The 576,716-nt window shown below is 43.2% G+C and overlaps 4 protein-coding genes and 1 pseudogene across 6 annotated transcripts; 2 read left to right on the plus strand and 3 right to left on the minus strand.

The window, feature by feature from the left end:
• Positions 1–5,445: 5,445 nt before the first annotated feature.
• HPS1 (HPS1 biogenesis of lysosomal organelles complex 3 subunit 1) lies at positions 5,446–59,061 on the minus strand. 3 transcript variants are annotated; one of them, XM_066601113.1, is made up of 19 exons: positions 59,008–59,061; positions 57,257–57,342; positions 54,991–55,104; positions 53,645–53,779; positions 52,975–53,117; positions 47,380–47,488; positions 44,877–45,037; positions 41,164–41,266; positions 38,835–38,904; positions 35,939–36,009; positions 35,686–35,853; positions 34,221–34,400; positions 32,184–32,251; positions 28,098–28,229; positions 21,788–21,853; positions 15,762–15,906; positions 11,183–11,296; positions 9,051–9,133; positions 5,446–6,455 (listed from the first exon to the last, which is right to left on the minus strand). In XM_066601113.1, exons 3-19 carry the CDS (start codon positions 55,102–55,104, stop codon positions 6,293–6,295), a joined length of 2,025 nt encoding a protein of 674 aa, XP_066457210.1. In that variant the 5' UTR covers positions 57,257–57,342; positions 59,008–59,061; the 3' UTR covers positions 5,446–6,292. The 3 variants fall into 3 exon arrangements, with proteins under 3 accessions (XP_066457210.1, XP_066457209.1, XP_066457208.1); XM_066601112.1 differs by having other exon boundaries at positions 57,257–57,353; positions 59,008–59,057; XM_066601111.1 differs by lacking the exon at positions 57,257–57,342 and having other exon boundaries at positions 59,008–59,027.
• Positions 59,062–87,367: 28,306 nt separating this feature from the next.
• HPSE2 (heparanase 2 (inactive)) lies at positions 87,368–320,001 on the minus strand. The gene is made up of 12 exons (XM_066601114.1): positions 319,670–320,001; positions 309,439–309,593; positions 273,667–273,828; positions 175,097–175,270; positions 167,789–167,960; positions 146,958–147,005; positions 129,283–129,376; positions 126,843–126,949; positions 121,785–121,899; positions 103,972–104,117; positions 101,860–102,006; positions 87,368–88,751 (listed from the first exon to the last, which is right to left on the minus strand). Exons 1-12 carry the CDS (start codon positions 319,933–319,935, stop codon positions 88,586–88,588), a joined length of 1,752 nt encoding a protein of 583 aa, XP_066457211.1. The 5' UTR covers positions 319,936–320,001; the 3' UTR covers positions 87,368–88,585.
• A 49,955-nt stretch (positions 320,002–369,956) lies between these two features.
• CNNM1 (cyclin and CBS domain divalent metal cation transport mediator 1) lies at positions 369,957–416,571 on the plus strand. The gene is made up of 12 exons (XM_066601690.1): positions 369,957–371,349; positions 387,247–387,390; positions 390,705–390,845; positions 394,236–394,405; positions 396,662–396,761; positions 399,587–399,634; positions 404,467–404,529; positions 405,206–405,369; positions 406,627–406,810; positions 408,080–408,190; positions 410,322–410,438; positions 415,712–416,571. Exons 1-12 carry the CDS (start codon positions 369,957–369,959, stop codon positions 415,786–415,788), a joined length of 2,712 nt encoding a protein of 903 aa, XP_066457787.1. The 3' UTR covers positions 415,789–416,571.
• On the plus strand, positions 391,846–392,890 carry LOC136624978 (heterogeneous nuclear ribonucleoprotein A1 pseudogene; annotated as a pseudogene).
• A 17,322-nt stretch (positions 416,572–433,893) lies between the features above and the next one.
• On the minus strand, positions 433,894–449,552 carry GOT1 (glutamic-oxaloacetic transaminase 1). Its single transcript, XM_066601115.1, has 9 exons — positions 449,361–449,552; positions 447,023–447,204; positions 446,750–446,873; positions 444,797–444,909; positions 443,313–443,417; positions 441,397–441,547; positions 438,212–438,377; positions 437,690–437,832; positions 433,894–436,331 (listed from the first exon to the last, which is right to left on the minus strand). Exons 1-9 carry the CDS (start codon positions 449,476–449,478, stop codon positions 436,192–436,194), a joined length of 1,242 nt encoding a protein of 413 aa, XP_066457212.1. The 5' UTR covers positions 449,479–449,552; the 3' UTR covers positions 433,894–436,191.
• Positions 449,553–576,716: the final 127,164 nt, after the last annotated feature.

Genomic DNA, 576,716 nt, shown 5'->3' on the forward strand with positions numbered 1-576,716 from the left:
TATTCCACAGCATTCACAAAACAGGGGAGAACAGATACAAGAAACACAGATACAAAAACCACGGCTACATGTAGTCATCAGATGATGGAAACAGTAGGGGTGAGGGTCCTGCTCCAACGAGCTTAAATACTACAGCTAATGGGATGGTACAGAAGGTGAAGGGGCTGGAGATGTGCACGGTATCGCGGGGGCGTTTAGTGGCTGAATCAGTATGACTGCAGTGGGAGTTGATTACGGCTAGCAGGGGTTGCAGTCACTAGGACAGGGAGCAGGTTATCAGGCGGAGTACAGAGGGGTTAGGTTTAAGGGATATGGTATGCCTCCCTGAAGAGGTGCGTTTTAGAGCACGCCTGAAGCTTAGTGTATCAATATCAGAGCAAAAGGAGGATTTATTGTGGAGAACTGACCCCTTGTTGGGAGGCTCTAGCGCCCTGTTGTACCACCTCTAGCTTGGATACAAGATGTGATACAGGCGGGCATGGAGGCTCTATTACCCTGTTGTACCACCTTTAGCTTGGATGCAAGATGTGATACGGGCAGGCATGGAGGCTCAAGTACCCTGTTGTTCCACCTCTAGCTTGCTTACAAGATGTGATACAGGCAGGCATGGAGGCTCTAGTACCCTGTTGTACCGCCTCTAGCTTGGATACAAGATTTGACACAGGCAGGCAAGGAGGCTCTAGTACTCTGTTGAACCACCTCTAGCTTGGATACAAGATGAGATATGGTCAGGCATGTAGGCTTATAAATCTGCTGACGAGGTAAGCCAAACAAGAGCAGCAATCTAATGAAAAAATTCCTGGGAAACCTTTGCTGTGCGCGGGCGAGGGTGATTAATGAGTGGAACGGGTTGCCACGGTAGTGGCGAGTTCTCCTTCAATGGAAGTCTTCAAACAAAGGATGGACAAATATCTGTGTGGGATGATTTAGCGATCCTGTATTGAGCAGGGGGGTGGAAGCGGGATACCGTAAAGAGCTGAGAGCATGTTTTTTTTTTGACTACTAATGCAGTGCACACAAGTGTTGGTGGAGCAGCTGTGAGGGTTTACATGGTTGGTGGTGGCGTCAACGGAGGTCCTCCTATGCCTATGTACATCCCGTGTAAAGTGAACCACTTTTCCGTTCTTTCTACCTAGTGATTCACTATATAAAGGATTGTCCTTAAGCGCTGTCTGCCCCTTTTTTTGTTTTTCCATTTTACCCCACTCTATACTGATGGTTTGTCTGGGCCCTCTGGAGCCTGTTGGCCTTGTGCGTATGCCTTCACGTAACTACTGCTCCCAACATCTCCTAACAGCTTGGTGAGAATGGCAGAGATGGCGGGCAATTCATCAAAATGTTGATCCATCCTGTTCCTCTCCGTCCAAGACCAGAGCCTTCCATATATTTATACCCTCCTCGCTCCCGGAACCACCACAGAGACATAACACCAGCAGTATCAGGACTCCACTAATGACATTTACAAGAGCTCTGTGAGCCAAACATATCAGCAGCAGCACACATCTGTCTGCGAGTTTGCTACAATGTATGAGTCTGAAGTCCAGGTTGTTGAACTCAGAGAATCGTGTACACTGGATACAATCTGCTTAGCGGTGAGCAGGACTAGCTATAGTATGTATTGTACATGTCTGCTGGCTCTAAAATGTAGAGTGTTCTCAATCACCAAGGAACTGAAAGACAAAGTGCATTAGAACTTGAAGAACTTTTAATTTACAGTATACAATGATCAATACAAAACCCTGTAAGTTCTAAGAGAATACAGACTTTACAACGCACACTTTTGATGATCCCATTATGTCCTATGGAGTGCTATTGCTCTTATTGGAAATTCACCCAATCCGTGCCCGCCGCTCCGCTCACGAAATCAGATTAAGTGCCCCTCTAATTCGAACCTCTCATTCCCACCTCCAAGACGTCTCCAGAGCAGCACCAGTCCTCTGGAACGCGCTACCCAAAACTATCCGGGCAATCCTTGATTCGCACAACTTCGGCCACACTCTAAAAACGCACCTCTTCAGGGAGGTATACCATATCTGCTAAACCAAACCCCTCTGTACTCCGCCTGATAACATGCTCCCTGTCCTAACCGACTCCAATTCCTGCTAGCCGCAATAAACCGTCCCCTGCAATCATACCGATTCAGCCACCACATAGATTAAGTCTGACCATTGTCTATGTGTATAGCATCCCTCACTCTCCACCTCGCCATACCGCGCACATCTTCAGCCCCTTTATCTTCTGTATCACCCCATTATTTGTAGTATGTAAGCTCGTTAGAGCAGGACTCTCACCCCTCCTGTCTCCATTAACTGATTACTACATGTAACGATGGTTTTTGTATTTTTTTTTGTATCTGTTCTCCCCTGGTTTGCTGTGGAATATGGTGGCGCTACATAAATAAAAAGACTATTATATTATTAAATCTGATACCGTGAACCCATAGAGTGCCTCCAAGAATACATCTATTGGGCATTGGGTCACTTCAAGATTTACTAGGATCTTTATTATGGTATTCCCATCTGAGCGCTTCCTGGCTGAGATGAGAAAACCGCAGCTGGTTTCCCAAGCACCTCGCCAGGTGTCACAAAAAAACAATTAAAGCGCAGCAGCGACCTTACGCCATTTCTGTAACTCCTGTTGAAGTGAATTGGATTCATGGGAACAGTGTAGCACAGCGCGCCTGAGTTCAAATGCTTGGTAATCTCTGGTGACCCACTTAAATTAATGGAGCATTGCTAAATATGTGCAACCACTATTACCCTCACTTCAAGACCTGCCCTTGCCCCATCTTTGGGATGGGTGGGGAACTCAGCACTTGGGCATCTCCTGATCAGCAAGTTATCCATTCCTTACATTATCACTCAGCTTTTCTGGGCTCCACAATGGCATTGTTTTTCTAGTTATGAAGTGACATTTCCGCTATTTTTGCATCTTTGCATTGTTAGAAAGATTTATCCTGCTGAATCCTGGGAAAGCTGGGTGACAACCTCTGCAATCACAGTCATATTGAGAGTCACCCATGCTGTCCTGAATGCAGTGATGAGAGCAGCCGACCGCATTGCTACATACCTAGAAAAAAAATAGCCATTTAGGGTTTTGCAAAAGCTGGATGACAACGAACATGGCTCCAATCATGGTTCACATATAGATCGTCACCCAACTTTTCCAGACTCCTAAATAGTAAATCTTTCTAGCTATGCAATGATGCAAAAACAGAAGATGTGTCAATGACAAAAAAAAATGCCATTCAGAAGTCTGGAAAAGCATGTCTGGGACATGCTTGCTGGTGATCGCCGTCCATGCAGAAGATCCGCGGGAAAACATGGGCATTGAAAGGCATGTATTTTCGATTTTTCATTCACACTCATGGATAAGAATTTCAGCACGCTCTATTTTAGCGCAGATTCGGCACATACAGCCCTTATTTAAGTCAATCGATGTTAGCGTTCTGTTGCCCATATGCAATTAACATTACGTACGAGCAGCAGAAAGGCTCGCAACTTAGGAAAATATACAGAAAAGCTGGAATGCCGGCTGGAGGAGAGATTTTTCTTCCATGTGGATGATACGCTGCGAATACGCATACATCCGTGCGGAAAAACACTAGCATCTGCAACCTTCCATGTTCATTTACAATTACTTTCCACGAATGATCGCAGGTCTACCGCTGTAGAAATCCGTGAGCCTGGCCTAATACCAGGAGGGCACAAGGTGCACACACTCTTAGGCCTCCTTCCCACAAACGGATTTCCGCCGCGTAATCCGCGGTGGAAATCCACAGCGTTGCCCGCAGTTATTAGGTTCTATTGAACCTAATAGCACAATGCTTACGGTGCAGAATTCCACTGCGGAATTCCGCACCGTGAAATCACCCGACTTCACCCGCGGCAAATAGAGCATGCAGTCAATGGAAGCCGTCCGTCACGCTATCTTCCGCTGTAGCACAGCGGAAGATAGCGTGAAATCGCTTCCCCGTCACGTCATATGTAGCAAAAAACGTTAGAGAGCGCCACAGGCAGATCCACTTCACACCCGCTGGGATATGCGGGAGCAATACCAATGCGTCTTCTCCTCAGCACTCCAATCCTTTCAAATGAAGGAGAGCTGCAGATGCAAGCTGGGGGCTCTGATAACAGAGCTCACCCAGATAAAACAATGAATAGTCAGAAAAAGAAGAATCTGCGCTCAAAGATGGAGTGAACTAAGGACGAATTCACATAGAAGTAAATAGTGAGGTATGACACTTACTTGAAAGGAGGGGGGTATGATGCACAAATGCCCCCTCCACAGAGTGTCCTCAACACAGTACAGAGCTATGCTCCAAGATGCATAGTAATAGTCCAGGAATTTTCAAGTCAGAAGAAGCTTTTTTAATAAGGCAACGCGTTTCAGTGCAACAAAGCACCTTTCTCAAGCCATACATATAAAATAAAAGTACAGTATATACATGTATTTATATATCTCACAAAGACTTACCCTTCCCGTGTTTGATAATGCCGTGTGTTCAGCGTCCCTGGGAGTGGGCGTCTGTTGATGACGTCAGCAACATTGTGCAATGTTTTAGGGAACTTACCAATATAAAGGTTATATAGTTCTGTCAGCACATTGCACAATGTTGCTGACGTCATCAACAGACGCCCACTCCCAGGGACGCTGAACACACGGCATTATCAAACACGGGAAGGGTAAGTCTTTGTGAGATATATAAATACATGTATACACTGTACTTTTATTTTATATGTATGGCTTGAGAAAGGTGCTTTGTTGCACTGAAACGCGTTGCCTTATTAAAAAAGCTTCTTCTGACTTGAAAATTCCTGGACTATTACTATGCATCTTGGAGCATAGCTCTGTACTGTGTTGAGGACACTCTGTGGAGGGGGCATTTGTGCATCATACCCCCCTCCTTTCAAGTAAGTGTCATACCTCACTATTTACTTCTATGTGAATTCGTCCTTAGTTCACTCCATCTTTGAGCGCAGATTCTTCTTTTTCTGACTATTTGTTCACCGTCATGTCATATGACGCGGCCGGCCGCGTCACGTGACGCTGCAGCGCGTCACGTGACGCATCACGCCGAAGCGTCATGCGGGACCTAGGACGCCGGATCCACAGGTAAGTATGGGGTCTCTGGGGGGCACCGTGACGGTGCAGACGGCCTTAGGGCTTACTCACATGAGCGTATTTGCCTTGGGTATCATGTGCATATTTTTTACGTATGTAATACGCAGTGCTGAAAATCCATTGACTTGCATTGGGGTATTCAAACATGCATATTTTATACACATGAAAAAGGTCCTATTCTGGACTGCATTGTGGACTAAAATAGCCCATTCTAAATCAATGGGATTGCGCAAATCTGCAGTGAAGACGCATGATACGTGAGTATTAACGCATTAAATAATCAGTGATCACAGATACAATAATAGGTCACATAAATAGGGATCATGCTCTTGATAATACCCCTTTAATATACAGTATACTTTGACCATTAATACCTGTCTAATACCACTCGTGTATTTTTATTCACACAAACAGCGCTACCCTTACCCACAGGCTGTATATAGTATTGCAGCTCAGCTCCATTCACTTCAATACAAGACATGACACATGGACAAGAGTGGCACTGTATCTGAAAAAGAGAGGATATTTTTTCCCTTAAAGGGGTATTCTGGGCTTTTTTGACCAATGACCTATCCTCTGGATAGAGGTCTGCCACTTGGGATTCCTGTCCACCATCTGATCGCCTGTTCTGCTGTCAGTGTAGTGGGATGGACGTTGTCATTAGTGGTCAGAGGAGAAAGTAGGAGCGCTCGCTTCTCTCCCATTAAAATCAATGAGAGCACCGCGCTGCTCTTACTCTTCCTACTCAGGACAGGACATGATGTCCTGACCATGGTTCTGAGGAGGTGGTTTAGGAGAAGCGCGGCGCTCCCACTGATCTCAATGGGAGTGAAGACAGTGCTCCTGCCTTCTACTCTGACCACCGATGACGAGAATTGTCCCGCTGCACTAATAGCGGGCCAAACAATCAGATGATGGATGGAAGTTTTAAAAGGCGGACCCCTATCTATCATCTACTGATGACCTATCCAGGGAAAAAAGCCTGGAATGCCCCTTTAAGGCCCGTAAGAGCAGATATTTGAAGGGGTTGTTTAAGGTTAAACAGCAGCTTTTGCATCAGTGCACCACCCGTCTTTCTCAAAGCCAATTGTAGGTCAGTACATGTGTGTAAGTGCAGGGAATGGAGCCAGGATGACGGAAGGTGAGACGGTCTCTTCGTAGCGTCACTTTACAGGAGCGGTATACTCGAAGGCTCCCACAGCTTACGAGCCAGATCCCTGCACTGCTGGATGATGAACTCTGGCGGGATGATGCCCAGATGCAGGGTCAGCAGTTCATAGCACTTCACCAGCTCCGCAGGGTGGTTTTTGCTGTAATATCGAAGCAATTTTCTAGATGAAATAGAGAAAACATTTAGGAAATGTGAAACAGAAGCAAAAAAGTTCAACCAGAATTTTAATTTTTTTTTTCATTTGCTAGCATTAAGGAATAGAATATTGTATTACAATTAGAGATGAGCAAGTATACTCGCTAAAGGCAATCGCTCGAGACTGAAGGTTCGGGTGCCGGCAGCGGGCAGGGAGTTGCGGGGGAGAGCGGAGCGGAACGGAGGGGAGATCTCTCTCTCCCCCCCCCCCCGCTCCCTCCTGCTGACTGCCGCTACTCACCGCTCCCCGCGCCGGAACCCGAACCTTCAGTCTCGAGCGGGGGAGATACTCGCTAAAGGCAATGCTCGCTTGAGCAATTGCCTTTAGCGAGTATACTCGCTCATCTCTAATTACAATCTAATAGGGGCATCGCCACCATCTCCGGCTTTGTATTTAGATCACAGAGGTGTCCCAAGCAGGGGTTCCCTTCCATTACATCCACGGGGCTTAATAGCATAAAGGTAGAGTTTGTCCTGTTGTATAGCTCCCAACCATCCCGGATGCAGTGGGACAGTACCAGATTTTGGGGGCTGTCCCACTATCCCAGGCGGCATGCTACATATCCCGATTTTAACTGTATCTGTGTCCTCAGGATGTAGATGTAGCTTAAGACAACAGTGGTGCAGGGAGCCGTCAGCCCCACCATTCATCTTGTGACCTTAGCCGTAAGCAGTGTTTATGTGTCCATGATGACATCAGTGGACACATAGATACTGAGAGTCCCAGGGCCATTGGAACAGGGTGGAGAGGAAGCCCTTGGCACAGGGCACACTTCACCTCAGCTGTCGGTTCCTGCAAACCACCACAAGCAAGATCAAGTCAGGCATGGCGCAGGGATGAGGGGCAGATATGGGCCGCCTTAGCAGTGTCCTCTCCTGCTCAGCCTTCCTGGTCAGTGAGTGAGGGGTCCAGAGAGCAACCACACATGGGAGTCGCTATGGGGGCACTTTTGCTGTGACCGGAGTCGCTATGGGGGCATTTTTGCTGTGAAGGGGGTCACTAAGAGGCACCATTACTGTGACGGGGTCACCAAGAGGCACCATTACTGTGACGGGGTCACCAAGAGGCACTATTACTGTTAGTAACCCTTCAGCCTTATATAGAGTGAGCCTTCTCCCGTTCATTGAACATGCATCTTATTCTAGAACGTCTGGTGTAAACGTAGGAAATAATGAGACATTTTCCCTTTAGTCAATGAAGTGAAATAAAGAAAAGCTGTTTGCATCTAATTAACATTTAAACCAATTGTTGAGCAGGGAGATGATAATGTGAAATCTCGCAGGAGCACTTCACAACGACAATCTACCAGTGTTTTTTTCACGCCAGTAAATATGCAGCAGATGTGAATAAAAGGCGGCCATAGACATTAAAGGGGAAAACGCAAAGATTATCCTCTGACGTGTCATAGATACAAGTGGTTCTTAAGGGGCTCATTCATTTTAATGCTCGGGGCCTAAAATCATCCCCAGTCTGTCTCTGGCATAGAATGTTTCAGATATGTCTGAGTAGAGCCAAAAAGGGCTGGATGCCATATAGACCACTACAGCCCATATATACTCCAGTCCAGAGGTGGTCTCAACTCATTTACGCCAACCTTTTAAAAAATTTGGGGCCTTTTTACCTGGATCTCAATTTTGCACGGCCCCTTATGCTAGAGTTGAAAAAAACTGCAATTTTGGCACCTGCACCAAGTTAGCAACTTTGTGTGCCGGAAAACTAGTGAACAAGAAATAATACACATGCCCCTTTGCGTTTCAATTCCGCAGCATAAGATCTGCTTGCTGTCAGTGACTTGCAACGTTCTTGACTCGCACCGATACAGTAAACACATCAGCGATACAAATCTATACACTATCCTGATAGTTGCTACAACGTGCAGGAAAGGGCTCATTCACATCAGCGTTTTGCTTTCCCTTTTTCACCGATTCATTCTTTTTATGAAATGGGTAGCAAAACAGAATTAAAATGGAACAAAAAAACGTAAAACGACAGTTTGGGTTGTGCTAGCAGCTCAGGCAGGCACATGCAGAGGAAAAAAAAAAAAATTAAACAAAAAAACGGATTTCTATCCGTTTTTCTATTGCATTTCGTTTACATCTATTTTTAATGGATCCATTTTGTCCCTGGTTTGTCTTCCTTCCCTTCTGCACGTGGTCGTTTATTTCACTTACAATAATGGGAAGCAGATGGAAGACTGAACTGAGCATAACTGAAGATCAGAAACTCCCAATGAAATCAATGGGGAGGAAAACTGAGCTTTTTTTTTTTTGCGTTTTGCTGATCCTGTGATGAAACGGCAAAAATAAAAAGCAAAAACACAAATGCTAACAAGCCCTCACATGTATCAGTCTGGAGTTCTGAGAATTCATTGTCTTGATGGAATACAACTGAAACCAATTCAACCAGTCGCTGAGATTTTTAGCCTTTGGTTTTAAACAAGAATGCTTCCATTCACTGACAGCAAGCAGAAATATTGAAACGGTGAGGAATTGGAGCGCAAAAGTATATTAGAAAGTTGCAGAACTTCTCATTCAACAAAAGTTACACCTATCCCATTACCGATAATATTCTCCTGCCAGCATCCCTATTGGAGCAGAGTCATCTCCTAGTACCGGCACATCGATGGCTTCCAGTTTCTCACCCTGATATATGAAGAGAAAACACAAGTGAGTTTTATACATTATATACACAGTATTACAAGGCTACGATGTGCATTTGAAACTGGACTTAGGCTCTGTTCACATTAGTGTTGGGGATTCTGCTTTCCTGCTCCATTAAGGAGGCCAGAAAACGGAATCCCCTGGCCAACCGATTCTGTTTTATGACAGTATTAAAATGACACAGAGCAGACCCCATTAACTATAATAGGGTCTATTCAGTTTCTGTAATTCTGTCCAGCATTATCAAATGAAAATGTCCTGCAGGCAAGGATTACTTCGTCCAACTTTTCACGGCAGATCTGCACTGGATTCCCTAAGAGGAGCCTCTGGTGCAGATGTGAACAGAGACTAAGTGATACTTCTATGGCTCAGGGATAAATAGAATTCATTATTAGACACCTTTATTACCACCAATTAGAGGTGAGCGAACCAAAACAGTCAAACCTTGTTTTGGGTTAAACTTTGCTAAAAGTTCAGTTCAGCACAAATCTTAGTTTTCCTTCTTTTAAAGCAGAAAAAGAAGAAAAAAATAAAAGAACAAAGAAGGTAGAAAAAAAAGGTAAAAGAAGAATCATAGCGTGGTAGAGTTGGAAGGGACCTCCAGGGTCATCGGGTCCAACCCCCTGCTCAGTGCAGGATCACCAAATCATCCCAGACAGATATTTGTCCAGCCTTTGTTTGAAGACTTCCATTGAAGGAGAACTCACCACCTCCCATGGTAACCTGTTCCACTCATTGATCACCCTCACTGTCTAATATTTAATCTCTGTCTCCTCCCTTACAGTTTCATCCCATTGCTTCTAGTCTTTCCTTGTGCAGATGAGAATAGGGCTGATCCCTCTGCAGTGTGACAGCCCTTCAGATATTTGTAGACAGCTATTAAGTCTCCTCTCAGCCTTCTTTCCCAAGCTAAACATTCCCAGATCCTTTAACCGTTCCTCATAGGACATGATTTGCAGACCGCTCACCATCTTGGTAACTCTTCTCTCAACTTGCTTCAGTTTGTTGATGTATTTTTTAAAGAAAAAGAAGGAAAAAGAAGACAGAAAAGGAGAAGCAGGAGGAGAAAAAAGACAACTAAGGAAAAAGATAACAGAGAAAGAAAAAGGGAAAAAGAAGAAGGAAAAGGAAGAAAGAAAAAAGGAAAAATTAATTTGGTCCTAGAACAACTCAAATGTACTACGATAGACTCCTAAGTGATTTAAGAGTGTTATACAGGACTTTTATGATTCTTAGTAGAGATGAGCGAGTATACTCGCTAAGGCACATTACTCGAGCGAGATCTCCCCTCCGTTCCTCCCCCACATCTTTAGAGACGAGCGGGGAGATACTCTGCTAAGGCACTACTCGCTCGAGTAATGTGCCTTAGTGAGTATACTCGCTCATCTCTAATTCTTAGGCAGTGTTAGACACCTGTATTAGGGGTATCGGTAAAGCTTCGGTTCAGTGAACTAATTTGGCCTAAACCACACTTTTTGCCTAAATTCGTGAGCCAGCTGAACCAAACTTTTTAAGTTTGCTCACTCTTACCACCAATATTCATTTCCATCAGTTCCATATCAAACCCCTCCTATTTCTGGCATGAATATCCTCCAGCATGGTCGCTCCTCACCAGTTGGAAACCCACTAATACACAATATCATAAATCTAGTCACTGGTAGCAAACCTAGAGACAGTTATACCATATGTGCAATGGTCCTCCAGCCATCATAGAAAGTAGCACAGCTTCCCACAGCCTTCTAGGCTTTCACTTAGACATCAGAGGCCTGGGTGGTCAGATGCCCGCTCCTCAGGGTCAGGGCGGGATTATACAAGGAGGAGTTGGTGCCACATTCATGTACTAGTTTTGGCCCTTGCTTTCTGCTTAACATTGGGCTGTGGTCTGATGCATCTACACCTCCCCACATGTACTGCGGTCCTTCAGTATTACTAAATATAAAAAGTAACTCTGTAATTAACACCATATGACTCATTCTGAGTCTGTGCAAAAGGGAAGCCGCAAAAGTGATAAAGCATATGAAAAACACTTACCGCTTCATTCTCAAACCACAGGAAATAGCAACAATAATAATCCCCGTCTCGAAAGGTTAGCGTTGTGTATCCCTTCTGAAGGTAGCGGCGAGACAAATCAATTAGAAACCAAACCTAGGAGGAGATACAATGCTATATATGATCAGCCTTTGGTCGTTCATACACCTTACCTGAATAACAAGTGCTTCATGTGTAAAAGGAGCACTCTAGATAAAAATGATTAATTGTATTAAGCCGAATGTAGATCCTCAGGGATGGAGTGTGACAGATTTGAAGATCACCCAGTCATGCTCCACCCCCTCAGACCCTGCACCAGGCATAGCATAATGTATTAGTTTTACCTTGACTGTTCCTTCCAGAGCCTGGTTCATTATAGAATATCCATTAACGTATAAAAGGGGCACTAATGTTTCAGACAACTTTTGCTCATCTACTAGTTTGTGTTAGTTTCAGCATTTCTCTAATATACTTGCATTAAAAAGTTTGTTGCTCTGCCACTGTAAATCATGTTTGATGTAGCTGCCACTAGGGGGGGGGGGCTCCCTTCCAGCTTCTCTGCAATCCACTATCTGTTAGGTACAGAGCTTCTGTAGTAACAAGGTCACCGGAATGTATCCACACCAACAGGGGGAGGTGATATCTTCACAGGCTGACAGATCTGCAGACATTCTGATAAGGAGGTCCACAGGCTCTACCTGTTGCTGTTACAGCTTGTGCGCACATTGTCGTAGGTTTGCTAACCATTTGCACAGAATGTCCCTAAATGCCTGATCGTCCTGGGTAACCAGAGTGACGGGCATTCAGATACTGACTCCATGCTAATTGCACCAGAAACAGTGCAATGCAGAAGGGGAAGTAAGGGCAAGGAATTCAGGACAGGGAACTACTTGGAGAATGCTATACTCTCTAAAAGTGGATTGCAAACAGCAAAAAAATGGGGAAGCCCGCCTGAAAATCTGAATTTACAAATATGAAACAGGGTGCAAACATCAGCAAAGGAGAGGATAAGAAGAACCTGGTGTACTTTAGAAAACGTTAAGGGTGTTGTCTAATTATTAGGGATGTCACAGGGTTAGCCCATTAGGATCATCCTCTATCATTTAGAGTGGAGAACCACTAGAAAGACGTTTTTGCTCAGGTGGACAAAGTACAACCAGGTAATCTATTGCAAAAGATGCTTCTGGATGGGTACCTTGAATTATTAAATTGCCCATGCAGTAAAACACAGGATCTCGGGTGTGCTCACTGGGCACCAGAGGAGCTAGACCATTTGCCAGCTTGAGGATTCGATTCAAATGAGGGGTTTGTTAAGTTGGTCTATGTCAGATCGTTGAAATGTGTTACTGCACAATCCACTACCAGCACTCCCTGGCTCCTGTATGAATTTGCAAAATTTCCGGACGCACCACTATGTGCACAAAATAGACGGGTCACGCATGTATGCAAGGGGTTTTACGGGACTGCACTACTGTTGACATATCCTCACGATAAATCATCAATATTTATTAGTGGGGTCCCTCACTTGGGATTCTCGCCAGTCAGGTGATTGAAGTTATAGCAGTGCTTTGGTGAATGTATCTAGACATAAAACTCGCACAGAAATACACCCACTGTAAATAATAGGTTGTATTTAAATGGTCAAGATAGAAAAATAGCATCACGTGCTACTTTTGGGTGATCTCGACCATTATTTTCTATGGGGCCACAAAATCTAAAAAATTGCATCACATGTTGATGTGATTGTCATGTGAGTGTGATGCGATTTTCTATTTCTCTTATTGATATAACATGCAATTTTCATGTGCGTATTTTAAAAAAAACAAAAAAAACCCCGCATGTACTGCAATGCGTTTTTCTCAGATATCGCGCTTGTCCTTTTGAATATAGCCTAAGGTCTATAGCACCCGTTGTTTTCAATTAGTATTCTCTCCCAGCTTCTGAGTGGCTGATCTGCCCTGTTATAAATAAATACCCAAACTTTAGAATAATCCCACAGGTTTGCCTTTCAGGAACCAGAAAAGGCTGGGTGAAAAATCCTTTTGTTCCACAGTAAACCCTGCCTGCGGTCCTGTCTGTGCCACTTTTAATTGCTTTCCACAAGATTACAATGGGAGGGCTCATGTTATCTTTTGCATGTTGAGTAATAATGGAATATTCGCACCAGCAGAACATGAAAAAAAAACAAAAAAAAACAACAGGTGTAGTGATTGTGAAGCAAATTATCTAACAAAACAGAATATTCCAGGAGTTTAATCTCCAAAGACCCTGAATGTAATAGGTTTTTAATGCAAATTTTCTACAAATTACCAATTAATTAGTGTAAGTTTTATTCAAACACCTGCTTGCAAAGATTATGAGTGGTGTGCAACTTGTAGCTCTCCAGCTGAACTACAACTCCCAGCATGCCTTTGTCAGAGTTTCACAACAGCTGGAGAGCCAAAAGTTGCATGCTGGGAGGTATATACTGAAGGGCCACTTTATTAGAAACAGCCATCTAGTAGCATGTTGGACCTACTCTGACCCCAGAACTGCAGCAATTCATCATGGCATAAATTCCACTAGATGTTGAAATCATTCTGCAGGAATATCGGCCCCTGCGGACAGGAAGCTTCTTGCAGTTTCCACATGGAGGCACTGACATGTTCTGACCAGCTGACAGGAAGGGGTCATCGATTCATGCTGCTTGGACAAAAATCTGGCCTCCTATCAGCACAGTGCAACAGAAATCTGGATTGATTTGACCAGGAAAGCTTTTTCCGCTGCTCAGCGATCCAATTATTGCGCTCTTTTGCCCACTTGAGTCGCGCCTTTCCGTTTCTCTTAGAAAACAATGGAGCTGCAACTGGTTGTTTGCCGATATAGCCCATCTGTGGTAAGCAATGATGAGTTATGAGTTTGGACACATTAATTGGAGCACCAGCACTGTGTTCTGCTACAATTTGCTTTTCTATGCAGCGCCTGTTCATCAGAATAATTCTTAACATCCTCCTCTGACCCCTTTTGGTGCAAAGCCAAGCAGCTAGGGCTGGTGTGAACAGATTCAGGATCTGTGGGTTGTAAGAATAGTGGGGCCATGTAGCGGTTGGGATCTGTGACAGGGGCCGACCTTGTACATCCATCTTGTCCTGGGGACTACCCTGGTTGTTCTCCAACCGGTAGCACTGGTGTGGTGCTAAGAGACCGACGAGGAAGTCCACGATGTGAGAAATCCCGGCTCTCCCATGATGCTTGCAACAAGTGGAACTTTATTTTAACAAAGGCACAGCTTCTGGTTCTCCCGATAGTCTGGGGAATTAGATGCCTGCAGGTTTCTCTCCTCCTTGAAAAATTAATCAACTTTTCTACAGCATACAGGCAGAGCTTCACTTCAGCATACATGTGCTGCAGTAGCACATCTTAGCTCATCTCTTAGCTTCACAGCTTCCCTGCTGTGTATTGAGCCTAGCTCATGTGCACTCACTTTTCTAACATTGACTTGCAGGAATGCTGCCTTCTAATAGGTGGCGCTGCAGAGGTATTGTTCCATCTCTCTTATTTGCATTATACCCAGAGGTGCATGAATGGCCCTATAAGTCTCCTCACTCACGCATCTGCTAGGTGCTCTCCCTAAGGAGAAAAGATAGCGTTCCTGACACACATCACAGGCCTCTTGCTAGCCAAGACAGAAACCTACTGCACACAGATGAGGGGCAAACACCCCGAAACAGCTGTCCGTGTATGGATTCTGGCTTTCAATTCCCAGTCATTGTTACAAGGCTTGTATAAAGAGTCTATCATTGACTTGCAGGAATGCTGCCTTCTAATAGGTGGCACTGTATAGATATTGTTCCATCTCCCTTGTTTTCACGTTTCCTTTCACTTTCTCTACTACTCTGCTCTAGCAGCAGGGTGGGAACTGCCCTCTATTTATGTATTCCAGGCAACCAGGGACCAGCGCATAGCACATGGCAGTGCACAATCTCCCCCAGGCACCAAGGGTGAATATCTTGAACTACCCTGTTTCCCTGAAAATAAGACATAGCATGATTTTCCAGAATTTTTGAGGATGCAAAATGATTTTTCAGGCTTTTTGAGGATGCTTGAAATATAAGCCCTACTCCAAAATTAAGCCCTGCTAACAGTTAATTTAAAAAGTCAATTTAAATAGTGTCCAGGCAGCTATACATGTAAAAAAGTTAAACCTTTTTGAACAAAAATTAATATAAGACACTGTCTTATTTTCGGGGAAACCCGGTATGTAAAACATTACAAAACAGTGAATACAATATAAAACAGTGCCATCAACATAATAAAGTGGCCCTTCAGTGCAGTACCACAAGAGCTGGAGGGACAGATGTTGTATGCTTGGCGTTGTACTTGCACAGCTTTCTCTTGCCTTACAGTATTTGTTTGCCTCAGTCTTTCTTCCCACATCTCGCCCATTACAAATTCCGCCCGACTCCGGGCACATTTCCACGCACTTACTGAAAACTATTCTGTTACTCTTTGTCAAAGTGTTTTCTTTAAAGATTTGCAGACTCATCTGTTAATGCCGCTCACTAAGCACATTAGCCACGCCGAATGCTTTCACTGAAAATACCTTGTTTTTTATAAAATTCGCCAATAGGCTGTTTCCGAGCTCTGTAGTGGATTTATCTTCAGTGTTCATGGAAGGGGCGACCATTTGTCCTACTGTGCGATCCACATAAATAAAGTGCACCAAGCCAGGAAATTCTTCTAAGTAAGTGAATAGAAAGGTTAAGGAAAATATTTTCATTTTCCATTTTCTCAGTCTATAGAAAAGCTTCACAGGAGCGGCTTTTATGTTTTCGTATACAAATAAACTGCAGTAATAGGATCAAGACACGGACCTCCAAACCACTTATAAAACACATTACAGCAGCTATTGCGCAAAAGCAGCTGTTTAACACTTTGCAATCCAATTTTGGATTCAGGGTTTCTAGGGGGTTCTCTTTTTCTGCTATTATACAATGGCGCCATCTGCTGGCTAGAGCCGGTACTGCAGTATGGGACATGCTGGAGAGGCCCCTGACAACAGAGCGGCCAGTAATATACAGTAAGAATTCCCTGCTGGACGTCTTCCGACATCGGAGCTGTACAGCCTTCAATCAGAATGTCTTTTCACGTCAGACAGTGGATTGGAAAGGATTAAAAGGGTTTTTCCGGGACCAAGTTATTGATGACCTATCCTCAGGTGAATGCTGCTGTCACTTCAGTCTATACCAGGCACAGCACCGTACATTGAATAGCAGCTACGCCCAGTATTGCAACTTATTCCCATTCACTTGAATGGGACATGAGCAGCTCTCAGGCCATGTGACTGATAAACATGACATCACACCTGAGAATAAGCCTCATCATACACCCAAGCATCGCAGTCTTTAAAATCAGGATAAGTCATCTATAATCCCAAAAAAAGTCTTTAAAAGGGGTTGTCTCATGAAGATGTCACATTAGGGCATATGGATAAAGAGAGGAGTCAACCACACAGGGCGCTCCTCTGTCAGCAGAGACACACAAAGAGAGGCATTTTGCTCTGGTGCACCATCTTTCTAGATCTTACAAGGAGGGGCATTCATTGGAGTCGTGCTAGGAGAGAGGAAGAGAGAGCTGCCTCAGTTATTGTCTGGACACAGAGCTGTTCACTAAGCTGCTGTTGAGACCACACTAGTCATTAAAAGATAAACCTGCTCATTTTGAGAGTTCCCAACCTTCGTTTTAGCCATATTACCGCATTTCTTGATTGCCAAGACAATTTTTCTAAAGAGTTTACCATGTAAAAAGAAACCTGGAGCATTAAAATCACCAAATACAATTCTAAATCCCAACCCCAACCTATAAAACTCTGTCCAATTTGTCTCTTCCCTGCATTTCATCATCACCACCACGCACTAATATCCAGGTTGCTTTAATGCAACCATGACTGGCCTTAGCTAGATGTGAGCCATGCGGTCACACAGAATGCTGGCCATTAGCTTGTACAGGGTACACAAGGTGGATGTAGATTGGGGATGATCGCCCGCGTTTGCTCCACCTGGTCAGATGATCTTCATCCTCCACGTGGCAGTGTTTTATGAAGTTAAATGAATCTTCCTCCTCCTGGCTGTCTCCTCAGGTGCTGCTGTAAGTCCAATGCCTGCCCCCACCCACCCACACACACCATTGTTTAGTTAAGGCCAGCACTAAGTGCAACTACCCTTCTTCAGAACTGCGAGTTATGGAGAAGTGTGAGGCTTCAGCTCCCTCCCCCCTCTCACAGCATGAAGTCACACATACACACACACACAGGTGAAGAAGAGGGGGGGGACTGCAGCAGCATCCCCCAGTGTTTTACATTACTCTAAAGAGATTCTGGGGGACTGAGAAAGTTTTTGAATACTTACTGAAAGCCTGTAAATAAAATTACAGGTTGCCAAAAGGTGAGGAAAATGCCATTACCACCAAATAAGATGTATTACAAAGTGTTATATACTCTAGAGAAAAAAACAGAACTAACTAGAAGCAATAAGCTCATTAGAGCCGTGTCCTCTCCCCTCATGTACCCTTTAAACACAGTTCTGCACTTCACATTGTATTCTGCACCATTTTCATGTTTGCACTTGTTATAACGTATTGTCTGTAAGATATTGTGTTATGTAAGAATAATGCCGCCTCTCCTGATTATATTCCTTTACAATTCTATTTTAAAGCCACTTTCATTAACAGGTTTCACATATTCTGCATGTTAACAGAAGGAGGAATAGTTCAGAGATGATTGTGGGCATGCTCTACTAGCAGTATCTGGTGTGGATGAGAATATCGCCATCTAGTGTTAGACATGTGAAACACAAGATAGTGAACAATCTACCAAAAGTAATTGGACACCTGAGCAAAAATAAAAAGTAGCGTTTATTCACATACTTTGGGGGGGGGGGGGGGGGGGGGGGGGGGCTCCTTGGCTCTAATGACATTGGATACTCTCTGTGGCATACTTTCCACTAATGTCTGATACACTTCAGCCGGTATTTCTCTCCATGCATCCTGCAAACATCTGACGAGTTGCCTGAAAGAAGATGCATTGGCTCGTCTACCATTGTGTAAGCAGTGTCGTCATTGATTAGTTGTGCAATAGAAGAGCGTTCAATGGAGTGATGAATCGCGCTGCTCTATCTTCACATCAGATGGATGTACCTGGCTGGGAAATGCCTGTTGCCTGAGTGTGATGTGCCAACAGTTGAGTACAGAAGAAGTTCTGTTATGGCCTGGGGATGTTTTACATGGTGCGGTCTTGTCACTACAACCAACTAGCCAAGAACCATGAACACAGAGGGGGACCTTGACACTCTAGACAATGTGACAATGTGGCAATAGTCTGGGAATGATCAGCACTACTTCCAACAAGACAACGTGCCTTGTCACAAAATCCAACGCTGTTTACGTCATATTGATATGTAGGTTCCACGATCTGACTGACTGCACAGAGTCCTGACATGAATCCTACTGAACATCTTTGGTACGAACTAAAACGTCAGGACATAGGAGCAGCAGCCATCTTCTCTGAGAAAGCTCACCACTAGGCATTTGCAGGATACATAGAGGGAAATTCCAGTTGAAATGTATCAGACGATAGTAGAAAGTATACCATGGAGACTATCTGATGTCATTGGTGCCAAAGGATCCCCACTAAGTACTAACATATGGAAATAAATGCTACTTTTGATTTTTGCTTTGGTGTCCAATTACTTTTGGTAGGGTAGTGAACATCTTAAGACGCATTCACACAGTTTGCAATGTATACTTAATGTAATGTTTTCAAAACGCAAAAACCATGGAAGATTAAAAAATTTGTTTTTTAAAGAGGACTGCTGCAATTCGGGGCAGAAACAGTTGAGGGCATTCGAATGTTTGTTACAAATTCTGGTCTAGAGTTCCTACATGTGGACCAAGATTGTTGTATTAAGAACCGAGCCTGAAAATCCAGAGACACCGATGCTGGAGCTCCATTTAAATAGAACTGCATGTTACGCTACGTGGTTCATAGTTTTAATCAAAGGGACTGAACTGGTTACATCATTACTGATACTCTTTTTGCCGGCACGGTTATTACTTTGTTGCTTATTGTGAATAGAGTATTGATAACCCTAGAACTTAGCTATCGCTAGCAACAGGCGATTCTACAACAACAGTTGAATTGCTTATTTGATGGGACTCATTTTTATTCCTTTGTGTATTCCAAAAATATTGTGCATTTATTGTAACTCCTTCTGATACATTGTATCTGGAATCTGCATGATGCTGCCACCACTACCCTTAACACATGCACCATCCAGCTGCCACAACCTACTATGCTATTAAATGGACCCTCCTTTTTTGGACAAAAATCTGCCCTGAGACCAGAATTTGGAGGGGGTTCATTACCTGTAGTTTATTGTGTCGGCCGTCATTTGGTTCCATCCATTCCTGGTGCTGTTTTCAGGCACCCAGGATGGCCACTGCCATTTTCTAATTACACTATGCACCGCTTTGTGATTGAGCAGCGCTGATCACGTGAGCAGTGCTGGCCAATTACACAGTAATGGTGCATTAGTGGGACTAATGCTACTATTGTACCATTAGGTAGTGCAAAGATGGTGGTGGTCATTTGTCCACACAAAAACGGGACCACTAAACTGGGAAAACTGAACGATGGCCAATAAAAATCAACTACAGGTAATGAACCCCCCCCCACTCTACAGTCCGGGGACAGAAATGTTTCCTGAAGCAGAGGGTGACATTACTGGAACGTGCCATGCAAATTTTTTTGTGTATTAGAACAGTGTGCTACGTTATTGCATAGCATGTCAGAAGTTAGAATGCAGTTTGCTACATTAGTACATCAAGTGTAACATTGTATGAAACACCTGTCTTCGCATACGTCCACTTTTCTAAATCTTCACCATTTTCAACATACAGATGTAGCAAGCATGACTGGCACATCGTGATAACTCAACTTACAGTATTGGGTATGCTGGGCTGTATTCACATGTGCAAGTTCTGTCCGATTCAGAGATGGACAGAACCTGTATGGGAAAAGAATCCATTTATTTCAGTGGGTTAATTCACATGAGCGATTCTTCATTCAGACCCATAGTCCAAGTTTGAAAGTTTGCTGCATGCCCTATTCTGGTCCAGGGTGTCCATGTGCTGTACAATGCAGGTTGTGCTTGAGAATCTCAGGTGCAACTTGCTCTCAGCTATGTGAATACGTCCAAAAGCTATCATAAAGGAATCAACTGTCAGGTTAACGTTTGCCGTCAATGAAGGTCTACAGTCAGAAGCAGTAACCTGAACACCGCTACTGAGCTTCCCTGAAAATAAGACCTATCCCTAAAATAAGCCATAGCCTGATTTTAGGGGTGGCTTGCAATCTAACACCTACCCAGAAAATAAGACCTAGCTACACAACAAAGAAAAGTAATACATTATTTAGCAAGCACCGTCAGGTTCCCTCCCGCTGGTCTCCAGAGTTCTGGCACGCTTGCTTGCAGTCCTCAGCTGCCGACAGAAGATCGCTTCCTGGTAACTGGGTTACACAGGAATGAAACGCAATTTGCAGAAAACAAGAATTCTCTTTAGGCTGCCTACACACGGGCGAGCGTGATATAGGGCTAAGAAACTCGGCCCAATATCGCACTCGCCAATGTGCATTTTCACATTGATGCAAGGCTTTTTTTTGGCAAAAATGTCTCCCATCACTTCTGTGAAGTAGTGATCCTCTGGGGGCCGCCGGCCCCACTGGACACAATGGGGCTGCAATGTGAGATCATGCAGCAAGATAGCATCGTTGTGCCATGCAGAAAATCATCGCTCATGTGCATGACCAAATTCAAAAGAATGGCGTTCATATTTGCGCATCTCAAAACATGCGATTTTCTCACCCGTGTGAAGCCAGCCTAAGGGTGCATTCCCATATGACAGGTACCAGGCTTGTGCCCGAGCCTCTGCACAGTCGCAGCTGCCAATAGCCGCAGCTTAATCGGCAAGATCAAGCAATCATGGCTGGTGGAATTGCAGCTGCAAGCCGATGCCTGTTATGCAGGAACGCAGCCTACAACACATGATCTGTAAGTAAGGCTACTAATGGCTCGTTCACCCAGGCATATGCAGATTTCGGTCAATGAGTACACAGCATATTCAGACTGCGGATTCCGTGCGGATGCGGCATTGGTTGCTTTTTTTTTGTACACGTAATCATTGTGTATCTACAAGCACCAAAAAAAACCCCAATAATAATAATAATGCAAGCAGGGCTCACTAATTATATGCACAGATATGTAATGAATACACATGTATTATGCGTATTCTCAGCATTTTTGTACATTCCCATTTCCTCAATGGGCTATCCTGGTCTGTAACTTGGATCAAAATAGGGCATGCTGCATTTTTCTTGTTTTTTTAGGTAACCAAAAATCACATGAAAAATACGCACAAGTGAATAAATCCATTGATCCATTGAAAGTGGCCATTTTTAGCTTCATCCTCGCTTGGTGTACTTTGATCCCAAACTAATCCCCTCAGTGTTTTCTGACTGATACATTTAGGCAGAGGGCTCCTTTAACAACATCTCAGGTCTTAAGAAAAGGATATGTCACCATCGTAATGTTTCTCTTGCTCTTCACCAGCAGAAATTCCTTCCAGTCCATCAGCTTCTCTCTGAAAAATGAACATACATAAATCTCCCATCTAGCCAAGTCCCTTCCTGCCTCTTGTAAAATCTCATAATCATCCATTCAGGCATCTTATCGGCTGCGAGGAGGCTTTACATCTTATCTGCAGCTCTACAAGCTTCTTCGGTTATATTAATGCTGCCCATTTCTCATACATAAAACACAGCCGCGGCAGCCTCCCGATTCCTCCCAGCTTTCCTGCGGTCCATTATGCGAATAGAGAGCAAAGGATACAGTGGCAGATACAATGGGGGCCACTTATTTAGGAAAAATCTTGCAGGTAATATAAAACCGGTACCAAAAATGTAAGCAGAATTATATATGGATGCCATTCTTATCGTCTTTTTCGTTTGACCGACAGTTATAAGTTTGTGGGTGTGGCCAAAATATGTCACCATGTAATATGTTGACAATATAAAGAAAAATAAACAACTTATTCCGCAGCGCTTTCAAGTAATTTATTACCCCCACCAAGCTGGGTACTTATTTTACCGACCTTGGAAGGCTGAGTCAACCTTGAGCCGGCTACCTGAACCATGAGGGGATTAAACTTGCAACCTTCAGGATGTGAGCGAGAGCCTAGGACTGCATTTCTGCTGCCTTAACACTCTGCGCCACATGGGGCTCTACATCCTATAACGCTATGGTCAGGGCATGGAAATATACAGCTTTTCCGCTAAATACGAAGTCGTTTACTAAATTCACGTCTTTGAATATTGCAAAGGTCCACTAAAAACGTGTCGGACACAAACACAATGCAAAAGCAATACTTTTTATATATGTGCCTCAGTGTATAGTTGTATAGCAGTATTTATGGGCAGAAGTAAAGCAGCACCTTGAACTTTGCTTAAAAATGTTCTCCAGGACTTTTACTATTGATGACCTATCTTCAGGATGATTGGTGGGGTCCGTTACAAGAGATCCCTGTCAATCAGCCTATCCCCAGGCCCAATCTGCGAGGATCTTGAACGGTGGACCCCCGTCAATCAAATATTGATCACCGATCAATATTACCAATAGTAAAAGTCCTGGAAGAACACCTTTTATTTCAGTGCAAGCCGCTAATCAGAAGCAGCAAACTTTTATCTCCACTGATTGGACACTTTATTACTGACCCCATCCAGCAGCGTGTTGGACCTCACTTGGCCTTCAGAATCGCAGCCATCGTGGCATAGATTACACTAGGTGATGTTCTGCAAGAATATCGGCCCCTGTGGACAGGACGCTTCTTGTAGTTGCCGCAGTTAGATGGAAATGCTGACATGTTTTGACCAGCGGACAGGAAGGGTTCATCGATCCATGCTGCTTGCTCCAAATTCTGAACTCCCATCAGTATGGGGCAACAGAAATCTGGATTCATCTGACCAGGTGATGTTTTCCACTGCTTAGTGATACAAGTTTTGTGCTCTTTTGCCCCCTGCAGTCTTGCATATCTGTTTCTGCTGGAACTGGTCATCTGCTGTTATAGCTCAGCCATGCTAAGGAAGGACGACGCGCATTTGGACATGTCAGTTGGTGCACCAGTGTTGTATTTGGCTGTAATTTAATTGACTGACTGCGCAATGCCTGTTAACAAGACCATTCTTGACATCCTCCTCAGACCCTTTTCGGTGATTAGTTGTTTTTATCCATAGGATGCCCTGTTTGCAGGAGGTTTTCCTCGATTCCCTATATACTCTCTATATCGCTGCATGAGAAAACCCCACAAGGTTGGCAGTGAAATCCTGGCCCAGGCTAGTCTATCACCGATGACCAGACCTCATTGGAAGTCGCTCAGATCGCTGAATTTTCCAGTCTCGCGTGAATTCTCAATGAAACTGATCCACGGAAAACTTGTCACGTGACTATGTTGCATTCCAAGGTCACAGGGATAATTTCCATACAGGAAATATCCAATTGTGAGATGGTGGGGTCTCCAATAAAGGGGCATTGAGTGTTTTGCAAGTTTGTTTTTTTTTGCAGGTAGTGCATTTTAAATTATGGTATCTAAGGCAAAAGCCCTATTTTTAAAGGGGGGTTTGTAAATGCCTCAGTGCCTATGAAAACAACTGCAAAATAGCCCTCGATCTCGGTCCACTAAATTACCTTTTTTTTTTTTTTTTTTAACACAAGGTGGTTTATAGATGGAATTACTGTAATATTCCTAGCGATTTCTAATGGTTCGATAATATTCAGTATAGCAGGGGTTAATGATGATTTACATTATCCATGGTTATAGAGGTTCTCTGGGACCTTTACTATTCATGACCTATCCTTAGGATAGGTCATCAATAGTTGATAGGCGAGTGTCCACCGCTCAGTATTCCCACCGAGCAGCTGGTTGCTGGGCCTGCTGTCAGTGTGGACAGCGCTGGAAGCAGACAGCGCTGTCAAGATTGTAGCAGCCCCGTTTAGTAGTACAGGCACAACTCCCACTGGATTCAATAGGAGCTATGTCTTCAATACCAACCTGGGCCACTGCAATACAGACAGCGCTATCTGCTTCCAGCACGGTCTACACTGCCCAGGAATCCTCTGATCGGAGCGGATCCCGTGTGGCAGACTCCTACCAATGACCCATCCGGAGGAGTTATTAAAGAAGTTAACTTTTTCTATTGATATCTTGCATCCCTGGAGGTCTATAATCCAGCACATCCCCTCTATGAGCCCCTCAGTCAGCTTTATGTTATTAGAGGGCTCATATTATACCCTAGGGACTTGATTGAAGTGGGAGGGCCGACACATGAGCGCTCTCAGCGCTGCTTCCACATCAGCAATAATTAATAGATGAATTTCAGGAGGTTTACTATGCACTAATATAACGCAGTCACTTCGGGTACATTTATCATTAAAGAGCATTTGTTGCTGTTATTTATGAGCACCTCAATCACCGGCGCCGCTGTAATTACTCATTCTTTGTCTTTCTGACAACCTGTTGTCAGGTAAGACCCAAAACCAATATATTACCAGGAAGAACAACAATAAAATTATACAAAGAAGCAGAATACATCATCCCCACAAATCCCAAATGGATCCAAACTCCGGATTATTAGTGTTCTTCACTCCCGCTGCAGGCGTGTACTGTATCATAACATAGCAGAGTTGCTCTTATTCCTCATCAGGAAGACGGACGGATACTGTACACTTATCTTACATGGAACTATAAAAGCCATCCAAAATAAATCTTACATATTCCACAGCGCCCCAATGTAAGGGGAGGGGGGGGGGGGTCACTTCTCTCTTACACCAATACCATCGTTACCCGTCTCCAATGCGCTCTCAATCAGTAGAGTCACAGCGGCCCCTTTATGCCTCATCATCCACTTGGTATACCACAACAATGTCGCCAGTGACTCTTACCTTATGCACTGGCTGTAAATTCTTCCTGTGTTTTTTGATGGAAATGACAAATGTGTCATTCTTACTAAAAATCGTAAAAAAGTCCTTGTGTGAACAGACCCAAAAGAGGAGAGAGGAAGTATTTGCCACAAAGTTTGTAGTTTATTCCTCTAATTGTTGGAAAGTTTGGGTGCTGCACTAGCCAAGAATAAAAAGCCTGAAGAACTTTTTGCTTTCCCACATTCATCTCCGTAAAAGCTCTTTATTTATTTTTATATCAACAGGACTTTAACCCCTTCCCGCTCAATGACGTACCGGTACGTCATGGGAGCCTGGTACTTAGCGCAAAATGACGTACCGGTACGTCATCGGGATAGCGTGAGATCATGACTGACCTCGCGCTATCCCGCAGCGGGAGCCGGCTGTCAGTCACAGCCGGCGTCCTGCTGCAACAGCGGGGGGGCATCAGAGATGCGCCCCCCGCTGTTAACCCCTTCCCTGCCGCGATCTAAGTAGATCGCGGCAGGGAAAGAGTTCACAGAGGGATCGCGCTCCCTTTATGTCTCCGGCCGGCTCTCGCGATGTCATCGCGAGAGCCCGGCCTGTCACCATGGCAACAGGACGCCAGACACTGGCGTCCTGTATTGCCTGTGCCTATGATCGCTGTACAAGCGATAAGGCATGGGAGAGCAGTAGCTCTGCCATGCCTTATCACAGCGATCATAGGTACAGTGCTGCAAGTCCCTCAGAGGGACTCAAATAGTGTAAAAAAAGAAAAGTGTAAAAAAAAGAAAAATGTAAAAAAAAAAACCTTTTTTATGCTTTTTCTAATATTAGCATAAAAAAAAGGTAAAAAAAATTAAAACCCCACATATTTGGCATTGACGCGTCCGTAACGACGTGTACAAAAAGTTGAACACTTTTTATTTTGTACAACAAAAAGCGTAAAAAAAACGCTAAAAGACAGAGGCAAAATGCTAATTTTTAGCATTTTGCCTCACAAAAAATACAATAAAAGTGATCAAAAAAGCCGTACATTCCCCAAAATGGTAGCAATAAAAACTACAGCTCGTCTCGCAAAAAATAAGCCCTTATAGAGCTCCGTACATAAAAAAATAAAAAAGTTACAGGACTTTGAATGCAGCTATAGAGAAAAAAAAAAAGATTTCCAAAAAAAAAGGCTTTTTATTGCAAAAAAGTGTAAAAACGTAAAAAAAATATAAGAATTTTGGTATCATTGTAACCGTACCGACCCGCAGAAAAAATTTAGTGTGTCATGTATGTTGCATGATTAAGGCTGTAAAAAAAAAAAAAAAAATCTATGTCACAATTGATGCATTTTCTCTCCCTGTCATCATAAAAAAAATAAATAAAAGTTTTACGACATAGTCTATGTACCCAAAAGTGGCACCGATAAAAACTACAGCTCGCCACGCAAAAAACAAGCCCTTATACGGCCGCGTCGACGGAAAAATAAAAAAGTTATGGCTTTTGAAAAACGGAGATGGAAAAATACCAAAAATCGCTTGGTCCTCAACACCAAAATAGGCCATGTCATTAAGGGGTTAAGAAACTAATCTTGTAAAAAATCTTTGTAAAGGGGATTTAAACAAAATACGGGCAGAGCTTAATGCCACACCGTTCGCTCCTGCCAGCCTTACCATTCTGCCTACGGGCTCGTTCACGCAGGCGGATTTGCACTCCATATTACGTATGAAATATAGACAGCATAATCTTTTTTATCCTTGTGAGCCCCCCGCCCCCCCCCCCCCCCCCCCCCCCCCCCCCAAAACACAGCATATTTTATTATCTTATTACGGACTGAAATTACCCACAAAAGTGAATGGGATTGCGTAGATAGGCAGTGAATACGCATGACTCATGTGCAGTTATGCACGAAAGCAGGAGAAATCTATAGGACCTTCTTGCAATTTTATTTTTTATTTCTTGTACATTTGAAAGACGCAGTGAATGCATGTGCAAAAAAAAAACAGCAAGAAGGACCAAATACACAGTAAATACATGCAGGTTCAGTCGGTGAAAAGGCTGTGTATTTCACGGACCGAAAAGGCGTACAGCCTTATGAATGAGCCCTAATAGAATAGAGTGGCCTTCTGCCAGAGCAGAGGAAGGGAGGGGGGGGGGTATTACTGGAGCCGAAGGCAACCATCATCATCAGATGGCATACCAGATCAGTAGGGGTCCAAAGGCATTGGCCTAGAACAGAAGCCGGTAGTAGTGACATCCAACCCACCAGAGGATGATTTCTGTCTTTTGGTGAGCAGTAGCAGCACATTCTGCCTATACTACTGAGGGATCTGGTCTCCTAGATATCAGCTGCCAATAGAGGTATACCCTGAGCAAAGTGCAACCCCCTGGATGTCAGAACCACACGGGGCAAGTACAGTAAATACAGAGCAGGGACCAGCAGTGGGCTCTCCCGCTTCCGTGCACCCGAGCGTCTGCTTTGTCTTTCGGGGTGCTGATGATTAGCCATAAGTAAAACCCATTTCATAGGAAACTAATGCAAAAATGTGGAGGACATACAATACAACCTCAATGCAGAAGTTATATTGGTCAGATTCAAACCTACAACTGCAGGACAACACCATGAGCCCCCGTGCTGCCCATGGGTACCTATGAGGTTAATAGGACTGTAATCACATGCATAAAAGCCGCTCAGCTGTGTAAGTTATGGGGCAGCACAGAGAGCGGCACTATATGATCACCTGAGCTACTTTTATTATAGTAAGCCTCGGTACAGACGTATACCGTTAACCCTCTCAATGACAGACCTTGGCCACTCGCTGACACTCTTATCGCATTAAGTAGTGGAGCAGTACAATCCCAGTGCACATTGTGCAGTATTATAGAACGCCTCTTCATTCACACACTAATGCCGCACTACTTACTGAACGCGCTTCCTGACCCGGGTCTGTATGTTCAGAGACAAGGCATGCGTCCCACTTATCGGAGAGGCTAGAAATAGCTGGCGGTACATGCAGCAGAGCTGACGCTTTACACTTCCACACGCTTGAACGAGTCTGTCGATAGAAACAGAAGAACCATTAATCACATTCTTCTCACCGCCGCTTCAACAATCATTCAGAGTAGATGTGCAGTTCATTCTGTATAGCTTCAGTGGCATGGCTGCAGGAAATGGCCAAATGCTTGAATGATATATTAGATCATCAACGAAGTGCTTAGAACGTGTGCATACTACCCTTCTGCGGTACTTATGCATGTAACACGCCGGGGCGGCATTGGGAGATATTAAAAGGGGCTACGTTTGGTGATGGTTGCAGACGACCGATACGGTCCAGCAAAGTAGATGGTGGCCGCTGATGATTGGATCAGCCCAGTGTGTGAGAGCATCAGCACATGCCAGGAGAGGGAGGCTCCCTCCCCACAGTGACCAGAGATGATGGGTGATGACATAGTTGCAGCGCAAGATATGATGACTCTGCCTCAGTCTGGAGGGCATGTTGGTAATGACCCCCCAGGGAGTGTCATTCAAAGAGGTGTTCAGAGCCCCAGTCCAGAGGAGCACATGGCTGGGGAACGGAACGCCAAATGCACCATGGATTGCAACCGACCAGATGAAAAACCAGTAAGGGAGTGCCACCACCCCAGACCCGCAAGTGCCGCCGCCGCTACCACCACCCCAGACCCGCAAGTGCCGCCGCCGCCGCCACCACCCCAGACCCGCAAGTGCCGCCGCCGCCACCACCCCAGACCCGCAAGTGCCGCCGCCGCCACCACCCCAGACCCGCAAGTGCCGCCGCCGCCACCACCCCAGACCCGCAAGTGCCGCCGCCGCCACCAACCTCAGACCCGCAAGTGCCGCCGCCGCCACCACCTCAGACCCGCAAGTGCCGCCGCCTCCACCACCTCAGACCCGCAAGTGCCGCCGCCACCACCACCTCAGACCCGCAAGTGCCGCCGCCACCACCACCTCAGACCCGCAAGTGCCGCCGCCACCACCACCTCAGACCCGCAAGTGCCGCCGCCACCACCACCTCAGACCCGCAAGTGCCGCCGCCACCACCACCTCAGACCCGCAAGTGCCGCCGCCACCACCACCTCAGACCCGCAAGTGCCGCCGCCACCACCACCTCAGACCCGCAAGTGCCGCCGCCACCACCACCTCAGACCCGCAAGTGCCGCCGCCACCACCACCTCAGACCCGCAAGTGCCGCCGCCACCACCACCTCAGACCCGCAAGTGCCGCCGCCACCACCACCTCAGACCCGCAAGTGCCGCCGCCACCACCACCTCAGACCCGCAAGTGCCGCCGCCACCACCACCTCAGACCCGCAAGTGCCGCCGCCACCACCACCTCAGACCCGCAAGTGCCGCCGCCACCACCACCTCAGACCCGCAAGTGCCGCCGCCACCACCACCTCAGACCCGCAAGTGCCGCCGCCACCACCACCTCAGACCCGCAAGTGCCGCCGCCGCCACCACCACCTCAGACCCGCAAGTGCCGCCGCCACCACCCAGGACCCGCAAGTGCCGCCGCCACCACCCAGGACCCGCAAGTGCCGCCGCCACCACCCAGGACCCGCAAGTGCCGCCGCCAACACCCCAGACGCGCAAGTGCCGCCGCCAACACCCCAGACGCGCAAGTGCCGCCGCCGCCACCACCCCAGACCCGCAAGTGCCGCCGCCACCACCCCAGACCCGCAAGTGCCACCGCCGCCACCACCCCAGACCCGCAAGTGCCGCCGCCGCCACCACCCCAGACCCGCAAGTGCCGCCGCCGCCACCACCCCAGACCCGCAAGTGCCACCGCCGACCACCACCCCAGACCTGCAAATGCCACCGCCGACCACCACCCCAGACCTGCAAATGCCGCCGCCACCACCACCATTCCAGACCTCCAAGTGCCACTGCCACCACCATTCCAGACCTGCAAGTGCCACCTCCACCACCACCCCAGACTCTGCCGCCAATTCCAATGTATGTGTACCTTCAAGAGTTTTGCTTTAGAACAATTTATTGCCTCTGCCTACTTTCTACCATGCAATCATAACACCACACTTCCTTAACATGCATCTAAAATAAAAAATGAAGCAACTTTGCAAATAGTCTTAATTATTAATGTTTTACTTATTTAATACAGTCCCTCTGCAGACCTATGAATTTTTAGGATTACAGACTACAAACACATCCAGCATCTACACTAGATACAATTGTATCCACTTCTCATCTGATCAAGACCAAGAAGGGCATTGAGAAATTCATTAGCAGCAACAAGTAGTAAGTGAGGCCAGCCTCAGTAATAACTGTGAATAGGGAATCACTGTATAACTTGGCACAAGACCTCTAATGGGTCATAGGGTGCCTGGCATACAAGATGGTGTTTACATGTGTAAGTACTGCATAATGATGGTACACTGAAGAAATGCAAATTTCTATCCACTGCAACTCACATATTCTGGCTAACTTTTTTGTGACTTTCTAGCGAGTCAAACTGCTTATAGCACAGTGGGTATTAAAGGGCCGGTTCTTCCATTGTGATGCTATTGGGTTATCCAGGTGTAGTAAGATGTATTCTAAGCAACATACTTTTATTATGCCGTATTTCATAGTGTGATGGTGAGAAAAGCGCTAGAAAAAAAAGTCATAAATCCAAACACAAAACCTTAATCCAAGACACAACAATAACCTGAGATTTAAAAGCGCCAAAAACAACACAGACACCGGGTTAATATGAGGAAGCGGAAACATAAAAAGCAGTTTAAAGCACACAAAACATTTTACAGTATCACCCGCTGATCTAAAAACAATCATGACTTTTATCTAGAGTCATATTTTCTATGGAGATAAAAAAAAAAGATCTTTTATGGCAGCCATTTTACGCTTCATGGAAACAAAGTGTGGAAGCTCGGACCGCCGTAAAACCGAATGCATCAGATTAATGCAGGAGGATGTGAAGGAATGCGTTAGGTAGGTAAAAAGTGAAATACAGCAGCTACTGTACTTGAAAAGTCTGATGTGGAATATTTCGCCTTTTCGTTTTAATGGCGTATTTTTTTCTTGATGCAACATTCTGCGTTTGGTAGCGGGGTTGTGCCAACGTCTATAACTCCTCCCAGAATGCAGGGTTCAGGATGAACAGCTCATTGCCCCGAGTACGGCTCCCAGTCCACAGCTGATGGCCAATGAAGCATTTTTCCTGCTATGGCCAATGTAACATGACATGATGGCTAGTTATGCAAATGGGAAGACAGAACAAAGCCTCCATAGTGCCACCTATTGGAAGGCAGCATTCCTTCAAGTCAATGTCTGACCTTTTAACAAGCCTTGTAACAGTGACTGGGAGTATAAGCCAAAGTCCTCTTTAGACTTTTTTCCTTCTGGAGAAGACTCTGGCTTTGGTTTATACTTCCAGTCATTGTTATAAGGCCTGTTTAAAGGTTAGGTTAGATCTGACTTGAATGCATGCTGCCTTCCAATAGGTGGCGCTGTGAAGACATTCTTCAATCACGCCATTTGCATGAATTTCGCAGAAGAGCATGCATGGACCTATACTCCTTTCTCACACGTTCTAGGCATTCTTTAAGGAGAAAAAAAAATAAAAAAATCACACCCTTCTTTATATTCACCATTCACATGAATGACCATCCTATAATATCAGGATGGCACAAGGTCTCCCAGAATGGAAGCCACTCTTACTAATAAGTTGTTGGTTCTGGATCATAGAGGGAGACCCCATTCTATGATGTTCATATGCCCTAATAAGGGACCTCTGTCCTATAAGAGAAGTTGGGATACCCCACTATTAACTGGCATGGAGAGCAACTGAAAAAATATCAGCCATACTACTGCTGGACTGCCAGCTCATGTGTTATATGGGTGACATTCATTTGCATGGCGGCTGCTGCTATAAATGTATGTATGTATATATATTATATATATCATCCAACCTACAAAGATTGCACTGGCTATTTTTCATTACATACATGTATATGGAAAGACCATTAGGTACTTACTCTGCCCGACTTGTAGTCTCATTTCTGGAGAATGCTTTGTTCTTGAATTCAAGCCAAATGTTGTGCAACTGAAAAGGGATTTTTAAAGAAGAGACAAAAGTTATGAATTTAGAACCAGTAAAAACATACAAAAAAATAACAGCATATGGAGAAACTTTGTAAACACTTTGCTGTACTGCTCTCAGGAGACACAATGTTTTCTTCAGCATTCATTTCTCATTTCCTATTACCAGATAGTTGTGCATTGTAGAGATAAACTTCTACCTGTATCCAAGGGCAACCAATAGAATTTTGATGTGAATAGAAATTTGTACAGAAAAATAAATAAAAATGTTTGTAGCGTTAAGGCTCTTTTACATGCAAATATCGCTAAAACGTCCGCACCACTGAACAAACTGATGAAATTTTTGAATATAATTACACGTACAGATAATGGCTTTTACACATCTCAATTTCCTCCATTAGCTAAAGTAAGATCAGTAGGAGTTGCTTGCGGCGTGTGTTTATGCAAGGGATTATCTAGCCAGCAGGATTCCATTGTCTCCTCCCTGCAGAGTAAACAATGTACTCATAATGTATAAAGGCAAAACAAAAACCATTGTGCAGACGCTCAAAAGACTGGACCAATTCCATTCAAATGAAATGAATTTTGAGCAGTCAAAGGATGGCTTTTATGCGGGCTAAAAACTAGCGCTAAACGACAATTGAACGAATAGTGCATGACTGCCCGCATTAACATGTCGTGTTATCGCTCACTTTCGGTCGTTTGAACGAATTTTGAGGGATAAATCGTTGAGTGTAAAAGGACCTTTACTCACCTTTACCTATAAATTCTATACTCCAAGTATAATGGAAACAAAAGGAACCCTTGTCAAACGGATAGCAAAGTGCTTTCCGTTTCTCCGATGACAATGAATGGTTCCATCACAGACAGAATCCCATAGCATGTACAAAACCGCTACGTGAAAGTTCCCCAAGTGACAAACTCAACTCAGCTACAGCAATATACCGATGGGTTATTCTTTAGCTTGACTATAACAGCCTTTTAGACAGAGCGAGAATCTCACGATTCTTATTTGAACACGTGACGTCATCACCAGCTCGTTAGCGGTCAGACAGCCTGTTTAGACTTCTCGTTGAGAATCGTCCAGCTCTTGTTCACTTATCCTACAGGGTTTTACATTCCTATGAACGATCGTTGTTTAACCCTTTGCAATCCATTTTTGGATTCAGGGTTTTCTAGGGGGCTCTCTCTTTCTGCCATTATACAATGGCGCCATCTGCTGGCCAGAGCCAGTACTGCGGTATGTGACATGCTGGAGAGGCCCCCCGACAACAGAGCGGCCAGTAGTCTACAGTAAGGATACCCTGCCGGACGTCTTCCGACATTGGAGCTGTACAGCCTTCAATCAGAATGTCTTTAGACGTCAGACAGAGGATTGGAAAGGGTTAAACTGCCCGACAAGTGAATGAGCCGGAGCTGATTTTTATGCCAGCTGCAACTGAACGAGAATCTCACCATTCTCCTTCGCCGTTCAGTCGTTGGCTCACGTCTAAAGTGAATGATCATTCACTTTTGTTTGTTTGAACGATAAATGCACCATTAATGTCCCATTTACACAGGACGACAGTCGGCTAAATGACGTCACGAACGCTGACATCACTGCTAGCTTGTTAGTGCTTGTGCAGAGTGTTTAGACGGACAAATCCTCGCTGGGTTCCTGCTGCCTCTTTGCTCAGTGCTTCACATTCTCCGTAGATCTCTGCTGCCACAAAACAGCGCCTCCAAGACACCCAGTTGCCCAACACCACCACTACTGCCAGGATAACCCCCCCAACCTCATAGACCACCCCAGCAACAGCAGCCGCCACGTAGCCCCGCACCCTGTGTGAACAGGTTTCTACAAGGTTATCGTTCCATGTACACTACAATCTGAAAATAAACGTACAATCATTTTCCTCGCCAGATCCACAAAAGCAAGACGTACAGCGCAACACTCAAGTGCTGAACAGAGAGTATGATCCGCCACCACTCACCTGGATTTCCCGACCACCGAGGCTTTTAACAAACTGGTCTGTTCTTTTCTTCAGCTCAACCATGATGGGATTTGACCGCACAACCTGATGAGTGTCTTGTCCCTCCAGAAGCTTCTTCTCCATCATACTGAACCCATCCAGCAGGTGGTACAGCGAGAGCGCAATGTGGCTTCCGGCAAACTGCGAATGTAAGGATAATAGAATTAGTCATACATGGGGAAATTCTTTTCTTTATTCAGTACGCCGACAAGAGTGTTTACAGTGAGACTACACTTCTGACTAACAATGGCACCCGAGTCATTTTTCTCACTGCAGAGTATATGCACCAGTCATTGCCTGGAAACCATAAGCAAGCAGGTAAAGCCATGGCCGCTGCAGGGCCACAAAAGTAGTCTCAAATGTTGAGTTTAAATGTAATTATAAAACTTTACTGGCAGCAGAACAATTGAAGTAAGGCGCCATGGAGTATATAAAAGCCATCCTTTATACACTGAATGGTCACTTTATTAGAGGCCCTATCTAGTAACACATTGGACCACCTTTGGCCTTCAGAACAGCAGCAATTTGTTGTGGTGTAGATTCCCCTAGGTGTTGCGATTGTTCTGCAGGAATACCGGCCCCTGCGGACAGGAAGGTTCTTGTAGTTGCTGCAAATTAGATGAAGGTGCTGATATGTTCTGAGCAGCTGGCAGGAAAGGGTCATCGATTCATGCTGCTTGTGCCAAATTCTGACCTCCATTCAGCATGGTGCAACAGAAATCTGGATTCGTCTGACCAGGGGATGTTTTTCCGCTACTCAGTGATCCAATTTTTGCGCACTTTTCCCATTGGAGTCTCGCTTTTCTGTTTCTCTTAGACAGCAATGGTGCTGGAACTGTTGCTGTTATAGCCCATCCGTGCTAAGGAATGGCAAGTTGTGCAGTTGGACATATTAGTTGGAGTTGTATTCAGCTACTCTTGACTATGCAAAGTCTGTTCAAACAGAATAGTTCCCAACATCCTCCTCTGACCTTCTTTCCATCCACAGGATTCCCTTTTGCTGGATGTATTTTTTTCATTCACGCCATTTTCCGTACGCTCTCCACACTGTTACACCAGAAAACCCGATGCAATCGGCAGTGAAATCCTGGCCCGGCTAGTCTAGCGCCGATGACCCGACGTCGTTGGAAGTCGCTCAGATCGCTGGATTTTCCCACCTAATGTTGATTCACACTGAAACTGATCCACGGAAAACTTGTCACGTGATTTTACACTGCACGCCGGGGTCATAACTCTAATTTCCATACAGGGAAGCGCCAATCGTGAAAGAGCCAATATCTCTGATAAAGTGACCAGTCAGTCTGTTATGCCCACTGTTCACTAGAGGCAGCCACCCACTTTTTAATAGAACCACATTTAATATATTTGCTGATTCCATTCTTTGCTCTGCACACACTTCATCAGGTTTGTATTCATTTTTTGTCACCTTTGTCAAAATAACCAGAGACATCCCGTGCCACAGAGGCAGGCAGTACATGGAATGAGGCATCATGGGGCAATAACCCTCTTTCAAGTTGGCATCCAGAAATACCCGCCTCGTGTTGGTAGATTCTGGTGCAGGGCCAACCAGAGTCATCAAACTGTCCTCAGCAATCTAAAAGGAGGGAAATAATGAACAGCATTCAACCAGCATTCATAGGTAGACATTACATTATAGGCGTACAGTATGGAAAGGCTACCTGGATTTCAGTGTCCCCATAACTAGAGAGCGATGAATCGTCATCATCCTTCCAGCTGCCATCAACTTCATCTGGAATATTAAGGTTAGCAAAGCTGACAGTTTGTGATTTAATATAGCAGTGCATTAATAGTATGGCTGTCAGATAAAATACGCTGTTTAACCCCTTCTGGAGAGGAGAATTTTTTAATTTTTTTTTTTTCGTCACCCCCTCCCAAGAGCCTTACCTTTTTATAATGTTTCTACTGACATACCTGTATGAGGGCTGGTTTCTTGTGAGACGAGTTGTATTTTTTAATAGTTCCATTTATTAAACCATATAAAATGTACAGAAAAACTTTGATAATTTTTTTTCAGTGGGGAAAAATGAAGAAAAAGAAAAGCAATTGTGCATTTTTTGGTGGTGGTGGTGGGGGGTATTTTTACAGTGTTCACAGGGCAGTAGAAATGATAAATTAACTTTGTTCCGTGGTTCAGTATAATTATAGTGATACCAAATGTATAGTTTATGTTTTTCAGCTTTTTAAAAGTACCATATATACTCGAGTATAAGCCAATTTTTTCAGCACATTTTTTATGCTGAAAAAGCCCCCCTTGGCTTATACTCGAGTGAGGTAAAAAAGAACAAAAAAAAAAAAAAACAACAACAAAAAACCCGCAATACTCACCTCCCAGCCTGCGTCTGTGTTCCCGACGCGATGGTCTACCCGGGAGTGCGGCAAGCTGCTTGAAAACTCTCCCCGCTGTCATCTCCCTGCACAGCTCTGAATTCCCCTGCTGTCAGCGCTGTGTAGGTAAGCGCTGTGATTGGATCGAGCACCAGCCAATCACAGCCAGTGCTCGATCATTCACAGCCATTAAGTGGATATCATCACTAAATGGCTGTGATTGGTTTATCGAGCGCCAGCTGTGATTGGGTGGCGCTCGATCCAATCACAGTGCTTACTTACACAGCGCTGACGGCGGGGGAATTCAAAGCCAAGCAGGGAGATGACAGCGGGGAAAAGTCTCAAGCAGCTTTCCGCACCACCAGGGAGACCATCGCGCCGGGAACACAGACGCCGGCTGGGAGGTGAGTATTGCATTTTTTCTTTACCTAGTATATGCTCGAGTATAGCTAGGCTTACACCTTAGTCAATAAGTTTTACCATTTTTTTTGTGGTAAAACTTATTGACTCGGCTTATACTCAAGTATATACAGCAATTCTTTCCTTCGCCAGACCCTGAACTTTTTGCTTTTGTCATTGATTGGGCTGTGTGAGAAATTGTTCTTTGTGGGGTGACCTGTTCTTATTAGTACTATTTTTGAGATGCATTATCTTTTTGATCACTTTTCATTCAAATTTTTTAAGAGCCAGGATAACACCCCCCCTCCCCCCCAATTCTGGCCTTCCTCTGCTTCTTTTTTCCTTAAAGGGGTTGTGCCGCGGCAGCAAGTGGGTCTATACACTTCTGTATGGCCATATTAATGCACTTTGTAATGTACATTGTGCATTAATTATGAGCCATACAGAAGTTATAAGAAGTTTTTCACTTACCTGCTCCGTTGCTAGCGTCCTCGTTTCCATGGAGCCCGTCTAATTTTCGGCGTCTAATGGCCAAATTAGACGCGCTTGCGCAGTCCGGGTCTTCTTCTTTCCTCAATGGGGCCGCTCGTGCTGGATGCCGGCTCCGTGTAGCTCCGCCCCGTCACGTGCCGATTCCAGCCAATCAGGAGGCTGGAATCGGCAATGGACCGCACAGAAGCCCTGCGGTCCACCGAGGGAGAAGATCCCAGCGGCCATCTTCAACTGGTAAGTAAGAAGTCACCGGAGCGCGGGGATTCAGGTAAGCGCTGTGCGGTGTTCTTTTTTAACCCCTGCATCGGGGTTGTCTCGCGCCAAACCGGGGGGGGGGGGGGGGGGGTTGCAAAAAAAAAAAAAACCCGTTTCGGCGCGGGACAACCCCTTTAACTGTCTTCATCGTATAGTATGATATTTTGATAGTTTGGAATTTTATTTATACTGTGATACCAAATATATGGGTTCTTTCATTTTTTAATATATTTTTTTAAATGAGAAAAAAATTTGGAAAAGGGTTAAAAAATATTGTTTACGGTTGAAAAAAACTTTAATAAAAACTTTTTTCTGTCGTTTATACTTTTTAATTGATTGTGACAGAGCTGTGCAGGCAGCCGCCACTACTGTACAGTTTAATGTACAGTAGTACCAATAGAAAAATACTGTAGCTGAACTGGGGAAAGTACCCCAGGGAGTGGCTTCCCAGGCGCAGTTCACTGTAGAGGTGGGCACAGGGGTGCCATCCCTTTGATTATAATTATCTTTCTGAATGGACATGGGTGTATATATGAGAGTAAGGGCTCCTGTCCACGGGCGAGTGTGCATTGCGTTACTCGCGGCGATAATCCAGTTGCGGGTAACACAGTGCACGCTTTCCATAACGTTACTATGGAAAGCGCAGCCTCCTGTCCACAAGTGGAGAATCATAGCGATAGTCCGCTCTCGGGACTCAAATCGTAGCATGTCGCGATTCTCTGCAGTGAGCCTATTTGTGAGATAAGCTCACCACAGAGAACTAACAGTTCTCTCCCCTGCTCCCGGGTGGCGGAATATCACTAGCGATATTCTGCCTTGCCCGTGGACAGGGGGCCTTACACATAAAATATCGCTAAATACAGGGAGGAGAGGGGGATAAGGAAGGGAATTCTATACTTCTATCTAAACTACCGAACAGAAGTGACAGCAGCTCTGGGGCACAAACTGCTGCAACTCCAGCAAGCGACATGGTGCAAACTATTTGAAATAGATATGAGTAATATTCTAATATTTAGGCACCGATTACCTTTAAGTAAAATTGTATTGCTAATTTATTTGCTATGCACGTTTTATGAGACTCACCAAGGCTGCTGGTGCTGGGGGAGGGGTCAGGAGTATAATATTCTTCTACGGCTGCATTGTCTTCTGTGCACTGTGATAATAATAGAAAGGCTTATATATTATTATATGGAATTCTAAGACCGCTCTAAAAGATTTTGACGGGATCGGACAATACCCTGATGTATATGGGTGGGGGGGGGGGGGGCTCCCGACGTCTCCCTGATATCAATAAAGAAGGATAAAGCACGTTTAATTTCAGAGCCCAATCCTCTCGTCTCCCCTGGAGATTAGTCGCCACCACAACTGTTCAGCTGAGACTTTCTCTACTGTCCCCATATATGTAAAACACAAAGGCTGAACTAAGCATCCATGAGTACAAGGTAGTTGGGGGAAGTAGTGTTTAGCCAACAGCTATTGCAGGTAAGTGGTCGTCTTAAAAGTGAACCCATCACCAACTTGAAAGCAGTTAAGATGGGACTTGCGTTAACATGAATGGTGTTGCGTTAGGCAGCCTCACTCAACGCGGCGTTCCAGTCTGGTAAATTGTAACACAGAGCGATAAATTGGGATGTACGGTGTAATATGTGTTTTGGCCACTAGATGGCAATGCAAGCACAGCAACTTCAAGGACATACAGTGGGCCAGCCAGAAGCCATGAGGGTTAGTGGGGACCCACACTATAGTATGTAATGCACAATGCCACAGAATAGGGTGGACACAGTGGGACATACAAGGTTCAGAGGTGACACACTGCTGTGAGAGCACCCACTTGTGAAAGGAGACACCACTGCTAATCCATCACTGGGACACAAGCTCTGCTCATTGGTGGTGGCGACAGAGCTGTGCAGGCAGCCGCCACTACTGTACAGTTTAATGTACAGTAGTAGTACCCATAGAAAATACTGTAGCTGAAGAACTGGCGAAAGTACCCCTGGGAGTGGCTTCCCAGGCGCAGTTCGCTGCAGGGGTGGGCACAGCTGAAGAAGAGACTCTATCCCCTGCAATCAGGAAGCGGCAATGCAGCACATTAGATATGGCTTTCCAGGGCTCTCTGCAGTGCAGGGCAATAGAGGTCAGGCACAGCTGAGGGCTCCGTGTACAGCCAGGGGAGAGTGCTGTACGGCTGGGGCAGCATGGCAGGTCCAGGCAGAAAGGCACTGGCGGAGAGAGCTGCAGAAAGTGGCAGGGTTGCAGATCCAGGAGCCCAACTTCATGGCTTTGCAGCATCTACTGGGAGCTGCCTTGCAGCAGGGTTCCTGGATCTCCATTCCCACCTCCTTCTGCATCTCTCCCTGCCTGCGCCGGTCCTCCAGCAGCTACAGAGCGTGGGAGGTGCTGGTGTTATTCACATAGGCAATATCCTGCCTCCCCTCTATTTTTGGTGCTCCCCTGCAGTTTTATTTGAAAAGATCTGCTCTGTGATTGGCTGGTGCCAGCCAATCACAGAGCAGCAACATTTATTTTGCATTTACCCCCACTTTACACTATTCACAGTGCACGGACCCCAAACGCATCAGAGACTGCTGCAATAACACTCAGTCACCCTTTACATTTACAGGACAGCAGTTCAGGTGCCCCTGAACAAGAACTTCTGCAATTGTAAAAGATGTCTGGGTGTTTTCACAGCGCTTGCACCCGCTGCTCAGCACTTCTTCATTGCTGATCGCTGGCGGCCAGAGCGTTGTGTGTCAGGCCAGGCTGCTGCAATGGAGGAGCACTGCCTTGTAACAGGCTCCTGGGGACTCCAACCCCTGCCGTCCCTCTCAAGCTGTGCCCATCGGTGTTGGAAGAGGGGTATTACACCTTGCAAATTCTTTTTCTTATGTACGGAAATCCCATATTGCGTTACTATGCCTCTGTTCAACGCACTTTATTGCATTACCTTATCAGGTTAATGAGTTATGTTACTTAGGGGTGAGGACATGCATTATGGTGCTTACAGTTTAGGTAATGTGGAGTTTGGGGAGCTTCTTCTCATACTCTGGCGGGTCTACATTTCTGCGATGCCCCGTGGTGAAGTCAGCGCGAACACAACAAGCATGACTTATCAGATGGGTGTGTGCACACATTCTCATAGAGAAGAATAGGAATGTGCGCACAGTCTTCTGAAAACAGTCACACTTCTTGTGTGCGCTAACATTACCGCGGGGCATCGCAGAAGTCTAAAGCCGCCCAAGTATGAGAAAAAGCTCCCGGACTCCACATCACCTAAACTATAAGTGCCAGAACTTAGTTTAAGGTGCTTCTAGTTGGTGACAGGTTCCCTTTAAGGAACACCATTAATAACAGATAGACTATAAGATACAAATAGCTGACTCCGCCTTGTAAAGTTAACATAAAACCTGGTTACCGGGATGCTCGGCTCCTGTAGTATATTGATCCCCGGGTACAAATCCTGGACGATGAGAATCAAGGAGAGAAGATCTGCAGGTCTCAGAGAGCTGGCTTTTTGACTAGATATAAAACATAACAGTAAAACCTTTATTAAGGGGCATATATAGCATACGGCATCGTATACTGTGCCGCCATTTTAATTCACGTCCAGTCTTAAAATACATATGCTGATAGGCGCGACTCCTCTCATACTACCCAAACCTCCATGTCACTGGACGCCAGAGTAGTATACAGCTGTATGATCTTGGCACTACTACTTTAAAGTGGAAATGCAACAATAGGATGATTTAAATTGTCACAGGCATGTGTGTGAAAGTACGTTGGTGGGGTTTGTGATCGCAGACCCCCCTGACCTCTCATATAAACCGCTTTAACTCCAACACCAGGGAGTATATGGGCACAAACACTTTACAGAGCTGCGATTTGCTTGCATTACGTGTGTATTTTTAACACTATTTTCATTATGTGGAACCTCTCAGTATATTACTTTAGCGAATATAATAAATAAATATATATATATATATATATATATATATATATATTTATTATATACACACACACACACACACACACACACACTAGAGATGAGCGAGTATACTCGCTAAAGGCAATTGCTCGAGCGAGCATTGCCTTTAGCGAGTATCTCCCCGCTCGGGACAGAAGGTTCGGGTGCTAGCGCGGGGGAGCGTTGAGTAGCGGCTGTCAGCAGGAGGGAGCGGGGGAGGGAGAGATCTCCCCTCCGTTCTGCTCTCCCCCGCAGCTCCCCGCCCGCTGCCGGCACCCGAACTTTCACTCTCGAGCAGGCAGGTACTCGCTAAAGGCAATGCTCGCTCGAGCAATTGCCTTTAGCGAGTATACTCGCTCATCTCTAGTGTATGTATGTATGTATGTATGTATGTATGTATGTATGTATGTATGTATGTATGTATGTATGTATGTATGTATACACACACACACACACACTCTATATATATATAAAATTGAATGTATGTCTGTGTGTCTGTCTGTATGCGTGTCTGTCTGTCCTTTATGCGCTACTACACCATTCATCTGATCGCCATAAAACTTTGGGAAGTTGTTGAGTACACTCCTGGGAAGATTATAGGCATAGTACATTTATGCTACGATAAATGGCGCACGTGCGAGCGTTGTCAACAGTTACGCCCCCCCACGTAGATCGTTCAATTTCCATCATTGCCACTAATTTTCTCACTTCCCAATATCATAGAAACTTGAAATTTGGCACGAGCATTGATTATGACATAAATAGGAAAAGTTAATGGGTCCCAACTTGATTATTCAATCCTAAGCACAAAAGAATTAGCGTCCAAATTTTACGTACGGAATCTAATTCTCTCACTTCCTGATGTCATCTATATATATATATATAAAAATAAATGTATGTCTGTCTGTGTGTGTGTTTGTACTTTATGCATTACTACACCATTCATCCAATTGCCATGAGACTTTGGGAAGTTGCTGAGTACACTCCTGGGAAGGTTACTGGCATAGTACAACTATCCTACGATAGGTGGGGTGCGTGCGAGCATCGTCGACAGGTATGCCCCCCAGACAAAGATCGTTTGATTTCCATCTCAAGCACAAAAACAAAAGGCATTACGAGCAACGGGATGAGTGTTCAACCAGAAAATGATGCATCCGCCGAACGTTTCGCAAGACAATTGCTGGATATTGAGAATGCTGAGGTAAAATAAAAGCTGTGCTGTGATTGGTTGCAATTTCTTATACTGCTGAGGCAACATGAAAGCTGTGCTGTGATTGGTTGCTATATATTATACCGCTGAGGTAAAATGAATGCTGTGCTTGGTTGCTATTTTTTACATTGCTGAGGCAGAATAAAAGTTGCGCTGTGATTGGTTGTTATTTCTCTTACTGCTGAGGTAACATGAAAGCTGCACTGTGATTGGTTGTTATATTTTATACTGCTGAGGTGACATGAAAGCTGCGCTGTGATTGGGTGTTATATATTATAAAGATGAGGTAACATGTAAGCTGCGCTGCGATTGGTTGTTATATATTATACCACTGAGGTAACATAAAAAAGCTGCGCTGTGATTGGTTGCCATCTAGATATAGAAAAACGAATGTATGTATGTCTGTCTGTCTTCGCAGCAACGCGCGACGGGTAAGCTAGTATTAATATATTATTTAAGTGATTTTAGTTGGGTAAAACATGGCAATGTTATTTGACCAATCACTGGCACCAGATTGCATGGTGTAGATACTTGTACGCTGCATGAAAGAACATGGAGGGTATGTATGTGTGTTCGCCAGTACAAGGCACCATACAGAGCATCATCCAACATGAGCCTGACTCTGCCCATCTATAACACATTGATGGTATATGTTATGGTTATGCCATCAGTGAGAAAAGTCACTGAACACTTCATTCCCCTTTGGCACTGCTGTAGTGGCCCGGAGTTAACGGGGCCCCTCCATAATGTATCAATACATTTGTCTCGTATCAATGTGTTGTCAGTGTCTTTCATGTTGAGTGAATATGATATGTATTGCCTAGCTGCAGCAGGGTCTGATATGTGAGATGTCTAAGAAATGTATCTTGTTGTTTGTCACGTGATCGTGCTTCTTATATGTGATTGCAAGGTGTTGTGCAAGGTCTTCTGTTCTGGACTTGCAAGAGCAAGGAGCGTTTGTGGAGCTGCAAGTGAGCCACACAGGCACCATCAGTTCTGTGTGGGCTTGTTTGGAAAAGGCTGAAAGGTATCAGCAGCCTTCTCTGGGCCTGCCAGTGGTATCCCGAACCACTGAGGAAGAGAGTAGAGAAAGTGGAACCGCCATCACAGTGTGGAGTGTCGACCGGTAGAGAGCTGGCGAGTGTAAAGGAGTTTGTATCAGGAACAGAACACTACAGATAACTAGGATTGTAGCTTCTTCTGCTATCCTGTGATTTCCTCCCTGTTGCACCACTTTGTGATTTTGCACCATTTTCCTGTTGGCGTGAGTTTATACTTCTGTTGGATTGTAAATAGTTTTCCAAGTATACGAGCTCTGCCGACCATTCCCAGCTTTACTCTTTAAAAGTTCTCCGAGAGTGTGGACCATTTATTCCATCATCCGGATTCACCACAGAGGAAGGAATGCTGGCATCACCAGTGACAAAGGACTGTTAAAGGTAAACCACGTATTGGGTTACCCGTGTGCAAGTTCCCGACAGCGACATCTTGGACGAGTCCCGTGCTACCCTCAGGGTGGGAGATGGTAGAGCCCCGTGACAAGGCCGAAACTCTACCCCACTGTCTCCCAGGCTGTGGGCCCGCTCTTCGGACACTGCGCTGCCATCTTGGACTTATACGGCATATCAACAGAAAATGCCATAGAAGCCACACAGAGACAGGTCCCACCTGAACCTATTTCAAGAATGGGGCACGACTAAGCCTGAGAGCAGCTGGATGCAGTAGTTGGAGTAACAAACAGCGTAGCACAGCCTACTTGGCCGATTCAATACTGCCAGCCATCCTGGTCATGGAGTACAGAGCGGTATTATTATCCCTACCATGATGGGCCTGAATGAAAATATCCCTTTAACAGAAATCTAACACAACATCCAGTAAAGTACCAATCCCATAAGTGATAAGTGCCAATTGACTGAACCAAGGTTAAAAAAGACAAAAACAAAACAAATCACACCTGGAGAAGAGTGCCAGAAGTTTGGTGTTGACCAAGATGAAGGCGTGCAGGACCTCCTCGCCACCCCGCTCATTGCTGCCATTAATGTATTGCACAATCTGCTTCTCAAGGAACTCTATACATTGCTCTGACAGCTTTGGGTGTATCAGACGCTCTACAGCCTGCAAAAGAGGAAACGCTGATGTAATCTGCCTTCTCTTAACATGTACGGATGTAGCAGAGTTGGTTGTGCCTTTCACTCAGTATTGCAGCTGTCATCCCTTTAGACCTATTTTGAAATATTGTATTATTTCTTGCTCTGGAGGACCCAGTATTATTAGAGAACCTATTAAATTTCAATGGAACTGTGTAATGCCTCTTTCCCCCTGTAGAGGCACTGCACAGAAATTGAATAGTTACTGCCAGGTACTCCTCCTGCAGGGTATAACTGTTTGCAGAGGATTGAATAGGCAGAAGCGCTCAATGCAAATCAGAGTGTGACTATTCTAACAAAAAGATTGTCCATGGTAGGCAACCCCTTTAAAAGTAACCTGTCACCAGGTAGGAGCACCATAAGCTCTGTTATGGTGCTCATGCAGCAGGTTTCCTGGAAGCCCAGGACGGTATTCACGATACTTACATGGCTCCCCAATCCAGCACCATCACCCCTAAAAGCCAGTGCGGACCGCGCAGCCGGTGCATGTGCAGTCCCATAGCAATCAATGGAAGTGCGTGCGCATAGTGTGCAACCAGCGGTGCGGCTGCATGGCCCATGCTGCCTTTCAGGGGTTATAGTGCCAATTTGGGGAGCCAGGTAAGTATAAGAAATACTTTCCCGGACTGCAGGGAACCTGCCGTATGGGCACCATACCTAATTTATGGCGTTTATACCTGGTGACACGTTCTCTTTAACCCCTTAACGCCATAGGACGTAAATATACGCCCTGGCAGAGGAGTACTTAACGCAACAGGAAGTAAACTTACAAAATCTATGGCAGAATTTGTGTTTTCTCTCCCTGCTATAATAAAAAAAATTAATAAAAGTTTACCAATATAGTCTATGTACCCAAATACAAGCCCTCATACGGCCACGTTGACGAAAAAATAAAAAAGTTATGGCTTTTGAAAAATGGAGATGAAAATACGCCAAAAATCATTGCATTCTTTTGCCCAAAATAGGCCGTGTCCTTAAGGGGTTAAGGAACCTGCACAGGTTTTTTCGCTACTCAATCAAGTACTGGACAGATACTGAAAAGTTCATTACAATTGTACAACATTGACTCTTGTTCATGTGGAGAATCTGTACTGAAAACAGACATCAGTCAACACATTTTGGGGTATTTTATGCTTATATTCAATAATGATGAACTACTTCTGTATTCAATCACAGCAGAGATTGTTTGGCACTTAAAGCGACCCTCCTGACTTGGACAAGTAAAGATGGCCAAAGTGTACCTGATAGACTACTGATGCATGCTATGCGCAGTGTATAAGACACTACATGCTACTTGGATTGGCCAGCACTGCTCATGTTGACAGCATTGCTATACTAATACACAGGCAGCAAGCAATCAGAGAAGCTCGTATGGCCATCCTTGCTTCTCCAGACCCAGAGGGTCGCTTCAATGTGTATGCAGTGTGTATTCTAAAAGTCTGACAGAGCTAGATCTCAATAACTGGTGTCCTATAGGAAGACATGGATGCAGTTCATGACGGTATCACACATGGGCTCATGGGGGCCCCGGAACATGGATTTCAACTTTGTGTTGTGGCCCCTGTAAGAGACAGAGAGTAAAACCCAATTGCAAAGATGGCGTAGCATATGAGAAGCAGAAATCCACTTTCTGTATCTCTCTAAGTCCCGTGACCAAAGTAATGGTCGTCTTTTGGTTACTCCCGTAATGATAGCGCCAGCCCCGTCGAGCGGCTCCATGCATGCATTGTAGCAGAAGGAGGCTCCTTCAAGTACACTTTTGCATAGGCTGTACTACCAGTACCTAAGTTTCCTTACTTCAGTCATAGCAGCGGTCCCACGGGATGCAGAAAGTGGGTTTCTGCTTTTCAGATGCTAGTCATCAACTTTGTAATTGGTTTTTACTCTCCATCTCTTACAGGAGCCACAACACAAAACTGAATTCCATGTTCTGTGGCCCCCAGGGGCCCGTGCACCATGTAGCACATCCATGCTTTCCTATTCAAGTACACTATTGTTATTTCAGCATAGCACACGGGGATTGGTGCACTGTATATACTTCTCATCAACAAGAAGAGATATGAACTTCGATCAGACAGAATTTACGTACAAGAATCACTGGGAAGGTTCCAAACATACTGAAGGGGCACTCCACCTACAGACAGAAACAGTCTGAGCCTTTGACTACATGTGACCTCCATGCTTTACATTGCAGCTCTGTGTGTTCGCATCAGCTGTTGGGTGGAGAGGGGAGTTCTATAAATCTCCTGAAAGCCCTTTCGTCTGCCTTGTATGTATAACACTTGTAGTAAAGCCATGTGTCTTATTCACCTCCACCGCGAAGCTCTGGTCTTCACACTGCAGACGGCTGTATGTTAGGAGCAGACTCTGAAACGTCTTCCATACGAGGTTCCGTTGATCTGAATCTGGCGGTCGCAGTCTGCACATACAGAAAACATACCAGGATATACAAGTCATGCCAGGATATAACCTTCCTCAGCATTAAAGGGGTATTCTGTAGACTGGGCAACATTTTCAAAGTTTTCTTACCCCCTTTATGACCAAGGCCTTTGATGCTTAAATGTCTATATCAACATTTCATATTTTCAAGACAGTATATTCTAAGGATTAATATTTTTATTAGATAGCTAATGTTTTACATTATTTTGTAGCATGGATTGGGCTTTCTTATGGTATGAGCACAGGACCGGGCCCTTTTAATTTTAGGTTTAATTTTAGGTTTTGTATAGAGAAAAATGGACAGAAATAGCATAAAATTCTAGACTTCTTAGTTCTTTTTCCATTTCTAATTCAGAGTTATAAGGGCTTATTTACATGAGTGTATATCTGCCAGTGTTTTTCGCAAAGGGAGTGGGCGGGACGGGGGCTGAGCTAAGCTCCCGCCCTCTACCCGCAGCCAGCAATGGGAGTGGGCAGACAGAGCAGAGCTTAGCTCCGCCCCTTTCTCTCCCATTGCAAACACCAGAGTGGAAGAGAGGCGCTACTGCTCAGATGGAAGCGTATATCGGCTGGCCGTGAAAATGCCGGCTGATATAGGCTTGTGTAAATAAGCCCTAAATTTGAAAAAAAAGAAAAGATTTCTTAAAAAAAAAAAAAAAAAAATCTTCTCACACTCCTGTGTAAGAAAACATCTTGATGTATAAAAAAATGAATCCCATCAGATGAGAGTCACCCCCACTATGTGTCCTAATAAGTGCAGCAGGGGATTGAGATGTATGAAGCCAAACACTGTTGTAATATAAATACGAATTATGGTTTACGAATCAGGAAAATGCTGATGCTTGAACAGGATGATGATTTCTTGACCAAGTGGAATAATATATTGTTGGACGGCTCACTGAGACTTATGCAAAAGGATTATCTCTTGGGGGGGGGGAAAAATTGGAACATATGCAAACCTCCATTAACGACGTCCAACAATCTCTAGTCTCAGGTTTTGAGGACAAAAATTTCAAAAAGGCGTATGACAATATCTGCAACAATCTGGATACATTTGAAGAAAAAATTATGGACATTAAAAAAAAAAAAATAAAATTCTACGTCACCTACGGGACTGTCAAGCAGATCGGCTCTATTTTAAACCCTCTAAGAACAAATTTAGGGAGTTTACCAACAAAAAGTCTGTTTTAAAAAGGTCACACGATACATATGTCGCAAACTGAACTGATAAATATGTGAGTTTTTCCTCCTCTGACGGGGCACTCGGATTGCCATACTGACATGTCTCATGGAGATTCTATCAACACCCACAAAAGATCATTAAGTCGCAGGTCGGCACGTTCCAGAGCACATACATGGACGTCCAAGTCATAACATTGAGGAACGTTTTTTTAGGAGGCGAGAAACAGGACGAGCCGAAGAAAACACACACAAGAGACAAAGGGGGCAGGAATTTGTGGAATCATTGCAAGTAAAATCGCACAACATGTTCAGTGTGATCAACATCTCAGCAAATATTTTGAATGAAAACCAAATTTGGGTTCTAACCAAGGGACTTAACTTTGCTCCCTCGTGTCATATGAATCTTCTCAGGTATTAGATGTGAATAAATTCATAAGAAATATTACGGTCAGAAAGTTTTTTGTTTTTTTTTGGAGTCCCAAAAACCAGTGGGGACGTCCAATATAATAGATTCTCCTTCGCCCAAAGTGACAGGGGGTCTCATGTCCACCAGTCCCAAGAACGGGGGTCCCGTGTCTGCACTTCTCTCTGCATACCCCGCAATAACGTGGAGCTTGAATGGAGTGGTGGTCACGTATGTGTGGTGCCGTTCCATTCATCTTCAATGGGACAGCCAGATATAGCAGAGTACAAGCGCTCAGCTATTTCCATCAACTCATTGAAATTAATGGTGTGTGTGTGTGTGTGTGTGTGTGTGTGTGTGTGTGTGTGTGTGTGTGTGTGTGTGTGTGTGTGTGTGTGAGAAACAGCCACTCCAATTGATTTCCATGTCACTGCAGGTGGGTTCAGTGAGCCTACAGCGAGGAGGACAAGGCATCCCTGTTCACAATCCCCTTAGAAAATTATTCAGTGTTGTGTCCAGAATTAGAAAAACATGGCTGCCCTTAAAAAAAAAAAAACATTGGCGCTGAGCTGCAATACTGCACACAACCTGTGGAGAGGTGTAGCGCTGTTTTTGGAAGAGAGCAGCCATACTTTTCTGATCCTGGAGAACCCCTTTACATAGCACACATGTGAATTGGGCAGAATCAGAGAGTTTTGAGCCTCTGAGAGGTAAAAGCTAGCATCCAGCGATAGCAAGTAGAGATCTTGCAAGCGGTGAAGAACTGATACAAATGAATATGAGAAAGTTGCAGGGCTTTCATTAAAAACTAGTATATTTACGAGGGGATACCCCAAAGAAACGGGACTCTTCCTCTAGTAAACGGGCGTTACTAGTATAGTCTCCCATTCTAGCTGAACGCAGGCCCCTTTGGAGGTGGTATGCCAGCTGATGTTGGTTGCGTTCCGCTCCAGTGATATATTTTTTTTTCACAAGTTGTTCCGTTTTTTGCCCATTTTGTGATGACCGATTCATACGGACAACGTGCAGCTGTGAGATTTTATTTTCTTTTTCACTGCTCAAAACACGTAAACAAAAGTCGCACAGAGCAAGATCGTGTGAGGCAAGGGTGTCAAGCGTTTTTTTTGTTAAAAATGGCTTAAACACTCAGCGGTATACGACAAGGAGGTTCTTCCATTGTGATAACGCACCTGCACACACAGCACTGAGTGTTTGCGCAATTTTTTTTTAAACCGAGTGTTAGGGCTCAATCACACGGCCATGATTTCAGCGTATATTATGCGCGCGATGCACAGCCATGTGAATGGAGTCAATGAGAGCACAAGGATTTTCATTGATACTTTCACATTAGCCTGTAAACATTCCATGTAGATATGGGAGAAAAAGATCGCAGCGTGCTCTATTTCACCGCGGATGATGCAGCGCGAGCCCTATACTTTTGTATGGGTAGTGTATGTAACGCTGTTTATACGCAATGCCACTATGAGACAGAGTGGGGAATTCAAAAATAAACAAGTCGCACTGTACATGACCGCATGCGTGAGATACGCTAGCATGCGCAATGCACTCGTCGCCATACAACGACAACTGTATGTTGCACATATGAATCAGCCATCACAAAATAGGTGAAAAAACACTAAACCCGAACGCAACCAACAACGCCAGCTGGCAGACCGCCTCAGAAGGGGTCCGCAGACGGTCTCCTAGAATAGAAGATGATCCTAGTAACATTCCCCCACCAGAAGAAGAGTCCTGATTCTTTTGGTTGCCCCCCCCCCCCCCCCCCCCGTAAGTCTAGGAAACCAAACTTTCACGGCAAAACAATCAAACTAATTAGACGAACCCGTGCCACAGTGCAGAGCGTCGTAAGAATTATAAGACATAAGTGCTGTAACGGGAGGAAAACACTCTGGGCCTTGTTTACCAGCGCTGTCTAACTGTGAGACTGTCCCTGTTGCCCATAGCAACCAATCAGAGCTCAGCTTCCTTTCTAAAACTGCTGAGGTAAAACTGAAAGCTGTGCTCTGATTGGTTGCTAGGGGCAACAGCCTTGGTAAACAAGGCCTAGTGTTTATCTATACTAGAAAGCAGAGGCTAATGGGAAGTAATCTACTGGTCAGACTGGGAGATGAAACTTACCAGAAGAGGCTTTATTACCAGGTAAAGAAGAAAGGAAACAAAGAGAGAAGTAGTTAGAAGGTTCTAGACAACAGAGCGGTTACTATGCTACATAGAACTTGGGTCGACCCTAAGGTCACTCTCACAGGTGTTTGTAAATACGCTGCTTTTTTCCATGCGGCGTTTTCGTGTGCGTTTGCCTACATTGTTACTGCTTTTTTAGCACAGTAACAGGTAAAACGAGCCGATGACGTCAGCACTTCCGTTTTCCCCTCCCGGTGGCATAGAACGCTGCATTGAAAATACCATAAAACGCTGTACATCGTGTTTTTTTTGTGTTTTTAACACACCCCATTCATTTCAATGGGCGATGCTGTGCATTAAAAAGTGTTGCAACAGCAAAAAATAGAACATACCGCGCTCAATTCAGTGAGCATTAAAACGCTGCGCTAAAACGCTCATCTGAGAAGCCCCATTGAAATGAATGGTGGCTTAGTGCAGCGTTTAATCGGTCGTGTAAACGTCTGTATGAGAGAGGCCTAATCCCGAATGTAGTGGGATGCAGTGCCTGTTCTGTAGGAGAAAGGTGGTTTCAACACATACCGTTGTGCGTCTTCAGCTCCTATGCAGGCCTATGTGTCTCCATGGTTACAGACTACAAAACAGAACCCGTGCAGTATCGTCCACCAGACATTTTTGTTAAAGGGGCATTAAGGGGAAAAAAAAAAAAAAGTTAAAACAGGCGTTAAACAACGGAAAATTTAATACTCACCCATCCCTCTAAGCGCTGCACTTCTGGCGCTCGGAACCTGGAAGAAGCGGCGGGCGGGCATGTGACTGGTCAGCTACCCACAGGTTTTAGCGGTGAATCGTTTCTTGCCACTAAAGCTTGCAAGTGGCTGAGCGGTCACGGGCACAATGTACGTCATGTGACGGCCCGCCGGTCACCGGGGCTGAAGCGCTGGAAGATGAGCCGCCGGGATAGGAGTGTATTCAATTTTTCTTTATTTGAAGCCCGTTTGACTTTATTTTATGTTCCAGAAAACTAGTTTAAGAAGTCTTTGTAAGGTCTGATAATCGGGCAAGAATATCCAAATTAGCTACTCTGCTTTTCCAGAGCCAGATGTAACTAAAGAATGGCACATGTGTTGGAAGAGAACTTAACCCTTTCCAATCCACTGTCTGACATCTAAAGACATTCTGATTGAAAGCTGTACAGCTCCAATGGCCGAAGATGTCCGGCAGGGTATTCTTACTGTAGATTACTGGCTGCTCTGTTGTCAGAGGCCTCTCCAGCATGTCCCATACTGCAGTACTGGCTCCAGCCAGCAGATGGCGCTATTGTATAATGGCAGAAAGAAAACCCCCTAGGAAACTTTGAAGCCAAAATTGGATTGCAAAGGGTTAAAGACTTACATTAAAAGGAGTTTTCTTGAACTTTAAATTGATATTCTGTCTTTAGAACCGGCAAGGGTCAAATTCCTGCAAGCCCAACTGTTTGAAAGGGCAGTAGAAGTGGTGCCCGTCCCTACAGTAGCCGACACCGCGACCTCCATACATGTGGTTGGTACTGCAGCCTATTCTGCTGATCACTGGGGGTGGTGGGGGGGGGGGGGTGAGGCTAAATGTTGTTGACCACCAAGCAAGGAGAAGTCATAAAAGTAATGTGGATTTCTCTTTTATCCAATAGGACAGTGCCACCAGGGCACCATTTGTCTTTTGGAAACATGTAGGAAGGAACGATCATTAATTAGTAGACCTACTCTTTTTTGATTAGTTGAGCATCCAAAGTGACCAAACCAAAGTGAACTTCAGTGAGTCTCTTCAAGACGTAAATCTTCCTCCTCAAGTCGTCCTCATTTTCCGCTCCGTCCCCATTGACAGCAATGAACAGACATTCTCCAAACTGCACAGGTATACAGAGGCTGAGTTAGATTATAATCACACTAACCAGCAAACGTCAAGGTAACCCGACTTTTAACGATATGTTGAGTGCCAGAAGGGATATGTAGGGGTCTACAGCCTTATTCAACATATGGGCCATCCCACTACTCATATGCAAAATAGGTGCACCGAATGTGCTGTGAGCATATCATAAAGGCTTTACTACATGTTCTATTCACCCATGGCAATCCTCTGTTACTCCAGGTTTGTACACTTTACCTGCACTGATACATTGTAGCAAACTACCAGTACATTGTGCTGCTGTATTTATATCCCACATGGTTTATCTGGACTGGATGCAATTGTTTTTAAATAATTTTCAGTGGTCCCATTCACTGACAGTAAGCAGAGATTTTGCACATGGTGAAGAATTGGATATCAGAAAGTTTCAGAAGTTCTATTAATACAATAATAAAGTGGTATTTACAATGGAAAATTAAAATGGCGGCAGATACCCTGGCATGGCGGGCACGCCAGGAAATAACCTACCATGTGCAGCACACAGAGGTGGCTGTTCTCAGCGGTGAAGCAGGTGTAGGTGTCACCAATCTTCTCCAGCAGCGTCACGCAAGAGATGATCAGAGGGGCGAAAAGGGTATTGATGCTGTCACCAAAGCTCGGAGACTGGAGGAAACAAGTCCGTGCAGTGCAGGTTATATCATGAGAGATATGCAGAGTTACGCTAGGTGCAAAAAACCCCAAAAACATAAAGTGGATCAGAATAGTGCATGTGATGTGATTTATCCTGCAGCCCGTGTCTCCGTGAAATAACGTGGTAGTGTGATGTACCTGGATAATACGGGCTGCTGTCTGTGTGTAGGCCATCTTTTTAATGGACTATACATGGAAGGAAAAAAAGACACTAGTATGTTAGAGGCTTTAGAGCTGGGGCCCATTCACACGGGCGTATGCAATTTTAGGGCTTAATCAGATGGGCGGGATTTTGTCCCGTTATGTGGCTGTAAAAATCACGTCCGCATAACAGAACAAAACGAAACCATTGATTTCAATGGATTCATTGTCACTATCAGGATTTTCATGCATAAATACTGTGTTTCCCCGAAAATAAGACAGTGTCATTAATTTTTGTTCAAAAAGGTTTAACTTTTTTACATGTATAGCTGCCTGGACACTATTTAAATTGACTTTTTAAATTAACTGTTAGCAGGGCTTAATTTTGGAGTAGGGCTTATATTTCAAGCATCCTTAAAAAGCCTGAAAAATCATTTTGCATCCTCAAAAATTCTGGAAAATCATGCATGTCTTATTTTCAGGGAATGTCTTATTTTCAGGGAAACAGGGTAGTACGGGCGAGAAAGTTGCAGGATGTGTCTTGACTAGAGATGAGCGAGTATACTCGCTAAGGACAATTGCTCGATTGAGCATTGTCCTTAGCGAGTATCTCCCCGCTCGGCAGAGAAGGTTCGGCTGCCGGCGCGGGTGACAGGTGAGTTGCGGCAGTCAGCAGGGGGAAGCGGAGGGGGGAGAGAGAAATGTCCCATCCGTTTCTCCCTGCTCTCCCCCGGAGCTCCCCGCCCGCCGCTGGCAGCCAAATCTTTGCTCCCGAGCGGGCAGGTACTCGCTAAGGGCAATGCTCAATAGAGCAATTGCCCTTAGCGAGTATACTCGCTCATCTCTAGTCTTGACACTTTTTTTCAAGCTCACATGCCAACACTGCAGAGTTTGAATAGTCAGAAAAAAACAACTCCGGAGCGGGGAGAGTAGTTGGTCATCCGCCCATCTGAAGAAGTCCTTAGACTAGTAAAAACGCACGATTTTCACTGTAAATGTCAGTTTTTGCTGCATTTTGGTGCGCATCGCATAAGACCCCCTACCTGCAGCAGCTCCTCACATACAGAGTATCGGCTGTGTAGATTCTTTTCAAACTCCTCATCCGCCCAGCAGAACAGGACTTCTGCTCCCTCCGAGACGATCAGTAAACACTTCATCTGTAAGAAGGAAGACCGTTATACTTAATGCAGGACTTGTTATCCTCGACTTGTCCACAATGTTATTCTACTCTCTTAGGACTTCGACAGACAAGCGTATAACGCGATGCGCTCACTCCTGTGCAATTCTTTTGCGCAGTTCACAAGTTTATTTTGTGCTCGCGCCTGCACAAATACATTCGCTCACATGGGCGGGGGAATCACCCCTCCCTGATTTAACTGGCTAATAAGCCACACACGATAGCGGTGATTGCAGGTATGTGCTAAGCACGCGGGTGGAAGTATGCGTTTCTGCACCTCCCATAGAGCACTATGGGGATCTTTGGTACGCAAACACTTACAAGATAGAGCAGGTCTAGTTTATGTACCAGCAAAAAAAAAAACACATGAGAATGATCCCATTGAAATCAATGGTTTCAATTCTCTACGCAGGATTTTCCCACAAGCAAAATCACGGTGTCACACATTTGTCAAAACCATTAGTTACCGCATGCACTAGGAAAGTTGGGTGACAATTAACCGTTTGCAATCCAATTTTGGATTCAGGGTTTCCTAAAGGGTTTTTTCTTTCTGCCTTTATACAATGGTGCCATCTGCTGGCTGGAGCCAGTACTGCGGTATGGGACATGCTGGGGAGGCTCCCGCAACCACAGAGCGGCCAGTAATATACAGCAAGAATACCCTGCCGGACATCTTCCTACATCGGAGCTGTGCAGCCTTCAATGTAAGACATCAAACAGTGGATTGGAAACGGTTAACATAACTACCATTACAACTTCAGCATGGGTTATCAGCAGGTTTTCCATATCTCTGCTAAGTTCTGCAGCAAGTTAGAACAGGGGATATCGGACTACTGTAAGCTTGGTTAAAATTGGATGATATAAGAGTATAGAGTTAAAGGGGTTGTCCCGCGCCGAAACGGGCTTTTTTTTTTTTTTAACCCCCCCCCCCCGTTCGGCGCGAGACAACCCCGATGCAGGGGTTAAAAAAACAACCCGCACAGCGCTTACCTGAATCCCGGCGGTCCGGCGTCTTCATACTCACCTGCTGAAGATGGCCGCCGGGATCCTCTGTCTCCATGGATCGCAGGGCTTCTGTGCGGTCCATTGCCGATTCCAGCCTCCTGATTGGCTGGAATCGGCACGTGACGGGGCGGAGCTACACGGAGCTACACGGAGCCCCATTCAGAAAAGAAGAAGACCCGGACTGCGCAAGCGCGGCTAATTTGGCCATCGGAGGGCGAAAATTAGTCGGCTCCATGGGAACGAGGACGCCAGCAACGGAGCAGGTAAGTATAAAACTTTTTATAACTTCTGTATGGCTCATAATTAATGCACAATGTACATTACAAAGTGCATTAATATGGCCATACAGAAGTGTATAGACCCACTTGCTGCCGCGGGACAACCCCTTTAAAGGGATACTCCTATCTCAGGGGTATGCCCATCCATAGAATTTGCAATAGAAGTCCGATAGGTGCGGGTACCACCTCTGGGACCTGAACCTATCTTGAGTTAGAGTTCCACCACCCATTGTGATCGGGGATTGTTAAGATGACGGAAGGAGCGGAGCTTGGCTGAGGTACGTTTTTTTTCCTTTAACTCCCATAGAATATAAAAGGGTAGCACAGTGAGCTACCCCTCTTCCATCACTCTGGAGCTGCAGAAACAACACAGCTCACTGTGCTGCACTGTGTAACTTCCATTGCCGGCTATGGGAGTAACAGGAAAAAGCATAGCTCAGCTAAGCTCTGCCGTTTCCATCATCTTGGCAACCTCGTAATCAGCAGAGTTCCTACCTTGGGCATGTACGGCTAAGACAGGAACACCGCTTTTAAATTATAAATCTGTCTCTGCCTGCAGCTACCACTAGAGGGAACTTACTATGCAAGAGTTTATACATTAAGCTCTGTGAAAGCTCTGTCTTCAGTGTGCTCCCTCTAGTGGTAGCTGCAGGAAGGATGAATTTTATCATTTAACAAATGAATACAATTACAGGTATAAAGTTCTCTTCACATCCCCACCTATAGTTGCATTTATGAAAAGGAATTAGTGACAGATTCACCTTAAGCCTTCATCTGGGCAGTAACTTGTAGCCGTCACTGGAGGCAAACAAGGAGATTAGAGAAGATTCTGGAAATCTCATCACTTACTGTAATATCCCGCTGTCCCTCTTTAGCGATGGGTCTGATGCATCAGTTCTTCAGTTAAACATCTTCATCGCATCTCACCTTCTTTCCTGTTACAGATCTAAAAGTGAAATGCTGGGTAGAAGGAATCCTACAGATTCCAGTAATCTGGCATCCTTGGCACTGGCGAGATGCTGGATTATTGGATATAGTAAACCAACAGATGGGTACATAAACTGCGTGTTCATTGTGGCTCCAGTGGATCATGCAGACGTCCACGATACACACGCCCCTCCCTCACATGTCTGGAGATCATGAAACAGCCTCGCATCCCTGTGGGGCTAAAGGAATCCCCCAAAGCAATGAGCTACAGGGGATCTCCTAGAGATCTTCCCGTATTTGGAGAAATAGGGGGGCCGGGCTAGAGGGCTTCCCTGAGAGGGTTTTCATAGGGATTCCTCTCTAGCCAAGGAGAGGGTGCAGGGCTAGAGGGATCCGCCCTCTAGCCTTGCACCCTCTCTTGGCTGAAGAGGAATCCCTATGAAAACCCTCTCTAGCCCCCGCTCTCAGGGAAGTCCTCTAGCCCCACCTCCCTACATCTCCAAATATGGGAAGATCTCTAGGAGATCCCCTATAGCTCTGTCTCCCCCTCTCCTCTTTATGGGGGATTTCTTCAGCCCCGCAGTGATGCGAGGCGGTTCTTTTTTAAACCGCATCGCATCCAGGACTTTTCAGAAGGACTGCGAGGGCGATATCGCCCTCACCAGTGTGTAGGAGCCCTTACTGCACTTTTTGTAAAGGGGCAAGGACGACACGGCAAAAAGCTGCCCATCTTTGCGCATAATCATAGTTTTAATGTAATTCAAGGGTCCGAGCACTGAAGGTCAACAGCAGCGACAATGTGCAGGAAAAAAAAAAGTGCGTAATTTTTGCCACATGTCAAAATGCTACACGTACTGCGAACCCAATAGAGTCCCATCAACTTAAAGTAGAACCGCTATTAAAGGTGAAGTCACAGTGGAGACAGACTTTATGTGTAGTAACATTTTGTATACAGTAATGCCTTTCACATTTGATAATCCAGAAATTCTGATAGTCTGGCATTTCCAGCAAAGAACCCCAATGCAATCTGTAAGATCACAAACTAAGACTGAGTGGAGAATCAGGGACTAGAGAGCTATTTAACAGATTTTATATACTTTTCAAGAACCATATGATAATCCAGAATCTGTTAATGCCAGTCTCAAAAAATGTTACTATCATACAGGGGGGTAACAGATGCCTTGTGTACCTCACTAGGATCCCTGCCACGGCTCCATACATACATACATACATGACACAAATACACACACATAGCATTGCAAAAAACATCCAATAGTCTGGCATCTCCACAGCGGATAGTCTGCTGGAGATTAACAGATTTTTGCACCCAGTTACATTTCCTTTAAGATACAATTGATTTCATTTTGGTGCTTTCATGGGAATACATGACCCAGTTCTCGCATTCTGCTGCACAGATTAGTAAATCATTCTGGATTATCAGGTATTCTGAACTATCGGGCAGTTGTAATAGCGTAACAAACTAATGCACCAACACCTGTCAGCCCATATTATCTAACTCGTAGGATTAGATCTCCTGCAAATTCTATCCGAAGTGTTTTAAAACACCACTGAAAAAAAAGTATGTGAACCCCCAGAGAATGCAAAAACTCTAAAAGTCCCCATGTGAATCCTCCCCGCCGCAGACTATTGCAGATTGTCAGCAGAGCTCTCACCTCCATGCACACAGCTGCGGCCACTTCCTGCACTGAGACATGTGAATGCTCCCCATGTGATCTGTGACTGGGGGAGGAGAGACTGCAGGGAATAGGAGGTGCCCCCTGCTGGAGGCTCAGTACACACTGCAGCTGTGCTGCTTGCTTCCTGCAGAGAAGCCGTGCTGATTTCATAAAAACATGACAAAACTCCAAAATACAGTGTAAAAGCAGCCTATGGGCTCCGACAGACGAGCATGTAACGTAATATATGCTCGCTGCTGCGCACTTTTTATTTGCGCAGTGTGGGCTTAAACAGACAAACGTGATTGCGCACATTTTTGCTTGCATGTAACTCACGCCCGCTAAACATAATGAAGTGATCCCATTGATTTCAATGGGTTCGTTCTCATGAGTGTGTTTCTCGCGCGCAAATCCTACATGCAATAAAAGATAGGGCCGTCCGTATCTTGCAGAAAGTTGTTATAGAAGTCTATGCCAGGTTGAAAAAAATAATCAAGAGAAAGGACAACCCTTATTCATGTGCAAACACGCTCCGTTCCCGCGAGCGTATTTGCGCATACATTCATCTATTGAAGCGCTGAATGAATGTATTTAGCGCTCGTGCCTGCGCATTTACGGAGCATAGTTGCACAGCACTGCTCGTGTACACAGGCAGAGGAATCAATCACCCTGCCCTGATTTAAGGAGCTAATTTGCCTAACGAAGTGCCATTGATCGCGGTATGTGTTGCGTTCAGCACATACTCGTGCGGGCAGATGTGCGTGTTTGAGCACCTCCCATAGACCTCTATGGGGCTCTTTGGTGTGCAAACACGTACAAGATAAAGCAGGTCGTATTTCTTTGTGCACATCAATACAACAGGCGCAAAAAAAAGTGAGAATGTACCCATAGAAATCAGTGTGTTATTTATAATCGCAGTGTATCACGCTGATCTGTTTAAGCCCTATTTATAAACAACTCTTTTTTATCATGGCACATGAACCATACTGGCCAGTAGATGGCGCCAAAAGACAACTAGTATAGTGATGAGATTTACACATCAGCCAGGATACATAGTGGGGCTCAAATTGTATAGAAATAAAACCGTGTATAAATGAAAAGTTCTAGAACTTTCTGATATTCTTAATGTTTTAAGGGCCAATTACATGGGACGATTATCATGCCAAATTCGTTTGAACGATTGAAAAATGCGAGATAATCGTTATCTAAATGTAAAAACATTTTTACTACTCTTTATTTTTCATTTTTGCTCACTTTTAACCAGCATAAAAATCATTTCTGGATTGCTGACTTCTCGTTGCGTGTAAACGCTCAGCGCTTCATATAGAATCAGAGATAGTCGCGGTGATCTATCTGTCTAAACGCTCTGCACGAGTGCTAACAACCCAGCGGTGACGTCACCCGCTCGTGCAGTCATTTTAACTACAGTCAACCCGTGTAAAGTGCGACTTTATTGCCCTGTGAATGTTGAGCTATCGCTTGTGTATCTGTGTATTTTACTGTACTTTTCGCGCTGACTGCTACCATTCACATGGGAGCGGGACACAGCCGTGCCCCAATTTAAAAGGCCTAATTTAGTTCCCGAGGTCTACTTTTTCCTGCAAAATTGCAAAGCGTATTGCACAATCATGCGGATGCGCATTTTCGACCCTCCATAGACTTGTATGGGGCCTTTAATGCACAAATGCGCACTAAAATAGAGCATGCTGTGTTTTTTGCAAAAATGAGAATGAATTCATTGAAAACAAAGGGTCCTATTCTCTGCACATCGCGCATGCCTCTTTCACACTGGGTGACAGTGATATTGCTGCATTTTCTCACAGTGATATCACTATTTTGTAGCACTCTTTTGCCGGGATTTTAATTTTTTTTGGAGGGGGGGGGGGGCTAGAAATATAAGCCCTATCCCGAAAATAAGCCCTAGCTACAATAAAAATAAAACAATACATTACCTAACAGGCACTGTCAGCTCCACCACACTTCTCCTCTGGCAGTTCTACGGCACTTGTTTGTAGTTTTCAGCACTACTGGTCAGGGGGCTCAAAAATCCTGCTTCCAGGAAGCGCTAGCTCTGATTTGTTCTTGAGCGTCGCGGCTCAGCCAATCACTGCACAGCTTGATGAACCAATCACAGCCATGTGTGCCTGTTAGGTGATGGATTGGTTTTTTTTGTTTGTTTGTTTTTTTATGCAGCTGGGGCTTATTTTAGGGACAAACAGTAGAATTCCTACTGTAAAAGTTTCATCGCACCGCACAAAACCCACAATTTTGTGCGATGTGATGCAACACACTGGAAGGCTCCATAGGGAAACATGGGCTACAAAACATCGCAAATCACAGCTGTATGAAGCATGCCGCGATTTTTTTCCCGCAATGTAGCAGCCTACAGAACATTGTTGATGTGAAGGTACCACTGGAAAGCACGGGCTTCATATACACGGGATTCGTAGCGCTGTCGCATCACGGGAAAATTGTGCGATTTTGTTCAAGATGTGTTGCTGTGAGTGAATGACAACACTTACATTACAGCTTCTCTGAGCTGAGAAGTAGATACAGCTGTATCCAGTCTACACACCAGCAGCTGCACACATCTCTCTGCTAGTTTGCTACAATGTATCAGTCAGGCTGGTGAGCTCTCAGAGCATTGTGTAGACCAAATACAATTGTATCCACTTCTCAGCTGAGAGCAGGGCTGCGTAAATGCAGCTTCTTATGAGTGTTCTCATTCACTGATAGCAAGCAGACGTCTTAAAAGTGGCAAGAAATGGAAACACAAAATATGTTATAAAGTTATTCAACTTTTCATGTCTACAGGGATTAAATGGGTTGTCCCATGACGAATATTGTTTCTAGTTAAATCCAGACCATACCGTAATTCTAAACATTTTTTGTATTTACACTTCTTTAAAAAATGTTTCTATCCCAAGAAATTTCAGAACTAATGTTAGAATAGCGCCACCTGCTGTTTATTAAATCAGATATTGCAGGAATAATGTTAGAATAGCGCCACCTGCTGTTTGTACTATCAGATATTGCAGGAATAATGTTAGAATAGCGCCACCTGTTGTTTGTACTATCAGATATTGCAGGAATAATGTTAGAATAGCGCCACCTGTTGTTTATATAATCAGATATTGCATGAATAATGTTAAAATAACACCACCCGCCTTTTTGTTTCCCAGCCATTCCCAGAATAAGGTAAATGCCCCTTTACACTGGACAACTGTTGGTCGCTGATCCACCGACTACTGCTCTTGTGCTTTACACAGGAGTGATAGTTTCAGTGAGCTGAAATGGAATGACTAGCGACAACTCAGCGACTGCTTGCTGAGTGCCCTGTTGAGGACCATGTCTTCACGGGCCAGCTGTCAACCGAAATCACCCATTTGAATGATTATTCAGGCTTGTGTAAAGGTACCTTTAGAATAGCTCCACCTGCTGTTTCTATCCCCAGATTTTCCAGGACTAATATTAGAATAGCGCCACCTGCTGTTTCTATTCTGTGTCCACTGCAGTAAGTGTTCCAGAGTGATCACACATGCTGAGTCTTGCTCCTTTCTCTATGCCACAGTGTATGTGGAGAGATCCCTGGTGCGGCTGCTGCATCTTCTCTGCTTGTCAGGGATGATGCTGAGCAATTGCAGTACCGCTGTCTCACTCTCATCACTTGACAAGCAGAGAAGACGCAGCAGCTTCAGCAGCAGCCGCTCACCAAACCAGGCAGCTCTCCACATACATCGTGGCGTAGAGAGGAGCAAGTGTGATCATTCTGGAACACTTACTGCAGTGGACACAGAATAGAAACAGCAGGTGGCGCTATTCTAACATTATTCCTGCAATAGATGATTATATAAACAGCAGGTGGCGCTATTCTAACATTATTCCTGCAATAGATGATTATATAAACAGCAGGTGGCACTATTCTAACATTATCCCCGGAATATCTGGGGGTATAAACATATTTACGTGTGAGGGTACGTTCACATGTAGCAGAAATGCTGTATTTTAGCAGTCATAGTGAACCCCTCACTTCGCAATACATCGCAGCCCGTCATACGTCACCTGTCAGCCTCTAGTGAGCACCGAGCAGCTAGTCAGGTAATCTGGAAGTGCCATCACCTCAGCAGCAGCTCAGCGCTGATGTGTGACGGAGCGCCATCCGATGCTGTGGATTTAGATGCGTTTCTTTTATGTGGAAGTGCTGCTGAATTTACCGTACCCTAAATACAAAAAAAAATGTTTAGAATTATGGGCTGGATGTCACTATACGTCTTTGTGCCCTTTAATCTTTATTCATATAAACCCAGAGAATCTTTTTAACCTCTTAGGGACAGTTTTTCTTAAATTATTTTATTACCAACTTCTTATTTTCCCAGCAGCCTCATGTGGGCTTGAATTGTATTTTTAATGTCAGCATTTTGGGGTACATATAGGAAAATGTATTTTATAAATATTTAATGGAAGATGGGGGTGAAGAAAAACCACAGCAGTATCATCAATGAGTATAGCTCAGTGGTTAGCACTTGCAGTCCTGGGATTCTAGATTCAAGTCTCATCAAGGGCAACATCAGCTTTGAAAAGCTCTATACAGCCATCACCATTGGTCAGACTCGAACCTACAACTCCAGTACTGCAAGGTAGCAGTACTAACAACTGAGCCACCATGCATATCCTAGAAGAGCAAGAAGAGTAAACATGAAGAGAACATAAAAACTCAATACAGAAATCACCCTTGGTTAGATTTGAACCTATAACTACAGCACTACAAGGCAGCAGTGCTAACAACTGAGCCACCACACCTTGTAACACTGGTGCTCTAGGTTCAAGTGTCTTTCTTCTCAAGTATGATGGCTTGGTCATTAGCACTGCTGCCGTGTAGTGCTGCAGTTATAGGTTCAAATCTAACCAAGGGTGACGTCTGATATGATTTTTAGGTTGTCTTTGTGTTTATCCTTCTTGCTCTTCTACTTTTCTGGCAAAAAAACAACATACATGGTAGCTCGGCTGCAGTTGTGGGTTCACATCCAATCGCGATGGCTTTACAGAGATTGATGTTCCCCTGGATGAGGTTTAGAACCATTGCAGGGCACCACTGGGCCAACACCTCCTTCTAAATACTGAAAAACAGATATAAGTTAAGTTTTTCATTTCACTTCTTTTTTTCCATTTCACTTCTAGTGTGAATGTAGCCTAACATTATGTTTGTGTTTCTGAATTCACACTCATAACCTTTTTCAGTTTTGCAATCATGCAGTTATATGAGGGCTTGTTTTATGTGGGATGACTTGTAGTTTTCATGGATGTGATTTTTGGGTATATATGACTTTTTATTGTGGTTTTTTGGGAGTCAGAATTAACAATAAACAGCTATTTTGGCATTGTCTTTTTTGACGATGTTCCATCATATGGGTTATATAATGTGTTCATTTTATCATACCGATCACTGTGTTGTGACTTTACCTATTATGTGCACTGCAGCTTTTTATTTGTTATGAAAATCAAGGACTTTGTAAATGTAACAAAAGTGATTCTTGTTCTTTTTTTACTTGTAATTATTTTAATTTTTTAAAACACCTTTCTTTTACTTTGTTAGTAAGTCCCATATGATCCTCTGTCCACGCATATATGGAATGATGAAGAGCGACTGTGCATTTGCTGGCAATGAGAGTTCAGGTAATCCAGATTTTTGGATAAGTGTCCCATTGACTGAACCCAATCAAATATTTGTGTCATATTTAATGGTGGCTTGGTAATTAGCACTGTTGGGGTCCTGCCACACTCCATCGTTATATGATGCTTTGGCTTCCTATAAAATTAGCCCCTGAGGAAATTAAGCTGAGATCTTCAGCCATTTAGGATTACATTTAGGAAAACAGTTGTTTCTTTATTGCTTGACTCTGAACCATTATTCTGGTAGAGAAGCTACATTTGACCTCAGTGGTTCCTCTATATCACAGCCTAGGGTCAGCTATACCGGCTATTGAGTGTGAAATCATCACTAATCAGCTCCTCATTTCTGAGCTTCCTGAGTGTGACATGGAGAAGAGTAGGTTATTGGGGATACCAACAATCACACCTGAACTTTTGGGTTTTAGATTGTGGTTGAGTCTGAATACTGCAATATACAAACAGTAAAAGCATCCAGTGCCGACCCTAGCTTAGATGGCACCCTGTGTGAAAAAACTTTTTTTTCGATCCCCCATTATTAGAAAAAAACTATATATATATTGCACTGACAGGCTGTCTGCTTGTATTCTGCTTGTGCAAAAGGCAAGATAGCAGCACACCCACACCAGAACAGCTCAGTGAATAAATATAGCACTAGAACCAAGTTTATAATATAAGTACAGCACCAGAACCAAGTTCATAACATAAATTCAGCACCAGAAGCAACCTCAGGACACAGATACAATATCCGAATGAAGACCATAACATAAATACAGCACCAGAACCAAACTCATAACATAAATACTGCATGAACAAATCTCAGTAAATGGATACAGCAGCAGAACCAATCCCATAACATAAATACAGCACCAGAATCAAGTTCATAACCTAAATACTATACAAGTTACACGAAGCTGTTCAGCCATAAAAGCATCAAAAAGAACAGTCGGATGAACAGTTAAGGTGGATGAGTCTTTTATAACTTTGTGGACTTCTATGTCCAGTTCTATCTTTACCTTTAAACTTTTTGAAAAGTTGATGGACCTAACACAGTTTCTCCAACCTGTAACATGATGGAAGCTGTAGTTTTGCAACAACTTGATCACCATGGGTTGGGGACAAAGTGACTTAATACTGTCTTAGATCCATCTCAAGGTCTATACCAGTCAATATTGTTTCTCTTCTTTAACCACTGAGGTCACTATAGCAGAGTCGATATTCCAGCCCATGGCTGCAGGTCATCTCTAGAGTGTATACCTCCCTTCATCTGACGGAGCACATACAGTATGTATGGACTGTACACGTGTCTACTTTTCCCTGATGACCCTTTGATCTCTGTCCAGCTATTCATTTTGATTTTCTTTAGAACGCTCTTACCCACTTTGGCAGACTCGCTTTGCTCTCAGGGCGCTGTCAAGTAAAACGCGTTTCCTAACACGTGATATTCCTGATACAACGCAGAACGCGCTTTTAATAAATTCCATCTGCTATGATTTCATGTGATCCTGATGGGACACTTTCTCAGAGGGCATTGAATGATGAGTTATATGAGACAGGAACAAAAAAAAAAAAAACATAATAAAAAAAATTCACACTGCCTTTTATGAAATCTATCTAGTTTGGGGGCGCAAATGTGATGATGCTCCAAGGAAATGTGGAATTTACACTTTTTTGTTCGCCAGACGTTAACTGAGATTGTTTAACACCTTGGTCGGTGGAGAGGTTTGTGAGACACTTCAAAGCTTAAGCCTCACATAAGAGCCCATCAGAACGTACAGTAATTTATAATATGTTCTGGCGCACACAGAGACATGTGCTCATTGGCATCCCAAAATCAGATTAGACCGGCGGTCTGGTTCTTATATTAGATCCCCCCTCTTTCTGCACTTCAGATAATGGTTTCAAAGGAAACAACTGGCTGATGTGAAAATATTGCATTTCGTGATATTCCAACTGCAGAAGACGAACAAACGATAAATCACTGATGTGTTGTAGTTGCTGATACCAAATAGATCTCCGACCATTCTGCACTTATCCAGGGAAGACTTCTGATTAAAGCTCCTTCTCACTTGTGGGGGTTCCATAATAGTATTGGGGAATGTAAGGACTGCACAATCTCCAGGAGACACTTCACCATTTTTGGAGACCTCCATGGCTGCATTCTTTATTCGGCTCCTTTGAAGATCATTGGATCTTCTTATTTTTTCTTATTTTTGATTTTAGTCTAGTACTCATGTAACACAAGTTGAAGTTACCATAATGTAATATTCAGGGTATGTTCACAAAAAGCCACATTTTACACCCTCAGCAATGTGGATGAAGTTCAAGAAACCTTTTTTGCGATATCGAAAATATCTACTGCATATATTGACTTGTGCTATGGATTTTCATCCTGGATTTCTTCCCTTCGAATGAAGGGTACAAATTGGCAGCAAGTCATTGTGGAATTTCAGCTGCCGAAAGTCCACGGTAGATTTGCAGCGTGTAAGCATATCCTAAAGCAACAAGTTTCTTGAAATAAAGTTTAAAGGGGTATTCCCATTATGACTTTTCATAGCCAAGATGGGAAACTGTTGATACAATTAGCAGTCTCCCGGCCAGAGCCTACGTAAACAGCCGAGAGCTTCAGCCCAGCGCCATTTCCGTAGATCTCATTCACTTCAATAAGAGCTAGGCTGCAGCGCTCAAGTGTTTCCAATAAGTATTCAGAACCTGAGGGCCGGGTTTCTACATCATGGCCATGAAAAGCCAAGATGGGGATGACCCTTTAAAGAGAACCTGTTATGTCCTCAGGTCAGTAGAGCCAGCGGCATCACTTTGCAACTGTGGATCAACTGACTCTATTTCAGCTTTTCTTTTGTCTGTACTGCTCCCAAAATTTTAAATCTGTCAAGTGGGCGGTCTCCCCCCTCACTGGATGAGGTCTGATATGATTGGGGAGCAGCATGGGGAAAGGGAGAGTAGAGACAAAAGAAAATCTGCCAATAGAGTCAAAGGAGCTGCAAAGTGATGCAGTCAACTCTACTGGCCTGAAGACACGGCAAGTCCTCTTTAACCCCTTAATGATGCTTTTTTTTTTTCGACGTAGCTGTAGAAGGGCTTGTTTTGAGATGTACCATAAATGTACTGGAAATGTTAATTAGAGTGAAATGGGAAATAAAAGCAATTATGCTGTTTTTGGGTGCGCGCCTTCTTTCTATAGGGTAGTATAATGACATGATAACTATATTCTCTGGGTCAGTACAGTGATAATATATATAGGTTTTTTTCCATACTAATTAAAAAAAATAAAATATCTTTGGGAAAAACTAAAATTATTTTATGGCCGCCTTCACTTTTTTATTTTTCTATCAATACAGTTTTGCAGGACGTCCTTATAGTTTCTTTTGATACCATTTTGGAGTTCAGAAGACTTTTTGCTTGCTGTTTATTACATTTTTTATTGGAGACTGTGTGACCAAAAAAGAGCAATTCTGGCGTTGTGAAATTTTTTTTTTAACAATGTTCAACATGTGGGATAAATAATGTGTTACTTTTATGGATGCAAAGATACCAAATATGTTTTTTTTTATTATTAATATAGAAAACTATGTTTTTTTTTTACTTCTATTATCTTTTATTTTTTTTAATAATTCATAAAACTCTTTTTTCATTAATTTTAAATATTTTTTTTAGTTCCCATAGGGGACTTAAACTTGCTGAATGCTGTGAATGCTGATCGTGGCTGTAGCAGATGGGTGTCAGCTGTCAAAAACAGGCGGCATTCGTCATTTATGGAGTGGAATCATCAAACACCAAAAATTCCATTAATAGCCTTATGGGTATCCTAAAAAAACTATTAGGGCTATTTTCAGGTGATCCCTTGTAGTGTTATTTACTAATTAGGTTTTATGGATATTTACCATTCTTATGGGTGCTGTATTCCTTTTATTAGATATTTTCATGTACCCTTTGTGATCTACTTATTGTAAGTGTCATTAATGTATTTTAATTGCTTGCTATGTATTTATACAGGCGGAAGACATGATTTTATTACTCTGTCTATACTCCGACATGGTTATCCTAGTTTTAGCCATCATTTTATTCACCATGTTATGATTTTTTTATGAATTGTCTGCTCATTTGGTGGATATTCTTTTAAACATGTTTAAGGCGGGGCTCCATGGGTGTAAGCGGAATCCGCTTGCGGAGGCCCACAGCAGATATCAGCTATGAGCCCGGCCGTGACCCTGCGTACGGCCACAATTTGCGATGAAATTGTACTGCGTATGACCGTATACTCACACAGGTGGTCATGCACAGTGCACCTTTTTTTTTCGTTTATACTTCCCACGGCGTCGCTTAGCAATGTCATGGATACCCGCAGCCCATACGAAATGTAATTGTGTATAAGCTGTGGGCATATCCAGCGACCATAGAGAACAATGATCTCTATGTCGCAGATATCCACGGTAAAATAGAACATGCTGCATTCTATTTTCCGCAAGCGGATTACACAATTCCGAAACGCTAATATGAGCGGAACTGCGTAATTTAATGATTGAATGCGTATTACTGTGGATCAAACACTCGCGGAATCTGCAATTCAAATCTGGCTGTGTGAGATCGGCCTCAGACTCTACAATCACTGACTTCTGGGGTTGGTGCAGATTGCCATGACGTCAGACGCTCAAATCTCCTGCTTGAATTTTCCATTGTAATGTGGCCTGATGAAGGGGTCGGTTTGGCTCCGTAACGCGTAGCATAATAAAAACTGTCTTCTTGATACTTCCTGCTTCTTCTACTCCTCCATCATTTAGTCTAGAACTTCTAGAACTTACTCCTCATAGAAGTCAATCAGATGAGTTTGACAGTTTTCTTCCTCCTGGAGGAGAGCTAGTTTGCATACTTTTTTCCTAGGGTGCATTGCTCAAAAGATTTCCTACCAGCTGCTTCTCCACAAGGAGAATCAGTATCTTCCAAGAAGCTCTTTCATACCCACTGAAGTTAATGGAGTCCAATGACATTCCACAAATATCTGCCAGTCAATGTCACTTATATGTATCATTTCTAGCAATTATTAGTAATAAGAATTAGAATCTTTCCCTTCTATTGATCATTTATCACGTATCCCTGTCATTATGCTGAATGGGCTCAGAAGCTTCATTCCGTACAGATGTTAGTTTCCCGCATGGAGTTACCGGAGAGGCTTCAGCAATAAGGATGAGCATTCAAGGATAAATCTACAATAAGAGCAGCATATAGCCGCCCTGGGACTTCTTAATGTTGTGTATGAGGTGCACAACCTGGGATTTTCCATGGAAACATCTGAAGCCAATCATGTTAATGGCTATAACACCCCGTCCAGATGAAGTGTTCAGCTGCCTCAATGGTCATTCAATGTGTCCAAAAGTGAAGGATTATATCAAGGATCCCAGTAGACAAATATTGGTAGATTTATGTGTCATTGCACTTACATCCTACTGCCCCTAACCACTGTATAGTAAGGAAGATCTGCTGCTCAGGAGCCTGGGAAGGCTGAGTAACAATCGCTGTGGGAACTGTAATGAGTGCTGTAGTGTTACTGCTTGTTCAGCTTCTTTTCCATTTCTTCTCTTTGTCAAGGCTCAATATTAAAGGGTTTTTGGTAGAATCACAAGTTACCCCCTAGCTACAGGATATAGAATAACTTGCCGATCGGTGAGGGTCTCGCTGTTGAAATTCGTGCCAACTATGAGAACGGAGCTCCCATGTCCCCCTCTGCCTGTCACTGCAGGGGTCGCTTCTCTCCCCGCAGTGACATCACATCAGAATGAATGGAGTGCTGTCCGAGCATGCATAGTCAGCACTCCATTCACTTCAGTGTCACTCATGTATCTCTACAGTCCCATTGAAAGGAATACTAGCGCGACCAGTGCTCCATTCAGTCTCCTCACTACAGGGGTGCAGTAACCTCGCAGTGAGGCGGACAGGGGACCCCCCATCCTCACGATCAGTGAGGGTCTCAGTAGTGAGACCACCACCGATCAGCAAGTTATTCTCTATCCAGTGGCATGGTTCTGTTGAAGCTAATAGCTTTCTGCCTGGCAATGCACACATGCAGATTTCTACTGTGGATTTCCGCAGCGGGAAAAAAATTGCGGCATGTTCTATTTTACCGTTGATTTCCGCAGCAGGAGGGCTCCATTGATATCAAGGAATGGAGACGGCAGAAATCCACGCGGGAAAAACGCATATTCCACATCGCTCGCGGGCATGAGCTCTAAGGCTGCCTGCACACAGGCGGGTCGGACCCCACATGCGGTATCCTGCAGCAGAGTTCAACCCGGTGCCTGGCAGGCGACTCCAGCGCACCTCTCCTGCATCTTCTTTTCCCTGTGCACATGTGCTGGCTGGCGGTCCGGTGCACATGCGCAATAAGGATGATGCTGCGCTGTCGCTATGGCTCGGCTCCCGTGGCAATTCTGATGATTGCAGAATGGCTGTGGGATGGATGGCTACCATTAACTTTAATGGAAGCTGTCCGTGCGTAGCCTATACAAAATCACAGCATGTTGCGATTTCTTACTCATAAACGGAACATCGTAATCAATTTCCGCTCATGGGCTGGAAATCGCGGATTGTCATAGGATCCTACAGGCTGGATTTGCAGCAGAATCCGGAGGCAGGCGCCCGCTCCAGATTTCGCAATGCAAATCTACCCGTCTGCGGGGGGCCTTACATGTTCTCCCTAAGGCACTATTATATGCTTAATATATGGTTTCTGTTTCTATCCGTTATTTACAGATCAATTTTTTTAACTGCATATGCGCAGAGTATAATTAATTCATCTGATCACAAAGTGAGGAATAATGGAAACAAGTGGAGATCCAAGTTTCCGTTTTTTGATGGATTTGTTAAACTTTTTATTAAAAACCGATAATTATATCTTAGATCAGTGCTGGCGAACATATGGCACTCAGAGCCCTCTGTGGATATGCGTGCCGTTCGTTACTAGTACTACTAGAATAAGGTGACCAGACGTCCTGCTTTGGGATCTTGTGTCCCACTGTCCCCAGGGTCCCTAAGCAGGACAGCCTTTTGTCTCGCTTTCGGGACATCAGATCACCATTAAGGTGATTACCAGCCGGGGAACTGCAGCTCCCCGGGCTGCTGATCACTTTGTGGCACTGCTACAGGTGCACAAACTGCTGGCAGTGTGTGCATCGGGGTTCCTTCTCCCCTGACCTCTCCTTCTTGGTTCCGCAGGAGGAGAGGAGAAGAGAGGAGGAGTTCGGACACACACACTTGCCCCCGCAGACAAGGAGTAGGTAAAAATATCAGTCTCGGGGTCGCAATTACTACTGGAGCTATTGTGGGTGTCACTATTACTACGAGGGCTGATATAGGGGACACTGTTAATAATAGTGTCCCCTATATTGGCCCTCGTAGTAATAGTATTACTACTGAGGCCACTGTGGGGGTCACTATTACTACTGGGGCCAATATAGGGGACACTATTACTACTGAGACCACTGTTGGGGGTCACTACTACTGACGTCTCCTCCTTGATTCCACAGGGGAGCCTGCAGTGATCAGTTGAATGACCAATCTGTCCTTCTGGGGCATAGTTAAAGGCCCATGGGCCCTAGTGCAAATAGTCCAGCTTGGCCTCCCCTTCCCTTTCTTCTTCATGATGCCCGTGGTCTACTCAGAACTTCCTGCTGCATTGTTGGGTCTCTATTAGCCCACTGCTGCGGCTCTAGCCACCGGGGTGTTAGAGTTCTAAATTATTGGGGGCACAAGTCCTAAGACATATGTTTTGCAGCCCCCACCACAAGAAAAACTCTATACATGTATATCTATTTATGTAATCCAAGCTTTAAGCATCAGACACAGGGGGGAGGAGTCTCCCTCCGTAGGAATGGGTATATCTCCTAGTGTTCTTATAATATTCACTTGTCATGGAACAATATAATGCGCTACAGAGCTTACAAAAAATACACTACAGTACCACTAACGACCACTAAGTGGCAGTGCTCGAATCTTCTTTTCAAAACTGGTACAATGCTACCGTAGGTCGTATTACTGTCTCCTGTGTGATGCTGCCGCATTGGGGGTTTCCTTTTCTAATTTTTCCCAGTTTTATTTTTTCTTGTGAAGAAACTGATTTTTAAATGGAGGCCGGCGCCAATCAGCTGTTATCGCCAATGAAAGTTATTAGAAATTTATCTGACAGCTCTTCAAATGAATGGCCAGCCATGCAATATATTCGTTGTGAGCGACTCCTGATCCCAAATGGGAACAGAGGTGAGAGCTCAATGTTAGTCAATAACTTTTTCAAAAACCCCTGTTCTATTATGTAACATATTTTCCTAACTGCTGCGGAATGGAAGGAGACGATTTACTGCACATTAGTCACTTTTGATTCACACAACGCCCCCCTGAGAGCTGAGGGCAGCAGTGTAAGGGGGTAACTGTGATGCTAGATGTTTTTGATACGCATTCCTTTAACATTACCCTGAGTTTGGAGACTAGTACAGAGGACGACTCTAGGGGGAGCCGCTGCTCCTCACTCATTCTGAAGAGAAGAGTATGGCAGGCTTCTGACGCTGTAAGAAGCAAAAGTGGGAATCCTGCATATGGTATCGAACCTACAGGTGACCAGTACCAAAGGTCATATGGGCTGGACAACGGAAGCATTGCTTTGCCTACACCTCTGGGTGGAGCTGACACACCTACAAGGTTCCCTGGAATGTTTGATGTTGCAGCCGGTACCCCGCCACGATAATAAGAGTGTCCTCCAGCCTGTGAATACATGGACTCTGCTTCTTGATAACTAGCGCTTCTGCACTTAGTCACTTGGAGTTTCTAACAGCACCTTATTATAACAGACGTTTTTGGACTAAACAAGCTGTGGCTGGAAACGGCCCTGTTGGTGTTGGGAATACTTGTTCCTGTTATACAGATTATGTTAGAGTGTGCGGCCAAATTTTTGATGTTGTTAATAAAGTTTGTTTTGAGCAACAAGCATGTCCTACGCAGAATACCCCAGTAGTCCTGGCCCCCCATATTGTTTCATGGCCAATTTTAGGAAACCAGTCATAGACCACTGTCTAACTTAGACGGGCCAGACCCGAGATATGAGATGCTTGTTTCTTTGTTGCCTTCCATGGCTGAGAAGGCCACCATTACCCCAACAGCAGTGCCTTAAGTAGCATAGACAGAACTGTCCTCCAGTAATGCATTCCTTGACCAGCCGACCATTCTGGTTGCCATTTCCCTGGTGAATGGAGATTCACCCCAGCTTTCACCTTGACCCTATTCTTTACAGGGACCAAGATAGAGGAGATGCAGCTGATGAAGAGAATGGCGCCATTGTTAAGTTTACTTATTTATTGGGGAATATTTGTCAATAAAGGTTGCATGAATTTATGCGCTGGTGAAAATTATGGAAATTGTGCCAAATTTATGAAACCGGCGCTCACTAATGATGTTAGAGGAACTCAGAATCTTACATATACTGCTACATTTTTCACTGAGACAACCACAGCAGCTAGAGTACCTGCAGCTGCCACTAGGGGAGATCACTGCATAAAGCGATTTATATGAGTTCAATAGAAGCTGCATAACTCCATAAGCAGTTAGCTCCCCCTAGTGGCGACCGCATGCAGGTAGAATTATTGAATTCATCAGGGCACCACATACAGATAGATGTATTATAAAATGAATGAGCATGAGATATAAATGCTGGTGCATTACAAGGAAATGAATGACTATACAGCAAGCAGAACATAGAAGAATAGGGCACCAAGAACCTGAGAAGATTAGTTGAAGATTATAGGATCATTACTTGAAGGCAGATAATAAATGTGAAGAAGAAGAGAAGATGGAGGATTGTGTTATGTCACCATATGAACAAGCGTTCCTGTATGAGAGTGCGGTCTGCGGACCCCCGAGTGGCAGCGCACATGTGGACCTCTCCTTCTCCTCTTTCTGCCTTGCTAATAGAATAATAAATTACCTCTTGCTACAAGTGTCATGTGTTGTAAGAAGAGGCCGCCTTGGGAGAAAGCAAATAAGTTCGAATTCGCGTCCCCCTTTTTTTTGTTTGACTTTTACACTGCAAGATACGATGAAGAAGAGGAAGTTGGACGTAAGAATGAAGTATCGGATTCTGTGACTATGGAAGTGTCTATGTGAGCGGTGCCCATTGTCTGTCACATGCAGTAGGTTCATTAAACATTTTCACACGCCGTTAGGGTGCAGGAACATCATAGAGCAGGGAGTCCTGCTCAGTATCCCTGTCCATAGCCCAGAATGGAGAGCTGCTCAGTAAGAGGGGCTCCTCTCCGGCCGGACCTGGTGCTGTCCAAACAGCTCCGCTGCAATGGCTACTGCAGGAAAAATTCTTAGACAGCCATTGCTTACCCAGGCAAAATCAGCTGTGTGCCGGGATTCCGAGAGTGAGACCCATAGTGGGCTGCTGTTCACCACAAGCCCCACATTTAGTAAAGGGTTGTGCATTTTGGCTTCATCCCTTTAAGGATCTCAAGGGGTTGTTCAGGAGGAAAAAAAAAAGGTTGCTTTTAGAGATGAGCGTACGTGCTCTTTTAGGGCAATTACTCGAACGAGTATCGCTTTTTTCGAGTAACTGCCTAATCGGGCGAAAAGATTCGGGGGGTGCCAGGGAGCGGCGGGGTGGGAACAGGGGGGAGCTCTCTCCTCCCCTGCTCACCACCGGCGCCCCCCGAATCTTTTTGCCCGAGCAGTTACTCGAAAAAAGCGATATTCGTTCAAGTAATTGCCTTAAACAAGCACGTTCGCTCATCTCTGGTTGCTTTCTGTCAAAACCGCATCATACCTGTGCATGGGCCATCCATGGTACTGAACCTCAGACACGACCCAAGAATAGCGCTGAAGATGGAAAGGTGGAGCTTCAGAAAATAATAGTAAATCCAAAATAGTTTGTATATCTCCAGCAGAGGTTTTACAGATATATAAACTGAGCCGAACTCTACCTGCAGCTCATCTGAAACCAAATGACCGAAACAAGATGCAGAACCCAAGGCTATTCATTCATGTGAATTTGCTACATTTAAAAGGCAAGGCGTTATTTTTTTTTGTCAAGAGAAAAAGTGGCAAATGTTAACTTCACATTTAAAGGGATTCAGCAGGTTCATGAAGTTAGACTCAGAGCTGAGCTGTGAGTCATGGAGGCGGGCTGCGCTGGCCTCTCCCCGCCCACAGCATGCAGTGACACAGAAAGGGAGAGAGCCATCAGTCTGCATAGTGCGGGCAGAGAGAATGGGGGTCTAGAGCGTCCCATAATGAATGAATAGAGCAACTGTTGCACACGCACATTGCTGCTCCATTATGGTCCTTTTACACGGGACGATTATCGTTCAGACTACCGCGCACCTGCGGAGATTTAGAACGATAATAGTCTCATGTAAACACATGCAACAACTAAACGAGAATTGTTCAGTCGTTCAGTTTCTGCATACAGAAAACGTGTAAACAGCAGTCGGTCACTTTTGAACAACTGTCTGCTTAGGCTAACTTCACACTGTCAGTGCGATATGAGACCCCCATATCGCGCTCCCCATCATGCGAAAGCCCCGTGGCTGCGAGGCTTTTAGCCTCACATCTCTGCGGGGATGAAGGGAATCCCTGGATGCGCTGGACCCCTCTGATTGGAGGATAATTTGCTTTTGTGAGACAACAATGTACAGTTGTTTTCTGAGGGGCGGTATGTCAGTGATTCTGGGGGTACACTGCTTACAATAACACGTCTATACAGACACTATATGGACTTTTCTATATAAGACCGTTCTGGCATAAGTCTGGTTGGTGTATGTTGGCATACCTTTTTCTGAAAAGCACATGCATAGGCATAAATAAGCCTATAATTCTGTGTTACTTTCTTAACCCTTTCCAATCCAATTTGTATATGGTTTTCCTAGGGGGCTTACTCTTTTTCTGCCGTTATACAACGGCGCTATATGCTGGCTAAAGCCAGTACTGCATGAGCTGACACGTAGGATAGGCTCCGACAGCAGAGAGGCTGGCAATATACAGTAAGAGAACCCCGACGGACGTCTACCAACAACGGAGCTGTACAGCCTTAAACCCTAATGTCTTCACAGGTCAGACAGTGGACTGGAAAGGGTTAATATATCTCTATAGTGGTCAGAGCTTCTGATTTCTGATACACAGCGCCAAATCATCTGCATACATATAGGAGCAATGATAAAGTTGTAACTGCAGCCACCACTAGGGGGCTTAGGAGCTTTCTACATATAATGTATGCGCTGAACTCAATAATAACAGGGTATACAGTAAACTCCTAAGCTCCCCCTAGTGGTGGCTGCAGGAAACTAGAATTGTTATCGTTTAAAAGAATTGTTCAGTTCCCAGACAACATGATACATAATTACCCGTCCTCTGCTGCGGGAATCTAGCACTACAACCCCACCATGGTCCCGGTATTTGTTGTGGCAGATGATGTCATTGGAATCACCTGACCGCTGCAGCCAATCAGAGGCTGCAGCATCATTTTTGAGAGTGCTGCTGATGTCAGGAGAATGGGTAGTGACGCTGCAGCAGTCAGGTGACATCATCTGCCACAGCAAATACCAGGCCCATGCCGGGGCTGTAGCGCTGGTTTCCCATGGAAGAGGACAGGAAAGAACTGCTTTATTATTTTAGCACTGTGGGCACAATAGGGGGGCAGCCCCTTTAACTCTATGTTTACGCAGAAGATCTGGAGCTCTGTATCAGAAAACCTGATCTCTGAATGCTCTAAATGCATATTTCGAAATGCATCAGCGTAGAATTTTGCACCTCAATACGACACGATGATAAAAGGCGGAGAGTCACGTTGAGGGTCCGTTACATTCCTTGGTCTACGGATCTCAGTTATTATGAATTGTACGAGTTTTCCTTTCCATTCCCCGCATATATCTGTAAGGCTCTCCTGTTCTATGCAAGCAGCGTTTGCATCTGCATCATCGGAGGAGCGGAAGGGGTTGACAAAGGTTTCTCACGAGGAAGAGTTTCAGCCACACGATCCAGTCTGTTAATAAGAAGCGTATGACCGGTCTGTCTGGACGGATGCCTGGTACTCCTCGCTTCTTTCTTCCTGTTACCCGCTCACAGCATTTCACTGAGAAGTGCCAAAACTGCACTTGTTCCTGGTTTGTGAGCTCCGGTCTGCAGAGTAATGAGAGTTGACAGGTACTACAGCAATATGGCTTTAGTTTGATCCCCTTTCAGGAATCCTAATTGATTCTCTGACAACTTGGTGGCGACAAACGGTCGGATCTCTCTGTTCTCTCAGGATGACAGTAAGGCTTTGAGACATTAATGAATGTAGCCGATCTAGTCTCCAGAGCAGCGAGCGTCACATTCACAGCTTCACTGTCCATTATACGAACATTACTGCCAGGGGAGACTAAAGGAAAACAGAACACATAGATTTGGGGAAGGAATGTACAAGATACTCAGCAGGTTATAATGGTTTCTTTTATGGTAACTTTCACTAATTAAAAACACAGCTCTGGGGTCGGAGGTCATAGACAATGGCTGAAGGGAGAAGAAATACGGATATTCTGTTTCTATTTTGTTCTGCTCGGACATGTTTACTCCTCAAGGCACTGAAGAAACTACGGAGGTTTGGTTACAGTGCCATAGGACATGGACTATATGTGTGTGCACATCAAGGGAGCCATTATATACACCGGCTCAGGACAGACTTTTGTCTAAAGAGTTCTCTACAATTCCATGATAGTTCTCAAACCTATCTAGAAGATGTGGGTGAGAGACTATGAGTAGATCCATTGCTATAGTATATGTGTGTTGGCCCTTGGCTCCCCATCTCACCCACAGTCTTGGCTACATTCCCAGGCTAAATTAGTGATAATGTACCGGTAGCTGCTGTAACAACACCGGCTGGACACAAGATGACAGAACTGGACTTCACCTATAGCAGTCTCCTTTCCTGGGTATTAGCTGTGTCTCCCCGTACCCAGATACACTCAGGACTTACAGTAGGGCTGAATTATGTAACGACCAGAAAGTCAAAGGAGTAATAATATGAAATGCTTATCAACACCAATAGGAAACAAAAATAAAAGACTAGTAACTCACCAGTAGATGACAGGAACAGAATACTGATTGTAATTGGATAATGGTGATGATGGCATTGGATAATGGAGCAGATAGTTATGGTGATAATAATTGGTCATAACTGTAGCTTTTCCTAAGTCTCCCCTTAATCTATCCCTGACACTGACCCTAACACCAGACACCACTGATCCTGAATATAGCTAAGGGCTCTTTCACACGGGCGTATATTTCATCAGTATTTTGTGAGCCAAAACCAGGAGTGGGTCCAAAATATGGAAGAAATGCAAATCTTTCCATTATACTTTCTCTCTGGATGTTCCACTTCTGGTTTGGGCTCACAAAATACTGATGAAAATTACGCCCGTGTGAAAGAGCCCTAAGGCTGTATTCACACAGACATGTGCAATATTGGTCAGTGCAAAACTAACCATGTACAGTGTGAATTAATGTGACCACCATGGTTTTTATGCGTTTTTGCGACTTTCATGAGCAATTGACAGGGACTCCTCTGCACATGAGCCTGGCCTTCAGCTGTGTGGTCAGCTGACCCACTGTAATGGACCAGCTATGGGGCAGTTACACAGCAGCCAAGAGCCCCGACAACAAACAGGAACTGGCAATACAGCAAACAAAGGTTCAGCAATGGCCTTAACAGGGCCCAAACCTTTTGACTTGTTTCCTGGCACTGCACATCTCCAACTAAATGGACATGATGGAGAAAAAGTCTTTCATTGATATTATGTCTTCATTCAATTGGGTTTCTGGTGTTGTGGATGCAGCACCAATGAAACAACAGAAACCTATCAGATCCGAATACAAATCAAAGAGATCTGTAAAGATTTGTTGGAATTCATTTGGAAATGGATTCATCATAGTAGTCATATCTCAGCTATGAGCAGGATCCCCCTACCACCCCCCAACACACACACTCTTTGACACCCATATGTTCTAACGAGGAATATGGGCAATCCCATTAGTAGGATTGTAATTTGCTTATAGAATGGATAGAAAGGAGGTTTCCTTCTCTGGTCCCGTCACAGAATGGAATTTTGAAAGGTATTAGAAAAACTCATAACACAACAACACAGGGTCACAGAAAAAATCATTACCACGTAACAGTGCTGACCTTATTGTAAAAAATGACCCACAAATGGGTTTCATAAAGTTAAAACGCAAACACTACTGGATACACTAATTTCTAGCTATCATATAGTTGACTAGTCAGAACACCCACCCAAAAAGTGTGACACCCGACTTCTGTGACCTTACACCTTTAATTAGTATCTCATAATATAGAGGAATATAGAGTAATTGCAGGAGAAATATGGACATATACATCTATATAATCCTCTATATTGAGCGATACACCTAATTGGAAGTGTAAGTGTATAGAGAGGCAGGACGAGGATTGAGTTGTCCTTTTCAGGGCAGGTGCTCTGACTAGGCATGGAGACGATAGGGGGATAACAGAGTATCTAGTAGGGTTTGTGTCCTGATTTTATGTGAACTAAGTTTTATCTCTTTGATGGTCTGCACTTTTGTGGTGCTGTAACTTTCCTTGACAATCATGTTAAAGGGGTTGTCCCGCGGCAGCAAGTGGGTCTATACACTTCTGTATGGCCATAATAATGCACTTTGTAATGTACATTGTGCATTAATTATGAGCCATACAGAAGTTATAAAAAGTTTTTTACTTACCTGCTCCGTTGCTAGCGTCCTCGTCTCCATGGTGCCGACTAATTTTTGGCCTCCGATGGCCAAATTAGCCGCGCTTGCGCAGTCCGGGTCTTCAGCAGTCTTCTATGGAGCCGCTCGTGCCAGAGAGCGGCTCCGTGTAGCTCCGCCCCGTCACGTGCCGATTCCAGCCAATCAGGAGGCTGGAATCGGCAGTGGACCGCACAGAAGAGCTGCGGTCCACGGAGGCAGAGGATCCCGGCGGCCATCTTCACAGGTAAGTATAGAAGTCACCGGAGCGCGGGGATTAAGGTAAGCGCTCCGGTGAGCTTTCTGTACGTCCCTGCATCGGGGTTGTCTCGCGCCGAACGGGGGGGGGGTTGAAAAAAAAAAAAACCCGTTTCGGCGCGGGACAACCCCTTTAATTCTCCCTTCTCTCCTTACATGGCATGTTTTGACTAATAGTTTCCCATTTTTTACCCTTGTGGGTTGATGTTCCTTGAAATAATGTCCCCCGTTTTATAGCTGCTCCAACTGTCATTGATGGGCAACATTTATTACTGTGCGGTTCCTGTCAGATGTGCACCCACTATTTATACTTCGTAAGTAATTGCCATTCATTAGAAGCTGTTCCAGCTGTCACAACACTGAACTGTTGAGCACATGTGTACGGCCTGGTGGTGTGCACAATATTACCCAAAGTTACTTCATAATTATAGTAAATGCAGTGGATGTGGTATAACATGGCCCCTAAAAGTTCAAAACGTTCCTCTGTCTGCCTCATATGATAATACTGACACATGGTAGTTGAGGATTATGTTACAGAGCTTGTAATGGAGCCCAGTAGCTAATGCATCTTATATTACTCCTAACATCTACTTCAGATGAATGGTTTGAGTTTGTGCTATGTAACTCATGGCGCAATTTTCAAGTGCCACAGATCACATAACATAACTTTCCTCATTTAGGGTATGTTCATATATGGCACATTTGTTATATATTTTCCGCCAGTCCGCCCCAAATGGTGCAAATTTTGATGTGGATATTGGTGCAGATTTGCCACAGATTTCACTCCTTTAATTAGGAAGGTGAAATCCACAGTGAATTCACAGCAAAATCTGCACCATTTGGTGTGAATTTGCTACAGAGTTTCTGCTGTGGAAGATTCATAGTAAATCCACCACATGTGAACATACACTAATATTGCTACTGTGCAACATCCCCCCTCCAAAAAAGCCTTAATAATATTGCACCCACATTGTAACCTATTCTGGGGAGTATGAAAACCACCCAGACTTGTGGATCCTTACTAACCAATGCCCTCCAAAAAACATGTGACCATCTGTTTGTGTTCAACTAAGCAGAGCGTTAAAGTTGCCAAGAGGGTTTGGGTTTGTTTTTTAAGCTGGCCATACACCTGAGATTAGGATAAGCCCGTTATGCGGCCAATTGATTGTATATTGGATTATTCATATGAACGATATAACCAGGAGCAAACTGGAAACTGAAAATGGGCTTGAAAAAAAAAATCAAAAAGTGGCCTTGTGTTATAGATGGGTCTAATTTACTAGCAGAGGGGCCAACACAGCTATTACCGATGATGATGGGCTCTGAGCTTTCAGAAGTCATCCATTTGTTGCTTCTTTCTCTGGTCCTCAATGAATCGAGCACAGCGCACATTTGCACCACATCAACTCATTGTCGTAGCAAAAGGGAAGCAAAGGGGGGTATTTAAATTAGACGAGATGCTGCCGCAGAGATGATGCTCAATGACGATGCAGGCGCTAGCACCATCACCATGCAACGCAGCCACACTCCCTTTTGTAATAAATGTCTCCCTGCCACAGCCACCGATAGAGCGGGGTCTGTAGCGAGTGCTCCATCTTGTATCAACCCTAATTCAACTGCAGTGAGCCCACTGGAGTGCAGTGGGTCTGGGTATTTGCTCAAATGCTAACGCCAGCCATGCCTGGGCGGACAGGATTTCTCCTTGTTGAGTTCATGGCCAATCCGCCTCTAGTTCTAACTACCAACTAAACTGGCCAATCGGGAACATAGTTTATAAAAAAAGTGTCAAAAAAAGAAAGCTCTTGTGCAAAGTGGTTGTAATTGACATGCTGTTAACTGAAATGATATTTGCCAAATATCTGCCCTTCTCTTATGTGGGAAGTCACATGTTGTAACCCAGGGATAGATCTCCTCATCAATAAAAGATAATACAATAATAGTAACAGAAATACATAATAAATGTAAGAATATTATTTATTGTCAGCCGTTACATCACAGTTTAGAATGACTTATTGTTTCATATTTCTCTATGCTCAGATCACACACTCCATAATAAAATATGATTTGTTTGAGTAAAGAAAATATTAACAACTTAAAACGCATCCCCATAAAATATCCCATCTAAACAGAAAACATCATAAAAATTTCCCTTTTTCTTTTAGAAAATATAATTTATTACACGACATTTACAACACACAGATACAGCATTCGTATTATAAGCGTTATCTTCTCCGGCCCCATTAATGAGAACCAGTAACGTATGTTATAATCGGTGGGGATACATCTATTCACACGGGTGTCATGGCTGCCCTTTGTAACCATGACGCTATGCCAATTGACCTATAATGAGGTCCGTCGAGGTATCCGTCATTTTGATGCCAGGAATAGCTCTACGTGCTGCACTATTATGCCACCAAAGGCGACAGATCACCCAATGGAGGCTCCGAAAGACAAAGTGAACAGAGCCCAAGTGTTGGGTTCTGTTCTATCAGGGTATCAGTGGTTTTGACGTCAAGAATAATGTAGTCTGCCAAATGATTCTTACGTCATAAATATTGGATCTAAGTTGAAAACTTGGTGACCTCATTATAAGTCTCTCGGATGCATTAGCATCACCAGTTGTGGCTCCAAGTCATGACAACAGTGTGAACAGAACCCAATAGACATACCTGTACATTATGACTCCCCATAACATAAATATTCCATCCATATTAATGGAAATATGGATTTAGATCTAATTGATTCTATCATCACTAGAGTAAGACGTAAATCTGAATAATGAGAGGCAGCTTGTTATGATGGGCAAACAGTTTATAAAAATGTCCTTGATAAAACAGAGTCAACACAAGATGGTAAATAATAACTCATAGGGAGGAATTTTTGCAGCCACTGTGCGGATGTGTGGGCACCTGCATTGCTGCCAGAGGCCGGACTTGTCAAAATAGAGCCCATTCTTAGTGGTAAGGCCACCCAATCATGTCAGGGCAAGGGGGATTTCTTCTTTGCTTCCTTTTTGAAAGCCCTAAATAGGCTTACACAAACAGAAGGGAAGCAGGCATCACATACTTTCTTTATGAGTTGGGTGGAGGAAGCAGGACTCACAGGCTTTCTCTATGAGTGGGTAGAGGAAGTAGGACTCACAGGCTTTCTCTATGAGTGGGTGGGGAAGCAGGACTTACAGCCTTTCTCTATGTGTGGGTGGGGAAGCAGGACTCACAGGCTTTCTCTATGAGTGGGTGGAGGAAGCAGGACTCACAGGCTTTCTCTATGAGTGGGTGAGAAAGCAGGACTCACAGGCTTTCTGTATGAGTGTTTGGGGGAAGCAGGACTCACAGGCTTTCTGTATGAGTGTGTAGAGGAAGCAGGACTCACAGGCTTTCTCTATGAGTGGGTGGGGAAGCAGGACTCACAGGCTTTCTCTATGAGTGTGTGGAGGAAGCAGGACTCACAGGCTTTCTCTATGAGTGGGTAGAGGAAGCAGGACTAACAGGCTTTCTCTATGAGTGGGTGGGGAAGCAGAACACACAGGCTTTCTCTATGAGTGGGCGGAGGAAGCAGGACTTACAGGCTTTCTCTATGCATGGGTGGGGAAGCAGGACTCACAGGCTTTCTCTATGTGTGGGTGGGGAAGCACGACTTACAAGCTTTCTCTATGTGTGGGTGGGGAAGCAGGACTCACAGGCTTTCTCTATGTGTGGGTGGGGAAGCAGGACTTACAGGCTTTCCTTATGCGTGGGTGGGGAAGCAGGACTCACAGGCTTTCTCTATGAGTGTCTGGAGGAAGCAGGACTCACAGGCTTTCTCTATGAGTGTCTGGAGGAAGCAGGACTCACAGGTTTTATGAATGTTTGGGCGAAGCAGGACACACAAACTTTCTTTATGAGTGTCTGTGGGATCCAGAACTCACAGGCCTTCTTTATGAGTGTGTGTGGAATGCGGGACTTACAGGCTTTTACTATTTGTGGGTGGGAGATACAGAATTCACAGGCTTTCTTTGGGAGTCCTTGTAGCAGTTACACAGCTTTTAACACGAAAATATTAAATTAAATGATAGAAAAAATATATATATTCCCCAGCGGAGAATCCCCTCTATCCTATGCATGCCATAAGAGCCTCGTTATCTGTACTGCATCATTGTCTCAAGGGTGGATGGGGGGACTTTTATGGCCATTGTAAATACAATATAACAAAAGTGAACGGAATCATATTCTTGCCCTTCAATTATATGAAACTGTCCACAGATATTCCTAAATTCTAGCTGGACCTATAGACAGAGGTTGTGCAGATATGACAACCTCTGTAAAGCTGTTCTGTCTCTCTTACTGCTGAATTAACCCTATATGAGACCCCCTTTAAATCAAATTCTTAACACTGACACAAATACTTGTTACTAGCAGGTGCAGTGAAATGTGGAACTGTAACGGTAACATAAAAGCTACTATAGAAGAACCTATGCAGATATGTGCTTCATGTCTGTGGAGGAACGATCCTGGTCCCCGCATTGTTTGAATCAGTAAGAGGGAAAATCTTGACCTTTCTTTGGTTGAGTCCTGCACCATAACTCAGCGGAGCTCTCCTGCGGTGCAGCGTTACCAGCTGCCACTTCCCTGCTGTGTAATAGATAGAGCACGGAGAATGATGACCCGCCCGTCCTTCCTGCCCGGGGAAGAGCAGAGCGGTCGGGGTGCCATGGAGCATTTTTACAGATGTTTATGAACATGTTTCTGTCTGATCTCAATTAACGTTTTACAATTTCTGCAAATTCATGGAGCATAAATAATCATTTTGTCAGTGATCTGCAACTAAACATTCCTGTCATGTGCGGCCTGTGGAGAAGCGCGCACAAGATCTGCTCAAGCGAACGCATACTGGGGGATATTTGCTTAAAAGGATTTTTTGGGGGTCTATGTGCCGACTACTGTGGTGTATCACATGCAGGCCTATGTCAGACTGTATACATGGCAGACCAAGATGACAACCTAATGATGGGGTTCAACCAATGGTTGTGCCAGGATGACCCAAAACATCCCTGGGAAACTTAACATATAGAGACTACATGTACAATAAGAGTCTGCTTAATGGTGGTCTGACCAATAGGAAGCCTGACCGATCCCAAGATAGTGTCAATGCTAATCTCCTTACCTGATGAAGTGTCACATGATCATTCTCCATTAAAGTTAGTAGGATATACAGAGACACATGCGCTTACTATTTCTGTATCTCCACCTGACACTTATGTGACCACTTTTCCACATAGGACTGCTACCAAGCACCCCCAGTTTCTAGAGTTATGGGAGCCCCATCAGGTTCACCCAGTGTTCATATTTGGGATCCCTTCATTTAAACTATGTTTTTAGTGTACAATTTGAATATGTGCCAGGAAGACTCATCAAACGTATCTATAGGCCCTTTTACACACAAGGATTATCGCTCAAAATTCGCTCAAAAGCCATCTTTTGAGTGATAATCGTTGCGTGTAAATGTGCGCCCATCATGCACTTACCGTGCACTTTTCGTCCATCACTGACTTCAGGTCCCCATGAAATCCTCGTCCCTCAGGACGACAAGATAAGACGGACCGCACACGGAGTTCTCCGCGGGCAGTGCTGATAACTTTCTTTAACAGATGTTAACAGCCGCTGTTCCGCTGGAGAACAATAGTACTGTATTTAGAGAACAAACCCCCTGCTGTTCTCTAAATACATGCAATGAAGTACTAAAGGGCTGATTAGACCATCGGTATCTATGCAACATGATCACTGAAAATTGTCAGTTTCTGACGAATTTTGAACGATCATCTGTGTGTAAATGCACCTTTATTACCTGACGAAGACCAAAGCAGTGTGGGGCTGGTATATACTATTACACTTATTTGCTGTAGAGAATAGCAAAGTCAACTCTGCTATTCTACATGGAGGTATACATTAAAAAAAACATACTGTGCACATTACACATTTTACTTAGTACCCTAAAGGGAACGTATATCACTGCATCCATATACAGTGTCATAGGTTGGAAGCATTAGAGGTGTACATCCTCCTAATGTATACTTCCATGTACACTGCAAGCGCAGTGCAAATGGAACCCCAACGTGTATCGAACTCATAAATCTGCAACTTTTCTGCAATTGCGATGTGTTTTCAAAGAAAAACGTATCACATTGCATCTCTGTACATGAAAAAAATCACATTATTTCAATACTTAATTGCATGGCATGCAATGCGATTTTTTTCACACACTCATAGGAAATAATTGGCGATTCTTAAACAGAATCACCCAAAAATAAGACATCCTGCGATTTTTCTATCTTACTCTATTGTTAAAAGAGAAAAATCCCAAATGTATATTAACTAGAGATGAGCGAACGTACTCGGTAAGGGCGATTTCGCAATCGAGCACCGCGATTTTCGAGTACTTCACTACTCGGGTGAAAAGTACTCGGGGTTGCCGGGGGGCAGGGGGAGGCGCGGTGGAGCGGGGGGTAGCAGCGAGGAACAGGGGGGAGCCCTCTCTCTCTCCCTCTCCCCCCCACTCCCCTCTGCAACCCCCCGCTCACCCACAGCGCACCCGAGTACTTTTCACCCGAGTAGTGAAGTACCCGAAAATCACGGTGCTCGATTGCGAAATCGCCCTTACCGAGTACGTTCGCTCATCTCTAATATTAACCCATTGAAAATAATGGGCATCTTGCAATACACAGTAAGGGGTTAAACAGGTGGACGTGTTTTTGTCCCATTTTGCGGCCTTGAAAATCACAGCTACAAAACGGGATGAAACGAAACCATTGATTTCAATGCTTTCGTTTTGACTAGCGGGATTCTCGCGCATTAATACTATTCATGAGATAAGATAGGACTTGCCCTATCTTTCTTGCTCATAGTTTTTCCAGCAGGACCGAACTCTACGCTTTTTTCCAACTCACGCGCCATAGTGTGGAGTTTGAATAGTCAAAAAAAAAACTGGGTTTTTGTCTAAGCCCTGAAGCTGCTAAATAAACCTTTGTGTCTCCATTGCTTCCGGTTATGGTTATATGACCCTGCACAGGATGCATCTACTGGAGATCCCATAGGCATAGTCCACTTTATGGTAACAGTAGTCGAGAGCTTTATAGAGTAGATAGCTTATCTTGGAAATGGACACATGATATATCATAGACATGAGGAAAAGGTAATAAACTACAACTACCTACATTTTAGATGGTAGCCTGCTGGGTCCCCTGGAGGAAGAGATAACAGTTCAGGTTAGTCCTATCTGTATTGTGTGAACCCTCTTGTTGGCATGATTGCGTGAACCCACACAGATTGGGGGCCCCATTTTGATCTGCCCGTGACCCACTTTTCTATGTTTTACTGACCAGTGATGTTAAACTGCCGCACAGAGCGTTATTGTACAGTAAGATGCTGCAGGAAGCCTACTATACACCAAGATACGTGGCGGTTGTTTTTAAAAAAAATCTTCAGTAATGTTGATGAAATTATGAAGACTATGGAAGATGTTTCTTCTTGGCACAATTACAAACCTTCCGCTTTGTTTTCCACAAGACAACTCTAGTAGTAAGATACATGATGTTTCCCGTAGGAACCAATTAGGTTCGACCTTCCATTCTGCAAACAGAGGTTATGAAATAAAAGCTAACATTTCCATTGTTTCCCAAGTGTGAGTATTCGTCCTTGTAAGGATATGAGAGGTTGGGTTCCCCACCTTACCAGCAGTAAATGGAATGGTTACAGTTGGCAGTCATTTGGTGGCCCGGAGCTTTGTAGGGAGAAGTTTTGCAATTTCACGCTTTTTGCCTTTTAGTGAATCATCCTGTCTTTGGTTGCAGCTTTTGTTGTATTTCTTATGGCACAAGTCATGACTATCGATATCTACAAGCCACAGCATTTACATTCTTTACCACATAGAAGCCAATGGTTAGCGGAGGAATGACGAGGGTACGACCAGGTCGTAATGGGCGGGGCTTTAGGTCTGGGAGTGTTTCATCATCAATCATCGCAAGACGTTGTCCATTCAGCTGAACTGACCTGTGGAAGAAAAAGTGATGAATGAGCGGCTCCCGCATAGGATAACATATCTCTTACTACATTAAAAGGGATATTCCAAGTTATGGTAAAATTGGGGAGAGAGCAGCAAATGGTTAAAAATAACAAAATACTCACCTCTCTGTTCCCCCACCGGTCCAGAGCTGTTACTCCTGTCCTCACATCCATGTCAGTGTTTACATGGTTGCAGCGGTGAGCTTCTGTACACACACATAATTGCTGCAGCCAATCACCAGCCTCAGAGGCATTTAGCTGGAGACCACAGACGTCAGTGATTGGCTGCCTGCAAAGGTCACATGGACATATGTCATTGCTGCAGTTTGTAAACAATGACCAGCGATGACGACGGGAGCGGCACCGTTGGATTGGTGGGGTAACAGTGTGGTGGGCATGTGGTAGGCCCCTTTTACACTGAACAATTATCGTTGGATTGCAGGAATGTAAATGGCTGCACAATCTGAATAATGAACTATACTTCATTCGTCATTTGGATTGTGCAGACATAAATACAATTTACTGATAAGCTGAAGTCGTGCATCTATGAACAACTGCCTGTTTACGGAACAATGCTCGGACTGCTCTGCCTCCATTCTCCAAGTGACAATCGCTTCTGTGTAGAAGCACCGGATCAATCATCTCTGGGACGACTGTGGGCCACATTTGCACCTGACAAATCGTCTGATTTAAAAGGGTACATAGTCTTTTATTTTAAAGCATCTTCTGCCTGCTAACCAAGCTTACTGTATCATTGACAACTCCTTCACTTCGTATAGAAAGTACTATAGACAGGACTGTCCGATAATCCAGAATATTTCAATGCTCCTATTTAATGCACACAGAGATCATGTCCTAGAGCACCATAATAATAGAGCATCGCCTACAAGTCATAGTACAGCTTTCGGATCATCCCCGCCACCTACATCATCAACGTTAATCTATCGATTTTACAAGTTGCGGTGGAAACCCATAGGATAGGTGATAAAACTCTGTTCAAGAGGATATCACCGCTGAGACCCCCACCAATGCAAAGAACAGAAGCCCCGTGTCCTCCATCCTTGTCACTGCACCCCCTGCAGTAAGAAGCAGCTTGCATGAAGTGGAGGGCGAGCATAAGTGGTGCTGCTCCATTCACATCTATGGGGCTATACGATGTAGCCAAGTACAAGCGTACAGCTATTTCTGTGAATTCCACTGAATATGAATGGAGCTGAACCATGCCTATTCAGGGGAAGCAGTGAGGAGGATATAGGATCCCTATTTTTGGGACCGGTGTGGGACTCAACTTCCGTAGGTAGGTAATAAGACATGATTCTGTAATAAGCCCTTTATCTCCCTTTAATGGCACGCCCGGAAGATTTTGGGGGGCTTGCTGCACTGACCATGCAGTTAAACCCCGGAAGATTTCCGTGGACAGCTCTAGTGCTGAAATGGTGGCCAGGACACACAGTTATTGTGCCACTGTATACATGTGCCACTTCGAATTACCAGGGCAAATCTCCTGGGCTTGCTGCGCTGACATGGTAATAATATACCTGCCACTGAAGGGATTAATAATGAAGTTCTAGAGGGATAAAGCCCAATACAAAGTGATATTCTCCACTGTGATCTTCAGATTGGATTGCCTTCTAGTGGATCTAATAGCCGGCACACCAGTGACACTATTATTATGTCAGAATCTGCCCCTGCTGGAGGATCCTGTGCCAGGCCATATTGCTGCTGCTGCACTATTTATCCATGTGCAAGCCATAGTGGGATCACTGAAAGATGAGATCTGGATTGAAACATTTCCACTGCCTAAAAACTGTAGTGACATATAATATTTTAGATTTTTTATACAGCATTTACTGTATTTGGATAATGATAAACTTTTCCTTCTTCGGCTAGAGCAGTGTTACCCAACCTGGGGCTCCACAGCCATCGTTAGAGTTTTGCAAAGGCTGGAGAGCCGTAGGTTGTAAAACACAGAGCTGGAGAATCCATGTAGAGTCACCGGAGATAAGATGTAACATGATTGTTTATAGACCCAGCAGCCCTCATAGAGGATCTGTACATATTTACAACAAGTGGTGGCTCTCTGTGTTTAGCGTGCGCAGATTTTGAGTGCGCAAAAATGTGCTCAAACACAGCCGTGACGACCTAAGAGCCATAATAGCCTCATATAACACTTTGAAGAAGCCCTGAGAGGAGTGTTAGCCAATAATGCATCAGTTATAGGGATTCAGAATCACTAGATCCTGTGTGATACCACTAGAGGGAGCTATTGCAATGGAAAGGAATCATGATACATTATATTATAGCCATCCTCCGCATGTAATTCTTACCCAGTGCTTGCAGTTCTCAGTCTTCGGTAAAACATTTTACTGACAGTATGTGGATTTACCCTAATTATTTGACACAAAACACATTCTTTAACAGTCATGGTGCTCAGAAGCAGCAAAAAAAAGTCAAATAAAAGAGCCATTTAAATAAAGGGGTAGGGGAGGCAATGGGTTCAAAAATCTGCATCAAGTTCTAAAAATTCTTCGTTTTAACAGAGTTATCCTATTAGGACAACCCTTATCCGTATGCCTGCACAGGGTACAGTACACGGATGTCACAGAGGGGGTCACACACTCAGGACCGCCATCCATTCTCCAGAGCAGAAACAGCTAGAGCACAAGTGGCTCCATTCACATCCGCACTGTGTATCACCTTTTAATGGATCTGTTATACAAATGGGGGCTTAAACAGATAGGTGCATGTGCTAATACGCTCACCATGACGTATTAATGCACGGACTGGTTTTTTTTTTGACTATTCAAGTCTGCACTATTGCACGTGAGTTTGAAAAAAAAAAGCGAAAGGCCTGCCGTATGTTTTTCATGAGAATCCCGCTAGTGATAACTAAACAATAGAGATAAGCGAACGTACTCGGTAAGGCTGATTTCGCAATCGAGCACCGCGATTTTCGAGTACTTCACTACTCGGGTGAAAAGTACTCGGGGGCGCTGTGGGTGAGCGGGGGGTTGCAGAGGGGAGTGGGGGGGAGAGGGAGAGAGAGAGAGCTCCCACCTGTTCCGCGCTGCTGCCCCCTGCTCCACCACGCCACACCCCGCCCCACAGCGCCCCCGAGTACTTTTCACCCGAGTAGTGAAGTACTCGAAAATCGCGGTGCTCGATTGCGAAATCGGCCTTACCGAGTACGTTCGCTCATCTCTACTAAACAATTGTAATCAATAGTTCAGTTTCGTCCCGTTTTGCACCCGAGACTTTCACGGCTACAAAACGATCACACCCATGTGTTTAAGCCCTAAAACAAATTGTTGAGAAATGTATGTATAATCTAAGATATCATTATCGGTGTTTAATAAAAGTTTGACAAATCCTTTAAAAATTGGACACTTTAAACTCCACTTGTTTCCATTCGGCTTCCATTTCTCACCAGTTTGTGATGGATGCATTACTTCTACTCTGTCTGCATAAGCAGTTGAGGAAAAGGGATCTGTAAATAACAGATAGAAACAGAAACCGTTCCATTTGCATCTGTTTTCTATTGACTTTAATGCCGAAAGAAAAAACGGAATCAGCCGTTCTGTTATGATTCCGTTATCCTGAACTGAAGAGACAGCGCTGCAGACCGAGCTCTATTCACTGTCCACAAACAGAACCGTGACACAAGGAATCTAAACTGAAGCGAAAGGAAGAGGGTTATTCTGCACTGAAATTAATGGGACTTTTAACGGATTGTTTATTTCCATTTTCTACTCAAAGAATGGAAAACATAACATTGATGTGAACTGAGCCTTAGCAGCTTTGGGTTGTGTTATATTCTTTACCAAAGTCCAAAAAAGCTCATCACAGCTCTAAGAGCTTAAACACAAGGGTGCATGTCCTACGGAGCAAGGCTGCGCATGAACCAGGTTTTTTCTTTCTTGACCATTTGCTATTGTGCGAGAGTTTGGAAAAAAAAGGAGGGAAGATAGATCCTGCCCTATCTTTCTTGCATGTAGTATTAACTACTCGTGAGAAAGAAAGGGCAAGTCATATCTTTTCTCGAGCGTACTATTAGCGGCCGAGATCCCGCTAGTGAAAACAAAAACATTGAAATCCATAGTTTTGTCCTGTTTGTCCCATGTGTTTAAGCCCCAATACTTTAGGAACTTTGATCTAGCAGAGCTGGGACCCCTTTAGGGCAGGACCTATCTTCCGGCGATTTTCTTCAAACTCCTGTGCTATGGTGTGGAGTTTCAACAGCTGGAGAAGGAAAAATAAAACATTCATGCACAACAACGCTCTGTAGCGGCGAGCATAGTAGCTTATACGACCACCCGCCCATATAGCACTGGCAGCCACAACTGATTATAACAATCCCCAACCAATCAGAACTATTTGTAAGATGTTACAGTACCTGGGTTTCATTAACACTGGATCATTGTAATGGACTTTGGATTTTTCACTGTTCTCAAGATCTTTGTTTGCGGTCCGTGAATGAGAGCTCTCAGCTGCGAATATAACTGCATTCAGTTTACACAATGCTCTGTGAGCTAAACACATCACTTACTGTACACAACTCTCTGCTAGTTTTCTACAGTGTATCAGTCCGGTGTCCGGGCTGTTTAGCTCGCAGAGCATTGTGTACGGTGGATCCACTTCTCAGCAGGACTAGATAATGTACAGGTCTACATTCTCTGAATGTAAGCAAGAGTGTTCTCATTCACTGACAGCAAATAGTTTTATTTATACAGTGATTAAAGCGATGCACCGCTTTCTGTCCTGCATACCAAGGTCGCCGGACTTAACATCTTTGGACTTTTATCTCTGGGGCCATTTAAAGTCCCTTGTGTATGTGGAAAAATATGCAATATGGTTCACCTGAAAACGCGAATCCTACAGTGCTGTAAAGTGCTGTAAAGAAATATCAGCCGCCCTTCTTCAGTCTGTTCACGAAGACTGGATTAAATGTTTAACTATGGTCATCTAGTAGAATGGTGAATACATTGAAAATGTCATCTAAAGCACTTTGCGAAACTTCGCCCTCACTTAACTCATAAATAGTTAAAATAGGGCAAAACTGACACTTCTCTGTGTTTCTGAGTAAATTCCAGCCAAGAATGATATATACTACATGAGCTCCTTTACATTTGAAAAACCTGAACTGAATTGAATACGACGGAGTTCAAAATGACCACTGAAAACGCCTCCTCCAGGAAAAATGCTATATATATATATATATATATATATATATATACAGTATATATATATATACAGTGTTTCCCTGAAAATAAGCCACTGATTTATATTAATTTTTTGCCCCAAGAGAGGCCCAGTGTCTTATTTTCGAGGGGAAGTGTGGAGGGGGGGAGCTTATACTCACCTGGTCCATGGCGTCTGGGTCTCTGGCGCTGCTGATCTCCAACGGCAATGCGGCAGGCTGCAGTGTCCTCAGCGTTCACACAGAACTCTCCTTCTGGTGACGTGACTTTAAATACCCTGCCACCAGCAAGCGAGTGCTGTGATTGGCTCACGAGCACCGTGGCTCAAAGCTAATGCTCGATGAGCCAATCACAGCCCTTCACTGATGTCATTCACTGAATGACTGTGAATGATCGAGCGCCGGCTCTGATTGGCTGGCACTCAATTCAATCACAACACTTGCTTGCTGGAGGCGGGGGAATTTAAAGGCCAGTCACCAGAAGGAGAGTTCTGTAACAGTGTAGAAGCCTGCTACAGCCCCGGGGACCAGCGCGAGAGACTCAGATGCCGGCGGCTAGGTGTGTATTTATGTTTTTTGTTTTTTTTTCAATTAGCTACAGCTTATTTTCGGCGGTGGGCTTTTATTTCAAGCCCCCCCTTGAAAATAGGGGTAAGGCTTATTTTCGGGGGAAAACGGTATATATACAGACACCAGTCAATCAACCTAACAGGAAAAGTTTCTTATAATTATTATTTTTTTCAGGAAGGATCTCTTATACCTGTGGATAAAGCATGTTATTTGTAATTATCTATGTAGGAAGATCTGCAGTGAGAATGATTAAAGGGGTTTTCCAGGCAAAACAGTATCGATGACCTATTGGTCACCAACAGTTGATCGGCCGGGCTCCGCTGTTCAGGACCCCAGCCGATCGTCAGTGTTGCTGTACATAGGGGTTGGAGCGCAAGCTGCTGCTCTAACCCCAGTGTAGTGGTCGGAGCTTGTAACTACAAGTGCAGCTCTCAGTGAAATCAATTGGGGCTGCAATTACAAGCGCCAGTCAGTACACATGGGTTGGAGCAACAGCTTCTGCTCCTACCCATGTATCGTGGTGACGATCAACTATTAATGACCTATTCTGAGGTTAAGTCATCAATCATATTTTTCCGGGAAAACCCCTTTAAGCTGCACTTTACAGTCCGGTTTGAGGGAACCACAAATTATTTTGCATCCAATGGCGTTCCCTGTTCTGTTTACTCATTAAAGGCCGGTCCACATGGCTGTGGTCTCCGCCGACTTCTCCTCTACACGGTTTGGGAGCTGTGTATAACTGTTTTGTACAATAAAAAGATCACATTACCATAGCTGGCAAAAGTGTTTAACACAAAATCCAAATATGTCCAAACCTCTTTAAGATTAAGAACATTTGTTTGGAAATCTTGGAATCTCAATTTTCTACCAATCTTTACAGAAGAGTTAAATGTTTGGGTTTGTATCCAGAGGTCTGGATGAAGTACTAAATCTCAGGACATTAATCTAAGCCAGGGCTGACACACTAAACACTACATAATATTTCTTGCATTCTGTCTGCTTTCTTCTCTCTTCTCCTTTTTAAGAGGGTCGTGGGTAGAATTTAGCGCTGTAAAAGCTGTGCCTTTGAGAGAATTCTTCACGATTTAACAACTGTCTGTATTTAAGATGCTCTGGTAGCTTATTAAAAATGCAGCAAGTAGCAAAACTACCAGAAAACGGCCAAATATGCAGGGAATTCAATAGGACTAAAACAAACAGCGATCCTCATCAAAGTCCAAACTGGTTTTTATGGGGCATACAGTAAAATGTAGTTGTGTGCATTGCCAGAACTGCCAAACATATGCTTATTTGTATTGTTAGTAGCCATCATTGTGCAATGGATGGTGAAGTGAACGACTACAGGAAACCCTAACCTGCTATGCACCTGTATTGGGATTCAGAAGTTCTTAAAAGCACCTTTTGTTCATGGGTAAGGCCGAGTGTCCACGGGCGGGACGGAATATCGCGAACGATATTCAGCCGTGGGGGACCACTAATGTCACCACGATTTTTCACGATTAATCTATCTTAATGATAGGTTCATCACAGAGAATCGCGGCATGCCGTGATTTTTACATTGGGCTGCTCTTTCCATAGTTATCCTATGGAAAGCGTGTCATGCGTACTCCGCGTGCGATTTATCCCCGGAGATTACGCAATGACAAATCCGCCTTGGACAGCCAGCCTTAGGCCTCATGTCCACTGGCACACATGGTGGAATCCTGCAGCAGTTTTCAACCGTGCCCGCAGCCAAAATGACAGCATACTCACCTGTCCGGATGCTGTGGGTCTCCCTTCCTTCGCGGCCGGATCTTCTTTCTTCAGCACGGCGGATGTGCTCAGCCGTGAACCCTTTTTTTTTTTAATCTCCTGCTCTCCCCCGGATCCACAGCACAGCACAAAAACAGCTGCAGGTGTGCCCCGGGTCCAGACGGCTTCCGTTGACTTCAATGGAAGCCGTGGGAGCCGTCCATGTGAGAGATCCGCAGGAAAATGGAGCATGCTGCGATTTCTTCTCAAGTGTGCGACCTGTACACCAGGAAAAAAAACACATCCGCATGCATTTATTTGCCCTGCAGATGCTAATGCATCTCTATAAGCTTCTGGAGCTGCGGATCTCCCGCGTGGGAGACGCACTCAAATTTTATAATTAAAATCCGCATGTGGACATTGGGCCTTACAATAAGAAAAAACCCTGAGGGTCATTTTCAGCTTACAATGCTGTGGTTTGTACATAGAATTAGTTTACATAAAAAGTTGAATAACATTGCCAATAGGTATCATTACTTATCCTGTACCGATCCGGAGTTACATGCTGTATTATACTTCAGAGCTGCACTCACTATTCTGCTGGTGGAGTCACTGTGTACACACATTACTTATCCTGTACTGATCCTGAGTTACATCCTGTATTATACTCCAGAGCTGCACTCGCTATTCTGCTGCTAGAGTCACTATGTACATACATTACTTATCCTGTACTGGTCCTGAGTTACATCCTGTATTATACTCCAGAGCTGCACTCACTATTCTGCTGGTGGAGTCACTGTGTGCATACATTACTTATCCTGTACCGCTCCTGAGTTACATCCTGTATTATACTCCAGAGCTGCACTTGCTATTCTGCTGGTGGAGTCACTGTGTGCATACATTACTTATCCTGTACTGCTCCTGAGTTACATCCTGTATTATATTCCAGAGCTGCACTCACTATTCTGCTGGTGGAGTCACTGTGTACATACATTACTTATCCTGTACTGCTCCTGAGTTACATCCTGTATTATACTCCAGAGATGCACTCACTATTCTGCTGGTGGAGTCACTGTGTACATACATTACTTATCCTGTACTGATCCTGAGTTACATCTTGTATTATACTCCAGAGCTGCACTCACTATTCTGCTGGTGGAGTCACCATATACATACATTACTTATCCTGTACTGCTCCTGAGTTACATCCTATATTATACTCCAGAGCTGCACTCACTATTCTACTGGTGGAGTCACTGTGTACATACATTACTTATCCTGTACTGATCCTGAGTTACATCCTATATTATACTCCAGAGCTGCACTCACTATTCTACTGGTGGAGTCACTGTGTACATACATTACTTATCCTGTACTGATCCTGAGTTACATCCTGTATTATACTCCAGAGCTGCACTCACTATTCTGCTGGTGGAGTTACTGTGTACATACATTACTTATCCTGTACTGATCCCGAGTTACATCCTGTATTATACTCCAGAGCTGCACTCACTATTCTGCCGGTGGAGTTACTGTTTACATACATTACTTATCTTGTACTGATCCTGGGTTACATTCTATATTATACTCCAGAGCTGCACTCAGTATTCTACTGATGGAGTCATTGAGAACATACATTCCGATACTGATTGTGTACCGATCCAATGTTTCAGCCTCAATTATACTCCAGAACTGTATCCACAATTCTACTGCTTTGTATTGAAAACAGGCAACACGCCTGTCAAAAAAACACATCCCTAACAGTAGCTGAGCTCCTATAATTTAGTGCGTGACTGGGAAGTATGAGAAATCTACAGCCGAAATAACACACAGGCCTGGTGACCCCCCAACACTAATTCAGAGACCATAAAACCTTCACATCTTTATCAGTGGATTATTTAAGTATTTATTTATTTAACTACTCATCCTGTTGTGGTATTCTTTTAAGTGCAAACTAACCACATCATGTCTCTGCTTTGTCATATGTATGTGTGTGTCTGTGTGTATATATATATATATATATATATATATATATATATATATATATATATACACATGCCTCTTCGAATCTGTTTCACTATGCCTGAGGAGGGACCCGGAGAGGTTTGAAGGCTCGCTATAATATCACGTATTTTTGTTAGCCATTGAAAAGGTATCATATCTACAAGGTTACTTGGTTGCTCTTTCTGGGAACAATCACATTATAATTCAGTGTTGCAGTTGGCTTCTCATACATCAGATCACTGTACAATGTTTGGTGTAAATATTGAACATGCTCTGGGTAAACTGAGACTACAATGAATGCTGGGGGAATTTCAGATCTGAAGCCTTCAGAATTATGAATGCAGCTCTAGACTATAATTCAGGCTGTAATATAGAATCAATAATCCAATGTATTTATAAAGTGTCTCAACTTCTTAAGTAGATTCGTTCTATATGTAAATCCTGGGCAAGAAAAATGAAAGAGGCACATACAGAATGGGAGGCATAGGGCTAAGCAGCAGCACATGTGAAAAAGAGCTGAGTATACTAATAGATCATAGACTGAACATGAGTCAGCAGTGTGATGCAGCAGCAAAAAAGGCAAACAATTCTGGGATGTATTAATAGAAGCATAGAGTCTAGATCACGTGAGGTAATTATTTCCCTCTACTTTTCCTTAGTCAGACCTCATCTGGAATACTGTGTCCAGTTTTGGGCTCCCTGCTTTAAAAAAAGACATAGGCAAACTGGAGCAAGTTCAGAGAAGAGTTACCAAGATTGTGAGCAGTCTGCAAATTATGTCCTATGAGGTATGGTTAAAGGATCTGGAAATGTTTAGCTTGCAAAAAGGCTAGAGAGGAGACTTAATAACTGTCTACAAATATCTGAAGGGCTGTCACAGTGCAGAGGGATCAGCCCTATTCTCATTTGCACAAGGAAAGACTAGAAGCAATGGGATAAAACTGAAAGGGAGGAGATACAAATTAGATATGAGAAAAAACTTTCTGACAGTGAGGGTGATCAATGAGTGGAACAGGTTGCTACAGGAAGGGGATGGACCTGATGACCCTGGAGGTCCCTTCCAACTCTACCATTCTATGACAAATTGGACAGTTGTACTCTAAAAGTAATAGCAGTAAAGCAACCAACCTAAACCAACCAACCTACCCCCCACTAACACCCGCCACCCCCCACCCCCCGAGCCTGCTCAGACTAGTAAGCAGTTACTGGAGAAGAGCGATGCTTGCTCGAGTAACTGCTTTATCCGAGCGTGCTCGCTCATCTCTAGTGCCTATCCACTAGCATTTTTTTCTGCTGCGAATTCGCTTTATTTTTTTTCCAATTGTCAATGGGACTTTCTAATGTTAAAAATGCAATGCACCAAAAACGCAAGTTGCGTTGCATTTTTAACATTAGAAAGTCCCACTGACAATTGGAAAAAAAATAAAGCGAATTCGCAGCAGAAAAAAAACACTAGTGGGTAGGCACCCTAAGGCCACTTTCAGAAGGCCGTGAAAATCATGCATGGGGACAAAACATCCTGCGTGTCCTATCTTTGGGCATTTCCTTGGAATGTATCGCCCACTGCTTTCAATGGGATTGGAAAACACATCATACGGCATGCGATAAGGTTGCGAGTGCGATGAGATGTTTTCCATTAAAAACAATGGGAGGCACTTCCCAATCAGCTGAAAGCTGCGCCGGAGGATTGCAACCTCACCGAAGTGATGAGAGGCGTTTTTTGCACCTCGCATCCACTGGTCCCTTGCACGTTCGCAATATTGGGCCGTGTTTCACAGCCTGATATTGCACTCGGCCATGTACAGGAAGCCTAAATCGGTGCAGATATTGACCTGCGGTGTGGAATTTAGCATATTAATTTTAGCGGCAATTTTGATACAAGAAACTTGCAACAGGTTTTAGTAGAGGCTGAAATCCGCAGTAAAATCAACAGCAAAATGCTAAATCCACAAAAAATCTGCAATAGTAGCTGCGGAATTGGAGGAAAGATTTCTCAGCAGATTTTCTGTGCAAAAAATAAGCAGATAATCTGCAGCAAAATATGCAAAAAGTCTGCAGCAGTAGCCATGGATGTTTAAAGCATTTTAATGCAGATTTTATGTACAGAAAGACTACAGATTTTCCATGGAGCTCATCCGCCCCGTGTAAACATGGCCTTATAATTAGAGATGAGCGAGTATACTCGCTAAAGGCAATTGCTCGAGCGAGCATCGCCTTTAGCGAGTACCTGCCCGCTCGAGACAGAAGGTTCGGGTGCCGGCGGCGGGCACGGAGCTGCGGGGGAGAGCGGGGCGGAACGGAGGGGAGATCTCTCTCTCCCCCCCGCTCCCTCCTGCTGACTGCCGCTACTCACCGCTCCCCCGCGCCGGCACCCGAACCTTCTGTCTCGAGCGGGCAGGTACTCGCTAAAGGCAATGCTCGCTCGAGCAATGCCTTTAGCGAGTATACTCGCTCATCTCTACTATAATACCTATTTGTGTCAAGAAAGAAAATAACATTGCTACCTAGCTGACTCTGTTCCTACAAGGAGGACTTGTGGCCTCTTCTTGGTGGCACTGTTAGTAATATCATCAAGCCTGCTGTGCCTGGCCACCGACATCCAGAGCAAGGCCCCGGCGCCTTGTAGACAGCAGGCCTAAAGTGTCCTGTAGCCTACAAGGATATACGGTCAAGCAGAGTGCCAATGGTTCTCTCCTCCACCATAGTTTTCCCCTATACCTGCGTCTAGAGCTCCGTTAGGTGGCCAATGTCTTTTGATGTCTGCCAATGGGCAATCTCTACACCATCCTGCAGTTGATGAGTGTGTCTGCTGCGGGGCATGCTGCCGCTGCTTACCGAGTGGCGACATAAATGTAGCATAATACATATGACTAATAACACTGATGCACGGACTGTTTCATTTTGTTATAAAATGTCGGGAACTGCGCGGCTCCAAGAGAAACCAACTTTATTACATGAGTCTATCCTGAGACAGAATTACAGTTACTGGGCTTCTGCTATGAGTTGCTGGAAAACAGACCTAAGACTGCGATGCACTTGTTTACATTGTACTAAGCAGCCAGTTTACTGGCACCATAAATCCAAGGAAGCTCTTAAGTACACAGTCTCGTATCTGGGAGGTCTGCATTTTTCACCCCCACCAGGTTTATTCATAGGTAATGTACAAATCAAGTGCATGAAAGCTTATGAGAGCTGTCATGACAACACGCACATGGAAACTTATCTTACTGGATAAACCAAATTGTTCACACCTGCTGTCACTTTTCTGTTTCTCCCGCTATTGTTATTCTCCATGACATCCGTAAGTAATAAAATCTATGATCCATGAATTCTTATACCTAAGCTGGAGCTAAAGAAAAGAACAATGGCTTGAAGTTTGGAGAAGTTCCATATGCTTGAATGGCAGACATGAAGAAGGAAGAACTTCCTCCCCACCACTGAAAAGTAAGGAGGTGGACAATGAGCTATATAGACAAGGAGCCCACAGCTATGGGGGAGATAAAATGGTACCTGCCCCGGGTACAACACACCGGTAGTAACCAATTGGGGTATTAAATAGGTTGGGATATGACTCCTCGTCTCCATTCTACTTACTTTGACTGGATTTCCTCTGTTCCATAAGGCTGTAGAAGATACTGATGGACAATCTTATCCCTCAACGTTCCGGCCAGCTTGATTTTTTTTCTTGACCGATGCAGGTTAATAATATACAAGGTGATCGATCCTCGTACGTAATTGTGGCTGAAATAAAAGACGTGAAAAAATTCCTGCAAGTATTGCATCTCATGATACAAGGTATGGCTGACAGAGAAACAAGAGGACGTTTCATGTTAGAATTGTTTTCTTGAGTCTTGAAGGAATTGTCTGGGACTTTACCCACTGATGACCTATCCTCAGAAAGGTCATCTATAGTTGATTGGCAGATATCTGCCGCTAGGGATCCCCGTTATCAATGTGGACAGTGTTGGAAGCAAAAAATGTAATTAAAAAAGTAAAACAAATAGTAAAAATGTAACCCCCACTCTTTTTCCATTCATTGTGTAAAAATTGGTATTGGCATAGAAATATAATTGGTATCATCACATCCAAAAACAATCCTATTAAAATATCACATTATTTATCCAACACGTTGAATGTCATAAAAAAACCATATACACTGTAGCAGAAGTGTTGTTTTTTTATTATGTTGCCTTATTAAAAATTAAAAAGTAGAAGAGGTCATATGAGCCCGAAAGTCGCCCTGCAAGAAACAATTCCTGACACAGCTTTGTTGGGTAACATAACAGTATTTACAAGTTATGGGATTCAGAATATGGCAACAGAAAATCATTTTATTTTATTTTTTAAGTGTTACAGTAAACCCATAAATTTGGTATCACCATAATCATACTGATTCGCAGGATAACATATAGTAAAAGCCATAAAAACAATAGCAGAATTTCTGTTGTTCTGTTTCAATTCCACCTCACAAATATTTTTTATACATTTTTTAATACATTATGTGGTCCATTAAATAATGTCATTAAAAAATACAGATCGCCTTGCAGAAATGAAGCCCGTATACAGCTATGTCAACGGAAAATAAAAAGGTAAACGCTCCTAGAATGTGGGGATAACAATGGAAAAACAAAAAATGGCGGCGGTGGGTTCAAGAAAAATCATTTTAGAATCCCGAGTTACTACGGTGTAATGGCAGCCATATCCTGGAGAGGCGCATTCAATAGCTGAGAGCTGCCTCTGATTGGTCCCTGCGCTCAGCCAATCAGAGGCAGCACTCACTCACCCATTCATGAATTCATGAATGGGTGAGTGAGAGCTGCCTCTGATTGGCTGAGCGCAGGGACCAATCAGAGGCAGCCCACTCAGCAGGCGGGGATTTTAAATCCCCGCCTGCTGAATACTACAGAAAGCAGTTCAGGAGAACTGCCGGCCGGACGCAGCTGAACTCCGGCTGCAGCAAAAAAGTGAGTATACATTTTTATTTTTTTCTTACACATTTTCAGGATGCTGCTCAGGGAAGGGCTTATATTTTAAGCCCTTCCCCGAAAATTCATACAGCGCTTGCCGGCAGCCCATTGCTTTCAATGGAGCCGGCTGTCTTGCCGGCTCCATTGAATTCAATGGGCGAACATCGTTCTTCTCTGCCACAGCTGAGAACGATCTTTAGTATTTGTTCTCAGTGGGGTTGGCGCTGCTGCCGCCGGCCCCATTGAGCGCATATATAGAACACCGATTTGCGCAGAACGCAGATAGGCGCGTTCTGCAAATCGGTGTGTCCTATAATTTATCGCACATCCGCATAAAAAACGGACATGTGCCCGCTCCCATTGCGATGCATTGGGTCTATATATCTGCAGATCACAAGCGCGTGTGACCGGGGCCTTAATGTCTAACGCTAAATGCTGAATTCTGCTCATTACTACGAAGAAGTATATTTCAAGAAACTATGCGTCAATTATCCAGTTAGTCACCTAGCTTGTTATGTCTTTTGTCCCATAGAGGGCAGAGCTAACCGTTGTCTGTTTCCAAAGGAAACCTGCAGAATTCTCAAAGCAACTATGTATATAAATAACGGAAACCACAGAATCAATCCCAAAACATGAAATACTAAAGCAGCGGAAAATTCTATCACAAATGTGTATATTACTTTCTATAGAAAACTCATGAATTTGGTAAGAACACGAACCGTGATATCCAGCTACTTACTTATGATGGCTGGTGCAATGAGCGTAGATGCGCAATTTATCCCGTATGACTTTTCCTGGGCGAGGCTTTCTTTGTATGCCAGCTACATGGACTGCTAATACTTTTGGCCCCACAAGCCTCTTAAAAAGAAGCGACAACCAGTAATCCTGAAACACAGAATGAACATAATAATGAGGCACTTAACTTCTGATCTGCATTATAATCCAGAGTTGTATTCACAATTCTGCTGGTTGTCACTGGAAACATTGAAGAAACTTATCGTTGGGCACCCCCTCACACCACCCATCAGCTTAGCTAACCTTATATAATGCACGGGGACAGTTAGTTTTTCACCATATCAGACGATAGTACATAATCTGGTGTAAAGACAATAACTGAAATATAAATTCAGCTCTGAAGCCAAATGCAATTTAATATAATGTAGACGGTAACTAGAACAAGTAGGTTACTACTAGTCGTAATGTAGGTTATTTGTAAAGTTACTCATGTAGACTGGTACACTTAGGAGACCGCTCCTTCAAGATACTGATGATCAGGCACCCACTGACATTTAGGCTGGAAGGGTCTTCTGTATAGACCAGTGTTGGCAGACTCTGGAGGCACTGGCAACAGAAGAGGACACAGATTCAACTGAATATGGCAATTGCTGTTTCTAGGAGATCAAGGCACCAGACAGAAGACCAGGGGCATGTGTCCCTGATGCCAGTGATGAGAACTAGGATGGCTCTATTCTTCATCTCTGTTGAGGTAGAGATGGGAAATAACAACTGCTCTGTTCATTAGAGGGTCTTCAAATATTCGAATACTGTGGGCTCATACTGTACCTCTATGTGCTGTATTATGGAGGTCTTCTCAGCATTGCCTCCAGTGGAGAACAAGATACGAGGCACCACACAAGGTGCACTACTGATCTTTGGTGCAGTCTGTGCACTGCCATATGTGTTGTTGCATACAAGCATGTAATGTGCACAAACCCTTAGCTCCACACCCAAATGTATTAGGAGACGTAAGCCCATTAACACATTTTTAGCATCTAGCAGCACCTCTGTTGGCTGAATGGAAACCTACGCCAGCTACGACCTGGCGTTGGTGTCTGCTATAAATTACACCAGTATCAAACTGCACCCGTTTCTGGCATAAATGATAGTAAATCTGGAGGGCCACACTGCCTGATGCTAGGCCCCACCCACTTTTTGAAATAGAGGCGAGCCCTGATGGACAACTGCAAAAAGTTGCAATTTTGGAGTGTGCGTCAAAATTGTGACTTTTATATGCCAAAAAAAGAGGCGCACAAAATCTAATACATTCCATATGCCCCAGCGTCCTTCTGCATGTACGGTGAAGACAAGCGAGTGTACTGTACACTGGGGTCTACTAGCAGCTTGTTTGATGCAGTCCATCATTGGAGCTGGCTCCGGAAACAATGTTTGTCGTAAAGCTAATAATAGCGATTCAAGCCCGGGAACCTGGATCACATTAGTGACTAATGAGTAGCTGCGTCTGATTGTTCTTTTTATTACAGCAAGTGCAGGCGAAACAGCTGGCTACAAGGACGACTATGTGAATCATTAGTAGAAATTCAACACATTGTTTCCTTGTGCTTGTTAAGTTAAACTCTTATTCCCTGGTGTTAATACGCTCATGATTATTTATTCCTGTGAACATGCTCATTAGGTCACACATTCGGTTTTCAGAACTTTTTACAGTGATTGTCCATTTTATTAGAGACACCTATCTAGTAGCCTGTTGGAGATACTCTGGACGTCAGAACTGCAGCAATAAGTCTATCCGCAGTTATTTGAGGACCAAGTTGTGCCAAAAAAACCTTCCCAACACCATTACTGCACCTCCAACAGACTGACAGAAAGGGGTCAGCGATTCATGCTGCTTGCGTCAAATTCTGACTTCCCTTCAGCATGGTGCAACAGAAATCTGGATTCATCTGACCCGGTGATGTTTTTCCATTACTCCAGTTGTTGCTCTCTTTTGCCCGCTGGAGTCTTGCCTTTGTTTTTCACTTAGACACAATGGTGCTGGAGCTGGTTGTTTGCTGTCATCCATGCTAAGGAACAAGATCCACAGGATCCCTTTTCGCTGGCTGTTTTCCTCTATCACATTTTCGGTCTACACTCCGCAGCGCTGCATGAGAAAACCCCATAAGTTTGACAGTGAAATCCATGCCTCAGCTAGTCTAGCACCGATGACCGGGCCCCGTTGGAAGTCCCTCAGATGGATTGTCCCATCTAATGTGGATTCACCCTGGAACTGATCCGCAGGAAACTTGTCACATTATTTTATGCTGCACTCCGGGGTCATGGGGAGAATTTCCATGCAGGGAAGCTCCTATCATGAAAGGACCAGGGACTCTAAGGTTGCATGTCCACGGGCGATGATAAATTGCCGGCGTATCACGCGATGGTAAGCGCAGCGCCAGGGTCCACGAGTGGAGAATCACAGCGAATCTCCGCTCGTGGGAATTAAATCGCGGCATGCCGCGATTCTCCGTGGTGAGCCTATATATTAGACAGGCTCACTGCAGAGACCTAATAGCCCCCCCCCCTTCCACTAATTAAGTGGTTTCAGTGTTTATGGTTAATACTAGAGATGAGCGAGCGTACTCGGATAAGCCCTACTCGCTCGAGTAATTGGCTTTATCCGAGTATCGCTGTGCTCGGGTCTAAAGATTCGGGTGCCGCTGCGGCTGACAGGTGAGTCGCAGCGGGGAGCAGGGGAGAGCGGGCGGGAGAGAAGGAGAGAAAGATCTTACCTCCGTTCCTCCCCGCTCTCCCCTGCAGCTCCCCGCTCCGTGTCGGCACCCGAATCTTCAGGGACGAGCACAGCGATACTCGGATAAAGCCAATTACTCGAGCGAGTAGTGCTTATCCGAGTACGCTCGCTCATCTCTAGTTAATACACATAGTGTTTGGACTTCATTTCTCATACAGGAGAGAAGAGTAAACTTTATTAAACTCTTTAAAGAATCTTTTTCTTTCAAATGCTAACCAACATACAGAAGAAACTGGACAAATAGAATACAGTAACGGCAGGAGAGTACGCAGGGTGTTTGTAGAAAGTTTTTAATCAAGACAACTTGCAAAGTTGCTTCCTTTATTATTTTAAATTCCCTGCAGCAATAAAACAAAATTGCTTGCAAAAGTATACACATCCTTGAAAGGCGGTTGTCTGGCTTAGAAAACATGCATTGAATAACTTTAAAGGGATTGTACCAGGATCGGAAGTTAAAGGGGTTGTCTCGCGGCAGCAAGTGGGGTTATATACTTCTGTATGGCCATATTAATGCACTTTGTAATATACATCGTGCATTAAATATGAGCCATACAGAAGTTATTCACTTACCTGCTCCGTTGCTAGCGTCCTCGTCTCCATGGATCCGTCTAATTCTGATGTCTTCTTGCTTTTTTAGACGCGCTTGCGCTGTGCGGTCTTCTTCCTGGTGAATGGGGCCGCTCGTGCCGGAGAGCTGGTCCTCGTAGCTCCGCCCCGTCACGTGTGCCGATTCCAGCCAATCAGGAGGCTGGAATCGGCAATGGACTGCACAGAGCCCACGGTGCACCATGGGAGAAGACCTGCGGTGCATCGTGGGTGAAGATCCCGGCGGCCATCTTGGTGAAGGAAGAAGAAGGAAGACGTCGCAGAGCGGGGATTCGGGTAAGTAATAAATATTTTTTTTTTAACACATCCTTTGGGGTTGTCCTGCGCCGAACGGGGGGCCTATGGGGAAAAAAAACAACGTTTCGGCGCTAGACAACCCCTTTAATCCCTATCCACAGGATATGAGATAACTGGCTGATCCGTGGGGCTCTCACTGCTGAGACTTCCACCGATCCTGAAGAAGAGGTACCCATGTCCCCCATCCTCCTCACTATGGGCTTACCCCATTGCCTGCAGTGAGGAGGAGACTAAAAGGAGTGCTGGTCACACAGGTGCGATTCATTCACCTGCAACGGCACTACTGGAGATAGCCGAGTGGCAAATGCTCAGGTATTATCGTCAGCGCCATTGAAATTAAAAGAGTGGTGTCCATGCATACTCGGACAGCTGACGTCACTGTAGGATATAAAGCAACTCCAGAGTGACAAGTAGAGTGGGAAGGGGATAACTAGTAATTCTGGTACAACCCCTTTCAAGGGATTGTCTCATGAAGACAGTCAATGACAGGAGGGGGGGGGGTTAAAAAGTAGCTCCTGATCTGGTGAACTTCAGCTGCCCATGTTATGCGGCCGGGTTTTCCCCCTGCTAATAAGGCCCATGATGAGGGGTTGTCTTAGGGAGTCAACCCCTTTAATGTAACATATTTACAATGTAAGTGAAAAGGAGCATTCCTTAAAAAAAAGGTAAAAACTCCTGTCCCTTCCCTGTGGGATTGGATCATCGGCACGCGGTACGTTGTATGATTTTTAATGTTGGCAACATGACAAATAATGTTTTATGTTATAAAAACAGTAGTTCTTGTCAACACATAAATCAGACAAAACGTCTACATTGTATTACACAACACGGTTTATTGTGTTCCCTTCCTATAACCACATGTGCGCTGAAGCCTGCTAATGGCAAAAGTATGAAAGGAAAAATGTGTACGTTACAGTCCTCCTCGCACGCAGCAGACGGAATTAATAAAAGGAAGCAGTTGACATTGAATGACAGTGGACCCGCGCCACTGGATAATCGCCACCGCCGTGCACGGTCATTTATGAACCACAACTATGCTGCGGTGACGTCACCCTCCCGCCCGTATACAACTGTATCTAATTTTACAAGGAAATGTATGGATCTACCAGCCAAGATGTCAACGTCTGACAGCATAAAAAGTTCCCTAGGAACATTATAGGATTGCCAAACATTATATAGGCTTCTCTATATGCATATACACATTCTGTCCACTACGCCATCTACAATGGAGTAACCCTTGCCCAAGGATACAAGGACAAGGTCAGAGCCAGATCTGCCGATATTTAGCGCCTCTATGAAGGTTATATGCCCTAATAGCACACATGGAAAGAGGCTGTAAAAATATTCATAACATCAGAAAACCATTTCAGGTTTGGTAATATATAATAAATAACAGGGAGCAGATATTGTGCATGTTGGAAACTTACTAATATAATATAATTAGCAGGTCTTCGTCATTCTCTTGCTTTATTAAGCCATGCTTCCTCACCACAAAAGTCTTCTTCCTCACAGTGCTGCGACTCTGTCCTGAAAATGGCTGCTGATGGAAGGGAACAATGCGACTCCATCTGTGAGCACCGTGCAATAAGACTCACTGTACCTGCGACGTTTTGTTTCTTTGACATGGGCCTGCAAGGGCAGAAAACTTGTGCAGGTAAGGAGCTGGAGGAGCAGCTTGGCCCCTCCATTGGCGGTCATTTTCAGGAAAGAGCAGCGGCGCTGTCAGGAAGATCAGGCGTGGCTTCATAAAACAAAAGAACGTCGGAGACCTGCTAATTGCATAATATTCGTAGAGGCCCATTTACATAGAATGATTAGGGTTCAAACTGAATTGTGTGAAAATGAATGACAATCGTTCAGTGTAAACGATTGGCCAAGGATTACATGATGAACTAGAATGTGTTTGCTTCTATTCATTTTATGCATAATAATTCACTGGAAAGGACCCACTAGGAAATATAATTGTTTTACAATTAAAAAATAACTTTTATTTATCCTATATAAAATAGACAAACATATATGACAACAAAAAATGTAATAATACCTCCGTTATCAGTACTGTATTCGCAATAAATGACAGTTATTTTGAGACTTGTTATTGCTTATGTGGAGGTATGCGCATATGATAGGGATCACCCTGAAAATGGTCTGTTACCTAGAGATCCAAAGGTCACAAAATAAACAGTTGGCCCAGATACGGCCTTGACTGTATAAAGGATTAGACCGTGGATCTCGTGTGATTATTCCACTCCTTTAGTGCAGTTTATTATAATTTATTGAAACTGATACACTTCTAGTTATTCACAAAAAACCGTGGATCTTTGGGAAAATATTGCATTTCTAGGGTGCAGTAATTGATGATTATTGCGATTAATGCGCCTGCTATTTGTTCAAACGATCGACGCGTTTCCTCGGCTCCTAGTTATTTAGCCGATTCATCAGGATCAGAGGATCATGTTTTGATATTATCCACTCAGGAAAGTAAAGCTGGGTGTTTACAAAATCGCAAGAGGGTGCTCAAATTACGATATAGAGCAATTGATTTTCCTAGCAGTTCAGCTTTATAGCCCACTTTGATTGCCACACTAGAGGCTATATTACTGATAGGATGGATATTTACTCAGATGCAAATGGACAATTAAGTCTATGATGACGTCTGATGAATTTAGGGCGCAATCATAGAGACATGTAGTGCATTGCGGTACTGTCATGCGTGTTGTGTTTGCCACTAAGAAGGCAGTTATAGATAGGTATAGATATTTCCACCATATAGTTCAATAAGGTTATTCCAACGCTATGGAAGAGCTGGGGTAGCTGGATGAGCTGGATAACATTGCTCATTGAGAGTCAGCTAACCACTATAACTCTGGCAGTCCTGCACATACCAGGTCTGCCAGAATATCATGAGACACAGATCTCAGCGGTTGTCTTGTTGAATGTGCAATGTTATCTAGCTCATTCAGCTACCCCAGCTGGTTCATAGTGCTTGAATAATCTCACTGAGTTATATAGTGGTTAGCTGACTTTCAATGAGCAATGTTATCTAGCTCACTCAGCTACCCCAGCTGGTTCATAGCACTTGAATATTCTCATTGAGCTAGATAGTGGCTAGCTGATGATCAAGCTCATTCAGCTACCCCAGCTGATTCACAATGCCTGAACAATCTCATAGAGCTATATAGTGGCTAGCTGACTTCCTAATGAACAATGTTATCCAGCTCATCCAGCTACCCCAGCTCTTCCATAGCGTTGGAATAACTTTATTGAACTATATGGTGGAAATATCTATACCTATCTATAACTGCCTTCTTAGTGGCAAACACAACACGCATGACAGTACCGCAATGCACTACATGTCTCTATGATTGCGCCCTAAATTCATCAGACGTCATCATAGACTTAATTGTCCATTTGCATCTGAGCAAATATCCATCCTATCAGTAATATAGCCTCTAGTGTGGCAATCAAAGTGGGCTATAAAGCTGAACTGCTAGGAAAATCAATTGCTCTGTATCGTAATTTGAGCACCCTCTAGCGATTTTGTAAACACCCAGCTTTACTTTCCTGAGTGGATAATATCAAAACATGATCCTCTGATCCTGATGAATCGGCTAAATAACTAGGAGCCGAGGAAACGTGTCGATCGTTTGAACAAATAGCAGGCGCATTAATCGCAATAATCATCAATTACTGCGCCCTAGAAATGCAATATTTTCCCAAAGATCCGCGGTTTTTTGTGAATAACTAGAAGTGTATCAGTTTCAATAAATTATAATAAACTGCACTAAAGGAGTGGAATAATCACACGAGATCCGCGGTCTAATCCTCTATACAGTCAAGGCCGTATCTGGGCCAACTGTTTATTTTGTGACCTTTGGATCTCTGGGTAACAGACCATTTTCAGGGTGATCCCTATCATATGCGCATACCTCCACATAAGCAATAACAAGTCTCAAAATAACTGTCAGTTATTGCGAATACAGTACTGATAACGGAGGTATTATTACATTATTTGTTGTCATACATGTTTGTCTATTTTATATAGGATAAATAAAAGTTATTTTTTAATTGTAAAACAATTATATTTTCTAGTGGGTCCTTTCCAGTGAATTAATTTACATTAAACGAGAACCCTACTGTCTCAGTGAATATTCATTTTATGCAGGTTTAAAAATCATGATTCCTCATTTGCCGGTTTTTTCATGTAAAAGGTGATCGTACAGTTTTTCGTAAACGATTCCCAATCACTTCCAGACTTCCCTGATAGACCAATGATGGTCTGAACAAGCTATGGCGACAAGAATGATAAAAAAGTCTAAAGATTGATCTGCGCATGGAAACGGACATTGTTTGAAAGCAAACGACTTGTTCACCAGTTCCAATGATGAATTGCTGTGTGTACAATATCTGCTCCCAGCACTTATTATATATAAGGTGGCCAGCCCCTTCAGGTTCTTGAATACTACACATGCCCTAATTTCCTAACAGATTAGGCTTTCAGGAATCTAGGAAAAATTTTACTTTTAGGTGTTTATAAATATCTTTCATAAACCGATACTACACATGAAGAGATGAAAACTTTGTAACACATTTTATTAGATAAAGGTGGCATCTTTCTTGCACCGTCCATCTTCTCTCCCTTTAGATGAAAAGACAAGAAACAAGGGGTGAAGGGGAATGAAGCTGCAGCGTCTTTTTTATTGTAGAATAAGGGCTAATGCCCACAGATGGATTACTGCTGTGGAGTTTGCGGTCAGACACCTACCACAAATTCCTCAACAATGTCCGTCCATAGACATGCTATGGTAAATAATTTTCCCCTGCCCACAAGAGGAAATCAACTGTGATTTTCCGCTTGCGGGGGGAAAATCGCAGCATGTTCTATTCTGTGTGGAAAATCACATGGACGGCTTCCAAGCCGTCCGTCCCGCGATATGGCTGTTTGGCTGAACATCTTTTGCCCTCTACTGCAAAGCTTGGAGAATTGGAGAATTCATTTTCCAACAAGATGGAGCGACCTGCCATACAGCTAAGTCAACTAAAGGCTGGTTGTCTTAAAATAGGATCCACACAATTCCCTGGCCTACAAGCAGCCCTGATCACCCATTGAGTCCGTATGGGGAAAGATGAAGGGGGGCTACGTAAAAATACATGCCTCACCAAGAAGGAAATAAAAGCGAATATTCAGCAAATTTGGGATTCAACCATGTCTGAGGAGAGCCAAGCATTAGTATACACCATACCCCCTCGACTAGACGTCATTCGACATAAAGAGGATTTTGATATAGGTCTGCCGATCTAGTCATGAAGGTTATGAAGGTTCAGGCTGTACTTTCACATACTAGTAGCTAGGGATATTTGAACACTTTTCTTATCCATAAATGTTCTTCATTTGACACCCTTTATTTATATTTTACTGCATTATAACTAAACAGGCTGACTTAACTAAAATTTAGAGGGTAGCCAGACTATAGTGAAAAGGTGCAGTACTCTGCATTGATGGAAGAAATAGGTCAAGTCCGACCGTACAGCACCGACAGAATAATAACACGCCCAATAATTGGGATAATACAAGTGCTAATGATCATCAGTGGGAAACAGATACAGAGAATCATCATTGTAATTCCCCTCCAGCACAGATAAGGCATCTTCATTCCCGGGAAAGAAGTGCAGGGATGAGTCTTACATGTCACCGGCTCGCCAAGCAGCCCGTTTGATACAGCGGTGACTGATTTTCTAGTTCAGGTTCCACATCTGTCAACAGTCAGCTGACCTTGCACAAAGGCGACATGTGGAAAAGTCTTCATCAGGGACAGGAATAAGAGGCTCAGGTTTCCCATCGCTGTTACCCAGCACAGGTATGTTCCACTGCTTTCATCTTCCTGATAGCTCCCACGGGAAAATAGCAGCCGCTACACCTAGTCAGGTCAAAGTCTGGCCTTGCTGTTTCTTTCAGTCCCTGCAGCTCTTAAATTGTTTAACAATTTTCACCTGTCCGTAACTGTTGCGCACCGTGGGACGCCATTTGCCTGAATGGAAGTAACTGTTTTGAGAGCGCTACTTAAATGTACATTAAGCAAAGTGGGTTTGAACATGGAAAATAAATCATTGTAGAGCTGTTTTCGTTGGAGTTGTACAGTCCTCCGGGTCATGCTTAAAAAGCTCAATTTCCAGGAAGGCAAAAAGCATGAGGAGGGTTCTTAAAGTGAAATAGGAGGTACATTAGATCTGTGTTAGGCTCTGTTCGTATCATGTTTGGGCCTTTTGTCGGAGGCAGTGGCATAACTATAGGGGATGCAGGGGATGCGGTTGCACCCGGGCCCAGGAGCCTTAGGGGGCCCATAAGGCCTCTCTTCTCCATATAGGGAGCCCAGTACTATGAATAAACCATTATAGTTGGGGGCCCCGTTACAGGTTTTGCATTGGGGCCCAGAAGCTTAAAGTTACTCCTCTGGTCGGAGGTATATGTCGGAAGTATTTCCTGAAGTATATTGCCGACATAAGGCTCAGATATGCACTGTTTGATATGTTCTCCATAGGATCCCATTGTAAAACAAAAAAAAACCATTCCCACGGGTTATACACAATTTTTTACTTGATGCCTCTGAACGGAATAAATCGGCAGATTTAGCCAGGACATACGGTAGCAGGCGGGGCATATGCTCCAGATTCTAGGTACTTAGAGGGCCACCAACAAGCTTCTGTGACAGCTGTGGCAGAGGATTCCTTTATCCCTGCGGGGATGGAGAAGTCCCCTGACATAGCTGTCACAGCTGTGTCAGGGGAGCACGATGTACTCCCTATGTTTTCAGTGGAGCTGGTGCTGCTGCCGCTGGCCCCATTGAAACCAATGGACGATAGTGCAGATTTCTCTTAGCGCTGCAAGGCTTCACTGAAAACATTGCAAGTGAGTATTAAACTTTTGAAAATCATTGGTTTCATAATCATACGTTTTCACTCGCATCGCAAGAAAACATATCGCTAATGGGTAGGAGCCCTTATCCAGGGTATTTAGATACAGGACTATGGCAGAAAATGGAATTTTCGTCTCAGAAATAGTACATTCTTATTGGACTGATCTTAATTAGCTGCTTTACTAGGTCTTGTGTGTTTTTATGGTCACAACATATATATAACAGATTTAGAGATCTCTAAATCTGCTGTGATCATGCAAACATACAAGACCTAGTAAAGCAGCTAATAAAGTTCTGTCCCATGAGAATCATGCTACTTTGCCCACAGCAAACTGTAGACACATTAAGTGCACATACAGCACCAGGTTAGGCTGCCTGTCCACGGGCGATGATCTCATTGCAAAAAATCACCTGCGGATCACGCTATGAAAAGCTTTCCATAGGCTAACTATGGAAAGTGCAGCCCGACGTCCATGAGCGGAGAATCATAGCGATTCTCTGCTCGCAGGGTCAAAATCACGGCATGCTGCGATTTGCCGCGATTCTCTGCGGTGAACCTAGATAGGCTCATCGTGGAGGCCTGTCTGTGCTTTCCCTTCCTTCCCCGTGAACAGGCAGCCTTAGGCAAATATAAACTCAAGAGAGACAGAGATTGTGTACACACTGACTGCAGGTCTGAGAGCTGTGTAAATGCACAGAAGCTGTGCATGTGCAGACAACCCCTCCCTCATAGCTAAAAAAATGTTCTAGTTACTACAGAAGCTGAATGCCTTATGACAAGCAGTGGATTGCAGAGAGGCTGCACTTCAGCCTTGATTTGCAGTGGTAAAACAAAAAACTTCATGAAATTATATTACAATATTGATGGTACATTCACAGGCTCTTAGATGACTGTAAGTTGTCTGAAGAGTTAGGTACACTTTAAAGGGGGAGGGGGTTGAGGTTTAACAAGCCTAATTTCAAATACACTGGGGCATATAGAGTGGCATTTTATATGCTAAGCATACTACGTGCCAAAGTAAGTGCGACAAATTGTGAGTTTTGTATGTCAGGAAACTGGTGTACAGCTCATAATACATATGCCCCATTATCTGTTAGAAATACATGGGCATTAGAATAAAATGTATTTTCTTTATTAATAACCTGCATTAGAAAATCTGCAAAAAGCCTTATATTTTCCCCTTTGACATGTTCATTTGCACCTGAACTAAAAAAAAAGGAACCCACCATACTTACCTAATGTGAAAACAACTCCACATCATTTACCAACACATCTTAACCTATTAGATACTACAACTAAGGGCTCATGTCTAGGACCGTGTTTTCACTGCGTATCACGCATGTGTTGCACAGCCACGTGATACGCAGTGAATGGAGTCCATGAAAGTCAATGGACTTTCATTGTTCCACACCGGTGTGTGAACACTGTGTATCAATATGCAAGAGATAAGATATACATTTGTACATTTGTATGGGCTGCGAATGATACACCTGTCCATTTGCAATACATTGCTTTTTTTTTTTATTTAGTTTTGTATGTCAGGAAACTGGTGTACAGCTCATAATACATATGCCCCATTATGTCAGAATGCATGGGCTGGGATCACAACCAGAAGCTCTCTACTGAGTGAATTAAAAAAATCATACTGCGCATGCCCACGAATTACACGCTCATGGACATGCGCAGTGTGATTTTTTTAAAATTCACCCAGGAGAGAGCTTCTGGTTGTGGTGATCCCAATGACTTGTGTTGCTCGTCCTGATTGACCAGGTGAAACTGAGAAAGGTGTCAATTGAAGAGGATAGGTGGGATTAGTGGCGCCTCATGCATAAGCCAGACCTCTCTCTTCCCGGGCACAGTAGCTTCTCTAAGGTCAAATGTCCACAGGCGGATTTGATTTGCGGAATCCGCGCACGAGATCCACAATTCAAAGTGCCCATAGGGAAGCATTGGCATCCTCAACTGAATTTAAGCATGCGAATGTGATTTGGGGACCGTTTGGAGCGGAAAACAAATCACAGCATTTCAGTGTGGATTCCATGCGGACTGGCCCAATACAAGTCAATGGATCAATCCGCAGTGCATCCACAAATACTATTGCGGATGCACTGTGGATTTGAAGGTTAAAATCAATTAGGCAGGTGGGGAAAAGGCTGGGAGGTGGGAATGTGGATTTTGTCCATGTGGATGCACTGCAGTGCTACTATGTGGAAGAAAAAAAAATCGCTTCCGCGGTCGCTGGCAATAATTTTAAAAATCATTTCTGCACAGGCACGCAGGTCTTCCACTGTGGAAATCCGCACGTGCCATGGACATGTGCCTGGAATAATAAACATTGCTCCATAAGTGACGGAGTGCTGGCATCGGTATCTGTGTCACAATTGTGTCATTAGGAAATAAACCTTTTGTATGAATCCAGTTTCTATGTTAAATATTTTTTAAGAATGTTTGATTTTTAATTTAAATTTTTTATGTCACTATAAACGGTATATTTTAAAAAGTCCTACCGTATTTACACTGGCACTTGTAAAATAAAATTAATAAAAATGACACACTAATGTATATGTACTCCAAAATGGTCCAAGTACAATGTATTCTACAAATAACTAGGCTTCATTCAGCTGCATCAACACAAAAAACACAAGTTACTATATAAAATCCCAAAAGGGGTTTGGTCATAAAACTCAAAAATGGCTGTGTGCTTAAGAGCATAAAGCATGTTAAAGAACACTTTACTTTTTAACACCAAATTACAGTTAAAATCTGCAGAAAATGACAAGCAAACCTTTTTTTAACTTAATTTAGGCCGCATGCACACGGGTGGGCAAGACTCCGCTGAAGCGGGGTCCGTGCATACCTGCTTTGATTTCCTTCTTTCGAACTGCGGATGGTTCGCACGGCTCACCATTAGACATGCACAGTACAGATTTTTTTCTTTTTAAACTCGGACTTTACCCACGGAATCCGCGGCCTGTGTCTGCAATGTCAATTGCGGGCGGGTCAGACGCCTTCCATTGACGTCAATGGAAGCTGTCCATGTGGTATCCGCAGGAAAATGGAGTATACTGTGATTCTTCATCCGCTCTTGCTCATGCATGTTATAGGCGGTATTTGATGCGGAATCGGGAGGCCGTCGCCCGCCTGTGTGCATTCACCCTTATACTCAGTACACATATTGGGGAAACAGTCCCATATTATAACTCTACAGACATTCTGTGCAATGACCTGACAACAGCTGTGCACACAAGGCATCCCCAGAATAATGATGGACTGAAACAAACGAGCCGGGAGGAATGGTCCAAACTTACTACTCAATTACTGTACAAATCTTACTTGCAGCTACAGAAAACATTAGGCAGAGGCACCTACTGCGTAAGCTTGATCTACTGGTAATTAAAGAGCAACTGCACTTTTTAAAATCTTTTGACATGTAAGATCATCGTGTCAAAAGCTTTGATCAGAGTTCTGAGAGCCCCACTGATCACTCAAATGAAAGGGTTGCAGGGCTCACCCGAGTGCTGTGCCCCTTTCAGCTGTCTTTGTTGCCTGTTGGCAGATGCATAGATGTCTACCCATCTGTCCTCAGCTGCTTAGAGGAGCCAACAGGCAGCAAAGACAGCCAAAGGGACACAGCACTCGGGAGGGCGCTGCAGTCACTTTATTTGCGTGACCACCCAGACCCCACTGATCAAAACTTTTGACATGTGGCTCTGACATGTCAAAAGTTTTTAAAAAGTGCAATTCTACTTTAAATTCAGGGGTTCACTTAATTTTTCTCCCTGCATTGTTATTCTATGTGCTCAACAATATACATGAGCAGTACAGCTGTCTGTGTGATTTTAGTTACACTATGCTAGTCTTTAATACTGACTTACATATGCAGCATCATTGACACAGAATATTGTGGCACACTATGTAGTTATCGTAGCGCACCTACGTTATTGTTGGAGCCCAACGGTATTTATCTGACAATGGCTACGCAAATAGTGCAATATGCGTTAAACAAATCCAACATTCATTTGGCGCCTGCTACCTCTGTAATAACCAGACCACATTTCATTAGTACTCAATGTGGAAATCCAGGGAATTCAAAAGGGTTCACTTACTTCTTCTTCCAACTGTATGTGATAATCAGTAGAAGAACAATAAAGCAATTGCATTGCAAATATTTGATACAGCTTTAACTTGTAAACTCTTCCTATAAGCGGACGGACTGATAGTAATGTGAGCGGATTAGTGCTGGATGTGTGAACGCCGTAAATACTCTGCATTGTGGATAGCACAGCAGGCAGCGAGCGCTCGCTATTCAGAGTCTTCACTTTCTGACCTGAGGTCTCACCACAAAATATCTGTTGACGTTTTTTGGTAACAAACTTTCATCCGGCAATACTTCATTAGCCGGAGCCGTTGATTTATGTTACTGTGATGAGGCATCACACTTCGCCTGATGTTTTGCTAACATTTCACTTTCAGAGGTATAACACTCTCCATCTGCTTTCAACATGTTCCTTCTGACATTAACTAATGTCTCCTATTAGTAGTTAAAGAGACCAATCTGGCCAGAGACGTTTCCAAGCAGAGTTCAAACGGGCCACAAGGAGAAGCACATTCTACACTATTTTCTTAAAACTGTCTGTCTATTGTTAAGCCAAAGTCCTAGGGAGCACATAAAAGGCACACAAAGCAAAGTCATCTCTCCTTATTCCGGTGTAACAAAGTAAATGTAAGACTAGGGATTCTTACTTCTGAGACACATTTTTTTGAAAAAGTGTATAGGGAATTGCTTACAATTCGACTCCCAAATACACTCGATCTGAAGGAAGAGCAGATGTCATCAAGTCCCCCGTTGAAGAAATTCAATACTGTGCAAGCTTGGAGGGTTGGAGGCTGCATTGTAGAGTAGTCCGTTAACGTGCTCCAGACTCTCGACTAATGGTTGTAATCTATGACTGTAGAGGCAGACAGTTCATTGTCCCATAACAATATGATAAACCTAACGGCTTGTGCTATTACTGCTTCATGTACACCTTTAGTGGTCATTACGCATCTGATTCTGTACAGGCCAAACCTAATTAGCCATGATTTGTTTGAAGTGAACCTGTCAGGTATTTTGTGCTGCTCTCACTAAGGACAGTATAAAGCAGTGACAAACACGCTTATATCAGTTTTCTGTCATTTATGGGCCAATGTTTAATAGATTCCAAGCACTTACAAAGGCTGAGATTAGTCTAACTTATTCATGAAGCACCGTTGACCACACCCCAACCATTATGGTGTCCAGGCTGGAGGTGTGACGATGTAGGACTCGATACAGCAGAAGGAGTAACCAGAATTTACAATATTTACTTTTTTGATTCACACTGAAATAAAAGCGAACAAAGACAATAATGACTATGCAATTAAACTTATATGTAAAGGCCCTTTTACACAGGATGGTTATTGTTCAGAGTTGTTCAAATCCCCACGCTCCTACGGGCATTTGGACGATAGTCGTCCCATGTAAATGCATTCAGAAACCTGAACAACAAGGATTTCAATGTAAACAGCAGCTGTTCAATTCTGAACGACTGCCTGCTTACTGTGAATAGAGGCGGGTGGGGAAAGAACGCTCCCCGTCCGCCCCACCTCTATGCCAGCTGCGCTGTGCGTGATGCCAGCGATATTCCCTTCTGTTTAATAGCACAGAGCGAGCATCACTGGGACATGCTGTTGGGCATTGTTTGTGAATGGGCCTTCAGAATACTTAGACACCATTTACCGTTAACTAAATTGTCTCTATGGCAACTTTTTACAACTTAGGGTGAGTCCCTAAAGACCCATTTACACGGGACAAAATGTTGGGCAAACGATGCCTGACAGAGCGTGCCAGTGATGCTCACTCCCGTACTATTACAAAGGAGCGAGTATCGCTCAGAGGCGGAGCGGCTGGGGAGCATTCTCTCCTCACCCGCCTCCATTCACTTTACAGTGACAAATGCTTTTCTTGCTATTATACTGCATGCGGAGAAAAGTGTCAATTGAAGAGAATGGGTGAGATAAGCAGCGCCTCTTGAATAAGTCGGAAACTCTCTCTTCTCGGGCACAGTGGCTTCTGTAAGTAAGTGCCTAGAATCTACTAAACATTGCTCCATAAGTGACAGACCGCTGGAATGAGCATCTCTGTCACAACTGTGTCATTAGGAAATAACCTTTTGTATAAATCACGTTTTTATGTAAAATATTTTTTTAAGAATGATTTTTTTAATTCAAATTTTTAATGTCACCATATACAGTATACTGAAAAAAAATCCTGCTGTTTTCACGCTGACCAATAAGGCCTCATGTCCACGGGCGTATGCGTAAAATGCTGTGTGTAATTAGCTGTGTATTGAATCTTTTTTCCCTGCATATGTTTACATATGCATTTTTTTGGCTACATATGTACCGCATTTCAATACCCATGCAGAAAAATGGCAATAACTTCTATATGCTTTTTTTATCACTTCATCGCATGTATCCTAGCAACATGCACAGGCAGGAATAAAATGAGAGGTGACAACTATACATAAATAACATAGGATGCAAAATTCACAATAGGTGATGGTTACAGTTTACCTCCTCCCCCTCTCTGCACAGGTCATAGAGTATATCCATAACACTCTCCCATAGAAGTCAATGTTTCCCCTCCTGTCTTTTTTGTCTAAGGTATATGAAGTTGCTGTATAGAGGAAGTGTCAGATTATTATTAGGCTTAGTGGCCAGAGTCAAAACTGCAAGATATATATTTTTTAATATACATAGAATATTAAAAAATATGACCTAATTTAAACAATAGGTGATTTTCTAATGATACATCCCTTTAAGCTCTAGTATCTTAAACACTAACCTCTTTAGTCAGCCTACTCTGTGAATATCGAATACCAAGAATGTTGACTTGATGGGATAACACTGGCATTTGCCAACTCATGCCTATTCTTAACCACTGTGTATAGCATCATGTGCTAGAAATCAGACATGGAATCAGCATATAAGTGACTTACTGCCACCGGCTAAATCCACCCACAGATTTGACTGTAATGTGATAGATACAAAGATAGTCTGAAAATAATTTTCATTATGCCTTATAGCATCAAAAGCTACAAGTTTCCATAGACAGGATACAATTGTACGACCATATTATCTAAAGAGATACATATGATCAAATCATCATTACATTATTATAACCTTACCGGCAGTGGGTTAAAGTTTTGATCCACCAGATGGTTGTATCCATGATCAAAGAATGAATGACGGATCACAACATCAACTCCTTGATTGGCCGACATTCCTAATGTGTTTAACCACCTAAATAAAGCAAACAGAAAAAGGAAACTCCACATAAGTCAGTGTAAGAGAATAGTAAGCATCCCAGCAGACGTCCACAGCGGAAAATACTGTACAAATTGTCCAGATACGGTTTTGCTTTGTCACTCTGCCTTAAAAAAACCTTACATTGACAAAGAGTGTTGATAGATAGATAGATAGATTAAATATTAGATAATAGATAGATAGATAGATAAAATATTAGATAATAGATAGGTAGATAGATAAAATATTAGATAATAGATAGGTAGATAGATAAAATATTAGATAGATAGGGGATAGATAAATAGTTAAAATATTAGATAAGAGATAGATATATAGATACAAGATAGATAGATATGAGATAGATAGATAGATAGATAGATATGAGATAGATAGATAGATAGATAGATATGAGATAGATAGAAAGATAGATATGAGATAGATAGAAAGATAGATATGAGATAGATAGATATTAGATAGATAGATAGAAAGATAGATATGAGATGGATAGATAGATAGAAAGATGGATAGATAGAAAGATAGATATGAGATAGATAGATAGATAGATAGATAGATAGATAGATAGATAGATAGATAGATAGATAGATATGAGATAGATAGATAGTTATTAGATAGATAGATATGAGATAGATAGATAGATATGAGATAGATATGAGATGGATAGATAGATAGATAGATAGATAGATAGATAGATAGATAGATAGAAAGATAGATATGAGAGAGATAGATAGATAGATAGATAGATATGAGATAGATAGATAGATAGATAGATATGAGATAGATAGATAGACATTAGATAGATAGATAGATATTTGATAGATAGATAGATAGATAGATATGAGATAGATAGATATAAGATAGATAGATATGAAATAGATAGATATGAGATAGATAGATAGATAGATATGAGATAGATAGATAGATAGATAGATATGAGATAGATAGATAGAATATATAGTTGAAACACATTTTCAACATATTTCACATGTAAAAATGAATGATAAAATGCATAATTTTAATCACTATCTGGCCACACTACCACTAGTATATATGCATGCCCTGCCTCAGTCATATATCTGTATATTTCTATTAGACATCATGCACACCGCAGAGCCTGTATGGAGTTGTAGGCACTCTGCGTGCCACCATATTATGGAGATAGGAGAGAATACATCTCTATGGGTGCTCTGAGGTTGTAAGGAGACATAACACGGTGCATGTGATATAATCTGGCCTACTGTGTTTTCTGTAAAATGACACATTATGAGCTGCTCTATCCTACCATGAACACATTACAGGGTTAACGGCAGTATCTCGCCTGTAAACTCATAAATAAGACACTGGAAAGGAGGTTTAGAGTCTCAGACTAATGCAAACTCCTTCAAATGACCTCCCGTGGAATCAATTTAGAGGAAGAAACAAGTTAGTTGAGGTGTTAGGTATAATTTTCTACTAATAAATGCTTAAAGAGCTTCTGATCAATGGAGAAATCTAAACAAGAATAATTGTCGCTGCCTCGGGGCTCACATCAAGTAGTCACCGTGAAGTGTGGTTTAACTAGAGCTCTCTAATCCTTTTCTCAGCTTCTTCATTTACAATGTCCCCGATGCCAAAATCTCGGTTTTATTGCTTAGTTAGAGGCAATGTGTACAAATCTGGCAGCCGCTTGCCCTTCCCCTTCTCCCAAACTTGTGAAGATCATAAAGAAAAGGGCTCTCTTGATACCTTTGATATCTGTCTTTCTATTTTATGTATGCAGGCTCATTAATAAATACCAAGTCTAATGATATAAATGCGGGACTAGAAAAGTCATAAACAGCTGCGTTGCTATAAAATGCTCCAGATGCGGAGTATTATTTATAGTGTATATTTATAGTAAGGTATGCATATGCCGTCAGCATTTATAGATTCTGGAAGGGTTAATCGCTTTATGCCTGTCGAAGAGCTAACAAACTCAAAGGATGTGATTAGCGAGGGCTGACACCGGGTAACTTGTGTTAACAGAGGTGCTGTAATTGCAATCTGCGTCCAAATTGCTTTTGCATGTGTTGCTACAATGGTGCTTGCACAAAAGGGAGATATTTCCTGCATGTAACATGGCATGTATCCCAACAACAGTATAGTGCGAGCTGTGATACCGCACAGATGTTACACACGATCCGCTGCCAAACTATTGCGCTGTATGTGCGCATTAGCTCAATGAGGTGAAGAGGTGAAAATCAAACATGGAGTAATGTGGGAGAAAGCCTGAAATGAGCACCGAGATATTTGGGGTTCATGTACAGTCCCCGATACTCAGACGCTAAAGTGAAGCTTGTTCCCCAACTACCATTTATAGTACTCATGTTTTGTTAGGTGGCACAGCAGTCTTTGGGCAGTTGCCAAAAACCAGGGCCTGGATGTGACTGGTACCTCCAGCACCCCCTCTAGCTTCCAATAGTATCTCTTGTGCTACATTGATGTCGGTATGTATTTTATGTGTTCGGGACATTAATTAGATTGAGTTTAGATCGTATTTTCAGTGTTTGTCTTTATGTTCAAAGACTTGCACTTGAATAGTTTAGTATCGAGTACCCCATTATGTCTCTTGTCGCTTCTTAGGACCTTTAGGTACAGACTATTTGGTGCCTAGTAGGCTCTGCCAATCAAGACTACAGCTTCAGGTATGCATGGCTTATGTCATGTGTATGACTTCAGTCATGTATGTAGATTATATCTTCATTAAGCACCCTTCGCCTATGACCGGAGGTCCTCAATCTGTTATACTTTGTGGGCCACATTCATCTTTGAGTGATGATTACGGCCACATTCAAGAAATTTTTAGATTAGGGCAACACACTGACTTTGGCCGTGAAGCACGTCACCAATCCAAAGATCACACGAAGACCCTGCCACATCGCATCCTAATGTAAGTGAATCCGATCGCACTGCAACTTGCAAGTTATTGCAACCACGACCCGACAATTGCAATACCAAAATCTGATGGATTTCTTACAATACAAGGGTTGCAGTAACTTGTGTGTCAGAACGTGACTGCATTCACTTACATTAGAATGCGAGAGCCATTGTGTGACCCTTGGCTGAGCGACATGTGCTGCTCTAAAGTCGCCGTGTAGCCCTAACCTAAATGTGGAGAAACAGGACACTGTGAAATTGAAAATATTTACTGATAAATATTTCAATGTGCGATGTGAAACTAGTATTATACCATCCAAATTGGCACTGTTTGGTGGTTAGGATATGCAATAATAGGATATGTCAATTGCCAATGCATATGGTCATAACTCAGGATCCAGACACAGCAAGGGGTCATCATGAGCCATAAGTGAGTCCCGAGCCACTAGATGAGGACCACTGCCCTTGAGCCATCTCTTTCTCAATGACAACCCACCAGTAATTGTGAGCCCATTGTGAGCTGCCAAGTGTTCTAATTTTTTAGAGTCTTTAAATACCACTAAATATCACAAATCTTGCATCACTGGCATATAAATGGCCTAACCTAATATTATTTGATAGAATCATAGAATGGTAGAGTTTGAAGGGACCTTCAGGGTTCAATGCAAGAATCACTAAATCATCTCAGACAGATATTTGTCCAGCCTCTGTTTGAAGACTTCCATTGAAGAAGAACTCACCACCTCCTGTGGTAACCTGTTCCACTCATTGATCACCCTCACTGTTAAAAAGTTTTTTCTAATATCTAATCTGTGTCTCCTCCCTTTCAGTTTCATCCCATCGCTTCTAGTCTTTCCTTGTACAAATGAGAATAGGGCTGATCCCTCTGCACTGTGACAGCCCTTCAGATATTTGTAGACAGCTACTAAGTCTCCTCTCAGCCTTCTTTCCTAAGCTAAACATTCCCGGATCCTTTAACCGTTCCTCATAGGACTTGATTTGCAGACCACTCGCCGTCCTGGTAGCTTTTCTCTGAACTTGCTGCAGTTTGTCTATGTCTTTGCATTTCTTCTTGTTAAATACCATTCTGTTAGTCGCTGCCCACTGTTCAAGCTTTTCTAGCTCTTTTTGAATACTCTCTCTCTTCTCTATTGTTAGCTATCCCTCCTAGCTTTACGTCGTCGTCAAATTTGATCAGTTTCCCCTCAATTCCCTCTACCAAATCAGTGATAAAAAATGTTGAACAGCGCTTACCTTAAGTGTACCTATTCTCATGATCTTTCTAGAACCAAGTAATATCACCATAGCCATGAAACTCATTAGCCCAAATGGTTTCACATCGACACTGGGAATTACACTTTTCTGCTCGGTTTGAGCAATAGAAAAGGGAAATTCCCGCACCTGAATGGCTCTGTCTCTTGATGGAACCGAACAGCACCGGGTGGACCCCATTGACTATAATGAATGGAACCAAACAGCACCGGGCGGACCTCATTGACCAGCAGCCTGGTTTCGGGACGGAAAAAGAAGCGCTTTTTCTACCAGTATTTTCAGCCACATATGTGAGGGAACCGCCATGCGGAGGTTCCAACACAGATGTGAAGGCACCCTTATTGACAGAAGGAAGCTACCTTTAAGGTAGGAGCGGGTCACCTTGCCTAAAATATTACTGCATAAATAACAGCCATTTGTAAAAAATATGGGAATTAAATATGCCTGTATGTAGTGTATAAGACCTAACTGTACTTTATCATGCAAGAATCATGGAAAGTCCAAATGGCATCACAGAAAATATGGGCTATGTGCAGTCCATCCGTTGTGAGCTCAGCTGTTTTGTACCCAGAATACTCCTTTCTTGAATTTCTGCCACAGAAAGTAGCCCTTTGACAGCTACCATCATATTCGATCTAATGGGACTGCTTATTTTGTCATGTCCCCCCCACTCCCTCAAGCATTCCTGTCAGTGACAGTGGCAAACTCCAACATTTATCGTCTATAGATTATAAGTTCCAAGATTTAATACTCACAGGAACCCTGCTGCATATGTATCAGATAAGTTGTTTGTTCCTCTAGACCATGGTGCACCGACTCCTCCGAGCCATACCTTCTTCCCTGGGCTGTGCATATTTACCACCTGTATACAAAGAACAAAGAGTAGGTGTAAAACAAGCAGGATGTAACAGGACAGTTGTGACGATTGTTTTATAGGCTCATTGGTTGTATACAGAAGGAGGTTGTGTTGTTGAGCCTCATGGATGGACGGCTCTACCTTTATTCTTTACTAATAAACAGTACAATTGTCGCATAATATACTCATAAGTGCACTACTACAGGGACCATATCACATTGGCCAGTTTCATGAGAAAGCAATTAACTCAGTTTGCTATGTTTTTGGAATAAGTATAGTAAACAGTACACATGGTTTATTGTTGAACTCAGCACTGTCTGAATCCAACTAAGCACCACATATGCGTAGACTTTGTCTGTTCCTCGTGTTTGCACTGGGTAGCATTGCAAAAAGTGTGTCCTGCTGTTAGGGTGTGCTGCTGGGATCTGTTCTAGATGGGTTTTACGCAGCATGGCCCCACAGGTGGGGGTTCATTAAGCTGGCTGGGTATGGATTTCTACAGCCAGCCAGCCAATCCCCCAGGTCTGCTGCTAGAGGCTGCTGGGCTTTCCTCTGTTTGTTCAGTGTGTTCAGTGGAACAGTGTCATGTTCCTATGTGTCTGTGCATGTGCTGAGCGTGTGGTGTGAACAGTCCTGTTCAGGGTGCATGGCGTTCTGTGTTGTATGCAAATCCCTGGTGTGTTGGTGTGAGCTGCGTTCAGTCCTGCTATGTTTCGTTTGTCTTATCTGTCTAGGTAGGTCCCCAAGTTCCAGCGTGGGGCCGTTTCTGTCGGGATGATCGCCCCACATGCAGGCAAGTTTCATGTGGAAGTTGTCTTATTAGAGTAGGGACCCGCAAGACAACGAGGACCCTTGAAGTGGGCTCACGGGCTTAAGTATCTTGGCCAAAATACAAACTAATACCTCGTACATCCTATAGTTAGTCCATCTGGCTATGTGTGCAGGTATGCAGGTGAGTGTTTTGAGCGTTTGTTAGTCATGAGTTAGGTCTGTTTCTTAGTTATGTCCGCTGTTTCTGAGTTCCGCTGGAGTTCGCCAGTTCGTGAATATGAATGACGTAACAGAATGTACATGTACTCAGATAGGAGTGACTATTCGTAACAGAATGCACACGTACTAGGGTAGGAGTGACTAGACATAACACCTGCATAGGTGATACATTTTAGATGAGTGATGGTCTGATTGTTGGGTATCCCTAGTTATTAATAGAACACGGAGATTCCAATCCGCTAAAAATATCCATTCACAACCACAACATGCCAGCTTCTCTAGCTATTGATTGACTACAATTAAGGGTGTATAGCTGTGCCAGAAACACGTGAGCAGAAGCCACCATGTTGTGGTTGCAAATGGATATTTTTAATGTGGATTGATAAAATTTAGGATTTTAACTTTCTAAACTGAGAACAAATTGGCTTTTTCTACAGCACATTTAACTCTACATATTGTCAAACAAGCACATGCTCTCTACCCTCTATGCCTGCATTTGGTTGGTGAGCTGGATCTTTTCTATATTTATAGACCCCAATTCACTCCCCACAGTACCACTATAGAAGATACATGCTCCTGGTCCATACCTTCTCTATAAGAGTTATAGAAATAGTATAACATGTGTGCAACATGTGCTCCATTCCAGTGACCAGTGGGGTACCGTTAGTTTGATGTCTATCATTCTAGCATTTATTAAAAGGGTTATCTGGGGAGAAAAACATTTATTATCCTCACCGATCCCCTACAACTGCCATTCCAGTGATACCCGGTCTGCTGCTGCTCTTCACTTCCTGTTGCAGTAGGGATAACATCCTGACAGAGAGACAGCTGTCTGCTGCCGCTGATGACTGGGTTCAGTAAGCTGGTGACTGGCTGCAGTAGTCACATGTCCCTGGTGTTGGTAATATCCTCCCTGCAGCAGGAAGTACAGAGCAGCGGGGGACCAGGCACCAGTGGAATGGGAGCAACAGGGGCTATAGAACTATTTTATGTTTTCTCAACACTGTGAGATGGATTTTTTGTTCTCTCTGTGCAACCCCTTTAAATATCCAAAGAATAGGTAATAAATGTTAAATTAGTGGCGGTCTGATTGCTGGGAACTCCCACTTTTCATTAGAAAAGGGGAAGCCTAGTCCTCTCCACCCACTGTGGAACATATACAAACTCTGAGAGTTATGAAAATACTATGTGCAACACCTCCTCCATGTTAGTAATTGGTGGAGATCATAATAGTCGCTCCCCCTCCCAATCTAACATTTATCACCTATCCAGTGGATAGGTAATAAATGTGTCTGACCGGAACACCCCTTTAATAGACTTAAAAAGTTATCTCTAAACATAGTACTAACTTTCTGAATTTTCCGGATCTGATCAGATAATGCGTCCAGCAGCCGGGTCTTCATGAAGTCCATCGCTTTACCAACTCGTCCGTCAATGTTGTGACTAATAAACAAAAAATCGATATACTATATTAATTACTTGTAATGTAATACACATGTATCTGATGCAGTTCACCAGATCCAACGCCTTGTATGTACAGAGATGTAATAAATCAGTAAGAACACAGAGGCATGCCAGAAGCCACAGGACACAGTGCTGGTGGTCAAACACAGATAAATATATGAGCATTAACATGAAATAAAGTGTGTGCAAAGTTCTACACTTAATAACAATACCAGTTACCGCTCACTACAGCTCAGTTGTGTGCCGGTTTTACAACTAGAATAATATTTTCACTGGACCTGAACTGAAATCTGCCATATTGAAGTATTACTGCCGAGTACGTGTTTCCCAGAAGCATAAAATTAAAATTTTACTACTGTTTTCATTGAAGAGGCTTTAGGAAAAGCATCAAGGGCCAAATGAATCATGTAAAAGAAGCTGGAGAAGTTTATAGGTCTTTACCTAGGCAGCAATTTGCTGCTGTTCTCTTCTAGGGAACCGTTTAGAAGGATATTCCCATCTTACACATTTATGGCACATCCACAGGATAGGGCATAAATGCATGAGAGGTCCCACCACAGGGACCCTCACCTATCAAGACCCCATTCACTGATTAAAAGCAGATTGAATGTGTCTTTGTCTACTGACATCTACGGAAGTTATGGAAAGTGCTGAGGGCTGCTTGTTCAGCTCTTTCCATAACTCTCATAGACTTCATTTATTTTGAGTATTTGCTCCTCGCCCGATTTTTCGTATTCTTTCTAATTTGTCACATATAAATATGTCAGATCATCCAATTAATTGTAATATATGCTAAAGACAGCACAAGTGATCACAAAATGCAGCTTTTAAATGGCCAATAACCTTTTACACAACATCTGCTCATATAACAGTCTTTGTGAGAATTATCAGTCTTGTAATATATTTGCATTCATTTTTTTTTTGTTTTACCACTGAAAATCAAACAGCTGCGCAATCCACTGCTTGTCATTAGGCATTTGGCTTCTCTAGTAATCAGGACATGGGGACAATGATAATTACTACATGCAACAGAGGGGTGGGCATTCAGATGTTGCCTTGCAGCTGATTGGAGCAAAGCTATGTAAGGTGTAAGGAGAGGAAGTCCCAGTCATTACAGTACTGGCAGAATAGCTGGCATAGGACATGCTCCCACCTGTAAGTGGATTGCAAAGCGCATGAAACCAGAATCATAGGAAAATTTACATGGAAAGCTGAATCGATAGCACTCAAACTGTTTTCAAACAGCAGCAAAGCAACAGCCAATGAAGACCTCGGCTGCTTTTGAATTCTCAGGTACGTTTTTAAGGATTGCTTCATTAATTGAAGAAAAAGTTTTCAACAAAACCTATATCAGCCTTGAGAAAAAGTAATTGTCCACTAAACCTAATAACTGGTTGTGCACCCCTGGTAGTAATATCTGCAATCAAACATCCCGATAAACCTGCGATGAGAATTTTACATTGATGTTGAGGAATTTTGGTGCACTCCCCTTTACAGAATTATTTTCATTTGGCTACATTGGAGGGTTTTCGATGGTGAATGGCCTATTAAGGTTTTGCCACAGCATCTCAATGGGATTCAAGTCAGGAATCACTCACTCCAAAACTTTAATTTTGTTTCTTTTGAGCCATTCAGAGGAAGATTTGCTTACATTCTTGAGATTATTGTCCAGGTACAAAGTCCAACTGCTCTTGAGCTTTATGTCACTGACTGATTGATGGGCATTCTCCTTCAGGATTTTCTGATGGAGAGCACACTTCCTGGTTCCATTAATTATGGCAAATCATCCAGGTCCTGCCCCTGACCATCACATGACCACCCCCATGTGTCATGGTTGGTTTGATGCTCTTATTGTGGACTGTGGTATTAGCTTTACACCAGATGTAACAGGGCCTATGTATTCCAAAAAGTTCCACCTGTGACTCATCCGTCCACAGGTTTTTATCCCAGAACTCTTGGGGGTTGTCTAGATGCTTTTTTGGCAAATGTGAAATGAGAATTTGTGTTCTTTTTGGTCAGCTGTGATTTGCACCTTACAACTCTAACAAATCTATGTCATATTTGCCCAGTGGCTATCCTATTATACAGCTGTGTACATTGACCTTAGCTGAGGCAAGTGAGGCCCGCAGTTCTTTAGCTGTTCATAAGGGTTCTTTTGTGACCACCTGGATGAGTTGTTGGTACACTCTTGGTGACATTTTTGTAGGCCGACCACTCCTGAGAAGATTCAACACTGTTCTACGTTGTCTCCATTTGTGGATAATGGCTCTCACTGTGGTTCGCTGGAGTCCAAGAGCCTTAGCAATGGATTTGTAACCCTTTCCAGACTGGTAGATTTTAGTGTTTTGTTTCACATCTGTATCTGAGTCTCCTTAAAACATGGCATCATGTGCAGCTTTTTAAGACCTTTGAGCTGGTTCACATTGCCAGATAGGTCCTATTTAAGTGATGTTTAGATTCAGCAGGTCTGGCGGTGATCATGTACCAAATTGTCAAATGAGTTTGGTTTACTGATTTATTAGTTATGGGGGCAATTACCTCTTCAAATATAGCCTGAAAGGGCTGAACAGATTTTTTCCATTAATAAATGAAATCATCATTTAAAAACAGCATTTTGTGTTCACGGGGGTTATTTATTTTTGTCAAATATTAAAAGGACGCTTCTCAAAAAAATTAACAGTAGACTAAAATCACACATGGGATATTAATGAATGAAAGATTCAAGTTGAAAACCTTACTGATATAAATTGCGTAATTCATTGAGAATGAAATGACAAATCAGCAGTCAATGGAAACCAAAATCATCAACTGACAGCTGGAATCGGAATCACCCAGAAAATCAATTTGTGTGAATTTCATGACGACAACTCATAACGTGACTCAGTAGTGCGTATGGCTCAACATGCTTGTATCTACTCCTTGCTACATCTGAGCATGCTCCTGATGAGACTGTAGATAGGGCCCTGGGGGGGCTCCTGCCACAATTAGATCAGAATTTGAAGGAAAGTAAGGGGCATATAGCACAATCAAAGTATAGTATGGTATAATAGTCTGGCAGATTTCCTTGAATAAGTGCTAAGTGAACCATTCAATTACTTCCTTCCGGGCTCACTCTTCAAAAGCCAATATCAAGTCTAAGTATTCCCAAAATTAAGACTTGATATTGGCTTTTGATTCACCAAAACGTATTTTATTTCATTTTCATTTGAAAATGGATCTAAATGGTCAACGAAGTGAAAATACAATACCATAAATAAGGAGCAATTACTGATGCAACTGAAGTAGCAAAAACAGTCCATATTTAGTTATCGATGCTATTAGATAGCATCAAAAAGGGCAAAAAGATATGTGAGCTTAAGGCAAGGTAAAATTCTCAGCATCTGATAAGGAGGAAAATCAATACACATATTACAGAAATAAAATGACTGTCGTGATGGACCACAATAAATCTGGAGATAAAACTATTAGTATTGGCTTTTGAAGAGTGAATTAAAATCACAGGGGTGAGGGGGAACACAAACATATTTCACTGGAAAAGAGCCAAAAATGCAATACCTGATAAGGTGCAGAGCAGGCACAATCGCCATAAAGCCGGCACAATAGCCGTGAGGTAGGCACTAGAGATGAGCGAGCATACTCATAAAGGCGATTTACTCGAGAGAGAGAGAGCATCGCCTTTTTCAAGTACCTGCTGGCTCGTCCCTGAAGATTCGGGGGGGCCGCGGGGGTGAGCGGGGGGTTGCGGAGGGGATCGGGAAGGAGAGAGATCTCTCTCACTCTCCACCTCGCTCCTCTCCGCCGCCCCGCGCAGCCCCCCCGAATCTTCAGGGACGAGCTAGCAGGTACTCGAAAAAGGCGATGCTCTGTCGAGTTAATCGCCTTAACGAGTATGCTCGCTCATCTCTAGTAGGCACAATGGCCGTAGAACCTAACAATAGGCAGAAAGCCAGACTATAAACCAAAGGAGCTAAATTGTCCACTGCAGACAATTGGGTGACTGCATATAAGTCTGCAGTGGACAATTTAGCTGCTCTGGTTTATAGTCTGGGTTGCTGCCTATTGTTAGGTTCTACAGCCATTGTGCCAACTCACGGCCATTGTGCCGGCTTTATGGCATTTGTGCCTGCTCTGTACCTTATCAGGTACTGCATTTTTTGCCCTTTTCCAGTGAAATATACTTTTGAAGAGTGGACCTGGAATTCGGTAGTTTATTCAATTAGTCTGCATGATTATAGCACCGTACTATCGCTTGGTAATGCCAAATGCCCCTGAGTGCTAGTTCTTTTTTTTTCTCTTGGCTCATTTTGCTTCAATTTGTGGTGGTTGTTTACCAAGATCAATTTTTTAATACAGACCTGGGTCAGGGCATCAGTCAGGTCGTGGACAGTTTGTTGTGCTACTTCAGCAGTGTACAATAGTTAATCTGAAAGTATGACAAATATGCCAAAATAGAAGAAACTGTGGGGGCAAATACTTTTTCACTTTATAAATGGAATTTACAGTAGCAGGATAAACACCTAGATGTCAATCTTAATTGTCACAGGAAGGGTTCAGCTTATCCCTCTTAAAACGTAACCTTTATTTCAAATAAAAAACTAAAAAGGATTTTTCGGTAAATCCTGAAAAAGACACAGACATACAGAAATATGTGGAACCTTGTCACAAGACTAGCTTGATGTGTGTGAGCCAGACGAACATATATTCATGGGAATAAGGTTTGCGAAAACACCGTATTGGGTATGTCGACCCTATTTCCCAGCACCCATCAAATGTTCGAAAAATGGCTGTGACCACTTCAGGGGTCAGTGTTCTTTAAAAAGATGGTGTTCCTAACTTATATAGATTTTCTATCAGGAGGCGGAAAAAATAGTAAGTGCTCTAAAACCCTGGTGCACTAATCACTCTATGAGAAATGCTGTCTTTATTGTGTCACGGACCATAGGCATGCCACTATAACTGAAGACGGATGTCTCAGACCAATATGCATATGTCACATGCAGATGAAAGGTAGAGCTGCCGTGGTACGTGACACAGGGTCACAAAATGATAATAAAAAGCAGCAGCACCTGCCTCAGTGGTACGCTGGTGGCTACCACTGAGGCAGGTGCTGCTGCTTTTTATTATTTTGTTCCTGCATTTGCTGGGGGGAAACTGGGTTTATTGTTATCTTAAATTAGTGTTAGGATCGACTATCTCCTCCTCTATGCGACTGTCTCCACACTTTGGAGTTTATTCAGATCAGATACCGCATTTGACCATTGACAATATTTCTATTGTTGGGTTCCTGATGAAGCTGCGACATTTGTAGCAGAAACGCGTTGAACCTGTAAACCTATTTGCACCAATTTGTTTGGTCCCAATTTTTGACTCTAGTGGCATGTTTGCCAGAACCTGTTAACCTATTTGCACCAATTTATTTGGTCCTATCTTCTGACCCTAGTGGCATTTTGTGACCCTGTGTCACGTACCATGGCAGCTCTACCTTTCATCTGCATGTGACATATGCATATTGGTCTGAGACATCAGTCTTCAGTTATAGTGGCATGCCTATGGTCCGTGACACAATAAAGACAGCATTTCTCATAGAGTGATTAGTGCACCAGGGTTTTAGAGCACTTACTATTTTTTCCGCCTACTGATAGAAAATCTATATAAGTTAGGAATACCATCTTTTTAAAGCACACTGACCCCTGAAGTGGTCACAGCCATTTTTCGAACATTTGATGGGTGCTGGGACATAGGGTCGACATACCCAATACGGTGTTTTCGCAAACCTTATTCCCATGAATATATGTTCGTCTGGCTCACACACATCAAGCTAGTCCTGTGACAAGGTTCCAGATATTTCTGTATGTCTGTGTCTTTTTCAGGATTTACCGAAAAATCCTTCTTAGTTTTTTTATTTGAAATAAAGGTTACGTTTTAAGAGGGATAAGCTAAACCCTTCCTGTGACAAATATAAATGGAATTCAAGATTATACATTAGAGGGGTATTCCAGTCTTTTTTAACTGATGGTCTAACCCTTGGATAGGTCTTGAGTAGTTGATGGATGGAGATTCCCAGCTAATCATCCAGTTCCCTGCACTCTGCAGTGAGCCAGGCGTTGTCATCAGTGGTCAAAGAAAGCAGGGGAGCATTGGTTTCCCTTTCACTGAAATCAATGAGAGCACTGTGCAAGTGTAAGCGCTCCCATTGATTTCAACGGCAGACAAGCCAGAACTCCTCTGCTTCGTCTAACCACCGATGATGATGACGTCTGTCTGGCTACAGTTAAAAAGGCAATTATACTCCTTTAATTTGTTTCGTGTTCATTATTTTTTGTCGAAAGCTTGCGAATGTGTTTAATGGCTCAAACCATTGTAGGCAGTGATACTGGGTTTATGATGAAGACCGCATTTTGGAAATAACAGTGCAGAGAAAAATATTTGGCATTAACTTAATATCACAGGACTAAGATATCTCTTGAGTGAAGCACGATATAGACCTTACCCAACCTTTTGATGCCACTCTCTCATCTGTCTCCCACAGTGGAGAGGACAACATACATGCACTGCCACCTCTCTTATACGTGGTTGCAATAAGAGTTCAGGTCCCAGAGGTGGGATGGGGGACTCTAACCATTAATTTCTGAACCCAGAGGCCTTCATAATCTCAATTTGGTCCTGCCTGTGCTACACAGATCCATAATGACAAAAGTACTATTATATATACGGTATATATTTTTATATATATATATATATATATATATATATATATATATATATATATATATATATATATATATATATATATATATATTCCTCTGGCCTCTGTTTCTTTTTACTTCTATAGGGAGTCAGACGATATCAGTTCCAGAAAAAAGAAAGCCCTCCTCAGCGCAGACCACTTTTATGTATGACATATGACAGTCTGCAAGCGCCAGCAGTTCTAAGACATATATTTCAGTAATGTTGGCCAGTAAGCTTTCAACACACAGAGTTCTGCACCACATTTCCAACAAAAGTAACCTATGACTTCATTGTATGTGCAGGGTGTCTACATAGAACAATGTATTTCAATGCAAAGATGGCCTTCACGAAAGTAGAGCGGAAGAGAACAATCCCTGAAGTAAAATTACCCTTTCTTCTTGCCAGTTTTTTTCAAATGCTCATTATTTCCCAGCTATTAAAACACTGCGCTATTTTTTTAGAAGTACCGTGTCTGATTAGGCCAAACTAATTGACTTAAATAGAAATTCAAGACCTAATTTTGAGCTCCTGTGAGGTTTTCAGGAATGAAGTTGAGATCTGTTTATAATTCTTCCTTGTGGGGTGTCTGGATTATGTAGACCCAGCAACCAGCCCCGAGGAATAAATCTCCAATCAGGGGGTTTCTATATGTTCTACAGACTTTACTTGCTGATTTCTGAAAATAAAGAAGCAAAGCGTCTCTTGTAATTCTTGGGCCTCTTTCACACATCCCGTTTTCGCTCTTATGGGAAACCTAATATCCCGAGCCTGTGAGAGCAGAGACTTTACCAGGCTTTACATCAGTAGCCACTTGTGATCAAATATCCACATCTATTATGCAGAATTAACCTTCTTAATCAATTAATGTATTTAACATACTCAACTAGTGAGCTCATTATTTATTTGGTACTCTCTATAGGTGTTATATACACTATGTTGACAAAAGTATTGGGACACACAAGGTGATGAAATTCAATTTTATTCAAATTTTCACCATGGTGTTGGGCAGCCTTTGGCCTCCATGACTGCAATAACCCTCTTAGGCTGCTTTCTACCAATTTCTGAGAGATGTGTGGAGGGTTTCTCTCCATTCCTTAAGGACTTCTTTAGATAGTGAGGCGGGAGATGATGAGTGTGTTGGGCATGCATGGATACGATGTTCTAGTTCGTAAAGATCCTCAATAGGATTGACTTCCGGTCTTTGAGTTGGCCAATAAAGTTTTCAGACCTTGTGCTCCTGAAACCAAGCCTCAACATTGTATGCTGTTATGTTGCTCGGTCATGTTGGTGGAGACATGGAGCTGTACCAAGATATTGTCACAGGGTGGGTAATACCACATTGTCCAGAATTGTCCTATTTGCATATCCCCTTCGCCTGACAACACAGGATTGGTGGGTATGCCAAAACTTTTGTCAATATAGTGTATATACAGGTAAAATAGCTATACTCCATGACAGAAGTGCTATAGTACCATTATATCGTTATAATGCTTGTTTTCATCTGATACAGAGCCACTGGTTGGAGCTTACTGTATACTGTTTTATTTTTGAGTTCAGTATATATCAGTAGGCAGTAAGCTCCTTATCAACCCCCAAGTAGTGGCTGCAGGCAGCCAGAATTTTATTACTTAACGCTGTGTCTACTGTATGCAGGAGATTTGGAGATCTGTATTAGAAAAACTGGATTACAATCCTTATACAGATATATGAAGAAAGTAATCAGCATACACTGAATGGCCACTTAGAGACCACCATCTAGTAGTGTGTAGACCCTCAAAACTGCACCAATTCGTCGTGGCATAGATTCCACTAGGATTTTAAATTGTTCTGCAGGAATATTGGCCCAAGTGGACAGGAAGCTTCTTGCATTTGCCGCAAATTAGTTAAAATTATTGACAAGCTCTGACAGGAAGAGTTTGTTGATTCATGCTGCTTACGCCAAATTCTGACCCTCACATCAGCACAGTGCAACAGATATCTGTATTCATCTGACCAGCATGTTTTTCTCTGCACAGTGATACAATTTTGCGCTCTTCTGCCCAATGGAGTCTCACCCTTCAGTTTCTCTCAGACAGCAATGGCTCTGATTTTGGTTGCCTGCTGTTATAACCCATCTGAGTTAAGGAACAATGGGAGACATTTAAGAAGGCTTTACACCAGAAAACTATCATAGAAAAGTTGCAAAATTTGGCACAAACTTTCCAGCCTTCTGCGCAACATTCGAACGCTCATTCAAAAAGTGCTGCATTCGAACACTCATCGGAGAAGCCCCATGGAAATTAAATGGGGTGTTTTACAGCATTTAGTGCAGAGTCGCTAAACGCTGTAAAAAACCTGCATGAGAGTGTAAGGGCTATGAACACCTTCGAGAACCTTTTTTCTTATTTTTACTTAAAGCAACCCTCCAGTTTGGGGAAAGAATTACCTGTACTTTATCTTTCCTTCCTGACTCTTCGTTCCACCAGTTCTGGTTTAGTTTTTAAAGTCGCCAAGATGGCCAACCCCATCTTAAGACTACCAGAGCATCTAAAGTGGATTGGTAGTCTTATAAAATAGTGGCCACTATCCAGGCCGCCCGAAAATTAAATACCAAACCAGGGGAGCAGAGGGGCAAGGAAGACAGGATAAAGTACAGGTAAGAAAACCCTCCACCCTCCAGTCCTGGGTCAGAATATTGTCTGAAGGGTCACTTTAAATGTATGTATTTTGGATTACAAATAATGTGGAATTGGGTTTCTTTAAACATTTTGAGCCATTTGGTTTCTGCATTTCACAGTTTATAGTAAGCTGAGGAAAGCATCTCTCTTCAGATCCATCAGTGTACCCGATTAACAGCTTAGTTTCTCTCTCCTCTTTCTACTCTCCCGAATGTTCTGTTAACTCACTGCTCTCTAGCTGACGGTGGGCCCATAGACTTTCTATTGAACCTGTGATCAACTAGCGAGCAGTGACAGCGCTCGGATGAATGCTTCAGTTGCTTCTTTCTAGTGATCACAACTTTTGACATGCCCTTATAACGTGTCAAAACTTTTGGGAAAGCACAGTTACACTTTAAAAAAGTATATATATATATATATATATATATATATATATATATATATATATATGTTCTCCAGGCTAAAAGTAGCCGGGTGCTCAAGGGGTTAATGTGTAGGGCTGTTGTCTTGCTAGGAGTTGCAGGCGCAGTTCTCTTGCATACTGCAGTAGGTTTCCTATGAGAATGTCCCTCTATTTTTACTGCACTCATTTCAATCTACCTTCACAAACTTTCCGAAGCATGTTGAAGAGAAGTATGATGCTTCCACTGTCCGGGGTTAGTTAGGGCCCATTCACAAGGCCATATATTCGGGTCATGTACTCCATGGACAGCACACGGCCCCATAGTAGCCCTAATAAGGCTATCCACTTTTTCACACCGATTGATTGCTGCATATTTCCACAGATCAGATTAGGCCATGCAATATGCGGGGTCCATGGAGATTTGACACCCTACAGACTCCCAAGTTTCTCGCATACTACACCATATTTTTTAATTAAGGGCTATTCAATTTAAAAAAAATAGCCAATTTTTAATCCTATACACATTTTATGATTTAACACAGCAATAGCCTAATCTATCTTATCGTCATGATATCACATATGACGAAGTACTGTAGACATGATCATCACTGTCTATCTGTGACATCTTGCAGTTATTACTATGGAGTGATATAATTTCACTACACCCCAGCAGCTCAGTCCTTTCAGAAACATTTCCATAATTTGACAGTTCCTTGGTCTTCGCTGGGTTGGAAAATGGAAGAGGCTTAGGAAATTAAGGCAAACACTCCAAGTAGGGCTGCAATTCAAGTTCCAGGTGCAAGAGTTCCCAGGGACTTGTGGGGAGTTCTAGCTGTACGGCGCAGCTGAGCGAGGAGCAGCTGCGGATTGATTATACAAGTAACAGCGCAGCATTGTTTTACCTAGATTACTGTTCCAACGTATGTCAGGACACGAGCATGTCATGATACCAGGCTGGCCGTATCTCAGGAACCTAAGGGATGTCAGCGAGTTATTGTTTTCTATGACACAAACATGGGTGGCCTATCCTTAGTCAGAATAAAAGGCCAGTGAGTACTGCGGCTCCTTCATTGCTTGCAGCTCTGTATATAGGGGCTTGGCTACGGCTGCAGGTCAATCCCATTTGGTTGTAAAGTCCATGGCACTTGATGGCACGAGACTAGAGTCAGACTCACATCAGTCAGGGCTCCTTCACACTGGCGATTGCGATTTCGACGCAAGATAATCGGATTTTGGTTTACGCGATTTTTGAGCATCAGCGATGCTTTTTCTTGAGAGTAATCTTGCATCGCTGCCGCCTGCGATTTTCTCACGTGAAAGACAATAGCAGTTTCTAATGTTAAAAACGCATTACATGAACATTGCAAGTAAGTGCGTTGAGATGCAATAAATTGGAGGCTCCATAAGGAAACATGGGCAAGAAAAAAAATAATACCCTGTTTCTCCGAAAATAAGACGCGTCTTATATTAATTTTTGCTCCCAAATATGCGCTATGTCTTATTTTCAGGGGGTGTCTTATTTCGCCACGGCAAATCCGTCTGTGGCCGCTAATCCCTCAATTGGCCAGCTTTGTGGACGAAATTTCTCAGAAATGTCGTCCACATGGGACAGCAAATCTGTCACGGCAAAGCTGGGAGAAGCCGGTGTTGTGGTGCGGATTTACCGGCCACAGAAACGGAAAAGCGTGCAGCCAGGTCGCTTCAAAACAAGCCGCTGAGTGCCGTGGGTTTTGAAGCAGCACTTTCCCGGCGGAAATCTCGCTGTTTATCGCTGTGGCCAAACTGCGAGATTTCCGCTGGAAATACGCTCTGTGAGAACCTAGCCTTAAGAATCACACACAGGTTGCCTGACTCACACACAGAGCCATAAAAAATAAGGGCTGTAAAGTAACGTACCTGTCTGCAGCACGGATGGTATTGCAGCTTCCGGCCACCAGGGGGAGCTCTGCAGATCTACCTATACATCTGGAGGTAGGAGACAACTGGGATGGCAGCAGGGGACAGGCCTCTTGACTTGCCTGCACACTTTACTATGCCTTACTATCGGGGGGTGCCTTATATTTGGGACTTCTGCAAATTTTGGGGGGTGTCTTATTTTCGGGGGGTGTCTTATTTTCGGGGAAACACGGTAGCAAAAAAAAATTAGCAAAACGCAGAAAGATAGGACATGCTGCCATTTACAAAACTTATAACATCGCAGGACAGAAAACATTGCACATGGGAATGAAGGCATTGGTTTCATAATTTTGCGCTTTCACTCACTCTCTCATCGATCAAAAATTGCGTACTTTTTTCGCCAGTGTGAAGGCACCCTCAGACTTGCACCAACCAAACATTTATGGTGACTAGAGGCTCAATGCACACATAACGGCCCCCAGGGTGCAATCTCCTTGCAGGTAAAGCACATAAAATACCCTTCACCTGAAGTTGACAATATGCGCTAAACAGCGTTTGGTTTTGCTGCTTTGTTCCCGGCTGCGTAGCACACTACTATCATGTGGCTGCTGCATGTGAACTCAGTCTCAAGATGGGCCATGAGTGCTCAAATCTGGAAAAACCCCAGGAGAGAGCAAATTATAAATTTACAAAAAATAATCTGCAAAATCTGCAAGCAGCGATGCATATAACCCTCTAACCCCATTACATTAAAGCGGTTGGGCCAAGTTTAAAAACGTATTCCCTACACACAATATAAAGGATAAGTGTTTGATCAGTGGGAGGTCTCACTGATCGCAAGAAAGGGGACCTGCGACCATTTATCTCTCTGGAACTGCTGGAGATTGCAAAGTGCTTGTACTTGAGTATCTGCAACAGTCCCATAGAGATGAATGAAGGAGTAGCATGCATGTTTGAGCGCCATCCCATTCATATGGGGAGATACAGGACTTCCTTTTCTTATGATTGGTGGGAGTCCCTGAGGTTGGACCCCCACCAATCAAACCCTTCTTCCCTATTTGTAGATAGGGAAAAAGATTTAAACTCGGTACCGTGCCTTTAAACCTTCACAGTCATACATTATTCTGCCAAAAGTAATTGGACACCTGTGCAAGAATCAAAAGGAGTATTCATTTCCATATGTTAGCACTTAGTGGGTCTCCTTTGGCCCTAATGACATCGGATGGCATACTATCTACTAACATCTGATACAATTCAGCTGGTATTTCTCTCTATTCATCCTGAAAACATCTAGCAAGTTCTTCATATTTCCTGACCCAATATTCCAGTTTGTCCCAATGATGTTCACTAGGGTTCAGGTTGGGACTCTGGGCAGCCAGTCCAATTGTGGAACATCCGTATCCTAAAACCAAAGTAAGACAGCGTTGGATTGGTAACAAGGATCGTTGTCTTATTGGAAGTATGGCCGACCATCCCCAGAGTATTGTCACATTGTCGGCAGCACGTTATTGTCTAGAATGTCAGGGTACACCTCCATCTTCATGGTTCTTGTCACTACAACCAACGGACTGATACCATGCTATCTATATCATTCCCAGACCAAAAGGGAACTTCCACCGTACTTAACTGTTGGCAGAACACACTCAGGCAAAAGACGTTCCCCAGGATCCTCCACACCAGGCACTTCATCTAATGTGAAGATGGAGTAGTGTAATTCATCAGTCCATAGAACGTTCTTTCATTGCTCACCTGTCCAATTATGATGCCCCTTACCCCATTGTAGATGGGCCGAGGCATCTTTGAGAGAGAGAACTCCCCAGATATTTGTAGGATAAATAGAGAAAAATAACAGCTGAAATGTATGCTACAGAGAGTATCTGAATTCATAAGAGGCAAAGGAGGCCCCACTAAGTGTTAACCCTTTCCAATCCACTGTCTGACGTCTAAAGACATTATGATTTAAAGTTGTACAGCTTCGATGTTGGAAGACGTCCGTCAGGGTTCTCTTACTGTATATTGCCAGCCTCTCTGCTGTCGGAGGCTATCAAACCTGTCACCCCATGCAGTACTCGCTTTAGCCAGCAGATAGTGCTGTTGTATAACAGCAGAAAAAGAGTAAGCCCCCTAGGAAAACCAGGATACAAATTGGATTGGAAAAGGTTAACATATGTAAACGAATGCTACTTTTGATTCTTGCTCAGGTGTCTAATTACTTTTGGTAGTAAAGTGTAGGTTACTAGACATGTTGGTATGAACCCATTCACTACCACAGAACTACATTCTTGTGAATATTATAGGGCTTGTGCCATGAATAAATGTATTCCCTATCCACAGGATAGTGGATAACTTTCAGATCAAAGGAGATTCAACCACTGGGACGTCCACCGATCTTGAAAATGGACCTCTGGCGCATCCTAAAGTGAATAAAGGACACAAATACGCACAGCCGCTCCACACATTTTAGTGGGACCACTAGAGTTAGCCAAGTTCAAGCACTCTATTATTTACAGTGGTTCCATTGAAATGAATGGAGAAGATGGTGCCTTTGTGGGACTTTCGCAGCCCGGGATCGGTGAAAGTCCTGTGTATAGGGGATAACTTTCAATTATAGCAGATCTTTAACCTATAACTACTCTAGATCACCCAGGTTATTACTAACACTCCTGTGGCATGCTGTATTTATCTGGACACTATAGAAAACTATTTATCTGAATGCTAGCTGGCTGTTGCTGGTCTAATTATTAGGACACTATATGTCAGCATGTAGCTGGTGCAGTTTAAGATCACGTGGCTTAGAGGGAACATTGCCTGGGTCACTAATTACCATTCTCATTTGCTGTAAACATAGGGCTTGCAGTGCTTCTACTAGAGGAAGTAGGGGACAAAAGCATAATTGTGTAATTGGAAGAAGTCCCAGCACACAGTGATAGAGTCCTCCAAACAGATAAGTACTGCTAAATGTTAAGAAAACCCAAACCAAGCTTTAAGAAAAGCTCTACTTGAAACAGGGTTATACTAGTTTGTTTTGTGTTCAACACGAGCCCTGAACATTGGTGTGTAACACTAAGAGTCATAAAAGCCCTGTGTAATACTCTCAGAGTGTTATACGGGGCTTTTATTGCTCTTAGACACTGGTATACACCGGTTTAGGCCACTCTCACACATGCGCTCTCTCACTTGCATCCGAAAACTAAGGTAAAATTGCGGCAAAACGCTGCGATCAAAATCGTGGTGTTTTGCGGACCGCATCCGTCAGAGTGGCCTAAGGATTTTTGGTGAGCTTCCAGTACAGATCAAATACTTCAGACCAAACTTTTTGTAAAAGTTCTGCCAACTATGGTAGCTGAACCAAACTTTTCAAAAGTTCACCCATCACTAGTACTGATTATTGGACAAAAGGTAGGTTCATTATTAATGATGTAAGCCATCAGTGTCTACCATTCATTATATACCCCATCAATATGCAAAATCCAGAATAATACCTTCACTGGTTTTACCAAAGTAATCTGGAATATATTGAGATTTAGTCAGGGAGGGAGGTGAAGGTCACGGGAGAACATATTCACGGTGAGGGGATAACCATACAATGTATTCCATGTTAGATTCAGCTTCTTGCATATTTTTCTTTCTGAATATATGTTTACAGACCAGATACAGTGAAATTCTCTATAGAGCTGTAAATTACTTCCCAAGGCTGGAGAGAAAAATGGACGCCTACAGATAAACATTATTTGCAGCCAACTTTATATTGAGGAATGCTAACATGTCAGTTACGTGTTAAATTGATATATCCATCAATGACATATATACAGCAGGAGGGCTCATACCAGAAAATTAAAATGATGCCCCCTGCTGGTGTTTCATGTCATCACACCCAACCATCCTGGAATAATGCTTAGGGCTCATTCACATCAGTGTTCAGCTTGCATTCAGGCTTTCTGTCTCTCTGTTCCATTTTTGGAGCAGAGAGACGGAATTAAAACAGAATGAAGCAACTCTGGCTTTTACCCCATTAATTTGGGGTCTTGGGCAGAAAAGTGGCAAATGAGTTTTAACACTGATAAATGTAAGGTTCTCTACATGGGCAGAGAAATACATGTCACCATTACACACTAAGTGGGAAACCACTGGGTAACACTGACATGGAAAAGGACTTGGGGATTTTGGTTAACTGTAAGTTTAACTGGAGCCACCAAGGCAAATGAGATCATGGGGGGCATCAAAAGAGGTCTAGGGTCACATGACGAGAACATTGTTCTTCCTCTTTACAAGTCATTGGGCAGACCACACATGGAATATTGTGAACAGTTTTAGACACCAGTGCTCAAGAAAGACATATCAGAGTTTGAGTGGATACAAAGGCAGGCAACTAAAACAATAAATGGAATGGGCGGACTACAATACCCAGAAAGGTTATCAAAATCAGGGTTATTTTGTTTAGAAAAAAGACGGCTGAGGGGCGACCTAATAACTACTGTATGTATAAATATATCAGAGGACGATACAGAGATCTCTCCCATAATCTCTTTATACCTAGGACTGTGACTGCAACAAGGGGGCGCTCCTATATGTCTAGAGGAAATAAGGTTTCATCACCGACCTAGAAGGGGGTTCTTTACTGTAAGAGCAGTGAGACTATGTAACTCTTTGCCTGAGGACGTGCTGATGGCAAAAATCGATTAAAGAGTACAAGACGGGCCTGGACGCCTTTCTTTAGTGATACAATATTATATGTTAGAATCAGAAGGGTCGGTGATTCGCGGATTATTCTGATTGCCAGAGTCAGGAAGGAATCTTTTTCCCTTAAATGGTGAAAATTGGCTTCCACCTCATTGTTCTTACTTTGACTTCCTCTGGACCAACATTGGGGGTAATAGGCTGAACTAGATAGACATATTTTTTTCAGCCTTACATACTTGCGATTTTCACTCGTTTTTCATGTGTGTGAAAAATATGCATTTTCTTATGTTTTTCTCTGCTTCACACTTCCTGGTTCTTTTTTTCATTTGGTCCCCATAGTAATCTGTAGAGATGAGCGAGCACGAAAATGCTCGGGGATGGGTCAAAACGGGGAGGGGTTGAACATGGCGTGGTACTCGCTCGAGTAACGAGCACCATTGAGTATGCTAATACTCGAACGAGCATCAAGCTCGGAAGAGTACACTCGCTCATCTCTAGCAATCTGTATTAAAAATGCATCACACTCACATGAAAATTGCATGCAAATCACATTGCATAGGATTTGTCATGCATTTTATTAGTGTTCCCAGTGTGAAGCAGAATCACACAAAAGGACGGTAGGAAATGCAGTGATTTTTCTAACTCAGACTATGGCCGCCTGCAAATGGGTGGAAATTCCGCGGCGGGATTCCCCTCAGAATTTCCGCCCGTACATGCCTGCATAGGATTGCATTACAACACGCAATCCTATGCAGACGGCTGTGGTTTGTCTGCCCAAAATACCGCACAGCAAACAATCCGCGGCATGCTAGCCCCGCACAGAAACGTCACTCACCGGCCGCTGGCTCCGCTCTGCGCATGCGCCGGCTGCCTGGCAGCCGGCACATGAAAGTGCTGGAGCTGCGGGAGCGGGTGAGTTCCGCGCTGCTCTCTGCAGGCGCTCGGGTTGGGTCCCGCTGCGAGAATTCTCGCAGCCAGATCCGACCCGGCCGTCTGCAGGCAGCCTCTCAGTCCAAGAGAGAAATCCCTCATGTGAATTAACCCATTTCCATGCAAGCTCTGTCCATCTCAAATAGGCTCTAGTAAATATTCCTGTACTTCATTCACTCATTTCAACCTATGTTATTAACTAAGAAAATGCCTGGTAAACATGATAATCTGTACATAAATAATACAAAAAAATCAGAATACCTACTGTTGCCAGGTAACTGCATCCACCGCTCGGCCACCCACCTTCAAAAAGCTGCAATAGAAAGCAAATGCCTATTACAATATATAGGAAAATATAGCTTTATACAACTCCAAGGCCACAAACTGCGACAACTGGACTAACTGCGGGCAGCATGTTGTACGGTAGCAAGAGCTGAGTGTATATATATATACACACACATCACAACCAGATTGTTTCAGTTCTAAATGATCAGGTATTGTTACTAGGGATTTTGCGCATCGGGTAGTTTATCTGCTTTTTTTCCCCTTGGGCTACCAAAATAAATGTTGTGTCATTTTTTTTGAGACGCATAGCCAAGGATTAAAGCCAAGGACCACGTGCCGTACATGTATGTAATTGGTTGTAGATAGGTTAAATGCCTGCTCTCCCCGGACGGCAGTCCTATTCACTGATTTACTTATCAATGTATGTTTGCTCACTCAAGGAACCCTGTCGGTCCTTTACCAGTAGTAGATCCACCCATTATACTCCTAAACTCAAAATGTGCACAGGGGTATAAAACAATAAGTTACAGGTAAGGGCGGCTTCAGGCGACCATATTTGCACACATTTTTGCGTGCACATTGCGCTGAGAATAGAACTCATTGTTTTCAATGGACTCATTCACACTTTCGCTTTTGGTGCGCGCCCCATAGGAGTCTATGTGGGTGTGCAAATGTGCATCCGATTACCGGAAAACTGTGCAATGAACTGTGCAATTTTGCGTGGAAATCCATAACACAGGGGACTAATTAGGCTGCAGAGCCTAGTCAATCACAGCATGTGTGTGTCCTGCGCTGATGTGAACAGTCCCCAGCAGCGCAGAAAGTACAGTAAAATGCACTAAAACACGTGCAATAGCGCAACCTCCATAGCCCAAAAACTTGTGCTGTCACGTACGCTCTTGCGCTTACAGTCGTCTGAAGTCGCCTGTATACTTAATGTTTCCCCACACAACTATATATATCAATCTGCTCAGATACATAGTATGCTGTGTGCCAATCACACACTATTTTCAGGTTTCCTTTAACTGCAGTATTTCTAAAAGAATAGATCTTGGCGGGTATAAAGAACATATAAACAAGAAATGAATGTGTTACATCTGTCACACACAAATATACACCGTATTAAAGAAAACTGTTATTCATTTCATGTTAAATGTGTGTATTATGTACAGTGGCCGGTTTCAGAAAAAATATCACTAGGTGTTCACAACCAGTAAAGGGTTAAGCTATAGTAGGGCTGCCAGTCCATGGCTGTGACACTAGCACTATTCCGCCGCGGGGTAGGAGGGGAGCGCACTGATAATCTCACTGCGGAGAATCGCGGCAAATTGCAGCATGCCGCGATTTTAATCCCGCGAGCGGAGAATTGCTATGATTCTCCGCTCGTGGATGTCGGGCTGCGCTTTCCATAGTTAGCCTATGGAAAGCTTTTCATAGCGTGATCGGCGGGTGATTCATCGCCATGGATCACGCTATGACTATCGCCTGTGGACAGGCAGCCTTAGTCAGTAGGTCTGCTGTAGAAGATAGAGCTTATACTAAGGACACTGGACTGTTGCTAAGTTTCTGAGACCCCAATTCATGGACTGTGTTATTTAAAGGGACATTGCCCAGCTTTTCTAAGAAACTGCATTGGAGTGTTACTCCTCAAAGGGAAAGCTATGTATTCTATTCTTAAACCTGTGTTTCTCTGAGATGGTATCACGCCTAGACGCATGTTATTGTTATCGGTCACAAGGTATTACTCTTCTTACAAATTGCTGGCAAGGCATGAATATTTCTATGTCTTAGCTCGCAGTATGCAGCAGCGTGCCATAGCCAGAATGAAGGGGAGTGGTTGCAGGTGACGATGGGAGCATAGTTTTAGGGCCAGACGCCCGTTCACAGTGGCTACTGTCCGCACTTTTCCCCCAATACTCTGTTGCTTCTATCTTTCTCTTCTCAGTAAACTGCTTTTCTATATCTTTCTTGTTTTTTATAATCCTTGATGTTATTAAATGAGACCTTTTCCTTCTCACAGCACTGTCTTCTTCTCTCCTGTTCTTACTTGATCCTTTCTCCTCAACTGCTAACTCCCAACTCCTTCTCCAACTGCCAACCCGTGCAGGACTTTCCTTTCTTACCCAATCACAGGCCTCCTCATCTAATTACTGCAGTTGTCAGGTAATTTAACATCTCCAATCACCAAATTCCTTATCATTGTTAAAACATGTAAAGACATATACACACATAAAAACACAACCACATTTCATATTATGCAGTGCCCACTCCGGGCCAATACAACTAGTTATGGCTGAGTTACTCAAACGTATGTCAAATCCCTAAATCATTATGGTTATCTTATCATTGATCATTTCTTCTTTTTTTTCTGTGTGCTACAATAAATACAGTACACTTTGGTTACTCCATCGGCTGCATCCTGGATCCAGCGTTGCAACACCACCACCCTCAACATTTCTACCTTTGCCCTCACTTTCCGCTAAGCTTGTGCTTTTATGCATCAGGCAATTTGAAGAAGCAGATCCTTATTGCAAAGTATTGGAGATGGGGCAGTTTAGCAGCCTGAGCCTTTGGGAAAAAATTTGCATTTCAGACTACCACGTGCTCCCATGGATAATAGAGGTAATCTGCCGTCACTGATCATAAGGGTTATTCCCATCTCAGCAAGTTATCTCCTATCTATAGGATAGGGAATAGCTTGCTGTTTGGTGGACATCTGACCACTCAGACTACCACCGATTCCGAGATTTCAGCCCTGGTGCGTCCAGCAGTGTGGGCAACAAGAGACTGCACATGCACGTCTCCATTCCATTAATTTCACAAAAATATAGGTTCAAAATATACTTTTTTTACATTGCATTCAATAGAAAATGTATGGAAACAAATGTCTGAAAGCAAAAAAAAATGTTGAACTACAAAACTTTATTTATAGTGAAAAATGTATACAATTGTATGGAAACATGTAATGTACATGCTAAAAAAACGTACAGATATGCTTAAAACCGCATACATTTGCATATGATCTTTTCACGTACGTTTAACGTACACTAAAAACGTGCAATTAACAGCACCCAAGTTAAAGAAACATGATTGCCAAACTTTGGCTGTAGCTCTAACTAATTTATGGCCAATTTTTACATTTTGGGTAAAAAACAAAAGCATCTAAAGTTAGTAAATTCCTATTTTGCATGCAGTGTCTTGGCTATAGGCTTCAGTATATTGCTTTTCATAAATAATAATTCATGCCATATATCTATTCTTTGCAATAAAATAAAAGTACTTACTTGTTACTGATGTTCTCCACAGATCTACTCTTTTGAACATTTCCGCACTTCCGTAGACCTGGCAACCACTGTGCAGACTATGAGTGCATGTGGACGCATGTGTCTTTGACAACATCAGCCCCTTTTTCCCCAATCGCGTTGATCCCATGTTACCGCCTTCAGTTTCACCTTTGACCGGCTGTGTGGACCAAGGGGATCTGAAGATAAAGTGGAGTATGTTGGGTAAGTGCAGGTTTGTAGAGATGATCAATGGAGAGAACATCAGTCACAAGGAATGATAAAAAAGGGAGAACTGAGCAGATTAATATATGCATTTTCTAACAGGACGCACTGTAGCATTCTGGTGATATCATGTGGAACATAGCTTTACCTGAATGCAACACATCACTGATCAAGAGGAAGGATGGGAATATCTAGGGAGACTTCGGGACTTTGTACAACTATAATGTTTATGTTCAACAAGAAATGACAGTTGAATTTGCTGTTAGCAGAAATAAGACTTTTATGAGGACTTGGAATCTTCCGCTTAATGTTTCCACCCTATGTTTCAGTTTTATTAAATGTACCGGTCTCTGAGACTCGTAAAATTTTTGCAACAACTAAGGAGGCCAAAATAGGTAAAACTAGGAAAGTAATGTGGAACAAAAAAAGTAATTAACCCTTTCTGTTGCAGTCCCCTATTTTTTTTTATTTCAATTTTTCTTCCCCACATTTAAAAAAATCCTCCATTTTTTATCTCTCGTGACATACCGTTGCTACATGAGGGCTTCTTTTTAGAAAAGTTGTACTTTTCATTGGTACCATTCAATGTATTGGAAAACTTTTACAAATTTCAAAATTGGGTGAAATGGAACAAATAGACGCAATTGCACCATTTTCGTAATCTTTATTTTGTAGGTCAGTATGATTATGACCATAACAAATTTGTATTGTCTTTTTTTTTTAAATAAAAACACTTTTTTTAAAAGAAAAAAAATGTGTTCTGTCACCATCGTTAGTCCCCCATAACTGTTTTATCTTTCCATCAATAAAGCTGTGAAAGCTCTTTGTTTGCAAGGCAACCGTCAGTTTTCATTACTAAACCTTTTGGAGTATAAATTACTTTTTGATTATTTTTTTGTTGAGATGTGGTGACCGAAACCCCCCCCCCTCGCAATTTTGTAACTGTATTTTTTATGACAGAGTTCTTCGTGCAGGATCAATAATAAATTGGATTTTTACGAATACAGCAACACAAATTTTTTATTTTTTTGTAATGTGACGATTGGTAAAAGGTTTTTTAAACTTTCTTTTCTAGTAGTTAAAAAAATCTTTATTTCACTTTTTTTTTATTACTTTTTTTTGGGCCCCACTAGGGGAGTTGAACTTGATCATTTGATGGATTATACAGTACACTGCAATACCTGCAATACTATAGTATTACATTATACTGTATTCTGACAGGCATCCTATTAAGACATGTCACATACACGTCTTAATAGGCAAACTTTCATGGCAGCCCAGGGGGCCTTCAGTGGGCCCAAAGCTGCCATGACACCTAAGCTACATCCTGCAATCACCTTACGATAAGGGTGGGCTCAGAACATCTCAGTCCTTATCGGGACATTTAAATGCTGCTGTCAGAATTGACAGTCACATTTAAAGGGTTAACAGCAGCAATCAGAGTTATCTCCAGTTGCAGCTATTGCAGGCCTGTGTTGGCTGTTAATCATACGCAACATGCTCTATACATATACAGTGCATGACCGGGGAGGGATTAAAAAAAGGCCTCATGCACACAGTCATTTAAAAAATTGACAGTACCGTGCCGCGCTCTGTGCCGGAACCACTGAAGTTCTACATGGTACTGTATTTGATTTTTTTAACCTTACATGCCTGCTTTAGTAAATGCTCCTGTGAAATAATGATGCTGGAGCGTCCTTTCTCATACATCTGCACTGTGTGGTTCCTCTGTTATACCTCCTATGTATGAATCAATTGACAACTGGAGGTGACCATTTTCCCTTGTCAAATGGGTGTGTCCCTACACAGTTAGCACTGTATACAATGCCAGAGTGTGTAGAGACACACCCCTAACTTGTAATACCCAGTTGTCAATTTATGCATACATTTCTAGGCAGAATAACACAGAAACAGTGCAATGTAAGTTTCTAAGAAAAAATGCTGCAGAATTGCTATTTCATGGGGAACACAAGTATTAAGACTAGAGATGAGCGAATGTACTTGTTTAGGACAATTACTCGATCGAGCATCGCTTTTTTCGAGTAACTGCCTACTTGGGCGAAAAGATTCAGGGGGCGGCGGGGTGGAGCGGGGGGTAGGAGTGGGGAACAGGGGGGAGCTTGCTCTCTCTCTTCCCTCCCACCCACTCCCCCACGCAACCCCCCGCTCACCCCCGGCAACCCCCGAATATTTTCACCCGAGTAGGCAGTTACTCGAAAAAAGCGATGCTCGATCGAGTAATTGTCCTAAACGAGCACATTTGCTCATCTCTAATTAAGACATGTCAGGTGCAGACAGGTGCTCTTTAAAACCTCTTTGACACATGTAGATTAGGGATGAAAAATGATACTGATACAGATGTTTCTCAGAAATCCATATACACAAGCATGATTTTTTTAGTTTTTATTGACTTGGAAGATGTAGGATAACCCAGTCTCCATATGGTATTCAATGAAGCATGCCCCCATGGACCGCATACAGATGCTCCCTTAATCATTACAACTAGTATAATACATTAACAGTAAATCTATGTACTAATTTTAAATGTTCAGAAAATGATGTTCAGAAAACAAAGTTAAAAAACAACAGTAGAGTAGTAGACTTCATTTTTTGGTGCATTTTGCAAAAAATGAATGAATAAATAAAAACTATGTAAATACAGTCTATATTGATACTTGCAGTGCAACAGAAAACGATACAAGAGAGATAAAAGATTTAAAAAGCAGCATGTGAATAAAAACCAGACCTCACACTGCAACATCAGCAAAGAACAATGTAAGTAGTTCTGACTCTCAGAATGTGGAGGGGCAAAACAAAGGCACGCCGTATCATCAGGGTCAAAATCAGCCGCGTCCTTTAGGGGTTAATAGGTAAAGTTTGCATCCTGCGAAGGGAGTCCTGATTTCGGCTGACAGATGTCAGAGAACAGGCAGGTAATCGTTCTGTCATTGGTTTTGTAAGTCGGTCAGTAATCAGATAGCATTCTAATATGTTTGACAGTAGTTTTATGAGTAACAAGTCAGGTTTATTACTGAAATTGCGGTGATGACAGTTTCACTTGAACTCAGCACTAAACCTTCTCAGCATGGGACTGTATATTAATATGTGCATATTGCAGACATATGGCAATTATTGATATTCTGGTTCACAGGCGTAACTTGAAGCTCTTGGACCTCAATGCAAAATCTGTAACAGGGCCCCCATCTACCATGCGCTGGTTATGTTACTTGCATCTTCTCGGGTGGCACAGAGGTCTTTTTGGCCCCTTGAACTTCTAGAGCCCAGCTGCAGAGAAAACTGTGGGGAATTCCTACAGAACCTATACTGGAAAATTGTATAACTTTAACCGCCCGCCTGCTGGAGACATTATATGTTCCACTATCACCGCCCTTGTGCCACACTGAGCGAGCGGACACATGCGCTGTGATTCTTTCCCAGCTGGACCGACGTCCAGAAGCTTGGAATAGCCGCGGTTTTTAAGCCCTGGGCAGGGACAGTGCTGGATGGTCCAACACTCATTTGCATATAGTGCCCTGCAAAAATAAAGACCTATCTCTGGTGAATGAAGCTGCAGTGAAACACAATAAGGCATTCTTCATGTGGACGATTTTCTGCAGCTAAGTTACATGTGTTAGAAAATCGCAAGTAATAGAACCAATGGTTTCCTATGGAAACCTTCAGATGAACGATTTGTAGCCGCACTAAAAAATCGCAAGAAAAAGGATAGGACATCAGTGGCGGAATTCAGCGACTGCAATTCCGTGCTGCATCAAAAAATAGGTCTTGGCCTATCTTTTGGCATAAAATTGCAGAAGCCTATGGGAGTCTATGCGAGCCGGCCGGCAAAGAGAGATTCATTTCCTAGCAGCGCAGATGCCAGGGTTTCCATGCAGGGGGAAGGAGGAATTCCCCCATAGCGGGGAGAAAGGGGTTGACATTTTCATGCAGGATTCAAAATTCTATGGCAGATGTAAAGGAAAAGACTCATTAACATATTCCCTTACATGCAGATGTATCCAGTTAATTAAAAAGCATCCATTAACTACAATGCCGTTTTCCAGCATTTTTTTGCCAACTAGACCCCCTGCAGGAAAAACCCTCTCTCCCCACAACGGCAGAACTCCTCCTTATCTCCTGCAGGGAAACTTCTCTCTCCCTGCTGCTGGGGAATCCCTTCATCTCCCCTGCAGGGGAACCCCGGTATCTGTGCTGAGATGAATGAAGGCCCCTAGCGATGAAGGGAAGCCCTGGGGGAACCCCCTTCATCTCCAAGGCGGGGCTTCCCTTCACTGGTGAGAGAGATGTAGGGAACCTGAAGGGGTTTCCCTGGGGACTCCCTCCATCACTCTCTCCAGCAGCTCATCTTTTCCGTCAGTCTCGGCCATTTCAATGACCCTGACACTTGCAACTAGTGCTGCAGAAGATCATCTATTCAGACTATTTTCTGCACTGCTAGCTGCGACTTTTTTTAACGCAGCTGCGTGATTTTTATAGCCTGTGTGAATGAGCCCTAAAGATAACAATAGGTTCCTCACACTATCAGACATTTAACAGTGTATTCATTTGATATCCCAAAAAGTATGTGACAGACTTCCTCTACGCTTTGGATTCCTCAGTTTTTTTGCCGGCTTTGTCGCTTTTTTGCGGCAAAAAAACCCCCAAATTCCAGATGTTAGCTGTAGGTTGATCGGGAATTATGAAAAGTACCGTAAACAGTCTGTTTTCTGACTTTAGTTGTGTTTTTTTTTTTAAATCACAGCACGCTCTGGATTTAGCAGTTTTCTTTTGGAGTTCTCCTATAGGCTTCGCTATAGAAAAAAAAACACCAAACAAAAAACCCCACCACAATAAAATGTTAGTAAAAGCACAAACATCATAAAAAAGTTGTATGTGATTTTTTCTGGTGTTGTTTTTGTTTGAAGGCATGACAATAAAATAAAGCTACTAGGGCATGTTTTCTTGCTGTACTCACACGGGCCGGAAAATGCCGCTACAGGAATTGATGCTGATTTAATAAAATCTCCTTCATGTGGTGTGGAAATTTTCCACAACTAATTCTCAGCATCTTTGAAAGGAGCTGCGGATTCTTAGGCCTCATGCTCACAGCAGGTCCGGATTCTGCCTGCGGAATCCCGCACAGAATCCAGCTCTTACCGCGGTGAGTACCTGTGTGTGCAGGTGGCGTCATCCGCGCGGACCTCTCTTCTTCTGGGTTTTCTGTACAGCGGATGGTTTTCTGTACTGAGGCTTGCCGTCGGACATGCGCAATACAGAATTACAGAAATTTTTTTTTTAACTCCTGTTTTTCCCATGGATCGGACGGCTTCTGTTGACTTCAATGGAAGCTGTCTGTGCGGGAACTGCAGGAAAATAGTGCATGCTGCGATTTTTCATCCGTGAGCGGAAACCACAATTAGTTTCCGCTCGTGTGCATGAAGAGTCTTTTTGCATTGCATGCTACGCCCACTCGCGAACGCCCACTCCTGATTCTGCAGCAAAAATACGCCTTTGTACATGGGGTCTTAGGTCAGGCGAGCTGGGGGTTTTTTTGCGTTCTTATGTGCGCAAAAAAAAAATTGCGTCTATTAGAGCCATTGTTTTTCTATGCAGTGTTCACATGTCCGTTTTTTAGAGACGCAAAATACTCGCACCTGCAAAAGATAGGACATGCGTGTCTATAATGCGCACCGGTAAGGTCTGTGCTGGGTGTAAAGATATTGTGTGATGTCCGTTAATCCCTGCGGATTACAGCTGAGCGAGGGCTTATATTCCAAGGGTCCCCCCGAAAATCATTGCTGCAGGGGTTGTCTTCAGCCCATTGCTTTCAATGGGGCAGCAGCAGCGCCTACCCCATTGAAAGCAATGGGATAGCATCGTGGTCCTCTGCCACAGCTGTGACAGCTGTGGCAGGGGATTCTTTCATCCCCGTTGGGAGTCCCATCATCACTGAAGGGGATAGTGCTGTCACAGTGTTCAGTGATGAGGGGAACATTGTGGAGCAAAGCAGAGTTAAGAACCCCAGAGACATATATATTTTTTCTGATTGAGCAGGGGATACAAAACCCTGGTGAATCCACCCAATAGCCCTCCATAATACTATGCACAGCCTGACACTTAAGCACCCATGTGCTTGTGTTATACAATACTGGGCTGACATAGTATACTCCCTCTATGGTATAAATTAACCCTCTATCCTATATGCTCCCCTATTGTATGGTCAGTTTATCCTCGCTAAGCTGCATGCCTATATATCACTGACCACACAATCTGCCTCTCGTGGGTAGCATTTTATGCTTCTTTTGGTGCATTCCTGAAATACTCACTTCCTGATGATCCATGGCATTCACGGGGAAATGCGTTGAAGAATTTATTCTATAAAAGGGAATGAAACCCTAATTCACATCTAAAGTAAATAGGAGAATCAATCCTATAAAGGGAACCGCACCCGAACTTACATTTAGTGTAATAACAAATAGGACCCTTGTAATGTTTATTTACTAGGTCTTACACGCTCCCGCTAATTCCAGTACCACACTATTACGAGGTGGCTTTGTGAATTCCCCACTGTCACCTTGACAAATATTCCTGGTACATAATAGGCTACTAACATCCATATTGAGCCTATTAAATTAGGGAGAGCTATTTACACTATTTGGCCACTGGGGGCATTAGTGCACGGCCCCACAGTAACTTTGTTTGGAGTATATGTGAGTTGGTCGCCAATATTACAATCTAATTTGGCCACCAACCCATCTAGTATGCTACCCGTTGTTGGTTTTCTTCTATGTCAGGTGTGCCCTAGAGTGGTATATGGTTTTTAGCATTCTATAATAAAATAATTATTTTAATCAGTCTAAACTGTGAAGGGCTCTAATATTACTGCCCCTGTGAATTAGAACTTTGTGGAGCAGGTGCGCTTCTACAAGCACAGCTGCTCCAGTAGCATGGAGCGTCGGTCACACGCATTTTGCACATCGGCGGAGCACATAGATGCACAAAAAAAAAAAACGCTCGTCTGACTGAGATCTTAATCTGCAGAATGTCTATTTATGCTGCAAATTTATGTTGCAGAATTCAACCCTGCAAATACAAGGGTTAAATTCCGCAGCTAATCTGCAATTCAAAACGCAGTCAAATCTGCACCATTTAGGTCTAGATTGGCCACTGCGGATTGTCAGAGGAATTGCTGCAAGGGTTCAGTTGTGGAATGCCTTGCCATGAGTGAAGGTACCGTAAAATACTTTTTAAGGGCGCGGTCACACGAGCGTAGGCGTATTTACGTTCGCACGTGCGCAGCGTTTAATCGCCGGAAAGAACGTTTTTCGGCGATCATGACCAGAGCTAGAAAGCGTATTATCGTTTGTTCCTACTTTGCAAACTATCTTTTCGGCCATCGAATATGCGTTGGCGCGTATTTCGGTCGCATATGTTCCGTTTTTTTTTCGGGTTGCCGTTTTTACGCGCCAGAAAATCGCCCGTGCGAACGAATACATTGGAAACCAATGCCTCAGATGGTCACGTTTATACGATTGGGCGCAAAAACGCGCCGTTTATGCGCTCGTGTGAACGTACCCTCAAGGATGCAGTAGCATACAAGTGGAGATTTCCTCTACCAGACATTGAAGATATAGATGGTGGTGCTAACGTTTGTGAAAGATGATGTAAGTGAGTATTGTCAGGGAAATATATTACCTTCATATCAGGGGCGTAAGTAAAGGCTCAGGGGCCCTGATGCAAAACGTGAGCTGGGGCCCCCCCTCTGTCTGTATCTGTACCCGTACCCATACCTAAACCATGCTGCACAGAGGCATAACTTGAAGCTTCTGCAAAATCTGTAACAGGGCCCCCAACTATAATGCTTTATTCATAGTACTGGGCTCCTTACATGGAGAAGAGAGGCCTTATGGGCCCCCTGAGGCTCCTGCACCCTCTATAGTTACGCACCTGCTTCACATAGAGTCTACAGTAGTTTCACTAAACTGAGTCTAAGATTTTAGTTCTTGTTATATCCAACTGCAGAACAACTAGAATGTAACGTAATGCATCTTGATAATAATCCTGTTTGAGCAATAAAAAAACAAGCACTGGTTCTAGAGCAAATAATATTAACAAGCAAAGATGGCTGACTATATCTGCCAGAGCCGTGATATGTGGGTTCATTATTGGAGTAATAAACATTGGCCTTGGGATCGCCGTGTAGCAATAAAGTAGAACTGAGAACTGGTTAAGAACTAGATGACAGATAGAATTCAACAGAGCTTAGTTATAGCAGCTCCAGGAAAGCCAGTGTAGAAATGACGCTGCGGGTCAGCTTATCAATGTAAAAAAATAGAAGGATCCCCTGAAAATAAGCTCATCAGGGGGTGTCCAGCTGCAGGGAACCCCATAAACAGTTGTAATCTATGAGGGAACCTGGCAGAAAGTGTTCAGCTCCTCTACAGCAAGGCAAAGGCACGGTTCCTATTGAAATCACTGTGTTGTCTATCTAATGCGTAGATAGCCCGATCCTCCAAGAGTAAGAGACACTCTCTGGAACTGCCCTCCTTTACTTCATGGAGGTTACCAACGAGAGATTCCACTCCAAAAATACTCCAATAAAGTGGTTAAGAATTGGTTTTCTAAACCAACTAAACTTTTATTTAAATTCTCCATATTACAACTGTTTTGATGCAAGTTGCTCTCTACACTAAATGGCCACTTTATTACACTTTGTTAGAGACACCTGGCCTTTCACAATTGGAGCTTTCCTGTATGGAAATTATCCCCAAAGTGCAGCATAAAATCATGTGACAAGTTTTCACTGGATCAGTATGAATAATTAGATGGCAATTCCAGCGATCTGAATGACTTCCAACGAGGCCTGGTGCTAGACTAGCTGGGGCCAGGATTTCCCTGCCAACCTTGTGCAGTTTTCTTATGTAACGGTGTGGAGAGTATACAGACAATGGTGTGATTGAGGAAAAGCACCCAGCAAAAAGGGATCCTGTGGATGTAAACAACTCATCGATGAAAGGGGTCAGAGGAGGGGGTCAGGAATTGTTCTGATGAATATGTGCTGCACAGTTAAGTGAAATAGAACGCTGATGGTCTAATTAATGTGTCCTCGCAAACGACTCATCACTCCCTAGCACGGATGGGCTATAACAGCAGATCACCAGATCCAGCCCCATTGTTGTCTATGAGAAAGTCAAGACTCTAGTGGACAAAAAGTCGCAAAAATTGTATCACTGAGCAGCGGAAAAACATCATCTGGTCAGATGAATACAGATTTCTGTTGCACTGTGCTGATGGGAGCAGCAGGAATTGATGAACCCTTCCTGTCAGCTGGTCAGAACATGTCAGCACCTCCATCTAATTTATAGCAACTACAAAAAGCTTTCCTGTCCGTATGGGCCGATATTCCTGCCCTAGAGTATCTATGCCATGATGAACTGCTGTGGTTTCTAAGGTCAAAGGAGGTCCAATGCACTAGTAGAAGGGGGTCTCTAGGAAAGGGGCCACTCAGTGTATATACACTGCAAACATGAAATATGATTATATTAGTGTAGTTAAAGGGAAACTGTCAGCAGATTTTTGTGATGCAATTGAAGTGCAGAGCTGCAATATGTACATTGCTCTGTTCTATACAGTAATTCTGCCCTATCTGCTTCACAGATGTGGATGACGCTGTAGGCATGCTAGGTGATCACACTTCCGTAGCGGTTTTCTCAAGTGATAGGGATGAATACACCCTTCCCCTCTTCTCAGACATGGGGTATTGTTGGGATTGATATGTAAGAAGATGCAGCTCTACACTTCAGTTAATATTGTCCCATTTACTTGATTCCCATGAAATGCGAATTTACCCAGGCTAGTTCCCCCAGTCAGACATGGAGATCGGTGTTTAAATAGAGAGGATCTTTTTCCATCTGTCATCACTTCTAAATTAGCAATATGAATCAGCTGGCCGATTAAATAAATAAATGACCCGACTTCGTCTGCTTAATTTGTAACCAGAGATTTTGATTGGCAAGTAGATTTAGGTTCACACTTCGCTTTGCATCAGTTTTCTAATTCTATGCCCACTGGCCTCAATGATAACCAAAACTCTGATTATAATGGTAGTGATGAAGACTTGACACATTTCGGCATTAATGAAGTCCCATAGTAATTAATAGGATTGGTCAAATTAGCATAAAAAATGCTGCAAAAAAAGGTGTGAACCCAGATAAGAGATTAAATGGGTTGTTTGGGTCTGAACTATTGATGACTTAGTTACTGTTGTACCTTGTCAACACTGGAAACTAGGGGTGTGACAGCACTTAGAAAGAGGGAACGCCCCTAGCTTCCGATTGGGTAGTACTGCGGCAGGGAGGACACTGCTCCTGTGCAGTCTGCGGTCACTGCTGAAGCCGGGACCGCTGCCACTGAGCTCCCCGCTGCTCTCCTCGGCAAACTAGTACCTCCACTCCCGTCCTCCTGGTTGGCTGCTGCTGGCAGGAAAAGGCTGTAAATGTTCTCCAGGCTCCTCTCCATGCTGCACTGCCAGTGCGGGCTCCCGTTTCCCCGGCGCAAAAATGATCTCCTCGCCCTACTCTCATCTTCGGTACTGGTCTCCCTGCGGCAGAGACTGCTGTGAGTATGCTTCATGCTCCTCTCCCTGCCACACAGCCATGGACAACAGCTGTTGGCCTACATGATGGTAGGCTACCGGGGATGGGTCACCTTGTATGGAGGGTTAGGGTTAGTTTCAGTGTTAGGCTTACCTTATTAGGTGTAAACAGCTAATAATGTAAGCCTAACACTTAAACTAACCCTAACCCTCAATCCCAGGCAGCCAATCACTAACTTCTGGGCGTACACTGGGCGGGTACAGCCCAGCACTAGGTCTCCACCCATACTTGTGGTGGAGACAAGATACACCAGTACCGATGACTTATCCTATATCAATAGTTGGTTAGCAGGGATGTGCCTCTCAGGAGCCATGGCAATAAGCTGGTCAACTGGCCACTGTCAGTGTGTATGGGGGCTGCATTACTTTGTAACCTACTTCAGTTACTTTACTGTTACTTAGAAATGGCATGAATTATTCGAAAACTTCCAAAAACTGCAACAGTCCCATTATTTTGGGGATTACTGGTTGTCCCAGTTACCAATGTTATCTTCCAATCTATCTTAATTAAATCAGTAAAACTTCTTAAGGCTCCTGTCACGTGAACGTCATTTTGACGTAGAGTATGCACAGCAAAAAATCGCATCTAAAAGAACCAAAAGAAAGTCCTACAGCAGCATACACAGGTGGCAAAAAAGTGCAATGAAAAAGGTCTTCATTCCTCCATATAAACGACGTTTCGATCACACAATGTGATCTTTCTCAAGCTATATAAACGTTGGGAGTGAGGATCCGGACTCCCTATCTCTACAGCTCGTGCATTATTTGGCTTCCTTATTGTCCTACCCAGTTTGGGTCATATAGTGTGCTGTTGGTTGCTATATTTGTTGCATCTAAAAGAACCAATGGTTTCCTATAGGTTCTTTCAGATGAACAATATAAAAAAATTGTGGTAAAAAAATTGTGCAATATGTGTGGGTTTTTTTTACACCGATATTTCACTCCGTCAAAAGATAGGACTTGTCTTATCTTTTGATGCCAAAAAGCAGGCGGCTCCAATAGACTCCTATGGCAGTCAATGGGAGCCGGCCGGCAAATTGAGGGGGAGGGAGTGGAAGAGGCATACTCGCGAATACTACCTGCAATGTGCTCGCGGCTGCTATTTGTTCACGCGACTTAATGCTTGTATAGCTGCAATGTTTTAGCGTGGCTATCTGAGCATTAAAACAATGCCCATGTGAGAGAAGCCTAAGGGTGTCATTACAGGAGCGATGTTAATGTCATTGTATTAACGTTAAGTGCCAGACGAAACTGTGCTTGCAGATTCAGCCCAGCAATTGTTGGGAAAACATGGGCGATAGCGGCAGTCGCTAGCAATCGTCTAATAGCAGGCTTAGTTCTAATTCACTAAAGACTAGAGATGAGCGAGCGTACTCGGATAAGCACTACTCGCTCGAGTAATTGGCTTTATCCGAGTATCGCTGTGCTCGGGTCTAAAGATTCGGGTGCCGCGGCGGCTGACAGGTGAGTCGCAGCGGGGAGCAGGGGAGAGCGGGCGGGAGAGAAGGAGAGAAAGATCATACCTCCATTCCTCCCCGCTCTCCCCTGCAGCTCCCCGCTCCGTGCCGGCACCCGAATCTTTAGCCCCGAGCACAGCGATACTCGGATAAAGCCAATTACTCGAGCAAGTAGTGCTTATCCGAGTACGCTCGCTCATCTCTACTAAAGACTAAAGATATCTTTATACAGTATGATTGTCAGCTGCCTAAGTGTAACAACTTTAGGCCTCTTTTACACGGCGACCTACATGTGCAAAAATTACTTGCGTAAAAACCCTGCGTCTATTAGAACCAATGGCTTCCTATGGGAACGTTCTGATGCTTTTTGTGCATCTAAACTTCCTTCATGTGAACGTTCCCATAGGAAACCATTGGTTGTAATAGCCGCAGGTTTTTTACGCGCGTGATTTTTGCAGGAGTAGGACCACGTGTGAAAGAGGCCTTACACAGTAGTGATAGTTGTTTAAATGAATGGAGGCGGAGTGGGATGGGGATCTCCCGAAATCAATCATTTGAGTGCTTATTCGGGCCACTATCGCCACATGTAAAGGTACATTAAAGGGCTTTTCACACAGCTCCATTATTGGGCAGGAATGTTCGCCCAAATGTTTGTGTTTAAGAGAAACAACGATCAGCCAATGAATGAGGAAATGCTTGTTTGTTTGTTGATTGTGTTTTTTTTTTAGCAAACATGAAAATGCTCGCTGGTCGTGTTAACAGGGAAATGTGTTGTATGAGAAAGAAAAACATATTAACCCCTTTCTATTGTGTATCTGTATATGAAGTGGGCTTGGGACATACATGGCGCAAGTCAGCCATCCGCGACAGTTAACATCCACTGGTCATGCAGTCATGCTGATCGCAGCCGTTAACATGTCAATTATGACAGAAGCATTTAACCCTTTGCAATCCAATTTTGGTTTCAGGGTTTCCTAGGGGGCCTTCTCTTTCTGCCATTTTACAATGGCGACATCTGCTGGCTAGAGCCAGTACTGCAGTATGGGACATGCTGGAGAGGCCCCCGACAACAGAGTGGTCAGTAATAAACAGTAAGAATACCCTGCCGGACGTCTTCTGACATCGGAGCTGTGCAGCCTTCAATCAGAATGTCTGAAGACATCAGACAGTGGATTGAAAAGGGTTAAATGCCACAATGTTAGGGACCCCGAATGGCCCACCCCTTTCCTTGTCATGGTAGCCAGTGGCCTTTTGAAGGTCCCCAGGGCTGCCATGAAATATTGCCTATCAAGGCATGCCTGTCAAAAAAAAGAGTGAAAATAATGAATAAAGCAATTTTATTAAATATTAGAAAAAAATAGAAGGTAGCAAAACGTTTTAAAACCCCTCATTTCCCAGTCATCTCATTCAGAAAATGGTATTACTACATTCATAAATGTCTAGATCAATGCAAGAATTGCGCTTTTAAAAAAAAAATAAACATTACATTTATATTGAGAACATTTTAGGATTACAAAAGATAGAGAGAAGGTATGGCATTAAAAGTAAGTGGTCAGAAAAATGTGGCTCAGTCTATTACATAACTCATTGAAGTTTGCTGTGTTGGCATATAATTAAAATGACTCTCCAGCCTGCCATAGCTTGTCATGGTCAACGCACTCAAAAGCCTTGATGTAGTCGATGAAGCGCATGTAGCTATTCTATGGCAGTCCTTACAAGAGCTGGGCGTATCGGCACATCTACTCATGCTAATAAAATCACTACATATCAACACATATGTGTTGTCTTCCTGGTGCTCAAGTTAGACACATTGCGGATTGGGTTGACAGATCACTGGGAGGGGCTGCTGAGGATCTAGCGGTCATGGTACACATTGACACCAAATCCAAAATTAAAGGTAGGTGGCACATCCATAAAACAATTTCAGGGAACTAGCATGTAAACTTAGGGCAAGGACCTCCTGCGGATCACCTAAAGGTAACAGGTTTCTGTCAATTACTAAAGATAGTTAATTACCTTACCCAACTTGCATAGGGCCTAACAAGAGGCAGCACTTAGCTATTCATTGAATGATTGAGCGCTCAGCTGTCATTTAATGAATGGCTGAGCGCTGCCTCTGACTGGTCACAGCACTCAGCCAATCAGAGGCAGCGCTTTCTGGAGGCGTGGATTTTTCAATCCCCGGCCACCGGAATACAGATGAAGACTGACAGGGAGAAAGAAGAGCCGGACAGCACTTCTAGGTGAGTTAATGTTTTTTTTCCTGTAACTGTTAGGTCTGCTACCTGTGTCTGCCACCCTCTTGATATTCCAGGCAGACATGGGCATTGCTCTGCTTCTTCTGTTTGAATGTACACTTTGTTCTGTTTTCTTCCAGCAATGAGGGAGTTAAAGGGGTTGTCCCGCGAAACAAAGTTGGGGTATACACTTCTGTATGGCCATATTAATGCACTTTGTAATGTACATTGTGCATTAATTATGAGCCATACAGAAGTTATTCACTTACCTGTTCCGTTGCTGGCGTCCCCGTCTCCATGGTGCCGTCTAATTTTCAGCGTCTAATCGCCCGATTAGACGCGCTTGCGCAGTCCGGTCTTCTCCGTGTTGAATGGGGCTGCTCGTGCTGGAGAGCTGCTCCTCGTAGCGCCGCCCTGTCACGTGTGCCGATTCCAGCCAATCAGGAGGCTGGAATCGGCAATGGACCGCACAGAAGACCTGCGGTCCACCGAGGGTGAAGATCCCGGCGGCCATCTTCGCAAGGTAGGTAAGAAGTCACCGGAGCGCGGGGATTCGGGTAAGTACTATCCGTTTTTTTTTTTCAACACATGCATCGGGTTTGTCTCGCGCCGAATGGGGGGGGCTATTGAAAAAAAAACAAAAACGTTTTGGCGCAGGACAACCCCTTTAATCCCTCTCAGTGCTCACAGCCCAGCTGCAGCTTAAATAGCAATCACTCTCCTATTTAAGTGAGCTGTGGACCCTCCTTCTTTGCCTCAGAATTGATGTGTGTTTGCTTCAGACACCCAGCGCATCTAGGTCGCCTGCCTTAAGAATGTTCTGTTTTTTGAACTGGTATCTGTTTATTTTGTATGTTCTTTGCCTTATGTTTTAACCTGTGTGTGTTTGTCCATTTCTGTCCACTCTATGCATCATTCCTGTTTCTGTGGTAGTCAGACCTCTTCTGTGTTTTGTGTACACTGTCCCTGTTTTCCTGTTTGGGATAGTCAGCCCCAAGGTTCCAGCGCGGGGCCATTCTTATCAGGACACCTACCCTGCTTATATGCAGGGGTCTTCCCATCTTCCTGCTTAGCTAAGGGGAAATTACTAGAGATGAGCGAGTATACTCGCTAAAGGCAATTGCTCGAGCGAGCATTGCCTTTAGTGAGTATCTCCCCCACTCGAGACAGAAGGTTCGGGTGCCGGCGCAGGGGAGCGGTGAGTAGCGGCTGTCAGCAGGAGGGAGCGGGGGGGAGAGAGGGAGAGAGAGATCTCCCCTCCGTTCCGCCCCGCTCTCCCCCACAGCTCCGTGCCCGCTGCTGGGACCCGAACCTTCCGTCTTGAGCGGGGGAGATACTCGCTAAAGGCAATGCTCGCTCGAGCAATTGCCTTTAGCGAGTATACTCGCTCATCTATAGAAATTACCCATCTGAGCCTTCCCTGCCTCGGTACCTCTGACCACTGGGGTCAGCTGTCAGCCAGTGGGTCCACACCCAGAGCCCTAACAGTAACTGGCTCAGTGATAGAAAGCAGAGGGTGGTTATAAATGGTACATACTCTGAGTGGGTCACCGGTTCTAGTGGGGTATGACAGGGGTCAGTACTTGGCCCTATTCTTTTTAATATATTTATTAATGACCTGGAAGAAGGATTACAAAGAAAAATATCAATATTTTCAGATGATACAAAACTATGTAAAGTAATTAACACAAGATAGGAAAGAATGTGGTTGCAACAGGATCTGGATAAGTTGGTGGCTTGGGACAAAAAGTGGCAAATGAGGTTTAACACTGATAAATGTAAAGTTATACACATGGCAGCGGAAATACATGTCACAATTACATACTGAATGGGAAACCACTGGGAAACACTGACATTGAAAATGACTTGGGGATTTTAGTTAACTATAAACTTAACTGGAGCAACCAGTGTCAGGTTGCTGCTGCAAAGGCAAATAAAATCATAGGGTGCATAAAAAGAGGTCTAAGGACACATGACAAGAATATTGTTCTTCCTCTTTACAAGTCACTGGTCAGACCACACATGGAATATTGTCGACAGTTATGGGCACCGGTACTCAAGAAAGACATATCAGAGCAGGAGCTGTCTTCTTTTCCGAGGGTTGGATACAGGTAAACTCTCTTTTTTTTCAATTCCCATGGGAGTCTATGGGAGCTTACAGCGTTTTTCGGCAAAAGATAGGTCAAGGCCTATCTTTTCTTGTGTTGAAAGCATGATTTTTTCACTCATTCGAAAATCGCTCATGTGAATGAATGCATTGAAATCGGATGGGTAATAGACTGAACTACATACAATGTTACTGTGTAATAGTTAAAAGCTGGACAACCCCTTCATAAAACGATGAGCTGAGTGACAGCTACTCTGTGTCAGTGGCTCTCCACTCTGGATAGTAGAGGGGAGTCTGCAATAGGCCTGTAAAGCCTAATAGGGCCATATCTTCATGACACAATCCCTTTGACGATGGATCAATATTTTGCCTTAAGGCGCCTACCCACTTGCGTTGCCGATTTTCGTGCGTGAAAAACGCAGCGTTTTTGCGCGTTTTCCGCAGCGTTTTTTTGCAGCCCTCCATTGACAATCATGGGTGCATTAAGAGAAAAATAAGGACACATATGCAACTGACAGTTCCTATGTGAAAAAACCCCACAAAACGGAAAAAAAAAACCAGATGGACAAGAACACATTCTATACTAATTGCTCTTGAGAAAAAACGCAAAACATCGCAGGAAAAAAAATCGCAAGTGGGTAGGCACCCTTACTCTTAAAATGCGGAAATATGGTTCTCTGAAAGAAAATAAGTGATATTGGCTAAAAGGTGAATTAATGAACCCACAAAGAGTCTATCATTATGATGTGTATCTTCACTACAAATAAATCAATATACCGTAAAAACATTGAAAAATAAGTGGCCATACTTTGCTAATAATTCAGTGTTGCATAATACAATTCCTAATACATACCTGTCAAGTAACGAGATAACGTTCTTCTTTGGTCGTCCAATATTAGGGCCGTACAAATGTGCTCTGGAATAAGTACGGATAGACTGCAGCAAATTCTTCAGCTGAACGTAATCCTTCCCCAGCTGACTGCCATTAACAGCGCGGTTATTTAACGTCCGGTAATTGTTGGGTTCTGCAGGAATAACGTGGGATTATCAGCCGTAAGATTTGCGCAATGCAGATAAATACTTGTTTCATAAAATAATCATACTGGAGAATCTTTTCTTAGGACTTTTGCAATGCAGTTCCTCTGTTATTCTTCCTGGAAATGTATGAATACTTTGACAACTGGGTGTAACCATTCAACTTGACAATAGGGTGTGTTGCATTGGCACTTCATTGAAGGAAAGGCTGTATTTACATGAACACAACTCACCTGGAAAAGGTACCCATTAATTTGAATAGATTCATTTACATGAGTGACTTTTCACTTGCACCCACGGTCTGAGACTGAGAAATCGCTGTATGCGCCATTTTTGTGTATCGTACGAGAATGGTGCATGTAATGTGCGGTGTCCGCGTGTTGTGCGATGCGAGTTGTGCCTGACAGTCTCAGGCGCAACCCGAAGAAGCCCATTTAAATACAGCCTTAGGCCTCTTTCACACGAATGTCATTTTAGCGCTTCGTGTTTTTTTCGCATTTTACCTGGCTGGCTGCGGCGTCTTTCAGTGCAGTGACGCCGCAGCCCCTAAATCCCTTGACCGCCAGAACAATGTACAATGACATTAAATGCCTTACTAGAGGTACCAGCTAAACTCCCTCCGCCTCCCTCTATCTGCCCGCGAAAAGGGAGTTTAGCAGCAGGGGGCACCTGTCATTGTTTAGCAGCGCTCCCCTCTGCTAAACTCCCTCCGCATCCCTTTGCCAGCCAACTTCCGTTGACTACTAAAGGAGTTTATTGGTCTATTGGAGCTGCCGGCGTTTTGCTGTCAAAAGATAGGACAAGTCTTTTGACGGAGTGAAATATCGATGTGAATAGAACGCAAAATTTATAAACGTGTCAAAAATGGTTTGTTTTAAAGAATCCATAGGAAACCATTGGCTCTAATAGCCTCGATTTTTTGAATGCTCCTATTAAAACGACGCTCATGTGAATGAGGCCTTAGGCTGCTTTTATCCTGGCGAGTTTCATGTGAGCGCGTTTTCGGTCTGAGAAACTCAGACGGATATCACGCTTGCAAAGATGTGATTTTTATGCGAGTGTGATGGGTTTTGCAAGAAAGACGCATCGCACTCACATTTCAGCACTTGTGATTTTCTTGCATGTGAAAACTGCCCATTGTTTCCCATAGGAGTAAAAAAACATTTGCGTCCCACTCATATCTACATGTCAGCGCAATACGATTTTTTTAAAGCTCCTATAGGGAAGAATAGGCAATATTGCTCAAAAACAGGACCTGCTGCAATAATTCTCTGGCATCACTTATCGCAGTAATATGAGAGAAAAATCGCACATGTAAATGCCCCCATTAAAAAAAAAAACATAGAAATCGTGTGGGAAAATTATGTGTAAGGGACACACCTTGTTGACAAGAGGAATAGTGATACCCAGTGGTCACCCACCCTTAGGATAGGTCATCAATGGGATCCTTAGGATAGATCATCAACAATATCAGATTGGTGAGGAAACAACTTCCAGAATCCTCGCCAACAGCTTCTTGCAGGAGCGGTGGAACTAGCACAGCTCCATCCATTGTGTAGCTGCCATAAATGGTACTGCAAACTCAGTCCCATTCATACAACTGCCGTCATCCCACAGAGCGTCTAATAACTAAGACCAATTGTGAACATAAAGTAGTCTGGGAGGTACAGTAAGCTCTGTGTACATACGGTATAGGACATTGGGGTTCATATGATGTTTATCTATATGGTTGGTTCTTCTTGTATGTCTGATCACCCATCTATACAAGTCATTCAGCACTATAAGACACTATGGACTCTGTATAAGAATCGTACTTCAGGAACAAGAACTGTCAAAGTAAAAATACATGGAAGAATTCCAGACTGCGAGGAACAGGTGCCTCTTGGCCAACGAGTGTTGTGGTTATTTTTCTTGGTCCAAAGCCTCAGCCTTTCTTCCACATAAAAGAGGACTAAGAGAATGAACGGCATTCTCATCTATAACCTCTCCTGCCCTGCTGGTGTGAAGCAAAACAACCTGACAGATGTGGAGGTGATATTTCATGGCATTAACTAAGTGTTCAGTGCACACAAAGAATTCCGCTTGCATATCATTAACACCGTCTGCAAAAATACTGCTGCTTGGTTAAACATATGATAAATCAGATCTTATCAGCTATATAAATGTATATATAAAGTACCACGCATTTCAGGATGCACTGTGTCTATGCATGACGGGCCATAGCTACCTGTGTGGTGGCATAAGGCACTGGCCACTAGCTTGTAGGAGGAGCACCAGGTGGATGTAAACTGGAGCAAACACTCTTAAATCTGCCTGGCAAGATAATCTGCTTCATCCGTGTGTCTGCATCTTGTTCAGCTACCATGTTTCCCAGAAAATAAGACCTCTCTTGATTTTTTGGAGGGAGGGGGCTTGAAATATAAACCCTCCCCTGAAAATAAACCCTAGCTATACTATATGGGGATAAAATACTCACCTCGCAGGTGCAGTCCCCGTCTCTCTTGCTGCTCTCCAGGCACTCCGTCAGTGTTCCTTGTTGTCCTCAGCGCAGAAAGAGCATTCTCTTCTTGGTAGTAGGTTGAATACTCCGCCTCCAGCTAGAGAATGCTGTGATTGGCTCAGGACTACAGCCCAGTGATGTCATTCAGTAAATGGCTGTGATTGGCTCAAGAAACGTCGGCTGTGATTGGCTCAGGCTGCGGTCCCGAGCCAATCACAGCATTCTCTTGCTGGAGGCGGGGTATTCAATCCATGTGACCAGGAAGAGGATGCTCTTTTAGCGCTGAGGACGACACAGAAGATTGCCTCAGAGCCTGCAGAGCAGCTTGATAAAGACATCTGTGTCGAAACGTTGCCTTTTTAACATGGAGCAATAAAGAGAAGATGATTTTATTACACCTCTGATGCTGCCACTACCAGAATTATTGTTGAACTACAGAGCAGTGTGAGGGACAAGGACGCCGCCTGCTAGGTGAGGATTAAGACACCCCCTGAAAATAAGACACTGTGCCTCTTTTGGGGCAAAAATTAATATAAGACAGTGTCTTATTTTTGAGAAAACACCGTAGTACTGAGCTAGTATGGAGGTTGGTTCATGCTGTGTTTGGGTTCTGGTGCTGTAGTTATATACTGAGCTTGGTTCTGGTGCTGTATTTATGCTAGGAGTTTGCTTCTGGTGCTGTATTTAGTTTTTGAGGTTAGTTCTGGTACAGTATTTATTCATTGAGCTGTTCTGGTGTGGGTATGCTGCTACCTTGCTGCTTCTTGTACAAGTAGTAAGGAGGCAGATTACCTATCAGCCCAATATACACTTATTGTCAAAAAAATACATCCCCTATAGGGAGTTGTTGGAATTGCACAAAACTTTCTATGTGTGATTGTAACAGTGATATAAGTAAGTGATTACAATACCAGAGATAATTTATTGCGGAAAACTTAACACTTATAGGGAGACTCTGTTGGGTTGCCTCTAGCTTGGATATAAGATGTAATATGGGAAGGTATGGAGACTCTAGTACCTTGTTGTACCGCCTCTAGCTTGGATGAGAGATGTGATACGGGGGCAGACATGGAGGCATACAGGTTCTGAATGGTATCCTGTGGCATATCGATCCACATTTGCTATAACTGAGCCTCCAGATCATGCAAACTCATAGACTGTCGAAGTTGGCATCACAGATGGTCATCTACATGTTCTATTGGCGATAAATCTGGCAACTGGGCAGCCACGCAAGTGTGAAAATGTTGTGGAGCATTCCTGTGACCCCCTGGTGTGTGCAGCCGGGCATTATCCTGCTGCCTCTTGGAAGCCGCCATGAGAGGAACACATGTGGCTGCAGGATGTCCTGAACATATCGCTGAGGTGTTTTTGTCTCTCGTACCACTACTAGGGGGGACTGACTGTTGTATGCGATGGCCCCAGACCATCACACCAGCAGTGGGGGCAGTGTGCCGCTCCACAGCAAAGGCAGGATTGAGGCACTCACCCTAAGGTCTCCAGACATAAATATGTGCGTCATCAGCATCTAAACTAAATCTGAAGACAATCCAGTTCCACTCCGTAGCAGTCCAGTTTTGTCGTTTATGACATCACTGCAAATAGAAGCGATGGTGGTTGTCAAAGGCAGTACATGTAATGGGCGCTGTGAGACCAAATGTCCTTCAGCCAAGCACCTGGAAATGGTTCTGACAGACACAGGGGTGTAATGATGGTACCACCTGTCTCTGGATGGTGGTCAATGAAACGGTTGGAGCTGCTCGTGCTTGTCAGACAGTCAGATGATCCTTTCTACTGGTGTTCCATTGAGGGCGCCCTGAGCTGAATTGCCTTCACGCATCTACTGGTCCCAACATCTCCTAACAGTCTGGTTAGAACTGCCCAGGTGGCGGGCAATTCATCAATTCGACCATCCAGCTTCTTGCAATCCAAAAATGCGCCCCTCTCAGACTCTGTTAACTGGGTGAAATCTCTTCAGTTGCATCATAGAGGCGTCTAGTGGTCAACAACCTCTACACAAGCGGAAAAATAGGTCACTGCACACAAGTAGCCTTTTTATAAGGGCTTTTACTCACTTGCGTTTTTTTAACACTGCGATATCGCTGCCTTTTTTCACGTGATTGTCAATGGGACTTTCTAATGTTAAAAACGTAAAGCAACAACTTGAGATGCGTTTTTAGCATTAGAAAGTCCCATTGACAATTGCGGTAAAGAAATGCAAGTGCGTGGGAGCCCTGAGATGGAACCACTTTTAGGGCCTCAGGTTGAAAGACTGTTCATCTAATCACACAACTCTAATCATTTGCCGGAGATTAACTGCATGCTGAGTCTTGCAGCAAAGCAACAACTCCTTCCATAATGCTTGATTTTGTTTTGTAGTGTGTTTTATAGTTTTTAATTATGATGGGAGGATGGAGATACAGAAAAAAAAAATTACGCACAATGTGCCATCTAATCTACGGCCTGCACTACCTTTATGTACGTCTGTGGAAACTAAAAGGGCTTTTAATCTGCGTAGCATGGTTAACTATGGATCTTACTGCTTTGGAAACAAGGTGTAAAGCCAGCAGCACCCATACCTTTTGGTAAGTGGATCCTTTATGAGACGCTCACCTATCCAAATTAATCATTAACTCCCACAAAGACTTTCATGGCACATCCACAGGACTCACATAAATTAGAACAGGAAGGGGCACGGACATTTAATTTGCTTTGGTAGACTTAGAACACTTTCCAGGGCCTTTCAGTTCTAATTTATAGGAGTATGGAAAAAGCTAAGCCGCTTGTATGGCTAATTCTACATTTTCTGTCTGGATGTGATGGACAACAGCTGCTTTAACCTGGCGGGTCAGGGTACACTTGTTCTTCCACAGCTCTGCCCATCCTAGTCTGTGGGAGGTATTAAAACAACCAAACCTCTAGTGTTGGCCGATGGAAACTAAACTCTCCATTTAGTTTCCATCGGCCAGTTGGTGGAGGTCATCGTTGTTGGGATGTCATCAAAGCTGTAGCAGGTGAACTATAGAACAATGGAGGATTGCGGAGAGCAACTATGGATCTTTTAAATGTTTTTCCACCACCCCACAAAAACCATTATCTCAGGAAAGCATTGGGAGCTTTTGTTAAAATGCCCATACCTATTAGATGACCATCGACTAAGCTCTCAGATTTTTGAAAGACTGGCAGAGCATTTAATGTTTATGGGGGTCTTATGACTGTCCCTCAACTGGAAATGTTATGGGGGGAAAAAATCAGTTAACCTTCAACATGTCTAATTCCTTATTGTCAATGGTGATAACCCACTGGGTGTTTGGCAACAGCTTATACCCTCCATCCATTGACAACACAAGCACTCAAAGCCGAGTCTAGCAGGCATGTGTATAGTGGTGGGAGTGCAGAGAAAGCTAGTTGTTTGGCTGACAGTTATGTAAGTGTATAGTTACCTTTAGGCCCTACAAATAATAATAGCAATAATAATAATCTTTATTTATATATAGCGCCAACATATTCCACAGTGCTTTACAATTCAGGGGATGCATGGAGAGATGACATTACATGCAGTATTAAACTGATAAGCAAATTGAACAATAGCAGTGGGTTCCCTGCCTACAAGAGCTTACCATCTATGGGGATAAATGGTCACACATGAGGTACAAATGCTAGTTTTGTGCAATGGTCTGGCCACCTTATATAAAACAGGCTACTGTACATAGAACTATGTGAGACAGTAACCAGCCAATAGCTACATAAGTATATAAAGATGTATGGGCTGAGGGCTATACTGTGCTGATGTTCAGATGGAGAGTTTAGAAACGGGATAGATGGGGACAACTTAGATTAGGGAATGTGATAGGCCTTATTAACGATGTGTTTTTTAGAGCATGCTTAAAATAGTGGGTGCTGGGGATTAACCTGAATCTCTGGGGTAGCGCATGCCAGAGAACTGGAGCAGCTTGGGAAAAGTCTTGGAGACGGGAGTGGGAGGTTTAAGCAGAACTTACGTCTAAGGTCATTAGTAGAATGGATAGCTTGGGTAGAGTGGTAGACAGAGATAATAAAACAGTTTGTTCCCACCAATTGATATTACTGGGGCAACGGCTAAACAGAAGGAACACCCTGCGTTTGTTAATGCTATTAATAGGGTTTAAAAAAGTACTTAAGAGGTGAAGTAACTGGGATTTAAGTTTTCTAAGATCCCTGGCATTACTGTGGTGTGGTGGTTACCAATCACAGCCATCACATTTGCACTTATGACACTGTGTGGGAAGGGGTTAAAGGAGCACTCTGGGCTAAACTAATGCACTATGGTAATACTAAAGTAGGGCCTGTGGGGCATGACATGGAGATTCATAATATGCCATGTTCCTCTGATGTCCGATAAAAACAAACGTTCATAGACAACAGTGAAAATACACTGAAATAGACAAGGCTCCAATGTATGTCGACTCCCAATCCATACATCATCAAAACGACACTGCTTCACTTAGATTATAAGCCCAGCAGCCTGGGAACTCCTGCCTTAATGGGGACACATTACACATTTACATGATAGATGGCAACTTGTGCTGCATTGTGCAACAAATCTCTAAACATTTCTGTACACAAGTAATGGGGATTTATCTTACTCACCATTTCCCAATTCCCATGAAATGTTGTACTTCTTGCTGGCGCTGTATTTTAGTAAGCTGAGCACACTGGAGCTGTTCCAAGAATTATCTGAGTTTCGTCGAAGAGCATTAAGTCCAAAAATCAGATGAAGTCCAGAGCAGTCAACAAAGTTATAGAGTTTGTCAAGAGACCTGGCTGGGAGGAAACAGAAAGCTTGTAATGTATACGAATATCTCAATAGGGAACCCAACAGCAATTTAGCCGACATGATAAGGGGATTAAATGTATTAACTGTGGGTGTGCTCCTGTTAATGTCTTGGGCTCTTCCACTCATGAATTTACTGGAATTTACGAAATAAGGATACAGTGTAAGCTAAGTGTTCTAGATATTCACTTAATGTCTGTCTACATATGTAATACCTCTCTCACTAATCCAAGTATGAGGCAGCACTCCAAAATTGAGATGAAAAAGTGAGGACCCTTTCTTCACCCATATGCATATGCTGCCTCATACGTTTATTTATTGTACTATGGAGGGACACATGACAGCGGTTTATTAGACATTTACGGAGGTGGGACCTGATAGGCAGAGTTATATGGCAGACATGGAGGCGTTTGTCAGGCTTCCACCTGCCATGGGAACCCATTGGCACCTTGCAATCGCATGTCAGGGTGTCGATGGGTGACAGAAAGAGCACCCTCCCCTTGTCATCTGCTTATATGCTGCATTTGCGGTTGATTGTGGCATGTAAGGGGTTAAACTGCCAGAATCTAAAGTTTTTTTCTCTTCTTGCAGTTAGAGCAGGGGCCTGACTGTCAGTAGTTAGCCAAGCCACTGCCTTAAAATGATGTAAGTGCAAGTTAAAAACTCATTAATGAGCTCAGAAAAAGGCGTATTGGCCGTCACTAAGGGGTTAAGGAGACAGACAAATAGTATATACACTGAGATGTTAACAAATAGCTAATAATCACAAGTATTTCTGGCCATCATAAACCGATCCATATGCAAAGTGCCATAGTGCTAAATATTGCCAAAAAATATTATAGGTTTTCCATATTAACTCAACACACCCTGGTTCGTCATAATTACCCACTATAAGAATGTCGCTTATAAGAAAAAGGAACGCCCCCACATATGCTTTGATGGTCAAGCTTTGTCAGGAGATAGTACTTGTTCTGACCAGCTGACAGGAAGGGTTCATCAATTCATGCTGCTTGTGCCCAATTCTAAATGATACAATTTTTGTGCTCTTTTCACCACTGGAGTCTCGCCTTTCTGTCTCTCTTAGACATAATGTTGCTGGAACTGGTTGCCTGCTGTTCTAGCTGATCTGTGCTAAAGAATGACATTACACATCACTTAAGCACCAATTTTGTATTTAATATTCTTGACTGTACAGCGCCTGTTTGTTAGAACAATTCCTCACATCTTCCTCTGACCCTTTTTGTCAACAAGTTGTTTTTGTCTAGGATCCCCTATCCCTAGGTATTTTTCCTTGATCATGTCATTCTCTGTATACTCTCCACACGGCAGCATAAGTAAACCTCACAAGATTATCAGTGCCCGGCTGATGTAGCATCGATGACCCGGCCTGATTGGAAGGCGCTCAGATTGATGGATTTTTCCATCTAAGGTGGATTCACACTGAAACTGATTCACTGAAAGCTCGTTGCGTGATTTTATTCTGCATTCTGGAGTTATAGGTCTATTTTCCACACAGAGAAGCTCCAATCGTGAAAGGGCCGGGGTCTCTAATAAAGTGGCCAGTGAGTGTGTATATCAGTTATATGTATCAATTATGAGAGTCCTGGGAGGATTTGCACTCTCTATACGTTAGCAGTGCACCTCTCTTTCTAGCTTTTTAAAAAAAAATCTGATGTAAATCGTAAACACGTACAATTTTCTTCCTCTCCTTCCTTCTTTCTCTCCTTATTATCTCTTCTTCTTTCCTTATTTCTCTCATTCCTTCCACTCTCCTTCCTTTCTTTCTTTTTTCTCCCCTTCCTTCCTCCTATTTCTTCTTCTTACCTTCCTCCCTTTGATCTCTTCTTCATTCTTTCCTTCCTTCCTTTCCTTCTCTCTTTCCTTCTATCTCTCCTTTCTCTCCCTTTCCTTCCGTTCTCTCTTTCCTTCCTTCTCATTTCTTCCCCGTTTCTCTCCTTTTTTCCTTTCTCTCTCCTTCCTTCATTTATCCCTTCTTCTCTTTCCTTTATCCTTTCTGCCTCTCTTCTTTCTCCCATTTGTTCTTCCTTTTATCTCTCCTTCCTTCTCAACTGCCTTCCTTCCTCTCGTTCCTTCCATCTCTTCTTCCGTCCTCTCTCCTTCCTTCCTCACTTTCTATCCTTCCTCTCTCCTTTTTTCATCCGTTCCTGTTTACATTTAATATCAACATACTTACTACCTATGTATTATAAATAGCCACCTGAAAAGATATAATGTTACATCCTTTTTTCCAATTTCCCTAGCAAGTACAGAAATGTTACACTTCAGCTTGCAAAGCAGTGGTAAATAAGAATGACTGAATGAACACCACATTCTTCTGAGGAAACTGTGCATGACATATAAAGAAAGTCAACTGGGAAAATAACTAAAATATTTCAAGAAAATTGACTTGTTTCTAAGTTTTCTCCCTGCACTGTGGATGATTACTCAATGTGCTCAATAAAAGATATGAACAGTACAACTGTCTGTTATTAGTAACACTGTGTTTGTCTATAATTGTAAGTCCGGTCTCACATCTGCGTTGGAACCTCTGATTGGAGATTCAGTTGGAGATCCGGCTCAAAATACTGGAAGAAAAATCCAGTCAATTACAGTCAATGGGGTCCATCCGGCGCTGCTCCATCCCATCCTGAGAAGGAGGCGGTCAGCTGTGGGGATTCCCCTTTCCTGCTCTCCCGACAGTGCAGGAAAGCAAGATCCCGGGCACAAATGTCAAAACCACCCTAACTCAGATAACACTCAGACCACATTTTCTTAGTCATCAATGCAAAAATCCAGGTCATTCCAAAGGGGTCGCTTACTTCATCTTGCAACTGTATATTTATAGGTGTATATTATATTCTTTTTTGTGACTCCACTCTTTGTTATCTATCCAGTGTACTACAAGGAAACATGTGAATGTTTTTACTTTTTTATTCCCTTTTTGAAAAATTGAATATTATTTAATGGTGTCTCATCTCTGTTATCTCTTCTCAAAAGAAATAGTCTGTCATCTGGATTCCATCTCCTCCAGACCGCTGACACCTGATACATTAAAGGACTATGTGAACATCAAAATCAGCGCTGATACAGTCCAGTTCTTCCTTTATCACCACTTATACCAACTAAAAAGATTATGAGTGAACATAAACTATGTCTGTATAATACTGTAAAACTTTACACTTACTACACATATAACCACTTTAGCTCTGAAGGGGCTCCGGACTATAATAAATTTTCTCCATGTACTGCGACCAGGAGGAGAGTCAGACAAAGACTGGATCCTATCCTGCTAACAACACATCTACGATATCTACAACTCATAGGCACTAACTGTACATTGTGTTCTGCCATCATGTCGTGTGTATTACTTTGAATTGTATGTAGTTGTCACTAACGACTTACGTATTTTCACAAAATGAGTAGAAAAGATTCCATACACAAAAACTAATGGCTGAAGAAATCACTGTTCAAGAAGGGTGGCAATAGAAGAAATCCAATCTAATTCCAGTTCTCACTTTTCATGGGTTCTATGGAAAGCATAATTGGTTGCCAATGTCAAACTGTTTCATTTTTCTAGTAGTTTCACTGCTCTTACAGTAAAGAACCCTTCTTTGATGAAGTACAAACATTCTTTCCTCTAGAAATAGTGTTTCCTTAATCATATTTCTAGGCTTAAAGGGGTTGTCCCGCGAAAGCAAGTGCGGTTATACACTTCTGTATGGCCATATTAATGCACTTTGTAATGTACATCGTGCATTAATTATGAGCCATACAGAAGTTATTCACTTACCTGTTCCGTTGCTAGTGTCCTCGTCTCCATGGTGCCGTCTAATTTCAGCGGCTAATCGCCCGATTAGACGCGCTTGCGCAGTCCGGTCTTCTCCCTGATGAATGGGGCCGCTCGTGCCGGAGAGCTGGTCCTCGTAGCTCCGCCCCGTCACGTGTGCCGATTCCAGCCAATCAGGAGGCTGGAATCGGCAATGGACCGCACAGAGCCCACGGTGCACCATGGGAGAAGACTCGCGGTGCATCGTGGGTGAAGATCCCGGCGGCCATCTTGCTAAGGTAAGGAAGAAGTCGCCGCAGCGCGGGGATTCGGGTAAGTACTAAACTTTTTTTTTTTTTAACACATGCATTGGGTTTGTCTCGCGCCGAACGGGGGGCCTATTGAAAAAAAAACAAACCCGTTTCGGCGCGGGACAACCCCTTTAAGGTGGATATAAAAAGTCTACACACCCCTGTTAAAATGCCATGTTTGGTCATGTTAAAAAATCCAACAAAGATGAATCATTTCAGTGTGACCCGTTATCGGTACAATTCTATTGTTAAACTAACTGAAATCTTTAATGGTAGAAAAATAAAAATAACAAAATTAAAATAATGTGGTTGCATAAGTGTGAACACTCTCTTATATTTGGGGATGTAGTTGTGTTCATAATTAGCCAATCACATTTAAACTTAGGTAGTCAGTAGAGATGAGCGAACGTACTCGGACACGCCCCTTTTTCGCCCGAGTGCCGCGATTTTCGAGTACTTCTGTACTCGGGCGAAAAGATTCGGGGGGCACCGTGGGTGAGTGGGGGGTTGCAGCGGGGAGTGGGGGGGAGAAGGCTCCCCCCTGTTCCCCGCTGCTAGCCCCCGCTCCGCCACGCCTCCCCCGCCCCCCCGAATCTTTTCACCTGAGTACGGAAGTACTCGAAAATCGCGGTGCTCGATCGAGTAATTACTCGAAACGAGTAGGTTCGCTCATCTCTAGTAGTCAGTACTCCGGTGCCATTATTTACAGGGATTCTGATTTCCCCTATGTAAAATTCAGGAGAAGGAGACAAAAACATTTCCAAGGCATTACATAAACCATGGAACACAATGGAGACGATCACCAAGAAGTGGATTAAATTTGGCACAACAGTGACATTACCAAGAACTGGACGCCCCTTTAAAATTGATGAACAGTCTAGAAAAAACTGGTCCGTAAGGCTGCGAAGAGACCTACAGCAACATTAAAGGAGCTGAAGGAATGTCTGGCAAGTACTGGTTGTGTAGTGCATATGACAACCATCTCCCGTATCCTTCATAAATCTGGGTTGTGGGGTAGGGGGGCAAGACGGAAGCCTTTTCTAAAAAAGAAAGACATTCAAGCCCGGCTATGTTTTGCCAACACCAAATCTGTCAAAAGTATGTGGGAGAACGTGTTGTGCTCTGATGAGACCAAGGGGGAACTTTTTGGCCATGATTCCAAAAGGTATATTTGGCACAAAGACAACACTGCGCATAAACCAGAAGAACCTCATACCTGCAGTGAAGATGGTGGAGGCAGCATTATGCTTGGGGGCTGTTTTTTGCCTGCTGGAACTGGAGCTTTAGTCAAGGTGGAGGGAATTTTAAGCAGTTCCAAATATCAGCCCATTTTGGCCTCTGCTAAGAGGATGAATTTCACCAAAAGAATGGCTTCGCCAGAAGATCAAAGTTTTGGAATGGCCCAGCCAGATTCCCATATAAGCTCTGTGGGGTGAACTGAGGGCGCTACACAGATCCCCTAGCAATTTGACAAACTTGGAGCAATTATACAAGGTAGAGTGGGCAAAGATTGCCAAGTTCAGATGTGCCATGCTGATGGAGACCAACTCAAAAAGACTGAATGCTGTCATAAGGTCAAAGGGTAAATCAACAAAGTATTAGTTTCAGTATTTGCATATTTATGCAACCACCTTATTATTTTAGTTTTTTTGTTTGTTTTTCCATCCTAAATTATTTAAATTTGCTTTTCAATGGAATTGTACAGATAATGCAGATAACAAGTCACATTGCAAGTGGGAATAAATCTGAAATGATTAATCTTTGTTAACATGACAAAAACATGGCATTTCAACAGGTGTGTAAACTTTTTATATCCATTGTATGTATAAAAAGATTATTAGATCTATCTACTTATCCCATATCTATCTATCTATCTATCTATCTATCTATCTATCTATCTATCTATCTATCTATCTATCTATCTATCTATCTCATATCTATCTATCTATCTCATATTTATCTATCTCATATCTATCTATCTATCTCATTTCTATCTATCTATCTCATATCTATCTATCTATCTATCTATCTATCTCATTTCTATCTATCTATCTATCTATCTATCTCATATCTATCTATCTATCTCATGTCTACCTATCTATCTATCTCATTTCTATCTATCTATCTCATATCTATCTATCTCATATCTATCTATCTATCTATCTATCTATCTCATTTCTATCTATCTATCTCATATCTATCTATCTATCTCATGTCTACCTATCTATCTATCTCATATCTATATCTCTCTCATATCTATCTATCTATCTATCTATCTATCTATCTATCTATCTATCTATCTATCTATCTATCTATCTATCTATCTATCACAGAAGAAACATATTTGATCTGTGATATTTAATAGGATCGTATGTGTATATAATGTTCATATAATATACATAATACATTATAACTTTCAAACGTAAAAAAATTACCCAGATGACATTCATGACTTTTGCTTACATTCTACAATCTAATTATTTCAATGTACAACCAGCAGAGATAAAGGAATGCCAAAGATTTTTAAGAATTCGACAAGACATTCTCTGATTCACATCAGGCCGGGCAGAATAATAAGTAAAGTGTTTATTTGTCTGAAGGGATCAGAGAGACTCATGTCTGGCAGAGACTCTTCTTGGCAGGCAGCATTTTGAATTCAGAGTCCAGCCTTATATTCAAGGCATTTCTCAAGTAGTTCATCATTATGATTGTGCGTATGCATTCTTTACTGTCATAAAGCTTTCCTCCGTGCCCCGCCCCATTCGTCATAGTCCTGCCGTCGCCAGTAAATTCCCTGCTATAAATAGTCCCAATCACCAAAACATTTCTTTTATGCTAAATCTGACCTCGAATGCTGACAAATATACGAACACGTAGAAACTTGCTCAATGTCACAGACAATCATCCGCTTAATTACAGCTCCTAGAGCTCATTCATTAATAGCTGTGAAACCCACAGGTCAGCTGACAAACTTAATTTATTTGGGGGAATTTTGGATAAGTTGTGCTTTGGGGCGAAAATTATTTTTCATCTTAAAAATCTACGTTGCCTTGAATAATCTCACCAAATGCACTTAAAGGGGTTGTACTATGAAAAGAACGTATGCCCTATCTTCGTGGTAGGGAATAAGTATCTAATCAGTTAGGAACCAACTGCTGGGACCCTCACAGAACAGGGGCCCATGTCCCTCGTATGAATGGAGTAGTGGCCATGTATACGCGGTACTGTAACGGGGGTTGGCTACCCTTGCAGTTCAACATGAAAGAAACTATGGCTTTATTTGATGTTATTACTGTGTGCACTGCTGTTACTGTACCTTTGAGGGGCTGGGACACCTGGCAGATGGAAAGTAGTGCAGACTCTTGTTTGGTCTGGCAAGAGGGAGCAGAGCGGTGTAATGTTATGAAAATGCCCACATGGAGTTCACACTGGTTATGCAACTAAAATTTAGTCAGTGATGTAGAAGGGAACTGTGTCTCCCGAGGGCTGCAGAGGTGTGTGCCGAAGCAAAAACGAAACAGGCCCGCTTGAATATTATGAATGCTGATCAGAGCTGCGGTGAGCGGACCTCTGAAGAAACCAGAGTCCAGCCAGATGACCACCATGTCCAGATCTATATATCAAAACTGAGAGCCTGCCCTCCAAGTACAGAAGCCTGGTGCTGGACCCCAAGTGCACTGTGACACCGACACCGGAGGTTATACCATCTACTGCACCAAAGTTAGATAAATGTTTGCTTGCAAGTCCCCTGACTCTTGAGATGTGGTTGCGACCACTAACTACACCTCTCCACCAACCAACAATCCCGAACCCCTGCTTCCTGGACTATGCTGCAAAGATTTACCCCTCTAAGGTAAGCCCTTGGCTTGTCAACTACCCTAACTAGATGCCTCCCAAGCCAGGCCCATCCGAGGACCCTTACACTCACTTCATTCATTTCAATGGGACCGTCAATTGCCGAGTGCTTGTACTTGACTTTTTTCATGGGACAACTCCTTTAAGCTTCTTCTTAGGGCTTATGCTATAGTTGCCAACATTTAAGCATAGCCTTCGGGAAGATAGCCTCTCACAACCAAGTACTAGATTTGCCCCCATAACAACAGCTAGAGTGCCCCTATAAACAGTACAAACTAGAGAGAGCGCTTCCATAAACAATGCTCCAGGCAGAGAGTGCCATTGTCAGGAGGGACAGGGAGGCATGAGCCCCGATGAGCCAGGCAGCAAGTGCCCGGCATCCTGATGTACTACTCACTTGCCCCTTCTGCAGCCTCAACAACTCTAGTGGGTAGTAGAGCCTCAGATAGCTTCTTTACGCTTCCAACGGGACTTCCGGCTGATGTGGCAGCGGCATGCTCTGGCTTGCACAGCTCAGCCTTCACTGATCCCCTTGGCTCCAGGACTGAGTACAGTGTGTACATGAATGGGTGAGTGCTGCCTCTGATTGGCTGAGCGCTATGACCAATCAGAGGCAGCTCTTAGCTGTCATTCAATAGCTGAAAGCTGCCTCTGATTGGTTACAGTGCTCAGCCAATCAGAGGCAGCCCATTCAGCAGGCGGGGATTTTATATCCCCCAGCTGCTGAATACTACTGAGAGCAGTGCAAGGAGAAGAGCTGGCTGGACGTGGCTGAGCCCCGGCAGCTGCAGAGAGGTGAGTATAGATTTTTTTTTTTTTTTTACACATTTTTGGATTATTTTTCAGGGAAGGGCTTATATTTGAAGCCCTTCCCCGAAAACTACTACAGCGCTTGCCAGCAGCCCATTGCTTTCAATGGAGCTGGCTGTATTGTCGGCTTCATTGAATTCAATGGGAGAACATCGCACTCCTCTGTGACAGCTGTGGCACAGCTGTGGCAGAGGATAGCGGGCAGCGCTCTTTTTGAGTGTCAAAACGGCCATGTAACCGAGCCCTTTTGTGCGGATAAAAGCTGCTAGCAGCGCTTTTTCGGCCGTGCCGCCCGCTTAGGTCACGCAAATTTTTGAACGCATCAGTTAAGCGTTTAAAAATTCACGCATACAAACGCCCGTGTGACTGAATCCTTTAAGGTAATGCTTAAGACCCAAATTACTCATTATTCATCTATTATTGTTATAATGACTATTTTAGTAATTGACTTACTATTACAAATATGTGCCAATTTGCCAATCTGGACTATGGACACATCCATTGAATTTACACTGATAATATTAGTGTATCAGGGGGTTAACGCCCCCTGTTACTGATTAGCTGTCCTGCATTCTCCCCGTCCTCGACCCTCACAGGTCCCGTAGCCACCGCCGGGCACCGTGGAGGAAGGTGAGAGGAAAAAGAGGCCAGGAGTGGCCCCTTAAGACAAATTAGGTACAAAAATGTATGAACTGAATATGTATTTTTGTTGCAGTTTTTCAAATGTACTAGTGAGGTGGCTTCCAGCTGCTCCACTATCTGCATGTATGAATTTGGTTTGAAATTAATTGGCTAGGCTTCATCTGACGGGTCAAGTACAGGACTGTATTATAGAATTGTACTCTGTAAACTCAGGACTATAATATGCAGTTGTATAGAATGTGTAAACACTTGTGTCAGCAGTTCGGTTTAAAGAAATAATCATAGACTGAAAACATCAAAGAAGTTGGAACGAGCCTCCTGGGGGGTTGCAATTCCCATTTTGCACGCTTCCTAGCCATAATGTTTCTCTGTTAGCCTCAAAATACCATCATGAAATCAGCCTGAAGTTTCACGGAAGTTCTGGATATTTTTTTTTTTCTCAGGCTAATTATGTCCTTGTTCTCTCCGACACTCTCCACTTTCAAGACAGAGGTGTTGGTATGGGGTTGAGAGACGCTTCAGTTTTAAGTGGAATCAGGTGTCCTTTTCCCTTTAGGGATGTCTGGGAAATGTCAGGGTTCTCTGAGTAACAGGTACTGGCAGATTAGCAGAGCGTATTTTAAGAGAGCTTTGCTGCTGCTAGACACTAGGCCAGTAATGTTCCTATATGGAAATTAATTCATATGAAATGCAAAACTCCTTACCAAAAACTTCAATAGTTACTAACTTTATTTAGTTTCTGTGCAAATTCTACAGAAGACAAGTTCATTTGTTAGTTTGTTTGTATGAAGTATAGAATGTATTATGTTTCCTTGAATTAGTCCCCTTTCTATCCTTCTTATGCTTCCTATTTTGTGGTCTGGTTACATATACTTTAGACTACCAGGCCCCAATGAAAAACTTTGACAGGACCATTGCCTACCATTTGCCAAGTATAATGGTGACTTTTTTTCTGGTAGGTGCTCCAGTGATTTGCTGATGGGCTAGGTATAAAAGGCATGTCCTGTTCCTGGGCTATGGTGTTTGAAGAGAGCCTTGTGAGGAGTGAGCTGCCTCACAGATGTATTTTCCTGTACCAGGGAGAAAGATTGCATCTCGGATTCCTGGGCTGGTACTATCCAGCTGTTGCTAGAAGGAGGTCTGCCAATCATCTAAAAAAATGTCAGTTGCAAATACCGACCACAAGTAGTCACCTGGAGAGAGACCACCAGCGAGAGCAGATAGACCATCAGCCAGTATCTGGATATTCAGGTTTCGGTGGTGTGTAATCGTGAGTACCGTCACCCAGGCTCATCACCAGAAGAACAAATTTCCTTGACTTCATCACTGTACAACCTCCCTAAAGGTACTGTGCTAATAATTTATTCAAGAGACAATGACTGCATATTTCAGTTAGCGGATTTAGTTATTTGTTATCTGAAGTTTCTGCCAGACTAAGTTATTTCAGAGCAGACTCCTATTTTCAAACAGTATCTGTGGAGCTATTTACCCCTCCCTGGCCAGGGTAACTACTGCTCTATGTTATTGATATAGTATTCTTTATCATACAATCAGAAAAGCATTGTTTGTTCAACTGAATTGGTGTAAAGCCTCTCAATCACCGCCGTCCTATTCTGCACCTGTCACCTATTAAATTGTCTCCCATTCCCCAAACTTTTCTGTGCCTTAAAAAAAATTAAAACTGTATGCTCATGTACCCCCATGCTCCACTGCAAGCCAGCTCCATGCTCCAGGTGAACTGGTCCCATCTCCTGTCTCCTCTTTGAAGTCCTGCATCACTCTTCGCTGCCCCTCTTCCCAGAACAGCTCATAACTTACAAATAGGAGGTGAGTGATGCTTGCATGCCCCATGTTTTCAGCTGTATTAATGTCTAGAGGATGCAAACACAGTTGAAAATGCTGCTGCTGCCAGGGGCCCGCTGCTAGGGGACTCAGGGCAAATGGTGCACCATTTGCCCTATGATTAAAGTGGCCCTGACCAGGGCCTGGTGCGACTGCTACTCTTGCACCTCATATAACTTTGACACTGCTTATACAGCACCAACTTAACCTCCACTTACTCTGTTGGACCAACAATGGAATAAGGACGTGTTTGATAATGCCAACATGCTCTAGCTGTCCCTGTGCCTGCCTGAGGCATACAGGAAACACTTCTTGTCTGATTTTGGCTTTCAAATATTATTACAAAATACTGACTAAACACTGTTGTGATGAGAGTACTATTGTGTGACAGTCACCCCTACAATGGTGCAATCATCAACTATTTACTTTTGCTATGCTCATCTTCTAAGTAAAGATCTCCAATTCATTTTTCTGTGTTCTGCTCTATTTACATATTACAGAAGATATACTCACTCACACTAGGCTACCTGCCAAAGCCTGAACTTGTTAATCTAATGGGCCCTGTGGTCTCCACTAATCCTTTGAGTTCACTTTTTAATGGCTCTTACTAACCTGCAGGTGTAGCCGGAAAGTCAAACTATAAACTTACACACACTGCAAAGGTAACTGTATGTCTTGAGGTGAAATGTCTGGAAATACTAACATTTTGGCACTACTCCACCCATCAGCCTGAAGTTAACTATGGCGTCTTGTTTGCATTGCATGTGTTATTCCTGACCGTGAGTCCACTTCTACCCAGCAAATCTTGAATTCACAAGAACAACATCTCATTAGATTTTGGTTTAAAGTAGTAAGAGGGCTGCAAACACCTGTAAATCTAGAAATGTACGTGCACTGATCCAATTGAAATATAAGCCCTACCCCGAAAATAAGCCCTAGCTGCATTAAAAAAAAAACAATAAATTACTGTCTGCTCCACCGCACTTCTCCTCCGGCAGTTCCGCGGCACTTGTTAGAGTCTTTAGCCAGCGCTTCCTAGTTAGGGGGTTCAAAAATCCCGCCTCCAGAAAGCGCTGGATCTGATTGGTTCTCAAGCGCCGTGGCTCAGCCATCACTTGATGAACCAATCACAGCCATTCAATGCGATTTTGTTGGCCGTGTGAAAGCGGCCTAAAAGTAACATAACTGGCTGGCAGGAGATGAAAAAGCAATCACTTTTCACATCCTATTTTTTCCTAATGAGCTGATGTACCTCCACAATTAGGTACCCAGGTTATTCCACGTCACATGCAAATGAGTAGAGAAGAGTCATCTGGATGAGAATATTCACATTTATTTACGAGCTGCCAAACTTACCACGTTCTCATTCTCTTGACAGAGTTTCCTGTTTAACAAGCAATGCGATGAGCTGTCTGTCAAGAGAAAGAGATTGTCCTTAGCTCAAAAGTTCATGAATCAGCGATTCCTCTTGGCCAGATGACTCCATCTGCTAATTTACATATGGCATGCCATAATTTTGGAACCTAATTGCAGAAGTACATAGGTCTATTAGCAAAAGAGGGTGCATTAGAAGGGATTTATTATACCATCCCGTGCTGGTCAGCGAATTTAGTTTAGCGGGTGAGATGATGGTGACAGGTTCCCTTTAAGAGAGCTGTCTCATGAAATCAACGCCTTCCTCAATAGAATCCATAGTGGCAATCACCTGACTGCTACAGGTCTATCTATAGAAACCCCATACAATCAGCTGTTATTACCAGGGAAGGTGCCACGAACCAGAAAAATGTTTTCTGATAAGATGAGCACAGGGTCCCCCCTCTAGCATCCCCTACTGGTCACTTGCAATCAGTGCGAAAGCTTGCAATCACCACAGAAAGGGGCTCTAAAAAGAGAAATTCTTTTTGTAGGTGTTTTCGCAAAGTGATAAAAATCCCAAAGCTTTTTAAATACTAGGTTCCATGCCAAGCTAAATGCATGTGCCCGATCCCCACCTATCCACAGTAACCAATGATTGCACAATTTTACCAGTAATTCTGCTCTTATACCGGACAAATCATGCAACCATTGGCCACGGCTGGCTAATAGGGTTTCAGCCATATGTGGTTACTGAAAAATGGAAATCAAGCCTTACAAAGAATGTCTTATCATGGTACTTGAAAATGTGTTTTCTAAGCCAAACCTACCCTTTAATTTTCTAAAGAGATGAAATCTGGACTCTGATCCACTTTATTCTTGTACTAATTTTGATAAAACACCCTCAAAGTATGGCTACAGAGTAAAACTGTCGTGGGAAAGTACAGAAGTGACAAAGCCGCTCCCACCGTATTAAAATCCTCGACCATGACAAAGTCGATTTTTTGCAAAACTTCTTTACATTTATTTCTCAATGGTATAATAAAAAGCTAAATAAAGAATGGCTAGAAACTTTGTGAAAGTGATACTCTTAAAATTCAATCCAGGCAAGTAACACGTAAAGTGCAGACAAGCCTCTAAAAAGACAAGGTTGTTCAAATCTGTTTTTGTCATGCGTGGTATTCTCATCTGGCGAGATGCATGGCCATCACATGTGTAATGACAGATATCACACCGCATCAGTCTTGTATTATGACATTTACAGTGTTACATACTTATGATAATGACATTTAGTAAACAATATAGGATTATCCCAGAGGTCAAAATGGAAAATGAAAAGTATCTGGGCTTACTCGTCTATTACTACTCAAAATAGCAAAAGGTCCTTGGAATAATATGAGTGATAATGAAGGTTTATCCACTTATTTTCCATATTCATCTAATGTCACCTCTTCATGTTTTCCATGTTCTAAATCCAAGACTTGCAGTGATGCTTCATTACATTAAGTTGAAAACGAAGAAAGTAAGCAGTGTAGTACAAATATAGTAACCAAACTGAATAATAATTAGATCTGGTTGCTTTTCTGACATTTACCCTACAGAGCCACTAGTCTGTCTATTGTGATATTCAACTGCATATGGCAAATTATGGCGCTATTACAACTGGGGCCACCATGGGGATCACTATTACTATGGGGGGCCCCTATGGGGGGGAGTCACTATCACTACTAGGGCCACTATAGGATCACTATTACTATGGGGGTCATTATGGGGGCAGTCACTATCACTACTGAGGCCACTATGGGCACTGACCAACCTCTTCCATGCACTATCATACAGGTCTTGTGCTTGCAGATAGTATTCATAGTTAATGTGCATGACTCTTTAAAGAGAACCTGCCCCGTCCCCACTGCACCGTAAAATAAGTTATGGTGCTATTAGGGCACATGGAGCCAGGTGAGGTATTTCTTATACTCACCCGGGCCCACGATCCAGCCATGTCACCCTCTGAATCATGGGAGCGGGTGAATATAAAAAACACACCAGCCGAATCCCTGTCACCTCCCTTAACAACAACATAACAGAGTGCTGCGGGGATGTGGCAGCTTCCTTTTAATGAATACTTACAATAGGAAACCGGTTGCCTGTGGATTTTAGCATTTCTCTGATGCAATCCCAAACTGAGACATAACTTTAGTGCTAATTTACACAAAATGAGTGTTTGTTTTTCTTTAAAGAGCTAATTATATTATTAGATTCAGGAAAAAACCAAGTGCGTGACTCAGCGGACAATGGCAGAACATCCCCTAACATTGCAGGCTCTAATCCCTCTGTATTAATTATTTCCAGAATGCTCGGGCTGCTTCTACGACGCGTTTCAGTTTTAAACCATTTTTTCCTGGAAGGAAAGAGTGAGAGGAATGTGTTTTATACACTTGTGTAAAAGGAAGTGGATAATGTGGGTGTATTTTTGCTAACCAGATAATATTTTTGCTGTCACCTGTGAGGTCTGTTTGTCCCCAGCTGCTAATGAGCTTGGATCGAGTCCAGAAGTCTGGGATTCATCCTCAGGTAGTAAACGTTTGGATGGCAGCCACGGGATCTGGTTTCAATGTTCAGATGGTAAAGCATTTGCATTACATACATGGGATCTGGATTCAGTGCCCACGTTAAATCTTCACTTCTCTAAAATCAAGAATGTGTCATTTGTTGCCAGCACGTACGCTAACACCATTGAGCCTTACACCGAGTACCCTCTAATTATTCCTCAATCTCAAAGACGGACGCATCGCCCTTCAAAAGGCTATTCTTAAACAAAACAGGGTCCCATTGCCAGTTTTTTTGCTGACAGAATGAGTATTTTCCTTGCATATAACAGCAGATGTCTGAAAAGACTTGAAATCTATGATGTGTGTTTCTAAATGAGCTGACAGCTGGCACCATAGCGCTAGATCTCAGCCCTAGTTTTACACAATTTAGCTAAAACACTTTGCTGTGATCTTTATGATTTATCAACAAACAGCAGTGTCTGGAATGATTCTGAACATTCCCGAATATGCCAGAAACCCAGAAATGAGCATTGCTTCAAATGCTTTTAACGCATTGACATTTTGTAGCTGCACAATGCGTTGCAATGGTACTGATCCACGAATGCTTCAACAAGCAATTCAGATGAAGGAAAATACTTAGCCCAAACAATAATAGTGGGATATTCAGCCAAGGCACAGATTGGTAGTGCAAGAATGTAAAGTAACACTCTGGGCAAAACAGATACATATACTGAATGGCCAATTTAACAGAGACCCCCATGTAGTAGAGCACTGGTTCTCCTTTGGCCTCTGAATCACAGTAATTCATCCTGGCGTCCTTCCACAAGTATCAGAGGAACCATGGTGCGCCAAGAAAACATTCCCCAATCCCCACACCATTACTGCGCCTCCAGCAGCCTGACAGGACGGGTTCAACAATTCATGCTGCTTGCGCCAAATTCTGACCTCCCTTCAGCACGGTGCAACAGAAATCTGTATTCATCTGACCAGGAGATGTTTTTCCGCTGCTCAGGGAAACAATTTTGCGCACCTTTTCCCACTAGAATCGCACGTATCTGATTTTCTTGGGTAACAATGGCGCTGGAACCGGTCATCTGCTGTTACAGTCCATCCATGCTACAACAAGTTGTGCATGTTAGTTGCAGAACCGGAGTTGTATTCAACTGCAATTTTCTTGAGTGCGCAGCGCCTGTTCGCCATAACGATTCCTGACATCCTCTTCTGCCCCCTTTCGGTGATGAGTTATTAATAGAGATGAGCGAGCACCCAAATGCTCAGGTCCTCGTTATTCGAGTTGAGCTTTTCGTAAAATTCGAGAGCTGTATTCGAGTAACGAACCCCATTCACTTCAATGGGAGCCTCGAGCATTTTTGTATGGGACCATTTTTGTTCTCTCTCTCTCCCCCCTCCACCCAGCCAGCCACATACTGCCGTTGACGTGCGCACGCTGACACGTCACAGCGGGGAGGGGTCAAAACTGGGGCGGGGTCGAACACGGCCTGGCGCTCGCTCGAATATCCAGAACCATCGAGTATGCTAATATTAGAACGAGCATCAAGCTCGGAAGAGTACGTTCGCTCAACTCTAGTTATTAAGGATTCCCTTTTGCTGGATGTTTTACCTTGATTATGCCATTCTTGGTATACTCGCCACACCGTTACATGAGAAACCCCCACAAGGTTGGCAGTTAAATCCTGGCCTCGGCTAGTCTAGCAACGATGACCAGATTTCATTAGAAGTCCAAAGAATAAAAAGATCAGCAGCACTCAGGCCATAAACCAATATGGGGGGATGGAAAAACAATGCCAAGCCACCTAAGGAGTTGCGAAGCCTCAACTCCAACGACACTCAAATGGAGAATAAAGCAGGTTGTGGCAGCATAGATGGTGGAAAAAAGATAGAAAAACTTTATTGTTCCATAGTCTTAAAATAGGCAACGTTTCGACCGGTGTAGTGGTCTTTTTCAAGCCACTGTGTGACAACAGAACAGCCAGTCCATGCTCATCGCTACACTGGTCGAAACGTTGCCTATTTTAAGACTACTGAAGTTTTGCTATCTTTTTTCCACCATCTATGCTGCCACAACCTGCTTTATTCCCCATGTCAGATCTCGTTGTAAGTCGTTCAAAAACCTGGATTGTCCCATCTAATGTAGATTCACACTGAAACTGATCCATAGAAAACTTGTCATGTGAGTTTATGATGCACTTTGGGGTCACAGGTCTAATTTCCATACAAAGAAGCTCCAACTTGGCAAGGGGCAAAGTCTCTAGTAAAGGGGTCATTCATTCTAGTTACATAGTTCAAAAAATATACAGGTCTATCAAGTCCAACCTAAAATAATACTACTGAGTGGATCCAAAAGAAGGCAAAAAATCATATGGAGCTGATGTCAATTACCCCATACTCTGAGAAATGTTTCTTCCCAACTCCAAATATGGCAATTGAAATAAGTCCCTGGGTCACATAGTACCATGTCTAGTGCTGGGGTCAGGGGTCAGTTGTTTTGATGTTTTTAAGCTTTTGGAATGCCTGTATCATGCTCCACGCTTTTTGGGCCTGCATTAGGCATAATACAGTGCATTATTTATGCCTGCAGTGTTTCTTTAATATAAGCAGTCACTATTCCTTGTAGTTTGGTAAGATCCACTGGAAACAAGAACTGTGTTGATTAAAGAGGTGAATACACATATGATATTAACCTCTTAAGGATTCAGCATTTTTTTTTTTTTTTTCAATTTTTGATTTCATCTCCCTACTTTCAAGAAATCATAACTCTTATTTTTTTGTTGGTGTAGCTGTCTGAGGGCTTGCTTTTTGCAGGACAAGTTGTATTTTTCATTGGAACTATTTAATGTACTGGAAAACTTTTACCATTGGTACCATTTTGGAGTACATATGACTTTTTCATCGTTTTTCTATGAAATCTTTTTTTGGAGACAGGGTGATCAAAAAAGCGCAATTCAGGCATTGGGTAATTTTTTTCTGACAATGTTCACCATATCAGATAAACAATGCGTTATTTTGATAGGTCGGATTTTTATGAATGTGGCGGTACCAATTATATTTTAGTTTTATTTTGATTTATTAAATCATAAACAGGGGAAAAGGGGGGTTTCTTTGAATTTTTAGTATCCTTTATTTTTGAAGGTTCATGTTTTAATTGGAAGCAATAACAATGACCGGGGAAATAATTTGGTAAAAAATACAACAATCAATCGGATTTGCAGTCACCATTAAACTTGCAATATATCTTCCAGTATTTAGCTTCCACACGTTATTTTTAGTGCAAAACAAAGTCACATATCACCAACACAACTAGATAGGAGAAAAAGATGGAGCGGGAGAAAGAAGAAGCACCTGACTGAGAAGGTACAGGTCCATAAAATGGAAGAATCTGTCTCAAAATGGCCGCTAGATACAAAATGGAGCATAATAAGATGTAAATAAGCTTGTGTGTAGTGAAACAATAATTAAAGCAGAAATAACTTTAGAGCATGACATTCGGTGCAATGTCTAATGATTTTTTTTTCTATTCATCCGAGAACATTTGCCTGGTACAGTTGCTATCAGAAGAGACTCCCCCACGTCCTGAGCTTTCGGAAAAGAGCAAATCGTGCTGATAAGACGCTGCGATCATCCAAACTCACAAGGGAGGAATAATCATTTGAAGGACATTTCACATAGATATTCTCACTACGCTGATTGTTGAACAATACACGATTCTTGATGTTTTTCTAACCCAATAAGATTAACCCCATGACTAATGACGTATTCCTTTCCTGTATTAGAACTATACCAAGTGAATAAACTTTCAGTGTACGCGCCTTAAGCAGAGTGGGCTGTATACTTGCCGCGGCTCATCTCTACGTATCTGTGGGAACTAATTACTATAAATCATATAGTTTTTGGCCTCCCTGATGCATCCAGGTACGAACTAATTTGGAACCCAAGGCTTGAAAGGTTAATGTGACCGGTCATGTGTAACGGTCCTTAACAAGACTATGCATAATATACACGTACATGTATGTTTAAATCATGAATATATGTTAAGATGCAAAGACGGAGATCAGGGAGGCAAGCCCCCACAACTCAACCAAACGCTAACATCCGTAGAAGAATGGACCAGAAGCCATGAACACCAAGTAGAATAAAAAGTATGATACTTGTTTTATCCTCCACTCTGATTTCCTCCATTTGCATTAGGAAATTAAGGGCCTCCATCCACATCAGTCTCGAGAGAGGAATAGAGGTTTCCACAGCCTCGGGATGATCTGGCGCGTGGCCAACATAAAGAAAAGAAGTAGTACCTTCTTAGATTTGACTATTGGGCCTGGGAGCATACGGTAGATAACAAGTCCATCTCAGATGTAATCCTGATCGATAATATGCATAAAGTATTATACAGTGAGGAAATATATAATTAAATTCTTGCAGCCTGCAAGAAACTGATCTTATTAGTTAGTGCAAAAGATTTGACCCACATGTCTGCCACCAAGGAGCAACCAAGCTCCCTCTCCCAATCCCTCTGTAAACCCAATGGGGTGTCCTGTGCCATGCCACCTGTGTCCTTTATTTTTTAAAGTAATAAAAAAAAATGTATTTTTCTACTTATTTTTACTTCTTTTTTTAGTGCCCATAGGGGACGTAAATTTGCAATTGTTCGATCGCTTAAACTATATACTGCAATACTTCAGTATTGCAGTTTATAGTATTTCTGCCAGCATTCTATTAGAACTGGCTACAGGCCCATCCTAACATGCAGAAATACATGACAGCCCAGGGGGCCTTCAGAAGACTCTGGGCTGCCATGGCAATCAAATAGCACTTTGTAATCTAGTCAAGAGGAGGCCATTCGGGATCCCCGAACATCAATTGGGGCAATTAAATGGTGCTGTCAGATCTGATCTGGTCATTTAAAGGGTTAACAGCCACGATCAGCGTGAACGCTAATCACGGCTGCTGCCGGCGGGTGTCAGCTGTTAAAGACAGCCAGTACATCCTTTAGAGTGAAGGGGTTAAAGTAAATCTGTTACATTGAACATGCATTCTGATTTATTGGCAGCATGTTATAGAACAGAAGAAGCTGAGCAAATTGATATATAATTTTGTGGGAAAATAACTAGAGGGTATATAAGTTGAATTCACACTATGGTCCTTGCATTTAAGGAAACCAAAAGGTTCCTCTGCCCCAACATGAGGAGACCACAGATTCAATTGGAAAAGTTAGTTACCTGGACACCCAGAGGAAAAGGCCCAGGACCATTATGTAAAATGAAAGTTGAAATCAGGATGGCCTGATTTGACTAGTAGGCAGGCATTGTGCAAAGTGGATAGCCCCTTTAATAACAGAAAGGAGATAAATATCCAATTAAACCGGTTGTCCCACCAAGATAACTCTGACAGCCGTGGCTCAAGCTTCTCTAACCACCAACAATCAACTGCTATCACTGAGCATAGCCTGGTCTAGCCATTCCTTTTTCTCACAGTGGCCATGGCATTTGAATGGCTGCCCACAGAACTCATAGATGGGCAAGGTCCACTGTAGCTACTCTGTATGACATTGCTATGCCATAATTGGAAATACCGACGTAGATTGTCTGTATGAAAGAATCCTTTAAAAACAAGGAAATAATACACACTAATTAAAGAGGTTGGGCATGCTTGAAAAATATCTATTTTTTTGTTCACAAACAGCATCACCCTTGTTCATGGGCTATGTCTGCTATTGCAGCTCAGGCTTATTGAAATGCGAATGACCTGCAATACCAGTCAGAGCCAATGGACAACAGTAACGCTGCTCCTGGGACGAATAAAAAAAAACCAAGGAGACTATTTTTTAAAATTCTGGATGACCCCTTTAAAAAAAATTTCTACATTAATCTGGGAAGACAATTAGCTTATTGAAATAATGTTATTCCACACGGCTTCTCTGACACTTTCCAGCTGTATCATAGTAGAACAAAAGTAGTCTGGTTTTGCCATTACATTTGTAGATCCAGTGCTCAAGGTTTCCTTATAGGAGCTGCCAATACCCAATAATGGGTTGTGAGATGTTATTTATCTTTTTTATGTATTGTGTTCTGCAGGCTTAACATGGATGTCACCGACCATGGCAGAAAAATATCCTGTGTTTATATTGTTCTTCTAGTGCAAAACGATCAAAGGCGGCATGTCAGATACAATAATAATTAAGATGCTTTTGTATAATTCTTCAGACACCTGTTTCTTGACAATCACACATGTGCAATGTGTTAGTATAGGAGTATGGTAGGCACAAAGTATTTAGCGAAACGCTATCCTAAGTCTTTCCTCTGTGTAAAATTATAACACATTCTTGGTCTTTTATATAGCTTATGCATCTACGAGAGTCCGTATATATGGAGTGCTAGGTAACAGGCGTCCCTGTACCTTCAACGTGCAACACGTTAAATTGAAAAGGAGTTTTCTGACTCCTTAGTCTCACAGGCAAGTGACTCACCTTGATATATTTCCTAGAGTAGATAACAGATTTTCTTAAAGAAACAGTATGACTAGAAAGAAATTCTGAAAGTAAATAGGTTTTAGTAAGGAGCAGGACCTAATGATCTTTTTCTCCTACTGCAGACAGGGCAGAGGTGGGAGTCTTCTATTAAAGGGGTTGTCCCGCGCCGAAACGTTTTTTTTGTTTTTTTCAATAGCCCCCCCGTTCGGCGCGAGACAAACCCGATGCATGTGTTGAAAAAAAAAAACGGATAGTACTTACCCGAATCCCCGCGCTCCGGTGACTTCTTACTTACCTTGCGAAGATGGCCACCGGGATCTTCACCCTCGGTGGACCGCAGGTCTTCTGTGCGGTCCATTGCCGATTCCAGCCTCCTGATTGGCTGGAATCGGCACACGTGTTGGGGCGGAGCTACGAGGAGCAGCTCTCCAGCACGAGCAGCCCCATTCAACACGGAGAAGACCGGACTGCGCAAGCGCGTCTAATCGGGCGATTAGACGCTGAAAATTAGACGGCACCATGGAGACGGGGACGCTAGCAACGGAACAGGTAAGTGAATAACTTCTGTATGGCTCATAATTAATGCACAATGTACATTACAAAGTGCATTAATATGGCCATACAGAAGTGTATAACCCCACTTTGTTTCGCGGGACAACCCCTTTAAACTTCCGTCTTCCACCCCAATGCGGATGTCTGTCTCCACTGCACTGACAGAGGGCTGCGGGACCCCCGCCGATCAACTATGGATGACCAATGCTGACAATAGATCAGCAATAGTAAATACCCGGAAAACCCCTTTAAATACCTGAAAACCGTGCTTCAATGCTGAGGGCCTTCTCATTTGTTATTCTGGTTTAACCTTTTCATGACCATGGGTCATTGATGCTCTTGTGTGCAGGTCTCATTTCGCAGTTCTGGTATTCCCATTTTCAAAAAATCCTCACTTTCTTGGTGACATATCTACATGACAGCTTGTTTTTTTGTGGGTTGTATTTTTCAATGGTTCCATTTACCGTACCATATAATGAATCAGAAGACTTTTAAAATGTCCTTATTGGGTCGAAATAGGAAAAAACCTGCAACATTTTTGGGGGTGATTTAATATATTCATCGTGTAGTACAAATGACATCTTTATTCTGTGGGTCAGCATGATTATAGCTTTTTTTTATACAGTAATACTTAAGAAAAAAATTTAAATTGCTTTCTGCCGTTAAATTTTGATTCCCCATATTTTTTTTACTTTCATATTGAATTGGCTGTGTGAGGGCTCAATTTGTACTGGGCGACGTGTAGTTTGTACCAATTTGAGGAACTCACTACTTTTTGATCATTTTCTTATTCAATTTCTTCTAAGAGATGGAGTGAACTAAAAAGTACAATTAGAACTTTACAGATATAGTAATACAATTTTTTTTATTTTTTTGTAACGTTTCTTTGATGCGATTACTGGGAACATTTTTTTTTAACTTTTAATGTTTTACAACAATTAAAAGATCTTTATTTTTCTTATTTTTACATTTTTTATTAGCAGCATAGTGGACTTGAACTTGCGATTGTTTTATTGCTTATACAGTATAATGCAATACTATGGTATTGGCTATGCTGTATATTAAAAGGCTGCTTATTAAAGACAGGCATGGCTCTATTAGGCAAATAATCATGGCAGCCCTGGGGACCTTCAGAAGCCCCCAGGCTGCCATAACACCCAGACGGCACCCCCGGGATCTTATCGTGGAGAGCCATTCAGAACATTGAAATCCTGATTGATCGGGACATTTACATACTGTTAAAGGGTTAACAACTGTGATCAGAGTTATCTCTGATCCTGGCTGTTATCTGCTGATACCTGCTGTGTATGGAGCAGGTTCTGCTCCTGAGTTCACTCTATACACAGTGTATGCTGTAGATGGCTATATATACGTGCTAACACCACGGGGTATGTGCAATTAGGAGGTATACAGATGCATGTGTTATCTAAAGGGTTTAATTATCTTGCCCTTGTCTAAAGCTACAACACTGCATTCTCAATTCTGCTCAGTTGAACTCTCCCAACAACCCCTGCTTCAGCAGTGTCTTCACCTATGTAATACTTATAAGTCTTCCAAGTATTACGGGCAAAAACAAAGGGCTATAAACATATAAAGAAGACTTTCTCTATTATATATTTTACATATATAGTATTCCACGGGCGTAAGCGCATTTACGTGATGGGCGTTACGTTTTTGTGTATGCAGGTGCATGTTTTAACATACTTTTTGCGCACAAAAATAGTACGCATTTGCACGCACAACAAATACGCAATTATGCTCTCATTTATTGAAATGAACAAGCAGTGTAATTAGTTCAATATATACTCTTTCCTCGACACAAAAGCGCATAAAAATAAAGCATGCTGTGTATTTTTTTGCGTGAACAAACTGCGCACACGAATGGAAGCCGTTCGTGCGGACTCCGCACTAAAATAGAGCATGCTGCGATTTTTCCTCTGCAAGTGGGAACTTGCAGTTGATTTCCACGGGTCTGCAGAAAAAAGCGCTTTTCCACAGCATGCTATAGATGGTATTTGCTGCGGAATCTGGGGGGCGGTCTCCCGCCCCAGATTCCACAATGCAAATATGCCTGTGTGCAGGCGGCCTTAAATATTCAGTTCAGGACTTAGATGTCCTGAATAGCCCCACTGTCATTAGATCACAGGGATGCCTTCTGGGTGTTATGGCAGCCTGTGGATTCCTGAAGATCCCCTGGGCTGCCATGATTGTTTACCTATTTAAGACTTGCCTGTGGCAGGTCTTTAATAGGCAGGCTGTTAAAATACAGTATAATGTAATACCATAGTACTGCATTATACTGTCTAAGCAATCAGGAGATCGCAATATATATTGTAATCGTTAGACCTCCATTTTCACAGTCTGCGCAAATAATAATCTAAGATATCATAAAAATATATAGTCCCATACATACAAGCATAAAATGAGGCCATTGTGTGTTATCATTACTCCTCAATACACAGCAGAGGACTGAGTGACGCTGATGATATTGTTTGCACTTTCTGCTCTGGGCATCTGGTATGTTTCAAAAACATAAAAACATCTAAACTGAAAACTGTCTTAAATAAAAACGGAAATGTTCCAATCCAAAATCTGTAATTCAAACCATGTCCATAATTCGGAGAATTTTAAAAGAAAGTTAAAGAAAAGAGAATGTACTGTTGCACGTCACAGAGATCACTATAATAAACAGAAAGTCTTGCCAAGAGAGATGCCTTTTTCATCCACGTGCACCCCCAGCTGCAGAAGGATAAGAATCCACCAGCACCACACAGTTCCAGGCGGAGGGTGGAGAGAACTCACAAGGCACAAAGGCAAACAGTTGTAATGCAAAACTCATGCTCCTAGCTGGATTACTCTTATGGAAATATCCGTGCTGTAAAAAAATATGTATCAGAAATCAAGAAAGGTTTTCGTTTTCCCCTCTTGATAATACGGAACAGAACTCATCGGCAGTAAAGAATTTACTAGAGAATTGACCACACTGTCCGGCACATAAAATACTCAGCAGGCGCGGATCTGCGTGTGTGTAAATGTGTGCGCAGAGAATCCAAGCCCTAGAAGTGCGATGCTGCCCGATACAATTCTACCTGTAGTACCAGTAACACCAATACTCACCCGTAATGACCGAGTGGCCCACAATTTAGTGCTAATTATTCTCTTAAAGTGTAACAAAACTTTCATCAAACTTTTGACATGTCAAAGTAAAGGGGTTGTCCCGCGCCGAAACGGGCTTATTTTTTTTTCAACGGCCCCCCAGTTCGGCGCGAGACAAACCCGATGCAGGGACTTTAAAAAAAAAAAACCGCACAGCGCTTACCTGAATCCCCGCGCTCCGGTGACTTCTTACTTACCCGGTGAAGATGGCCGCCGGGATCTTTTCCCTCGGTGGACCGCAGGGCTTCTGTGCGGTCCATTGCCGATTCCAGCCTCCTGATTGGCTGGAATCGGCACGTGACGGGGCGGAGCTACACGGAGCCGCTCTCCTGCACGAGCGGCCCCATTGAGAAAAGAAGAAGACCGGACTGCGCAAGCGCGTCTAATCTGGAGATTAGACGCCGAAAATTAGACGGCACCATGGAGACGAGGACGCTAGCAACGGAACAGGTAAGTGAATAACTTCTGATAACTTCTGTATGGCTCATAATTAATGCACAATGTACATTACAAAGTGCATTAATATGGCCATACAGAAGTGTATAGACCCACTTGCTTTTGCGGGACAACCCCTTAACATGTCAGAAGGTTTAATCGGTGAGGTTCCAGGAGGTGAGACCCCTACCAATTGCTAAAATGAAGGTGAAGAAGCAGTCATCTGAGCGTTGTGTCCAATCGACTCTTTTGTTCCTCACACAGCCCACTTTTTACAATGTTTGAAACGCCTCTATTGATTTCAATGGGGCTTTGTAGCCTAGTGCGCCAATGCCTTGATTTTTGAGCACTGTCTGCTCTATTTTTGTGCGTTTTAGCGCTTTTTAACTGACCTCATCACCCATTACAATGATGGGGTGTGTTAAACGCAGTAGAATGCGTCCGAAAATGCTGCGTGAAATCGCAGTTTCGAGCGTGACACTTTAGTAACGCAGGTGTGAGAGCGGCCTTAGGCCTCAGTCACATGAGCACCCGTACACTGGCGCCGATGCGCCCGTGTGACTGTCAGTTAGAAGACGGCCGTACCTGAAGATGCCCGTCTCTCTGCAGCGCTGCTGAAAGAACACATGACCGGCAATGAAGCCGGTCACATGTTCTTTCCTCCGGCGCTGCAGAGAGACGGCCATCTTCAGGTACATCCGTCTCCTTCCTGCAGTAACACGGGCGCCGATGCGCCCGTGTGACTGAGGCCTTAGAGTGGTATATGCTTCTGGGCTCCAACTGAACCTGACAACATGCTCTGCTGCTCTTGCCTCTGGACTCCAGCTAGACTTCACAAATGCCATGACTGACCACTGCTCCATGCACTTCTGTGAGTCAGAGTGAGATAGTTGTGTGATGTCCCACAGAAGTGAATGGAGCAGCAGCTGTACATATCCACCGGCGCTCCATTCACATGGGACATTCTGGGCTGCTGTTCTTAGGATGGCTGGTAGTCCAAGAGGTAGGACCCCCATCGATCAGACATTTATCCACTATCCCACCTATAGGGGATAAATGTCTTTTGTGCTAAAAAACTTTTTTGAAAGCATAGAAACTAATTTTTCAAAAGTGCCTCCGAATTAAATTGTCTTTGTTGAAAACAATCAGAGCTCAACTTTTATTTCTGTTCTATGGAAAACAAGGGCAATTATTTGGTTTTAGACAGTTCAGATCAATGGAGCCTACAATATACTGGCAACTCCTTAAATAAAGGTGCAGATAGATAAATACTGTCCTAAATACACGTGGCAGGTAAAAGCTGGACCAACAGTCATGTCGTTTGGCACATCTTTGACTGTTAGTCTGGCTTTACATAGAATAGTTGCTAAAGTGAGTTCTTAGTGTTTGAAAACTGCTGTCTGTGTGCTTTTCAAGAAAGCGACCGTTGTTCCCAGGACTGTGGAGTCGAATTAGGAGTTGTGGAGTTAGAGTCCTATTTTGGTGGAGTCAGAGTCAGTAGAAAAGTACCGACTCCGACTTATAAAAGAATATTTATTACATATATTGTAGAAGATTAGCTCGGTAGTGTGCGGGTTTAGCGATATTCATAGACGGAACACCAGCGGATGCAGTCTAAAGCAGGCGTGTCCTGCGTTTATTTTTATAACAGCAACATAAAAAGTCCAGCCTTAGTTTCAGGCAAACAAATAATAGTCCACAATCCAGCGATCAGGCCGTCCCGGCCTAATCAGGTCGCACTTAACCACTGCGGCGCACAGCGGGGCTTCTATGTCCAGCCGGTCACACAGGCTGCCAGGGCCCAGCAGCCTCTCTCCTGTGTCCGTGCACCTTATATTTATGTGCACACTAGCACTGGCTCAGCCTCAGCACCTGTGCTGATTGAGCTCGCCAACACCCTGGAGTGGAGGAGGTGGAATGGACAGCCCCACTACCAACCTGCCATCCATTCCAAAAAAAACAGGCCCGGATATTTTTTAAAGAGCAGATCTCCAGCAACTGCTTGCTGGAGACCACATTACGCTCCTGGTTTCTTATGTCTGAGAGCGAGACATGACCTTCCTCCAGTCCCTTTATGCATAGTACCGGTACCTAGGGGCGACGTAGTGACCATCCACCACTACGCCCCTCAGCACCTCACAATATATTATAAATATGGTCTAATTAGTTCAACGCAGAATTTTTTGCATAGTAAATTTAATAGGAATTTAGGAAAGTTTTTGTCCAATAAATATATGTTCTGTTCATCTAAGTCCTAATTTATCAAAAACTATTACCAAACCATACCATTTTAATGCAGTAAATTTATCACTTAAGTCATTTATGAAGGAGTCGCAGTCTGGGAAAATCGAGGAGTCAGAGGGTTGGCTTACCACTCCACGGCCCTGGTTGTTCCATTTCAAAGGGAAGCGAGAGAGAGAGAGAGAGAGAGACAGACAATTTTTAATCAACCAGCTACTATTTTTCAGGTTACCTAAAACAAAACGACTTGTAACGATTGAAAGAATTATCGCTCAGCACCCGGTTGGTGGCTGTGTTTACACAGAGGGAATCTTGTCTGCATTCGCTCTTTCAAGCAATTATTCTGTCAGCCTTTGCCCAATGTAAAACCACCCTTAGAGCTCGGGCAGATGAGCGTTTTTTTCTCAAGCCTATGTGCGCCAAAAAAATGTGCTTCACAAATGTGCAAATTGCGTGTGACCGAAGCTCTGTGCAGGGGTTGCCTTCATCACACTGCCTTCAATGAGGCGGCTGCAGCGCCGGCCCCATTTAAACCAATGGGATAGCATTGCGGCCCTCTGTGACAGGGAATTCTTTCGTCCCCGCTGCAGATCCCTCATCACTGAACACTGTGAGCAAAAATGTTGACACATATTCTTAGTACATCTTCCCCAGAGTGTTTTCCTTCTAAAGCATTTTGCCTTTACTAACAATTTCACAAAGTGTAGAATTCTCCTTCCAGAACCTTTGGAAGCTAATTTATAGAGCTCTACTATGTTTGCAGAAATATATCAACAACTCCTGCTTGCTTCCTACTGATCATTCATCGACAGTGTAAGTGAACAGAATTTATTGCTTTACAGGGAAGTAATAAACATTTTAAGTAGATAATAACTTTTAAGAGATACAGGCGTTGAATGCTTTATGTGCGGCACTCAAGAGTTATCATGCAGTCTCCCCACAATGGTCTTGCATGGAATATCAAGTGGATCTAAAGTTGCAGACAGAACTGCCAAGTCTCCTGTGACTAAGGCTTCTTCACATGTTTGCAGCAGTCAGGCTCAGTTCCCCCAGGCCTTTATTATATAATATTAAGTCAAAGGGAAACTGATATAGCACTAGTAGAAGAGAAGTAAATCGTGGCAGGCGCTGACTCATGTAGAGATGTTAGATATGATAAGTATAAAACTACATTTATTTTGACAGGACACAGCCAACCGCGGGCAACAAGTTTCATGCTCGAACCAGAAACTTTGTCAGGTCACTAATGGTGAATTACCCACTTTGTCCAGTTGTCATTGAATGAATGACTGTCAATGTGTTAGATGGTTTTGCTAGCGGGGTAGTCCCTGATTCTTTGTGGCAGCATAATGCAAACACAAACATAAGTCTAAAAGCAGTCAACCCTAAAAAAGCAGCCAAAAGTCAAACATATGTACTCCACAAACATGTGGTTGATCCCAAAGTATGCCACTCACCCCTCATATTTCCCTTCCAAAACGCGTATACTTGCAGCCCATATGTAAAATTCTACACTGGTGCAATTTCTCTATTATACTGTAATGTACAGCAGAGGGCGCTGGAGAGTGGAGGTAGTGATGGCATGTTTCAGTCCAGGAAAAGCTGTGAAGTCTATCTAAAGCCTAGAGGCAGGAGCAGCAGAGCATGTTGTCAGGTTCAGTTGGAACCCAGAAGCAGGTGGAACCGAAGCAAGGGAGGAACAAATGGCTTTGTGGTTCTGGCAAAGACCATCAGCAAGCTGCCATCACCAACGGTGGCTTTTGTGTCTATAAGGCCATGAAGCTGGCGTGCTCTGCTCATGTATATTGATTAATCATGAAAAATAGTGGATGTAACCATGTAAAGAGCAAAACTTCAGATGACAATTTGTTCCTGATTAGGTTTATTTAAATTAAATGATGCTTGAATGGGCTGTCTGAAGGCAAACACGATGAACACTGTGCTTTTATCATTGAGTCTAATGCTGAGTAAAGTTCTATTACATCTATATACATTATAAGCGTAGATTTACTTTTACAGAACAAGTTGTATCCGTGGGGTATACAGGGGCAAGCTGCAAAGGGATTTATCACCAAATTCTTGCAGATCCTTGCAAAATAACAAACTCAAAAAGATTTGCAAAACTAGGCACACGCTAGTTTTTAATGTCATAATGCTGAAACGTCCCTTTGAAGACCTAATCCCAGCGGAGGAGGAGACGACGGCTATGCTGGGGTTCTGCACAAATTTTTGAGATAGTCATTATCCAGCAAAACAAAAGCTTCTGGGACAAACTTAACTCGACTTTTCCTGCTTTCCTGAGTTCTTAACTTTCCATTTACAAACCTGACCTGATTTTCAGGCCTGGCCTCTGAGTAAGGGCTACCTAAGCTCACATCCTGTTGCTACTTGGAGTGGCCTTGTAATTGGTTCTCTATAAGGGGATACCCTCTTTTTTCATTACCGGTCTGGCTTGGTCTGTGACTCTGGTGCCCCTCTCACTCCCACTTATCAGCTCCAGCAGTTACATGCGAGTCTGGCACTACATTTGTCCATCTCTGTCAAGAATTGTTGACAGATTGGTATGTTGCTCTGAGACAATGCGTATAACAAGGAATTCAGACTAGACACGATCAGCATCTAGATATAAATTATGTCTTAAGACATAAATAGCATAAGGATGAAATGATAAAATTTATGTGATAAAATAAAAAAAAGTGGGTCAAAACCTTTGTAGTAAGATTCTTATTGTGCCCAATGTCCAGCATGAGCAGGGGTCTCGATGAAAACATTACCTGTTCCACTTTGTGACATTTTTCCATTTTTAAGGTTAACTATAATTACTGAGAGGATGACATAAATTATTCCCCCCATTCAGAAAGCATTAATACGCGGAGAAATATGTTTTCTAAAGATTACCTGTCACATTCTAACAGGTGTGTGCAGGTAACATGTGCCTCTCTGCCGCCCTCCCACCATGAAATATCCTGAGGCAACATATCTTTTTCCAATGATGAATTTCCATAGATTATCATTTCCGCCAAAGATTCCATATATAATGACACAAAAATCTTACGCTTGACACCTAATAAAAGAAGTTACACTTATCTCAAAAATCTCCCACATACAAATTAATTTTCTGAATCATGACATATGTATACATGCCACTTCCAATTTTGCAAAGTCAACATAACAGCTGCTTCTCTGGATCTTCATGAATTGGCTTTCCACGGTTTAGCAGCTGGTGGTTTCAATAATTTTCTACTGGCATTATAGATCATGAAGCATTTATTGGAGGGTTCACCATGCAGAGACTTAACTTGAAGTGTCTGAGCCTCAGTGCAAAATCTGCATCAGGGGCCTAAAACAATCACACATTGGTTCAAGTCCTAGTCTCTTCATATGAGGTAGACAGACCTTTTGGGTGCCTTCAGGTCCCAGAGCTTGGGTTTGACTGTAAACTCTGTACCCTCTATAGTCACCGTGGGAGTGGAGGCTGTGCATTTATTGTCTCTTCCCATTAATTAAAAATTAAAAACCAAGTAAGCAACTAATCAATATTTTATGTAAGACAGATATGTCCTACCTTAGTGCAGCCCTTAAAGGAGTTGGCCGCTTTATATACTTTTTTTAAAGATAGCAAGAATCACTTACTGATATCTTCATGTCTTCAGATCCGCACTAATGAGTCCATTAGAAGACTCACCCCCTGGCATTTGTACTGTCCGCACTGCATTGCCATCCTAAACCTGGTGCTCATGGAGGGGCACATGACTAGGCCCATCCATCAGTGGCCTCCATTGCTTAACACGGTACACAGCACTGCATATGTGCTACTCTATCATGTACCATGTTATTCAATGGAGGTCCTTGATAAATGGGTCTGGTAATGTGATCCTCCATCAGTGACCATGTTTAGGATGGCAATGCAGTGCAAAGGCATGGGAAAAAGATTTTTGATGGACATATCAGCACCAGTCGCAAGACAAGAGAATATTAATAAATGACCCTTTACATAGTTTCTAGCTCATCTTTAGAAAAAATAAAACTCAACTCAACATATTTTGTGTGGCATAAGATGGAGAAAAAACGTCCATTCGTCCCTACAAGATCCCAAGATAAAAAGAGTATACTCTTAACATATAATTTTATTCTACTAGATGACTGTGATGGATGCTATCCATCACCCACAGGCTCTGATACTAATAAAAAAAATAAAGCTGTACATATTACTGGACGACTGTGATGGATGGTTCTGAGAGATGCCATCCATCAGTCATCTGTCAACTATTGGGTCTCCTATCGAAAGTATACATATCACTGGTAACAAACTGGTGATCTTGATGAAATTCAAGTCAAGGTAAGGCTGAACACATCTTCATATTAAAGATTGTGGTTGGTCTCAGTAACACCAATTATGTAATTGTATGACCCAGTCAAGTCATCATTCAGTGTCTAATCAGACCTCAACTGAGTGCTATTTAATTGCCTTATTCAATGGTCATAGCAAATTATGATTTAAAAAATACTAAACACATGCAACAAATATGCATATAGTAATGCTCATTTTGCCAAAAGTCAGTAAGTTTTGCACATGTGGCCTATCCCTATTAAAATGAATGGAAACCAACTAAGCCACCTAGGTTTTAGCACTTAGATTGTGGTTCCGGGGTCCTCTGCCTAAATGCTCCTAAAGCAAGCTGTAAAGTCTAGTGGAGACTAAATAATAGGCTGAAGCTGTATTTCATGGTTTTTAGCCCAGAGTTTTAAGACATTCTAGAGAATTGTATGTGTCCAACTCTAGTTAAGAGTTTAGCAAGGGCTCTTTCTACTTTCAGCAGGACAATTCCATGTACAAAGCAAAGTTCCTAAAAATACTTTGTATAATAATTTATGCAATTTTCTAATAGAATTGTTAATGTGTTTCCCAACCAGAACTGCACTTTAAGAAAACGAAGGAATGACAGTCTTCTGACGAAAAACAGGACAATACTAATGATTCAAGCAGTGAATGATTTGAAGTCCTACATGAACGTTGTATCCTGTGATACAGAATTGAGATAAAACACAACCCTCAGGGAAGGTTTATGTATCTGTTTCATGGTTTTTCATTTCATTAAGCGCCTGCTTTGACAATGTATGAGATGTGGACTGTGCTGCAAACAATGACTTGGAGCTGTTCTGTTCATTGCATGTGTTTGTTGACATTGTAGTAGCAGTAGGTTGTTTGAACACTTATCCTTAGAATTCATTTTAGTGAAATGAATTTAGAAAGAGAGGCTAACAATCTTATGCTTAAGCCTGTTCAGTTCAGCCTACAACACTTGTCCAGAAGAAGGCAAAAACCTCCATGTGGCAAAAGGCAATTTTCCACATTTTTGGTGAAAAATTCCCTCCTGACTCTAAATCTGGCACTCAGAATAATCCCTGGATCACTGGCCCTTCTATAGTAATTAGTGACTATAACATATAATATTGTAACGCTCAAGAAAGGTGTCCAGGTCCCTCTTGTACTCTTCTGGTGAGTTCTCCATCACCACATCCTCAGGCGGAGTGTTCCATTGTCTCACTGCTCTTACAGTAAAGAACCCCCTTCTGTGTTGGTGTAGAAACTTTCTTTCCTTTAGAAGTAGAGGACGCCCCCTTATTAAAGTCACAGTCCGTGGTATAAATAGATGATGGGATGATCTGTATTGACCTCTGAAATTTTATACATAGTTATTAACTCGCCCCTCAGCCATCTTTTTAACTAAATAATCCCAATTTGATAACCTCTCTGGTTACTGTTGTCCACCCATTCCATTACTACCATAGCTGCCTATCTTCAGAGCCATTCAAGCTCTAATAAGTCTTTCTTGAACACTAGTGCCCAAAACAGTATACAATATTCTATGTGTGGTCTAACCAATCGCTTGAAAAGAGGAAGAACAATGTTCTCACTATGTGCATCTATGACCTTTTGGACGATCCCATGATCCTATTTGCCTTGGCAGCAGCTGTCTGACACTGGCTGCTCCAGTAAAGCTTACAGTTAACTAAAATACAATTCAAATGTCCAAAGGATAACCTCTCACAAAGAATGATGTGGAAACAAGGTCCTGTTCATCTATCTCTGTAACAACCCAGTGGTTTCGCATTTTCCAGTATGCAATGGTGACATTTATTTTCTCTTCCCATGCGCCTACCTTGCATCTATCGATGTTGAACCTCATTTGCCACTTTTCTGCCCAAGCCTCCAACTTGTTGCAACCGTATACTGTCTTCTCTTTTGTTAACAACAGTTCTTGACAAATTGGATTTTTGTTCACATTGCCGTTGATCCTTGAGCTGACAACTGGAGATTGTACTGCACTTGTGTGTAATGTTTCTTACATAGATTTCTTATGGGCCTTTTACACAGTATGATAATTAGAGAAGAACATTAATATTTGTTCATCGAAGCATCAGGCTGAGTTAAGTTGCCACCAATCAACTGAAGTAGCAAGGGTATTAACAATTATTTATTTTGCTTACAGAGTTTGAGTCGGCCTGGGCAAAGAACAGGTAGATAAGTGCCGATCTTGTAGATCCGCACCCGTGATCGCGAACATATCAATAAGCACAAAAGGATCTTTACTTTTTGCCTTGAATTTTTAGTGTTTGTTGTTCTATTTGGAGCAACTAGTGGAACACCACAAAGTGCAAGTGGATAGTTCCACCAATAAGTACAAAAATGGCATACCATACATTTGAACTTTTAAGAAGACAGAGGTAAGAAATAGCTGTAGAAGGGGAATGTGAAGCAATAATGAGGGAGAAAAAGGCAACTTATGTATGAGGGAGGATATGAAAAAGTATAGTGTAAGGTCAGTGCCATTAATTACTCTTCAAAATGCCAAATACTTAATTTACAAAACACCAAGTAAATTCGAGTATGTAAGTTATCAGCCCAAGAGGCTTTGACTCTGTCAACACAACCTTGTACATGTATAGTTTCTTAATACATTTGAAGAGACTCATTGATGAGCTTAATCCCAGCTTGGCTTGTGAGAGTCTTGGGCGACTTGCCTAGAACTTACAATGGGATAGTTACAAAGAATAGTATCTGGAAAATATTTGTAACACTTGATAGGCAATGAAAGTTTTGCAGGTGCCTTTCACTTTCTGGGGGGTTTTCAACAGTTTCTTTCAATTAAAGTTGTAGTAAACGGCTAACATATAATTTATGGTAAAAGAATCTGTCTTTCTATAAATCGTGTCTAATGCCAGCCATCCCCTAAGCTCCAGTAATAAGCCCTTGCTTTCTTCTAATTACAGCCTTCAGGTGCCTCGGGCTTCTGCCTTTAGCTTCCTCCAGGTGTGAGTATCCCTGATAACCAATTTGCAAATAATCCCAGAACATTTTGTACCATCTGGTGAAAATGTTGTGCACAATTGTTCTGCAGTTAAATTCTATCAATCTGCATTATTCTTTAGGCACCTGAACCATTTACTATTCTATAAACTCTCGTCAAATGGGATTGGTAAATCTCTTGAGTATTCCTGTACTGACTGTGAGCAGCCATCTAGATTCTGGTAGTCAACATCCAATCTTGACAGTAGAAGCAAACGTAGCAAGCTCCAGTGCCATAAAAGAATGTCACTTTGTTCAGGACTCTTTTAAAGAATAAATGTGCAAATCTTTAAAAACAAAGGTTTACGCCTTCAGTTTACAAAGAGCCCAATTCATAGGTTAGTATAAATTACCGTCCTGTACTACCCACAAGCTAATACTTTTCATTGCAGAACATATTTCTACTACTCCGGTACAAACAAGCGTCTCCTGTCAGGTGTCGGCCATTATTATTCAGAAGTCAAGCTGGTGACATTTCTGGGTTTTGGGGTACTGGTATTGAAAGGGTTACCCATCCAGTACAAGGCAGTAATGGTTTCATAAATTATCAAGAGAGGCTTATTGGATTTTAAAATAAATACCTGATATCATGCAGGCCTTAATTATAGAACTGATTTAATCAAAGTGCTAATGATCACTTGTTTGTTTGTGTGTGTGTGTGCTTCACATGCTTTGCCCCCTGATCACATGATGGTGACGTCATCACAGGCCTAAAGCATTAATAAAAACAGAGAATCTGACAGCAGCCATGTGCTCATAGGACCTGTGATTATTTCACCGTCATGTGATCAGACACATGGTCACTGAGCGCTGCCTCTGATTACATGACAGTGACATCATCGCAGATCCTAAACCAGCAGAGCCTGATCACATGCCAGTGATGTCGTCAGAGGTCCTTCACCCTTGTGCAGAGAATGAGGGTTTATGAGTGCACTGCATCCCCCAAAAACCCCCGTGGCCTCAGTTGTTATGGATACAGCAGTACTCAGTCTGGCAGTTTGCAGCTGGTTGTGAGACAGCTGGACACCTGTGTGGAGACTCCAATAAATCAGACCTCACAAATGTCCACATATATAGCTCACAGTGCATATTAACGAATAACAACATTGAAGCATGGTTCTCCACCACTATCTTTACAGTCTCCTGAACGTGATATCATGTCATCTCAAGTGCTAATGCCACCAACACCAGTCTAGCCTTCATCTAATCGTCAACCGTTGGCCAGTGTTGAAATTAACCATCACTGTCCTGCAAAAATGTCACCACAGATGGTTCAACTCCGCCGTGAAGCTAATGCAGCTTACATGACACAGTGACAAACCATGATTTCAGCTCAGTGAGCAGCTAAAGTTTGTACATCTCATGCGGCAGATATGCAAAAGCTACAAGTGAACATGTCTCCTCAGCGAGCTGCTGAAGTTTGTAAATTACATGCAGCTAATATGCAAAAGCAACGTGCCAACATGTCTCCTCAGCGAGCGGCTAAAGTGCGTAAATCACTCTTTGCAATGTTCTGGAAAATTGTGAATAATGCCAATAGCCTACTATTTGCATGGAAATATTTATACCAACTCCAATTCTATACAGTGTATATTAGTAAGTGGCGCCACCAGATATAGTGTTGTTTCTTTTCAGAATGTTCATAGGTTTAAATGTTGCAGTATTGGTATTGCTATTTTGTATATTTACTGATGTTTTCTTATTCATAGGTATTTGCACTGTTCAGCAAAATTGCAAATAATGGCAATAGCTTACTATTCGCACGGAAATATTTTGACCAACTCCAATGTCTTTCACTATATATTACATTAGTAAGTGGGGCACTGCGCCACCAGAAACACTGGTACTATAAATAATACTAGTAACTAGTGTATCTATATTGAGAGGTTATTTATACTAAGAACTACAATAGTTACATGTCAGTCTTTTAGTATTGACCGAGAGTCAGATCATTATGCTCATGTTGTTAATGACCACTTCATCTATTAGTCACTTCCCTCATAAGTATTTATACCCTATGAATAAGGCATTTTGTAAGCTGAAATCGTAACTGATTGTTTTAAAAAGTGCACATTTATGCTTTTAAAGAGTCTTCAATAAAGTTACATTGTTTTATGATGCTGGAGATTGTGGTTTGCTTCTAATGGTTGTGCGACATGATTGTGGTGTAAAAAAGTCACAAATTACAGTGTATGCCACATTTGCACAATAATTTGGGATGTTTTGTCTTTTTGCTCTTCTGTCACCACTAAAGAAAAGTGGGTGTGGTTTAGCAGGAGAGGGCAAGGCCTCCTACAACCCAACATATTTCTTATGTCAGAAGTTGGTGTAATTATACTGCAAATCTATGCCACCTCATCAAAGATTTGAGTTTCTGCTACAGGCACAGCAACGCTTATTAAGAGTTGTGAACTTTTTTATAACTTTGGTGCATCTTTCTCTAGTGCACTGCTATTTAAGACTGGCATACGATTACCAATTTTTAGTATATCTCTTAATGTCTATCTAGATGTTTCTAAGTGCCTGGACCACCTTGCTGACTCTGAAGGTACCAAACTGCAAACAGAACATCCATGCAGCACATCATTGATAAAACTTCATCATTTATTTTGCAACTTATTAAAAATGGTAGAAACTTGAATAGAAGAGGTCCTGTATGTTTATGCAATATAGCATAATTTTGTGTTTTCCATGAAAAGTCACACTTATTCACCACCATGCGTTGTGAAATGAATAGAAAATAGAGTCAAGACATTGACAAGGTTAGAAATAATGATTTGTATTTGAAATAACATTGTTTTTACATCAAACTTTGCTTTCGTCAAAGAATCCTCCTTTTGCAGCAATTACAGCATTGCACACCTTTGACATTCTAGCTGTTAATTTGTTGAGGTAAGCTTGTGAAATTGCACCCCACGCTTCTAGAAGTATCTCCCACAAGTTGGATTGGTTGGATGGGCACTTCTGGCGTACCATACGGTCAAGCTGCTCCCACAACAGCTCAATGGGGTTCAGATCTGGTGACTGCGCTGGCCACTCCATTACCGATAGAATACCAGCTGCCTGCTTCTGCTGTAAATAGTTCTTGCACAATTTGGAGGTGTGTTTAGGGTCATTGTCCTGTTGTACGATGAAATTGGTTCCAATCAAGCGCTGTCCACTGGGTATGGCATGGCGTTGCAAAATGGAGTGATAGCCTTCCTTATTCAGAATCCCTTTTACCCTGTACAAATCTCCCACCTTACCAGCACCAAAGCAACCCCAGACCATCACATTACCTCCACCATGCTTAACAGATGGCGTCAGGCATTCTTCCAGCATCTTTTCATTTGTTCTGCGTCTCACAAACGTTCTTCTTTGTGATCCAAACACCTCAAACTTGGATTCATCCGTCCACAACACTTTTTTCCAGTCTTCCTCTGTCCAATGTCTGTGTTCTTTTGCCCATCTTAATCTTTTTCTTTTATTGGCCAGTCTCAGATATGGCTTTTTCTTTGCCACTCTGCCCTGAAGCCCAAAATCCCGCAGCCGCCTCTTCACTGTAGATGTTGACACTGGTGTTTTGCGGGTACTATTTAATGAAGATGCCAGTTGGGTACCTGTGAGGCGTCTGTTTCTCAAACTAGAGACTCTAATGTGCTTATCTTTTTGATTAGTTGTGCAACGCGGCCTCCCACTTCTTTTTCTACTCTGGTTAGAGCCTGTTTGTGCTGTCCTCTGAAGGGAGTAGTACACACCGTTGTAGGAAATCTTCAATTTCTTAGCAATTTCTCGCATGGAATAGCCTTCATTTCTAAGAACAAGAATAGACTGTCGAGTTTCAGATGAAAGTTCTCTTTTTCTGGCCATTTTGAGCGTTTAATTGACCCCACAAATGTGATGCTCCAGAAACTCAATCTGCTCACAGGAAGGTCAGTTTTGTAGCTTCTGTAACGAGCTAGACTGTTTTCAGATGTGTGAACATGATTGCACAAGGGTTTTCTAATCATAAATTTGCCTTCTGAGCCAATGAGCAAACACATTGTACCATTAGAACACTGGAGTGATAGTTGCTGGAAATGGGCCTCTATTCACCTTTGTAGATTTTGCACAAAAAAACAGGCATTTGCAGCTAGAATAGTCATTTACCACATTAGCAATGTATAGAGTGCATTTGTTTAAAGTTAGGACTAGTTTAAAGTTATCTTCATTGAAAAGTACAGTGCTTTTCCTTCAAAAATAAGGACATTTCAATGTGACCCCAAACTTTTGAACGGTAGTGTATATATATATAAATATATATACATATATATATATATATATATATATATATATATATTGTAAAACAAACAAAAAAAATACGGATGCAGCAAAGTTTAACTTCACACAACGCATTAAATAAACTGGCTCAGAACTTTTTCTTGCCTTAGAAAACATTGAAAAAGACCTCATTGTCCATCTAGTCTGCCCACATAGTATTTGCTTTTTTATTTCTCTCTCAGTATAGATCTATGCTTACTCCAGGCATGTTTGAACTCATTTATTGTTGATTTTCCAAAAATTTCCACTGGACGTTTGTTCCAAGTATTTACTACTCTTTCAGTAGAGGAGTATTTCCTGATGCTGCTTCTAACTTTTCACCCAAGTTATCTCAGATTGTGCCCCTTGCTCTCCTGAACCTTTAACATATTTAAAAGTCTCAATTATGCCCCTCCTCTCCCTTTTTTCCTCCAGCCTATACAAATTAAGTTCTTCAAGCCTTTCTTGATAAGTTTTGTTCTTGAGACTTTCCACCATTTTTGTAGATGGTCTTTGGACTCGTTCTATTTTATCAATGTCTTTAATGTAGATGAGGTCTCCAGAACTGAACACAGTATTCCAGATGTGATCTCAGCAGAGTTCTATACAGCGGGATCACAATCTCCCTCTTTCTTCTGGTTATAGCTGTAGTTATACAGCCAAGCAACTTATGTGCTTTTTTTACACTGTGGACTCATTTTGAGGTTGTCAGAAATCAGAACCCCTAAGTTCTCTCCTGAAGTCATGGATAACACAGAAGACCTGATATGATACTCAGTCAGCCCTTTCAATAGTTTTCCAATGATTTTTATTATTACGATAACTTGTAACAATTATCAGCTGTAACACCACATCTATGAAATGGCCACTAGCAGCCCAGTTACAGACTTTTCCTGTAGTCTGTGTGGAGAGAAGGGGTTTCTCAGTTTTGGAGCCGGCCAATTAGGTTAATGATGTTTTACCTGGGAGGACTCTTTAAAGGAGGTCTGAGCCTCTCAGTTTGGGAAGAAGAGGCAAAACTAGACTGAGGGAGCCAAGCATGACATGAAAGATGGTAACAATCCCATGTGGGATTTTGAGGTGTCAAGCGATAGGCTTGTATCCTTGTCAGCTAGGGCCTTGTTTCTGTGTATTGAACTGTACGATGTTAAGTGCTTTTTCTTTTCTGTGAGACACACAATAAAGCTGGTTGCAAACAGAGTGAATCAGAATCCTTTGTGTGAGGGCTTATTCACACGAGTGTATATTGGCCGCTGTTTTCACAGCCGGCCAATATACACTATCATCTGATGCATTGGATTCCAACTGGAGATGAGCGAACGTACTCGGTAAGGCCGATTTCGCAATCGAGCACCGCGATTTTCGAGTACTTTACTACTCGGGTGAAAAATACTCGGGAGCGCTGTGGGGCGGGGGGGGGGGGGGGGGGTAGCAGCGCGGAACAGGTGGGAGCTCTCTCTCTCTCCCTCTCCCCCCCACTCCCCTCTGCAACCCCCCGCTCACCCACAGCGCCCCCGAGTACTTTTCACCCGAGTAGTGAAGTACTCGAAAATCGCGGTGCTCGATTGCGAAATCGGCCTTACCGAGTACGTTCGCTCATCTCTAATTCCAACGCATCAGATCAGATGGACTATTTATCGCCACGTAAAAGCACCCGGCCGACCAAAGTAGCGCATTTCGGCTGGGCGCTTTTACGCTGGCCAGGAAAGATAGTCCTGGAACTATCTTTCTGGCCGTAATACGTCGGCCGCTACATAGACTCCTATGGGAACCAATGACAGCTGCCGGAGAAGGGAGGTGGGAGAGAGTTTAGCAGCGTGACTGCTAAACTCCCTCCCCTTCTCTCTTCCTCTCTGCCCCTTGATGGCTGTTTGCAATAGGAGGGGGCGGGGCGGGAGCTAGTTGCTATGCTCCCGCCCCATAACATTGCTGGCTGCCGACAAGGGATGGAGGGAGACCAAAATAATAGAAAAAGTGGCAAAATGCAGGGATATAGTAAAATCTAAGTAGTCTTTATTGTTCCATGGTCATTCCATAAAAGAGAAAGAGCAGGCTACGTTTCGGCCCATTAAGGGCCTTTTTCAAGCTCAGGGATGGAGAGAGGGCGGGAGCTTAGCACAATAATAATAATAATAATAAACTTTATTTGTATAGCGCCAACATATTCTGCAGCGCTTATTAGCTCCCATCCCGCCCTTTCCCCTTGCCAAGAGCTGATGATGGTTGATCAAAAGTCATTGAGTGTAAAGTCACAATCGTTTGTATTTGAACGATTTGTTAACAAATTTGCATGGAGATCCTTTCTATAAACAACATCTCAATAAACAAGTAATGAACAATCACTACTCTTTGTAAAAAGCAAAAAAATGACTGTTGGTTGTAATAATGACTTTTTTAGTGACCATCTTAACATAAGCTGCTCCATGTAAACATACCATTACACAGGAGATTGCGATCCCAGTGAGTTGACTTCCCACAAGTTGTCAAACAGCATTGGGTTAAACGTTGCTACATCTGTATTGCACATTCTGTTAATAATGAAAAAAATTATAGATTTATGTTAGAATCTTAGTTATACTTATGTATCACTCATAGGGTAGCAACTTATAATTAGACCTCAACTGGGATGCTACTTAAGGTGATTATTCCAGTTGGGGATTTCCCATCTACCCTATATGTCCCCATGAAGTACCAAGCTATGTAAGTTATTTTATGTATTTTTTACATTTTGATTGCATTTGTATAGTTCACTGATAATCCTGGCTCTTTTATCAGGAACATTGCTAGCCTTTCATTTGATGACCTCACAGAAGTTGCCCAAAATGGTTTCATGCATTAAAAGATCAGAAGACACAGTAGGAACAGAAGAACTAAGTCAAATATTCAATGTATCATATCAATTTATAATATTTCACTGATTTACTACCTGGTCTGAGGACCAAGAGTGTTGTTTTGGTATACCAATGTGATCACTGGAAACCAAAAACAAATTAGGTCTTGATGGTGCCCAGATTTTTGTGTGTAGGTGATCACTGTACAAAAAACATAGGGGAAGGAGTTAAAAATGACTTCACATAAAGGGCGAGCACCTGGGACTTGTAAGAGAAGGCAAAGCAGCTGGCAGCCCTGTACAACCCTTTTGCGGCCATGATGAGGGAGAAAGCAAAATACAGAAGTGTGGAGAACCCCCCTTCTACCTTCACTGTACTACAAAAATCAGAAGTGACAAATAAGAAGGATCCATTGGAAGACTAACTAAATCAACTGGGTACAATATAAGGTTAATGGCAATGGTGAAGCTAAGTTCATATGCAGCTAGTGTGCTGCATGGCTAGTTACCACAAGATTGACATCCTTGTAGAGATGAGCGAGCACCAAAATGCTCAGGTGCTCGTTACTCGGGACAAAATTTTCGCGATGCTCGATGGTTCGTTTCAAGTAACGAACCCCATTGAAGTCAATGGGCAACTTGAGCATTTTTGTATATCGCCGATGCTCGCTAAGGTTTCCATTTGTGAAAATCTGGGCAATTCAAGAAAGTGATGGGAACGACACAGCAACGGATAGGGCAGGCGAGGGGCTATATGTTGGGCTGCATCTCAAGTTCCCAGGTCCCACTATTAAGCCACAATAGCGGCAAGAGTGGGCCCCCCCCCCTCCCAAAAACTTTTACTTCTGAAAAGCCCTCATTAGCAATGCATACCTTAGCTAAGCACCACACTACCTCCAACAAAGCACAATCACTGCCTGCATGACACTCCGCTGCCACTTCTCCTGCGTTACATGCTGCCCAACCCCCCCTCCCCCGCACGACCCAGTGTCGACAGCGCACACCAAAGTGTCCCTGCGCAGCCTTCAGCTGCCCTCATGCCACACCACCCTCATGTCTATTTATAAGTGCGTCTGCCATGAGGAGGAACCGCAGGCACACACTGCAGAGGGTTGGCACGGCTAGGCAGCGACCCTCTTTAAAAGGGGCAGGGCGATAGCCCACAATGCTGTACAGAAGCAATGAGAAATATAATCCTGTGCCACCGCCATCAGGAGCTGCACACGTGGGCATAGCAATGGGGAACCTATGTGCCACACACTATTCATTCTGTCAAGGTGTCTGCATGCCCCAGTCAGACCGCGGTTTTTTATAAATAGTCACAGGCAGGTACAACTCCGCAATGGGAATTCCGTGTGCACCCACAGCATGGGTGGCTCCCTGGAACCCACCGGCTGTACATAAATGTATCCCATTGCAGTGCCCTGGACAGCAGAGCTAATGTCAGATTAAATGCAGGTGGGCTTCGGTCAGACTGAGGTTCTTTATAAGTAGACACAGGCAGGTACAACTCCCTATTGTGAAGTCCGTGTGGACCGACAGCATGGGAGGGTCCCAGGAAGCCACAGGCGGTACATAAATATATCCCATTGCATTGCCCATCACAGCTGAGGTAATGTCATGTTAAATGCAGGTGGGCTTCGGCCCACACTGCATGCCCCAGTCAGACTGGGGTTCTTTAGAAGTGGACACATGCAGTTACAACTCCGTGTGGACCGACAGCATGGGTGGGTGCCAGGAAGCCACCAGCGGTACATAAATATATCCCATTGCATTGCCCATCACAGCTGAGGTAATGTCATGTTTAATGCAGGTGGGCTTCGGCCCACACTGCATGCCCCAGTCAGACTGGGGTTCTTTAGAAGTGGACACATGCAGTTACAACTCCGTGTGGACCGACAGCATGGGTGGGTGCCAGGAAGCCACCGGCGGTACATAAATATATCCCATTGCATTGCCCATCACAGCTGAGGTAATGTCATGTTTAATGCAGGTGGGCTTCGGCCCACACTGCATGCCCCAGTCAGACTGGGGTTCTTTAGAAGTGGACACATGCAGTTACAACTCCGTGTGGACCGACAGCATGGGTGGCTCCCTGGAACCCACCGGCGGCACATAAATATATCCCATTGCAGTGCCCAGCACAGCTGATGTAACGTCAGCTTTAATGCAGGTGGGCAAAAAATTAATTGGATTACACTGTAGGCGAGGGCCCCAAAAAATTGGTGTACCAACAGTACTAATGTACGTCAGAAAAATTGCCCATGCCCAACCAAGAGGGCAGGTGAAACCCATTAATCGCTTTGGTTAATGTGGCTTAATTTGTAACTAGGCCTGGAGGCAGCCCAGTTAAAATAAAAATTGGTTCAGGTGCAAGTTTCAACGCTTTAATGAGCATTGAAACATATAAAAATTGTTTACAAAAATTATATGACTGAGCCTTGTGGGCCTAAGAAAAATTGCCCGTTCGGCGTGATTACGTCAGGTTTCAGGAGGAGGAGCAGGAGGAGGAGGATGAATATTATACACAGATTGATGAAGCTAAAAGGTCCACGTTTTTGATGGTGATAGAGAACGATGCTTCCATCCGCGGGTGCAGCCTACGTATTGTTTAGGTATCGCTGCTGTCCGCTGGTGGAGAAGAGAGGTCTGGGGAAATCCAGGCTTCGTTCATCTTGATGAGTGTAAGCCTGTCGGCACTGTCGGTTGACAGGCGGGTACGCTTATCTGTGATGATTCCCCCAGCCGCACTAAACACCCTCTCTGACAAGACGCGAGCCGCAGGACAAGCAAGCACCTCCAGGGCATACAGCGCGAGTTCAGGCCACATGTCCAGCTTCGACACCCAGTAGTTGTAGGGGGCAGAGGCGTCACGGAGGACGGTCGTGCGATCGGCTACGTACTCCCTCACCATCCTTTTACAGTGCTCCCGCCGACTCAGCCTTGACTGGGGAGCGGTGACACAGTCTTGCTGAGGAGCCAGAAAGCTGTCAAAGGCCTTAGAGAGTGTTCCCCTGCCTGTGCTGTACATGCTGCCTGATCTCCGTGCCTCCCCTGCTACCTGGCCCTCGGAACTGCGCCTTCGGCCACTAGCGCTGTCGGATGGGAATTTTACCATCAGTTTGTCCGCCAGGGTCCTGTGGTATAGCATCACTCTCGAACCCCTTTCCTCTTCGGGTATGAGAGTGGAAAGGTTCTCCTTATACCGTGGGTCGAGCAGTGTGTACACCCAGTAATCCGTAGTGGCCAGAATGCGTGTAACGTGAGGGTCACGAGAAAGGCATCCTAACATAAAGTCAGCCATGTGTGCCAGGGTACCTGTACGCAACACATGGCTGTCCTCACTAGGAAGATCACTTTCAGGATCCTCCTCCTCCTCCTCAGGCCATACACGCTGAAAGGATGACAGGCAAGCAGCATGGGTACCCTCAGCAGTGGGCCAAGCTGTCTCTTCCCCCTCCTCCTCCTCCTCCTCCTCCCCCTCCTCCTCCTCAACGCGCTGAGATATAGACAGGAGGGTGCTCTGACTATCCAGCGACATACTGTCTTCCCCCGCCTCTGTTTCCGAGCGCAAAGCGTCTGCCTTTATGCTTTGCAGGGAATTTCTCAAGAGGCATAGCAGAGGAATGGTGACGCTAATGATTGCAGCATCGCCGCTCACCATCTGGGTAGACTCCTCAAAGTTTCCAAGGACCTGGCAGATGTCTGCCAACCAGGCCCGCTCTTCTGTAAAGAATTGAGGAGGCTGACTCCCACTGCGCCGCCCATGTTGGAGTTGGTATTCCACTATAGCTCTACGCTGCTCATAGAGCCTGGCCAACATGTGGAGCGTAGAGTTCCACCGAGTGGGCACGTCGCACAGCAGTCGGTGCACTGGCAGATGAAACCGATGTTGCAGGGTGCGCAGGGTGGCAGCGTCCGTGTGGGACTTGCGGAAATGTGCGCAGAGCCGGCGCACCTTTCCGAGCAGGTCTGACAAGCGTGGGTAGCTTTTCAGAAAGCGCTGAACCACCAAATTAAAGACGGGGGCCAGGCATGGCACGTGCGTGAGGCTGCCGAGCTGCAGAGCCGCCACCAGGTTACGTCCGTTGTCACACACGACCATGCCCGGTTGGAGGCTCAGCGGCGCAAGCCAGCGGTCGGTCTGCTCTGTCAGACACTGCAGCAGTTCGTGGGCCGTGTGCCTCTTATCTCCTAAGCTGAGTAGTTTCAGCACGGCCTGCTGGCGCTTGCCCATCGCTGTGCTGCCGTGCCGCGCGACACCGACTGCTGGCGACGTGCTGCTGCTGACACATCTTGATTGCGAGACAGAGGTTGCGTAGGAGGAGGAGGGTGGTTTAGTGGAGGAAGCATACACTGCCGTAGATACCACCACCGAGCAGGGGCCCGCAATTCTGGGGGTGGGTAGGACGTGAGCGGTCCCAGGCTCTGACTCTGTCCCAGCCTCCACTAAATTCACCCAATGTGCTGTCAGGGAGATATAGTGGCCCTGCCCGCCTGTGCTTGTCCACGTGTCCGTTGTTAAGTGGACCTTGGCAGTAACCGCGTTGGTGAGGGCACGTACAATGTTGCGGGAGACGTGGTCGTGCAGGGCTGGGACGGCACATCGGGAAAAGTAGTGGCGACTGGGAACTGAGTAGCGCGGGGCCGCCGCCATCATACCTTTGAAAGCCTCCGTTTCCACAACCCTATACGGCAGCATCTCCAGGCTGATAAATTTGGCTATGTGCACGTTTAACGCTTGAGCGTGCGGGTGCGTGGCGGCGTACTTGCGCTTGCGCTCCAACACTTGCGCTAGCGTCGGCTGGACGGTGCGCTGAGAGACATTGGTGGATGGGGCCGAGGTCAGCGGAGTTGAGGGTGTGGGTGCAGGCCAGGAGACGGTAGTGCCTGTGTCCTGAGAGGGGGGTTGGATCTCAGTGGCAGGTTGGGGCACAGGGGGAGAGGCAGCGGTGCAAACCGGAGGCGGTGAACGGCCTTCGTCCCACCTTGTGGGGTGCTTGGCCATCATATGTCTGCGCATGCTGGTGGTGGTGAGGCTGGTGGTGGTGGCTCCCCGGCTGATCTTGGCACGACAAAGGTTGCACACCACTGTTCGTCGGTCGTCTGCACTCTCAGTGAAAAACTGCCAGACCTTTGAGCACCTCGGCCTCTGCAGGGTGGCATGGCGCGAGGGGGCGCTTTGGGAAACAGTTGGTGGATTATTCGGTCTGGCCCTGCCTCTACCCCTGGCCACCGCACTGCCTCTGCCAACCTGCCCTGCTGCTGCACTTGCCTCCCCCTCTGAAGACCTGTCCTCAGTAGGCGTAGCAAACCAGGTGGGGTCAGTCACCTCATCGTCCTGCTGCTCTTCCTCCGAATCCTCTGTGCGCTCCTCCCTCGGACTTACTCCAATTACTACTACCTGAGTGATAGACAACTGTGTCTCATCGTCATCGTCCTCCTCACCCACTGAAAGCTCTTGAGACAGTTGCCGGAAGTCCCCAGCCTCATCCCCCGGACCCCGGGAACTTTCCAAAGGTTGGGCATCGGTCACGACAAACTCCTCCAGTGGGAAAGGATTCGGAACCATTGCTGCCCATTCTGGGCAGGGGCCCGAGAACAGTTCCTGGGAGTCTGCCTGCTCCTCAGAATGTGTCATTGTAATGGAGTGAGGAGGCTGGGAGGAAGGAGGAGCAGCAGCCAGAGGATTCAGAGTTGCAGCAGTGGACGGCGCAGAATTCTGGGTGGTCGATAGATTGCTGGATGCCATCCACGACAGGACCTGCTCACACTGCTCATTTTCTAATAAAGGTCTACCGCGTGGACCCATTAATTGTGAGATGAATGTGGGGACGCCAGAAACGTGCCTATCTCCTAATCCCGCAGCAGTCGGCTGCGATACACCTGGATCAGGAGCTCGGCCTGTGCCCACACCCTGACTTGGGCCTCCGCGTCCTCGCCCGCGTCCACGTCCTCTAGGCCTACCCCTACCCCTCAGCATGCTGTATTACCAGTAGTGCAGAAACAGAACGCTGTAATTAAATGTGCCGCTTATTGGCCTGTGGTTGGAGGCTGACTTCGCTTATGGAACGCACAGCAGAGGCAGGAGAGAATTTTGCGCAAGCCTGCTGTAACACTTAGCTGGCTGCGTATGAATTAGGACAACTACCCCCAGCAGAGACGCAGTACAGTCAGGACGGTCACAGGCAGCCCAAATAGATTTTTTTTCCCAAATTTTTTTGGAAAAGCCCACTGCGTATATAGACTGGATATGTCTTTCACTGTCCCTGCCTCCCCACCACTACTGGCCGTGGACTATGTAAAATTACTGCAGGACGCAATGCTCTGGACGCAATGCTGTGCACAGCCGATATACAAAAAAAAAAAAAATGTGCAACACTGCAAAAAGCAGCCTCAACAGTACTGCACATGGTCAGATGTGGCCCTAAGAAGGACCATTGGGGTTCTTGAAGCCTAAAATCACTCCTAACACTCTCCCTATAGCAGCTCCGGTATCAGCAGCACTTTCCCTGATCTCTGTCAGAATGCATCTGTGGCGAGCCGCGGGAGGGGCCGATTTATATACTCGGGTGACACCTGATCTCGCCAGCCACTCACTGCAGGGGGGTGGTATAGGGCTTGAACGTCGCAGGGGGAAGTTGTAATGCCTTCCCTGTCTTTCTATTGGTCAGAAAAGCGCGCTAACATCTCAGAGATGAAAGTGAAAGTAACTCGAACATCGCGTGGTGCTCGCCTCTAGTAACGAGCATCTCGAACACGCTAATACTCGAACGAGTATCAAGCTCGGACGAGTACGTTCGCTCATCTCTACATCCTTGACATTCCTTTCGTTGGATGCTTTTCCTTGATCATGCCATTCTTGGCATAATCTCCACACTATTGCATGACTATAAGGTTGGCAGTGTATGATATCCTGGCCCCAGCCAGTCTAGCACAAATGACCAGGCTTTGTTGGAAGTTGCTCAGACCGATGGATTTTCCCATTTTCATGGGGATTCACACAGAAACTACTCCGCAGAAAGTTTGCTCACTTGATTTTATGCTGCACTTCAAGATTACAAGTCTAATTTTTTATACAGAGAAGCTCCACTCATGAAAGGGCCATTGTCTCTAATAAAATGTCCATTCAGTATATAATGTGAGCTTAAGAACGCAGTATTAATTAGGAATATTTTGTACTTGTGCAGTTTGTAGAACTAGTCTATTATGCTGCTGGCCATTCACTGTGTTTGGCTATATGGAGAAATACATGAGAAGTACTCACCAGAACCTTGTGAAATATTCACTGGAAGAATCTCCAAGAATTCTCGGCAACAAAGCCAAAAAAACATCTGTTGGAACCAATAGAGGTTCCTGTGTTTACTGAAGAAATATCATTTAGGCCTTCGAGCAGGCTTGTTCTTAGTACATCCATCATCCTCACAAACAAGTAATAGACTAGTGTTATTTGAAAAGCTGCAGGAGCACAATGAAATGAATGGAGAAGAAACCGTAATCATCTAAATTTAGACTTTGGCCTCTGGTTTTATATTTATCCAGAAGTCTGTCTGTCTAAAAAAAATTTAAAAAACGGCAGCACTCTGGATTGTGTGGGTGAAAAACAAGTAGGCTCTTTATTCACCTAAAATGTGATCGTTTGAGTGATCATCGTTGCGTCTAAACGCGCCGCCATCGTGCAATTTTCGTGCACTGCTAGCTGATAGTTAAATACGGGCTAACCTAAAAATCATTGTTCGGCCTTATCAGCAGTTCTCCACGGATAGTGCTGATAGCATTGTTTCCCGTCGGAGAACAAAGGAACTGAAAGCAGATAACAGCCCTCAGGTTATTAACTGCTTTCACCTAAAGACTTCATTTGCACACTAAATAGCTATTAAGTAGCTGAGTAGCTACTTAATAGTTTATGCAAAATGATTGCTCAAAGCTGTCACTCAAACTATCGTTTGAGCGATCTTTGAGCGATCATCACTCACTGTAAATGGGCCTTAAGTCCCTGCATGAAAAAAATGATACACGTATCTGTTTTTTTACAGTGAGTTTCCTTCTCATGCATTTAGAAATCATCATACTTAGTTTGCAGGCTCTTCTACATTCAAGTTTCAGGCTGTGGGGTGTTCCCAGCAATGATGAGCTGGTCTCTCTCGTGAATTCACACAAGCTCAGCTCCTCGTACCCTCTCATCTTTCAGTGGCTGTGTAGCATAACCCACCCCCTTTATACTACACAGCTATCTCTCTATCCTCTCTCTGAGTAGCTGAAAGTCCATTCCCTGGCACTGCTGATAGGAGCATAAAATTCACCAGGAGTCAATTACAGCCCTCTGTAAAAGTAGCTTTTTCTGCTGTCTATCCTTTTGATCTCCTCCACCATCCCCTGCCACTATCATACAGCCCCCTGTAGTAGCTCAGTGGAAAGGCAGTGAATGCACTTTCACAACACTGGAGCAGGCTTGGGAAAGAGCAATCAGTTTACTCTGACAGACTTTGCTAACATTTTCAGTCCTCCAGTCTGCAGAGCCTTGGAAATCAATGCAAGCATAGAAATCAGAATTTTTTAATGAAAATCAATAACAAAAGGTCTTAATTTCCAAAAACATATTGATTAAAAGCAAAAGGAATGCAATGGTGTACATAGCCTTAAGGTCAGGATTCACAGGTTTGCATCCATTTTTTTTTCATGATACTTGAATGGGAACTTAGCTCGCAATACCAACCAGGGCCACTGCAGTGTGTATAGAGTTGAGTGCTTCAAGCTCTATACAGCAACCCTGGTGAACTGGTGTTATACACTGTGGAGTCCCACCAATCAACTATTGATGATCTATCATGCGAATGGATCATCAGTAGAGATGAGCGAGCACCCAAATGCTCAGATCCTCGTTATTCGAGTTGAGCTTTTCGTAAAATTTGAGAGCTCTACTCGAGTAACAAACCCCATTGACTACAATGGGAGACTCAAGCATTTTTGAATATGGGCCTCCGGGTGCCGACCTTTTTTTTTTGTGGTTTGTGTGTGTTCGTTCTCTCTCTCTCTCTCTCCCCCTGCCTGCCTGCAGCAAAAAAAATTGCCATTGATGTGCGCTGCGTCGCAGCAGGGAGGGGTCAAAACTGACACGTCACAGCGGGAAGGGGCAAAACCTGGGGCGGGGTCGACACGGCGTGATGCTCGCTTGAGTAGCGAGCACCATCGAATATGCTAATACTCAAATGAGCATCAAGCTTGGAAGAGTACGTTCACTCAACTCTAGTCATCAGTAGTTCAAAGATAGACAACCCTTTTAATACTGAATTGTGGTACAACCTCTTTAAGGACTAAGCCCATTTTATTTATTTTTGCCACCTTAAAATCAGTCAGCCATATCCCTTTTAAAATTATTTTTATGGCTAGTACTGTAGCTACGCAGCTGCTGTGCCTGTGCAACCATCGTGATGTACGACATATTACGAGAAGGGGTTAAAGAAATATTTTTTTAAGACTGTAGAGTAGGATTAAGCTTACAAGTACACATGCCAGCAGGAGGCTCTGGAGCACAGATCACAGCAGTATAACATAATATACCTGCTAATTAAATATGACACTGGGGATAATGCATTATGGGTCTGTTTTTTCCTTTGGCAGTTGTATAAAGCTGAAACTCATAAACCAAGTATTAGGAGCATTATTTCTTCCGCTATCCTGGGAATTCATACTTGCACTAACATAACACATAATCTTCTCCAGCATTTTTCTCCAGATATCTGTATTTTTTAATACTTATAAAACGGATTCCTTGGCCTATCAAGTTTCCATCAACACTCCAAGATTTCCATATCGGTGTGGGCAACTGGTTTATGGTTCATTGCAATACAGTGACAGAAGAGTAAACAGACTGATAAAATCAAGTGATTTCAAAAGGAAAAGTTATCTCATTTGTATACTCTTCTAGCTAGTGAGACAGCCTTAAACAGGCCTAGGTTCTGCTTTCCAGCTGTATAAATCTCTCCAAAACTGTTTAAACAGTTTGTTTCTTGAGGTCTTTCAACATAAATACAGCACCATTTAACACGTATGTTTACACGTTGAGTAGAGGAGAAGAATTTTTATATCTGAATAATTGCTCTTCTTCTTCTTCTTCTTACACAAATGATGCTACAGAACATTTACTTTCTTGAAAACATTTCTACCTTAAAATTACACAGGGACACAATGTTAGGAATCTCCTAACACTTCCTTTAGATATCTGCACCATACATTGTGGCAAATCACTGAGTTTGAATTTTTATTAAAGGGGCTTTCTGAGTATCACTGACATTTATCCATTCTTCCTCTCTTGCCCCGTCATCCACTTTGTACAGTAATGTACTCAGTGTTTTGTAATTGCAGACATTCCGGGTTTTGATCGATCGTCACACAGCCCACTTGGCCAGTGAAATTCCGAGTTCCTCTGATGCGCCAATCCCTTCAGAGTACACAGCTTCCAGGACAAGCTGGGAACAGCAAGTTATTTGCTATGTCGTCAAGGGAGGAGGGCCAGATGTCCCTTGCCTCCATTCTCGATGCTCAACGCGTTTTCAGCGTTTGGTGGGAGAATCTAGCACTAGCTGAGGAGCCAAAGCCAGTACTCATAGGGATTGCAGGAAAAGTGTGACATGATAGAAGTATGAAGAATATACACATTGCGTGTGCAGCTGCATGTGTGGGGGACTCCAGGAAAATGACCAAGAGGTATTCAAATGTGTCACAAAGGGCATTTGGAATACAAGAGGGTTGAAAATTTTTATTCCAGGCTCAGATCACCACCTATAAGACCCCTATACAGATCAGTAAAAAGCCCTCCAAAATACAACGGTTGGGACTGGCCAACCGTTGCATGGGGCGCTTCCTGAATTTTAAGACATGCTGAATTTCAATGCCCCATCTTTTTGTTCTGCTGAATTTCAATGCCACATCATTTTTTTTCTTTTTCCACTCCCTCCAAGGAGGACAATGAATGTTTGGCTGAACAGAGTTTTTAGGTGTTTGGGTGAGTCACAGGAAATAGCTGTCGCCCAAACGAGTCTAGAGATTGGCCAACAGTTATTGAAAGTGTATGGGCCCCTTTAGGATTCATGCACATGGCTAAACTGTAAGCAGGAGACTGAACAGCAGCACATGAAGTGTTGCTACTCCTTACTCCGTGTGGTGCTCCTAATGGTGCAACATAGGAGAATAACCCTGCTGTGGAAGGTTCTAGTAGAGAGTACTGTAGGTCCATAATACCTCATGTGATGGAACATGACTGCATATGCTATAAAAGACATGCAGAGGTACAGGAGGGCCCCATAGACTTCAACATGGCACAGAGGTTGTACCAAGCTCTAATACAGCCATGTCCATAAAATCTGCATAGAGAGGAAACGACCCACACTTCCTTTTCTTTGTTTATCTCATGGAGACAAGTGGATATCAGTTGATCTTTAATTTCTGAGGAATGGTTGAGGATTCGCCAGCTTGCTCATAAAGCTTCCATTTCTAGTTTTGTGCAAGATAAAATGAAAAGAATTTCTCAGAATGACATAGGTGTTATGATATACTTTGTACCATTCACCCAGTGGAGTCTACCATCTGAGATCTTAAGAGCATGCTAGCTCCTATATTCATGTTGATTGTCCTGTTTAAGAATTCAGGTATTTTCGGTCAAAGTATTTGCTTTGTATAATATTTTACAATATCTAAATGCAGGCATATTTGGATGGCAGCCAGACAGGTTAAACCAAGAAACTGGAAGTCAACCAAACATCCTTTGTAGAAAATGTCACCCGTGGAGGAATAGCGAAACAGGATTCAGGATACAATGCAGCAGATGGAGTAATCAAAATGTACAGTATTTTTTAACACAAAAATAGAATAATAATAAGATAATAATAAGGATTAAACAATTAGCCTTTCACGTTTAAGCACCCAGGCGCTATCTACTGTTAGCTAAATGTAGGACTAATGATACCTGGTGAACAATATGTAATCACAGTAATTCCTCGTTAACAATATCAAGACCACTCGATTAATATAAGTATCGTTTTACATAAAGACAGTTTAAGGAACATAGTACACAACTTCCTCTAATTGATTAACACTCCGCTACAGTCTGATTACAATATACACTTGTGATATCCCTCTAAGACTTGCTCGATACCCCAGGAAACTTTTGACTCTCCCCTTGCCACCAAATAACTCAGTCCATGGTCAAAGGCTCGAGCACCAGAAAATTGCCCACAGTTCAGCGTCCTTGGTATGACCCATATTTCCTACAGCAGGCCTACTGACTATCCACCCCTACAGTTATAACGATCTGATGTGTGGGGGTGGCCGCATTGACTGACACCAAATAATGCAGCAGCGTGGTACAGAATCGAAATTATTACTCTCCACTCCTTGCTCAAGCCCCTTGTAGATGCTGACAGATCCTCTGTCCTGGGCAGTTGGGTGTCTTCTCTCCCTCTCCTCTAGCAGAACTTGTTGCATTCCTCCAGGCCTCCCTTCCAGCACAGCCAACTGCTTGTCACCTTCTCTTCTAGCATACCTGCAACATCTCCAGCTCCACTCTCCCTCCCTGCAGTCCTCTTGCGGTGCAGCAGATTTTTACAGAGTGCCCAGGGCACTAAAAATCTTCAGGCTCTTTCGAGGAGGAGATGGAGTTTCCATCCAGCACTGACAGTGCTGTCAATTTCTGGTGCTTCCATGCAACTGAATCTAATCCCATGTGCCTAATTCTGGTGCACGGTTACGTCTATTTTCTTGATTCCTCTGCCCAGTTTAATAAGGAGCAGAGCTTAGTGCGGCTAAAGAGACTGCTTATCAGAGGGGTAGCAGTGCGTTGCTTACACCTCTTACATATAGACTATTTTACCTTACATCTTGATTGTTGTAAATCCATGCTGTATATGACAAAGTAAAACAAATACAGAACTCCGTTCCACTAAGAGAGTGCTTTATGTACTAAGCATTATACATGCCATCTACTGGGTAGGCAGCTGCAGATATGGGCAGCCCATGAGAACATATATGCAAGGCAAGACTCCTGCGTCTGCGCTACCTGATAAAGCCTACACTCAATCCTGCGCAGCTGACAAGGAAGCCTAATGGCCTGTATACAAAGTAAAAAAATAAGCCTAAGATATGCTGATAGGTTCCCTTTAAACATTACTGCAATTTCAGAGTATCTGCTGACAGAATTCACCTGCCAGTCACTACCCTTAAAATGAATGACTACATAGCAATGACAAGTGTCAAGCAGCACAAGTCTTTCTACTAGTATGTGTTGGTGCACATTCTTGGTGGGTTGACCAATACCCATCCAAAATAATCTACAAAAAAAAGAGGTAGAAACAACAAGTACCTCCAGCAGGAACCCTGACGAGCAGTCGCTGCAGGTTCAACCTCCTTCCTATTTACCTCTGAACTTTGGTCAGGTTTCTCCTCAATTCCTTAGAGCTCTTTAATCAGCAAATGCCTGACACTGGGTTTTATACCCAAAACATTTCACAAGAAACTTGTACAGCTGTCGTATTATTATGTGAATATATTAAAATCACTTCAAACATATACTCAATTAGCATGCTGTTCTACCGCCCATTTGTTATGGTCCTCCACTGACAGATTGAGAAAGATCATGTAGCTGCATCAATTAAAATTTTCTTGCTATTATGTTGTGGATGTGGTCCTTTCACTAAGATAACTGGATCATTACCTTGTCACATGCTCACCAGGCACAAAACAGGATCGAGACCAGGATGGTGTCACTGCGTCAGCCCCGGTCACAAGATCCTCACATTGGCACATGCTCACTCTTATTTTGGCTCTTGATGCCAGCAGGGATACTTCTCTGTAGGTTTATGGACTGATTGGTTGGCTGGGAGTTGTGCATCCCCGCCAGCCAATCAGCCTTAGTTTGTATATATTTATTTTGGATCCTCCTTATAAAGGACGCTGGTTTTACTCTTTGTCTGATGGTGTTTCTGGTCATGTTGGCGGCTCCTGGTCTTGTCTCAGCTAAGTCTTTCAGTGGTTTACTTTTTTATCTGGAGTGTTTGAGCATCTATTTCTCTGTAAGCGAGAAAATCACAAAAAAACAGACTAAAATGCAGCGCTTACCAGCCCTGAAGAGGGGAGGAAAGAGGAGAGGAGAACCGGCATCCACCGGCAGCACGCCGATCAGCCGCTTCCTAAGCGGCGCCGGACCGGGAACCCCGACATGCGGCCGCTCCAACAGGGCGCCGGGCAGCAGTGAAGAGCAGACGAGCGGCAGCCCTGCATACCCGGAGGGGAAGGAGATCTCCGATGCCGGAGGACAGGAAAGAGGCACTGACAGCGAGGGAGAGGAGGTACACGCCGGCGGCAGGCGGAGAGATCCCGCAGACACTCCGTTGCAGTGCCGAGCCGGCAACTTACACAGCCCGCACGGCACCCCCAAAATGGCGCCAGCCGGCCACGTGGAGCGACCGCTTGCCGGGCTGGAAGATCTGGCAGCCCCCATTCAGAGCCAGCAGCAGCAAAACAAGGTCAGTGGGGGGAAAAGTGACCCAAAGCAGGGGACCCCACAGAATACACTGACCCCACAAACACACAGGCAGAAAAACGTGCCTCCCCCAGCAGCATCAGCAGGGCAGGAGCCTGAAGCACTCTTAGACTGCAGTAGCCAGGGCCATAAGAAGAACAAGAGCAAGACGCAGGGTACTGCGCCTCAAGCCGCCAGCTCACAGGCAGTGGTCACTTCACCCGCCCGCAGCATCGCCGCAGCGAAGGGAATCACTAACCAGGACTCGCTTTACTCGGATCCAAACACCCTAACGAAGCCAAGCGCCAGCGGCCCCCAAATCACGCAGAGCCCACCACAAGACGATTCGCAGACCTTACAGGCCCTCTGGATTATGATCCAAGCCCTACCCACCAAATCCGACTTGGACACGCACATCAGACGAATTGAAGAAAAACACTCCACAGAAATCAGCGCGGTCAACCATGCAGTGCAAGAACTGGCCGAAAGGGTAGACGAGCTGGAACAAAAAGTAACGACCCCGCCGACAGAAGTCCAACAAATGAAACTCATGATCGAGAAACAGCAAAACCAAATAAGAGACCTGACGTTTCATTTGGATGATATCGAAAATCGAGGTCGTCGAAATAACCTATTTCTCTGTAAGCTTATGGTTTATTATTCTTCCAGTGTCATCTAGTCTTTGCCATTTTTCCATCATCATTTAGGGAAAATCACAGTCGCCCCAGGTTCCTGATCTATGGTCAGCCTCATCAGGAAAAGTTTTCCGTTGGTAGGTACGGTCCTCTTTTATCAAAGGATTTAGGTACAGTTCCCTGTTTTCCCTGTTTGTGGTATACTCCACGTTTGTACAGTGTGTATATATCTGTCCTATTCAGACCCAATCAATACATCCGGATTGGACGTAACATATCTTTAGCCCAGGCTCCATTGGAGTATTCAGAGTGGGCACAAGTTTTAGACTATCCAAACATAGCATTACATAGGTGGGCAGTGAACCCACCTCCATGACGTGCATAAGGACAGAGGTTATCTTTATGAGAACCCTTCTAAAGTTACTATACCTAGACCTGAGATCAAGAGACGGGTTACACTTGGTAGGAATGCAATGCAAGGAATAGAAAAGATCTGGAAAAGCAAGGATATTAGCATTGCAACAAAAACCAGACTGATTAATGCAATTGTCTTTCCCCTAACGACGTATGGTTGCAAAAGTTGGACGCTCAGGAAAACAGACAGAAAGAAAATTGATGCATTCGAACTATGGTGCTGGAGGAGAATGCTACGTATACCTTGAGCCGCCATGACAAGGTAGTGTTGGATCGCGACAAATCGAAAATATCACTAGAGGGGAAAATCATCAAACAGTGGCTCTCTTTTTTTTGGATACATAATGCGCACTAACTCACTGGAAACAGTACTGATGCTCGACAAGCTCAGTGGAAAGAGAGGATCAGGATGACAAAGAACAAGATGGCTAGATACAATCAAGGCCACCATGAACATGTCAATCGTGGAACTGAAAGAAGCCGTGAAAGACAGGAATGAGTGAAGAGCATTGATCCATAAAGTGACCGAAGGTTGGATGGGACTGAACGGATAATCATCATCATACCTAGATTAAAAAAATCTAATTTTTCTATTCATTTAAAAAGCCTATACATTTCTTAGTGATACTAAACTTTTGCATGCTAGCATAGATATGAACAAGTCTTTACAAAATACCACTCATAACCCGTGTCAAATAAAACCTATACCTTGAGCTGAGAGTGCAGTCCCAATAAATCACACAGTACAATCCCGGCTTGTTAAAATGGTAATATTTCTGTCATTCATCAAAAGCTAATCTACCAAGAATAACGTTCAATTCTTAAAAGGCATTCATAAGCAAATAACTGTAAAACGCTGTGTTGATTTATGGCAGGTCTTAATAGGGTAACAAAACAATAACATATAATCCCCTTCCCTGTACATCTCAGAAATCTCATAAAGTATTTTATTAATATCACATTTTATACTATGTTTCTGAGCTTCCTGAAGTTCATTTTAGAGGATTATTATGAATAAATGTCATTTTGAGTATGTTGGAAAGGTCACTAAAATATCATTCTTTTATTTATTAAGATGTATTTATAGTGCCGTGTACAGATGTGCCTTAGGGTGCCTTTTTTAGCTTTCTTTAAGCTTTGTTTCAACCTATGTATTTATAGCTATAGATGACTATTTACTATTTTTCTGCATGATATCTCGTTTAACTGAAATTGATGAAAATCTGAAGAACAGACATTGCTGGCATTCAGATTGTAGTATGTAAGCATGGAAAGTATTTACTCTGTATATACGGCCCCCCAAGTAGGCGTAGGGGGCACAGGGCCTTACTGTGGGAGCAACAGAGAGAAGAATGACATACATGCAAAGAAGAGGATGGAGCAAGAAAAATGTAACTTCATGACCAAGAAGTTGTCACTAACTTCTAATATAAAGCAACTACTACTGTATATAAGACATCCTGTTCCAGCTTTAGCAGGAACAGCTTTGCAGAACATTTTGTTGCTCCAACAAATAAATTACTCTTACGAGTTTTTACTAGCACAAGACATTCTTAAAAAACATTTTATTCTTAATAAAAAGTGATTTATAATTACAAAAAAATTTTTTATAACCTATGTATTCATACAGATTACGAACATTATAACTATAGGCCGCCTGCAGACGAGCGGGTCGGATCCGGCAGCGAGAATTCTCGCCGCGCGATCCGACCCAAACGCCTGCAGGGACGAGCGCGTACTCACCCGCGCCTGGCGGCCCCGGCTCTTTCATGTGCCGGCTGCCGCGCAGCCGGCGCATGCGCAGACCGGAGCCAGCAGCCGGGTGAGTGCGTGCCCCGCAGAAAATTAGGACATGCCGCGGTTTGTTTGCCGCGCGAGATTTCGCGCAGCCAAACCGCGGCCGTCTGCATAGGAGTGCGTATTGTAATGCACTCCTATGCAAACTTTCAGCGGCGGAAATCCCGCGGCGGGATTTCCGCTCGTGTGCAGGCGGCCTTTATGTAGATTAAGTGCATTCATTTGTAATTTGCCCATTTCCTTCCACAAAATTGCAAAATTCCTAATAAAATTTTGTAGGAATGACTAAATCTATCATCTGCAAAGATACGTTCGCCACACAACAGGTGATGTCACCCAGCTATCAGCCCTGGTGACGTCCCGTAAATCCGTCATGTGGGCTTCTAATGTAGAAGCCTTGAGGCTGTTTTATAGGATGTCACTGAAAACATCCCTGCCAGCCTCCCATTGGCTACAGTGGTCACATGGGTAAAAAACTAGTGTAAACATAGAGTGGAGAATGACAGCAGTGGCGGGGGAGCAGCATGGCACGCAGGAGATGTGTATAGAGGTTTTTTTAATACCTTAGGTGTCCCTCCACTACCACCAATGTTTGTGGTTCTCATATAACCCTTTTAGAGGGGTTCTATGAATAAAAAACAATTCTATACTTACCTATTCCTTCCCCGTCAGTCTACTTACCATATCTTTTCCCTGCTGATCTTCTCCTGTCTCCTGCAGTCACAGGGGATCACCTCACCTTCAGCTGGCTGATTTTTCTACCTGTGACGTTACGTACCTTCACAGGCAGTCTTCTTCCTGCCCGGCAATGTACACTACGTCCCTTTGAATTCAATGCCAGCTGTGCAACGCCTCTGATTGGTCACAGCGCTGAGCCCATCAAAGGCAGCACTTTCTGGAGGCAGGGATTTTTCAATCTGGAAAGAAGAGCTAGATGGCTCTTTTAAGTGAGTATTTTTTTTTTTACAGCTAGCCATGATTTTCAGGGAAAGGCTTATATTTCAAGCCCTTCTCCGAAAATCATCACTGCGGGGTTTGCCTGCAAATGGGGCGACAGCAGTGCTGGCCCATTGGAAGCAATGGGATAGCATTGCGAACTCTGCCACAGCTGTGTCAGCTTTGGCAGGGATTCCTTCATCCCTGCCATAGCTGTCATAGCTGTGTCAGGGGAGCGTGATTGTATTCCCTATGTTTTCAATGGGGTCAGCGCTGCTGCCGCTGGCCCCATTAAAAACAATAGGCGATAGCGCAGATTTTAGCACATTTTTGGCTTAAACTAAGGCAACTAATAGGTGGTACATAATTAGACTATACAGTCTAAGAATTCAACAGATTTATCATTCAGCAGAGTCACTGTGATAAAACTGGTACTTTCTAAAACTGTATACTCTATGTTTTGCACTAACTATAATAGCTATTAGACAGTCTTAACAAATCTGCATCCATGTCTTTCTGTGCATTCTGAGGTGCTGGGATGATGCCATTACAAGCATATTTGAGAACTAATCATATAGAAAATTAACTTAAAAAACTCAATAAAAATAACATACAAGTTAGCTAACCACTACATAACATATACAGCTGCAAGGTCTTCTAAAAACATCTACTGGTTTCTCTTCCAAAAAATAGCCCGCTTGTAACAAACCCCCTATTTTCGTAACCTGTTATCGTGTAACTCTATGCTGTTAACAGACATTTTAAATTAAACAAATCGTTCCATGTCCCTGGGCTGATAGAACATTATTTCTTCATCCCCCACCGTGGACTAATGGAATATAAATCTCTATCTTGAATCAGTACACGTTTATACATCCACTCAGTGTATCCGAGATTGGCAGGAATCATACATTAGGGATATCTGTACAATCTACTCCAAAACAGGTCCAGTTACATAAAAAATAGAATCAATCTAAAAACTGAACAATAAAGTGTAGTTAGCTCTTAAAGGGCCACTACGGCAATAACACATCGTTCCATCCCTGCCCCCCTCACTTGATTGCCTGTCACATTCTGGAGGTCTCCCCACTGTATTGCAGCCACTTCCCGACAGTGTAGCCCTTTGTCTGATGCTTATCAGACATCACTTTGAGAGTTAGAGATTTTAGTCTCACGTTCACATCTATCCCATCATGCATCAGAACATACCAGTGGCTTTATCATTTCTTCTTGCAGGGGGAGCAGTTTAATTATCTATGATTCATTACCTTTATTCACCCAAATAACCTACAAACCATAAGTACACAGTTAGGAGGATGAGCTGTGATCTCCGCTATTATACCTGTTTGACAGGAGCTGTGTGATCATCATCAGTAACTGTGACAAGAATAACTGTGCTTCCCTGCAGACGGCTGCTGAGTAACAGCATCACACAGACTGAGAAAATCGACTTAATTTGAGAACATATAACCCTAAAAAAATCTTAGCTGGTCAGAAATGACATCACATGACGATCTGAGGAAAAAGAGCCCAAGAGTTTCAGACAGAAAGAAATAACTAACACAAGCTCACTTATATATACTTGGGCATAACTACATAATGAATAGCCCTTCAAATTTTCTTGAGTAAGGGTCCTTTAGCACATGACGATTGTCGGGTGTGTCGTCCCAGCAGTAATCGCTCCTGTAGAGTTACACAGGAACAATGAGGTTTGATGAAAGGGTATGTGAACCCCGAAATGCGTTGCCATTGATTACTTGCTTTTATGCCCTGTTATTCTTATACTGACTGCTGTTTGGAAACTCATCAATAAAGAAGCTAAGGAAGAATTACCACGGTCTTTGCATCTCTTAAAGCAAACTTGGAAGGGGGGAAATGGTTGATTCAAGTTTCCCCCCAGTAAAGTATGTGACTTCTGTTTTTCTGTCAGCACAATAGTCTACCTACAAGTGTTCAAGTAGCACAAAGGGTTTGCGTTTTTTTCTGTTTCTATACTCAGTGAATGAAGGCAGAGAAGGCCGGAGATCACTCTAGGCAGTCGCCTCCAATCACAGTACGCAGGCTCTTATGTCTGTGTGAGCTACTTTGCTGGGGGTTGGAGTTCTTTGTGCACTTGTGTTCTGGATTACTCATGGAATGGGTTTTGTTTGTGTTGCTTGTTATGTGTACCTGAGGGTTAATTGGAAGGGTTTTTAATCCCTCCTCACCCTTAGAGGTGTACTAATTAATTGTTTCTGCAGTCTGATTCTAGATATGCAGGAGAGCATAGCTATGAGCAGTTGTTTGCCTGGCGCATTGCTGCCTGTGTTTTCTTCAAGTATTTTTTTTTAGATACTTTCTGTTTTTGTTCTATGGTGGTAGGGATAGTGCTTTTGGTATCGCTAGGTCAGGGTGAGTGAGTACCCTAGGTTCTGACATGAGTGCGCCCTTATTGGGACGATCCACTCATTATTTAGGTAGGGACCTTTCACCTTTTAGGGTCCTATAGGAAGAGTTCCTGTTTACTTTGGTTTCTCGATTTCCCCTTTCTGTTTGCTTTCCAGTTTCTGTGGTGTGAACAGTCCCCGTGTGTTTATCCCAGGAAATAACTTTTACTGCACAAGGTAGCAGATGCTACGGATTGAACAGCCATACTTTTTTCTGTGGGACTTTGTGGAGTGTGTACATAGAACCCATAGAAGCTTTAGCCAACCAGCTCAGGATACTGGCTTTGGAGGTTGCTGATGTCAAACAGTGGCAATCAGTTCAGGGAGGATCGGTAAAGGAGCCAAAGTTGGATTTACCTGACCGATTTTCTGGAAACAGGCAAGAGTTCAGTACATTTAAAGAATCGCGTAAACTCTATTTTAGGTTGTAACACAAAACTTTGGGGGATAAAAGTCAAAGACTGGGGATTGTGATATATAGGTTGCAGGGTGACCCACAGGTCTGGGCCTTCTCCTTGCCACCCCCGTCAGAGGCTCTGTCATCTGTGGATATTTTTTTTTCCATGATGAATCCGATCCATCAGGGCAGCTGAATCTTTAACTTTTTTTGCACTTTTGTTTACTTTTTTGCGATCGGCGCTATCCATTGGATAGCACCGATCGCATTGCCGGAGGGGGGGGGGGTCCCCGCAGCCCGGGATTACAGCTCCATGCTGTCGACTACCTGCGGACACCGACAGCATGGAGCTGTCATGTCCAGAGCCCGAGGGGCTTTATTCTCTGCAGGACACATGTTTTTACGTCCTCAGAGAATAAAGCCCACTTCGGGAGGACGCAAAAAGACTATGGCCCGGTCGTTAAGGAGTTAATGTCTAGTGGAATCTACACCACAATGAATTGCTCCCGTTCTAAGGGCCAGGGTAGGTGCAACATGCTACTAGATGGGGGTCTCTAATAAAGTGGTCATTAAGTGTATAGTGCAAAGAGAAGAAATTCTTAAAGGACTAATATTTGAATATAGCGTCTGCTTATTTTCGAAAGACAGTAAAATTTTTGCCTATGGGCTGTGTCAGATATTGCAGCATTGAATCGAATTGTACAGAGCAGTAATAGCAGGTACAGCCCATGGACAAGGACAGCGCTATATGTGGAAAAAAAAGATCCTATGCTATATTTTAATCTCCTACAAGCCCTTTAAAGACAAATACTTACCATACAACATTGTTCTTCATTCCCATTAAGTGGGAATAGCCTTATGGTTTTAATAACTTAAGTTGCTGAGTTCAATAGGAGAGCATAATTGAATTTAAACTCAAGCCTTTATTAATGCCAGCTTCTAGAGGAATGTTATCTTTAATTCAGGGTCTTCACTTCTTAAGAAAAATACAAGGAGAATTACAGTGATGGGAGTCAGGAATGTAGGTGACACGTTCAGTGAGAATGGAAGACAGCCAAGCCCTCGAGTGAATACCTGCCCTTAGGGGAATTCTGCTCCTGTTTAAAAGTAAGAATATTAGGCAGATAAAGCAAACGTAACTTATGTCTAGGAAAGCAGCGTCCTCTCTGCACCTAATTACTACCACATTTGTTGCTTGGAACATTAATGTGTTCATTTATCAGAGATAAGCTACTGTGAGGTTGGGCCTAGAAATATCACACATTCTGTAGCCGCAGACACATCCTGAATCCATTAACTTAAATGTAGCCAATTAAACAGTCCTGGTAAATAAAAAAACATGCATTGGACAGAGAGAGTGAATGAAGCAGGTAAAATCATATATCAAAGCTTCCCAAAGCGATGAGGACATAACTTTGGGGTTTGGGGACCTTGATGGGTTGTCCAGTGTCTTTTTTTTTTCTAAAAACACAGTGAGTGATTAGAAAACAATAAAGTAGCCTAAACTGTTGCATCCCTCCGCCGCTATGGTCCCTCCAGCTTTCGTCCTCTTCCAGGAAGAACGGTCACATGCAGTGATAGTTATACTGCAAAAAGTGGCTTTCGTAACGCTTTTTGGATGTAAAGTAGTGTTTTGAACACGTCTCCTTTCCTGTAAAGCCACTCCTCTTTTTAGATGTGGTTAAAAAAGTGTTTAAAAGTGTCTAAAATACATCATAAGGCCGAGATCAGACGAGCATAGTTTACACGCTGCTAAGTAACGTGTAAACCACGCTACTGTCATCCTGAAAAAGAATGTGTGACCGGGCTGCTTCTAGCTCCGTGGAGCAGCCCGGTCACACATCGCCTATATTCCATTTGCCTATGGAAAGCACACTGCACATCGCGCACCACAGAGTCGGCACTCGCTGTCCATTCTTTTTTTATGAGCGCAGAGCCCCGGTATGTACCCCTGACATAATTTTTTTTCACTCAATCTACACTATTACTACTTTGGCTAGTCATTTAAACCAGAAATACTTAGGCTATTAGGGTTATTGTGCTTTTACTAAAGGATTATTCACAAAAGCAATACTCACAAATATAGGCAACTGACTGCACATGGACAACACAGTGATGAAGTACAGTCAATGGGGCTATATACACATGCATTTTTTACAAAGTATTATAGTATTTAAGGCTAAAAGAGACACACGTCCATTATTCTGCAATGTTGATCCAGAAGAAAATGAAAAATCCCATGAGGTAGAAGCCAGTTTCCCTCATTTTAGGGAAAAATTCCTTCCCGACTCCAATCTGGCAGTCAGAATAATCCCCGGATCACCGACCCTTCTGAAGTAATCAGTGATATAACATGTAATATTGTTACGCATAAGAAAGACGTCCAGGCCCCTCTTGTACTTATTTTCAAGATCTCCATCACCACGTCCTCAGACGAAGAATTCCAGAGTCTCACTTCTCTTACAGTAAAGAACCCCCTTCTATGTCCGTGTAGAAACCTTCTTTCCTCTAGACATAGAAGACGTCCCATTGTTACAGTACTTGGTATAAACAGATGGTGGGGAGATCTCTGCATGTACCCCTGATATACCGTACTGTATTTATACATAGTTATTAGGTCCCTTAGCGGTCTTTTTTCCAAACTAAATAACATCGATTTGGATAACCTCTCTGGGTATTGTGGTCCACTATTCCATTTACTTCTTTAGATGCCCATCTCTGAACCCGCTCAAGCTAAATATGTCCTCTTTAGATATCAGTGTCCAAAACTGTACACAATATTCTATGTATGGTCTGACCAGTGACTTGTAAAGAGGAAGAACTGGACTGTAAAAAAATATAGCAGCATGCCCTGTTCTGGTCCAACTTTTCCGATGACAGTCACTAATTTAAGGCAATAAATGTGCAAAAAATAAAAAAAAGTGCGCACATCCGCGTGTGCTCCTTTTTCAGAGATCATTGCTAAGTAATGCTAGAAAAACAGTTGGGCTTCCTTCAAATTTTTTACTCATGAGAAAAAACACAGAAAGCCAGCGGATCACACACAGATTTAAAAAACAGACACACGCCATGCACACAGATGTCACATAGACATACACATCAATAACATTGTTGCATTTCTCACACGCCAAAATCAGACAAGCTTGTGTGAATAAGGCCTAAGAAAAATAAAAAAAACAACAAATTTGTAATACTAGGGTTATATACTATAGTAAAGTAAGTTCATTAGCACAGTATGTATAGATGAAAAGCAGGACATGTAACCGCCAACAAACTTTCTACAGGAATTCTAATTAGGTCAAGTTAAATAATGTAATTCAATTAGGTTAGAAACTAAGTTAAGTTAATCAGGAAGTTTACATAGTATTATGTATGATTATACTCCTACTTGTGTCTGCCGCTGATTTGCATTATTGTTATGGCTATAATGCTCGGGTATCCTCTTGCATTCTCCTTTTAGAATGTTTTGTAAAAATTGTTCCATGATGCAGAAGTCAATCCAGTCAAAACGAAAGTCAAAACCCAACTGAGGAATATTCACATTAGAATTTTACCATCCGTCAAGTGTATACGGTTTAATACAATAAAAAGTATTAAAATGTATTGTTTGATGAACCCATTAATTAAAACTGTTCAAGCGTAAAATCACAGAGGTGAGAGAAAAAATGTACAAAGACATAACTCACAGAAAAAGAAGCCAAGAATGCACCATCTGATAAACTGCAGGGTAGGCTCAATCACCATTACACCCTGGTAGAATTCAGAGAACCAGATTGCAATATGAGCAAGCTAAATGCTCAATGCCGACTAGTATACAGCCACGCAGCTTAACACAGCCCAGATTGCGGGAGGGGTCACTGCTAACAAACATAGTCTGCACATGTGAACTGATACCAAAACTGTTCAAATGTAGTTCAAAAGTGTGAACCTCTGACTATAGGCCCATTTAGACGGGACGAATGTCCGACACTCGTCCCCACACATACTCGCTCACAGCGGGGAGGCTGGAGGAGATTTCTCTCCTCACGCTCCCTCGCCCCTCTCTATTGACTTAATATAGCGGCCGTTTAATACTGAACAGCTGCTATTTACACTGAATGATCATCATTCAGCTCATCGTCCATTGTTTATGCTGCATAAACCATGGACGATGAGCTGAACAATCATCGTTCAGTGTAAATAGCAGTTGTTCAGTATTGAATGGCCACTATGTTAAGTCAATGGAGAGGGTCGGGGGAGCACGAGGAGAGAAATCTCCTGCAGCCTCCCCAACCCCCTGCTGGCCGCTCCGTGAGCGAGCCAGCGTTACTAGCGAGTGTATGCAGAGACGAGTGTTGGGCATCATTGCCCAACACTTGCCCTGTCTAAATGGGCCATTAGTCTGACCTCCCTTACGTTTGTGTACTTTTTTTTATTGGATAGAAAAGCGGAGAAAAACATATACTTTTTTTACATTACGGTCAATGGAAAATTGGTGGAAAGTTATACTGTATGTTTTCATATGTTTAATAGAGATGAGCGAGCACGCACAGATAAGTCAGCTACTCGAGCGAGCCTCGCTCTTCTTGATTAACTGCATTCTTGTCGGAGCATGCTCGGGGGAGGGGACAGCGGGGGTGAGCGGGGTGTGGCGGGGAGGAGAGAGAGATCTCTCTCACTCTCTCCCCTGCTACCACCAGCTATCCCCCCCCCCCCTCCCCAAGCATGCTCGGACCAGAATGCAGTTACTCGAGAAGAGCGAGGCTCGCTCGAGTAACTGACTTATCCGAGCGTGCTCGCTCATCTTTAATGTTTAACTTAAGCGTTTTTTGTTATTAGATGTCTTAAAGTAAAAAAAAATGGTTCAACTACAAACTTTTCTAAGAAAAAAAAGAGTTTACAGTGAAAAATGTGTATTTTTTTAAATGGAAAAATGGATGCAAATATTTAAATGGACATAGAAACATATTGCAATCCATTCAACATAAATTTTAAAAACATACAGGTATGCTTAAATTGGCATTTGTTTTTTAACCCCTTAACGACACAGGGCGTAACTGTTTGTCCTGGCAGGGTGGTACTTAGTGCAACAGGGCGTACAGTTATGTCCTGAGTATAGCGTGAGATCAGAAGAGATCCCATGCTATCTGGCAGTGGAAGCCGGCTGTCACTGATAGCCGACCTCCTGCTGCAACAGCGGGGGTGCATCTGGAAAGCGCCCCCTGCTGTTAACCCCTTAAACGCCGCGATTTATGTAGATCGCAGCATGTAAAGGGCTCATAGAGGTATCATAGGTGCTATGGTGCAAGTGCCCCCACAGGGATACAAATAGTGTAAAAAAAATATCAGAACAGTGTAAAAATAAAAAAAGTTAAAAAAAAACACTTTTTGTGCTTTTTCCCCTATTTGTATAAAAGAAAATTGTAAAAATTAAAATTCCACATATTTGCTATCGTCGTATCCATAACAACTCGCACAACAGATTTTTATCCTGCATGGCAAAAAGCGTTACCCCCCCCCCCCCCCTCACTTAAAAACGGAGGCAAAATGCTTATTTCTTTCATCTTGCCTCCCAAAAAAAGCAATTTTAGTGATCAAAAATGTCGTATGGCCCCAAAAATGGTCCCCATAAAAACTAAAGCTCGTTATGCAAAAAACAAGCCCTCACAGAGCTCCATCCATGGAAAAATAAAGCGATTTAGAAAAACAAATAATTTCCTAAAACAGGATTTTATTGCAAAAAAGTGAAAAACCTACAAAAAAAATATGAATTTTGGTATCGTAATTGTACCAACCTGCAGAAAAAATGTATTGTGTCATTTATGCTGCATGATTAACACTGTAAGAAACAAAATACAAAAAACAATGGCAGAATTGATGTGTTTTCTCTCCCTCCGATCATAAAAAAATGTATCAAAGTTTTACAATACAGTCTAGGTACCCAAAAATGGCACCAATAAAAACTACAGTTCGCCACGCAAAAAACAAGCCCTCAAAAATAAAAAAGTTATGGTTTTTGAAAAGTCGTTAAGTCCTCAATGCCAAAATAGGCCATGTCCTAGGGGATTACTGTATCTTTAATGTATATGTTACACGCACATGAACATCCAAATGTTATCAACCCCATAAGTGTTTTTGGCTGGTCTGTATTTTCATGTATCTGTTTATGGTTGAGGAAAATGACTGTTTAATCTTTCTTTTACAAAGGACGTGGCGGCTCTCCTGACTCGTATCTTAGTGAGTTCTTGTCTTTCCCATGAAGCAACAAATCTGGAGAATCTTTCCTTAGAATTCTGAGTTGCATTGTTCCTCTATAACTCCTCATGCTTCTACGCAGTCTGACAATGTCTAATCAAGGTAGACAGTGTAAGTATATATATATCACATGCGGCTCTTTGTTGCAGAGATTTCTGTGACTGAAAATCAATTTCAGTCATCTGAATGGGGTTGTTTTGGAGGAAAGCTCAAGAACTTCTTAAAGGAATTGTGCAAGATGGTATCCTGTGTTCATTTCACCTATAAAAGCGTATGAACATCACAGAGCGGAGTTCCCCACTAGGGATCCCTCTCCATGTCCCAGAATGGAAAGCCATTCAGTATTAGCAGCTCCTGTTCTGGAGGACCTTATGCTGTCCTGCATTATTACATTTCCTCTGCAACAGCCCTGCAAAGAATGGTGTATGACCACCAAACTGCTTCTTCTGGGTCCTGAATGGTGGACACTGGGGCTACAGTGCTGTTTTTTTTATTTTGCACAATTCTTGGGTTTTTTTTAAAATAGACTCTGTCAGCTACTTTGAACCCTGGACTCAAAGTAGCATACTGAGTCCGGGGATGTAAATTGTATACTTACCTTCCCAACCGTTCCCCCACTACCAGCTCTCAAACCTGCCGCTGTAATGCAGACTACATAGGCGCACTGTCTAGTCCTCTCATTCTATGCGTACCACTAAGTGGTTTGCTGGAAGCATTACGAGATGTAATAACGAGCGCCGACCACTACATAGGGGTTAATACAGCCGCTTCCAGTCCATCCCTCATGTATCCCGGCCCTGACATTGGTTGCTGCCTGGCAAACCCCTTTGACCAAGCCTGTTTGCGCCTTAATGACCAGGCCAAATTTTGGAAATCTGACGTGTCACTTTAACATAGAATTAGGCCTTAGTCAGACGGGCGATTTTTCGCGCGATTTGCGGATCGCATGACGGATGCGCATCCGCAAATCGCGTGACCGGTGCGCACAAGTCGCCCGCAAATCGCCCGAAAATCTGCTCCTAGCCGCGTTTCATTAGAAACGGGCCGGAGCTGTACAGCGCATTGCATTCAATGGAGACGGCAATACAGCCCTCTCCATTGAAAGCAATGCGCTGCGGGCGAGCCCGGGATGAATTGTCGGTAAGGGCTTAAATATATAAGCCCTTCCCTGCAATCCATCCTAAAATGTGTTAAAATAAAAAAAAATTGTATACTCACCTCCCGGCAGCCGGAGCTTCGCGTGGCCGTCCTGCAGTGGGTGTGAAGGGGGTGTGAGTCAGACCTGCCCCCTGATTGGCTCAGCGCTGAGCCAATCAGATGCATGCCTCACTCACACCCATTCATGAATTCATAAATGGATGTGAGTCAGACCTGCCCCTGATTGGCTCAGCGCTGAGAGGCAGCAGTCACTCACCCATTCATGAATTCATGAATGGGTGTGTGAGTGTTTTCAGCCTCTGATTGGTCAGGGCTGTGACCAATCAGAGCAGATCATTCAGCAGGCGGGGATTTATTTTAAAGCCCCGCCGGCTGAATAGTGCCAAGAAGCAGTTCAGGAGAACTGACAGCGGCTGCGGCTGGACTCCGGCTGCAGCGGAAAGGTGAGTATACAATTTTTTTTTATTTTAACACATTTTAGAATGAATTGCAGGGAAGGGTTTATATATTTAACCCCTTCCCGACAATTCACCCCGCGCACGCCGGCAGCCCATTGCTTTCAATGGAGCAGCTGTATTGCCGCTCCATTGAATTCAATGGGCAAACATCGTTCTTCTCTGTCACAGCTGTTACAGCTGTGGCAGAGAAGAATGATTTGTCTTCTATATGTTCTCAATGGGGTCGGCGCTGCTGCCGCCGGCCCCATTGAGTGCATATAGAGAAGAGAACAGGAATCGCAGATCGCAGATAGGTGTGATCTGCGATTTTTTGTTCTATAATTTATCGGACGAGCGCATAAAAAGCGCTCATGTGTCCGATACCATTGCAAAGCAATGGTTTTATAATATCGCCGGACGCATGCGCATGCGCAAATCGCGCGAGAAATAGCCCGTCTGACTAAGGCCTAACTCTGTAAAGGTTTTGCATATCCAAGTGATTCTTGCAATGTTTTTTCGCCACATACTGTACTTCATTTAGATAGTAAAAATAGACCAATAGAATTTGTGAATATTTATTAAAAGCGCCAAAATTGTGAAAAAAATATCATTTTTTCACATTTTCAATTGCAATATCTCAAATATGTGCAAACATACTGAACACATTTTTGATAAGATATATATTTCCATCTGTTTACTTTATTCTGGATGCACATTGGAAAACTGTAGTTCTTTTAAAACCACTTAGGAGACGTACAAATTTCACATTAACATTTTGAGAAACATTTTGTTTTCCTACACCAAGCCAAGATTGCAAAGGCTCATAGGTGTCAGAATGATAGATACCCCCGCAAATGATCCCATTTTAAAAACTACACCCCTTAATGTATTCACTGAGGGGCGGCATGAGTATTTTGACCCCACAGTTTTTTTCCGGAGTTAATGCAATTTAGAGGAGAAAAAAATTAAATTTCATATTTTTGCAAATATGTCATTTTAAAGGCAGGTTTTATTTCTATAGTACACATGAAAATGAGGATTTACACCCCACGTTTGTCCTGTGTTCAGAAACATACCCATTGTGGCCATAATCTTATGTCTGTATGCACAACGGTGCCCAAAAAGAAAGAAGCAGCAAATGGCTTTCAGAACAGAAATTTCGCTTGAAGGTGTTTTAGGCTCCATAGCACACTTGTAGAGCCCTTGAGAGGCCAAAACACTGAAGGACCCCCACAAATGACCCCATTTTGAAAACTAGACCCTTTAACGCATGCATTTAGGGGTGGACTGCGTATTTTGGCACCACAGTTTTTGAATGCATCTAAGTAAAGAAGAAGGAAAAAAATATGATCGTTATTTTAAAAACAGTTTTTTTTGTACAGTACATATATGAATAAAGACTTCCAACTCAAAATGGATACTCCCGTTTGCACTGTGTTCAGAAACATACCTATTTTGGCCCAAATATTATGTCTGAATGCACAATGGGGCCCAAACCGAAAGGAGCAGGTGGTGGCTTTCAGAACGGACATTTGCTTGAAGGTGTTTTAGGCCCCATAGCACACTGGTAGAGCCCTTGAGTGGCCAAAAGGATGGAGATCCCCCACAACTGAACCAATTTTGAAACTTTTTTCTTTATACTTTTAAACTTATGGATATCGGTGATCATGTGACCGGAAATCTGCATACAGCGGTCCCCGTGGACATCTTCCTGCACTTGGCTATCTCTGACAGCAGGTTGCAGGGGGATTTTAAATTTGCCGGGCTGTCCAGCCTCCTGCGCATGCGCACCACATCAGCGCATACGCAGAAGCCTGCGGCAGGTCCAAATCGCTGCGGGCGTGGGTGAGTATTTTCAGCTGAGGGCAGCTAAAACATTAAAGGGGTTGTCCCGCGGCAGCAAGTGGGTCTATACACTTCTGTATGGCCATATTAATGCACTTTGTAATATACATTGTGCATTAATTATGAGCCATACAGAAGTTATAAAAAGTTTTATACTTACCTGCTCTCGTTGCTGGCGTCCTCGTCTCCATGGTGCCGACTAATTTTCGGCCTCTGATGGCCAAATTAGCCACGCTTGCGCAGTCCGGGTCTTCTGCTTTCTTCTATGGAGCCTCTCGTGCAGGATGCCGGCTCTGTGTAGCTCCGCCCCGTCACGTGCCGATTCCAGCCAATCAGGAGGCTGGAATCGGCAATGGACGGAACAGAAGAGCTGCGGTCCACGGAGGAAGAGGATCCCGGCGGCCATCTTCACCGGTAAGTATAGAAGTCACCGGAGCGCGGGGATTAAGGTAAGCGCTCCGGTAAGCTTTCTTTAGGTCCCTGCATCGGGGTTGTCTCGCGCCGAACAGGGGGGGGGGGGGGGTTGAAAAAAAAAAAACCCCTTTCGGCGCGGGACAACCCCTTTAACTTTTTAAAAACTTTTAAAACATTTTCTGTGATCGCCGGTATCTATTGGATACCGGCGATCGCGGGCTCGGGGACCACTCACCACGGTCCCCGGTGACATTTCAAGCCTCCCGGCTACCTTGACCACTCAATTCTTCTGGCTTCCTTCAGTAGCTCGGAGCCAGGAGATTTTAAATGTCCCGCGCCAATCTGGCCTACTGTGCATGCGCCGCCATTTTCCCTTTTCCGCAGAAGACAACGGAGGGTCCATTCAGGACCAAATCAACACAAGACATCGCGAAGAGGGGGTGTGAGTAATTTTAGCCCCCCTCATGGATGTGATCCGTGAGGGGAGCTGAAAATCCAATTTTTTTTCAGCTTTTTATTTACTTTTGTGCGATCAGTTATCAATTGGATAGCGCCGATCACATGACTGGGTGGGGGTTTCCCATGCATCCCCATCATGACAGCTCCAGGTTGTCAGCTACCTTCGGTAGCCGTCAGCGTGGAGCTGTCATGTCCACAGCCCGTGGCTTTAATCCCCAGAGGAAGCATGTTTTCATGTCCTTCCAATCCACTGTCTGATGTCTTCCTACATTCTGATTGAAGCTTATAACGCTCCTATGTCAGAAGATGTCAGACAGGGTATTCTTACCGTCTATTACCAGCCACTCCGCTGTCGGAGCCTCTCTGGCGCAGACACACTGGCTTTAGCCAGCAGATGGCACCGTTGTATAACAGCAAAAAGAGAAAGCCTTTTAGGAAACCCTGAATCCAAAATTGGATAGGAAAGGGTTAAAGCCCACTAAAGCAGGACATAAAAACACTGTGAAGTGGTCACTAAGGGGTTAATGCATGTATGTAGGAAATTCTGTTTGCAGCATGTGAATTTTTTTGTATTTGAGTAAATTTCTCTATTGTTTTAGACTCCTAATACATGGTTAAAGGAGATGTCCCGAGGCAGCAAGTGGGTCTATACACTTCTGTATGGCCATAATAATGCACTTTGTAATGTACATTGTGCATTAATTATGAGCCATACAGAAGTTATAAAAAGTTTTATACTTACCTGCTCCGTTGCTAGCGTCCTCGTCTCCATGGAGCCGACTAATTTTTGGCCTCCGATGGCCAAATTAGCCGCGCTTGCGCAGTCCGGGTCTTCTGCAGTCTTCTATGGGGCTCCGTGTAGCTCCGTGTAGCTCCGCCCCGTCACGTGCCGATTCCAGCCAATCAGGAGGCTGGAATCGGCAGTGGACCGCACAGAAGAGCTGCGGTCCACGGAGGAAGAGGCCATCTTCAGCGGTGAGTAGAGAAGTCACCGGAGCGCGGGGATTAAGGTAAGCGCTCCGGTGAGCTTTCTTTACCTCCCTGCATCGGGGTTGTCTCGCGCCGAACGGGGGGGGGGTTGAAAAAAAAAAAAACCCGTTTCGGCGCGGGACAACCCCTTTAACTCTTATTATTCCACACTAGTATTTCACTGATCATATTTGAAATAGCCATACTCATCTTTCATGTATCATACCATATTTGATTTTTTTTTTAAAGCACTGCTTTGTCAGTTTTTCTTGTAACATGATTATCTGCAGATGATTATTTACATATTCTCAGAATCAATGCATAGCTCTGGAGAATTATATGTCTCCACATACCAAGCCTGTATGAATCGTGCTATTGAAGACATCTTGAAGTAATAAGTTCCCCCTTGATGACACCTCTTCAACACCTAGTAAATCTGACCTTTCCTTTCATCTGTCATTACACTGCATCACATGACTTGCTAAGCTGTTTACAGATTGCATCCAAATTTCAGTATTTGCTACAAGGAACATGTGCTCCTTGAAATTGATTGCTGATATTACAAGTGTTTAAATCTATTTCCCATCACCTTCCAATTTAGAGGTCATTTGATAGGAAGTCATTGTGCTTGTCACGGAAAACGCCTAATGCAATTTATTAGTAGTAGTATATGAGGCCATTGCTGATAGGCAATCCCTCTTCTTGTATTCTATTTTCTAGTAACTACTTTGAACAGATAAAAGCCAAACTATTAGTATTTATTAGAGTTAAATTGCTCCACTAATGCAATGGTAATGTATGATAACAGCAATTACTGGGATATACTGAATCCTTGAATTATGGATCGACTTACAGGAGTGTTTAATAGAGCGCAGGATAACGAAGAATGAAAAGATTATCCAGGAGCAAATCCTAAAAGAATTATCCAGGAGTAAATCTAGTCCAGCTATGAGGTACAGGTCTGGCTTCAGGTACAAAGAGGGTAGGAGCAGGCAAAAACCATAGAGTCATAGAGTTGGAAGGGACCTCTAGGGTCATCTGGTCCAACCCCCTGCTCAGTGCAGGATTCACTAAATCATCCTAGACAGATATTTGTCCAGCCTCTGTTTGAACACTTTCATTGAAAGAGAACTCACCACTAGAGATGAGCGAGCTCGCTCGGTTAAGGCTGATACTCGAGACATCTCTCTCTCTCCAGGGCCCACCTGCGTCGCCCCACCGCATTTGCTCGGACGAGTAATCAGTTACTCGAGAAGACCAATGCTCGCTTGAGCATCAGCCTTAACCGGGCGTGCTCGCTCATCTCTACTCACCACCTCCCGTGGTAACCTGTTCCATTCATTGATCACCCTCACTGTCAGAAGGTTTTTTCTAATATCTAATCTGTCTCCTCCCTTTTAGTTTCATCCCATTGCTTCTAGTCTTTCCTTGTGCAAATGAGAATAGGGCTGATCCCTCTGCACTGCGACAACCCTTCAGATATTTGTAGACAGCTATTAAGCTTCCTCTCAGCCTTCTTTTTTGCAAGCTAAACATTCCCAGGTCCTTTAACCGTTCCTCATAGGACATGATTTGCAGACCGCTCACCATCTTGGTACCTCTTCTCTGAACTTGCTCCAGTTTGTAGATTTTGTTTTGAAATTGGGACGCCCAGAACTGAACACGGTATTCCAGATGAGGTCTGACCAAGGAAGAGATGAGTAGAAGGAGATAATTGCCTCATGTGATCTACACTCTATGCTTCTCTTAATGCATCCCAGAATTGTGTTTGCCTTTTTTGATGCTGCATCACACTGTTGACTCATGTTCAGTCTGTGATCTATTAGTATACACAAGTCTTCTTCACATGTGCTGCTGCTTAGACCAATTCCTCCCATTCTGTATGTGCTTTTTAAATTTTTCTTGTCCAGGTGAAGGACTTTGCATTTTTCCCTGTCAAATACCATTCTGTTAGTTGCCGCCCACTGTTCAAGCTTTTCTAGATCTTTGAATCCCCTCCCTCTCTTACCTAGTGCTAGCTATTTTTTTTTAGCTTTGTGTTGTCTGTAAATTTGATCAGTTTCCCATCAAATCCCTCCTCCAGATCATTTATAAAACTGTTGAACAACATTGGGCCCAGCACAGAGGCTTGTGGTAGGCCACTTGACACATTCTTCCACTTAAATGGGCTGCCATTTATGACCAATCTTTGAGTATGAAAATTCAGCCATTGTAAATCCACCTAACAGTTGCGTTGTCAATCCCATATTTGGTCATTTTTTCAATAGGTATGGTATGAGATACTTTGTCAAATGCTTTACTAAAGTCAAGATATACTACATCTACCGCATTTCCATGTTCAACGCAGTCTGTGATTCTGTCATTAAAGGAAATTAGATTAGTCTGCTATGTCTTGTTTGTTAGAAAACCATGCTGGCTCTGGTTAATTACTCCATTTTCATCAAAGTACTTGCATACTTGCTGTTTAATGATTCGCTAAAGGATCTTACCTGGTATAAAAGTCAGGCTCACTGGTCTGTATTTTCCTGGGTCCACTTTCTTCCGTTTTTTGAAGATAAGGACAACATTTGCCCTTCTCCAATCTTCTGCAACTACTTTTGTTCTCCAGAAATGATTAAAGATTACGCCAAATGCTTCAGCAATTACCTCTACTGTTTTCTTCAGTAACCTAGGATGTAATTCATCTGGACCTGCAGACTTTCATTAATTTAAGTTAGGTAAGTGTCCCTTCGCCATCTCTCTGTTTATAGATTGCCTGGATTCTTTTATTCCTTTAATAGCACAAGGACTGGACAAGGCATAACCACAGAAACAAGACTACGTTGACAAAAACAAGGTAGACTAGGACAGCATACTTAAACTGTACAAGGAATTCTGGTTTCAAATACACATAGCTTACGCTATAACAAGCAACACATTGCAGAAAGCAGGAATACTAGAGAAAGGCTAGTCAATGGGGAACCTCTCCCCAGACAAGGCTGGGTTGCACCAGAGTGTTCAGCTGATCCACTATAATGGATCAGTTGTGGGCAGTTGCATAGCAACTTCTCCAACAAGAGACAATGATACAGCAGGAGATATTGCATTGAATTCAATCAGAATTGGGCCTGCATTACTAACCTGTACTGCACTACAGTTGCTGCACTATCAAGGACAGTTGGCCCAATATCAGATGATTGGCGTGGGATCTCGAGTAGCGTTCCCCTGCTGATCAACTACTGATAACCTATCCTGAGAATAGGTCATCAATTGTAAAATCCTAGAAATCCCCTTTAAACGCTGGATATTAATCCCTTATCCTCTTTACTACCTCAAACCAGGGCATATTACATTAACTTCTTCATGATGCCGCAGTAGAATACCATGATTATTATCATTGACTTATTAGCTATCGTAGACCACCAGGGATATTACAATCACTCTTTCACTCACCTAAACCACAAGGGAGACAACATTTTCTATTGTCAGGGGCTTTAAATTTCAGTGACTTTCCTGATTTATCTGCATGCAGTACAAAGCTATAAATCTGAAGGTGATGTATACTGTTTAAGCCACACCTGAATTTGCAATCACCCAGCAAACTCCACAGACTGTTCTATGAAAATGAGAAAAGAGAGGAAAGGGAAGTACTATTGACTTGTGCGGAATAAGGTTGGACAGATAATGTATGAAGGTATTTTATGATGCATCAGGCTGCCAGGTTAAGCAGCAGAGAGGTTTCTTTGTACTGTACTGCATATACAAATGTCAGGTATAGAGTTATTTTAAATGAAAACCAATGTCAAGTTATGATCTTATATACACTACACAGATGAAAAAATACAAAGTTAAATGGACACTAACATCTCACACAACTTCTAATATAGTTGGATTAAAAATGGTTTCGTTTTGCTACTGAAAATCAAGTTTGAAGTGCCTGCCACTAGGGATCTCTCTTCCAGTACCTATGGAATCCACTTCCTGTCATTAGGCATTTATTTGGCTTCTCAAAAACCTGGGATATGGGGACACTTCTGGTAACTATATGCAACAGAGGGCGGGCATTTAGATGCTGCCTTGTAGTTGATTGGAGCGAGTCTATGCAAGGCGGTAGGGAAAGTGAGGGAGAGGAAGATCTGGCCAGTATAGTAATGGCAGAACGGCTAGCTTAGGAAACATCCTTACCTGTAAATGGACTGCAAACAGCAGGGCAGCAGAAAAATAGCAAAATATACATGGAAAAGTGAATTGATAAAGCACAAATTAGGTACAAACAGCAGCTCAAAATTGTTTGAAAACTAAGGTACGCTTTAAAGCTTCAAACTAAGGCCTCCTGCAAAATTCTCGCAGCGAGATCCGACCCGTGCTCACCTTCTTCCAGAGTCTCCTGGCTCTGCTACGTGCCCATGCGAGGCTCGCACAGAAATAGGACATGCCACGATTTGTTTTCTGCGCGTGTTTTCACGCTGTCAAATCGCGGCTGTTTGCATAGGATTGCATTATCTAATGCAATTCTATGGCAGTGGGCACGGGCGGAAATTCTGCTGGAAATCCCGCAGCGGATTTTATGCCCGTGTGCAGGGGGCCTATATAGCAGCAGAAGGAAAGAAAATACCCTCATAAATTCTAGATTTGCAGATACAAGTTTAATAGGGATATTGTTTGTATTTTCTAAAATATAAGTGACTTGAATTTTCCATCTTTTACAAGCATTATTTAGATGTTTTGCATCAGAACAATGGCTGTCAGAATACGCACTTGTTCTCCGACAGCTGATAAATCAATGCACAACAATTTATATTCAAACTGTTTGGGCTCTTACCCACTGGCGATCCGACTTCCCTGCGATGCAAGAGTGAGCGAGAATGCATGATAATGAAACCAATGATTTTCAATAGTTTCATTCTCATTAGTGATGTTTTCACTCTAACCTCGTATCGCAAAGAAGAATGTACGATATCGCCCATTGTTTTCAATGGAGCCGGCAGCAGCAGCGCTGGCCTCATTGAAATCAATAGGAAAAGATTGCGAAGCAGGCTAGGAATCCCCCTTCCCTGCCAAGAGAGGAGAGAGAGTGGGGGCGGAGCTACAGGGGATCTCTGACATAGCTCACCATATTTGGAGAGATAGGGGGTGGGGCATATTCTACTCTGCGATGCGAGGTTAGAGTGAAAACATTGCTAATAAGAATGAAACCATTGAAAATCATTGGTTTCATTATCATGCGTTTTCACTCACTTTTGCATTGCAGGGAAGTCGTATCGTCATGGGTAAGAGCCCTTTATCACACAGGGTGTTTAGTACATATTGTCTGCCATAATGCGCCTCAAAGCTGAGTAATCTCAAAAAGTCTGTTTTTATGTAATGGGCCAACCAGGATGATTACAGCTCAAAATGTGTTCAAACGAATGAATTTGAGTGATTAATCAGGCAGTGTAAATGCACACAAATCGTTCAATTTTCATTCACAAGTTCTTATCACTGACTTTCAGTCAGTTTAACCTCTTAGTGACCAAGCCTGTTTGCACCTTAACCCTTTCCAATCCAATTTGTATCCTGGTTTTCCTAGGGGGCTTACTCTTTTTCTGCTGTTATATAATGGTGCTATATGCTGGCTAAAGCCAGTACTGCATGAGGTGACATGTTGGATAGGCTCTGACAGCAGAGAGGCTGGCAATATATAGTAAGAGAACCCTGATGGACGTCTTCCAACATCAGAGCTGTACAGCCTTCAATCATAACGTCTTTACACGTCAGACAATGAATTGAAAAGGGTTAATGACCAGGCCAAATTTTAGAAGTGACGTGTCACTTTAAAATAGAAAAAAACTGTAAAGCTTTTGCATATCCAAGTAATTCTGACATTGTTTTTTTGCCACATATTGTATTTCTTTTAGGTGGTTAAAAAAAAAAGCGATAGAATTTGTGTATATTTATTAAAAGCACCAAAATTGGGAAAATTTTGAAAAAAAATTTATTTTGTCACATTTTCAACTGCAATATGTCAATTTGGAAGCACATGAATGAAGAGTTACACCCCAAAAATGGGTACCCCTGTTGGTCCTGTATGGAGAAACATACCCATTGTAGCCCCAATTTGATTACAGAACACATTGCTAGGCCTGCAATGGATGGAACACCCTTTGGCTCTCAGGGCACAACTAAATAAATTTCAGACCCCATTGCTCACTTGTAGAGCCATCAAGGTGCCAAAACGACCCCTTATCCCATTTATCTAGGTATGTACTGAGCATTCTGACCCCACGTTGTTTTTGCATAAATTATTATAAAGCATGTAAAAAATAAATAAAATTTATTTCTTTTTCATAAATGTCACTTTCATGACAAAATGTGATTGTTTTCTTAGCAACCAAGTAATCTTGTAGATATGATACCTTTTAATGGCTAACAAAAATACATGATGGTAATGCGAGCTTTATGGGTGGTCACTAAGCGGTTAAAAACCATTGCTGAATCGCAGGCTTGTAAGCATAGTAGCGCATACGGCAGTGTGAAGTCACTCTAATGGGCGTATTACACACCAAATAAGACAGGTCTGAATGGCTCAATGTGAATCAACCGGGTTTTAGCACTGGGTATTACCAACATACGCTCGTGTGAATGAGCCCTAACAAATAGAAATGATAAAGTAGATAAATAGATAACGTTTATATACTTTTTGACACTACATGTATATGTACTTAATTTATATTAAACTATATGACTCCATACTACCTTAGTCCTAATATTACCAAGGACGGCAAGGACACTCAAAACTACCAGAGAAACTCATCATGGTTACTTTATCACAGGTGCATTTTATTAGCGGAGGTGATTGAGTACTCACACAATACTTTACTATTGGAAGAGAAGTCAAATCTTCCAAATAGTGAGAATTGAGGATAAGTGTTTTTGAAGTTTCTACCCAATAAAACAGCTGTATCCCTGCCACATTGGGGAGTTGAGGTTTTCCTTTTGGTTAGAACATCATGCAAACATACAATATATATTATGGAAGAGGCCAAGACTTTGGTATATAGTAAACTATACAACTTTTCCATTCTTTCTAAATTGGTCAAATCCTTTTAGAATTACAGAGCTAAGTCCTAGGATTTGCAAACACTCTTAAATGTTGAACTTTGGATGAGAGTCAAAACGGCAATCAGCCTGCTGGATCTTAGGTAATATGTAGCTGTCAAAATGAAAGCATTAAGAACAGGCATGTTATGAGATTTATGGACCCAATGTATAAGTGTGGAGGACAGGTTGCTTATTAGACATTTTAGTGCAAGAGATTTATTGAATAAAGATGTGGTGAGAGTCCTGAGAACCCGATGTGGATAACTTCTTTATTAGATCAGGACAGATAAATGGTATTCATGAAAACATTAGGACCCGATGGTGGCGTCATTCAGAGACATATAAAGCGGTGTGGACTTTGCAATGGTGACCAGATTTTCAGGTATCAGTCAGTACGGTACACCTTTGCACCAGCGGTTGAAGATGTGGTGAGAGTCTTGAGAACCCGATGTGGATAACTTCTTTATTAGATCAGGTCAGATAAATGGTATTCATGAAAACATTAGGACCTGATGGTGGCGTCATTCAGAAACATACAAAGCGGTGTGGACTTTGTAATGGTGACCAGATTCTCAGGTATCAGTCAGTACAGTACACCTTTGCACCAGCGGTTGAAGATGTGGATACTTAAATAAGAAGGTCACATTCCAAAAGTAACCCCTTAATTAATAAATGTGGGACGATTTAAGAATTGCTGTTACTGTTATGACCTATCCTTGAGAGACAAGGAAGGTCCGCCTTTAAGTTAGCAAGTGAATGGGTATACAATCTTTGAACCATGAATATTTAACGCAATAGTCCATTGCAGAGCGCTTGGACTCGGTTATCTACAGTAGTCCTATTGTCATGAATGGAGCATATCCTGACCATGTCCAGCAGTCCCACTGGAATGAATGCAGCAGCATGCGTGACCATTGCTTCATTCATTTGGGGATCTATGGGGGTCCTGTTCTTGTGATTGGTGGGGGTGCCAGCAATCGTAAACACAAAGATCAAATATATATCCTCTATTCTGTGTCATCTACTTTGGACAATTGCTGTAACTTAGAAGGACCCCCAAAATAAGCTGATTACATGTCTCTTGGTATTGAGACCCCGGGTGATCACTTGTAATCTGCAGAGGAACCTGGCAACAAATGTTCATTTCTCCTATAGCATCAACTCAGGAGAACTAAAGTATTACATAGTTCCCACTGATATCAATGTATTGTTCATGTAAGGGGGCACGCAGACCACATTTGGTGTACACCACTGGGTTTCATCAAAATCCACAAAAATGGAATTTGAATGGAAACTTGGACAGAACCATACGATTCCATTGCTCAAACGGAGACCAATAAGATTGACCATGCTACTGAAATGGGAAGCTGCTCTAATTGAGTCCTCATTACAGCAACCTGGCATATAGATTCATCCATATGACAGAATGGGCCACGTGACTAAAAACTAGCGCAAACTAATCAAGTTAGTGATGACCTATCAACCAATTTCTTTGATTGCAAAATAAGACCAGAATCTGTCTGCAGTGAACAACATTATTAATTATGAGGACCACTGTGTCCATATAAACTGCTGCATGCAAAAGTAAGCAAACCCTGCCTCATTAGTAGCCGTCGTCCCTCACGCATGGACTGAATTCCAAAAATGTTAGAGCCCAATTAGTGCTCCGTTATTTAAGAATCCCTCTAACAATAGCGATTGTTATTTATTATCTGTCCATAAATATATTATTGCTGACCCCGCGTGAAACAACAGAACAACTGCAGAATAAAATGGATTGTGAGTTGGTTAGAAGAACATAAGGCCCTTTGCATCTTGTAATTGTTGCTTGTTAATGGGTTAATGGCTACTTGAGAACGGGGCAACCGCTAACTTCTATAGTCATAAAAATTTATCACTTCCCTTTCACAAATACTGACTCCAGTGTATAGGGCTGTAAAATAAAGTTGCATTCACGCACTTTCATTATAGGAAAGTTTATGTATTGATGCTCTGTTTATAGCTGCTCCAAAACAAGGAATAGTTGCTCCCCGTTAGCTATACGGCTGCATTTATTAGATAGTTAGTGGTAGGAAACCGATGTATAGTAGGGCTTAGCGAAATAAACTGCATTCCTTGCCAACACCTTTCTTTTAACGTGGACTGTTCTGCCTTTCGGGGTTCCAATAAAAATAATCCCCTACACAGCAAGCCAAGGAAACATATGTGATCAGCTGGAATTCTAATGTGCAGCGTTTCATCCAACAGCTACCAACAGCAGGCGTTCGGAGTGCATCTTTAAGATCACCTTTTTAGCCTAATGTTGAAACTTGATGGAAATGCCAGACTGCTGGCGAGAGCAAGGTCCAAGACACCTGCAGTGTAGGTGTGCAAAGCCGACCGTAAATACAGTAGTAATAGCAAATAGTGCAAAAATCATGCAAAACTTTCCAGATTTTTTGGTTTTCTCTTCTAATATAGCTAATTGAATAATACTAAGATCAACCTGGAGTGACACAGATATTGTGATTATAACCCACGTGGTTAATCTATTTTTATGCTCCGCTTGTCCCTATTTTCTATTAAGATACACTGTTTTAATTAATTCTTCTTTTCAGACATCCATAACAAATGACCAAACTATAGGGTATTCTACTCAACAGAGATACGGCTAGCTTCATGGCATGTTTGGTATTTACATTCGGCCATCCTGCCAATCAAACGGCCAGGCAAACAATATGCAACTGTACTGCCAGTGATTTTTTTTGTATACAGTTGCATGAAAAGTAAATGTAGGCCAAAATATTGCCTTTCTGACTTATCATTGGCCATTAATCCCTTACCCTAAACTGACGTACATATACATCATAAAAAGCATCTGACGTGTGTGTAAGCTGTGCCCATGGCATTGCCAATGGAAGGGTAGCTGTGATTGACAAATCTCCTTCTATTCTAAAAGTCTGTGTCAACCAGACCCTGCCAACCGTGTTAGATTTTTATCTGTTGTGTAGTTTGTTAGAAACTTACATTTCATCAACAGTAGCCATCAATATAGAGAAGTACAGGAAGTAGTCCCCGGTATTCATGAGCTACAGACTAGCCCCGCCAGCTTTCCCCCAAGCCAGATTGCACAGTAATAGGCAGACAGCTGTCAATCAGTCAATCAGGGTGGGGTGGACAGGTCTAGCCTGTAGCTCATGACTATGGCAGACTACTTCCTGTAGTCCTCTATTAGTCTGCTGCTACTGATAAACTACTTCACAAATACATAAGACAGACATACTGTTAAAATCAGCTAGCCTGTCATTACCTTCTGCAGTCCTCAGAGAACGCAATATAAAGGTAGTGACAGATTCCCTTTAAAGGGCGAGTATGGCTTTTTGTGTTCCCTGCCCATTAAAGTTTTTTATTCAAACCCCCTTTAATTTTATATTTTGAATGTTAATTTTGTCCTTCACTTTAATACAATGTCCAATATTTCCATGACAAATTTTTGGCACATGCAAACCAACATACTCCTATAATACACAAGTCAAATTTTTGTAGTCCATATCTATGTCAAGGTTGGTGGCCCTGTTCCCAGTAACAAAACTGTATAAACAGAAGATACATGTCACCAGATTCCAACGATGTTGACACAACCCAACAATCCAGTGTGTATAGGGGAAGTCCGATAGCCCATGATGTTAGCTGTTGTGGACTACAAGGTTGAACGTGTTTTACTGCATTACTCCTTTCTTAACCGATATAACCTATAGGAAGATGGAGCATCAAAGCTCTATGCATGGAGAATGGAGCTGTGACATTTCCATGATGAATTATAGTAAACACTGCACAGCCACTACTTTTGCCACATGTTAAAGTTTCATATATTGGAGGTATGCTTTTTCACCTCCCATGTCTTGCAGCTGAGAGCTTCAGGAACACATTGGAGGAGCCCCCACCCCCCAGTTCCCTCTAGTCTTGTCTATAACCTCCCAGCGTAATTGTGCCTTTTTGCTGTATAATCTGACCTTGCTTGTGATACACATACAAATAGAAGACAGTAATTTAGTCTCACAAATGAACTATTGAATCTTTTATGCAAAAGTAAAGCACATGCAGTAATTCACCCTTCAGCTGGTATGACAAGATAATCCAGAAATGATGCCTACAAAATTCCTGCACACTTCAACTATGCAAATCTTGAATTGGTATACGAGTACAGCCTGTAACTGTGGGATGAAAGAAGCCAGAAATATACATAATCATCCATGAGGCTGGGGCTATACAGTGACCAAAGATCGCTGTGAAGCATTGTGATATCACACGGTCATTGAACTCATTGCAGGATGCTGCGACGTCGCTGTTGCAAAAAATCCATCCATGTTGCGTTTTTTTTTGTAACATTCAATTTTGGTCTGTGAAAAATGCTGTGTATATCCGTGTTGCATGTGTCTGTTTTTGCCCCTATATGTCTTCCATTTTTTTTCTTGCATGCCAAAAAACACTGAAAATCGTCCAACTTTTTTCTAGCATTGCTTAACAATGATCAGTGAAAGCAGAGCACACATGGATGTCCTCTGTGTACATCCCGTTTTTTATTTGCATACCCCATTGACTTGAATGGGTGTCTGTCTTGTCAGAAGGTGGCCCAGAATAGGACATGATGTGATTATTTTACAGTCTGTGTAATAAAAGCATGCCTGTATAGTCCCATTGACTGTAATGGGTCAGAGTACTGTCTGCGCGTAGGAGGACATGAAAATCAGCCATCTGAATGAGCCCTTACGGTCACTTTTAATTTTTTTTTGCTTAAGAAATCACTTTTCGGTCCTGAGAGTCTTACAGTCCTAACAGTTTAACCTCCATTGCTGACATATGGATAGCATATATCAGGAATGTACCATCAAAAGAATGGAATTAAAAAATATCACAGTCATATGCACCCCAGAATGCTCCCAATAAAAGCTACAGTTCACCCCGCAAAAAATAAAATCCAAAATTTAAACCATCACAAAAAAAGTCCCACATTTTTTTTAATATTTCAGCTAAGAATTTTGTTTTACATTTTTAAATACATTATATGATACATTAAATGGTACCATTAAAAAAGTACAACTCGTCCTACAAAAGCAGGCCATCATACAGTGGACTAATAAAGAAGTTGCAATATATTTTGGAAAGCAAGGATGAGAAAACTATCTTTTGCAGGTGTGAGCATTCTGCGCCTCTAAAAAACGGACATGTGAACACTTCATAGGAAACCAATGGTTCTACTAGAAGCGGGGTTTTTTTTGGGCACAAAGGCACGCAAAAAAAAAATTCGCTCATCCGACTGCGGCCTGAGGGCTCAGTCACACGGGCGCATCAGCGCCTATGTTACTGCAGGAGGAAGACGGCCGTCTCTCTGCAGTGCCGGGAGAAAGAACATGTGACCGGCTTCATTGCTGGTCATGTGTTCTTTCTTCAGCGCTGCGGGGAGTCGTCCGTCTTGAAGTACGACCGTCTTCTTCCTGCATTAAGGCCTCATTCACACGGGCGCATTGGCGCCTGTGTACGGGTGCCGATGCGCCCATGTGACTGAGCCCTGACTGTAACACACATAGATATATAACACCATCATGCAGGACACTGTACAGCAAGACAGAGCAGTGGAGATGTAAATAAATAACAGCAAATATCTCACCATGAGCTGCTGCCTCATGTCTGTGTGTGAGCATCACTCCCTTCTTCTACTCCACACCTCTACTCTCATAGACTCTAATGAGCAAGATGAGTAATTCCCTTCCTACACTTTCAGTTCTGCTGTCATGCTATCTCCAGAAACACACTTGACAGTAGTAGTGGACAGCAAATCAGAAGGAAATAAGAGTTCCAGTGGTCATCAATATAGAGGGATTTCTCAACACAAAACTAGTTGTTTTAGGTAAGGTAAATTGTCATTATGATAGTTATAACGCTGGCTATATTATAAGCTGTTTGAAAGTTTGTGGTCATTTAAATGTTGCCTATATCATAAAAAATAGCAACACCGAAACATGAAGAGAAAGAAAAGCTGAAGAATGTTACAAAATCCTCAAAGAAGAATCTAAAAAACTTACAGGGGTCCAGATGCCACAGTAGAAAGAACTGAAAATCCATAATACTTTCTCACCGTTCACAGTGATAGAACACATAACTCCTGCTCTCTGTCTTTCATGCCAGCACGAGTTTTATTTGCATATAGCTACATAAGCCAATACTACATTTTATGAAAAACACATGCCCACATCTTTTAAGAAGAGAAGAGAAAAAATTGGATGTGTCTCTTTCACAAATTTATAAAAGAAGAAAGACGTTAATGGGGTTCAGCTTGTTAGGAGGCGAACGATAAAAGTTCAAGAGGGGCTGTGGAGAAAAAAAAAATGAAAACCTTCTAATATGCACTTTTTGCAACTGGAGAAGCATGACGAATGGGAAGCACGTCTTCTTCTTTCTTGGAGAGATCAGCACAAAGGGGATTGCCTAATGCGGACTGATTGTCCACAGCTGGCCGTCCACGAGGATGCCATCTGGATCCTTGCACTGATGTTTCTTTTCCAGGTGAACTGTCTCTTGAAGTGCCATTAGAGAAAACTAAAAAGAAGCTTGTGTTTTTCTTGTCACAGCGATGATTGTCTGGCGGACAAGTTGCAAAAAGACGTTGGTAATCACCCCTGACGGGACCCTACACGGCATGAGTTACTGGATGTGTTGCTGGAAATGAAGCTATAAACTTTAAGTGTTTTATAAAAAGCTCACATGACAGATGAAATTAAATGGACTTGTCCATTTATATCCTTCCCAGCTTCATAATATGAGGTCTTATTTTACGTATGTCTCTACTATGACAAATACATTGTGTTAGGCTGGATGAATCTAGGTGTTCTTCCATGACTGATGGTACATCACAAATGCCCGGTTCATTGGCATAGATATTTAAATGCAGGTTGGTGCTACCTTTCCGGTTATACTGTAAAAACTATAGAACTGAACTATACTATAGTAAAACTAAACTCATTATGCATTCTTTATAATTCCCCCACGAAACTGTTATTTTAACCCTGGTTTATCTGTGCAGCTGTTTTACATTTCGGCCTAATATATTCATTAGATCCATATATCTTATATCGCAGTCACAGTTATCAATGTGGACACAACCACTATTTTTTGATGGGAGCTGTTTCAACCCCACATATACATATCACAGGATCTTATGTAAGATTCACATCTGTAATTGTATATGAATATATAAAAGTTTTACCCAAAACAATTCCCCTAAAGCAAATCTGTCAGCAGATAAGTAACAACACTCGCTGCACACTAAATTGGAAACCTCAACTTTACCTATAGTGGTCGACTTTTCTGGGAACTAACCATCTATCTCAGTACTCAGATATCCCCAAGACTTACAGAAGAGCCCAATAGCATAATAATCAGATGTAGAAAGAAATACTGATATGAAGAATGTATCAACACAGTAAGACACAAATGACACTATGAAATCATCATAAGTTTATAGCAGCAGAGGGTGATGGTAATCAGATGATGAGGAAGAAAATAATGATGAATATGATGAAACTGTCAGTGAAGACTGGAACAGATGATATAGAACTGAAATAGCAACCAGAGAAATGCTCTCTAATGCTAACTCTCCTTATGTCTTTCATAATCTCTTCCTGATCCTGTCCCTTAACACCAGACACCACTGTCCCTAAGTAGACATCAGATGACATCCCTGTTTACAACATTATTCCTGAGAATAAGAGGGAACTAGGACAGAGACAAGAAGCTAACCAGCAATACTGAAATATGAACCAAGGCTGACAGAAAGAAAAAAGGAATGATAAGATAAAACACAGACTACGAAACGCAGACATAACTAGAAATAATCAAAGAACAAGACGACACTGACTGGACCACCTAGACTAGAATAAGGATTACTGGATAAACACATGTTATCACAACTATCAATCACACCACACTGCACAAGCCAAAATACTTAAGAGAGTGGCTACCCAATAACATCCCCTTTTTAAACAAGCTTTAGGCGGAGCAAAGTAATCAATTGATCCTCCTCCAATTGGCCAGCTATGGGAATAGTGGTAGAGCAGCTGCCGCACAAAAAAACTAGAAAGCAGGTTGTCACAATGCTGCAAGAGACCTGCTGCCTACTGATCAGTTTTCCCATCTCATAAAGTTATGGCATATTGTTAGAATGTGCCATCACTGTATGACCGGCGGAGGTTCCTCACTGATCCTGAAAATGAAGAGGACACAGCGTCGGCTAGGACCCTCATCTATTACCTAGAGTGAAAAATCAGCTCCAAAGATCATCTCTTGTTCTGGAGGACCTGACAGCTTCATATATGTAATGCCTTACTTCTCCTCTTGGGGTGCTGCAGGGGAATCAAATACTTACTACTAGGTTCTCTAAAGATTACATTTAATAACCAATGGTGAACCTTGTGAGTAGTCTATTGTTGGGGGGATGCTCTAACTAAAATGAATTGCCCCTCCAACATCTCTAAATTCTCCTTCCGTTTAACCATCTATGTTCTCTCTAGCGTAAATATTATTTAAAATAGATTTCTTATAGTATCGGGAACTAGAAAGGGCAGTTTAGTCACATGCCTGGGAACTTGATAACATTATAATAAACAGAGAACCCCTGTAATGTAAAATTTACAATCTGCTGAGGCGGATAAAATATGATAATTAAACATGCCATACATAAAAGACGGCTACACAATAAATTTTACGAGCGCAAATATTATTCGGAAAGTGGATGTTAAGGCAAATAAAGACCTCAGCTGACAGATTTATACTTATCAGCAATCTATTAATCAGACATAAAAACATAATATTTAGAAAAGCGGCTCAGATTTAATAAAACATTGCATTACGCTTGTCTACTAATCTGTGTTGTCTAGTGACAATATGAAAATATAAACTTGTTGTCACAGATTCAAGTCTGTCTGGCAAGAAGATCAAAGAGTCATTATGTTCCCCCGAAAACAGTTTTATCCCTGTCTTTAAAGCATATAATAGCCTTCTTGGTAAAAAAGAAGGGAAGTTAAACAGCTGGATCCCACTCCTCCTGACCCATCCTAGAAGCAGAAAGCAGTGCACTATATTGGGGCATTCTCTAGCAAGTTCTTAACTGTACTACAATAGAGTTAACGAAGTTATTACAATCCAGTGGTCAGGTTATTCATTGCTACATCTGTAAGTAGCAAGTCTCCAAAAATAAATCTTATTAATGGAAATCATACACTTATCCATTTTTAACATAATATCCCACAGGGCTGTGGTGACTTCATTAAAACGACCCCCTTCTCCCTTCTTTAAAAAACACTAGTAAATCAGTGTTAGATCGCGTGAAACCGAAAATATCACTAGAGGGGAAAATCATCAAACAGCGTCTCTCTTTTTTTGGACATGTGATGTGTGCTAACTCACTGGAAACAGTACCGATGCTGGGCAAGGTCAGTGGAAAGAAAAGATCAGGGCGACAAAGAACAAGATGGCTAGATACAATCAAGGCACCACTAACATGTCAATCATGGAATTGAAAAAAGGCTGTGAAAGACAGAAATAAATGGAGAACATTGATCCATAGAGTGACCGAGGGTCGGATGCGACTGAAGGATAATCATCATCATCATCATGGTGACCCCTCTTCTCCATGTACGCCACTGGGAATGGTTACAAATCCTTTCCATTTTCCTTTTACATTTCCAGAAGGAATACTAAAGGAACAGCACAATGCAGAGTTCTACAAAAAAATTGATGTTCCTCAATTTGTATTTTATGGGTAATTTAAGTATTTACTAAAACAGACAGGTGAGTGGCAGATCTTTAGGGCTGTATTCACAACCGTGTTCGGCATTCCGCTTTCCTGCTCTTTTATGGGAGAAGGAAAAAGGAATGCCAAATCCATCCTATGATGGAGGCAAACTGTGTCAGATGGAAGCCATTGACTATAATGTTGTCCTTCTAGTTTCCATCCAGATTGCTGGCACTTTTCTCGCAGCATGCTGCGCTATTCTGTCTGGCATATAGTGCCAGATCAGCATCAGAGGCTCTGGTGCAAATGTGAACATATCCTAAATTCCCTGATCTTCTCGTGTCCAGTGCAATCTTCTGTGTAAGATCACAACACCTAGCACCCCTGTGGTCCTACTGAACTGAGCTAAAGTCTTTAGGACCATATAATTAACTAAGTTGGGTTTAATAGAACCACGGGGGTCTGTGTTTTGTGGACATGATACGGTGGTTCTGTGAAATTGGATGTTTACTGGGTTCTAATGTACCTTCTTATGACTTCAACCTCCTACAAATGCATATGGACGTTTTCTTCTCAGGTTTATATGGAATCCGACAGAAAGCAATAATAGTCTAGTCCACTGGATGCAACATTACAGAGATATTCTCCCCTACAAGCAATGTCCCTGTAATACAGTGCTGTACAGAGTCAACATACAACAGACAGTATATAGAGTGCCGTCAGCTTCATAATAAAAAGCACTAAGGACTCCATGACCCCCTGTATAGGCTCCATATGAGATTGAATTCCCATTAACCCTTTCCAATCCACTGTCTGACCTCTGAAGACATTATGATTTAAGGCTGTACAGCTCTGATGTTGGAAGATATCCGTCGGGGTTCTCTTACTGTATAGTGCCAGCCTCTCTGCTGTCGGAGCCTATCCAACGTGTCACCTCATGCAGTACTGGCTTTAGCCAGCATATAGCGCCATTGTATAACGGCAGAAAAAGAGTAAGCCCACTAGGAAAACCAGGATACAAATTGGATTGGAAAGGGTTAAAGCAACCCTTTAGGCCCGGGAACAAAATCTGTCCAGTGACTGGAGGGGGGTTTTACTACCTGTCACTCCCTTTTCTCCTAGTTCAACTGCCAATCCGCTTACTACTGGGCTCCTCTTCATTATTCCAACATGGCTGCGGGGCTCCTGTCACTACTTGATGTACACTGTGCAACAGTAGTAGTATGTGCACGCTGATTTCTGATTGGTCAGTGCTGCACATGTGAACAGAGCTAGCCAATCAGAAAAGTATGTAATGCCTTAGACTTCCAATGCAACACCCGTACACCGTGTCAAAGAATAATCATGGCCATGTTGGAGAAATGAAGAGAGGCTCCAGGAAAAAAAGGAAGAAAGGAGGCCTCCAGGTAATAAATCCCTTCCCCTTTAGTCCCTGGACAAGGACCAGAGGGTCCTTTTCATTATACCAAGTAAATGCAAAACACTTCCAAAGATAGAGCTTCACTTTAATAGCTCTGCTGAAATTTACATGCATGAGACATACGGATTATTTAACTACACGGATGATTTATCTTCTTAGCATCTTTATCCATTAGTGTCTACTATACGTTACACAAAAATGTGCCATTTCAGTGACATTTCACCTCATAACTGTACATTCACCTGTTAATTCAAACAACACTACAGCGAGCTGTACATAGCCCGGACCGTGTCTGTCTACTATTATCTCCTTAATATTTACTGGGTTCATGCAGAGTGCACGCTCAGAGAAAGAAAAACAAGGAAAAGTCAAATTTGGAATAGTCTTCCCTTCTCCTCTTTTTGGCATTTTACAAGAGGCAGAGAACAGAACGAAGCTGTCCGATCCCTTCCCTGCACCCGTCTGTCTTGCTTTTTTTTTATTTTCGGGAGGTTTGAAGTTTATTTTTAATATTCTAGTTAGAGCCATGGGAGACATTAAGTCCTTTACTATAATGTAAAACTCCACGCCAGAATTCATATTTATTTAATGTTACATTGCTGCTATGAGATCATTTGGTATTCCAATATATTGGGTAATACAGAGGAATTATAATAAAAAATAAATAGGGGGTCAGAGGTGTCCAGTGGTCGCTCAGCTGTTGGGTCTCAGGAATATAACTTTAATCTCAGCAATAAGAATTACTTGTTTATTTAGAATGGAAGAGATGACTTGGCGGAAAGCCCATTACCCAGAGACCTCATCTATCCCAGACAAGGGTATGTCGAAAGTAGATTAGACACAGGATAGAGAGGAGAATGTGCCTGAAGCCCACCAAAGCTCAGTGGACTAATGTTCTAAAATCTCGAAGGTCGTATTCATGGTCTTGTTAAGGTATGAGCCCACTTGTGTGTTTGTCTTTGTTTTTCCATTTATGGAATATGTATAGTATAGTAGAACAAAGTATTTCAGTGGGACTTGCCGCAATTTCTGACAACTTGTGTTAATATAGTAGCCAAAGAGATAACTAGCAAATGTGCAAAACACTTTATTTACCTAAAATAACATTTTTGTGCTGAAAAATCATTCTACAGTGCTGTCCACTAGGGGTCTCCCTTCCTTCTAATTTGCTGTCTACTGCCTGCTATCAAGTGAAGTCTGTCTCTAGTAACAGAGACACTGAGACAAAATACAGAGAGTGCAGGAGGGGAGTGACTCACCGTGCCCATAGTTGTCTATGAAGAGGGCAGGGGCGAGTAGGAGGCAGATAGACTCTCAAAGATGCGACTGCAGCAGTTAACTGGTAAGTGGTCTACAGCTACTGACATCAAATCTACATTGTTCAGTACTTCTGTATTGTCCTCCATACTGATTGTATTTCTTTGTGTGTGCTGGAGAGGGTTAAGGAGCAGAATCCGCTATTTTCTCTATGTGTAGTGTATAGGAGCCACTGTAATAGCAGTCTCCATCTACCAGCTCAGAGAGAACTGAAAATTAGATATACAGCTTGCAGAAGGGAAAACTGGTGAAAAGTGATAGCAGGAAAAGATCACCTAATTTATCTAATCTGCCCTTATTTTTTTGCTTAGGATAGACAGATGCTTATACCGGGCAACTTTAATTCATTTATTGTTGATTTACTGATTACATCTGCTGCTGGTTCGGTTCAAGCATTGTTACTCTGTCACTGCACATCACCTCTGCTCACCTGCTCATGGGGTTGGAGTCAGATGCCGCGGCTGGTCACATGGTACACAACATTTCTATGCTTTTCCTCGCTCCGAGGGCTTGGGTGGGCTCCTGCCCCTCTTTTAAAGGGCTAGTTCATGCTTCCTAATTCCATTCTCCACCAATCTCCAGCCTGCATCTGATATATTAGGCATCCTCCTTCCACAGAGAATACGTAAGCAATTGATTTAATAGGTATTGCGATAAAGCCCCATTATTGTGTATTCCTGGTTGTGACCTGTGCCTGTTTTTAACCATTGCAACTTCTGTGCTCTCTGACCCTGGCTCTGTGATTCTGGACTCTGCTACTGACTGCTATTTGCCCTGACCTTCGGCTTGGACCTTATTTATACACCTGTGCTGCCAGCCTTGACAACCGCTTGTTTTCTAACTACACCAAACCGGTGTGTGGCAAGGTGGATCCATATCCGTCTGTGTGATGTACTCTTTCAATAAAATGTCATTCCTGTGACCCCCTTGTGTGTGCAGCCGAGCATTATCCTGCTGGAAGATGCCTCTTGGAAGCCACCATGAGAGGAACACATGTGGCTGCAGGATGTCCTGAACATATCGCTGGGCTGTCATTATCCCTTGTACCACTATTACTGGTGACTGACTGTCGAATGCCATGGCCCCCCAGACCATCACACCAGCAGTGGGGGCAGTGTGCTGCTCAACAGCAAAGGTAGGATTGAGACGCTCATCCCTATGTCCTTAGATAGGAACACAGCTGTTGTCAGTGCCCAAACTAAACCTGGATTCGTCGCTGAAGACAACCGGTTCCACTCTGTAGCAGATCAGTTTCATCATTCATGACACCACTGTAACCAGAGGCAATAGTGGGTGGGTGTCAAAGCAGTACACGTAATGGGCTCCATGAAACCAAATGTCCTTCAGCCAAACACCTTGAAAAGATTCAGCTAAACATGGACCTGTAACAATGTCGCCACCTGTCTCTGGATGGCAGATAACAAAACAGTTGTTGCTGCTCGTGCTTGTCAGACAATCAAATGATCCTCTCTACTGATGGTCTGTCGAGGGTGTATTAAGCCCGGTTGCCTTGTGTGCCTCATGCATCCACTGGTCCCAACAGCTCCTAACAGTCTGGTCATAATGTCCCAGCTTCTTACATTCCAATAACACACCCCCTTCCAAACTCTGGTTAAGGGCTAATGCCCATGGACAGATTTTTGCCGCTCTTCACGCGGTGAAACTCTGCAGCATTATCCCGAAGCGAATAGCTCAATGTTCACACTGTTCTACCATGGAATTCTGCAGCGTGAAAGACAGCGTGGCATGCTCTGATTGCCGCGGGAAAACACGCAGCCAGCTTCCATTGTAGTCAATGGAAGCCGTCCCTCACGTAATACTTCCGCTGTGAGCCCACCGCTGGCCGCGTCATCGCCCACTGCTGGCGCATTATGAGCTGAACTGCGCATGCGCGCCAGCTCGTCAGACAGGTCTCATGCGGCGGATCAAAAGAGGTGAGTATGGGGTCATGGGGGTCGCTCGTGTCGGACTCCGCTGCGATATTCCGCTGGTGGAATCCGACACGGCCATGGGCATGAGACCTAACTAGGCATTTGCTCGGACGAGTATTCAGTTACTCGAGAAGAACGATGCTCATTTCTAATAATGGTAAAAAAAATAGGGATATTCCTTGTGTATGTTCCTATTTCCTCATAGATGATAAACTCTTGCAAGCAGGGCCTTTACTCCTATTGTTTAATTTGTTTATTAGTTTAATACTGTATGTAATGTCTGACTTTGTACTGTACCCTCTGACTTGTAACCTGCTGTAGAATCTGTTGGCGTTATATAAAGTTTATTATTATTTACACACATTGCAGCTTATTCTGAAAAGTAATTTGAAAGGCAGGTAAGCTTTAAAAATATGGTTTTGTATCAAAACTGGCATACGGTTCTTTTTTGCAGTCCCCAAAAGATGTGGTTGTTGCATGTCAAAATCAGTTTCCAATCAAGAGACATGAAAATGTCTGTTGACCAGCGAAGGCAAGGTTTACATTCTATTAGGACACTATGTTTAGTGCATTCATTGGGAAAAGCTCTCAATGCATAGGTCTACCATGGTCACAGACTGTTATTAGCTAGAAGTATTGTCACAACGCCAATAGCGCTGTGAATTCCGGGTTCTCTACTGGGTCTCGGGAAATATCAGCATGTACAATGTGGGTGCCAGGGCTGGATGGCGCATATGCTGTGTCATCCAGCGCTGTACATCAAGGGAGTTACATCTTCCTCCGATGCCATCGCCGACAGGCTGGCTGGGCTGTCTTTTAACCCAGTCAACCTATCAGTTGTAATTGTGTTTAGCAGAATAAATATATAAATAAATAGAAATTAAGTCCCTATAGGCACAAAGTACAGATTTCTTTTTTCGACATTGAAATAAATCATAAAACTAAACTCAGATATACAAGCAAAATAACATGCAGAATAAATGCAGCAATAAAATCCCTTAGACACTGATTACACTTTGTGAATAATATTTTAAGGGGTTTTCCGGGACATGAAAAAAGAAGTTAAAAGGGCTTAAAATAAACAAAAGTTTTTGCTCACCAATCCTGATGGCTCCCTGTCTCGTGCTGCAACCCCGATGCCTGCCGCACAGAACCTGGAAGAAGCAGTAGGTGATCACGTGCCATTCATTGTTCACATGACAGTTCAGCCACTTACAGGCTTCGGCGGTGATCCTTCAATGGTCACTGACGCCCATGAGTGGCTGAGTGGTCACTTGCACATGACCACATGCCGCTTCTTCTGGGTTCCATGCAGTAGGTACCAGGGTTGCAGCACTGGACAGGGAGCCACCTGGATAGGTGAATAGTCAATTTTTCTTCATTAGAAGCCCTTTTAACTTTTTTTTATGTCCCAGAAAACCCTATAAAGCCTGAAATATTTACAATCTATCCCAACAATATTTTTAATTCAATTACAAAGAAATTATGACGTGATATTTTTGCATTTTATTTCCAGTCAAAACAGCCATTAAATTTATTTTATCAAATATATCTACAGATATTTAAATAAAAAAGTAGTGGCCAATCCCGGTTTTATCATTGGCGGTAAAACGTGTAATTAAGTATGGCAAAAGTCATGCAGCTTGACTCCCTGCAGTCAGAAACTGAGGAGTTCCTACTTCAAAACAAACTTATAGCGCAGTTGCTGCAAGAGTGGCAAAAATCTCGAGGTTCGAGGTAAAATAAAGCGAAAGCTAAACACAGTGAAGTGGGACGATACTATGTCTATGGATTCTTACCTGTTAGTGTCAGGTTACTATACGTGTTGGAAAATTGCTCTTTCAGCAGAACTAGATGCATCTGAGCCGCCTTCTCCCTCTGTAGTTCCAGCATGGTGTCTGGATGCTGAGCTATTTTGCATCCTTTCTGTTTGTCAAGAGAGATATCACTGCGTACAATATCTGTAACAACACAAAACATATACTAAAGTCAATACAATAATAATCACAAGTACAAAAATAAGTTCCTCTAAAGTCCAGGATAATGAACTCAAAGACTTCTCAGGCTTTACCCTCTCTAAATTTATACTAAATCCGGAAAAAATGTCACATATGGAGTTTTTCAAATAAATGTAATGTACTGTCAGCTCTATGAGATTGTTACTGGATCCAACTTAGAGTCTTGTGTAAAGCCAATATTCACTTACTTATTTCCTGTCACTAATATAGGGCAGTACAGAGATTGCCATCGCAAACATCAGTCTATATCCCCAATGAGGCTCACAATCTAAATTCCCTACCTAATACTTAAATTGTGGGGGAAAACTGAAGAAAAAACCAAGACATACATAAGTAGCACATACAAAATCCATGAAGATGTTGCCCTTGGTTAGGTTTGAACCCAGGACATGAATGCTACAAGGCAATGAATGCTTTTACTGTCCACACTAGGGTTACTAATAGAGATGAGCGAGCATACTCGCTATGGGCAATTACTCGATCGAGCATTGTCCTTAGCGAGTACCTGCCCGCTCGGAAGAAAAGGTTCGGCGCGGGTGAGAGGTCAGTTGCGGCAGTGAGCAGGGGGGAGCGGGGGGAAGAGGGAGAGAGAGATGTCCCCTCCATTCCTCCCCGCTGTCCCCCACCGCCGGCAGCCGAATCTTTTCTTCCAAGCGGGCAGGTACTCGCTAAGGGCAATGCTCGATTGAGTAATTGCCCTTAGCGAGTATGCTCGCTCATCTCTAGTTACTAACCTTATTTCTTTCTGAACAATTTAGCCAAAAGTCACAGACAGGCATATAAAACAGCCACAAAGGTTATAACTGACGTAGATAAATACACCCTGTTTAAATGTTTTTCACGAACTATTTCTAGAAATAATTTCTACAGAAAACTATGAGCAGCCTGTTACATTTGTGCAGGGTGCAAGTATGTTGCCCCTTACGAATGTCACCAACATGTCAAACCAAGAAGTAAATAATGTCCTCAATGGAACAGTTATAGATATACACTTATTGTAAGAAGAAAATCAATCACCTAGAGGAAGTTGTTAGAATGGAATGAAATGTTATAATTGTGATTGTAATGTTGATATATGTAAGTGTTACAATATCAAAGAAAAAAAGTAATATGCAGTGGAAAATTGAACACTTGAAGGGAGGCTCTAGTTCCACTCTGTAGCAGTCCAATTACATAGTTCATGACACCACTGGTGGGTGGGTGTCAAAGGCAGTACATGTAATAGGCAACGTGTGACCAAATGGCCTTAAACCACGCAACTGGAAATAGTTCTGACAGACACAGAGGCCTGTAACAATGGTGCCACCTGTCTCTAGATGACAGACAATGAAACATTTGGAGCTGCTTGTGCTTGTTCAACGATCAGGTGATCCTCTCTACTACTGGTCTATCAAGGGCGTTGTGAGCCTGGTTGCTTTATGTGTGTGCCTTCAAACATCCACTAGTCCCAACACCATCTAACCTTCTGGTCAGAACAGCCCAGGTGGTGGGCAAATCATCTATACAACTATCCAGCTTCTTGCATTCCAATACTGCGCCCCGTCTTAACTTGGCGAAATCTCTTGCAATGTGTCGTAGAGGCGTCTAGTGGTGAACAAGCTCCACACAAACAGAAAAACAGGTCTCTACACACAAGTAGCCTTTTCCAGGCTAAGAGTGGAACCACTTTTACAGTCTCAGGTGAAAAGATTGTTCATCTAATCATGTCAAAATTCTAATGATTTGCATATCTGCCTGAGATGTAATTGCATGGCAAGATTTGCAGCAAAATCTCAACTCCTTCTAGGAGTGCTTGATGTTTTTGACAAAGAGTAACATAATCACATAGTATGTTAGGCTTAGGGGAGACAATGTCCATCTAGTTCAACCTGTTTCCACCCCCCCCCCTTGTTGATCCAGAGGAAGTAAAAAAAAAACCCCAATGAGGCAGAAGCCAATTTAGCCCATTTGGGGGGGGGGGAAATTCCATAAAATCCCTTGATCATCGTTTTGAAAGTTCCTACCTCGCTCCAAGACCCAAATCAACAACCCCACTGGTGTTTTAATGTCTATATTCTGTAATATCATAGCGCTCTAGAAAGGCATCAAGTTCCCTCTCAAACTCCTCTAACGATTTTGCCATCACCACGTCCTCAGGCAGAGAGTTCCACAGTCTCACTGCTCTTACAGTAAAGAACCCTCTTCTGTGTTGGTGATGAAACCTCCGTTCCTCTAGACATAGCGGTTGCCCTCTTCTTACCGTTGCAGTACTGTGTATAAACAGATCATGGAAGAGATCCTTGCATTGTCCCCTAATGTATTTATGCATAGTTATTTGGTCGCCCCTTAAGCGTCTTTTTTCCAGGGTGAATAATCCCAATTTTAATATCCTCTCTGGGTATTCCAGTCCTCTCATTCCGTTTATAAATTTAGTTGCCCTTCTTTGAACACCCTCAAGAACTGCAACATCTTTGCTGACCACCGGTGTCCAGAGCTGTATACAGTATTCCATGTGAGGCCTGACAAGTGCCTTATATAATGGAAGAATAATGTTCTCGTCCCTCGCCCCTCTAGTGTTTTATATCACCAAAATGCAGGGAACACAGAATAGAGCAAATAAGAGTAACAGAAATATAAGGAAAGGAACTCTATCCCTAACCAAATTTAGTGTGGCAGACCTTGTGTAGAAACAGGGCGATTGCCCCAATAAAGATGGCCGCACATTGGAAACCTAGTGGGCCAAATCCGTCCCTAGATGGAGTATAGAGAAGATATTAAATTCGGATGGAAAGAGCAATGTAAATAAGTATTTGGAAGAAGTGAATAAGCCCCACACAGAATAGCCACAAGTAATTAGCTAAAAGGAGCCTGCTGTTTTACCAAAAAACTCATGCAGAACAATAACTGGTGCCCATGTAGAGGCGGGCCCGGAATACTTACACTTCCATAATGGTTGATTTGAAGGTTTGGAGAAACACTACACTATTAGCCAATAAGTCCATACACTGCAAGGGATGTTGTATCAGGAATGTAAAAAAGGATACATTATACATTGAACAACACTTCAAGGAACCTCTGCAGTGAGAGAAAGAAGGCACTCATCGGCGCCCAGTGCTCAGTGACGAAGGCTCAGTCACAATGACTGGGGCTGACATTGACATTCCCTTGGTTCTACTCCCTCACTGCAGTCGGAACACAGCTATATGACGGCTTCTAAATGCAGCTTGCTATGAGGAATTTTTTTCCCAAAATTAAAATATAAAATCAAAGGATTATGTATGCCCCATTCCGTAAAAAAAATAGCAGATCACACTTTTTAATTTTCTCCTCCACCATGCTGTGCTACAGTATAGTGTGGGGATAGCACTGGCTCAAAAGCTGAGAAGTACTACAGTGCATAATCTAAGTGATCAAATGATCAAAAGATAAAAAAAATCCCAAAAACAAAAGAACAATAAAAAAACGCCCTTTTCTCTCACACAGTGTTTCATTATGTCGAAAATAACAAAACCTATATGTCTCTGTTTTTGTTTTCTAGTTCACTAAACACGTCCATCCAAAAGCAGGATGGATGTGTTTAGTGAACTAAAAACAAAAACAGCTCCATCTTCCCACTGACTTTGGAATCTGGAAATAACTTCACAATTTGGACAGCGCGAAATCTCCATCCTTTGACTTTATGACAACCGTCTGTGCTCTCAGAAACGGTGGATCAAGTTTTTTTTCGGTTGGGATACATTTACATTCTTGGTGGAAAACCTCCCAGAGAGGTTTGTGACTAGTGATTTGCTATTGGAAACACAGGGTTTTTACAAACTCCTAGAGGGTACTCGCTTGCCTTAAGTGTGTTTTTAACCCCTTAGTGACATCACTAATTGTAGCCTTTAGAGGCAGTTTACTCTTTTGTGTTCCAGTGGTCATAGCATCTTCATTTTTTCGCCAAAGTAGTTCTATGGCATCTTTTGCGGGTCAAGTTCTATATGAACCAATTTTGGGTTCAAATAATGTATTGAATAATGTACTCAAAAACATTTTTTTCTGCTGCAGGACACTGGTAAAAAAGCAATTTCACCACAGTTTTTGGTGATTTATTCCTCGTGTGGCATAATTGCTATTTTATCTTTATTTATTATGTTTTACCACTTTTGCACAATATAAACTTTTTTGTCAAAAATTCTTTTTGTGTGTCGTCACATTTCAGGACCAGTCAACAGAGCTGTATCAGGGCTATGTTTTATGGGACTACTGATAGTTTTTACTATTTTGAAGCATATATAACATTTAAATTATTTTTTGCTCCTGTTTTGGGAAAGTGGGAAGATTAGAAAGCTGCTAATTTGTTTGTTTTTTATTTAAACAAAATTTACCGTACTGGCAAAAGAGTGTAATATTTTATACTACAGGTTGCTATGGATGGGGTAAATTCAATTATGTGTAGTTTTTTGCCTTTATTTTTTCAATATTTAAAGCCTTAACATTTTTTGGTCTCCCCTCCCTCTCTCCTTTGCACACACTGCCTGAAAATTGACAGCTGCAAATTCAGTATTCCCGACTAAAGTTCAAACGGCTGTAGCTCTGGTTCTGTAAGAGCTATGGACATGCTTTTAGCATCAATTTAAAGTCAAGAAACTGCTGGGGTTAAATACATGATAATCATTTTCCAATAGGGTTTAGTTAAAAATGACTGTCTTCTGCAGCTTCTATATATCACTGTATATATACACTGCAGTCTGAGTCTCAATAGGAGATCCATCAGTGAGGCAGGACTAACGGCTTAGTTTTCCTCTGCTCTCTCCTCTCCTTACACTTTTTTCAGCTGATGTATGATCACAACGAAAATAAACTTTGTTATGGTGATAAATTAGCTGATAAGAAGGTGGAAGAGAAGAGAGCAGATGGAAATCAAACTGCAAGTCCAGCCTCACTAATGGTTCCCCTACTGAGACTCAGACTGCAGTGTCTATATACAGGTATGTGTAGATGCTGAAGAAGACAAACAATTAGAGATGAGCGAGTATACTCGCTAAGGCACATTACTCGAGCGAGTAGTGCCTTAGCCGAGTATCTCCCCACTCGTCTCTAAAGATTCGGGGGCCGGCGGCGGTCGGGGAGCGGCGGGGGAGAGCAGGGAGGAATGGAGGGGAGATCTCTCACTTCCTTTCTCCCCTCCGCTCCCCGCCGCAACTCACCTGTCACCCTCGCCGGCCCACGAATCTTTAGAGACGAGCAGGGATATACTCGGATAAGGCACTACTCACTCGAGAAATGTGCGTTAGCGAGTATACTCACTCATCTCTACAAACAATGCAAAATTTCTAATTAAATTATATTGCAAAAATAATTGTCAGTACAAAATACTTGCATTTACATGTAAAAGAAAACTGCCACCCACCCCCCTCCCTACCAAAAAAAGGTGTACAGTAGATAGTCTTTAAGATCCCCTGAGGCCGCAGTTAGACGAGCGACTTGTTTGTGCGCACCAATGTGCACAAAAGAAATTGTGCCTATTTGAACTACTGGTTCCCTATGAAGTGCTCACATGTTCATCTTTTAGAGGCGCAAAATACTTGCACTTACAAAAGTTAGGACATGCGTGCCTGTAAGGTCCGTGCTTGAATTCAATGAATGGCTGAGTGCTGACTCTGATTGGCTGAGCGCTGTGACCAATCATAGCAGCACTCAGCTGTCATTCAAAGAATGGTTGAGCGCTACCTGTGATTGGTCACAGCGCTCAACCAATCAGACCCAGTGCTTTCAGGAGGCCAGGAGAAAATGCTTCAGAAGAGTGCGGGGCCAGGGAGAAGATGTGCTGGATCTGGACAGCGCCGGAGAGGTGATATATATATTTTTTTATATAATCTTATTTTCAGAGAAGGGCTTATATTTCAAGCCCTTTCCCGAAACTCCATGCAGGGGTTGCCTTCATCCCATAGCTATCAATGGGGCGGCAGCAGCGCCGGCCCCATTGAAAGCAATGAGATAGCATCGCAGTCCTCTGCCACTGCACGGAGCTTCAGTCGCGCGAATTTGGCAGATCCATGGAGCGCTTTTTTTTGCGCATATAGGCATGCAAAAAAAATCCCTTGTCTGACCGAGCCCTTAGGCAGCATTTCTGTAGTCTGGGATGTAACATAGTAACATAGTATGTAAGGCCCGTGGGAAGACAGCTCAGTAGAGTGCGGGTTTGCAGGAGTCAGAGATGGAGACAAGTATTTAAAGTCCAAGTACAGGCGTGACCTGTGTTTATTTCAGTCCAGAAAATCAAAACAAATCCAGCCTTAGCTTCAGGCAAGAAAATAACAGTCCAGCAATCGGATAACAGGCAGTCCCTGCCTGTACAGGTCACGTTCAGCAGGTGCACCACACAGCAGGGCTTTTACCTCCAGCAGGTATCTCAGGGTCCAGCAGCCATCCAGACTCTCCCTGTGTCAGTGCACACTGCTATTTATATACACCTCTTCCTGGCCCAGCCTCAGCACCTGTGCTGATTGACCTTGCGCATAACCTGGAGTGGAGGAAGTGGAATGGATGGCCCCACTACCAACCTGTCATCCATTCCAAAAATCCAGGCCCAAAGACTTTTAAAGAAAAGATCTCCAGCAACTACTTGCTGGAGATTACATTGCACTCCTGGATTTCCATGTCTCAAACAGGGGGACATGGACTTCCTCCAGCCCCACTAGGCATAATAACGGAACCTAGGGGCGACGTAGCGACCATCTACTATCACGCCCCTCAGTACCTCACAGGCCGAATGAAGACAATGTCCATCTAGTTCAGCCTGTTTAACCTCCTTGTTGATCCAGAGGAAGGCAAAAAAAACCCCAAGAGGCAGAAGACTATTACCCCTTTGGGGGGGAAAAATCCTTCCCGACTCCCTAATGGCAATCAGACTAATCCCTGGATCAACCTCTAATAGTTCCTCCCTGTCTGTAAACCCGGATCAACAATCCACTGGTCATCTAAAATTTATATCCTGCAATATCCTTCCCCTCTAGAAAGACATCTACGGTAGTTCCCTCTTAAACTCCTCTATGGATTTTGCCATCACCACATCCTCAGACAAAGAGTTCCACAGTCTCACTGCTCTTACAGTAAAGAACCCTTTTCTGTGTTGGCGATGAAACCTGCTTTCTTCTAGACGTAGGGGATGCCATCTTGTTACCGTTGCAGTCCTGGGTATAAACAGATCATGGGAGAGAGCCTTGTATTGTCCCCTCATGTATTTCTACATAGTTATTTGGTCACTCCTTAGCTCTTTTTTCCAGGGTAAATAATCCCAATTTTGATAGCCTCTCTGGGTATTCCAGTCCCTTCATTCCATGTAATAGTTTAGTTGCCCTTCTTTGAACCCCCTCAAACACTGTAACATATTTCCTGAGCATCGGTGACCAGAACTGTACGCAGTATTCCATGTGGGGCCTAACAAGTGCCTTATATAGTGGGAGAATAATGTAACTCTAGGGGAAAGCAACTGCAAACTCTACATTCCCTATACTTATCTCCCTGCGCATGGTAATGTAATTTTTTACATCATTCTACTTTTTCCTAAAACTTTTTTTGAAAAACAGCTTCAGTGTGAATCAGCCACTATGGAGTAATGCTATGTGTAACATTATAGATACAGACTGTACAAAATCTTTAACATATTATGAGCCAATTGAAAGATATTTATAGACCCTAAATCCTTGTTACTATTTCTTTCTGAATGTTACTGTAGAAAGCCGGCATATTACTTTGATTATAAGCACATAATAAACAACACGACCGCTAAGCCTTGAAGTGGCGGCTATACAAAAAAAAAATGCATCGGAATTCACATTTTATTTACTGGGCCTCCTTGGTCATGTGAGTCGGCCATGATTTCCAGGCCAATGAAGATTGCATCTTTGGGCCGGTGGTATTGTCAGTAATCTGTTGCAGATTTTACTAACACTAATTTTGTTCACTGCAAGTGGTATTCCTGACATGACATGCGGGGACCAAGACATCAAAGAAGAACCATGTCCATCTCTCGCTACACAAAATAACAATTCAGAAATGCAAAGCTAATGCCAAAAACGTGAACAAATGTGGTCAATTTGATTAAACTCGTGTCTGCTAGAAGACAGGGTTTATTGAGAGTGACTGAGGTGAAGAGTAGATACATATCCAGTGTCCAGGGGTAGGTAACTATAGAGGGGCTGAAGTTTTCAGATATCATAGCCACACATATTTTAGCCCATACTGGCCATTACAGTTGTTCAAATTGGCCATACATCTTCAATGGCTCTGAGTAGTGGACAAGCAATCTTTCTGGAACCATTCTTTTAAAAAAAGATCTTTCGTGAAAATGAAAGTTTTATAGGTGGCCATCTTCCTCCTAGACTGTAGAAATCTGTCATCAATCGGCTAAATTGACTTTAGTCTAATATGTAAAAAAAAAAAAATCATGTTATTTTTGTATAGCACCAACTTATTCCACAGCGCTTTCAGGTAATTTATTTATTACTCCCCCCCCCACCCCCACCAAGCTGGGTACTCATTTTACCGATCTCAGAAGGATGGAAGGCTGAGTCAACCTTGAGCCGGCTACCTGAACCATGTGGGGATTGAACTCGCAACCTTCATGAGCGAGAGCCTAGGACTGCATTTCTACTTGTTCTCCAAACTGTTGTTCAAAGCTGAATAAGATGGCCACCCCCATATGCAATCAGAAAATAAAATTAGGTCAGGCAAAAAGAATACGTATCAATACTGCATATAGTTTTAAATAATGAAAACGGTAATACTATTAATGACCTATAAGCTAATTAAACATATCTACTGATACAAATTCTTTTTTCTTCTGTTTTTATATTCTGACAATATTTTTGGTTAGTTTTTACATGGTTATGTTGGCAGCCATCCTCTCTGAGTTGCCTCAACAGCAGTTTATCTTTGCAAAGCGATGTAGGTTTTCTAATGTATTACTTAAAGGTTGAGAGAACCCCTTTTAGAATGCTGGTGTTACAGCTATCAACTGTGATTCTTCCCTGCAAGTAATCTTGTAGCTATGATAGCTTTTAATGGCTAACAAAAATACATGATGTTATAGTGAGCTTTCGGACTTACTCAGAGTCTTTCATCAAAGCAAAATGAAATAGATCTGAAGAGGCATGCATATCTATAGACACATACTTATGCCAAGGCACAGACGTGGATGTGAATGATTTGCACCTAAAAGAATAGTCACTGATAAGGGAGTGAAGGTTTTATGGTCCCTGAATTAGTGAATACTACCACAGCAATACAAACATCTTTAGAAAGTCACTGAAGGTTTTAGGGCTCATGCCGAAGAGCGATGCAGAATACGCCCTAGAATTTACACCGCGGGAGTAGCGGGAGTCAAAAAAAGTACCAGAGAGTAATTGCGATTTTCTGCAGTTCTCGCTTCCTGATATTAATGGAGCCCACCCGTGGTGTAAATCCGCCGTAAAATAGAACATGCCACGATTTTTTCCCTCTCGTGGAAATCTGCGATACAAATCCGCTGGTCGGCATTGCCAAACAGAAACCGATTTGCTTGTATGGAAGCTTGGCACTGTGGAATTCATTGCTGATGACGATCGTGGAAAAACGTGATGTGTTTCGGTCCGTGGGCATAGGCCCTTATGGTCCCTTAATTAGTGTGTATGTGTGTGTGTGTGTGTATGACAGTTTGTTCAGTAGGTCCATGGTGTCTTGCAAGTAGCCGGTTGTGTTTCTCACCAGGGGTTTGAGGACCCCTTCTACCCATCATGAGATCCCTTCAGTGAGGGTTCCCACATCTGAGACAATTAGCCTCCCTGAGTTGCCAACTTTGTGTACTTTTGGAAGCATGTAGAAAGTTCCAACCCTGGGGTTCTCCGGTATCAAGTCCAAACGTTTTGTGGAGCTCACAGATAGGCTTCTGACGACCCTTCTCAATTCCCTCGCATGTTTTTGAGTCGGGTCTTCATCCATTTTGGTGCAGTATCTGGTGTCCGTCAGCTGTCTGTCTGCTTCTTTCGTGTAGTCTGATGTAGGACTATAGCACCACCTTGTTGGTCTTAAGTGAAGAAATAGCCCTTCTTTCTTGCATATTGATATTAACCCTTGCAATCCAATTTTGGCCTCATGCACCCACACGGGAGGTCCGCAAAATCAACACGCCCATAGGGAGACACAGATGCCCGCAGAGCAGCTTATACCCATTCATACCCAGTGGAAAATAACTGCCTGAATATGAAAGCCTGTTACAGTTTTGTAGATTCCTTGTAGATTTTGCCATTGGTATCACCTTTAGCAATGCAAAGGGTGAAATTCATGGAAAATCCTCAACAAAATCCAAGGCAGAAATTTTCTGCCACGTCAGAACAGGACCTTATTGGCATATTTGTGAATAGCTTTAGGCCCTCTACAATTATATTAAGAGTTTCCGTGAAGCAGTCATAGTTCATACTCCCGAGTTGTAAACTACAATATTGAGAAAATGTGTGCGGGAGGTTTTTCAACGTTACTATTTACTATATAAGTGCACATGTTATAAACAAGGCAGCGATAAACAAAGAGGAACAGGGTTAAGTATGAGGAGCACATTGCAGCGTGTGGGGAAATTTGGGAAATGGCTGAGTTATAGCAGTCACCAAATGCAAAGTATGAAAATGCTACTAAATGTTTTTTGTTGCCATCCATCTGCGCTAGAAAATGACTCATAATTGTCACAGATTTATAAACAAAGGCTATGTTTTAATTTAGTAACGCCATTAACCCTATAAGGACGAGACCTAGCTTGGGCCTTAAAGATGCAGTTTTTTTTTCAGCTTCACTCCTCTCGCATGAAAACTTTAAATGGCTTGTTAATAGAAACATCCAGGGGCTGCAACTGGCTGGTAAGCCCCCCAGGAATTACAGCTAGATGGGTCTTTGGTTCTTTAAATATTTTTTTTGTGTTTTCACTGATATGTGCCCTAAACTGGTCAAGTACTAGCAGGGCAGGTTTCTTCAGAAGTTTTCCAGGGCGTCTGGACCACACTTTTTTGATCCATATTTTCATTCCACCTTCATCCATCCATCCTTTCTCATGAACATGGACAATAACTCCTCGTGGGATTGCCTCTTTTCGCATGCTTTTTCTTTTGAAGATTAGCATTGGTGGAAGTTGGGTGCCATCTGCACAGCAGGACAACACAACCATGTAATGCGTTTTCTCATGTCCTGAGGTTTTCACAGTTATGGATTTTGCACCTTTCAAATCAACAGTCCTGTTTGATGGAACACCAAATGTTAACGGGACTTCATCCATATTCCCAATCTGGCCTATTTCAAAGCCATTTTTCTTTCTTGCATCAATTACAAATTTATGAAAAGACACAATCTTGGCTTCATATTCTTTAGGCATTTTTTGCGCAATCCTAGTTTTGGTGCGCATAGCAAGGCCACATCTGCTCATGAACCTGTAGCACCACGATGCGGATCCAGTGAAGTCCTCAATGCCTTTCTCTGCAGCAAGACGCTTGGCTTCAAAGATGATCATTTTTGTAGAGACTGGAAATCCGTTGTTCCTGTGACGTATTATCCACTCTTTCATTTCCACGTCTATCTGTGGCCATTTTGCAGTACGCCCACGAAAAGTGTGCTTACTTTTATCTGCTTTTTGCAGCTCCTCCTCCTGTTTCCTCCATTCCTGTATCATTTTTTTTGTTGGAGGCTGCCCAAAATTTCTCTCAGCTGCTCTGTTCCCATGCTCTTTGGCGTATTTCACTACCTCCAGTTTAAAAGGGATTTTTTTATGCTAGTCGTTTCTGCTTTGACATCTTTCTAAAATTGGATGGATGCAGCAGGAGACTAATGTAGCTTTGTAATTCAATAATGAAAGAACTGTCAGCACTTCCTCATAGGAGGAAGGGGTCAAGCTGATTGGTGGAGGAAGGGGAGCAACAGTTGTTCCCGCCGGCACTCACCACCAATCAGCGGGCGGCAGCGCAAAGGAGAGAGAACTGATTATGAGTTTCTTTGTCCGAATGTTCGCGTGATTGCGCGTTAAACTCGCGATCGCGCAAACAAGCGGCACGTTCGCTCTATAAGACTTTGGGGGGAAGAAAAGTGTGTCTTATAAAGCGAAAAATACGATAATTGTTTAAACTTTAGGTCAGCAAGTAAATTCAAGGCCGTATTTAGTCAGTATTTTACAAACTGTAATAAGGAGCTAATGAAAATCTATGAACCCATTCACACTGGAGTATTTTCACAATCGTGTTTTAAAAACGCAGCACGTGACACTTTTGTCCATTTTTGGTGGCAAAAAACACCCATTATAGTAAATGGAAAGAGATTCAAATACACACACATCCATATATCATCTGTTCTTGACTCTATTTTCAGCTATTTGTAAGGGATCCGTGTTTGCCCAGTAGAAAATAAAGCTAATTAAAACAAATATGGAGGCAAATACACATCAAGTACGGATACAGTTTCTTCTGTAATATGCCCTTTTTCACTAATGCGTATTATGAAACTGTTGCAATGAGCTTGTATAAAACCGGTCTTATTTTGTGCACACCTTTACATTTCTATATCTATAACTGTATATTCCTCATTTTGCGGCATTTCAGGGGATCCTCACTGGCAGCAACAAGGCAGCCCAACATTTCCTCGCAACTGTAAAGTCTCTTCCTTGTGGCTCCCTGCTTCTAGCTGCTGACTATGTTAAGTTGTAATGAATATCGGCACCATGAACATGTTTGTTCAGTATGACAGCTATCCATCTATCTATCTATCTCATATCTATCTATCTATCTATCTATCTATCTAATCTATCTCATATCTATGTGTCTGCCTGTCTTCAGAAGCTGCTGTCATGGCACCGTGACTTCCTGACCAATGGCGCTGGTTTGGCGTGCTATCACACCGTCAGCACTGGACCATGGGATCTGCTGGGTGGAGCATGCACAGTCTCATTCAGTGCTGGACACCAAGGGATTAACATCTCCCATCGGTTCCAACACTGTTGGCTGGGCTGTCATTCAGTTTCTTAGTGAAAGTATTTAAAGCAGCTCCTTTGAGTAAAAGATGCCGGTTATACTTCCTGTGTTCTGGTCTATGTATTGTGGCTCTTTTTTAAGGGACATGTGCTCCAAGGTTCTGTTCTCAGTTTCTCAATTCTAAGAAGCTTAGCGTCCAGTACTCAATGGTTTGGCATTCGGGGTGGGAGCTCCGCTTGAGTGGCCAGTCTAGTTTGGGTAGTTCAGGCAGAACCTTGTCACCAACATCACAGTTCCTAGTATTGATCTGCTCCAATCATTTCAATTTGACCACAGATATCCTGGTCCTCCGGTTCAACCCTTTACTTACTTCTGGAATTAATCATCTTCAATAACACTGATTAGTCAAATTATACATGATAGCTGTATGACAGAGATGTTTTACCCAAGACGAATTGCTTCTAAAGGAGAATACGGTACAGCATGGAGTCACTATACAGCAATACACGGAGTAGCTACAAATCAGTAATATAGATATAGGGACTATGGGGGGTATTTCTCATCAGGGAAATTTTTGAAGCCAGTTTTTAGCTTTTTTTCCCCTTCTCCAGTTTAAAATGCAACAGATTTATCTAATGTTTCATGATATTAATAAATATGTCACATCTTTAAATATGCCTAGAGCAGGGGCGTACCTAAAGCCTAAGGGGCCCGGGTGCAAAAGTCCAGCTGGGCCCCCCCCCCCTCCTCTCCATCTGTACCCGTACCTATACCTAAACCGTGCTAATTTACAAACATGATGCAGCCCCTTGGCGTAAGCCTTCTCATCAGGACTCCTTTCCTTGACTAGGTAAAAATCTGTTGGTAATGTCTTAGGCCGCTTTCATACGGCCGCACAAATTGCGTGAGATTTGTGTGTTGCAAGACGGACAAATTGCACATGAATATGAAGCCCATTCTTTTGAATACAATCATACACAGGAGCGATGTTTTTTTTGTTTTTCTCTGCATCGCACGAGAATATGATGATGTGATGCGAGCTGGTTATAACACAACAACCACTCACATCCGCGGGGACGACACACGTTGGTGAGTGTGATAGGGGGCATAGTCTCACGGCCCAATATCAGACTCACTCGTCTGAAATTAGCCTAAGGCCGGCTGCACACGGCTGAATTTGCATTGCGGAATATGGAGCGGGCATCCGCCTACGGATTCCGCAGCATGTACCGCCCATAGCATGCTCTGGAAAAGCGTTTTTTTCTCTACACGAGCGGAAAGCAATTGCGGTTTTCCACTCACGGAGGAAAAAGCATGGCATGCTGTATTTTAATGCATGTATATACCCAGGTTATACCAGATATACATATCTAATTATATACAGGAGAGGTATAACCTATACCAGCTGTACATATATAATTATATACAGGAGATACACAGGTTAAACCAGCATGGGACATATAGCTATATACAGGATGTGTATCCCCCTGCATATAGTGGTATGTCCCATGCTGGTGTAACCTGTGTATCTCCTGTATATAATTATATATATATATACACAGGAGAGGTATATGTTATACCAGCTGCACATATATAATTATATATTTCAATATCCCTACTAATGACCCAGCTCCTCATCTGCCTCTCAGCTTTTAACGCTCACCCCCTTCCTCGACCTATCATAACTCTCAGACTCCCCCACTCACAGAGATGGCAACACTCTCGATTTAATCTTCCTCCGCCTCTGCTCTGCCTCCCACTTTACTAACTCCCCTCCTCCACTCTCAGATCACAACCTCCTCTCTTTCTCCATTAGGCAACCTAGTATCTTCCATGACCCTCCCACCTATCACACCTCTAGGAATCTTCAGTCCATCCACACCCATGATTTCACCAAGAACATCAAGTCTTCCCTGTCCCCTATCTCTCTCCTCTCCTGCCCTAACTTGGCAGCCGAACACTACAACACCACTGTTGCATCTGCCAATGACGTGCTGGACCTGCAGCTGCAGGTATGCACAAATAATAACCCAACGTTTAGCAGCCAATACAAAAAAAATAAAATAAATGGGAGGTCTTTCCCTAAATACGTAACAACAAGGGAGAGAGCCCTGACTAACACAGCAGACTGATCGCTTCGATAGATGCTGACCTGCACTCATACCTGGGACCTAAGTAACCCTACTAGGCCAACAAAAATAAAGGACAAAGCAACCCCCAAAAGGAAAAAAAAATGACACACAGCACTTAGCTGGTAGTGAAGCCACAACACACGAGCCGTCCTCTGTTACGTCACAACGGATACCACGCTCTCCATGGGAGACACTTACTGCCAACTCAGACAGCGAGCAACTGACAATTCACAGCCCTTAGCTCAATATCCAGCCCAGGTAAATAGCCAGCTAATTACCCACAGATGTGACTACATTATGTCACACCTACTGAGCTAGAAGGTACAGAACCAAGTCTAAAACCCGCACCGGACTTAGCCAATCCAGCAGCGATCTCAGCACTGCTGCAACAACCACCCTCAGACATGCCCTGGAAGAAGTGGCACCACTTGTGACCCGAGCCACCAACAGCAGACCACAAGAACCTTGGCTCATTGTTACGGCACTCTGCCCCCCAGAGCGCCAGGTGGGGTGCCCTGATCTTCCCGCACCCCACTGTCCCTGCCTACTTGCCTCGGTCGTGGCTAACCCCAGGCGGACAACTGGGCGGCGGTCCCTGCGCTGGCTAGGGACCTGGCGACTACCTAGATGGAACTACTAACAGGGGACAGAGTGCCGACAGAAGAGGCAGGTGGAACAAACCAACAAAACTTACAAGCAGAGTAAGTCTGGAGATGGAGCTCACAGGTAAACAGACAGGCTACTGACGAGCAACTAGCACAGACTGGGACAGACCTGACTAGAGGCTAGCAGAACCAATAACTGGCAGTGAGCTCAGGTCACTGCCAGCCTTTTAACTAAAAGCCTCCGCCCAGGGGCGGAGAGTGGGAGGAGCCGACTCTCCCACTGTTGCATAAGGAAGGTGGAGGAGAGCGGGCGGCACCCTACGGGCGGACACGCCCACGCCGCTGCACGCTGGCTGCTCCACGCCGCTGCACGCTGGCTGCTCCACGCCGCCGGGAGAGCCCCGACAGCAGAGCTCTGGGACGCCGGAGCCGACATCGGAGCGCCGCGCGCCGGCCGTGGGAACCAGCGCCGCCCTGCATGGTAACACTCATGTCTTAAACGCACTTCATCCGACGGTGCTCTAGATGCACAGAGTGGCTGTGGAGAAAATCAAAGCTGCCTACAGACTTCCTTCACTTCAAATTCATGCTTAAAACTTATAACCTAGCCATTAACCATGCCAAACAAGTTTATTTCACCTCACTTGTTTCCTGACTAACCCAAAACTCCAAATGACTCTTCGACACCTTCCACTCCCTCCTCATTCCTAAAGAACAGGCACCTGTGACAGATCTGAGTGCTGGAGTACTAGCCGCCTATTTTAAAGAAAAAAAATCGACAACATCTGAAAAGAAATCTCCGAAAACTGCATGTCCAGTCCCGATCCTAGTCTCCTCAGCACTGCATCCATCACCCATTCAATTTCAATGTTACAACCAACGACAGAGAAAGAGGTCTCCAGGCTGTTTTCCGCAACTCGCAACACCACTTGCACTAGCGACTCTCTCACCTCCTCCGCTCCCTCTCCCCGGCTGTCATCACCCACCTCACCACCATCTGCAATCTCTCCCTAAACCCTGGCACTTTCCCTTCCTCATTTAAACATGTCATCACATCCCCGCTGCTAAAAAAAACAACCCTCGACCCGAATGACACTGCTAACTACCTGTCTCAAACCTCCCCTTCATCTCCAAATATCTAGAACACCTGGTCTACTCCCGCCTCACACGTTTTCTCTCTGACAACTCTTTCCTTGACCCCCTTCAGTCTGGTTTCCACCCTCTACACTGGACCGAAACCGCCCTCACAAAAGTATGACAGCAAAGTCTAGAGGCGACTACTCCCTACTAACCTTCCTTGACCTCTCTGCTGCATTTGACACTGTCGACCATGACCTCCTTCTCACTATGCTCCGCTCTATTGGCCTAAAGGACACTGCCCTCTCCTGGTTCTCCTCCTACCTCTATGACCGCTCTTTCAGTGTATCCTTTGCTGGCTCTATCCCCTCTCCACTTCCTCTCGCTGTTGGGGTCCCCCAAGGCTCGGTCCTTGGTCCCCTTCTCTTCTGTATCTACACAGCCCCAATTGGACAAATCATCCGCAAATTCGGCCTCCAATTCCATCTCTACGGTGACGACACCCAACTATACACCTCCTCCCGTAACATCTCTGAATCATGCCTCCAAAATATCACCTCCAAAATATGAAATGTCTGTCCGCTGTCTCTAATACTATGTCCTCCCTTTTTCTCAAACTTACCCTCTCTAAAATTGACTTTCTTGTCTTTCTGCCTTCCAACCGACCTCCCCTCAACATCTCCATTCCAGTATGTGGCACTATGATAACTCCCAGACAGCATGCCTGCGGCCTTGGGGTCACACTGGACTCCGACTTCTCCTTTACCTTGCACATAAAAAATAAAATAAACCTTGGTATTTGTATAGCACTAACTTATTCCGCAGCGCTTTCAGGTAATTATTACTTATTACCCCCCACCAAGCTGGGTTCTCATTTTACTGACCTCAGAAGGATGGAAGGCTGAGTCAACCTTGAGCCAGCTACCTGAATCATGCAGGGATTGAGCTTGCAACCTTCAGGTCGTAGGCAAGAGCTTACACTCTGCGCCACACGAGGCTCAATCCAATCTCTGGCCCTAATATGCCACCTGCACCTCAAAAATATTGCTAAAATCCAGCCGTTACTCACCACGGACACGCTAAAGGCACTCGTTGTTGCCCTCATCCACTCCCTGCTGGTGTTCCCCGCACCAGACTCTCCCATCTCCAATCCATACTAAACGCGGCAGGTAGGCTCATTTTTCTATCCAGCTGTTTATCCCCGACGCACGGAACTTAAGTCGCACCTTAAAAATGCACCTCTTCAGGGAGGCGTACCAAAACCCCTGACCTAGTCCCCCTGCCCCTGCCTATGGTTCCCCACACCTTCCACCCTGCTTACCTTTAATAACTGATTTCCACATGTAATTCCCGTACTGCTTGTGTTCCCCCAATGCCTTATCTCTCCCGCCCTCTTGTACCTCCTGTTTCAAGCTGATTGCATATCACATGTAATTGTTGTATTGTCTGTGTTCTCCCATGATGCAGAATAAGTTGGGGCTATACAAATAAAGATTATTATATTATTATTCTTTTTGGCATAAATAGGAAATTTGTCTTTACTGATTTGCACCAAAAAATGCAACTTCTGCCAGAATTGTGGTACAGCAACAATAATAAATGTGCCCCTCTCTCTGCTATGATACAGGCTTGGTGCATCAGGACTTATGATTATAACTAATTTATAACAATTGATTCTCATCTTATTGAACAATGTAGGATAACGCTCAAAACGATATAATTTTATTTGTTTAGGTACTGAGTGGCCAATACATAGCAGTACACAGCGCTGGATGGACAAAAAAAAGTGATTTAGAAAAATATTGTTCTACAGAATCTGATGATAAATTCTCCTGCACAGAGGTAGTCATCAACTCCATTTTTATGTATAAGAATTAATTTGCTTATCAGTAGCGATAGTATAGTGACTGCTCTGTGCAGATACGTCCATTGACTGTAACTGAACAGTGCCACCCAGTGTTACATGATGAAGGACAATGTGACACTTTACAGTCAGACTATCACTTGGCTACCCTAACAACACTAATAAAACGTTACGTCTTTATAGCTCTACCCAAGTTTATAAAGTCCCATCATCATTATAATGGATTATATAGATACATCATACCAGTACCGTATAATATTAGTGTTACTTTAGTGATTCATTTGAACAATTATTATTTTTTACAAGTTTAACTGGTTTGAGAATATAAGAAGCAACAAACACAACCTTAGGGCTCATCACAGGGGCGCCGATCCGCCCGTGTTTCTGCACGATAAGACCGCTGCACTGCAGGTGCGGACGACTCTCCGCACCGGCCGAAAGAAAGAACACATGGCTGGCAATGGAGCCGGTCATGCAGAGAGTCGTCCACACGTGGTGCGGCCGTCTTATTGTGCAGAAACACAGGCAGATCGGCGCTCATGTGACTGAGCCATAGTGCAGTTGGTTATAGCCTCATCCTGTACATGGCAGGTAAGTGGCACATGCACATGGGTATAGTTCTTGTCTATGTGCTGTCTAAGTGTGCAAATGACTGCACAGGGACAACACAGTGACCTATTACAATCCATGGGGCTGTTCAAATGTGCATTTTTGTTTTACACAGATTGATGGTCCATGTAAAAAATTGCAACCCATCCCATTCTGGTCCGATTTCACGGATGACAGTTGTTCATTTAAGTCAATGGATGTCTTCCTTGTGTCCAGCATTATACTTACTTGTGATAGATTAGACATCAAAACACAAGTATAACCTTCTATTGAACATAAATAAGGAAACTTTATCAATTCCAAATGTTAAACAATGCCAGTCATCTCTCTCTTTTCTTAAAGGGAACCCTTAATTACCTTTGAGCCCTATAAACTATGTTATGGGGCTCAAAGGTGATGGAAAGGGGAGTCCAAGGAGATGTGTTTCATACTCACCGGGCACCCCATTCCAGCATCATCTCCCCTTAAAGTTAGAGTATGCCAGCAGTTTGATTCTTTCTGCATGCACACCTCACATAGAGATGAATGGGAGATGCGCACATAGAAAGAGTCAACCTGTTGGCACATGCCAAATTCACAGGGACACAGGATAGAGGATAACTTGCTGATCGGTGAGGGTCCCACCACTGAGACCTCCACCGATCCTGAGAACGGGAGTCTTGTGTCCCCACTCCTCTTTATTAAGGGCTTCCTGCACCCCCTGCAGTGAGAAGCAGACTTAATTGAGCACTGATCGTGTAAGCGCTCTAGCCCTCCATTCACTTACATAGGGACTGCAGAGATACCTAAGCGGCAAGCACTCGGGTATTTCCGTCAGCCCCACTGAAATGAATGGAGCGCCGACCTCACATGCTCAGTCAGTGCTCCATTCATTCTGAAGTCACTGAGGGGAGAGAAACAACCCCCATTCTCATCAGTGAGACCCCTGCTGATCAACAAATTATTCCCTATCTTGTCGATAGGGGATAACTTGCAATTTTGGTGCAACCCCAATAATTGAGGGCTCCTCAGAATCCTCTATCAGGCTATTTATACCAGTAAATGAGTTTGCGCTGAGCCAATCAGAGGCAGCACTCACTCACCCATTCAGGAATTCATGAATGGGTGAGTGAGAGCTGCCTCTGATTGGTCAGGGCTGTGACCAATCAGAGGCAGCTCATTCAGCAGGCGGGGATTTTAAAGCCCCGACTGCTGAATACTACTCACAGCAGTTCAGGAGAACTGCCGGCCGGCCACGGCTGAACGACCAGGTGAGTATATATATTTTTTTTGTTTTTACACATTTCTGGATGAATTGCAGGGAAGGGCTTATATTTTTAAGCCCTTCCCGAAAATTCATCGTGCGATCGCCGGCAGCCCATTGCTTTCAATGGAGCCGGCAGTATTGCCGGCTCCATTGAATTCAATGGGCAAACATCATTCTTCTCTGCCACAGCTGTTACAGCTGTGGCAGAGGAGAATGATTTGTCTACTATATCTTCTCAATGGGGTCGACGCTGCTGCCGCCGGCCCCATTGAGCACATATAGAGAAGAGAACAGGAATCGCAGATCGCAGACAGGTGCGATCTGCAATTTCTGTTCTATAATTTATCGGACGAGCGTTGTCCTAAGTCAGATTTGAACCAAGGCCCCTAGTGCTACAGTGATAACCACTAAGCCAAGATGATGTCACAGTAATAATTCAGATTTATGTTGGTATTCAGAATGAATTTGCATACACACATGTTTATATGCATTAATAATATATGCTTTATATTCACACCTTAGGCCCCCTGCACACGAGCGGAAATTCCGCGGAGGGATTTCCCGCGGAATTTCCGCTGCTGGAAGCCTGCATAGGCAAACAAATCGCAGCATGCTCTATTGTCACTCACCCGCCGCCTGCTCCGTTCTGCGCATGCGCCGGCTGCCCGGCAAGCCGGCACATCAAACAGCCAGAGCAGCCGGGCACGGGTGAGTACGCGCTGGTCCCTGCAGGCGCTCAGGTCGGGTCCCGAGGCGGCCTTACTCTTTGTAAGTATTTATCTGTATTTCACCATTTTTTAAAAATTTTTATTTGTAATTATTATTATTTTTTATTAATTAATGATTTAGGTGATATAAAACCCTATAAATATTTTGCACTTGCATTTGTTTGTTGCTTGAAAATAGTTCCAGTGGGAGAACTGAAACATTGTTTCTGGGGGTGGGGGTGAATAAATACACTGAATTATTTCACTATACTTGGATGTGCCACACAACTTTGGAATATTCAAGGGGCCTGGATCATTGTCGTGATGCTGGCACTCCTCTACCTTTGCATAATGCTGCTGTGTGTATGTGTATATATATATATATATTACATACATGTATATGCAGTGGCATTTATTTGTTAACCAACAGAGCATGTAGGTTCCAAATGATTTGCAATAGGGATTGCCAGGTTTCCTTTGATGTTTCGGTACTTTTGACAGCAGGTCTATTCTTACAATCAAAATACTTCAGCCCTTGTTAGAACAACAGAAATAGAACCTACAAATTTTCCTTTGGACACATGGCAGGTGAGTTTTTGCTCCTTGCACAGTGCAGATATAGTATTAAAATGTTCTTGCCAAGTGAGCTAATAAGCTCTGAACTGAGCATGAACAGGTGAATACCGGATTTCAATGTTTTAAATGACCAATGCAACCTCGGGGTACTTAATCTTGACTTTAAAATGTTGCATCTAGTCGGATTTAGCTGTCAAGATGAAAAAGAAAATCTGTATTCGCTTCAGCGGTGAAGCCTTAAAAGATTGATTTCGGCATAACCCTTAGCAGACTGGAAGTGTGGACAGATAATTTGTGGTCGGAGTTATACCTAGAGGAAACCTGCTATAAATTTCAGGGGATTTTTGTAGTAAACAATAATTCTATATTTGTGGGCAGGAAATAACCCCTACCACACCTTTTTTGATTTACTGATTCCTAAATACGCACCACATGTGCCCTCCCCCTGCTCTCCCAGACACAGTTGCTAGAGCTCTGTTCCAGATTTAGGTGATGAAAACTTCAGAGCCCTACTAACAAGTTCTGCAGAAAGGTTCATGGTGAGAGGCTGCTACTTTCCATTGTTGCAACCGATGCACTTGGAGATACAAATGAAGAAAGCATATTTCATTATATAGAAGGAGATAAAAGTAAAGTAAAGTGGAGAGGTTCAAACAATAACATAGACCGACAGATAACATGCAAAATCTGGGTCACGTAAGTATTTGAAATGATATATAATGGTAATAAAAGCACTGTAATCACCGACTCATGCTAATAAGACTATATAACAGTTGGACCCCAAAATGCAAAAACACCAGCAGGCATATTTATTAGCTCTTGCTCACATATTATGGAGCACGGCATCATTTGCAAATTTTGTCCTTTTTTCGCTGGCTTCTTCCAATGTTCCAAAAAATGGGTGAGACTCGTAGCTGGCGTAGATTTCAGTCTGGTGCCGGAGGTGCCTCCAGATACAACTAATGTGTTAGGAGACTTGCACCTCTGAATACATTTGTTGCACTTATGCCGGTGCAAACATTACTTAGATCAGCCAATGAAATGCTAGTCAAATTAAATAAGCACCATGGTTTTTCTACTTTTTATGTCTATGATTGGCTATGATCTCCTTAGCTATAAAAATAACCATCACAAATGCAGTAAAATGTGTTGTATGAACTTAGACATTTTCCTTAACATTTACGTGTAGGCTGTTCGTACTTGCATCTATTTTTTCTACTAAATTCGTGTCTCTTGAAATCAATGGGTGAGGATAGCGATCCTCTGCCACTGCTGTGACAGTAGTGGCAGGGGACTCTCCATGACGAGGATTTTCTACAATAAATGACCATTGAACGACAGCTGTGACAGCTGTGACCATTGAACGACAGCTGAGCACTGCCTTTGATTGGTCACAGCGCTCAGCCAATCAGAGGCCGCGCTTCAGGAGGCGGGGATTTTTCTGAAGAGCAGCAGAAGAAGAGTGCCCCGGACCTGCAAGAAGACGCGCCTATTAAAGTGATGTATTCTTATTTATTTATGTTTTCTACAGTTATTCATTATTTTCGGGGGGGGGGGGGGCTTATATTTCAAAAATCCTTGTCGTGGAGAGTCCCCTGCCACTGGAAACGATGTGAGAAGAACAGAGATTCCTTCAGCCCTGCAGGGATGGGAGGTTGTTTCCCTGCAGAAAGGCCTCGCATCCAGGGCTTCAGAAGGATTGCGAGAGCGATATCGGGGCGTCAATCACATCCTGATATCGCTCTCGCCAGTTTGTGGAAGCCCTCATGTTTACAGTTGGTGTCATTCCGTATGCAGACTGTCTGGTGCAGCCGGTCACTGGGAACCACTGAGGTCTGTGATTGACTACAGCAGTCAGCCTGTATAGGGAATGTCACTAACTGTAGCTTATAAACAGAGCGCAGCAGGGAAAACAGGAGATGCGTCGCTGGAGCAGCGTGGGTCAGAAGCCAGGGAGTTTAGGTTCTTTCACCACTTTTTTTTTTTTTAATGCTCCTTCTGGAGAACTCCTTTAAGGCTGCGGTCAGATGAGCGATTTTTTTGTGCATCTACAGGCGCAATTAAAAATCGGCTCTATTAGAACCAATGCTTTCCAATGAAAGCGGTCACAAGATAGGTCATGTGAGTGCAAATGCAACCTGTCACGCGTTTTTTCTACACACCATGTTCCTTTTTTTTTTCTGCACCTATACAAGCGTGAAAAAATGCTTGCCCGACCGAGCGCTAAAGCTAAACTGTCATCGCAGTAAGGTGATCTGTATTGTCCAGTGGATTATTACACTAAATGTGACAATAAATGTGTATTTTTATTTTGTTAATAAGACAGAAAACAGCGGACACATACAATTGCAGTGGAGCTATGAGTACAATGACTCTTTTCTTATTCACTTTTAAACAAACTATATTGCTATTTGGTTTAATAACCCAGAAGACCTGGCACTATAATATACGGCGTTAATATAAATGTTCACCTCTCAATATCAATTTGTCTTTTCTTTTTTGATCTAAATAGATTTCAGATAGGTTTTCTGATAAAAAAAATCCAAGTCCTCTGTCTAGATACAGATTTGTTAGGTGATATATTGGCTGCTGGCGCCCACCACTAGAGGGAGCTGTGTATTCTGCATATTGTTAGGTTCTGTTCAGATATCAGTCAGCTCGTTCTGTCTAGGGGTTCTGTCACAAATGCAGCAAAAAAAGTGCTGTGCTATTTTTTCCAGTAAGGCCGCCTGCAGACGGCCGGGTCGGATCCGGCAGCGAGAATTCTCGCCACGGGACCCGACCCGAGCGCCTGCAGAGAGCAGCGCGTACTCACCCGCACCCCACAGCTACAGATTTTTCATGGGCCGGCTGCCGGGCAACCATCGCATGCGCAGACCGGAGCCGGCGGCTGGGCACTGACGTTTCTGTGCGGGGCTCAGAAATAGAACATGCTGCGGTTTGTTTGCCGCGCGAGATTTCGCACGGCTAAACTGCAGCCGTCTGCCTAGGATTGCATTTGCGTTTCCGCCGCGGAATTTCCACCCGTCTGCAGGCGGCCCTAAATGACAGAACTTTTGGATGAAACTGGACAGAAGCCATTAAATTTAAAGGGTTCCGTTAGGCACTGTCGGGTTTTAACATATTGATAGATCCTGCGTCCGTTTTATCTTCGTCATTCTGCTCCTTAATGGAACAGAAGGCCAGAAATATAAACAGAGCTTGATACAAAGAACTTAATAATATGGAGTAAGTTCCTCCATGGCCGATATTCCATATGTCCGGCTTTTGGTCCCTCCGGCATTGTAGTAGTTGTAGCCAGGGAGAAGCTGATGCCAGCACTGATCTCATAGTTTTCCATGGGACAGTTCATGATTTTCACAAGTTCATTGATTTTGATGCCGGATGCCTTTTTGCACGGTGGATGTTAGACTGGTGCAAAAAATGTGCAGTTTGATCTGTTTTTGGCTATGTATTTTTTATTTTCTACTGGACAAATAATGACCTATATTTGCCTAATCGAAAAGAATAACGGTACATTTAAAAAAAAACACTGTGAAAAATACGGTCACGTGAAGAGATACACAGATTTACATTATCTCAGCATCACAGTCCACAAAACATGGACCAAATATGAAGGTAAAATACACTCGTCTGAAAGCGGTCTTAGGGCTTAGTCACACGGCCCCATTGGCGCCCGTGTTCCTGCACTAAAAGAGGGCCGCACTGCAGATGCGGACAAATCTCCGCAGCGCCGGAAATAAGAATATGTGACCATTGCCGGTCATGTGTTCTTTCTTCTGGCGCTGCGGAGGGACGTCCGTCCTGAAGTGCGTCCGTCTTCTTCGTGCAGGAACACGGTCGCCGATGGGCCCGTGTGACTAAGCCTTTACACAGATGCTTGCTGGCATCTGGATCATGGAGATTTTTGGTATATTTAGTACTGGTTATTATACAATATTATGTCCTAGACGTATATGAACTCTGCACGTATTTTTAGGGAGCCTTGTGCATCTTAGGCTCTGCTTGTGTAGCATTGTTTTTAAAACTCTTTTTTTATTGACATTTATAAGGAAAACATCCAATGGTAAATTGCAATTGGTACATAAAATGTAGGTCACATCTTGACAATTTCTGTATATAAAGCTTTGTTCATCTCACTTATGTGTCTTGCCTTTATTTATTCCCCTTTATCCCGCCTCCCAAAATTCCCCAAATCTTAATACTTTATTACAAAAACAGAACTGAAACATATAGCTGATTGCATCCCTCTGTGATCACTTTCCCCTCCATAATTTTTCATGTGATCTTTAGAATTCCCAGTTGGTTCATATCATTTTGTCCGTAGTACCACGTCGCATTAGTGAATTGGTGCATGCATTCCTGAATTTCATTAGGGTCAAGAAATTTTTTCATAAATTCTCTCCATCTTTTGAAACATTTTGGGGCTTGGGTCTCCACTCGTCTCTCTATCTCCACTCTCTCCATTTTCATCAAGTCTTTTAGTTGTTGAAAAATGTCTTTTACTTCTGGGGGTTTGGTTAACAACCAGCTTTTTAAAAGACACCTCTTGCTAATTAGTAGAATATTATGGGTCATTTTAGCCTTTCTCGTGTTGTCCGGTATTTGATGGAGTATGAAAATTTGTGAAGTTAGTCGCAGAGCCTGTCCCCCCATATCTTGAATTAGTTTGTGGTTCCCCTCCCAGTAGTAGCATTTTAACCCCTTGAGTGGCACGCCCGGAAAAGTTCCGTGACGAGCTCCACTGCTCATAGCAACATAGCCCGGAAGAATTCCGGGCTATGTATCACTATGGGAGCTGCAGAGCACAATGCCACAAGCTGTGACAGTGTGCTCTGCCTGCACAGTCCCACAGAGAACAAAGCAAGGGCTTTGAAAAACCAGCAGAAGATATTGCCGACATGTCGGCAATGTCCTGCTTTGTTTACAGGTTGCCATAGAGACCATCGGCTTGTCAGAAGCAAGCCGATGGTCTCTGTGGCAGGGAGAGCTGGTTGTTAGCTGTCAGAGGACAGCTAGGTACTAGCTCTTACAGCAGAGATCAGAGAAAACCTCCGATCTCTGCTGTGTTAACCCTTTACATGCTGCAGTCTATGTGACTGCAGCATGTAAAGGGCTGTCACTGCAGCATGTAAAGGGCTGTCACCATCGGACCCCTGGAATGTGATCAGGGGTCCTGATGGGTCCCTGTGGAAGTCCCCTAAAGGGACAAAAAAAAAAAAAATTTTTAAAAAAAATTAAAAAAAAAAAAAGTAAATAAATTAGTAAAAAAATAAAAAAAACACTTGTCTCCCTTTACTTTGTAAAACATCAAAAATACAATCACACATGTGGTATCCATGTGCGTCGTAATGACCCAGAGAAGGAAGTTAATACATTATTTAACCCCTTAATGACATGGCCCCTTTTTTCTTTTTTCCCCATTTCTTTTTTTCCTCCCCCCTGTTTAAAAAATCACAACTTGTCCCGCAAAAAACAAGCCCTTATATGGCCATGTCAATGGAAAAATGAAAAAGTTATGGCTCTTGAGACGCAACTGCAAAATTAGTTGAAATTCAATGATTAGACCATTTTAAAAAACCTGCCCTGGTGGGCACGACAGGGTGGTAGGAAACCTGCCACTCAAGGGGTTAATCCACAAACACAAATGTTATCCACCTCTTACAAACTGTTATGCTTTGATGCAAAATTACATGAAGGTGCTCAGGATTATATATATATATCTTTTTTTTTTTCAGAAGTAATGTTTTGTGTTGGTTAAGAGCAGAACAAAAATTGCTCTTGCAGCAATAAAGTTAAGGCTCATTTACACGCAAAGACAATCTTTCAAACGATTGAAAGATTGACAGTTCTAGCGATCATTTTGCATAAAGCACTAATAGGCACTAATGACCATCAGCACTTTATCAGTTTCATTTGCATGTAACTCAGCCTCCAACAGTGGTTTGCAAATCCCAGCATGTGGTCTGGACTTTGCACTCAGCTGCATTGTCTTCGCATGGGCTGTTGTGCGCTGTCAGGCCTTAGTCAGACGGGCGTTTTTAGCCGCAATTTGTGCATGCGCATGCGTCCGGCGATTTTTTTAAACCATTGCTTTGCAATGGTATCGGACACATGAGCGCTTTTTATGCGCTCGCCCGATAAACTATAGAACAAAAAATCGCAGATCGCACCTATCTGCGATTCCTGTTCTCTTCTGTATATGCGCTCAATGGGGCCGGCGGCAGCAGCACCGACCCCATTGAGAACATATAGAAGACAAATCATTCTTCTCTGCCACAGCTGTAACAGCTGTGGCAGAGAAGAACGATGTTTGCCCATTGAATTCAATGGAGCGGCAATACAGCCGCTCCATTGGAAGCAATGGGCTGCCGGCGTGCGCAGGGTGAATTGTCGGGAAGGGGTTAAATATATAAACCCTTCCCTGCAATTCATCCTAAAATGTGTTAAAATAAAAAAAAATTGTATACTCACCTTTCCGCTGCAGCCGGAGTCCAGTCGCGGCCGCTGTCAGTTCTCCTGAACTGCTTCTTGGCACTATTCAGCCGGCGGGGCTTTAAAATCCCCGCCTGCTGAATGATCTGCCTCTGATTGGTCACAGCCCTGACCAATCAGAGGCTGAAAACACTCACACACCCATTCATGAATTCATGAATGGGTGAGTGACTGCTGCATCTCAGCGCTGAGCCAATCAGGGGCAGGTCTGACTCACATCCATTCATGAATTCATGAATGGGTGTGAGTGAGGCATGCCTCTGATTGGCTCAGCGCTGAGCCAATCAGGGGGCAGGTCTGACTCACACCCCCTTCACACCCACTGCAGGACGGCCGCGCGGAGCTCCGGCTGCCGGCAGAAGGTGAGTATACAATTTTTTTTTATTTTTACACATTTTAGGATGAATTGCAGGTAAGGGCTTATATATTTAAGCCCTTACCGACAATTCATCCCAGGCTCGCCCGCAGCGCATTGCTTTCAATGGAGACGGCTGTATTGCCGTCTCCATTGAATGCAATGCGCTGGACAGCTCTGGCCCGTTTCTAATGAAACGCGGCTAGGAGCAGATTTGCGGGCGACATGCGCGCTCCGGTCACGCGATTTGCGGATGCGCATCCGTCATGCGATCCGCAAATCGCGCGAAAAAACGCCCGTCTGACTAAGGCCTCAGCTGAATATAATGTAATCAGCTGCTCCCGTGGAGAACACAGCGTGTGGTCCCTGCTATCTGTCACCGGCTGAATGATAGATTTTATGCTCACCTAAAAATCATTGTTCAGCCGAAGAGTGAAAGATGGAAGCGTGTACATGCAACTATTATTGCTCAAAAGCCATAGTTTGAACAAATTTTGAGCGATAACTGTTGCGTGTAAATGGGGCTTTAATCTTAGATGTCCTGAAAACAAAAATATGTTTCACAGTGCATCAAATACAGCAGTGTGAACAAGGTCATAAACTGATTTCGGTTTCAAATCAGTTTGAAGCAAAGAGCAATAAAAACCACCAGTATAAGGCCTTAGTCAGACGGGCGTTTTTTCGCGCGATTTGCGGATCGCATGACGGATGCGCATGCGCAAATCGCGTGACCGATGCCCGAAAATCGCCCGAAAATCTGCTCCTAGCCACGTTTCATTAGAAACGGGCCGGAGCTGTCCAGCGCATTGCATTCAATGGAGCCGGCAATACAGCCCGCTCCATTGAAAGCAATGCGCTGCGGGCGAGAGTGGGATGAATTGTCGGGAAGGGCTTAAATATATAAGCCCTTCCCTGCAATTCATCCAGAAAAGTGTTAAAATAAAAAATATATATATACTTACCTGCTCCCGGCAGCCGGAGTTCCATGCGGCCGGCCTGCAGTGGGTGTGAAGGGGGTGTGAGTCAGACCTGCCCCCTGATTGGCTCAGCGCTGAGCCAATCAGGGGGCAGGTCTGACTCACACCCCCTTCACACCCACTGCAGGCCGGCCGCACGGAACTCCGGCTGCCGGGAGCAGGTGAGTACATATATATTTTTTATTTTAACACATTTCTGGATGAATTGCAGGGAAGGGCTTATATATTTAAGCCCTTCCTGACAATTCATCCCGCGCACGCCGGCGGCCCATTGCTTTCAATGGAGTCGGCTGTATTGCCGGCTCCATTGAATTCAATGGGCAAACATCGTTCTCTGCCACAGCTGTTGCAGCTGTGGCAGAGAAGAAGGATTTGTCTTCTATATGTTCTCAATGGGGTCGGCGCTGCTGCCGCCGGCCCCATTGAGCGCATATAGAGAAGAGAACAGGAATCGCAGATCGCAGATAGGTGCGATCTGCGATTTCTGTTCTATAATTTATCGGAAGAGCGCATAAAAAGCGCTCATGTGTCCGATACCATTGCAAAGCAATGGTTTTATAAAATCGCCGGACGCATGCGCATGCGCAAATCGCGGCAAAAAACGCCCGTCTGACTAAGGCCTAAGGCTATACTCACATGGGATGGGTTTGCAGCCAATTTTCCGTGCAACAATCCGCATGGAAAATCTGCGGTATTTTTACAATAGCAGCATAAGATTTTAAAAATTTGCTCCACATGCTGCTGAAAACACTCGGCTGTGGAAATTGACCTGTGGAGCCGATTTTGGATCTGCAGCATGTAAATTATAGCAATGGATTTTTGTGCAGATTCCACCTCTTCAAACGAGGGTGGTCAAATCTGCCTCAAAATCCACATTATAAATTCTGCACCAAATGGTGCGTCTTTTGGCGCAGATTTACCTCTGCGAAAAGTCCACTGGAGACATTCCGAAGCAAATCCGTCCCATGTGGACATAGCCCAAGGACTTGCCAGACTGTTTCTCTAACTCCCATTGTCTAAAATGGAGACGGCTGTACACATATGTGCTGACACCTCTCCATTCATCCTTCATATGTATGTTGCTGCCACCAGTTACTGAGTAGAATAGGGGTCAGGAGACCCCAATGTAAATGGTAGAATTTCAAGAGGTAGAACCCCTGTCTAGTAAAGATATATGGCATATCCTGCGGACACATCATAAATGTCTTGGAAAACCTCTTTCAGGGCAGTTTCACATGCAGTATTTTTTTAAACTGCCATTGCAGTGATTTTTGATGTAACTTATTGAGCTAAAACCAAAAATGGCTCCAGCAGAAAGGTGAAGTCGAACTCCTTCCCTTATACTACCCCTCTTCACAATAGTCCGGCTACCATTTGTTTTAAAAAATGCGTTTTTGTAAAGTCATCATAAATTCTTTTGTCATGTTTGTCAGTTCTCCAAGCTTCATGCGTTCTTAAACTATAATTACTACTCCATACTAGTAGTACATCCATACTAGTAGTACATCCATACTAGTAGTACTAGTAGTGCATACTAGTAGTAGAAGGCAAGTTTGGGATTCAAATAATATGATTCACAGAAAAGTTACACAAGTTCTTCAACATCAACCTATGTTACATAATATTCCACCTGCAGCCAGGGGATTGTCATAATAGTCCAACCATTGTTTGCTGATTGGTTAATAGCACTATTTAATTTTAATAACTTCACACTTTTTCATGGCATTTATAAAAATGCTGTTTAGCAACCCAGTACACGGCCAACTGAGGGAAGCAATTATAATATTGCTTAAAAAGGGGAAATCTTACAAAACATTGGATACCGCTCGCTCAACAATTTCAAAATATACAAAAACAGGCTCAACTGCTGTTGGGAAGAAAATAGGACGCCCCTTATAAAATTTTTGCCCTATACAGAAGAGCGCTGCGCAGAATTGTCAAGAAGAATCCGCAATCGTCAGCTGCTACAATTTCAATGGAGGGGAATTCCATTACCGGGAAGAATTTAAGTAACATAGCATGCAGTGCAGCCATATGCAGACTAGCTTTTGGCTTCTACAAGGCAAAGGCAAAAAAAAAAAAACATGTGTAATGAGCTTGCAAAAAACGAAACGTCTGGTGTGGGCTAAGTAACACCCTATGAGTGATCCAAACTTCTGAAAAAGCATTCCTACCTAGACTATTTAACTCAGGCAGTGAGATTTCCAGCTTCTGTAATGGTGGGGATGCACATCAGCTAAAGGTGTTGGCAATCTCCACTTCATAGTAAATAGTATCAATGCTCCCGTGTACCAAGAAATTTTGGCTGAACATCTTTTGCCCTCTATTCCGAAGCTTCAAACTAATGATGGAGAATTCATTTTCTAACACAATGGAGCGACCTGTCAAACAGCTAAGTCGACTACAGCCTGGTTGGCTCAGAAGAGGATTCCCACACTTCCCTGGCCTGCAAGAAGCCCTGATTTGTTGCCGACCGAGTCCTTATTGGAAAAAATGAAGTGGAAGCTACATAAAAATCCATGCAGCACCACTGAAGATTAACCCTTTAGGTACATGGCCCATTTTGGCACAAAGAACGCAACGCTTTTTGGAGATTTGCATCTCCACTTTTCAGAAGACATAACTTTTTATTTTTCTATCCCCACGGCCCATATGGACGCTTGTTTTTTGCACGCCTTTTATTGGTACCATTTTTGGGTACATATAATGTATTGTAAAATTTTTATTAACTTTTCTTGAGAGCAGGGAGAGAAAAAACATCAATTCTGACATTGTTTTTGTTTTTCTTACAGCGCTAGGCCCAATGTTTACGGGTGGATTTGAATTGCAGAATACACGCGGGGCAACAGCGCGGATGATCCACAGTTCAAGCCACCTATAAGGAAGGATGGGCATTCACAACTGAATTAAAGCATTCTGATTTGATTTGCGGACGTTTTGGTGTGGAAATTAAATCGCAGTATGCTTCATTTCAGTGCGGTTCTCGCATGGATGGCTTCCATTGCAGTCAATAAAAGCCATCCAATCCGCGGCCCGTCCGCAATTGATATTACAGACGGGCCGTGGATTCCGTGGGAAAGCAGGAGTTTTGAAAAAACCCTCTAATGCGCATGTGTGCCGGCATGCCAGCCAGCGCTTCTGCACACATCCGCAGTAAAAAAAAAAAGAAGACCCGGACGGGTAAGCAGAGTCCGATTCCGCTGAGGGCTGCCGCATGCAGACTCCGACCCGCCCGTCGACATGAGCCCTTAATCATGCAACATAAATGAGATGATACCTTTCTTTCTGTAGGCTGATACAATTACAATGATACAAAAATTATTATAATTCTTTTAGGTTTTTCCATTGTTGCACAATAAAAAAACATTTTTGGGGGGAAATTATTATTTTTTCTACATTGTTGCATTCAAAGTCCCAAAATGTAGTTATTTTTCCATGGACGGAGCTCTGTGAGAGCTTGTTTTTTGCATGACGAGCTGTGGTTTGTACTGGTAGCACTTTGGGGTGCATATGGCTTTATTGGTCCCTTTTATTGTTTTTTGGGGGGAAGCAAAACAAACAAAATAAGCATTTTGCCTGTTTTTGTTTTTTCCGTGCAGCATAAGTAGTGTATTCAACTTATTGTACTGGTCGTTACGGGTACGATGATACCAAATATGTGGGATTAATTTTTTTTTATACAAATAGGGGAAAGTGCGCAAAAAGGGGCTTTCAGTTATTTTTTTACTTTTTTTTTATACTAATTTTCATTTTTTACATTTTTTTGTCCCTGTAGGGTACTTGAACCATAACAGCTATGATTGCTATGATAATTCGGTGCATTCTAGGCCTTCTGTTCTGTAATGCTTTATTGCTTCCAATAGCGATCATAGGCAATGGCACATCAGTATCTGGCGTCCTGTTGCCATGGTATCGCATAGGCCATGGGGTCTAATTTCATCGCAGAGGGCTGATGATGTCACATAGGGATCACCGTTCTTATCTATTCCCTCTGTTGGTAACAGCTGATTCCCACTGCGGGATGGAGTGGGCTCGGCTTCTGATGCCGCACCATTCAGATTCAGCAAATGTAGGATTCAACCACCACTGAGTAGTGCCAAGCACTAGCGATCTCGATACCCTCTCAACTAGAGGAAGTCATTCTACATAAAGGGGATGCAGCAAAATTTTAAATTAACTTTTTATTGTATTTTTCTGGACCAGTTGGCCTATTTTGATATCAGTATGTCTGCTGATAGTCGGACTGTTATGAAAGTAAAGGGTGTGCTTTATGTCCTGTATGACCGCAATATGCCCATTTACTGACCTCACTAATGGGCTTTACACCTGTACATACATCTTTTTTAGGTGGTAGCTTGACTGACTACTGACAGCCAGGCTTCTGCTCTAACAGCCAGGAACTGAGAAACCTCAGGTCCTAGCAGTTTAACCCCTTACATGCCACAAACAATAGCAACTGCAGCAAGTAAACTGATGACTAGTTGAAGGGGCTCTTTCTGTCACCCATTGGCAAACTGCAGTGCGTTCACAAGGTACCAATGGGTTCTCATGGTAGCTGGAAGCCTGACAGAGGCCTCCATGTCTGCCATGTAATTCAGCCTATTAGGACCCAATTCCCACATAATCTCAAAGGCTGCTGTCATATGTATTGCATTCTACAACGCCTAATTAATAATGTATATTATGCTAAGACAAAAAATTGTCTCAAAAAGTTCAATAAAGTTTAATTGAAAGAAAAAAAATAAGGTTTTAAAAAAATATATATTTTTTTTCTCCAATAAAACCCCATTTTAAATGGATTTTATACCAATAACTTTTTTTTAAGCAATACATAATGAGCATTAGCTTGTTCATAAACACCCAGACAATGAAACTATTTTGTTATTTATCTGGCTTAGTGAATGCTATAAAAATAATTTTAAAAAGTAATGCCAGAATTGCTATTTTTCTTTTGTTCGCCTCCCCAAAATCCAAAAGTCACATGTACCTCAAGATGATACCAATAAAAATTTAAAACTCATAAGGCTCCATTGCCTACAAAATAAAAATGCTATAGATCTCAGAATGTGTATTCTAACAAACAAATATGTCAACTTTTTTATTCTTGGTTTACTGTAAACTCCAATAAAAGTATTGAAAAATAATGTGGCGATGCAGATTCAATTGTTCTTCTTTAAGCGTGTTTGTATTGTGCAAAAGTACTTAAAATTAAAAAAAAAATCTATATAAACTTAATATTGCAATAATTGTGCTGATCCAGATAATAAAGTTATCGTGGTATTTTTACTGAATGGAGATGCTGTAAAAACAACACAAAACAATGCAAAACAAAAAAATGTCATAAAAGTAATACAATACATTATATGTACCTCAGAGCGGTGCTATTAAAATATACAACTCCCTCCCACCCCCCAAACAAGCTTTCATATGTTTATGTCAACAAGTTATGGCTCTTGCAATGTAACAATTAAAATTGCTTGGTCTTTAAGGCACAAATAGGCTGGTCACTAAGGAGTTGGGGTGCTTTCACACCTCCGCTGGGGATTTTGCCTTCCTGCTCCGTTCGGGGAGCAGGAAAGGGGAATCCCCGCTTTTGAAAGGTTCCGTCCTTTTGACCATAATGCAGTCCGCCCATTTGCTCGGTTTTTCTTCCAGTATTCACAGAGGTTCCAACACAGATGTAAAACCACCTTTAAATAAGAAATCTCCTTATTTTGAGCAGCTGAATAGTTTTTGAACACATTTTCTTAAAAATAAATGTTTCTTTATATGACACTTCGTTTGTTTTAAATTGTATTATTTTTCAAACAAGGTAATTAAACAAGCTGATCTAACTTTAGAGGGAAGCCTTTTAACCCACTTCTGACTTTGGCTCTGAAACTGTCACACAAACTACAACATTTTTTCCCCAAAAACTGCCATGTATGAAACCACCCAAATCCTTGCCTATAGAGTCTGCAGGTCCTTACCGTCTTCGTAGTTTTTCAGATAGTCATCAGGACCTGGCCCTCTGTTTTTTGCTGGGTTCTTGATGTTTTGAAACTGTAAGAAATCAGTTCTCCTGCCACCAAACCTCAGGTAAGCAGGGGCCAGACCTCGGGCGAGAGTCACAAGCCTTTTGGAGCTGGGAAGAGAAGGAAATACATTATATATAATAGAATAAAAAATGAACAAGACTAAATAATTACAGTGAAACTACTTCAAATATAGTCATACTCTCCGTTACTTGTGAATTCTTGGTGTTTACCACATATGTTTTAAGATTTGTAACTTCATAGAAATGACATATGGAGTGAAATAGTTGTCTGCCACATATTTGTAACTTAATGTGATAAGAATCTGTAAATGCATGGTGCTGTTTGATCTAAACCAAGCAATCTGTAACAGATAACAAGTAAATGTTCAAGATAAACTCCACGAAATGCAAACAAATAACCAAAGCGTGAAAAAAGAAGAGAAAATAAACGATTCATGAGTGCTTTTATATAGGTTCAAGCATCGCAGTGAAAGCGAGATGTAGTAGCAAAGAGGAAAATTTGCTTTAGCAATATTCACATGAGTGTCGGCATGTGCAATCTAGTGTTGTTGGAGTGCAGGGCTCCCTGCCTCACCTGAAGAGACCGGTACGACAAATAACACGTTGCAGATTTTACAATGTTTATCATGTTTGAGCCATCAGAGGTATACATCAGGAAGATCTCCCAATGTATACCTGAAGGCTCTGCTGTATGCATACAGTACAATACAGAAGAATACGTCGGCTATAGGCTCCCATGTTTAAAAAGAAAACATTTTTCCAGATGCCTCTGCACAGAATAATGTAGTTTACCATGCTAATCTATACAGCAAAAAACGGTACGCCAATATATACCACTCCGACTTAATGATATCGGTTCGGAAAATAGAACCCTATGGATATGTGTAGCATATGTTGAGGTATATGCCTCAGTAAACAGAAACTTACCTGTTGAACTGTATTATGTAATTACTGCAAATTTAGGATCCTTTTACACAGCCAAATTTCAGGCCCATGACAAGTGCTACCTGACAATAGAACAAGTTGATCGGCGCTTGTTAAAAGGTCCCTCATGCAGGCCAATGCAAACTGGGAACAAAAGATGGTCAATATGATCGTTCGTCCTTCATACACTTTCATTATTGTTGGTAGCACATCTATTGTCTATATGGGGAAAGGTGATGCCAACAAGGGAAACTTTGCAGCTGCATAAAAGTGGCAAACAGCTAACAAATGAGTTTGTTTTCGTGTGTGTTGGCTGATGGCTGTCTTGTTTACATGGTGCAATAATCAAAAACAAGTGTTTGTATAGTATAAACTCTTGTTCGGCCGATTATATGCAAGTGTGACTTTGAGTACTTTGGCTACAGTTTGTGCCATTAGAAATGACTAGAATCCATCCTGATCGGTCATTTTTACGGTAACGCGGGCGTATCATTATAAGTAAAAGTTGGTAAGGGATGTGCTTGCTTCGGCGGCACAAATACTAGAAGTTAAAAAAGTTGTTAATTGATGAAAATAAAACAAGGGCCGTGCTCACGTCAGCTTTTTCTGTTTTTCCATTTTCTCCTGCATGTTTTTCTGTTTGTATGTTCGGACACATCCAATGAAATATCAAATGTTATGAGGTTGAATCCATTTTTCAGTGCATTTAGTACAGGCGGCATTCAGGGTCTTCTGTACATGATCCTTGGGAGATACAGACATGAAAGGCAGATGCATCTAGTGCAGTATGTATGTCAGGAACGTGTCCTCAAGTTCATTTTATAAGCTTTGTGTTGTTTCTTTTACTCGTTTTTCATGTCATTTTGAAGATATAAACAATGATACATAATACAAATACGCAGTTTTCACCAAAAACAGACAAAAGTAGCATATCCTGCAGTTTAAAATCACGGCTGTGAAAAACACACCCATGTAAACAGATACATGGTCCATATTACAGTCCACAAGACAAGAAACGAATCTGATTCAAAACTACACTTGTTTGGAAGTGGCCCAACACTCTTTTGTCTTATATGGGGTACTTTCGGCAGTATAGGATGCTGCAGATTTGCAACGATAAGGATGCTGCAGATTTGCAACGATAAGGATGCTGCAGATTTGCAATGGAAATACGAATGCGAAAACACATTAACGGACTTAAATTACATTTGCAATTAAAGGTTTTTGCATCAGTTTACATTACATAGCACGAGTGAAAGTTTGGCATTCCATTGTGCAGACATTTGCCTCCTATCACAGGGAAGGAAATGTCATTACATTGTCTTACTCAACTCTTACTAGAAAGTAGAGTAGAGAATACATAAAACAGGCCCAGGCCAGACTCTTAGCAAGGACTAAAACCAGTTATAGAGCTAAATATTTCCCCCAAGTTATTTTAGTATTTCAATTCTCTATCAGATCATGGGGTCATGAAATGCTACACGTGACAAGATATTTACAATGGATTTGAAACTGGTTCTCAGTGGTGTGAAAAGTGGTTAGCACTATATAGTTTTACTAATTTATATAGTCCATACGTATTCTGCAGTGCGGTACACAGACTGTCACTTTCACCAGTACTTGCCCCCATTTGGGCTTTCAATCTAAATTCCAAGTTCCCCTATCGGTATATTTTTTGATTGTGGGAGGCAAACCCACACTAACAGAGGAGAACTTAGGAACCCTATGCAGATGTTGTCCTTCATCAACTGTGAACCCAGGAGCCCAGCGCTACAAGGCAGCAGTGCTACTAACCACTGAGCCACTCCTGCAAATATAATTCACTTCTATTGCTGCACAAGAACTTTTTCAACTTTATGACTAGAACAATTAGAAGTAAAAATGTGAAACAATTTGCATATAATCAAACCAAATATTTAATAACGTAGATTAGGCATTATCGCTGATGAGTATTGTTAGATCTATGGAGTGTAATCTTTACCAACAAAGGCAGCTACCGTTTTATTAAGAGAAATGCATCCGGAATGCAGTTTGTCAATAATTAAAGCCAGATAGTGATGCATTTTCCATTTTTGTAATCAGTTCTTACTTTCTGATTGTAGATTTGTATTCTATTGCCTGTACACGACTATGGGGATGGCCATCTTTCCTGAGCTGCAGAGATATACTTTACAGCAGCTTTTAGAAATATGCTTTACAGCAGCCTCATGGGCCATAAACAGAATGGATGCTGCCGGCTTCTTTGGGAAGTGTTGTGGGCGCGTTCTGTGACCTGGGCACTGAAGGGGGGGAAGTGAGCTGTGACCATCACCTCTGGTGAATGGTGGATCCTGTGTTATCTATGTATAGGTGTTACGTGTCAGTGTAATCCTGCCTGTGATGATAGTGAAATGACAGCTGAGGGTATTTCTCTAAAGAACAGGAAGTGTCAGACTATTATTAGGCTTGGTGGTCTGTGTAAAAACTGCAGAATTTTAGGATTTTTTTTAATAATATAGATTTTGACATTGAAAATTTGAGGGGAAAAAAAAACACCAAAAATTCTTTAAAAAATATGTGTAACATAAAAATGTGATTTATACAATAGGTCTTTTTCTGATGACACATTCACATTAAGACCTACTGTACTAGGACAGAGTCTATACAGTTCTGTATTACAAAACAGCTGACACTGAATGCATCAATGTATGGTATGTTCTTGATGTACCGTATTTTGCTCTATAGGCATCGCTTCCAGGGGAGACTACTTCTGTATTTTGCGATGTAATAGCGCATGCTGTGATCCTGCTTCTCAAGGTTTACATATTACATTAGAGGCATTCAGCAGTGCAGTATTCAATGAACACTGTAACATATCCATGTGAATGTGTTCTTAAATGTCGCTTCTACTTCCAGTTCATGAAAACAATTATCAGCTTTGGTATCTTAAGATTCATTGTGCCCAAATTAATAATGGCATATGGAATTTTTAAAGAAGCAGTGCAAAACAAATCGGTCAGTCAAATACTTAATAAGTAAACCACCAAATGTCGACTTTTCATGTGCCGTACGACAGATCCAATGCATTATTTATACTTATAGCTTTAAACGGTGCCTTGAAAATACATTATACTAAGTTACATGTGATAAAAATGTCACTGCTGAGTCTTCCATCACGTTTGCATTGCTTTAGGGGACTAAGAGTGCAGTAAGTATAAAAACACGTAAATATAGACAATGCCTTACACAACTTATAGAACACATATTTGGCTGATTTCATACCTGCTTCAGGGCTCAGTTCAGGGTTTCCAACTCTCTGCTCCATTTTAGGAGGAAACATACCAATATAAATTGGGAAAAAACGGTTCTATTTTTCCCTATTGATTTCAATGGGGTTTCAAATAAAAGCGAAATTGCTTCCATTTGTTTCCATATCATCAGGTTTTTGTTTTTTTGGATGAAAAAGTACCGCTGAATACTGCGCTATTTTTCCATCGAAAAAACTGGAAAACTGATGGAAGCCGTTTAGTTCGCCTTCTGCCTTTTTGAAACCCCCATTGAAATCAATAGGGGAAAAACGTTTTTTTTTTTTTTTTTAATCTCTCTCCTCCAAAAATGTCCCAGAGAGACGGAAACCGTGAACTGACCCTAACGCAGGTGTGACGGCAGTCTTTACCTACCATTATTTTAATCACATACGGCAGAAATCAATTTAGTTTCCGCTGCCAACAAAGGAAAGTGATAAGCAGAAAATACCCATCCCAGATGTCCAGAACGATTTTCAAAAATGTAGTTTAAATAAAATGTCATCTGAACTAAAGTGTCATCAGTCACTGTGCCCAAGTCTTTTGACGACTTTCTACAACATTGTATTTTGTACTGCTAGCTATTGACGAACAGTATATGACAGAGATAAGTGATAAAGATAGATGGATTAAATGAACATGTGAAAGTTTTTGCTTTTCAAAAACTTTTGTGAGTTTTTACGGTTGGACACCTCAAACTCCAGCTTTCCAAAGTGTCTAGAGAAGAGGGTGAGGCTTGAACAGAATAGGAGTTTTTAAGCAGATTTAAGATATGTGACTTTTTAAAAAGTCATGTTTGTTGTAAAAAGTAACTTAACATCTCCAGCCATAATTAGAGGTGCAGCTAATTTATCCTCCGCTTGCAACATCTAATAAACTTGCTCTAAATAATGGCAATAAGGCCTCCAGCAAAACTTAGAGGGAAACTGTCAGATCAACCATGCTGTCCAAACTGCAGGCATCATGTTATAGAGCAGGAGGAAATGAATCAGTATAACTTGTATGTTATTCATTTACATCTTAATTCATTCTGAACTGAGCAGTCCTATCAGTGACTGACAACAATCTGTGAATGGCTGTACATACAGAGATAGCTGTCAATCACTGATGGGACCGCCCACTGAGCTCAGAATGAGCAGAGCTCCTCCTGCTCTATAACATGCTGCCTGCAGTTTGGATAGCCTGTACAAGCGGATATATTCCCTATAGAGTCCACAAATATAAGCATCCTGATTTATATCTGGTTGCCCGTGATTATTTCCCATTCCATGTATCCGAGATGGACAGAACTTACACGGAAAAATAACCCATCAGAATGGGTTCATGCATGCCAGCATTTTTTCAGTCAAACCAATGGTCCGAGTTTGAAAATTTTGCAATGTCCTATTTTTTTATGAGTCTCCTGCAAGAATAGGGCTTGTAATATTTAGTGTCCTGCACTAAACGGGGGGTCCATGTGCTGTCCGATGCGGGTTGTATCCAAGAATCTCAGGCACAACTCACTCTCGGCCGTTTGCATAGGACATCACCTAGTACATGTAGGACTACTGAGGCTTTTTTTTAAGCATACAAAGGAAATGCATCATACTTACACATGTGCATAGCATGTGTTAATTAACCAGTGTTAAAAACATTTTAGAAATAATTATAACAAGTGAAGTGCCATATAGCAGCTTCATATTTAAATAGATAATAAATTCCAATAACTGATTCATAGAGTACATAATTAAAAAAATATATATATATACTATAGTTAACTTATGTCAATATCAATGGATCCCATTGGCGGAGACTTGAGATACTCACGAATACAAACTCCCAAAAGATTTCCTGAGAGTGCTGGAGATTTTTGGGAGATGGATAGATTGATGAAGAGATAGATAGATAGATAGATAGATAGATAGATAGATAGATAGATAGATAGATAGATAGATATGAGAGAGATATGAGATAAATAGATAGATAGATAAATAGATAGATAGATGTAGGGTAGATAGACTGATGAAGAGATAGATAGATAGATTGATAGATGTAGGATAGATAGACTGATGAAGAGATAGATAGATAAATAGATAGATATGAGATAGATAGAAGATAGATAGATAGATATGTGATCGATAAATATGAGATAGATAGATATGAGATAGATAGAAGATAGATAGATAGATATAGATGTGAGATAGATAGATAGATAGATAGATAGATAGATAGATAGATAGATATAGATGTGAGATAGATAGATAGATAGATAGATAGATAGATAGATATAGATGTGAGATAGATAGATAGATAGATGGTCAATTTGACTTTTTAAGCATGGTGAATAATGTCATTGTCCATAGACCACAGACCTCCATATAAAACAATCCAAAAATGTGAAGCATATAGTAACTTCTAAGTTTCTAGGATTTACGATTATAAGTATCTACCTGCTTGTGCTTATGTCATGTTAATATGTAAGACAACAATTTAGTACATGTGCTACAATATGTAGGTTGAACGTAGCAGCATATATACTGTAATGTAAGGTCTCCTCTGATTGGCTGGCTATAATAATGAGAAATGAGCAGTGGAGAATAACATGGCATATGGTGTTACCAATCACTTCTACTGTATGCTGTATGCGCCCATACAGTAGTTGTATGGAAAAAGTAGGAAGTTCAGTGTGAACAAAATCAATTCTCTCTTTATTAGTCATGCTTGCACAATGTTTCACTAGACATGTTTGTTTAGGTTAAATGGTCCACATGGTGCTTTTTTTGTGGTTGATTGCTGAGGAATACATCTTATTGAAGATCATTTTTGCATCTTCAAGGTGGCCTTACATATTAGATAGAACTACTGTAGGTTGATGGTTGAACAATCTCCAGGTGAATGATGGTTTCATCAATGCAGCCATACATATTTTAGTCTATATTGGCAGTTAAAGTCATTCAAACTGGCCATACATTTTCAGAGTCACCAGGTGACAGATAAAGAATCTCTGGGGGAACATTCTATCAATGATAGTCTGTAGACAAAAGATCTTTTGTTTGACTATTGAGGAAAGAGTCATTCGTGGCCGACTTCTTTCCAGATAACACAGTCTAAAACAATCGCTTGTTCCTAAATTTCACTCGATGGACAATTGTTTTGGTTGAAACTGTCCATTTTTACCAACTTATATCTAATGTGTATGCGGACGCTTAGTTAAAGCATTGTGCTGTCCTGACTCTTCTAGCTTGCTGCCCATATTTCTACAGGCACCTGAACGTTTTGATAGTTGCGATAGGTTGGTATTAGCTTTTACAGCAGAACCATAAATAATACCAGTTTGCATTGGCATTCTAAAGATGTTTTCCTTTGTTGTATGTATTGCATTTCCAAAAGCTTTTTTTGTAAACCCAAAAGATCCATGGACAGATGTCATTCATTTCTATAGGACTCTGCAGATGATCAGAACTTTGTAATCAGTTTTACTCCTACGGATGGGATCTGTCATGATCCTTTCATTTTGATGAAAAACTAAATTAAAAAGAAATTGAAATTAAAAACACCATTGTGACTGCCGCCGGCGGCAAAGTATGGATCCTGTAAAAGAAAAAATGATTTTCACTGAACTGATTCAGTCTTATGTAAGAAACTGTGTTTCTACATATATCTGAATACAGTATAAATAAATGGAATCTACTAACATGCGCTTTACCTGTCTAGTGCTTATCTATCTATCTATCTATCTAGCTATCTATCTATCTTCCTACCTGGTGTCTGTCTATCTATCTATCTATCTATCTATCTCATATCTATCTATCTCATATCTATCTATTTATCTATCGATCTCATATCTATCTATCCATCTCATATCTATCCATCTATCTATCTATCTACCTATCTATCTATCTATTGTTTATCTATTTCATCTCTATCTATCTATCTATCTATCTCATATCTATCTATCCATCTCATATCTATCTATCTACCTGGTGCTTATCTATCTATCTATTGTTTATCTATTTCATATCTATCTATCCCACATCTATCTATCTCATATCTATCTATCCATCTCATATCTATCTACCTGGTGCTTATCTATCTATCTATCTATCTATCTATCTATCTATCTATCTATCTATCTATCTCATATCTATCTATCTCATATCTATCTATCTATTTATCACATATCTATCTATCTATCTATCTATCTATCTATCTATCTATCTATCTATCTATCCCATATCTATCTATCTATCTATCTATCTATCTATCTATCTATCTATCTATCTATTGTTTATCTATTTCATATCTATCTAGTGTTTATCTTTCTATCTATCTGTCTCATATCTATCTATCTATTGTTTATCTATTTCATATCTATCTATCTATTTATCTAGTGTTTATCTTTCTATCTATCTGTCTCATATCTATCTATCTACACTTGTAGCAATCATTAACATGACCGATGCATCATGATAACATTATTATCTGTCATTTCTTTCTTTTATCTGTTTATCTCACATCTCTCTAATATCTGTCTAAGAATACATTCACATGGGTGAGTGCAATGTCGGTCAGAGAAACTCGTTCCAGTATCACACTGGCAAACCATTGATTTTCTCTGTCAGTGCAATGAGTTTTTTTTTTAAATGCATCTCGGCACGTGCAATTTTTATGTGCATGAAAGTTGCACAGTTTTTTAATAAGAAAACTAAAAAGTCGCACTCGCATGAAACTCAGAATTACAAATAAGTGCGATTTTAGTTTTTCCTTTCCCCTAGGGAAGAATGGGTGATTCATGAACACAATTGCCCAAAAATAAGACATGCGGCGACCTTTTTATCTGGCAGCATCGCTGTATGAAAAAAATAACCCATGTGAATTAACCCAATTAATATGATAGATTATTTTCACGTGTGACTTCTGTGCCTCTCGCAACGCACCGAAATCATGTGTGAATGCACCCCAACATGTACTTATCTATCATAATTATTATTAATTCTATCGATCTAGGTTTAACATACACAGCCCAAATTTTCAGAACTTTCACTGCAAATCCTTTTATGCGAAAATATGAAAAACCTTATGTCACAATCTTAATAATAATAATCTTTATTCATACAGCGCCAACATATTCCACATATTTATACAGTAATTTTTTAAAGATATAACAAAAGTCAACTCTTAAAAAACTAATCCTGTATATTATGACATGACTATAAAGCAGACATCACCTTCCCATGCTCACACAGTCAATCAGAAATAATTGATTTAACATAACATTTGCAGGCACAGGCCAGTAAGGCAGATCTAATCTACAGCAAAGTCATGGATCAAATTAAAAGAAAGAATTCTGCTGATGCATTTGTAGTAGTGTGCAGGTCCCAGTAATGGCTCACATCACAGACTTGAAGAGTGAACACACTCAGCCTGTATGATTTTATATACCAGAGGAACTTTAATGATCAAAGTGGCTTTAAACTGGTTTTACAGTTCACATGTTTTGTGCAGTTGCCTCAGAAACACAAAGTGGAGAGATTTTGGCTTCTAATATTTATTTGTGGAGCCAGAGAAAAGACAGGATCTGAGAGTTATGAGGAGGCTGAGAAGTCTGTGGAAGGCTCTAAGGCTCTCTGTACTACTAATCTGCTTATCGCTGCCATAGACAGCAACAGATTTACGGAACACTTCTGTGGCTCCTTGTCCCCTCGCAGTCCTCTTCCGTGCAAAGTTACAAGATGCCTAATTGCTGCTTATGTGCGAGCAGAAGGGTTATTTTCAGTCATAACTGATAAATTTCTGAAATGCTTTTTACATTGCAAACATGTGCATCTTAATGGAAACCAGTTCTGCTCTCCATTATAACATGCTTACAAAAAAGGAAGGGAAAAAAAATGGTTTAGAAATGGAGTATCGATTTCATAGCATGACATGAACTCCTCTCTGCTGCAGCATTATTACACCCAGCCTTGTGGAGCTTACCTCAGAAAGTCCAACCAGCCATCACGGATGATAGAGGGGTCCAGCTGAACAGAGAGGAAGTTCTCACTCACAGTCCTGATGGAGGATTTGGTGCTGACATCAAGGAGAATCAATGTCCTTCCTTTCACACCTGAAGACCTGGAGACAGGGAACAGTTTCCTTTCCCCAATTTGAGAGGAACCTGAGCCCCTTGGAACCCTGATGATCAATAATGTGAGCACCAGGTAGACCTCCAGAGGATGGCAGCAGGGGGGCATCAGCAGCATGGTGCAGCAGAGGAAAAAAAAAAGCCTTTGATCACTTTTGCCTTGCACACACACCGTTATCCTGGTCTGGAGGAGGCTCACTGGGAAACTAATTGCCCTTATCTCAAGTGCATGTCACTGAGCCCTTTTTTGCTATGTTTTGGTGCTGCTGGAGGGGAAACCCACGCCCCTGACCAGCCTTAAAGCAGCTTGGGCCAAGAGTCCCAGTCACCCAGCACCGCCCATTTAAGAGATTCAGGCTGCAGTCTCATCTGTTTGTGCTGCTGAAAGGTAAGGTGAATCCTTAACCTCATGTGTGCCAGGATTAAATCCTGCAAGATGCAAACAGCCACCCACTATTTGCATCACGCCAAAAAATACTATATGTACGCGCAGTAAATCCGGCACACTGATGGCATGCATTAAGTCTGTACAGATGCATGCAGTATTCATAGATGTGTAAGATAGATGTTGCTCTCTTTTTTTGTGCATATATCCTATACTTCATTAGGATACTTGCTCTAGGTCTATTCTATGGAGAAACACCCCGGAGTGTGTGCTGACAGCATCCAGGACAATGTCCTTCCAGTCCAGCTAGGAGCAAGATGCATTTCCCTCAGCAGTTCTGTACTGGGTTTACTTCATCTTTACAATATGTCATGCTAATGTGCACTTAGCTATTGTTTTCTACTACTGTGCAAAGACTTTTTCTGTCAAAGTTGCATGCATTTTATACCGGGGATAATCTACAGTCCCTTCAGTATCAGCAGAAAACCTGACATACACACGTAGCAAAGCCTAACTTGACACTTAAGCGTTCAACTCGGACATTGAACTTTGTTGCCTTTTTAATAGCTTTTGTTGTGTTAAGATAACTTGTTGCAGCAAGGTACCAAAATTTAGGTAAATGTAGCCACATCTGTAACATATAAAGAAATGATTTGTATAGAGAATATATTGCTCTGAATATAGTTGATATTCTCCTACCAACCCTTGCATAAACCTATTATTTGAAGGATGACTCCAATAGTTTTCTGACAAAGTGTGTGTATATATATATATATATATGTGTGTGTGTGTGTATGTATATACACATAAATAGTCCCTAAATATAGCAGATTGTATTCAATATATATTATCCTAATATGTAAAGAAGTAAGTAAGATTACTACATTCAAATATCCCTAGTGCATCTACAATGCTAATTCCTATAGTATATTAGTTATATGCTGCAATGGGTGATGTAATAATCCCTACAGGTTAAATAGTAAACATGCTTATCCTAATACGTAAAGAAATACTCAATTGTGTACTCCCAGTTACAATAGGTTGTATAACGACAATAGAAGGACAGTCACTAGATATGTAAAGCGACACAATCCATCCCTAGTTATATTATGTACCAATAAATCATGCTCAATGGCTCTATAATTGCTCTCTCTCTCTCTATATATATACATATATATTATTTGTCTTATATATATATATCTATATATAAACAGTCAACTATGGGCTGGATGATGAGGAGCCTCTAAGACTGGTTTCATGGATCATCTTTCTATTACGGTATGCATAGGTTTTAGATGTTAGTTACAATGTAACTTATTATTATTAGCCAACTAGATCATAATATGTATTTACATGCATGTATTTCTTCAATTATCAAGCCACATAATACAAGTAAATATATTTAAATATGCATATATGTGTGTTTAGATATATATGTGTATTATAATATAATAAGTATATACGCATATACTTTGAAAGGATACTTAAATACAGTGATAAAATGGTTAGCTGCAATCATCTGCAGTAGCAAAATGGGTTAATTCTGCTACAGTTTAGCAAATAACGTTAGACATCTTTTCTGCATTTGCTAATACATCTGAAGTTTTAGCAGCTTTTTTTATTTGAGTTATACACATGTAATTCTTAGGACTACCTTCAGTAACTTTATCTCATCACTCGTTCTTGTAAATTCATATTTTTTAAAGCTTTTCTGAAAAAGATATGAGAAGAAAAAATGTCTGATGGGAGCGATGTCAGTTGGATTTACACAGATTTTCTTACTGGACGTTTTTGTTAATTTTTTTAAATAAAACTAATCCTTATGAAGTGGAAATGAGGCATTAAAGCGAAATTAGTTTGCAACAGCTTTGCCATCATTTCTTGGGCTGCAGTTGTATTCATAGGTTGGAGCATGCTGAGGTTTTGGAAGATTTCTAAGACTTTTTTTCTACTGGACTGATATCAGTCAATGAGTCTCTTTTCATCACTTTTGCTTCTTCATAGAAATAAACGATATCTGTTAAAAGGAAACCTTTCCTATTCCTAGACAAAATACATGTAGAAATAAGCAATACCAGACAAACAGTAGCGTGCACAACTAGTTTGAACTGATTGCGCAACCTTTATATTAATTGTTCAGTCTCTCTGTATTTGATTCTATTCTCCGAAATTAGCAGGGTTTTTTTCCGTTCTTTTTATACACTCCAGTAGACCGAGTCTCATAGTAATTTGTGTAATCTGATTACAGATAAAGGGTTTTTCTTTAATTATTCTAGAATTATTACAATGTGAAAAAACAAGAATACCAGTGTGGATCCTGCAAAAGAAAGAACACCCTGCCAGAAGAGATACAAAGTGACATCATTTTACAATCCCTTTTTGCATTCCAGTGAAATCTTATCAGTTAAAGAACTGGGGATTTTTTTCTGTTATTATTTCAATGTGAAAAACACTCAGGGAAGAGCACGCCTCTGCCAGAAAACGTATGCTTTCCCTTATTTTTTTTTAACTCCAAAGTCCATGGAGAACAATTGGAAAACTGATGCAAAAAGAAGCTAATTGTACATTCCCACCTGCACATCAAAGATTTTGGGGTTCTGGGTTCGAATCCAACAAAGAACAACATCTGCATGGACTTTGTATGATGTCCCCATGTTTGTGTGGGTTTCCTTTGGTTTCCTCCCACACTCCTGAGACGTAATGATAGATTAATTGGCTTCCTTTAAAATTGTCCTGAGTGTAAGATAGGAAAGTAGGTTGTGAGCAGCACTGGAGACAGAGACTGATGCGAGTGACAGCCATCTATGCAGCGCTGCGGAATATGTTGGCGCTATATAAGATCTAGGAAATAAATGAAAACATAAATAATATTGTCTAATAGAAACCAGTGAATGCGCCCAAACCTGGATGATGTATACAAACTTTGGAGCTAAAAAGACAAAAGGATTAAGTAAAAGATTCATAACTTTTTTATACTAATTCATCCTCATGGGATTTACTTAATATTTTTGTTTATGTACAAATGGATCATGAGTAAATAGATGAAAACTGATATTTCCGTAATAAATACTTTACATATCATTATGTGTGATTGAATCATAAAATGTCTATCACTATGCTGTTGTAGGACATTTCAAAACTAGCGGGGGTTTTTTTTTTGCATTTTTTATGCTGTGCTTTAAATAAAGTTATATATCAGATGTTTTTGGAAATGCTTCTGCATTATCAGATCTTGATTGAACTCATATAATTTGATGTATTTTTGCATTAGTCTGCATCATATAATAATTATTGGGAATCATGAATATATTGTTTCCTTTATGTTTTTTAAGCAAAATATGTGAAAAAAACCAAAGACAAATACTTAGTATGTGCGCACCCTGATATGCAGCCAATTTACTGTAGAGATTTCCAGGACTGATAATCAGTTCCATTCATCTGAATGGAGTTGTTTTGGTGGTAAGCACATTTTCTGCAAACCCCACTCAGGTGAAAGGCACAGTCTCAGAAATAGATGGGTGGATGGATATATAGAAGGACCAATAAAAGATGCAGCTGATGCATTTCGCAACAGTTTACACCTCATACAAATGAGTGGGTTGTGGCAAAACATATGTCAAAAACTGTTAGAGCGAACATACTGTGTCTGTACCAAGATTCCTTGGTTTCCAATTGGGTAACTAGTACATTTCGGATATATCAGTTGTCCTATGCTTATTTTTCATGTAAATAAAGATAAGGATAAGAACACCTCCTCTTTTACAATCCCTTCCACATAGAACTCATACTATAACAGAGAGGATATGACGTGCTAATGTGAGCCCAACCTTATCTGTATGCATGAAAGTGTTCTGTTTACATGATCATAAATCCAGCTCCAAGGGGCGACCTCTAGGCTCTACAAAGCAAGAACATACAGTACACATTTTATAGCCTGTCAAGATAATGGCTAGTTAAGTTAGGATGGGATCACTTGTATCAGTTGTGTACTGCCAGTTGTTTCATGTCTGAGCCGGACACAGCTGATGACATTTGTGTGCAGTCCATAGCCTGAAATGTAGGGAGACATCCGGAGTTGCAAATGATGAAACTCATGCCAAAACTGCTCCCATAGCGAAGCATGGGGTCAGTTCTTGTATCAGTTTCCCTGCAGCGTGGTACTGAAATTGAACTTGATCAATGGATATGTGGGAACAAGCCCTTGTAAAGGCAATCAACACAGTGCTGATGTTATATCACATTTTATAAATATATAATAATGCATGCCAGTCTATCTATCTATCTCATATCTATCTGTTTGCCTAGCATAGATGGAAAAATAGATTGACTGAAGACGTACATTAATGCAAATATGTTCTTTTTTTGTGCCTTGGCCCTTGGATGTTGCCCAGTGCTAACTGCAACAAGTAACATATAGAAACGTTTACAGAATTTAAGATTATGAAAAAGCTGCTTTACATGCTTATTTTAATGTTACTATGAAGAACAAAAACGTATTCCATTTGCTATAATAGATATAGAGGATTAGGCAGATAGACTTGCAAATCTATAACAAATACATAAATATGAGAGGAGAGATGGTAAACAGATAAATAGATATGAGATAGATGGATGGATGGATGGATGGATAGATAGATAAATAGATAGGTAGATAGATAGATAAATAGATAGGTAGATAGATATGAATAGACAGATAGATAGACATGAGATAGATAGATAGATAGATATGAGATAGATAGATAGATAGATATGAGATAGATAGATAGATAGATAATGAGATAGATAGATATGAGATAGATAGGTAGACAGATATGAAATAGACAGATAGATAGATAGATAATGAGATAGATAGATAGATATGAGATAGATAGATAGATAGATAGATATGAGATAGATAGATAATGAGATAGATAGATAGATAAATATGAGATAGATAGATATGAGATAGATAGATAATGAGATAGATAGGTAGATAATGAGATAGATAGGTAGATAGATAGATAGATAGATAGATAGATAGATAGATAGATAGATAATGAGATAGATAGATAGGTAGATAGATATTGGATGGGGAATAACCATATGTACTTTTCTAGATACAAGAATGATCCAATTTTACCTCTTATTAAGAATCTACTTGATTTGTTTTTAGGACTAATAAGTGTACAGGTTGCATTATTCAATACATGAAGGAATGATCTGCAGGGTCTTTCTTATTAGTGTAATCCTAACATGTAAATAAATAGTCCCTAATGTTTACCCGGTATTTAACACAATGTGTAATACAAAGAGATATCATATTTAATGTGTTTCTGGTTGTTATACATTTCTCTTTTTTTTTTTTTTTGCATTATCGCGATTTATATAGGCATAATCTTTAATGTCTCTGTTTGCAATATATTTACTGGACTTTATGTAAAAATATAATCTTAACTTGACAGATGGCGTTCATTATATATGAGATATTATATATAATCCTGCAGTATAGATACATCACTTATAGATACATTATATTAACATACAACATAAAATACTATAGAGAGATATCAGACATATATACACACACACAACTCTTCTGCAATATATTGTACAGCAATAAGCACAACATAATTACAGATTTAGCAAACATTATCCTGACATTTAATGTATAATGACTTCGTTACAATGTGCTACAATGCTGTAAATTGAGTTATCAGGATGCGCCAGTCAGGTTACCGACTGCTCCATCGCTATAGATTTCTGAAATATAAAGTATTAGGCCGGCTTCACAAGGGCATAAACGTATTTACACACACGTTTGTGCTGCGTACTTGCGTGATGGACGTTGCATTTTTACGTGCATGTATCTATATTTTACTATATTTTTTGGGTGCGCATGCCCTGCGTATTTGCATGTGCAAAAAAAAAAAACATGCACGTATGCTCCCATTTATTGCAATGGGCAATTATGTTTAACATGTGCTGTTTTCGTGTGCAAAATACCCTCATGTGAATGAACCCATTGAAATCAATCGGTTCTATTCACTGAGTATTACGCGCGCAATATTAAGCGCGTAATACAGAGAGCAAATACATCCCTGTGAATAAGCCCTCAACGTCTTTTCTTTTTAAGCGCATGAACAGAACAATATTATGTACAGTTGATTCAGAAATGATAAGTACCCCAAGTATTGTGAAGAACATCATGACAAATGATATATAGTTTATGTAGGTAATTATGATGCAGTGTGCTGATAGAGTGTGGAGAACTGGGAGAAGAGAGCACCACAGGAGTACTCTGCACTGGATCAGGAACACACCCCATACACAAAACTAAAGCTCAGTAGTATTATCCAGAGTATATGTATAGGTGAACTGAATGTGTAAGTTGGCACCGCTCCTGCTTTTCATAGGACTCAAGTTGGATCTTTGAGTGATAAATTCAGCTCTGCTATCCTCTCCGCTGGCACTACTGGTAAATAATTCCCAACTTCTCCCTGATTATACAGAACACAGATGACTTATCGCCATATCATAAATGTCTTCACAATCCCCTGTTGAGTTCCTCAACTGCTGACCTGTAAGGGACTCCTGATCTTACACACCATACTATGGAATACATGTGTTGCATATTATTGCACCCTGCCTTACTGACTGTGTATCGCGTCAAGAATATTTACTTACTGGAAACTTCTTTGGGAAAAGAAAATAACAGCGCTATATGTAAGGCAAGTTGGGAAACATCGTCCTTGTGCTGTCCATATAAATATGGATGCTTCGGTTTTTTTAACATTTATTATAAAGAAAATGTAAAGGAAAGGTCAATAATAGACTTAGTGCGCCTCTATGCATTCTCTGAACTGAGGTATGTAACAAATTGATATTTTATGCATCAATTTTATAAAAATCGAATAACAAAGGTGTAAGTAATATCCAGCACATAGCGTTACAACATAGGGAACATGCTAGTAAATAGCATTACATAGAAATCAGAGATGAGTGAGTATACTCGCTAAAGGCAATTGCTCGAGCGAGCATTGCGTTTAGCGAGTACCTGCCCGCTCAAGACGAAAGGTTCGGGTGCCGGCACGGGGGAGCGGTGAGTAGCGGCAGTCAGCAGGAGGGAGCGGGGGGGAGAGAGAGATCTCCCCTCCGTTCCGCTCTGCTCTCCCCCGCAGCTCCCTGCCCGTCACCAGCACCCGAACCTTTTGTCTCGAGCGGGCAGGTACTCGCTAAAGGCAATGCTCGCTCGAGCAATTGCCTTTAGCGAGTATACTCGCTCATCTCTAATAGAAATAGATCATCTTTTTTTCTATAGCACCAACTTATCCAGCAGTGCTTTACAAATTGCAGGTAAGATGTACAGAAAAAAAATCAGACATTACATTTAGTATCACACTAATAAACGATATGAACATTAGGAGTGAGGGTCCTGCTCGCAAGAGCTTACAATCTATGAGGGAATAGTAATGATGCAAGAGGTAGCAGCACTTGTTCTGTGCAATGGTCCAGCTATCCTATATACATATGTATGAGCTGATATCTGTGTATGTACAGGTATAAAATATGTTAGGGTGTATGAGGTGTGGGTGAATACAGTGTGGGTGGATGAAGGGATCATGTTCTGAGGGGGAATGTAGAAGAGGGAAAAATGGAGAAGTGTTAGATTAGGGAATGTGATAGACCTCCCTAAAACTGTAAATATTGGGGCTTAACCTGATTGTAGTGCATTCCAGAGAACTGGTGCAGCTCAAGGAGAGTCTTGGAGATGGAAATGGGAGGTTCATGTTATGGAGGAAGTCCATCTAAGATCATTAGCAGAAAGGAGAGCAATTTATGACCCATTTAACTAGAGATGAGCGAACGTGCTCGGCCCCGCCCCTTTTTCGCCCGAATACCGCGATTTTCGAGTACTTCCGTACTCGGGCGAAAAAATTCGGGGGTCGCCGTGGCGGCGCGGGGGGTTGCAGCGGGGAGAGGGAGAGAGAGAGGGCTCCCCCCTGTTCCCCGCTGCTACCCCCCACGCCTCTCCCCGCCCCCCGGCGCACCCGAGTACTTTTCACCCGAGTAGTGAAGTACTCGAAAATCACGGTATTCAGGCGAAAAAGGGGCGGGGCCGAGCACGTTCGCTCATCTCTACATTTAACCTATAATAACTAACAAGGAACATCATATAGTTACTATAAGAAGAAAGTAACTGATGAGAACAATGGGACATGGCAGACTACATGAACGTACTGAAGACATCTTGGTGGAGAAATAAGAGTTGTTCATTAGAAATCCTATGTATAATCTAATGCAGCCATATGTACAGCCTTTATAATGAACCTGTGTCACTATAATGTCCCTACTATGCCGGATGATATCTTCCTTTATAGGCCAGTATGCGGGGCAGGCAAATAATCATCTAAGGAGATTTCGTTGATGTATGGGAGTATTTATATCAGTGATCTCATATTCCTACTAGATGTGAAGGCTGCGTCGTGTTGTTCCGTTTTGTCTTGATTATCAATATGAAGAACAGTAATGATTATAGTAACGTCTGATCTTCTAGACCCACAAAAGTTTGGAATCTCAGTGCTGTGTGGGACCCGGTTAATAGTTTTAAGGCTTAAGAGCGCCACCTGCTGTTCATTGTTGAAATTAGCGCTGATGTCAAAACGTGAAATAAAACTTTTCTATACAGTTAGGAAATATACATTTCACAAAAGAGTCTTCGTTATTACAGACCCATCATCATAGCTATAAATACACTTTATATATTCAGAGAGCCACAGATTACAAAGGCTAGTGTACAGAAAGTAATGTAGGTGGTAGATGTGGGGCTCACATGGCTTCTCACCAGCCCTTCTCTTTACTGGAGGCTGCATGCATTTGGTTCTGGCAAGTAAAAGCCATTAGCAAAAAAAATCCCGGAGAAAAAAGAGAAAATGTTTCCCTTCTTCTGAATTTTCAGCTTCAAAAGGAGACTCTTAACTGCGACCGGTGTCTGGGACCCCCACAGCTCCTAGACCTCTAAATACACATCATGCATTTAACTATTTCAATTCCCAGCGCAGCTCATATAGTATCTGCAATCAGTAAGAAATTATATTTTGTTTTTTTTTAATTATTTTATTTTAACAAATAATAACATCTGTCTATGTATTTGTCTCTCTCATATTTATTTAGTTTGTACGTATATTTAGGTATTCCTTATACACTTACAAATCTATCTCATATCTATCTCGTATCTCTTGTATCTATCTATTTATTATCTATCTCCTATCTATCTATCTATTATATATCTATCTATCTCATATCTATCTCGTATCTCTTGTATCTATCTATTATCTATCTCCTATCTATCTATCTATCTATTATATATCTATCTATCTCATATCTATCTCGTATCTCTTGTATCTATCTATTTATTATCTATCTATCTATTTATCTCATATCTATCTATCTTATATCTATCTATCTCATATCTATCTATCTCATATCTATTATCTATCCCATATCTATCTATCTATTATATATCTCTCTATCTCATATCTATCTATCTCTCTATCTATTTATCTCATATCTATCTATCTCATATCTATTATCTATCTCACATCTATTTATCTATCTATCCATCCATCCATCTATCATCTATTATATTGTAGCACATGTAGTAACGTTTTGCCCTACACATTAATATTAAGATAAACATGCAATGCATCTCCTTTATGATCTTAAATTCTGTAAAATATAGTTGTTACTATATATTTTTTGTTCTAGTTATGACTGGGCAACCTCCAAGAGCCAAATAACAAAAACTTGCCTACTGGCGGCTCACATTTCTGATTGCTTTCTTTTGCGGTCCATCAAAGTGTTATCACTTCACCACCTAAAAAATCTATCTATCTGAAGCGCATTATTGCAAATATATAAATTTGGATATTTATGTACAGACATTAAATAACATCAACACTGTGCTGCTCCCATTTGTAAGGGCTTGTTTGCATATATCTGTTGATTCAGTGTAGGTTCAGTACCACCCTGGTGGGAAATTGATACCAGAACTGATTCCATGTTTCACTATGGGAGCAGTTTTGGTATCAGTTGCATCAGTTGTAACACCTGATGCCTCCCTGCATGCAGTAATTTTCGGTCTATATTTCAGGCTATGGACTGCACACAAATGTCATCAGCTGTGTCCAGCTCAGACATGAAACAACTGGCAGTACGCAACTGATACAAGTGATCCCATCCTAACTTAACTAGCCATTATCTTGAGAGACTATAAAATGTGTACTGTATGTTCTTGCCTTGTAGAGCCTCTGCACCATGGGGGTCGCCCCTGATGCTGGATTCATGATCATGTAAACAGGACCCATTCATGGAATATAGATTTACATTATACCAGGCAAACATTGGTGTGTTGTATGCTCAGTGTTATAGTATGATTTCTGTCTGGAGAGGATTGCAAAAAAATACATTCTTATCTTTAATTGCATAAAAACTATGCAGAAGATATAGAACAAATTGATACATTATATAACAAATGTACCAGGGGATACAGTATTATCATAAAAATTTTGATTTTTGACGTTTCAATGCATCCTTTCCCACTCATTTGCAAAAATACATCTGTTGTATCTCACATCTATCTATCTATCTATCTATCTATCTATCTATCTATCTATCTATCTATCTATCTATCTCATATCTATCTATCTATCTCATATCTATCTATCTATCTATCTATCTATCTATCTCATATCTATCTATCTATCTATCACATATCTATCTATCTCAGATCTATCAATCTCATATCTACTGGTATCTATCTATCTTTCTATCTATAAATCTATCTATCTCATATCTATCTATCTATCTCTAATATCTATCTATCTCACATCTATCGATCTCATATCTATCTATCATTTAATATCTATCTATAATATCTATCTATCTCACATCTATCGATCTCATATCTACTGGTATCTATCTATCTATCTATCTATAATATCTATCTATCTCATATCTATCCAATATCTATCTATTTCATATCTATCTATAATATCTATCTCATATGTATCTCATATCTATCTATCTATCTATCTATCTATCTATCTATCTCATATCTATCTCACATCTATCGATCTCATATCTATCTATCTATCATTTAATATCTATCTATCTATAATATCTATAATATCTATCTACCTCATATCTATCTAATATCTATCTATAATATCTATCTCATATGTATCTCATATCTATCTATCTATCTGTTTATCTCATATCTATGTATCTATCTATCTCTAAATTTCTCTGATTGCCCATTTCACCTCAGTGAAGTTTGCAGAAAACGTGCTTGCCACCAAAACAACACTATTCAGATGAATGGAACTGATCAGTCACAGGAATTTCTAGAGCAAACCTGCAGCATGTGAATATTCCCTAGGCACAGTGCTAGGCTACATTCACACAGACGAGCGTGATATTGGTCCGAGAAACTCAGTCCGACATCATACTTGCCAACATGCGATTTTCATGGCGATGTAAAGCACTTTTCATTAAAAATAACATCGCTTCTGTGAAATTGCGATCCTTACACGCGTGTTTCACGTGCGAGATAGGATCGCAAATATTTCCCTTTGACTTCAATGGGAAACATCCCATTGCACTCGTGTGCACATCGCACGGCATGTGAGGTCTTTGACGGTCCCATTGAATATAGTGGGCGAAGGGTTCTGTGGGAACACCAAAAGATAGAACGTGCTGCAATTTTTTTCCCACACAGCAATAGGCGAGACTATCACTCGTGTGAATAAGCCCATAGGGTGTGCACATACTAGTATTTGCTTCTATAGGTTTTTTCACATATTTTGCTTAAAAAAAACACAAAGCAAATGATCTTTTTATGAATCACATTCATATTTATATTATGGAACCTCATGCAAAAACGTACATCAATTTCTATGAGTTCAATCAGGATGTGACAGTGCAATGAATGCCTGAGTATAATTTTATTTGGTTTGAAGCGCTGCACAAAAATACAAAACAAGAAATGTCCTACAAATATATAGTAATATTTTTATGCTTTTGGGGCAGACAGGCATGATAATACATAGGATGGTATATCAGTTAGGCAATCATGCAAAAAAATATATAAAAAGGATTTAGTACGAAAACATCAGTTTTTATCTATTTAGTCGTGATCCATTTGTTTTTTACAAAAACAAAGATATTAAGTATATGCCATCAGGATGGATTACTAGAAAAATGTCACATATTAACCTTTTTCTTAATGCTTTTGTCGTTTTAGTTTGTATACATCATCCAGGTTTGGGCGCATTCACACTTTTGTTATTAGACAATATTATTTATGTTTTAACTTATTTCGTAGATCTTATATAGCGCCAACATATTCCGCAGCGCTGCACAGATTGCCATCACTCAGATCAGTCTCTGCCTCCAGTGCTGCTCACAACCTACTTTCCTATCTTTGGGCTTATTCTCATGAGCATAGGCGTTTTTGCGTGCGCCCACTCACGCCGTAAAAACACATGAACGAGCGCACAAATCTGCCGTTTGTGCGCCCGTTTAGACGGCACAGCGCATATACGCCGAGTTTGGATTACCATCGGGCGGGGATAGACCTTCCCCTTTTCCGCCCCCTCATCGGCTCTCGGCAAGGGAAGGGGGTGGGAGCTTGTGTGCTAAGCTCTTGCCCGTCCTTCTCTCCGCCCCTTGTCAGCTGGCAGCAATAGGAGGGGGCAACTAGCTCCCGCCTGGCCCCGCTCCCTTCCATTACAAACAGCCGGCAAGGGGCGGAGAGGAGGGAAGGAGATGGGAGTTTAGTAGACACGCTGGTAAACTCAATCCTACCTCTTTTCTCTGGCATCTGTCATAGGCTCCCATAAGAGTCTATGGCAGCGTCCGTATTCCGGCTGGGAAAGATAGCTCCTGAACTATCTTTCAGGGCTGGCGTAAAAGTGAACGTCCGAAATGCGCTCTATGTGCTATCTTGGTCAACCAGGCACTTTTATGCAACGGAAAATCACCCGTCTTCTGATCTGATGTATCAGGTGGTAGCGTATATCGTCCGGCCGTGAAAACGGTGTCCGATATACGCTCGTGTGAATAAAGCCTTAGAACAATTTTAAAGAAAGCCAATTAATCTATCATTACGTCTTTTGAGTGTGGGAGGAAACCAAAGGAAACCCACACAAACATGGGGACATCATACAAAGTCTATGCAGATGTTGTTGTTTTTTTGGATTCAAACCCAGAACCCCAAAATCTTTTATGTGCAGGTGGGAATGTACAATTAGCTCCCTTCTGCATCAGTTTTCCAATTGTTCTCTGTGGACATTTGAGTTAAAAACAATAATTAGGGAAAGCATATGTTTTCCGGCAGAGGCGTGCTCTTCCCTATGTGTATTTAGCATTGAGGTCAATGGAGACAATAACAGAAAAAAATCCCCAGTTCTTTGACCGATACCATTTCTTTGGGATGTGAAGTGATTCTAAAATGATGCAATATGTATCTCTTCTGTCAGGGTGTTCTTTGTTTAGCAGGATCCACACCGGTGTGCTTGTTTTCACATATTTAATCATCTTAGAAAAATTACAAACCCATTATCTGTAACCAGATGACATGACTGTCTATGCGACTCGGTCTGCTCGCACAGAGTATATAAAACGGAACGAAAAATCCAAGCTACTTACAGACAATAGAACCAAATACAAACAGACTGAAAAACTAATACAAGTGTTGCCTAATCAGTGTAAATTAGTTTTACACGCTAATTGTCTGCTGAAATTGCATATTTTTACGTGTATTTTATCAAGAAATAGAAAATGATCCCTTTTTAACGGATACAGTTTATTTCTATGAGGTATAAAGTGACAAAGAGGAGACTTGATATCAGTCCACTAAAAATAATCTTGCAAATCTCCTAAAACCTCAGCGTGCTCCGTCCTATAAATACAACTGCATCCCAGAAATTGCTGGGAAAAGTGTTTTAAGCAAACTTCACTTAATGCTTCATTTCCACCTAATAAGGATCAGTTTTATAAACATTAAGAAAGTGACTGGTAAGGAAATGAGTGTGAATCCAGCCAACCTCACTTCGCTCTGCAGCTTTAGACGATGAAGATTTTTTTTCTTCTTCGGAAAAGCTTTAAAAAATATAAAATTTACAAGAACAAGTGATGAGATGAAGTTGCTGAAGATAAGAATGACATGTTTATAACCCAAATAAAAATTCTGCTAAAACTTCTGGTCTCAGATGTCTAATGGCATTTGCTGAAATCCAGCAGTATTAACCCATTTTTGTACTGTTGGTACTGTAGATGTCTGCAGCTGTGTTATGACCATATTTAAGTATCTGTTTAATATCTATATCTATCTATCTATCTATCTATCTATCTATCTATCTATATATACACTGTATGTGTATGTGTATATACCTGCCAGGGGTTTGGAATCCCATTTTGGTGGAGTCGGTAGAAATGTACCGACTCCAATTCTATATTCCAATTTATAACAATTAGATCTGATTTCAGGTCCAGGAGGATTTGATGGAGGCGACACTATTTTTCAGAACCAATTCATAGACTGCACTAGTGTTGTTTACTACATTTCTGTTGAAAACCTTTTCCCCGCTTACTAAACTCATAGTGTTTTGCATATTTATAATTTGGTAAAGTTTTATGTTTCCAAATTGTATTCCAATAAATATATTTTAAGTTTTATCTAAATAGCTTGATTATTTTATCATAATGGTGATGAAAAGCCTGATGTTACCATTTTAACCCCTTGTGTCATAAGAACCAAGTGATTTTAATTGTCGCAATGCAAGAGCCATAACTCTCTGACATAGCTGTATGATGGCTTGTGTTTTTCTGAAACAAGTTGTATATTTTAATGGCCCAGCTCTGGGGTACATACAATGTGGTACAGAAATTTCATGAAAGTATTTTTGGGTGGTGGGAGATAGGAAAAAATGTCCAGAAATTCTGTCATTGTTTTGGGTTTTGTTTGTACACAATTCATCAAATTGAACATGATATACTCTCTTATCTGGATCAGCACGATTACTGTGATACTAAGTTTAGATCATTTTTTACTACTTTTGCACAATGAAAACACGTTTTTAAAGAAAAACTGTTGAATCTGCGTCATCCCGTTCTAAGACCCATATTGTTTTTATTCTTCTGGCAGTTGAGCTCTGTGAGGGCTTGTTTTTTGCAGGAAGGAGTTGTAAGTTTTTATTGGCACCATTTGAGGTACTTGTGACTTTTGGATTGCTTCTCACATTGTTTTTCGGGAGGCAAACAAAAGAAAAATAGCAATTCAGGCATTAAGTTTTAAAGTTATTTTTACAGCATTTACCATGCACAATGAAAAACAAAATATTTTCATTGTCTCGGTTGTTATTATAAACTCAAAAATACCTATTAGGTGTTGCTTCTTTAAAAAAAAAATTGGAGGTATTTTATCTATTTAGAATAGGTTTTTGTGGGGAAAAATGCGTATTTTTTCAACTGCATTTTTTTAATTTAAACTTTATAGACTTTTTTGACACTATTTTAGTCCTTCAAGGAGACTTGATGATGCGATTATTTAATAGGATAGTACACTGCATTACTTATGTAGTGCATTCTACTAATCTTATGACAGCAGAGTGCCAGAGATAGGGTTTTATAGGCTGAGTTAGGGCTCAGTCAGAAGGGTGAATTTTTAACGCATATATAAATGTGTTTTCAAAATGGATCTAATGGAACCAATGCTTTCCAATGAAAGCCGTCACATGTCCGTTTTTTACAAGTGTTTAAAATTCGCACTTGCAAAAGATAGGACATGTGAGTGCAAATGCACCTGGTCACACGATTTGTTTCTACATGTGATGTGCGATTTTTTTTTTCCCGCGCCTATACATTCGTGAAAAATTAATTCATCTGACTGAGCCCTTACATGATAAACATGGAGGCGTTCGTCAGGCTTCTGGCTGCCGTGGGAACCTATTTGTACCGTGCAATTGCATTGCAGGGTGCCAATAGGTGACAGAAAAAGCCCCCTTCACCTATCATCTGCTTGCATGCTGCAGTTGCTATTAATTATAGTATGTAAGGGGTTAAACTGACAGAATATGAGGTCTCTCCTCTCCTAGTGGTTAAAACACTAGCCTGACTGTCAGTAGTCAGCCAAGCCACTAACGTATGTGCAGGTTTAAAGCCCAAAATTGAAGTTAGTAAAAAGGCGTATTGGCCGTCACTAAAGGGTTAATACTGTAAATTTATCATTTTAAAAACATAGATGAAGAACATATAAAGTATGTCTAATATATAAATATATACACATATACTATACTCATTATATATTGTTACATTAATATAAGTATGCATATAGAGCTATTATATTAGATCATTATGTATATGTAATTCTATACACTTTTTATTAGATTGCTATATATTACTATATGTATCTGTATTATATTTGGATGCAACAGCTTATCCCAAATATTCAGGGATTTTATAAAGGAAAAGAAACATCTAAGGGCTCCCACACAATTGCGTTTTTTGTTAACGCGATTGTCAATGGGACTTTCTATTGTTAAAAACGCAACGCAATGCAACTTGCGTTTTTGGTGCATTGCGTTTTCAACATTAGAAAGTCCCATTAACAATCGCGTTCACAAAAAACGCAAACGCAATTGTGTGGGAGCCCTTAATGTTACAATCTAACTAGCGAATTTTAAGAAATTACATTGTAGTTTATTTACTATTCAAAACACAATGCCAAATTACATTTTTCATGCTTTGCACCACATTTACTATTTGTTTTTAGACACTTTTGGACAGTTTTTCAAACTTGTCCGAAAAAGGGCCATGGCCTAAATTGAGCCAAAAATTGTGCCAAATTACTTTGAATTGTGCCAAATTGTGGCATAAGGTGGTTTAAACGTAGACTAGACAGCCTTCAAATTCAATAGATGTATCATTCAGCAGAGCCAATATGATAAATCTGGTGTATTATATAATTGTCTAGTCTAAGTTTGCACCGTCTAACTTTTATACAGTATTAATAAATGAGCCCCATTGTCACTGCCTTTACAAAAAGAGCGTTGGATATTATAAAGGGGATCCATTAAAGCAGTCCTAGTGTCTCATCATCATCCAGCCCATGTTGGTCTGTTTCATTATCTATACAGCCTCTCTATATTACTTTACAGTAGTTTTTGTTTGGCTACAGTATTATTGATGTACAGACCCTACAAAATGAAGCGACTGCTACAATTTTATAGAAAATTCCTAATAAATATTTAGTCATACTGAACAGTAAAAACAGACTACTGAAATAGTAATACACAAAGGATATTTTGTAGTTTACGGATAGCAACAAATTACAAAGTAACATAGTATATAAGGCTGAAAAGAGATGCGTGCCCATCCAGTTTAGCCTATCATCCTGCAATGGGATTACTTACAGAACGATGCAAGTAAATAAGATGTAACAAAGCCCCGTCCACATGTAGTGGAAAAATCATCTGTGCGGATTGTAGAAAATTTTCATATCTGCACATACCATATATTTTGTGATTTTTTTTTTTTAGATTTTTGCCATGGATTTTATATTTTGCAGTGTACGGCAAAATCCATGTTATAACCAGATTTGCAGCACAATTCACTGCGTCTCAGTAAACCCTAGATCTGCTGTTAGAAATTCATGTAATTAAATATATATATATATATATATATATATATATATATATATATATATATATATATATATATATAAACTCTACAGCTAATTCCAATCTGAAATAGCTCTAGCCTGCAGCCTCAGCCATAAACAGGACTATCTGCTCCTGACCCAACCAATATTATTCACTGGGACACTGTAAAAGGGGCAAACACTATAACAATATGTGCAACAATGAGAATTATTATCATTCGTTAGTACTACAAATATCAAGGGCTGATTGAGCAGTACGCTTGTAGCATTGAATCAGTAATGATTAAGTCAAATATAGGTAAATCCTCTGCTACACTGGATGGAATAAATATCATTCTAGTAATAAACACAATGATTGTTATAGCTGTACTTGGACTAAGAACACAGCCAAAGCTCTAAACTTTTCACAAGTCTCAAGTATACATATCTCTTACAATCCCTCTCCCCTTACATATGTGTTATATCCGCAGATATGAAATACAGTAGTAAATATCCATTTTTACCTTTTTCCCCCCAGACTTGCTCTGCTTTTTGTTCCCGACCTCAGCGTGGATTGATCATGGCTCATCTCATGTCGAAAAATCTGCCCATGGCTCCTTTAGATATGAAGGTACGCTGCTGCTCTAGAGACGTTTTAGCAGTTATTAAACAGGCATGGATCTTTGTTCTGAGACCCCTGCTCTTACATATTCCTTCTTGCAATCAGTAATGTCAGTCAAAGGATTTACTCGCTCGCTGCATGAAGGAATATTATTGGCAGGAAATGGCAAGGTAAAGCCTTGGAAATAAAAAATCCTAGTAAAATTGCAAAATACCAATTTCCTCCTCTTAAGCAAAAAAAGGACTCTATAGGTATGGAAGTGTTTCATATGTCTGAGCCCTGTAAATAATAAGGTATAATGTTATCATACTCACAACTCACCACTTCTTACAATAAGGGTACTGTCCTGCTGTTAAGAAACACTACAAGTTAAGGGGTATTGTCAAAAAATGTTACGAGCTTAAGATCTCATTTTGGAACATTGATGAAAGTAGAAGTGGCACCAATTAATGCTGCAATGTACTAAACATCTACAATGCTCATATAGCTGAATCAAAGGGTGGAATGTAGGTCTAAATATACAATAAAGAGCACATACATGGAGCAATACCAGGGCCGCTGCAGCACACGTGTGAGTTATGGTATGTATGATATCATGAATCAACATGTTGTAAATTACAATTTCCTATGTGGCATTGGTTGAATCATGTTTATTTATTCTTATTGCTTATGTAGAGACAACATATTCTGCAGTGAGATTTTCATCAATGACATCCCCGATGAGACTCACAAACTAGTTTTTCCTATCTTAGACATACTAGGACCAATTAAAATGAATATGAAGCCAATTAACCTGCCAGTAGATTTGAAATTTGGTTGCAGTTCAGTCCTTTTTTTATTCAAGTAGATTAAAAACAAGAAACAGAGACTTATCTATAATAACAGGTGAATAATAATTTTATACTACAATGACTGAAGTATATTCTCTATGCTGATTTCCAACATTATTTAGAATCGGCAAGAGACTCCGTTATTGCAAGATAAGTGATGCCATGAGAAGTGAAATAGCCAGAATTTGGTAATAATGTAAATTTGCATCACCGCTCTGATGTATATGCATTAAACGGCTGTAGTTTTTATGGTCGACCGTTGTATTATGCTTTATATTACATCTATACAATAAGGTATCAGCTTCGCTATAAATTGTCATGATGATAGTTTATATCTAAAATGTCAGGGGTGTAATTATAGAGGTTGCAAAGGTTACACGAGTCATGGTACCTGAGCGGGCCCAATGCCCCACTGACACGTAGATGTACTATGAATGGTATGTGACAGCTGGTACAGACCCAGTACAGACTTTGTATCACATTTTCAGGCAGGTATTTCTATAAGGCCACTTTGTATTCTGTACTTAGACTATGACGGCTATATGCTCTCCACAAAAGTCAATGAAGACAGAAAAAAGGCAAGTCTGACACAATACTGAGCTAAAGGCTCCTTTCAGATGATGTATAATCAGACTTGTAATAAAGGCCTGCTTTAGTGTGTTTTACAACTCTATGCTGGGACACTTATGGTTCCTTCATGACCTAAGTTCAGCTCAGTATAACCTCAATGGGTCTGAGTCTTGCGGCCATAGGGAAATTGCAAATCTAGTCAATTCTTCAAAGCGGATATCTGATTACTATGTGCCTATAATGTGGCTTTTTGTCTATGGAGGTGTACTTAAATCGGCCATTGCCCTTTATTCCATGCGAAAGGGCAATGGCTGGTGCTCCCAAACTCAAGAGACCGGGTGGTGGCTCATTAGCACTGTTGCCTTGCAGCGCTGTGGTCTTGGGGTTTGAATCTGAGTAAGGATAACATTTCTGCATGGAGTCTGTTTGTTCTTCCAGTGCTTTTTGTGGGTTTGGTCCAGATTCTCCAGTTACCTCATAATCCAAAAACAAAGTGACAGGTTAATTGGCTTCCTATGAAACTGATCCTGGTGCGGGTCTGAGATAGGGAAATAGGACTGTGAAATTGATGTAAGTGACGCTACATAAAGTGTTGATGCGAACAGTAAACCAATAAATATATTCACACTGATATCATCTTGTAACCTCTCACATGTCAGGAGATCTTATGGAAAAAAATCTATATGTGGTTTTCAGGCTTTGAAGACATTTAAAAAAGGATTTGCAGGAAATTAAGCTTTAGCCTCACGCTATGTATTGTATACGAAGTCGGATAAGTGAAAAACAAAGCAAATTTGTTAAAACTGAGATGTCAAAAGTGTATCAAGTGCCAACATTACTTAATGGGATGTTATTGTGGTTTTCTTCCGTCTGCACAAACAGGCTGCAATGGAGCCAGGACTGAATCAGCTGCTGGCTCAGGGGTTGGAACATCCAGACCAGTCCAACTTGGCCACCCACAAAGGTAGTCAAATAGAAGGATTATCCTGTTACCTAGTGCAGACCGCTGATGGGTGGCCATCTCCATGATAGTATACAAACACATATACCTACAGAGATTGCAAATAACACTCAAATATGCCGTTCAGATGTTCCAAAGAACATAATGACATAAAAAAAGGAAATCATAACTGGAATTATATGTAGCATTATATATTGAATTGTATTAATATGTAATGCCAGAGCCACATAATTACAACTTTATTAATAAGTGTAAGGACTAATTCGCACGGCCGTATGGGTCACGCAGCGTTTTTCGGCCGTGGAAGTCATCGGTGAGTATGTGTATGGCAGCGATTGTGCCTGACAGCGTGTCTCATGCATGCGATCATGCGCAGTGTGGCTTGTTACTTTTTTTTTTTTATTCTCCGCTCTGGCTCATAGCGGCGTTTTTTTTCACGTGCAATGTTTATACGCAAATGTGAATCGATCAGTGAAAATCAATGTACTTTCATTGAATCCTTTCACTGCATATTATGCACATGTTGTACGAAATACCTGGTGAAAATATGTTCATGGGAATGAGCTCTTAGAAAAGTACAAATACCATCTACACCATACGACTGTAGCAAAGTATATAAATACAACATATATAAATATAAATAACATGACAAGATGTATATAACAAAACATAATAAAGAGTTAACTATTTTATTTACCAAGCTGTAGAGTGAATGTCCATTTTTGAACATCGGTGTTTGTACTCCTTTATAAGGTTTTATGTAGGTTAGTAGTTCTTTTTGTCTGTTGCCTCCGGATAATATTTTCATTTTGAAATTATGAAAACTCTTACAATTTTTACAGATTTCACATTCTGTTAATCAAATGCCGCTTGGCGCCTATGGCAAGAATTAGTAAAAATAAAGGGGTCATTTTTTTGCCATTCGCTTTTGCAGACTACCTGAGCTATCCCCACCCCTGTTGGGATCCGCCAAGCACAGGTTAACAACCCAGGTCTAAATTTTTTTTCCTGTGGCCTTTCCCGCTTCTGAAATGGGTAATAGTTTTCCTGAAAAAAGGGGATATCTCAAGGTCTAATGGGTTAACCCCTCCCTGACATGAGCTAAGGCATCAGTAACACCTCACGTTTTACATATAAAAGCATTAAAAGTGCAGTAAAAAATGAGAAAACACAATACACAACACAGACGTTTCATTCAATAATGTTTATTGTGTGGACATCACCATCCTGACTATTAAAGAACACATATCAGGTATCCCTGTAACCGCGAGAGCCGCTACAATAAATTTAACAACCTATTTACGGGGTTACATTAACTGCGTAAAAAAAGAATAAACAACAGACATAACAGAGTCTGTCAGAGTGCTCGTTCCCCTCCATGTTTAACTGTTTTTGTGTCATATAAAATATGTAAAAGTATATCGCATCAAAGTCCTACCAAAAAGAACTACAGCAACAAGTAAAACACAGAAGTATAGAATGAGCATTGAATTGTTAGGAAGAGTTAAAGTGAGTTAAAGGGGAAGTTCTGGATAAAATGTAAAACCTACAGTTAATACTGGCACCTCCAGGAACAGTCCGATATCCTGGGGAAACTCTGTTTTAATATGCAGTACATCTTTTCCATTGTGTCAGAATTTTCTCTACCTTCACATGACATGCCATAGACATGCTGTTATGTTCTATTTACCAAGAATTTAAAGAGATTTCATCTTTTCTACAGCTCCTCAAATTCTGCACAAATATAGAACTGCACCTGCAGTTACCAGCACCAACCACTACACAGGGGTCGGAGCTATCTGCTTCTGCTCTGTACCCTGTATTTTGCGGGTAACAGTGGGCGTCTAAACAGCTGCTCAGTCGGGGTATTGGGCGGTGAACCTCAGCCGATCAACTATTGTTGACCTATCCTGAAGAGAAGTCATCAATAAAAATAGCTCAGAAAACCTCTTTAAATGAACAGGTCTAATTTCATAGACAATAACAAGCAAATGTGAGGCTCATTAATTTCAAGGATGCAATTAGTCTTCTATCATTTCCTCAAAAGTATGGTATGTGTCTGAAAGATGCTTAAAGGGACACTGCCATCCCCTCTGAGTCCTATAAGCGAAGTTGTGCAGCTCAAAAATAATGGGACAGGAAGTCCAGGGAAGCATTTCTCATGTTCGCTGAGTGTCCTGCTTAAGCGCTGTGTCTCCACAAAGTCACAATGGAGCATCTGGTGAGTATGAAAGATGCCTCCCCTGACTACTTGTTCCATATCTTTGAGCCCCATAAATTTAATTTATGGGGCTCAAAGGTGATGACTGCGTCAGTTTAAAGGGGTTATCAGCAAAAATAATGTATGAGTAGGAAATGGGTGAAAAAAAAAGACAATCAAAAGTTCCATCAGTCAAGCTCAGGAGCCCCGTCCCTGAAGAAGCTGCAGTGTGACTGCGCCTGCCAGGAACAGCACATGACCACTGCCGCCTGTGAATGTCTGAGTGGTTATGTGTACAATGGATGGCACATGATCACTGTAGCTTCTTCTGGGACCAGAACCGCATCAACCAGAGCTCCTGCACTGGACTGTGAGGGACATCTGAACAGTGAGTATGGCTTAGTTTTATTTGAACTATTTCTTTCCCATACATTTTGTTTTATTTTGTTTATCTTTTAAAGGGGTTATCACAAAATTTAGTTTTATCACCTATCCACGGGAGCATACGAGGTTGCTTTCTCCTATAGAAACCCTTGTACACAATTGACAATTGTGAATGTCCTTCTACATAACTCAATGTCTAGTCATAAAGACATGCGCCCGTCTGTAGACTGTTTATAAGTAACCTTCGTCTTTTTTATACTATTTGTAATTGAAAAGAGAGCTTTTACAATAAGTTCCGCGCTTTCTTTCCCTAATTTCAAGGGTTTTGGACAAACACACAAAACAGATGATGTAAATAAATATTGCATGATTTCAAATAACCAACACAGAGATAAACAAAATGATTTATTAAATATGCCATGGGCCTGACATGGTTTCTTATTATTAAGAGCTTGGGTTAAAATCAGGGGAGAGATGCAAAGAAAAAAGCGACCCAACTCTCATCCAAAAGATTTTTTGTTTTACTGCAGTTCAATAGATTTTGACACAGCTGGAAGGAAAAGCAAATAGAATAGAAGTGTGTAACCATCGTCTTCTTCAGCAGCTTTTAAAAAGACAAAACTAGAAGACCGCAATAAAGGTTTTAGTAAAATTTGCTTTCAACTGGCGCAGCTTCTTCACGCGTACATTAAGCTGTATCAAGCGTCTGCCACTGTTTGTGTTGTATGATTAAATCAAGAATAACTCGCTACTGTGTTAATGTGAATGCTGCATTCAAAATGAGAAAGAAAAATATTCAGGCCATCCATAGACGGCAACAATGTTATATTATCCTACAGCTTTTGTAACAAGCAAAGTAGTTTATCAAGCCTATGGGCTGTAAGGCTCTGGTCACACTACTATTGAGGCTTCCATTCTCAAAGCCACAGTACAGTACAGCCGTGTTTTTGCACGCCTATGTGTGCGAAAAAAAATGCACTCCTCGTTTATGTGAAAATGCATGAAAAAATGCCAGTTCACTAGAGCAGCTTCTCCATGAAGGTCCCCTCATTACTGAACACTGTGACAGCACTGTCACAGTGTTCAGTGATGATGGGACTCCCCACAGGGATGAAAGAATCCCCTGCCACAGCTATGGCAGAGGACTGTGATGCTATCCCATTGCTTTCAAAGGGGCCAGCGCTGCTGCTGCTCCGTTGAAAGCAATGGGATAAAGGCAACCTCTGCAGGGGTTTTCGTGGAAGGGCTTGAAAAGAAGCCCTAGCTGCTGAAAATAAAAAAAAATCTTAACTCACCTGGCAGCGCTGTCGGGGCTCCAGCGGGTCTTCTCCCCGGCACTGTTCTGCATCATTTTCTTCTGGCCAGGATTTAAAAATCCCCGCCTCCTGGAAGCTTTGCCTCTGATTGGCTGAACGCAGGGACGAATCACAGCCATTTAATCATTAAATGGCTGTGATTGGTCCCTGTGCTCAGCCAATCAGAGGCAGCGCTCAGCTATTCATCAACCAATCAGAGACAGCGATCATTCAATAAATGGCTGAGTGCTGCCTCTAAACCCCAGCCACCAGAAAGAAGAAGACTGCCGGGGATCGGGGAGAAGAGCCCCAACAGTGCTTGTAGGTGAGTTAAGAATTTTTATTTATTTTTTTTTATAGCTAGGGATGATTTTTGGGGTAGGGCTTATATTTCAGGAATAATGCGTAAATCAGGCCAGCTGTCTTCTTTTCCCATTGTATACAGGGTAACTCCTCCTCCCTTTCTTCCAGCTTTCATAAAAGTTTATGGGAGCTTGCTGCGTATCTCGGCAAAAGATAGGGCAAGATCTATCTTTTCATGTAGCATATAAAAGCGGCGACAGAAAATGATCGCGTATGTGCTATTTTTTCCCAGAACAATTTTTCACATGGCCAAAAATCGTTTTTCGGAATGAATACATTGGGATCCAATGCGTCGCAGAGTCATGATTTTTGGGCGATTTTTTTTTTTGATATATCTGCTTAAACACAGTCATGTGAATAAGCCACTGGACTGCACAGAGAGTCTGCTAATAAATTGTGTAAGTGTCAACTACCTAAAGACTGAGGGTGCATAAAGGTTACATATGTACTGTACATCCAAAACTAATATTTTTAATCAATATGGTTTGCAAATTTGTGTCATTTTTAATAATTTTAGCTGCAATGAAATAAAGAAAATAGTTGCAAATGCTTGATTGGGCAACCACAGGTCGTATGATCTATCAGTCAAGAGAGGCATTGATTTTTCATACATTTATAGAGATCAGTGGTGAGGTATCAGTGGGAGCCACAAAACCCTTTAACCCCTACGTCACCAAGACCTTATTTTTTGTGGCATAGATTTTGCTTTCTTATGGCACCAGAACAGAGATAGAATCTTTCTTATTTTACTTTTTGCATAGAGAAGAGTGGGCAGAAATAATATAAAATTCGAATTTTCTTCATTTTTTCTGTTTCTAATTCAATGTAATAAATTTATTTAAAAAAAAAAAACTCTTACACTCCAGTACGCAACAATATAACAATACCAAATATGTGTACTCTGATTAACCTATGATCAATAGGAGATCTACAAACAAAGGCCCTCATATGTATTTTTTTGTTTTGCCTCCCATTAGCCGATAATAGGCTCCCTTTGACGGCTATCTTTATCGCTTTTTATTGACGAGAGCTAATGATTACAACTCTCTGTCACGTCATTAAGTTAGAACTGACAAAGTGGAAGCCCAATCTTTTTTACTAGCAGAATCCTATACAATCAGATGTGCCACTAAAGTGGAGGACACGTATATATACATATATATGTGTATATATATATATATATATATATATATATATATATATATATATATATATGCAAGATACATCAACAAAAAAGACGCATATGTTCAAATGGTTGGACATAGATGTAATCATTTTCAGACAGCACAAAGATGACATATATCTGGTCACACGTGGTCTTATATCATCTCTACGGAGAATACATTATTTTTTACTGATTACTAATAATCAAAATAACCCGGTGTCACACTACAATAACTATAACCTGACATTTCAAATCCTGGAAACAAACAAATATAGACATACCGTACTTAGAAAACGAAATATATTTTTAGTAAATAAAATGATCTGTTTCTTATGGGGAAAAGCTAAAAGTCACGTACAGAGGGCTCTGTGCGGCTAGTAAGAAGGTTAACTGTGCACGATGTTTCTGTAAACACCCCAGCGGATAAGGACTGTATCACGAACGCCATCATACCATACATTTCTACTCTCCAAACAGCATTTTGTTTTGCCAGAAAGTAAGATAATTTAGTAGGTGCCGGGTTCAGGATTTGCCAGATAGCTTTTAAAACGCATCTGATCTTAAAGTGATAAAGACAGTAAAAATGGAATCTTTTTTCTGTTTGCGACTTGCAAAAGACACAAAGTGTGTTTATTGCTTTTCGGTTAGGCAGCATAAAGTTCATAGATAAGTGTTTATTGGCTAACGACATATGTAGAGAATACAAACTTTCAAATCTCATTTGATTTCTTTGTTAAGCATGAGAAACTAAAAGCCTCTATTACAAGAGGAAAAAAAACTGTCTCTAATGCCACCTATAGGTCTATACTATGTAAGGCACAAAGAGGTATTCATTTTGGAAAGTGATGGCATATTTCTAGGACAGGCCACCACTTAATAAGTGAGGGGTGCACACTCTGGAACCCCCCGTGATCTTCAGATGGTTTAGTGCCGTGTCGCTTTCTAATTTTTCCCTGCACAATAGCACAGGGAGCGGACACCCACTGTGTCGGGAGAAAACAGTGAAGGGGGTGTAGTGCTAAAGCAGTGCGGTGCCACATTCATTCTAGGTTAGACCTCGCACCAATCTATTCTAGGGATATGCCCTTACTTTATAGGATGGGAATACCCTTAAATCCCTTCAGCATTAAAATTTTTTAATTTTTTTTACTTTTATTTTTTTGTCCCCATCTTCCTAGAGGCATAGGAATTTTCTTCTTCCATTAAAGGGGTTGTCCCGCGAAACAAAGTTGGGGTATACACTTCTGTATGGCCATATTAATGCACTTTGTAATATACATTGTGCATTAATTATGAGCCATACAGAAGTTATTCACTTACCTGCTCCATTGCTAGCGTCCTCGTCTCCATGGTGCCGTCTAATTTTCAGCGTCTAATCGCCCGATTAGACGCGCTTGCGCAGTCCGGTCTTCTCCGTGTTGAATGGGGCTGCTCGTGCTGGAGAGCTGCTCCTCGTAGCTCCGCCCCGTCACGTGTGCCAATTCCAGCCAATCAGGAGGCTGGAATCGGCAATGGACCGCACAGAAGACCTGCGGTCCACCGAGGGTGAAGATCCCGGCGGCCATTTTCGCAAGGTAAGTAAGAAGTCACCGGAGCGCAGGGATTCGGGTAAGCACTATCCGTTTTTTTTTTTCAACACATGCATCGGGTTTGTCTCGCGCCGAACGGGGGGGCTATTGAAAAAAAAAAAAACCCGTTTCGGCGCGGGACAACCCCTTTAACATAGAAGTTTTTTGGGGGGACGAGCTGTATTTTTTAATGGTACAGTTTAATGTAAGCTTTTTAACCCCTTAAGGACCAGGCTGTTTTGTACCTTAAGCACCAGACACATTGTAGGGATTTTACCCATGTGGTAGTTTTACTGCCCTATTTTTTCTACAGCTACCAAAATTATTTTTACTGCGTTTTTTTCCCCGTGACAAATAGGGGTATTTTTTAAAAATTCTTTTTCACTTACTTTTTTTCACAGTTTTTTCGTTTTATTAGGGATAAGGGTGGCTTCACACGAGCGTGTTTTTGTGCATACATAAGTGCGCACCCATGGACGTGCAAAAACGTGTGAATGCAGGTCCGTGCATTGCCTTCAATGGAGGAGTGGCTGCTGCCAGCGGCTCCATTGAAGGCAATGGTCTGCTGGCACGCCGTAATTGTTTTTCAGGAAAGGGCTTTAAATATAAGCCCTTCCCTGAAAAACAATTTTAGTGTAAAAAAAAACCAAAACAAAATTTACCTATTCAACGATGCCATGTCCCCGCGACGATGAAGAACACATGTGCCGCATGCAGCAGGTTTCCTTCATCCCCACGTGGAAAAAGAATTCCTTGCTGCACCTGCAACATCTGTGACAGATGCAGCAAAGGAATTCTAAATCCCCGCGGGGAATAAAGAATTCCCTACCACAGCTGTCACAGCTGACAGCTGCTGTAGCAGATTCAGCTGCCGGCATCCTGTAATTGTTTTTCAGGGAAGGGCTTTAAATATAAGCCCTTCCCTGAAAAACAAGAAAAAATGGTGATAAAAAAAAAAACTCACTTTCTTCAGTTGCCGGGGCTCAGCCGCGTCCAGCTGGCTCTTCTCCTGCACTGCTGTGAGGAGTATTCAGCAGGCAGGGATTTTAAATGAGCACTGTGACCAATCAGAGGCAGCTCTCAGCTATTGAATGACAGCTGAGAGCTGCCTTTAAATTGGTCCCTGCGTTCAGCCAATTAGAGACAGCACTGACCCATTCATGAATTCATAAGCAGTGAGTGAGTGCTGCCTCTGATTAGCTGAGTGCGCTACAAATCGCATGTATGTGAAGCCCGTGCTTTCCAATGGGTTCTTTCACACTAGCGATGTTTTGTAGGCTGCAACATTGTGAATATTGCCGCGATGTGCGGTGTTTTGTAGCCCATGTTTCCCTATGGAACCTTCTTTTACAGTAGGAAATCCTAGTCTTTCCCCTAAAGTAACCACTAGCAACATTAAAAAAACAAAAAACAATACATTACCTAACAGGCGCTGTCCCCTCCGCCACACCTCTCCTCCTAAAGATCCGGCACTTGTTTGTAGTCTTCAGCTAGTGCTTCCTGGTCATCACATTAAATGGCTGTGATTGGTTCACCGAGCGCTGCAGTGATTGGCTGAGCCGCGGTGCTCGAGAACCAATCAGGACCAGCACTTCCTTAAAGCGGGGTTTTTGAAACCTCTGACTGGGAAGCACTGGGTGAAGACTACAAACAAGTGCCGGAGCTGCAGAGAAGTGCTGCGGAGCGGACTGCGCCTGTTAGGTAATGTATTGTTTTTCAAATGCAGCTAGGGTTTATTTTTGTGGTAGGGTTTATATTTCAATCCCCCCGAAAATCCCGGCAAAAGAGCACTACAAAGTGGCACGACTTTGTAGCGACACATAATCACGATATCGCCACGGGAAAATGTAGCGGTATTGCACAGAACACAGCTGCAATATTGCTGTGATTTTCTTGCAGCAATATCGCTGTCGGCCATGTGAAAGAGGCCTTAATCCCGCCTGCTATCCGGCGGGATTAAAGCCCAGGACCAAGTGCCGTAAATTTACATTGCTTGTTCCTAAAGGGGTTAAAACTAGGAAGTAATTTAAAAATGCAATTACGCCTTTTTTTAGTGAGGTTTCTTTTTTACAGCATTCACAGTGCAGTAAAAATGACATATGAATTTTGTTCTATGGGTAAGTGCGATTATAGTGATACCAAACTTTTTAAATGTTTTTCCATTTTTGAAAAGTAAATTCCTTCTTAAACAAAAATTTCTTTCTATTGCCATATTTTGAGACATGTAACTTATTTATTTTTTCGATTATGCTGTGTGGGGCTTGTTTTTTGTGAGGTGAACGATAGTTTTTATTAGTACCATTTTGGGAAACATGTCCTTTTGATCACTTTTATTTAAATTTTTGGATAGCCATTATACCAAACAAAATCTGGCATTCCGTAGTTTTTTTTACGGCCTTCACAGTATGAGACAAATATTGTAATAGTCTGAACTTTTATGTACACAGCAATATCAAATATGCGGGTTTTTTAAAATTGTTTACATTTTTATGGGGAAAACTGAAAAACTAGCTTTTTTTTACTTGTTAAAAAAGTTTATTAAATCTCTTTTAACACTTTCATTTACTCCCCACAGGGGATTTAAACTTGTAATCATTTGATTTGTTGTACCAGAGTTTGAAATACTGCAGTATTGCAGTATATATTGATTTTTAATGTTGCCTATCAATTCCTGCGGCCTGCCAGAAGCAGAACTCGATTGACATCTTTGCATTGCCGCCTCAGGTGCCTTCTGCAGACTCTGGGCTGCCATGCTAGCTCATCGGCACCCCATAATCACAATGCAGGGGTGCCGATGGTGCACTGGAAATGGGTACTCCTCCTCACGTTGACTGTTCGAACACGTGGCCAGCTTTGACTGTATCTAAACAGTTAACTAGCATAATCAGAGCTAACTCTGATTGCGGAAATTACTGACGGTTGTTAGCTGTCAGAAACAGCTGGTAGCCGCAGGGTATGGAGTGGACTCAGCTCCCAATCCTGCTCCATACACACTTCACAACCACCTAAAATAAATTTACATTTGGCGGTCATGAAGTGGTTAACCTAAGTCATGTAAACCAGGGACACACTTCTGTGGCATCTCATCAATACAGAGAAGGATTCTAACTGACTATATGAGATGCCACGTATACTGCCTCACTAAGGCGTTGTTCATATGGTGGAACTTTGAGTAGAATTCCACACATTGATTATGAAATCCGCGTCGCAGAAAAAAAGAATTGACATGCCAATCCTCGGTGTGAAACATGCATGGAAATTGCATCAGGTTGGTAGCATGTGGATTTTTTGACTGGGGCCTAATATGCATGCAGATCGGCAGAAAAGTATCTGGCATGAAGGTGCCCAGTCCTGGACGGTCCTAACCTCTTTGCTACTAGGCGGTGAGAACCTATGCAAAACTCCAGAGAAGCTGCATTTTGGATGGTGGTAAGTTGGCAAACGGTCACGGAAATGGATGTGGAGGTAGAAACAAACACAAAAGCCTTCTGTCAAGAAAGGCAACACATGGCGCCATAATGAGAGATCCACTTTGATCTTGGCTTTGAGGCCTCCTGTACTCCACTGAATCTGAGGTAACAGTTCCCAGGTTGATACTCATAGTTTTATTTTAGCACAAAGTACAAACATTTGGCAGTATAAATTGAAGTACGGCGCACCCATAGCCACAGATTCCTGTCACAATATCAAAACAAACATGAACTCCAGAAATAATGACATTTTATGGCCAGTAATCAGTAAATGAATTGCTACAGACATCTAGTTGACTGCTACACCTGTAAGAAAAAAGCATTTTCCATCCAAGAACAAATGGCCAAATATCTTGAGTGAGAATTATTATGTTCCTTTGGAATACTGCTCTTGAAAAGCAACCTTTTTTAGTGTACTTTATAGTATTTGTCCTGGCATGTGCACACGCTTCAGATGCCCAAATGCCTGGCGGTACAAGTACATTTGTGTAGAGATTTAGTATGGCCATTAAAAGTAAGCTTGCTCTCTTAAAGGACATGCTGGTTTGGTTCTGAAAATGATTACCGCTGCTATTCCAGTCTATAAAAGCACCAAGAGAGATTAAGAAAACACATGTCTTATTGTCAGGGGCTGGCTGGCAAAGTTTCCCTGTGGGGCAAGAATAAAGCACAGGCCCATGAGTAGTGGGCCACCATAAGTGCGGGTTCACACACAGTAGATTTTCTGAGGCGGAGAATCTGCACCAAGTCCGCTTCACATTCCGCATCTCACTCTGCACCATTGTTGCGGGTTTTGATACGGATCTAAATTCATCTCTTCCATTGAAAGGATGAAATTGGCTGCAGATCTGTATCAAAAGCCACACCTTATAGTCTGGATTTTGATGCAGATTTTGGTGTGCATTTGCACCAAAATCCACCATGTGTGAACACACCCTAAGGCCACACGTCCACGTGCAGATTTTATTTATAAAATCCGCGTGTGGCCTCTGTACGGGAGATCCGTGCGTTTTGCTGCCCATAGGGCATCCGTAGGGCAGCTAAAAGCATGCGGATGTGATTTCTTCCTGGCGTGCGGGTCGCAGGCACGGGAAGAAATCACAGCATGCTCCATTTTCCTGCAGGTCTCCCGTACGGACACATCTGCTTTTGTGCTGTGCCGCAGATACGCGGGAGAGCAGGAGATTTGAAATATGAAAAGAAATATGCGCGTTTTTCCGTGGGTGAGATTCGCAATCAAATTTGCCCAAAGGGAATCATTCGCCATCCACGGTCAATTAAATTGAATTTAACAGCCACGGATGTGATTTAATTTGATTTGCGGATCACGTGCGGATGAGCTTCATTCAACTCATCGCTTATGGTCTCCCGCAAGCAATAAAAAAAATCTAATTAATCGTGACCGGCAGTGCATCTGCTGCAGAAATCTGCGCGGAATGTATTTTTCTAGTGGACATGAGGCCTAAGGGTGGAAACATACGGTGCAATTGGCCACATAAAATGCTGACCTAGTTGTGTGTGACCAGCCGCACTGTGTCCTTAACTTCTTAATCTACTTAACATGAAATACAGCACCAGAACCAACCTTAGTATATAAATACAACCCTAGAGCCAAGCTCAGTACATAAATACAGCCCCAGAACCAATTTTATAACATAAATACAGCACCAGAATCAAACTCAGTATATATATATATATGCAATTCCAGAACCAAGCTTAGTACATAAATAGAGCACCAGAGACAAGCTCTATGCATATCGAAGTACTAACGACCACTTGTCCATGAGTAGCAAGTTACATGCTCCGCCCCTAATCACATGACTGTGATGTCATCACAGGTCCTAAAGCATAAAACATGTAGAGCCTGACAGCAGCCGTGTGTCCACAGACCCTTTGATGATGTCACCGTCATGTGATCAGTCACCTGGACTCTGACCTCTGCTCCTGATCACATGACAGTAATGTCATCACAGGTCCTAAACCAGTAGAGCCAGACAGCAGCCGTGTGCTTACAGGTTCTATGATGATGTCTGTTGTATGGGATGAAGAATGTATGTTGCAGAGCTCTGTGTGCGATGGGCGCATGTAGCACAGCTGTGTGTGTGACGTGCGCATGTAGCAGAGCAGTGTATTTGTCAGGGCTCAAACCCACAAACACTTACATTCTAGTTGAGAGCTCTCTCTGCTAGGCTATCAGGACTTGGACAGTTCCCTCACTGAAACCTAGCTTTGTTCTATATTTCGCAGTTACCTAGTTCCTGCTTCCTGGTCCTAACCCGGCCTTTGTTCCTGATTGCACTTCCTATATAAGCCTAGCCCTGCCACTCCTTCAGTGCATGATTATTGCACTCCCAGCCTGTAATCAAGCCCCATTGCTGTCTGCTCCTTTGCTACTACAACCGTGACCAACTGCTAATGACATGGGTTCCACTTGACTACGCTTCCTGCCTCATCCTCTGTACTGCAACGTGGCCACCTGCTAACGACCCGGCTTCCTCCTGACCATTCTCCAGTCTAGCTCAGTTACTACACCTCGGCTCCAATCCAGTGCCGGTAAGACCTTACAGAGTTGTGTGTGTGCAATGTGCATGTAGTAGAGCTGTGTGTGTGTGACAAGCACATGTAATCAATGACGGTGATGGCATCACAGGTCCTAAAACAACAGCTGTGTGCTTACAACTCCAATCCCCTTCACTACATTATACTAGTAAGTGGCGCATTATACCACCAGAAACACTGGTACTATAATTTCCTAATAATTACTAGTATATACAGAACCAGGAACCGAATTTCTGTATCTCTTCTCTACATGGATAGCTTCAGGCGAGTGCATCAATGGCGTTTTACAAATGTGTCCCAGCCCAACTGCCGGTCTACTGAACAGGGATCTATAAAATGAGCATGCTGCGAGTAGAACCTATGGGGACCAATAGCACAGCGTTCGGGGTCCCGAATAGCACCACCCCACATGAAATCACAAGGTGCTGTTCGACTGTCATGGCAGCTCAGCAACCTCTGAAGGCCCCTAGGGCTGCCATCTATGACTATTAAGAGAGGCCCGTGGCACGTTTTAATAGAATACCTACAGAAATACCATATATTGCAATACTGAAGCATAGCAGTATATGGTATAAGCAAACAATGATCGCAAGCTCAAGTCTCCTTTGGGGACTAAAAAAAAAGTTCAAATAAGTAAAAGAAAATGTTATAATTGCAAAAAATAAAGGATATTAAAAGTTAAAAAAACATTTTCCCATATTTATAATTAAACAATATCAAAAAACATAATTGGCATTGCCACATCCGTGAAAAAAAAGCGACCAAAAAGTCTTATGTACTCCAATAGAAACGACAGGATGCCCCACAAAAAAATTAAGCTATCACATAAGTATAATCGATGAAAAAATGAAAAGCTGATTTGAATTTTTTTTAAATAGTACTTAAAAAAAATATATAAAGGATATTTTGTATAGTTGTAATCATGCTGACCTACAGAATGATGTTATTGTGTCATTTTTGCCACAGCGTGTATGCTGTAAAAATAAGCCCCCCAACCCTCCGCAGATTGCAGAATTGTGGATTTTTTCAATTACACTACACATTTTTTAAAGTTTTTTAATTACATTATCTAGTACATTAAATAGTACTATTGAAAAATCCAACTTGTCCCACAAAAAAACAAGCCCTCAGGCAGCTACATTGATGCAATAATAAAGGCGCTAAGATTTCTTGAAAGTGGAGAGGAGAAACGAAAAGTGAAAAAAGAGGCCATGTCCTTAAAGAGTTAAAGAGGCGACTAATTTATCAACATTTTGAAACATTATGATTAGAGATGAGTAGTGCCTTATTCAAGTACCTGCCCGCTCGTTTCTAAAGATTTGGCTGCCGTCACGGGTGAGCGGTGAGTTGCGGGAGTAAGCGAGGGGGGGGGGGAGTGAGAGAGAGATCTCCCCTCCGTTCCTCCCCACTCTCCCCCACTGCTCCCCGCCCCCCGCCGGCAGCCGAATATTTAGAGACGAGCGGGCAGGTACTCGAATAAGGCACTACTCGTTCCAGTAGTTTGCCTTAGCGAGTATGCTCGCTCATCTCTAATTATGATAAATTTGTGACAAATAAGACAACATTGCCTCCAGCACAACTAACTTCAAAAATACAGCACACAATAAATCCCCCCTATTGTGTGTAGTAATACAAAAAGAAAAAAAAACTTTTCTCTTCACTGCGCTACACTCCCAACCCAAAACGTCCTGTGGGAATAAGCTACTATGAACTCATCAATAGTAGGCTATACTTTTATTCTCCATAATCCACATAACAGATATATTAAAAGCAACGCGTTTCTGCGTCCACTGACGCCTTTATCAAGCTTTATCAAGTATGCTCGTGTGCCCTATGGATCCGGGCAGTAGCAGGAGGAATGATGCCAGCTGCACAGCACATAGGAAGGCAGAGGGTAACAGCGACCAGTGACAGAGAAGGATGAGAAGAGGTGCCCAGAGGCCATCAAAATAACTTTGGGGAAAATTCACTAAACCTGGTATTTTCTGAACTGGGCTTAGTATAATTTCCCTGGGCACATGCCACGGCAGCTCCACGCACCTTGACAGAAATGTATGCCTGGTTCCGATCAGGCGTACATTTCTGTTATAATTTACACCAGTTTCTCACGGAAATTATACATAAATCTGTCAGTCCATGGCAGCCACATCCTCTGACAAGACCATCCCAGTTTCCAAAAAAATGTCAGGGGTGATGCTAAAGTCTGAAAAGTCGCAAAATTTTTGTACTTACGGCTCTTGTGCTAAATTTTGCGACGTTAGGCCTGTTTTGTAGCTGAAAAAAACCCTTTTAAATGTCCCCCATTGTGTTGTACTGCAGGCTAAGGGTTTTTGCCAGTTTTTCTCAGCTTTTGGCCGGGCTCACATTGCACATCGGACATGCACAGTACAGATTTTTTTTTTTTAAACTTAAAGGGGTTGTCCCGCGAAAGCAAGTGGGGGTATACACTTCTGTATGGCCATATTAATGCACTTTGTAATGTACATTGTGCATTAATTATGAGCCATACAGAAGTTATTCACTTACCTGTTCCGTTGCTGGCGTCCTCGTCTCCATGGTGCCGTCTAATTTTCAGCGTCTAATCGCCGGATTAAACGCGCTTGCGCAGTCCGGTCTTCTTCTTTTCTGAATGGGGCCGCTCGTGCCGGAGAGCGGCTCCTTGTAGCTCCGCCCCGTCACGTGCCGATTCCAGCCAATCAGGAGGCTGGAATTGGCAATGGACCGCACAGAAGACCTGCAGTCCACCGAGGGTGAAGATCCCGGCGGCCATCTTCACCAGGTAAGTAAGAAGTCACCGGAGCGCGGGGATTCAGGTAAGCACTATCCGGTTTTCTTTTTTAACCCCTGCATCGGGTTTGTCTCGCGCCGAACGGGGGGGCTATTGAAAAAAAAAAAACCTGTTTCAGCGCGGGACAACCCCTTTAAGCTTTTCCCGTGGAATCCGCAGCCCCTCCTCAATGTCAATAAAGGCAACATTTGCAATGGATTGGTCCATGTTTTGATCTATGCATTGATCATTGGATGGGATGTTGTACTACTGCATACAAGAAAAAGCTGTGTCTGAGCCAAAAGAAGAGAAAACTAAACATGTCCTATTTTTGTTGGCACACAATATAATTTAGCACTATTTTGGATATAATGCATCAGGAGCCGCATAGGAGATATACACCAATGTCAGGATTTTGCTAAAAAGTCTCATGTCAACTCTAGTAATCAAACACTTATGTTTTATCTATGTTATGTTCATTGGAATGGATAAGGCTGTAGTGTACAGATCACAAATATTGCTAGCCAAGAAAGAAAGCAGAATATATTCCATGTGCTATTGGGGAGTGAGTGAAGTCAAGAATATGACCCATGTGTGAAAATATAAAGCATCCGAGATGCATCTGTGAAATATTACAAGAGTTTAAAAAACATTATTAAAAGATCTGTTCATTAGTGAAAAGTATGCTGAACTCTTAAAAAAGAGCAGAAAGACAGAGGTGGTTTCCCGTAAGGCATAAGGAAAAAAAGTGAAAAAGACATTACTGAAGTAGAAAGCTGGTCATTGGTAACATTCTCCACACTGTAATTCCAGCCAGAGAGAAAATAACTTCTAAGTGCTGGCAAACAAATAGAAGCTCCATTTAAATAGAGCAGGACCGTGGAAAAAGGAGGTCAACGTGGCGCACCGAGAGAAAATGATTAAAGGTTATTTTTTAAACCGTGATTGCTTGGAAAATAATAAATCAACCTATATTCATTCACCTGTTGTGTACCCCACCGCTTTATTCCTCCAGTCACCACTTACGTCTAGGTGGGGCAGTCATGTGGTATCTATGTCTGTGACCGCTGCGGCAAATCAGTGGTCTCAGCGTTGGTAGAATTGAGATGACTGCTTATGAAGATTGACTTGCGAGCAAGAAAAAACTATTTCTCTACATTGCTCTAGACTCCATGGTGCATTTATTGTCTGTTTGCATGGGAACTTACTGGAGACTATATTTATAGCTTCCGGTCAGTCTCCTTATGGTAGATGTAAATATAATTTCCAGGGATCTATACTTACAGCTTCCAGAGGGGGAAGAAGACTAACTGAGAACTTACTTGAGACTCTACTTACAGCTGCTAAACATGAAAGAATGACAGGGAACTTACTGGGGACTATCTATACAGCTGCCAGAGGAGTAAGGAGACTGAATGAAAACTTACTGGGGACTATCTATACAGCTGCCAGAGGAGTAAGGAGACTGAATAAAAACTTACTGGGGACTATATATACAGCTGCCAGAGGAGTAAGGAGACTGAATGAAAACTTACTGGGGACTATCTATACAGCTGCCAAAGGGGAGAAAGAGAATGAGTGGAAACGTACTTGTGTCTTTACTTAAGAGTTGTTAGAAGGAAAATAATGACTAGGAAGTTACTAGTAACTACCCTGTTTCCCTGAAAATAAGACATACCCTGAAAATAAGACATAGCATGACTGTCCAGAATTTTTGAGGATGCAAAATGACTTTTCAGGCTTTTTGAGGATGCTTGAAATATAAGCCCTACTCCAAAATTAAGCCCTGCTAACAGTTAATTAAAAAAGTCAATTTAAATAGTGTCCAGGCAGCTATATATGTAAAAAAGTTAAACCTTTTTGAACAAAAATTTATATAAGACACTGTCTTATTTTCGGGGAAACACGGTATATTTATAGCTGCCAAAGAAAGAAGGAGACAGTGGGATGACTGATTACGAGGATGGACTTATGAGTAGAAAAGTACTATTTTTCTTTACTGTTCCAGACTCCGTGGTCCATTTTTTTGTCTATCTGCATGGGAACTTACTGGGGACTATATTTACAACTGTCAGAGAGAAGGAGACTCACTGGGAACATACTGGGGAATATATTCACAGCTACCAGAGGAGGAATGAGACCGATAGTGATGTGGTGCATGGGTAGTGAAAAACAAACTATATTTATAGGGTTTTCAGAATTGTATACAGATATAAAAAAAAGGAAATGGGTCAAGTGACGCTGCCCAACAGGCTGTGCATAAAAGCACAAATTAGTATGCATGCTTAGGGGACACAGACATGGAAAAATAAATAAAAAGGTATATTTCTTGGGTGGGTATGCCTTTTGAAGAGAATGTCAAACTTTTAACTTAAATGACGTTTTTTTAAAATCCAAAATTCTTGACAGTTAGTCTACTTGCACACAGACGATATTTCTGTTACATTTTGAAACTGAAAAATTGGTCTAAAAATTGGACAGAAATAGCACCCCTTCATTTGAATGAGTGTATGCATAGGAGCTTTTCTCTACTCGGATAGAAAGTTCAAGTAAAAAAAAAAATCACAGCATACCCCATTCTTGTCTGATTCTTGGATGAAAATAGCATATGTACATGTGCGGGGTCCCAAGTATCGAACAGGAAACTGATGGAATGTCTGTTTGCTGTGCGATCCCAGTTGCGCCCAAGAATCTCGGGTGTAACGTAATTTTTCAGTCCGTGTGCAAGTACCCTTAAACAGAACCTGTGTGCAGAAAAAAAGATGCTCCAGAATTATTATTTCATGGGGAATACAAGTCTATGCTAAAAGAAACCAGTCAGGAGAGCAGACAAGTTTACATTACAGAGATACAGAGATTTAAATGCATACAGACTGCTAAAGGAATTCTCTAGCATGTGAATCTCGCAAACTGCTCCTCAGATCTCAGATTCCCAGACTGTGAATTTGCCATTTTCACTTCGCAGAGCAAAACCAATACATTGACCAGGATTGGTTTTTACACATAGCGTTTTTCAGAAAGATTAAAATTCAATAAATACAAAAAAGCCACCAAAACTGCTTGTAAAAAAACACAATGAGAAACGCTTGAAATTCATGGTGTTTTTTTACAAGAAAAAATCTTGACACACAGAATAGAGTATGTGAAGGCGTCCTAAATCGATTTTTATATACAGCTCTGCTTTATGGCTGGGACTTTCATAGATCTTCACTTTTTAATTAGATAATCGTATTGCTCTTGGCTTGTAGGTTTTATACCGACATGAAAATCCAATTAATTTAACAAATTATTTATTCCTTAAGGTAGGCTGTACAACATTATATATAAAGAGTAAAATCCTCAATATATTCATATATTATCATTTAATTGGGAACATGTCAATAAAAGAGGATCTATTTCGATGTCAGGCATACCGGGGAGGGTTTGTACTGGGGCATCTGATGGGATTCATGTTATGAGGATGTTTTCATAATAAACAGAATTTTATTTTTTCTTAACAAGAAAAAAGCTTTGGAAACTTAAGAAGAGAAAAGCTGCTTTGACATCTAAACACAGATGTCTTTAAAAGAAGTAAAAGGCAATGACAACACAACACACATTATGCTAATTAGAACAAGACATAAATCTGGTCGGTTTTCAATTAACCAATGCCTTTCATTGGGAGCCAACACTGAACTTTTACTGTGTCGAACGTAAAGACATTATCGTAGGCTGTACATGTGGCTGCTAAATTACCAGACTTGTTCTGCTCCCACAATTGAATAATTATTTATCAGATATTTAGGTTTAAGCCACTTTAAATTTTGCATCAAAATCAGCAGGTAGCCTGTGATCATACTGTGGCTTGCTGTGCGTCCTACGGACTAATTCTGGACCACGTGGAAGGTCCCTTTGGCTGTTATTATATGCAGCATTTCTCACCTGCAAACTGCGGCATCTGGACTTGTCAATTAAAACAATTCAAATTTATCCTGAAAAAAATGTTACCAATAGTAAGAAGTAGGAGGAGTTCTCTAATACATTTCCTACTATGTACTTCACTTTTTCAGGGTTTTTCTGGGAAGAGTCTGGTGCATTCTGCTTAGTGAATTCCCCCCATTGAGTAGATCTAATCATCATTCAAATCAATGTCCACATCCTAAATGAAAACGAAAGATAAGGATGTGGACATTGGTGTAGATCATGACTTAGATTATGTTCTTTTGAGAAGGCCAAGCAGCTGGGGTACAGGGAAGAAAGTGTTTTTAAAGGGTCAAAAGCAAACTTCACATTTTCAAGATACATGAAACAGGTTTTATATAGACTTTTCTTTACCTGGCAGAATAGTGTGGCATAAAATCTTCAGTTGCAATAAAAAACTGATAGGAAGCAACAAACTAACATGTACTGCTAACCGCGGCGGAGGATCGCAGAGTTTCTACAATTGTTTTAAATGGGAGACCTCACATCGTGCCCCTGCCCCTGACCCCATTGAAAACAATGGGCACTGCGATGCAAGAGCAGGCAGCAAGATAGAACATGCCGCTATTAGTTTTTTTCCACATAGCATCGCATTGTGGTGCCATACAAGAAAACATCGCTCTTGTGTAGGACGCTATTAAAAGGAATGGGTTTCATATTTGTGCGCGATTTTCTCGCCCGTGTTAGGCTGGACTCAGGGTATCTTCATACACAATGGTTTTGCTGTAGTGGAAAAACCTAGCATATGCCACAATTCTGCAGTGGCCAACTCCGTGTAAAAAGTGTGAATTTGGTTGCGTTTTATTTTTTTGCAGATTTGCCGTGGATTTCAAGCCTTGTATTTCAAGGGCTAAAATCCATAGCATAGATAGACATGCTGACAATTTAGAATTCTTTGCGTTTTTCACAAATGCTGCAGATTTGTTATGGAAATTTTCTGCTCGATATACATGAGATTGTAGAAATTCCCTCTATATGGCTTGCATTGTAAGGTCAAAGTCAGACAAGCGTGGTTTACACGCTGCTAAGCAACGTGTAAACCACGCTGCTGTCATCCTGAAAAGGTTTGTGTGACTGGGCTGTCTCTAGCTCCATGGAGCAGCCCGGTCACACATCTGTGGTGCGGGCTGCGTGCTTCCACAGCTCCCATAGGAGCGTATAGAAAGCACACTGCACAACATGCACCACAGAGCTGACAGGCGAGTCGGCACTCGCTGTTCATTCTTTTTTAGGAGAGCAGATCCTGCGCTTCTAAAAAGAGTCCGTGTGAGCGCTTCCATAGCAACCTGTCAGTTGAAAGTTGAGCTGCCCCATACACTTAGAGCTGGCCTGCACAGAATATGATACTTCCTGCACACTTATAAGCAAATACATTATAAAGCACATAACAACAGTTTCTATACTTACCAACTTCAAAAAGGATTATCAAAGCTCAAGCAGTGCTCGATGTCTGAGTTGCTGATTCAGTTTAATTCCTATATACGACATTGAAAAAAGACAGACTTCCATTAACAACTTCCATGGAATGGACATAGAGACACATGCAATTGCCTCCTCAATGACACACAAAAAGCATTAATTTACATCATTACTTGGATAACAGTGTTAATGGATGACTTTTTTACAGTTAGTTTCTCTCTTTTCATTTTACATCTACTTTCCACAGCTGAGAACTGCCCTTAAACACATTTAATCATAACTGGATATATATTTTATCGGCATTTTTTAAGGCTTCCATTGATGTCTGCAAATAATATTTCATGCTTACATTCTGTCTGTTTTATATCACTACTCAAGCCAATCAAAAGATCTGTTTGAAATCATTGTAGGCTGCTTTAACTATAGTAGACACTCCAGATGATGTGTCACAGCGAAAATAATCTTTTAAGAATAAAGCAGATATTTAAGGGAGCCTAAGGTATATTTACAACAAAATAATGTACAGAAACTTCAAAAAAAGTCTCGGCATTATGAGCACTTAGGGTGGATTCCCACAAGCGTGTTTATGTGCGTACAATTGTGCGCACAAAAACATGCGTCTATTAGAACCATCGATTCCCTATGGTGTGTTCACATGTCTGTGTTTTACAGGCGTGCAAACGCATATACCTGCAAAACATAGGAGATGCGTGCACCATAGGTCTGTGGTGCACGTCAATATTCCCCAGCGGGGAGTCATCTTGTCACTGAACACTGTGACAGCGCTGTCACAGTGTTCAGTGATAAGGGGACTCCCCGTGGGGAGTAAAGAATCCCCTGCAACAGCTGTGGCAGAGATCGCAATGTTCCCCCTTTGCTTTCAATGGGACCGACACTTCTGAAGTCCCATTGAAAGCAATGGGCTGCTAGCAAGCCCTGCAGGGATTTTCGGGGAACGGCTTTAAATATAAGCCCTTCCCTGAAAAATCATCCCTAGAATGAATTAAAAATAAAAAAATATATATGCTCCCCTCTCCTCAGCTGCCGGGACTCAGGCGTGTCCAGCCTGTCTTCTTCCTGCACTGCTCTGAAGCTCTTTCAGCAGTCGGTGATTTAAAATCCCTGTCTGCTGAAAAGGCTGTATCTGATTGGCTGAGCGCTCAGCCAATCAGATACAGCCCTCAGCCATTCATTGAATCCTATGATTGGCCAAGAGCTGCCTGTGATTGGCTGAGTGCTGTGACCAGTCATAGGCAGCACTTAGCTGTCATTCAATAAATGTCTGAGGTCTGTATCTGATTGACTGAGCGCTCAGCCAATCAGATACAGCCCTTTCAGGAGGCAGGGATTTTAAATTCCCGCCTGCTGAAACAGAGTCAGAGCAGTGCAGGGAGAAGACAGGCTAGACGCGCCTGCGCCGTGGCAGCTGAGGAAAGGTGAGTATATATTTTTTTATTTTTAACACATTCTAAGGCCTTAGTCAGACGGGCGTTTTTTCGCGCGATTTGCGCATGCGATTCGCGCATATATAGAACCAATGGTTCACTATGGTATCGGTCACATGTCCGCTTTTTATGTGGATATGCGATAAATTATAGGACACGACGATTCGCAGATCGCGCCTATCTGCGTTCGGCGTTTTATGTGTGCACCAAAATCATTTTTTTCGCCGGCCAGTCTAAGTTTCATGCGCATTTTGATGCGCACGGCGATTTTTCTCTGGTCAGACGGGCGTTTTGCTGCGACGATTAACGCGGCTAGGTGCAGATTTTTCCCGCGATTTTTCGCCCCCGGTCACACGATTTGCGCATGCGCATCCGACATGCGATCCGCAAATCGCGCGAAAAAACGCCCGTCTGACTAAGGCCTAAAGATGATTTTAAGGGAAGGGCTTATATATAAAGCCCTTCACCGAAAATCCCTGCAGGGATTAATGGTACAAATAGAAACCACAAGTTGTCCCATTAAAAAAAAATAAAGAACAAACCTACACATAACTAAATCGATGGAAAAATAAAAAAGTTATGCAGTGAGAAAATGCCGATAGAAAATATATTTTTTTTAAGATATATATATATATTTTAAAGCAGTAGAAAAAAAACATATTAATGTGGTATTATTATAATCGTACTGACAGACAGAATAAAGTTATCATGTCAATTTTGCAGCAGTGTTTATACCATAAAAAATAGTGCAATTGTGTTTTTTACCAGTTTACAATACTTAGAAAACTAAAGGTTTTTTCATTACCTTACATGGCACATTTAATAGTACAACTGAAAACTACAGCTAATCCCACAAAAAAGAAGCCCTCAGACACCTGGAAAAATAGAAAAGTTACGATTTTTTTGAAAGTGGGGAGGAGGAGCTAAGTGTTCCAAATCAGTGCTATCACAGGTTAAAAGGAACCTGTCTTTGAGCCTCATAAAATACGTTATGGGGATAATGGTGACAAAGGTAAGGGAATGAGGAGTCTAAAGAGCTAGGTTTCATGCTCAAGAGCTGCATTGTTCCTACACTGCGTCCGTGCAAAGTTGGCATCGGCGTGCACAGCGAGACCCTTTTACCTGCACGCGTAATACGCTATCACTACACGTATAAAGGAACCCCTAGGCCGGGTGCACACTTCCTGTGTATCTGAGTTGTACAACTCACATTGGACAGCATACAGACACCAGTCCATGTGCTGTTCGATCTACAGACTTACAGCGCATTGAAATACACTAGCATGTCTTATTTCTCATCCGTGATACAGTCAGGAAAAAGACATGCAATGAGTTTTTTCGGACCATTGATTCCTGCATAGCCCCATAGGCTGCATTGGGATTGTTTGCTGCCTGTGAATTATCATGGACAGCACATGGCATCAAATACACCAGTGTCCCGCAGACCTTAGTCAAAGGAACTGTATAGAAAATGAACAATCAGACAGCAGCTGACCCAAAAAGAGGTCTTGTAACTAATAGGGTGAAGTGACATGGCCGTGTTCGCGCACATTTTTGCACATGCAAAATCTGCGCATGCTAAACACAGAGAATAGAACGCATTGATTTCAAAGGGTTAATTCTCATAAGAGCGCTTTGTGTGCGCATTTCGCGCAAAAAAATATGGCCTGCTCTATTTTCCTGAGTTTTGCGCAGCGAAACTGCCAAAGAAGTTTTTTGCAGGAGCGCAAATATGCAAAGGGAAGGGTGAATCACTGCGCAAAACACAGGAAAAGAAGACAGCTTGACCTTATTAGGCTTAAAAAGCCATTAGATTCCACGGAAAGGGTTATGAACTGGTATAGCGTGTGCAAAAATTATAGTAATATGTGCAAAAATACTCGCAAAACGCTGATTATGTTGCTCTTCAAGCTTTGCTCATGCGTAATTAATGCTACGGCGAGCGCATTTGTGCAAACACTGGAGTGACTGCCTGTTTTGAACAAGTATCTACAAATATCTTGGAGAAGTCTACCATCTAGTGGTGAGAAGTAGAACTGCACATAACATAGAAAATACACACAAGGACAGGGGGTATTTTTATAAGCAGTATCAGCAAAGATTTTATTAAAGCAGTTTTCCAACACTAAAAAATTGCAGACGAAGGAAAAATAGATGGTGTAAAATAGAAATAAACAGACTTTTCTAATGGCCTCCCCCATCAGGCACCACAATGATTTGACCTCCGAAGTAGTTGCTAGCAGTTATGTGCCATTCATTACTGACATGACAGCTCAGACAATCACTGGCCTCCGCAGGTATCTCTACATGAACGGCACGTGACCAATTAGGTTAGTGATTCACTGAACGATCATGTGGATAATGAACTGCAGATGACCACTTCCAGAATCAGCCCGGAGACCACAGCGGGGGCTACTGGAAAGGTGCGTGGAGCTTTTTTCTTTTCTACGTACTTCATTATCTGCCACCTGTCTTTTTTAATCTTGGAAAAACCCTTTTAATCCTTTCACAAAAGAGTTTCATTTTTCCTCTCCACTTTCCAAAAATCATAAGTTTATTTTTCCGTCACTTTAGCCATATAATATCTTGTTTATTGTAGGAGGAGTTGTATTTTTTAATGGACCACTTAGTGTACTTTTACAAATTTTTATGTGGAGTGAAATAGGGAAAAAATGCAATTGTGCCATTTTTGGGGGGTTGTTTTTACAGTGTATATGGTGCAGAAAAAATTATGTTATCTTTATTCTGTGGTTCAGTACGAATACAGCAATACCAAATGTATATACAGGGGTTTTTTTCGTCTTGAGGGCTATTTCAGGCGACCGTATATTGGCCGGGTATTCACGCCGGCCAATATACGAATTCTCTCTCTCTCTGCAGGGGGAGGAGACTGGAAGATCCGGGAGCAGTGCTCTGAGCTCCCACCCCCTCACTGCCTCCTCTCCACCGCCCCTCTGCACTATTTGCAATGAGAGGAGGCTAAGTTACATGAATTAGCTCCGCCCCATCCCGCCTCCCCTCATTGCAAATAGTGCAGAGGGGCGGAGAGGAGGCAGAGAGGGGGGCGGGAGCACAGAGCGCTTCCAGGCTCCTCCCCCTGCAGAGAGAGACGCCGGGTATTCACGCCGGCCGATATACGGTCGTCTGAAATAGCCTTAATACTTTAGGGAAAAAAACTCATAATAAAATTTCCTTCGCTACCTTCTAAACACCATAACTTTTTATTTTTCCATCAATGGGGCTGTGTGAATGCTTGTTTTTTGCAAGGCAAGCAGCAGTTTCTTTTGGTACGATTGTGGGGTACGCAGAACTTTTTGATTGTTCTAACATTTTTTTTTGGAGACAGGGTAACCAAAAAAAGTGCAATTCTGGCGATAATAGCGTTCACCGTGCAGGATCATTTTAATAGTTTGACCTTTTGCGGATGCAGCAATAAACAGGCAGTATGATCAGGCAGTCCTGGATCCTTTAAAAAACAAAACCCTAGGTTTTCCTGTACGAAAAGGAAATTGGTGTCTTTATGCATCATATTGTTTTCACCGGAAACCTTCAACATGAAAGAGCAAAACACTGTATGAAGTGCAGGTCAAACGGGGCCTTCATTCATCAATATCAGTAAAGTGTGGGGGGGGGGGGGGAACACATCGGTTCCATTGTTCCCATTTACCTGCAACTTTGTCCTTCATAGAGAAACATTGAATACAGCCGCGATGTTACCACAAATAGCATGTGACCAAAAGATAGTTCAGGAACTATCTTCTGGCCAGAATACGGCGGCGGTTTCCATAGACTCCTATGGGAGCCTAAGGTAGCTGCTGGAGAAGGGAGGTGGGAGGGAGTTTAGCAGTGTGTCTGCTAAACTCCCACCACCTTCCCTCTTTCTCTCCGCCCCTTGCCAGCTGTTTGCAATAGGAGCTAACCTCCCATTCCCTCCCATTGCTGGCAGCCGACAAGGGGTGGGAGCTTAGCACACTAGCTCCCGCCCCGTCCCTTGCCGAGAGCCGGCGAGGGGGTGGAAAGTGGTAGGCAGTTAAGCAGAGCTAAACTGTCTCCCCCTGCCCGACGGCAATCTGGGCTCGGCTTATATGCGCTGGACCCAGGCCGTCTGAACGGCGCACAAACGGCAGATTTGTGCGCTCATTCACACGATTTTCGGACGTGCTGTGGCCATGACAGAGTCAACGAAAATCGCTACACTCGTGTGAAAGAGCCCTTATACTGTATAACTACGCAGGTTTGTAGTTCTTGTGTCTATGGAGTTTTAATGGCTGCCATTATGATAGTCAATGAGATTTCTTCAAATGCACTATGACTAAAAAAAAATGGCTGTTTCGGTCATTATAACTGTTCTCAATGGCCCTTGTATATCAAAACTATTTTAGGGTATGTTTACACGTAGCAGAAATGTTGCGGATTTTCCGCAGTGGAAAATCTGCAGCATTTCTGCAACAAGAGAGTCAATAGCCGTACCATCGGTGCCGAATTTGACCAGAATTCAGCTGCATTTCCGCCTTACCTCCAAATTCGCAGCATCACCTGACCGGCAGTGCTGCGCTCACTAGAGGCTGCCGGGTGAAGAACACGCTGACAGCAGGAAGAATCTGGAGGTAAGGCTGCCTTCCACAGGCGTTGCGGTGGCCGGATCTCCGCTGTTAGGCTGACCGCGGAGAATCGCAGCAATTCGCAGCATGCTGCGATTTGCTAGCTGCGAGTGGAGAATCGCTATGATTCTCCGCTCGTGGACAGAGGGGCTGCACTTTCCATAGCAATGCTATGAAAAGCGTGCATTGCGTTTCCCGCGGCTGGATTATCGCCGCAAGGAACGCAATTCAATAACGCCCGTGAACAGGCAGCCTAAGGGGGAGCGCTGTGAAATCAACTGCGAAAATGCAGCTGATTTCTAGTCGAATTCTGCACGGATAGTACTGATTGCGACTCTGTGCTTCTCGCAGAAAAGCTGCGGATTTTACGCTACACGTAAACATACACTGGCAGCAACCAATCACAGCGACGGTGCATTTACACGGGTGATTTTCCTGTGCGACTACTATCCGCACTCGCACGGGAGAACGCATTTATTCCAGTGGGTTAATTAATTTTTATTTCAGACCAATAGTCCAAGATGGGCAATTCTTGTAGAAGAATAGCAAAAAAAATAGGACATGCAGCGATTTTTCTATTATTTCATAAGGGTGCGTTAAAAAAAATACATCACAATCGCACGCCACGCGATTTGCATGTAGTTATCGTAGGAGTGTGATGCGTTTTTAACGCAGGTCACTACAGGGACGTGTAAAAAAAACAAGGAAGTACAAAGCAGATTAAAAAAATGTCTTTTTTTACACGCATGTGAAAAACCGCCCCATTTTTGCACTAGGCGATATTAATACAGCCTACGCTTTCATTGTCCCAGTTTATATGGCCGCGCTCACACGGCCGTAAACATAAAACGCCGCAGCGTTTTCCAACTGTGAACCTATTCGTAACCCTGCATACAGCCGCTAACGGCGGCGAAATTGTACTGCGCATGGCCGTGTACTCTCCGCACCGTCGCTTAGCAATGACTCTTATACCCACAGCCCGGACGCAATGTAATTGCATATGGGTGCGTGTATATACACGACAATAGCAAACAGCGCGCTCTATCTCGCGTATATATGCGGCAAAATACAACATATTGCGTCCTATTTTGCGATTGCGGATTACGCCATTCCGACGCGCTAATGTGACTGGAACTGTGTAATGTAATTGACTGCCTGCGAGCTACAGCGTATCACACGGGCGGACAGAGCCCCCATAAGATGCACTTACGATACGGTCGTGTGACTCCCTCATATGACGCCCATGTTTTTAAAGTGAGGAATTGTATTAAAATGGTAACGTCCGGCTTTTCCTCACCATTATGACAGAATAATCCAGCTCCATCCTATATTCCTATCCTGGTTAGCTGTGTTTTTGATAAATTGGGGTTTTTGGTGCAAGAACTTATAAATATATGACATTTCAGAACTTTCCCATGAAAGTTAATACGCAACCAATTCTGCATTGAATTAATTCTACCATCTTTATAACCTAAATATATATTTTCTGTAAGACGGACAAATTAATTTTATTGCTAAAACTTAACATAAAGAAAACGGCTACCAGTGTGATTTTTTTATTTTACCTCATAGGGTTCTTCCCGCCTTTTTTCCACACAACCATTGCGGGCCTCTTATCAGGCGGCAATCTCTCGCCCAATCATCAACGGCGCTGCGGTCACGTGACCTGCCCTAGCGCGCAGTCCACTCCTCAGCATCATGTTCCCGCCATTTCTTTCATCCCGGCTTTTTCCACCCCACATACGGCTGACGTTTCTAATAGCTGTGTTGCTACGTCGACGATCACGTGTCACACTCCGACCTATCCCAAATCGTATTAAAAGTCATGTGACTAGCAACCGCTTCCCCGCGCAGTCAGCGCCTCCTCTCTCCTGTCAGAGCGGTGAGGAGGGCTCAGGATGGCGGAGGCGGCCACCGCTGCTGCCGTCCTCCTCCTCATCTCCCTGTCTCCCCGGCCCGCGTCTTCCTGGCTACTAGGCCTCCGCCCGGAGGACACGGTGGGCGGTCGTGTGTCCCTTGAGGGTGGCACTCTGAGGGCGGCTGAGGGGACCCGCTTCACCCTGCGCCTCTACTTCCAGCCGCCGCTATCGGTCCAACAGCAGCTGCCCCATCAGCAGCAGCAGCCGAATTCGGCGGCCGGCAACGGTTCCGGCCCTCCCCCCAGATTAGTGTTCATCGAGGAGCCCAGGGCGGGAGGGGACCCGTGTGAGAACGAGGGGGCCTGGGCATCGGACGTGGAGGTGCTCGGCCCTCTGCAGCCCTCCCCTCACGGAGGCTCGGCCGTAGTGGAAGTGAGAGTCCGCGAGCTGCGGAAAGGGGAGCGCTGGAAGCTGTTCTCTCTGTGCGCCTTTGACGGGCGGCACTGGGAGCACCATGGAGGCGAGCACTTCGTGCTGGAGGTCCGGGAGGTCGCCGAGGACATGCCGGGCTGGCTGCGGGCGCTGGTGGCGCTGCTCCTGCTCGCCATGTCCGCGCTCTTCAGCGGGCTCCGCCTCAGTTTGCTCTCGCTGGACCCGGTGGAGCTGCGGGTGCTGCAGAACAGCGGCTCCCCTGCGGAGAAGGAGCACGCCCGGCGGGTGCAGTCAGTCCGGGCCCGCGGCTCCTACCTGCTGTGCACCCTGCTGCTCGGGAACGCTCTGGCGAACGCCTCCCTGGCCGGCTGGCTGTGCTCGTCCCTCCCCGCGGAGCCCTGGCTGGCCGTGCTGCTCTGCACCGGCTGCGTCTTTCTCTGCGGGGACGTGGCGCCCTACTCGGTGTGTTCCCGGCACGGCCTGGCCATCGCCTCCCGCAGCCTTTGGCTCACCCGCCTGCTCATGGCCGTCACTTTCCCGGTGTCCTACCCGCTGAGCCGCCTGCTGGACTGGGCGCTGCGCCAGGAGATCAGCACCTTCTACACCCGGGAGAAGCTGCTGGAGATGCTGCGGGCGGCCGATCCCTACAACGACCTGGTGAAGGAGGAGCTCAACATCATCCAGGGAGCCCTGGAGCTCCGCACCAAGGTGGTGGAGGACGTGCTCACCCCGCTCGGGGACTGCTTCATGCTGCGCTCCGACGCGGTGCTAGACTTCGGCACCGTGTCCGAGATCCTGCGCAGCGGCTACACCCGCATCCCCGTCTACGAGGGCGACGACCGGGCCAACATCGTGGATATACTCTTCGTCAAGGACCTGGCCTTCGTGGACCCCGACGACTGCACGCCGCTGCAGACCGTCACCCGCTTCTACCACCGGCCGCTCCACTGCGTCTTCAATGACACCCGGCTGGACGCCGTGCTGGAGGAGTTCAAGAAGGGTGAGAGCGGCTGGCAGCACAACCCGATGATCCTCTGCCATCCTCCCGGTCTCATGCTGCATCTCCCATCCCTGGCCTGCAGTCATCACCGGCTCCTGCTTCCTCATCCCAGGCCTGCAGCCTCCTCCATCACCGGCTCCTGCTTCCTCATCCCAGACCTGCAGCCTCCTCCATCACCGGCTCCTGCTTCCTCATCCCAGGCCTGCAGCCTCCTCCATCACCGGCTCCTGCTTCCTCATCCCAGGCCTGCAGCCTCCTCCATCACCGGCTCCTGCTTCCTCATCCCAGGCCTGCAGCCTCCTCCATCACCGGCTCCTGCTTCCTCATCCCAGACCTGCAGTCTCTTCCATCACCGGCTCCTGCTTCCTCATCTCAGGCCTGCAGTCTCTTCCATCACCGGCTCCTGCTTCCTCATCCCAGGCCTGCAGCCTCCTCCACCTCCGGCTCCTGCTTCCTCATCCCAGGCCTGCAGTCTCTTCCATCACCGGCTCCTGCTTCCTCATCCCAGGCCTGCCTGTGTGCTCAGCATGGAGCATCCCTTGTGTGCTGCCTCCTGTCATCACCTGTAACCCCCAGCCTGTATCCTCGCTGCAGTTATCAGCAGCTCCTGCATCCTCCTATATATTGTATATATCTAGTATTACTGTATACCCACTACAGGATCTCACAGCTCCTGCATTCTACTACACTGTATCATCCCAGGCCTGCATCCTCACCAGGGTCATCAGCATCCTACTGCATTGCATATTTATTATCCTCCATCCCAGGCCTATATCCTCATCAGCATCACCTGCAACCTACTGCATTACATAACCAGTATCTCCATCCTCTGTTTCCTCAGTGCTGTCAGTATTGTCCTACTCCATTATGTATTTAGTATCCTTCATCCCAGGTCTGTATCCTCACTACAGTCATCACCATCACCAACCTACTGCATTACATAACCAATATCCCCATCCTCTGTTTCCGCACTGTCAGTATTATCCTACTCCATTATGTATTTTTAGTATCCCTCATCCCTGGTCTGTATCCTCACTACAGTCATCACCATCACCTGCAACCTGCTGCATTACATAACCACCCTGGTCTGTATAGATCCTGCATCCTACTTGCTATTAATCTAGTATTCCTCAACCTTGGTCTGTATAATCACTACAGTCATCAGCATCACCAGTTCCTGCATCCTACTACACACCCAACACCCCCCATCCTGAACCTGTATCTTCCTCTCTACAGTCATCTATTTGCACCTTAGGTATCTATGATCCTGGACATGTATTCTCCCTAGAGTCACCACCAGCTCCTACATCCTTCTACATTGCATATCCTCCACTTGGGTCTTCACTGCAGTCTGTATCAGCCAGCTCTTGTACCCTACTACATTATATACAAAGTAGCTCCCATCTTCTGCTTGTATCTACATTACAGTCCAAATCATCCAGCTCCTTCATCCTGCCACTTCTATCTACTGTCCTATCTTCTATTCTCTGCTTGCATCCACATTACAATCCATATCTTCCAGCTCCTGCATCCTTGTATCTCCTATTCTCTGCCTGTATCCACACTACCATCCATGTTACCTGGCTCATTCATCCTGCTACACAGTATATGTAATGTTGTATCCCCGTACTTCTGCACTCTGTATCTTCCAGCTCCTGCTACTTTATATACCTAGTATCTCCCATCCTCTTCCTGTATCCTCACTACCGTCCATATTACCCAGCCACTGCATCCTGCTACATTATATATCTATTGTATCCCAAAACCTCTGCCTGGATCCACACAATAGTCCATATCTTCCCATCCTCTGCCTGGATTCACACAACAGTCCATATCTTCCCATCCTCTGCCTGGATCCACACAACAGTCCATATCTCCCCATCTGCCTGGATCCACACAACAGTACATATCTTCCCATCCTCTGCCTGGATCCACACAACAGTCCATATCTCCCATCCTCTTTCCGTATCCTCACTACAGTCCATATTACCCAGCTACTGCATCCTGCTACATTATATATCTAGTGTATCCCAAAACCTCTGCCCGGATCCACACAACAGTCCATATCTTCCCATCCTCTGCCCGGATCCACACAACAGTCCATATCTTCCCATCCTCTGCCCGGATCCACACAACAGTCCATATCTCCCATCCTCTGCCCGGATCCACACAACAGTCCATATCATCCAGATCCTGCATCTTGCTACATTATATGCTGTTTCCTCACTACAGTCCATATCACCCAGCTCCTGCATCCTGCTATATCATTTACTGCACCCGTTCACCCTGTATTATTATGAGCAGTCCGGTGTCAGTGCCCACACCTCATGCCGCTTCCTGTATCTGACTTCCTGATATCTTCCTCTATTACTCTTGGTGCTCGTTCTAGACTTGTATTATGGAATACTGTTTTTGCTGCCATATAAGTGATCTTCAGTTTGTCTTCTGCTTTCACCTTGCTAACCTAAATCTTTTCCATCCCTTGTCACCAGCTGGTATCGTCATTGTCAGGTTGGAATACTTATCGCTCAGCTCCTGCATCCTCCCACATTAGATTCTGTATCATTAGCCCCCATCCCTACACTGGACCATCTTGTATTGTTAGTAGTAGTGCTATACATCATTTCTCCTGTTTGCAGTTATTTCCACTCTCATAGAGTCCTGTATACTCACTAGTCATCACCATCGCTTAACCCCTGCAACGTGCTACATTAGTACAGTATCTAGCGCATAAAGTACAGTGATTACAACCATCTAATGGTTCCAGCTGTGGATAATCCTGTAACACAAATCCCAACAGAATCCTCGGGAAAATGTTCAGATTGCAGCAACTCACAAATAATTCTTTACTGATTGGTAGAATTATTTCATGTGTTATCATGTAGCTGGTAAGGAAGATGGAACAATACCACTGCAGCGCCATCTATAAGAAAGTAGCAGTCCTGCAAATCAATGTAAGACTTTATACAAGTCTTTATAACAATGACTGGAAATTGACCAAAAGCCAGAATACCATACACAGACGGCTGTTTTTGCCCCTCATCAGTGTGCAGTAGGTTTCTGGCTTGGCTAGTGAGAGGCCCATGATGTGGGTCGGGAAGGGTATCATCTCTCCTTAAAGCCGCTTTCACACGGCTGAGAAAATCGTACAAGATTTGTGCGTTGCGAGACGCATAAATCTCTCACGAATATGAACCCATTCCATTGAATGCAGTCATATACAAAAAATTGTGGCATGTTCTGACTTTTGGCGTTCCAAATGTATTGGTCAGTGTGCAACATCACAAGGAATCCAGCAGTTTTTTTTAATCTAACCTGTCTCCTGTGCAAGGATATTGCCCAATATGTTTCTCACATGCTATATGCTAATTAGCCCTGGACTGTCCAATGAGCAGTCCGCTTCTGCCAGTGGTGCAGACTCTCTAACTGCCCATTATGCTAAAAAAAACACCCCTTTTCTTGCTGATTAATGCCTCCAACTCTACCCACTGGAGACATCATGCGTTCCACCTCCAATGCCCTTGCGCTGTATTGATGGCTGCACGTGCGCTTGACATCGCTCTAGCCTGAGAACAAGTCACTGCGCATGCACCAGATCACTCAGTGCAGCACATTGCAGGTAGAATACGACTTCTCCAGCAGTCAGAGCTGGATGAATCTTAGGAAGAAAGGAGTTAGGGCTCCTGTCCACGGGCGGGTTGGACCCCGCATGTGGGATTCCTGCGGTGGAGTTCAACCCGGTGACCTCCGCATACCTGTCCGACATCTCTTCTCTGCTGCGGATGTGCCGGCTTGCGCTCCAGCATGCACGCGCAGAACAGAGGATGCAATGCCATTGCTATGGCGATGATGTGGCTCCATTCTGCAATGACGATTGCAGAATGCCTGCGGGACGGACGGTTTCCATTGACTTCAATGGAAGCTGTCAGTGCGTAGCCCGTACAAAGTCATGGCTTGCTGCGATTTTTTTTTTTCTTTTCTCCGTGAGCAGAAAATCTCAATCGATTTCCAATCGTGTGCAGGAAATTGCATTTTTACATTGCATGCTATGGGGCTGGATTTGCTGCGGAGGTGGAATCCCACTCCGTACTCCGCAATGCAAATCCATCCGTGGACAGGAGGCCTTAGTGTTTAGCAGGAAGAGAGCCCAGACCACTGGCAGAGCTAATTAGCATATGCTGCACCCGAAACTTATTGGCAATTTCTTTGCATGGGAAACTGTTTAAAAAAGATAAAGCTAACACTGGATTCTTTATGGTTTCAAACACTTAACAGTATATTGGGTTACTAGGCCAAAATTTAAGTGACTGATATCCTTTAACCCCTTCCCTCCCCATGACGTAACGGTACGTCATGGGAGCGGGGTACTTACCGCAAAATGACATACCCTTATGTCATAAGGATAGCGCGAGATCATAGCAGATCTCGCGCTACCCCGCAGCGGGATTCGGCTGTCACTAGTAGCCGGCCTCCCGCTGTAACAGAGATGCCCCCCCGCGCTGTTAACCCCTTCCCTGCCGCGATCTAAGTAGATCGCGGCAGGAAAAAGGGTTCACAGAAGGAGCAGGCTCCCTCTGACTCCAGCTGGCTCTCACGATAACATCTCGAGATACAGGCATTCTGTATTGCCATTGCCTAAGATAGCTGTAATAAGCGATAAGGCATGGCAGGAGAGAAGTCCTGCCATGCCTTATCGGAGCGATCATTAGTGCTCAAAGGGACACTGACTGCGTAAAAATAGAAGCAAAATAAAGTATAAAAATGTAAAAAAAAATGTTAACCCTTTTTTTATGCTTTTTTTCACATTAGGATAAAAAAAAATCCCATATATTTGGTATCGATGTGTCCATAACGATGCGTACAGTAAGATTAACACGCTTTTTATCCTGCACGGCAAAAAGCGTTTAAAAAATGCTAAAAAAACAGGCAAAATGCAAATTTTTTGCTTTTTGCCTCCCAAAAAACGCAATAAAAGTGATCAAAGAAAACGTGTGTACCCCAAAATGGTACCAATAAAAACTACAGCTCGTCTCGCAAAAAATAAGCCCTCAGAGAGCTCCATCCATGGAAAAATAAAAAAGTTACAGGACTTTGAATGCAGCGAATTTAGAAAAAAATAATAATTAAAAAAAAGGGCTTTTATTGTGGAAAAGTGGAAAAACCTAAAAAAAATATATTTTGGTATCGTTGTAATCGTACCGGCCCGCAGAAAATGTGTTGTATCATTTATTAATTAACGCTTTCCAAAAAAAAAAATCTATGGCAGAATTGATGCGTTTTCACTCCCTACAATCATAAAAAAACCAATAAAGGTTTTACAATATAGTCTATGTACCCAAAAATGGTACCAATAAAAACTACAGTTCGCCACGCAAAAAACAAGCCCTTATACGGCCGCGTCGACGCAAAAATAAAAAAGTTATGGATGTTGAAAAATGGAGATGAAAAAATCTTTGGTCCTCAACACCAAAATAGGCCGTGTCCTTAAGGGGTTAAAGGGGTTGTCCCAACGTACACAATCCAGTTGTTACATTCGTGCAGGTTGTGTGAACAGCGATCTACATGAACATAATATATATATAAGGGAAGAATATGCACTCCGGACTGGACACCAAATCATCCAACGCGAAACAGAGTAAGGGCTCATTCACACAGGCAAGAATCTTAGGTGAGTTTGGTGCAGGAATATGAACTCCATTCTTTAGAATGGACTTCTTCACATGAGCATTTTTTTTCCTCCCTTGGAATACCTCGCCCATTGTATTGCATGCCGTGCAATGTGCATGCGAGTGCGATGTTTCCCATTGAAATCAATGGGAAACATTTGCGATTTTCTGACCCTCCTGAAACACGTCTGAGGATTGCAATTTTACAGAAGTGATGCAAGGTGTTTTTTAATCAAAAACGCCTTGTATTGGTGTGAATAACCGACATTCGAGCGGAGTTTCTCAGGCCTTGTGAATGTAGCCTAAGGCCGCATCCACACAGGTGATTTTTCCCGTGTGATTTTGTCACAGTGTGACAGTGCTACAAATCGCATGTATGTAGAGCTCATGCTTTCCTATGGGTTCTTTCACACAAGCGATGTTTTGTTGCCTGCGAGATTGCGAGACTACAAAATCCTGGCATGCTCTATACAGCCGCAGTTTGTTCTAGTCCATGTTTTTTTGTGTCGTGCGATGCGACTTTTACAAGAGGGAAATCCTACTGTAAAAACCCTAGCTGCAGTAAAAAAAAATAATAATACATCACGTAAGAGGCGCTGTCAGTCTTCTTCCCTGATGATCCCTGGCACTTGTCTTCAGTCCTCTGCCAGCCCTTCCTGGATTTGAGGATCAAAATCACCCTCCTCCAGGAAAGGCTGGCAGTGGTTGGTTCATGAGCTCAGTGGCTCAGCCAATCAGAGCCAGTGCTCGATGAACCAATCACAGCCACTCAATGAATGAATGAATCGCTGTGATTGGTTCATCGAATGCCTGCTCCAGTTGGCTGAATCCCCGACGTTCATGAACCAATCACAGCCAGCCTTTCCTGGAGGCGAAGATTTCGATCAAGGAAGGGCTGACTGAAGACAAGTGTCGGATGTGAAGAAGAGACAGCGCTTCTTAGGTGATGTATTTTTTTTACTGCAACTAGGGCTTATTTTCGGGGTAAGGCTTATATTTCAAGCCACCCCAGAAAATCCTCGCAGGTGGTGCTATGAAGTTGCGCGATTTTGTAGCGCCACAAAATCAAGTTATCGCCATGAGAAAATGCAGCGATATCACATGGACCACCGATGTCACAGGTGTAGATTTAGCTTAAGGCCGCCTGCACACAGGCGGAAATCCCGTGGCGGGATTTCCGCCGCTCAAAGCCTGCATAGGATTGCGTTAACAAACGGAATCCTATGCAGACGGCCGCGGTTTGGCCGCGTAAAAACTCGCGTGGCAAGCAAACCGCGGCATGTCCTATTTCTGTGCGGGGCTTGCAGAGCCCCACACAGAAACATCACTCACCCAGCCACCGGCTCCGGTCTGCGCATGCGCCGGCAGCCAGCACATAAAAGAGCCGGCCGCGGGTGATTACACGCTCGTCCCTGCAGGCGCCCGGGTCAGATCCCGCGGCAAGAATCCTCGCCGCCGGGTCCGACCCGCTCGTCTGCAGGCGGCCTAAAGGAAAGGGGGATTCAGGTGTCAGACACTACATCAGGCAGAATTCAGACCAGAGAGACATAACCAAACGGAAACGCACACTTGACACAATATCTCCAGGGTCCAGAAAGGAAATGATGAAGTATAATGACTGGCAGCCTCTAGCAAGAGTGCATGTGCACAGATGGGTGGTGATTGGCTGGCTGTAGCGATCCACAAAAAGAGCCATCCAAATCAACTTACACCTGCAGCAGCATTCTCCTGGATGTACATGGTACTACAAGCCCCACGGCACTTATTCAGAAGGAGGGCGGTTTCACACAAGCATGTGCATTTGTATGCGCAGAGAATAGAACCTGTTTTCAATGGGTTCATTTTTGCGTGCGCTGAAAAAAAAAATGCAGCATGCTCTATTTTAGTGCACTAAAGGCCCATAGGTCTCCAATACCAACACAAATGTGCAGTATGCAGTGCAATTTTGAGGGAAAACAACATATTAGCGATTAGAGATGAGCGAGCACGAGTAACTGCATACTCGGCTGAGAAAATTCAGGGGGCGGCGGGTGGGAGAGATCTCTCTCTCCCGCCGCCCTCCGAATTTTCTCAGACAAGTATGCAGTTACTCGAAAAGACCGATGCTCGCTCGAGTAATTGCCTTAACCGAGCGTGCTCGCTAATCTCTACTATCGATCAATTAGGCTTAATGGCCTATTAACTTGGAATGCAGTTGTGTCCCATGCCTATGTGAACTGAAAAAGTAGAGTAAAATATGCAGAGACGCCCGTGATAGCATGGCATTGAGGGCTTATTCAGAAGACCGTATATCAGCCACGTTTTCACGCCCAGCCGATATACCGTGTCCCTCTCTGCAGGGGGAGGAGGCTAGAAGAGCAGTGCACTGAGGTTCTGCCCCTCGCCACTATTTGAAATGGGACGGGGACGCGTCTAAGTTCTGACACTTAGCCCTGCCTCCTTCCATTGCAAATAGTGGAGAGGGGGCGGGAGCTCAGTGCACTGCTCCCGGCTCTTCCAGCCTCCTCCCCCTGCAGAGAGGGACACTGTATATCGGCCAGGCGTGAAAACCCAGCCGATGTATGGTCGTCTGAAACCGCCCTCATGCTGCAAAAAGATCGCGCTCGTGGGAAGTTGCCCTAAGGCTGGGTTCACATGGGACAGAATTGCCATGGAATTTCTGTGCCGAAAGTCCGCATGGTAATTCCACCCACGGCTCCTAATCCCAGGATAAACCAGCAAAGTGGACAAGATTTAGCAAAAATCTCATCCACATGCTGTGACCAACACGTTGCAGCCAAGCTGCACGCAAACTGACATGCGGTGCGGAATTAAATTCCGCAGCATGTCAATTCTTTTCTCTTTTCCGCAGCGGCCTCTCTATGGGGAGAGAAAGCCGCAGCAGAATGCCGATGGCGCAACTGCTCTAAAGGCCACGGGTTTTAAGGCTGCGCTTTTCCAGCAGAAGTCTCGCAGCTTTTCGGTGCGGCCATTCCGCAAGAACTCTGCTGGAATTTTGTCCTGCTCCTCACATCTCCCCAGAAGACACCTGAGTTTGCAGGGTGAAGCAGCTGCTGCAGGGGAAATGCAGTATTAGACCTCATTCACAAGAGCGTGTGTTGGTGCACACAAAACCAGCGCGCCCACATACATGCACAAACGCGTGAATGCAGGACTACTTTCAATAAGGCCGTGTCTGCTGTCGGCGGCCCCATTGAAAGTAATGGTCTGCTGGCAACCCCTGCAGTAATTTTCAAGGAAGGACTTTAAATATAAGCCCTTCCCTAAAAATCATCCCTAGCTGGTGTAAAAAAAAAAAATTATATATATTCGCCTCTTCGCCGCTGTCGGTGCCCAGGCGCGTCTAGCCACTTGGTCCCCGGCACTGTAATGAAGTTCTTTCAGCAGGTGGGGATTTAAAATCCCCACCTGCTGAAAGGGCTGTATCTGATTGGCTGAGCGCTCAGCCAATCACAGGCAGCTCTTAGCCAATTATTGTGATTGGTCACAGCTCTCAGCCAATCAGACACAGCCCTTCCAGCAGCTGGGGATTTTAAATCCCCACCTGCTGAAAGAACTTCATTACAGTGCCAGGACCCAAGCGGCTAGATGCGCATGAGCCCTGGCAGCGCCGGAGAGGTAAGTATATATATATTTTTATTTTTTACACAAGCTAGGAATGATTTACAGGGAAGGGCTTATATTTAAAGCCCTTCTCCCAAAAATCACTGCAGGGTGTGCCTGCATCCTATTGCTTTCAATGAGTCTGCCAGCAGCAGCGGCGGCCCCTTTGAAAGCAATGGCAGAACATCACGATCCTCTGCCACAGCTGTAATAGCTGTAGCAGACGATTCTTTAATCCCTGCAGGGAGTCCTCTTGTCACCGAACACTGTAGCAGAGGATTCTTTACTTACCACGGGGAGTCCCCTTGTCACTGTGCTGTCACATTGTTCGGTGACAAGGGGACTCCTCGTGAGGAATATTGACACGGACCTATGGTGCAGGCATGTCCGAGGTTTTAGAGGTACTTGCATTTGCACACCTGTAAAACACGGACAAGTGAACACTCCATAGGGAACCAATAGTTCTAAAAGACGTCTGGTTTTGTGCAGACGTATGTACACACGCTTGTCTGAATGAGCCCTTATATAGTAGCTATTCACATAAGTAATACAAGCTCTGCAGGAGCCACAGAGGGAAGACCCTGGTGTTCATATGCCTTAGTAGGGTATGTGAACAGGGGTTTCCTTCTTGGCACGCCCTGTTAGGGAGGTTGTCTGGTTTAGAAAAAACCATTTTTAGATACCCGAGTAGTGCGTCTATAAACTGATGAGAGAAGTCCTACACTCACTGCCTTGTTCAATAGCTGAAATAGATAAATGAAGCAACAATCTAGGAAGCTCTGAGTTGTCTGAACATCACACTGACAGCCTGAAGATTTCGGGATCTATAAGGGCTCCCACCCACTGGCGTTTTTTTCTCCACTGCGATGCGATTCTAAAGTTAAAGTCTCGCATCGCAGTGCGAGACAAACGCAGGCAGATATCCCAAAATCGCTGGGATATCGCTGCGACATCGCCAGTCTTTTCAATGGGGCCAGCGGCAGCAGCGCTAGCCCCATTGAAAAGATATGGAGAATGTCGCTGACTTCTGTCACAGCTGTCACAGCTGTGGCAGAAGTCAGCGGCATACTATCCCATTGCTTTCAATGGGATCGGCACTGCTGCCGATCCCATTAAAAGCAGTGGTTTCTGACAAGCCCCGCAGAATGATTATCGGAGAAGGGCTTGAAATATAAGCCCTTCCCCGATAATCATAAAAAAGTGGTTAAAAAAATAATAAAAAAGTTACCTCTCCTGCTGTCAGCCGCGTCCTCCTCCGCCTGGCTCCCCGGCACTGCTACTGAGCTCTTTCAGCACACGGGGATTTAAAAATCCCCGCCTCCTGAAAGGGCTGTGCGGATCGGCTGAGGGCTCAGCCAATAGCAGCTAGTGCTTAGCTATTGGCTGAGCGCTCAGCCAATGGCAGATAGTTCATGAATAGCAATATCTTAGCTGAATTCATGAATGGGTGAGTGAGAGCTGCCTCTGATTGGTGAGGCTGTGACCAATCAGAGGCAGCTCATTCAGCAGGCGGGGATTTTAAATCCCGGCTGCTGAATACTACTCACAGCAGTTCAGGAGAACTGCCGGCCAGCTGCGGCTGAACTCCGTCTGCCGGGAAAAGGTGAGTATATTTTTTTTTACTATTTACACATTTCTGGATGAATTTCAGGGAAGGGCTTATATTTTTAAGCCATTCCCGAAAATTCATTCCGCACTCGCCGGCAGCCCATTGCTTTCAATGGAGCCGGCTGTATTGCCGGCTCCATTGAATTCAATGGTCAGTGCTCCTTTAATCGAGACGAGTACCGCATGGTGCTCGTCTCGAGTAACGAGCATCTTGAGCACCCTAATACTCGAACGAGCATCAAGCTCGGACAAGTATGCTCGCTCATCTCTAATAAATACCCGCGGATGGTCAATAAAAGTGAATTTTTAAAAAATGGAGCATGAAAAAAAAACGTGACATGCTTCATTTTCGTGCGGGTCTCCCGCAGGCTTCTATTGAAGCCTATGGAAGCTGTCCGGATCCGCGGGAGACCTAAAATAAGAATAACTTACCCGCAGGTAAGGTCTTTTCTTCTTCACGGCCGGATCTTTTTTCCTTGGGCCCGGCAGATGTGCCCGGCGCATGCGCGCGGCACGCTGCCAGCGTGCCGAGCACATCCGCCGGCCGAAGAAAGAAGATCCGGCCATGAAGAAGGGAAGACCTGCACCGTCCGCAGCAGGTGAGTTTATTCTTATTTTCAGCACTCATGTCCGCGGGGCAGGAGGGACCCGCTACGGATTCTCCATGGAGAATCCATAGCGGGCCTGATTTTCACCGTGGACATGAGGCCATAGGTGCAGAGTATGGAAAAAATTCTGCCCTTTTGAAAGGCCCCTTTAACCCCTTCAGTGGCAGGTTTATTATTACCATGTCATGCCTCACAGTAATAAGACTCAACAATGCAATTTAATCTTGCAAGTATTTATTAAGGAATGCAACAATCACATTGTAACATTTTTTGTAATGAAAGAATACATTATAACAATTTGGGAAAATAATTTCCAAATTTTGGAGGAAGGAGATTTTCTGGGCGTGCCACTAAAGGGGTTAAAGGGTATTCCCATCTTGAAAAAGGATAGTATATCATTACGGTAGGATATTCCACCCCTTTATGAATGGTGGCATTGAACCTTTGGGACTTCCACAGATCCTGAGAATGAAAGCTTTCCTTCCAGACAATAATTTGGAGCCCATTGACAGAATACAGGCTGGCATAAACAGCAGCTTGTATAATGCTGTTCAGTGTGCTGTACTATGAGGAATTTAAAGGGAACCTGTCAGGTTTCTTATAGCTCCCTGTCCTGCAACCCCTGGTTTTGTGCGGTCGGTGCACACTGGTTCATAATAGCCTGTGCAGCTATTCACATCAACAATTTTCCACACAGACCATGATAGCGTGAAAACGCGGCCTATATACGGTCATGCAATGTCCTATTGTATGTTTTCACGGACAAGAATAGGACATGCAAAACGCAGGGTCCGTGGAGAGGACAGCACAAGGACTTGTGTCGAAAAGATTGTTGCAGAGCTTGAAAAATCTTATTTCATATAGATTTCTGCAAGTCTCTTTCAGATAAGCAAGGCAGTTGCAAAAGTATCTGCCACTTTTGAACTTTCCTGAAGGATGTATATTAGAGATGGGCGAGCACCCAAATGCTCGGATCCACGTTATTCGAGTCGAGCTTTTCGTAAAATTCGAGAGCTCTACTCGAGTAACAAACCCATTGACTACAATGGGAGACTCGAGCATTTTTGTATGTGGGACGCCGGGTGTCGAGCTTTTTTTTTTTTTCTTCTTGGCTCGACAGAGTACGTTCGCTCAACTCTAATGTATATTCATTCACACTCGGCACATTTGTTGCAAAAACATCATAAGAAAGTTGGCAAAGTCCATCTTAAAGGCCTCCTTCACACCTGTATATTTGATCAGTATTTTGGATCTCTTTTTTTGTTAATGCTAATAGCAGATGTGGAAACGAAAAATGTAATTTTTTTTTGCATCTACTGCTGATTTGAGCTAAAAAAATACTGTGGCTAAGCAATTTACATTACAGCCTTAGGGCTCAGTCACACGGGCGCATCGGCGCCCGTGTGACTGAGCCCTTACTGCAGGAAGAAGACGTCCGCACTTCAGGACGGACGACTCCCCACAGCGCCGAAGAAAATACACATGACCGGCAATGAAGCCAGTCACATGTTCTTTCTTCCGGCGCTGCAGAGAAACGTCCGTCCTGAAGTGTGGCCGTCTTCTACCGATGCGCCCGTGTGACTAAGCCCATAGAAGGAACACTGACTAAACTCATACACCGTGTTCTGCCTAGTGCATGGTCTTTGGTAGGGGTGGGTGATAAGGGGATTCCCTGCGTCATTATCCACTTCCCATTCCCCCACAGTTTTGCCTCCCCCCCCTCCCAATAGTCACATTAAATTTGGGAAAAAACACTGAAAATGTCACTTTTTTTAATAGGACATAAATTCAAAACCTACTATGTAAATATATTTAGCGCAGAACTTTGTTATCTTAAGAGCTCCTTCACATGAGCATATCTGCACTCGTAAAGTTTACGTGCACAATACGCTGAGAATAGAACCCCTTGATTTCAATGGATTCGTTCACATTTTTGGATTTTGCGTGTGCATTTTACGCGCACAAATAAACCCCCAGAATGCTCTACTTTTCATGCACATTTGTGCACCAAAGGCCCCATAGAAGTCGATGGGAAATGTGCAAGGAGAGGCGCAATACGTTGCACAATTCCGCTGGAAAAGGAACATATCTGAAACTCACTAAATAGCCATTTAAATCGAGACGTGTTTGTCTGTCGTGCACAAACCAACATGCCCTGTGGGCGCAAAAAGTGCAGCGAAATATGCTGGCGTGTGCAAAAAAACCTTGTTCATAGCGAAAAGCTCAAAGCGGAGTGCTAGCTGTTCTTGGACCCCTGCTGTGGTGCTGGGCGCCTCTGCCCAGGACTTACAGCAGCTGCTGCTGTTCCCCCGCTCAGGACACTGCCGCCAACAATGCTTTCTCCCCCCGGTATGTTTGCAGTGGTAAGGGGTGTGGGTTTTACAGGTCAGCCAATCAGAAGTTGGGGGTGTGCACTTTGCCTCCACCCATTCTGGTGCCCAGCAAATCTAAAGTTGTGGGTGTAGATGTGGGTGTGCAGTTTGTCCCCACCCATTCTGCTGGTGGAGACAAGATGCACCAGTACCGATCATGACAATGGCACACCCCAAGTCTACCAGGTGAATGAAGTGTCAGTGCGCATACGTCACCACTGTTCCAGTCACTCTTTGTGGAGGTAGCTGAGTGTAGCACCTGGCTATCTCCATCAATCCCATAGGAATTAATTAATTGGTTGTTATGCATGCGCCCTGCAACTCCATTTTCTTGACTGGATGTGTCATTCTTGTGATGCCTAGGGGTCTCAACAGTTGGACCCCCAGTGGGATAATCCTTTTAACTCATGTGAGACTAGTCATGAATATGCAATACACAGCTGCAGCGCCATTGTAACAGGAGAGATCAGAGGAACCTCTGATCTCTGCCATTTATCACTTTAAAAGCAGCATTTTAAGGAAGAGCATGAGGGCGGATGGCATTACAGGGGGGTCCTTGTAATGTGATCTTAAACGAACCATACAATAAATTGAATACACTTTTTATCTTGCGCTGTAAAAGGAAAAAAATGCAATAGAAGTAATCAAAAAACGATATACATCCCAAAATGCTACCAATAAAAATTACAGCTCGTGACTCAAATAACAGGCACTGAAAGTTCCACTGATGGGAAAATAAAAACATTATGGAACTTTGAATGCAGCGATGCAAAAAAAAAATTTTTTTAAAAAAAGGGGTTTTATTGTGCGAAAGTAGAAAAACCTAAATAAAAATACATAATTTTGTTATTGTCGTAATGGTACCAACCCGCAGAAAAAAAATGTATTATGTAATTTCATGCTGTATGATTAACACTTTTATAAAAAAAAAAAAACAATGGCAGAATTTATGGGGCTTTTTTCTCCCTGCCCCCCAAAAAGAATTTATAAAAGTTATACAATATATTACATGTACCAAAAAAAAGGTACCATTAAAAAACTACAGCTCGCGAAGGGAAAAAAACAAGCCCTCATACAACCATGTTGACGGACAAATTTAAAAGTTATGGCTTTTGAAGAGTGAAGATAATTGTTGCATCCTTAGGTCCAAAGTAGGCCATGTCACTGAGGGGTTAAAGAACAGAAATTTTCAGTTTGATTCCATTTTTGATATCCATTTAACGGATCCACATGAGCGATGTTTTCCTGCATAGCAGCACGATACGATGCTGTGGGGAAACACATTGCAGCATGTCCGATCTTTCTGCGATATCGCCCATTGTTTTTATCGGGGCCGGTGGCCGCATCGTGGGGTCTCCCATTGAAAGTGATGGTAGAACTCTGTGATCCTCTGCCGCGGCAGGTAATTTTCCTTCATCCCCGCAGCGATGCGACACTGTTTTCACATAAAAACACCTCGTATAACTGGGGCTTTCACATGGATGGTGAGGGTGATATCGGGCCATTAACCCTTTCCAATCCAATTTGTATTCTGGTTTTCCTAGGGGGATTACTCTTTTTTCTGCTGTTATACAATGGCGCTATATGCTGGCTTAAGCCGGTACTGCATGAGGTGACACGTTGGATAGGCTCCGACAGCAGAGAGGCTGGCAATATACAGTAAGAGAACCCCAACGGATGTCTTCCAACATCGGAGCTGTACAGCCTTAAATCATAATGTCTTCAGACGTCAGTCAGTGGATTGGAAAGGGTTAATCTCGGCCTGATTTCGCGCTCACCCGTGTGAAACTAACTTTAAAAACGAATGCAAACAGAAACAAACTGCTAGAAGCGGTATTTTTAACGGATCGGGCTACCAGCTCCACAATTACGGTTCATTTTCGTTTGAATTCTGTTTTATTAAATGTCGTATTTAAAAAAAAATTAAAATCTTTTCAAAATGGAAATCAGAAACTGATGTGAACGAGCCCTAAAACAGTCTGAATTTGCTGCTGTGGACACAATGTTGCTTGACTGCACTTTTTCTTTGTGATTTCACAGGTAAATCTCACCTGGCCATAGTACAGCGAGTCAATAACGAAGGAGAAGGGGATCCGTTTTATGAAGTGATGGGAATTGTTACACTAGAGGATATCATAGAAGAGATCATAAAGTCAGAGATCCTAGATGAGACCGATCTGTACAGTAAGTACTACATTCATTGTTTTGTACTTCTTTTGCTACATTGAAAGCAACCTGTCAGCACATTTGAGCGTCATAAGCTATGTAATTGGACTCTAAGGGAACAGGGAGCCGGGTCTGCCAGTCCAGTGCTGTGCCCCCGAGAAATCAGTGCGTGCACACAGCGTAACTGTTTTTGGAAAGCCATGGGCATATGCTCTCCCCTAGAGATCAATGAGAGAGCATGTCCATACAGTCTTCTGAAAAGAGTCATGCGCTGGAACGGGGGACCTGATGATTATGAGACACAGCTCCCCGGACCGCCTTCCCCATATTCTCACCTTTAAGGCCCATAACGTAGTTTTATGGGGCTGCAACGTGCTGAGATGTTCCTTTTAAAGGGAACCTGTCACACTGTACATATAGTCCTGTCTGCAGGTAGCATGGTATAGAGCAGGAGGAGCTGAGCAGTTTGATATATAATATTATGAGAAAAGATTTTGTAACTTAGGGGATTCAGTTTTTCTGCTCTGTCATGGGAGCAGGAAAGGGGAATCCTTTCGCAGAACGGATCCATGTTATGATGGATCCAAATGGTGCCAAAGAGACCCCAGTGCAGTCCATTCCGTTTTTGTTCAGGCATCCGGCATTTTACCAGGCATGCCAGATTTGCGGTAGAGCCCCCCGAACACAGATGTGAACATAGCCTTAGTTTATTGATTTCAACCTCTACTTATTTTGGTCTCAGGAGTCCAGTGGGTGGTGCTATTAGTGATTGACAGCTATCTGTGTATAAGGTTCTATACAGAAATAAGTCAATCACTAAGTAAAATGCCCACTGGACTTCTAAGCCGCAAATGAGAAGGGACATACATTAGTAAGTTATACTTTATCATATCCTCTTTCTGATGCTGGTTGATAGGATACCGTGATAAATAAGACACCTTTTTAAAGGGACCTCTTCTGCTATCTGATGGTACAAGGAAATACAGTAAAGAGTTTTGTATGAGTTTATGGCCAATCTATACAATAAGGGGGCATTCGCACAGCCTTTTGTACATGCTGGGGGATTCTGTCACGGGTGCTGATCACAGCATTTTGACAGAACCCTCAAACATACCCATTCACTTCCATTAATCAAAGAGACACCAGTTTGGTGTCCATTTGACAAGGATTCAATTAATTTTTGCTATATTTGTAGTCAACTACGCTATTGTATATTCCAAATATAGCGGAAATTAACGTAAACCCTGTCAAATGGATACCAAAGCGGTGTCTGTTTGACTAATGGCAGTGAATGGTTCCATTTCGTTACATTCAATGATTCCGTTTACATACATTTCTCGGCACCTTTGATGAAACTCTCAGACGGAATCTTACGGCACGTACAAAAGCCGTGTGGTCAAGACCTATCTTTTCGAGCAGCATATAAATTCGGTCGCTGATTTCCGTCGCGTATGTCCTATTTTTTTCTGGCGCAACTTTTTACCGCAGCTAAAAATCAGCCATCTGAACGAATACATTGGAATCGGATACTTCAGATTGTCGTGATTTTCGCCTGATGTTTTATTGCGGCTAAGTAGCTACGTAAAAATGCTCATGTGAATAAGGCCTAACAGTGATTGGAGAGTGTGTGTTCCTCTGTAAGCAGTTTTTGTGGTAGGTGCATTAAACAGCATCACCCAGACAGTGAAACTGACTTAATTTGAAAACACATAAACCTAAAGGAATCTGAGCTGGTCAGAACTGAAAGCACTTATAAAAAAAGACTAGAAGGAAAACCAAAAGAAACAACTAACCAAGGTAACACTAGCTCATTCATATATATATATTGTGGGAAGACACCTCGGTAGAGTGTGGGTTTGCGGGGTGTTCAGCAGTCAGAGACAGAGACACGTTTTAAAGTCCAAGTACAGGCGTGACCTGTGTTTATTTCAGTCCAACATATCAAAGAAAATCCAGCCTTAGCTTCAGGCATGAAAACAACCGTCCAGCATTAGGATAACAGGCAGTCCCTGCCTGTACAGGTCACGTTCAGCAGGTGCACCACACAGCAGGGCTTTTACCTCCAGCAGGCATCTCAGGCTGCCTGGGTCCAGCAGCCATCCAGTCTCTCCCTGTGTCAGTCACTGCTATTTATATACACCTCTCCCTGGCCCAGCCTCAGCACCTGTGCTGATTGATCTTGCACATAACCTGGAGTGGAGGAAGTGGAATGGATGGCCCCACTACCAACCTGTCATCCATTCCAAAAATCCAGGCCCAAAGACTTTTAAAGAAAGCATCTCCAGCAACTACTTGCTGGAGATTACATTGCACCCCTGGACTTTCATGTCTCAAACAGTGGGACATGAAATTCCTTCAGCCCCACTAGGCATAATAGCGGAACCTAGGGGCGATATAGTGACCATCCACTATCATGCCCCTCAGTACCTCACTATATATATATATATATATATATATATATATATATATATATATATATGCATACGGAGAGATAACTACATAATGAATGAGTAAAAAAAATCGCCAGAGTGGCCCTTTAATGTCAATTAGAACTGCATATACAACCACTAGGCTACTACACAGGAGTCAGAATCATCTGCTTCCACTCTGACCCCTGTGTATTGTGGCACTGACAGTGGGCACCACAACATCAGCTTGGGTTCTGAGTAGGGATGAGCGAGTATACTCGCTAAAGCACTACTCGTTCGAGTAATGTGCTTTGGACAAGTATCTCCCTGCTCGTCTCTGAAGATTCAGAGGCCGCCGCGGAGCGGGGAGCGGCGGGGGAGAGCGGGGAGGAACGGAGGGGAGATCTCTCTCTCCCTGTCTCCCGCGCGCTCTCCCCTGCTCCCCGCCGCAACTCACCTGTCAGCTGCGGCGGCTCCCGAATCTTCAGGGACGAGCAGGGAGATACTCGTCTAAAGCACATTACTCGAGCGAGTAGTGCTTTAGCGAGTATACTCGCTCATCCCTAGTTCTGAGCATTGGACCCCGCTGATCAACTATTGATGACCTATTTGCCCCAAAAAACCCTTTAATAAGGTCTAATAGGTTATTTTTAAATCATCCTATAAGAAATAGACCCTAGTGCTATGTGTTTCTCTCCAAATAGGGTTTCTTTTTGGAGCTTGGGCCCATTATTGTGTCATACGCCTTGGTCCATTGGATGATCCTCTAATACTATAATGGGAAACTTTATTGATTGCATGAATGAATCCCTGCTTCTGGCATCTAAAGAAATTAGGAATCTTGGAAATAATTTGCTTCGTTTTTGTATATATTTTGTTTTGGAAATCCTTAATCAATATGAATTTTTACACATTTTTGTGCAGCTGATAATAGAAAGAAGGAAAGGATTCCCCACCGGGAGAGGAAACAACACGACTTCTCCCTTTTCAAGCTGTCAGACAGTGAGATGAAGGTAAAGATTTCTCCTCAGCTTCTGCTGGCTACACATCGATTCATGGCAACAGGTTTGTACAGTTGTTGACTTCTCTCACATTGATGCATGGCTCTACCTGTAGGCTGTCTGCTCGTACTGACTTTATTTTGTGGTTTGTGTGAACAAATGAACAGCTCACCCTTATTCGCATGTGAACATATGGATGTTATAGGACAGTGTTGCCCAAACGCCAGTCCTTCTAACCCCCCAACAGATCAGGTTTTTAGGATCTCCATAGTATCGCACAGATGATGTAGTTATTGTCGGTGCCTCAGACGTTACCACAGATGTTCTCTCTATAGGATATCATCAAACCATGTGTATATATCATGTGTATATATATATATATATATATATATATATATATATATACTGCTCACCTGTGTTCGTTGTGAATACACAGCGTTATACAGGCATGATCAACAATCTTCTGACTGCTGCCGACTCCACATATGCCAAAGCCTGAAGTTCAGGTGACGGGATCTCAATTAGATTCCACCACTAGGATTGAGTACACCCATTCTAATGGCAGCCAGAAGTCTACAAAAGGCCTCCATGTCTGCAATGTAAATCAGCCTACTAGACTCCGCCTCTGGCCCAGTCTTATAGGTGGCTGTCATAGGCTTAGTAGAATGCACTACATAAGTAATGCAGTGTACTTATCCTAGCAATTGAACGATCACAACTTTAAGTCCCTTTTGAGGGGCTAAAACATGGTGTCAAAAAAGTTCAATAAAGGTTAATTTAAAGGAAAGAAATCCAGTTAAAAATATACATTTTTCCCCTCATAAACCCTCTTTAAATGGATAAATTGCTGAATATATTTTAGAATAACGACCCAGACAATGAAAGTATTTTGTTATTTCTCTCGCATGGTGAATGCCGTAAAAATAATATTAAAAATTAATGCCAGAATTGCTATTTTTCATTTGATCTCCTCCCGAAAATAAATTAAAAAGCAATCCGGTATTAGCAGGTCTTGCGTCTGGCTCTGGTTTGCGGCGCTGCGAAGGACACTGATCACAGACACCATGCACAAGGGAGAGTCACCTAAGGAACCAAAGCAACTACGGAAGCTCTTTATCAGGGGCTTGAGTTTCGAGACTACTGACAACAGTCTCCACAACCATTTTGAGCAATGGGGAGCCCTGAATGACTGTATGGTCATGAGAGATCTAAGCACCAAGCGTTCACGTGGATTTGTGGTTGTTACCTATTCGTCTGTGTCAGAAGTTGATGCTGCTATGGACGCCAGACTTCACCGGGTAGAGGGGCGTGTGGCGGAAGCTAAACATGCAGTTTCCAAAGAAGATTCTCAAAGGCCGGGAGCACAACTCACAGTAAAGAAGATCTTTGTTGGGGGCATAAAGGAGGACATATAAGAGCATTCATTTAAGGGACTACTTTGAGAAATACGGAAAGATAAAAGTGGCAAAAAAGAAAGATTTGCTGTTATCATATTTGAAGACCACGATTCAGTAGACAGGATTGTTAATCAGAAATACCACTCTATCAATGATCACAACTGTGAAGTTCTGAAGGTACTGTCCAAGCAAGAAATGGTAGCATCTTCTACTCAAAGAGACCACAGTGGTGGTGGTGGAGGAAACTTTAGTGGCTGCGGTGGCTTTGTTGAAAACGACAATTATGGAGGAGGATGTGGTGGAGGAAACTTTGGCGGTAGGGGTGGTGGCTTCAGTGGATGCGGTGGTTATGGAGGCGATAACTGCAATGGGTTTGGTAATGATGGTGGATATGGCAGTAACCCACCTTACAGCAGCAGCAGCAACAATTGGGGATACGGTGGAAGCAAAGGAGGCGGATATGGAGGAGGCCATGGTGGTGGATATGAAGGAAATGGTGGTAGCTATTACAGTTACAACAGTGGAGGAAGTTGCGGTTGATTTAGTGGAAGCCACTTGAGGAGGCAGTGGAGGAGGAGGAGATGGTGGAGATTACAATGACTTTGGCAGCTACAATAAGCAGTCCTCTTCCAATTTTGGACCCATGAAAGGAGGCAATTATGGTGGAAGGAATTCTGAATCTTACGATGGAGGTGGCAGATGCTTCCAATGAAGGAAATAATGCTTAGCCAGAGACTAGTGCCAGGCAGGGCGACAGGTTACTACACACGTTCAAGTTAGCCAAGTACTATTGTGGCAGGGGCATAGCTGCTACATGAAGAAATGTTAGCAAATCAGAATTACATGTGAGGAAAACACAGAGCTGTTCATGATTTACTTATAAAGACCTTGAGTTTGGTTTGTGACAGTGTCAAACATTCCTTGGAGTGGGTTTTATTGTATAGGACTTTTAATGTACTTTTTATTTTATTTTTTGGCTGTTCAGGGCTCAGTCACACGGGCGCTGATGTGAGTCCTCACTGCAGGAAGAAGACGGCTGTACCTCAAGACGGACGTTTCTCTGCAGCACTGCAATGAAGCCGGTCACATGTTCTTTCTCCCAGCGCTGCAGAGAGACGTCCGTCTTGAGGTACGGCCGTCTTCCTCCTGCAGAAACAGGAATGAGTTATGGCTTTTGCATCACAACTATTAAAATGGCTTTGTCCTTAAGGTAAAAAATAGGCTTGTCACGAAGGGGTTAGGGCATTTTTACTTCAAAATGGAAGTCAATGGCAGATGTATGCCACTATGCATGGGCGTAGCTAAAGGCTCCTGTGCCCAGGTGCAACCGCATCCCCTGCATCCCGAATACTTACACCAGTGCCACTATGTAGACCTACAGTTGTACACCTCCTAACAGTCTGGTCAGAACGGACAAGGTGGCGGCAATTCGTCAATACGACTGTCCAGCTTCTCACATTCCAATAATGCGCCCCTCTCAGACTCTGGTAACGGGGTGAAAACTCTTTAACCCTTTCCAATCCACTGTCTGACGTCTAAAGACATTCTGATTGAAGCCTGTACAGCTCTGATGTCGGAAGACATCCGGCAGGGTATTCTTACTGTGTATTACTGGACGCTCTGTTGTCGGAGGCCTCTCTAGCATGTCACATACCACAGTACTGGCTCTAGCCAGCAGATGGCGCCATTGTATAATGGCAGAAAGAGAAAGCCCCCTAGGAAAACCCTGAATCCAAAATTGGATTGCAAAGGATTAATCGTGTCGTGGAGACGTCTAACGGAAAAAGCGGTCACTAAATACAAGTAGCCTCAGAGCCTTTTTTTATAGTTCAAGGAGAAGCCAGTTTTAGGGCCTCAGGTGACAAGACCATTCATCTAATCCCAACACAACTCTAATCATTTGCATATCTGCCTGAAATGTAACTGCATGCCGAGTTTTTCAGCAAAATGACAACCTCTGCTTGGGGCTTGATATTTATTTTTTTTTACAAAATGTATTTTTAGATTATTTCTGCTCGATGTAATTTACAAAAATTATCCCTAAATGTAATTTTTAGAGATTGAGCCTTTTAAAACTCCATACCTGTCAGAGAAGATCCTGCTACGGCTGCTTAAACATCCAAACGTGATCCAAGAATTGAAGTTTGATGAGAAAAACAAAAAGTCTTCAGAACATTATCTTTACCAGCGCAATAAACCGGTGGACTATTTTATTTTAATCCTTCAGGTACATATCTTTCATGGTTTGCATGTTGATATTCATTCACCCATTCAGACCACCATCACCTTGTCATGTATCTCTTATTGTTGCCATGAGCTGCTTGATTACAGCAACTCACTACTAATTGGTCTTCCCCTCACTAAACCCTCCTCTCTCCTCCACCCTGTGTCACTGCACCAGTGTCTCCACCCTGTGCCAGTCACTGCAGTGGTTGCCCGTCCACTATAGAATACAATTTAAGTGCCTTACCCGCCTCCATAAATCTCTCGCAGTGCTGCACCTCCCTATGTATCTTCCCTCACCTCTGTTTACCACCCTACCTGTGTCCACCGCTCTGCTGATGACCTTAGGTTAAAGTCCCATTTAAACGGGACAACAGTCGTCTAAACAACCGCACAAACACGGATGTCATCGCTAAGGTCGTTAGCGCTCGTGCAGAGCGTTTAGACAGAAAGAGATCACTGCTGGATTGCAGGCTCCTCGCTCAGCGGTTCACATTCTTCAGGGAAGCGTTCGCACGCAGTGAGAAGCCAGTGATCCAGTGATGTTTTTTATGCTGACTTAAAGTCAGCGATAACAGAAAATGAACGAATAGTATGCCATTTATTTGCATTTACACAGGACAATTATCGCTCATTTTCATTCGTTTGAATGAATTTTGAGTGGTAATCTTCTCAAATAAATGGTCCTTAAATTCCTCTTTAATCTGAACTTCTTGTTCTCGTCTCCAAGATTTTTCCTGAGCTGCACCATTTTTCTGGATTGCACTACCCCACACGATCAAGTTTAATTTCAATCAAGTTATAAGTGTGCCCTAAAAACACATCTTTTTTGAGAGGCCTACTAAGCTCCCTAATCTATCTTTTTCTCCATTTACCCCTTTTCTGTGTTCCCCCTTTCAAATTTGACCCTCTTCATCCCATAGTATCCCCCACACCCCATACACCCCAATACTTTTCATGTTTGTATATACACAGATATCAGCTGGTGAGTGGCCCATGCAGCTTTATGTACACTACCCTATTTATATAAAAGATGGCTGGACCATTGTACAGTACAAGCATCACTTAAGCCCCATTTACACGGGAAGACTGTCGAGCAAACGATGCCCAACACTCGTCCCTGTGCGCTCTCGCTTCTGTGTTGCTGCACAGAAGCAAGTATCGCTGGCTGTCTGACAGAGCGGCCAGCAGGAGGCCGGGACCGCTGGGGGAGATTTTTCTCCTCTTGCTCTTCTGCCCCTCTACATTCACGTAACACAGTGGCTGTTCAGTACTGAACGGCTGCTGTTTACACTCATCGTTCAGGATTTTATGCAGCCTTAAAGGGGTTTTGTCATTAAAAGAAAAATTATCTAAACGTACCTATCCCTTCCCTGTCTGTCTTCTTATCGCATCTTCTCCTGGTTGAGCTTCTCCAGTGCCCCAGATCAGCTCACTGCAGGCTGGGCCCAGCTTGTTATGAAGGCTGCTTTATTACAAACTCCTTCCTGCTGGGTCAGTGAAGGTCAGGTCCCTGTCCTAGGAAGGAATTGTAATCTATTTCAGAGACAGCTCGCATGAGCAATCTCTGAAGAAGATAGGCAGTCCTCTTGCGGGCATGTGAGCTGTGACGTAATGTACATTGGCAGACTGCCAACCTAATGTACGTAACATCACAGGAAGGAGAAGAATCAGGCAGCTGGAGCTGAAGTGAGCACCTGGACTGCAGGAGACAGGAGAAGATAAGGGAGGTGAAGATCTGGTAAGTAGACTGATGGGGGAGGAATAGGTAAGTAGAGCATTTTTCTTTTTTAGTGACAGAACCCCTTTAACGATGAACGATGATCCTGAATGATGATCGTTCAGTGTAAACAGCAGCCGTTCAGTAGTGAACAACTGCTGTGTAAAGTGACTGTAGAGGGGCGGGGGAGAGTGGGGAGACAAATCTCCTGCAGCCTCCCCGCTGAGAACTAACAATACTAGCTCCCATGCAGCAGCAGGAGAGCAAGTATGTTCGGGGACGAGAGCCAGGATCGTTTGCCCGACAGTCTTTCCGTGTAATTGGGGATTAACTCTTGTGTCTCCACTGTTCTCCCTTTGTGAGCAGCACCCTCAATCCTATTGTTCAAGCTGTCTATTTAATACTGAATATTAGGGCTCATTTTCTTTGTTCCCTCTGACTTAGAAAGTACTGCAGAATATGTTGTCACTATAAAATTGTTATTAGTATCTATAGGAGTAAACTAGTTGTAACATCTTTCGCTGTTCTCATTCTTCTTAGGGTAAAGTGGAAGTCGAAGTTGGTAAAGAGGGATTGCGGTTTGAGAATGGAGCTTTCACCTACTATGGTGTTCCTGCTATAGTGACCACTGTGTCTTCAGGTAATGATTTATGTTACACGTATAACACATGGGTCATATAATCTATTTGCAGTAGCATACTGTACGTAGGAGAAATATTAATTATATATTACACCTATCAAGTAACATATCATTCATCTCTAAGATGTCTTGTCTTATTAAAAGGGTAGTCTCATCAGAGAAAGCCCCTTTCAAAAGGCAACCAGCCAGGGGCGTAACTATAGATGGTGCAGGGCATGCGGTTGCACCCGGGCCCAGGAGCCTTAGGGGGCCCATAAGGCCTCTCTTCTCCATATAAGGAGCCCAATACTATGAATAAAGCATTATAGTTGGGGGCCCTGTTACAGGTTTTGCATTGGGGCCCGGGAGCTTCAAGTTACGGCTCTGCAACCAGCACTCCTGGCTAATAGCGGAGTTTTCCAGGAACACATTGCGGGACCAGACATTTTAAGCAGTGGTTGCTGGGCGGGAAATATAGTATTACACGGCAGCTATTCAGATGAGTGGGTATCTATGTAAGGGCTTGTTGACAACACCGTTTTTGATTTCCACTTTGCATTTCCAAAGCCGGAGCTGGAAATCGGGAAACAATGGTTCAGTTTTAAGTCCCATTGCCTTCAGTGGGATTTCCTGAGCTTCAGTTATGCTTAGTTCAGTTCCGTTCCATTTGATATCTGCTTATTTAACCTTTTCCAATCCACTGTCTGACCTCTGAAGACATTATGATTTAGGGCTGTACAGCTCCGATGTTGGAAGACACCCGTCGGGGTTCTCTTACTGTATATTGCCAGCCTCTCTGCTGTCGGAGCCTATCCAACGTGTCACCTCATGCAGTACTGGCTTTAGCCAACATATAGCGCTATTGTATAATGGCAGAAAAAGAGTAAGCCCCCTAGGAAAACCAGGATACAAATTCGACTGGAAAGGGTTAACGGAAACAATAGCACAGTAGTCTGCACTATTATTTCTGTTTAAAAAGCAGAAATCAAAAGTTTTTTTAATTTTTATATTATAGTCAATGGGTGATGGAACTGAACAGCGAGGCCGTTGTTAATGCCTGTTTAACAGATCCGGTTTTAAATGAGCAGTAGGTTAAAGACAAAAGAAGAAAAAACGGATGTGTTAAAAATGGAAACGAGTGGAAACAAAATGATAGAAACTGTCAGTTCTTTAACAGATCTATCTGCTGGATCCGCTTAAAAAACAGAAACTTTGGTTTCCATTTTTTGCATTTGAATTTAAATGGAAATCAAAACGCTGATGTGAACGAGCTCTGTACTCTACACTGTACCAAGCCTCTGCAATAGAGGCTAAACATATGGCAAAAATACAATGCGAACCCAGCCTAACACAAAATTTACCATAGATGATGTCACTGCTCACCTCCTCCCCCTCACTGCACAATATCCTCTGTACAGGTCTTAGAGCATGCCCACCTCATTCTCAAGCAGAAGTCAATGAACATCTGCAGTCTTCAGGTTCCTATGGTCTATGAGGCTGCTCTAAGGCTTATTTCTAAATGTTGATAACAGCAGCTCAGACAAAAATGGCCACCCACATAGTCATGTACAGAGAATGGAATAAGAAATGTACCATCAGAAAATACAGAGTGATTAGAAGAAAGAATATTTATCACTCCTGGGTTTTAATTAGAAAACAAAATCATAGGTGATCTGTTCCCTTTAAAGTGACCCTCCGGTTTCAGGACAAAATTCTGCCCTGGGACAGGAGAGGGTGCATATTACCTGCAGTCGTTCTTCTCTGCCGTTTCTTTAACCGCTCAGTTCCAGGTCCAGATTTTGGCCATCCAATATCAAGATGGCTAACACAATCTTCAGATTTCCAAATCTCCTCAGTGCATTTCTGGTGTTGAATTACTTGTGCACTATATCTGCGCTCTGATTGGCCAGAGCTGCTCACGTGATCGTTGTGGCCAATCAGAGAGCAGTCCAGAGTGTGCAGTAGGAAGTTAGAAAATTACTGTAACTACTGCAAAAATGGGGCCCAGAACTGGTGGATTGGAGGGGCGGCAGAGAAGAACAACTGCAGGTAATATATCCGCTCCTCCTTCCAGTCGTGGAACAGAATTTTGTCCCAGAACCAGAGGGTTGCTTAAAGTCTAGAACACAGGGTATTACGGGGTTTAAAGGTATATTAGAAAACTGATTCTATAAATAATATAGTGGAATTAAAAATGTTGAATCTCTTTAAAGGGGTTTTTCCAGATTCAAATATTGATGACCTATCCTAAGGACAGGTTATCAATATGCGATAGGTGGGGTCTGGTGTTAGCGACGGTCTCTTCTCAGGCATATAGTGTCACATTCATCGGTCACATAGCCTGAGAGCAGGTCAGTCCTACTTGTACTAGTATACTCAGTAAAGTCCTAAAACAGTGCAAAGACAATCTTTCAAACGATTGAAAGATTGACAGCTCTAGCGATCGTTTTGCACAAACTGCTAATGGACACTAATGTCCATTAGCAGTTTATAACCGTCATTTGCGTGTAAATGAGCCTCCTGCAGCTGTTTGCAAATCCAAAGATGTGGTCTGGACTTTGCACTCTACTGGATTGTTTTTGCACGGCCTGCCACAGGCTGTCGGCTGAATACAATGTAATCTGCTGCTCCTGTGGAGAACTCAGCGTGCGGTCTCTACTATCTATCTCTGGCTGAACAATGGTTTTTATGCTCCGCTTAAAATCATCAATCAGCCAAAGAGTGAAATATGGAGGCGTTTACACGAAGCAATTATCGCTCAAAAGCCATCGTTTGAACAAATTTTGAGCGATAATCGTTGTGTGTAAATGGAGCTTAATGTAGATGGTGTTTTTTTTTCTTTGCAGACAATGATGTGAGAAAAGTCGGAAGTTTAGCTGGATCGTCCTTTCTCTGTAAGTATATCCACTAGCAGGTAATTTTTAGGTCCATAGTCCGCTATCTCAGTCAGTTGTAACATATGAGGAAACCTGGCAGCAAGTGCGCAATTTGCCCAGCAGAGCCATCGTAGGGAAAATTAAGTATTTTATTCATTTCCCATTGAAATCAATAGGATTTTCCCTAAAAAATGCTGATCCTGACTTATTGTCGTGCCGGAAATTTTGTTGCAATTCCTACACGGTGCTGGGTCAGGAGTAGCGCTGTTTCAGGAAAAAAGCTGAAGGAGCTGTGGTACTTGTAAAGTCTCTGACATTGCCCATCATGATGCCATCACACCAATGTTGTCATGACACCTGTGACATCAATACAAGACATAAGTTTCAGACAGTACAACTCTGCACAGGGGAACATTGTTCTTTTTTTTGTGCAGTGTTTTGGGTATAGACATCCTTCGCCGGGCTTAAAATTAAAAATTGTCTACATATACATAAAATCAGTACACAAGCTGTAAAACTGTAACAATCAAGGAAAAAAGAGAGGGGAGAACACATAATAAAAGTGTATACATCATCACCATTCTGAAAGCTTAAAAGGTTATGTTCCTGTTGATGTCATCACTAATGATGTCATTTCACTGTAAACACACCATGGGCCACCCTTGCTTCTGGGAGCAACCGCCATGACAGTCTGACTGCTGTGGACCTGAGCATTGGGTTTACTGGGCTGGCACTGATTGTGACATCATCAGCTATCATGTCCCACATGAATCACTAAAATGAAGGGGGTAGAAGCTTTGCCTCTTCAACTGCGGACGCTTTTGCTCAGCTCTTGTACAAGGAAGTGAGCTGTCTATGGACCCATAGAAAATATGGGTCTTTACACTACTAACCCCACCACTTCGAGGACAGCCAATCAGAGTCCATCAAAGTCGAAGGAGCAAAGAGCTTCATGGGGGTCTTGGCACCCAAGTCTCAGCAGTCAATGCTTTTGACATAGCAGTATGACATGTCAAAACTTTTATTTATCAATAGGTTCCCTTCAGCATTTCTCATCCACATTTTCTGTGCAAAATGTGACACAGATTTGCACAGCGGATTTCACCACTTTTAGTGATCTGTAGCGGATTAATCCATATTTAAGGAAATACTGTGTATCTATTTACATGGGCATATTTTTCACAGCTGCTGTTTAAAAGCAGAGAATGCGCTACTTTTATCTGTTTTGGGTGAAAAATGCGCCAATGCTAGTATATGGAAAGTAATTAAAATACGAATGCATACGCATTTCATCAAAGTTTGATATGTATTTGCAATCATTAGTGGCATTTTCTATTCGGCAAAAAACAGATCTGTTTTTGCCCAAAAGAAAGTAAACCCAATAAAAGCAAATACAGATGCCAATACAAATCAGATATTGATGGAATACTGATAAAGTTTAATATCCAACAAGTCCATATTACAGATCCATATTTTTAACATTTTACAATATGCATGTGTAAAACTGAGCCTAAGGGTGACTACCCACTACAGTTTTTTTCCCTGCGAAATTCGCAGCATTTTTTTTTCTGCAGGGGTCTATGGGACTTGTAATGTTAAAATCGCGATCGTGCAAACTCGCAATTTACCGCAAAATCACAATTTTGCGCGATCGCGATTTTAACATTGCAAGTCCTATAGACCCCTGCAGAAAAAAAAATGCTGCGAATTTCGCAGGGAAAAAAAAACTGTAGTGGGTAGTCACCCCAAGGGCTTATTCAGACGACCGTATATCAGCCGGGTATTCACGCCGGCCGATATACGGCGTCCCTCTCTGCAGGGAGAGGAGGCTGGAAGAGCCAGGAGCAGGAACTGAGCTCCCGCCCCCTCTCTGCCTCCTCTCCACCCCCTCTCCGCCCCTCAGCACTATTTGCAATTAGAAGAGGTGGGAGGGGTAGAGCTAAGTTCCATGATTCAGCCCCGCCCCTCCCATTACTAATGGTGCTAAGTGGCGGAGAGGGGTCAGGAGCTCAGAGCACTGCTCCCGGCTCTTCCAGCCTCCTCCCCCTGCAGAGAGGGACGCCGTATATCAGGCGGCGTGAATACCCGGCCTATATACAGTTGTCTGAATAAGCCCTTAGGGTATGTCCACACTGGATTTTTTTTCCACAGTGGAAACTCTGCAACAAATCCACAAAAAATCTCTGTGCATGTGGATTAACCACGGATTTTACAGCAGATTCGTCTTGGAATTGACCCCCCCAAACATTTGAAGAAGTCAAATCTGCAGAGAAAATCTGCAGTATAAATTGACATGCTGTGAATATAAATTTCGCACCGCAGGTTAATTTATACTTTTTTTTTGTAGCGGTTGGGTGAGATTTCTTTCACATTGGATTTATATTGGCGATATGTGGCCAAGATTCTTAGTGAAAGTGGCTTGATTTTCTACATCAAAATCCACATTTAGAGGTGCAGATTTTGGTGAGGATTTCTGCAGCAGTAAATTCTGCTGCGTCCTATGGAATAGTTCTGTCCCTTAGGGCTGTGTTCCCCAACTCAAGTCCTCAGGGACCGGGAACAGGTCATGTTTTCAGGATCTCCTCAGTATCACACAGGTGATGTAATTATAGTCGGTGCCTCACACATTGCCACAGGTGAACTCATCATAGGATATCCTGAAAACATGACCTGTTGGTGGTCCCTGAGGAATGGAGTTGGGGACCCCTGCCTTAGGGGACACAGTAGACATTGATCAGAAACAGCAGCATATGGTCATCGTGGGAAAACTGAGATGTATCCAAAGGACAAAATATATTTCTGTGAGCCACCAAAGGTCTTGTGTGTAGGGAACGGTATAAAGTGTCTATAATTATAGTAGAGATTATTTAAGGGCTCGTTCACATCTGCACTTTTGCAGTGACCGAGGAGCGGGCCACGGCCTAGGAGACAGCGGGGTAGAGTTTGGGCCTTGTCACAGTGGCTCTACCGTCTCCCACCCAGAGGGTAACTGGTGACACCTCCAAGGGCCGATGGCAGGTTAATAAAGAGAAACCCAAATAATGGATTACCTTTAGTCCTGTTTTGTCTTGTGATGCCACCGTTTCTTCCACAGTGGGGGATTGCTGGATGGTGGAGTAAATCCTCTCCCATGTAGCTTCCGTGGGGGGATTTCTAGTTGGTGAAGTCAATCCACACACACACGGCTACTGTTTAAGACACAGCCTCCGGAAACGGACGGGTCACTGGTCGCTTTACTTAACTGCATGAAGGGGAAACAATTTCAGCAGCGTCTTGACCATTCTCTCGGTCTCCTCCATTCTGTGTCTGTGGGTTGAAGGTACCCACAGACAGATGCCTTGCACTCCTCTCTCCGACAGAATCAGAACAGAACTCTCTCTCCTGTGCAAACTCAGAACACATATTTCAAGCATCATCACGTGACGGACAAAAAGATACAAAACCAGACAGTCATCCACTTACCAGTGATGTTTCAGTGCTGCAGCTATGCAATGCACACCATTCTTGTAACATGAAAGACCCTAACAACACAATACTGAGCATACACCCCATTCAGGAGGGGCCCCTGCACTTTTGTTTTCTATTTAGCTATTCCTTCTAAGTAGCAGTCAAATAGGAAACAACCAGGGGCGTAACTATAGAGGATGCAGGGGATGCGGTTGCACCTGGGCCCAGGATCCTTTGGGGGCCCATAAGGCCTCTCTTCTTCATATAGGGAGCCCAGTACTATGAATAAAGCATTATAGTTGGGGGCCCTGTTACAGGTTTTGCATTGGAGCCCAGAAGCTTCAAGTTATGTCTCTGTGCAGCATGGTTTAGGTATGGGTACGGGTACGGGTACAGATACAGATAGAGGGGGGGCCCCAGCTCACGTTTTGCATCAGAGCCCCTGAGCCTTTAGTTCCCCCCCCCCTCAGGAAACAACAGTTCCTTTTAAGTCCCCATTGATTTCAGTGGGGACTAAAGTGCTTTAGTTCAGCTCCGTTTGTCTCTATTCCATTTGATTTCTGTTTTTAAAAGCGCAGACTGCGCTGTTGTTTCCACGAAAGAGCAAACAAATCAAATGGAAAAGACCCTGTCTGTTTTTTTTTTTCTTCTTGCATTACAATATAGTCAATGGATGACGGAAATGAATAAAAAGGTCTTCGTTTAGTTCCATTTTTGGAGTCCGCTTAACCGATCCATTTTTAAATGAGCATGCGCAGAAGACTAGAAGGCCAAACAAATACAAAACGGATCCTTTAAAAATGCAAGCAAACTGATAGAAACTGTCTGTTTTTTTAAAAAAAAACTGATCAGTCTACCAGATGTGTTACAATCAGAATCCATGGTTTCCGTTTGATTTCCATTTTGCTATCCATTTCATTTTTTAAAAATGGATCTGTTAAAAACGGCAATCCCAATGCTGATGGAAAGGAAAAGCAGAGGAATTCCCGTCTACCATCCAGGCTGCTGATTTCTTACCAGTTAGCCATTGTAATGAGAGCTGCGATCCGATGGGTTCTTGCTTCACTTTTCCCTGTCGCTAGTTTTATGAATCTCCTTGATGTATTTGCTTTCTAGGTAGGTCTTCCTTTTGCAGAACCTTCCAGGTGTTTGCTGTATAGATATACACAACCCATTTTCAAGCATCTGTAAAGTTTTTCTTTCAACTTTTTCTGTTCCACCACTTAATATATTGTCTTTGGTGCAGACAGCGCTGAACATGTTCTTACAATATATTGATGATTTGCCAAGCATTTCCCCCTCTCACATGATTTCTTCTTTCCTCTGTGTGTATTGTATTTACATGTATCATCCCTCTCATCCCTCAAACTCTTCTTATTCCCAATTTTGCTTTGCCCTCTTAGTACCTGTGTCCGTATCTCGTACCTTCGCTTTCAGCAGAGGGGAATCATTGGCTGGCTCCCCAGGTAAACCTGCATGGCTGTGTTCTGAGATCATACGAAAATGGGTTGAATTCATATATTCAATGGATCTTGCATAGAGTTAATTCTTTCACTGGTTCTGTATGTTTCTGCATATGGATAAAAGAGGTCACATGTAAGTGTTTTTGGCATGCTATGGTTCGTTGCACTGTTTGCTATGCCTTGCAATAAGCCCGATGGACATGATCAGTACAGGTTTGCAGTCTCTGGAAAATCACTGGCAGCTATCATAGAGCTTAAAATGGCGCGGAATGAAATCACAAAGTATGTGGAAAAGTTGTAGAACTTTCTGCAACCAACATGCTGCATGTATAGAAAACTGGATACTGTTGGAGGTATATACGCAACAGGAATACATGAAAAATAGAGATGAACAGGGAGTGAAATTTCCATATTCCAGAATCTGTCAATATTACAGACCTATAGAAGTTGAAGAAATGGCAGCAATTTGTGCCTTTGTATTACCCCTCCAGCAAATCCTGTGCTTAGAAAATGAAATCATGTCATGCAGAATTCCAGTCTCATTGACATATTGCATTTTGGTGAGAAAGAGCGAGATCGCTTCCTGCTTTTATAGTAAACCTCCTTTCTTGCTGTCTTCCTTATCCTATTTTCTGTCCAATTTTTCTGCTTTCTTTTCCTCCCTCCCTGCTCTCCATAGTAAACAGATCCCCTTCTCGCTGCAGTGGTTTGAACCGTTCTGAATCCCCTAACAGAGAACGCAATGATTATGGGGGCAGCAACAACCAACTAAGCAACAGCAACAACAACCTGTATATTCCCGATTACTCCGTCCACATCCTGTGTGATGTCCAGTTCATCAAGGTAACACTTACTTGTAGGCTTTTTATTTTGTAATATGTGTAATATTGCAGTTTCCAATGTGAATCAAGTATTTGCTTAAAGGGGTAGTCTTAGATGAAAGGTTTCTCTGAACACAGCTTCCCCATACCAAAGAGCTTATACTCGCCTCTCTCCACTCCCTGCAAGTCACCTGTCGGCAGCTCTGGGTCTCCTCACAGACGTAATGTTTACAGGCTGCAGTCAGCCTCTTTCTGTACCTTTAAACAGGCTGCTGCAGCCAATGACAGAGATAATAGCTGAGTTCTGTCATTGGCTGCAGCAGCAGGGTTATGGGATGTCACAGGCTGACCGCTGGCTGTAAACAGGGAGATCTGCTGTTGTTGGTGGGGGACTTGAGTGGAGAGGTGAGTATAAGGTCTTTGTTATTTTTGGCCACAGGAAGCTGTTTTTAGAGAGAACTTTTATCTTGGACTACCCCTCTAATGGGGTTGTACCATTAACCCTTTCCAATCCAATTTGTATCCTGGTTTTTCTAGGGGGCTTACTCTTTTTCTGCCGTTATACAACAGCGCTATATGCTGGCTAAACCCAGTACTGCATGAGGTGACACGTTGGATAGGTTCCGACAGCAGGGAGGCTGGCAATATACAGTAAGAGAACCCTGAAGGATATCTTCCAAAATCCGAGCTGTACAGCCTAAAATCAAAATGTCTTCAGAGGTCAGACAGTGGATTGGAAAGGGTTAAACAAAATTATGCCCTATCCACAGGAAATTGATCGTGGTGGTGGGAGGTATATGCGCTGCAACCCCCAGCAATCAAAAGAATGGGTGCCCTGAAAGAACCCACATGAATGAAGCAGTGGTTATGCTTTTATACTACTGCTCCCTTCATTTAGATGGGACTGCCAGAGATAGCTGGTAGAGGAATGTTCATTCAAGGATATTTGCGGTATTCTATGGGAGTGCGTGCGCACTGAAAGGAGTCTGATTTTCATGCGGGTGCAGACTTCACCGGGTGACAATGCTGGATCATGGGAGCGGATGAGTATAAAAAATGCCTCACCCGGCTCCCTGTCACATTCCCTAACATCATAACTTAGTTTATGGTGCTTTGGGGACGTGACAGGTTCCCTTTAAGTGTTCCTGTAGTTTTTCTGAGCATTGTATGAATGTTTGAATACACAATACAAATGTTTTATTCTTAATATCCTGTGAATTAAAAAAGAAAAAAGTAAACTCGAAGCTGTAGTAACGCTTCGTTATTGTCCTCCCAATAGATTACAAGACAACAATATCAGAATGCATTGGCAGCCAGTCGTATGGACAGTTCTCCACAGTCCCCGGAAATAGAAGTATTCAGCGATGGGGATTCCTCAAAAGTCACAAAGTATCACAGAGTCTCTGAATCCCCAAAAGACGACACTATGAGCACATTAGTGAGCGACAGAAACTGCAACTTTGGTAAATGTCATTTATTTTGTCAATTTTCATTTTATAGATTGTTTTAGATGAATGTTAAATATTGGTCAAGCTCTCAGACTGCGTAAAGTGCACACGAGGGTGAGCTGCTGCAAGGAATGAGGTCCAGTAAGACTAAGAACTGTTGAAATTCTGTCTGAAAACCTCGCTCTAACCCCGCCCCTTTTTCTTGACACTTTGGAAAAATGCAGTAAAATGGCTAAACATGCAATATAAACCTTGCTTTTTTGCAAAAATTGTATCATCACATTCCATGACCAGAGCATTTTTATTTTTCCGTCGACAGAACTGTGTGAGGGCTTGTTTTTGCAGGATGACTTGTAGTTTTCATTGATACTATTTTGAGGTATAGCAGATCAGCAGATATCCTCCCTGATTGATAAGGGGGTGCTAAAATGAAGAAAAAGTCATTGTTACCCCTTCCCTGAGACAGGGAAGGACAGGCAGAAGGATCACAGATTGTTCTCTGCTGCCAGCCCTCCGCTTCACACAGACAATTGGCAGCTCTAAATGAAGTATTCTCCACCCCAATTCAAACAGCTCTAGCTCAGGTTTTATCAGTGCTACAGACAGGCTTTTAGTCTTATTTCAAAACCGAGAATCTTGCCTTTAAATGCACATTGGTAGCACTGATAGAACCGGTGCTACAGCCATTTGAAATAGATCGAGCTCTGGTATTCCAAAAATAATTTTTGAAACAAAAACAGTGATTAAATGTCGCAATCCAAAATGCTTTATATGTTGTGTTTTCTAGATTTTACAATCATTTTTGATGTCTGAGTTATGGAAAGGCCATCCCACTGGGTCCCCACTGGTATAAAATAGGAAAGCACCCGATATTCATCTCTCCCACTCTTCCCCTGCTGCCAGCTGTTTGTTTACATGCTGCAGTCAGCCTGTGACATCTGCTGCTGCAGCCAATGCCATTGCTCAGCGATAACTGCTGAGAGCTGTCATAACCTGCAGCTGCTTGTATGCAGATGGGTCAGGTTGACTGCAGCCTGTAAAGATACCGCCAGCAGAAAAACTCAAGACAAAAGTACTTACATGTAAGTGCAAAAATGCCCCTAACGGTGCCCATAGCCTTTAAATATCATACATGATTCTAGTGAAAGCATACAGAAGCATAAATGGACACATGGTCAGTACCTGGTACACCTAGTAAAACAAACAGTTGTTATCATATAACTACAGGATCAACATCAGTGTGTTAGATTTATTGGTAGAATGTAATCTGTCTTCTCTCAACAGCCGGCAGCAGATCAGATGTTTTGAAAAGTCCAAATGACTCCGTGTTCTTACATATGGAAGATATCCCCCAAATACGAGAGGAGCTGGCAGACATTTACAACTGCACAACAAGTAGGTTTATACATTTTATTTTAGCTTCGGTATTTCGCAGTATTACCAATCATGAGAATGAGTCCTGAGTACCTGAATGAATGGAGAGGTGGTCACGCTTGGGCACTGCCACTCTGTTAATTTCAATGCTACTGCTGGAGATTGCCCAATTCAAGTTCTCGGCTATCACTAGCAATCCTGTTAAAATGAATGGAGCTGTAGTGTGCATGTGTGGCCACTGCTCTATTCATTTGGGATCACTTGGGACCCCTGTTCTTGTGATTGGTGGGGGTCCCATCAGTCAGCCTCCCCACTAGTCAGATAATTATTCCCATCCACACTTGTCAGATTTTCCATAATGCAATACCAGAGGGTGTAGACAGGAACACAGTCCTAGAACAGAGCCAGAATCAGAGCAGGCAGAATACTTTCACAACATAGATTATGCCAACAGTTAGGGCAGGCAGCAGACAAGGACAGTCCAGTCAAATAAAAACCCATGGCCAGGATTACAGAGGTCAGGAAAGCTGGGTGGTTCAGACACAGATCAAATACCAGGAGATCAGACAGAAACACACTTGCACCTTTATACAGTATGAAGACTGACTGCTTAAGCATCTGATAGTGGGGGAGGGTGCTTTAAATAATCAGGGACCTATCTGGATTGACCAGGGACTGGAAAGCGTAGTGCACACGCTGACCTTTTAAGAGGTGGGCCGAGTGAGCGCTCAGCCTTTGGGCACCACTAGCAACTAAACCAGGATGGAAAGAGATGCATCATCAGCCACATGTGACAAGCGAGGACTGAGACTGCTAGCAGGAGATGGTGAGGTAAGTTCGTGGCCACAGCCTGAGGCACAACAATAGCATTTTTTTTCACAAGAGTTTAGGGAAGCCATTGGGGGAAAAAACAGAGAAAGTGCTACACCCAGAGCATGCTTTTGAAAATAAAATATATATGTTTGCAAATGTTGGTGTAGGGTCTCGTAAAATAATGAGGAGCCTTGTCGTAGGCTTGTGAGCTTATGTATTTTGGCCAGAATATTTACTAATGTCTTGTATTTATTGGTAATTTTTGCAGTAAACAGTCTGGCTTTAGATGCTTGGGCAGCCCAGGGTGTTAGCCCATTGTGGTTGCTGGAACCGTATTACAACTATTTGAAATAGTTTATTGATTATTGATTGCAATAAACCCCATGTATGAAACTCAGGGCTATATTGTTTTATGTCACCCGCGATGAGATGAGGTCTGGATGCAGAAGGGCCGGCTCTCCGCTTTCCCCGTGTGACGCAGCCAGCACTTGTCAGAGGAACTTGTGACAGCACATGGAGGGAGTTCCATCTTGGATTGTGAGAGCTGGCACACCTCCACACCGCTGTGTTTAGCAATTCTTACAGCCTTACCCAGCACCCTAGCCACCCTCCAAAGAGGTGGAAGGGGAGAAACACCATCATAGTGCAAGGAGCACTATAGCCGGGTTAAGGAGTAGTTACATTTAGGGCTCATTCACACGAGCATATGCAGTTTCGGTCTATGAAATACACAGCATTTTCAGACTGAAGCTATGCATATTCGCTGCGTATTTTTACCTTATTGCATTTTTTTGAGGGATTTTGCACGCATATTCACTGCATTTTCACAACACGCCATAAAAAAGAAAGGAGCTGCCGTAGATTTCTCCTGCATTCATGCATAAATACTCAGTGCATATGCATGAATCATGAGTATTCACTGTGTATTTACGCCATCCCACTGACTTTAATGGGCGATTTCAGTCTGTAATACTCACCAAAATAGGACATGCTGCAATTATTTTTTTTCGCCCCCATGAAAAAACGCATGTCTTAATACCTTAATGCAGATGAATGGTGTTTAAGCTGTAGGCATTACGTGCGTGAAAAAAATGTGATTCCCAGTTACACTCATGTGAATGAGCCCTTATAAACGGCTTTTTAAAGGTCACCATAATGCTGATGCGGCCCTCAGTGAAAATGATTTTGACACCCCTGCAATTAACAGTAGCACAGAATGATAATTACTTGATTTCTCCAGTCTTGTTCTTTTTTTTTCTTCACAGTGAAATGCTATTCTAACCCTAATGCATACATGGCAATTTACAAAAACACTCATTATTTGTGTGTTTTATGACAGAACCAGATCCCTGCAGCGTCACTGTGGATATGGAGCATTCTAGCGGTGAGATGATATCCATTTCAGCTGTGAACAGCGGAGAAGAGACACTCGGCAAGAAGTTGTTGCGAACACTAAGTATGTCTTTTATTAACTTTGTAACTAATCTGAGAGGTTTCCCATTTTACAAAAAAAGTTTTCCCGCAAAAACCGTGCAGACCATGACTATTGGGCCACGTTGTCACGTGAGCAGGACAGTTTTCATTCTCTGGGTTTAATAGATTGGATAATGTTCATTTGTAGCAGATTTGTTCAGAAATTTCTGCAACTGAAAGTCCTTTTCATACCCATGAATGAAAGCAGCATGTTCATTTAGGCCTCCTGTCCACAAGCATAGCAAATATCCCCCGGCAGATCTCCGCCGTAGGAGCTGCCGCCGGGGAGCAGGGGAGAGCTGACAGATAGGCTCACCGCAGAGAATCGCGGCAAATCGGGGCATGCTGCGATTTAAATCCCGCGAGCTGAAAATCGCTATGACTTTCCGCTTGTGGACAGGGGGGTTGCGCTTTCCATACTAGTCTATGGAAAGCGTTCACTGCGTTTTCCGCAGCGGGATTATTGCCACGGGAAACGCAGTGAAAAATCGCCCGTGGACAGGCAGCCTTAGAGCAGAGGTCCCCAATGTTTTGAAGCTTTTGAACTACATTCAACTTTGTGTGATGGTCAGGAGCCACATTCAACACAGAGAAATTTTTGAGGCTCGGGCTACACAGTGACTTTGGCCTCTTTACACATCAAGATCGCGCTATAATGTAAGTGGATGCGATCATATTGAAACTAATAGGTTGCTGCGATATACCAATTGCCAGAAATCCGAATCCGATGGATCTCTTGAAATTGTTGGGTCCTGGCAACTTGCAAAACTTTTACAACCATATTCACTTAGCCTGCCTGTCCACAGGCAAGGCGGAATATCGCTTGTGATATTCTGGCGCGGGGCAGCAGCAGGGAGAAATGACAGGTCTCCGCGGTGTGCCTATCTGGTAGATAGGCTCACTGGGGAGAATAGCGGCAAATCACAGCATGCCGCAATTTTGAATCCCGCGAGCGGAGAATTGCTATGATTCTCCGCTCTTGGACGTCGGGCTCTGCTTTTCATAGTTAGCCCATGTCTGAAATATCATCTATTGCCAGTGTGTATGGTTATAACTCAGAACTCCCATGACAAGCCATATAGGAAGGGGTTACAAGCCACAAATGGCTTCTGATCTACTAGTTAGGGATTACTGATTTAGAGAAATGGAACAATCACCAAAATATCTGCATCAAATCTGTCCCCTTAAAGGGGGTGTCCCATGAAAAGACGTTTTCCTCTAATCACAGGATAGGGGATCACTATCTGATCGTCGGGGCTCCAGCTGTTGGGATGTTCACTAATCACAAGAATGGAGCTCTTGAAGGTACCCGAATGAATGGAGCGATGGTCATGACTGCCGAAGATAGTTGAGTTTAAGCATTCAGCAAACTCCTTATTTAAATTAATGGAGTGGCAGCAGCCACTCCATTCACTAGGTGGTATATGAGACCCTCATTCTCCTGACTGGTGGAGGTTTCAGCAGTTAGACTCCCACTGATTGGATAGTCAATATGTATTACAATGGGCATAACACCTTTAACATTAGATGCATGACTTGAGTTAAAGGGAAGCTGTCACTTTGGAAAGCATCATAAACTAAGTTATGGTGCTGTTCAGGGAGGTGATGGGGAGCCAGGGGTGCATTTTTTATACTCGCCTGTTTCCCCGTCCCCACGCTGTCCCCTGGTGAAGTCTGCACACGGTCTGTGCGTGCACTCCAAAGTCTATGGCAGTGCGCTGAAAAAAGTCAAATTTTCATACGGTATTTACATGTGGACTTTACCAGGGACCACCATGGGAATGGTGGAGAGGGTGAGTATCAAAAACCTAGTTTAATGTATAATTTATTTACCTTTTTATGGTTTCTAGTATGCTGTTCCAAGGTGACAGGTTCCCCTTAAGACTTTTTTTTCTTTTTAAAGCCACAAAATTTGACGCAATCTCACCCTCTAGACAACTCTAGACATATTGAAAGATGCAAACTAATTTATCATCAACGTATGACGCTATGACAAATTTGTTGCAAATAACAGCAATATGGTGTCCTGCAAAAATGACACCCCATAGTGTTTCTATTTCCTTTGCTATTTTTAATTGGTTCTGTACTTTTAACCCCTTAATGAAGCGGCCTTTTTTTTCCATTTTCGTTTTTTCCTCCCCCCTTTAAAAAAAATAATTAGAGATGAGCGAGCACCCAAATGTTCGGGTCCTCGTTATTCGAGTCAAGCTTTTCGTAATATTCGAGAGCTCTATTCGAGTAACGAACCCCATTGACTACAATGGGAGACTCGAGCATTTTTGGATGGCTGTTGAACTTTTTTCCTTTTTTTTTCTCTCTCTCCACAAACTGTCAATGTCGTGCGCAGTGTCGCAGCAGGGAGGAGTCAAAACTGACACGTCGCAGCAGGGAGGGGTCAAAACTGGGGCGGGGTCGAACACAGCCTAATGCTCGCTCAAGTACCGAGCACCATCGAGTATGCTAATACTCGAACGAGCATCAAGCTCGGCATAGTACGTTCGCTCAACTCTAAAAATCATTACTCTTTTATCTATCCATCGATGTAGCTGTAAGAGGGCTTGTTTTTTGCGTGACGAGTTGTATTATTTAATGTACCATATAATGTACTGAAAAACTTTTAAAAAATTCTAAGTGGAGTAAGATGAAAAAAAAAACTAAATTCTGCCATCTTCCTGTGCATCTTGTTTCTTCGGCGCACAAACTGCAACAAAAATGACATGATAACTTTGTTCTATGGGTCAGTACGATTGCTCTGATACCAAACCTGTATAGTTTTTTTTTTTTGCTGTACTACTTTTATTTTTTTTAAAGACATTTATTTTAAATTATTTTTTGACGCCATCTTCTGCGCGCAATAGCTTTTTTAATTTTTCCATCGACACAGTTGTGCGAGGGCTCATTTGTTGCAGGACGTCCTGTAGTTTGCATTTTTTCTTGGAGATAGGGTTAACAGAAAAGTGCATTTCTGGCTTTATTTTTTTTTTGGGGACGACATTCCCGATGCAAGGTAAATAATGCATTACTTTGATAGACTGGATGGGCGATACCAAATATGTATTTTTGTTTTATGAGTTGGATTCTTTTATTATAAATATGGCAGAAGGGGGGTGATTTAAACTTTTATTAGTTTTTTCTTTTTATATAATTAGTAAAACTTTCTTAATCTTATATTTACTTTTTTTTAGTTCCCAGAGGTGACAATAACTTGCGATGCTTTGATCGCTCATGCAGTATGATGTAATGCCATAGCATTACATCATACTGCGATCACACAGGCAGTCTATCAAGCCACCCCACCTTGATGGCTTGATAGGCATTTTGCCAGGACAGCCCTGGGGCCTTTCAGAAGACCCCCTGCTGCCATGACACCCACACGGCTCCTTGCAATCTTATCACGGGGGGCCGTATGGGACTCCCAAACATCGTTTGAGGGATTTAAATGCCACAGTCAGAATTGACAGTGGCATTTAAAGGGCTAACAGTTCCATTCAGATGCACGGTTGATCAAAGTTGTTGCCACCGGGTGCCGGCTGTAAGAAACAGTCGTCTCCCACGATGTATGATGGTAGATCGCCGCGCGATCTCCCTTCATACATACCTTAACGCTGCAGGACATAAATGTACGTCCTATAGCGTTAAGGGGTGAAGGTACAGTATATTCACACACAAAAAATTTGATACAGAATTTCTGAGACTGAAAAATCCTTTCCATACATCTGAATTGGCTTGTTTCTGCAGCATGCGTATGTCCCATTCATCTCCAAGCCCCATTCAGATGTTTGGTAGAGCTGTAGAAATTTGTTCAACAGATCTGCTGAGTGTAACTATCATCCTAGTGTTTCTGATTTATCTTTGAAAATAAGAGAGATGGAATAATTCCCAGTCATTGTTACAAGGCCTGTATAAAGAGTCTAACATTGACTTGCAGGAATGCTGCCTTCCAGTAGGTGGTGCTGCAGAAGAGTTGTTCCATCTCCCTTATTTGCATATTACTCATAGGAACATGAATGGCCTTATAAGTCTCCTCACCCAATCACCTTCTAGGTGCTCTCCCTAAGGAGAAAAGATAGCGTTCATGATTTACCTTTAGCACAGGTGGATTCCCTCAGTGCTGCTACCGTGTTTCCCCGATAGTAAGACACCCCCGATTGTAAGACGTATCGGGGGTGTCAGGGGGGTCGGCCAATGTAAGCTGTAGCCCGAAAGTAAGACATACCATAGAAAAAAAAAAATCATTACTCACCTCCCCCGGCGTTCTGTCGCGCTCCGGCAGGATGTCGCTCGCTCCTCGTCCCCGGCGCAGCATTGCTTTCTGAATGCGGGGGCTTGAAATCCCCGCCTCCAGAAAGCTAATACACACGCCGTCAGCCAGTTACAGAATGGCTGTGATTGGCTGAAGGCGCATGTGGCTTCAGCCAATCACACTATTCAATGACATCATTGAATGGCTGTGATTGGCTGAAGGCGCACGTGGCTTCAGCCAATCACACCCATTCAATGATGTCATTGAATAGTGTGATTGGCTGAAGCCACGTGCGCCTTCAGCCAATCACAGCCATTCAATGCTGTCATTGAATGGCTGTAACTGGCTGACGGCGTGTGTATTAGCTTTCTGGAGGCGGGGATTTCAAGCCCCGCATTCAGAAAGCAATGCTGCGCCGGGGACGAGGAGCGAGCGACATCCTGCCGGACCGCAACAGAACGCCGGGGGAGGTGAGTAATGATTTTTTTTTATTATAAGACATACCCCGAAAGTAAGACATAGTGGGGCTTTTGGGGATAAAAAGAAAGTAAGACACTGTCTTACTTTCGGGGAAACACGGTAGTAAACTAGGCAACTGTAAACCACAGGAAGTAACATGAGTAGAACAATGTATGTCATGGCATCAGAAACAGCAAGGTATATAGTAGAGATGAGCGAACGTACTCGTTTAGGGCGATTTCGCAATCGAGCACCGCTTTTTTCGAGTAACTGACTACTCAGGCGAAAAGATTCAGGGGGGCGCCGGGGGTGAGTGGGGGGTTGCAGAGGGGAGTGGGGGGAGAGAGAGAGCTTCCCCCTGTTCCCCACTGCTACCCCCCCCCCCCGCTCAACCACGCCACCCCCCGAATCTTTTCGCCCGAGTTGTCAGTTACTCGGAAAAAGCGGTGCTCGATTGCGAAATCGCCCTAAATGAGTACGTTCGCTCATCTCTAGTATATAGCTATAATGTGGTCGTAAAAAGCAATGAACACGGTTACCTTTCTCTTTTGCAGGTGGTAAAACAAGAAAAAAATCCAGAGATGCGGATAAAAGTCCAGAAGAAAGTTCAGTTTTGCACCTAATCACATGAAGGCAAATCCTTGTAAAAAGACAGATGTGATAGTGGGATTACTGATGGGAGTTTCACAAGTTCCCCTTCTCTTCTCCTCTAGACACTCGTTTGCCATGCCTATGCACTTTTACTTTTCTGAACACACCTTTTCTACACATATTGCCTATCTATACAGCGGCAGAAAAAGTATGGAGTGAAATAAGTAAGAAATTCTAACGGATTCATAGAGAATAGCACTATGGGAAATGGTTACTTCATTGCCTAAGAAGTGTCCTATATGTTGTACTAATAGTGACCTTTCACATGGATGGAATTATTCCTCCAGAACGCACCACAAGACGAAACCTAAGCTGCTGTAGCGGAATTCCCTACCAAAATCGGATTTTGAAGCGGAATTGCAGGTAGACTTAAACCATGTTCAGATTCTGCATTACAATCCCCAGGTACCTCTACAGACTTTGGTGGAGAATTTACCGCATGTTGCATTGTGTCTTGGGGGCTAATACTGCCCGTGTGAAATGTCCCTAAAAGTGACCTTTTCTTGTTTTTTTTCTATGCTGGTCTATGAGAGGAGGGTGGCAATCATTGCCCAATAATCAACTCCCAAGAAAGAAGTTTGCAGGCGTCTGGTTCTACTTGGCATGTGCAGCTTTTTAACCAATCACACGACAGTAAATTTTCTCCACTCACGATGTGACTAGCTAAAAAGTTGCAAACTTCAAGTAGCGCTACGACTGTTCTCTGGGACTCCTGCTAGTCCAAGGGTGCTTCTCACCTGCAAGACACAGGAGCTATGATGATTGCGACGGGCACTTGGACTCGGCAGTTCAATCTCTATGATGTGTCCAGGTGCTATTCGCAATCAGCATTTCTCTGCCCGTGTAATAGCACCCTAATGGTTCGTGCACAAGGTCCTATTGCAAAAGTTTTGTATAAGAGCTGTATATTTAGGGCCAAGGACAAGATCAGATCTCAACCTTAGCACTGAATATTCGTTACCTGCATGGAATCGTTAGAAGGTAATGTAAATAAGCTATTATTTAGATACAGGCAATTGAAAATATTTCTAGGCACAGATCTTCCCCTATAGGCCAACATAGAAAACAGAAAAACTTTCTTTAGTATTGCTTTAAAGAACCGCACACTCCTGCATGTTTACCTTACAGGGGAGAAAATGATGACCATTGACCAGTTGTTTTTTAATAATTATTTGGGTGTCATATACAAATGTTATATAGAGAGTATTTATCATTCGCTAAGCTTCATGGGTATTGTGCGCTACGAAAATTGCGCTAAATCACCTGCATTAGAACTTGGATTATGGTGTATAGAGGACCTACAGCCAGTGGTCCAATGATCCAGATTGGTCATGTGTCCTCCTTAGACTATAATAAAGTATTTCCAAAGTGCTGAATGCACTACCAGAAGCAATCACACATTTAACGTGAATGTCCATCTTAAAGGGGTTGTCTACTTCTATACTATTGATGACCTCAGCCAATCAGCTATTCTCTCAATGGCTGTCAATGTGTACAGAGCAGGAAGCAGATCACTCCAGGCGTATTGCAGCGCCCTGGGTGGTAATGCAGGCAGAGCTTTATTGAATCATTGGCGTAAATAGAAGAGAGGGAGCCTCATGACAAAAATCAAAAATGGGCCGCTTATTAAAAGGACACTGTCATCACATTTGAGACCAATAAACTACATTATGGTGCTCAAAGGTAATGGAATGGGGAGTCTGGGGAGCCATCTTTCTGACTCACTGGATGCCCCTTTCCATTGCTGTGGCCCTGAGCTTGACTCTTTCTGTACACACATCCCCCATTAATCTCTATAGGAGATGTGCGAGCAGAAAGCATCATGCTGTGTACACACGGGGACATATTGCTTGAACCAGGTGTCCGGTTAGTATGAAACATAGCTCCCCATTCCATCACCTATGAGCCCCATAACATAGTTTATAGTGTTTGAACAGGAGGACAATGCCCCTTTTAAAGTTGAATGATTTTGGCACCCAGGACTGAAGGGTCTGGTGCTCATTTTCCCCTCCACTCCCTTTCCATGATCCTTAGGACATTTCTCAGTTTCCCCTATTTTCAGTAATTCAGCTCCTCAGAAGAAGGAAGTCCGGCACTGGTTCCAGTCACCTACTAAAAAAAGGGAATTAAACCAAATATCACAGGGCCCCCTCTTGCCGTGGGCCCCATAGCAGCTGTTTGATCTCCCTCTATGATACGTACGCCTTTGCAGTGAATTCGGTAGGTCATCGATAGTACAGAGGTGTACAACTCCTTTAAGACATTGTCATTTTTATGTCTAACATTCAGTAATGATTAATTCTATAATATACCTTTATACAGGTTGGAGCTTTGTTTTTATGACACAGAATCCAAATCCCCTGCTTCCCAACTAATAGCTAATTTATAGAATGCTGTCTGCATGCAACCACCACAAGGGGGAGCTCAGGAGCTTACTGCATACTGTGTTATTATGGAGGTCAACGTATAACTTGTATGCGGTAAATCCTAATCTCCCCCTAGTGGCCGCTGTAGACAGCCAGAATTTTTTTTCTATGCAGGGAATTTGAAACATTGTTTAAAAAACAAAGACCCAGCAATTATAGAGCTAGAGAGACAAAAAACAAAGTGCAGACTTTCATTTTAATGAAGGCTTTTAAAATCCTAAGATACAAATTTAAAAACAGATTTGTTTTATATATTTTTCATAAAAATAAGAAAAGCAACAGGTAAGTAACATAGTGTTAAATATTTAGATAAAGGAAACACTGACTGAATTGTAGATACTATTTTTATAATTTGATGGTGATGACATCATTGATTCAGCTTTATTTAGAAATGATATATTATTACGCGGACACCAAGCATCCTACTGTAGATTTATGGACATGTTGCCTGCCGTCAGCTCATGTGCGGTATATGGGCCCAGATGTCCCGTCTGACACAATGCAGTGCTGTATAGCGTATATTGAATTTTCTGTACTGCTCCTAAATGTCATAATCCATTACACAGCATGGACACATTCATCCACCACGGACTTCAGGCACTGCATCTGCATTTTACATAATCGATGGGTTTAGATATTGAGTTCTATAGTAGATTATCTGTGGTTTATCTTTTATCACTGAGTGCACTTTTATTTAAAGGGAATGTCCACCCTTGATCACCATTTTGGTTCTTCAATCTAAATAAGTACTGAATTCTGTGCTGATTCATTTCTCAATATACCTTTATAGTGGTTAAGCTCCAAACGTCCTGCATAGACCTAAATATAAAACATTACAAACATTCTGGAAGCCTCCACTAGGGGGAGCTTTGGGGCTTAGCGCATTAAAAAGCTGAACGAAAAATCTTTGATCCTGAAGGCTTAAGTCTGTATTAGAGATGATCAAGTATGCTCGCTAAAGCACATTACTCGAGCGAGTAGAGCCTTAGCCGAGCATCTCCCCGCTCGTCTCTAAAGATTCGGGGGGCGGCACGGGTGACAGGTGAGTTGGGGCGGGAAGCGGGGGGGAGAGAGGGAGAGAGAGAGATCTCCCCTCCGTTCCTCCTTGCTCTCCCCCGCCACTCCTCGCCCCCGCCGGCCCCCGAATCTTTAGAGACGAGCGGGAGGATACTCGGCTAAGGCACTACTCGCTCATCTCTAGTCTGTATCTAAAGGTCTTTTTACATGGGACGAATATTGGTCATTTAAGTGCCTGACATTGATCCCAACGATCGATTGCTCAGTGAAGGCAGACGGAGCGAGCCGGAGTTCTCTTCCGTTCACAGTAAACAGGCAGTCGTTAATAGATGAGCTACTGGCTGTTTACATGGGAGGATAGATTGTCACAATCCAGGTAGAATCTGAATGCTAATCTTCAGTGTAAAGGGGCCCTAAGAAGTGATTTGGCTGCTATAAAGAGACTTTAGGAAATTAATCAGCACATCATTTTATATGTACAAATGAGGCGGTGCAAGAAGATGGACATTCGCTTTATGCTGGAACTAAGCTGACGTCGGGGTGTAGGGTAGAGGCTTTCACAGAACCACTTGCATGCAACATTCGGTGAGAGTTCTATCTGATGGCACAATTCTACCAGGTGGAATCCTTTATTTTCAGATATCGAGGTTGGAGCTTCTTAATTTATGATGGAAAATAGAAACATTATATATTTTAAATAGGAAAGATGAAAAAAAAAAGCAGAAAATCTGCTCTATAAATACCTGAAATGATTAGAGATGAGCGAGCACGCTCGGTAAGGTCCGTTACTGGAGCGAGCCTCGCTCATCGCTAGAAATGATACTTTTTATAGCGCGCTCTCCTCCACGGCTCGGTAGCAACGCATGCACATTATTACACATGAGGGTATGTTTAGTAAAAGTTTATTTTTATCTATTATCAAAGTTACCAATACAGATAACCTTTTATTAAATATCGTGAAAAACACGAGAAAACGACCTCAAGACAAATGCAGCCATATTATATGATGTTCACTTTATTTGAACCATAAAATGTTAATCCTTCATTTTAGTACTTGGAATATATGTCAGGTGTCTGTGCTTTACCGTACGCAGAAATATGGAACCCATGTAGTTGTGGAATGTGAATTCTATTTTCTATTTAGTCCCATCAGCAGCACAATATATGGGGAATCCTCCGCCCTGCGAGCTGATAGGACAGGTGGAACTTTTGTTCAAACCTGAGACCATATAAAGAGCTCCCAGCACCACCCCCATTGTGTATTATGTTTATTGGTGGTCTGACGAACTAATTATTCATGGGAAGGAGCCTTGTGTGGCTGACGGGACTAAGGAAAACAGATTTACATTCTAAACGTTCCTTACGTTCCATAGCCACACCACATGGGAAGGGAAATATGGCAAGTAATCCCGTAGGGAGGGACAATCGCCAAAGACCACAAAATTGATCACTCACGGACAATTGCTTTTGAGTATCTTCGAGATGTGGACCAACAGGCCACCACACCACAGAACTGTTCTATAGAAGCAGAAGATCGTTCCGTGAAACTAGTTGACATAGATCTTAGTGGAATAGTGGCCTAAGGAACAGGGAGGCTAGGGCTTGGTATGCACCAGAGATTGCTTGCTTAATCTAGCAGGCAATTGATGAGTTAAAATACCTTTACACGGGACAACTATCAGCCGAGTAATCGCTGAAAGAGCTAATTCTAACGATCGTCGTGATGAGCGATAAGTCGTTAGTAGTTTCGTTTCAGTTTATCAGAATAGTAGTCGCTGGCTGATCAAAAGTCATCCGGTGTAAAGTCAGTTGTTTGTATTTGAACCAGGGGTGTAACTATAGAGGGTGCAGGGGATGCGGTTGCACCCGGGTCCAGGAGCCTTAGTTGGCCCATTAGGCCTCTCTTCTCCATATAGTAAGCCTAGTAGTATGAATAAAGCATTATAGTTGGGGGCCCTGTTACAGGTTTTGCATTGGGGCCCAGAAGCTTCAAGTTATGTCTCTGTGCAGCATAGTTTAGGTATGGGTACAGGTACAGATAGCGGGGGAAGGGGCAGCTCACGATTTGCATCAGGGCCCCTGAGCCTTTAGTTACACCCCTGATTTGAACGACTTGTGAACAAATTTACATGGAGATCCCCTCTATGAATTCTATCTTGGCAAGCAACGAAGCATCTGTTTAGACGAGCTGATTTCTTGTTGGAATGAACAAACGATGTCCTAGTTCTGTTTAGACGGTTAGATACATCGTTAGCTAGTTCAAACGAGAAATCATTCAGTTGTTCACATCACCCTATAAGTGACTGAGAGGGACTGAACGACCCGTATCTAAACCAAACGATAAGTCAACGAGCAACGACGATTTTTATGCCTGTAGAAAATAAGAGGCGAACGAAAAGTGGCCGTGTGTCCGCTGAACGATTGTCATTCCCTTTCGCTCGTTTGAACGATTTCTTGGACGATGGGCCTTAATAAACATCGTTCTGTGTAAAAGCGAACGACTGTTCGTAAACTTCTAAGGACTTTTCCGAGCTAACTGACTGATAGTTCTGTGTGAAGGCACCTTTAGTAGCTTTCTTCCCCTTCTTGTGGTCCAAAAAGGTCACAAGAAGGTTTTCTTCTTACCTCATCGTTTCACTCCTAGAGATGTAAGCGCGAAGATACCGCCCCCAATGCCCAACACAGTGCATTGCAGGAAGGCTGCACGGACCTGTTACATACAAGGAGCTAAACAAGTCCGGCAAGCCAAGCTCATCCTAGCAATCTGTAGACTGCAACACAAGAGACCCATCCTATACAAACACCTGGAAGAAGAAAGGAAGGCATTTAGTGAGCAGATGCTGACTCCTTATCCTACCAGCGATGGGGTGAAGCTTGGAGGTATTTAGCTAGTTCCACTTGCCATATCAGCTCGCAGGGTGGAGAATTCCCCACATGTTGTGCTGCTAAAGAATTATGCTCTTTTTACACGTGACGACATTTGTCTAAACGACTGCACAAGGCCTGATGTCACCGCTATGGTCGTTAGCGGTTGTACAGAGCGTTTAGACTGACAGACTTCACCGGTGGATCGTTAGCTTCTCGCTCAGCGCTTCACCTTCTATTAGTGAACGAATAGTAAATGAGTTTTTAGCATTTACACTGAATGATTATCGCCCAGTTTGGTTCATTTGAACGAATATTGAGCGATAATCGTCCCATGTAAATGGCCCATAAGTCTTTTTAGGGGAAGTGCCCCTCATCAGTAGACTCTAATGCACACAGTTGGGAAGTACATGAACGTCAGAATCTTGCTATGTAAACAAAGAGGTAGATTTATGTAATGGCCCTTTTACACGGGCCGCTAAATCGTTCAGATCTCCGCATCCACGACTCAATACGTTCATGTTTATGCACGCATTAGAACCGAACGATGATCGACCCGTGTGAACTGGCAGTCCATCGCCGGCCCGCTTTGCTCCATTTACTGAACGTTGAGCTTCCTGTGTAAAAGCACAGGAGCGATGACTGCTGGGACAACCTGTGGGGCAACTGCTTCCGACAGATCATCCCTTGTAAAAAGGGCCCCAAAGCGGTGCCATTCAGGGCTGACATCAGCACCAGGCAAACCTGTAGAGATGGCAGGCCTCACTGATGTTGGCGGACCCATAGTGATCCGAATCAACATTGCTCAAGACCCACATACACCAGAAGGTAGCCATATTGTTCTCCTTAGATGTAGTGCAGACAGAAACTGTGTCGAACATGTTTTAGGGGTTCTGCTGAGTGTATGATTTCTCCTGGTATGATGATAGTACCCTGCTTAGCACTTTATGCCAATTAGATGTCTTCGCACTTTTGCATCTTCTCCCCTCTCGCAGCATGCACAGAGAGACACTGCAGCCGCTTCCCCCTCCTCCCTGCCCGCTATTTACTGTACAGTATTACTGTGTACACATCTTTTCAGGGTGAGTGACTAATTGGGTTCCTTAACATTTGGGCTGGGTTTGCATCCGTTGTGTACGGCCACTTGTTTTAGGACACCACTGACTACATTTGTGCGCCATTCCGGCCGTCGGAGCCTGAAGTAGCTGGGCTAAAAAACACTGCATGCACAATTTTTTTGTTCGGTGCAGGGAGGCATCAAAACGGATACGCCAGATGTAATGAACAATCATATAGAAAACTATGGCATCAGTTCTAGCATGAATTTCCCTCCAGCGTTTCACTACAGGGAAAATATAGATGGCTGGTTATATGGGGTTACGGAGAGCCTGCGGGTAGAGGGGGTACGCCAGGCTGCTGTAGGGTGAGGAAGTGGCACTTTCCCCTAATAGGATATATTACATAGTATCATGTATTTGCATGTTCTACTGATTTATGCAACATAACTTACACAGCCATATATATGGGCTACATTCTCAGCTGTATTTTTTGCCAACAGCGAGAATCTGGCCCAGCAGTAAACAAGCCAAATAGTCTGAACAGTTGCCTTTCTAGACACGTGCAGAGCAAACTGGTGCATTATTTGCACAATTCTAGCCTATCATCTTTGTAAATAGCACCTGGATAGTCCCAAACTCTGGCAACCCTCCAGGCGGTCTTGGGTTTTGTACCTATTTCATAAGACCTTGTGTTGTGTATGTATAGATTATATCAGCGCGCTCACTGCTTTAATTGCCTGATGAGAAAAGACTGAAGAATGAAGGTTCATCTAACAATGAAAGAGGTTTTCTAGGACTGAAATATTGATGATCTATCCTTAGTATCATATCGTCCTTTATTAAATCTCCTCTTCACTGTGAGGGGTGCAGTGAGTCTGCAGTGAAGAGGAGAACCTCGTTCTAGGGATTAATAGGGGTCTCAGCAGGGAGACCCCCACCGATCAAAGTTTTATTACCTATCCTATAGATAGTCATAAAAATCTATCTTGGGATAAGCCCTTTAAGGACTCAAGCACAATGAGCCATATGGCAGTGGATGGGCTTCACTGCAGTCTGTGTGCCACCTCCATGAGGCTCTATAGCCTCCACATAAGCAAGACTGTTAGGGGAATATGTCCTCATGGAACGGGCTCCAATCCCATGCTTGACATTAACACCAGGGGCGTAACTATAGAGGGTACAGGGGATGCGGTTGCACTCGGGCCCAGGAGCCTTAGGGGGCCATAAGGCCTCTCTTCTCCATATAGGGAGCCCAGTACTATGAATAAAGCATTATAGTTGGGGGCCCTGTTGCAGGTTTTGCATTGGGGCCCAGAAGCTTCAAGTTATGCCTCTGTGCAGCATAGTTTAGGTATGGGTACGGGTACAGATACAGATAGAGGGGGGCCCAGCTCACCTTTTGCATCAGGGCCCCTGAGCCTTTCCTTACGCCCCTGATTAACACTAAATGTTAATGCATTGAGACACAATAACCCTGTAGTTAGGGGTCAAGAAAAAAAAGAAGATAGAGTAAGCAGTTGCCTAAAGCATCCTTGACGGACAGGGTGCACTTTTAGGGGAAAATTAATTTTCTGCTTTTAACACTTTCCTAATTAATCTGTGTTCCCCCATAGACAAGCTATTGGGGCTAAGGGCGGTGTAGTGCATTCTTGATCCACCTCCTTGGGTATACAAAGCTCCCCCACTGCTGCCCTAGATTGCCCTAAGTTTGTTCAGTAGATGCACAGGGGGCCTGAGTGATAAAGCCTTAGGCCGGGTTCACATCTACACTGGAACCTCTGGAAGAAATAGTGCTGCAAAATACCAGAAGAAATAGTGCTTTTTTTCCAGAAAAATACCAACCAGCCAACCAGAAGCGGAATGGCCCCCATTATTGTCAATAGAGTCCATTCGGCGGTGTTCAGTTCAGTCATAAGACAATCCCGTTCGATAAGAGGATTCTCCTTTCCTTCTCTCTCAGAGCATGAAAACAGAACCCCCGCTACACATGTGGAAGTTACCTTAGGCTAGGTTGTCTGCTTGATTTATACCCTAAGGGTGCGTTTGCACATAGCAGATTTGGTGCAGATTTTGACACAGATCTAGGTTGCCTGCACATGGCAGAGATTCCGCACACGGGAGCCCACAACAAGCCGCCGTCGGACATGCGTGGTACAGATTTTTTTCTCAAATGTTTATTTTTCCTGCAGCGTCGCTAGGCAATGACACGGGATCCGCGGCCTGTCCGCTATGTTAATGGGGCGGACGGCTTGCATTGACCTCAATGAAAGCCGTCTGCGCGGAATCCACGCAAAAATGGAGCATACTGCGATTTTTCCTCTGCTCGCAGAAAGCACAATAGGTTTCCACAAGCGTGCAGGAAAAAGCGTTTTTCCATAGCATGCTATGGACGGTACTTGCTGTGGATTCTGCAGCAAAAAAAACATTAGTGTGCAGGCGGCCTTAAGATCTTCAATTAAAGGGGTGACGTCTGTTGCAGATCCGTGTCAAAATCTCTACCAAATGGTGCCGATTTTTCCCGTTCCATAAAATCCACACGCAATCCTCCATGTGTGAATGCACTTTAACCCCTTCCAATCCACTGTCTGACGTCTATAGACATTCTTATTGAAAGCTGTACAGCTTCTCATGTCGGAAGACATCCAGCAGGGCATTCTTACTGTATATTACTGGCCGCTCTGTTGTCGCGGGCCTTTCTAGTATGTCCAATACTGCAGTACTGGCTCTAGCCAGCAGGTGGCGCCATTGTATAATGGCAGAAAGAGAAAGCCCCTAGGAAACCCTGAATCCAAAATTGGATTGCAAAGGGTTAAAACAGGAGAGTGTCCTAGAAGCCGGAAAGCTAAAAGTTGTGGAAAGTGCAGTAGTGACAAGAGTCCATCCGCTGCCATAGTCTTGTAGTAATGTGTCCACTGCTCTTCTACAGTACAACTTCAACATAAGCTGGCTACCATTGAAACCGAAAGCTAATAGTTCTTGCTGCTATTGTCCTATAGATGTTTTACACACTATGCAGAGGGAGTAATGGTGTCCTCGGTACACGGCTCGCTCACATGGACTAGGATCCTTGTTCTGTTATGTCTACACTAAGCGTCATAAAAGAAATATAACTTCACTCATCAGAGACAAAAGGACCCCTAGGGAGCCAGGCCTAATAAACCTCTATGCAAACTGCCCAAAAGGCAACTAGAAAGCCAACTAAGGCCAGTTTCACATCCGCGTCGGAACCTCCGGCCAGAGGAAACATCACAGATGCGGCTGAATGTACCGGAAGAAAAGGCGCTGCATGAACTTTTTCTACGCCTAGGAGCAGAGGAGCTCAGTGGAAAGTGGGAGGACCCCATTATAGTCAATGGGGTTCCCCCGGCGCTGTTCAGCTCCGCCTCTGGACGGAACTATTTGGCCATGGGGATTCCGCTTTCCTACAGGAAAGTGGAATCCCCAGCACAGATGTGAAAGCAGCATTAGGAGCTTATTAAAACATACAGATAGTCCCTGACTTGCGAACATTCGACTTACGAATTTCGCTAGATACGAACAATCTGTTCTGCACAGTATGATGTAATGCTATGGCATTACATCATACTGTGCAGGGAGCGGGCAGGCTTCTATCAAGCCTGATAGAAGCCTGTCCGGTCAGATCGCGGGACACTGTGCGGTTGCTAGGCAACAGGGGGCCTTCTGAAAGGCCCTAGGGCTGTCTATGCAGAGCGCCTATCAAGCCGTGTGCTTGATGAGCACTCTGCATAGGCAGCCCTGGGGCCTTTCAGGAGGTCCCCGGCTGCCTAGCAACCGCATAACATCGTGGGACGCTGTACGGGCCCCCTGAACGTCGGGTGCAGGCTGTTTCTTACAGCAGGCACCTGGCGGCAGCAGTTCCGACGAGCCGCGCCGCTCGTCAGAACTGTTAACACTTTAAATACCGCTGTCAGAGTGGTATTTAAAGTGTTAACAGTTCTGACAAGCGGCGCGGCTCGTCGGAACTGCTGCCGCCGGGTGCCTGCTGTAAGAACAGCCTGCACCCGGCGTTGTATGGAGCGGGATCCACCCGCGATCCCGCCCCATACTGCCATTTGTTCCGACTTGCGAACAAACGGACTTGCGAACGGGCTCCCGGAATGGAACGTGTTCGCATGTAGGGGACTAACTGTACCTTTTATTGATTTGTTTAAAAACCACTTTGTTGATTAAAACTGCAGATATCTAAACCTCCGTGGCGCTAGTACAACATCACTGATGACAACACGTTAGAGAAGGCCCATATATACTGCAGATTACGTCTCGTGTTTGGTTGTCAGCAGTGATCTTGTTTCACTGAAATGATGAAGGTTTAGATATCTGTAGTTTTGATCAATGAGGTGGTTTTTAGGTGAATAAAGGTTATGTGGTAATAGGGATCCTAAATTGTCTTTCTAGTTGTCTTCTGAGCAGTTCGCATAGAAACATATAAAAGAGACTCTCATTCTCCACTGTTTGTTAGATGGGCAGTAAGTGCTCATAGAAAAGGGCCAAACTTGTTTTCTCAGCCCCCGCTTACCCTGTTTTCCTGAAAATAAGACATACCCTGAAAATAAGACATAGCATGATTTTCCAGAATTTTTGAGGATGCAAAATGATTTTTCAGGCTTTTTGAGGATGCTTGAAATAGAAGCCCTACTCCAAAATTAAGCCCTGCTAATAGTTAATTAAAAAAGTGAATTTAAATAGTGTCCAGGCAGCTATACATGTAAAAAAGTTAAACCTTTTTGAACATAAATTTATATAAGACACTGTCTTATTTTCGGGGAAACACTGTAGTAATAGTTATTAAGAGTACAGTGGTATACAAATGGTGCTACAGAGGCATTGCACCATCTCCCACCTTTTAGAAGGTAGCTTCTCTATAAGTCAATGTCTGACTTTGTAACATGAGTGAGAATATAACTCAAACCAGAGTCTTCTCCAGAAGGAAATGATAACCATGTGCAGACAGCTGTTTCAGGTTTTTGCGCCTCATCAGTGTGCAGCAGGTTTCTGGCTGGCCAGGTGAGAAGTGTCTGCAGAAGTAGAAACAAAACCACTACTGCGCTACAGCACAAGCCTTTCATCCAACAAAAACCTATAGTGCACGGATGGGGGGTAAAAACCCCAAAACAGATGTCCACACATGGTTCTCTTGGTTTGGTTTATATTCCCAGTCATGTTGGAAAGTGTGTTGGAAGGTTTGACATTGATTTATTGGGAAGCTGCCGTCCAATAGGTGGCGCTGAAGAGGCACTTTACCATTCTGCATTTGCATACCACATTAACTTCTTGGTCTATAAGTCACCTTATACCCCCAGTTGGCGCGGAGAAACAATACATCCCTTACCTAAGGATACGATGACGTACAAGCCCATTTGGAAGACCGTATTAGTTGGGGTGTATCCCTGGCCACCAGTCTACATTATCATTGCGCTATAACCAAAGAAGGCAGAAGCAGCTGGCCAGCAGTCGGGGTTCCTAAATACTGACTAAAGCTGCATGATGTGAAAGTGACAAACTTTAAGTTCCTGTAAGCTAAGATACGGCAGTGAAGACGAGTTCTCCATTGTGAGACTGATTCACATAAGCTTGCTCTTTCATGTACTCTATAGTTTCATCATTTTGGAAGGTATTCATAAGTTTAGGTTACAAGTCACCTGACAGTTTGTGCCCCCCTGACAACATTTCCTGCACTTACGGTACCTCAGTCTTATAAGAGTTCAGAGTCCAGCTTTAATTGTAAGAAAATGAAAGAGAACACGTAATTGTGTGACATGAAGCAAGTATCCCTATGAAAGCACTGTACCAGGAAAGCAGAGGAAGTGTTGTCATGGGGACTCAGGCATGGAGGATCTCAACACAGGACTAGAATTTCACCCTCTGATAACAGCAAATATAACATAATGAAATCTTTCCTTCCGCCTCTTCTATGGTGATGGCTGTATTATTACAGCATCAGGTTTTGTACAGAGCCATAATGGAGCATCCAAAGAGGAGCGCAGGAGCTCGCTGAGCCTCTGATTTCATGCACAGATTAACCCTTTCCAATCCACTGTCTGACGTCCAAAGACATTCTGATTGAAGGCTGTACGGCTCCGATGTCGGAAGGCGTCCGGCAGGGAATTCTTATTGTATATTACTGGCCACTGTGTTGTTGGGAGCCTCTCCAGCATGTCCCATACCACAATACTGGCTCTAGCCAGCAGATGGCGCCATTGTATAATGGCAGAAAGAGAAAGCCCCCTAGGAAACCCTGAATCCAAAATTGGATTGAAAAGGGTTAAATGTGGCGATGCTCTATTGGACTTAAGGTTTGGGTTAAATGCTGAGAAATTTCCACATCAAAAATCTGCAGCTCTTAGGATATCGCACAGCAGAATTGCTGTGAAACTTTCTACTGCGAATTCCGCCTGCATTTTGGCACAGATCTGTACGCGCAGTTTACCCTGTCAATGGGAAAAATCCACATGCGGAATGCCGCTGCAGACACCAGGGTTTCTGCATCAAGAGCTGACTTGCCCCTTCTTGTGAAAATGTGATTTTACGCATTAGAATGTGGCACGCGGATTTTGACTATTGATAGGGCAAATTACATTTGCGGATCTTCAACAGAAAAATTCAGCAGAAAGTTGCAGATTTGGCCACTTCTTTTTGAACCGGGATTCCGCCGCATGAACCTACCTTTACAGTGCGAGTCATGTGGATGAGATTTATCAAATCCCATCCGTACGGTGCAGGAAAATTCCATGCAGAATCGACTCTGCAGATTTTAAATCCACGGCCTATCAATTTATGCTACTCCTGAAAATGAGGCGCCGACGTCTGCACCATTAGACCTTATTCAAACGAGCGATTTTCACATGTGTGTGCTGCCCGTATTTGCATCGGACAGCACAGAGGGTGGAGGACATCTGTGCATCCTCCTATTTACATTGATCATTGTTCAGCTAATGCTAGCTAAAAAATAAATACAATTGCGCCCCCAGTTGTTTTTTTTTTTGCATGTAAATAAAAACAAACAGTGGCCATAAAAATATGGACTGCTGCTACATGGACACACACATTAACCCTTTCCAATCCACTGTCTGACGTCTAAAGACATTCTGATTGAAGGCTGTACAGCTCCGATGTCGGAAGACGTCCGGCAGGGTATTCTTACTGTATGTTACTGGCTGCTCTGTTGTCAGTAGCCTTTCCAGCATGTCACATACTGCAGTACTGGCTCTAGCCAGCAGGTGGCACCATTGTATAATGGCAGAAGGAGAAAGCCCCCTAGGAAACCATGAAGCCAAAAAATGGATTGCAAAGGGTTAAAATGGGTCACTTGTTCATGGATCCAAATTGGACACGCTCATATAAATATGGCCTAAGGGCTCCTACCCATGGACAGATATTTGCTAGCAAAATCCACAGCGTCCGCACCGCGGATCCACAACAAATGGCGCCCATAGCAGGCTATGGGATATCGATTTTTCCTACACACTTGGAGAAACCAATAGCAGTTTCCGCAAGTGAAGGAAGAATCACAGCGTGCTCCATTTCTTCGCCGATTCCGTGTGGACGGTTTCCATTGAAGTCAATGGAGCGGTCTGATCTACGGCCCTTCCGCAATCACATTGCAGAAAGGTCACGGATTCCGCATCATCGCTAGATTTTGGTGCAGATCTGCAGCAGATTTCACCCTTTCAATGGATTCCAATTAAAAGGGTGAAATCTGCTGCAGATCTGGAGGAATTCCGCGATGCGTGAACGCACTGAGGCTGTTTTCACACAACCATATTACACCAGAGTATTTCAGCCCAACTGTAGAGTTAGTGACCTGACCTCACAGCATCATAAAGCCCCTCTAATGCTGTGAGGTTGGGTCAGTAGACCTGCGGTCAGGCCAGATCTCGCATTCCTATAAATGTATGCTCATGTGACACTGGTCCTTGATGTATGGAGATATCCTCAACTATAAGCATTTCTTCTAGGGGACACCAGCTGTCATAGAGCAGCACAACAGTCACTGTCGCTCCATATGCTGCTGTCCAGTCCTCTATGCCATGTGAGCAGAGCCTCCAGCAGTGAGATCATACAGCACTTCTGCAGATTTAGTTGGTCTGCATACCACAATGTGTACCCATTATGTATAGCAGAGGCTGCAAGAGGTGGAGGCTGTCCTATGGAGCACAGAAAACCCTCAAGACTTGTATTCTGTATTAGTACACATTAATGTTGCTGTTCCAAAAAATAAAATAATAATTTCCTGATTTGTGAAGTTAATATTTTTAAATAAATAATTAAAAACCAAAGTTCCTGTTACATTTGTCTTACTGATCATGTTTGGCTTGGGCTGTCACTGTCGCACCACGGTAAAGATGTAGCCTTCATGCCCAATACACTCATTGTCCAAACAATCCCTGCCCTAGGAGGAGTTTTCAGAATCGAAAATAACTTTCTCTGTGTGTAACACTGATATAGGTAAGTGATTATAAGAGCAGAAGGATCATTAATTGTGGAAAACTGACCCCTCAAAAGGGAGGCTCTAGTACCCTGTTGTACCACCTCTAGCGTGAATACAAGATGTGATACTGATGGGCATGGAGGCTCTAGTACCCTGTTTTATCCAAGCTAGAGGTGGTACAACAGGGTACTAGAGCTTCTATGCCCATCAGTATCACATCTTGTATCCAAGCTAGAGGCGACCCAACAGGGTACTAGAGCCTCCATGCCCGCCTGTATCACATCTTGTACCGCCTCTAGCTTGGATAAAAGATGTGATACAGGCGGGCATGGAGGCTCTAGTACCTTGTTGTACCGCCTCTAGCTTGGATACAAGATGTGATACTGATGGGTATGGAGGTTCCAGTACACTGTTGTACCAGCTCTAGCTTGGATAAAAGAGGCGATACAGGCAGGCATGGAGACATGCAGGTTCCGTATGGTATCCTGCGCCATATCTCACCCCCTTTATTGTAACCGAGCCTTAGATCGTGCAAGTATAGATGCTGTCAAAGTTGGCATGCCATACATGTTCTGTTGGTGATCAGTCTGGTGACTGGGCAGCCATGGAAGTGTGAGAATGTTGTGGGGACATTCCTGTGACCCCCTTGTGTCTGCGGCTGACCATTATCCTACTGGAAACCGCCTCTTGGAAGCCGCCCTGAGAGGAGCATATGTGGCTACAGGATATCCTGAACATAATGCTGAGCTGTCATTGTCCCTCATACCACTAGTAGTGGTGACCGCCCGTCATATGCGATGCCCCTTTTCCCCCACCCCAGACCATCACACCAGCAATGGGGGCAGTGTGCTGCTCCACAGCAAAGGTAGGATTGAGGCGCTAACCCCCAGGTCTCCAGACATGACCATGGGCGTCAGTGCCGAGTTAACCTGGATTAATTGCTGAAGACAACCCAGTTCCACTCCGTAGCAGTCCAGTTTCATTGTTCATGCCACCGCTGCAAACAGAGGCAATAGTGGGTGGGTTTGAAAGGGAGAATAAGTAATGGGAGACACGAGACCAAATGCTCTTCAGCCAAGTGCCTGGAAATGAAACAGTTGGAGCTGCTTGTGCTTGTCGGATGATCAGATGATCTTCTCTACTGGAGCATCCTGATCCTGGTCATCTTGTGTGCATTCCCTCACGCATTCACTGGTCTCACCACTTCATATCAGTCTGGTCAGAACGGCCCAAGTAGCAATTCATCAATACGACCATCCAGCTTCTCACATCCCAATAATGCGCCCCTCACAGACTCTGGTAATGGGGGTGAAATCCCTTCATTACATCGTAGAGGCGTCTAGTGGTCAAAAAGCTCTACAGAAGCGGAAGAAGGGGTCCCTACCCACAAGGAGCCTCTGAGAGCCTTTTATAGGCCAAGGGGGAAAACACTTTTATGGCCTCAGGTAGCAAGACTGTTCATCTAATCTCACCAGAACTCTAATCATTTGTATATCTGCCTGAGATGGAACTGCATGCCGAGTTTTACAGCAAAACGACAACTACTTCTAGCACTGTGGCCCTTTAACTGGATCAGTGGAGATACAAGAGGTTAGACTTCCCCACACACCGACCATAAAGCAATGGCATATGCTAGTGATGCACAACCGCTTTATAAGATGCAACCACCTATTTAGGGACTGCAGCATAGCTGCCCTTCCGTGTTCTTTCCCTGCTGGGCACTGCAAAAACCAAAACCCACAGACAACACTGCATAAACTGGCACAGCACTCTGCTCTTACCAGCAGTGCAATTCCCTTTACAGCCTCTTAAGTCTATATACACAGTCATCTTCACAAAGACCAATGGTCAGCATGGGAAAAAAACCTCAAGGCATGTCCTATTCATACAATAGAAATAGGACGTGCCAATGCAGGTCATTGTGTCGGGTCCATGTAGTGTATATTGGACAGCCCAAAGAGTGGTCCATGCTGTCAAATGTGAGGTGTGCCCAAATCTCCTGCAGCTACGCCTAGTGGGCACCTAGTCTTGGCCCAGGCTCATTGGTGTCTATGCAGGACACATTTGGCATTTGCTACAGGAACATTACCCGATACATACTTATACTGTGTGAGCAGATCCCAATTCGGATGGGGAACTGTATTCTGTATAGTTTTCCTATATACAATCTAATCTATTGGCAAGTGCACTTCTAGATTAGTCACATGTTCGAGAATCCCATTGGCGCACCGAAGTTATCCTTCCAGTGTAAAAGGAATCAGACGCATCAGTCACAATCCACCACAGAGCGGGTTTTATTGCACAAGTTATTGACATTAGGTTTCCATATTTTTGTTTTCTTTTGAAACAGATTTTAGAGATTTTGCGCTGCACAATATTACAGCCGCGTGAGGCTACGGACAAGCAGCGCACAATGTCACAGAGTGGATAAGGAGGCTTGTACAAATAAGGCAAGTGTTCGGGAAGGTCCGGTATGATAGACATCTGCTCACTACAACAATCACAGATGTGCGAGGAGGGCGGTGGGAGATTATGGCTCTTTGGTGAGGTTTGCGGTTCATTTCCAACATGGCTTATAGTATTTCTACTACATGTGAGAGAAATCATACATGATAATGGGATATTGAACATATGTAAGACAATATGAATAGTGCCAATGGGTTACTATGGGCAAGGCCTTCACTTTCATCTATCCTAGTACACAAGTCAGTCTGGCTTCACACAAACGGATTCCTATTGCGGTATCCGCAATCAGCGTCCGCAGCAAATCGCATGCTTGGAAAGGCCTGTACTTTTGTTTTTCTGCTCACACTCATGGAATACGCAATTTGTATCCAAGAGCAGAGGAGAAATTAATTTTTTAATAATATATATAGCGCAGCATGCTCTATTTTGCTGTGAGCAGCCTCTATCAGAGTCAATGCAGGCCGTCCAACTGCAGCCCTTTACACAATTAACACTGTATGAGCTGCAGGTACCCGTGACGGTATGGGAACTATAAACCTTGATAAAAAATAAAAAGTCTGTACTGCACATGACCGATGGGGAGCATGACTGCAGTGCAGAAATGACCAATATGGGGGTGGGGGAGGGATTCTGCATGAATCCGATTTGTGGGAAGCTGGACTAACAAGTATTGGTTCCACGCCAAAGTCACAAAACAATGTCATTTGTAACATTAGTCATAACTGCATAGAAAAAAAGTGGTAAAAATGCCCATGATTTGCAATGAGAATACACCATAATTCAGGCAGAGGTTACATTTTGCAGCCTATCTGTGCCCAAAAATCACATCACTTGCCAATCTACAGTCCTAATTCTGCGCAGATAAAAGCAATGATTATAAATGGGCATTATTGTGGGCATCAGATGCAATATTGTGCAGCCATTTACAATCGGATTGCTCTCATCTCTGCTCAACTGGAAGCACCCGAAGACTTGAAAGTGGGGCAGTTTAAGCCAGAAAATTGTGAACCCAGCATGAAGGGGCCGTCCTGGTTTACTCTCCAACCCAATCTGACATCGAGCACATGGAGCTGTAACAGCCCGTTGGATAGCCACATTGTCTCAGCAACCGTCCAACACCCAGCGAGTATCAAGTACGGATCCCATTGGGAATTGGTAGATAATAGTCGCTGGGCATCTGAAAGTTGCCTTGGCACCCACAGCATGCAGTTGAGATTTTCTATGCCTGATGTCAGGCTGGGGTGGAGCAGCATGCCTGGACAACCCCTTTAGGCTGTATTTACACAAGCGAGTGCAGAGATCACATTTAAAACAAGCGATTTTCTACGTTTTGTGAGAAAGAAAACAAAAAAGCACATTGCATCGTGTATGTGTTTTTAAAAAAAAGTGACATTCTATAGTAAAATGAAGAAAAGAAAAATCGTATTGCACACGAATGAACATTGCATGCGAGTGCAATGCGATTTTGCATTTCGATTAAAAATAATGGGCGAGATCGCCCAAAATGTAGCATGTGCTGCGAGACGAAAATCGCCCATGTAAATAGAACCGTTGTAAATTATGGGCTCTATTTGCATGCATCTCCGTGCACAAAAGCCACGCGATAAAAACCGCTCGCGTGAACGCACCCTTGGGCCCATTCTTGTGGAAGCAGTATAAAGCCAGCAGCAAAGTCTCGTCAGGGGCAAATCCTGGCATATCAGATGGCCCTAGAGAATCGATCACGTTAATACAGATTTAGCCGATTTAGATTTGACATGATGGAGGTTATGATTGACAGGGTGTACAAACAGCTCTGGGTGTTGTACTACAACTCCCAGCATGCTCTACAGTGCAAGACCAGACTACTGGGACCTGTGAAAGCTTTAGAAGCCAGTGAGGAGAGAGCGGACATCTACACAAGTGCTGTTTGGTATAAACAATTCGCTACTCAAGTATAGGATTCTCCCCTTCCCCTGATCATACATGAACATACATGTAACACGTGTCTCCCTGCATTACTTTGTTCTATTTAAAGCCATGAAAAAACAAAAACATTTACGGTGCTCACATTACACACAATACTTTTAATAACACCAATTACTGCAGTTCTGTTTTGGGGTTTACTGGATCTTGGTGACGGCTTCGTATATAGACTGGGCCACGTAGTCCAAGTTCTTGGTGGTCAGCCCACACATGTTGATGCGTCCACTCGCCATCAGATAAATATGCTTCTCCTTAATGAGGTACTCCACTTGCTTTGCTGCAAGAAGAAGAAAAGCAAATAGAATCATTGGGCAGCCATAATATACATCAAACATGGAGAAAACGGCAGATTTTGCTCCCTACAGCCATCTTTACACGGGCAACTGCAAGTGGTCCGAGAAACAGATATCGCACTTTTAAACCTTCACATTTTTTCTGCGAGTGCGAGGTGTTTTGGGAGGAGGGGGGGGGGGGCAACTAAATTAATAAATGGAGTGAGGGGACTGGAATACCCAGAGAGGCTATCCAAATTGGGATTATTCACCCTGGAAAAAAAGACAGTTAAGGGGCAACCAAATAACTATGTATAAATACATTAGGGGATGATACAAGGATCTCTCCCATGATCTGTTTATACCCAGGACTGCGAAGGTAACAAGAGGGCATCCTCTATGTCTAGAGGAAAGCAGGTTTCATCACCAACACAGAAGGGGGTTCTTTACTGTAAGAGCAGTGAGACTGTGGAACTCTCTGCCTGAGGATGGGGATGATGGCAAAATCTATTGAGGAGTTTAAGAGAGGACTAGATGTCTTTCTCCAGCGAAGGATATTGCAGGATATAGACATTAGGTGACCAGCAGGTTGTTGATCCGGGTCTTATATTCAGGTAGGAACTATCAAAGGTTGATCCAGGAATTATTCTGATTGCCATTAAGGAGCCGGGAAGGAATTTTCCCCCAAATGAGCTAATTGGCTTCTGCCTCAGGGGTGGGGGGGTTGCCTTTCTCTGGATCAACTAGGGGTTGAAACAAGCTGAACTAGATGGACATTGTCTTCTTCTAGCCTAACATACTATGTTACTATGTAAATGGACAGCAAGTTAGAAGGTAGCCCCTAGTGGCCATCACTGAAGAGGAATTTTTCAGCACAAAACATAATTTTGGTAAATAAAAGTGATCAGCAATTTTGTTAGTTGTCACATTGGCTATTACATAAGTACAAGTTTGCTCAAAGTGCAGTGTCCATTTAAAGCCACCCTGCAGGATTCCCCTTAGTAAGGCTCATTCCCCTCAGCATATTTGTGGCATAAATTAAATAATTTTTTGTCCTCACTGGGGGATTAATATAAATAAACAGCAGCTAATCAAATGAGGGAGAACTGCAGGGGAAGGGACTGAGCAGCAGCCTGAACCAATGAGGATAATGGGTGTGTCTCAGACTACCTCACACTCCCTGTAGACAAGCTGTAGTCACTGCTGTGCCCTAATGGAAATCAGCTAAAAAAAAAACCAAACAAAAAAAAAAAAAACAACCTTTAGCAAGAGTGGAGGAAAATAAATAATCACCCCTGTAGGTACTAATTTACATATCATTTTTGACCTCGTGTTTAGACAGTCATTTGAAGACTATACTTACGATTGAGTCCAGTAAAGCTGAACATTCCTATCTGCTCCACAATGTGTTTCCAGGTTCCGGGTGTCTTAAGAGCCTCCAATCTGGATTTAAGTTCTGCTCTCATTAAGAGGACTCGATCCGCCATGGTCTTAACATTCTCCCTCCTGAGTTGTCAAAAGGACAAAGGAAATACGTTTTACACAATGAAAACATTCACAAGCAGTAAAAAGATATTGCACATTTAAAGGGCTAAAGAAAAGTCACACCCCTGTCAAGATACATGATGGTCTCAGTGACCATTTAAAGTGCACCATAGTCAGCTCAAAGTGTATCACAATATGGGTAAGGAGTGAAACCATCTCATTTTGAGCAGCACTGAAAGGAGTTGGGGCTTGAAGGGGTTCACACAAGCTCGTCCTTTCTGAAGTGAGGGGATCTGGGGGGTACATAGACAGTCTGAGGGGAGTCACAGGCAGATCACGTCTTCATTACACGTTTTTGCCCTCCGATCTTTTTAGCATTCAGGTCCATTGGTCTTCTTACCATTCATCAAACAGCTGAGGGGTGGTCAGAGTGGTTGCCACGATGCGAGCGCCTTGCGAAGGGGGATTTGACCAGGTGGTTCGCACGATCTTTTCCATCTGAGAGAGGACACGTTCCACATTGTCACGGTCCTTACCGACAACAGTCAAGTTACCAACTCGCTCATCTAGGGGAGGGAAAAAAAAAACAAAACCAAAAAATAAGTATTGTTACCCAATGTGTAGTACGCTACAATGTAACGTCTCAAAGAGGTCATTAGGATAGATCAACAGATCTTAGAACACAGGCTGGTGGAGAAGGGTCAGCACCAGTCAGAACTAAGTAGATGCCAGTGCTCACTGGTTTTTGGGGTGCCTGTGGTGGTCTGATAATATGGTCTATGCTTCTCAGATTGAGAGTGAGGTAAATACAGATCCCCTGAGACACTCAGAGCCCCCTATAGGTGGAGTTATAGCCACTGGGACCCACTGTAGGCATTTTCTTTTAGTGATTGCTCTGTACATTGGTAAAGTGCGGCCCATGGTGCGGAGCCTGGTGAGGGACGTGAGCTCCAGCCAGCTATCCAGGCATGTATCTGATCCTGGGCATTTGTTGCCTGCTGCAGCCTGCCACGAACGTGGGGGAGCACCCTGGCAATCTAGGGTCCGGCACCATGTGATCCCAACATGACACGCAGGAAAGACCAGTCCAAAACCATGAAGAGAGGCAACCAGGGCATTCAAGATGGCTCCATGGCCTCTCCAGCCAGAGCTGAGTGTAGCAAGGTCGCAGCTGCAAAAGCTAGCAAAGTTTGCAGAAACCCTTTATTAATTGTAATAACCGTTCCTTAACGATTCAAGGAATTGATCATTGTGAAATAGTGTGTGTATTGGGACTTCCTGAGCAAGTAGATGGGCTGTAACCCTTCAACCAGTTTTTGAAAACAGGGCTATTAAAGGGGTTGTCTCGCGAAAGCAAGTGGTGTTAAGTACTTCTGTATGGCCATATTAATGCACTTTGTAATATACATCCTGCATTAAATATAAGCCATACAGAAGTTATCCACTTACCTTCCCTGCGCTGGCGTCCCCGTCTCCATGGCTCCGTCTAACTTCAGCGTCTAATCGCCCGATTAGACGCGCTTGCGCAGAAGGGTCTTCTGCCTTCAGATCTGTCCGGCAGCAGCGGCGTTCTGGCTCCGCCCCGTCACGTGTGCCGATTCCAGCCAATCAGGAGGCTGGAATCGGCACGCATGATGGGGCGGAGCTACGCGATGATGCGTAGAAGGGGGCGGAGCCAGAACGCCGCTGCTGCCGGACAGACCCGAAGGCAGGAGACCCTTCTGCCCAAGCGCATCTAATCGGGCGATTAGACGCTGAAGTTAGACGGAGCCATGGAGACGGGGACGCCAGCGCAGGGAAGGTAAGTGAATAACTTCTGTATGGCTCATATTTAATGCACGATGTATATTACAAAGTGCATTAATATGGCCATACAGAAGTGCTTAACCCCACTTGCTTTCGTGAGACAACCCCTTTAAATCTTTTTGGCAAGGACTCCCCGACGCCATTATATAAAGTGGAGCGAGTGCCATTCCCAATTTTAAATCAAACTCCTGCACTTGAAAGATCGTGACATTACATTACGCAAGGCTCCGGGATGAAAGATGTGACATGGTCGGGGCTAGAATTTCTTTCTTCCCAGATTTTTCATCGGAGGTGCAGAAACAATGAGCAGCTTTCCATGTAGTAAAACAGAGGCTACTCAGTGCTATGCCTCTGTGTGGTAGCAAGTGGAACTGTACAGTCGTTAGAGAAGGCACAGGAGGCCACAAGGTGGCTGGATCAAAAGGAGGGACATTTGAAAGGCGGATAAAATTAAGTCCGCTGCTATTCATGATCATACGATACTCGTTCTGGTGGCCTCTGCATCCACCTTTTTCTAGCCAATGACCTTATAAGTCTCCTTATACACCTTCCTGGTGCGCTCCTTGAAGAGAAACTATACCCTTCCTGACCCAAGTCTATAGGCCTCTCACTAGCCAAGCCAGAAACCTACTGCACACTGATGAGGGGCAAAACCACTGAAACAGCTGTCTATCTATGGTGTTCTGGCTTTGGCTTACAATTCCCAGTCATTTTTAGAAGGCTTGTCTAAATAGTCTGACACTGACTTGCAGGACTGCTGCCTTCCAGTAGGTGGTGCTGCAGAGGTATTGTTCCATCTTTCTATTTGCATATTTCTCAGAGGAGCATGGATGACCTTATAAAGGTGTGAGGAGACTTATAAGTGCTCTCCTTAAGGAGAAACGATACCCTTCCTGACCTATATATTTGATGCATCATTTTCCCCTCTAGATACAACAATTTTATTTTTTTAAAAAGGTCAATAGGCGTAAAAAAATGTCCTCGCATAAAACTGGAAGACATACAATTTGCAAAAGATGGAGGATTGGCTTTACCTAATCCCAAGGCTTATTATTTGGCTTCTCCAATGCAACACTTTCAAGGATGGGAGACGGAGGATGTAGTTGAAGCCAGTTCGGAAATTGAGAAGTCTTTTTGGGAACTGTGTTTGAGGCTCTAGAAGCTCATAAGTGTAAATGCAATTCCAAATATCTCCCTGCCTTAACCCTTTATGCATCAAGTTTGGTGAAAAGTCAGCAAAATCATGGATATTAAACACTGTACACAATATACATTTATGTGGGAAACTCCTTGGCTGCCAGAGTTGCATAAATTGGAAGATTTGGAATGGTGGAAGAATAGGGGGATTCAGCGAGTCTCTAATATAATGAGCAGAGCGGGCTCTTTCAGAAGTGAATATTGCTAGTTATGTGCCACCAGAAATTGGTTAAGCAACCTCACACAGAAATTCTCCCTGTTATATGATTATATACAGACCTGATTTAATGCCCATAACCCTTCCAACGTTCAAGGTAAGCAAGAGGGCGACATTAGTCCCAGAGGGGGAGCACATTATTCAAGCACAAAAAAAAAAAAGTAAAGGCCACACTTGGATACTCAACTCAATAGGTATTAGGAGTTACAGGAAGTGCTGAGTGAGCCAAGACAATCCTGCACTCAGAATTGGTGGGGATCTCGGCAGCCAAAACCCCTCTGTTCAGTGTACGGTCACATATGAGCAGGTTATAAAATACTTTTGTAAGAAAACTGCAGCGACTATCAATTAGTTCTAGCACTTACTGTATAATCCAAAGTTCTTGGAGAACGACTGAGCGCAGAACAGCTCAAAGCCCTGAGCCACAAAGTATCGTACCGCCCAAGCGTCCTTGTCTAGATTTCCAGAGGCAAATCCTTGATAGGCAGAGTCGAAGAATGCGAACAGAAAACGTCTCTGAAATGAAGACGATAGACATGGATAGTTAGGGAGCGCCATTAGTATCTGCTACGGGGTAATACAGCCTTCCCACAAGCCGGCACACTACGCCGTTTCCCTGAAAATAAGACATACCCTGAAAAAAAAAAAGACATAGCATGATTTTCCAGAATTTGAGGATGCAAAATGATTTTTCAGGCTTTTGATGCTTGAAATATAAGTCCTACTCCAAAATTAAGCCCTGCTAACAATTAATTAAAAAAGTCAATTTAAATAGTGTCCAGGCAGCTATACATGTAAAAATGTTAAACCTTTTTGAACAAAAAATTAATATAAGACACTGTCTTATTTTCAGGGAAACATGGTATTATGGTAGAGCTGCGGCAGTGACTCACTCTGCAGCTCATAATTGCAGCCGTGATTAGAGAATGCCAATCCCAGATGTTTAACCCCTTATGTAGCGCATTTCCCCACGGTCAATACTACCTCCAATGAGAGGTAAAAGTTGTCCTGCAAGAAACCAAGCCCCCACGGCTGTGTGGATGTAAAGCAAAAATATTCTGGGTCTTTGAATGCAGCAATGCCAAAAATAACTTTCAACCATATAGAGGAAAATTTACTAAGATCAGCATTTTCTGCACGCATATGATGCGGCTAATACATGGAGAGGTGTGCGCCCTTTAACATATAAGTCGCCTCTTGGCTCCTCCATGCGCCTACACAGAAGTTTTTCTGGTAACGTTTACACCGGTTTATACATAAATGTGTCGTCTGGGTCAGCTAGGACTCCTCCTGACAAGCTCTGCCCATTTTTGTTACAAAACTGGCGAGGGTAGCACAGAAAGCTGAAAGGATGTAATTTGTTTGCAAATGGGACTTACAAAATCTATGACTTTTAAAATCTATGACTTTTCTACACCAGAATGCTGGCGTGAAGCCTTTTGTAAGCGTCCCCCAAAGTGTTTTTAAGTTTGCAAAAGTAAAAAAAATAAATAAATGAAAACGAATAAAAAGTCAGTGGTAATTTTAATGACCTGCAGACTAAAAGTCATCATGTTATTTATACTGCACGGTGAATGCTGTAATAGCAAAACCCCCAAGTAAAACTACAGCGGAATTGATATGTTTTTGTTTTGCTTTCACCCTGCACCCTTAGGCTGGGTTCACACAGGGCGGATTTGCCGCGGAAATTCCGTGCGGAATTTCGCCGCGCCAAATCCGCATGCGGCCGCTAATCCCGGGATTAGCCAGCCAAGTGCACGAGATTTCTCAGAAATCTCGTCCACACGAGACGGCAAATGCGCTGTGGCTAAGCCGGCAGAAGCCGCTGCTGCGGCGTGGATTTGCCGACCACAGCAGGTCCATTTTTTTTCTTTCCGCTGTGGCCGCGCTCTCCTCTATGGAGAGCGAGCGGCCGGGCTGCTTCAAAGCTCCCGCTTTAGCCGCGGCGGTTCTCCCGGCGAAAATGTCACGGTTTTTCGCTGCTGCCAAACCGCGACAATACCGGCAGGAATCCGCCCTGTGTGACCGTGGCCTTAGGCCGGTTTCACGTGGCCAAGAAAATCGCGTGAGATGTGTGTGTTGCAAGACGCACAAATATGAACCCGATTTATTTGAATGGGGTCATACACATAGGCAATGTTTTCCTGCATGGAACCGCGATGCTATGCAGGAAAACACATCGCAGCATGTTTTATCTTCCTGCGATATTGCCCATTGTTTTCAATGGGGCCGGCGGCATCTTACCACGACCAGATGAATGCAATGATCAATGCTAGCATACCTTCATGACATCAGCAATCTGCTTCCACTCATCTGGTGTGGGGTCTGTTCCAGTGGGGTTGTGTGCACAGGCATGCAGAACAAAGATGGAGTGCTCTGGAGCTTTCTGGAAGGGAAATACATGAAGACCAACGTTACAAACAGACAATAAGTTGTTCACATGGTGACTGATGTACATTACTGGGGTTCTCTTATTCTGCTTAAACAAGATTGTACATCTGATTTCGTCTTACTAATAGTAGAGGTCTGCCTTTTAAGAAATAAAAATGACCAAATCACAAGTTATTCTGCTTCGGGAATTTGTAGTGATCGACTGTAACCTTCAGAGGACATGAAACATTATCTGGCCCACCTGTGTAATGGAGAGGTGCCACATCCTCGAGAGCGATTCTATCTTCTGTTACCTGATGGAGGTTCCAAACTAGCAAACCCCTTCTACAGACCCAGAATGCCCTAAGTGGGCATTTGAAAAACAGAGGTTTTTGAAATAAATTTTATTTTTAAACAAATCTTAAAAAAAGTTTAAACCCCTCTCACAGTGGAATTGCTGTCCACCAACTTATTAAAATATCACATTATCCTGAACAGTCAATGCCATTAAAAAAAAGACAAGAAAAAAATGCAATACCAGAATTGCACTTTTCTGGTTCACTCACCTGGTCTCCAAGAAAATACTAAATAAAAAGAAGGGCTGAAAATGTTTCTCTCTTTTATATGTTATGGGAAGTGGGGGGGGGGGGGGGGGGGTAGTGCAAAAAAAAAAAAAAAAAGTTTTGTATCACCATTAACTATACAAGTTTGGTGATGGCAATCTTGGTGCTGACCAACAGAGGGTGACATGTCAGCTTTAAACCCACTTATAAGGCCCAATGCACATGGGTGTATTTGCATTGCGGAATCCGGAGCAGGCGGCCACCTCGGATTCCGCAGCAAATACTGCCCATAGACATGCTATACAAAAATCGCTTTTCCATGTCCACAGATGGGAAGAAAAAAAAAATATTTAAAAAATTCTCAGCATGTCCTATTCCAGCACGAATTTCATGCAGACGGCTTCCATCTAGGCGATGACGCGGGAAAAGCAGCTGGTTAAAAAAAAAAAAAAAAAAAAAAAAAGATTTAAATTAAAAATCTGTACTGCACATCTGACGGCTCGCCATGTGGCCCATCCGCAGTACCGAAGAAAAGAAGAAACAGCAGGTACGCACGGATGCCGGTTGTGGGCAGGGTCTGACGCCGCATGCGGAATCCAACCCACCTGTGTGCATTCGGCCCAAACCTTTAAAAGCTTACCAATGCATGATATGGTACAATGAACTGTAGCAGGTAAAATTTAAAAAACTCTTCTCGCAAAAAACAAGCCCTCATGTGGTTATGTCGCTGAAAAAATAAAGCTATGAATTTTTGAAACCAGAGGTGGAAAAGTAAAAGATTTTAACCCCTTTGTACCATAGCCTTTTTTCCTACCGCCATGCCTACACTTACCTCCAAATCTTCCAGAAATCCATTAAGATCAAGTCCTCGTCTAGCAGCATCCCAGTAACGGTAACTTCTGATGTCTTTAAAGCCAGCGTCAATGAAAACGGCGTTGTGGTTCTCTGCACCCAGAAATTAAGCGAACAAAGATAATTGTCAGTAATTTGGAAATCACAAGTCAGGTCAGTGCAGTCTTAATAGGACTCCATTTTAATGCCCTAGTGCAGCGCTAAGACTCGGCACCTTGTGGCTCTATTAAAACAAGTTTAGCTCACCAGTGGGGATCTACGTTCAGTTAGGGGGCCTTCACACTGGCGTGAAAATCTTGCAAGATTTGTGTGTTGCACAAATTGTTTTGAATGGATTCATTCACAATTGCATTGTTTTCCTGCATGGCACCACGATGCTATGCGGGAAACATCGCAGCAGGTCCTTTCTTTTTGCACTATTGCCCACTGTTATCAATGGCCAGCAGCGCCAGCCTCGTTGAAAGCAATGGAAGAACTCCGCGATCCTCTGCCGTGGCGGGGAAATTCTTCAGCCCTGAAGTGATGCGAGGCCGTTTTCATACGCAAAAGCCTTGCATCCAGGGGTTTCACATGGACCGCGAGGGGCGCCCACGCCAGTGTGAAGCCGGCCTTAAGCAGAACTGCAGATGATCCAGATTTTCTGGCCATAATATGGACATTATCATATAGAAACAGAACTGCAAATAACTGAAAACACACACATTCCTACTATCTGAAGGGAGGTTCTTCACTACATGTAAAAAAACAAAAAGTTTGCCATAAATATATATTATTCCCATGTGTCAAACTTTTTGTTCCCCCTCTGGTGTTTGTTTCTTTTTTTGCGTTTTTAGATTGCATTTCTGACAAAAGATTGCATTTCTGACTGTGGAATTCCACAGTGTCTATTGATAATGTGCTTAACATCTCGCTTAGGCCACTCTTAGTCAGTAAAACGCTGCATTTTAATGCACCCCATCATTGTGATGGGAGATGAGGTGCGTAAAGAAAAAAAAATGCTGAAAAATAGGACAATGCTCAAAAATTGGGGCGTTTGCAAGGGCCCACTGAAACCAATGTGATCATTGTACTGCGATTAGTGTGGCGCTTGGGACGCTGTGCTAACTGCGGTAAAAAGCATCCGATGTGAAAGCAAACTTACAGGTTCAGGCCCAAGGCATGATGGCACCTTCACTCAAATGTAGTTTCGCGAGCAATCCACAGACAATAGAACCCATTGATACAGAAAAAACGCAGCATGCTCTATTTTTGGGCACATTTGAGAACCAAATTTATGAGAGGAGCGCACTAAATCCAAACGCAAGTGCAGAAGTCCATGAAAAAGAGAACACATCTGGACCTCTTTAGGGTAAATAGCCTTTTAAAGCAAAGCAGGGCTGTGTCTATGGCCATGTGAACTGGCCCTGCGAGCACAAAGAGTAGTAATAAGGGCCCAATACGCACACAAAAGCGCATCATCCGCAACACTGCCCCATGTATGCGTCATTCTGAAGTGCTCAGCGTTTCAGAATAAACACGCTTTAAAGTTTGACAAGGAATGGAGCTCAAGCATGGAGAGGGGCTGTCAGTCTACATGCTGCGGGCCGGGAAGGACCGGCATGGCACACCTCTGACTCGGAGCTCCGTTCCAAGTCAAACTTTAACGTGTGTTTATTCTGATATGTCACAGCAATCATGGGGCACGCCTGCCCTGGTTCATGCTGCAGAACAGGTCAGTTACAACACTGCACAGGATAGGACTACAATTCTCATTGCAAGTTCTCAGAATTTCCCAGTACAACCCTTGTGCCGCAAACAACTGACTTCTAATGGAATCTGTCTGGTTTCACTGAGGAGTCCATTGTTTTGGCAGAAAAAACATGGCATATTCTAGAAGACTGTTGGAATGGAGCCTCTGATGCAAATGTGAACACAGCTAAAACATAAATCTCACCCCATGAAGGAGCAGAGATGTAGATGGGGGTTGCAGTGTTATTGGTTCCATTGTACCAGCGTCTTAAGAACTCTGCTCCGATGCGTAGTGCCCCGGTGCCACCCAGAGACTGGACACCACCTACCTTCAAAAAAGCAATACAAGAAGGAACAAAGTTTTAATAACAGGGCAAAAGTTAATCAAAGTGTACATAAAAAAAAAGTTAGAAGATATCACTCATGTGTATAATATATCCGTCTCAGATACAGTATATATATAACTAAATCTAGATACCCGATCCTCTTTAAAGGCTGGACTGTCTTCACCCAGGGCGATCCTTGAAGAGCTGGCACGGAACTCTGGCAGTCCAAGGATTGGCAGGTACTCGTGATTTAAGGTGTGGTCGTTGGCTATCTTCTGCTCCACCTTCTTCACGACTGGCAGGACCCAAGGCTGGGAGTCATCGGTGCGATAGGCTGCAGAGACAGATGCATCACGCAGTTATAAGTCTATAGTCTAATACGTCAGGATGGTGATCAGAAAACATGTTATTAGGTGACTAATCAAAGATCTGCTTGATTACAGGCTGAGGGACAAAGTACGCAGAACAGCGAGTCCGGCCGGAACAGCGCAACCTTGAATCAGATTATGCAACAGGTACAAAAACCAAAATCAGCATCTGCATGAAACCCAGCAGGTACAGCGATCACCGATCCTCCTTCCTGACACTCAGGGGGCAACAAAATGTAGGATTAGTTGGATGGATGGATGGAGTAGTCGTATCCTGGGAAACTGAGTGTCTAAGGGTACCTCTGCCACAAGAGACTATGCCAGTTTTATAGATTTTGCCTTGGGCATCAAATCATGTACCTGCCGCCAAAAGTAGAAATGTACGTACGTTTAAGTATATTATATATTTTTTTGTTTTATATCAGCATTATAGCGATCCGTTGGTCGAATTAAAGAGACCCTTCAGTACAAGCCACAGAAGGGGAAAGGGGTGTCAATTACCCGGTGCCCTCCTCTATGTGCACACCGCCGTGGATCCATCTTTTTCTGCAGCCCTTCATCAGTCTTCCAACAAGACTATGCAGCTTCTTATAATAACTCCACACTGTGCAGCAGTAGTCGGACATTGCAAGCTGCTTTCCGATTGGCCAGCGCTGCTCACATGAGCAAAGCTAGCCAATCAGCGCAGCATATAGTCTCAGACTACCCCTGGACAGTATGCATCAAGCAGTCTAATAGACTGCTTAGTCTTGTTGGAAGACTGACAAGAGACAGCAGAAAACGATGGATCCACGGCGGTGTGCACATAGAGTCCCGGACTGCATGGCCGCTCTAGGTAAATGATCACACCGAGGCCACATGGCTGATATTGTAAGTGCTGCGGAATTTCCTGTGTGAAGGCGGCCTTAGCCTATACCAAGGCAGCCTGCAGGCACATAAGTGGTTAAATCACAGGGATCTGATTTTTGTTTGTCTCTTATCAGATCCCGCTCTGCACAAACACTTCTAGTCGGGCACTGGACATACTAAAAGTTACACAAGTGAAGAACACGTCAGGTGACCGGCGCTCGTACTCACTGCACCAGGTTACAGAAGACTGGGATAATCTGCCTGACCAGATGACATCTTTGATCCCAAGTGCTCCTGACTCAGTGGGCAGGATGGAACATGCAGCTGCTGAGGTCGGGGGAATTGTTGCTGACTTAGCACATAACACGTGACGGCCCGAGCCGTGAAGGAGAGCGGAAACCAGAGCTGCAGACTGCACTGAGCAGCGTCCGGAGAGGTGCAAGAGCGCCGCTAAATACGGGTATGTCCGCACGGGCCGATTTACCGTGGATAAAATTTACTATAAAAACCCTCGGCTGCTGCGGATTACCGCTGGACCTTCCAAATACACAGCTACCGTTGCAGAGTCGCTACGGATTTTGGCGCAGATTTCAGCCCTCCATTGAAGTCTCTGGCCGAAATCCGTGAATTCGTAATTCATTCCGCAAAAAAGGCATTTCTGAGTGGCACACAAATCCGCGTACGCCCGTGTTACTGTAAACGCCGCAGATATTCCGGACAGAAAATCACAGGAAATCCGCAGTATGAGAACGCGGCTCGAGAGCGACCTTCACCCCACGGAAGGTCAAATCATCAGGACCAATCACAACACTGGAAGATTTCAGCTCTGAAGCTGGCGAATGCAGCTCTGAACTGGAACAGAAGCCAATACAAACGCTGCAATATACAACATTAAAGGCTAAAAGCAGCGCATGGCGTCCGTCGCGCAACTGCGTTCAGCTGCGCCCGACCAGCTCAGCTCACTGGTGTCCAGGAATGTGAGCGGGATCCTCACACTGGGGAGCCGGCGGGCGCCATGCTATATAGTCAGACGGCGCCGTTGTGCCGCAGTTTCTACCAGGAACCATACCGTAAGTGCAAAAAAAATGCATGTCGTTTTAATGCAAATTGCTGCAATTTTAATGCACTTCACATGCAGTTTTTTGGGTTTTGCATGCAGGAGTCACATGAGTCGCAGCTCATACTGGGGACCCCCTGCAGCAGCTGCTGGACATCCCTTTCAGCACTATAACCAGCTGTGGGACTACATATCCCAGCATGCCTTGTCACTCACCTCCCACTCCGAGGTTGACCTTCCGAGAGTCGCAGTCTGCACGAAAGTCGGCTGTCAGTTTAAACACGGCGACCGGAGGAGCCTGAGGAACAGCGCCAAAGATGGAAGAAGAAGCCATGATAACAGCCGCGTCCCGTCAGCTCACACTGCAGCCTTCACCTTCACCTTCACCGGCTTAGTACGAGGGGTGGAGACACGCGCAGCCAATCAGGACGCTGGAAGCTGACGACGCCTGTCACACTACAGTCCTTGGCGTCCCTCCCCCCTCTACCGCGTGAAGATGCAGAACTGACCAATCACAGCGCGGATTGTACCGGCCATACATTATGTCGAGCTGCTATTGGTCGGTAATGCCGAGATTTTTATAACACAGTTGCCTATTGGACGCTCGACGTAAGAGCTACAGTAACCAATAGCAACGGGCTCCATGTATATGGCATTTTACTATCTCATGGAGTTTTGTTAGAGGAGCATTCCATTGTATCATAAAGCTATGCAAATAGCTGTATATTAACCCCTCAGTTGCTAAAAGAGCTCTGCTTGTAGTCAGTGAATTAAAATTAATTATTTGCTCACGGTGCTGGTCATGTGACATAACACTGGTGACTACTGGTCATGTGACATAACACTGGTGACTACTGGTCATGTGACATTCAGATACATTTATCTTGTTCACACTAATGTCCGGCTTTCCGTTTTCCTTTTCCATCATGGCAGAAATACGGAATGCTAGATCCGCCCTATGACAGACCCCCATTGACTATATTGGGGTCCGTCCCGATTCTGTCTTGCCCCCCAGGATTTTCCCGAACAAAATAGCACAGACTGCTGCGCTTTTCCCCCCGCCATTCTGTGCTGGATTTGCGCTGGCGGCCGCAATGCAGATGTGAAGACCGCCGCAGGCCCCCTTCACACAAACTTATGGCATTTGCACGCATCTCGGCGCAACTTTTTTGTGCACTGAACAAGGCTTTTTTTGCGTGCGTATCAGCGTATTTTAGTGTCATTTTTACACGCATGTTCGTTTATGCGGCCAGCAAAGACGCAGCCATTAAAATGGCCTAAAACCAGAGTTCCAGATGTGTTATTTTTATGACGGAATTACGCCACGTATCGCTCGAGTATTGCGTGTGCATTGGCGCATCCCTTATCACCTTCTACGGGGACCTTCGGTGCGGGAATATAGAGCATGCTGCTGTTTTTTTTGCGTGACTGAAATGCACAGGAAAAATCTGCGCATGTGTTCTATGGTCTGCGTATTGTGCGCTCACATACGCCCGTATTAGGGGGGCCTTAGGTTAGTTTCACAGGGACGATCACGATATCGCTGCGAGAAAATCCCGTCTTTGTTCCTGCGATTTTTGTTTTTCTCGCAAAAACATTGCTGCCGCTCACGATTTTTTAGCCCGAAAGTCAGTAGAGCTTTGTAATGTTAAAAACGCATCGCACAAAAAACGCAAGTTCATGCGTTGTGATGCAATAAAAGGGAGGCTCCATAGGGAAACATGGGGGGGGGGGAGGGGAATAAAATTGTAAAATGCAGAAAGATAGGACATGCTGTGGTTTTTTTGTTGTTTTTTTTTAGTCGCAGCATCGCATGCTGTAGTGGAAATATTTTTTATGGCTATTTTGTAGCCATCAATCCTTGATTATACATATATATATATATATATATATATATATATATATATATACACACAGTATATATATATATATATATATGAATGAGCAGGCTTTAACCCTTTTCAATCCACTGTCTGACGTCTAAAGACATTCTGATTGAAGGCTGTACAGTTTCCGATATCGGAAGACGTCCATCAGGGTATTCTTACTGTATATTACTGGCCGCTCTGTTGTCGGGGGGGGGGGGGGGGGGGGGGGCTCTCCAGCATGTCCCATACAGCAGTACTGGCTCTAGCCAGCAGATGGCGCCATTGTATAATGGCAGAAAGAGAAAACCCCCTAGGAAACTCTGAATCCAAAATTGGATTGCAAAGGGTTAATACATCAACTAGGCCCGCATTGTAGGGACGTGACCCCAGACCTGGCATACATGTCTATTGTGTGTAAGTAACAGAGTGGTTTTGATGTTGTAACCACATATGATACCAATCAGTCTGTCTTTGTAGGAGCCGCCATATACATATCTATTGTCTCGGAGGTAGACCTTGTCTGACTAGAGCTTATCATTTATAGAAACTGGTCAATTCTAGAGTTTGATAACATAATTGATGCAAAGCTTGGAGCATATGATATATGACTGAGCCCTCATAGTGTATAACATAGGACACAAATTGTAATGCATCAGAAGCATTTTGGACCTGTGATGGGGAATGTCCTCTCACAGTGTTGTTCCCAAGACACCCTCCTGTTTTCTGACTTTTCGCCGTTGCTTCTCTGGTTGATGCACAAAGCAGATAAGTAAATCTAAGGCTCTTGGTGATGTGAGTATTAACTCTTTGCAATCCAATTTTGGATTCAGGCTTTCCTAGGGGGGCTTTCTCTTTCTGCCATTATACAATGGCGCCATCTGCTGGCTAGAGCTAGTACTGCTGTATGGGACATGCTGGAGAGGCCCCCGACAACAGAGCGGCCAGTAATATACAGTAAGAATACCCTGCTGAATGTCTTCGGACATCGGAACTGTACAGCCTTCAATCAGAATGTCTTCAGACAAATGGGAAGGAAACAACTGAAAATCATCGGTTTCATAATTCTGCGTTTTCACTCACTCTCGCATCACGCAAAAGTCGCACGATTTTATCGCCCGTATGAAACCAGTGTGAGTTCAAACACCGCGGAATTACTGCAACAGTTCAGCTACAGATTTCACAGCAATGTAGAGTACAAGATGCGGTGAGTGAAGGCGGCTTTAAAGGGAACCGTCATCAAGTAAGGGCGCCAGAAACTAAGTTCTGGTGCTTATAGTTTAGGTGACGTGGAGTCCAGAGAGACGCTTTTCATACTCGCCTGGTGTAGAATTCCTGCGAGGGTGTAGCAGAATTTGCCGCTGTAAAAATCCTGCGGATTTGGTGAATGCAGAATTACAGGCAGATCGAGGGATTAAACACAAAGGCGTGTTTTTGTCCCATTTTGCGGCCATAAAAATCCCAACCACAAAACCAAACCATTCTACATGTGAGGAAAGATGGCACTTGCCCTATGTTTCTCGCACGTAGTTTTTCTAGACACATACAGAGCAGGACCCATCTTCCCGCTTCAAACTCACGCGCAATAGTGTGGAGTTTGAATAGTTAAAAAAAAAAAACTGCTTCATGCGCTAATATATTTCATAGCAGCGAGCCTGCTAAACCATTTTTAATGCAAATAAGGGAGATAGAACAATACCTCTACAGCGCCACCTATTGGAAGGCAGCATTCCTGCAAGTCAATGTTAGACTTTTATACAAGCCTTGTAACAATGACTGGGAATTGAAGTTAAGCCAGAATCCATACACAGACAGCTGTTTCGGGGCCCCTCATCAGTGTGAGGTAGGTTTCTGGCTTGGCTGGTGAGAGGCCTGTGATGTGGGTCAAGAACGCTATCTTTTCTCCTTAGGGAGAGCACCTAGATGGTGACTGAGGAGACTTATAAGGCCAGTCATGCACCTCTGGATAATATGCAAATAAGGGAGATGGATCTGAAATCACCCCCCCCCCCCCAACACAATGTATTGTGAAAGGACAACGTTTCATATGCCGCCTACACAAAAGTATAGGGCTCACGCTGCATGGTACACAGAGAAATAGAGCATGTTGCGATCTATATCCCGTGCGTATCGATGCACAGTGTCCACATGCTGGTGTGCATGGATCGATGAAAGTCTATTGACTTTCACTGACTCCATTCACGGCATATTACGCGGCTGTGCATCGCACGCGTAATACACGGTGGAAAAACACCAGCGGATATGAGCCCAAATTCTCTTGCATCCTATTGCAATGATTCCACCTGTGTGAAAGCACCCAGATTCTGGCATAAATTGTACGTTTTTTTGGCACAAATCAATTCAGAGGAATTTACTATTGCTTTGCACTACAAAGAGCGGATGTTACACTTCTCACCCACTTTTCCAACATCTCTATGAAGTGGAGTTTGAGTTCAGTGAGTCTTTTAGACAGATTTATGACATACAATGTTTTACCTGCACTCCAGTAGCTGAGTGGTGTAAAACGTGACTCCAAATTCCTAGACATATGCCATAAATTCATCATTGTTGTGCCACATTTGATAAATTTATCGCAATTTAAACTGGCGAAGGGGAAAAAGTATGTTGAAAAACTGCCGTAAAAAGTTCCCCTTATGATAAATAACCCCAAATGCACTTACACAAGTCCTGATATGTACGCTAAATGAGGCATACTAAACCAAAGAGGCAGCGTAAATGGAGTATAATGTTCCTTGACACCTTGTGTCGGCAGCTGCAGTAAGTTGCCTGCAGGGTGCAATACTGTGGTACCAAGGCTGAAGAACCACCACACCGAGTACATTGTGTATACCTGCCCATTGAGGCTGAGCACACTTACCAATCACTTTTTCTTTTATCTGTCAGGTTGTGACATATCACTATTTTACCGTGAGCTCCTCCAGGTGTGTGATTGGCTACATACCCTTATTTCTACACAAATGGAATTCCAGAAGCTCAAATTCCATGAAAAGATGCATTCTGTCCTGAAATTTACCACGTTGATGCACCTTAGCGAAAATACACTATCCTATCAAAAGTGATTGGACACCTGAGCAAGAATCAAAAGTAGCGTTTAATTACACATGTTAATATTCAGTGGCCCTAATGACATCGGATACTCCCCATGGCATACTTTCTACTAACGTCTGATACACTTCAGCTGGTATTTCCCTCCATCCATCCTGCAAACAACTGGCAAGTTCTCTCAAAAAAGATAGACGCTGTCCATATTTTCTGACCCGATGTTCTAATTTGTCCCAAAGATGTTCAGTAGGTTCAGGTCGGGACAGCCGGTTCAATCATGGAACATCTATATTCTTAAACCAACGTAAAACGGTGTTGGATTTGTGACAAGGCGCGTTGTCTTGTTGGAAGCATCGCTCAACATTCCCAGAGTATTACCACATTATCAGCAGCACATTATTGTCTACAATATCAAATTATACCTCTGTACTCATGGTTCTTCTCACTGCCACCAAAGGGCTGAGACAATGCCACGTAAAACCTCCCCAGATCATAATGAAAGCTCGCTGAACTTTGCTTGTAGCACAGCACACTCAGGCAAAAGGTGTTCCCCAAGCAACCAGGCACTTCTATCTGATTTGAAGATGGAGTTGCGTGATTCGTCACTTCATAAAACGTTCTTCCATTGCTCAACTGTCCAATGAGGATGCCAGGTGTTTGCAGGATGAATGGAGGGAAATAGCTGAAGAGTTTCGGATATTAGTAGAAAGTATGCCACAGAGAGTGTGCAATTACTTTGGATAGTAGTAGCATATATACGGCAGGGTCAGTATTTCCTGAAAAGTATATATTTGTCCTAATCATTGCATGGGGTATTGAGCTAATGTTTCTGTAAAGTAAGTTTGGCAAAAAAAAGAAACAGGCCTGACAGCTGATCTACAGTTGTGTAATCAACTTCTAGTAATTTAGCACAGTATTTACATGCCTGTTACTGCAACACCCCAGAGGGGTGACCCTAGGCACCTGGCTAACGTGAAGAGCAGGGAGGGATAAGTGCTGTCTCGTCACAGTGGCACTTACCAGGCTGTGGTCCCGGAAGGATGACACGTAGCCAAGACCAGTGTAGATTACAAGCCAGCCTCGACACTCCTATTGCTGGGATTGCAAATAAACGGGATGGGGGGAGTAGTAGTACAAATCACTCGTGACGCCACCGTTCCCACACACTGATATTCTATGCGACAGAGAAACAGGTAACAGGTAATGTAGGTACAATTCACTTTACGTAATAGGCTACAGCGTAGGTGTCACAATCAAGTACCTCTGTGCGGAGATCCTAATGTTGGATGGCAGCATAGGAAACGCCTGTAGTGTGAACGGGTACCTGTTTTAGGAACTTTGGTAGGACTCTCTCTCTCCAAAGGGACTCCTGTTCACATCCACTCTCCATACGCTACGGGATGTCGCTCCTCTTCCTCCGTCTTCACCTACATGGAAGCTGAAGGTGCTTCCATGCGGCTCTGTGTTAGCACTCTCAGGTAGACAAGATGGATCCCTCTTCCTGCTCTCAAACACTTCCATTTATAAGCTCACTGGTACCACATGAGAAGACAAACTGATACATTTACAGACATGCAATGATTTTATGACTGTTAACTTCTCAAGCGCCGCAGCTGTGGAACACACACACTGGATATGACAGGACAAGGTTTGCACAGTGCATCAACAAAGGACAAAACATGTATGACATTTCTGGAGGGGACCAGGATGGTGTTCTGGGCCACTACATTACAAGTCATGACACATTTCTGTATAGAAAAAATCTTATAGGAAATCTGGTGACCCCCAAACTTCAGAATAAATGCAGCGGATCCACAGCAGATATTGTCCATGACATGCTATGTGAAATCGATTCTCCCTGCAGACCTGGGGAAACCAATTGCAGTTTCCGCAAGTGCAGAAAAATCGCAGCATGCTTCATTTTTGCGCGGATTCCACAAGGACGACTTCCATTGAAGTTAATGTGAGGCGTCTGATCTGCGGCCCTTCCGCAATTGATATTGCGGAAAGGTTGCAGATTCTGCGTCATCATTAGGTGATGACGTTGGAAATGCAGTAATTTTAATTTAAAATATGTACCGCGCAAGTCTGATGGCAAGCCATGCGGACCATCCACAGTGCAAATGGAAACGGAAGTAAGTAAGCAGGTACGCACAGACGCCACTGCACCCAGGGACGGATTTCGCTGCGGTATTTCCCCTTATTGTGGGGGGCCATTTGGATGACAGAGGGAGCTCCCTACCTCAGTCAGAACATTTAAATTCCACTTTAAGATTTAACAGAGGTATCTAAAGGGTTAATGGCAGCAATCCCTTTGCATCTGGATGTTGGCTATCAAAGGCAGGCAATACTCACCATGCAGAGCAGGCTTGGCTTCTGAATCCAACTTCATTCTATATAAACCCCGCACACATCCGTCATACATGGACCAATAGCTTTGAGCAAACTGAAACAGCCAAACCCTGGTCAAACAGGTTTGCGCAAACCCCAAAAAAGAAACAAAGTATGTTAGGCCAAATGAAGACAATGTCCAGCTAGTTCAGCCTCTTTCACCCCCCCCCCCTTCCTCCTCACCCCCGCTTGTTTATCCAGAGGAAGGCAAAAAAAAACCAGAGGCAGAAGCCAATTTAGACCATTTGGAGGAAAAAATTACTTCCCGACTCCATAATGGCAGTCAGCAATAATCCTTGGATCAATGTTTGAGTTTCTACTTGACTCCAAGATCCAGATCAACAACCCTTCTGGTTATTTAATGACTATATCCTGTAATATCATAGTGCTCTAGGAAGACGTCTAGTCCCCTCTTAAACTCCTCTATGGATTTTGCCATCACCACATCCTCAGGCAGAGAGTTCCACAGTCTCACTGCTCTTACAGTAAAGAACCCCCTTCTGTTTTCTGCTTTTCTCTAGACGTAGCGGATGCCCCCTTGTTACCGTTGCAGTCCTGGGTATAAACAGATCATGGGAGAGATCCTTGTAGTGTCCCCTCATGTATTTATACATAGTTATTTGGTCGCCCCTTAACCGTCTTTTTTCCGGGTGAATAATCCCAATTTTGATAGCCTTCCATGTGAGGCCTGACAAGTGCCTTATGTAGTGGGAGGATAATGTTCTCGTTCTTTGCCCCTATACCTCTTTTAATGCACCCCAATACTTTATTGGCTTTTGCAGTAGCCGACTGGCATTGGTTACTCCAGTTTAGTCTACAATCCACTAGTACCCCCAGGTCTTTTTCCATCTCACTTTTCCCTAGCAGTTCCCCATTTAGTGTATATTGGTGACAGCCGTTTCTCCTGCCCATGGTCATAACCTTACATTTATCAACATTGAACTTCATTTGCCATTTTTCCACCCGAGCCCCCTGCTTATCTAGGTCCGTTTGTAGCCGTATATTGTCCTCAGGTGCATTAATTATCTTGTATAATTTCGTATCATCTAATATGATAGTGTTAAATAATGCAAATATTGATATTTTACTGTGCAGCCCCTCTATCAGGTCGTTGATAAATATATTGAACAGAATGGGGCCTAATACTGAACCCTGTGGCACCCCTCTAGCGACGGTGGCCCAATCAGAGTATGAACCATTTATTACCACCCCTTTCTATATCCGAGCCAGTTCTTTACCCAGATACACACGTTATCCTCCAGTCCGAGCTGTATCATTTTATATATCAGCCTATTATGCAGCACGGTGTCGAATGCTTTAGAGAAATCCAATTATACGAGATCGATAGACTCTCCGAGGTCCAGCCTAGAGCTTACTTCATAGTAGAAGCTGATCAAATTGGTCTGACGTGATCGACCCCTCATGAACCCATGCTGATGAGGAGTTGTACTGTTGTTCTCCTTGATGTATTCTAGGATGGCATCTCTCAGAAACCCCTCGATTAATATTCCAATTATTGAAGTGAAACTTAGGCCTCATGCTCACAGGCACGCACGGATTCCATATGGGAAATCCCGCACAGAATCCCCCCCCGTGCTACTGCTGGCGATCCTGCGTACCTGTTAGATGCTTTCCTCTTCTGTACTGCGGATGTGCCACCGGCGCACATGCGCAGAACAGATTTCCCCGCGCTGTCAACCAGGCGATAACGTGGATCCATGACACTTCTGCAATGCTCATTGCAGAAGTACCACGCGAGGGGCGGCTTCGATTGACTTCAATGGAAGCCGTCCCTGCGTATTCGCTCTAAAAATAGAGCATGCTGCGTTTTATGTTTGGCACGTAGCGGCCACAAATAAAATCCGCTGGTGTACGTGGAGAGAGGAATCTCTACACACATCAATGGGCACATTGAGCAGAGAATCACCAGCACCTGCTGACAAGCGCGGAATCCGCTGCTCAATTTGTCCCATGTGCATGAGGCCTTACCGGCTTATAGTTACAAGGCTCTCCTCTAGACCCTTTTTTGTATATTGGAACCACATTGGCAATGCACCAATCCGGTGGTACGCGCCCGGTCTCAGTAGTGTCCCTAAATATAAGAAATAGCGGTCTATCTATCACGTCAGTTAGTTCCCTTAGAACTCTTGGGTGTATTCCATCTGCGCCCAGCGATTTGTTGATTTTAATTTTTTTTAACCAACTCTGCACTTCCTCCTGCGTTTGGCATGTAATATTTAGTGGGTGTTTTTTTTTTTTATTCCCCTGCATCTCGTGTGATTTCTTTTTCTTTCATGACTACACTTGAGAAAAAACTATTTAATAGGTTTGCCTTCCCCCCATCATCTTCTATAGTTTCTCCTGCATTAATTGTTAAAGGGCCAGTATTCTCACTTCAAATGCTTTTACTGTTTATATAAATGGTTTAGGGTTATTTTTGCTCTCTTTGGCCATCAGTCTCTCTGCCTCTTCATTTGCAGTTTTGATCTTTTCTTTACATATTTTGTTTTTTCTCCTGTATGTTTTTAGCACTTCTTCGCTGCCTTCTTGTTTTAATAATTTAAATGCTTTCTTTTTTTCTCTTATTGCCCCCCTTAGAGTCTTGTTGAGCCACATTACTTTCCTTTTACTTGTAGTTCTTTTATTTTTAAAGAGTATGAACTGCTCACATGAGGTAATTAAGATGTTTTTAAATTTCTCCCATTTGTCGCCTGTACTGTTATTTTTGAGGACGCTGTCCCAATTAATATTACCAAGAGTAATTCTGAGCTGATCAAGTTTTGCTTTACTAAAGTTTAGTTTTTTTGTCGCTCCCTGGTAAGGCTTCTTGTTAAATGACAGCTGGAAATTTATTATATTGTGGTCACTGTTTCCCAAGTGCCCCTCAACCTGCACCCCCGTTATTCTGTCCGGTTTGTTAATACTAAGTCCAGAGTGGCCCTCGCTCTAGTTGGCTCCTGCGCAAGTTGGGTGAGTTAGTTATCTTTAATTGTTCTCAAGAACTTATCGCCCTTGTGAGATTTGCAGGTTTTGTCTTCCCACATTATATCCGGATAATTAAAGTCCCCCATGATAATTACTTTGTTGCGGTTTGACACCTCTTCTATTTGTCTTAATAATACATTTTCAGTTTCTTCTGTTGCTTTTGGTGGTCTATAGAAAACCCCTATCAGGATTTTGTTATTTTTCCCTCCCTGTATTTCTACCCACAGAGATTCCACATGTTCATCTCCTACACCTATATCTTCCTGTAGTCTCGGCATTAAGTAAGATTAACGTACAGACATACTCCTCCCCCTTTTTGATTCCCACGGTCTCTTTTGAAGATACTGTAATCCTGTAAATTCACCACACTGTCGCACCTATCATCAAGCCATGTTTCCATTATTCCTACTATATCGCATTATTCATCAAACACTCACACTTCAAGCTCACCCACTTTACTGATCAGACTTCTTGCAATTTAGACGGCTGTTATTTTTTATATTCATTGTGCTACTTATGGTCCTATTAGCTGTTCTGTCAGTTCTAACTATACCAAACTCATTTGGACCAAACACAACTTCCAAACTACCGAAATTTGTCAGACCGCCCAAACTGAACTTTTGAAAAGTTCGCTTATCACTAGTCACCACGGGGTCAAAGGGAAAATATCGTAGTATGTAAGGCCGAAAAAAGACATATGTCCATCCAGTTCAGCCTATTACTCAGCAATGTGGATCCAGAAGAAGGCAAAAAAACAAACAATAACGTAAAAGCCAATTTTTTCTTCATTTAAGGGAAAAAAATGCCCAATTGCAGTTGGGAAGGAAATCAGAATAATCCTGGATCAACATATCTCTTGAAGTTATTAATGATTATAACATAAATATGTAGTTTAAAAAAAGACTTTTATGATCATTTGGAAGTCCTATGATAGTAAATCCTAATAACTGCCATTTATATAGAAACCTCCTCTCTCAGCGTAGTGACTCTGACTAGGGTATTCCATATATTAAAACAAATGTAGGACATTAATAGAAAAATATAACAATTTCTATTTTAGGGTTTTTCTCCCATAATTAAAAACTTTTTGATTTTGAAAGTAACTTTTTAAAACATTAAATGTCCAATATTTTACATAAACCAACTGCTATTTGCTCAAACAAATGTATAAAAATATACAGTCCTATCTGTTGTGAAATAAAAGAATTGAGCTCTTTTCCTTATCCCGTCTCTAAGAAGAGGTTTCATAAAGTGATCAAAAAGTTGTATGCACCCCCAAATGGTATTAATAAAAATTACAGGTCATCCCACAGAAAGCAAGCTCTGATACAGAAAAATAAAAGAGTTATGGGGGTAAGAGGATGGTGACAGAAAGCAATTTTATAAGTAGCTTATAAAAATCTATCATTGTGGAATTGCCCTGATAGCACTGACCCACAGAATAAAGATAAGATGTCCTTTTACCACTCTGAACACCAATGTGGAGATTGCCTCTTTTTCATTTCACCTTACCTAGAAATTTTCAAAAGTTTTCCAATACTCTTTTCTCTTAGGGAGAGCACCTGGAAGGTCAGTAAGGAGACTTATAAGGCTACTCTCCTCTGGGTAATATGCAAATAAGGGAGATGAAACAATACCTCTGCAGCGCCACCTATTGGAAGACAGGAAAAATAGCGCAGCATGCAGCAGTTTTATTCTTGCTGTCAAAAGTATAATTACCTTGATAGAACCTCCATATACCTTTATAATCCAATGGAGACCCGCGAACGATGGATCTGGCAATGCACCTCAGCAGTGTGAACGTAGTAGTCATATATTTAGACCACTTAACTGTTTATCTTCTGAAACTGTTATGTTTTCTAAGCCGTGTAGATAAACTAACAGATTTAAAGGGTTTTCCAGGGAAACGCTACTGATGACCTAATCTCAGGATAAGTCATCACAAGTTGATCAACTTGGGTCCACCACTTGGGACCCCCAATGATCAGGGACAACACAGAGTGGTACAGAGCGGAAGCAGTTTACTCCGATCTCTGTGTAGTGGCCATCACTGATAATTGCAGGCACAGCTGTCATTGATTTCAATGAGAACACTGAGGATAGGTCATCAGTAGTATTTGTCTGGAAAACCCCTTTAAATAAAACATCGTATGGGGTTTTTGTATTTTATTTTTCGGACCTGACAACTGTACCTGAAGCCAGTGTGTGGCACTAGCGAGCTACAAACATGTGAGGGTCAATGGTCTCCATGTGACCTACTGGACAAATTTGTAGGAACAGAAGTTGGATTTTCTCTTCCTCTGATCCCATAAATGGTCATCCCATGAGCCCGTCCTCCAGATTATTTATCATTACAGTGTTCTTGGGAAATCTACATTTTCCCATTTGAAAAATTCAGTTTACATAAATGAAATTCTTGAAGTTCAGGCTTCGTATGTAGTTAGTTTAATCATCCACGCAGAAAACTTCAATATGGATATTTTCATCCTGGCTGCAATTGGAGCTAACTCAAATCATGGACTTTGCCAGCAGCTGTCAGCTGTTGGAAACATCTGACACCGGCTCAGTATGGAGTGGGCTCGTTGCCCCAGCCCAATCCATACACCCTTCGCAACCGCATGACGTTTATTTACGTTATGCAGTCAAGAAGTAGTTAAACAAAAGTGCTGTTCGGTAATAGCAGCAATGAAAGAATACTTATGGGTTCTTTCATCACTCCAAACAGATCTGTAGGTGTAATATATTGCCCTTAGGGTGGATTTACACAAGCGTGTTTATGTGCGTACAGTTGTGCGCACAAAAGCACACTTATATTAGAAACATCGGTTCCCTATGGTATGTTCACATGTCTGTGTTTTACAGGAGTGCACATAGGTCTGTGGTGCGCGTCAATATTCCCCAGCGGGGAGTCCTCTTGTCACTGAACACTGTGAGAGCACTGTCACAGTGATCAGTGCCAAGACGACTACCCGCAGGGAGTAAAGAATCCCCTGCCAGAGCTGTCACAGCTGTGCTAGCTGTGGCAAAGAACTTCTTCATAACTGTAACCGCTGTGGCAGAGGATTTCTTCATCCCTGCAGGGATTTTAAATCCCCACCTGTTGAAAGAGCTTCAGAGCAGTGCAGGGAGAAGACAGGCTAGACGCACCTAATCTCCGGTAGCTGAGGAGAGGTGAGTATAATTTTTTTTTATTTTTAACACATTCTAGGGATGATTTTCAGGCAAGGGCTTATCTTTAAAGCCCTTCCCCGAAAATCCCTGCAGGGCTTGCCAGCAGCCCATAGCTTTCAATAGGACTGCAGAAGTGCCGGTCCCATTGGAAGCAATGGGAGAACATCAGGATCCTCTGCCACAGCTGTCACAGCTGTGGCAGAGGATTCTTTACTCCCTGCAGAGATGAAGAAATCCTCTGCCACAGTGCGCCCATATGTTTTTGCCTTAACTGTTTCCCCCAGTTTAAAAAATGTATACCCTGCAATATACTTTTAAAAAGGTTGTACCACAATTAGGGCTTATTCACACAAACACATTTGCACTGTATATTACATGTTCAAAATTTGCACGTGCAACATGCAGTGAATATAACCCATTGATTTCAATAGGTTCACTCACATGTACATTCTCTGCGCGCGCATTTCAGTCGTGGAAGAGAATGCCACTCCATGACCTATTTTGGTGCATATTATATATTAATCCTAATTGACTTTTGAAATCAAAGGGAGCATGCTTGCTTGCTTATCGCACATGTAATTATGCAGGGCATGCGCGCATGAAGAATACAGTAAATAAGCCCATGTGAAGCTGGTCTTCCATGTGATCCCTTAGCAACAGGATAGGGGATAACTTGCTTATAAGTGGGTATCCCACTGCTGGAATGAGAATGGGATTCCCATTTCCTCCTCTACCTGTCACTGTGGGGGTTTCTTCCTCCCAAACCCCAACCTGCGCAGTGAAGTCCCTTTGAAAGGAGCGTTGACCAAGCATACGTGCTTGGCGCTACATTAGTTTCAAAGGGGTTGATGGTAATGCCCTAGCGGAGCGTCTGAGGAGCAGACCCTCAGCCGATGAGACAGCGGGGTAGAGAGATAACCTTGTCACAGGGCTCTACCGTCTTCTCCCCTAAGGGTAGCTCTGGACCCGACCTCGTTATCTTGTAGATAGAGGATAACTTGTAGTTGTGGTACAATCTCTTTAAGTACACAGTTGGACTGAAAGGCACAGTTCTCTACATATTTCCATAGAGTAGAGGTAACTGTATATAGAGCAATACTCGCCAAGTGTCTGCCAAAAGGACAACCTTCTGGCATATGTTCAGTGATTAGAATGTATTAAGTCAGGATTCATTTTCAGTATATACATGACAATGACAACTGTGCACCCAGACTTGGTGGGAATTGAGCGTTAGGCTGTTTATAGCTGCATTCTTAATTTGTTATACTGTATATTGGATGCTTAATAGAGATGAGCGAACACCAAAATGTTCGGGTGTTCGTTATTCGTAACGAACTTCCCGTGATGCTCGAGGGTTCGTTTCGAACAACGAACCCCATTGAAGTCAATGGGCGACCAGAACATTTTTGTATTTCGCCGATGCTCGCTAAGGTTTTCATGTGTGAAAATCTGGGCAATTCAGGAAAGTGATGGGAATGACACAGTGACGGATAGGGCAGGCGAGGGGCTACATGTTGGGCTGCATCTCAAGTTCCCAGGTCCCACTATTAAGCCACAATACCGGCAAGAGTGGGCCCCCCCCCTCCCAACAACTTTTACTTCTGAAAAGCCCTCATTAGCATGGCATACCTTTGCTAAGCACCACACTACCTCCAACAAAGCACAATCACTGCCTGCATGACACTCCACTGACACTTCTCCTGGGTTACATGCTGCCCAACCGCCCCCCCTCCCCCCCACAGCGCACACCAAAGTGTCCCTGCGCAGCCTTCAGCTGCCCTCATGCCACACCACGCTCATGTCTATTTAGAATTGCGTCTGCCATGACGAGGGACCGCAGGCACACACTGCAGAGGTTGGCACGGCTAGGCAGCGACCCTCTTTAAAAGTGGCGGAGCGATAGCCCACAATGCTGTACAGAAGCAATGAGAAATAGAATCCTGTGCCACCGCCATCAGGAGCTGCACACGTGGGCATAGCAATGGGGAACCTATGTGCCACACACTATTCATTCTGTCAAGGTGTCTGCATGCCCCAGTCAGACCGGGCTTTTTAATTCATAGACACAGGCAGGTACAACTCCCTATTGTGAAGTCCCTGTCGACCCACAGCATGGGTGGCTCCCTGGAACCCACTGGCGGTACACAGAAATATCCCATTGCATTGCCCAACACAGCTGAGGTAGTAATGTCGTGCGTAATGCAGGTGGGCTTCGGCCCACACTGCATGCCCCAGTCAGACTGGGGTTCTTTACAAGTGGACACATGTAGGTTTAACTCCCTGTGGACCCACTGCCTGGGTGGGTGCCAGGAAGCCACCGGCGGTACATAGAAATATCCCATTGCATTGCCCAACACAGCTGAGGTAGTAATGTCGTGCGTAATACAGGTGGGCTTCGGCCCACACTGCATGCCCCAGTCAGACGGGTTCTTTAGAAGTGTACAGAAGTATTAAAAACTCAGTGTGCACCTACAGCATGGGTGGCTCCCTGGAACCCACCGGCGGTACACAAAAATATCCCATTGCATTGCCCAACACAGCTGAGGTAGTAATGTCGTGCGTAATGCAGGTGGGCTTCGGCCCACACTGCATGCCCCAGTCAGACTGGGGTTCTTTACAAGTGGACACATGTAGGTTTAACTCCCTGTGGACCCACTGCCTGGGTGGGTGCCAGGAAGCCACCGGCGGTACATAGAAATATCCCATTGCATTGCCCAACACAGCTGAGGTAGTAATGTCGTGCGTAATACAGGTGGGCTTCGGCCCACACTGCATGCCCCAGTCAGACGGGTTCTTTAGAAGTGTACAGAAGTATTAAAAACTCAGTGTGCACCTACAGCATGGGTGGCTCCCTGGAACCCACCGGCGGTACACAAAAATATCCCATTGCATTGCCCAACACAGCTGAGGTAACGTCAGCTGTAGTGCAGGTGGGCTAAAAATTAATTTGATTACACTGTAGGCGAGGGCCCACAAAAATTGCTGTATCAACAGTACTAATGTACATCCCAAAAATTGGCCATGGCCAGCCAAGAGGGCAGGTGAAACCCATTAATCGCTTTGGTTAATGTGGCTTAAGTGGTAACTAGGCCTGGAGGCAGCCCAGTGTAACGAAAAATTGGTTCAAGTTAAAGTTCCAATGCTTTTAAGCGCATTGAAACTTATAAAAATTGTTCAGAAAAATTATTTGAGTGAGCCTTGTGGCCCTAAGAAAAATTGCCCGTTCAGCGTGATTACGTGAGGTTTCAGGAGGAGGAGCAGGAGGAGGAGGAGGAGGAATATTAGACACAGATTGATGAAGCAGAAATGTCCCCGTTTTGGATGGTGAGAGAGAACGTAGCTTCCATCCGCGGGTGCAGCCTACGTATTGCTTACGTATCGCTGCTGTCCGCTGGTGGAGAACAGAAGTCTGGCGAAATCCAGCCTTTGTTCATCTTGATGAGTGTTAGCCTGTCGGCACTGTCGGTTGACAAGCGGCTACGCTTATCTGTGATGATTCCCCCAGCCGCACTAAACACCCTCTCCGACAACACGCTAGCCGCAGGACAAGCAAGCACCTCAAGGGCATACAGGGCTAGTTCAGGCCACGTGTCCAGCTTCGACACCCAGTAGTTGTAGGGGGCAGAGGCGTCACCAAGGATGGTCGTGCGATCCGCTACGTACTCCCTCACCATCCTTTTGCAGTGCTCCCGCCGACTCAGCCGTGACTGGGGAGCGGTGACACAGTCTTGGTGGGGAGCCATAAAGCTGGCCAGGCCCTTAAAGACTGTTGCACTGCCTGGGATGTACATGCTGCTCGATCTACGCACATCCCCTGCAACATGGCCCTCGGAACTGCGCCTTCTGCCACTAGCGCTGTCGGCTGGGAATTTTACCATCAGCTTGTCCGCAAGGGTCCTGTGGTATAGCAACACTCTCGAACCCCTTTCCTCTTCGGGAATCAGAGTGGGCAGGTTCTCCTTATACCGTGGATCGAGCAGTGTGTACACCCAGTAATCCGTAGTGGCCAGAATGCGTGCAACGCGAGGGTCACGAGAAAGGCATCCTAACATGAAGTCAGCCATGTGTGCCAGGGTACCTGTACGCAACACATGGCTGTCTTCACTAGGAAGATCACTATCAGGATCCTCCTCCTCCTCCTCCTCCTCAGGCCATACACGCTGAAAGGATGACAGGCAATCAGCCGGTGTACCGTCAGCAGCGGGCCAAGCTGTCTCTTCCCCCTCCTCCTCATCCTCCTCATGCTCCTCCTCCTCCTCCTGTACGCGCTGAGAAATAGACAGGAGGGTGCCCTGACTATCCAGCGGCATACTGTCTTCCCCCGCCCCCGTTTCCGAGCGCAAAGCAGCTGCCTTTATAGTTTGCAGGGAATTTCTCAAGATGCATAGCAGAGGAATGGTGACGCTAATGATTGTAGCATCGCCGCTCACCACCTGGGTAGACTCCTCAAAATTACCAAGGACATGGCAGATGTCTGCCAACCAGGCCCACTCTTCTGAAAGGAATTGAGGAGGCTGACTCCCACTGCGCCGCCCATGTTGGAGTTGGTATTCGACTATAGCTCTACGCTGTTCATAGAGCCTGGCCAACATGTGGAGCGTAGAGTTCCACCGTGTGGGCACGTCGCACAGCAGTCGGTGCACTGGCAGCTTAAAGTGATGTTGCAGGGTGCGCAGGGTGGCAGCGTCCGTGTGGGACTTGCGGAAATGTGCGCAGAGCCGGCGCGCCTTTACGAGCAGGTCTGACAAGCGTGGGTAGCTTTTCAGAAAGCGCTGAACCACCAAATTAAAGACGTGGGCCAGGCATGGCACGTGCGTGAGGCTGCCGAGCTGCAGAGCCGCCACCAGGTTACGGCCGTTGTCACACACGACCATGCCCGGTTGGAGGCTCAGCGGCGCAAGCCAGCGGTCGGTCTGCTGTGTCAGACCCTGCAGCAGTTCGTGGGCCGTGTGCCTCTTATCGCCTAAGCTGAGTAGTTTCAGCACGGCCTGCTGACGCTTGCCCACCGCTGTGCTGCCACACCGCGCGACACCGACTGCTGGCGACATGCTGCTGCTAACACATCTTGATTGTGAGACAGAGGAGGAGGAGGAGGAGGAGGGTGCTTTAGTGGAGGAAGCATACACCTCCGCAGATACCACCACCGAGCTGGGGCCCGCAATTCTGGGGGTGGGTAGGACGTGAGCGGTCCCAGGCTCTGACTCTGTCCCAGCCTCCACTAAATTCACCCAATGTGCCGTCAGGGAGATGTAGTGGCCCTGCCCGCCTGTGCTTGTCCACGTGTCCGTAGTTAAGTGGACCGTGGCAGTAACCGCGTTGGTGAGGGCGCGCACAATGTTGCGGGAGACGTGGTCGTGCAGGGCTGGGACGGCACATCGGGAAAAGTAGTGGCGACTGGGAACTGAGTAGCGCGGGGCCGCCGCCTCCATGATACTTTTGAAGGACTCCGTTTCCACAACCCTATACGGCAGCATCTCAAGGCTGATGAATTTTGCGATGCGGACGGTTAACGTTTGAGCGTGCGGGTGCGTGGCGGCGTACTTGCGCTTGCGCTCGAACACTTGCGCAAGCGACGGCTGAACGGTGCGCTGAACTACACTGCTGGATGGGGCCGAGGACAGCGGAGATGAGGGTGTGGGTGCAGGCCATGAGGCGGTAGTGCCTGTGTCCTGAGAGGGGGGTTGCATCTCAGTGGCAGGTTGGGGCACAGGGGGAGAGGCAGGGGTGCAAACCGGAGGCGGTGAACGGCCTTTGTCCCACCTTGCGGGGTGCTTGGCCATCATATGTCTGCGCATGGTGGTGGTGGTGAGGCTGTTGGTGTTGGCTCCCCGGCTGAGCTTTGCGCGACAAAGGTTGCACACCACTGTTCGTCGGTCGTCAGGCGTCTCTGTGAAAAACTGCCAGACCTTAGAGCACCTCGGCCTCCGCAGGGTGGCATGGCGCGAGGGGGCGCTTTGGGAAACACTTGGTGGATTATTCGGTCTGGCCCTGCCTCTACCCCTGGCCACTGCACTGCCTCTTGCAACCTGCCCTGCTGATGCCCTTGACTCCCCCTCTGAAGACCTGTCCTCCTGAGTAAGCGTTGCACACCAGGTGGGGTCAGTCACCTCATCGTCCTGCTGCTCTTCCTCCGAATCCTCTGTGCGCTGCTCCCTGGGACTTACTGCCCTTACTACTACCTCACTGCAAGACAACTGTGTCTGATCGTCATCGTCCTCCTCACCCACAGAAAGTTGTTGAGACAGTTGGCGGAAGTCCCCAGCCTCTTCCCCCGGACCCCGGGAACTTTCGAATGGTTGGGCATCAGTGACGATAAACTCCTCTGGTGGGAGAGGAACCGCTGCTGCCCAATCTAAGCAGGGGCCCGAGAACAGTTCCTGGGAGTGTTCCCGCTCCTGAGCAGGTGTCATTGTAGTGGAGTGAGGAGGCTGGGAGAAAGGAGGAGCAGCAGACAGAGGATTCGGATTGGCAGCAGTGGACGGCGCAGAACTGCGGGTAGACGATAGGTTGCTCGAAGCACTTTCTGCCATCCAGGACAGGACCTGCTCACACTGCTCATTTTCTAATAACCGTCTCCCGCGTGGACCCATTAATTGGGCGATGAATGTGGGGACGCCAGAAACGTGCCTCTCTCCTAATCGCGCAGCAGTCGGCTGCGACACACCTGGATCAGGAGCTTGGCCTGTGCCCACACCCTGACTTGGCCCTCCGCGTCCTCGGCCGCGTCCACGTCCTCTAGGCCTACCCCTACCCCTCAGCATGCTGTATTACCAGTGATTTGATTTCACAGGCAGGAAATAAATTGGCGCAAGACTGCAGGCCAAATATAATTTTTGCCCTTTTTGGAAAACGAAAGGCCCCACTGCCTCTAGTGAATGAATTATCTAAGTTTAATAACTGTGCTGTGTCCCTGCTTATGTGTCACAGAACGTGAGGGTAGCAGAGTTATTAACGGTGGCAGAGCAGGTATTTTTTTTCCCAATTAAGGAAAGCAAATGGCGAACCCAGCAGTAAAGCGTAGCTGGGTGCGTATGATTTAGCAATGTTTTTCACGCAGCTCACACGTCTCCACAGGCGTAAGGACGGACAGAGGCTGGACAAATAGATTTGTTTTCAGTTTTTTCCCACCAACAGGCAGCACTGCGTATATTCAATGAACCTGAGAAGTTTAATAACTGTGCTGTGTCCCTGCTTATGTGTCACAGAACGTGAGGGTAGCAGAGTTATTATAACTCTTGGAGAGCAGGTATTTTTTTTCCCAATTAAGGAAAGCAAATGGCGAACCCAGCAGTAAAGCGTAGCTGGCTGCGTATGATTTAGCAATGTTTTTCACGCAGCTCACACGTGTCCACCGCCCGTAAGGACGGACAGAGGCTGGACAAATAGATTTGTTTTCAGTTTTTTCCCACCAACAGGCAGCACTGCGTATATTCTATGAATAATAACTGTGTTGTGGCCCTGCCTATACAATTCTTTCCCTGCAGTATCAATGGAGGGAGGAATGCTCTGCAGAGGCGATTTTGAGAAGCCCAAAAAAAATGCAGCACAGCCAACAGCAGCCTGGACAGTACTGCACACGGATAAATATGGCCCTAGAAAGGACCGTTGAGGTTCTTGAAGGCTACACTCACTCCTAACACTCTCCCTGCCTATGCAGCACTTCTGTCCCTAATGCCAGGTGCAACGGTCTGCAGAGGCGATTTTGAGAAAAAAAAAAATCCCACTGCTAACAGCAGCCAACACACAGCTATCAGTGGCCCTAATAAGGACCTTTGGGGGGTCTTGAAGCCTACACTAACTACCAATTCTTTCCCTACAGCAGCTCCGGTATAAACAGCACTGTCCCTCATCTAACTCACACCGCATCTGAGGCGAGCCGCGGGAGGGGCCGACTTTTATATTAGGCGAACACCTGATCTCGCCAGCCACTCACAGCAGGGGGGTGGTATAGGGCTTAAACGTTGCAGGGGGAAGTTGTAATGCCTTCCCTGTCTTTCAATTGGCCAGAAAAGCGCGCTAACGTCTCAGGGAAGGAAGTGAAAGTAACCAGAACACCGCATGGTGTTCGTTACGAATAACGAACATCCCGAACACCCTAATATTCGCACGAATATCAAGCTCGGACGAACGCGTTCGCTCATCTCTAATGCTTAACCATGCTTCTACTTGAAAGGGTTGTTGATATTGGAGGAAAAGGTTTCTATATATCTATCTTATCTCCATATAAGCAGTGAAACCTTTTAGAAATGACCACTTAAAATTGCATTGATAAAGGGTCTTCTAGAGGGGTGTCCCCCTGAGACCAAAGCCTAATACACATAGATTTTCAATTACCATATATCCTATCACCATTTTCAGTAGCAAACCTATAAGTAACCCTGTCATGACTGTATTCTTAATTTAGAGTCTACAGAGGGGTGTGAGTCAGAGATGGGCTCAGCTCCTATCTGCTGCGTGCTGATCCTCCCCCAAGAGTGTTGATCCCCCTGATCAGTAACGCTGTACAGCCCCCTACTCTACTCTTCCTACTGCTACTACTATAGTCCCCTATTACCAGGCAGCATCAGGCTGTTACTACTTGTATCCAGTATGGAAATAAAATAAAATAAAGAAAGACATAAAATTGTAACAATTGTTTCATTTATTTTGAAAAGCAAACAAATCCAGAGAGTTAAAAGATGATGTGTTGAGTATGTGCGCCACCTAGTGGTCAGAAAGTGGTGATTTCCAATGACTGTTTCTAAAATAGAGAATTCCTGCAAAATGTGAATCAGTGTTAGTCCATGTTGTGGGAATGTCTATACCTATATGGTTAATGAATGGAAGTCTTGCCAAAAAATTGATAGAGTCCTATAGCAAAGATCAAAATGGGCCTGTTATTAAAGTGCTGGATTCTGACATCTAGGACAGAAAGGTCTTGTGTTTGCTTTGCCCTCCACTCTCTTTCAATGAACCTTAAAGGAAAGCTGTCATTGACTATGACTACCATAAACTAGTTATGGTGCTTACAAGTTAGGTGACGTGGAATCCGGGCGCCCTCTTTTCCTACTCATCTGGTCCCCCATTCCTGAGGTATCCTCTGGGGAAGTCACTGTGCACATAGCCACTTTGACTATTTTTAGAAGGCTTTGCATGTATGTGCATTCCCATTCATCTCTATGGGAGTTTGCAACCATCGCTGCATTCAATCTGATGTGATTGCAGGTGGGAGATGCATCCCCACAGTGACAGAAGAAGGGGATGTGAGATCCCAGTTCTTCAGAATTGTGGTGGTTTCAGCGTTGAGACGCCCACCGGTCAGACTTTTATCACCTATCTTAGAAGTCTCTCTTGGCATAACCCCTTTAATCTAACTAGATTCCAGCTTTAAAGGGGTATTCTGGACAGAAAAAAATGTTTCGCTATGAGATATGTATGTTTAAGCTAAACAACTTACTAAGGACTTCCGCCCAGGACACAGAGGGAGCAGGACGTGTCTCTCAGAGCTCCTGCGATACGACTCCCAGAGACACCGGGACCCTCTGGTGACCCACAAAAAAAGCAGCTGCGGGGGACGGACATCTCCCCTGCTTGCTTGGCGGAAGACCCCCACATCCGAGGGGTACTCGGAAAGCCCCCGGCGAACCACCCGATCCGACCCGCGGGGAAAGGAGAGAAGGAGCGGGACGCGACCGGGAAGAACAACGCGACCCCGACCCCAACAGCCACCGGGACCTTACCTGCCTGGAGGGTATCCGGAAGGGCGAGCGGACCCGCCGACTTCTGCCAGAGGCGCACCGGGAGCACTCGTGGCGCCGCGACATAGGCCGCACCTGAGACCGCGGCCTAGATTTCCGGCCGCGTGAGCCGCGACCACCGCCGACCGGGCCGCAAGGAGGGTGAGAGCCTCGGGGAGCAGCTGAGAGGCACGGGAGCCCCACCGAGGGTAAGGTGACACATCGGGGGGCCGCCAGAGAGCCGGGGCCAGACAGCGGTAGAGGCCGGACGGCGATAGAGGCTGCGACCCCACACCCCAACAGACAAGGCCCCCACCCAGCGCCAGACGGGAAGTGAAGCCCTGGGAGGCTTCCGAACGGCCCAGGGGACATCCCTGCAGCGGCGATCCTACAGGGGAGCAGCCGGAACGTTGCGGCCTAGCGGCGCTTGAAGCCGCGGCCTAGATTTGAGGCCGTGACGTCAGAGACAAACCCCGCCCATTATAAGAGTCAGGGGGAGGAGCCGAATAGAAGCCACAGTAGGGGAAAACCCCAAGCATCATAACAGACATAAAAGAAAGGGTCTCAAAACCGGGAACACAAACAAAAAACTACAGGAAAACATAGCCCTCCCCCCGAAACCTACCCGAAGCCCACCTAAGCACAAACAATATCCAAACAAGACAAAAAACATTGGGAAAGTGGGAAAGAAGAAAAACAAGACAGAAATAGCAAAGGAAAAGCCGGGACCTGACATAAAGACACTAAACAAAAAAGACATGAACAAATAGATCTAGGACAAAAAGCCACATCCACAACAAAAAATAAACCACCAGCAACCCGAAACAGGAAACAACTTCTAATACAACAAACTCGCACAAAACACTCGACACCGAGAAGTCATTAAAGAAAAATGGACAAATATCTAAACGAAAGAAGTGCAGGCACCCCAACACGAGCAACCCGCCAGTCAGACATAGACAAAACAACCACAGGTGGAAAACAAAAAAGTAGACCCGTCAAAAACATCAAGGAAAAGGAGAGTAAGACTGCGCATCAATCTGCATCCCCTTCAAAAAATACTCCACCACGCGCTGCGGTCTCACCAAGCTCTGACTACGAAGCAATGGACACTTCTTCTATACAAACTAACGAACAACCAACGAACAGTGCAGAAATGACGCAGGCGACACTAGTGGCACAAGAGGTCTCAAAAATGCTTCTCCCCTTATTTGATAACAGACTTGAGGCGCTGCACAAATCCATAAACTCAGCAATGTCACAAATAACAGATAACACCCAAAGGCTGACAGAACTAGAAACAAAAAACCAGAGCATAGAACAGACCATCGCAACGCTAGAAACCGCGCTACAAAGAAGCCAGACAGAAACTGAAATGCTCCGGGAAAAAGTCGACGATCTGGAGAATAGACACCGTCGCAATAACCTCCGCTTCGTGGGAATACCGGAGACAGTATCTAACAGCCAGCTTATAGCCTACTTAACCACGGATCTACCGCAAGCGCTACAGATCGATATATCCAATGACCCCCTAACAATAGAAAGAGCCCACAGAATCGGCCCACCAGGGGATGGGCGTAACAACAGAAGCAGACCTCGCCCAGTGATAGCAAAATATATGCACTGGACAACAAAAGAAGCAATTCTACGAGCCTACAGACGACAAGGAGAACTGATAATACAAGGGGCAAAGATCCTGCTGTTCCAAGACTTCTCGGTGGCGGTGTCACAGAAGCGCAAACTGTTCACCCCAATCTGCCAAAACTTGCACGAACGAAACACACGCTTCCAATTGCTGTACCCAGCAAAACTCCGGATACAAGACGGTAACAAATCCTTAATATTCAATACCCCGGAGGAAGCAAGAAGACACCTACAGATGGAGGAGAACGGAGAACAAGGCTGAAAAAGAATGAAAAAAAAAAAGGAACTGTACTGTTGCTCTTTATTACAATCCTGTTCCAAATACAGTGGATGTGGCGCACGCCACGCAAAAAAGAAAAGGCGAAATAGATGTTTAAAGTTTACATGTTTATTATTACTATGTTTCTCACATTTTTCATTTTTTTTTCTTTTTTTCCGACCCATCTGACCTTTAAAAAACGGACCACTAGGAGGATCAGGAGGCCCCGCAGGCACGGCACGATCAACATCCAGTTGCATCCGCGGCTCGCTGGGACCGAGGGATGCGACAAAAAAAAAGAGGCAAAAACTACGGTAACTATGACCAAACTACACCTACCAACATGCCTAGAGACTTAGAAACAACAGAATACCAAACACCCACCACAATACAAACACTATCTTGGAACGTAGACGGACTTAACACACCCATTAAACGGAAAAAAGTACTGACACATCTAAAGCGATACAAGCCAGACATAATATTCTTGCAGGAAACACACTGGAAGAAAGAGGGGAAGGGAGAACTGAGAGCACCATGGATAGACGCATGTTACACGGCCTCACATACATCAGCATCACGAGGGGTAGCCATCCTGACCAGAAAAAATATGCCACACACAATACTGCAAAGCATAGCGGACCCAGAGGGAAGGTACCTAATAGTGAGAATGAAAATGGATGAACAAACGTATGCCTTGGTGAACGTCTATGCCCCCAACACTGACCAACCAGCATTTTATGTCACACTAATAGAAAAACTACAACCATATCTAAGCGACAGAATAATCCTGGGGGGCGATTTTAACAGCATACAAGACGAAACACTAGACAGAACGGGACCATCTACCCAAGCAACCTCAACCACACATGCACTACTAACACTTAAAGAACAACTCAGTGTATGTGACCCATGGCGACTCTTGAACCCCACTAGCAAAGAATACACATGCTGCTCCAACGCCTACCACTCATTCTCACGCATAGACTTCTTCTTAATATCAAACAGCATTTTTGAATACCACTACCAATCGGAAATTCACCCAATATCCCTTAGCGACCACGCACCGATAGTAATGAGACTACAACTGAGAACCCCGCAAAGGCTAACCAAAATATGGCGCTTCCCCTCATTCCTATGGGAATCAGAGGACTTTAGAGCATACCTGAAAATCCACTGGAACAACTACGCAGACGACAATAATGCACATATAGACAACACAAACCTATTCTGGCAGGCTTCAAAAGCAGTGATGAGGGGCCACATCATAAGCTACTTGTCCCATAGGAGGAAAAAATTCCAAACAGAGTTTGAGGCACTACATCATTCCCTCCTAGAAGCACAAAAGGAACATACGAACTCCCACAATGACAACTCATACCAAACCCTTCTTACAGCGAAACACCTACTAAATACGTTTGTACACACCCACGCACATTGGCAAAACCAATTAACAAAAAACAAATTTTACAGGTGGGGTAATAAGACGGGACGCTTGCTAGCCAATTTGTCCAAACAAAGACAGCCACACAAGCCAATATTGACCTTAAGACATACTAATGGGGATAGTCTTACAACAAAACAAGAAGAGGTGGCTCAAATACTGCACGAATACTTCGAAAATCTATATAGGGCAGAACCAACAAACGTACAAGACATAAATAACTTCTTAGAATCCGTGAATCTACCAAAACTAACAGAAGAGCAAAAATCCCTACTAGACGCCGACATACACGAGGAGGAGGTACGAGAGGCGATTACAACAGCACAAGGGGGGAAAACACCGGGCCCCGACGGATTTTCCGCAGAATATTATAAAATACTAATAGCAGACATTGTGCCAGTCCTGACTCAGCTCTACAACACAATATACACACACAACACACAGACAGAAGACTTTGGAACATCGAGAACGATACTGCTTCCCAAACCAAACAAGGACCTGACAGACCCAAGATCCTACAGACCAATAGCACTGCTAAACTGTGATTACAAGTTTCTGTCCAAGATACTAGCCAACAGACTCCAGTTAATCCTCCCATCCATACTAGACCCAGCACAGAAAGGCTTTACACAGGGGAGGAGTGCTCTAAAGAACATCAGAGCCGCCATAGCGGCGACGGTGGCAGCACAAAACCCCGAGGGCCAAACTACAATGCTACTGAGTCTGGACGCAGAAAAAGCCTTCGATAAGATGGCCTGGCCATTCTTAAACATAATATTGGAAAAAAGAGGTTTTGGACAGATCTTTGCGAATTACATAGACACGACGCAAATGAACGCCACTACCACCCTCACAGTCAACGGCCTTAACACCCCCAACATAGATCTATTTAGAGGAGCCAGACAAGGGTGCCCTCTCTCACCACTGTTATTTAATCTATCAATAGACCCCCTACTTAGATACCTGACACAAACGACACTCTTTACAGGGGCGACCTGCGGTGGTACTAAGATAAAAGTTGAAGCATTTGCAGACGACCTCCTATTGGTGATAAATAACCCCAGGGAAACACTAACCCCCATATTACAAGAAATCAAGAAAATCGGTAAACTCTCGGGCTACACTTTAAATCTAGACAAAACAGAGGCCTTGCTTCTCAGAGGACCGGCCAAACCCCCGTGGTCAACACAATATCCATTCAAGTGGGAAAAACATGCTATACAATACTTGGGGGTACAAATCACAAGAAGCCCACTCAAACTATATAGCACAAATATAGAACCCCACATCAAAAAACTAGAAACTACCCTAAACACATGGAAAAACTTCACGATCTCTTTCTTGGGAAGGATAAGCCTAATAAAAATGATAGAATTTCCCCGCTTATTATATATCCTACACTCGCTACCCATATTTTTAAAACTAAAAGATATAAAAAGAATAAACTACCTATATAGGAACTTTATATGGGGGGGAAGAAGACCGCGTATTGCGCTCAAAGCGCTACAGAAACATAGAGAGAACGGAGGAACTAACTTACCTAATCTCAGAGACTATAATTTAGCAGCCCAGGCGCGAATCATCCACGACTGGATTCACGATAAGTCATACTTCACAAACAGACCACTTGAACAAGAGATGGTCGGCACAATACGACTCCAGAATATCCTCCATCACACATATGCAGAACTCCCAGAAAAAACTAAAAAGAATCCCTTGATACTGACGGCCTGGAAAACATGGAATAAACTGCGCAAAGATAACCAAACATCGCCACAAACATCACTGTATTTGTCACTAATGAACAACCCCAATTTCCAGGACGGTAATCCCCACAATATATTTAGGGAATGGGGGGCCCAAGGAATACATACTATAGATAAACTATTACACATAAGAGAACGACGAGTTTTAACACACGACGAAATGAAACAAAAATACCCCGAACTCCGAATTCCACTATTCTCGTACCTGCAAGTCAGACATTACATCACAGAACTCATACCACGACTACAAGAACCTGATTGGGTACAAACAGGCGACACTTGGATGACCAGGAAAACGGGTCCGCGGGGCATGATCTCAAAGCTATACAGGGCAATAAGAAATATGAGAGAGCAGGAGGATATTGATCCGGGGGTGGGCAAATGGGCCACGGACAACCCCGATTTCACACCGACGCTGATAATGAAATCCCTAACCTCGGCACATAGGTATTTACCATCGGCCAGGTTCTTAGAGATGAGATTGCAAATTGTTCATAGATCATACCTAACCCCAAGCAGAGGATACCACATAGGAATTTACAATACCTCAAACTGCTTCAAATGTCAAGCACCACACGCAAACCTATACCACAGTTTGTGGACATGCCCCTCAATACAGGAATTTTGGACACGAATAGGCGACTACACAAAAACACACCTGACGAACTTTTGCCCACAAGAACCAACATGGGCAATACTTGGCTATTTAGATCCCGAAATCTATCACTGCTCAAGGGGTGTCAGGAAATTACTGCACTTCATAGCAGCGGCAGGACTAAAGGCCATTTTACAGACATGGATACAACCAACAGGGCCTCCATTTAGACTGTTCCTGGACAAGCTAGCGTTTCTGTTTCAAATGGACTGGGCAGAAACATCGCTTTTTAAAGAAAAAAAGGTACAAGCCTTCTTTGAAACCTGGGGGAGTTTCATTCAATTATTACCACAAAGGGTAAAAGATAGACTGAGAAGCTCCTTCCACTATACTTGCTGGTTCCAGGAACAGGTGGCAATAGGAGACATACCTATCTAGGGTGAAACACAGACCGTGCCGTAACTGTGCGGGGCCTCCACAAAGTTTTGCAGATCCTCAACAAACAGGTCAGTAGACCAAAAAAAAAAAAAAAAACTTGTGGTCAAAGTGGGTCAAAAGTTTTGATTTAATATGTATAATTTGTTTGATTTAATGTTTTATTTTATGTTTTATAAAAATACAAAAATGCAGGTTGATACAAGAAACAAAGAAAAATCCTGCAAAACTACGATAACACTGAATGTATGTTTTAACCTGTTTAATAAAGACAAATTTAAAAAAAAAACAACTTACTAAAATAGTCACTGAATTAAGGATTTTTTGTAAGACCTTTATCTCACTCACCCCCAAGCCAAAAGTCCTGCAGTTTCTAAATTTCCAGTGTGTCATTCCAGTGCTCCATCCTCCCTTTTGAGATACTACTTCATATTTCACTGTCATGTTTATATTAATGCACTCCAGATCTGCAGTCGTCAGATTGAGAACCGCAATGACCAAGTGTTGTTATGTTCTGGAGAAATTATGACAAGACCAAACTCAATGCAAGAAACCAAAGTTTTCAGACTTAAAGGGAAAAGAGGAAGCAGATGATCATAAGAGAAGCCTGAAGAGGTCACAGACAAAGCCGGTCCATCTCAGGGGCAAAGTCACTGTCACACCAGGGACAAAAATCTCATCATGCAGCCTGTGGTATTCCACATGAGCTTGGACAAAAGAGGCCGTAGAATGGAGATGGAGGTGAGTGGGCCTATAAATAACAGGGGGCACAATGAGGCCTTATTAATGACTTAGAGGGTACTATGGGGCATTGTTAATGACTCAGGTTTCAGAATGGGGTGTATAAATTACTAAGGTGGCCCACTGAGACTTTGTTGCCCAAAAGCCCATGTAAACCTCTGCCCTAACGAAGGGTCTGGTTCACTTCTTCTTTGTGCACTCATGCTGCAAGAGTCCAGTACTAGTCAATCCATTTTTTTAAATGTTTTTATTGGGTAGATAGTTAGGGAGGTGGGAAACAGGAGGGAGATTGGGAAATGGAGCTGTGCACTGCAATGAATGGATTAACATTTGTTCAATGTTTTTCTCTGTCATGACTGCCCCTTGCCTCTCAAATGTGATTTCTGATGAGGGAGGGTGGGCGGAGGGGAGCGAGAGGTTTAGGAAGGTGATAGGAGGGTGGGGGAGTGGGGGATAGCTATCTATCTCATATCCCTATCTAATATCCCTATCTATCTGTCTCATATCCCTGTCTATCTCATATCAATCTCATTTCCCTATCTATCTATCTCACATCCCTATCTATCTCATATCTTTCTTATATCCCTATCGATCTCATATCCCTATCTATCTCATATCCCTATCTATCTGTTGCATATTTTTCTTGTATCCCTATCTATCTCATATCCGTATCAATCTATCTCAAATATTTCTTAGATCCCTATCTATCTCATATCTTTCTCATATTCCTATCTATCTCATATCATTCTCATATCCCTATCTATCAATATTATAACTCTATCTATCTATCTATCTATCTATCTATCTATCTATCTATCTATCTATCTATCTCATATCTTTCTCATATCCCTATCTATCTTTCTAATAATGGCTATAGACATTGAACACTGGGATTTGGGGATGGAGATAAGGGAGTGGAGGCAATTGGAGAAGGGAAAGATATATTGGGTGGGAGAGGGGAGAGGATTATGTGGGTGGGGTGAAGGAGGGAAGGGGGATTAGGGGAGGCAGGACATTTCAGCTGTTATCTGATGTTTTGCAGGCCCAGCAGGAAAACAGTCCTCTGAAGACTCTAAATAAAGAAGAAAACAAGTGTGAGTCACTAGGGAATACTGGAGGATCAGGGGTGAGGTCTAATGGGGCAGAAGCCAAAAGTTCAGGGTTAGAAAAGTGGTGATATATATATAAGGTTTCAACTCCAGGTCATACAGTAAACCAATGTGAGGGTTTAGGGGGTGCTTGCCCCCCATTATCCTTCTTTACATGGACTAAGAAATAATGAATGAATTAATTAATCTTGTATCCATCTGCTAAATCTTTTCCATCTGCTTGGTGTTTTGCTGTTGGAGAAAAATATGCATGATGAGAAACCAAATACCCAAAAACAAAACTAAGCCATTATATTCAGCGGTGTCCATGACAGACCATGAACTACTGGTGTCATGTGTTGTAATGATTGAATGATGGTTTATTCTATATTATTTCCTCATCATGTCCGCCCCTTGTCTCTGAAGGGTGATTTCTAATGAGAGAGTGTGGGGGGATGTCCAGGAGAATGAGCCCAGATATTGGGGTAACAGTCACTGCTGTGGGGTCCTACAATGAGATCTATTATGTATCCCACCTCATTCTCCTTCATGTTTATCCTATCCGTATCCTTCTCCATCCTATTACAGACACTTATCTATCATCAATTGCCCATCTGTAATGTAGTGTAATATGTGGTGTCTAAAGCTCCTTTTACACGGAGCGACAGTCTGTGAAGCGACTGCATGAGCGCTGGTGTCACTGCTAAGGTCGCTAGCACTCATGCAGTGCTTTCACACTGAAAGACTTGCCGGCCGCTCACAAGCTTCTTGTTTGCTTCTTGCTCCCCGCTCAGCACTTCCTACACATAACATATATATTACAATTAGAAATATCTATAATGCAGTGTAATATATGGTGTACCTAAACAATAAGCACATTTTAGGTGATTCTGTACTTTCACATAGATGTTAGCAGTCTTGATGGACTCACTGCCAAGTCCGGTCTCAGGCATAAGTGCTGTGGAGTCCTCATCTTCCTCTCTGTGGAGCAACATACCACATATATAGAAATTTAGTTCTGGACGCTAATGTGACCGGAGAATAATATATGTTACATGGAAGTATAAAAATGAAAACCTATAGGGGGTCGAGTTAACCCTTTAAGAACCCTATCTTTTTTAGGCTTTAAGGATGCAACAATTTTCTATATTTTTTAATCTCCACATTCTAATAACTATAATTTTTGGATTTTGCAATCAGCGGCATCCTATGAGGGCAGAGTTTTGTGGGATAATTTAATTATTTTTTTGTGCACCATTTTGGGGTAATTTTTTTAGGAGGAGAAATAACAAAAGAAACAGCAATTGCAAAAACAGTAGAGAAATGGGATGATTATACTGGAAGATAATTACTCAATATAGGTGTAGCCGCTCCAGTCTGCAGTCTGATGCCACCTGCGGAAGAAGGAAAAGAAGAAAGAATTATAAATATAACGTTTACAGGTTATAAAATGGTCATAAAAACGATATTTCTATACAAAAATCTAGAACAAACAAAACAAGAAATTTCCTGCAATTACCAATCAGATTGCAGCTGAGAATTTCTGCTGATTATATGAAGGGTTACTTTGTATCATTTGCCTGTCATGGCCGGACACTGCTATCAGCTTCTCTCCACCTCTAATAGAGTAATGCAGATGAGTCACCTAATAATAGGGCCTGCTGGGGGGTCGTGGACATTTGTGTTATAGTTCCTTCTACATTCCCACTATTATTATAGTGTTATATATGGCCCTGAGGTCTAGTCTCCTAATGAGTGTGGGGGTCATGTCTGTGAGGGCTAGCACCAGATATTAGAGTAACAGTCACTATCATGGAGGTCCTGCAGTCAAATACTTACATGCTCTGCAAGAAGAATACACGTTCTTCATGCTTGTCCATAAACTGCGGGACAACATCCACGGCCTCCCAGGTTCTAACAGAGAGCAAAGCAGATGGTGACAATCTAGGACAATTTTCTCTCTATTATAAGATGCAGAATTCAGGAATACATCACATATTACCAGGGATATATGTAATATTTTGGGTGTTCTGTGGTCGCATCATTATTCAGGATATTTCCAATAGGAGCTTTTAATCTTAGCTTATTAAAATGTATTTTTTAAAGGTCAGTTTGAGCCCCTGTGGATACCTTCTTGTTCTTTTCTCTTGGTAGTTTGAGTAATAATCGAAGGGTGGCACCATAACCAGAAGGGATTTTTCTAATCTCTACCTTTTTTTTAAACTTCTCTTGGATAATCCCAAGTTGGGACTTACAGACCATTCAATCATTTCTACAATACTCTGCACTACCTATGTGTTATTATCTCCATGTAGCTATACGGTGGGCCCCTACAATCAATCTGACTGGGGGGGCCCAAGGTGCTCCAGTCCGACAAGTCTAAATACCGTTTTTCTGTTAATTCTGTATGACTCCTAACTTTTATTATGTTTGTCACTTTTGAGTGACAGGATCATCTTCATGGACTCTTTGCTTTTGCCTCCATTATCCTGGTATTTGTAATAAGTTGGTTTCTCCTTGTTAAATTTGTTTTCATGATATCCTTCCAACTATCTAAATATCATCAGGGGTCATATAAAAGGATACTTATATCATAGCTGGGTATAGATGCCCGTACACTGCCATGGTACAATGCTCGGTATTTCTCCAAATCACTCTCTACACTATTAAAGAGTAAATAGGTTAGTGAGACTCTAGGTGTCTGGGTCAGCCATTATTATATATATGACTGGACATTATTAGAGATGAGCGAACCTACTCGGCCACGCCCCTTTTTCGCCTGAGCGCCGCGATTTTCGAGGACTTCCGTACTCGGGCGAAAAGATTCGGGGGACGTCGTGGGTGAGTAGGGGGTTGCAGCGGGGAGTAGGGGGAGAGGGAGAGAGAGAGGGCTCCCCCCTGTTCCCCGCTGCTACCCCCCGCTCCGCCACGCCTCCCCCCGCCCCCCGGCGCTCCCCGAATCTTTTCACCCGAGTACGGAAGTACTCGAAAATCGCGGTGCTCGATCGAGTAATTACTCAAAACTAGTAGGTTCGCTCATCTCTAGACATTATACATAATACTATTATATACTCATTCATTATGGGGCTCTTATCATTTCAGTGTTGCCCCTTCCAGATATTGAGGAACTTTACAGTCCCCAAACTCACCACATAGTATGTACAGATAGTGCAAGCATTAACATACTTGACGTAACATATTAACCCGACGATCGGACTCAGTAAGGGAAATTATCACAATGCATTAAAAAGAATGGATCAGGTATAATATCCCACTTCCACCAGCAGATGAAGTCAGATGTTCGTCTTACAGTCCAATTATAGATTACCGTTAACTTAAAGGAGTTGTCCGGCCACACAGGGTAAACATTTTTATAATGCTGCTGCTTTCCTTTCAGTAAGGATAGTAACAGACAGCATACAGGGGCTCAAACCGGCCGGCAGATCAGCTGCAATGTCAGTTTCTTACCTTAGACTCTGATGTTCATTGTAGCTTTCAAAGATGGCGCCTCTGTGTGCGCGCTCCCGATGGTAGTAAGAGACATGAACAGGCAAAATTTCATGGCCTCCCTCAGCTCACGTCCTAGCCCCGCCCACGACACGCCCACCTCTATTGAACTGCTCTACAGTCTCTCCCCGCCCAGGCCCCGCCCCCTGCTGCATACTATAATCAGAGGGGGTGTGGCCAGGGGAGACTGAGTTATACACTCATGTCAGGAGGGGGGAGGGGAGGGGAGCGAGCGGCAGTGATGTGTGTCTGTGCAATGTCAGGATGGATGTGTGCAAGTGGCTGTCAGAAGTCCCGGGGGGGGGGGGGGGGATGGATGTGTGCAAGTGACAGCCACTTGCACACATCCATCCATCCTCCTCCCCCCCCCCCCCCCGCCTGGACCTCTGACAGCCACTTGCACACATCCATCCATCCTCCTCCCCCCCCCCGGACCTCTGACAGTCACTTGCACACATCCATCCATCCATCCATCCTGACATTGCACAGACACACATCACTGCCGCTGCCCCCCCCCCCCCCCCGGACCTCTGACAGCCACTTGCACACATCCATCCATCCAGACATTGCACAGACACACATCACTGCCGCTGCCCCCCCCCCTCCCCCCACCCCCCCGGACCTCTGACAGCCACTTGCACACATCCATCCATCCATCCATCCTGACATAGCACAGACACACATCACTGCCGCTGCCCCCCCTCCCCCCACCCCCCCGGACCTCTGACAGCCACTTGCACACATCCATCCATCCATCCTGACATTGCACAGACACACATCACTGCCCCCCTCCCCCCCCCCCCCCCCCCCCGGACTTCTGACAGCCACTTGCACACATCCATCCATCCTCCCCCCTCCCTCCCTCCTCCCCCCCCCACGAGAGCCCGCCCCTCCTCTCATTCTTACCTAGGAGTTGAAGAGCCAGCAGCCACGCCTCCTCAGGCAGAACTGAGCTTCCCAGGCTGAACTTCTGCACATGCGCAGAGCTGTGCTGGAGAGGCGCGTCCCCGGTCGTCCCGACAAGAAGAGGAGAAGAGACTTGTCGGAACCAGGAACCATGGCAACCGAGGAGCAACACAGGGGGGGGCAGCCAAGAGGTAAGTGAATAACTTCTGTTTGCCTAATTTACAATGCACAATGTATATTACAAAGTGCATTGTATTGGGCAAACAGAAGTAATGAGACCTGATGTTTATGGCCGGACAACCCCTTTAACAGTAATCAAGGAGAAGAAAGCATTTGTTTCATGGGTTCCGGCAATAAGGGATCAATGCTATCTGTTCTTTATATCTGGTCATCGTAACTCACTTTAGATACCAAAACCTCATAACCAAGCAGCCTGATGAGTTATGTAATTACCCGCTGGGTAGTGAGCATTAGAGATGCTGAAGACAAATGTTGCATGTGATCATTAATATGTGGCACGTTAATATTTACAAAATTAAACCTCTTGCTTCCATTGAGGCTTCATTCAATTCTATCAGCTAAAATGAAACTATTATTTTGCCTTAGTCTTCTTTCCCATGAGCGTATATCGGCTCGCCGTTTTCACGGCTGGCTGATATACGCTGTAATCTGACGCATTGGATTCCAATGCATCAGATCACATGGCCGTATTCTCGTGACATAAAAGGGCCTGACTGGCCAATATAGCGCCGTGTGTTTTTATGTCGCGCCCAAAAGATAGTCCTGTAGCCCATGATAGCAGCCAGAGGTGGGAGGAAGTTTAGCAGTATGGCTGCTAAACTCTCTCCCTCTGCTCTCCTCCCCACTCACTCTTTGCAATGGGTGGGGGCGGAGCCTTGCGCCGTCCAGTTGAAGGGATGAAATCTGCTGCAGATCTCCGGTACAATCCGCACCAAAGAATGGATTTTGACGTAGATTTTTGATGTGGATTTTCCGGCATGGAAAATTAGCACTAAGGGCGCCCACCCACTGGCGTTTTTTTTTCCCTGCGAAATTCGCAGCATTTTTTTTCTCCTGGGGTCTATGGGACTTGTAATGTTAAAATCGCGATCGCGCAAAATCGCAATTTACCGCGATTCGGTAAATTCGATTTTGCGCGATCGCGATTTTAACATTACAAGTCCCATAGACCCCAGGAGAAAAAAAATGCTGCGAATTTCGCAGGGAAAAAAAAGCGCCAGTGGGTGGGCGCCCTAAGTCTGCAACCCAAGGCCGCTCTCACACACTGCTTTTTACTGCAAGGTAAAAGTGGGGCTTCTCAGACCAGCAATTGAACATGGTGTTGTATTGCTGAAATTTTCAAGTGCTGTCTGTCCTATCTTTTAGTGTTTTCCCAGTTTTGTTTTTTTAATTAACCCCTTCCCTCCCCATGACGTAAGGGTACGTCATGGGAGCGGGGTACTTCCTGCAAAATGACGTACCCTTACGTCATAGGGATAGCGCGAGATCATAGCAGATCTCGTGCTATCCCGCAGCGGGAGCCAGCTGTCACTAGCAGCCGGCCTCCCGCTGCGACAGCGGGGGGGCATTGGAGATGCGCCCCCCCCGCTGTTAACTCCTTCCCTGCCGCGATCTAAGTAGATCGCGGCAGGGAAAGGGTTCACAGAGGGAGTGCGCTCACTCTTTGACTTCAGCCGTCTCTAACGATGTTATCGCAGAGAGCCCGGCTGGTTGCAATGGCAACAGGACGCCAGATACCGGCATCCTATATTGCCATTGCCTAAGATTGCTGCAATAAGCGATAAGGCATGGCAGGAGAGAAGTCTTGCCATGCCATATCGTAGCGATCATCAGTGCTGCAGTGTAAGTCCCTATGATTTACAAAAAATTAAAATTAAAAAAAAAAATTTTGTTATGCTTTTTCTCATATTAGCATAAAAAAAGAAAACAAAAAACCCACATATTTGGTATCATCGTGTTTGTAAAGACCCATACAATAAATCAAACATGCTTTTTATCCTGCACAGCAAAAAGCGTTTAAAAAAATGCTAAAAAACTGAGGCAAGATGCTAATTTTTAGCATTTTGCCTCCCCAAAAAAACGCAATAAAAGTGATTAAAAAAGCCGTATGTACCCCAAAATGGTACCAATTAAAAACTACAGCTCGTCTTGCAAAAAATAAGCCCTTACAGAGCTCCGTCCATGAAAAAAGAAAAAAGTTAAATGCAGTGATTTTAGAAAAAAAAATTATTTCCAAAAAAAGGATTTTTAATGTGGAAAAGTGGAAAAAAAACTAAAAAAATTAAGAATTTTGGTATCGTTGTAACCGTACCATCCCGCAGAAAAAAAATGTAGTGTGTCATTTATGCTGCATAATTAACACTTAAAAAAAAAAACTATGGCAGAATTGATGCGTTTTCTCTCCCTACGATCATAAAAAAAGTAATAAAAGTTTTACAATATATTCCATGTACCCAAAAATGTTGCCAATAAAAACTACAGTTCACCACCCAAAAAACAAGCCCTCATACAGCTGCGTCGACGGAAAAATAAAAAAGTTATGGCTTTTGAAAAATGAAGATGACAAAATACTAAAATAGGCCATGTCGTTAAGGGGTTAAATGACTTTTTATTCAAAAGAGTTTCATTTTTTCAGAGCAATTACATTGGATTTTCCACAACTGCTGATTCAGAGGGATTCCTGTTGGTTACAATATTAATTTTAGATACAATCCCATTATATGTGCAGGAAATTGTCCTAATTAAAGAGAAGGAAACAAAAAGGGATCTTCGTGAGAACTGAAATTGCAATTACAATTTCCCCGTTATCTTAGTGACCTCGGGAGCTGCTGTAATTTTGCCCACCAGACTAACTTTTGGGCACCCACCGGCCCTTTTAACCAGAGAAGTATGTCCCCTAAAGCCAGAGAGGCCGCACAATCGTGGCATACCTGGCAGGGAGAAATGAGGAAAAACGAGGAGTACCCTGGTACAAACTAAATAAAAGATGGTAGGGGGGGATGAAGAGAGGAAGAGGCGGGGGAGAAAGGATTGAGGGAGGGGAGTGGTTCCCAAATAAGATAAAGTATCCTTTATTTGCTTAAGAACCAGAATGTAGTGCAGTTTTAAGGAGATAGCTTAAAAGCCACGGCCCCTGACGGTATTCACTAGTAACGCAGTGAGTGGCCAGCGGAGTGCATGCCAGCAGGGAGGGCTCTGTGTGCCACCTCTGGCACGCATGCCATAGGTTCACCACCACTGGTATACTGCCTTCGCCTGGTATAGTAGCTTAATCCACTTAAATGGGCTTGAGCCGCTCTCAGGACATGTGACCGATGAATCTGACAAACAAAACAGTCCACAAGGAGTTAGGGCCTATGCCCACGGATTTACGCCACGGGAGTACTGCGTTTAAAACCGCTAGTGCCCATGAGTGATCACGGAATTCCGCCATGGATTTTCGCGGTCTCCATTAATGCTATGTCAATGGAGACCTCCCGCTGCGAAAAAAAAGGGGTGAAATAGAACATGTCGCAATTTTTTTCACGCAGCCGAAGTCCAAGGCAGAAAAGCTATTGGGTTCAATAGAACCTAATCGCTGCGTTATTGCGCTGTGGATTTCCGCTGCGAGAAACGCAGCAGAGATCCGTTCGTGGGCATTAGTCCTTAAAGGGGTTGTCCCGCGAAAGCAAGTGGGGTTATACACTTCTGTATGGCCATATTAATGCACTTTGTAATATACATCGTGCATTAATTATGAGCCATACAGAAGTTATTCACTTACCTGTTCCGTTGCTAGCGTCCCCGTCTCCATGGAGCCGTCTAATTTCAGCGTCTAATCGCCCGATTAGACGCGCTTGCGCAGTCCGGTCTTCTCCCTTCTGAATGGGGCCGCTCGTGCCGGAGAGCTGCTCCTCGTAGCTCCGCCCAGTCACGTGTGCCGATTCCAGCCAATCAGGAGGCTGGAATCGGCAATGGAACGCACAGAGCCCACGGTGCACCATGGGAGAAGACCTGCGGTCCACCGTGGGTGAAGATCCCGGCGGCCATCTTCGCAAGGTAAGTAAGAAGTCACCGGAGCGTGGGGATTCGGGTAAGTACTATCCGTTTGTTTTTTTTAAACCCCTGCATCGGGTTTGTCTCGCGCCGAACGGGGGGGCTATTGAAAAAAAAAACAAAAACGTTTCGGCGCGGGACAACCCCTTTAACCGAGCACATAGTGACAGTGTTCACAGCTGCACTCAGATTACAGCATGACTAGAACAGGCTGATACTTTGTATCTCTTTGATTTGTGTTTATAAACACTTCATAGGATTACATATAACAAGTAACCAACTTCACCCCTGTGTGCAAAAGTCCATCCTACTCCGAAGAGCTGGAGATCGGAGCTGGAGACAGACAAGTGGAATGTAGACAAACGTTTCCCATTGTGTTGCCTATTGCTTTCACAACGCACGCTGCGCAGTTTATTTTCCTGCCCAATTGAAAACAATGGGCGATGCGTTCTGGGGAATGCGAAAATGTAGGACATGGCAGAATATTTTTCCTGCACCACATCGCTCGTGTATATGACTCCATTCAAAAGAATGGGTTTCATATTTGTACACGATTTATGCGTCTCGTAACGCACAAATCTTGTGCAATTTTCTCAGACATGTGAAATTGGCCTTAAAAAGATGGATGTGCAGGTTTAACGCTCATTATTGTGGTGAGTAAAAAGGCCGAATTCACCCAACCGCACTTGCGCTCATATTCGCACACAGAAAATATGAGCCCAGTGATTTTGCATGTACACAGCATGTCCTATGTTCCGGCGCATTTGCACATATGAAACTAATTAGGGTAATAAGCCATTTTAATGTACAGGACCGCGGCTGCGGGTTTTGTTTTGTGCTCAAATGTGTACAATTTGCACAGGCAAAAAGTACAGTTAAAAAATGCAGTTGTACACGCAAATATATAATGCCCATGTGAAAAAAATGTGGCGCAAATCTGCGTACAAATAAGCATACGCTCATGTGAATTCGGTTAAACTAAGGGTGCCTACCCACTAGCGCTTTTTGCTTTCGCTGCGAATTCACTGCGTTTTTTCCCAGTTGTCAATAGGACTTTCTAATGTTAAAAACGCAACACACAAAAAACGCAAGTTATGGTTTTTGCATTTTTTTGTGCAAAGCGTTTTTAACATTAGAAAGTCCCATTGACAATTAGAAAAACAAAATGCAGCAAATTCGAAGCGAAAAAAAACGCTAGTGGGTAGGCACCCTAAGGCGGCTCTCACACGTCCGCTTTTACTGCGATTACTGCGACATTTTGAACATCGCGGTAATTGCAATATAATGCTCTCATTCTTTTCAATAGGGCCTCGCAGATATGTGCGCAATTGCGGTGCTGGAAGGCGCTTTGCAGCACCTCGATTTTTGTTTGTGATCTGCTCTATTTAACGTTTAGCGCACCCCATCACCCATCACAGTGATGGGGTGTTTTAAAACCCACTGTCGAAAATGATAGTGAAATCTTGCAAAACGGCGCAATCGAAATCGCAGTGTTTTGCTGACGGTGTATGTGAGAGCGGCCTAAAAGGTTTAATGGACCAAAAAGCAGTTGAATCTGCTGTAGCCTCCTATGAGTACATATGGACTCGCCACGTGCCTGTCGTCCCAATATCAGGCCTTCTTCCTGGCACGCCCTGGCTCTATATCTTTTCCGTAGGTTCTTGCCTCCCAGATGGTCTTTCTTAGGTCTCGTTTTGGATGAAGCTGCATTGTGTTTCATTTCTCGGTACCCCATTAATATTCACAATAGTACAATGCTTGGAAAAAAATGGGTTCCTGTAGGTGACGACCCCAATTATCAAGGACATCACATATAAACAACCTCACATATAATAAGACGTACCACCAGATAAGTGCGGAGAAAACTCTTTATTACATGTTGTAACGTATAGCCACAACATTCAGTTTGAGGCGCTTTGTGCTCTTTTTGTGGATATTTTCCTTTTTCCAATGCGTTCGCACACGTGCCGCTACATCATGTTCTACGGCACAGCTGTGAGAAGCGGCCGCTCTCTTCTATGATGGCTTACTCTTTCTTGGCTGCTGATTCCTCTCCTCATTGTTGAGCCTTTCTTCAGCTACCAAGTCTGAACTTGTTAGTAAAGAGTCTTAAATAAACATGTAGGATCTGGAAACAAGGTGACATTACTGCAAACCAAACAAGTGCGCAAGGCAGGAAAGTTACTGTTTAATATCTAGGAAGCCGACAATAACGACTGAAATATGGAAATAAGAATTGTTGTAGCACACGGGAGTATTTGCACTGCGGAATCAGAAACGGACGTCCACTTCCGGATTCCGCAGCAAATACTGCCCATAGACATGCTATGTGTAATCACTTTTTCCTGTTCACGGTCGAAAATCTATTGCAATTTTCTGCTCATGGAGGGAAAATCGCAGCATGTACTGTTCTAGCATGGATTCTACATTGACAGCTTCTATTGAATTATATATAAAACATTTGTTTTATGCATTCTAGGGATGATTTTCAGGGAAGGGCTTATATTTAATGCCCTTCCCCTGAAATTTACTGCAGGGGTTGCTGGCAGCCCATTGCTTTCAATGGGGCTGCAGAAGTGTCGGCCCTATTGAAAGCAATGGGAGAACATTGCATTCCTGTGCCATAGCTGTGACAGCTATGGCAGGGGAATTCTTCATCTCCGTGTGGAGTCTCCTTGTCCAGTGACAACGGGGACTCCCCACGGAAATGAAGAAATCCTCTGCCACAACTGTCACAGCTATAGCAGAGGATCGCAATGTTCTCCCATTGAATTCAATAGAGCCGACGCTACAACTGGCTCCATTGAAGGCAATAGGCTGCCGGCAAGCCCTTCAGTGATTTTTGGGAAAGGGCTTTAAATATAAGCTCTTCCCTGAAAATCATCCCAAAAATGTGTAAAAAAGATCAGTTGATGTTACATCTACTTTCTGAGAGAAAACAGATACAAAATAGGAATTTAACCAATCATTCTTAACCAATTCACCATTTACATCTTGTAAGCATCCAATAGCATCTTTGAGTTTTCTTTTGCTTTTGACATATCCCCCAAATCCTTTTTTATTGCTTTTGGCCTCTGTTGCAAGCCTAAATTCATTATTAGCTTTAGCTTTTCTGACACTTGCCCTACAGTTTCTGCAGACAGCATTATATTCTTCTTTAGATATTTCCCCCTATTTCCATTTGATAAACATATTTTTCTTCGTTTTTAACATGTACACTACCGTTCAAAAGTTTGGGGTCACCCAAACAATTTTGTGTTTTCCATGAAAAGTCACACTTATTCACCACCATGCGTTGTGAAATGAATAGAAAATAGAGTCAAGACATTGACAAGGTTAGAAATAATGATTTGTATTTGAAATAACATTGTTTTTACATCAAACTTTGCTTTCGTCAAAGAATCCTCCTTTTGCAGCAATTCCAGCATTGCACACCTTTGACATTCTAGCTGTTAATTTGTTGAGGTAAGCTTGTGAAATTGCACCCCACGCTTCTAGAAGCATCTCCCACAAGTTGGATTGGTTGGATGGGCACTTCTGGCGTACCATACGGTCAAGCTGCTCCCACAACAGCTCAATGGGGTTCAGATCTGGTGACTGCGCTGGCCACTCCATTACCGATAGAATACCAGCTGCCTGCTTCTGCTGTAAATAGTTCTTGCACAATTTGGAGGCGTGTTTAGGGTCATTGTCCTGTTGTAGGATGAAATTAGTTCCAATCAAGCGCTGTCCACTGGGTATGGCATGGCGTTGCAAAATGGAGTGATAGCCTTCCTTATTCAGAATCCCTTTTACCCTGTACAAATCTCCCACCTTACCAGCACCAAAGCAACCCCAGACCATCACATTACCTCCACCATGCTTAACAGATGGCGTCAGGCATTCTTCCAGCATCTTTTCATTTGTTCTGCGTCTCACAAACGTTCTTTGTGATCCAAACACCTCAAACTTGGATTCATCCGTCCACAACACTTTTTTCCAGTCTTCTTCTGTCCAATGTCTGTGTTCTTTTGCCCATCTTAATCTTTTTCTTTTATTGGCCAGTCTCAGATATGGCTTTTTCTTTGCCACTCTGCCCTGAAGCCCAAAATCCCGCAGCCGCCTCTTCACTGTAGATGTTGACACTGGTGTTTTGCGGGTACTATTTAATGAAGATGCCAGTTGGGTACCTGTGAGGCGTCTGTTTCTCAAACTAGAGACTCTAATGTGCTTATCTTCTTGCTTAGTTGTGCAACGCGGCCTCCCACTTCTTTTTCTACTCTGGTTAGAGCCTGTTTGTGCTGTCCTCTGAAGGGAGTAGTACACACCGTTGTAGGAAATCTTCAATTTCTTAGCAATTTCTTGCATGGAATAGCCTTCATTTCTAAGAACAAGAATAGACTGTCGAGTTTCAGATGAAAGTTCTCTTTTTCTGGCCATTTTGAGCGTTTAATTGACCCCACAAATGTGATACTCCAGAAACTCAATCTGCTCACAGGAAGGTCAGTTTTGTAGCTTCTGTAACGAGCTAGACTGTTTTCAGATGTGTGAACATGATTGCACAAGGGTTTTCTAATCATCAACTAGCCTTCTGAGCCAATGAGCAAACACATTGTACCATTAGAACACTGGAGTGATAGTTGCTGGAAATGGGCCTCTATTCACCTTTGTAGATTTTGCACAAAAAAACAGACATTTGCAGCTAGAATAGTCATTTACCACATTAGCAATGTATAGAGTGCATTTGTTTAAAGTTAGGACTAGTTTAAAGTTATCTTCATTGAAAAGTACAGTGCTTTTCCTTCAAAAATAAGGACATTTCAATGTGACCCCAAACTTTTGAACGGTAGTGTATGTAAGTTCTGTGTTCATCCATCCTGGTCTCTTTAAATGCTTCCCATTCTTCCTTCTTTTAGGGACTGTTAACGATTGTGTCTTGAGAATCTCATTTCACAATATTTCCCTACCTTCTTGGACATTTCTGTCCTTAAGAACATCCAGCCATTGGATTCTTCCTACCCTCTTTCAGAGTTCATTATAATCTGCCTTTCTGAAATCCAACCTTGAGGTCTGGGTTTTCTCAGGTCTTCCTCCTCTTTTTATCCAAAATTCAAGGATAGCATGATCACTGCCTCCTAAGGTCCCAGCCACCCTTACTTCCTCAACCATCCCCTCCCTGTTAGTAAGAATTAGGTCCAAGATAGCGGATCTTCTTGTTTTCTCTTCGACCTTTTGGAAGATAAAGTTGTCAGCAAGAGCGGATAAGAATTTGTTGGATCCATTACTTTTACCTGAGATTCCCAACAAATGTCTGGATAGGTAACATCTCCCATAATCACTATGTCATGCTTTTTTGAGAGCTTGGCCATCCATAAACTGGTTTACACCTGTGTGCCATGATATAAAATAATGAAAATCCAATGAGGTTGCTGGTCCTTGTATAGGCCGTATGAGCACCAGAGTCTCTGACAGTGCATAGCGCATATGCCGGACAAATCCCAAATCTCACAGGATTACCTAATCTAAAGCTATCGTGCATGCACAACACATATGGAATACTCGCCAGCGTCTCTAAGCATACAGCGCGTGCACGGGATATATGTTTGGATCTTGCAAGATTATCCACTTTACGGCCATCACGACTGTGCAGACCACACAATCGCCTCACTCTACAGTACGTCTGGGCTTGCCCCGTCAACTCGTCTATCAGATGGTATATATTATCTGCGCATGTGTTGGCATGCCAGACATTCCATCTGTTGTACTATCGTACCTCATCCGTGGCTGTTAAAAATTGCCGCAACAGCGGCTTACCAGCAGGGGAGGATAAGCACCAATTGCACTGTAACTGAATAGGCCCCCATTGTTATAGACCCTATAATCTTAGGTCTAGAAAAAAATCATGCTCTATATGACCACCCGTAGTATATACAAAGGGTGTCTCACGTCTATGATCTTACCATTACTATATAACCATGACATATATAGTCATCATCTGTTGACACTCAACATGATATATATCAACTAGATCCACCCCACTGTCCATCAGATGTGTATAGGGCATATCAGTAGAATAGCTTGTCAGATATATCAGACACTCTCTTTCAATGCAAACAAGCCATTACCCCCCTCCATAGTATGGCCGATATGATGTAATGTGTTGGAGAATGACAGGAAAAGAACTTTGCATACAAAAAAGCTCTTTATTAGATATATTCTTGAGCCCTACATAAAGGAGACATAGGACCACGCCAGGAACAAGCTTAGGCAATAACCAATACTCCAATACTTCCCACATAGTGTGGGAGTATACGCTGTTATCGGACCACACCGGTACCGATCTGATGACCTCGTTGCCAGGTGCCAAATTAGTAGATATGAAAGCCGGTGATGAGAAGATTTGCTAGCAATTATCTATCAATAGCATGAAATCACTCCATGTTATACAGTACAAGTGTTCCCGCTGGGTGACTCTAAAAACTCAAACTTCACAGTGCAGGACCCACTTAAACCATATACCCAGGTGTTCCCGTTGCGTGACCCTAAAAACTCAGGCTTCACATTGCAGGACCCACCTAAACCATCGGTCCCTCGTCAGAGACCGGAACACATTACCAGTAGATTAGGGAACTTAGATCATAGAACACTAGGACAATTATTCAACCTATTGATATTATTATGGCCTTTAAACACACTGAGTTACACATTCATTCAAACCTAGACGAGACAACTTATTTGACAGAGTTCTTTGTCATATAAAATAGACCGAGTTTAGACCTTAAATGAACCACTCAATATAAATGAACACACTTACCCAACTTTGAGCAGACAGAATCACAGAGACACAATGAGGGATAAGAATAACAGTTTCTTACCAGCCGGCTTTGTCCTGATTATGGGTCTGTGCATTCTGTCCGTTCGAGAGTAAGTCGGATCAGAGGTTCCGTCAGTCACTCGGTCCCTGTTCCGGGTGTCAGCTGTTATCGGACCACACCGGTACCGATCTGATGACCTCGTTGCCAGGTGCCAAATTGGTAGATATGGAAGCCCGTGATGAGAAGATTTGCTAGCAATTATCTATCAATAGCATGAAATCACTCCATGTTATATCAAGACACTTCTCCAGTGAGAATCTCAATGAAATTCTACTTTATTATCAACATTGCCAACTCTTTTACAGGAAGAATGGGCGTATCCAAATGTTGCTTGGTACAAAGATTAGTGTTACGTAGTTTACTGTTACAAAGGTGAAAATACTTATTGATCACAAGACTTATTGACATCTACCAAATATTCTCAAAGCTCTTAATGCCTGTCTCAGACATAGAAATTACCTAAGTCAGGATATTGCTGTTGCATTAGACAATATTTCTGCAATAGTTGTGTGTCTTCTCTGTTAACATAGCTCAGCCTTATTTAATTTGTCTGTTGACTTCTTATCTTAAAATCCTAGTTACCGGCACTACAAAGCATAGGTTTTAGTCTTCTATTTAACCCCTTAGTGACCAAGCCTGTTTGCGCCTTAATGACCAGGCCAAATTTTGCAAATCTGACACGTGTCACTTTAGCATGGAAAAACACCAGAAAGGTTTTGCATATCCAAGCGATTCTGACATTGTTTTTTCGCCACATGTTGTACTTCATTTAGGTGGAAAAAAAAGACCGATAGAATTTGTGTTTATTTATTAAAAGCGCCAAAATTGGGAAAAAATTTTCAAAATTGGCATTTTTTCACATTTCCAACTGCAATATCTCAAATATGTGCAAACACAATATAGAAATTTTTGCTAAGATTTATATTTCCATCCGTTTACTTTATTTTGGGTGCACATTGGAAAAACTTTTTTTTTAACCATTTAGGAGACGTACAAATGTAACATTACTTTTCAGCATTTTGAGGAACACTTTGTTTTCCTACACCAATCCAAGATTGGAAAGGCTCATAGGAGTCAAAATGATAGATACCCCCACAAGTGACCCCATTTTAAAAACTACACCCTTTAACGTATTCACTGAGGGGTGTCATGAGTAACCCCACAGTTTTTTTTAGGAGTCAATGCAATTTAGAAGAGAAAAACTAAAATTTCATATTTTTGCAAATATGTCATTTTAAAGACCGGACTTTTTTCTATAGTACACATGAAAATTAAGATTTGCACCCCAGAATGGATACCCCTGTTTGTCCCGTGCTCAGAAACATACCCATTGTGGCCCTAATCTTACGTCTGGATACACAATGGGGCCCAAAATGAAAGGAGCAACTGGTGGCTTTCGGAACAGAAATTTTGCTTGAAGGAGATTTAGTCCCCATTGCCCACTTGTAGAGCCCTTGAGTGACCAAAACGATGGAGAACGCCCACAAGTGACCCCATTTTGAAAAGTAGACCCCTTATCGAATTTATCTAGGGGTACGATGACTTTTTTGACTTCACAGTTTTTGAATGAATCTAAGCCAAGCCGAAGGAAAAAAAAATACGATTTTCATTTTTTTGGTAATTCTGTCATTTCAAAAGCATTTTTTTTTGTACCGCACATATATGAATGAAGACTTGCACCCCAAAATGGATACCCCTGTTTGTTCTGTGCTCAGAAACATACCCATTGTGGCCCTAGTATTACGTCTATATGCACAATGGGGCCCAAAATGAAAGGAGCAATTGGTGGCTTTCGGAACAGAAATTTTGCTTGATGGAGATTTAGTCCCCATTGCCCACTTGTAGAGCCATTGAGTGACCAAAACGATGGAGAACCCCCACAAGTAACCCCATTTTGAAAAGTAGACCCCCTAACGAATTTATCTAGGGGTATGATGACTTTTTTGACTTCACAGTTTTTGAATAAATCTAAGCCAAGCAGAAGGAAAAAAATTATGATTTTCATTTTTTTGGCAATTGTGTCAATTTAAAAACTGTTTTTTTTGGACAATGTACATAGGAATGAAGATGTTCACCCCAAAATGGATACCCCCGTTTGTTTCGTGTTCAGAAACATACCCATTGTGGCCCTAATCTACTTAAAGGAAACATAGCTAGGCCTATAATGGAAGGAGCACCCATTGGATTTCAGGGTACAACGGAATAAATTCCAGTCCCCATTGCCCACTTGTAGAGCCATTGAGCGGCCAAAACCATAAAGAACCCCCATAAATGACCCCATTTTGAAAACTAGACCCCTTAACAAATTCATCTAGGGGTGTACTGCATATTTTGACCCCAAAGTATTTGAATGAAACTAAGCAAAGCAAAAGGAAAAAATTACGATTTTCATTTGTTTGGCAATTTTGTCAATTTAAAAACTGTTTTTTTTTTACAGTGTACATAGGAATGAAGACGTTTACGCCAAAATGGATACCCCCATTTGTCCCGTGTTCAGAAACATACCCATTGTGGCCCTAATCTACTTACAGGACACATGGCTAGGCCCATAATGGAGGGAATGCCCACTGGATTTCAGGGCAGATCTGAATAAATTCCAGGCCCCATTGCCCACTTATACAGAAAAAAAAATTGACTTCCTAAAAATACCCCACCCCCCACCCCCACCCCCCGCGATCCCCATTTTTTTTGGCATTCCCTAAATATTAGATAAAGGTAATAATATAAACTGCGTTTTATGTCCGAAGACAGGGGTAATTACGGAGGCTGCTTGGGATGGGCACATGGGGCAAGAAAACTGGGTATCCCCCCCTCCTCTCATGTATTTTGGGGGGTATTTCGTAACCTCAGCGACGGGTATGGGGTGTAAAAAGTGTCGCTCTGTGAGGCTTTGTAATTTTGCTGCGGTGCGGCGGTCTCACAGAGAAGGCGCTCAACAAGCTGCTCCTGGAACTGCATCAAGGCGAACGTTCCCGGGGCATCTTGTAAATTACGTATTACAGGTAGCGGTCTGAATAATGCCGGGCTCACGTAGTCGTAGGCGGAATCTGCTTGCGGAGGCCCGCAGCGGATTCCAGCTGTGAGCCCGGCTGTGACCCTGCGTACGGCCGCGTAATGCACTGCACATAACTGCCTACTCACACAGGCAGTTTTTGGTTTATATTTCCCGTGCCGTCGCTTAGAGATGACCCGGGTACCCACAGCCCGTACACAATGTGTTTGCATATGGGCTGCAGGTATATCCGCGGTCATAGAGCACAATGGACTCTAGGTCACGGATATCCGCGGTAAAATATAGCATGCCGTGTTCTGTTTCTGCGAGTGGATTACGTAATTCCGACCCGCTAATTGGGGGGAATTGTGTAATCCTATGCATGCGATTAATCCGCTGATCAAGCGCATGCAGAACCCGTAATTCCTCTCCGCTCATGTGTGACCGGCCTAATGTTAGATCGCTACCTTTTTATCACATGACCGGGGACTGCTCAGCGAGGCCGCCGGTCACTGCTCCAAGCACTCAGCGACCGTTGGTCGCTGGGAGCAAGGAGATTTAAAATATCCTGGGCTCCCCGGCTCCTGTGAATGTGTCCGGCATTTTGCCGGCGGCCACATACCCAGTAGCTGGCAGGATCCATGGAGTATAATCGCATCTGGATTCAAATGCGGAAGCCTCCGATAAGAGGTTTCATCTCCTCTCACCGATCGCATCAGTGAGGGGAGATGAAACTGCCACTTTTAAAAGAACTTTTATGTGAACGCCATTATGCATTGGATAACGGCGATCACGTGACCAGTAACCGCATACCGCGGCTCCCCGTGACATCTCCAGGCTCTTGGCTACCTTTGGTAGACAGCAGCAGGGAGATTTTAAATTTCTTGGGCAATCTTTCACTTTTGCGCATGCATCCGCCATCACGCTGACAGGCGCATGCGCCGAAGCTGGGGTAAGGTCCACGGATCAACATCCCACCAGGGAACAAATCCGGGACCTTGGGTACGTAAGGGGAGATGAAACTTTAACTTTTTAAACTTTTTTTAACTTGTAACTTTTTTTTTTTTTTACTTTTTAACTTTATATGATCACCGTTATCCGATGGATAACGGTGATCATATGACTGGAAACCGCATACAGCGGTCCCCAGTCATATCTCCCTGCACTCGGCTATCTGTGACAGCCGGGTGCAGGGAGATTTTGAATTTGCCGAGCTCACCAGCTTCTGCGCATGCGCGCCACATCGGCACATCGCAGAAGCCAGCAGGGGGTCCCTACACCGGCCGGAGGACATCGGCGGACCTGAGGTGAGTATTTTCACCTCCCCTCATGGATCCGACCCATGAGGGGAGGTGAAACTTTTCTTTTTTTACACTTTTTTCACTTTTCCGCGATCGTTGTTATCCATTGGATAACGGCGATCGCGGTACCGGGGACTACTCACCGCGGTCCCCGCTGACATCTCCTACCTCCCGGCTACCTACAGGAGCCGGGAGCCAGGAGATTTTAAATTTCCCGCGCCACCGGGCCTTCTGCGCATGCGGCTGACATAATGCCGCCTGGCGCGCATGCGCAGAAGGACGGCTACGGGGCCCGAAACATCGGGACAGCGGGGAGCCGTGCCGCGGACCTCGGTGAGTAATTTCAGCTGCTCCGATGGATCCGATCCATCAGAGCAGCTGAATCTTTAACTTTTATTGCACTTTTATTTACGTTTTTGCGATCGGCGCTGATCGCAATGCCGGGGGGGGGGGGTCCAAGCAGCCCGGGATGACAGCTCCATGCTGTCAGCTACCTGCGGACACCGACAGCATGGAGCTGTCACGTCCACAGCCCGAGGGGCTTTATTCTCTGCAGGACACATGTTTTTACGTCCTCAGAGAATAAAGCCCACTTTGGGAGGACGTAAAAACACTATGGGCTGGTCGTTAAGGGGTTAAGGGTCAATAGTCCAATACAAGGTAAGAAACATACACTTATTGCATTCTGAAACTGAACACTTTATATTCCATGACAACGCCAAGCAGCCACCCCCCTCATTATCAAGAGGCAGTGTGAGTGGCTGTCTTATCGGTGTCCTGCACAGGTGTAATTCGCTCCGCCATTTGGTAGTCAGCTACCTGCGTGGTGAGAGGAGGATGCAGCTATATGCACTCCTCAGTCAGTAAGTAACGGCCATTTTCTGTGATTGTTTTCATTTTTAAAATGGGGTCATTTGTGTCAATGTGTCATTTAAGGGGTTCTCCATTTTTTGGCTGCTCAAGGGCTCTACAAGTTTGCAATGGGGTCTAAAACACCTTCAAGCAAAATGTCTGTTCTGAAAGCCACTGGCTGCTCCTTTCGGTTTGGGCCCCGTTGTGCATACGGACATAAGATTAGGGCCACAATGAGTATGTTTCTCAACACAGGACAAACAGGGGGATCCATTTTGGGGTGAAAGTCTTTATTTATATACAAGCTGTACAAAAAAGCGTTTGAAAACGACACAATTGCAAAAAAAAAATTAAAATCATAAATTCTTCCTTCTGCTTAGATTCATTCAAAAACTGTTGGGTCAAAATACGCAGTACATTCCTAGATGAATTTGTTAAGCAGTCTAGTTTCCAAAATGGGGTCATTTGTGAGAGTTCTCCATTGTTATGGACGCTTAAGGGCTCTACATGTGTGCGATTTCCATATTTTGTAGCTTTTAATAAATATACTCAAATTCAATCGGTCTAGTTTTACCTGATATCTATCTATCTATCTATCTATCTATCTATCTATCTATCTATCTATCTATCTATCTATCTATCTATCTATCTATCTCATATCTATCTATCTCATATCTATCTATCTATCTATCTATCTATCTATCTATCTATCTATCTATCTATCACATATCTATCTATGTCCTATCTATCCCACATCTATCTATCTATCTCTTATCTATCTAGCTCATATCTATCTATCTATCTATCTATCTATCTCATATCTATCTATCTATCTATCTATCTATCTATCACATATCTATCTATCTCCTATCTATCTATCTATCTATCTATCTCATATCTATCTATCTATCTATCTATCCCATATCTATCTATCTATCTATCTATCTATCTATCTATCTATCTCATATCTATCTATCTATCTATCTATCACATATCTATCTATCTCCTATCTATCTATCTCATATCTATCTATCTATCTATCCATTTATCTATCGTCTATCTATCTATCTCATATCTATCTATCTATCACATATCTATCTATCTATCTATCTATCTAATATCTATCTATCCATCTATCTCATATCTATCTATCTATCCATCTATCTCATATCTATCTATCTATCTACCGGTATCTAGTCTGCAGTCTGCAGCAAATCGTGGAGATGACCGGACCTAGATTGCACCAGCAATATTTCTTATTGAAAACCAGCCTGCTTTAGTAAATCCTTGCAGCCCCGTAAAGTAACAATTCTATTCTGCTCTTAGAACTTAAGGCTGGCTGTCCACACGCAATGCGGTATCCCGCCGCTGAATCTCCGCCAGTCAGCCCTATCTAATAGATAGGCTGACCGCGGAGAATTGGGGCAATTCGCAGCATGCTGCGAATTTCCCGCTGTGAGCGGAGAATCGCGATCATTCTCCGCTCGCGGACAGGGGCCGGCGCTTTCCATAGCAATGCCGTGGACAGGGGGCCTTACAGGCTGCAAAATGTAACATTGTAGCAATAATCAGCTGCAGTCACAACACAGAGCTGCTATGGAGCTGAGAACTGCAAGCCTGAGGATCGCAGAGCTCCTTCACCTGTATTGGGGCTCTCTCACACCAGCGCTTTCCGTGTACGTATCTGCTGCACAGGAGCCTGCAGCAAGTACGCAAGGAATCACATTTGCTGTGTGCCGACAACCCCCATACACTACCTATGGGTTTTAATAGTTGTGGTTCCTTCGACCCATCTTCTGCGCACAAAATTGCCCATATGAAGGAGCCCTTAATGTCAGATTGGTGCTCTCTCTGGTAGGGACTCACTCCTATATCATCCATGCTGCGTGTAGTCGTTCCTCTTCCTCCATCTTCACCAACATGGAAGCTTAAGGTGCTCCCATTCAGCTCTGTGTTAGTCCCCAGCAGCAGGTAAGATGGAACCCTGCTCCAACACAGATTGAAGAACACAGACCTCTTCCCGCTGTCAGACACTCACTTTTTATAACCTCACTTGTATCACGTGACATAGTAGAAGAGATACATTCAGCAGCAGAGCTGACAGGCAATGATTTTATGGGAGTTAACCCTCCAGACGCCGCTGCTGTGCAACATACATACTGAAAATGGACATGACAGTTTTGCACAGTGCATCCACATGAGACAGCACATGTATGACAATTATGGAGGGGACCAGGACGACGTTCTGGGACACTACATATTTACAGCGTTTTCTTATTGCGTCAAAGCCAGCTTTGTACTCGTAGGTTGGCTGACTTATGTTGTTCTTGAATTATTCCAGTAAGAGTTTCAACCAAGCTGCCCCTACCTTGTGTGCTGAACTTTTCTCCATGGCAAGATGATCTGCTCGCCCTTCATGGTCCTGCCAGGGCACCTTACATGTGTAGTAAGCTGCTTCTTTAGTGTCTTCTAGAAGATGTGTTACATTAATTAGTCGTACATAACTATGCAGATATAATATGACATCTAGAAGTGTGGGAAAGCTGAGTGTCAGTCCCGTGTGAACTGGAATAGTAACTGCATTGGTTTTCCCCCCAGCTTTCCCATAAACAGATATAACTTAAAAACGGCTAAAGAGACTTTTTAACAACTTGTCATAAGGCTCATGTCAGCTCCAGACAGGCATAATGTGGTCAGAATTTATTATGCCTTCTGCAGTCCTAGTAAACCAAACTAGGATCACTAGAGAGCCCTTGTGGCCGTAATATGGAACTTTAAATGCGGCTGCGTTATGACTGTGTGCGGCCTTATAATATTATAGTTATGTTTTATTCTTGGTGATAAATATTTTACAACTTAATTTATCAGATTTGACACTGGAAACACTGGTGAACTGTAGACTTTTACTCTCAGTTGCTGAATTAGCAGGTTTTGCCAATTCTTACCAGCAGGTGTCGCTATTGATCCATTTGTAGGGCACAAAGGGCAGCATAGATGTACTGTAAATGCCTTTCTATATACTTGTACAGCAAAAACTAGCGTGGTACCATGTCAGGCAAGTTTATTTGTCCATATCACTAAGGACGCTTTTACACAGGCTCAGGGCTGTAGCTAAAGGCTTAGGGGCCCCGATGCAAAAATTCAGCTTAGAGCCCCCAACGCACATTTGGTATTTCAGCCGCACTTCAGTAGCGGTAAGCAATTCCAGCGACCTGATTGGTTGTTGGGTACACACCCCACTTTGGAGATGTGCATGAGTGGGTGGCCCGTTAAATAAGCAGCAGCAGGGCCGTAGGAGGGTCGGCAAGTCACCCCAACCCTAAACCCTAACCCTAAACCTAACCCTAAACCCAAACCCTAAACCTAACCCTAAACCCTAACCCGAAACCTAACCCTAAACATAACCCTAACTCTAAACCTAACCCTAAACCCAAACCCTAACCCTAAGCCCAAACCCTAACCCTAAACCTAAACTCTAACCCCCCCGCGGGTTTCGTGAAGTAGCACTCGTGCAGATCTCCTAAGGGGGGTGTGTACCCAACAACCAATGAGGTCACTGGAATCGCTCACTGCTACTGAAGTGCGGCTGAAATACAATATATGCGCCCCCAACCCAACCCCCACTGCCCGCAACTACCCTTCATGACTGCCGTGGTCTACCCAGCAAGCTCCACTGCATCTTTAGGTCTCTTAAGTCACCCATTGATACAGCACTAGCAGCCAAGCTGTTACTACGGTCTGAAAAGATTAGGGGCCCCAAGATGTATATTTTGATCATCCACCTTAGAAAATAAAAAATATACATATAGGAGACGATATTTCTATAAGATAACTTTTATAGGAGGCAGGATAAGATACAGCATCCCAGTGCTGGTGTACCGCTACATTATGCAGTCATCATATACCAAATACTAGCTCTACACAGCGATAGTGATTACAGTGCAGTTACCTCAGTTATGTCCAGTGATCACAGGTGACTTCTGATTGGAATTATTCACTTTACCTTTTCTACTGTACCTGGGCCATGATTACAATAAACACTTCTGTCAGCTATTATTCATCTCTGCAGAATCGCCCCATCTTGCAGCTACCTCCAATGACCCTCTCAATGTCCCCCACCCCATAGTAATGGTGCACCTTTTGTGCCCCACAAAGTAATAATGCCTTTGCACATTAATAATTCCTTCATAGTGCCCATCAGAAGATACAATGCCTCATTTGTGCCACATAGTAGTAATTCCCCTTTGTTCCCCCCAAAAATGCTCACTTTTTGCCCTTGAAATATAATAGTGGTCTTTCTGTGCCTCCCAACAAAGTAATAAAGCCACCTTGTGCCCTTTCCCCAAAATAATAGATTCATTTGGTGCCTCTCAAGGTACTAGAGCCCTCACTATGTCCCGTCAAAGTCATAGTGCAACAAGGTAAAAGTGCCGATACTGTTGTATCTTGTCTCCACCAGAATAATAAGTGGAGACAAGCTTTAGCAGTCCTGAGTTGAAGGACATGCTCCCAGTGGCTGATTGGCTGCCGCAGACGTGCCTTCCTGAGCTGGACCTCCTGCCTCATCCTCCCGGGCCCTACACACACATATATGACGCTGGAAGTGGGGCCAGCGCTGAAGCTGCGCCCGCTACTGCTGGTAGAGTCACAGCGGTTCCCCTCTGCAGCTGCCACATGGAGAACAGGGAGAGTGACAGTGTTACTGGCGGCAGCGCCGATGAGGCAGCACAGCAGGGCCCTGAACAGCATGGGTTGCACACGGACGGCATGGGACCATGTGAGAGAGCGTGGGTGCATAGGATCCGGCTTCATGCCTCTTTGTCCTCCACTGTCCCCATTAGCTAGTAGGGCCAGTGGCTTGTAGGGAATGCGCTTGTTAGCCCCCATGGATGCCCCTTGCATTGCACGCCAATCCGGAAGCAGAGTGACTGCGGCATGCGCCGGGAGCGGTGATCCCAGGGTGTCGGCCGAGTCTCAGCCACTGCACATGCGAGCTGTCAGGAGCAGGGATGGGAGGCCAACGTACCCTCAGGGCCGACCCCGCTCGCTTCCAGCGGCATGTGTGTATTGGTCGCGGCCGGCCCCGCTTCCAGTGGCATGCGTGTGTATGGGGCCTGGGAGGATGATGAAGGAGGTCCTGCTAAGCATGGCACGTCTGCGGCAGCCAATCAGCCACTGGGGACTTGTCCTTCAACTCAGGACTGCCAGAGCATGTCTCCACCCATTGTTCTGGTGGAGACAAGATACAACAGTACCAAACATGCCTCCTCAAACTAAGCAATAGATCCCTGGGCTCAAGCACCAAACCTTTGTTCCTTGACCTTCACTATCCCTATTATGTTCTGCGGTACTGCCTGTTGGGCTATGCAACTCTATGTGCTAGTCCCTATAGGCCAGCTGTACATCTCCTACTTCACACGGTAGGGCTGACCAATGAGCATTTTTAAGGTGCTTTTAGACAAAACAAATGTCGTTCTGAAAATCGTGCAAATAAACTAAAGTGAAGGTTAATCGTTGAGTTTTAATGTAAGCCAACGACTGAATGATGAACGAGAATCATGCGCTTTTCATTGGTCGTTCAGTTTTAGCCAGCATAAAAGTCATCATTGGCTTCTCATTGCTTTTAAACACTGATCGTTCAGTGTTTCACATAGGAATGTGAAACACTGAACGAGACGTTCACGATTCCCAACAATGTTTTGCCTGTCTAAACAGGCTACTCAAGTGCGAACAAGCAGGTGATGACATCACCAGCTCCTTCGCTCGGGCAAACGAGAATCGCTCTGTTCTTGTTCAGAGTAAAGGTGCCATATAATGCTTCCTAAAAATCAGCAATCAGCTAACGAAGAAGCGTTTGTTTGTTTGTTCATTGACTGCTAATTGTCCCTTTTAATTAAAAGAACGTTGGTGTTCGACAGTAGGGCCATGTAATGGCCTTTATATAACACGGAAAACAATACTGTAAAAGGAAAATTAGCGCATTTCTGGATTCTTTACATTCACTGCAAACAATGATACAGATGGTTTAGCAGGCAAATGCTCTCAATGAGGCGTACATGCTGGTGGCCGTCTACATCGCAAAGAAATATAATCCTAATGTTATACCTGCAAACAAGTAGAACCACTTTTTAACTCGCTCTATCACAAGACAGAAAGAGGCCTGAAAGTTATCAGCTCTGATCTACAAATTCTCATATCCAAGCTGATGCCTGTTAGGATTAAGCATTAATACTATCATGTGGGCAACACTTAGGTTTTAATTGCAATGCTCCTGAAATCTGCAAGGTAGTTATAAACATGTCATGGGGCATTTCAAAAATTTGCACCTGAGAAACCACACTAGGAGGAGCCCAGTTTATCAGTCATACAGTTGCAAGAGGTCTTCTGAAACTTGTTTGCATCAAATTATGGTTCATAACTAATCTTGCCTCCAAAGAGCAGCTTTGTCAGTAACCAGGCTTTGTGTGCCTTTATTTAATGGGCAAAGGATCTATACAACAGACACATCCAATATCTTATTCTTTGAAACATGTTTTGCCAATTAGCTCCTGGAGAAGTTATTAAACACAGAGGTTCACTTAGGCCCAATGTCCACGGGCAGATTTAACCCTTTGCAATCCAATTTTAAATTCAGGGTTTCCTAGGGGGCTTTCTCTTTCTGCCATTTAACCCTTTGCAATCCAATTTTAAATTCAGGGTTTCCTAGGGGGCTTTCTCTTTCTGCCATTATACAATAGCGCCATCTGCTGGCTAGAGCCAGTACTGCGGTATGGGACATGCTGAAGAGGCCCCAGACAACAGAGTGGCCAATAATATACAGTAAGAATACCCTGCCGGATGTCTTCCAACATCGGAGCTGTACAGCCTTCAATCAGAATGTCTTCAGACGTCAGACAGTGGATTGGAAAGGGTTAAATTGCGTAATCCGCACGGGACACCCGCGTGAACGATCCGCAGTTCAAGCTGCCCATAGGGAAGCATGGGCCATCTGCACTTCAATTAACACCTGAGGATTTGATTTGCGAATGCCACTGGCGGAAAAGAAATCGCAGCACGCTGCATATTACTGCAAATTCTTTGTGGATGGGCTTCATAGATCTCTATGGAAGCAAGCGATCCGCAATGCATCCATAGTTCAATTGCGGATGCATTGAGGATTTGTAGGCAAAAATCTCTCTGGTTGCTTGGAGACCAAGCAGGGAGGCGGGTAGGAGGGGGAGGGCAGGCACTTTGGGCTTGCCTTTTTCTTTTCCCGCGCGGACGATCCGCATTGTATTCGTGTACATCTGCGCGCCAAAAAAATCGCATCCGCGATCGCCAGCAAGCATTGAAAAATAAATTACCCACTGATACTCAGGTCTTCCACTGCAAAAGTCCGTGTGCGGAATCCATGCGTGCCGTGGACATTGGTCCTTACTTTTTCTCCCTGGACTGTGTATGTTAGTGTGCTTAGATAACAAGGACTGTTGAGCAGTTAGAATCCTACATCAAACAAGAATGGGACAACTTTCATCTCCCAAAACTCCAGCAATTAGTCTCCTTACTTCCCAGATGTTTACAGACTGCTGGGCTTAATTAGTCCGGCAGCTGTCAGCTGAGGCAGTGGCTGGTGATTGACAGCTCTGTCAGCCAATCAGTTTCTTCCCACTCCCTATATAACCTAGCTCTTCCTGGCTGGAAGTTGTGGGTTATTTTTCAGTGTTCCTGATCAAGTCAGCTTGCTCAGTTCTCCTGTCTGGCTGCTGTGTTCTAATTTGTCTTGCATCCTGTGTTCTCATATTTTATTTATTGTTAGTTTCTGTTTGTCCCTGGTTTACTGTACTCTGGTTCCCCTCTGGCCTTGGACCTGTCCTGGTAGAAGTAGTGGGGTTCGTCCCTTTCGGGACGAGTGCTCCGCTGCAAGGTGGGATCTGTCGGAAGGGTTCAGAGTGCCCCTCTCTGATAACTACCTCTTGTTTTTGTCTCTTCCTCCATATAGCCACCTGTGTAGCAAGCTAACACGTCAATCCTGACTGCATCAGTACCTAGTCATCTCAGGGTTTTGTTAGCAGTCCAGGACGAAAGTAACATAGACACGGCCCGTCCCAACCTTTGTGAGATGTGTTGCTGCCATCAATTTGTAAATAAGTTACTTTTTTTTTATTGAAATGGAAGAATGTCTCCCTTTCCCCTTCGGATATGACTTCTATGGTCTATTGTGAATAAAATAGGGTTATAGGAGACTTCCAAATCATTGCATTCTTTTTTTCCCTTCATATATATTTACATTTTACACAGCGTTCCAACTTTTTGGGAATTGGGGTTGTAGGTTTGATGTATGTATATGCTGCATTTTTTTTAATATAAGCACAGTGTTCTACAAAACAGGTAACTAGAACTGCAGCTAAACCCAGTTAATTACCAGTAACTGATTACAGTTCATTCAAAGTGATGACAACCGTTTAAACTTCTATTGAGTCCTCCTGTACCTCCATATAGCTCTGATTACATTAGGAGTCATGCAGGAATAAAAAGAATTATGGCCAGCTCCTTTACATGCCGTATCATGGGGGTAATATGATGACCATATAGATGTAGGAGCTCCTTAATGTTCTTTCAAAGCCTATAGATCTGTTTGTCTGTCAAATTCCATACGACTCTGCCGCTTGGGACCCTGACCAATCACTTGTTCCATGCCTGCTGTCACTGGAAAAACACAGGGTATGGAGCAGAAACAGATTACTCCAACCCCTGTGTAATGGCTGGCGATTGCAATTGCAGGTGCAGCTGTCATGGATTTTAATGGGTACTGTACCTGCACTTACCAGCATCGCCCACTATACAGGAGTTGAAGCTATCTGCTTCCACTCTGTACCCTTTGTGCTGTGGCACTGAAAGCAGGCGCCAAATCAGCTGATTGGCTGGGATACACTGCTCGGGACTCCAAGCAATCAGTTATTGATGACCTATTCCGAGGATAGGTCATTAATAATGACTGCCTGAAAAATCCCTTTAAGAAGCAGCACAGGTGTAAATTGTAGATGGTGGAGGTTCGACTGCTGGGACCGCTACTGATCCTGAGAATGGGGGACCCGTATTTCTTAGTGCAGGATTGCTTGTCCCTACTGCTGCAATGTTGCAATGAATAGGCTACTGACTGCGCATGCTAAGCCACGGTTCCATTCAATTCAGTGGGGTTGACGCAAATAACTGAGCGCTTTATACTTGGTTATCTCTGTCAGCCACATTGAAAGAAATGAAGCGGCACATGCGCAACCAGCAGAAATGGAGAGGGGGGGAATGAATTCCCAGTTCTCTGGATTGGTGGGGCTCCCAGCAGTTAGACCACCACCAATCTATCAGTTTTCACCCACTCAGCCGATGAGTAGAAATTTGAAAACACTTTTACTCTCTGGAACACCCCTTTAAAGGCTATGTAACACGTGGGTCTAGCATCCACAGTCTCATACTCATGGGCTTTTTTCCTTAGAAGATACGTCTTTGGCTGCTCCTCAGACTCAGCAGCACAGACTCCGGAACTTGGTAGTGCAGTCTGTACCTGGAATGATCTTATGCTCTCTTTTGGCACACAGTGGGACCGGTGAAGCTCTGCAGTCATACTTAACAGTACATGGAGAATAACTTTCCCAGGCATACATGGATCAATGACTGAAGCTCCCTCAACTCTTCAATCCTCTGTGCTCAAGAGTTAGACATGAACAGTTTGGTATCGGCCTACCATTTTCTTGGTGCCGACCCTCTCTTGTCCTGTTCAGCTGACTTTCTCAGTTGCTTTCTCTTCTATCGTCTGCTCGCTATCCTCCGCTTACAGACACGGATTCTGACTTGCTTTCAGTCTTGCGCACTTATCAGTTGGTTACTGGCTCTCCATGTCTGGTATCTGACTCCGGTTTCGGTTCCACCGCTCAGCAGCTTGTCTCTCGTTGGTGGCAGCAAGGTACACTCGAGTGGGCTCCTCCATAGTTTCTCCGTCTCGATTCCAACTCACTGGTTCTCTCTCTCTTTTGCGACCCTCTTGCACTTTCTGTAGCTGATAACAGATTCTACATAGACCTTCGTCCATACACACGAGCCAACAAATGCTCCTTCTGTCTCAAGTCGTCTCAAGTCGTGGGAACTCTTTTCTCCTCTTCGCTTTGTACTCAGCCATCTTACTCTCAGTCAAGGAAAATTCCCTCTTCTCCAATCTCTATTGGGTTCCACTTTTTTTTTAACCAATGCATGGGAGCCCGCTTCTTTACCTGGCTCACCATGTCTCACATCAACTTTTGTGGCACAGTCCTGAGCTCTCATTCATGACCTGGAGGTTGCAGGTTTAATCCCCGCGTGGTTCAGGTAACAGGCTCAAGGTTGACTTCAGCCTTCCAACCTTCCAAGGTCAGTACAATGAGTACCCAGCTTGGTGGGGGTAAGCACTGCAGAATAAGTTGGCGCTATACAAATAACAAGATTCATTTATTTATCAGTGTGAGAATTACTCATATGAACACAGGAAAAACTGTGGAATAATGTTAGAAATTGGAGATACTGAAAAGGACATCAACTACAGTACATTTGTATAACAGAGCGGTCAACTAGAATGGTCAAATTACATTGAGTATAGTTACCATGAGTGGCCTTTCTCTACTATCTCCTCTTACATTGACACACACATAGCTGCATACCATACAGGGTCCAACTGTAAAAGTATTAAAGAGGTCACTTATATCACTGTATGGCACTTTGGCACTTATGGCCCTTTGACATGGGCCAACAGTCATTTAAACGGTTGCACAAGCGCTGACGTCACTACTAAGGTCGTGAAGGCTCATCCAGAGTGTTTACACTGCAAGACTTATTTCTGGATCGCGGGCTTCTCGCTCAGCGCTTCACCTTCTATGAGAAGTGGGTGCGTTAACACGTAATCCAGCGATCCAGCAATAGTTTTTTCACTGACCAAAAGTCAGTGATAACAACAAGTGAACGAATAGCGAGGATTTTGTTTTGCGTTCATACGATTATAGCTGAAATTCGTTTGTTTCAAAGAATTTTGAACGATACTCGTTACATGTAAATGGCCCATTAAAGGGATTCTAAGTTTGCAGGTTTGCTGTGAAGTTAAATACAACCTATTGTTCCCTGTTATCAGTTATTTCAGGCTGGGGAGAAGCTGATTATAATGTTCCTTGATGTTATGACTGACAGGAAGCTCACAAAATCCAGGTCCCCATAATCACTCCTTTATCTCCCATATCTCCAGCCGTCAGCTGCTCTTATTATAAGCTGCACTTTTATAACCTTGCAAACTTCCACTAACTTTTCCTTTAACTTGTTAAGGATGTGGCCTAGCTTGTTGTTTAACCACTTAGAGACTAGTCTATCTTGTGCCTTAAGGACCAAGTGATTTTCAACATCAGATTGCAAGAGACATAAACTCACTGACATAGCGGTATCAGAGCTTGTGTTATTGGGCCGAGTTGTATGTTTGCACCTCTCTGGGGTTCATATAATGTGTTGTAGAGCTTTTATTACATTTTTTGGTGGGGAGAAAGAAAAAACGTCCAGAAATTCCACCATTCTTCTTGGGTTTTGTTTTGACAGCGTTCACTATTCGGTAAAAATAACATGATAACTTTCTTATCTGGATCAGTGCGATTACTGCAATAACAAGTTTAAATAGTTTTTTTTAAAGTTTTTACTACTTTTACACAATAAAAACATGTTTTAAAAGAAAAAGAATTGATTCTGCATTGCCGCATTCTAAGACCCAAAACATTTTTATTTTTTTCGGTAAAGGAGCTCTACGAAACAACCGAAAATGTAAACTTTTTAATCTACTGATCTGCATGAGGGCTTGTTTTTTTACAGGACAAGTTTTTATGTGTGTCATTTTGAGGGCTTATTCACGCATCCGTATATCGGCCAGGTTTTCACGCCAGGCCGATATAAGGTGTCCCTTTCTGCAGGGGGAGGAGGCGGGCCGGACCGGGAGCAGTGCACTGAGCTCCTGCCCCCTCTCTGCCCCTCGCCACTATTTGCAATGGGAGGGGCGGGATGGGGCGGAACCTAGCTTCGCCCCTTCCATTTCAAACAGCGGAGAGAGGGCGGAGAGAGGGCAGGAGCTCAGTGCACTGCTCCCGGTCCGGCCCGCCTCCTCCCCCTGCAGATAGGGACACCGTATATCGGATGGGCGTGAAAACCCGGACGATATACGAACGTGTGAATAAGCCCTAAGACATTTTTTTTAAATTAATATTTTTGTGTTTTTAGTGAGGCAGAATGAACAAAAACTGCATTTTTTTAAATTCTTTTTTACGGTATTCACCATGTTAGATAAATAATGATTGTTATGAATACAGCGATACCAAGTATATATTTATTTTACTTTTTTTTTTACTAAAAAAGGAAAAGGTATCGCATCACACAAAAACGCAAGTTTGCGTTTCTGCAATTTTTGTGCGATGCGATTTTAACATTAGAAAGTCCCATTAACATCTGGGGAAAAAAATGCTGCGAGATCGCAGCAAAATAAAACGCAAGTGAGTAAAAGCCCTTAGACCGACTTATAATACAATGTGTGGGGCTGTATGAACTCTGATATCCGCGTGCTCTCTAATGTTTGTATGACCTATGTTTAAAGGCACAACACGGCCACGCCTGTGTGAATTAAGCCTAAGGGCTCCTACCCACTTGCGCTCTTTTAACGCGGATGTCAATGGGACTTTCTAATGTTAAAAACGCATCACACAAAAATCGTAAAGCGCAAACTTGCAAAGCGGTTTTAACGTTAGAAAGAAATGTGCGCATATAATGGGAAATTGATATGAACCTCCTGATCTCAATGGGTTCTACTCTCTGCATATTGTGCGCAGAAATACGCACGCAATTACATCAATGTGAAGTCGCTCTTAGTCATACTCCACAGACAACATAGGGACCAATAATAGATAATGAGTAGAGATGAGCGAGTATACTCACTAAGGTACATTACTCGAGCGAGTAGTGCCTTAGCCGAGTATCTCCCCGCTCGTCTCTAAAGTTTCGGGGGTCGGCGGGGGGCAGGGAGCGGCAGGGGAGAGCGGGGAGGAACGGAGGGGAGATCTCTCTCTCCCTCTCTCCCCCCGCTCCCCGCCGCAACTCACCTGTCACCCGCGCCGCCCCCCGAATCTTTAGAGACGAGCGGGGAGATACTCGGCTAAGGCACAACTCGCTCGAGTAATGTGCCTTAGTGAGTATGCTCGCTCATCTCTAATAATGAGTCTATTCACATACACTATTTTTCTAATGGTTCACATGGGAAAAAAATTGCAACATTTCCTATTCTTGTTAGTTTTCATGGAGAAGAAAAAGGCGTCTAATATTGAGCACCTGCAATCATCGGATCGCACACAGATGATGTCCAAACACAGAGATGACACATAGAGAGGACAGACGCACACTGACAGGAGCACAGATCAGGCACACTACTGCTATAGACAGCAGATATTGAGGGTGGCATTTACTAATGATACAGGGTTTATCCCCCTTACATACAGAGAACCCCACGATTGTGCATGCACTGACATTTATTAACCTGTAGGAAGTTTCCTGAGAAACAATGGAGTTTGGCGATTGGTTTAGGAAACAAATTCCTAAGTCGCGTCATGATTTATTTATATATCACATTTTTTATATGACGGAAGTAGGAACATAGGCAAACTTGTGGAAAGGGTTTAACCTTTTGGTTTACTTTAAATAGCATTTTCCCTAAAATCAACATACTTCCCATAAATGTAGTCATAAATCACATTGCTACATTATCCATTTAGCCATAAGGTGTCTCACAGTAATTACCACCCTCGTCCTAAATGATGGTTCACCGAAGTATGATACTGCAGCAGAGGACTGAGGGCTCACGCCCACGGCCGGGTCGGATTCCGCCTGTGAAATATCGCATCGGAATCAGACCCGCTAGAGACCCTAAACTCACCTCTCCGGATTCGCTGCGAGTGTCTCGCCTGGTGAGCCGCGGTGCAGCGCATGATGCACCGGCGCTGGGTGGTGATGGGGATTCTCGCGGTACTTCCGCTGTGCTCATGGGATGGATGGCTTCCATTGACTGCGATAGAACATGTTGCGATTCTCCCCGCAAACGGAAAATTGCAGTTGATTTCTTCTCGTGAGCATGGGAGAATCGCATTACTCAGCATGTCTATGGACGGAAATTGCTGCCGAATTTGCGGCGGGTGTCTGACCGCGAATTCCGCAGCAGTAATCAGTCCATGGTCATTAGCCTTAAGGCATGACCTTGAATTCCATGGCAAGAGTTGTACCAAATAGTTCTTTGTAACTTTTTTCCAGCTCTTCTCATAGTCCTTCCAATACATCAGAGCAGCATGCATAGGGTTCTCAGCCATTTCTTTGGTAACAGGCTGTAGAGTTACCTTTTATGCTATGAGTCTCTTTGTCGGAGCAAATTGCTCATCATGAAGTTATTTGTCATGCATAAGCACTTTAGTGGCTTATCACTTTACAGCTGAGCGAACCCAGTATTGAAGCAACTTCAGAGCATACTAACGGTAGTATGGTTTATAGAGAAGAAGCATAGAGAAAAGCTAGGAAATAAGAAGAAAAAGAGAGAGAGAGAAGAGGAAGGAAGAGGAGAAGGCAAAAAAAAGAAAGGGGGGGGGGAAGGGACTAAATAAATGTGTATATATATATATATATATATATATATATATATATATATATATATTAATAGGGTTTCCTGAAAGGCCAACCATGAGCTCATGTTTGTGTGTAGGTTGGGAGAACTCTCGGCCACCATCTCCTCCATGTGCATTATATGGTTCTGCTCTTGTATAAACTCCAACATAGTCGGAGGGTGAGTGGTCCTTCAGTGCCGGGGGATTATGGAGGGTGCAGCAGTGAGGAAGTGTCGCAATAGGCCCTTTTTTATCTTGGTGACAGGACCGAGGATGATGAAGAGTAGTGCTAGTTGTCGAAAGCCTCTACCGATGCATATGTGGTTTGCTCATATAACAGGAAAATGGAATTCCAGAAAAATCGAATAGTTGGGCATTCCCACCAGATGTGAAACATGGTTCCCGGCCCAGATCTGCCGCACCAGCAGGAGTCTGATACAGATGGAGGTCTGGACATCTATACCACCTAGTGAGCATCTTGTAGTTCTTTTGCTGCGCAAGCTATTGGTAGTTCATGAGAGAGTACATATGCTTTGTCCGTCATATACAAATTAAAGTCACTAAAACTCGATGATTTCGGTGGGATACGTCACCGATCTAATGGAATTAAAGAGAATATGTTTTTCTGTTTATTTTGGAAATTTGGTTTTCTAAGAAACCTTGTGATGTAAATGTTGAGGATGAGCACTGTATGCTTGTGTAATAGCCAGCAGCCCTTTTCCTCTCTCTAAAGGGCCATTCACACCAGGGAATTGCGCAGCTAAACCAATGGTTTCCTATCGAAATGTTCAGATGAAGGAATTTTAGCCAGGCAAAAAAAAATCACACCTAAAAAGATAGGACCTCAGCGACTGAAATTCCCTGCTGTGTGAAAATATAGGCCTTGACCTATCTTTGGTGTGCAAAAACGCAGGAGTGTTCATAGACTCCTATGGGATCTGGAAAAAGGGAGGGGGAGCGAGTTCTGCCGTGCCGCTAAACCCAGAAACACTGTGTCCACGCAGGGATAAAAGAAAGCCTCTGCATCTCCCTGAGGGTTCTCTTCAGATGCAGGGATGAAGGGAGTCCCTGGCAGGGGTTCCCTTCATCTCTGCCGGGAATTCCCTTCATCCCCGCTGGGGACTAGCCGGAGCTTACAGCTGGACATTTAAAAAGGGAAAACTTGCCGTTCAGTGGGTTCGGGGGTGGCAGCAGCGAACTTTCTCTCTCTCGCCCCCAAACAGCAGGGCATTTTTCTGTCACTCATCAGCGTTATTTCAACATTGACACAGCTCAAGACTTCAGCGCGGAAAGGTCATCCATTCACACAAATATTTTGCGCGGCTGTCTTTTGCGTGATTTTGGCGCCCGTGTGAATGAGCCCTAAATAGTAAGTAAATAAGACTGTAAGCAAAGCTTTTGCCTATCTTATGTTATTTTCCATATGTACCGACTGGGAAGGCACTAGAGAAGAAACCTGGCAGTGTTCTTGCCTATTTCTTGATATTTCCTGTACTAACTTTTTGGGCACTAGTAAAGTGTTATTTCCTTGTCTGTACTGACAGTGAGGGCACTAAAGAAGAAACTGGTCAGCATTTTTCCTATATTGTGTCATTTCCCTGTCTGTAGCAATTGGAAGGACACTATAGAAGAAACTGCAGAGTTTTTGCCTGTCTTGTGTTATATCCCAGCGTGTACTGATTGGGTGGGCAAAAGAGAAGAAACAAGGCGGTGTTTTTGCCTATCTTTTGTTACGTCCATATCTGTACTGACTTGGGCACTAAAGAAGAAACCAGGCTGTGATTTTGCTTACATTATTTTATTTCCATATCTGTACTGCCTGGGACAGCCCTTGAGAAGAAAGTGGACATTGTTTTGCCCATCTTGGAGGGCACTAGAGAAAAAAATGACAATTTTTTTCTTTTTCTACCATTATTTCCCTTTCTGCAATGATTGAAAGAGTTTTAGAGAAGAAACCAGGCAGAGATTTTGCTTATCTGTTCCTATTTCCCTGCCTGTGCTGATTGAAAGGGTACTAGAGAAGAAACCTATTTTCTTTTATTTCCATATCTGTACTAACTGGAAGGACACTTTAGAAGAAAGTGAGCAGTGTTTTGGCCTATCTTGTGTTACTTCCCTATCTGTACTGACTTGGATGGCACTAGAGAAGATATCAGTCACTGTCTTTGCCTACATGTGTTATTTCCATGTCTGCACCAACTGGAAGCACACTAGGGAAGAAGCTAGGCAGTATTTTTGCTTATCTCATTTCAATTCCATAGCTGTATTGACTGTTTTTGCCTATCTTGTGTTACTTCCATGGCTGTATTGACTTAGAGAGCCGTAGAGAGGAAACCAGGCAGTGTTTTATGCCTATCTCATATTTCCCATTTTTGTAACGACTGGAAGGACACTAGAGAAAAAACGTAGCAGTGTTGGTTCTCGAAAACTGCCCAACATCTGTGTATATTTCTGAAAGGCACTGAAATTACTACTGTGTATGACTTATATGAAATATGGTGAGAAGTGCCAATTAGAGGATGGGGAGCACTAACTCACATGGGCACTATAGTGACTGCTATTCTGTCATACTGTAGGTCTCCCTCCTCAACCTACAAATAACTCCAATATTAGAGCAGAGGCATGTTGGGGAATTTAGTTTTCCTGCTGTTTCAATACAACTTCTGAGAATTTTCAGTTTGACTTCCCCATGATTTCCTTGCTCAGTTATTGGATGTATTCCACTTTTAAGGAAGCAGCTCCATAGTCGTATATTAAGGGAATTTTCCCATCTTAGACAATTATCTCCACAGGATATGCTATAAATGTCCACTAAGTATGAGCCCAACCTCTGGAACCCCCCGATTTATCAGGAGAATTCCCTGATTCCTGTTTACTCTGGCAAGCCGGCTGACCCCCACCACATCTGGATGCAGAGTGAATGTCCGGCTCACTCCATTTATGTCTAAAGTTTTTATTTAAAGACAGGAAAAAACCCTTTAAGGAATTGTAGTGCAAGCAATTCCCTAATATATAGTTTTAGCTTCACTTTTGGTCTCAAAGGTGAACCAAACTGAGCTTTACGCACAGCTTACTGACATTGATTGCATCGTGTGATACTTTCAGATACACAAACAGAAAGTTATGTTTGTCAGTCGCTACCAGTGACCACACATCACTTTATAATTTTAGAAGCTCTCATCCCCCCATTGTCTTGAGGTTTTCTGCCAGCTTAAAACCACATTAACACTATCCCGTGGGTGCCAAACACCTGTTTGGAAGAGAGAAGAATGAAGCCCTCAGTGTTTGTTCCACAAACACTATGACTGTTACCTACTCTTACCTTTGCTAAGCTTCTCCAAATTGTAATTGTTTCCAATCTTTATAGCTTCTGCAAAATGAAAATGGAGCCAAGTTGCTTAGAGAGTAATACAATGCAGGAATCTCCCTGCGGGCGTTCTGTTCTACCCTGTCTGTTAGCAGGATGTATCCATCCAGTGACTGTCATGCCAAAAACCTGAGCGCTGCATTCCTCTGTCAGTCAATCATCGTGAATTATGCTGCACTTCCAAAGAGAATGATACACACAGTAACACACAGCACTTCATCTCAATCAAGAGACCTACGGCTGGTAACAAAATTACAAGCGCTTTGTTTGCACTGCGGAGGTGGGATGGTCTCTTCTTACTGAAATCAGTGGCCAAGGCTTTTATGGAGAAGCCAAACCCTTTCCAGCAAATGAGAAAAACACTTGGAGGTGTAACCCCTTTCTGTCAGCACAGATTAAGGTGCAACTGAATATACATTGTACCCCTTTTTTGATTCATATAATAAATCTCGGTGGGAGAGAGACGAATGTTGTAGCTTTTGTAGCCATTGAAACAAATAATGTCCCCAAAATCACTTTCTGAAGCTGAGATATGGGAACTGTTTGGTGAGCTGCTCACACTTTAGAGCTGTTGGGATACTCCTTTGCTGCCGGTGACATGGAGGAAACACTGTGACCACCAGAAAAGCTACACAGGGGTGTAACTATAATGGGTGCGGAGGATGCAGTCACACCTGGGCAGTGTTGGATTGAGGTGCCCATGTTCCACCAGTCTGGGGGCCCACCATACAGCTGCATCCAAATATTACCTGATCCCCATTTGCAAATTCTTGGCCACTGCATTCTTCATACACGTTAATGGAAAGTTGGCTGCATTTGTGTGCGGCTTGGTCTCCACTAAAATATATGGAAAACACGGAGGAAAGGGAATTGGTGGATTACCTGAAAGGTGAGGATTCCAGAGGTGGCATTCATGGCATATCTTGTACAAGGTGAAATCACATATAAAAGCAACAGTATGGCTGAAAAAGTACATCAACATGCAGTTTTATCACAAAAGCAGTTTTTAAACTAATTTTTAATGTGTGCAGTTTTGCAAGTGAACATTAGTTTTACCCACAAAACTTTGTGGTCATTACCAATCGATTTAAAACCTAGTATTGTTTTGTGTTCTAAGGCTAACTTCACATGGGCAAGGGTGATATCGTGTTCGCCAACATGCGATTTCCCCGTGGATGTGATGCCTTTTTATATCAAAACCGCTTCACATCACTTTGAGGAAGTAGCGATCCTCCGCCACAGCTGTCAAGATCACGGAGTGTCTCCCATTGTCTTCACATCACACCGGGTGCTCCTGTTTTTCCTTGAGCTCCTTCATGGTATGTGGATTATTGGCATATGCTTTCTGCTTTACGTTTCCACAGAGACAAAAATCACATGTGAACAAGTCCGGGGAACGTGGTGGCCATCACCGTTTGCTCACAGTTCACTCTTCCGTTAACAGTTCACGAAGCCATGTTGGTGAGTCGCGGGGGGTGTGGATGTTGCCTCGTCTTGCTGGAAAAAGCAGTACATTCTTCCTTCTGGTGTTAGTTGGTCATAAAACTGTTCGAATATGTCCAGGTAAACCGCAGCATTCACAGTTGATTAAAAGAAAGTTGGGCCCATTATTCTTGTTCCTGAAATTCTGCATCAAATTCTAATTTTCTGGGCACGCAGTGGTGCTTCGGGAGTCAGGTGGGGATTTTTGGTAGAACCAGAATCTCGTATTCTGTGGATTCACGTCAATGAAATGACACTTTGTCTCCCATAAGGTACAACAAAGGGACCGAAAGTCCTCTATCAATCATAGTCAACAATCATGTACAGTAACATAGTATGTAAGTAACATAGTTTGTAAGGCCGAATGAAGACAATGTCCATCTAGTCCAGCCTGTTTATTCTCCTATGTTGTTGATCCAGAGGAAGGCAAAAAAACACTAAGATGCAGGAGCCAATTAGCCCATTTGGGGGAAAATTCCTTCCCAACTCCCTAATGGCAATCAGACTATTCCCTGGATCAACCCCTCATAGTTCCTACCTGCCTGTATAGCCGGATTAACAATTAACCTAAGATTTATATCCTGTAATATCCTTCCGCTCTAGAAAGACATCAAGTCCCCTTTTAAACTCCTCGTTTGTGCCTTCAGCTTTGTCGCACTCTTTCAGTTCCTGCACACGTTATTCTGTGTGGTCTCAGGTTCAGAGATTTCGGCACTCCTTGCTGGGACAGTCTCCGAGTTTATTTTTGAGGCCTACTTGCAATCCACTGTTGACTGCCACAGACAACTTTGGACATCCAGACTGATGGAGACCTCGGTTTCTTCATGTTTGTGACAGACCCGGTTTGGCACTATTTCTGAACCAGACTCTGAATACAACGTTTAACAGGTGGTTCTGTACTGAGGTACTTCTTAGTGAAGACCTATTGTGTTTTCTTAACTGATCCACGTCACACATAGCCTTCCACAATAACTATTTACAGTTGCAGGATGAACACTATGGGGCAAAATTATGAAAGCTGTCTAAAAGAAAATACTGCTAAGGTAAAATAACAGGGCTACGGCCACCTCCAAAAAGTGTGCTACCTGGATTGGAGGTGGGCTACTTTTCCATGGCCTGGCTGAGATGCTGAATGTTGCCTATTTGTATATAGTGCAGGTGGGTGAAGGGCTGGGGGCCTGCTCCTGCTCACGGCCCATCGGGAGATTCACCTGTTCCCCTATAGGCCAACCTGTGCCTGCACCTTGGCCCTAGAACCTCAAGGAGGCCCATAAGGTCTCTCTTCCCTATTACTGACGTTGCATTGAGGCCCAGCAGCTTCACGTTACGCCTCTGCCCTGACTCATCGAATATTGGCTGCTACGAATAGAAATAGAGTAGTAATGGGGTTTTCGTTATGGGGGTTTTAACTAACCTAATATTAGGGCCTTATGGTGAGTGGTTTCTAACCACAATTCAGTATAATTATTTTACATGGCTTCTTTGGCTTTGCTATGGTTGTCACAGGTGTGGGAACACATGGGCAGCGGTATGGCCATACAAATACCATATTTCTCTATCTAGTCTGCAGTGTGACCGTGCCACGAAAACCGCCCATATGGCACTTTTATTTGTCTATTGTATGATGTATAGCAGCATTGTTTAGTTCCAGTATGGCAGAATTATGCAGGCGCTGGAGAATTGCATAGGCTATATAAGACTCCCTACACCCTTGTGTTGCTCTCCACAAGGCAAAACATTAAAGCGGTTTTCCAGACAAAATATTATTGATGACGTATTTGTTTGCCACAATCCGCCATTTAGGACCCCGGACGATCAGCTGAGCCGCTGTCAGTTCTCTGGAAAGCCCCGTTAACTCTCGGACTAAAGCTGACATATGCTGTGCAGAAAACGAAAAGGGGGGAATTTATCAAAGGCTTTGTGTTAGTTTTTTGGTGAAAAAGAGTGGGCGGGGCTTATTAAAAGGCGTGGGGCTTCCCAGGGCCTTATACTTTTACTATAATTTGTGCAAAAAATTGGGGTAAATTATAGGCCAACTCTAGAGGCGTAACTTGAAGCTTCTGGGCCCCGATGCAAAATCTGTAACAGGGCCCCCAACTATAATGCTTTATTCATAGTACTGGGCTCCCTATATGGAGGAGAGGGGCCTTATGGGCCCCCTAAGGCTTCTGGGCCCGGGTGCAACTGCATCCCCTGCACCCTCTATAGCAGTGATGGCGAACCTTTTAGAGACCGAGTGCCCAAACTGTAACCCAAAACCCACTTATTTATTGTAAAGTGCCAACATGTCAGGGGGCGGGGCTTATTGAGACGTATGATTTTTTACCCCCGTCGTTCTTAAAAGGACAAGGCTGTTGCAAAATAGACCTGGTGTAGATTTTGACTTCTTTTGGATGCGGAAATGCTGTGGAATTTGCCACGGAAATTTCCGCTGAGGACATTCTGCAGCATTTCCACCTTGTGTAAACATATCCCAGCAGTGATATTGACCCCCCCCCCCCCCAGAGTGGCCCCAGCAGAAAGGGTGACTCCCCAGAGCAGCCCCAGTGCTAATAGTGACCCACCCTAGAGCGGCTTTAGTGGTTAGAGTGACCCCGCACAGCGGCCCCAGCAGTAATAGTGACACAGCATCGTGGCCCCAGTCATAATAGTGACATCCCACAGTGACCCCCCAGTAGTAATAGTGACACCACACTGTGGTCTCAGTGGTAATAGTGACATCCCACAGTGGCCTCAGTAGTAATAGTGACATCCCACATCAGCCCAGTAGTAATAGTGACATCCCACAGCATCCCCAGTAGTAAAAGTGACATCCCACAGTGGCCCACAGTAGTAATAGCGACATCCCATAGTGGCCCCCAGTAGTAATAGCGCCCCCCTCTGAGAACCAAATTCCCCCATCCCCACCTCTTCTGCTTGGTGCTGTTGCTGCCACTGATCCCAGGAGCACAATGTGACGTGCTGCCGGACACCTTCTCCCCTCCCCTGCTCTCGCGGAACCAAGTAGGAGACGTCAGAGGGGGGGGGGGGAGGAGGATCCCGGCTGCACACTGACATCACAGTGTGCGCCGGGATCAGCGCCTCTAGCAGCGCTACTGAGTGAATACCAGCAGGGGAGCCGCGGCACCCCTGCCAGTATTCACTAATGTGGTGAGCGGCCGACGGCGGCGAGTGCCAGCTGGGAAGGCTCTGAGTGCCGCCTCTGGCACGCGTGCCATAGGTTCGCCACCACTGCTCTATAGTTACGCCCTTGGCCAACTCTATGCCAGCTCATAACTGCTGTAGATTTTTTTCTTGTCCACAGATATGAACGCTTATTCCTGATCATTGCCCTGTGTAGATGACCCCGCAATCCGTGGACAAATGAACCAAATGCGCATGCGTTATGTACACGTAAAAATGATCATTTGTCGGCAGCACATCTCCATGGGTAGACAGGGAAAGTGCTACTGACTATAATGGAAGTGAACGGCCTTACATACTATCAGAATAGTTACTTACAGGGGCGTAACTCTAGAGGGTGCAGGAGATGCGGTTGCACCCGGGCCCAGGAGCCTTAGGGGGCCCATAAGACCTCTCTTCTCCATATAGGAAGCCCAGTACTATGAATAAAGCATTATAGTTGGGGGCCCTGTTACAGGTTTTGCATTGGGGCCCAGAAGCTTCAAGTTACGCCTCTGGTCACGAATGATAGTTTATACGGTAGTTCATTCATCAACAATTTTCCAGTGTAAAGGCCCTTAACACTGTTCCCCTCACAGCAAGCAATCCCATATCCACAGGATAGGGGATAACTTGCTGATTGGTCAGGGTATGACTGTTATAAGCCCCACTGATCCCAAGATTTCAGTCCAGGAACATCGTGAAGTATGTGCAGTGGACGATGTGCATTTGCACTTCCGCTTCATTCACTTCAGCGGGACCACTGGATGTAGGCATTCGTCTGAACTATCTCCGGTGGTCCCACTGAAGTGAATGGAGCGAAAGCCACATTTGTGCATCCTCCGCTGTCCACACTTCGGGATGCACCACAGCTGAAATCTTGGGCTCTAACTCCCACCATCAGCAAATTATTATCCCTTATCCTGTGAATAGGAGATTATTGCTGTGATGGGAATACCCCTTTAAATGAGTTACCACATTATGGATGGGTCCGTGTTACGGGCAATGCCCGTGTAAAAGGACCCTTACATTACATTGTACTAGAATAAGATCATAGACCAAGTTCTAAATCACTTGTTCCAGGAAGATGATATATATTTAAATTGTCATATCTTCTTAATGCTTTATGTACTTAGTTTTTACTCCCGGAAATACACCCCAGCCCAAGAGCTTACAGTCTAACGGCTTTTATTACAAATAAAAGAATGTTTTCCAATATGTGTTTCCAAGTTCTCTGGTTTTGTACTGACTAAGTGGAGTTGCTAAATTTTTCTAATTGCTTTTGAGGTTGGGCTTCACCACCACATACGTCTACCTATGGTAAACAACCCGCCAGGTTGGTATTATGTCATGGGTACGGAACGGAGGATTAACAGATCTATTCATAACATATTGAAACGCGTTGGCATCATGGAAGCTTACCATCCTCCTATACGCATCAGTAACAATCCTAAATATCTATGTAGCAGCACCCAATCTCTTTTCTCGATGACTCCCTGGGAGCAGCATGCTTCATTGGATAAGAAAGGCCTTGTATTAAGAACAAGAAAGATGTTACACTCCGTATTATCAGAGGCAGAAATAAAAAGTTTCTACATTTTAAAAGGAATAGAAACAATTACTGTTTATTAACTATATTTACTAAGCAAACGAGCTTTTGTAAATTATAGAGTCTTTACAGGCCTTGTTACAATGTAATTATTTCCTTATGCATTATGTAACTTTTTAGATTGCTCCATGCCCTTGTGTGGTTTTGTTTCATAGCTAATTGCAGAAAGGATTACTAACCAATGGCAGACCCTGATGATGAGAATGGACCGTTAACGGGGGGTATGTCCGACATTGTTCTCCCTAACCTTATACAAACCATTAGGTGCGTCTACCCTCTCCATGGACACGGCAACTATGCTAAAAAAAAAAGGGAACGCAGAAGTGGCCTAAGAGTCATGACGCCATTCTGTGCTGCAAGAATTGGTAGGGAAGAGGTACAAGCACTGGGTCAGCCTGTGCCAGAGTTGGAGGCGGTATGGTGACGGTGATTTTATTTGGTGTCCACTTTTCTCAATCTACTCCATTTATACTGCTCAGGCTAGGCGCACACCAGTTGTAACTGCGAGTTGCAACCAAGACCCTCGGGCGCAACCCGGATCAGACAGTGCACAGACATGAATGATTTACACGGATGATGCACATTGACATCCATTGGCAATAAGGCTGTTTACCCTCCATGGATCAACACAGGCAGCAACGGCCAATCTGCTGCAGTAAGTCTGGCTGAAGCCGCAGCTGCGGGGACCGCAGACGCGGCTTCAGAAGATGCAGCATGTCTATTTATTGTTTATTTATGCCGTGGCCGCGCTCTCCTCTACGGGAGCGCCGGCCGCAGCGGAAGAGCGAGCGGCCGGGCCGCTTCAAAGCCGCCGCGGGTTTTTCCGCGGCGGTTCTCCTGGCGGAAATCTCGCGGTTTCGGCGGGAATACGCCTAGTGTGACCCCAGCCTAAAGGGTACAATGATCAGCTGATAAACAAGCTAACGCTTGTTTTTCAACTGATTGTTGCTTTTTAGCAAGCATAAAAAATTCCTACTGATCAGCTATCAAAAGCCTAATGAGCTGCAGATGTGTTCTTTACCCTGCGTTATGCGCAGTGTCCCACCCTTCCCTGCGTATTTTTGCACCACTCATAGACTTCTATGGGACTTTTGTAGCAAAAACGCAGGAAAATAAAGCGCAAAATGCACCTATGAGAACAAATCCATTGAAATCAACGGGGTTCTATTCTCGGCGAGTAAAGTGCGCAAATACCTGTACAAACACGGTCGTGTAAAGAAGCTCTCAGGTTAACACGGGTGTATGCATATTTGGGTCCGTGGATACGCAGTGCATTGATGGACTGAAAGTCACTTATCCCTATGTATTTCGGAAATGTTTGCGTTTAGAGATGAGCGAGTATACTCGCTAAAGGCAATCGCTCGAGCGAGCATTGCCTTTAGCGAGTATCTCCCCGCTCGAGACAGAAGGTTCGGGTGCCGGCGCGGGGGAGCGGTGAGTAGCGGCTGTCAGCAGGAGGGAGCGGAGGGGAGAGAGGGAGAGAGAGATCTCCCCTCTGTTCCGCCCCGCTCTCCCCCGCAGCTCCCTGCCTGCTGCCGGCACCCGAACCTTCCGTCTCGAGCGGGGGAGATACTCGCTAAAGGCAATGCTCGCTCGAGCAATTGCCTTTAGCGAGTATACTCCCTCATCTATACTTGCGTTTATTGTGCGCGTTATGTTGTGTGCTTTCCTGAGAAGGTCAGACATCCTGAACAAGTTGTTCTCTCGCAGACAGGCATCGGCTTCTCTTGCAAAGATATACAGAAAAAATAAAAGAGAGTGGAGACTTTTGGACAATTCCCACTTAAATAAAGAATAAAATCTCCCGTCACGTTGGATTATTTGTGGTTTGTGTCGCTATAAAATCAGATGTGGGATGTTATATAGCACTCCCTGCATCCTGGACGGCTGGCTTCTATCTACAGGTTAATCGGGGTGTAACAGACACGTCGTTTTAGATACTGTACAGATTCTGTGCATTGTCTCCATACGTCACAGCAGAATATGTCTGTAATGACGTCTCTCAGCTGCTGCCGCAATCAGGGATTCAAACTTAGATTTTATGTAGCGCTGAGCGAACTCTTGAGAAGTTCAATTGGTTCACTAAATTCCAGCAAAAAGTTCAGTTTGCTCCAAATTAGTTGAAACCCAATCAGAACTCCAATAATACTCCTAAAACGGGTGTTTAGCGCTATGTGTAAGCCAAAAATCCTCCTCCTCTGTTGCCTTGCAGCGCTGGGGTTCTAGGTTCAAAGTTGACCAAGGACAAAATCTGCATGGAGTTTCTTCTTCATAAATGTATGTGCTAAAATAAGTAAAGGTGATTCTTATGAAGAATTATCTACCCAAACACAGGGAGAACATACAAGGTCCATGCAAATGTTGTCCTTGGCTGTGAACCTAGGGCCCCAGTGCTGCAAGGCGATGGAGGAGAAGGAGGGGGAGGAGACTGTTTTAGTTGGTTTGGCTGGAACAAATTGCCTGAAAAGCAAAGTTCAACCCCAAAACAGCGTTTGACTATTTCGGTTCGTTCAATACTAATTTTGTACTTTAGTAAAATAATGAAATTTCACATTTCTTTTAAGTGGACCAAAGACAATGTTAATTTCTGCTGTGGTGGATTTGCTGACTGTATGGTGGGAAGACATATCTACAGGTCGGCAATTCGCAGTACAAAGGAGGAGTCGGTAGCATTGTGAGGAGGAAAGCCAGGGGTCGATAACGGAAGGTCTCAAGTCGCAGTACAAAGGAGGAGGCGGGTAGCGTTCTTAGGAGGAAAGCCAGTGGTCAATAACGGAAGGTCTCAAGTCACAGTACAAAGGAGGAGGCGGGTAGCGTTCTTAGGAGGAAAGCGAGAGGTCGATAACTCAATTGTCTGTAAAGGAGCAGGTCAGCAATGGAGCTTGATTAAGTCTGTGGAGCACAATAATCATGCATTGAGGGAGTGGCAAGGCTGGGCTTTTATAGAGTGTCTAATCAGAATCAGAGGTGGGGTCAGGACAAGGGAACAAGACTAGGAAACACAGAATCATTGCTACCGCGTTTCCCCGAAAATAAGACAGTGTCTTATATTAATTTTTGTTCAAAAAGGTTTAACTTTTTTACATGTATAGCTGCCTGGACAATATTTAAATTGACTTTTTTAATTACCTGTTAGCAGGGCTTAATTTTGGAGTAGGGCTTATATTTCAAGCATCCTCAAAAAGCCTGAAAAATCATTTTGCATCCTCAAAAATTCTGGAAAACATGCTATTTCTTATTTTCAGGGTATGTCTTATTTTCAGGGAAAACAGGGTAGGTGTCAGCAAAGGGGCTGTCCAAGGGCTGGATGGCTGAGCGGAGATTCTGCCAACTGTAGCACAGGAGGTCCCGGGTTCCAGCCTTGACAAATTGTGGAGATTGCAGCTCATGCACCTGACTGTAAACTTATGGGTTGCAGCTCGTTTAGGTGACTATAGAAGGTAATGATAATTAAACTCTTTCCACCCAGCAGGCAGAAATGGTATGCATCATGGGATTGATTGAAAGTTAAAGCTAAATTTTCATCATCAAGATGGTGCCTAATAAATATCAGACAGGTGGCTGCTTGGAGACCTCCAGAGGGTGACAGGCAATCAGGTGAGGGGGGCAAGGATGGAAAAATGGGTTGTCACTGAACTGGCCCTTTAAGTCTCTTCAACCTACTTCTACAGCAGGGGTAATATTATTAGCGGTGATGCTGGCAGCACCCATTATGTTATTATAGTCTAGCTTTGCAAGTTCTGACTCACACATTTTTACAGGGTCCCAACCGATATGCCCACCATTAGCCTGCTTTTCCAGACATGAGAGTGTCAGATGGTCATAGTTAAAGTGAACTTCCAGTTTGGGAACAATATGCTGCCCTGGGACAGAATGGGTGCAGGGATATATTACCTGCAGTTGTTCTTCTCTGCTGCCCTTCCAATACACCAGTTCCAGGCCCTGTTTTTGACCATCCAATAAGTGTGCAGCAATTTCCTAACTCCCTGACGCACACTGTGCACTGCTCTCTGATTGGCCAGTGCTGGTCTCATAAGCTGCACTGACCAATCAGAAAGCAAGTGCAGAGAGTGCATTGGTAGTCTAACACTAGCAATGCACTGTGGAGATAAGGTAGTCTGAAGATTGCATCAGCCATCTTGGACAGCTGAAAATGGGACCTGGAACTGACAAATCAGAGGGAGGGCAGAGAAGTACAACTGCAAGTCATATACCCCTCTCCTCTTCCGGACAGACTTTTGTCTTGAAATAGGAGGGTCACTTTAATTGTCACACATCCTCTGCTCTGATACTGTATGTATTCATAACTAGGCACTATGACTTTTTGTATTAACCTTTTATGCACCAGACTTCTGGCATCAAAAATTCACAATTTGGGAGCAGATACCAAAATTGCAAATTTTTGAGCATTTACTTCGAGCCCTGCCACTTTTTGAAAAAAGGGGCAGGGCTTAGCCTTAAAGGGTGTGACTCTGATCGGCCCATCAGATTTACTATAACTTATACCAGAAAGTGGTGTAAACTGAAACCTACACGAGTTTACAGCCGGTATACATTTCAATCTGACGCATTGTGGTATGAACTGCTGCTGTCCCATTGGATGTAAAGCGGGGTGACAATCCCTATAGAAGCGCTGGCCGTAAGAGCTGTGCTGAGCATGCACAATTTTTAATAACAGAAGAAGAAAACGGAAGGATTTGTATTTACTGGCGATTTCTTGATCTCGAGCGGAAATGCTCTTTAGACTCTTTCTTATGAGTTATAGCTGAACGTCTTCTCTCTCTATATAAGCAGCCTTCACACATCTGGATAGAAGACAGATGTTACGGAACACAGTGATGGGGAAGGAGGCAGAAGAGAGAAGCGGCTCAGCCCCGGCCTGGATACTAAATGTTTTCATTCCAAACTCAGAGGTCAGGTCAGAGATTGTCTAAATGACTTTTGTTGTTGTAATTATCAGATTAAGTGATCTCTAGGGGCATGTTATGGAACTGTCCTATTATCCCGTCTACTGCCCACCCAGATAACTGCCGAAAACAATGCAGATAGACAGCGTGAGAACGTTATGCTCAATGACAAAGCAATAACTGTATCAGGGCAGCTCCTAAAAAACTTGTTGGGGAAGGGGGGTCCTGACCCTGAGAATCCCAACAATCCAAGAACAGACTACTTACGGTCCTATGATCCTCCATGCAGGCCTAGCTCTAGATTTATGTAGGTTGTTGGATGACAGAGTCACAGTGAGCCACCTTAGCAATTTATAGGCCTTACTGTGTCCGATTAGTCATTTGTAGGCCCCACTATTCCCCCCTGAGTTGTTAATAAGTTCTCTCCTTAGTCAATTATAGACCCTATTGTGCCGCCTCAGTTGTTTATAGACCATACTGTACCTCCTTAGTACTTTATAGGCCCTACTGTGCCCCCTTAGTTATTTATAGGCCCCACTGTACCCCCTCAGACATTTATAGGCCCCATTGTGCCTATAACAGAGATAGAGAAGTCAGCAGACATGGATTTTGATGCAGATCTGCAGCAGATTTTAAATTCAATTGAAGAGGTGAAATCTGCAGTGGATCTGCGCTAAAGAGCTTATTTAGACAAACGTGCTTTTCTCCCCTTATGATAATCATAGCGCATAACGGGACAAAACTGATTTCAATTGATCTCAGGGGTTTCATTTTCACTAACTGCTTTTTCGGCAGTTAATACTACGATAAAAGATAGGACCTGCCCTAGATCCATCTCTCGTTTTACTAGAGGATCAGGCTGCTACTCTGTCCCACCTCCATGCTTTACACTGCAACCCTTCCTCTATGTGCACGATGACTAAATCTGGAATCATCATGTGGTCCAAAAAGTATCTTAAAAATCTGTAAATATAAATTTGCGCGTCCTACAGATGACACGCTGAGAAATGTTCTTGTAGTTAGTATCCAGCGAGGGAAAAGCCAGAACTATGTCATCATCACACTTCCTTGACCAGTGATGGTGGTTGATGGGAATATTTTGGCTTGCAGTTTAGAAGTTTTGACCCTTTCCTTGCCGGGGCCATACTGTATTGCTGGTATGGTAGCCGCTAACAGGTCTAGAAGACATGACCCACACAAGAGTCAGATGTCAGCGGCGTAAATTAATTCTTCCTATTGTGTCATGGTCCAAACAGGGGGAAGGAGCTGGGAGGTTTGCACTTCTGTTCGCCCCTGGAGTGATTTGTTCCTGTGTGTGCTGATAAGGGTGGTGGTGAAGTTTGACTCAGGAAACCTTACAAGATCCCTTGTGATAAACTCTGACTACAAGTAAACAGCGGAGTGTCTGCAGCAGCCGTGCCGGGATTCTCACATGTAATATTTACTGTATACACCGTACTTCCACAGGGGTTATGTCTGCTATGTAACATAATACCCAATACAGGGGATTTTTTTTTTCTGCAGCCTGCTCCACTAGGAGACCTTTTAGTCTTCTGTAACATTGTAATAACAGACGGAAACAAGAAAGCAGCTGCCTTGGGCTCCGCAATGTCAAAGGAGCAAGTCCAAACACATTATTTCTGCTACTTGCATGGAGCTCTATGAGAGCAGCGGCTTCTGTATCAGGTCTGCCATCTAAAGAGGACAATGCCTACTTTCCGTACAGTCGGTCAGACAGGATAATATTTAGACAACATATATAAGATAAGGCCAATACTAGACATAGGTATACAGTACTGTCTAGATGTTTTAGGCAGGTGTGGAAAAAAATGCTGTAAAGTTATATTGCTTTCAGAAATAGAAGGGTCAATCGTTTATTTTTGTCATTTAACAAAATGTTAAGTGCAAGTACAAAAGAAAAATGTAAATCCAATTAGTATTTGGTGTGACCAGCCTTTGTCTTCAAAACGGCATCAGTTCTTTTAGTTACACTTGCACACAGTTTTTGAAGGAACTCGGCAGAGAGGCCGTTCCAAACATCTAGGAGAACGAACACGGATCTTCTGTGGGTGTCGGCTTGCTCAAATCCTTCAGTCTCTTTATGTAAAATCAGACAGACTTGATGTTGAGATCAGGGCTGGAAAATACGAAGAATAATGGGACTAGTGGTGTACCTACCATAGAAGCAGGCTATGTCACCGTTCTAGAGCCAAACTACTTCCACTACTTTCCTGCACAGTTATTAGGCAATATGATAGATAGATATGAATTAGATAGATATTCAGAATATATGCAATAGTGTCTCTTGCAATGTCACCACTTTGTAGAAATATATATATATATATATATATATATATATATATATATATATATATATATATATATATATATATGGGATAGATAGATAGATAGATAGATAGATAGACATGAGATAGATAGATATAGATAGATCGAAGATATAGACAGATAGATAAATAGATGTGAGATAGATAGATAGATAGATAGATTTTAGATAGATAGATAGATAGATAAATAGATGTGAGATAGTTAGAGAGATAGATAGATATGAGATAGATGGATAGATGATAGATAGATAGATAGATAGATAGATAGATAGATAGATAGATAGATAGATAGATAGGAGATAGATACTAGATACATAGATATTTGATAGATAGATAGAGAGATAGATATGAGATAGATAGATAGATAGATAGATAGATAGATAGATAGATAGATAGATAGATAGATAGATAGATAGTAGACATGAGCGAACGTACTCGGTAAGGGCGATTTCGCAATCGAGCACCGCGATTTTCGGGTACTTCACTACTCGGGTGAAAAGTACTCGGGTGCGCCGGGGGTGAGCGGGGGGTTGCAGAGGGGAGATAGATATGAGATAGATAGATAGATAGATAGATAGATAGATAGATAGATAGATAGATAGATATGAGATAGATAGATAGATAGATAGATAGATAGATATGAGAGAGAGAGATAGATAGATAGATAGATAGATAGATAGATAGATAGATAGATAGATAGATAGATAGATATGAGAGAGATAGATGGATAGATAGATAGATAGATAGATAGATAGATAGATAGATAGATAGATGATAGATATGAGATAGATATGAGATAGATAGATATGAGATAGATAGATAGATAGATAGATAGATAGATAGATAGATAGATAGATAGATAGATAGATAGATAGATGATAGATATGAGATAGATATGAGATAGATAGATATGAGATAGATAGATAGATAGATAGATAGATAGATAGATAGATAGATAGATAGATAGATAGATAGGAGATAGATAGATAGATATGAGATATAGTATCTGCAGCTAAGATTAAAGGAACCCAACAGGTCCCCTTTAAAGTTGTATGATATAGATATATGATGAACTCAGGATGAAGAAGTTGAATGTGAGAGATGAAAGTGTACTGCCAGGATTTACAGATGTGAAGGTAAAAATATTCCAAACAATTGTGTCCTCTGCTTCTTGTATCTGTCACGGACTTAGTAGTACAAATGAAACACGATGCAAATGGTATATTTAAATGAAAATAATCTATATGTCATGGCTTTTAAGTAGTGCAGCCCGCACTGACAGGACAGCTATAGAGAGTGTAGCTCCGGCTCCATAAACAGGCTTGAGCTGTAATTATTTATACATAGGCTCTCATCTGATCTGAGGGATGCTTGCACTGAAATGCAATGTACAACAGCAGTATAGCCTGCATTGTTATGTAAGGAGCACTGTGATGAGCATTAGCCATTAGAGATGAGCGAACGTGTTCGGCCACGCCCCTTTTCGCCCGAACACCGAACTTTGCGAGGACTTCCGTGCTCGGGCGAAAAAAGTTCGGGGGTCGCCGTGGCAGCGCGGGGGGGTGCGGCGGGGAGTGGGGGGGAGAGGGAGAGAGAGAGGGCTCCCCCCTGTTCCCCGCTGCTGCCGCCCGCGCCGCCGCGCCTCTCCCCGCCCCCCGGCGCCCCCCGAATCTTTACGCGCGAACACTGAAGTCCTCGGAAAAGCCGGTGTTCGAGTGCGTAAGTCCTCGTTAAGAACACGTTCGCTCATCTCTATTAGCCATGTATTCAACTCAAATTTCATCATAGAAAGTGTCAATATACTGCTGTTGACTGATTTTGCACTTCTAAACTATGTTACTACATAGCTATGAGCAGACTAAAGTACATTTTTATCATTTTCTTATATATATATATATATATATATATATATATATATATATATATATATATATATTACTCAGTGCAAGGTAGAATGGAAACAGCTGACAAGTTGCTGTTGATGGATCTTTTATTCTCTTTATGTATTTCGATCTAGAACTTGTAGCATGCAGGTAGCTTCATCCCAATTCCAGTCACTAGTGCAGCTATCAGTCTAGATGACAACTGCCAGGAAGCCTGGAGGGAAACACTATACATGAGAAAGGGAAGTGTTACCATTAATGAGCGTTAAGGCCCATTTAGACAATGATTATTGCTCAAAAGCCATCTTTTTAACGATAATCGTTGTGTCTAAATGTCCCCATTTTTCACTGTTCAGCCGAACGACGGTTTTCAGTTCTGCTTGAAAACCTTTGTTCAGCAGAACAGCTGATAAGTAGGACCACATGCTGTGTTCTGCAGGCTGAGAGCTGATTACAGCTGATAACATTGTTACAGCTGTTCTCAGTTCTCAGCTCTGCCCACAGAACAGCTAATAAGCAGGACCACACACTATGTCTGCTGTCCAGGGTGCTGAATTCTCCATGGGAAGTTAGAGATTACATTGTTTTCTCTTAGTAGCCTGTAGCTAAACAATTTAGCTAATTACAGAGACCAGACCTCCTGCTGAGTTCTGTAGCAGCTCCCAGAAGCATGCAAATGAAGCTAATAAAGTACTAATAGCAATTAGTGCCTATTAGTACTTTATGCAAAATGATTGCTGATCTTTCAATCTTTTGAAAGATATCTGTGCGTGTAAATGGGCCAATATTCTACAAAGTGCAATGTACAACACAGAACAAGCCTCACATCTCACCATGGAATCTGTGAACATGCTGTGTGTGAGCCCCGCCATAGACTAGACAGTTTTAAAATGCACCAGATTTTTCGCAGTATCTTTGCTGAATGCTAAATCTGTCAAATTTTAAGGTCGTCTAGTCTAAGTTTAGGCCACCTATGTAGTGCAGCAAAGGTTTGGTGCAATTCGGGGCAATATTTTTGTGCAGTCTAGGCCACACCCCTTTTTCAGCCAAGTCAGAAAAACTGTCGGAAAGTGACTAAAAACATGTAATAATGGTGATGTGTGCTCTAACCAATCATATGTGGTCGCCTGTTGCATGTGAAGGGGTGCAGCCATGATGGTATTCGTTATTTCAGCATGGTGTGACATTTGGGTTATTGTGTCTTTAATACAGATCATATCTTGGAGGACTAAAGTATATAGCAGGGTCTCTGGGGGTCTCCGCTCTTCCACTAATCTCCTATAACTAGAAGTGTAACGTGAAGCTCCTGGGCCCTAATGCAGAATCTTTAATTGGGCCCCCAACTATAATGCTTTAGTCATAGTACTAGGCTCCCTATATAGAGAAGAGAAGCCTTATGGGCCCCCTAAGGTTTGTGGGTCTGGGTGCAACCGCATCCTCTGTGTCCCCTATAGTTACTCCCATGCCTATAATCTCTGGTCAATTTCCGGGCAGAGAGCAGATTGAACTTCAATGAGAGAAGAAAGTGCAGCATCTCCATTGCAGAATGCGGTTGGACCCAACGGGTGACCAGCACCACAGCGCCTGACAGCATAGAAGAAGTGCCAACGCCCAACTGCATCTCCTCTTGGAACGGTCACACGTAGGGGGTCCTCTGCATATCAGCTTGTGGCGACCAGTCAGTTACTAAATGGCACTAGTGAACTTGGACTGTCAGCATCCATATATATATATATATACAGTAACGAGCGCAGTTGTGCTAAAGGATGTGAAACTTCGGTTACATTCACTCAGCTAGAGGACTGCAGCCGGAAACGGCCTTACTGTTAGTATTGCTGACATATAATCATTGCACAGACTAAGAAAATATACGTCTGGACTGGCCAGAAGGTTAAAGTTGTTAATACACTGTTCAAGTTTGCACAGCAAGGATGTCTGATGGCTATTCCTACACAGAGAACATCTCCGCACCATTGGCCTCCCATTATATCACACAGTTTAGGGACACTAACACCAACATACGAGCATGTGACGGACGGTGGACACAGAGTCCCCCTTTTTGGATAGGGAATCACCCCGGCTTATACCCCAGTCAGCGACTCCCTCTTCACTCACACTCTAGTAACACAATGCAGTCTCACACAAACACTGAGGGAGTAATACTGCATGTGCACCCCTCACAGCATTTTGGATGCCTGTATCAACCGCAAGACTGTGAAAAGCAACTTTTAATTCCCCACGTGCCACTCCGGGAAGTACTGGGGCTGGTTTGTGCTTTATTTATGTACTGAGCTTGGTTCTGTTGCTGTATTTATGTGCTGAGCTTGGTTCTGTTGCTGTATTTATGTGCTGAGCTTGGTTCTGGTAGAGTTTATTCCCTAAACTGTTCTAGTGTGGGTATGCTGCCATCTTGCTGCTTTCTGTACAAGCAGAACACAGGCAGACTGCCTATCACTGCAATATGTATATATATATTTTTTTTTTGTATGGGGGGAGACCCCCCAAAAATTCCACACATGGTGCCATGGAACCTATAGCACAGTCTCCTTGTAGTGGCCCAAAGTTAGTTAGGGCCCCCACAGCACTTGTTTGGCTACCTCACGTGAACTGTCTATGTGTGTCCATGTGTGTATGTCTGTGTTGTTGTTGTTGGTAATGGTGGTATGTGTATTTGCCTGCTCAGGTTTCCAAGAGGTCAATGTCAGGTGTTTGTGTTACCAAACTTGAATGTGTCTGTACCCCTGTTACCCTAACCCACTCTGTGTTGCGTCAATAAAAAGTGTTTTAGGTGGGGTGTGGTTAGAGGGAGAGGAGACGGGTGCAGTTGGCTTAGGCCTCCATGAGGTGGTGCGGACTGAGCTCAAGTCCGCCCCACCTGGGGGTGGGTTGTGACCCTTCTGAGGAAAGATAGAAGGGACAGGAGCGGAGAAAGAGGGCCAGTGGAGAATTCAGTGAACTCCCCTGTTTAAATTGAGACTGAACCCAGAGCAGACCCCACAGATTCAAGTTGGAGGATGAGCCTAGCATGAGTGAATGTACGGCACAATGACTAGGTCAGCGGTTAGAGGGTCTACACAACAGGATGAGATTGTCCGGTTTTCCCTCCAATGCCCCAACTACGCTCCACAAGATTTGCCCTCAGATAACTGAGAGTGACAGCTGCAACGCCCCTGGCAAAGAGAGTTAACATGCAAAGGTTTATCGGTGCCTGTTATGGGAAAACTTGTTGGAATTGTTGTTACCCAAGACTGTTGCAGTATGTATTGAAAACCCAACTTTACAAGTGTTAAGTAAACTGTGTACCTCCGGTTCAAACAAAGCTTGACTATTGACTCTTTATTTTGTCCTGATGTTACATCATACTCAGAGGCACTGGCGTCACGAAGATCTTCTGTTGCTGTGGTCATTGACTATTTTTGTGTGAGCCGTTATCTGCAAGGGTCCTCATTCCAGATAGAGTAAAAACCACTGTGACGGAGCCTGAATCAGAACGATTCCCTTGGGTTACACCTGCCGACCTCAGCTTGCTGCATCCTCTTACCCCAATCTTACTATTATTTTCAGTTTCACACTAGATGGATATTTGGTAACTAAGGAGGTTTATGAACATTTACACAGAGCCAGCATGCAGAGAAGGGAAACTACAAGCTATGAGAAGGTAAGGAAGACATTTTGGTCTAAGAAAATATGTTTCAAAGTTTCAAAAAATGTACTTCTGCTTTAAAAACCCTTGCACATGTCATGAGCGAAAAGCGACATGGCACATAGAAGAAATGGAAGTCTCACTTCACAGATTCCGCCACTCATGCAGTTTTCTGAAATCAGAAGTTAGATCAAACTGGAAGATCCCTATTGTTTTCAGAATGACATTAAAATCGTTCCACGTTCTCCGTCCCCAGTAAGCGGCTCCAGCTGTCTTCTTGTAGATGACTTCTGTATTATGTAAGATAACTGCTATTGGGGATTGTCGGAGCTGAAAATGTATATTTATAGAAATAGCTGAAGTCAGCAAGGATTTCCAGTACCAAATATAAGCACAAGGCCGCATCCCAAGGCCAGAGACGTTTCCTAATGTCTCACTAATGGATGACATTATCCATTAGGATACGCACATTTCAAACACAACAAGACGACTATAGAATAGGATCTTCATGCCCAGGTGTCTCTTACCTCAGCTGACAGTAATGCATGTTGTATGTATATTCAGCCAGGGTATAACATATACAGCGATATATACTGAAAACCACTAAATTCATTTTTAATGTTGTACACACTACATCCAGCAGTCATTACATGACCTTACACACATAACCTCCGCTCATGGGAAGCCAATGATGATCAGCCTCGAGGATTGCTATCTACCTTCTGTGCATGGAAAGAAAAATGACATTAAAGTATGGCTAAACTTTTAAAAACTTCCCATATTTCATAGTGATATGTCAGAAGTTTTGATTGGTGGGGTCCAGGTGCTGGGACCCCCACCGATTTCTAAAACTAATGGGCAGAAGTTCCCAGCTGAGTGCTGCGCCATTGGGCTGTCATCACAAGCGGTATGGACTCCTTAGACTTTCTATGAAGTCTATACACGGCTCTGAGCAATGATGGAAACAGCTGAACAGGAACAGCACTCAGACGAACACTTCCATATGATTACAGCAATACCAAATGTATAGTTTTATATGTAGTATTTGATCACTTTTTTGAGAGGCAGATAAATGAAAAATTCCCCTATTTTCCTGGCAATTCCCGCAGCGGAGCCCGTCACGGCGCCCCCCAGAGACCCCATACTTACCTGCGGATCCGGCGTCCTCGCTCCCGCATGACGCTTCGGCGTGACGCGGCGCAGCGTAATGTGACACGCCGGCCACGTCACATGACACGCCCACCGCGTCACATGACGCGGCGGAGAGGCGATTTCACGCTATCTTCCGCTGTGCGGCGGAAATCCGTCTGTGGGAAGGAGGCCTTAGACTCTGCTTGAGGAATTTTTCCCTATGCCCATAAATACTTATCTCCATCTCAATCAAACCTTTTACCAACTAATCGCTTTATTTTTTAATGTTGGTTAGTAATTATTAGTTATTTTCAGTCTTTTAGCCCGTACATTCTAATGTCCATGGTCCATTCCGTCTCCTGATTTTCTTGATTTATTTTATCATTGATTATGTGTATTTCGTTACTCAGGCAGAATTGTATTATTCTCACCAAGCATTCACGTTAATTGAGTTTCCAACATTTACCTACATAATTGTCGGGCTCTCCGTGATTAACTCTTCTGTCTGCACTCTTTTGTTTGTGCTTCTTCATTTGTTAATGCGCCTAAGTATTGCTTTGCCACTCAGATACTCCACTCTGTTAATCATTATTTGTTTCTCTAACTTGTTTTTTGACTACGCTCTGAGATCATGCGCTGCTTTGCCCGCGTTCTTTTAAATATTTTGTACGTCTATGAGTGTTTCATGAAAGGCAGGATGAAGATGCCGTGGCGGCATTGAAATGCGTAGCCAAAGAAACCTTTATTTCTTCATCCCGGGTCTCCTGTTTTCAGCACCCCAACTATTCCCTTCTTTCTGCTGCTTAACGAGGTGCTTCCGATCCGTTGAGGTGCCTGCTGCTTCTACAGACAGTCTCTCTAGTGTGTTCTGCCACTGCCCAAACGCCTAAGGTAACCTTATGCCAACTGGTTTAATCCCTTTCACTTGGGGCTCAAGCCTTCTGCACTATGGAGTGCTATATTTTGACAATGACAGATCAGGAGTTCTTGATCAGGACTCCAGCAACCACGAGGATCCATCAGCACCTTGCAATCATATTATGGGGTGCTGATGGGTGATGGGAAGCCCCCTCCATCCTGTCAAGTACTTACATGGTGGGATCTCTATTGATTGCGGCAGATAAGACGTTAAATGGTTGGGATTACACATAGTATGTTAGGCTGAATGAAGACAATGTCCATCTAGTTCAGCCTGCTGTAAGACCCGGATCAACAACCCGCTGGTCACCTAAAATTTATATCCTGTAATATCCTTCCGCTCCAGAAAGACATCTAGTCCCGTTTTAAATTCCTCCATGGATTTTGCCATCACCACATCCTCAGGCAGAGAGTTCCACAGTCTCACTGCTCTTACAGTAAAGAACCCTTTTCTGTTTTGAAGTTGAAACCTGCTTTCTTCTAGACGTAGCGGATGCCCTCTTGCTATCGTCGCAGTCCTGAGTATAAACAGATAGTGGGAGAGATCCTTGTATTGTCCCCTCATGTACTTATACATAGTTATTTGGTTGACACTTAGCCGTCTATTTTCCAGGGTAAATAATCCCCATTTTGATAGCCTCTCTGGGTATTCCAGTCCCTTCATTTCATGTATTAATTTAGTTGAACCCCCTTAAGCTCTGCAACATCTTTCCTGAGAAGAGGAGTCCAGAACTGTAGAGGTTTCTTTACACATAGCTGTTAGAGCAGGAGCCTGGCTGTCATTAGGCACCAAGCCCCGCTTCTTCCCTTCCCGCCACGGGACTCCGGTGCCGACCTTGGACTAGGCTGCCATGTTTTTACACTGACCTAGCCTTAGGCTCCTTAGTGATTGCTGTAAAAACAAGTATGGAAAAATAACCTAAAGGAGTCCCATTCTCCAGCTGGCCACCTATTACAGAGAGAATGTCACCCTAATTTGGTGCCATCCAGAGGGACTATACAACTATAACTCCGTAAGCTACTGTACAGCCTCCAAGCATGCTACAAACAAGGTCTCAATGAAAACCTTTAGTAGAGATTGTATCATACATTTTCAAGATTTTTCTAGATAGCGCCTCCTTCCCCACCACTGCTCCCTCCCTATTTACAGAATGCTTCTTGCTATTGCAGGAAGTTATGTTTTCCATATATTTTAATGGATCTACACTGGTAATAAATATGCGGTTTACCACTTCACTGGTTTGGAAATTGTATCGCTTGTCGTCTGCTTGTGCCTAAGGGTACATGACAAGTAAAGTTAGCTCTGCACTGCTCGCTCTGTCTATTCTCTAGATACATAGAAGAACTTTGATGTAAAGAGAACTGGAATGCGGCCAAATCGTGGGGTGGGGGTTGGGGGGGGGGGGGTCCAGGAGCCATTAACTCAATAACTACAACTAGTTGTCCATGTTAGATCTGTTACCATGTTGTGTAGATCAGACTGCGCCCGGCGTGTCCTTTCCTGACTCACAGCGAAGCACAAACATACAGAAAAATAATTGGTTGCTTACCCCATTACTTCTCCCAAATTGACATTGAGATGTTAACAAACCCCTGTGTGAGGCCGCCAAAAGAAAGATTGTTGTCTGCAGAATTTGTGATAACTGGATGTTTGTGCGGTGTGTAAACCTTCGTCCTAAACAGATGAATGTTAGGATTCGAGGGCAGCATTAAAAAATGTTATTTGTACGACCACAAAATACAAAAATAATGCAGCGCCATGAAAGGCACCCAGAATAGAGGCAAATGTCGTCCCTAGGATTATAAATGTATTTATGTTACTATGACCTTTTATGTGTACATAACATAACACATGTGGATGCCAAGGGCACAGCTAGGGGGTGCTGGTGAGGCATAATCCCCAGGTACCAGGGGGGACCAACAAACTGCTAAATCGTACTCAGCAGGGGCGTAACTATAGAGGATGCAGGGGATGCGGTTGCACCCGGGCCCAGGAGCCTTGGGGGGCCCATAAGGCCTCTATTCTCCATATAGGGAGCCCAGTACTATGAATAAAGCATTATAGTTGGGGGCCCTGTTACAAGTTTTGCATCGGGGCCCGGGAGCTTCAAGTTACGCCTCTGGTACTCAGGGTATTTAGATACAGTGCTTGGGTAGCAAACAGAATGGTGAAAGCTTCAGCGTCTCCTAATTAACCCCTTAAGGCCTCAAGTCCACGGGGAAAATCAGGCCCGCTACAGATTCTCCATGGAGAATCCGTAGCAGGTCCCTCCTGCCCCGCGGACATGAGCGCTGAAAATAAGAATAAACTTACCCGCAGCGGACCGGGCAGGTCTTCTCTTCTTCACGGCTGGATCTTCTCTCTTCGGCCGGCGGCGTGCCGCGCGCATGCCACGGGCACATCCGCCGGGCCGAAGAAAGAAGATCCGGCCGTGAAGAAGAGAAGAACTGCACGGTCCGCTGCGGGTAAGTTATTCTTATTTTTGGTCTCCTGCGGATCCGGACGGCTTCCATAGGCTTCAATAGAAGCCTGCGGGAGCCGTCCGCGCGGGAGACCCGCACCTAAATGGAGCATGTCCATTTTTTTTCATGCTCCATAATTTTTTTATTCACTTTTATTGACCATCCACGGTTATTTATAGAATTGTTGCCAATTTTTAACATTTTCAATATCATGATCCATACTTTTTAAAAAATACTACAGTCCTGCAGTTCTTACACTGACCACTAAGCCTAATCATTGTCTGGCACTTCCTATTCAGTAAGAAAACTTTACAGCAGACATTTCATTATCATCACAGGATGGATTACAGTGAGAGGTGACACTAATGGTCCCTTTACACGGGGCGACTGTCGGGCAAACGATGCACGACACTCGTCCCTGTGTCTCCGCGTTTCCGTGCTCCTGCACAAAAGCTGGCAGAGCTGGCTAGTTCACGTAACAGCCAGCAGGAGGGGGCAGTGCAGGAGATTTTTCTCCTCTCACTCCCTTGCCCCTCTCCCTTGAGATAACACAGCGGCCGCTGATCATCGCTCATCGTGCAGTTTAGACAGCGGCCGTTCAGTAGCGAATGGCTGCTGTGTTATCTCATTGCAGGGGGGCAGGGGAGCCAGAGGGGAGAAATCTCCTGCAGTGCCTCGCCCCCTGCTGGCCGGTCCGCGTGCGAGCCAGCTCTGCTAGCTCCCGTGTGGGAGCATGGGAGCGCGGAAACACAGGGACGAGTGTCGGGCATCGTTTGCCCAACATTCATCCTGTGTAAAGGGACCTTAACACTTTGATGTAGATGTAATAATTTTAAAAAATTGGTCCCAATGCTCCAGGTGTATGTGTAATTGCCCAGACTTGGGGCCCCTATGCAACACCCCAGAGGCGTGACACTGGGCACCTGGCTAACGTGAAGAGCTGGGAGGACTAAGTGCTGTCTTGTCATGGTGGCAATTACCAGGCTCTGGTCCCTGAGGGATGACACACAGCCAAGGCCAGAGCAGGATGGCAGGCCAACTTCGACACTCCTTTGGCAGGGAGTGCCAATAAAGGGGATGAGGGAGGTTGTAGTATATATCACTCGTGACGCCACCCTTCCCACACACTGATATTCTATGCGGCAGAGTAATAAACACGGAGACTTGTGTGTGGTACTTTGGGTCTCTAGGAACGGTTAGGGCCCGGTATAACTTTTACTTGATTAATAAACTTGTATAACAGGTAATTCAGGTACAATTCACTGTAAGTAGTTACAGGCTATAGCTCAGAGGTAGGGAGGATACACAGGATGAATACAGCCCTACAGTCTACGTTATCTGTATTTCACCGGTTCTAGATTGGAAGCATTCCAGAGGAGGAAGGGGGGTCATTCCGCAGACACTCTGGCAAAAAAAATTATTCAGGAAGGCTTAGCCAATATACACGACGCACGGTAGATGCGTGGGTGTCTCAATCAAGTACCTCTGTGCGGTGATCCTAAAGACGGACGACCGCACAGGTAAAGCCTGTGGTGTGAACGGGTACCTGTTTCAGAAACTGGGGTTGCTCTCTCTCTCTGTTGATGGGACTTACTCCTCTCACATCCACACTCCAGATGCTAGGGGATGTCGCTCCTCTTCCTCCATCTTCACCTACATGGAAGCTGAGGGTGCTTCCATGCGTCTCTGTATTAGTACTCTGTAGCAGAGGGGACCAAGATGGTGTTCTGAACCACTACACCTACAGCACTGATTTAGCTACCTCGTGTGGTGTGTATATGTTTGTTTGCATCTCAGTGTATGTGCATTAACCGTTGTATTTGTGTGTTGGCCTTAAACGATCATTAAACAGTTAATGTATGTGCCAGTTTTGTCTGACTCTACGTGAGTTTGCAGAATTGCCCCCTTCTCCCTGTTAATCACTCCGACCTGGGTTGAGATTGGTCAAAGAGAGTTCCCTACCTGCGGTTGGTTGTTGGAGTGGGAATATAAAAGACAGCTCAGGGGTGGAAAAAGAAGAAAAAAGAAGTAAGAAGGAGGAGAAATGTAAGGAAGGACCGTGCTGGGTTACAGTGGTGAGTTGGGGAGCAACAGGACCAGACAGCCACTAAGGTAGAGTGGAGTCTATTTTCACCATGACGGAAGGAACCAGAGACAGGGCAGACCTTGCGGAAGCAGGACGGCAAATAGTCAATCCAATCATGAGTTTTGTCTGACTCTGCGTGAGTTTGGCAGAATTGCCACCTTCTCCCTGTTAATCACTCCGACCTGGGTTGAGATTGGTCAAAGAGAGTTCCCTACCCAGGGTTGGTTGTTGGAGTGGGAATAGAAAAGACAGCTCAGGGGTGGAAAAAAAAGAAGTAAGAAGGAGAGAAATGTAAGGAAGGCCCTTGCTGGGTTACTGTGGTGAGTTGGGAAGCAACAGGACCAGACTGCCGCTAAGGTAGAGTGGAGTCTATTTTCACCATGACGGAAGGAACCAGAGACATGGCAGACCTCACGGAAGCAGGACAGAGAATAGTCAATCCAATCGTGAGTTTAATCAGCCCAAGCGCAGTGAAAAGTCAGTGTATCCTTTGCCAAGCCCACACTTGCTCCTCCATTCCTCCACAAATAGACACTTAGTACAATAAGATAACCCAGATAACTTAGCCTGGTAGAAGTATCTTTCATGAAAAAGAAAGAAAGTACCCGTTAATCCGAAATCTTCATTTCATCGATTACATCATACTCAGAGGCACTTGCGTCACGTTGAACTGTTACTACTGTTATTTTCAGTCCCACTTATGTAATCCGTCTGCTGCATGGGCCATCATCTTAAGCAGAGTAGCCACCACCATGACTTGGCCTGAGTTAGGAAAACCCACTGGAGTTATTTCTGCCAACTCCAGCTCGTTGCATGTGTAAAGCTTAGGAGAAAAACAATAGGGCATGTACTGTTTATTGGAAACCAGTACAGTGCAATGATCTCAAATACATACATATACATTATATATATATATATATATATATATATATGGTTTTATCGCGGCTACTTGAAAATCGCAACCATCTGAAGCATTGGATTCCAATATATTCATTCAGATGGCCGCTTTTTAGCCGCATCAAAACATCGTGACCGCAATAATAGGTCATTGTGGCCGAATACGCAGGCCAATGCTTTAACGCGTCCAGGAAAGATAGGACTTGCCCTATTTTTCAGTCGTGATCAGCTGGCGGCTCCCATAGGCTTCTACAGCAGCTGCCAGCAAAGGGAAGGGAAGGGAGTTTAGCGCTGCTAAATCATGCCAGCTAGCTCTATTAAGCCATTAGAAGTCTTACAGAAGATTTCTCCTGACCAAAGGAATTCCAGGCTGCCGCGTCTATATGTCGCACCTGGCTGTGTGAAGGGGCGAGAAAACACAAGATTTAGCCGTGACTTGGTTTCGGCCCTATCCCATCTATGCATTTTTAGGCTCTGATGTGGCTTGCCGAAAAACACATCGCCTGTGTGAAAGAGGCCTTACAATGTGCAATTTTAAGAAAACTTCATACTGCAAAGCATTTCTCCAGTCCACAGCATCCATTAGTCTATGCTGAGGCAGCTTAGGGTGAAAACCTCTGGAATGGGAAATACCTCTGATCCCGGCCATTAGAGAAGATGTTGGTTGCATAAAACAGCTTTTATGCCCGTGCCGCTACTGCGCTTTTATAGTATTGTTTATGTGAATGACCAGCCTCCAGCGCAGTTTGGAGGACTGGACAGAAGCGGGACAGACTTTATTATAGTCAATGGAGTCTGTTTGGCACAATTTGTGTCCATCATAGAATGGATCCTTCAATCTGTTTTACTGTTCCCATGATGGAGCTGTAATACTAGTTACTGAGAGTTACTTTATAGCAGGCACCTGGACACAATAAACTTCAGAAAATTCAATTAGGTGCATGGAGGGTGAGTAGGTAAGCTGTATCCATCAACTATTGCGAATGGTGGATCCTGTGTTATCGATATATAGGTGTTACCCTTCATTTCAATCCTGCTTGTGATGATAATGAGATGACAGCTGAGCAAGTTTCTCTACAGAACAGGAAGTGTTATACAATTATTAGGCTTATTGGTCAGTGTGAGAACTACAGGATTTCAGATTTTTTTTAAATATAGACATAAAAAAATCACAAAAGAATCTTGTGTGTTTAATGAAAAAAACCTAATTCCTACACTAGCTAATTTTCTGATTGTAAATTCCCTGTAAAAGGCATCTCCCTATGCAGCCAGCCGAAGTTGCTAGAAGGATAGCCTGAGTGGTTCTGCCAATTTTAATGATGGCATGGTGGTGGCTACTCTGCCTGTGGCTCGTACAGCAGGTGGATTGTAATTGAGTCCTTAGAAACCACAGTTAGTGGTTTGTGTATTAACTGATGTGACGTCAGTGCCTTTGAATGAGTTAGCTTACTAAAATAAAGAGACAAATCCCAAAAGGTTGCAGTAAAACTGAAGGCACACAGTTTACTGAATACTTGGAAATAAAATAACATTCACATTCTTCTCTAGTAATCAATAACTTTTCCAACAGGAACTTGTACAAATGACATGACATGCTTCTGCTCCTTAATTCTCCCTTCTGAAGAATGACATGGGCTGCCAGACTAAGTTATCTGGTGACCATACTGGGAGGTTATTTGTGAAGGAATGGAGGGAATAATACAGGCACTCCTGTGGACACACTGACTGCTAAATGTACAGGGTCAAGATAAACTAAGAGTTGAATTGGCTGTTTTTCCTTCCAGATTCCGCGGGGTCTGCCCTGACTTGGATTTCTTCTCAAGCAGTAATGAAAAAGACTTCGTTCTCCTTTAGTGCTCCCCTCCAGCTGACTCCTCGACTACACATTCTAGCTGGCTGGCCTCCAGACCGACTTAACTTGCCTTCATGCTAGCCTAGTCCAGACTCAACACTCCCAAGAAAAGCAACAACAACCAACAACCAGACAAGAACCCAGAAAAAAAGAACCTCCAACCACACCCAAGTTCTGTCTTTTATATCCCTCCATCAACCAATCCTGGACTAGGGGAAAACCTACTACCCAATCCCAGGACTAACTAGGGATGACTGACAGGTAACAGAGTAGGTTAGGTAGAATACTGGAAAGTCATGCAGAAGTTAGTTAGAGAGACACCAGACATTAAGTCCTCCTGCAGACGGCCAGGTCAGATCCCACTGCGAGAATTCTCATAGCAGGATGCGAGCCGTGCCCCAGCAGTGACCCGGCCCTCACCTCCTCCCGGCGTCTCGCTCTGCTCTGCGCCAGCTGTCGCACAGCCGCGCATGCGCAGACCAGAGCTGGCACCTCACCAGTGATGTTTTTCTGCGAGTCCCTGCAAGGCCCACACAGAGATAGGACATGCCGTGATTTGTTTTCACACGGTCAAATCTAATCTTATCTAATGCAATCCTATGGCAGCGGGCACGGGCGGAAATTCTGCGGGAAATCCCGCCACGGAATTTCTGCCTGTGTGCATGTGGCCTAACTCTAAGATGACCGTTTAGGGCCAATACACATAACAATACATGAATACAGACACGTATACACATGGACATTCCACAAGAGGTGGCTATGACAGTGCTGTGGGTCCCCAACTCTGGGGCACTACACTTATAATATACTGTATCCCTTTAAATTAGAATTTCTAATAACCAGAAGTAGTGGACGCATGTGACTTCCCCTAGATTTGCTCGGACTTCCATCTTTGAAAGAGTCTATAGGAAACATGTTTACACTTGGGCCCTATTGACACTTGTAAATGAATAAGAAAACATAGGACTTAAGGCCCTTTTACACGGGCCGACAGTCATTTGGACAACTAAGGTCGTCAGCGCTTGTGCAGATCATTCAAACTGAAAGATTTGCCTCTGGATTGCGGGCTCCTTGTCTGCTTCTTGCTCAGTGCTTCATCTCCTATGGCAAGCGCTGAGTGAGGTGCGTTTACACGGAACGAGAAGCCAGCGAGCCAACAAGGCTTTTTAAGCTGACTGAAAAGTCAGCTTAAACAATGGCGAATGACAAGTGAGTGATATTTTCGCATTCACACTGAACGATTATCTCTCAAATCCAAATTTTGAGCGATAATTGTTACGTGTAAATGGGCCTTCATTTGGCTATTTAGCGGGTGCAAGTGGACTGGCTGGTTCATCTATAATAGGACATCATTTAAAAGTGCCTTCAGAATGTTTATCACAGGTTCATTTATATATCACAGTAGCTGGTATTCTTCCAGCAATGGTTGCAGGGTGTTCTCTGATGTTTCTCACCTGACACACCAACGTCCATCTGTTCAGTGAAGCAGAAAACGGGACTCATTGGAGAAGTCAACCACAGTCAGTGGTGCTCCTTTTTTATACTGCCGGGCAAATTGAAGCCTTTTCTTCCATTGCACCTTTGTTATCCCTGGTCCAGTGACCATCCGTCTGCTTTGGAGTCCCATACACACTAGGGTTTGCTGAACTGTTGTGTTAGACACACATCCGGTAGCCCCCTGGTTCATTTTCAGGGTGAGCTGCTACACTGTAGTGTATCAGTCGGCCCTCACATACGAGCCTTTGTAGCCGACGTTCATCTCTCACATCAAAGGCATGTGGTGCTCCACACTTTCCACGTTGGCTATTCCCGTGGAAATGGGGCCATCTCCATTCCCAAACTGCGCTGTTTGAGTAAGATCACCTGCACACGAACGGGTTGGATTCCCCATCCGGGAGCCTGGACGGCATGCGCACGTACCTTGTCTTTTTCACTTTTCATTTGTATGCGGATGGTCACAACGAGCCGCCATCGGACCTGCATAGTAGAATCCGCAATCTGTCCGCAATGTCAATTGTGGACAAGCAGCGAGTGTGCAGGAAGAATCGATTTTCCCATAGCATTCAATGGATGGTATAAGTTGCGAATCCGCAGTGCGGACACCGACCGCGGAATCGACAATGCAAATCCGTTCACGTACAAGTGGCCAATTACTGACACCCTTGCCCAGGAAGCCAATAATCATCCCTCTTTGTAACTCTGTTAAATCACCCCTTTACCGATGACAATAAGGAGAGATATGTGAGCAGACAGCCTATCGCCCACATTATATACTCACCAAGTCGGCCCACCACACATCTCCTTCATGCACTATACATTGTCAACATCAAAAGTAGAAGATGCACATAATTATGGAACTCGACTGTGTATTAGATCCTACTAACAGCTTTGAAGAACAAAGATGGGCCACAAAACTAGTTAGAAAGTCATAGTCCACATTCCCTTATGACCATTCTCTCTCACATTACAGGTTATTACCCCAGCTAGGACACAGAAACTTAGTTAACCTAAATTCAGTCTGTTCTGATTATGTTTTTGCATTATGTTTGAATATTGTGCATAATTTTTGGATTATTATTTGATTTTCTTTGGAATGTGTTTGCATAATTTTGGAATGTTTTTGGATATTTTTTGAATTACTATTGGATTATTTTTGGAAATATTTCTGGCTTCTTCTGGATGCTTTTTGGATATTTTTTAAATTATTATTGAATTATTTCTGGCTATTTCTGATATTTTTTTTATATATTTTTAGATTATTAATCTTATTTCTGGCTACTTTGGGATTTTTAAAGCTATTTCTGGCTTCTTTGGGATACTTTATGGATATTTTAAAAATTATTTTTGAATTATTTCTACATATTTTTGGATTATTTTTAGATATTTCCGACTTCCTTTTGTATATATTTGACTTAGAATTGGATTGCTTCTGGATATTTTTGGATTACTTTTGGATATTTACAGCTTCCTTTTGGTAATCATGCAGAGTGGAGTGTGATTACGTTATTTTGTAGGAATGATTGGATTGTTACCCTGAATTCAATGTTTTTTGCCAATCTATTCCCATGTTATTGACTGCGTTGGTAAAATAAAGGTCCTGAGATTTCTGCCGTAGCTCTAGTCACTGCATACCGTGATTTTATCATTCATTATACCCCTGGAAATATTTGCACATTCCTCTATCCTGCAACCTGGGATTGTTTTGGTAATTGTACCACCGTTCTTTCAAACATTAGTAGATATTAATCTAAAGAGCATGTTATGAGTTGTTCCCCGGAGAGGAGGAATGTGACATCCAGCTCTTTCAGGAAAAGTGTGATGAGGTTCCTTTAAATAGTTTTTACTTGGAAAAAAATGATTGATGATGACTTTTTTGGATACACAGAGTCTTATAGACGAAACTCATTAGGCCTTCTGCTGATGGTTGAGTCCCCTGATGAACCTTGAGCAGCTGTCAGGCTGGGAGGAAGAAAACTTATAAACTGTCACGCGAAGTGCTAATAAAGAAAAAACTGTACCTTGACCCAAGCTCTGGCTCCTGGATACAGCTCCTGGTACCCACACCCACGGCTGATCCCTCGGCTGATGTATTTCCCTGCTGTTTTTAGACCTACATAATGGTTCCTTGCAGGAAACAGTCCCTTCCTCTTTATAAACATTAGACTAGGTCACTGGCCAGCATCATCAGCACTGAATGGCCACTTTTTCTTAGCCCATTTGTCAAATATTGTTGGAACTTGTGCTGTGTCTGTGTTGGTCAAACATTTGTCAGCGTGGGAGGAAGTGACTTGCGCTGATCCCATTCATTTATGGATGTTGACAGGGAACCTACAGTCATTCTTAATATTCCATGAGGTCCATCAAGAATTACCTTTACCACACTCTCACCCCCACTCCAGAAAAAAATCTCAGAGAGCTAATTATGAAGAACACAAAGATGTTTTCTCCTGCAGTTTGAAGTTGTTCAACAAGTTCCTTGAGTTTGGGAAGGGTGGGTTCAAGGGTGTTCTTAGGCCTCCGGGGATTGATGATATCAACACATCTGTTTGGTGACATCACTTTATGTCAAATGTGATGGGTGGCTTGTTTCTCAGCGATAGATAGACAGATAGATAGATATGAGATAGATAGATAGATAGATAGATAGATAGATAGATAGATAGATAGATAGATAGATAGATAGATATGAGATAGATAGATAGATAGATAGATAGATAGATAGATAGATAGATAGATAGATAGATAGATTACATAGAGAGATAGATAGGAGATAGATATGAGATAGATAGATTAATAGATATGAGATAGCAGTAATCTCATTATCATATCAGGTAGGATTTAACAGAAAGGTAACACCTACTGTATCTCTAGAGAAGACTGCATCCGCCACTCTCAGTAGGTGGTGGGCACAGCTCACCTCCTTCCCCTCCCTGCACAGGTTACAGAGCACGCCTACAACACTCCCATAGAAGTCCATGGGTCCCCTCCTGTTCACTGTGCGAATGGCCCATGAGTTCTGCTGTAAGACATCTCTAAATGTTGTTAACTGTAGTTCAGGCAAGATGGCCACCCCAATAGTCAAGTATAGGCAATAGAATTAACAATCTGCATCAGAAAATAAAAACAGATTAATAGAAAATGTTTCACTATCTGATTCTAATTAGTTAAATAATATAGCTGATAAATCCCTTTAACTCCTCATCACCCCAGGATGTATATATACGTTCTAGATGCGCAGGGTTTATATAGAGCAGGATAAGGAGCCAAGCCCAGAGTCGTATGTACTCCAAAATGGTACCACAGAATAAAGTTATTGTGTCATTTTTGCAGTAGTGTGTACGTTGTAAAAACAAGACCCCCCAAAGTTGGCAAAATAGCCTTTTTTTCCATGTCTCTCCACTTAAAAATATGTTCAAAAAATGTTCTGCATATTATGTTGTTATTGTTGCTAGCCATTTAGTTGTTCATGACCCTCGGCGACCCTAAAGGCTCCCTCCCTCCATTTTTTTGGTTTTGCACTGCTTCTTTCAGGTGTGTGATATCCATGTCAGTATCCGCTGTGACAGTATCAGCCATCGTGTCCTTTGGCGGACGGGTCTTCTTTTGCCACTGATCTGTCCAAGCATTATAGATTTTTCTAGCGACTCTGCTCGCTTTACATGGCCAAATCCGTGAGTCTGAGTCCGGTCATCTTGTCCTACAGGAGCCTGAGCCCGGTCATCTTCCCCTCCAGTGATATATCGGGTCTTATACGATTCAGGACTTCTCTGTTTGTTACTCTCACCGTCCAGGGCATACGCAGCAGCTGTCGCCAGCACCACAGCTCATACGCATCAATCCTCCTATCAGCTTTTTTCGCAGTCCAGCTTTACACCCATACATGGCTATGGGGAAAACGGTGGTTTGCACTATCCTGCGTTTAGTTGCTATACTGATATCCCCACTTTTACAGATTTTGTCCATGTTTAGCATCGCGCTTCGCCCCAATGCTAACCTACGTTTTACCTCTGGCATAGATTCTCCAGCCTGGTCAATTTTTGAGCCCAGGAAGATGAAGTCTCGCACGCATTCTATGATTTCATTGTCGATTGTGATTTGAATTTGGCCATTTTTTGCAATTGTCATAAATTTAGTCTTCCTTAAATTCAGATACCCCATTTTTTTCACTTTCAGTTTTAATCTTCCATATCAGCTGCTTCAGACCTTCTTCTGTTTCTGCAAGCAGAGTTGTGTCATCGGCATAACGCAGATTGTTGATGTTTCTCCCACCTATTTTCACCCCGATTTCCAACTCGTCTAGGTCCATTTTACGCATGATCACTTCCGCATATAGGTTAAACAAGAAGGGTGAGAGGATGCAGCCCTGTCGGATGCCTTTGCCAATGCCAAACCAATCTGTGCCCCCATACTGTGTTCTCACAGTGGCTTCTTGATTGGTATAAAGTGATTTTATTAGCTTGACTGGATGTGTCGATATGCCCAGCTCTTGTAAGCACTGCCATAGCTTGTCATGGTCGATGCTCTCAAAGGCCTTGATGTAGTCGATGAAGCACGTGTAGCTATAATTTTAGAATCCTCCAGCTTTTTCCATAGTCCATTGCAGGTTTGCAATATGGTCGCGGGTGCCGCGTCCTCGCCGTAAACATGCCTGTGCATCAAGAAGCGCCGCTTTCCTGTCTTTCCTGTATAAGGGCTCAGTCAGATGAGCAGCGAGTGCAGACAAAAATCCGCATGACCAGGTCCATTGCCAGCCATATGTTCTTTCTCCGGCAGGTGCAGATTTTCATCCGCACCTGCTGTCCTGGCGTTTTTCCACACGGAAATACGCGCGGATCTCGCTCATCTGACTAAGCCCTAATTTTGAGAAGGAGCTTGCTTGCATGTGGAATAAGGGCTATTGTTCGGTAGTTGGAGCAATTCTGGGAGTCGCCTTTCTTTGGTAGAGGGATGAAGACAGATCTTATATGGTACATTAAATAGTTCAACTGAAAATTACAACTTGTCCTGCAAAAAAACAAGCCCTCAGACAGCTACGTTGACTGCAAAATAATAGAGTTATTATTTTTTTTGGAAAACGGGGATAAAAAACCGAAAATGAAAAAAAGGGCAATGTCCTTAAGCAATTAAACAACTTGTAAAATAGAAAAATTTCCCCCGCGCTCCTGGGTTCCAACGGAGATGAAGGACACAATGTCCATAAATAATTTTAAATGTTTTATTTTGCTACGCGTTTCTGCGGGCTTACCCGCTCTCTTCAGGCATAACATTACACAACACAGTACACTTTTTTATATACACGCTAATGGCTCACAGAAGTGCTCAGACGCCGGCTTTTGGACACATTATTTTGTCGTTTATAGAATTTATATAATAGAAAAATTGGGAAAATGTGATCTATTGGTAATTCGTTTAAAGTAATATCTCTAATTTTAGAATAAAATTGTAGTAATTATTTATTGATATAGCTAATTTATGGTTTAAATTTGTGGAATGTAATAGATAATGAATAGTATAAGTAAGTCGAATGGACTTTTAAATAGCAGTTTTTTTCTCTGCTGCTTTTTAGAAACAAAGAAACCTGATAGCAAACAAAGGGTTACTGATTAATGACGTGTTATCTCACATGAAGCAGAGGGCGGCTCCAAAAGCCGGCGTCTGAGCACTTCTGTGAGCCATTAGCGTGTATATAAAAAAGTGTACTGTGTTGTGTAATGTTATGCCTGAAGAGAGCGGGTAAGCCCGCAGAAACGCGTAGCAAAATAAAACATTTAAAATTATTTATGGACATTGTGTCCTTCATCTCCGTTGGAACCCAGGAGCGCGGGGGAAATTTTTCTATTTTACAAGTTGTTGCATAAACAGCCGGTTACGGCTGTCAACCCCAAAGACGCTCTCCGGTGATCTGGATTCGGGACTCCAGGGAAGCTACAAGCAAACTTGGATATAAGGTGCCGGTCAATCTCCCGAACAGGAGGTTTGGCCGTGCACCAGGTGAGTACAAAAAAAGTATCTCACATTTTCTTTGAAATCGTTTTGTGCGAGTAAGGCGCTGATTCCTGTTTTGTCTTAAGCAATTAAAGAGAGATGAAAGCTTCTCTATTTACAGAACTAGAAAAAACAGCGCCACCCTCTTGTTGGTTGTGCTTGGTATTGCAGCTCAGCTTCACATGAGACTAAGCTATAATAGCAAACACAGGCAATGGACAAGAGTGATGCTATTTCTGGAGAGACTTTTTTGGCATGAGTGTAGCCTGCAGCTTTCTTCTTGTAGGACCGGGAGGTCACAGGTGACACAAAGTCAGTACTCAGCAGTTCTCCCATGTACACTATTAGAATATTTAAAGCTGCTCTTGTGTAAATGCTTTTGTTTAATGGTTTATCTAGAACCAACTTCTGTTTCTCGTTCCTTGTCATGAGGTGCCCCAGCCGGGGATGAGTAATGTCCCTTTTACAGGGAACACAGACTCTCTGATTTATGTGGGAACTCGGCAGAGAGGAGCAGATGGAGCGAGGAGGCAGGCGAACCCTTCCCATCTCCCCTGGACCAGCAATGCTCAGGATGACCCACCCAACAGACACACATTTACATAGTTTAAGTCTTTATTGGAAAGCTGAGACCCTGCACCTCTCACCCGGGCCGCAGACTGCTTTATGGCTGTAAAGTAAACACCATTATTTGTCATAACTGCTGCGTACTCCATTAACAATGTGAAGATTTCCGGAATCATAAATGGAAAAGGAAAAAAAAACCAACAAGTTTCCTTGTAAAATGCGGTGGGTACGCTGAAATGATAAATTATCTTTTTTTCCGCTACAGAATTTTCTATTTCATACATGCAGCCCTGCCCCATTCTAAAATATGTAACATGTACACTTTCATCCTACATATCATAAAAAGTCTAGGGCTCTGCCATCCAACTGCGGAGGAACTTGTCCACAGGATAGCACGAAATACATGCTAAGCAATACTCACTGGTCAGATATTCCCCAGATCTATCACAACCGCTATGGTCCACCCTGGTACAGGAAGTTGCTGCAGCGGTCATGTGCCATTCATTGTACACATCACCCTTCAGCCAATCACAAGTCCAACGGTCATGTGCCATGCATGGCAAAATTACTGTTGGCTCCTTGATGGGCTAAGTGGCCACATGCCCAGTCTATGGCGTGGGACCGCTCCAGCAACTTCCTGGATTGGTGCAGCAAGGATAAGAGCCGCTGTCCTGGACCCAGGGGGGGGGGGGGGAAGGGTCTAATGAGAGAGAATACCTTAATATATTATTTTGTGCCCTCACCAACACCTACAAAATGACATGGCTGCGCTACTTCTCTGATTACCTGTGCAGTGGTAGCGCATTGGTCGTCTAAAGTAAGGTGAACTGATTTTCCCAGGGTCAACGGGGACAGAGGGGTGTGGTCAGGGGGCGGGGCTTATCACAACATATGATTTTACTTCTATCATTATAAAAAGGACAGAGCCGTTTCAAAAAAGACAGGGAGGAACATTTAAACATAACAGCTTGAGGTACGTGCCACATGAAGAGTGGCTTTAGTAGTAATACTGTGTTTCCCCCAAAAATAAGACACTGTCTTATATTAATTTTTGCCTTAAAAGAGGCACAGTGTCTTATTTTTGGGGGTGTCTAATATTACTCACCTTGCAGCTGGTGTTCGGGTCCCTGGCGCTGCAGGCTGCCGTGTCCTTCTTCACGATGACAGAGCAGTTCTTCCTGGAAGGGAGGCTTGAATACACCGTCTCCAGCAAGCTAATGCTCTAATTGGTTAATGGAGCGTCGTGTCAGGCAATAAGAGACGGCGCTCGATTAACCAATCACAGCCATTCATTGAATGACATCATCAGCGTCGGCTTTCATTGGCTGACACGGTACTCTATTAACCAATCAGAGCATTAGCTTACTGGAAGCAGGGTATTCAAGCCCCGCTACCTAGAAAAACTGCTCTGTCGGTGTGAAGGAGGAAACGGCAGCCTGCAGCAGTGCCAAAGGCCACCCCGAGGGACCAAAAAGCTGGCTGCAAGGTGAGTATTGTTGTTTTTTTTTAACATGTAGCCTAGCTAGGGCCTATTTTCAGGGAGGGCTTATATTTCAAGCCTCCCCTCCACCACCCCTTCCCGAAAATCATGGTAGGGTTTATTATCGGGGAAACATGGTAGTGTCCCCTATATTGGCCCCAGTAGTAATAGTGACCCCCACAGTGGCCTCAGTTGTAATAGTGTCCCCTCTATGGGCCCCAGTAGTAATAGTGACCCCCTCAGTATCCCCAGTAGTAACCAAGGAGGAGAGGTGAGCAGCACTGAGCAATCAGAGAAGCATACAGTGTCTTGCACTACCAATGTGCAGTGTGCATTAAGTAGTCAGAGAAGCCGTGTGGTCATCTTGGTTTGTCTGGGACCGGAGGGTCATTTTAAGGGCTTTTTCATATTATTGTTGTGGGTTCTATTTTCCTACTCTGTTACAGGAGCTTGAAAATGGAATCCACTGACCAAACAATCCAACTTATTACAGAATATACGTTGACTATAATGGGGTCTGTTCATTTTCTATCTGGCTGTCCTGCATTTTAACATAATTTAGCAATGAGGCTCTGAATGCTGATGTGAACAAAGCCTTAGGGACTTCTTCCATGTATCCTCCTACAACTGTAAAGGCAATCTCCAGGATATTTACTATTGATGACCTTTCTTCAGGATAAGTCATGAATAGTTGATTGACAGAGTCCAGCACACAGGACTGGTCCACCACTGACAGTGGGCTCCGTGATCAGCTGATTGTCAGAGACCTGAAGCTGCAGACCACATCAATCAACTATTAGTGAGCTACCCTGAGGACAGGTCATCAATAGTAAAAGTCCTAGAAACCCCTTTACATTGGCCATTCAAGAACCATCCATTAATACATGTCAACATATGTTAAATACTCCAAAACTTTACATGGAGGGCCTTGACCTTTTTTGACGCTTTCTGCAAAAATTTCAGTATATTGTGGGGCTAAAAGTCCTTGCTACCCCTTGTAAACTGGATATATTATCCTATCACATGAATTGCTGTACATTGGCAAAGAAGTGAAGTATGTGTATGGCAGGCTAGGTTCTTGCACGGGCTTTTGCTCAACACAATGGCTTAAGTCTGCTACTGCATTTATACAATGAATTTTGTGCTCATATTCTATCTATGTACTGAGCTTGGTTCTGTTCTACATTTATGTACTCTGCTGTTCTGGTGCTGTATTTATGATATGAGCTTGGTTCTGGTGCTATATTTATGTTATACACTTGATTCTGCTACAGTAGTTATGTTATACGCTTGATTCTGCTACATTATTTATGTACTGAGCTTTGCTTTGGTACTGTATTTATGTTAGAAGCTTGGTTGTGGTGCTGTATGTATGTTATGAGTTTGGTTCCAGTATAGTACTTATTCACTGAGCTGTGCTGATAATGTATTTATGTACTGAGCTTTGTTCTGGGACTGTATTTATGTTACGAGCTTTGTTCTGGTACAGCATTTATGTACTGAGCTTGGTTCTGGTGCTGTATTTGTTATAAGCATGGTTCTGGTGCTTCATTTATGTTATGAGCTTGGTTATGGGGCTGCATCTATGTACTAAGGTTTGTTCTGGTGCTGTATTTATGCTATGAGCTTGGTTCTGGGGCTGTATATAAGTACTCAGCTCAGTTCTGGTACCATATGTATGTTATGAGCTTGGCTGTGGTACAGTATTTATTCATTGTGCTGTTCTGGTGTGGTATGCTGCTTTCTTGCTACTTTTTGTGCAAACAGAACAGAGGCAGTCTGCTAATTAGTGCTTAATATATACTTTTTTCCTTATGATTGGGAGAGGAGGCAAAAAAAACCTTCTGCACAAGGTGTCACCTAATCTAGGGCTGGCTCATAGTGCAGAGGTCACAGTTACGTCTGGTACATGGTAGATGGGGGCCCTATTGCAAATTTTGCTTTGGGGCCACCTGACTGCCCTTAGAATATATAATAATGGAATACAATATATCACAGGGCTCCCTCTGTAGTGACTGAACTGCATGTCTCACAACCTCGGTGCCTTCAATTACATGGTACTGAAAGCTTCCAGAATATACAAACACAGGTATTGCCTTCATAAATCCTCAAGTGCATCTTTTAGGGCTTCTTCAAGTGCAACTACAACTCACTCTGCTCCTTCAAGATGTCTCCCTTACAAGTGAATTAGGAAACATACAGTAAAGGCGATATAAATAATACTGCCATGCAAATAGGCTCATTTATTAAGGTATATGGTGTGAACTGTGCAGGGAATGAGCTCAGAAAGATTGGAAGGAGCTTGAGGTTCATATCATCATGTGTGCGATATGTTTGCATTATCCAGCGTCAGCTGGGGGCTCGTTTTTATTTTTCCTGTGAACCCGGTTTTCTTCATGGTTTCTATTACTCTTGTGGTTGGTGTATTAGCATCATCTCTCCTCATTGATTGCGTATATCTCAGGGCTTTTGCAGACATCGATTATGCATGCGCAGAATCGCTTGCCCAAAATGCAGAGAATAGAACCCATTCATTTCAATGGGTTCCCTCACATTCTGCGTTTTTGTGCTCAATGTTCACGTGCACAAAAATAGATGTAACATGCTATTTTTCGTGCGCATTTGCGCACGCAAGGCACAATACGAGTCTATGGGAGTGCGCAGATTCACAGCGCTATTACGGCACGCTATTGCGAGATATCTATGCCTACGCTCTTCTGCAGGAGCCCTCAGAGAGCTTTTGAGGAAGCAGCCTCTGCTAGCAATGGAGGGAAAGGCCAAAATAGGACATGCTGTGGTTTTAGCCCGCACTGTGATGCAGCAAAAAAATCGCACTTGTATATGACCCCATTCAAAAGAATGGGGTTCAGATTTGTGCATCGGCCATGTGAAAGCAGCCATACAGGGAGGATGTTAAGTCGGCAGCATGTCAATTTATGGTGCAATATCTGTGGCATTTACAGTAGCAACAAAGTAAATGAGGATATTGACCCCCCCCTATGTAATTATCCAACTATTGCTTTCATTCAGAAAAGTTTGTTTAAAAAAATAATTCTGCCTTCGCCCCCTCCAGTCACCGCTGCCCCATTACTAACCATCCAGCCGTTACATGTGCATTGGGTGCCATATTAGAAATTCATTCCACAAAGATCCATAATTCGAAATAGTGTGCATGAACCCAGTGTACATTGCTAGAAAATACTCACAATGTCCATGGCCGACATGTAGAGTTTATATACTACTGTTTTGCTCCTATTCTTGCAGCCCTACTCCCCCCATCCCTTCCATGTTGGTCCCTATTAATTGCAATGTAGCAAACAAGGAAGAATTAACTTGTGTGGCTGCCAGTGGATGATGAGGATTGTTATCAGTTTACAAAGAAGCTGGTGTAATCCCCCTGGATTTTTTTGTTTAGTTGCCTCTGATGGAAATCCTCTTTACCATTAAACAATAGCTAAAGCCACTTGGAGCCAGAGATTTGCAGGAAGGGGGCGACTTGTTAGGATGCCTCAGGAAGTGGGGTGAGAGTGGGGCAGTGCCCATAGACCGGTGGGATGCTATGGGAAGAGTCTGGGAGTTACAGACAGGCGGTGGGGTTTGGTTTGTTTGTTTCTAGGTATTAGTACGGCTAATTTACAAAGGTTCCTTTTAACTGCAGTCATGAAGGAATAGGTGACAACCCCGGGGACTAATGGAGCCATTAGTGTCTCCGCATGGCTGGCTTTAAATGCCAGTGTCACTTACAAGGAAGCAAAGTATTCAAAACAACAGACTGTTCACTTTAATGTCCATATTCATGGAAGAGGCCGTAATCTGTGAGTGATCCATGGAGCCGCATTGTTCATCCTTGTGTCATGTCTCCTCCACCCTCCATTACTTCATGCCCTTCACCTTTACATCCTATCCACCTTCTGCATTTCGTATACAAACCACAGGGATGGAAATGTCACCACCTTTGTAAGGTTGGCTTTACATGGGATAACTGTTGTCCGAATAGTTGCACGACAGAGCAAATATAAGTGACAGTTGTTCCCTGTAAACACGGTCACCAACGGGGCGACGAGTGAGAATTTATTCACTAGTTGCTTTACTTCAGCTCACCTAAAAATAGTTGCTGGTTACTAATTTGGTGTAAACAGGTAATAGTTGTTTTTCAATGGCTAGCCAACAACTTTGCAGAAAGGTATGCTTTTGTTCAGTGTGCATCCCCCACCGAATGCGGATTGCCTCCTGCCTGAAGGTAGGGGAAGGGGTTAAAATGTCAAATACAAGCCCACCAAAGAACCTCACACTTTTCATCAACCATTTATACAGCACCAACATATTCCACAGTACAGTCCAGGGTCATAGCCATAGTCCGCTTTAGCTACCTGTGACCCATGCAGTTGTACAGGGAGTCGTACAGGATACCAGTCACCAACTTGGTCCACTTAGGTCTGCCCTGCCAGACGATCTTCTTCACTTCCTCCTGGCTCTGTCTTCTCCATTCTGTTGTTCTGAGGTGCCACTGTCAGCCCATTGGCACCCCTGCAACTCAATCGCTTAGTTCTGCTATTGTATTTATGTTATGAGCTTAACGCTCACATTGTATCAATTTACTGAGGCTGGTTTAGTGTAGTAATGTGCTGAGCTTGGTTCTGGTACTGTATTTATGTTATGATGACCTTGATTCTGATGTTGCATTTGTGTACTGAGTTTGTTTATAGTGCTGTATTTATGTTTGTATATGATGCTGTGTTTATGTATTCAGCTGTTTTGGTGCTGTCTTTACGTAATGAGCTTGGTTCTGGTATTGTATCTACATACTGACCTTGGTTCTGGTGCTGTATCCTATGTTATGAGTTTGGTTCTGGAGTTTGTTTGTTTGTTTCCGGGTATTATTAAGGCTGTTTTACAAAGGTTTCTTTTAACTGCAATCATGTAAGGAGAGGTGACAGCCAGTGTCACTTACAAGGAAGCAAAATATTCACAATAACCTGTGGCTAAGCCATGAAAATCTGAGATGGAAATACCCCTTTAAGACAAATTAAATAAACTATATTATAAGTATGTCTCCCTCACAATGGTGCCATAAAATTTTCAACTCATCCCTCCAAAAATGACAGGGCCCAAAGAAAAGTTCCCCTAATAAGCTGTTGTTGTGGTCCCATACATGAGAAGAGGTCAGATCTCTCTGAGAATAGGGCAGAGACCTATGGCGGTCACATCTGGGCTGTTCTGGTTCCCTCCTAGAGTACATCCATTACAGTAATCCTCCTGTCTAAACACTCCAATTCTGCCGATGAGACACGAGCAGGCTGTAAACAGAGAGAAGCGGCTTCATCTAATGATATAAATGAAATAACCATTAATAAGGGTAATTATTATACAAGTTCCAGACTGCCCCTCTCCAGGAAGGACACCTCTGTGCTCATAGAAATATGTGATTGCAGACTGACATTAATGAAGCGCAGGACAATTAAGAGCCTCTAATTATTCCCTGGCTCTATGCACTAACAGGGGTGGTCAGTTGCAGATGTTACAAGATATTGGTATTTCCAGATGCTTGCGTCATCCGTGTTTTTGTGGACTGTAAACAAGGTTTCAGAAAGAAAAATTCTTTGCAAGATACACAGAAATCCTGTCCATGCCTGATGGATAACCAGCCGTCTAATAGTAATTCACCGACGCTGATACAGCCAGGCTCATGTGGACAGAATCGCTGCTCATATAAGGCCACATCTAGTTTAGAAACAGCGGAGGCGAAGGCGGGTTCTAGACTGGGATTGAGTCCAGCAAAGGAAGCTAGTGGTTGTGATAGGTCTCGGCCATCCAGTGGAGGTGACATTACTGGCCGAGACCAGTGTAGAGTGACCTTGGTAGTACGCAAGTACTCAGAATATGACTGAAAAATTGGAGGAGCGGAGTTTGTAGTATTTCTTTTTTAGTGATAAATTGATTCCGAGCAAAGAGATTTTGAGTATAATCAGTGCGTTTTACAAGGAGTTATCAAACCTGATGATTACCACAATCAAAATATGTCCTAAATATGGACACTCAATACCCTTTAGCAGAGGCGTAACTTGAAGCTTCTGGGCCCCAATGCAAAACCTGTAACAGGGCCCCCAACTATAATGCTTTATTCATAGCACTGGGCTCCCTATATGGAGAAGAGGGGCCTTATGGACCCCCCAAGGCTCCTGGGCCCGGGTGCAACTGCATCCCCTGCATCCTCTATAGTTACACCCCTGCCCTTTAGTAATAACAGTACACTGCTTGATGAGGGCAGTATGAACTCTCTTTAATCAGTCCGTTTATCTCATTGTCATCGTACGTGAACAAATCCGAGTCCCCTTGGAAGAAGAGTCCGGGTGCCGAACTAACTGCCTGCAGTCCAGATCTTTCACAAATAGAAAACATTTGGCCCATTATGAAATGAAAAATCTTCAGAACTGTTGAGCAGTTACAATCCTACATAAGACAAGAATAGGACAACGTTCCTCTCCCGAAACTTCAGCAATTGGTCTTCTCACTTCCCAGATGGTTACAGACTGTTGTATAAAGAAGAAGGGATGGTACACAATGGTAGACACGGCCTTGGCCCAACTTTTGTGAGATGTGTTGCCGCCATCAATTCCTTAATAAGTTAATTATTTTTACATAAAATGGTAAAATGTCTCCCTTTCCCCTTCTGATATGTGTTCTGTGTTCTAGTGTAAATAAAATATGGTTACATGAGATTTCCAAATCATGGCATTCTGTTTTCTTTACAATTATTTAACACAGTGCCCCAGCTTTTTGGAACTGGGGTTGTATTTTTTTTTATTATTATTATTATTATTATTATATTATTATTATTATTGCCTTTTAGTTTTAGCTAAAGTTGTGATTACAATTTGTTAATATCTAAGCAATCTCCATCTAATAAACTCCCCTGACTTTACCCTCCAGTCTTCTTAAGCAGCACTATTCTCCATGTACAAAAGACCTGTACTTGTCTGGGGCACTGGCTAAGAAAAGGTGTAAACACCATTAGATCATTTCATAGCACTTGTAATAACACAGTTATATATACTGGGGGGTCTATTATTTATGTTGTATCACACAGAATTCCTTGACTCCTCTTGAGTAGACTGGAGAAGATTGTCTAAGAGCAGAACGGGATATTTGCAGAGACAAGACAGAACCAAGATCTCCTGACAAGAAGATAAGAATGAAGATCCCAGGCCTGGGAAGCTCTCAATGTTCTCACAAATAGCCTGCAAGAGGGAAGAGAAGAAAAGTAGGAAGCAGTCACTCTGGGATATCTGGAATAAACTCCTTCTGTTCCTCAATATTCAATTATTGATCACTATTATTGACCACAAGGCTTCAGTGATGTTGGTGACCCTCCAAGAAATCTTGCAGAAAGGTAAGAGGTAGAAAGATCTTAATTTCTAGCTTTCTTAGAAATTAGCACAGGTTATATAGGTATAACTACTACTCCCACTTAGTCTATGCATTGTGTGATTATGATTCTGGATGGTGCAGATTCTGCACTGTGTACATAGAACATGTAATGAATGGAAGGAGGGGAGCACAGGCATCACACATTCCTGCCCAGGCACCGCAGAGCATTACTAATCAGATAAGAGAAAGAGAAAACTCTAATCCAGCAGATCAGGATCCAATAATACACCAACGTCATCATGATGATGTCACTCTGCAGAGGATCACCAGTTCCTTTACTGCAAAAATATTTGGTATCAAGAAGAGAGAATTGTAAGCAGAGAGATTTTAGACAGATAGATAGATAGATAGATAGATAGATAGATAGATAGATAGATAGATAGATAGATAGATAGATAGATAGACCAACACTGGTATGAGATAGATAGATAGATAGATAGATAGATAGATAGATAGATAGATAGATAGATAGATAGATAGATAGATAGATAGATACTTATGAGATAGATAGCTAGATAGATGCATAGATATGAGATAGATAGAGATATTGATAGAGAGATAGAAAGTAGATCGATATGAGCTAGATAGATGGAGATGAGATAGATATATAGATAGATAGGAGATAGATAGATAGATATGAGATAGATAGAGATGAGATAGATAGATAGATAGATAGATAGATAGATAGATAGATAGATATGAGATAGATAGATAGAGATGAGATAGATATATAGATAGATAGATAGGAGATAGATAGATAGATAGATAGATAGATAGATAGATAGATAGATAGATAGGAGATAGATAGATAGAGATGAGATAGATAGATAGATAGATAGATAGATAGATAGATAGATAGATAGATAGATAGATAGATAGATATGAGATAGATAGATTACATACATGGAGAAAACATTTGTTTAATTTTTTTTATACAGTATACTCATGCTCTTAATTTTAGGAAATTGGAGGCATTTTAATCCTGCCGATTGCAGTGACTCAGGATGATGCAGTAATAATAACACACCGACCACAAGCCCCAGTAAATGTGCTGCCTGTAATACAGAGAGCCGGTAATAGCGGCAGGAAGCCGGAGGATCTGTTGTTATCTGCAGCCTGCAAATAAATAAACACCAGCCCCGTCTTCACTGCCCGCAGCAACTAGATGGACGGGCTGCGGAGGGGTTATCAGGTGCTGGCAACCTCGTGTCAGCGTACACTGCAGGATGTAAGAAGAATAGTAATAATCATCAGAATGAGAGGAACCGCAGGAATTTAAAACTACTAAGGAAAACACTTTACTATTATTAATAATATGAAGAACAAGAATCACACTAATAAAAAATAAGCTGTAGATGGCACATCATACATATTGTTGGTAGATGGTATAAACATTATTTTTTATAGACACTAGAAGTCAGTACAAGAAAAGAAACAAATATAAATAATTTGTACTATAATTATCAATAAAAATAATAATAACCCATGACTATTTACTGTGCCCTATGGAAGTTTCATTAGCAGCAATGCTTTTCATATATCATAGTATACTACGGTAGTTGTAATATTATTACTATAATTACTAATATCATTGCTATTGTATTGATACTATTAGGTCTCCTCCTTATATACTTTACTATGTCTATATAGGTATCTTATATTTTATATTGCAATTATTTATTTATTCAAACAACAGAACCACCACTAATTGTGAAATAAATAAATAAATTATAAAATATAAATAGTAATTCTATAAAAATATACGGTAAATATAAAAGATGTCAATATTATAGTAAAAATATATATAACTATTAGCATTGTTGTTTTTGTCATATAATCGTAACTATTATTCTTGTTTTTGTTATCTAACCATTATAATTCTTTTATATTAATATTGTTGCTGTTTTCTTAAATCACAATACTAATAAAATCCCCTTATTGTTGTTGTTTTGGTTGTTGCTGTTGTAGCTGTGATAAAACTATAATATAGAAACAATTCACAAATACGGCGGTTTTATATTATAAGTCTATAATTGCTATGTATATGAAGGCACTGTTATTATAGTTTAGTCTATTACTCAGATACTTTTTCCTATTGTTTATACTATGCTACCATTGAATGATTTAACTAAGTACTACTACTAGAAAGTAGTACAAATTGTCAAGAACTTGTCTACGTATTTTCCACTAACATTATGAGTGATAGTAGATTATTTACAGTACTAATTGGTAACTATGTGCCAATTGGGTGCTGCTGTTATTAAGACTAATGATTAGGGTGATGATAGTAGTAATAATCGTTTTAGTAGTACAGTAGTAGTATTGCAGTAGTAGTAGCAACTACTTGTAACTTGGGTGCTATTAGATCAGCTAATGATGATAAGGGCGGTGATGATGATGATGATGGTGGTTTGGACAGGTCAGAGGGGGGTAGGTGACACATTATCTGCACTTGGGCAGATAATTATCTCCGGTAACAATGGTCATGTAACATTCAGGATTTTGTCTCTGGCGTCTGCTCTGCACAATACAGCCGGATAATGGACATTGAGGGATCAGCCGCACTTTCCCTCCCTGTGTTAAATCACTCCTGTCCCCATATCCTATGTCACCCCCTCCCAGGACACATATTATTCTATGTCTGATCATACAGTCTCAGCAATCACTGGAGATAATACTGAGCACAGAGCAGCCATGTGGTGTGGAAGGGGTTAATATTTATGTATTGCATTACACAGCACATGTAGAGACTATCACGGTATAACTATTGTTATATTATTTCTATATATATCATTGCTATTATTATACCTCTATCTGGGGATTTTGCATAAATATTAACATGTTTTACATCAATTAGTTTGGGTCGATTTAAATAACAGCAGTAATTCTACTGATAATTAGTAGGATGAGTATGATTAGTGTTTATGTGGATGTATAGTTGTAATACGATTATTCTACTGATTACTACTTGTAGCGGCAGGAGAAATCATACTTGCATTAGTAGCAGCAGGAATTGGGTTCTTGTAATAGTAGTTATTTACTTTTATCAATGCTATTAGTTTTTCTTTCGGGTTAGATTATTAATAGTAGTGCTCTTTTTTAGTGTAATTGTGTGTATCTGTGTCCACAAACACACACACAAAGCTACAATAATAGCAACACTACAACGATTTCTAAAATAACGAAAGATTAAGAAAAATGACTACTCCAACAGCAATGATTACTACTACAAGTGCTATTCTAAATACTCCTACCGGTACAAATGACAATGTTAGGATACATTGTATTACAAGTATGCATAACAAATAAATACTAAATGCTATAATAATTTAATTGCTTTTAAACAAAATGTGAGCAATAATGAATATATGTAGGTATATAGTTATTTATTCTTATTAAAACGGTGTATGTGCATTATTATTGCTTCTATTATAATTAGTAGTATAATGAAAGTTTATGTATTATGCATAGCTGTAATGGGATTTATTTTAATGATTGCTACTTGAACTGGCAGGAGTATTATTAGGCTTGTTTCAGATGAGTGTATAAAAACACGTCCGCAATACGAATCTGTATTACGGATGTGTTTCATAACACATTGCATCCGTATGTCATCAGTATTTAATCCGTGTTTGCCTCTAAATTTTTATCCTTTTCTATTGGGCAAATACTGAGCTATCTTTGCCCAAAAGGAAAGAATACAAATATGGAGGCAATTAGGCAAAAGATAGAGTGTGATGCATTTTTGAAAAATGTCCATAAAAAACACGACCATATGATTAGCCCTATAGATTTAGATTAGATCCATATTAGTCCCCTGAAAACAAACCTAATAGGGAGCAAACACACTGCAGTCTGAAAGTAGCCTTAGCAAGAGTAGTAATTTGTTGTAGCTCCTAGAAGTTGTATTAGTGTTGATATTAGCATACCGATATGTGTGTATATCACATGGGTGATTGCGAATTCGGCCCCAAAAGTTGAATACATTTTATTGAATTATTGAAATTTTTGTGCAATTTTCCATGCAATTCCCATCTTTTGTGCATTCATTTTTTTAAATGCTCCTAATTTTCTTTGGTAACACGCATTTAAAACACATCATGCAAGTGCAATCTGTTTTTTTAAACACACCCATAGAATTGATTTTATAGTAAAATAGGCTATGCTGCTATTTTTTAGGGTATATTCACACGAACAATTTTTCCGTACAATTTGCGTTCCCCCCAAAAATCGGACAGAAATCGAATGGTAATAAAGCTTAGCTTTTAAATCGTTTTAATCACATGTGCGATTTTTTAAAATTGGATGAACAGTCTGAGCAAAAAAAAAAAAAGCAATCACAGTATCTCCTATTTTGTAGCAATTGATGAACGAAAATCACCCATTCAAGTCTATGGGTGTGATTTAAATAATAGATTGTACTTGTTTGATGGGATTGCGGTCAGTTTTTATCACATGTAACTATGGTGACGATCAAAAAAATGTACAGAACCTTTAATTACATCGTTTGCTCCATCATGCTTTTATTTCACACACGTTAAATTGGATGCAAAACGGATGAAAATCTTATATATATATATATATATATATATATATATATATATATATAGTTGTGAAAACTGATCTAATCTGAATACTGCTACTAATAGTAATGCTTAGAATGACAACAAAAATTAGTTACATTAGTATCAACATAGATTAGTTATATTACCATATGCACCATACTTATTACTACTACTGCTAGTATAACCAGTGTAGCAATAACTAGAATACATTGTAAGAACTGCAACAATGACGCATAGTACATAAATATTAATTTATACTACTACTGATGATAATATGAATACTACCATCACACAGTTTTAATGAATTGGAATGAGCAGTGTATTTATATATTGTTTATACATATAATTTAATAACAATAAAATCAAATAGTACAACATATATATAAAATAGATGTAGTATTTTATTTTTTTGTTATTACATTGTAGCATTAGTATCTGTTTCCAGCATTAGTTGTGCAGTAGTTTTGATATGACTAGTAATAATATAATAGTAAATTCACAGAAATCAGATTAGTTGCAGATATTTCTTCAACCTTCCTGTTTATCTGTAAATAAGGAGCTTGCAGGAAATCATGAGCTTGCTGCAGAAACAAGACCATCCAGATGAATGGCAGAACTACTTTTTAGTGGCACAAGGCCTTCAACAGATTTGCCAGTCACGAATTTTCCCTAAGGGTGGCTTTACATTGGTGTATGCGCAATTGAGCATGGCACAGCGCAATGTATTTGCGCTATGAAGGAGGTACATTTGCGTGCATATCCGCATACTTTACTGTATTTTTTGCCTAATGAGGTCTAGATATGTTCTTTTGCCCGCTGTTTTGTGATGCTTTTCATGCATCTCGTCGCATATTGCATGCGCATCTGCACCCCCCACCAAAGATTTTAATAGGACCCTTTCGTATTTTTTTTCACGCGCATTTCTGACAAATCAATGGGTTCTATTCTCTGCGTATTGCGCACGCAATTTTTGAGACCTAAAGGTTTATTTACACCGCCGTTTGCAAATTCAGATTGCATAAATCAGTCCAATTTTGTAAACAATATTCCGGAGATTTCCATGCGCATTATCAATCTTTCAATATAACTTTTTTCTTTCTTGCAAGTGTTTTTTTTTACACTCAAAGAAAAGTAACATCTTGGTTCTCTTTTTTTTTAATTTATGGTTTCCATGGTTACCTGCATTAAAATTCGATCACACTCACATCAAATGAGTGCAATCCGTTTTTTTAATCACATCCATAGGCTTGAATGGGTGATTTTCTTCTGAAAATTGGACCAAAATAAGACAGACTGCGATTTTTTTTTACTCTGACTATTCATCCAAATAAAAATAGCCCATGTGGATACACCCATTCAATGGAATGTGTACTATTTCCATCCAATTTATGGACAAAACAATTGTTTGTGCGAATATTCCCTAATGTTAACAATTTTAATATAAACAGTGATTGTGGTCCTGTTAATATATATATATATATATATATTATTCATAGTAGTATTAGTATCTGATTTTACCATTTATTACTAGTGGTAACAATAGTGGTAGCAGTAAGCAATGATTACTTAGTGGTGGCCATAACTCTAGTAATAACAGTAGTATCTTTTTTATCCTATTGCTGTTGTTATCATGATAATATTACTTTGTTATGCCATACTTAATGATATCATGACCCTAGCAGCAGAGTATGACATAACTACTGTATGTGCTGAGAAGTGACAGCTCCAGGGTTGGATCCAGTCTCTGCTCCTCCACATATAAAGATTCAGCTGTTTTCACTATAAACACACAAATCATTTGTGAAGAAATAGAGATGCAATCTTGTATTTGTCAGAGGCTCTACCTCATGTCTGTGCTGACAGCACATTGATGTATCACACCGCAGCACAGCAGCCTGCAAATTATAAGACAAATACATACATCTTACTGCTGATACCAGGTGACAACCACTTCCTCTATTCTTTCATGCTTACTGTATATAGACTTATCCATAGACAGACATATAGATGATAGATAGATAGATAGAGAGAGAGAGAGAGAGAGATATGAGATAGATAGATAGATATGAGATAGAGAGATAGATATGAGATAGATAGATAGATAGATAGATAGATAGATAGATAGATAGATAGATAGATATGGGATAGATAGATATGAGATAGAGAGATAGAGAGAGATAGATAGATAGATAGATAGATAGATATGAGATAGAGAGATAGATATGAGATAGAGAGATAGATATGAGATAGAGAGATAGATAGATATGAGATAGAGAGATAGATATGAGATAGATATGAGATAGATAGATAGATATGAGATAGATATGAGATAGATAGATATGTGATAACTAGCTAGCTAGAGATAGAGAGATATGAGATAGATAGAGATATACAGATATGAGATAGAGAGATAGATAGATAGAGAGATAGATAGATAGATAGATATGAGATAGATAGATATGGGATAGATAGATAGATAGATAGATATGAGATAGAGAGATAGATATGAGATAGATAGATAGATATGAGATAGATAGATAGATAGATTTGTGATAACTAGCTAGCTAGAGATAGAGAGATATGAGATAGATAGAGATATACAGATATGAGATAGATAGATACTTTAATAGTGATTATATCATGCTATATAATAATCCTAATACTAAGGCCTTATTCACACGACCGTATTTACGCAGGTATTTTGCCGTGTTAAAAAAATCACCCAAAAATCGCGATGATCTGAACTATTGGATTCCAAGGTATTCATTCAGATGAACGTTTTTTGGCAACGTAAAAAAATTGCTTTGGGAAAAATAGCACATACGTGACCATTTTTGGTCAGACGGGGCTGCATTTCATGGAAGTGAATGCAATACACAGAACAGACCTCCAGAGTGGCTCTTTATTAATAAGAATAATAAGGCTGACTGTACATGACCGGGTCAGATTCCACTTACGGAAGCCCGCTACGGAATCCGACCCTGTTCCCAGCTTGCATCCGCACGTACCTGCTTTTCTTCGGATATGTGCAGTACAGTTTTTTTCTCTTTAGGGTGCGTTCACACGAGCGCATAAACGGCGCGTTTTTGCGCCCAATCGTATAAACGTGACCATCTGAGGCGTTGGTTTCCAATGTATTCGTTCACACGGGCGATTTTACGGCGCGTAAAAACGGCAACCCGCAGAAAACAGAACATACGCGACCGAAATACGCGCCAATGTATATTCGATGGCCGAAAAGATCGTTTGAAAAGTAGGGTCAAACGATAATATGCTTTCTAGCTATGGTCATGATCGCCGAAAAACGTTCTGTCCGGCGATTAAACGCTGCGCATGTGCGAACGTAAATACGCCTACGCTCGTGTGACCGCGCCCTTAACCACGGCTTTTCCCACATTGTCACTTGGCGATGACCCAGAATCCGTGACATTTCCGCAATTCATTGTGGAAGGGCCGCGGGTCAGATGGCTTCCACTGACTTCAATGGAAGCTGTCCATGTGGTGTCCACACTGAAATAAAGGATGCTGCGATTTTTCCTCTGCGAGTGGAAAATCGCAATTGATTTCCGCTCCTGGACAGGAAAAACTGCTTTTCCATAGCATGCTATGGGCGATATTCACTGCGAAATCCAAAGGCGGACGCCCACTTCGGATTCCACAATGCAAATCCGGCCATGTGCAGCCGGCCTAAGGCTGTATTCACATGGGCAAGTGTGATGTTGATCTGAGAAAATCGGACAGATATTTCACTCCTATACCTGGAGATTTTTCTGTACTTGGGATGCACCTTGCGAGAAAAATGCATCGCCTTGCAGTACATGCAATTTTTGCAAGTGTTTTTCAAGCGCGTGAAGAAAAAAAAATCACACATCCCAATAGAGAAAATAGAGAAACAAATTTTACCTGCATGAAAATCACATTCACATGGGAATGAGATGCAATTTTGTGGGTTCCCATAGGAAATAATGGACAATTCTTGAACATAACCACCTAGAAATAGAACATGCAGAGTAAAAACCGTGTGTAAATACACCGTAATAATGCTGTTAATATGAATAATAATAATAAAACCTCAATAATACTAACAAAACTAATAAAAATACAGAGGTACTTTTATTACTGTTATTGCGCCACAATTCTGGCATAAGTAGCACCTTTTTTGTGGAAATTAATTTAAACAAATGTACTATTGATTTGCACCAAAGAGAACACATTTTACACTTTCCTCTCCACTTTTCCAAAGTGAATGGGTGGGGGTGGGGGGGCGGAGTTACCCACTGAATTTGAATGTCAGTGGGTAACTCCGCCCCTCCCACTAACACCCACCCACTTTTGACAAAAGGGGTGAAGGTGGTGGAAAGTGCAGAAAAGTTGCAATATGCGAATTGCCCAAAAATGTTGCGGCTTCTTTACACCAGAATCCTGCTTAAAGTGTTTTAGGAATTCTCCCCTTTATCTTTAGATTTAAAGATGTGACACATTTTTCATCATCATTATGCAAAATTTTATTAACTAGTGAAGGCAGAAAAAGTTGCTAGAATATTTTCTGTTGGGTAGTGACAGTGATGATGGAGAAAATAACACTTTATGTTTTAGGATTACTAATGCACATAATAACATAGCAATGTCCACTATCAGAGGCGTAAGTAAAGGCTCAGGGGCCCTGATGCAAAAGGTGAGCTGGGGCCCCCCCTCTATTTGTATCTGTACCCGTACCCATACCTAAACTATGCTGCACAGAGGCATAACTTGAAGCTTCTGGGCCCCAATGCAAAACTTGTAACAGGGCCCCCAACTATAATGCTTTACTCATAGTACTGGGTTCCCTATATGGGGAGGAGAGGCCTTATGGGCCCCCCAAGGCTCCTGGGCCCAGGTGCAACTGCATCCCCTGCATCCTCTATAGTTACGCCCCTGTCCACTATAATCAACCATTAATCACAACAAAGCATTTATAGAGGAAGTTACGGAAGAATCTTAAGATTCAGCGTATAAAGAATGATAACAGATGACTTTATTATTGTAAGAATATGTAAGACCCGACACACACTGGTGGAATATATAGAGGGGTTTTAAAAAGATTTTTGTATATTTAGTTTATAAAAAAATTGTTTCATGCTTTAAAAAAATGTGAATTGTTTGAAGCAAGACCCTGCGACATTATATAAATGGGTTAGATTGATGTTGCGCTGTTTTCTTTTTGATTTGGTCAAAGATTTTGCGCTTTTTCTTTTTATTTGTTTATTTGCTTTTGTGTTTTGCCGTTTTAAATTTCTTATAATTTTTAAATAATTTCTGCTTCTGCAGCGGCAAAGAGTTGTTTTTATATCTAAATATATATACTGTACTTCTGTATCGGAATAAAGCTGTATTTATCCTGGCGATTTTTATTTATAATGTATTTATGCGGGCGACTCTGCAAGATCTTTGTTTTGGGCAATATTGGCAAGTATTATCATTATTTTTTTTCTCATTGAAATAACGTGATTTTCATGCATGTGAAAAAGCATGTAAAAATTGCACGTGCTATTGAAAAATGTATCATAATGGCAGGGAGATCTGCAGGTTTAGGCTGGATTCAGACGAACGTATATCGGCTAGCAGGGGCGTAACTATAGAGGGTGCAGGGGATGCGGTTGCACCCGGGCCCAGGAGCCTTAGGGGGCACATAAGGCCTCTCTTCTCCATATAGGGAGCCCAGTACTATGAAAAAAGCATTATAGTTGGGGCCCCATAACAGATTTTGCATCAGGGCCCAGAAGCTTCAAGTTACGCCTCTGTCGGCTAGGTTTTCACGCCCAGCCGATATACGTCGTCTCTCTCTGCAGGGGGGGGAGCCAGGAAGAGCCAGGAGCAGTGCTCTGAGTTCCCGCCCCCTCTCCGCCCCTCTGCACTATTTGCAATGGGGAGAGGCGGGGCATGGGCGGGGCTAATTCGCTAAATGTAGCCCCGCCCCTGTCCTGCCTCCTTTCATTGCAAATAGTGCAGAGGGGCGGAGAGGGGGTGGAGAGGAGGCAGAGAAGGGGCGGGAGCTCAGTTCCAGCTCCTGGCTCTTCCATCCTCCCCCCCTGCAGATGAGAACACCGTATATCGGCTGGGCGTGAAAACCGAGCCGATATACAGTCGTCTGAATCCACCCTTACAAGCGCTATATCAGTTTGAGGGCTCCTGCAGGCAAGTGTAGACGTATTTACGGTTGAAAGAGCGTGACGTAATAGCGCTGTGAAGGAAGCGCAGTCATGTGCTTTCACGTGTGAATCCACGCGTTCTACTGTACTTTTCTACGCTGCTGGGCCCGTCCAAATCGGCACGAGACACACCCACATCGAGATGGAATCGGCTCAGAAGCCTAATTAGTCCCTGGTGTTATCGATTAACACCACAAAATTGAGCAGTTCAATGTGCAATTTTATACGGATGGGGTGTACAAATGTAGACTTATACAGTGCCTTGAGTAGAGCATGTCACGTATATATTCGTGAAAATAGAGCACAAAAGCGCTGTGTGTGAGGGACCCCATTGAAATCAATGGGTCCTACACTGCGGTTTGTGTGAGAGATTTTGCACGTGCAGAATCCCCTGTCTGCGGGAGCCCTTCGGCTTTAATAGCCATTCAATTCCACAGAAAGAGTGTCACGCGGGCATGAGAACTGGCCCTGCACAAGCAAAAATTACAGTAATATGTGCAGACATGTGCCCAAAGCCCTGATTATAGCCCTCTCCAAATCTTAATCATGCGTTTTTACGCGAACGCTCATATGTCTCTGCCCTAAAGAATGTATTAGGCTTGGTTCTTTTAATTGGTTGTATTCAGCCAGTGTTTCATTCGGAGCCGGACAGAAGTGATGCCTTTTTGATACTTTTTTTGTATCGGTCCAGGGTCCATAGTTGGACACAAAGACAATGCGTGCCATGTTTTCTCTCCGGCACAGGAAGGCGTCCGGCATCCATAGTGATGCTCTAAATGAGCTTCCATATGGATAAATATTGGATTCGTAGACACAGGATATGATTGCAGTCGGTCCCTTCTTTGCACCAGGGTCATCCCAGGGCCCATGTACAGTGGATGTACATACATTACCGGAACTGGCTGCATGTGTGAGGAAGGCCAGGCCACCCCAGAGGATGTCACACTGATAACACTGTAATTGTTATCACATATAGACACTACTCCCCCTTAACCCCTTAATGACATGGCCTATTTTGGCGTTGAGGACCAAGCGATTTTTTGGTATTTTTCCATCTCCATTTTTCAAAAGCCATAACTTTTTTATTTTTCCGTGGACGCGGCCGTGTAAGGGCTTGTTTTTTGCGTGGCGATCTGTAGTTTTTATCGGTGCCACTTTTGGGTATATAGACAATATCGTAAATTTTTTTTTTTTTTTTTTTTATGATAACAGGGAGAGAAAACGCATCAATTCTGCCATAGATTTATTTTTTTTTTTTTACAGCGTTAATCATGCAGCATAAATGACACACTAAAATTTTTCTGCGGGTCGGTACGGTAACAACGATACCAAAATTGTTATATTTTTTTTAGGTTTTTACACTTTTTTGCAATAAAACCCCCTTTTTTTGGAAATCTTTTTTTTTTCTCTATAGCTGCATTCAAAGTCCTGTAACTTTTTTATTTTTCTATGTACGGAGCTCTATGAGGGCTTATTTTTTGCGAGACGAGCTGTAGTTTTTATTGGTACCATTTTGGGAAATGTACGGCTTTTTTGATCACTTTTATTGCATTTTTTGTGAGGCAAAATGCTAAATATTAGCATTTTGCCTCTGTTTTTTAGCGTTTTTTTTTACGCTTTTTGTCGTACAAAATAAAAAGCGTGTTCAACTTTTTGTACACGTCGTTACGGACGCGTCAATACCCAATATGTGGGGTTTTAGTTTTTTTTCCCTTTTTTTATGCTAATATTAGAAAAAGCATAAAAAAGGGGTTTTTTACATTTTTTTTTTACATTTTTATTTTTTTTACACTTTTCTTTTCTTTTTTTTAATACTATTT

The sequence above is a fragment of the Eleutherodactylus coqui genome, chromosome 4 (genome assembly GCF_035609145.1).
Source record: "Eleutherodactylus coqui strain aEleCoq1 chromosome 4, aEleCoq1.hap1, whole genome shotgun sequence".
In the NCBI taxonomy this organism is placed as follows: Eukaryota; Metazoa; Chordata; class Amphibia; order Anura; family Eleutherodactylidae; genus Eleutherodactylus; species Eleutherodactylus coqui.

Excerpts from the sequence above, each read along its gene's own strand:
- HPS1 (XM_066601111.1), bottom strand. Across the intron at positions 53,118-53,644 it reads ACCTCTGTGTGCTGCACATG|TTTGGAGAATGTCTGTTCAT; the intron begins GTAGGTTATTTC and ends ATACCTGTGCAG. Across the intron at positions 15,907-21,787 it reads AGAAACATTACGATGGTGAC|TTACTTAGAAGAATTTCCTG; the intron begins ATATCCTTTTCT and ends CTTTCTATTCAC.
- HPSE2 (XM_066601114.1), bottom strand. The coding sequence starts at position 319,935 with ATGCTGCTGATGCCCCCCTGCTGCCATCCTCTGGAGGTCTACCTGGTG. Across the intron at positions 121,900-126,842 it reads ACATATGCAGCAGGGTTCCT|GTGGTTAAACACATTAGGAA; the intron begins GTGAGTATTAAA and ends TGCTTTATTTAG. Across the intron at positions 88,752-101,859 it reads ACAGAGGAAATCCAGTCAAA|GTCAGTTCAGCTGAATGGAC; the intron begins GTAAGTAGAATG and ends TTTCTTCCACAG.
- CNNM1 (XM_066601690.1), top strand. The coding sequence starts at position 369,957 with ATGGCGGAGGCGGCCACCGCTGCTGCCGTCCTCCTCCTCATCTCCCTG. Across the intron at positions 387,391-390,704 it reads AGATGAGACCGATCTGTACA|CTGATAATAGAAAGAAGGAA; the intron begins GTAAGTACTACA and ends ATTTTTGTGCAG. Across the intron at positions 406,811-408,079 it reads CGACAGAAACTGCAACTTTG|CCGGCAGCAGATCAGATGTT; the intron begins GTAAATGTCATT and ends TTCTCTCAACAG.
- GOT1 (XM_066601115.1), bottom strand. The coding sequence starts at position 449,478 with ATGGCTTCTTCTTCCATCTTTGGCGCTGTTCCTCAGGCTCCTCCGGTC. Across the intron at positions 441,548-443,312 it reads AGATTGCTGATGTCATGAAG|AGACGTTTTCTGTTCGCATT; the intron begins GTATGCTAGCAT and ends TCTTCATTTCAG. Across the intron at positions 438,378-441,396 it reads CAAGAACTTTGGATTATACA|ATGAGCGAGTTGGTAACTTG; the intron begins GTAAGTGCTAGA and ends TCCCTCCCCTAG.